The 437966-nt window shown below is 39.2% G+C and overlaps 1 long non-coding RNA gene across 1 annotated transcript; it reads right to left on the reverse strand.

The window, feature by feature from the left end:
* Positions 1-55932: 55932 nt before the first annotated feature.
* Positions 55933-318505, reverse strand: LOC308239253. The gene is made up of 3 exons (XR_013959723.1): positions 318407-318505; positions 85267-85367; positions 55933-56005 (listed from the first exon to the last, which is right to left on the reverse strand). It is a non-coding gene; the product is annotated as an uncharacterized lncRNA (long non-coding RNA).
* Between the last annotated feature and the right edge of the window lie 119461 nt (positions 318506-437966).

The following is a 437966-nucleotide window of genomic DNA, read 5'->3' on the forward strand; positions in this document are numbered from 1 at the left end:
CCCCTCCCTAGTGCATGGTTTCGTGCACCGGGCCTCTAGTAAGAATATAAATTCAATAAAACAAGAATTAGTATATTAGATGTTAATACAACAGAGAAGGAAAGAGATTGCAGAAGTTAAGAAATTTGCTTACTATTACACTTTAAAAATTGATTTGAGACATCAAGGAGAAGAATATTTAGGATTGACAATAGGCATGAAAAATATTGGAGATGGTATATCCACAGTTAGAAAGATGAATAGGAGAACAGATAATAGATAGGGAAGACAGAAAAGGTAATCCAATGTACTAAACAATGATGTTCCTTAAATGCAGAAGTATAGAGTTAGAATACAGGAACATTTCCTTGAAATGAAGGTAAAAGGGAATATTAATATTAAAAGGGTACCCCTTTGTACCAGGGGGGAAAAGATACAGAAAAACTGACATCTAATATTGAACTTCATATTTAAAAAACTCAGATAATTAAAAAAGAAAAGCCATCTACAAGGTGAGGATGGGGCAGAATAATCAGACTTCAACTTTTCCACAGATTCATTAGGGTTACCCAATATAGTAAATTAAAATACAGGGTGCCCAGTTAAATTTTAAAATTTAAATCTAAAATTTGGAACAGACGTATAATAAAAAAAATCATTGTTCATCCCAAATTTAACTGGGCACCCTGTATTTTATCTGGCAGTCCTAGCCACATTTAAACATCAAAAAACAATGGAACATGTGTGCAAAGTTTTCTGCAAAAGAAACTGGGACTTGAGCATTGTACTCAGCTAACTGATCTTTCAATTAAAAAGGCAACAGACAGCCCTGCCAGTGTGGCTCAGTGGTTGAGCATCAACCTATTAACCAGGAGGTCACAGTTCAATTCCAGGTCAAGGGCACATGCCCAGGTTGCAGGCTCGATCCCCAGTAGGGGGCATGGTAAGAAGCAGCTGATCAAAGATTGCCCCTCATCAATGATGTTTCTCTCTCTCTCTCTCTCCCTCTCCTTTCCTCTCCAAAATCAATAAAAAAATATTTTTTTTTAAAAGGCAACAGACATCCCTGTCTTGTTCCCAATCTTAAGGGAAAATGCTTATAGTTTTTGCCCACTAAGTATGATGTTTGCTGTGGGTTTGTCATATACGGCCTTTATTACTTTGAGATACATTCCCTCTGTTCCCACTTTGCTGAGAGTTTTTGTCATACATGGTGCTGGATTTTATCAAATGCTTTTTCTGCATCTATTGATATGATCATGTGGTGTTTATCCTTCATTTTGTTTATGTGGTGTATCATATTTATTGTTTTGCAGATATTGTACCAACCTTGCATACCCAGAAAAAAAAAACCCACTTAAAAGACCTGAATAGACACTTCTCCAAAGAGGACATAAAGATGGCCAATAGACTTATGAAAAGATTATCAACTTCACTAATCATCAGAGAAAATGCAAATTAAAACCACAATGAGATATCACCTTACACCTGTCAGGATAGATAATCAATAAATCAACAAACAACAAGTGTTGGTGAGGATGTGGTAAAAAGGGAACCCTTGTGCACTGCTGGTGGGAATGGAGGTTGGTGCAGACACTGTGGAAAGCAGTACAGAGTTACCTCAAAAAGTTAAAAATGGAACTGCCTATGACCCAGAAATTCCACTTGTGGGAATTTATCTGAAGAAAACTGAAACACTATTTCTCTGACTGGCTTATTTCACTTAGCATAATACTCTCCAGGTCCTTCCATGCTGTCTCAGAGGGTAAGAGATCCTTCTTTTTTACAGCTTCTTACTATTCCATGGTATAAATGTACCACAGTTTTTTTTATCCACTCATCTACTGATGGGCACTTGGACTGTTTCCAGATCTTTGCTATTGTATATAACGCTGTTATAAACATGGGGTGCATATATTCTTTCTGATTGGTGTTTCTGAGTTCTTAGGACATATTCCTAGTAGTGGGATCACTGGGTCAAATGGAAGTTCCATATTTAATTTTTTGAGGAAACTCCATACTGTTTTCCATAATGGATGCAGCAGTCTGCATTCCCACCAGCAGTGCACAAGGGTTCCTTTTTCTCCACATCCTCACCAGCACTTGTCCTTTGTTGATTTGTTGATAGTAGCCATTCTGACAGGTGTGAGGTGATACCTCATTGTCATTTTAATTTGCATCTCTCAGATGATTAGTGACTTTGAGCATTTTTAAAAAATATATTTTATTGATTCTTAGAGAGAGGGATAGAGAGCTAGAAACACTGATGAGAGAGTAACATTGATCAGCTGCCTCCTGCACACCCCCTATTGGGGATGTGCCTGCAACCAAGGTACATGCCCTTGACCGGAATCGAACCTGGGACCCTTCAGTCCGCAGGCTGACGCTCTATCCACTGAGCCAAACCAGTTAGGGCTGAGCATTTTTTCATATATCTCTTGGCCTTCTGTATGTCCACTTGGAGAAGTGTCTATTTAGGTCCTTTGCCAATTTTTAAATTGGATTGTCTTCCCTTTGTTAAGTGGTATGAGTTTCTTAAATATTTTGGAAAATTAACCCCTTAACAGATGTATCATTGGCAAATATGTTCTCCCATACAGTGGGTTCTCTTTTCATTTTGTTGATGGTTTCTTTTGCTGTGCAGAAGCTTTTTATTTTGATGGAGTCCCATTTGTTTATTGTCTTCTTAGTTTCCTTTGCCTTAGGAGATGTATCCACAAACATATTGCTACGAGAGATGTCTGAGATTTTGCTGCCTATAATTTCTTCTAGGATTTTTATGGTTTCACACCTTACATTTAAGTCTTTTATCCGTTTTGAGTTTATTCTTGTGTATTTTGTAAGCTGGTGGTCTAGTTTCATTTTTTGCATGTATCTGTCCAATTTTCCCAATACCATTTATTGAAGAGACTGCCTTACTCCATTGTATGTATCTGCCTCCTTTGTCAAATATTAATTGAGCATATGGCTTGGATCAATTTCTGGGGTCTCTGTTCTGTTCCATTGTTCTATATGCCTGTTCTTGTGCCAGTACCAGGCTGTTTTGATTACAGTGGCTTTGTAGTACAATTTGATATCTGGTATTGTGATCCCTCCAACTTTGTTCTTTTTCAAGATTGCTGCAGCTATTTGGGGTCTCTTATATGTCTTCTTCAAGTAAATGATTCACAATATGAAGGAATTGTTTTTCTAAGAGTGCATATTTTCCTAATATTCACATTTTCATTGAAATATGTTTATTTCTCATCACTCCTAAGCCTCTGAACAAGAGTCTTACCTTCATCCATTCTCCTCCCACTACTGTCTACTTCAAAATGTACTGACTTGATTAATTACCATGTCCCATTTTGCTTAGCCAGAAACTCTTCCAACTACCTTTCATCTCTATCAAATTGTCCAACTCCTATTAATTCTACCCCTAAATATATTTTAGATGTATTCTCTAAACTATTGCTCCCATCCTCACTGCCATGGCTCAATTCCCATAGTTACTATATTCCTTCTATCAAACTTGTCATATGAATATACAGTGGTAAGAGAACAAGCTTGATCCAGTCAGCTTGGTTCAGACCTGGCTCCAGCACTTACTCTGTGTAACTCTGGGAGAGTTTATATAACCTCTCTGAGCCTCAGCTCCTTTTTCTGTAAAATGAGGCTAAAAACAGTACCTCATAGAGTTAGAGTTATTGAAAACATTAGGTGAATTACAACATGAAAAGCACTTAGATCAATGTAGCATATAGTAGACATACATAAATATTAACTATTATTGTTATTAGTTTTGTTCAAAGCAATTTAAGTGGCTGATTCCTCCAATGTTCTGAGAACTTATCAATGGCAGTTTAATATAATTATTAATAGTATTTTAAAATAGTATTATTATTGTTTTAATCGGTAGCTCTCTGCACAACGTAGGAGCATTAAAAGTCTAGTTCAATTAATTTCCCTTGTCAGAATATGACAGTTCCACACAATGACCACTAGATGGAAGCAAAACCTTTTATAAAATCAATTCTTACCCTAAACTGCTGCAGCGTACAAAGATCTATCCCTTTTGTCTCCTGTATTTATACAACCACATCGTCGTCAATAACAAAATATCATCATCATCATCATCATCATCATCATCAATAACAACAGCTGCAACAAAGGCAGCTCATAAAGAGGTGCAAAACTTTGTATATTAAACACAATTCAGAATAAAGGTTTGGAAAGTCTTAGCTGCAGAATTTAGAAATTATTAGTTAAAAAAAATGCTGAAAATATCAGCATTGAACCAAAAGCCAGCTGCCACCAACCCACATTTACATAACAATAATCTCCGAAGGCTAGTCATAGGAAAGATATAGACCCCCAGCTGTATAGGGAGTGACTGACACATAATAACCAATCATCCCTGTGAATGACACACCCATCTTCATTATTAACAAAGAACTGTTGTTTTCCCATATTGTTTGGGATAGAAGTATTACAGGTATTTGAAGACTTAATTTCTAGGTTTATTTTCCCCTTTGAGAGTTTCTATATCTCATCTTCAAACGTGTATTTGGTGTATTTCATTTGCAGTGCGAGGATTCATTTCTATCTTCCTTGCTTATTTACAGGGGATCCCAGCCTTTTCTTTCCCCACATGATTCTCATGTATGAGATCCTCACATCAGTGACACCTCCCATTACATCACTGTCATTATTATTACCTTATTGTCAGCAGAGATTCTCAATGGGGAAGGGGCTGTGCAGAGTTGGAGTCCTCCTAGCCTCCATTCAGATGAGCTCAGCAGGAGCTGGCAGCTTTCTCTAATTAGCCCACTCTGGTGGTTTAGCAGCAATGGATGGACACTCTTTCTCTTAGAATGGGACTTCTCTCTCATACCTTGAAATATTCCTTGACTCTTTCACTTTTCTACTTTTCCCCTCTCTTTTTTTTTCTTTTCGCCCAACCCCTCTTCCCCCTTTTCACTCCCTCTTAACGTGGTAATCATCTCCTTTCTACAATGCAATGCTATCTCAAACATACAGTATACATTTGATTTCACATGTGAAGGGAGTTATCTTGCATACTAAATATGTATGTGATATCTTGGTAGGAAAATATTATTTGCACTTAAAAAGCAATGCTCAGTCACTGCGGTCAGCCGCCCCAAAGTGAACGAGCATCGACTGGATGCACAGCCAGCCAAAGTGCAGCGACCTACTTAGGATCAACTCAAATCACGCGCATGAAAAATGACTTCGATTTCAGTCTCTTTTTTTTTCCCCCTTACCACAATCTCTTTCCAAGCGGAGAAAGATTTTACTTGCCTGCTCATTTCTCAAACCAAATCTCCACCTGCGAGTTAGACTTCTTGAAATCTAGTCCGGAACCTCGCAGCTATGATTCAGGTTATGGCAGAGGAAAATTTCTAGCCATGCCCTCTTTTCTTCCCGCAGATTGGCCAACTGCGAAGGCTCTGGCAAGGAGCAGGAAGGATGAATTTGGGTTGCCCTCCTGTGATCACAGCTGCTCTGTTCGCCCCAATCACCGAACACGTGCTGACTGGGGAGTAAAACAAATGAGCTAAAGCCACCCCCAGCGCCTTAATAAGGAGTTGAAGAGATTTCAAAGAAGGAAAGCATGTTTCTGTATCTCCCCCCCCCCCCCCGGGGTAATGTGAATCCTGCTAAGTATTTCGATTTCAGAATACTGCGTGCTCGCTGCCTGGCACAAAATGCATGCACAGCTACAGACGTCTGGGTTGCCTCTCCCGAGGAGCTGGTGGAGATTCTCCAAGCACGTGGATGAAGCTGTGGCGGTGTGATCTGCCTTGTCTATCTCATTGCTGGCCTCCTGCTGCCTTATGTAACGTGGTCTGTTTGCTGATGGGCTCCTATTTGATTGGCTCAAGGGTGGGAACTGCAAAACCTGTGCGCAGTCCCCGTGAGTGCCAGACTCAGACAGCTGATTTGATTTTGTATTTCTTTTCTGCACGCAGAGGTTGAACTGAGCATTGCCAAGGAAATAAACGTGTGCACAACGTGGTGTGGAGTAATTTGGATGAATAATGGAGGCAGGTTAGGTGGTCTGAATTAGGAGTGGGTGGGTGGGGAAAGTGGAGAAGCAGGGGAGAGAATTGTGAGGGAAAATTCTCTCCCTATAGCAGTGAACCATAGATCATTGGAATTCTTCCCTTATCAAATGTGGCCAGGGACTAGGGAATGGGAGATCCCTGAGTGGAATCCCTAATAAAGGAGTTTTTTCTTTCACTGCCCTTTTAATCTAAATGTTGAAGTAAACACACACAGCAGATTGCAGGGCTTCTACCAGAGGAAAAAAATAGGCAAGACACAACAATGGAAGATTTGCAACTGAAGGCATAACTCGTATTGTATTTAAAAAATTCTCATTCATTTTTGGTCAATACAGTTTTAAAAAGTATCTGTATTTGCTCCTGAATTCTTGTCCATCTTCCAAAATTGAAATGTCTTCTCACTGCTTTTCACTATTTTGGCAAGAGTTTACCATAAATAGCCTTAATCTTTACACCGCTGCCCTGTTGGAGTTGCCTGATTTTCATTTCTCTGTAAAGGTGCCCATCAACAAGGTATTGGGAGAGCTCCCAATACCTTTTGAATTTCTCTTGTACAAATCTCCGTGAGAACTAACAGAACTCTCAGTAGGTCCTCCATGACCGCTAACTTATGACTATAAACTTGAACATTAATTTGTTCTCTATATATCTTCTCCCCCTTACACACACACACCCAATAACAATTTCTTTGGGGCATGATAATTCTGTTTACTCCTCCCGAGAGCCAAACGTTACTCAGATTAATCAGCAGAGAGCACACTTTCACAGAAAATGCACCAGTTCCCTGCTCTGACTGATGGCTTCCCCTCCCATTGGCAGGATGGAAGAAACAGGTTTTATTCCGAGGTATTTTCAGTTCAAGTTCTAGAACTTTGGTTTATTATTAGACTTTTCTCTTGCTTGGGTGGAAGGGAAGAGAGAAAAACAGGTGTGTCTGCAACCATTGTGTTCCACCCCAATTCAGGCTGGCCTCAGAAACCGTTTTAAGTTTTCAAAGATAATAAAAATGAGCCATATGTATCTAGTATGGATCTGAAAGCTCAGACTGTAGCTTCTCTAAAATGACAAATTGCTTCACGTTACACAAGAAACCACAAAAGATTCACACCCACCCTCGCCTCCCCCAGGCCTTGTCCTTTGCAAGTGATTTGCAATCCCAGACAAGTGTTATATAACGATGAAGCAGAAGCCTGGAGCTTTGGCTTGTTATTTCTTTTGGAGAAAAGACATTAAAAAACTGTTATTATACCACTATCCTAAATGCCTGTGAGCAAAAACATTTCTGAGAATTGTTAGAAACGTGGGGCAGTGGAACTGATCAAAATTTGCATCAGTGCTAAAAACTGTGACCATCTGCAATTGTCCTGAGGGTGGGGCAATTTGAATGAAAAGACACAATCTGGTGGGGTGAATGCAAAAGCTACAGACCTGAAGGCAGGGAAAGCCGGATCTAATCCTAGCTGACTGCTAAGTAGCCAGCTGAGTGTCCTAAAGTTAGTTACTTCACGTCTCTGGCCTCAGTTCTGCAAGTTGACAATTAGATGATCTCAGAGTTCCTTCCATTCTAGTAAGTTATGCTTCTTTCAAAAACAAGTGCATTATGCTAAGCGAAATAAGCCAGTCAGAGAAAGATAAATATCACATGATCTCACTCATTTGTGGAATATAATGAACAACATAAACTGATGAACAAAAACAGACCCAGAGATAGAGAAGCATCGATCAGACCAGCAAACCTCAGAGGGAAGGTAGGGGACGGTGGGGGTAAGGGGTAGAGATCAACCAAAGGACTTGTATGCATGCATATAGGCCTAACCAATAGATACAGACACAAGGGGGGTGAGGGCATGAGTGGGGGGATGGAGGGGGCAATGGGGGGTAAGGACACATATGTAATACCTTAATAAAGAAAAAAAGAAAGTATAAAAAACAAAAAAACAAACATAGATGAAATTATTAATTTGATTTCTCATGGAGGATACAGAATTACCCATTAATAAATCAACCATTTTACAGGATATTATAATAGCTTATACTTTCTAAAATACTGTATACTTCATATTTATGGAAATAGCCAATTATTTAGTGATAATTTCTTTAGTATTTTTGTGACAATGGGCCCTGGGGCATTTCACTTCAAAGAATTCTAGAAAGGAACTGTGGTATCGTAGGAAAAAAACATGCATGGGTTGGGATCCTGAATCTGACTTTTATTTGCTGTATGACCTTGGACAAAATACTTAACCATCCAGGCTTTTGAAATATTTTTCTTTTTTAAAAATATGTTTTTATTGATTTCAGAGAGGAAGGGAGAGGCAGGGAGAGAGATAGAAACATCAATGATGACAGAGAATCATTGATCGGCTGCCTCCTGCAGGCCCCACACTGGGGATCGAGCCTGCAACCTGGGCAAGTGCCCTAACCGGGAATCGAACCATGACCTCCTGGTTCACAGGCTGATGCTCAACCACTGAGCCAGGGCAGCCGGGCAGAAATATTTTTCTTTTTGAGGGCAAAGTGATGAAGGGAGGAAGGTTTGAGGAAAATAATGAAAGGAGATGTGATAAAAACTTGGGAATCACAGAAAAGAGACGAAGACTAATTTTAATCTCCCCTACCTGTCTGGGCCAACCTAGATCCCTCTCTCGCAGATCTAATTAATATCAATCTAACTCTGAGTCTCTATTCATTCCATCCATGTTACTGTTGTCTAAAGCCTGTAAAACTTGTGGTAGATAGGAATGGGTGCTTTGGAAGGGCCATGGACATACCCATGAGCTTTAGATTTTTAAATTGCAAGAATCTCTTAGGGTTATAGTGAAAAATAATGAGCAAACCAGATGGCTGGGAACATAGTGAGCCATCAATATATGGGAACTCTTGAGTATTATTAATAATTATCATTACAACTACAATGTCAAACCTATAAAATTATTTAGAGAATTGTTTAACCCCCAAAATTATGCAATATTTAGCTCTTTTGGTTGTACTAACTAACTTAGGAACTTCAGAGTTGCAAAATCTTGAATGACGAAACTTCAGGAGGGTTTTTCAGAGTTAGGATCCTGTCTTTGAAAATCATCTCATCTTGATCTGCAAAAGTTGGAATTTGGGGACTGTTAGAGTGTCTAGCCTTTGCAGCCTACGGAAACAGTGTAAGAAACTTTCATTGTGGGAAGGGTACAGATTTCCACAGTATAAAGTAGTGTGGTCACTAGAAAGTTCTGGTGTGCAATGGTGGGAGGGTGAGTGGGGGTCTCACACCATTTCAGGTGGCAGCACCACCACTATCATTCCTGTGTCTCCTTGAAAGTGTATATTGCTCAGCTGGAGATAGAACAGGGAATTACTGGAAAAAAATGGTGAAAGCCAGTATTGAGAAACCTCAAGTGGTTAAGCTGAATCCAAAGGATGGTGTGTGGCCGAAACCGGTTTGGCTCAGTGGATAGAGTGTCGGCCTGCGGACTGAAGGGTCCCGGGTTCGATTCCGGTCAAGGGCATGTACCTTGGTTGCGGGCACATCCCCAGTGGGAGGTGTGCAGGAGGCAGCTGATCGATGTTTCTCTCTCATCGATGTTTCTAGCTCTCCATCCCTCTCCCTTCCTCTCTGTGAAATGTCAATAAAATATATTTTAAAAAAAAACAAACAAAACAAAAAAAAACAAAGGATGGTGTGTGAAGCAGTGTAATTGAATGTGTGTGCCCAGGGGATGGGGATTTCTTGCTTTCATTTTTTAGTTCCCAGGGCCATGTGCATACATATGAGGTATTCTTGGTGGCCTGCTCACATCCCTTGGCACTCACATCTACTTGATGTAGCTGCTTTCTATTGAACATCTGTGACTCTGTGAGGTCTTTTCTGACTGGGAAGTAGGCTTAGTCCCATGCTCAGAGCCAGCTGCAAATGCCCCCAGCTCTCACCCAATGCTGGACATGGGACTATTTGGAGAAATGTCTGTTTCCTTGACCACTGGTTGGATTAACTCTGAGGTGTGCTCTAGGCTGCCTCCCAGACTTCCTCAGAGGATGCACATCCTTTGAGGCTTCCTTCCCTTCCTTGTACCATGTCTTCCCTCTGCTCCTGGTGTACAGGGTGTCCCAAAAATGTATACACACTTTGAATAATTATTCATTCCAATGGGTTAAATCAGAAAAGAAAGAAACATCAATTGGACTGTCAGAAAAAAAGAGTAAACATTTTTTTTGGGACACCTATATCCAGAGCACTGGTACTCTATCTAACTTATTTCTGTGTTTGCTTCTGAAAGAATTCGAGGGAAGATACCAGGTGTAGGCTTCCATTTCAAAAATTTTATGTGATTTTTCTGCATACAGAACATGAGTGATGGTCCCAGGCAGATCTAGGTCTGACAGTAGGCACTGCCACTCCCTTCAGCCAAGTTCTTTAATCCTTCCAAGTTTTGATTTGCTTGTCTGAAAAATGAGAAGTGAAATAATACCTAGTCATCAGATTGATGTAATGATTGAATATGATTCTGAATGTGAAGTGACTAACACAGTGTCTAGCTCATATTAAGTCAGCTTTCAAATAAATATATGCAATCACTGCCTGCTATATAGGAGAGCTCTTATATTGGCCGCAAATTATGTCTTCTGGTCTACTATGGAAATCAGAGGATAAAAATGATAATTTGTAGCCTTTTCATTCCCATGACAGAACATAATTTCCTCAGGAGCATTAAGCTTCATTTTTAAAAATTCTATATGAACAGGAAGAAATGAAAGCACAAAAAAGAAATGCCAGTGAAAGTCACCTCTCCCAGTTGGGCTCTAAACATGATAGGTGTGCAAGTGGGAGCTAGAACAGTGAACAAAGCCAGCATATGAGGTGTTATTTTTAGAAGCTTGAGAAATGATGGGGAAGAAGTAAGAGAGGAAATATTCAGCATTGATGTAATACATTTTCAAGTGGCTCTGAAAGGAAGTTTTATATTTAATGGAGTTGTTAACAATTGGGATTTAAAGCCTAAAATATAAATATAAATAAGAACACATAGCCAACTTGGGGGTATTTTGCTGGGTATGCTGTAGAATATTAGGTTTGGAGAAGATGCATGCAAGGATAGGTAATATACATGGAAATCATGTTACGAAATTCATGTTTAATTTTAAGACTCGTACTAATGATTTTTCTCCATCCTATGGATTGAATTGTATCTCTCCCTACCCAACAATAACAGCCTTCCTTGCCCATTAGCTTATATTTTCTTTGTCTTTCCTTTACAAAAATAGTATTTTTAACTTTAGTGCTTTTTTGTTCCTGTTGCTTCCCTGCTTAAGCACGCCTGTTTATTTTCCTCCCTTAGAACTTCTACCCTTCTTTAAATTTATTCTACTACTGGGAGCTGCAGAGAGTCTTTACTTTGACTTATGAAGCTAGAAAGAGAAATTGGGTTCATGACATGAAGAGCTTTGGATGCTGTTGTCTTTAGCCTATAGTAATTAAAGCCATTGGAAGTCTTTCAGGAGGGTAGTTACATTACTCACTGTGTCTTAGGAAGATAGTAATAACTCTGGCAGCAATGTGAACAACCCTGGCACAAAGTTGAGAGGCAACTATGATGGTTCATGTGCAAGAAGGTCAGGACATAAGCTAGGCAAAGAGTAGAACCAAAGAAGCAGAAGGGATGGACTTTGAGAGACCTCTGGAGTACTAACTTGAAAGAAGCTGATGACCCATTGGATGTGGGAAATGGGAAGAAGAGAGGGTAGGTGTCACTTTGGGGGATCTTCAGATTTCCACAGATTTGTGGAGGGCAGTGATAGAAGACAAAGAGTGGGGCTGGAAGAGGTAAACATTTAATTTAGATGTGTGCTGACTGGCCATTCATTTGTAGCTACCCCAATGTAGCTACTCCAGAGATGTGAGTCTGAACTCCCAGATAAGGACAGAAGAAGGTATATGGATTCAGTAGTCTTCTCCCAAAAATTGGTAATGAAATTATTTGGGAAAAGAGTGAGTAAGAAAAGAACAGGTCTTTGGCAAAAGAAATAGAAAAATGCAATATTTAAAAGGCTGATGAGGGAAGAGAAACAGCAAATGAAAATGAGATGTCATCTGAGAAGCAAAAGGAGAATCAGGAGTGTTTAGATATTGAGACAGGGGTTTTAAAAGGAAGGGGCTTCTGAACAGCATGAAAACTACGAAACTGCCATATGAGATGAGAACTGAGGAAAGCCAAGTTGATTTGATATGTTGGTTACTAACACAGTTGCTAGGTAGAGATAGGCATAGATAACAGATTTCAGGAGACTGAAGAGGTTATGAGATGGGAGAAGGAGAGAGGGTGGAGCTAAATAACTTCTCAGAGGACTTTGACAGTGAAGGGTCACAGCTGAACCAAAGCTAGAAATGTCAAATTGGGCTCATTTTCTATGTGTAGAACCAGCTTCTATATTGACCTCTGCTAAATGGTAATTGGGTCCTATTGTCTAAGTCTGTCAAGATCAAGAGAGAAGCTGGAGTGTGACAAAACAAGATCAAAACTCCCCAAGGCAATAAGTCCTGGCAGGTACTGTTACAATAAATTGTTAAAAAAGTAGAACAAGAGAATTCAAAGGTGTCTCCTATGCTGTGTGAACCAAATTTCCTTTTGTTCCTCATCACAGAGAGAAGGAAAATATAATCATGCCTTAAATTGTCAATTGTGTAAGCAGGGATATAATTTGCATACACAGCCCAGGTAATGCTATTGGGAAAATTGTGCCTGAAGTCTTAATGAGGAAATTTAAACAGATGTGATGGAAGAATTAAAACTAATGTTAGCCTTTGCAGGCACTCAATTCCAGGCATAGCAATTTATTCTTTTATGAATGTGAGGAGACTTTGATGACTAAATTAAAAGGAACAGGCAGCCTAGGTGTTGGGGTAGTGTTGAAATCATTGACTTTATAAGAGCTAATGATGGAAGTAGAAAAGCATACACTTCTTTGAATAAATTACATTTTAGAGAAAATATTGGTTTTCCAATTTAACATTACCAACAGTTTTGGAGTGCCTGTGATGTCACAGGCACCACATGTTCTTTCTCAGCACTAGGGACATGAAGAAAAATGAGATACAATCTCTTTCCTAAAGTGTTTAGGTTCCTCCCCTAGATGTCTAGCTCCTAATCAAGTCAAATCTATTTTCTAAAAAATATTGGGATAAACAATAGTAACATATTGTTTTAAAAAACTGAATCTGGACAATGATCATCGGTAGCTACCATATCAAAAAGAGAGGCAACCAGCACTAGCCGGTTTGGCTTAGTGGATAGAGCATCGCCTTGCAGACTGAAGGGTCCCAGGTTTGATTCTGGTCAAGGGCACATGCCGGGGTTGTGGGCTCGATCCCCAGTAGAGGGCGTGCAGAAGGCAGCCAATCAATGATTCCCTCTCATCATTGATGTTTCTATCTCTCTCTCCCCTTCCCTTCCTCTCTGAAATCAATAAAAATACAAAAAAAAGAGGCAACCAGATATTAAAAGCTTCCCAATGGGAGTACAAAATACCACCTATGTCCTTTTCTTGTCAAAATATCAAACCAGAATCTGACCAAGCCTTTAGATTTAGCTACAAATTGATAAGAAATAGTGAAATGTGTTACATGATCCCATAGAGGTGCAATTAGCAAAATATAGACTATCAAAATCGTAAGGAAAAATAACATGTTGTCTTGAATAACAAACTTGTACTGAAAAATGAGAGAGGGGGAGGGGAAGGGAGAAGGAGAGGGAGAGCCCTAGCTGGTTTGGCTCAGTGGATAGAGCGTCGGCCTGTAGACTGAAGGGTCCCAGGTTTGATTCCAGTTAAGGGAACATTCCCGGATTGCAGGCTTGATCCCCAGTGGGGGGAGTGCAGGAGGCAGCCTATCGGTGATTGTCTCTCCTCATTGATATTTGTATATCTCTTTCCCAATCCCTTCCTCTCTGAAATTAATAAAAATATATTTTAAAAATTGAGAGCGAGAGAATGAATTAGAAGCTAGAGACTGAGAAAGTCTTAAAAGAAACATTTACTAACTGCATAATATGAATCTTATTTTGATTCTAACTTAAATTGTAAAAAATCCAAGATTAGAGAGAATTTGAATATTTACTGGGTATTTAATAATATTAAGTAATAATAGTTATTTTTAGTGGGAATAATAACATTATTGTTGTTTTTTAAAAAAGAATAATTGTTTAGAGTCACTTGCTGAAATAAATAAGGATAAAATAACATGTCTTGGATTTCCTTATAATAATCTAAAAAGAGGGAGGAATAGGTAGAGGTATATAAGAAACACATTTGGCTGTGAGTTGATAACTTTTTAAACTGGGTGATGATACATAAGGGTCCTTCTTTCAACTTTTGTTTGTTTAAAATTTCCATAATAAAAATGTGTTTGAAAATTGGCAAAAAATAGATCTGTTGTCATTCAAGATGATTAAATTTAGGCATTTTCCCCAGTCAGTGCAGCACTAATGGAGCTACTATGTGGCAGGTACAAGGCATTATTGTTCACATGGGATGGGAAGAATGACAAATTTAGCTATGCTTCCCATGGCTCGAATTGAGACATCACTGGCATCCTTTTATCTGTTTTTCTTTCATCTTGAAGATGTTACTTCAGATGGTGATGTGAATTTTGGCATCAAGTGGGCTGAGAACAGTGTTATGTGGCAAAACAAACTCAGAAACAGGGAGTATGAGGAAAAGTGGGAATGCTCTGACCTCACACTACCCAGGTCTCTTTTCCCCTCCTTTTCCTGGGAGACCTATAGAGCCTTTCCATACAGTGAGAAGGAACATTTCAGTCATTTAATCTTGGGTTGAAGATGTTTATAATATAGAATGAAGAATCAATAATAGTGCTAAATATTTAGCAGGCATGGTCTAGTTCTGTGGTCGGCAAACTGCGGCTCGCAAGCCACATGTGGCTCTTTGGCCCCTTGAGTGTGGCTCTTCCACAAAATACCACAGCCTGGGCGAGTCTATTTTGAAGAAGTGGCGTTAGAAGAAGTTTAAGTTTAAAAAATTTGGCTCTCAAAAGAAATTTCAATCGTTGTACTGTTGATATTTGGCTCTGTTGACTAATGAGTTTGCCAACCACTGGTCTAGTTTATTCTTCACAAGAACGCTATGAATTAGATAGGATTAAAGTTATTATTTACATCTTAGAGAGTTAAAGAAGATAAGTGTTCTGTGCAGGGCCATACAGTTAGTGGCAGAGCTAAGTTTTAACCTGGATCTTTCTAACTCTTAAGCCTTTGCTCTTTACTATAACACCAAAGGCCTCTTAGCCTTTCTTTTCTATATCTTAGGAGTTCTGAGGTAGACAACCCAACAGATTTAGAAGGTCACTGTTGCCCTAATTTTTCTGCTTTATGTAAATAGTAAGTTATCCCAATGCTCTTTCAACAGAGACCATGGATTTTTGGACAGAAGCCTCCCAGAAGCTCTTATGGGGCTTGACCATTATGTACACAGAGCTTACACTTCGGGCGTGATTTTCCAAACATATCTTTGGCCCAGCATGGGGCTCACTGCTCAAGAAAAACCTGTTAGTTTGTGGTCTGCTCATGGTGACCAAGCCTTGTAAATCTGCTGTATTTAACTGGGTAGAGAATTACCAAGACATTGAGGACTTCCCTGTAGAAACATGTCCCCCATCATCTGCATTTTAATCTGTGATACGTTTTGCACATTTACATTTATAGAATGAACCGAACATATTATCAGTAGAGTTATCCCATCTACAAATGTGACAGTAAAGGATTCAGAATGTGGGTTTTAGACTCAGACAGGTCTGGTTAATACATACAACTTAATAGCTCCATAGCCTTGGGCAAATTACTTAACTTTTCTGAGGTTTTAGTCATTTTATCTGACTAATGGAGATCATAACGTAGTGCAGCATAGTTGTGAGGATTAAAGGGCATGACATGGTGCCTAACACATAGTATGAACTCAGTAATGATGGTCCTTGCTGGTTTTTAGAATTACTCTTTACTGCTATGTTTGCTATTTCCTTGGCTTTTAGCCAATGACTTTAAGGTTGAAAATTTTCTCTGTGCAAAGAGCCCAGGTGTCAGGTCTGGGGATGAAGGACAGGGTTGGGTAAGTTTAGTGGAGAAGGATGAAGACAAACTTAAGGGAAAGATTTTTTTAAAAAGTGTGGTTCGCTTTGGAGAAGTGTCTATTCAGGGCCTGTGCCCATTTGTTAATTGGATTGTTTGTCTTACTTTTGTTAAGTTGTATGAGTTCTTTATATATTTTGAAAATTAATTAGGACATACAGATGACCAAGAGACATACGAAAAAATGTTCAAAGTCACTAATCATCAGAGAGACACAAATTAAAACAATGAGGTATCACCTCACATCACACCTATCAGAATGGCTACCAGCAACAAATCAATAAATAACAAGTTCTGGGAAAGATGTGGGGAAAAGAGAACCCTAGTGCACTGCTGGTGAGAATGCAGACTGGTGCAGCTACTATGGGAAACAGTATGGAGTTTTCTAAAAAAATGAAAAATGGAACTGCCATTTGACCCAGTGATCCTGCTTCTAGGAATATATCCTAAGAAACCCAAACACAAATCAGAAAGAATGTATGCACCCCTATGTTCATAGCAGTGCAATTTACAATAGCTAAGATCTGGAGACAGTCCAAGTGCCCATCAGTAGATGAGTGGATAAAAAGCTGTGGTACATCTACACCATGGAATACTATGCAGCAGTAAAAAAGAAGGATCTCTTACCCTTTGAGACAGCATGGAGGGACCTGGAGAGCATTAAGCTAAGCAACATAAGCAATCAGAAAACGACAAATACCACATTCTCTCACTTATATGTAGAAACTAAAGAACAAAATAAACTGATGAACAAAATAGATCCAGAGACGTGGAAGCATGGAACAGACTGGTCAATCTCAGAGAGAAAGGGGGGGGGGGCAGGAAGAGATTAATCAAAGAACTTGTATGCATATATGCATAGCCCATGGACACATATAATAGTGCTGTAAAGGCCTGGGGTGAGGGGCAGGAGCTGGGTGGAGGGGGTCAATGGAGGAAAAGTGGGTATCTGTAATATTCCAACAATAAAGATAAATTTAAAAATAAATAAGAGGTGTGGTTCAGTAATACTGTGGATTCTGATTTAGCCAGGGAGAGGGAATTTAGAGGTAAAGTCCTCTCCCTTCTTTCATGATTGTTCCTTAGAAAGTAGGAATTGCCATCCTCTATTTGAGTCTTTATAAAAAGTCTGAATTAATTTAGTTTGAATGATAAAGTACTATTTGGAGGAGGAATATTAAAACAACCTAAATCAATATTAATTTGGGAAGTTTATATAGGTCTCTCTACAGATAAGGTAAAATTAATAAAAGAGAAATGTAACAGATTTAGTAATTATAACTGGGGTTAGGACTCTATTATAATCATTTCACATTACAGTAAACAAATCTTTTCATCATCACTTTATAGAGCAATATATTCAGATGCTCCATTGAAGAGGCTGTGATTATAATACCTGTAGGACAAATGAGTTTTAAAAAGGTGTGCCAAGGGGTACTTTAATTGGAGATAAAATTCCCAATATATGAAATCAAAATATGCTGCATGTCAGTCGTTCAGAATGAATTGAAGCTGATGTTATAAAAAATAACTTTAGTGACAATGACGACACTGAGGCATAACTATATAAACCTGTCCAAGGAATAAGTTATTTCCTGACACATGAGTTTGGAAAAAAAAAAGCAGTATTTTAGCAATACATAATTTTATTTGTTATATATGTGTGTGAAATTTAAAAAATACAATATTTTAAAAATAAAAGACATTTGATTTCTTAATCTGTGGATCTACAAGTTTGTTTAAATTAGCTCTGATTTTTTGGAGGGAGGAGCAGAATTTTCTCTTTGGAAAACAAAGCTGTACCTTTAGACTTGGGCATATGAAATAAGCAAATTTCTTGGTAAACTAAGGGGACAACCAAAAGGAACACACTAGACTGGTTAAGATGAGCAGTTATTCAGGGCCTAAGTATTCCAGAAAAATAAAGACAGCATAATGTGAGGTCAAGAACCAAACTGTGGAGCTAGCCCGCCTGGATTGGAATCTCTGCATTGTCATCAGCCATATGAGGCTGAGATACTCAGCTTCTCTGTGTCTTAGTTTCCTCACCTGTAAAATCAGAATAACAGTAATGTTTATCTCATATGTTGCTGTAAGAATTGAATGAATGAATATTTTAAGGGGTTTAGAACAGGGCCTCATACATAGTGAGAACCTACACTGAGTGGCCAGATTATTATGATCTCTGAACGCATAATAATCTGGCCACTCAGTGTATATCCTATATAATAAAAGGCTAATATGCAAATTGTCCCCTCGACCAGGAGTTTGACCAGCAGGCAGGCCGGCCAACCACCCCTGTCCCCTCACCCTGGCCAAGCTGGCCGGACCCCACCCATCCACGAATTCATGCACCGGGCCTCTAATATACATATACTGAGTGGCCAGATTATTATGCATTCAGAGATCATAATAACCTGGCCACTCAGTGTATGTGTTAGATAAGATGGAGATAGGTAAACCTGTTTCTTCCCTTGATACAGTTGGCCTTCCCCAAGAAGAATTTGAACTTATGCTACTTGGTCTCTGTGTTAAAGGATGTATATGCTTGTTTGTTTGCTTATTTATTTACCTTAGGAGAATGAAAGTCATTTCTTTTGTGGAGAAGATTGCATATATGCCTGTGGCTGATGACTTAATGCAAGATGGAGTACTGGGATAAGGAGGGGAATTGTGCTTCTGAGGTCAGATTTGAGCCCCACAGATCTGGGACGGTCTCTTTGAAGGAAGAGATCTCTCAGCCACTTGGAGGCTGTGCCTTAAATCCCTGTTAGCCTCCGCTCAAAGCTATGCTCTGTCAGTGTGTTGTCAAAGGCTTGTCCTGTGGAAAATACTGAATGCTGGCAAGGATGTGGGGTGGCTGAATGCTAATATACTGCTGGTGTGAGGGTTAAATGGCACAACTGCTTTGGAAATGTTTGGCAGTATCTTCTAAAGTTGAGCATATGCCTACTCCAATAACCCAGTAATCGTACCCATGACTGTATTCCTCACAGAAATGTATACATGTGTTCACCAAAAGTCATGAACTTGCATGTTCATGACAATACCACTTATCATATCTAGATGTTCATCAATCGGGAAATGGATACATGTATTTTGTAATACTCACACAAGAGAATACTATACAGGAATGAGAATGAACTATAACTCTCCTCAACAACATGTGTACCTTTCTCCAACATAATGCTGAGCAAAAGAAGTGAGACACAAAAGAATACATACTGCATGATTCCATTTACATAAAGTAGAAAGTATAAAATGAATCTGTGGTCATATGAGTCAGGATAAGGGTTACCATATGAGATGAATTACTAGAAAGGGGGGAAAGTGGGGCTTTCAAGATGCCAGCAATGTTCTTATTTTTTGAACTGGGTGTGTTTAGTTTATTAAAATCCCCAGAGCTATCTACTTTTTAAAAATATATTTTAATTGATTTCAGAGAGGAAAGGAGAGGGAGAGAGAGATAGAAACATCAATGATGAGAGAGAATCATTGATCAGTTGCCTCCTGCACACCCCACACTGGGGATCAAGGCCCCAACTCTGGTATAAGCCCTGACCGGAAATCAAACTGTGACTTCCTGGTTCATAGGTCAATGCTCAACCACTGAACCATGGCAGCCAGGCAGAGTTATCTACTTATGATATGTGCACTTTTCTGTATGTATATTAGACTTCAACAAATGTTTTAAAGAGGGAACACAGGTAATTTTTTTCATATTCTGCAAACTGGGCATTGAGCATCTGGAGTTATTAATGCTGCTGCAATCTACACCTTGCATTCTAATTTTATAAATGGTTTTGTTTTTATGTGTTTATGTCTTGTTTCTCTAATTACATTTTAAGCTCTTCGATGTGATGACTCTGTCTTGTTTTTCTTTGTATTCCCCCAGTGGAGGAACAGTGTGCATGCTCATTAAATATTGGTTCATTTATCAGGAGGAAAAGCAGCCTTGCCTAGCTACCTTGAAGAAGGGTATGGTTTTCATGTCCAATTGTAGCAGAATCTTTTAATAAGCATGTTCTTTAATTTAAGACAGTTTTGGAATAGAGTGGCTATTTTGAGCTCTTAACCTTGTGTTTTAGACAATCTGATGTGCCAAATGCTTTGACTAAATTCTCCTGAGGTAAAGTGCCAGCTTTGGAATAGATTTTCTGAGAAGCCAACTTTGAATGCTGGCAGAATGGAGTGGCTGACTGCCAGCTGGGTGTGGGAAAACTTGCTTTAAACTTTGGTTGACTACCTCATTAAGTTACTGTGCCATGGATGAATTCTCTCGGGTTCTCCAGGGCTTGGAGAGAAGGAGGAAGAGGGAGAGGAAGAAGAGAAAGAGGTGGGGAAGGGGAGAGGAAGCTGGAGGGAATGGGGAGGGGAGGAGGAGAGGGAGAGAGAAAGAATAGGCAGCTTATTTGAGGAGCAACTCCAGGGCCTTAGTCACAGTGGGAAACGGTGCTGGCTTAAGACACTGTCCATGAAATGAGTCAGCATGTCAGCTCACCCATTGGACAAAGTCTCCACCAGTGAGCTGTAATTGGAGAAAAAAATTACATTACAATGAGAGCAAGCACTTATTCTCCCCAAATAATGTAAAAATAGCTCTTGGAAAAATTTTATATCACAAATAATACACATGAAGTTATACTTGTAAAACTGTGAGGACCTACAGCTAGGAATTTTTTAAAAAATATATATATTTTTTACTTCGCTTTGAACAAAATGGTTGATTCTTTTTAAAGTGACATGTAAAAGAATCCAGACCCTGGGTTACTAAATATTTATGCTGAAAAATGTAGACAAATACATATTTTTCTGAAATCTGTAATTCTTTTAACTGATTCCAATTTGAGATGCTATTGTGATTCTCTAGTATAATATTTTTCCATTTGGAAACTCAGAGCTAATTCAGTCTGCTTTTACAGTCAGCTTGTAGAACAGCATAAGGAAAAAGAATGGTGTCCTGAGTGATTTTGTGGAATGCTACATGAATTTCTTAGTTTTATGGATATTACTTTTGGGGGCATGAAGGCTTCTTCACAATTTACTATTCCTTGTCTCTTTCTTGAACACACACACACACACACACACACACACACACACACACACACCGTGAAGGCAGAATTAGTCTTGGTAAAAATTCAAATAAAGCTGTACTGCCTTTATCTGGGATCTGGGAGGAATTTCTAGAGTGCCAAAATCTTGAACAAATTTCTAGGAGTCTGGAAAATTCTAGAAGCCATTAGAGAGGGCAGAGGAAGTGCAGTGAGAGTTAATCAGCAATTACGCAGTTAGTTGACACTGCCTCCTCATTTCCTTCTCAGTATTCCACTTGCAAAAAGTATAACCTTAACAGTTGCTAGGCTAAGGCCTCAATGATGATTGAAAATGGCTAACTGCTACTCCCTTCAGAAAAAGGGAAACTTCAGCTGATTTTGAAACACCTATAAACTCAACTTGTTTTCTTCTTTTTAGGTAAAGTAGGTGAGATTTTATTTTATTTTATTTTATTTTTTAAAATATATTTTATTGATTTTTTACAGAGAGGAAGGGAGAGGGATAGAGTTAGAAACATCGATGAGAGAGAAACATCGATCAGCTGCCTCCTGCACACCTCCCACTGGGGATGTGCCCACAACCAAGGTACATGCCCTTGACCGGAATCGAACCTGGGACCTTTCAGTCTGCAGGCTGACGCTCTATCCACTGAACCAAACCAGTTAGGGCAAGTCGATATTTTAATTGATTCTTGAGTCTTTCCTGAAACTTCCAAAACTTACCAGACTTGTGCCCTAATGTACAGCTGTGGATTTTATTGTTAGAACAATATATTTAAGTAGCTGTACTTTTGAAAGCCATCTTTCCAGATAGCCTATTGTCACCTCTGTAGTCCCAAATGCTAATGAATGGGGTAGTCCTGTGTTATGATGAATAGTTATTTAAAAAGCATTGTGTATATAAAGCAAAAACATGACAAATTCACCAATTTACACAGCTCAGAACTCTGAGTGTTCAGCAGGTAGTAACGAACTTCTGGTTTTGTAGGTTACACACACAAAAAAAACCACAACTGAGATAAGAGCAGACATTTAGGGTGGAGGTGGTGGCAGGTTTTTTCTTTGCGTCCCAGGGCTTTTGAGGTGAGGTGTGGGGACAGAGGATTCCTGTAATTATCGGAAGAGCCTGTATTGAACAGTCTACTGGTGTCATGTATGTCTTTGACTCCCTACTCCATATCATCAGAAGGAACCTATTCACCCTGGGTTCCATTGTGTGCTCTCTCTGTTTTCACTTCTCTCATCCTTCTCTTCTACAGCTCAGCTCCCTCTCTTCTTTCTCCTCTTTGTTTCTTCTCAAAATTATCTACCTCACCCGCATTATCCTGATAGAGTATTCAAGCAGACAGAAGCTTCACAGTCATTTAAATATTTTATCATCTAATTTTCATGATTATAAAATAAGATGCCAAAGAAATGTTTCCTAAAATAACTATCCACCAGGTTAGATGGGGTTTCCATGCCACCTTAAGATTTAGATGAGACTGACACTCATTCCCTGCCATGAGGATGTCCAAAGCAGGTGACCCTCATGGTCTAAGGCAGTGGTCGGCAAACTCATTAGTCAACAGAGCGGCAAACCGTGGCTCGCGAGCCGCAGTTTGCCGACCACTGGTCTAAGGGGTTTCAGGATTGCTATGGACCAGGGAATGCCATGTATTTGTTGTTATTCTTCCTGTTTCTAACTGGGAATGTCTCTTATGGTTATCTTATCACAGTCTACTCATTCCTAGGTATGTTGAGCAGGGTTCAGCAAAGTTTTCAGTAAAGGATCAGATAGTAAATATGTTAGGCTTTTGGGCTATATGGTCACTCAATCTGTCATTGTAGCATGAAAGCAGCCATAGACAACATGTAATGGGTGTGGCTGTGCTTCCATAAAACCTTATTTACAAAAAATAGGCTGAATTTTTTTCCGCAGGCTGCAGTTTGCTGAGCCCATACACATTTTTCTTTTCATTCTGAGACTTCCATTGTCAGAATTTTGTCACTTTAAACCTCCATTTCATGTGACTTTTATTTTATAATTGTACCATTTCTTTTTTCTTAGTCTTTTCTATTGTTTTATGGCAAGGTACTCTAATCTGATTTATAGTTCAGTAATTTGGTCTTTGGCTGAGTCTATCCTGCTACATATCCTAGCTATTAAGATCCTTATGCTATGGTTATATTTTTGGTACTTACCATTTTCACTTGGTTATTTTTTTAATGTTTGTACTGATTTTAGAGAAAGAGAGGGAGAGAGAAAAACATAAATCGGCTGCCTCCTGCACACCTCCTACTGGGGATCAAGCTCACAACCCAGGCATGTGTCCTGACCAGGAATCAAACTGGTGACCTCTTGGTGCATGGGAAGACATTCAACCAATTGAGCCACACCAGCCAGGGCCACTTGATTCTTTTTAAAGTCTTACTTTTACTACTTAATAATTCAAATAACCCTCCTTTTCTATCTTACAGTATTTACTATGCCATTTGTTCCAGTAACTCTGCTTCATGTGGTACACATTATTGAATTTACTCTTTCTTTTGTAGATGTTGCATTACTCAGAAATAAAGTTAGTTTGGCCATTGTGACCATGCTCCTTGGGTACCAGTTTCTCTCTCTAGTAATGTATACCAGGAATGGATACAGTCCAGGCTCTAGTTGTTTTTGTCCCTCATGATGATTTTAAGGAAAGAAGAGTGAATGAATGCAAATCTGGAATACCTCTGAAACTACAGAAGTAATACTGAATACTGTACCTCCATTTGCTCTCACTCCATAAGGCAACTCTTCTTATCCTTCTGAATCCTTTCTTTAATTACTTACAGAAGCCACATTGGGAGGTGGTGGTCTCCTTAAATTGTTATCTACCAGTTCTGGAAATGTAGAGATGAAGAAGGGAGGAGTGACTGCCTGTGCAGTCCTGGCCTACCATACCTGTTTATCAACTCCTTACTACAAGATGCTTTTGTTCTACTTTGAGAGAAGCCCAGTGACACTATTCCTCTAAGCTGTTTCCACTTTTTCTATGTGAAGGGACATGATCATATTCAGAGAATGTGAGGAAAGGGCAAGAGGAGAACTTAAAGGGTCTACTTCAATATATCTAATTCTTTTGTTGTTGTTGTTAATCCTTATCTGAGGATATTTTTACGTTGATTTTTTAGAGAGAGTGGAAGAGAGGGGGTGAGACACAGAGAGAGAAACATCGATGTGAGAGAGATACATCAATTGGTTGTCTCCTGCACATGCAGGACTGGGACTGAGGATTGAGCCTGTAACAGAAGTACATGCCCTTGACTGGAATCGAACCTGAGACCCTTCAGTCCATGGACCAACACTATTTACTGAGCCAAACAGCCTACGGCCAATCTATCTAATTCTTGGTGTGATTGCCTGTCCACTTCCCCAAGCTGTCACCATTCCCAGAGGTACAAATTCATGATTGCCTATGGCCTACCAAGGCAGTCAAAATAGTTTTTTTTCCTATCAATGCCTTAGTTCCATCCTTTCCTCTCACTTATGAAGTTTCTCCACGATGAATTTGGGGGAAGAGAGCCAGCAGCCTGTGTTAGTTCTCCATCTTGTCAAGAATAAAACACTCTCTGAAGCTATGTTTAATATTCACTTCAAGACCTGTTTGGCCAAATAATTAATTAAGGGATGTGTACCAGCTACATTAGTCCCTTCTCCAAAAGAAAACTTGACTTATCATGGGTAAATCGGGAAGGAGAACACAGGAAAAAATAAAAGACAATAGATGGATAACAAAATTAAAGCAGAAATAAGTCTTAATACAAGAGTAACTGTAATAAATGTAAGTGTTCTGAAGTCACTATTAAAATCTAGAGAACATGAGGAGAAACCAAGATGGCGGCATAGGTAAACACCTAAACTGCTGCTTCGCACAACAATTTCAAAACTACAACTAAAAGACAAAACGGACATCATCCAGAACCACAGAAAGGCTGGGTGAGTGGAAATTCTACAACTAGAAGGAAAGAGAAAAGCACACTGAGACTCAGAGGAGCTGCAGGAGGCAGAGGTACTGAGGGGCGCACGCATGGTGAGGACTGGCAACTGTGTTCACGGCTGGCTTTCTCAAGCGGGAGGGAGACAAAAGCTCCCGACTGTGCTGAACTCCAGTTCCGGGTGAGACTCTGGGGACCCAGACTCATACGGGGTGAAACTGGACTGTCAGGAAAGAGAAAAGCACACTGAGACTCAGAGGAACTGTGGAAGGCAGAGGTACTGAGGTGCACACGTGGAGAAGGTGGGCAACTGAGTACGCAGCTGGCTTTCTCAAGCGGGAGGGAGACAAAAGCTCCCTACTGCACTGAACTCCAGTTCCAGGTGAGACTCTGGGGACCCAGACTCATTCGGGGAGAAACTGGACTATCTGGCAGCGAGCGGAACTTGAGGGCGGCTTTCTCTCAGAGGTGCTTGCAGTGATTACCACAGGACACTGAGACACAGGGGCCTATTAGGGCAGGGCTGATGGGAAACCAATGCTGTCTGCTCCACCCTGAGACTCTGCCCCATCCAAGCTGAGCAGAGAGGCTTTTGCAAGTCTTGCCCCATAAGGGTGTCTCCAGCACAGAAGTTCTCCAAGCATAGACACAGCTCATCCTCATAGCCAATTGACCTGGAGGTCAATTCCTCCCAGTGATACCAACAACAATCAAGGCTTAACTACAACAAGACTGTGCACACAGCCCACAAAGGGGTGCACCAAGAGTGTCCATCTCAGGTAACTGGGGAGGCTGAGCCACTGGGCCCTATAGGACACCTAGCACACAAAGCCACTCTATCAACTCAGGGAAGCAGCAAAAATGCGGAGACAAAGAAACAGATCACAAATGAAAGAAATGGAGGAAAGCAAATGACTGGATATAGAGTTCAAAACCACGGTTATAAGGTTTTTCAATAATTTTCTAGAAAAGGCCGATAAATTTAGTGAGACCCTCGAGAATATGAAAAAGGACCAACTAGAAATTAAGCATACACTGACTGAAATAAAAAATATTATACAGAGATCTAACAGCAGACTAGAGGATCGCAAGAATCAAGTCAAAGATTTGAAATACGAAGAAGCAAAAAACACCCAACGGGAAAAGTAAAAAGCAAAAAGAATCCAAAAATATGAAGATAGTGTAAGGAGCCTCTGGGACAACTTCAAGCGTACCAACATCCGAATTATGGGGTGCCAGAAGAAGAGAGAGAGCAAGATACTGAAAACCTATTTGAAGAAATAATGACCGAAAACTTCCCCCACCTGGTGAAAGAAATAGATTTACAAGTCCAGGAAGTGCTGAGAACCCCAAACAAAAGGAATCCAAAGAGGACCACACCAAGACACATCATAATTAAAATGCCAAGAGCAAAAGACAAAGAGAGAATATTAAAAGTAGCAAGAGAAAAGCAGTTAGTTACTTACAAGGGAGCACCCATACAACTGTCACCTGATTTCTCAACAGAAACTATGCAGGCCAGTCGGGAATGGCAAGAAATATTCAAAGTGATGAATAGTAAGAACCTACAGCCAAGATTACTCTACCCAGCAAAGCTATCATTCAGAACTGAGGGGCAGATAAAGAGCTTCACAGATAAGAAAAAGCTAAAGGAGTTCATCACCACCAAACCAGTATTATATGAAATGCTGAAAGGTATTCTTTAAGAAGAGGAAAAAGAAGAAAAAGGTAAAGATAAAAATTATGAACAACAAATACATATCTATCAACAAGTGAATCTAAAAATCAAGTGACTTAAACATACAACGGGAAACCATAAAAATACTAGAGGCAGAAAAATCTCTGACATATGCCAAAGCAATTTCTTCACTGATACTGCTCCTAGGGCAATGGAAACTAAAGAAAAAATAAACAAATGGGACTACCTCAAAATAAAAAGCTTTGGCACAGCAAAGGAAACCATCAATAAAACAACGAGAAAGCCCACTGCATGGGAGAACATATATGCCAATGATATCAATGATAAGGGTTTAATCTCTAACATTTACAGGGAACTCATGCAGCTTAACAAAAAGAAGATAAACAACCCAATCAAAAAATGGGCAACTGATCTAAATAGACACTTTTTTAAAGAAGACAGAAGGAAGGCCAAGAGACATATGAAAACCTGCTCAAAGTCACTAATCATCAGAGAGATGCAAATCAAAACAACAATGAGGTACCATCTCACACTTGTCAGAATGGCTACTATCAACAAGTCAACAAATGACAAGTGCTGGCGAGGATGTGGAGAAAAAGGAACCCTCGTGCACTGCTGGTGGGAATGCAGACTGATGCAGCCACTCTGGAGAACAGTATGGAGTTTCCTCAAAAAAACTAAAAATGGAACTCCCATTTGACCCAGTGATCCCACTTCTAGGAATGTATCCCAAGAAACTAGAAACACGAATCAGAAAGGATATATGTACCCCTATGTTCATAGCAGCACAATTCACCATAGCTAAGATTTGGAAACAGCCTAAGTGCCCATCAGCAGATGAGTGGATTAAAAAACTGTGGTACATCTATACAATGGAATACTACGCTGCAGTAAAAAAGGAGTTCTTACCATTTGCAACAACATGGATGGAGATGGAGAGCATTATGCTAAGTGTAATAAGCCAGGAAGAGAAAGATAAACATCACATGATCTCACTCATTTGTGGAATTTAATGAACAACATAAACTGATGAACAAAAATAGATCCAGAGACAGAGAAACATCAATCAGAATGTCAAACCTCAGGGAAGGTAGTGGACAGTGGGGGTAAGGGGGAGAGATCAACCAAAGGACTTATATGCATGCATATAAGCCTAATCAATGGACACAGAAAACAGGGGGGTGGGGGCATGAATGGGAGGTGGGGGGTAATGGGGATTAAGGACACATATGTAATACCTTAATCAATAAAGAAATTTTAAAAAAAAGATAAATAGCAAAACGTCAAAAAAATAAAAATAAAGTGAATAAAAAAATCTGATGAACAGAATAAAGTGGTGAATATAATAGAATCAGGGGCATAGAAAGGGAGTGGACTGACAATTCTCGGGGAGAAAGGCATGTGGGGAGTGCGGGAAGAGACTGGACAAAAATCGTATACCTATGGATGAGGACAGTGGGGGGAAGGGTAAGGGCAGAGGGTGCGGTGGGAACCGGGTGGAGGGGAGCTATGGGGGGAAAAAGAGGAACAATTGTAATAATCTGAACAATAAAGATTTATTAAATTAAAAAAAACTAGAGAACATTAAATTGAATTAAAAATAAGACTATTAATATATTAACTACTTAAAACAGAAAGATTGAAAATAAAGGATGAAAACATATACCAAGTAGATATGAGCCAACAGTGCCGGGGTTCTTTTCCCAGCCTTACAAAGGATTCAGCATTCTGTAGAAAGGGGCTCCGAGTAGATGATTAAAGAATCCGGAGATGAGCCCTGACTGGTTTGGCTCAGTGGATAGAGCGTTGGCCTGTGGACTGAGAGGCCCCAGGTTCGATACCACCAAGGGCATGTACCTTGGTTGCGGGCATATCCCCAGTAGGGGGTGTGCAGGAGGCACCCCAGTAGGGGGTGTGCAGGAGGCAGCTGGTCGATGTTTCTCTCTCATCGATGTTTCTAACTCTCTATCCCTCTCCCTTCAGTAGGGGGTGTGCAGGAGGCAGCTGGTCGATGTTTCTCTCTATCCCTCTCCCTTCCTCTCTGTAAAAAATCAATAAAATTATTTAAAAAAAAAAAAGAATCCAGAGATGAAAGATAATTTTGAAAGGCATTGGGGGTCAGAGGAGCTTCAGCTAAAGGAACTGAAGACTTCTTCCTCGACTTAGGACCCTGCTTTTATTTAACACAATTTGTCTTAAGGCAAGGTGGAGATAATACACTCCAAAGGGTAGGGTATCAAAGGATATTGTCAGATTGAAGAATAGCCTACAGCTGTTCAGGTGTTTGGCCAACAGGAGGCAATAAAATGCCCTGAGCTGTCTGGCAGCAGACAATCCTATTCAGGTTTGGGAGAAGTGCTGTTTAGCCGTTTCCAACAGGTAAACTACATATGTGGCTCACCCTTGTTGAGCCCCCCAAGTCTCATCAACCTTTTGATGGAACTTTTGTAATTATTACATGCTGGAATTGGTTCCCGGCACAACAGAATCTGATACAACAGAATTAAAGCAAAAACTCTTGTAAGAAATAAAAAGGCCTTTGTATACATGCAAAATTTACAATAGAATCAGAAGGAAAAAAGAATTATGAATATATATTTTCTAACAATATATCATCACAATGCATAAAGCAACTGCTCATAATACTAATAAATTATTCCACAATAATTTATTTAGGTATTTTAATATACTCCTTTCTAAAATTGATAGATCAAGCAATCAAAAACAACCTGAGACATGGGACGTCTGAATATATGAATTAACAGTCTTCAGCCATTAGATATTAATTAAGTTCAACTCAATATATTTTTAGCACATTTTCAAAAGTTGACAATAGGTCACAAAGGAAGCCTCACTAAATTCCAAATTATCAATATTAAAAATCTATGTTCTCCTACAATCCTATCTAATAAAGAGGGAATATGCTAATTGACCATCACTCCATCACAAAGATGGCTGCACCCACAGCTGAGGCCAAGTTCCCATAAGGAGCCTTAACGAGCCATCAGCAGGGACCTGAGGCTACACCCTCTCCCGCCCCTGTGGGGCTTGACAGGGGACCTCAGGCTGCACCCCCCACCAGGTGGGGCTTGACAGTGGACCTCAAGGTGCACTTCCCATCCTGGTGCTGGGCTAGGGGACCTCAGGCTGCTCCCCCTGCCCCAGCACCAGGCCGGGGGACCTCAGGCCATGCCCCCCACCAGGTGGGGCTTGACAGGGGACTTCAGGCCACGCCCCCCACCCCGGCACCAGGCCAGGGGACCTCAGGCCACACCCCCCACCCCAGCACCGGGCCAGGGGACCTGAGGCTGCACGCCCCTGCCTGGCGGGGCTTGACAGGGGACCTCAGGCCATGCTTCCCACCCAGCGGGGCTTGATGGGGGACCTCAAGGTGCACCTCTAGTGCTGGGTCAGGGGAACTCAGGCTGGGCCCCTGCACAGCGGGGCTTGATGGGGCATCTGAGGCTGTACTCCCCTGCTGGCGGGGCTTGACGGGGGACCTCAGGCCATGCCCCCCACCCAGTGGTACTTGACAGGGGATCTCAAGGCATGCCCCTCACTCTGGTCTGGGCTGGGGGACCTCAGGCCATGCCCCCCATCCTGGCGCCAGGCCAGGGGAACTGAGGCTATGTCCCCTGCCCAGCGGGGCTTGACAAGGGTGGGACTGGCCGGGTCTGGATCTTGCCCAATGGGGGTGGGTGGCTGGGTCTGGGTCTCATGTGATTTTGAGGTGCATGTGGGTGAGCGGGGACTTGACTCTGGGTCCCATGGTGTGCTCCAGACTCTGACAGGAGGAAGGTTTTCATATACATTTTACTAATTATCTTTCATCTCTGACACTTCTATTATAGAGAAAGGGCAAATAGCAATATTAAATTATTTCCTCTAATTAATCCCCTTTTAATGTGCACGAATTTCATGCACCGGGCCACTAGTAATATAATAAAATGAGAACATAAAATAAAAGAATTGCTAAAAATTCCCATGGGACTAGAAACTGAATAGCATACTATAATCCCCTTTGGTTAATAAGTAAAGCATTAAAATAAAATTCAGGTGAATTACAATGAAAACAGTACTTGTCAAATTTTCTGGGACAAAGAGCAATGTCCTTACCTAGAGGGAAATTTATAGCTTTTAATGCATTATTAAGCAATGAAAATTTTTGAAATGAAATGAGCTACACGTTTTTTTAAGAAAATCCTCACCCAATGATGTCTTTTCATTGATTTTAGAGAGGAAGGGAGAGAGAGAGAGAGAGAGAGAGAGAGAGAGAGAGAGAGAGAGAGAGTGAGAGAGAGAGAAAACCATCAATTGATTACCTCCTGTACACACCCCAACTGGGGATTGAACCCAAAACCCAGGTATGTGCCCTGACTGGGAATTGAACCCACAACCTTTGATGTATGGGACAATGCTCCAATCAACTGAGCCACCTGGCTGGGGTAAAATGAGCTACACTTTTAAGTGAAGAAGTTTTCTAAAACTATGGATAAAATAGAGACCTAAAGGACATAATAACTCTAAGCAATTAAATTTGAAAACTAGATGACTAGATTATTTTCTGGAAAAAACCCTGCTAACTCTTATCTAAGAAGTTGGTGAAACAGAGCAGGAAACATTAACATTTTTTTTTGTGTGTGTTATCTCTTCTTCTTTTTAATAGCTTAGTTGCAATTTTATTTATTTTTATTTTATTTTTTCTTTATTGATTAAGGTATTACATATGTGTCCTTATCCCCCCATTTCCCCCCACCCCCACTCCCTCACTCATGCCCTCACCACCCCCCACCCCCTGTTGTCTGTGTCCATTGGTTAGGCTTATATGCATACATACAAGTCCTTTGGTTGATCTCTCCCCCTTACCCCCACCCTCCCCTACCTTCCCTCTGAGATTTGACAGTCTGATCGATGCTTCTTTGTCTCTGGATCTGTTTTTGTTCATCAGTTTATGTTGTTCATTATATTCCACAAATGAGTGAGATCAGTGATACTTATCTTTCTCTGACTGGCTTATTTCATTTAGCATAATGCTCTCCAGTTCCATCCATGTTGTTGCAAATGGTAGAAATTCCTTCTTTTTACTGCAGCATAGTATTCCATTGTCTACCACAGTTTTTTAACCCACTCATCTGCTGATGGGCACTTACGCTGTTTCTAAATCTTAACTATGGTACATTATGGTACATTGTGCTGCTATGAACATAGGGGTGCATATATCCTTTCTGATTCCTGTTTCTAGTTTCTTGGGATATATTCCTAGAAGTGGGTTCACTGGGTCAAATGGGAGTTCCATTTTTAGTTTTTTGAGGAAACGCCATACTGTTTTCCACAGTGTCTGCACCAGTCTGCATTCCCACCAGCAGTGCACGAGGGTTCCTTTATCTCTGCATCCTCGCCAGCACTTGTGATTTCTTGATTTGTTGATAGTAGCCATTCTGACAGGTGTGAGATGGTACCGCATTGTTGTTTTGATTTGCATCTCTCAGATGATTAGTGACTTTGAGCATGTTTTCATGTGTCTCTTGGCCTTCCTTCTGTCTTCTTTCGAAAAGTGTCTATGTAGGTCCTTTACCCATTTTTTTTATTGGATTTTATCTTCCTTTTGTTAAGTTGTATGAGTTCCCTATAAATTTTTGAGATTAACCCCTTATCTGAGATAACATTGGCAAATGTGTTCTCCCATGCAGTGGGCTTTCTTGTTGTTTTGTTGATGGTTTCTTTTGCTGTGCAAAAGCTTTTTATTTTGATGTAGTCCCATTTGTTTATTTTCTCTTTAGTTTCCATTGCCCTAGGAGCTGTATTGGTGAAAATTTTGCTTCGGCATATGTCTGAGATTTTGCTGCCTGTGGATTTCTCTAATATTTTTATGGTTTCTAGCCTTATGTTTAAGCCCTTTATCCATTTTGAGTTTATTTTTGTGTGTGGTGTAATGGCAATTAAAAACTCCTGTTCCTTTCCAAGACCATATATTTGCATAGATAATTTCTACTAAATCCTAAAGGAATAATTATTTTTTTGTAAAAATATATTTTTATTGATTTCAGAGAGGAAGGGGGAGGGAGAGGGAGAGAGATAGAAACATCAATGATGAGAGGGAATCATTGATCAGCTGCCTCCTGCAGGCCCCACACTGGGGATTGAGCCCACCTATGACCTCTTGGTTCATAGCTCAATGCTCAACCACTGAGCCATGCTGGCCAGGCAGGAATAGTTAATTTTTATCTTCAGATATATTGTTCTGGAAGATAGAAAATAAGTCATTCATATTATGAGGCTAATGAACTCTGGTTTCCAAAAACAAACATGGACAATACAGGAAAAAATATTTATGGGTCTATCTCATTCTGATTGTAGATGCCAAAATCCTCATTGAGGAAATTGATGCAGAAGAGGCATTTGATAATTCAAAATAATTTTACGATATATGTTCTCACAAAATAAGAATAAAACTAACGTTCTTTGTTATGGTACAGGTTATATAACAAATCCCTAAAGCAAATATCATATTTAATTGAGAAATCTTGGAGAAACTTTTAAGATCTGAACAAGGCAAGGATGCTTCCATCACAGGTACTATTGAACATGTGAAGTTATAAGAAAGAACAAAACAAAATAAGTTTATAAAAATTGAAAGGAAGAGAAGCAATAAAACTATCATTATCTGTAGAAAAACAACAGAATCAAGAGACAAGCTTGCCAAACATAAGATCAATTCATCAAATCAATAGCATTTCTCTATACTAGGAATAACTGTCTAGAAATGATTTTTTAAAAGAAACCATTTATAATAGGAAAAATAAAACAAAACTCAACAATAAAATCCCAAATACACAAAACAAACCTACCAACAAACCAAAAAATCCCCATAAAGCTGGGGTTCACAAATTATGGCCTGTGGACTAATCCAGCGAACCATCTGTTTATGTAAACAAAATTTTATTGGAGTACCAGACACACCTGTGAAATATTGTCTGTGGCTGCTTTCATGCAACAATGGCAGAGCTGAGTAGTTTTAACAGAGACTGTATGTCCCACAAAGCCTAAAATATTTACTATCTGGCCCTTTACAGAAAAAAAAAATTGCCGATCTATACTCAAATGTATCTAGGAATTAACATAATAAATATACAACACCTGTATGGGAAAAAACTTAAGCTTTATTAAAGGACAGAAAAGGAGATCAGAATAAATGGGGAGATTTTTTCTTGCTCTTAGATTGAATGACTAAATTTTATTAAAATGTCTGTCACCTCTAAGTCATTAAAATCAATTATGTAATTTATGTGAATTAATTATATAATGTATCCCAAATCCAGAATAAATCTGGATTTTTTGAGATAATCAATAACTTCACTCTAAAATTAATATAGAATAAAGTTCTGCAAATACCTTAACCAATTTTGAAAAAGAAGAATAAAGTGGAGAGTTACCCATTCAGATATTAAGACATACTACAAAGCCATAGCAAGAAAAAAATATATGGTACTGGTATAAGAACAAATAGATCAATGGAAGGCAACAGAGAACTAAGAGACAGACCTTAGATGGAAATTTAACATATGATGAACGTGGCACTGGAAATCAATGGGAAAAGAATGGGATGTTTAGCAGATGGTATTGGGAAAAACAGCTCATTATATGGAGAAAGGGGAAACTGGGACTTTACTTAATACCATGTTCAAAAGTGAACTCTAGATAAATGAAATAACTAAATGCAAAAGATAAAGCTATACAGCTGAACTTAATTATATAAAAATTAAAGATTTCTGTCCAGTGAAGAAAATATTGACAAAGTAAACAGTCAGATATCTGATAGACTGGGAGAAAATATTTGCAGTGTCAAATTAAGTGTCAAAATCCTGCAAATTGGAAAATGATACCATTGTAGCAAAGTAAGCAAAAGAAGTAGCAATTTACAGAGGAAAAAAAGGAAAAGAGGAAAGTAAATGACTATATCAGGTATATGAAGATATGCTCTAAATCATTAGTAATTAGAGAAATGCAAATTAAAACAAGGGATATCATTTTGCACCTATCAGAATTGGCAAACATGAGAAAGGTGGATAACACTAAGTCTGTGTGGAAATAGGAACCATTATACATCACTGCGGGGAGTGTGGGCTATAGATTGTTGCCACCATTTTAGAGCAGTGTGGCAGTTTTCACCCAAATTAAAAATTTGTATATATTATAACCCAGAAATTCCACTGTTGGTTATATATCTCAGATAATTCTCAGAGAGGTCTGTAAGGTGACCACATTCGAAGAGGCTCATCACTGCATTTATTTGTAGGGGAAACAGAGGAGTAATCCAGATGTGCATTACTGGAGAAGCGAGTTAAAAGAATGTCAAGGGTGCAACTCATGGAATACTGTGCCATAATGGAAGCAGTTGACCAGTTGTACATAGTCACATGGATATCTTAAAAACACTGTGCTGAGGGGCGGGGGGAAATAAGGAGGGCATGCAAATGAGAGTGGGGACTGAGACTAAGGAATAAATAACAAATAAAATATAAGATGTGGACCTTGCATGGACTAATGACAGCATGCCACAGGAATATAATCAACTCAATCATCCCCCAACTAAAGTCCTTAGCTGAATACTTGACCACTGCCTACTTCTCTCAGCTCCATTGTCTCTGAATTTGTCATTATACCAAGCTTTTACTGGGAAAAATCTCCTTGAAAGGTCTTTGCTTTTTTTTTTAATCTTCACCCGAGGATATTTTTTCCATTGATTTTTAGAGAGTGGAAGGGAGAGGGAGAGACAGAGAGAAGAAACACTTGACCGGAATTGAACCCAGGACCCTCCAGTCTACAGGCCGACGCTCTATCCACTGAGCCAAACTGGGTAGAGCAGAAAGGTCTTTGCTTTTGCCTGTACTGTAAAAGGTTAGGATTTCCTGCACTTCCCAGCTCTTATGGGTGTCAATGTCAGTGTCATCCAACTGAATTTATAGCTACCACATATTTCTTTCTCTTCTGGTCTATTGCTGACACCCGTCACAGACTCCTGATAGACTGTGGAATGATTATTTTTGTATTTCTTCTTCATTGGTTTTTGTAAGGAGAAGTAAATGTATTCACTCAGTTATCTTGAATCAGAAGTCTGAAAGATTTATTATTTACTTTTTAATTTTGTGCTTCAACACTCCTAATCTAAATTTCAAACTCAGAGTTGTTGAAATAGCTTTCTTAAATATTTTAAGCTTGGCTTCTGAGAAAATTGCTTTAAACTCAGAATTCCAACAAGTTTAGACAGATCTACTATTTGTGGGTTTTTAATATGCCCTCACGATCAACATCCTGGATGCAAATTTGAGAACACTAAGCGATCTTCAAATTGCTTTAGTACTTGAAGTGAAATTAAATTCATAAATCAATAAAGAAAGCAAAATTGCATAAAAGCAGTGATTTATTTATGCATTAAATGCTAATATTGACACATCTTATACTTTTTTAAATGCCAAAAATTTTCTAAACTTGTTGATTATTTTAATCTTATTGCTACTGTGCTTGTAAATGTAGTTTTTAAAAATTAACTTTTTATATTAAAATATAACATTTTAAAAAGTGCACAAATTGTAAGTATGCAGCTTGATGAATTTTCAGAGTAAACAGACACATGTAATCACCACCTAGATCAAGAAGTAGATGTTACTAACACCCTACAAGGGCCCCTCATATGAACTCCCAGTCACTTTCTCCTCTTGTCAAGGTAGCCAATATCCTAAATTTTTAAATAATAGATTTGTTTTTTCCAGTTTTTAAACTGTAAGTAAATGGAATCAAACCATACATATTCATCTGTGTCTGGTTTCTTCCAGTCAACATTATGTTTATGAGATTCATCCATGTCATTGTAGGTAGATGTAGTTCATTAATTTTCTATTTCTGTATAGTATTCTACTGTGAGTGCACCACAATTTATTTACCCTCTAACACTGATAAATACTTGAGTTATTAATACCAGTGTTGCTGTAAATATTCTTTTTTTAAAATTTCTTTATTGATTAAGGTATTACATATGTTTCTTTATTCCCCCTTTACCCACCACCTCCCATTCATGCCCCCACCACCCTGTTGTCTGTGTCCATTGATTAGGCTTACATGTATGCATATAAGTCCTTTGGTTGATCTCTCCCGCTTTGGTTGATCTCACCCCCACCCTCCCCTACCTTCCCTGAGGTTTGACATTCTGATTGATGTTTCTCTGTCTCTGGATCTACTTTTGTTCATCAGTTTATGTTGTTCATTATATCCCACAAATGAGTGAGATCACGTGATATTTATCTTTCTCTGCCTGGCTTATTTCACTTAGTATAATGCTCTCCATCTCCATCCATGTTGTTGCAAATGGTTATAACTCCTTCTTTTTTACTGCAGCGTAGTATTCCATTGTGTAGATGTACCACAGTTTTTTAACCCACTCATCTGCTGATGGGCACTTAGGCTGTTTCCAAATCTTAGCTATGGTGAATTGTGCTGCTATGAACATAGGGGTGCATATATCCTTTCTGATTCGTGTTTCTAGTTTCTTGGGATATATTCCTAGAAGTGGGATCACTGGGTCAAATGGGAGTTCCATTTTTAGAGTTTTGAGGAAACTCCATACTGTTCTCCACAGTGGCTGCACCAGTCTGCATTCCCACCAGCAGTGCATGAGGGTTCGTTTTTCTCTGCATCCTCGCCAGCACTTGTCCTTTGTTGACTTGTTGATAATAGCCATTCTGACAGGTGTGAGATGGTACCGCATTGATGTTTTGATTTGCATCTCTCTGATGATTAGTGACTTTGAGCATGTTTTCATATGTCTCTTGGCCTTCCTTCTGTCTTCTTTCGAAAAGTGTCTATTTAGATCAGTTGCCCATTTTTTGATTGGGTTGTTTATCTTCTTTTTGTTAAGCTGCATGAGTTCCGTGTAAATGTTGGAGATTAAACCCTTATCGTTGATATCATTGGCAAATATGTTCTCCCATGCAGTGGGATTTCTTGTTGTTTTATTGATGGTCTCCTTTGCTGTGAAAAAGCTTTTTATTTTGATGTAGTCCCATTTGTTTATTTTCTCTTTAGTTTTCATTGCCCTAGGAGCAGTATCAGTGAAGAAATTGCTTTGGCATATGTCAGAGCTTTTTCTGCCTGTGGATTCCTCTAGTATTTTTATGGTTTCTTATTGTATGTTTAAGTTCTTGCTCCACTTTGAGTTTATTTTTGTGTATGGTTAAGTTGGTGGTCTAGTTTCATTTTTTTGCATGTATCTGTCCAATTTTCCCAACACCATTTATTGAAGAGACTCGTGACTCCATTGCATGTTCATGCTTCCTTTGTCAGATATTAATTGAGCATAGTGATTTGGGTCGATTTCTGGGTTCTCTATTCTATTCCATTGATCTATATGTCTGTACTTGTGCAAGTACCAAGCAGTTTTGAGAACAGTGGCTTTGTAATACAGCTTGAAATCTGGTATTGAGATCCCACCTACTTTGTTCTTCTTTCTCAGGATTGCTGTGGATATTCGTTTTTTTTTTTTTTTTAAATATATTTTTTATTGATTTTTTACAGAGAGGAAGGGAGAGGGATAGAGAGTTAGAAACATCGATGAGAGAGAAACATCGATCAGCTGCCTCCTGCACACCCCCTACTGGGGACATGCCCGCAACCAAGGTACATGCCCTTGACCGGAATCGAACCTGGGACCTTTCAGTCCGCAGGCCGACGCTCTACCACTGAGCCAAACCGGTTTCGGCATCAGTTTTTTGTTTTTTTTAAATTCCAGATGAATTTTTTGGAGAATTCTTTCTAGGTCTGTGAAATATGCCGTTGGTATGTTAATGGAGAGTGCATTGAATCTATAGATTGCTTTGGGTAGTATGGACATTTTAATGATGTTGATTCTACCAATCCATGAACATGGTATGTTCTTCCATCTGTTTACGTCTTCCTCTATCTCTTTTTTCAATGTTCTGTAGTTTTCTGTGTATAGGTCTATTACCTCCTTAGTTAAGTTTATTCCTAGGTATCTTAATTTTTTTGGTGCGATGGTAAATGGGATTGCTCTTTTAATCTCTCTTTCTGTAAGTTCATTATTGGTGTATAGAAATGCCATAGATTTCTTGGTGTTAATTTTGTATCCTGCTACATTGCCGAATTCATTTATTAAGTCTAGTAATTTTTTGATGGAGTCTTTAGGGTTTTCTATGTACAGTATCATGTCATCTGCGAATAAAGACAGTTTTACTTCTTCTTTTCCAATATGGATGCCTTTTATTTCTTCTTGTCTGATCTCAATGGCTAGTACTTCCAGCACTATATTGAACAGGAGTGGTGAGAGTGGGCATCCCTGTCTTGTTCCTGTTCTTAGGGGAAATGGTTTTAGTTTTTTCCCATTGAGTATGATATTAGCTGTGGGTTTATCATATATGGCTTTTATTATGTTGAGGTATGATCCTTCTGTTCCCACCTTGTTGAGAATTTTTATCAAGAAAGGGTGTTGGATTTTGTCAAATGCTTTTTTCTGCATCAATTGATATGACTATGTGATTTTTATCTCTCAATTTGTTTTTGTGATGTATCACGTTTATTGATTTGCGGATATTGTACCATCCTTGCATTCCTGGGATAAATTCTATTTGGTCATGGTGTATGATCATTCTGATGTACTGCTGGATTCGATTTGCTAGAATTTTGTTAAGGATTTTGGCATCTATGTTCATGAAAGATGTTGGCCTGTAATTCTCTTTCATTGTCTTGTCTTTATCTGGTTTTGGTATTAGGGTGATGCTGGCTTCATAGAAGGAGCTTGGAAGTGTTCCTTCCTCTTGAATTTTTTGGAATATTCTGAGGAGGATAGGTTTTAGTTCTTCCTTGAATGTTTGGTAAAACTCCCATGTGAAGCCATCTGGCCCTGGGCTTTTGTTTGCTGGAAGCTTTTTGACGACTGCTTCAATTTCTTCCATAGTTATTGGCCTATTGAGCTATTTAGATTCTTCCTGATTGAGTTTTGGAAGGTTATATTTTTCCAGGAATATGTCCATTTCCTCCAGGTTGTCCAGTTTGTTGGAATAGAGTTGTTTGTAATATTTTTTTACTGTCCTTTGTATGTCTGCAGGGTCAGTTGTTACTTCACCTCTTTCATTTCTGATTTTCTTTATTTGGGTCCTCTCTCTTTGCTTCTTGGTGAACCTGACTAGAGGTTCATCAATCTTGTTTATCCTTTCAAAGAACCAGCTCTTGGTTTTGTTGATCTTTTGTATTGTTTCTTTGGTCTCTATGTTGTTTATCTCTGCTCTGATCTTTATTATTTCCTTCCTTCTGCTTACACTGGGATTTTCTTCTTGCTCTCTTTCTAACTCTTTGAGTTGTAGGGTTAGGTAATTTATTACCATTGTTTCTTGTTTTTTTTTTTTTTTTTTTTTTTTTTTTTTTTTTTTTTTTTTTTTTTTTTTTGCAGTAGGCTTGTAGAGCTTTGAACTTCCCTCTCAAAACTGCTTTCGCTGTGTCCCATAGATTTTGGATTGTTGTGTTTTCATGGTCATTTGTTGCCATGATGTTTTTTATTTCTTCCTTGATCTCTCTGGTAACCCAGTCATTGTTTAATAGCATGTTGTTTAGTCTCCATGTGTTTGATTTTTTTGGATTGTTTTTATTGTAGTTGATTTCCAGTTTTATGCCACTGTGACCTGAGAAGATGCTTGATATGATTTCTATCTTCTTGAATTTGAAGAGACTTTGCCTATGACCCAACATATGGTCTATCTTTGAAAATGACCCATGTGCACTTGAGAAGAATATATATTCTGTGGCTTGGGGGTGAAATGATCTGAAGATGTCAATTAATTCCATCTGGTCTAGTGAGTCATTTAGGATTGATGTTTCTTTGCTGATTTTTTGTTTAGAGGATTTGTCCAATGGTGATAGTGGGGTATTAAAGTATCTTACTACGATTGTATTGCTGTCAATCTCTCCTTTGATATCTTCCAGGAGTTTTTTTATGTATTTGGGTGCTCCTGTATTGGGTGCGTATATGTTTACCAGAGTTATTTCTTCTTGTTGGATTGCTCCCTTTAGTATTATGAAGTGGCCTTCCTCATCTCTTGTTATGTCCTTCACTTTGAGATCTAATTTGTCAGATATAAGTATTGCTACCCCAGGTTTCTTTCATTTCCATTCCCCTGAAAAACCTTTTTCTATCCCTTCACCCTCAGTCTGTGTGCATCTTTTTTTCTGAGGTGGGTTTCTTGTAGACAGCAGATATATAAGTCGTGTTTTCTTATGCAATCCGTTACTCTATGTCTTTTGATTGGGGCATTTAATCCATTTACATTTAAAGTTATTATTGATAGGTACTTATTTGTTGCCATTTTTATTCTTTACCCCTGTGTTCCTTCTTTGCTTCCTATTTCTTTTTTTTATAGCAGACCTTTTAGTATTTCTTGCATTGCTGGTTTGGTGGTAATAAATTCCCTTAGTCCTTTTTTTTGTCTGTGAAGCTCCTGATTTCACCTTCAATTTTGATTGAAAGCCTTGCTGGGTACAGTATTCTTGGATTCAGACCCTTCCTTTGCATGACTTTGTATATTTCATTCCATTCCCTTCTGGCCTGATGAGTTTCTGTTGAGAAATCCATTGCTAGTCTGATGGGGGTTCCTTTGTAGGTAATTTCTGTCTCTCTCTGGCCGCTTTTAAGATTCTTACTTTGTCGTTGGTGTTTGACAATTTAATTATAATGTGCCTTGGCGTTGGTCTTTTGGGGTTCATTTTGCTTGGGACTCTGTGAGCTTCTTGAATTTGTGTGGGTTTTTTCTTCCCTATATCAGGGAAGTTTTCTGTAATTATTTCTTCAAACAAGTTTTCTATTCCTTGCTCAGTTTCCTCTCCTTCTGGAACCCGTATTATGTGGATGTTGTTTTGTTTTGTGTTGTCCCAAAGTTCCCTTAGGCTCTCCTCCTGCTTTTTATTTTTATTTTCTAGAAGCTGCTCTACTTGAGTATTTTTTCCTACCTTGTCTTCTAGCTCACTTATGCAGTCCTCTGCTTCTTCTAGTCTACTCTTGATGCTTTCTATTGAGTTCTTTACAGCATTGATAGCATTTTTCATTTCTTCTTGGTTCTTCTTCATTTCCTCTTGGTTCTTACACATATTGTCGAATTTGTCTTCCATTCTTTTCAGCCACCTTATGATCATTTCTCTGAATTCTTTCTCTGGCAGGTTGCTTGGCTCCATTTCGTTTACTTCCTTTTCTGGTGATGCCTGCTTTTCTTTCATATGCAGGCTGTTTCTTTGTCTCCCCGTGGTCTCTCTTCTCCGGGTGTCTGGTTATGTAGTTCTCTCTCTCCTGCGTTGATTTAAAGGCACAAAATACAACACAACCAGGTACCACACACAAGGCACTGAACAGAAATGTATTCATTATATTAATAACCCCAAATAAAGGTGACCACCAGAGAAAGGCAAATTAGGGGATAGGAGAGAAAGGAGAAAAAAAGAGAAAAGAAAAGAAAGGAGTGCCATAATGAAATTGAGAAAAGGAAAAAAAAGTAAGAGAGAAAAGAAAGAGAATAAGAAAGAAAAGGGGAACAAACTATATATATGGGGGGAAAACTCCAATAGAACAGCGACTAATCCCAGCAAATGCCAGCAACAAGTACCTGGAGATGAATACAAACTACAAACAACAATTTGTATCAAGCGAGGAGAGGAAAAACAGATGCAAAAAAACAAACAAAAACAAAGCAAACAAAACAAAACAAAACAAAAAATAATAAGCAAAACAATCTCACAAACAAGCATAAAAATTGATATAATCAACATTCAAGCAAACAACAACAAAGGGACAGAGATATAAAACAATTATTTGGATAGTGAAGACAGAGAAGAGAGAGGTGTGTATGAACTCAGAGTAGGGGATTGAAAATTAGATATATAAGTAGGGTGAAATTTAACAAGGGGTAAAAAGAAAGAATAGGGTACATCTAAAGCAGGAAAAGGGTAAGAGAAACAGGACAACAGAAGGGGAAAAGTTAGGAAGAGAGTGATGGCATAAAGGTAGAGTTGAGATAGAGCAGAATGATGTTAAAGGAAAGATGAAAATAGAATGTAGAACACTAATCTCAAAGTCAAATAAAGAGAAAATATAATGACACCCTTTTTTTAAAAAAGGTAAAATAATAGTAGTAATAATACTGATTGAAAATAAAAATGTAATAATTAAAAAAGTAAAATCAAGTGAGGAAAAAAAAGAGAAAAAAATAGCTTCTTAAGTAAAAGATGAAAAATAAAAAAATAATAAAAAAATAAAAAATAAAAATAAAATGTGCAGTAGTGAAGGTCATTCACTTCCTCTATTTTTCTGTTTGGCACACCTGTTTCCCAGTCAGGACAGTATTTCAGTTCCCTGCATTCCACTGTTCCTCAGTGTTGTAAGCCAGTCCTGATTTTTAAGCAGGCGATGTGTCTTACTTTCTTGTATTCCTTAATTTGTGATTACACAAGAGTCAATTTGTGATTCACACCCTGGGTGGCAGTGTTTCTGGGTTGACTTCTGGGTCTATAGGTCCTCTCTAGCCTGTGCTTAGATCCTGCTTTCCCTGTGGCACTCAATACCGGTTTGTGGGAGTGGGCTGCCCCAGAGCTGGTTCTCTGACGGTCACTGCCCACTCTGATCCCCAGGTTCCAGAAAAACAACTTTCCCCTGCAGTCTCCTAGGGTATCCCCAACTGGGTGATCCTATGTACTGGGCTCAGTAATCAGAAACAAGGATTCAAAGAGGAGAAAGCGCGAGTGTGCGAACTCAGGGTCTGCGCGTAAGCCTGCGCAATCCCCTTTCCCCCTTGTGTCCAAGCAGCCGGCACACTCCCAGAGTTTTTAGGCTGTCCTTCTGTGTCAGATCAAAATGGTCTGCTTTAAAGAGATCACCTCTGTTAGCAGCTCTGAGGACCCCCTTCATGGATCATGCCAGCCCCAACAGCCACAGATTTTTCTAGGTGCAGACTTCCCCCGGTCCTCCAGCTCCTGCAGTGCGTGCATTTCTCTGTCCTGCTGGGCCCAGAGACCTCACCTTATTCCAGGCGAAATCTGACCTTTCCGTGGTGGAGTGTAGAGCTCCTCTGAATCCACGTGTTTGCGCCAATTGGGGACCGGTGCTCTGGGGTTCGCAGCTGTTCGGTGGGTGCTGCAGTTGTAGATTTTCAGGTTTCCAATAACATCCACTTTCCCCTTTAAGATGGCGCGGTCTCCGTGTCCGAGCCGGTGGCTCTGGGAGGGAACCTGGCAGCAGTGGGGGCTGCCCAGTCAGGGGACACCCATCCAGCAGTCCCCCACCTTCTCCTGGAGTATAGCTGTTCCTTAACTCTCCAACAGACACTCCCCGTGCGACCCTCAGCTGTTCTTTCTATCTGCTCTGGGACAAGGCTTGGGACACATCTGTCTATTCCACCGCCATTTTCCCCCCAGGGTGCAATATTTTTACATTCTGTAAATATTCTTAAGATGTCCTTTGGTGCATATATTTGCTCACTTCTGTTGGTTATGTATGTACCTAAGAGCGAGAGTTCTGGGTTATAGGAATACATATGTTCAGTAACTGTAGATGTCAAACAGCTTCCCAAAGTGGTTGTACCAATTTACATTCCCAACAGCAGTGTATGAGAGTTTCATTTCTTTACATCCTTGCCAATACTTGATATTGTTAGTCTTTTAAATTTTGGCTCTCTTATTAGGTATGGAATTGTATCTCATGGTGGTTTTAATTTGTATTTTTCTGGTGGCATTGAGAACATTTTTAAGTTTATTTATTATTTGGATATCCACCTTTTGGAAATACTTATTCAAATCTTTTGATGCATTTTCCATTGTATGATCTTTTGTCTACAAATTTGTGGAAGTTTTCTTTCTCTCTTTCTCTCTCCCCCACATAACTTTCTCCCTCCTGTTTCATCTTCTTTTAAAAATCCTCTACCATTTATATGTGTTGAAAAATATTTTCTCCTGGTGTGTGGATTTCTTTTTACTTTTTTAATGTTGTAGAAGCTCTGAATTGCAATGTAGTCCAATCTATGGATAATGTAGTTTTTTTCCTCCCTCAAGTTTCCTGATCTCTGCCCAAATTCTCCCCTTGTAATTTAATTTTTTGAACACCTTATCTGGACCATTTAAAAATCCGTGTCTTATAACTCCATTCTCTGTATTTCCTTTGGACTTTTACTATTGTCTTTTTTAAAATGATTTACATCTTATCTCCTTAAATGTCTGATTACTTCTGATTTAGTGCCAGATATTTGCACTAAAAATGTTATAGACGTTTTGAGGCTCTGTATAATTCAAATTTTCTCCAGAGAGGATTTATTTTTACATTTGTTAGGTAACTAGATTTGAGGACAATTCTTCTTTCCCAATCAGGAATTGAGATGACTTAAAGCTATGCTTTAATCCTTTTGAGGGATGTTTTATTTCTAGTTCACCCTTCCTCCTAGAGTGTAGGTCCTGACTGACAGCTTGAGATACTTACCAGAGCCCCATTTCCTGGGCAGTCTGAACTCCAATTTTTGTCCACCTATGCTCTGTTATGCTTAGCTTTTCAGCCTCTCAGCTGCTGCTTTCACTTTTGTAATTGGCAATTGCCTTAATGATGAAAGTATTCCCAAATGCCTGTCTCTTCCATCTTTTTCTGGATTTTGACTCTGCAAATTCTCACTGCCTTGGTAGTTCTTTGATTCATTCAAGCTAAGTTTTTCAAAAAAATATTTTTATCCCCCAGCTTTTCTAATTGTTCTCAGCAGGACTGTTGGTCTGAAACAACCCAGTCAGCTATTGCTCCAGAGGAAACTTTTAAAAGTAAAAATCTGGTCATGTCTGAGTAAGAGTAAAAATCTGGTCAGGCTGAGTAATATAAAACTTCTCTCCTCATAATCCTTTAATATGTCCTAACTTCTACCCACTACCAACGCCTACCTTTATTTTTGCATATTTTTCTGAATCAGACATACGATTTTATGTTTCCATGACTTTTCCTATATTTTTTCCTCTGCCTGGAGTTTTCTTCTGTCCCTTCACTGCCTCAAAAATGAAGCCAATTTCTTCATAAACCATGTTCTATTTTTGTCTTTTTGTTTTTTAATCTTCACCTGCAGATATGCTTCCATTGATTTTTAGAGAGAGAGGAAGAAGAGAGAGAGATAAAGAGAATGTGTGAGAGAAACATCAACAGGTTGCCTCTGGTACATGCCCCAACTGGGGATCGAACCTGAAAACCAGGTATGTACCCTGACTGGAAATCGAACCCGCAATCTTTTAGTGTACTGGACAACACTCCAACCAACTGAGCCACCTGACCAAGGCAAAGAATGTTCTATTTTATGTCTTCCTCAAATTCCTTTTTGTGTTTGGCCTCTTATTTCATACATTCTATTCTAGTTGTAACTCTCATGTAACCTTATAATTATTTGTTCATATGTTTGTCTTCCTCGCTAAAATGGGAGCTCTCTTTTTTTGGCCCAGACCATATATTATTCATCTTTTTTATTTCCAGCTGCCTAGTGCAGTATTTAGTACCAAAGAGGTATCACATAAATGTTCTTTTTTTTTTTTAGACTGAAATGAGTTGGGCTACGAGAACATGTACATCTGTAAGTATGGCTTCATTCTGAGGTTATCCTCCCAGTCCCTCTTGTCTCAGGAGTTAGTGAGGGCCTTGCATAGGAATGGACAATTGAAATGTCTTGCTTATTCCTGACTGGTTGGTTGTCTTCTTTTATAGAACTGGTTAATTACTATCTCTCACTGTGTATTGTTGTCTAAAGGCATGGCAGACTGGTCAACGCCTTAAACCAGGCCTTATATTAACTCTACAGACATTTCAACCTCTGTCTGAATTGTCCAAAATCCAAACATTAAAGTACAAAGTTCTAAATTTTCTTTGTTCAAACCATTTGTCCTTTTTAGAGCACCATGATTCTTTATTAATATTTTTTAGCCCATCCTGGTTTTCAGCAGAAAATGGACAACTTCTAGATTGAGTGTTACCTGAAAAAGTCTTTCCTACGATGCAGAAGTAATTTTCTCTGTGCTTATCCACAAGAGCTTGTTAAATTTTCCCCCTCTGCACCCTTTCAGCCAGCAAGTGTCTGGTGATTTGCTAGTTCATCGTTTCGTGGCATATGAGCAACATGGCTCTCAAAAAACTTGGATGTATTACTCTATAAGACAGTAATAAATATTAAAGTTAGAATGTGGTTCAATATATTATTTATTGATTCATTTATAGTCTTCTAACCTTCAGAAATGGTTTGAAGCAGGCTGAGTAATATAAAATTATGATCACAAGATAAAAATAAATGAATTTTCAAGAAAAGAAAAGGAGAAAAACTCAAGCAAGGACTCCGTGCTATACCCTAGCCAGTTTGGCTCAGTAGATAGAGTGCCAGCCCTTGGACTGAAGGGTCCTGGGTTCAATTCCGGTCAAGGGCATGTACCTTGATTGCAGGTTCCCCGGCTCTGGTCAGGGTGCGTGCAGGAGGCAACCACTCGATGTGTCTCTCTGACATTGATGTTTTTGTCTCTCCTTCTCCCTTCCACTCTCTCTAAAAAATCAATGGAAAATATCCTCAGGTGAGGATTAACAAAATATAACAACAAAACAAAAAAGAAAAAAACAAAAACAAAAAGAACTCCTTGCTATAATAAGCTATAGATTTCATATACCATATTTAGCTCTGTGCCTCCTGGTGGTCAGGGGGAAAAAGAGAGAAACTGAATAGGCTTTTTAACTCACATTTTCTCTAGTTAGAACCAATTCAGTATCTCCAGAGAAACTAACAATATCTTTATGAGGACACGAGAGAAATTTATCACTGGGTTCTTTGTGTTAAGGTGTTTTTAGTAATGTCAGAAAAACTTGTTTAAATGTTTTACAAAAAAAAAAACCCAACTAAAATTTCTTGATTTATCTTTTCCTTGGTCTTAGTGGAGGTCAAAGTTTAGTGTTAAAATATTGTTCTGTAAACATAGTTCTAGAGTGACGGGAAGGTAGGCCAAGCATGTTGGTTTCTGATGATTTAGTTTACCCCAAGGATGGAACTGGAGAAGCTTTGGAGAAGGCTGCTAACCTTCCACAGCTTGTCAATTTCTAATTCCAGCTAAATCATCTGACTTTTTAAAAGTTGAAGATGTTATACAACTCCAATTTTGGTAAAAAGCAGTAGAAATATTTACATAGGTGATTAAAGAAACAACAAATTTGATTTAAATCATAATAATTTCCTTCTCTTACCATGAAAATGAACGATGTCAGATATGGTTTGGATTACTGTTGTGTTTTCCATAGGATTTGAATTATCATTGATAACCACCATCAGTATGAACAATGGGTAGATGGTGCTGTGACAGATACAGAGAATGTGGAAGTGAACAGGATACGTGGAACCTACAAGTCCCAGGGTTAAACATAAGAACATATATAGATGTTTAAAAGGATGTACAGTGTATGTTTCTTATTGGTTCTGTAACAAATTCCCACAAACTTGGTGGCTTCAACCACATATTTATGACAGTTATGGATGTCAGAAGTCTAATATGGGTCTCGGTGGGTAAAATCAAGGAGTTGGCAGGGCTGCTTCCTCATGGAGGCTCTAGGAAAGAATCTGTTTCCTTGCCCTTTCCAGCTTCTAGAGGCTGCCTGCATTCCCTGGCTGGTGGCCTCCTTTCAGCAATTGTATCACTGAGATCTCTGCTTCCATCTTCACGTGTCCTTCTCTGACAGAATCACCTGCTTCCCTCTTATATAAGACCCCTTATGATTGCATTAGGTTCACCTAAATAATCCAGAATATTCTTTAATTGGTCACATCTGCAAAGTCCCTTTCACCACTCAGGCGATACATTCACAGGTTCCAGGGATTAAGATGTGGACATTTGGGGGGGGGGGGGCTATTGTTCTGCCTACCACACAGTGTAGGCACACAACAATTGCCATGGTCTTTATATTCATTTATGTATATCTCTGTCTATTTGTCGGTCTATCTATGTATCTACTGGCCATGGCCTTTATAAACATGAACAAGTTACTTCAAGTCTAGTTTTTCAAATTTTCCCTCTCAAAATGGCGCTATAACATCCCATTTAGAGGATGGTTATGAAGTGAGTGTGAAAGCATTTACCACTATACCTGGCACACAATAGGTACTTAGTAAATTTTATCTGAATGAAAATGTAAATCTACTACCTAAAATCTGTATACTGCAGAGAGTTTCAATCCAACTTGTCAGACTCTTTGGACAGAGAAGAACAATTTATTCTTCTTTTAGGTTGCTGCATATTTGCAAGAGAAAATAGAAAATGTGCCTCCAGATAATACTAGCTTTGCATCCCTTATTTGAGAACTAATCATATGGTGAAATATCAAATGCTTTGGCATTATCTTCCATAAAACATAAGGGTAAAACTTAAAAATAGAAAATTTCAACAATAATTCTGGTAGAAATGAGTTGTAACTATTTAGCACCTTATTGTTATTTCTGGAACACTTTCTGTTTGAAGAGCTCAAATTACTTGGGACATGTTAGCTAATTCTTATGGTAGCAGATGTATCTGGAGCAATGAGGGAATAGGTAGTAGCAAAGAAGGTAAAAAGGGGAAATGGGGCAGGTGTGACAAAGTTTGTGTTTAGAAGTAGTTCTTGGCAAAGGTGAGGATATTTTAGGTAATCTTTTCTTTTTTTTCCTGTGAAAGTCTGCAATACTCTAAAATTTGCTCCATTCTTTCAGCCTAGAAATAGAACCCTGAAAATAAAATGACGAGTACATTGGTGGTTATTGTGGGCTGGGAAGTGAAAGCCAAGAGTGGTGGTTCTAAAACTTTTATTTTGTGATTTCTACACCTTACCTCCTCTGGCTTCTTCGAGCCCCAGTGGCCTTTTTCTTTCTGCCTTTTTCTACTTTCCCTGATGCTCCTCCCTCACACCAAAATACCTCCATTAAAACTTTTATTTGGACCACCACTGCCTGACAGCAGTTCAGGGTTCTATTATTCTTTCTCTTATGCGTTCTCAGTAGATTTCAGACCTTGACAGAAGACAGTATGGTGGAAGATTCAGATGGCAAAGGAGGTACATTTTCTCCATTTTTATTGTGTTCAAATTGCTATTCCCTTTAAATTGTTTAATAAATTTTTATTGAGGAGTATTCCAATAAGCTACTGGTGCTAGATACTAAATATACTGTAGTGAGCAACATAGATATGGCTTCTGCCCTCATGAACCTTATAGTCTTGTGAATGAGGCAAATAATAAACAAGGAGACTAATATGTAAATTAGATAATTAAGGCTGCTACAAGTACTGAGAATGAAATTAGCAGGGTAACAAGATAAAATGCAATAGTATATAGTTTAGAAGAGGTAGGGACTTGGTCTGAAGATAGGAAGAAGGCTAGTGTGACAGAAATATAAGGTGGGGCAGGGTTTTATGAGATGAGTTTAGGAAGGTAGATACTCTTTTCAGTGATGCTTAGGAATTTGGATTTTATTTTAAAAACAATGGGATGTTATAAGATTGTTTTAAATGGTGATAATAGCATTATCTGATTTATCTGATTAAAGATCACTCTGACTTCTAAATAGCAAACATTTGAGAAAGGGGCAAGATTGGAAGCAAGGAAATCTGCTAGGGCAGTGGTCGGCAAACTCATTAGTCAACAGAGCCAAATATCAACAGTACAACGACTGAAATTTCTTTTGAGAGCCAAATTTTTTAAACTTAAACTTCTTCTAACACCACTTCTTCAGAATAGACTCGCCCAGGTCGTGGTATTTTGTGGAAGAGCCACACTCAAGGGGCCAAAGAGCCCCATGTGGCTCTCGAGCCGCAGTTTGCCGACCACGGTGCTAGGGGATGTTGAAGCTGAGAGGTATGATGGAATGGACCAGGGGAGACAATGCAGATGGATAGATTTGGGATTTTTTTGAGGTCGAGTTGGAAGGAATAGCTATCAGATTGGTCATGGGAGTTGAAGGAGAGAAAGGAAACTTGGGCGATTCAAGATTTGGCTTGACCAACTGGGTGAATGATGGTGCTGTCTACCAAAGTGGCAAAGACAAGTGGAGAAATGGATTTTGTGGAGGAAAGAAATTATGAGTTTGGTCTAAGTCAGTAATTTAAAGAATCTTTTAGAGCAGCCTACTTGACTTCCAAAAGGAGATGTCATGTCAACAAAAGATACAGTTTGGGAATATTAGAATATCAACGGTATTTAAAGCTATAGAACCATGAGAATCAATCAAGATAAGACAGGGAAGAGGACTCTGGGGCTTATAAACATTCCGAGGTCAGTTGGTGAAGGAGCAACCAGTTGGGAAAAGTGTGAAACCACAAAAGGAAATGATTTCAAAGAGGGAGTGATCGACCGCTGAGTGTAGCCGAGAGCACATTAAATTTGAGGACAAAGAGGTGACCCCTGGATCTGGCAAGGTGGAGCTTGCTGGTGAACTGGATTGGAGTGGTTTCAGTGATGTGGAGAACAGAGACTCCACACTGTGGAAGAGTGAATGGAAGGGGAAGAAATGAGGTAAACAAATATAGACACCAGTTTGGACCTTCACTGCCATATGTTATCTTTTTGAAGCTTGTTGGGATGCCTTGGAGCAATCCTGGGGGATAAGTAATGGTAGGGGAGAAAGGAAGAATGTCTATCCCCTATTTGAGCAACATAGATATGGCTTCTGCCCTCATGAACCTTATAGTCTTGTGAATGAGGCAAATAATAAACAAGGAGACTAATATGTGTCATAAAACACTAAGTCAAGTATATTTGTTGATCATATTTGTAGTAGAAGCTCTTATTATCTTATTTTTAGGGTGACAGGTAAATCTTTCCTTAAGCCCTCTGTCCTCTCTCTCTCTCTTCTATCCTAATATTTCCCATTTATTACTCGAATAAAATATTTTTGGCATGTTCACTCTGTATGTGCTCTAGACACATTTGGCATGTGCTCTATATGTATAATAAACACTCTTGTTTATTTTCTTCAGTTGTCTCTTTAGCTCATTTTTGCTCAGTTTCAGCTCACCACTGTCCACATTCACCTCAGGCCTCTGCACAACAGCCATCTCTCTAGAGGGCCTGACCTGAAAGGTCTCCCTCTAAATTTCTAATGGGACTATTAGCTTTAAATAATGAAAATATCACAAGCTCTTAATATCTGTGTTACTTTAGATAAGTTACTTAACCTGCCCAAGGTCACTTCTCTTTTTTTCTGAAAAAAAAAAAAAAGTCATAACAGCCCATACCTTGTAAAATTGTCATGAGGTTTAGATAAGGTGATAAATACAGAGAGCTTAGAACAGTATGTGGCATGTAGTAAGCACTCTATTATTAGGGTCAGTCTCCTACCAGTTTAGTTTAATTCTGTATACTGAACTGCTAATTATGTCAAACATTGGGCTAATGCAGTGGATATTACACTAAGGGATATGCTGTAACATTTATTAATACATTACTGCAACTTGTCTTCAGTCACATTTATTGAGTATTTACTGTGTACCAAAGATTGCGCAATGCATTACTGGGATATGAGTATGCCCACAAGGAGGTTAATTACTTTCTAAGTCCCCATAAGTCAGCAGATCAAATAAATTAATATTGTTTGAAGAATTGTTTAGAAATAACTTAATTTCTTCTCCAAAGTTGAATTCGTATAAGTTTCAGGGGCATAGCAAAACCCCTTACCTCAAAGGCCTCTGTATGGGTCAAATGGTAGAATATGTGGAAGTGCTCTGTAAACCTGAAAATATGAGGCAAATGTTTATAAAGTTGTCAATTTTCAAATAATTAAAGTTCTTAAATGAAAAGTTCAACTTTGTATGATTTTGTATTATCTCCAAATTAAATATAATGATCTCGTTGTAGGTGAGATATGCATTATTTCATCTTTGTAAATCCCTGGTATCTATCTCAGTGCTCAGTAAAAAAAAAACAAGCACTTGGTAAAATTTTATGGTCTAAATTTTGGCAGAATGAAAACCTCTGACTCTTTCCCTTTCTGGTGATTTCTTCTAAATATTACCCACTGGGTGGGGGATTTGGCTACATTGGTTACAAGAGGAGAAACCTATTTAAGGCATGTTGTTAAGTGGAAAATATACGTTTAAAACATATTCTTAATTCTCTGAGCAAAAATATCTTGAGCTTTAAACACCAATTTTTAATGAAGAATCGGACAGGCAAGGAATGATAATTGAGCTCTTGGTCTGCTCTGTGCATCTGTACACAGTGTTGAATAAGCTGTTAATCCTTCCATCTTTACAGGATATTTTAGGGATGCTCATGGTGAGGTCATGCATATCCATTTTTGTAGTGTTCCCCCACTCTACCCACTCACCATGTGTTCTGGTGCTGTGATATATTTGTCCACTCTCATAGTACTCTCTCCTTCTTACATTCTTTCCTTCCCTCAAACCCAGAAAAAAGAAAATTGGTTCTTCAATCCCCCCCAACGCCCCCCCCCCACACACTGAAATGTTACTGAAATTAGGAAGGAGGGCACTGCTATTATTCTTCCCCACTTCAGGTAGACATTGAAATGACTCAGAGTGAACAGCTTGATATTCTGAAAAAACAACAACAAAAACAAAACCACAAAACAAAAAAGAAACCCAAAAAACAAAACAATTCTTCAGTTGAAAAAAAAAATTATATCACTATAAGAAAAAATGTTTGTTTATGTGTAAGAGGTTTTCTTATATTCCCAACTTTCACTTTTAAATTCTTTTTGCTGTTACTGCCTTTCATGCAATTCAGGTATGTAGAAGAATTGTCTAAAGGAAAACATTATCCAGTCATTCTCTTTACAATGATCTTAGTTGTGACTTAAATTAAGATGTATTTGTATAAAATTGAAATAAAATCTCTTTATTGTAGATCCAGCACCAAGGTCAGAGAAATAACTTCTAGTCTATTTCTCTAAAGAACAGTTTATGAAATCAATTCACCTTTCCCTTATATTAAATAATTTCATATCAGGTCTTATCCCAGAACTACTGCCTCTTTACACTTACTATTTTTTGAATATTCTTGGTATCATTTTTTTAATTTAGCTATAGGTAGTTTGAGGTCAGACCCTCATTTCATGAAACAACTTCTTTTCAAACTATTCTCTCACTTAATTATTTTGAAATTATTATAGATCCATAAGAAGTTGCAAAAATTGTGCAGAGAAATTCTGAATATCCTTTGCCCAGTTTCCAATACAGGACTGTCATATTTTTTAAAATGCCTGATTAATTTGGAAATTCAGAGAAATAATGAATATCCTTTCAGTATAAATATTTTAGTATAAATATGTTATTCTAATATTTGGGACATATTTATGCTAAAAACTAGTTGTTTATCTGAAATTTAAATGCAACTGGTCTTAAAAAATTAGGCTAAGGAGGTAAAAGACTTGTACTCAGAAAACTATAGGATGTTGAAAAAAGAGATTGAGGAAGATATAAACAAGTAGAAGAATATACTATATTCATGGGTTAGTAGAATTAACATAATTAAAATGCCCATACTACCCAAAGCAATCTATAGATTTAATGCAATCCCAATGGCATATTTCACAGACATAGAACAAATACTCTAAAAATTTATATGGAACAACAACAAAAAAGACCCTGAATAGCCTCAGCAATCTTGAGAAAGAAGAACAAAGTTGGAGGGATCGCAATACCAGATATCAAGTTATACTACATAGCCTTTTTCATCAAAACAGCCTGGTATTGGCACAAGAACAAGCATATAGATCAATGAAACAGAACAGAGACCCCAGAAATTGACCCAAGCTATTACACTCAATTAATATTTGACAAAGGAGGCAAGAGCATACAATGGAATCAAAACAGTCTCTTCAATAGATAGTGTTGGGGAAATTGGACAGATACATGCAAAAAAAAAATGAAACTAGACTACCAACTTACATCACACGCAAGAATAAACACAAAATATATAAAAGACTTAACTGTAAGTCGTAAAACCATAAAAATCATAGAAGAAACCATAGGCAGCAAAATCTCAGACATCTCTTGTAGCAATATGTTTGTGGATACTTCTCCTAGGGCAAAGGAAACTAAGAAGAAAATAAACAAATGGGACTCCATCAAAATAAAAAGCTGCACAGCAAAAGAAACCATCAACAAAATGAAAAGGGAGCCCACTGTATGGGAGAATATATTTGCCAAAGATACATCTGATAAAGTGTTAATATCCAAAATATATAATGAACTCATACAACTTAACAAAAGGAAGACAAACGATCCAATTAAAAAATGAGTGCCCGGCTGGCGTGACTCAGTGGTTGAGTGTAGTCCTATGAACCGGGAGGTCCAAGTTTGATTCCCGGTCAGGGCACATGCCCAGGTTGTGGATTCGATCCCCAGTGGGCGGCGTGCAGGAGGCAGCTGATCCATGATTCTCTCTCATCATTGATGTTTCTATCTCTCGCTCCCTCTCCCTTTCTCTCTGAAATCAATAAAAAAAAAATAAGAAAAAATGGGCAAGGAACCTAAATAGACACTTCTCCAAAGGGGACATACAAATGGCCAAGAAACTTGAAAAAAATGCTCAAAGTCACTAATCATCTGAGAGATTCAAATTAAAAGGACAATGAGGTATCACCTCACATCTGTCAGAATGGCTACTACCAACAATCAACAAATGCCAAGTTCTGGCGAGGATGTGGAGAAAAGGGAACCCTAGTACATTGCTGGTGGGAATGCAGACTGGTGCTGCCATTATGGAAAACAGTATGGAGTTTCCTCAAAAATTTAAATATGGAACTGCCATTTGACCCAGTGATCCCACTTCTAGGAATATATCCTAAGAAACCTGCGACACCAATCAGAAAGAATGTATGCACCCCTATGTTCATAGCAGCACAATTTACAATAGCTAAGATCTGGAAACAGCCCAAGTGCCCATCAGTAGATGAGTGGATAAAAAGCTGTGGTACATTTACATCATGGAAAACTATGCAGCAATAAAAAAGAAGGATCTCTTACCCTTTGAGACAGCATGGAGGGACCTGGAGAGTATCATGCTAAGCAATTTTGGCCAGTCAGAGAAGGACAAGTATCACTCATATGTGGAACCTAATGAACAAAATAAATGTATGAACAAAATAGATCCATAGACATAGAAGCATGGAACAGACTGAAGAATCTCAAAGGGAAGGCAGGGGTGGGTGGGTGGAAAGAGATCACTCAAGGAACTTGTATCTATATATGCATAACCTATGGACACAGATAATGGGGCGGTGAAGGCCTGGGGTGGGTGACAGGGGCAGGCTGGAAGAGGTCAATGGGGGAAAAGGGGATATATGTAATATTTTCAACAACAAAGATTAAAAAATAAAAATAATAAATAAATAAAATAAAAGTAAAAATGAGGCTATATCTTGTTAGGGATTCAGAGTCAAATTATTATTTATTTTAAAATTTTATTTTATATATATTTTACTTTATTTAAAAAAATTTATCCTTATTGTTGAAAGTATTTTAGATGTCTCCCCTTTCTCTCCCCCATGACTCCCCTCCTCCCCACTCCTAACCCCTCCCCAGTCCTTCACCACGTGGAATATTTGTTCTTTGTCCATGTTATAACACCAGCTGGATAAATAGTCATGTCCATTCATGTCATTTTACTTTAGAATGTTTTAGTAATTACTTTTAAATTTAACTTTGTTTTACAGAATATTTACATGTTTCTAAAGTCATATTTACATGAATACAATTTCAATGCACTTATTCTCTAAACTAATTGAAATTAGTTTGCTAATTTTCATGTTTTTAAAACCAGATGCACTATCATTTCCCTAGGTATCACACTTTTATGAATATTTTATAAAACATCTTTATGAAATAGAATGATTCCATTAAGACAGCCTGTATAACATTGCATAACCTTCTTTTGAGTTACTTTAAAACAAGTCACCTTGTATTCATCCTAGAGAGAAACTGGAATTTCATGGTAATTAGCCTCCTAGTTCCTTTCATTTTGTACATAACCAAAAATATTTTCACAAAATCATTAAATGGAAAACCAACAAGGGAATTTTGCAAATGTAATCCTAATTAAGGTATTTAGATATTTTATTTTATTATTTACATACAGCTGTTTTAAAATGAAAATTTTATGAGGACCTGGCCACTCCTGAGTTGACACTAGAATCTTCCTAGAGACTTCAGCACAGATCAGAAAAGCCACTTAGGCAGACCTGAGGAGCAGCTTCTAAAACATGCCCTAATGTGTTTTTATTTTTGTTATTTATTTATTTAAATCCTCAACTGAGGATATGTTTATTGATTTTAGAGAGGGAGAGGAAGAGAGAGAGAGAGAAAGAGAGAGAGACAGAGAGACCAAGAGAGAGAGAAACATCCATAAGTTATCTCCTATACACGCCCCTGCTGGGAAAGGAACCCTCAACCTTTTGGTGTACAGGATGACGCTACAACCAACTGAGCCACCAGTTTTTAAAAAGCTGAGTTATTTTAAACAGCTGTATATGTAGCTTTCATGTTTTGGAGTTGTGAGAACAAGCAATCCTATCTAATAAAAGAGTAATATGCAAATTGACCATACCTCTGCTACACCCACAAGCCATGCCCACAAGCCACTCCCACAAGCCAATCAGGAGCGAATATGCAAATAAACCCAACCAAGATGGCTGTGGCCACAGAGAGCAGGAGAGAGGCTTGGGTTTCCCCGGCAATGGAGGAAGCCAAGCTTTCCGCCTGCCCTTGCCAGCCCAGGCCTCCACTCCAGGCCGCAAAGTTTCAATTATAGAAGATAAATAAATCCCAACAGAAATGGCGGCAGCCACGGAGCTGGAGAGAGTAGGAGGCTAGGGTTGCCCCTGGCGATGGAGGAAGCCAAGCTTCTGCAGCCCTGGCCTGCTTTGGCCTCCGCTTAAGGCTACAAAGTTTTAATTATAGAAGATAAATAAATCCCAACAGAAATGGCTGCTGCCACGGAGCAAGCAGAAGGCTTGGCTCCGCTCAAGGCTACAAAATTTCAATTGTAGAAGATAAATAAATCCCAGATACCAGGTCCTCCGCTTGGGTTGCCAGGGGCGTGGCCAGCCTGCAAACCACCACAGGCCCCTCGCCCAGTCTGCCCCACGCCCCAAGGGAACCCCCACCCTGGTCCAGGACACCCTTCAGGACAAACCAGCTGGCCCCCACCTGTGCACCAGACCTCTATCCTATCTAATAAAAGAGTAATATGCAGATTGACCATCACTCCAACACACAAGATGGCTGCCCTCATGTGGTCAAATATCCTGCCCCCATATGGACACAAGATGGCCACCACAAGATGGCCAGCAGGGGAGGGCAGTTGGGAGGGACCAGGTCTTCAAGGGAGGGCAGTTGGGGGCAATCAAGCCTGCAGGGAAGGGCAGTTAAGGGTGACCAGGCCAACAGAGGAGGGAAGTTGGGGGTGATTAAGCCTACAGGGGAAGGCAGTTGGGGAGGACCAAGGCCTGCAGGGGAGAGCAGTTGGGGGGTACCAGGCCTGCAGGGGAGGGCAGTTAGGGGTGACCAGGCCTTCAGGGGAGGGCAGTTAAGGGTGACCAGGCCTGCAAGGGAGGGCAGTTAGGGCAAACAGGCTGGCAGGGGAGCAGTTAGGCATCAATCAGGCTGGCAGGGGAGTGGTTAGGGGGGTGATCTGGCTGGCAGGCAGAAGTGGTTAGGGGTAATCAGGAAGGCAGGCAGGTGAGCAGTTGGGAGCCAGCAGTCCTGGATTGTGAGAGGGATGTCCAACTGCCCGTTTAGGCCCGATCCTGGTAGTCGGATATTCCTCTAGGGATCCCAGATTGGAGAGGGTGCAGGCTGGGCTGAGGGACCCCCTGTGCACGAATTTTGTGCACCAGGCCTCTAGTGGATTCATATTTCTTAAAAAAAACTATTTGGGGGGATGGGGATAAACTTACTCAATGATAATTAAACATGAGTTGCTATTATAAGTCTTTTGGATATTTATGACTGAAATAATTCATATTTAATTAGACAATATGACAGTTTAGGTGTAACCAATACTTGTTATTATCATTTTGGATAGTTTTCTGACTATCTTCTTGCCTTCTATCTTTGACTCTTTATCCTTTCTCAAAAGATAAACCTTAACTTTTGAAATAAAAATATATTTGACCTTCCTGATTATTAAAGTAATATATGCTTATTATAGAAAAATAAAAAGTGGTAAACAAAAAGTCTTATAATAATTCCATTAACCAAAGAAAATCATAGTTATATTGATGAATTTCTTTCTATGCTTATTTTACATAGATGACATTAAATTTGTATGTATTAAATTTTACTTTCTTTTTAACATAAGCATATATATATATATATATATATATATGTATATATACATATATATATTGATTTTAGAGTAAGAAGAAGGGAAAGGAAGAGAGAAAAACATCGATATGAGCAACATCAATTGGTTGTCTCCCTTATGAACCCTAACCAGGAACCGAACCCACAACCTGGACATGTGCTCTGACTAGAAATCAAACCTTTTGGTGCATGGGACAATGCTCAAACAACTCAGCCACACTGGCCAGGGCGAAATATAAGCATTTAAAAATATTATTTAAATCTTTGTAAATAATTTATTGGTTGACCCAATTACTGTGATTCATGTGTAAAAAATTTAAAGAAACTTCATTTAAAAATTTTTTTCTTTTTTAAATCCTCATCCAAGGATATTATTATTATTTTTTTTCTTTATTGATTAAGGTATTACATATGTGTCCTTATTTTTGTCCATTGATTTTTTTCAGAGAGTGGAAGGAAAAGACAGAAACATCAATGTGAGAGAAACACATTGATTGGTTGCCTCCTGCACGTGCCCTGACCAGAGCCGGGGCCAGGGAGGAGCCTACAAGTGAGGTATTTGCCCTTTACTGGAATCAAACCTGGGACCCTTTGGTCCACAGTCGGATGCTCTATCCCAGGGGTGAGCAAACTTTTTGACTCGAGGGCCACAATGGGTTCTTAAACTGGACCGGAGGGCCGGAACAAAAGCATGGATGGAGTGTTTGTGTGAACTAATATAAATTCAAAGTAAAGGAGCGGAGGGGAGAGCAAGAGAACCCTCCGCTCATTCGGCTCCGCGGGCCGGATAGAACAGCCGAACAGGCCGGATCCAGCCTGCGGGCCGTAGTTTGCCCATGGCTGCTCTATCCACTAAGCCAAACTGGCCAGGGCTAAAGAAACTTTAAAATGTGATTATAACTTACCAAAGGCAAATTCTGGAAAAGTGCATTTACCTATTATTAGTTTTTGAAGTTGTGAGAAATCCGTACCGATTTTTAAGATTTTTCACATCATGCATTTCATCCATTGTCTTTACACCAGTGGTTCTCATTTGGTCACTGAACCAGAAGTAGCAGCAGCATCTATGAGCTTGTTAGAGATGCAAATTTTGGGGCACCATCCCAGACCTACTGAATTAGAAACTCTGGAGGAAGGACTCAGAGGTCTTTGACTTAACAAGCCCTCCAGGTGATTCTGATGTACACTCCAGTCTGAGAACCATTGCTTTCAACTTTAGAGTAATTCATGAAAAAGAGGTTTTCTTTTATCATTTCATTAAAATATATTAATTAACTAGTTAATTAATCCATCAAAAATTTACTATCTATAACAACATGCACTGTTCTAAGAAATATAGTAGCAAATAGAAACAGTTTCTACCCTTACAGATCTAACACTCTAGTTGTGGGGGGTAAAACATATAGAATGTCAGATAGTGGTAAGAAGTACAATTGAGAAAAACAAAGCAAGAAAAAGGAATAGGGAGTTCTGGGGTTGGTTTACAATTTAAGTGGGCTGATTAGGATAGGCTTTACTGAGAAGGTGATGTGAGGGAGCTATTTGTGCCAAGATGTGGAGGAAAAATATTCCAAACAAAGAGAGCAGTAAGTGGAAAAGCTCGGAGGTGGAACCACACTGACCAGTTTGAGGAGCAGCAAGGAAGTCAGTGTAGCTGAAGGTAAAAAGGGTAATAGGAGATGGTTTCAAAAGTAAGGGAGTTATGGGGGCAGATCTTGCATGTGATTTTTCAAAGTAGGATGCTCAAAACTGAGATGATGGAGGGGTTAGGCAGTGCCCCACTAGGATCTCCTCTGCCAGCTGATACATCCATTCCCTAGCTATTTTGAGTGCTGCCTGCTATCAGCTTCTCAGTTGATCCTTCTGCAGTAAATTTGCTTAGCAGGAAGCACCTTTCTATGGAGATTATTCTCCTCATGCACTAATAGGGGAATCCCATCGCCAATGACTAACTGACTTAAGGCTATAAAAAGCTGGCTCCCTTTCTTTAAGGTGGGGCCAGGTCTGTGGTGCCATTTATGCTTCAGAGCTCCCTGTGGGTCAGGCCAAAACGAGTTTCCAACTGGGACTACATCCTTGCTTAGCTGTTTTACTTCTTTCCTAGCCTGCTCCACTCACTTTCTCATAAGGGCTCTCCCTCTATAAATCCTGTGGAGAACAACCCCTGTCACAGCTTCCGTTTCTAGGAATCCCAACCTAAGACAGTTGGTAGCAGGAGTGGTCCTAGAAACAGACTCTAAAAATAGGATTCTGAAGTTGGACTACTCAGCTGATGAATGGCAGTGAGGACCTCATCATGGTGGAAGGTGGAGTACTGGCAGTCCCCGGCAGGCTGGAGCTGTATAATTGCTAAGTCGGAGAGTGGGAATCTTGGGGACCATCTTAGAATTCTGCCCACCAACTGACTATGTTCCTTAGGAGGAACCTATTTTCCAAGGCAATAAGGAGTGCACTGGCAAAAGAGGTACCCATCACTGAATAGCTTAATGTAGGCCAGAGCTGATAGTAGGAAATGCTGTTAAGACCTGGCTCCCTAGTACCAATAGGGATGATAGGGTCCAAGAATAGTAGAGGCAAGATGGCAATGCTTAACCAACAGAGGCAAACGTGGGCATAATGATTACAATGGCCAGCAAGTTCAGAACGGCAGCCAGGGGACCCTGATTTGCAAGGATCTATGGAGATGGCTAATAGAACATGACATTTTTAGAGGCAACATATACAGGCAGCCACCCTTGGTATTGCTGAACATATATAATCACACAAGAATGGATGATCAGTTGCAAGAGGCTAGAAGGGGTCAATGGGGACAAAGGGGGACATCTGTAATACTTTCAACAAAAAAGACTTAAATTTAAAGTGGACCCCCCAAGAAACACACCTGATGCCTAAAATCCTACCACTGGAGATTAAGTTATGTATGGGAACATAAAAGCACTCACTCTGGCATCTTATTACCTGGTTCAAATCCTGGCTTCTCCACATCTAAGCTCGTGATTTTGGACAAATTGGGCTGAGGTTAACAACATATGGGAAATCACAATTCTATGACTAGTTTCTAGACCCAAGCCAGTTCTTAGACCCAGAATGAATTGACTGAAGACTGCATTTTCATAATGACCACATCATCGCACTATACAGCAGTAATTCTCCAAGTTCTTCCCTAAAAATCGTATGGACATTTCCTTGAGTAATCATGCATGGAGGAAAGGGGAATACTAAGATCTTCCCAGAGACGTTTGATACAGAGTCCTAGTTGACAAAGATACTCCAGGACCTAAGTATCATCATGGCCTCCACATATTTGTATAGGGGTGTATGACACCAGGTAATAAATGGAGTCCTGGCTCACAGTGGGTCCACCTGGGTACATGAATCCAGCCGAAAGTATAAACAGTATGGCTACACATAGCAGTTGGCAACCTTTACATTGGGTCCTTAACCTGAAACTATACTCCACTCCCACTCCCCAGCTAAGATAGCCAATCACAGACAATATTGCATCTTGGGTGGAATAGATCAAACTGTGGGAAAAAGAATCTGAGTCTTTTTAAAAAATCTTTCTGGCAGGTGGGACTGTTTTATTTTGTGAGGAAAGCATGGATAGGGTACCAGTTGCCTTTTTTCTTATTTTTTCCCCTGAGATCCATCTGTTTTGTACTTAGCTACAACAATAAGCGTTCTGCCAATTTTAGGGTTTTTTTTTTTATGGTATGTGAGTATTCTTCTTGCATTTTCATAGACATTTTCATGGGAATCTGGAGGGTCTGTCTTCATGCAGGCCAGATGTCATTTAAAAATATGTGACTTAAATAGCTTTTAAAATAATTTAAATTTATCATTAAATCACATAAAAGAATGAATTCTGGAAGGTAGGTATAAATGGCTATAGAATTATATATTTTTTACATGCCACAAACAAATCTTCAGGGAACTTAATTCACCATAAAATAGTCGCAGTTGAACCCCTTGCACCTGCATTCACCTCAAACTTTTGCAAGACTGTAACAAAATATCTTGGCAGTCTAGTCTAAGAGTTTGTGATTATGTGATAAAGCCAAAAGGTGGGGAATATGTGAATGTTACTTTGCTGTAGCTTTACTCAGACTTCTACTTGTCAGCAGCTTCTGCCTTGAATCATTCTCAGATGGCCTCTTGTCATAGATTGGGGGCAGTCTTTAGGTTTTCACACTTGCTGTGGGCATGACCATGGCAACTAGCCAGTAAGAATTTCTTAAAAATTTACAGGGGAGTCAATACAGTGTATAGATGGTGACCAATCCGGGAAATGTAAGCCTTTGGGAGGTGATGATTTGCCAGAAATAGATCCGTTTAATTCCTGTGTGGACATGTGATAAAATGTTTCCAGTTTGGGTGCCTCCCATAACTCTATTCTTGCCGTTTACTTAGTCACACCACCAAGTTAATGTCACATGCTTATCAGGAGAGATGCTACTGAAAGTGATTATACATATGTATTACCTTGCTAGGGCTGCCATAACAAAGCGCCACAAATTGAGTGGTTTAAAAAACAGAAATTGATTGTCTCACAGTTCTGGAGGCTGGAAGTCTGAGATCAAGGATGTCAGCAGGGCCATGCTTCCTTTGAAAGCACGGGTTTCTAGGGTTTCTCTCCCAGCTTCTGATAGTCCTTTGCCTTGTGGCAGTATACCTCCAATTTTTATATGGTGTTCTCCCTGTGTGTGTCTGTGCTCAAATTCTCCCCTTTATACTAGCAAAGACAGTATTCATATTGAATTAGAGACCCATTCTACTTCAGTATGACTTCATCTTAACTAATTACATATATAACAAATTTATTTCAAAATAAGGTTACAGTTTGTGGTACTGGGGTTTAGGACATTGACATGAATTTTGGGGGGAACACAATTCAACTTGTAGCAGACTCTTCCTTTATATTCAGACCAGTGGTTCTCAATTTTTCTTGTACATTAGGACCTATTGGGGAGTTTTAAAACTTCTGATGCCAAGATTACACCCCAGGCCAAACACATCAGAGTATACAGTATATGGGACTCAGGCATCAGCACTTTTTAAAGCTCTCCAGGTGACTTCAATGTGCAGTCATTGTGAAGAACCACTCTATTTGAGCGTCCCTCACTAAGAAGAACAGAAATTCACCCAATTCTACAAATAACATGTTAAGAAAATAAAAGTACAGTAACATATGCAAAACTTTCTCCTTGTTATTAGTAGAAGTAAGATTAATTTTAGAACCAGGACAAAACTTTTTGGAAAAGTGGGATTGCAAGTGATTTTTTTTTTCCTTTTTAATTGTTTCTACAATTAACATGGAGTTCTTGTACAAAAATCCACCAATCAAACTTTTTTCAAAATAAAAAACACATCGCCCTGGCTAGTGTGGCTCAGTTGGTTGGAGTGTCAAACTGGGCACTGGAAGGTCATGGGTTTGATTCCCAGTCAGGGCACATACCTAGGTTGCGGGTTCAATCCCTAGCTGGGGGGCATGTGGGAGGCAGCTTATAAATGTTTCTCTCTCATAAGGTGTTTTTTTCTCTCTCTCTTCCTTCCTCCCTTTCTAAGATCAATAAAACATAAAAACATATCCATTTTTCTTATTTTTAACTATCATGTACATACATACAAATAAGCATTCCTGCTGGATTTAGTGTCATAAAGGGACCTTGATAAACTCTTGGCCCTACCATCTAATTATTGATCAGTCAAAGAACTATAGGTGACTCTTTTGAAAAAAAAAAGATCATTTATGATAGCAGTTAGCCAATATTTAACTGATTTATATGTAACAAATTATATTGCAAATCAGCCCTGATACCTAGGCATACATTTCAAAACCTGTTTGTAGTGAAGATTATAGGAAATCATATTGCTCAATCTTAAGCATTCTAAGGTTCTCTGTCCAAAATGGTTTAGAATTTTTTTTTTAAATATATTTTATTGATATTTCACAGAGAGGAAGGGAGAGGGATAGAGAGCTAGAAACATTGATGAGAGAGAAACATCGATCAGCTGCCTCCTGCACACCTCCCACTGAGGATGTGCCCGCAACCAAGGTACATGCCCTTGACCGGAATCGAACCCGGGACCTTTCAGTCCGCAGGCCGACGCTCTATCCACTGAGCCAAACCGGTTTTGGCTAGAATTTTTTTAAAGCCAGAATAGAATTTCATCACATGCTTTAAATATTTTCTGGATTAATTTATTGTGGTCTAGAATTGCTGATCTTTTTGTCTCCTCTCTGTGAGTTAGTGGTGACCCAATATTATTTCTAAAGAAGAATGCTGGCCCTAACCATTAGGAGTCCCTTGGCCTATTCAACTCTTCAACTTTCATAAGATGTTAATCCCTACTATCCACCCATGTGACTGTTAAAGCATATTGTTTTACACTCAACTGACAACATAGGATATACTAACACCAAGAACTCATCTGGAAGAAGAATCTCAAGCTTGCTGTCATTTAATACTTATCTAACACCTTGTTGGAATTTTAGCAATTCATTTTTTAAAAATAATTGCACACATGTGGAATGGTATATGTTCAAGTTTATGCATTATAGCATTTTTTTTATAAATCTGCCTAAGATTGCTTTTGCATGTGGATATACAATTGTTCCAGGAAAAGAATAGCTTCTATACCTTTGTCAAAATCAGTTATCCATAGGAAAAGGAAACCCTAGTACACTGTTGGAATTGTAAACTAGTGCAGCCACTATGGAAAACAGTACGGAAATTCCTCAAAAAAATTAAAAATAGAGCTCCCATATGATCAAGCAATTCCACTTCTGGGTATTTATCTGAATAAAAAAATTAATTAAAAAATATATGCACCCCTATGTTCATTGCAGCATTATTTACAATTGTGAAGCTATGGAAGCAACCTAAGTGATCATAATCTTGATTGTGGTCGGTTTTGTGAGTGTATACACATGCTATAAGTTATCAAATTGCACACTTCAAATGTGTAGTCTGTTGTTCCTTTTTATAGGTACAATATAATCATACCTCAATAAACTGTAAAACCAAAACTATTGGAAATAATCCAATGGTATATTGATGGGGGACTAGTTACATAAATTATGGCACATTAATACAGTGGAATATTTCATAGCTGTACAAAGAATGAAGAAAAATCTCTTAAATGCAATATAGAATGTGCACCAAGATATAGTGTTAGGTAAAAAAAGCAAAGTGTAGAACAGTGTAAAATGTGTACATGTTTTGTAAAAGAGGAAGATAAGAGCCCTAGCCTATTTGGCTCTGTGGTGGGAGTGTTGGCCCACAGACCTAAGGGTCGTGGGTTCGATTCCTGTCAAAGGCATGTACTTTGTTGCAGGCTCAATCCCTGGCCTTGGTCGGGGCGCATGTGGGAGGCAACCAATCAATGTGTCTCTCTCACATAGATGTTTCTCTCTCTGTGTGTCTCCCAGTCCCTTTCACTCTCTCTAAAAATCAATGGAAAAATACCCTCAGAGGAGGATTAACAGAAAACAAACAACAAAGCCCTAGTTGGTTGGCTCAGTGGATAGAGCATTGGCCTATGGACTGAAAGGTCCCAGGTTTGATTCCAGTCAAGGACACATGACCCAGTTGTGGGCTCGATCCCCAGTAGGGGGCATGCAGGAGGCAGCTGATCCATGATTCTCTCTCAACATTGATGTGTCTATATCTTTCTTCCTCCTCCTTACCTCTCTGAAATCAATAAAAAATAAAAATAAAAAAACAAACAAAACAAAAAAAGAGGAGGATAAGAATATGCATTCATATTTGGTGATATAAAGAAAAGAAAACGCTGGATGAATCTGCAAGGAACTAGGGGTACTGGTTTCCTGGATAGGAATGTATGTTTTGAAAACTGGGAGAGTGGAGGAATGGAATAGACTCACACCATAAGCCCTTTATGGATTGCTTTATAAAACAAAAAAAAAATTTCCTGAATTAATTCTAGACTCACAGTGTTGCAAAAATGTGGAGTCCCATGACCCCTTCACCTAGCTTCCCCCAATGGTGACATTTTATATGACTGTAGCATAATATCAAACCCAGGAAACAGACATTGATACATTACTGTTAACTAGACTACTGACCTCATTCAGTTTTCATCAATTTTACATAAACTCATTTGTGTGTGTGTAGTTTTGTGCAATTTTACCTCATGTATAGACTGATGTACTTACAGTCATAATCAAGGTACAGAATTGTCTTATCACCACCAAGGAACCCCTTTGTGCAGACCCTTTATATTTATACTAGAGGCCCGGTGCATGGATTCCTGCACTGTTGGGGTCCCTCAGCCTGGCCTCTTGCAATCTGGGACCCCTCAAGGGATGTTGGACTGCCAGTTTCGGCCAGATCCCCACCTATCGGTCCGAAATTGGCAGTCCGACATCCCCCAGGGATATAGTAGTGCGCAAAGTGGCAGGCAGCCGGGGAAGAGCCAGAGCCCAGGCCGGGCGCCACTCCCACTCATCACCCCGGGCCCCGCTGTGGCGTCGCCACTTACCACTCAGTAGCGCTGCTGCAGAGGCAGGAGAGGCTCCCACCACTGCAGCAGTGCTTGCCAGCCTTGAGCCCAGCGTCTGGCGCCCGTTGGTCAGCTGAGCGGTGCTCCAGCTGTAGGAACTCACTGACCACCAGGGGGCAGCTCCTGCATTGAGCATCTGCCCCCTAGTTGTCAGTGCGCGTCATAGTGACCAATCGACGGGTCGTTAGACTGGCCCATAAGACTGTATTACCTATTTTAAAAACCAAATTAAAAAATGTGTGGAGAGAAGCAAGCAAGATTTATAGAAGATATTTGTGACTTGGAAAAGTCCTACATTATATGTTGAAGGGCAGGAGGTGGAAGTGGGGAGTTTTTGGACCATTTGGTAAATAATAATTCTTCATTTATTTGGTAAAATATAGTCTTAACTAGAAGCCCGATGCATGAAGATTCGTGCCAGAATGGGCTTTCCTTTCCCTGGCTGCTGGCACCGCCTTTCCACTCCAGCCCAGCCCCTTTCCACTAAGGCCCCAGAGCCGCCTCTTTCTGCTCCAGCCACGCCTTCCCATGCTGCCCAGAGGCCCTGAGAGACCGGGGGTGGGGCAGAACGCCCGCGTTGTCGCCATGGTGACGACGCAAGTGTCCCACCCCACCACCCCGTCACTCAGCGCCTGTGTATGCAAATTAACCGCCATCTTTGTTGGGTTAATTTGCATATCACTCCTGATTGGCTGGTGGCGTAGCGGAGGTGTGGTCAATTTACATGTTTGTCTATTATTAGGTAAGATTACCCCCAGGAGACCACTGGACTGCAAAATTTAGGCCTTTCTATTTTCAAGTGGATTTATACAAATTACAACAAGGGCAGATTAGATTATTGTGTGTAGATGTGTACAAAACAGAAAGTAAGCCTGATTTTGGAGATGAACCTGATAATTCTAGTGCAGCTGTTGGCAAACTACAGCCTGCAGGCCGGATCCGGCTGTTCTATCCAGTTCTCTTGCTCTCCCCTCCACTCCTTTACTTTGAATTTATATTAGTTCACACAAACACTCCATCCATGCTTTTGTTCCGGCCCTCTGGTCCAGTTTAAGAACCCATTGTGGCCCTCGAGTCAAAAAGTTTGCCCACCTCTGTGACTCCCCTGGGAGATTGCCCATTGACAAGCCTGCCTTTGTCACTTCTCCTAAGGTAGCATATTTCTTCAGGGTGAGTACTTTTCAAACAGTTTATTTGAGGGAAAGACTAGTTGGCTGTGAATCCAGTGTGGTTAATATCTGATTTTCCCTTACTATTATTTTGATCAGAAAATATAGACTTGATTGAAAAACTCTTTTATATTTGTCCTTTGGCATTCTCAATCTTTCTTTCACTATCTTAGACAAAAAAGCAATTAATTAGATTAGGTCTCATTTTTTGGCTAAGAAATTTCCTAAAATAATGGCATGAGTGACAGGCCTACAAACTTCTTAAATGCTTAAAACTTTATAAGGTATATAAATGTCTAATCACCTGAAACTAATATAATACTGTATGTCAACTATAATTAAAAATAAAACTGGGCCTGAGCCTAGTAAGAGCTCAACAAATAATAATTGGAGGGTTGTAGAAGCTGCTGCTTTGTGAGAACCCAAGGAGAAACTTCTCATCTTTGTGATCCAGAACAACTCTTCATTCCCCTGAGCCTCCTAGTCTATTTTTATCTCATGGACACTAGGCAGGAAGCTTAACTGATTGTATTTCTTCTCTGTGTCTATTTCTCGATAATTGAGAGTTTAATTTATGGCCCACCTCTCACCATAGTATTTTGTGTACTAAGCTCATTCTTAGATTCAACCTTTCTTTCTCAACTTCATTTTCCCTATGGATATATTTTCTTGAAATTCTTTACTTTCTGACATAAGGGGGTATAAAGAAATGAGGCACATTAAGACATTAATAAAGAGAGACTATGGGTTTTCACCTCAGCATAGGGGTGTATTTAGAAGGAGTCCACAGAATTTACTATAGGTTCTATCACAGGTCTTAATGTGTCAGGAAGGGACAGTTGGGTAAACATATTAAGAGATATTTTTTAAAAGGTGAAAACATCACTCTCATACATATATAAAATGGAGGTGTTAAAATAAAATAAAGGTGTTAAGCTTAACTCATTAATTAAATTAGAGAAAATAAAGAAGTCCAAGGAGAAGTCATAAAAGTACAAATTTATATTGAGTACAGGAATGCTGAAACAAATTTGAAAAGTTTGCAAAGTTGGCTTTTGTGGTTTTTTTTTTTTTTTTTTTTTTTTTTTTGGTGGGGTGGCAGCACTTGTCCCACTACTCAGACAAAATTCATTGGCATGCCTATGAATGTCTATAGAAAACATAAGTTTGCATTTCTACCAGTTATCCACACTTGGGGACTTGTAGACTAACTCCAAAGAATCAGGATCAGATAACCTGGAAGAGTGTGCAATTTATTTCCAGAATAAAATCCTAGCCACAGCCTGTTTTTTTGCATGGCTGTGAGTTTAAAATGGTTAAAAAAATCAAAAGCAGAATGATAGTTTGTGGTATGTGAAAATTTTATAAAATTCAAATTTCAGTATCTAAACAAAGCTTTATTAGAACACACTTCATTTGTGTATTGTCTGTGGCAGCTTTAACACTACGAAGACAGCGTTGAATAGTTGCCACAGAGACCTTATGCCCTGCAAAGCTGGAAATATTTGCTATTTGGCTCTTATAGAAAATGTTTTCTCATCCTGCTCTAGACAATGAATAGTTTTCTGTTAAAGCACATTTCCCCCTACAAAGTATAAAAATACTATTATCTCTAACCTTCTCCCTCTGTTCCTCCTCCTCTCCTTTCTTCTCTTCCTTCAACAAACATTTATGGAGTACCTACTGTGTGGCAATATGTTGATACAAATATGGCATACAAAAGGGAAAGAACACACCACTTCTGTGCTAATGCAGTCCTGTAGTCCATGGGAAGAGAAATATTAATAAAATATTCACATACAAATGTGTAATTATGGATTTTGAAGTTCCCAGAAGGAAGGAATAGGGTGTTATGATAATACATATGAGAGATCCAGCCTTTGTCGGGTTGGGGGTTGGGGGTGGGTAAAGGTAGAGAAAGCTTACCCAAACAACTGAGGATTAATCTGACTGATTACTGTGTCTGTCTGGCCACGAGGAGTATGTGGGAAAGTGAGATAAGAGATGAGGCCATATTGAGTTTGAGTCTTTACCTTGAGGACAATAGGTGGCCAATTAAGGAATTTTAGCAAGAGTGGTGGTGTCAGTTGGACCTACAGATCAGACAATAGATAAAAGGGAGGGAGGAGTTGACACAGTGTATGCCTTGGGAGGTTACTATAATAGTCTAAGCAAGGTCAGAATTTTTGCTTTACAAATCAAGACTAGGTTTGCTTTCAGGACTGCAATGAGAAACTATGCTCAAAACAGTGTCATTGGATTATGAGAGTCTGTAGACCTAGCTTGCAGAGATTTCTTCCACAGGTCTTACTGGAAATCCATAGCGTGGTTTGTTGAATAATAATTCACCTAAAGACACCTTTTCTTTAGAGTTGCAAAGATCTATGGCTTCCTGTACACCCCCCCACCACCACTACCCTTGAGAGCCAAGGGACTAACTTGTGCTTTTCAGATCATTATCTCATTCCACCTGGGAGACATGCTTGAAACAAATGTGAAGCTTATGACTTCTTTTTCTGCATGACTGGAAACTTTCTGTAGTTTTTTTTTTTTTTAATGCTTTACAATTTCCTACTAATGGTTCTCCAGGCTGCAGGGGATTCTTTATTTTGTTAACATTATTACCTGCCAGGATCTTATATCTTTTAAACCCTGGTCTTTGCCTTCTAGGCTGGATCTGAGTCTATAAAAACTGATATGGCTAATCAGATTTCCACAAGACTCCCAAACACTGTTTCCTCTTTCTCAGGGCCTCTCCTGGTTCAGGAGAAAAGTGGTAGGTTTCACATTTGCATTATTTGCATTTCAGATTGGCGTAGAAATTTTAATCTTTCCTTAACAAGGCCTGCAATGTGGAGCCAGGTACACTCTTAGATTAGTAAAGGCCCCTAGGTATGTTTAGGTGATTCATATCGGTCTTAGAGTAACCAACCACCCTGTTTTGTCCATGACTGAGAGTTGTCCTAGGATAGGGGACTTTCAGTGCTAAAACCAGGACAGTTGGTCCCCCTATTCCTTTTTATCATATAATCACTTAGATTATATGATAAAAAGTATATAAGGTTATATATATTTGAGAGAAAACCAAACCAAGGCTCAGAGAGGGTGACTTATTCAAGGTCACACAGAGCATTCTAGGTAGAGCAAATAGGACACAATTTTTGGCTCTATTGAGGAGGCATGAAAAGATAATATGCAGGGACACAGGTTCATATCATACCCATGTGTCTGCTTAACAAAAAGCACTTTAATTTTTATTGTAAATTTAATAAACATACTTATGATGCCACGATGCCAATATTTCACCGAGAAAGAGAGAAAGAGAGAGAGAGAGAGAGAGAGAGAGAGAGAGAGAGAGAATGACATATCCTGAAAAACAGCCCTGCTCCTTATCCTACATATCCTGTCAGCAGCTTTCAGAATTGACTACCCATCAGAAATACCTGGGGAGCTTTTAAAACACAGGGGTGCCTAGGTCCCATTCCCAAAGACTGCTTTAATTAGTTTGGAGTGGGGCCTGGATAGCTGCAAGATTGAGAACCTCCCCAGGTAATTCAAATACACAGCCAGGATTGATAATCACTGTTCTAGACCAGTGTTTCTTAAACATCCATGAACATATAAATCACCTGGGGATTTTTATAAAATGAAGATTTTGATTTAGCAGGTCTGGGGTGGAGTTAAAAAGCTCCCCAGAGATGATCATGCTAATATAAACTGTTTGCATTATTGTGTTGCTATAAAAAGAGTTTGAATTCATAGTCATTGCCAAGTAAAATATATTTAAATAGATGCATTCAAACTGATGGGTCTGTCCTTTGTGGCCCCTAACCTTGATTTTTAAACTATTCTGCCTTCAAGTTATCACTGGTAGCTCCAATGTGGTGTCCATCGTTTCTTGGATTCTTGTGTATTTGGAGTTCATTCTGCCTTTGCTCCTTGTGAAATCCATGTGGAATTGCACACACTGCTGTGATTCACCAGGCCGCCCCCTGTTTGACTATTTCAGAGTTGGCCTTTTCCTCTTGGATAACACTGAGCTACTGAAGATCATGGAATGAATGTGTTAACTATCCTATTATTGGGATCTAGAGTACAAGAATTTGTGTACTTAACCTATAAGGAGGGCTCCCCCAAAGACCAAATTTGGTGGCATATTCAGTTCTGTAGACATCTTTCCCTGTTCCTGGTTCCACAGAAAACTTGGCTGTCACTTACTCCTTTATGGGGTCTTTTAGACTAAAGCCATTGGAGGTGATTCAGAGCAGTGCTTTTCATTTTCACCCCTCAGCTCCATTTGGGTAATGGGGTGTAATTCTGAATAACTCTAAATAGAGAAGGAGTGAGTGAGACTGCAATATAATGGACATGCAGCTCAGACATTTGGGAGCCCCTCAACTCTGACTGCTAAGAATGAAACAAAGAAATTAAACTAATTAACGTTTAATCATCATTAAACTAAGTAAGATCATTACCATGTTGTTTTTTTGTTTGTTTGTTTTTTGCTTAGGCTCTCATTTGTAGTGTTCAATATATTAGGCACAGAAGATTTGCTAACTTGCCCACCAATATATCTCTATAATGCTATTTCTTTGTGGCATCATCCTGCCTCATCATACTCTTTGCTTTCTATGCGAGACAAAGCCCATCTTTCTCAAATATTTCTTTTAAAAAATAACAGTGCCCCTGGATAACTTTAATATTAGCTCCAGTTCCTGCCAGCCATTTCCAGGAAGCACCCATACCAGTGACAGCCCTCCACAGCATCTATTTTCCCCTTGGCTGATTCATAGCCAGATGTATATCTTCAGCTGACATTCAATAACACCATAATGTTCTTATGAGTAGGAGGAGTAGGTGACTGCTTCTGGAAACATGACTCAGGGGACTGGGGAAACCCTCCTTTTACCAAAATGCTTTCTGTCTGATGCCTAAAATTCTTGCTAGAGAGCCCTCTTCTTTTGGTCAAAGTTCTAGTTCTTGTTAAATGCTCTGAGAGGGGGTACCACTCTAGACCAGAGCTTCTCACACTTTAACATGATTATGAATCATCTGGGACGTCTTGTTAAACTTCAGATTTGGTTTCAGTAGGTCTAAGGTGAAGCCCATGAGTCTATGTTTTAGTAAGCTTCCAGGTGGGGTCAAAGTTGCTGGTGGGTAGACTACACTTTGAGTGGCAAGGTGGCATCAATGATTCTCAAACTTGGCTGCATATTAGAAACTATTGGAAAGTTTTTGCCAATCTAGAAGTCTAGACTGTGCCCCAAACCAATTAAATAAGACTCTCTGGAGGTAGGACCAGACATAAGTATTTTTTAAAGCTTCCCAGGCAATTCCAATGTGCAGACACATTTGAGAACAAGTGCTTCAAATGAGTGGTTCTCAATCCTAGCTGCTGATTAGAATTATCAAGGGAGCTTTTTAAAAAATACCGATGACTGGATATGCCTGAGATCAATTAAATCTGAATCTCAAATGGTAGGATTCAGTCATTAGTGCTTTTAAAAAGCAGCCTAAATTATTCAAATGAGTGGTGAGGTTTGAGAACCAATGCTTTGTAACTTCATGTAGATAAAATCTCCTATAGGCAAGATTGTGGGGGAGGGGAGAAAGAGTCAAGAGGTGGAAAGCTCAGAAAACTGGGGCCACACAAAGGGCAGGAATGTGAAGAAAGCTTTAAGATGAGCATTTTGTACACTGTATAACTTTGCCCAGGGCTACTATAGAGGGTGTTGGCATTGGAGGATTTGGGAAGGTCTGAGTATGGCCTTGTCTTGTTAGCTATTTGGTTTCAGCAGTGGGCAGGGTATGTTGTAAAAGGAGAACCTACTAAATTTTAAAATTGTTATCTGAATTAGATGCTTTAGTGAGGGTGACCAATGAAACCAATTTACCCAGAACTGTCCTGGATTTAGCACTGAAAGTACTGTGTCCTGAGAAACTCCTCATACTTGGGCAAACCGAGATAGTTGGTCACCCTTTGTGGCTGTGACCTAGTATGGGAACCCTAATCAGAGTACACCGGATGTTCAAGGCCATTTGCCACACGCATGTGCAAAGGAAATGACATAGCAGTTTTACTTTACACACTGCTCAGGCATACCTTTCTGTGACCTTATACTGATGTCACTATTTGGCAAGAAGCTTCTTTTGTCTAAGTTGGTATAGAGATGTGTTGCTGACCAGCTGGTGCAAAGCTGCTTTGTAGAGCTACTTTGAAGAACTGTTTTGTCTGACAGCTCCTTGCTAGCGATGGCTACTTGTTCTGCAGTAAAGTCTCTCCTATATGCCTACAACTGCTCATATCTTCATCCAATACCTGGCATCCATAGAGGTCCAGTTCCTGGCAGGGGAACTGAGGCCCAACACCTAGATTTTAGAGTGTGGCCACCACAGAGGAGTGGATGTTTCTTTCTAGCTAGTCAGTTGGAAGAAAATTGACCTCCTTGAGTTCTTAAGTGTTTTTTTGTTCTTTGTTAATGATGAGGGCCAGGCACTGTGAAGATGGTAGGGAATTTGGAGAAACCTGATCCTGGATACACAATTGAGGACAACCAAATAGTTGATTTTCATTCTTTTAAGTTATTTTTTTAAAAGACTTGTGGTGCCAACACACAGATATCACTGTTTGGTTGCCACAGCATTAACAGACATAGGCATGGGGGCCAAATAGATTGTGAGGAGATGAGAAAAAGATCATGGTCTGTGCTCATGAGCTCCAGTCTGACAGATGAATGTAACCTACTCAGAGAATATTTTCAAAGTACGTGGATTGAATGCAGATTATTGCCATGCAAAATGAATATTCAAATATTAATAGGACATGGAGTCATAAGTAAAATGCCACATCAAAGGAGGATGGGGTTAATTGGGAAAGACCTTTTTGAAGACATGAATGTCACTTTATGAAATGAAGATAATGTCACATTTCTAAAACACAAAAGAAGGCCCAAACACCAAAACTAAAACCAAAACAACTAAAAGTTCTCATTACAGGAAGGAGACAAAAACTGGATGATTCAATGTCCACGTTCTAGTTTATAGACTTCAGAATATAATTTCTGAGGCAACTCACCCTCAGCACATTTGAAGCCTGGCTGGCTTTGAAGTTACTTCAGTTTGTATGATCAGGCTTCTGGTAGTTGGTTTCCTTGACTTAGAAGCCATCAGGAATTTCTTACCAGTGTTGGGACTTTGGGATAGACTCCAGAGTAGTGTTTCTAACATTTAAGTGTGGGTCAGAATCATCTGGAAGACTTGTTAAAGAGTGGCTGAGCCTTACCCCCACAGATTTTGATTCAATAGGTCTGGGATGGGGCTGGAGAATCTTCATTCCAGATGATGCTGATGATGTTGGTCCAGAGATCACACACTTTGAGGAAGAATGGACTAGAAGAGCATTGTCCTTGAGCAGTTTTATAGATACAATAATGCGGCTCTTTCTAGAACAGACCTTGCCATTTAAACAACTAAAACCTAAGGATGTAAAAAGGATAAAAGTCGAAAGTCAAGAAAGCTAGATGACAGATGGGAAAACAAACTGAAAGCATCCTTATTTTTGTTTGTGCCTAGAACTACTGCTATCCACTAAAAACATAGTGTTTCAGGATCTTATGTATGTGCAGTTAAAGTGACTTCTACCATTGTGGTTTAAAAGTAAGGGACATCCTCCTGATTCAAATGATGAAATAAATCTTGTTTTCTCATGAGTGATAACATGGTCACCAAATTCTATTCTGAATATATATATGAGAATATGTCATAAGTCCATCCTCTTCCTTGAGAGGGTCATCTTATTGGATAATGATTGGGACCAATGAATTTCTTAGCAGTCTAATGATGCCAATGAGGTAATTTAATCAGTTGCTCAGGAAACACTGCAAGACTCATTTCAATTAAAACAGTGTATTTTGAATTAATACAAGATACAAAGCTCTGTTTAGTCTCTTGGGCTAGCTCAACTATAATACCCAAAGTAAATGCTTCTAACTCCTGCAGGAGAAATGTAAGGTAGTAGACTTTTTGGTCACTGATCCCCCATTCATTTTCTCATTTCTTTCCAATGGCATTCCAATTTTGTTCAGGTATCTGCAAACCATTTATTTGGGAGGTGATCTCTGTTAGAGAGTGGAGAAATGAGGCAGAGAAGGGAAAGAGGCCAATCAAGGAAACATTATCAAGTGAGTAAGCACTATGGAGCTCAGTCCTGCTGTGGAAGTGTGATGATGTTAGTGGGCATGCTGTTGGGAGACAATTCTCCATGATGTTTCTACATATATTGTGACAGATTTTGTTAAGTCCTATCTTTTCAAGGATGTTTGCATAGCAAACACCCTTGGAATATAGAAATAATATTCCCATCCAAGGGCAGAGGACAGATGTTTCCTGACCCGGATAATAAAGATAATGTCTTTCTCTGGGACAAAGGTTAGGTAGGTTTGCCCAACAGCCCTTATAAGATTAGCGGTTTCTAAACTTGGGGTCCTTCAGCTATGACATAGACCCACTGTGTGCATACCGTCCACCTGGACCACTTCACATGACCCCCATGGGATTTGCATGTGAAAGGAAACCAATGAGAACATGAGGCTCATGCTGCCTGCTGTGCAGTAATGAAGTCTTTGGTCTCAGATCCAGAATTCTTATCTTCAGCCAGCATCCATGAAACTGTGGCAGGTTAAACTGCTAGTTTGCAGGAGGGGTAAAATCTCCAAAAATTCACAGTCATTGACAGATGTCTCAGACTAATCTCTCCTGAGCTATGATATAACTGGGGTATATAACAACTCTCAGTCATTGGTTGAAGGCTGATCCCTTGGAGGCATCAAATCTCCAACATCTCTGGCTTTTTGCATAAACAAACTGAGTGACCTTCTGCAACTTTGGAGAAAGACCCCAAAGAGATGTAGATGTTGCCATTTAGAATTGGCTGTTGCACACCACAGTGGTAAGGCCTGGAGGATATAGGTAAGGCACAAAAAGGGTCTGCTATACCTCCTCTGGGTCCACATACTTCAACTTAGAAACTGTCAGGGCAGTACAAGAGGGATAAATTACAAGATAAAGTCATAAGAGATAAGGGGCACCAGATCATGAAAGATTTTTGGAACCATTCATGTTCATTTGAGTGCAATGGGGAGCCATTGATTTTTAAAAGTAGGGTAGCTACTATATTGTATGTTAACTGTAATTGAAAAAATAGTTAATTAGCGTACCTACTATTTGTTGAGCTTCTACTATGTATTAGGCATTGTGCCAGAGACTTTAAATATATTAACATAAATATTAATTTTCACACCATTATTTTCATATAAGAAAAAAAGTTTAAGATAATTTAAGAAATTTGCTCAAAATTAAATATTAATATTAACTTTTCCATTTATTCAATAAGTGAATGTGCCAGCCTTCAAGCCCAGTTGTGTTTGGTCTGAAGCCAATGGTCCTTTCACTATGCCATAGCTACCTCTTTTCTTTAAACATTCTACACATATGAAGAAGTAAGATACAATTTGCCTAATGTGAGATGATACATCTTAGAATTTGTGAGTTTTCATTTTATTTTGGAACAAGAGAAAGCTTCATTAAGCTGGTATGCATAATGTGACTATGAAATAACATTTATTCTTTATTTAATATAAACATCATTAAGCTAAAGCCAAAACCAATTTGTAGTTCATCAATAAGTTCCCTTCATTCAAGTTCTAATATTCAACTATTACATTTTTGAGAGTCATTCCAATCCAAGTTACCTTCTTAAGTTAAAAAACTTTAAATATATATAATGTATGTTTAAAAAGAAAAACTCCAAATATGTCAGTTTTCTGTTTATCTAAGTGAATTCTGTGATTTTTATTGTCATTTAGCCATATCTTATTTATATAATAAATGATTATGTCCCAAGAGCAATATCCATTTATGCTGCTAATGGTTCATAAATAAATTTCCTCTCCACTCCTAAACACCAAAAGATCCCTTTGAGATGAAATCTTCCATGATTTATCTTAGTTCCCTTATGAGAATATTGAGAAATGTTGGCAAAAGAATAATACAGTTATTTTTGAGCTAAATATAAAGATGAAAGTAAATAGTGTCCACATTTTGAAAGCTAGCTAGGTGTTGGATATTGTTCTGAACATTTCCCAAAGGTATTTAAAAAACAATGTGGATATTCAAAAGGGAAAATTCTCAATATAAATATGCTTAGTGCAGGGATTTTGGATTTTTTAATGAAAACCTTCTAGATTACAAAGCATTTGTTGGAGTGATTTTTCCCTCTATGCTTTTCTTAGGGTGACTAAGTGTTACTGCTACATTAAAAAGGAACATCCTGCCCTAGGTGGTTTGGCTCAATGGATAGAGTGTTGGCCTGTGGACTAAAGGGTCCCAGATTCAATTCCAGCCAAGGGCACATGCGTGGGTTGCGGGCTCAATCCCCAATAGGGGGCATGCAGGAGGCAGCCAATCAATGATTCTCTCTCATCATTGATGTTTCTATCTCTCTCTCCCTCTCCCTTCCTCTCTAAAATCAATAAAATATTTTAAAAAGGAACATTCTATATAATAAAACCCTAATATGCAAATTGACCGAACAGGGGAAGGACCGGTCGCTATGATGTGCATTGACTACCAGGGGGCAGATGCTCAATGCAGGAGCTGCCCCCTGGTGGTCAGTGCACTCCCACAGGGGGAGCGCAGCTCAGCCAGATGCTGGGCTCACAGCTGGTGAGTGCAGCAGTAGTGGCGGGAGCCTCTCCCACCTTGCAGCAGTGCTAAGGACCCCTTGGGGAACGGGCCTAAGCCAGCAGGTGGACATCCCCTGAGGAGTCCCAGACTGTGAGAGGGTGCAGGCTGGGCTGAGGGACCACCCCTCTCCCCCAGTGAATGAATGTCATGCGCTGGGCCCCTAGTTAAGTATAAAATTCAAGCTTTACAATGAAGCCATTACTGAAGCTATCTGTTTAGTCACCTACATACTTTTGCCAAGTCACATTTTTTAAATTTTAAAATGATAATATGCCATACTCTATTAGTTTAGAAAAGTTGATTTACTTTATACTAAAGTATAAAGGCATACATTTATGTCAGGTTCCAGAGTTCCTCTGATGAATACATTAACAGTAGGCAGGAATTAAAGTTTACCTTAAAATTAATTCTCAAAATGTCTGTATTTGGTTTGTCATTTCCAACTTTGTTGAGGAAGGGGTCTGGAGGTAATAGAGCTGTCAGGAATTAAGCATGAATATTATGTCACTTAATTTAAAAATTACTTAGAAATGCCTATGGAATTTGGTTAAAATCTACATCTGCAAGTAAAATTATGTTATGAAATGAAGGAATGTAGTGAAGGTCAAAGCTTCCTCAGAAAACTGAGAAGTCATGGTCGGCCTCCAGATACTAATTTTCTTAAATTCCCTCGGTCCTATAAAGGAAATAAGATGGGTACTTGGGACTGAGGTTAATTCTCCTGACATTTGGATTATCACCACCCTCTCTCAAGGGAAGGTAGCTAACGTTGCCTTTCATCAGTTGGGCCAGCTGTTTTGGAAAGCTGGGAAATTGTCTGAGATAGGGAAGAGTTGAAGGGAAACATCTGACTTTTTGACCTGAGGTCATGTTTGGGGAAGGAGGGCCATTAACTAAGGATATAAGGTAGGGCCACATGAAGAGTATTCTAGGTGACATCTTGGACCTTTGGCTTGAATGCCTGAGAGACAGAACTATAAATTCAGAAGAGGTGGAATTACAGAAGCCCTACCTTCAGAGGAGGTGTTCTACTTGAGGCATAAAGAGTTATGAGAGTAGGTAGAAACTGACATTAAAGTAGTTAGCATCAGAGACTGCAACTTCCAGGAGAGAATGGATTTGGCCAGGACTCACTTAAGTGACTGGAGCCATGGAGGCTACCAGACTTGTCTGGGCCTCATGCCTATGCTTCACATCCATATATACAACTGCCCAATCCCTCAGAATTCTGAAATTCAATGTTTCCAGAAATGAACTTGTTGCCCAAATTAACTTTCATTCTATATTCTCCAGCTCAGTTGGTGCCTGGCTCAGCCATCTGCCCAGTCAACTTGTCCATCAATCTTCACATCCAATTAGACAAACTCTTCAATCTTTCCATCCCCCATACTCATGTCTGCTACCATTGACTTGGTTCAGGCCCTTTTATTTTTCTAAACTCCACAGAGGTATCAAATTGTTGGATTAAAGTAACAACAACAACAACAACACTCCACTGCTAAAAAGTCAGTGGCCTTCCCATTACTGCCTATCAGGTATAAAGCACACTCCTTTGCATGGTAAAATAGTTCTATTTTTAAAAAGGCCCTATTGTGTAATGTTTGCAAATTTCCATAGTTTAAATACTCCCACCAAGGCCAATTTCAAGCTACCACAGTTTAACAGCCAGATCATAAAATTTCTGAATATTTAACAAGTGACTGCTTGCTAGCTCCAGCACGTCAAGTGCATCAAGCCTTTGAACATGTGGTACTTGTCCACGTATCACTGGCCAATCCTTTACTCAGACTTTATGCTCTAAGATGAAGTTGTAGGTACTTGCACATTCCAGGCTATTTTTTACTTTTACACGTCTGTTCATTCTGTCTGAAATTCTTCCCATAGCACTCCCTTTTTACCCTCTCTTGGGGTGAATCTCTTACCCTTTTCATCTTGCTAAATTCTTCCATTCCTTCAGGACCTAGGTTAGTTGGACCCTCCAAAAAAAGTCTGTCTTTTATTCTCTCTGTCTTTTTAAAATTGAAGTATAATAGACATATAACATTGTTTGTTTCAAATGTGCAACGTAATGATTTCATATTTGTACACACTGTGAAATAATCTCTACAACAAGTCTAGATACCATCCATGACCATACAAAGTTATATTTTTCTTGTGGTATACTCTCCTTGTCTTAATTGTGGTAGCCCAGAAGAAGACCCTGAGATAGGGATTCATGTCATTTATTAGTAGTTGTTCACAGGAAAAACTAATAGGGTGGTGAGAAAGAGAGACTGAGAAAGGAAGGAGGGCAAGCAAAGATGCAATATTGTCATAGAGAGCATCTTTGGCCCCATCCCACGGGGGGCTTTTGGAGACAGTATAGGGTACACATCAGGGTTATCTTGATCATGGCAAATGGGCTGGTGTACTTATATCCCCACACCTGTCAATCATAGGGCTGCCTCTTGGGAAGTAAATTCCAAGACACTTCAGCTCTCTGTGCATGGTACAAAGTGGGCTCCTGCAGCAGGAGACACATGTGGGTGCTGAGAATGAAGGCAGCCTGGAACTGATTTGCATGAAATTGGCAAAGGGATTCTAGCAAATACTGACCAGTTCCTGTCATATTCCCTGCTCTCCAAAACACACATATATGTACATGGGGACACATATACACACTTCAGGCTGGTTTGGGCTTTCCCCCTCAGTAATTCTATAATATACAGGCTATATCACTATCATTGAGTTACCCCATGTTTTAAACAATTTCTTCATGTATCAGTGTCCTTCATTTTACTGTGACCATCTTGAGGATAGGAATCATTTAACTTTGTACTACAGTGCCAGGCACACAATAGGCGTTCAATACGTATGTATAGATTAAAATTACAAGGGAGCAGACCATAATGGGTTGGGGTTGGGAAAGGGGCATGGGTGGAGCAGAGTCTCAGAAAGGCTGGATGAGAAGTTAAGGCACATGAATCTTTGAGTATAGTCTTGGTTTTAAACTTTGTCCACACGCCATACTTTTGGTGTGGCCTGCAAAGATAGCATTAAAACAAAATAAATTTGGCAAAACTTTAAAGTGGTTCCCCAGGCCCCTCGGGGATTAGCTCTCTGCTATTTTTCATTTCAAGAAGCATTCTAAATTATCAAAGACAATTAGAAATTATGTGTAACACATGGGCATTATAAAAGAACCTATGCTTGGCCTCCAATTCAGAGGTTAGAGGAGGCTTGAATGCATTGTTCATGGAGATTTCCCTGAAGTCTGATTAGCATGTAAGTATACTACAAACTGCAGCTTGACTGCTTGCAATGTGTAATTATAGATATTACTAGCATGTCTAATTTGACAAGTAATGCCGAGGGCACATGTGAAATGAGAGCTGTACCATTTGGCCAATATATGCTTCTGAGTTCAGTTTTGCCCTGCCACCATGACCATCTGTGTGTGCCAAAACAAACAAACAAAAAAACTCCACACCTTATAAAGATGACAGATATGAGGAAAGTAATGAGAGAGTAGTACTTTTTCCTCCTCGCCCCTTTCAAATTAATAGTTTAATGTAATTGGTTAAACTACAAGATCCATGAGGAAAACCAAATTCTAATTAACATTGTTAAGAAACCATTCACATTTCCCTAGCTGGTTTTGTTCAGTGGATAGAGCATTGGCCTGCGGACTGAAGGGTCCTGGGTTAGATTCTAGTCAAGGGCACATGCCCGGATGCCGGCTTGATCCCCAGTAGGGGGCATGCAGGAGGCAGTCTACCAATGATTCTCTCTCATCATTGATGTTTCTATCTCTCCCTCTCCCTTCCTCTCTGAAATCAATAAAAAATATATAAAAAGAAACCATTCACCCTCTGATGTCAAATATTGGGATGTTTGTTTCTTGCCAATTCTGTTCTCTGGAATTCAAGGCATTTGAATTTGAGTGACATGAAATTCAAGGAGAACAAAAGGAGGTATGACAATTATTTAGGAAAAATTATAAATATCTTAATAAGTAAACACTAAAAAGTATGAAAAGAGAAATCTGAGATTAAACCTAAAATAAATCCCTTGTCCCCAGTCTATGAGTGGCTTTATCAGTTTCTCAAGAACTCAGGGTTGAAACTTTGAGGTCATCCATCTCTTTTAGCCTCTTCGCTAGTTATGGAGGTCCTCTTTCTTATCCCTTCAGAATGTCATGTACACAAATCTGGTCTTGGGATAGATGGAGCAAGTGTGTGTTGACATGGATTTGAAGGGTTTTATGGGACACCCTTGTTGTGGGTCTGGAAGATGGTTTGGTCTTTAAAGAGTACACAGTCGAATTCAACCTCCTTAAGAAAGCATTACAAGTCTATTGGTTGACATCTATAGGCTTAAAAGAATTGGTTGGACAGATGTGAAACTAGGGGTTTGAATATGGGTTGGAGGAAGCAAAAGAATGAAGGGGGAAAAGGCAGGAGCAGAGATAGGATGCTGGCAGCAAAATATCTTTTCACTATTTTTGTAAGGTCTGGTTCTAAGCGTAACATCCACCTTGGTGTGTGCTCTTTAAGATCACATCTCTATATCCTTTCAAATCCACCAACCTGTCCAGAGATGTTGGACTAATTTATTTCCAGACTTCTTTCAACCTCTTTCATCATTTCACTCCCATGTAGAATCTATCAGATCTTCCCCTAGTTATTTAGCTGGGCCCAGGCACTGAATAATAAAAATCAAGATAGTGACTTTAATATAGAATGGCCACCCACCTTCCCCACCCTGAGATAACTCCCTACTCCCTCCCTTAGTTCCTTATAAAGATCCCACTGTCTCTTGCCCCTCTGGTCCCAGGTACCCGGCAATGTATCATTCTCCTCTCCTCTCTTGCAGTTTTGTGACCTTGTGTTTCATCTGGCATTTGTATCTTTACACTTCCTTTCCAGTTACAGTTTTACTTACTCTTGGCCTCAGAAGTGCTCCCTGTTGCATGTTCTAGCCCCCATCCCTGCATCTTGAAGGAAAGGAAGGAGAAGATGTTTTTGTCTAATTCCCACTATAAATCTGGGAGCTAATTATGCCAAAAGAGTCATGTGGCATTTCAGTGAAAGACTGAAAGTATGAAAAGGAAGGGTTTGGTGCTCCATGGTTTGTATCATTGAAATACCCATGTTCATAATTAGAGTCACTGTCCTTACAGCACCTGCTTTTTGGCCTCATTCCAGGGTGTATTAGTTTGCTAGCTTGTTTTCAATATTCACTCAAAATGTCGCATTTTCTGGCTTGGTATTTGTAGCTCTGTTAAGCTTTTTGCTTCTCAATCTGTTTCCTGTTAAGAACAGAACCTGATGAAAATTACCTCCTTAAGAGAATCTTCTTAAATTTGGAAACCTACACAGAACACCTGTTAAAAATGCAGATTCTGATTCTGTAGGTCTGGGGTAGGGCCCGAGATTCTGCATTTGCAACATGCCCCCAGATGCTGCTTCTGATCCAGGAACCACGCTGTAAGTAGATGTCAGACTCTCAGCCATGAATAATGAACAATAATTAAGCTAATGGAGGTTGAGTTTAAGACCCAGAATTTTCAACAAGCATATGTGCTATATGTACCTTGTTTTGGAAAGTATCTGGTAGAACACTGGGCTGCAGGCAGATAATGGCCAACTGGACAATTTCCTTATGCATCTTCTTAGAGATCTCTTCTGATGGTTCTGAAAAAGAGGAAGAAAGGAAGGAAGGAAGGAAGGAAGGAAGGAAGGAAGGAAGGAAGGAAGGAAGGAAGGAGGGAGGGAGGGAGGGAGGGAGGGAGGGAGGGAGGGAGGGGGGGAGGAGGAAGGAAGGAAGGAAGGAAGGAAGGAAGGAAGGAAGGAAGGAAGGAAGGAAGGAAGGAGGGAAGGAAGGAAAGAAGGAAGGTCAGAATCTTGATCAAGAAACATTTCTGTCTGCAGGAATACTATAGGTTGATGTTGCATGGAGAATTAGAGCTTAACTAGAAACTTCTCTAAAGAGATGTGTCCAGGTGTTTTAGATCTGAGACCCTAAGAGACACAGAAATAATCAGTACCAGTCAAAGGTTCCTAAATGCAGCCTTCTTCCAAATTGTAAACACATTCATCTTTAATTAGAATTGGTGGCAAACAAGTCAGTGACTATTTCTCATCTCCTTTTTTTAATTGAGGTAACATTGGTTTATAACATTATGCAGGTTTTAGGTGTACAACATTATAATTTGATATCTGTATATACTACATTGTGTTCACCACCTAAAGTCTAGTTCCCATTTGTGATCATAAAATTGAGCCTCTTTACCCATTTTGCCCTCCATCTCCCTTCCCTCTGGTATCCACTAACTTGTTGTCTACCTTTATGAGTTTGTTTTTGTTTGTTCATTTGTTTTGTTTTATATTCGACTTATGAGTGAAATCACAAGGTATTTGTCTTTCTTCATCTGACTGATTTTGCTTAGTATAAAGAATTCACAATAGCTGTCATGACAGAACTCAAGAAAACCCAGAAAGACAGTTCAATGAGCTCAATAATAAAATTAATTAACAGAAGGAATATTTTACCAATGAGATTGAAACTCTTAAATAAAAACATATCTCCTATTTTTGATCACCCAATTCCCTCCTTGAGATACTTTTGATTTCAGCTGTTGATGCTTTATTACAGATATTTTCAAAGTTACTGCAGACAACCTAGTAAATCCTACCTTATTCTAGCAGTAAAATTAGCCTTATGCATAGTAACTACCCTTTCAACTCCATACCTGCTGCATATCCACGTGATATAAACAATGGAAATATTAGGAGAAGACAGGCCATGACTCAGAACTGGCCACAGGGCCCACTTGTTAATATATATATATATATATATATATATATATATATATATACACACACTAGAGGCCCGGTGCATGAAAATTCATGCGCTGGAGGAAGGGGGTCCCTCAGCCTGGCCTGCCCCTCTCACAGTCCCAGAGCCCTTAAGGGTGGGAGGTGACCCAGCAATCAGGGGAAGGCAATGCCCCATCGCACCACTGCTGCTGCCACTTCTGGCAGCACAAGCCTTGGCTGGCCCTGATTACCTGAGCCTCAGGCGGCCCTAGGCGGCAGGGGGGCTGAGGAAACTGAGGGACTCTGGAGGCAGGCATGTGGAGCTGCCATCTTGTGGCTGTGGGCTCCGCCATATTTCAGGGCAGGGCAGTCAATTAGGATATTCCCTCCTTATTGGCTGTGGGCGCCGCCATCTTTGTGATGGTGTGAGGGTCAGTTAGCATATTCCCTCTTTATTAGATAGGATGCCTAAGTGACTGGCCAACCATCTGGAAGCTATGACAGGCAATGACCGCCAGGGGGCAGAGGCTCAATGCACAGGCATGGAAGCATGGAAAAGACTGATGAATATCAGAGGGAAGGGATTCGTGCACCGGTGGGGTCCCTTGGCCTGGCCTGCGGGGACCAGGCCAAAACCGGCTCTCTGACATCCCCCAAGGGGTCCTGGATTGCGAGAGGGTGCAGGCCAGGCCAAGGGACCCCACTGGTGCACGAATCCATGCACCGGGCCCCTAGTTGTATTATAATCAGTTGTCTCTACCACTATATCCCTCCCTCCTCCTCTCCCTTTCCTCATTCCATTCTCATCTCCTAGAAACAGTTCTCTTTTATTTTCCTGAGCTCAACAGATAGCACAGTGGCTGGAAACTCAATAAAAGTGTGATGATGAAGTCAGGCTTTTCCTCCTAAGTCTTTGCTGAAGGTGCCCAAGTTGTCCAACGCAAAGGTGTAACATACAGTCCCAAAGTGGAATCTTTTCCCTTTTCTTCTTCTCCCTCATTCCTCACTGTTAAAAAGGTGCCTCATAATGGAACTAAATGAGAACAATCTCTTCCGATTATGGATGGCAAAAGTACAAGTTCAGAGGCTTGGAGTTTTAGGGAGTTTTGCTGACCTTTCAAATATGTAAGGGTGATTTAATTTGTTGACCTCCCCTTTCTCCACACTGCTTTATCTGTTTCTCTCCCCATGCTTTAAGCAGGAAACTGAAGTAGTATGGGCCACAAACCTTTAGTTTATTATTTTCCATGACTACAGCTAAGGTCAGTAGTAGACACCACAAGTCAGCAGTATCCAAGAAATTCCCAAGTAAAGAGACCCTGTTTAACCCAGATTCTTACCCTCATGAGCTCATCTTTCCTCTGACATACAAGCCTACCGCGATCATTGTTCCATGCCTAGTTGCTGTTTAATAATTTGCATGTGGCCAAAACCGGTTTGGCTCAGTGGATAGAGCGTCGACCTGTGGACTGAAGGGTCCCGGGTTCGATTCCGGTCAAGGGCATGTACCTTGGTTGCGGGCACATCCCCAGTGGGGGGTGTGCAGGAGGCAGCTGATCGATGTTTCTCTCTCATCGATGTTTCTAGCTCTCTATCCCTCTCCCTTCCTCTCTGTGAAATATCAATAAAATATATTTTAAAAAAAATAATAATTTGCATGTGGTGATTCTATTATAATAATACCATGAGGAGTAAGTCCCAGGGCAATGAGGAGTGGTTCAATATTTGATAAGGTCTCTGGTTTACTTACTTAATCTCCAGCTGAGCTCTTGACTCATCTTATTGTTACAGATGCAAGAATGCTCTATCTTTCTATAGCATTAAAGTTGCCTTATCTAGAGCCCTCTGACCCATATATTTCTCCCCAGAGCTATTTTATTCATACTAATTAACCTTGATAAGTTTCCCTCCTTTAATTTACTAAACTCCTCTTCAGATCTGCACTCAATAACATGCATTTGGAATCCATTTTGAACTTTTGGACCAAATGCCATTCCCTGCAGGCAAGTGTGGGGCCACCTATCTGCATATCTCTGCAACTCAGAAAGCATCCAGGAGTTCTGACTACTGAGTGTGTGAGGTTCTTGAAGAAAGGGCCTATACCCTACTCTTCACTTTGTCCCCTCTAGTACTTCAGCCCTAGTAACCCCTTGTTTTTGTTCCCCCAAATTAAAATGGCTTTATTAATTATTACTCATTATAAATAATTCATGCTCAGTTTATTTATTTATTCTTTTTAAATATATTTTATTGATTTTTTTTTTTTTTTTACAGAGAGGAAGGGAGAGGGATAGAGAGTTAGAAACATCGATGAGAGAGAAACATTGATCAGCTGCCTCCTGCACACCCCTTACTGGGGATGTGCCCGCAACCAAGGTACATGCCCTTGACTGGAATCGAACCTGGGACCCTTTAGTCCGCAAGCCAACGCTCTATCCACTGAGCCAAACCGGTTAGGGCTCATGCTCAGTTTAAATGTTCAAACAGTACAGATTAATATAGTGAAGTAAGGAAACAGTACTTTAATTTCACCACTTGGAGATTAATCCAGTTCACAATCTTTCAGATCCTTTTTCATACACAGATGCAATTTTAGGCAATTGGAAAACACTCTTTTGGCCAAATAATATCTTATCATTTCAGCAAGCATCAGATATTGAAATAGGTATTTATTTATTTGTATTGAATTGAATTGTAATATGAACAGAAGCCTAAAGCTGTTTATAATTCCTATACCTTCACCTTATTTTTCTAGCTACCCCCCATTTCATTCTCTTCAATCCTCCTCCTCCTCTTTAACCAGCCCCCCCTCCTCCAGCAGCCCTGAGGGGTCGCCTTGGCTGCTTCGGTTGCCAGGAAAAGGAAAAGAAGGAAGGAGGTGCAGGTGGTCAGGCAGCAGGAGGCATGTTCCATGCTGTCACTTCCAGGAGAATTGGCCCTCTTTACTTCTGCCAGGTGGGAGTTGAAATGACGTCAATCTCCATTTTTACACTGTCTCCTTATTTTTTCTTCTCCCTCCACCATTTGCCTTCTTTCTAGGCAGCAGAAGGGAGGTATCTGCAGAGTGCTATGTGCACAATTGTCAAGCTCCTCAGGCGATTCTGATTTAGAGGGTGCACAGCCACTCTTTGAACCATGCTGATCTACTCATTGCAGACCAGGTGCAGCTTACGGTTGAATAGGAATCACCCAGGGAGATAGTTAATAATACAAACCCCTGCACCTCATTCCCGGAGATTCTGATTTTGTAGAGTTGGGATGTTGCCCAAGACTTTGCAGGTTGTTTGTTTGTTTTTTAACAAGGTCCTTAAATGATCCTGATGAGCAGCCTGATGAGTAGCCATGCTCTACTCCCTGGCTACTGAAAGTGTAGTCCATTGACCAGCATCATCATCACCACCTGGGAGCTTGTTAGAAATGCTGAATCTCAGGCCTTACTATAGACCCACTCAATCAGAGCCTGTGTTTTAACAAAAGCCCTGGATGATTCGTGTTGCACATTAAAGTTTGAGAAGTTCTGCTCTACCCCAGTGAGATAGAATTGGCAAATTCTTTGTGGGGTTAAAAATATTGTAACTTACTTGATTCCTACCTATTGATCTGTTGGTGGGATTTCACAAAACATGCCTACAACTTCTGGCAACATTGTCCTAAAAGAGGTGATGATAGATAGTACAGGTAATTCCAAGTTAAAGGAAACTCTCCACCAGTTTGAACCTTGGGCCTATCTTTGATTTTATGCATGAAATCATGAATGAAATAAAAGTTTACATGAATATTTTAGATTAATGATTAAAATTGGACTATATTTTCTCTTTAGAGTAATTTGATCTTGCAGTTCTTAAATAAAAAAAGCTCTTGGTAAAAAATTCAAGGGGTCCTAGGTAATGTTTGTACCAACTTATGCACTGCAGATGTTCAGCCAATAACAACTGCATTTTAGGAGAACAAAAACAGCAATTCAACATTCATTTTAATCAATGACCTCATACCCCCCACTAGTTCCTGTGGAGCCATCATTCAGGGAAAACTTTGGCTTTCTATGTTGCTTATGAAAACAATTTGACAAAATTGTGATTCACCTAGATTTGTTTCAGAAAATTTATCCTTTAGCGTTAGTATGTTGAGCATTCAAATTGTTTCATAAAGATACTATAAAGAAATGCTTTTTCTCCCACTTACAGAAGGTCATGGAATTATTTCTCCATTTATTTAGTTCAGATGCAGGGAAAAACCTAAGTAAAGTTTTTCATGATAAGCTGATCTTCAGGGCCCCATACCTTCAACTTCCAGTTTTGTTTTCTCCTGCAGGGATACCTTTTTTTTTTTTTTTTTTTTCTGTTCAGTTCTTAAAGCCCATAACGTCTCTGTGACCTTTTGCTTGTTTCAAAACTCACTCCCTGGATAATTTCTTTGCAACGCTGCATCTGTTAGAGGTGGAAACCCAGTAGGATGCCCCCAATCTGGGAGGAGGTAGGCTGACTATAGTGCCAATACTATAGTGGCTCTGTAAGGCCATTAACAAATTAGGCTTGCCCTAGCCGGTTTGGCTTAGTGGATAGAGCGTCGGCCTGCGGACTGAAGGGTCCCAGGTTCGATTCCGGCCAAGGGCACATGCCCGGGTTGTGGGCTTGATCCCCAATAGGGGGCGTGCAGGAGGCAGCCAATCAATTATTCTCTCTCATCATTGATGTTTCTAACTCTCTATCCCTCTCCCTTCCTCTCTGAAATCAATAAACAAATATATTAAAAAAAATTAGGCTTATTTTATCTTCCCACTTTGTCCTTGTCCTTGGGTTTGCAAGATGGCTGCTGTGCTTCCATGAATTGTATCCATCATTTGTGAAGGAAAAATGCTAAGGGGAAAGAACCATTGTTTTTTTTAAGTCTGCCCCTTTTAACAAGCTTTCCTGGCAGCCGCTCCCAATAATTTCCACTTATATTTCAGAAGCCAGAGCTGGGTCACACGACTACCCCTAGCTGAAATGGAATCTGGGCATACTACTCCTCCTGAACTCCAAATTAGAGTTCTGTAACTAGAAAAAAATGGGCGGAGGGGAATGGATATTAGGTATGCAGTTAGCAAGACTTGCCACTATCACTAAGTTTAACTCATAAAACATTTGTATTTTAAGGGGGAACAAAGCCTTAAGCCAAACAGAATTTCAGGCATTAGCTTCAGTGTACTTAGTCTTCGTGTCTAGAGATGAGAAATTTCTGTTGCCTCCCAGCTCTCGCTCTGCAGAATACATGCCTGCTCTGCCAGGTCAGAGACCGCTTAGATAAGAAACCATAGATTGTGAAACTTAGGTTCCCTTGGCTCAGTGCCAGCTGTGCCCTGCTCAGCTTGGGGAAGTGACATTCCTAAATAGAAATCTCTAAAAGGGAAAGATCCTCCAAATCCCTGCTTTTAAGAAGGCATTAGAATAATTATCTTAAATTGTGTTTTATATGGCCAGTTGTTTTTATATGATCAAAATTCTAATGCAAAATGATACATATTTCATTTTAATAAATGACATGTATTTGAGAACAGACTGATATTTGCCGGAGGGGTGGAGGGTTGGGGGGCTGGGTGAAAAAGGTGAAGTACAGATTGGTAGTTACAGAATAGTCACAGAGATGTAAAGTACAGCATAGGAAATGTAGTCAATAATATTCTAATAACTATGTATGATTCTAGGTGGGTACTAGAAATATTGAGGGGAATACTTTATAAAGTATATGATTATCTAACCACTATGCTGCACATTTGAACTAATACAAAGCAATACTGAATGTAACTCGTAATTGAAAAGAATAAAAAAGAAATATGTATTTAAAGTAAGAGCTTAATAAATTAAATTTTTACTATATCTCAATGCTTAATAAGGATGCTCTGCATTTTCTGTCTGGATGGGGCCTTGCTCTGGCATTTATGTCCTCTCTGGGGGAGAAGACCCTAAAGGAGAGAAGGATGGATGCCATCTTGGCCTCATGCATAGTGTTGAGAGAATGGGAGACAGGCCTCTAGGGTGAGTAGGCTTGGATATCTGTGGAATATTGTGACTTCAATTTAAATAGGTGTGGTGATCAAATCTTAAGACTAAGAGCAAGAGCAACTACACTTTTTTTTTTCTGATTTTAGGGACCAGAGGGAGAACTGTGAAAAATGAAGATAGAAATGTCAGTGCTAAAAAGGGTCAGAGGGCTAGGTAGGGTTAGACTGGCAAAAGATACTTTGTATGACTAAGACCAAGTACCAGGTAGAAAAAGATACTGGAAAGGTCTGTCAGGAAGGAGTGAGAAATTGCTGAGGCCAGAGTTTTAGAGATGAAGCTCAGATCAGAGTTTGGGCCAGAGTCCCTGTTTCCTGCTCCCCTATAACTTTGAGGGATGTGGGTGGCACTCCTGGAGTCTGTAAGAGTCTGTGGGACTTAGTGGAATTGTATTTCAACACAAGTGCACTGAATATTTCAAGTTTGAGGAAAGGTCATTGTTAAAGTTAGTACCACTGCTTAATAAACCATCCCAAATTGGTGCTGTAAATAACTACCACCATTTTATTATATTCAGAGCTCTACCACACTGGTTATTTAATTTGATTATTTGCAATTATGAATGGCGTTATTTTCTACCAATTTGCATTTCTTCTTTTTTAAATTGTCCTTTGGCCATTTTTGTATCATGTCTTAGGTTTATCTTACCAATTTTAAAGAACTCATTATATACTATGGATATTAATTTTAGTCTCTCATTTGTTGCAAAATTTTTTTCAATTGGTTGATTTGCTTTTTATGTTATTTTTATATTTTTCTTTGTCCTTTAAAAATAATTTTAGAAATGTTTTTTTTCACTCAAAAATCAGATACCTAGTCTAGCTTCTGTGTAGTTAAACTATTTATGTTTAATTTTTTAATATTTTAAAGTTAATTTTGGTACATGATATAGTGTTAGTTTAATATGATTTTCTTATATAGCTGTCAATTTCTACTCTACACTCCATATGGAAAAAACTCCATCCTTTCTCAAGTGATTTGTAATACCTACTCAATCATGTTATAAATACTTGCACATCCGGGAGTTCTGTTCTTGTATTATTTCTTCTGTTTTATTGCTCTCTCTATAAATATTTTACTGGAGTCTTATTATTTCAATTATTTGAGGTTTATAAACAGCTTTAACATCTAGCAGAGCCAGCCTACACTTATTTCACTTAAAAAGTTTCCTTGGTTATTTATTTTTTTTGCTTGTTTATTCTTCCAGGTGAACTTTAGAAATATATTGTCAAATGAAAATCAATCCTCATGAGATTAAGATTGGGACTGCATTACCCCTCATTTGGGAAGAATGAACATTCTTTACAAGATTAAGTCTGCCCAACCAGGAACACAGTATTGAAGTCTTCTCTTATTTCTCTTAATAAAAGAAATATGTTTAGCATGACCAATGGACACATACACTGGGGCGGTGGGGGCTTGCCCTTGGAGGTGGGAGTGGCAGGGGGGGTTTAATCGGGGAAAAAAAGGAGACATGTAATACTTTAAACAATAAAAAAAAGAAAGAAATATGTGCCTGGCTGGTGTGGCTCAGTGATTGAGCATCAACCTATGAACCAGGAGGTCATGGTTTGATTCCCTGGGCACATGCCCAGATTTCGGGCTATGTCCCCAGTGGGGGGCATGCAGGAGGCAGCTGATTGATGATTCTCATCATTGATGTTTCTGTCTTTCCTCTCCCTTTCTCTATGAAATCAATAAAAATATGTATATTTTAAAAGAAAAATGTATATGTTCAATGAATTTCTTATTATATGTTATTTCTAGGGTAATTTTTAGACTATGATATTGAATTTTCATTATATTTCTATCTGCTTATTACCTAAACTATTAATTTTTTGGGAATTACCCTGCATCCAGTTACTTTTTCGAATGTGCTTATTAATTCTAATAGTTTTCCTATTGATTCTCTTGCCTTAACTAGGTGTGCAATCTTAATATCTGCAATTAATAAAAATCCTCTCTTCTACCTGCCAATAGTTACACCTTTTTTTTGCTTAATGCATTATTGTATTGGCCAGAAATTCCAGAACAATATTAGAACTTGTCTGTTTTGCAAGCAATAGCAAAGAAGTTTTATAATCGAAACTTATTAGAATGTTTCAAATCTTATTCCTGGAATATATAATATGTAGATAATATGTAATATGTTCTGTTTTGCCTTTCCCAAGGCCAATACCATTGTTTATGTCATTTTACTAACTTTTAAAAATTATTCTTTTGAGTATATGGTGAAGAATATTCATAAATCCTCTGTAAAAAATGTCTTACAGTCACATGGAAAGAATTATTAAACATTTTTCTTTTTCCTTTCACTTATCTATTTCTTATTTATAAAAACTTCTCATGCTTATGATTTCCCCTTGATCACTTCCAAATTTTTCCACATATTTGTTTTACTATGGAATATGAAAATGGACCCCCATCTTTTGGGAAGGGATTTGATTTTGTGACTAATTGGAAGGATTAGTTCACAGTTCTTAGTAGTTATAATTTCAGTGTTTTGCTTGCTTTCTAGTGTATACTGCTCAGCCTTTTATTTGTTATGGAAATTAGGTCTTTATGGGACATAAAATTACATCTGGTTCAATGGACATTTACATCCCAGAGACAAACAGGCATAGTACCAAAAGCTGTCCTTAGACCTCAGGTCCAGGGTTCCTCTTTTGCCTCACTTCTCTGGATTTTACTCTTTACAGCAAAACTTTCCTAAAGGTTAGTTTATATTCTTTGCCTCTCCTGCCTCAGCTCATATTCTCTCTTTAACCCATTTCAGTCTGGGTTAAGTCTTTAGTTCCCACTGTGCCACTGGAACTGCTCTTATCAAAGACCCCTTCGCCTCCACTTTGCTGAACTTAATGATCAATCCTCAGCCCTCATCCTACCCATAATTTCAGTAGTATTGAAATTGTCTTTTTCCCAATTGCTACAAGGGCTCCACACACTCTTCTGCATTTTGTCTTACCTCCCTGGCTGCTCCCTCTCCGTCTCATTTGCAAGTTCTCCTCCACTTCCAGACTTTAAAAAATAATCATAGTAAAATATATACAACATAAAAATTACCAGTCTAACCATTTTAAGAGTACAATTCAGTATCATTAAGTACATTTTCAATGCTGCGCAACCATCACCACTATCCATTTCCAGAATATTTTCTTCATCCTAAACAAATTCTGTACTCATTAAACACTAACTCCTCATTCCTGCCTATCCCCAGTTCCTGGTAACCACTATTCTAGGTACTTCATATAAGTGAAATCATACAATATTCTTTTGTGTCTGGCCTTTTTCACTTAGCATAATGTGTTCAAGGTTTGTCCATGTTATAATATGTACTAGAACTTCATTCCTTTTGATGATCAAATAACATATGTCGCATTTTGTTTATTCAATGACCTGTTGATGGACATTTGCATTTGAATCGTTCCCATCTTTTGGCTATTATAAATAACTAGAGGCCTGATGCACAAAATTCTTGCAAGGGCAGGCCTTCCTTCCTCCGGCTGCTGGCACCGCACCCGGGACCCGGGCTTCCCTCGCAGGCCCGGCTTCATTTATATTATTATAGAGGCTGCTATGAATATTGGTTACAACTATCTTTTTGAGTTTCTGCTTTCTATTCATTTGGGTATATGCCTAGGAGTCAAATTGCCAGATCATAGAGTAGTTCTCTGTGTAACTTTTTGAGGAACTGCCAAATGGTTTCGGCAGAGGCTGCGCATTTTATATTCCATTCCCACCAGCAATGCAATCTTTCTTTCTGAGGGTTCCAATTTCTCCACATCCTTGCCAACATTTATTCATTTCCTTTTGTTTGATATAGCCATTTTAATACGTATAAAGTGGTATCCCATCAGAGTTTTGACTTGCATTTCCCCAATGACTAATGATGTTGAGCACCTCTTCATGTGCTTATTGACTATTTGTGTATCTTTGGAGAAATGTCTATTCAAGTCCTATGACCTTTTTTAATTGGGTCATTTGTTCTTTTGGTTGTTGAGTTGTAGAAGCATTTTATTTTTCTGGATATTAATCTCTTATCAGATACATAATTTGCATAATTTTCCTTTCTGTGGGTTGTCTTTTCACTCTCTTGATAGTGTCCTTTGATGCAAAAAGCTTTAAGTTGTGATGAAGTCTAATTTAACTATTTTTTTCTTTTGTTGCTTGTGCTTTTGGTGTCATACCCAAAAAATCATTGCCAAATTCAATGTTATGAAGACTTTCCCCTATGTTTTCTTCTAAATGTCTTCTAGTTTACCTTTTAAGTTTAGGCCTTTGATGTATTTTATGTTTTGTATATGGTATAAGACAAGCACCAAACCAATTCTTTTACACGGATATATCCAGTTTTTATTTCAGCATCTTTTTGACTTCAAAAATATTACAACATACTTCAGCACAGTGTTTAGTCCACTGCTCCTCTTGTCCTTTATATCTAAACTAGAGGCCTAGTGCACAAATTCGTGTACAGGTGGGGTCTGGCCAGCTAGCCTGATAGGAGTTGATCAGGGAGGATTGCTGGCCGGCCCTGCCCCCTGGTCGAACTCCTGGTCCAGGGGATAATTTGCATATTAGTCTTTTATTATATAGGATGACCTTCTTCAGTGATCTAGTCCAGTCTTATGGCTTTATTTATTTATTTTTAAAATTTTTTTAAATTACTTAAAGTATTACATATATTAGTACATATATCTCCTTTTTAGTTCCCCATTGACCTTCCCCCAGCCTCCCCTACCCCCTGTCACATGCCCTCATCCCACACCCCAGTGTCTTGTGTCCATTGGTGTCCTTATATGCATGCATACAAGTCCTTTGGTTGACCTATTTCCCTCCCTCCCCAACACTCCCCAGCCTACCCGCTGTAATTTGACAGTCTGTTCAGTGTTTTACTGCCTCTGTATCTATCTTTTTATTCATCAGGTTATAATGTTCTTTATTTTCCATAAATGAGTGAGATCATGTGGTATTTTTCTTTCATTGCCTGGCTTATTTCACTTAGTATAATGCTCTCCATCTCCATCCATGCTGCTGCAAATGGTAAGAATTCCTTCTTTTTTATAGCAGCGTAGTATTCCACTGTGTAGATGTACCATAGTTTTCTAATCCACTCATCTGCTGATGAGCATTTAGGCTGTTTCCAAATCTTAGCTATGGTGAATTGTGCTGCTATGAACATAGGGGTGCATATATCCTTTCTGATTGGTGTTTCTAGTTTCTAGTTTCTAGTTCCTAAAAGTGGGATCACTGGGTCAAATGGGAGTTCCATTTTTAGTTTTTTGAGGAAACTCCATACTGTTCTCCACAGTGGCTGCATCAATCTGCATTCCCACCAGCAGTGCACGAGGGCTCCTTTTTCTCCACATCTTCGCCAGCACTTGTCGTTTGTTGATTTGTTGATGATTGCCATTCTGACAGGTGTGAGATGATACCACATTGTTGTTTTGATTTGCATCTCTCAGATAATTAGTGACTTTGAGCATGTTTTCATATGCCTCTTGGCCTTCTTTCTGTCTTCTTTCGAAAAGATTCTATTTAGGTCTGTTGCCCATTTTTTTATTGAATCATTTATCTTCCTTTTATTAAATTGCATAAGTTCCCTGTAGATGTTGGAGATTAAACCTTTATCAGTGATGACATTTACAAATATGTTCTCCCATACAGTGGGGTTTCTTGTTGCTTTGTTGATGATTTCTTTTGCTGTGAAAAAGCTTTTTATTTTGATGTAGTCCAATTTGTTTATTTTCCCTTTAGCTTCCATTGCCCTAGGAGCGGTATCGGTGAAGAAATTGCTTCAGAATATGTCTGAGATTTCTCTGCCTGTGGATTCCTCTAGTATTTTTATGGTTTCCCGTCTTATGTTTAAGTCCTGTATCCATTTTGAGTTTATTTTTGTGTATGGTGTAAGTTGGTGGTCTAGTTTCTTTTTTTTTGCATGTATCTGTCCAATTTTCCCAACACCATTTATTGAAGAGACTGTCTTGATTCCATTGTATGTTCATGCCTCCTTTGTCAAATATTAATTGAGCGTAGTAGTGATTTGGGTCGACTTCTGGGTTCTCTATTCTATTCAGTTGATCTATATGTCTCTTCTTGTGCCAGTACCAGGCAGTTTTGAGAACAGTGGCTTTGTAATACAGCTTGAAATCTGGTATTGAGATCCCACCTACTTTGTTCTTCTTTCTCAGGATTGCTGTGGCTATTCGGGGTCTTTTTTTATTCCAGATGAATTTTTGGAGAGTTCTTTCCAGGTCTGTGAAATATGCCATTGGTATTTTAATGGGGAGTGCACTGAATCTATAGGTTGCTTTGGGTAGCATGGACATTTTAATGATGTTGATTCTACCAATCCGTGAACATGGTATGTTCTTCCATCTGTTTACATCTTCCTCTATCTCTTTTTTCAGTGTCCTGTAGTTTTCTGCGTATAGGTCTTTTATCTCCTTAGTTAAGTTTATTCCTAGGTATCTTAATTTTTTTTGGTGCAATGGTAAATGGGATTGCTTTTTTAGTCTCTCTTTCTGTAAGTTCACTATTGGTGTATAGAAATGCCATAGATTTCTTGGCGTTAATTTTGTATCCTGCTACATTGCCGAATTCATTTATTAAGTCTATAAGTTTTTGATGGAGTCTTTCGGGTTTTTTATATACAATATCATGTCATCTGCAAATAAGAACAGCTTTACTTTTTCTTTTCCAATTTGGATGCCTTTTATTTCTTCTTCTTGTCTAATTGCAATGGCTAATACTTCCAGTACTATGTCGAACAGGAGTGGTGAGAGTGGGCATCCCTGTCTTGTTCCTGTTCTTAGGGGAAATGGTTTTAGTTTGTGCCCATTGAGTATGATGTTGGCTGTGGGTTTATCATATATGGCTTTTATTATGTTGAGGTATGATGCTTCTATTCCCACCTTGCTGAGAGTTTTTATCAAGAAAGAGTGTTGGATTTTGTCAAATGCTTTTTCTGCATCAATTGATATGACTATGTGATTTTTATCTCTCAATTTGTTTATGTGATGTATCACGTTAATTTGTTGATATTGTACCATCCTTGCATTCCTGGGATAAATCCTACTTGGTCATGGTGTATGATCTTTCTTATGTACAGCTGGATCCAATTTGCTAGAATTTTGTTGAGGATTTTGGCATCTATGTTCATGAGGGATGTTGGCCTGTAATTCTCTTTCATTGTGTTGTCTTTATCTGGTTTTGGTATTATGGTGATGCTGGCTTCATAGAAGAAGCTTGGAAGTGTTCCTTCCTCTTGAATTTTTTGGAATAGTCTGAGGAGGATAGGTTTTAGTTCTTCCTTAAATGTTTGGTAAAACTCCCCTGTGAAGCCGTCTGGCCCCGGGCTTTTGGTTGCTGGAAGCTTTTTGATGACTGTTTCAATTTCTTCCATAGTTATTGGTTTATTGAGATGTTTAGATTCTTCCTGATTGAGTTTTGGAAGGTTGTATTTTATTAAGAATATATCCATTTCCTCCAGGTTGTCCAGTTTGTTGGAATAGAGTTGTTCATAGTACTTTTTAACAATCATTTGAATTTCGGTGGGGTCTGTTATTTCACCTCTTTCATTTCTGATTTTGTTTATTTGGATCCTTTCTCTTTGCTTCTTGGTGAGCCTGGCTAGAGGTTTATCAATCTTATTTATCCTTTCAAAGAACCAGCTCTTGGTTTTGTTGATCTTTTGTATTGTTTTTTTGGTCTCAATGTCATTTATCTCTGCTCTGATCTTTATTATTTCCTTCCTTCTGCTTACACTAGGCTTTTCTTGTTGTTCTCTTTCTAACTCTTTGAGTTGAAGGGTTAAATAATTTATTACCATAGTTTCTTGTTTTTTTGCAGTAGGCTTGTAGAGCTTTGAACTCCCCTCTCAAGACTGCTTTCTCTGTGTCCCATAGATTTTGGATTGTTGTGTTTTCATTGTCATTTGTTGCCATGATGTTTTTTATTTCTTCTTTGATCTCTCTGGTAACCTAGTCATTGTATAATAGCATGCTGTTTAGTCTCCATGTGTTTGATTTTTTTGGATTGTTTTTATTGTAGTTGATTTCCAGTTTTATGCCACTGTGATCTGAGAAGATGCTTGATATGATTTCTATCTTCTGGAATTTGAAGAGACTTTGCCTATGACCCAACATATGGTCTATCTTTGAAAATGATCCATGTGCACTTGAGAAGAATGTATATTCTGTGGCTTGGGGGTGAAATGTTCTGAAGATGTCAATTAATTCCATCTGGTCTAGTGAGTCATTTAGGATTGATGTTTCTTTGCTGATTTTTTGTTTTAGAGGATTTGTCCAAGGGTGATAGTGGGGTATTAAAGTCTCCTACTATGATTGTATTGCTGTCTATCTCTCCCTTGATATCCTCCAGGAGTATTTTTTATGTATTTGGATGCTCCTGTATTGGGTGCGTATATGTTTACCAGAGTAATTTCTTCTTCTTGGAATGCACCCTTTATTAATATGAAGTGGCCTTCCTTATCTCTTGTTATGTCCTTCACTTTGAGATCTAATTTGTCAGATATAAGTATTGCTACCCCAGCTTTTTTTTTTTTTTTTCATTTCCATTCGCCTGAAAAACCTTTGTCCATCCCTTCACCCTCAGTCTGTGTGCATCTTTTTTTCTGAGGTGGGTTTCTTATAGACAGCAGATACTTGGGTCGTGTTTTCTTATCCAATTCGTTACCCTATATCTTTTGATTGGGGCATTTAATCCATTTACATTTAAAGTTATTATTGATAGGTACTTATTTGTTGCCATTTTTATTCTTTACCCCTGTGTTCCTTCTTCGCTTCCTATTTCTTTCTTTTTACAGCAGACCCTTTAGCATTTCTTGCATTGCTGGTTTGGTGGTAATAAATTCCTTTAGTCCTTTTTTGTCTGTGAAGCTCCTGATTTCACCTTCAATCTTGATTGATAGCCTTGCTGGGTACAGTATTCTTGGATTCAGACCCTTCCTTTGCATGACTTTGTATATTTCATTCCATTCCCTTCTGGCCTGATGAGTTTCTGTTGAGAAATCAGTCGCTAGTCAGATGGGGGTTCCTTTGTAGCTAACTTTCTGTCTCTCTCTTGCTGCTTTTAAGATTCTGACTTTGTCATTGGTGTTTGCCAATTTAATTATAATGTGGCTTGGCATCTGTCTTTTGGGGTTCATTTTGCTTGGGACTCTGTGAGCTTCTTGGATTTGTGTGGGGTTTTTCTTCCCTATATCAGGGAAGTTTTCTGTCATTATTTCTTCAAACAGGTTTTCTATTCCTTGCTAAGTTTCCTTTCCTTCTGGAACCCCTATTATGTGGATGTTCTTTTGTTTTGTGTTGTCCCAAGGTTCCCTTAGGCTCTCCTCCTGCTTTTTATTTTTTCTAGAAGATGCTCTACTTGAGTATTTTTTCCTACCTTGTCTTCTAGTTCACTGATGCGGTCCTCTGCTTATTCTAGTCTACTCTTGATGCTTTCTATTGAGTTCTTTACAGCAGCGATGTCATTTTTCATTTCTCCTTGGTTCTTCTTCATTTCCTCTTGGTTCTTACTCATATTGTCTAATTTATCTTCCATTCTTTTCAGCCACCTTATGACCATTTCTCTGAATTCTTTCTCTGGAAGGTTGCTTGCCTCCATTTCGTTTACTTCCTTTTCTGGTGATGCCTGCTTTTCTTTCATATGCGGGCTGTGTCTTTGTGTCCCCATGGTCTCTCTTCTACAGATGTCTGGTTATGTGGTTCTCTCTCTCCTGCATTTATTTAAAGGTACAAATGCACAAGGTACTGAACAGAAATGTATTCATGATATTAATAACCCCAAATAAAGGTGACCACCAGAGAAAGGCAAATTAGAGGATAGGAGAGAATGAAGAGAGAGAAAAAAAGGAAGGAGTGCAAAAATGAAATTGGGAAAAGGAAAAAAAAGTAAGAGAGAAAAGAAAGAGAATAAGAAAGAAGAGGGGAACAAACTATATATATGGGGAGAAAACTCCACTAGAACAGCAACTAATCCCAACAAATGCCAGCAACAAGAACCTGGAGATGAATACAAACTACAAACAACTAATATCAAGTGAGGCGAGGGAAAACAGAAGCAAAAAACAAAGAAAAACAAAACAAACAAACAAAAAAAATAAGCAAAACAATCTCACAAACAAGCATAAAAAATCGAAATAATCAACAATCAAGCAAACAACAACAAAAGGACAGAGAGAAAAACAATTATTTGGATAGTGAAGACAGAGAAGAGAGAGGTGTGTATGGACTTGGAGCAGGGGATTAGAAATTAGATATATAAGTAAGGTGAAATTTTAACAGGGGGTAAAAAGAAAGAATAGGTAATATCTAAAGCAGTAAAAGGATAAGAGAAACAGGACAACAAAAGGGCAAAAGTTACGAAGAGAGTGATGGCATCAAGGTAAAGTTGAAATAGAGTAAAATGATGCTAAAGGAAAGATGAAAATAGAATGTAGAACACTAATCTCAAAGTCAAATAAAGAGAAAATAAAATGACACTCTTTTTTTAAAAAAAAAGATAAAATAGTAGTAGTAATAATACTAATTGAAAATAAAAATGTAATAATTGAAAAGGTAAAATCAAGTGAGGAAAAAAGAAAAAAAATTAGTTTCTTAAGTAAAAGATAAAAAATTAAAAACATAAAAATGTGCAGTAGCGAAGGTCATTCACTTCCTCTACTGTTCTGTTTGGCACGCCTGTTTGCTCGTTAGGACAGTATTGCAGTTCCCTGCATTCGACTGCTCCTCAGTGATGTAAGCCAGTCCTGATTTTAAGCAGGCGGTGTGTCTTAATTTCTTGTATTCGTTTATTTGTGTTTACACAAGAGTCAATTTGTGATTCAGCCCCTGGGTGGCAGTGTTTCTGGATTGACCTGCGGATCTATACGTCCTCTCTAGCCAATGTTTAGATCCTGCTTTCCCTGTGGCACTCAATACCGGTTTGTGGGAGTGGGTTGCCCCAGAGCTGGTTCTCTGATGGTTATTCCCCGCTCTGATCCCCAGGTTCCAGAAAAACAACTTTCCCTTGCAGTCTCTTAGGGTGTCCCCAACTGGGTGATCCTATGTATTGGGCTTAGTAATCAGAAGCAAGGATTTAAAGAGGAAAAAGAAAAAAAAAAAAAAAAAGAGCCAGCGTAAGTGTGTGAACTCCGGGGCTGCACGCAAGTCTGTGCAGTCTTTTTTCCCCCTTGGGTCTAAGCAGCCAGCATACTTTTAAAATTTTTAGGCTGTCCTTTTGCGCCAGATCAAAATGGGTTGCTTTTAAGAGTTCCTTTCTGTTAGCAGCTCTGAGGACCCCCTTCCACATTCACGGATCATGCCAGCCCCAACAGCCACGGATTTTTCTAGGCACAGACTTCCCCTGGTCCTCCAGCTCCCATGCATTTCTCTCTCTTGCCGGGACCAGAGACCTCACCTTATCCCAGGTAAAATCTGACCTTTCCGTGGTGGAGTGTAGAGCTCCTCTGAATCTGCATGTTTGTGCCAATTGGGGATTGGTGTTTTGGGGTTTGCAGCTGTTCGGTGGGTGTCGTAGTTGTAGATTTTCAGGTTTCTAATAACATCCACTTTCCCCTTTAAGATGGCGCTGTCTCCGCATCCGAGCCGGTCGCTCCGGAAGGGAACACAGCAGCAGTGTGGGCTGCCTGGTCAGGGGAGCCCCGTCCAGCAGTCCCCCACCGTCTCCTGGAGTACAGCTGTCCCTCAACTCACCAACAAACACTCCCCATGTGACCCTCAGCTGTTCTTTGTATCTGCTCTGGGACAAGGCTCGGGACATGTCTGTCTATTCTGCCGCCATTTTGTAATTCTTTTCCCTTTTCTCTTTTTTTTTTGCATAACATCCCAACATTTGAATTATTTTAAAGTCATAAAAGTTAAATTTAAGTGTTTGGAAATGTGGCAACTACTGGTAAAGAAAACTATCATTAGAAGATTCAGTAAATTTACAAGTCTTTGATGTGAAGCTGGTCTGAAGCAAGGAACTGGAAAAAGCACTTTTCTTTTTTCCCCAGAGAGTCATGACTGACCTGGACTTTATTTTGGCCTAGATGTTCTCAGTCTTATGGCTTTAAAAGCATCTACATAGTGATGTTTTCTGGATTCTATTCCCAGCCTAGATTTTTCTCCTTGAACTTCAGATTCATACATCCAATTTGTCACATATTTTTCTCATATAACTTCAGACTCATATATGAATTCTACATTTCAATTTGGGCATTAAAACTCTTAATGTGTCCAAAATTTAACTTATTACCCCCTTCTTCTTCCTAAATCTTCTCCTCACCTAGTCTTGAAAGACTACCACAAATACCCCAGTTGCTTAGGCCACAAACTAAGATGCAATCCTTTATTTCCCTTTTTCACTTACAACCCACATATAATCCACCAGCAAATCTTGCAGGCTCTACTTTCTAAGTATAATCAATATCCAATTGCTTCTCACTTCTCTGCTATGAATTCCCTAGTTCAAGACCCCATTCTCTCTGGCTAGAATTATGCAGGAACCTTGTAATGGTGTTCCTGTATCCACTCTTAAAATCCTATAGTTGATTTTTCACATATCAGCCAGAATAACTTTTAAATCAGTAAATCAGATCACATTTCATTGCTTGAAATTCTTCAATGGCTTGCTATTATAGTCAGAATAGAAAATAAATCCTTACTGTGGCCCAAGGGCCCTGGTTCCAGTTACTATTGCTGTACAGAAAATCACTTCAAAACTAAGTGGCTTAAAACCACAACCATTTCATAACACTTTAGAACAGCCATGGGCAAACTACGGCCCACGGGCCGGATCCGGCCGTTTGGCTGTTCTATCCGGCCCACGGAGCCGAAAGAGCGGAGGGTTCTCTTGCTCTCCCCTCCGCTCCTTTACTTTGAATTTATATTAGTTCACACAAACACTCCATCCATGCTTTTGTTCCGGCCCTCCGGTCCAGTTTAAGAACCCATTGTGGCCCTCGAGTCAAAAAGTTTGCCCACCCCTGCTTTAGAAACTTGGGAAGGTGTTGGCTACTTGTTTTTTGTTTTTCATTATCATGAAGTGAACTGAAGTCACTGAGGGATATTCAGATGGTGAATGGGCTGATCTGGATGGTCCAAGACAGTTTTATTCATATGGCTGGCTCTTAGGTGGGGTGACTGGAAGGCTGGGATTAGTTGCAACTCTTTTTTAAATCCTCACCAGAGTATATATTTTTTTCCCATTGGTTTCTAGAGAGAGTGGAAGGGAGGTAACAGGGGGAGAGAGAAACATCAACACATTTGATTCGTTGCCTCCTGCACGTGCCCCAACCGGGGCTGGGGGACCTGCAACTCAGGTATGTACACTTGACTGGGAATCGAACCCACACCCCTTTGGTCTGGGGGCCAACACACTAACCACTGAGCAAAACCACCCAGGGCAGTTGTGACTCTTGAGTGGAATGCTTATACTAGTAAATGGCCTCTCCAGCATGGCAGTCTCAGGATTGTTGAAGAGAGTATTCAAGAGACCAAGTGGAAGCTGCATGGTCTTTTTATGACCTCACCTTGGAAGGCATCTGGTGTCACTTCTACAGTATGGTATTGGTTGCAGCAGTCAACACCCACCAAATCAAGAGGAGGGAACTTAGACCCCATTTCTCAATGAGAAGAATGCCAAAGAAATTGTGGCCATTTTAAACAACTATCACAGTGCTGTGTGACCTAGCTCTTATGATGTCTAGGTCATCTACAGCTTTTCTCTGCCTTGCTCACTCAGAGTCACATTGGAACACTACAAGGTGACTTGTGCTTCAGAGCTTTTGTACTTACTTTTCTCTCTGCCCTGAATTTTTCCCCTTCAAATCCTTGAAAAGCTTACTCCTTCGTTTCATTCAGATCTCTGCTCAAATGTTTCCTTCTTATATAGCCTTCCCTAACCAACTTGTTTGAAGTAGCACCTCCTTTCAATGACTACTTGCTTACCCTCTGTTATTTTCTTTACAGACACACCCAATCCTGTATTATATTTATTTATTTTTAGTTGTCTATTAATATCACATTCACCAGCATATAGGCTTTATGAAATTTAAACTGACGTGTTCACTTGTGCCTCTAGTTAGTACCTTGAACAGAGACTGACACTCAGAGTTGCTTCATCCTACTTGTTAAATGAATGACTGAATTCACTTGAATGTTTTCCATTTTCTCTTATAATCCTTCTTTTCCATTTCACTGAGGAGACAATGTATTTCAAGTTCCTTATCTTGTGGGGAAGTTTTCTACCTCTGTGGCTCTTTATCAACTGGCAGGCATTTGATTTTGAAATGTTTTTGTTGCATCCATTAAACTTTTGGACAAATACTGGATTTGAGCAGCAGGGTCTATTTCTCTGATCTTTGATTTGATTTTCAGTTTGTGCTTTTGTTTGATTTTGTTTGTGCTTCTTCTTTAAGCTCCAGCTAGATAATAGCTTTGAGTTTTTTATATGCCAAGTAAAAACCTGAAAATGATTTAAAAATTTTCCACTAGAAATATATTTACAAAAGTAAAACCTTTTGGTAATTGCTTACATAAGACTGTGTTAGTCTTAATTAAGTTGCCTCAGGCCATGGTATAGCATGTTCTTTCTCTTACCTGAAGAAACATAGGAAATAATGAATATATGTACATCCTACTTCATTCCAGCAAAGGATTTGAGACAGACTATACTCACAATTGAAGAAAATTAGTAAATTGAGGCAGGCAAAATAACGTTCCAAAAAGAAAAGTAGGCCGAAACCGGTTTGGCTCAGTGGATAGAGCGTCGGCCTGCAGACTGGAGGGTCCCGGGTTCGATTCCGGTCAAGGGCATGTGCCTGGGTTGCGGGCACATCCCCAGTGGGGGGTGTGCAGGAGGCAGCTGATCGAAGTTTCTCTCTCATTGATGTTTCTAGCTCACTATCCCTCTCCCTTCCTCTCTGTAAAATATCAATAAAATATATTTAAAAAAAAACAAAAAGAAAAGTATTTGCCTTCATAGAAATATGCCAGTTATTACATTGAAATGTGAAAAAAAGAGAAGTTTGTAATAGGATATTTTTTTTGAATTGCAAAAGTACCGTTTGGGTGTTTTAATTGCAGGAGAAAGATAATAATGAAAATGAATCTATTTGTGCTCTGATAGATTAGACTATGGAGTAGACTGCTTTTTAAAAAAATGTTTGAGAAATATTGGGCCTTTAAAAGATTTTTGGATATCCTTATTTACTTACTTTATGTAGATCAATTGATAATATTTTATTAACCTTCTGAAAACTGGCATTTTGAATATTCTGAGTGTTACTTTTGGATCCAATATATTTTATGGTCTGTACTGACATTTGAAATTTTATTGTATGATTCTTTATTGAGTGCTTTCTTTGTGCCTAATTCTTGGCTAATGCTCTATTTATAGATTGGGGCGACATAGAAATTAAAAGAAAATTCAATGAACAAACCATAATGTCAGGAGTGTTTGCAATGCATTCAGTTGAACCACAATTTGGTGGATACTTATTGTATGAGTCACAAACTCAAGTGCATCCACAGACCAAGCAGATAAATTAGTGAAGCAGAGAAGGTGTTTGGAAAATCAATTGCCAGAAATATAAGCAAGCTTTCTTTATTTTTACTGAAATATATAAAGGGATAACACAATAGACACAGATATACTAATGAAGATCATATTTTACCATATACATAAGAAAATGCAAATTGAAGACAGACATAGTTATTATTAATAATTTTCTTTCAGGTTTCATTATTCTTTTGATGTGGAACTGAAAAACAGATACCTTAACTTCTGTGAAAACATGAAGTGTCAGGTCTTATATTTCACATTATGAAGTGCCGGGTAGAATTCAGCTTTGAATCTTCTAACTGATTTTGATATTTAATTGAATTCAGTTTCATAATAGAAAGAAGCTCTTCATAAATTGATAATTCATTTTAGACATGAATAGGATCATTGCACAGTGTTCTTATATTTAGGACAAATAAATGTCATTATTTCACTTTCAGTATTATATTGCACTGCAGTTCAATAACTTTCTATTTGGAGCTCCCAATTCACACTACCAATGCTTGTTAAGGAAGACAAACTGAACAATGCTAGCCTATTTTCATAAAGTTTCAGATCAAAAAATTTTTGGAATTTGGGATTCAATTTCACACTTTTGGGAATGTACATCTTGCTCTGGCATTCACTTTTATAAATAAAGGAAAAATAAAAACTACTAAAGATCCATTCTTGTGTGATTTATGAACAAAACAAACTGCTCCATTTGTTAATGCCTTTGAAGAGAAATATTCAAATATCTAGGAGGTTCATAATGTCAAGTCTGATCCAATTTTTGCCGCTAAGTTGAGATGGGCATTTTTCCTTGGATAACATGAACTAGAGGATGTCAGCATTTAAAAAAATTCATTTAAAATCCATTCATGACTTAAGAAAAACTTTCAGCAAACTAGGAAATTATTGAAGCAATACAGATCTTCTTGACTCTGCAGTTCCCAAATATCATTCACATATGCTGGTGACATAATTACATATTAACGATGCATCATCCATCCTGCTGACCACTTTGTTAATGGTGATCACAATTGAAAGTCTTGCTCAGAGTATGCAAGAAAATGTAAATTATCCATTTTCTGGCCATGTTAAATTTACCACCCATAATTTTTAAAAATATATTTTTATTCATTTCAGAAAGGAAGGGAGAGGGAGTGATAGAAACATCAATGATGAGAAAGAATCATTGATTGGCTGCCTTCTGCACGCCCCCCTACTGGGAATATAGCCCGCAACCAGGGCATGTGCCTTGACTGGAATCAAACCTGAGACCCTTCAGTCTGCAGCCCAATGCTCTATCCACTGAGCCAACCCAGCTAGGGCAGCACCCAGAATTTTATAGTGCAAAGGTATAGCACCATATCAATCAACCATGTATTTTCTTGAACTCTTTAGGCCATCATCACTGTATTCCTAGAATTCAACCTCTGTCAATGTGGACTATACCCTTTTTGTGCACTCATAACTACCAGGAGGCAGAAGAGGCCCAAGCTGAGCAAGAGGAGCAGTCGAATTTGCACAAGGTCTGTCTGTCCCTCTTCCCACATGGTTTGAGAGTGATCTGGGCGAGCACAGAATCACCACATTGATCAGAGTCAAGAGAGGACATGGATTGTTGTTGTGGCACAATCTCCCTTTGTGTACCACCAACCTTGGAGGCTGCAGTGTGGGGGATGATAGGGGATCACTCTGTGTTCAAGTAGAAGGACATACAGGGTCTACAGTACTTCAGGGCCAATCATTCCACCCTGAAGCACTGTAGACTGGAAGAAGTATTGCTCAAGGGTCAGTGGTAGACCATTGGTAGCTCAGAGATACTTGTCCTGTGTGTGATATGAGTGAGAACCACTCCAAATCAGTGACTCAGCACCAATCTTGTACAATTTCATTATGGAAATAATCATGCTGTCTGGTGGAAGCATGATGTTCACCAGTCTGCTCTCTTGGAACTGGGACCTCAATACTAGCCATAGATATAATTCCTAGAGCTCTTTGGGGCATCTGGTTGACCTCATGCAAGGTTAAGATAGTGGCTCAAAAAGCAACCAGAAGGGAGAGACAAGTGACCAGCTTACACAATGGTCTGAGCAGCACAACTGATTGAGCTAGTACTGGCCATGGAGGGGAACTTAGAAATTTTCCAAGAAGGCATCTTAAAGCCCAGGGCATCTTATATTTAATACATATTCTTTTGTAAAATTTCCAACTGTAAACTGTTTGGTGTCAGGCAATTAAGTTAATATTTAACTGTATTTCATAGTAGCATTATTGATCACATTCTCTCAAAATAAGTCCTATGGAAATCACACTCCTTTTCCAGTTTACTAAACGTTTCCTCACAGTTTGTTGGTTAAGAGCACAGATTCTGAAACTAGAATGCTGGATGGAAATCCCAGATGTACATACTGGCTTGGTGACATTGAGCAAGCTACTTAACTTCTCCATGTTCTAGCTTTCTCATCTATTTAATAGGAAAAATAATATTACCTACCTCATAGGGTTATATTGAGTATTAAATGTGTGAATACATGTAGATACCTAGAACCCTGCTAGGTGCATGATAAGAATTTTGTATATCAGGGGTTGTCAGTGGGGTGAGTTTGCCCTTCAGGGATATTCAGCAATGTCTAAAAATAGTTTTGGTTGTGTGTGTGTGGAAGGATGCAGGAAGTGCTATTGGAATCTTGTGGGTAGGCAAGAGATGTTGCTAAATATTTTACAATACAAGGACAGTCTCCACAACAAGTTATTTGACCCCAAATGTCAATAGTGCCAAGGTTGAGAAACTCTTGTACACTATTGATAGTTCTTACTATGGTCTGTTTCATAATGGGTGTCTCCAGCTATATTCTTTCAACATAGGTGCATTTTCTTTGCAAAATAAACAACTTACAGTCTTCATATCTACAGGGAAATATGCTCTGTCTCAGTCATCTTGAAATAGGCTATCCTCTTATTTAATCTATCATATAAATAGTGGGAACAAGAAATTTTACTTGAACCTCTTTACTCTATTACAAATGCAATAGAGCATGTACAATAATTGTGAGCCAACAATTGGCTTCAGTGACAGAAATAAAATAGAGAGTGATGGGGTGATAGGGTGACAAAGAGCTGGCCTTAGGTCCTTGAAGAACTCATTTTGAAATAAAGCATTTACTTTCTTTCCTGACCCCTCCCTCTCATGTGCTAGAGGGATTAGTGTCAGTTATTGTTTGAAATGGGGGGAGGTTGATGAGGGGGGAGATGAAATAATGGACAAAACACCATCAGTTGATATTTCAAATAAATGTACTGTTTCACACAATTGTAAAAAAAAATCATGAGAATCACAACAGCAACCATAAAACAGTAGGTGTGTCAAAAGGTTGGGCAAATTTCTGGGAGTAGTTTGGTCCTGAATGAAGCTTATTTATAGGGTGGAATGTTATCCATGTCCTTGCTACTCAAAATGTGGCCCACAGACCAGCAGCATCACCTGACTTGCTGAATCACAATCTGCATTTTAACAAGATATCTAGGTGATTTATATGCCTATTAAAATTTGAGAAATTCTGGAATGATCTCTCTGTCTCTGGCACATATGGTACGCAGGTTAGCTTTTAATTCAGGAATGGTACTATTAATAAGCTAAAGGTGATGGGGAAAGCATTTTTAATCAATGAGAAATCTATTTCCCCTTCCATTAAGTAATTTACATACCACTGAGTTTATTTAAAGATTCTCAGATTATCTGATTTTTATAAGATATGATCTTTTCATTAAACTGATGTTATGGTTAATAATTTGTGTTATATTTGCAATTTAAAAGTTAAGAATAAAGAGTGTCAATGCTTTGAAAAAGATAACAAAGTGTGTTCTGCTACCTTTGTAACTTGCAGACAGGAAGGACCCCACTTGCAATTTAGCCATGGCATCCTATACTTCTGATCTCTGTAGTCTATATTTATTTTATGATACCGTGTTTCCCCGAAAATAAGACAGTGTCTTAAATTAATTTTTGCCCCCAAAGACACGCTAGGTCTTATTTTCAGGGGATGTCTTATTTTTCCATGAAGAAGAATACGGTACACATTTATTGTTAAATGAAAATAAAGGAAATTTATTACCTGTATATGGTACGGTAGTATGGTAGTTGTCAACACAAACCAGACAAACTGTGAATCCTACAGTATCAAGAATTTACTCATTTATTCAATGACAATCATGCCATCATCTTCTGGAACATCATCATAACAATCCAATTCCTGAATTTCCTGGTGAATTTCTTGTGACTCCATTTCTTTCAGAATCAGTGGACCAAATATCTCATGTTTAGCAATAGCACTGTCTTTAAATGAGTACTTCTTGTCAAGGTAACCTGCTCGCAGTGCATTTGCAATGCAACTGTCAGTGATTTTCTCCCATGAATTCTTCACCCAAGTCACAACTTCTTGCAGTTTAAGTTTCACAAAGTTTCCATGCTGATTTCTCTCCATTCTATTTTCAATGTAGTCATTAATTTCCATGCGCAAATTGTCTTTGAATGGCTTGTTTATTGCAATATCAAGAGTCTGGAGATAGGCCGTCATTCCTGCGGGAATCATTATCTGATCTATTTTTCTTTCGTGAAGAAAGGTCTTCATGTCTTTAGCGCGGTGAGTGCTGGCTGCATCCCAGACTAGCAGACCTCTTTGGCTCCCTTGCATAACAAGCGGCAGCATTAAATCGACCCACTTCCTTATAACTGCTTGTGTGGCCCAGGCTTTTTCAGTTTCAAGAATAAAAACGCCCAAAACACGTTCAATCTTTTCCTTCTTGCCCTTAGAAATGATTAAAGGTGGGATTTTAGTGCCATCCAGACAAATTGCCAAAATATAGGAAACACGTGCACTTTTGTAAGCAGTGGAGGGAATGTACGCCAAGGAGGCACCCCGCTGTTCAATTGTTGTTTGAGATGATTGGCCCATAAACACTGCAGTTTCATCCATAGCAATCATGTTGGAAAGATTGTATTTAGAGAAGTCAGCATCATCAATAAAGGACTTGAATGCAAGTGCTCGCTTAATAACTTGAGTATCTTCTAACCTAAACAATGTTGTAGATCTTCTTAAAGACAGTTCACTTCGCTGAAGGAAATTATCCAGCCAGTGTTGTGATGCTTTGAAGTCTTCGGGGGCTATGTCAAACTGTGGTGCCATTGCAAGGGCAAATTCTTGAATCTGAGCCCTATTCACAACCAAAGCCTTTGCTCTCCTGTCAACAACCCATTCACAGATCAGGTCTTCCAGCTCGGAAAATAATGGTTGCCGACCTGATCCACACTTGCGCTTTTTAGCATTTCCCTTGTCCACTTGTTCAATGAGGTTACCATACTCTGCTCGCCATTTTCGGACCAATCGGATACTCAACATCTTCTCTTTGCAGAAAGCAGTAAGATTTTGGCCCCAAGAGTCTTCCACGATTCTTTTCTTGTACTCCACGGAGTAGCTTTTTTTTTTTGCGCTCATTTCTAGGGGTAAAAAAAAAGGAATTGGGGTATCAAGGTGGGAGGAGGGGGATCACTCACACTGGGGGGATCAGAGGGGGGAATCAAAATGGCACAGGAGAATCAGAGGGGGGATTACCATTTTAGTAACCCCTTTTGATCCTCCTGTGTCATTTTGATTGCCCCCTCTGATCCTCCTGTGTCATTTTAAGTGATCCCCCTCCCCCCACCCCTCTGCCACTGAGCACCTTCACCAGACATCCCCCCTACCCCTTTATCAGACATTTACCCCCTGGGGCCTGCCTGGGGACTGTCACTGGGCTTGCTGGGGCCTCGATCTGGGCTGGAGCAGGGTCTGCCACTGACTTAGAACCTTCAGTCATCATGAAGGCGGCTGCGAGCATCAGGTAGTGTCACCAGAGACAGACCAGCACTCACCACCTTCGCCGCGTCCCGTCCGCTCTAATCCTCCTGTTCTTCTACGCATCTGCGAAAGTCTCCTCCTCTCTCCCGCCCCGCGCTCACCGCTCACTCCGACCTCCACTCCGCCTCCACACAGCAGTGACGTCAGGACTCCGTGTAACGTCACTGGTTGCTAGACGCCAGTTGGGGCGGCCCTAGCGACCAGTTTACAGTAAATTAATTTTCATTCTGAGACAGAGCCTGGGGGCCTTATTTTCGGGGGATGCCTTATATTTCACTCAGAAGGAAACCTGTAAGTAGGTCTTATTTTCGGAGGATGTATTATTTTCGGGGAAACACGGTATCTTAGGAGGTATAATAACTCTAGTCTCCTATACACTTAGTTGACTGCCACAGGCTAAGACTAAAAGAGAAGTTACAGTAAAATTGAATGGTGTTAGAAGAAAAGGACACATTACTCAGTTAAGTGCACTTCCTTATTAAATTAATTGGACTTGTAGACCAGCAGACTGAAAACTGCGTTTCCATCAGAAGCCCAAGTGTGAGCAGCAAAAGTGGGGACTGCTCCTTCACTTTCAGGGATTTTTGAGCCATCGCCAGATGTCTGCTTCTGACTTTCATTGCCCCATTTTTTTATCCTTTCCCCACCCCAGGGAAGGAGAAAAGGGTGGGTATCTCATTCTCTGGCAAGGGGTCAAAGGCTGGGGTGTGCAAATGATGTGAGCTACATATTAATAATTCCATGCCATTGCATGCCAAACATCACTTTCACTTTCCCCACTACAGCTCCTGATAACTCTCCATAGCCTTTTACTCATGTTACCTGCTGAAACTACAATAGATTCCAGAGAGCTTGACACAACTGAAAAACTTGAGGCAGATATAGAACTCTGGCTTTCTAACCAGAAAACAAAAATATTTCCATACCCTTCCACATTGGATGATTTCCAAAGTACTGTAATCTGTGTGCCTTGGAAATGGTTGCGTGTTTTGGGCTGCAAGCCACCAGTGAAATAAATTTTAACTTTATCTGCTGGTGGTGAAGGATAATGAGCATTTTCTTATGAAATTTGGGGCCTCTCTCTCCCCAGCAGCTTATGCACTTCTATTGTGCCAGCTTCCATATACTTTCATTATCATTATTAGACACAACAACATCTAAAACACTATTAAAATAAATCTCATCTCAAATTGCCTTCTTGAAGTGAACTGAGGAGATTCTGGCATCCATAAATGCAGAAATGCACACTGCAATCGACTGTGTGTTCTATCAGACCAAAAAAATAAAATGAAGAACATATCAAGCTTGAAGGTTCATCAAGAGCTTCTAGATAATTCTGCCACTGTTTCAATTTTAGAAGTCTCTCATGAAACATTGGATCTCATTAAGCTTTCAGCTCTTGAGCCCCAGGATGCACTGTATTTAATTAATTCTTCCTGGCATAAAACTTTTCAGAAGCTTTAAGCACTGGTAGCTAAACAAAATTCTCTCAAAGGTAATTTCAGAAATCCCTCGACTATATATATATTCATTTATCTTTCAATATGCAAACTCAGACCTTGAGGGAGGTATGTGTGTGGGGAGAGAGAGAGAAAGAAAGATTGTCTTTTTTTCATTTTTTTTATTTCAAGAAAAACGATTTTAAATATAATAATGTTACATGCAATAAACACCAATTATTCAAGAAAAATGATCGTGCACATAATATTATATGCAATAAACATTAATATTTCAAGAATAAAAGGATTTTAAGTATAATAATATTACCCAAACTGTACTAACATAGTATTATATCACAAAAGTTGTAGGAAATATTAAAAATTTGCAAATAACAGGATTACTTCTATTATATTCTAGTATATATTTTTCCCCTCTGGCTCTCTTTTTGTTCATCAGTTTATGTTGTTCATTATATTCCACAAATGAGTGAGATCATATGATATTTATCTTTCTCCGACTGCGTTATTTTGCTTAGCATGATGCTTTTAAAGTCTATTTTGTCGGATATGAGTATTGCTACTCCAGCTTTTTTTTTTCTTTTCCATTTGCATGGAAATTTTTTTCCAATCCCTTTACTTTCATCCTGTGTGTGTCTTTTGTTTTGAGGTGGGTCTCTTGTAGACAGCATATAGTTGGGTCATGTTTTTGTATCCATTCAGCTACCCTACACCTTTTTATTGGAGCATTTAATCCATTTACATTTAGGTTTATTATTGAGAGGTACTAATTTATAGCCATTTTAATTCTGAATGGCTAGGTTCCTCTCTCTGTTTCTTCTTCTCAGCAATCCCTTTAGCATTTCTTGTAATGCTGGTTTGGTGGTGATGAACTCCTTTTGTCTTTTTTTTTTTTTTTTTTTGGTCTGGGAAGCTCTTTATTTGACCATCTATTTTGAATGATAGCCTTGCTGGATATAGTAATCTTGGTTTTAGATCCTTGCTTTCCATTACCTTGAATACTTCATGCCATTCCCTTCTGGCCTGTAGAGTTTCTGACGAGAAATCAGGTGTCAGCCTTATGGGAACTCCTTTGTAGGTAACAGTTTTCTTTTCTCTTGCTGCCTTTAAGATTCTCTCTTTATCTTTAATTTTTGGCATTTTAATTATGATGTGTCTGGGCATGGGTCTGTTTGGGTTCTTCTTGTTTGGGGTTCTCTGTGCCTCCTGAACTTGTGTACTTTTTCCTTTACCAGGTTAGGGAAGTTTTCTACCATTATCTCTTCAAACACCTTCTCTATTCCTTTCTCCCTTTCTGCCTCTTCTGGCACACCTACTATTCTAATATTGTTACGTTTCCCATTGTCCCACAGCTCCCTTAAGCTGTCCTCCTGTTTTTTAATTGTTTTTCTTCCCCTAATCTGCTGTGTATTCCTTCCAATGTGTTCTTTATTTGTGTTATGTCATTCTTTATCTCAGACTGTTTTTTTCATAGTTACTATATCTTTTTTTCATACTGTTGAGCATTTTTAACATCATTACTCTGAACTCTGTTTCAGATAAATTTCTTATCTCTGCTTCATTTATCTCTTCTTCTGGAGAATTCACTAGTTCTTTCATTTGGGTGTTTCTTTGTTTCCTCATTTTGGTTGTCTGTTGGGTTTGTGACTATGTATTAGGTAGATCCTCTATACCTCTCAATCTCTAGTGCAGGATAGTGTTAAAGGCTGTTTCTGACTGATTGGATCAGGCAAAGACTCAAAGCCTTCAGAGTCGGCCTCTGTCTACATACTCATAGGATTCTGACTTGAATTGCCCCCAGGCAATTGTCCTCAGATATGGGGAGAGTTTTTTCAACAGGGTGGGGCAGTTGCTTCTGCCTGGAGGCTAATTGTTACTTTTAATCTCTTAAGTGGCCTCAGGGCAAGGTGTTTTCCAATAGGGTGTGTCAACTGTTTCCTCCCCAGGCAAGGCAGATGTCTATGTGGGAAAGATGTCCTCCACTGTGTGAGGGAATAACTCAGCTCAGGAAATTGGGGGTGTCTGCCTTCTGAGCTATATCCCCCGAGTCCCCAGTCCTGGGTTCTTCTCTCACAGCTCCAGTCCACTTCACCCTCCCTCTGCTAGAACACAAGATGGGTGGCTCCACAGGGAATTTGTGCATTGGCCCTTTAGAAGGGTGCCCAAATTATCAGCTGCCACTCCCTGGCAGACAGTTAGATGTTATGTGGGTACCTTCCTCAATTTTGTGCTCTCTGCTGGGGAGCCCAGCTTTGGGATTAGATCCCAGAATTCTCAGTGGCATCCTCCCACAGCTGAGATATCTCTCCAGGACTCCAGTTGCTGTCTGTGGGTGCCTGGCCAGCCCTTTCACACCTCTGCCACTCCTACCAGTCTCCTTTTGGTCTCCACCTTCGATCCTTGGGTTTTCCATTCTCTCCTGTGAGTTTTCCATTGATTATTCAGCAAGAGATCTGTCTTTGAGTCAGTATGAAATCTGGTTTAGAGATAGTCTTTATTGCTGTTGAGTGATTGCAAGCAAGATGCATGCTCATCTTTAGATAGGATAGGTGGCATGGCTATAGCCTATTGAAACATTTCTGAAATAACAGACATCTGGGCTGAATATGCCCAAGCTATGGCATGTCAACTATTCATAGTATTTTAATAGCCTCTTTGTTATGGGTTCTTTTCCTGTCTTGTCCATTTGCTATCATCAGAGACTGGACTGTAATTTAAATATGGGGTTTTAATAACTAACAACAACAACAACAAACAGCATTCATTTCTATCTTTTGAACTTATTTAACAAGATACAAGAGATGAGAAAACCTTTTTTTTCAATCAAGGTCTCTAAAGTTAAAGCTACAGAGAAGAGCTTAAAAATCTCCCAGAACAAATTATCTTGTTTGAACATGTTTATCAATAGGAGATTAAAGGGAAGACGGATAAAAAGGCAATGAGGTGGGGGTAGTTATGGAAAAGAGCACAGGCAGCTTTTGAGATGCTGATGTTCTCTTGATCTGTGCAGTGCTGGTAACAAGGACATGTTCAGTTTGCAAAATTTTATTATGCTGTGCACTTATGATCAGTACATTTTTTGATGTGTGTTTCAATAAAAAGTAGCAAAGAAACAAAAAAAGCAAACATATAATTTATGAAGGTGGTCTAGGTAAAACCAGCTATCTTGAAGGCAAAGCCATAGTGAGGGCAAGGGTAGGATAATATTACTTAAAATGAAGAGAGGATGCACTAAACAGGCCTGACCAGACCAGTAGCCAGAGTTTCTGGAGGAAAGTTTGAGATGGGGATCATGGCTTATGGTGGGAAGGGGGATACTGAATCAAGATGCTAGAACTCAAAGGGAGTTGAAACTGGAAATTGAAACAGGAAGCTAACTCAGGAGCCAAGTGTGCCTGGATCACAGAATATTGCTAAAAGGAGTTTAGCAGGAATTAATATAAATCCTAGTGTTACAGAAGACCGGAAAAAAACCAAGCCATGCTTAGAGAAAGGGAGTTACATTTTCTTAAGGGCAGGGCCAGAGAAAAATGTGCCTTTCAAATTCTGGCCCCCCCCCACATGGAGGAAACCTTTTCTATTTATACTTTTCCTAGCTCTTTTGTTTCCCAAATTTGGAATGAGACTTCTGGGCCTTCTGGGAAAGAAGGCCTACGTGCTGGGAAGGGGCCATGAGACCATATCTCAAGGCCTGGCCTGGTGTCAGCACTGACAACTCTGTCTGGGGCATAGTCCACAGCCTCTCTGGAAAGGGAGTGGTCTTATTTTCCTTATTATTTAAGCAAGCAAGCGTTTACAGAAGCCAAAATAGCAGGGTTAAAATTTCAAACAGCAGTTTTTATATAAGATGGATGCTTCACTAGCAGCAGAGGAAGTAGGGCTGGGTCTCTTTTTCCCAATTTAGTAAGTGGCAGAGACCCTAGGCTGGATCTTGGATGGGACAATACTCATTTACAAGGTACAATTGTCCGTTACACAGAAAACATTGTTTCTCTATGTTCTCTGAGACTCAGTCTGGTTTATCTTGGCATCTCCTGGAGCACTTCCAAATGACAAAGAGTCCCTTTTGGGTACTGTTTGAATATCCAACCCAGGCAAGGTCCAGATTTTGTTGACATCCTTACCAAACCAGATGGTTGGATAGTTCTGCCAATTTTTCACTTGACAAACACTTGTTGAGCACCTACTATGTGCCAGGAGCTGTTGAATGTATTGAGGAGGCAATGAACAAAGCAGACAAAATCCCTGCCCCTTGATGCTTACACCATGTTGATGATGTCTAGAATATACCACAACTGATGGGCTTATTTAATTTAGAGTTTTAAAAGCAAAGAAAAAAATCAGAATCATCAAAACATGATAATGGTTAAAATATACACACATGTGCCCAATGGTTAACTTAGGCATGTGTACACACATAAAGGATATCACACAAAGGGACATTATTTGCTAACTGCCAGTCCAAGGAGAGTTTATTTCATAGGGTCAAAAAGACACATGTTTAAGGCTTAAAGTTTAAGACCTCTCCTCTTTCTTGCCGGGTGAGGGTGAGCAATTTGCTTATCCTCTCTAGGTCCCAATTTTTTCTCACTTATGAAATAAGAATAATTTAGTAACCTATCTTCTAAGGTTGATATGAAGGTTGATATGTTTATCTTAGTTACTAACTCATAATAATTATATTTATAACTATGCAATAAAAGGTAATACATTCTGAATCCCCAAATACATTCAAGTCTTTTAGCTTTCTTCAGCCTCTCTTTTTATATGAGTCCCATGTAAACTTCCTCAAGTGTCTCAAGCTCTCTTCTGTATGTTTTGGGACGCTCAGGGTCTGTTGCAGTATTTGTAAAGATTGTTCAGGTGGGGAGATTTACAGTTTCCTGGGCCTCTTTCTTTTTGAATTCCTACTCCATCCAAATTCTTGATCCACATTCAGTACGTCACAGTTTTGCCTCCTGAAACCTGTCCCATGCGCAGGCACCTCTGTTTCACCTTAATTCCCTCCAAATATCAGTAACACAAGGCTGTTGGGAGCAATAGGCTGTAATTGAAGATTTGGGGACAAGCAAGGGAGTCCAGTTGTCCAGACAGGGGCACCTTCATGGAGAATTCTTCACTGACCACATTTCCTTCCCTAAAACTTGGCTTCATCCCCGACTTCTCTTTATATCACTCTTCATATCCAATCCACCAGGGAATCCTGTTGGCTTTATCTTCAAACTATACAAAGCATGAAGCTTTTTGTAAAACTCATGTTTTCCAAGTGCCTAGGACAATGTCTGGCATAAAGAAGGTGCTCAATAATTATTTGTCGAGTAAATGAATAAAAATGTGGTCAGAACATTACCTGGCATGAAGAAATATATAAATTTAAACTTTTAGTAATATGAGTTTTTATAATCTATAATTTAGCCTTTCAAGTGGTTATTATCTGACATAAGTTTTCTCTCTAGAAAACTGATTGTCCTAAACCTCACACTTTGTTCATTAAATAGCACTTGGTTGTACTATCCATCTTGCTTCTCCATGATTGATCATCTTGAGTGTTTAGTAAAGTTAGTTTCCCAAGTTTATAGAAGTGCAGAGGAGAAACTGAGTCTTTAGTGATCCCCTCCCTCATTAAACAACAGGTCCCTTGTTAGGATCAGATGAAAAGCCTCTTTCTTCACCATAAGTGTCACTTCCGTAGGCTTAAAAGTCAGCATCTGGTTGATTGAGGTAAGGGACCATCTGAACTATCAGGTGTTTGCAATTAAAAAAAAATTGTATAACCAAAAACCCATTATCCCAAGTTCTATATGTGTTAGACAATGTACCTAATACATTGCAAAAGTTCTCAAGAATAGGAGAAACATGCACATTTGAATTTCTGTTCAGTGAGACAGCTTTTCTTATGGTTGCCTCTATAAAAATTTTAGATACATTAACATTGTTCTGCTTAAATTCTTTTTGTATAATTCTCTATAACATACATGAAATATGCTTCCTTAGTCTAATATTTCAGGAACCCCATATACACTATAGGAGTAGAAAATATTGGACCCAAGATCCCAAGTTGTGTTTTCATTCCTTCCATGTGTAAATTTAGTCTCAGCATTCTTCTCCATGGGATATTCCAAGCAGTTCTTATCGATTGATCCTTTGCCCTCCTATAGTCTACTCTCGATATGGCAGCCAGAGAGAGCCTTTAACATGTAAGGCAGATGACTTTCTTCCTCTGATCAATGTCCTCACCCCAATTATTCACCCCAAATGATTTTCTCTCTCTCTTATTTTATCTCTTGGTACTCTTCATCACCAACTATCTGCCAGCTGTGCTGACTAACTTGTTTCATCAACACACTAGGACAGTGGTTGGCAAACTCATTAGTCAACAGAGCCAAATATCAACAGTACAACGATTGAAATTTCTTTTGAGAGCCAAATTTTTTAAACTTAAACTTCTTCTAACGCCACTTCTTCAAAATAGACTCGCCCAGGCCGTGGTATTTTGTGGAAGAGCCACACTCAAGGAGCCAAAGAACCGCATGTGGCTCGCGAGCCACAGTTTGCCGACCACTGCACTAGGACCTTCCAGCTTCAGGGCCTTTGAGCTGGCTGTTATCCCTTTCCATAACATTTTCCATAAGTGTGACTTCATAGGTAACTTCCTTACTTTATGTTTTTGCTGAAATCTTACCTTTAAATGATACCTATCATGGCCAACAATTTAAACATGCAATCCCCTTGTGGCAGGCAGAATAATGTCACTCTCAACATGTTCACATCCTAATCCCCAGAACCTGCGAATATGTGACCTTATATAGAAAAAGGGACTTCGCAGGTGTGATTAAGTTAAGGATCTTGAGATGAGGACATTATACTGTATTGTCTGTGTGGGCCTGATATAATCACAAAGGTCCTTATAAGAGGGAAGCAGGAGAGTCAGAATCAGAGATGTGACATGGAAACAGAGGTAAGAGAGGATAACAATTTGAAGATGTTATCTTGCTGGATTTGAAGATGAGAAAGAGACTATGAGTCAAAGAATTGAAGGTGATCTCTAAAGGTTGAAAAAGGCAAGGAAATGAATCTCCTTTAGAGTCTCCAGAAAGAATGCAGTCCTGCTAATACCAATACCTTGATTTTAGTGTTTCTGACCTGCATACCATAAGACAGTAAATTTGTGGTTTTAAAAACTATTATTTATGGTGCCCTATCTGGTTTGGATCAGTGGATAAAGCATTGGCCTCTGGACTAAAGGCTCCTGGGTTTAATTCCAGTCAAGGGCACGTACCTTGGTTGCAGGCTTGATCCCTGGCCCTGATTGGGACGCATGTGGGAGGCAACCAATCGATGTATCTCTCTCACATTGATATTTCTCTCTCTATATAGCTCCCCCTCCTTTCCACTCTCTCTAAAAATCAATGGAAAAATATCCTCTGGTGAGGATTAACAACAACAACAATGAAAACCAAACTATTATTTATGGTAATTTGTTACAGTAGCAAAAAGAAATGAACACACTCCCTACTCCATGTCATTCATCAACATCTATTAACCAAGGTGTTTATCGTGTCTACTGTTTATAGTCTCTCTCCTGCCTCACCCTCTGTGCCCTTGTAGAATGTAAGCTCTACAAGGGCAGATATCTTTGTTTTATTTATTGCTGTAGACTTGCACTTAGAAACTGACATATAGTAGGTGCTCAGGGAACATTGTTGAATTAATTAATTGGTTAGTTCTTAATCTATTGTTACTCTCTGAAATTATTTCTTGCCACTTAAAATGAATCATTATTACCAAGTAGTATATACTGTACACAACTATAGGTACTATACTGTTGTATGACTGGAAGTACAGCAGGTTTGTTTACACCAGCCATCACCACAGACACGTGAGTAATGGCATTGTGCATTATGATGGCTATGTCACTAGGGGATAGGAATTTTAGGCCCCATTGTAATCTTATGGGACCACCATTGTATATGTGGCCTGTCGTTGATGGAAATGTCATTATGTGGTGCATGACTGTAGTTATCCCCCAGTTTTGCACTTAAATTCTTACCTTTAGTATCAACTAGTTTTCAGTCAGGAGGCAGAAACCACACAGTAATTAGAACATAGAGAGTTTAATATAAAGAATTATTAACTAATAAAGGAGGACTAACTACTAAGGGTAAAGAATAATTCTAAAGAATACAGGGAAGCAGATAATAGGGGCAACCAGTACTTTCAGAGCTGAGGCAGAGTACCTAAGGCAGGAAAAAATTTTGAGAAGCCCCCCTTTAGACCCCAATGCTTTCACTGAGGGGCAGGAAACCACTGGCTATGCCCTGGCTGGTTCGGCTCAGTGGATAGAGCATCGGCCTGCTGACTGAAGAGTTCCGGGTTCGATTCGGTCAAGGGCACACAAGGGCAAATGCCCAGGTTGCAGGCTCTATCCTCAGTAGGGGGCATGCAGGAGGCAGCCGATCAATGATTCCCTCTCATCATTGATGTTTCTCTCTCTCCCTCTCCCTCTTCCTCTCCCTTCCTCTCTGAAATCAATACAAATATATTAAAAAACAACAACACTGGCTAGGGTGCCAACTAAACTCACTGGGAAGCTACTTACTGGGGTACAGATGAGACTCATGAGAAGTTGCCCATGAGGTGCTACAAAACACTCTGAAAAGCTGCCCTCTGGTTTGCTAGTGGAATTTTATTGGAAGCTCCTTGTAATAATGCCACTGGCTAGGAAGCCACCTGTGGGGGTATTCTGAAACTCACTGAGGAGTGGGCACATCTAGGTGTTCTGAATGACCCTAGCCACTGTGTGCTGCAGACGCAAGCAAGAAACAAACAGCACATTAAGAAAAGGAATGTCCCTTTACCCTGCCATGTACCTCTACACCTTTTATTGGTAAAACCTACTACTGCACCATTTGGCAAAGGAAAGATATTTATGGGATCCAGCTAAAGTATCACAAATGAGGGCAAAGAAGGGTGGATTTGGAGTTGAGAGGCATCACACAGATAACTGGAACACCTTAGTAATTTCTCCTGAATGCTAGTAATATGGTAAGCCCCTTCTCCCTATCTCCCACCATGGTTTATATGACATTTAACGTAGCTCTGACCACATGTAGTAAATACTTGGTTGACTGTAAATAAGATTTTCCTGAACTCTTATTTGCTCCATAGCCGAGGAAGGTGAAGGCATCATCTCTCCCTTTGTGTTCTCCTATTCTGAAATCTAATGACAGAGCAGTTCAACCATGAGTGAACAACAGCTGCCACCAAGCTAGCAATTTCCAACGGCAAACCAGGCTGTGATTTTCTCCTCAGCGATTATGCCATCTTGGATGTCATTTTCAAATTGCTGAAGCCAAGCTGGGGCGAATTTAGATTTTGTTTATTAAACTCTCACTTGGTGGGAAGCAGCCCTGTCAGCTGCTGATTCTCCCAGTGTCAATTTTTACTCAGATTTCCAAGGCCAACCCCTCAAGGAAGTATGTCCCCACCTTCTTTTGTCATAAGGACTCAGATGGTTCACAGACCAATCTGTTCAGACCAGGATTACTTAAACTGTACAAACCTACTGTGTGTCTAGAGAAGAAGAGTGTACAGTCTAACATTTATGTTCACTTTAACGTATTTTGTGGCTTCTAGAGGCCTTCAAAATTCTTATTTTGCATGAATTCAAGTACCTCCTCACTCCAAGGGCTCTAGTAAGTGGCCCAGTCCAAAAGTAAAATTTCCTAACCCTGGGTTTAACACCAACCCTAGTCCTCTCCAGTCTTCCCTTGTCCATGATTAATATGTGATAGTATTCTTTCCTTACCCTGAATATAACAAGTTTGCCTCAAATATTAGCTTAATATTAGTAGTTGTGGCCCATATTTGTTTCTTTGGAAACAAAATAGTTTTAGGTCTTGAGTTAGACAAATTTGTATGAGCTCAGACTCTGTTGTTTATTACTTATGCAACCTTGGATATGTTACTTTGCTTGTTTAAATTTCATATTTTTCTTTGGTAAGCCAGTGCTAGTTGAGGGGAATGGGGCAAGTTACCCTCTTTAAATGTTAGTTTCCTACTTAGTAAGTAGGGACTAGTGATATTTACTTCAGAGGGTGGTTATGAGGATAATGTCTATAAAGCCCTTAAACAGTGAATGTTCAATAAATGTCAACTGTGACCGTATCAAAAACCAGACAATTTCAATCTTTCTAGTCCAAGCTCTATCACCTCTTCCCTAAACTACCGCAATGATCTCTTAACTGGTGTTCCTACTTGCACTTTTGCCTAGAGTCTAGTTACCACACAGCAGCCTGAACAATCTTTCTAAATGTAAACCAGGTCTATTCAAATCCCTATGTTGACTTCTCATCACGCTTTGAACAAAATCCAAAGCCTACCATGGCCTATAAGGCCTTATGTGATTTGGCCTTTGTCTATTTCTCTGATATCCTTTCTTACTGACTTCCTTTATCCCTCACTTTCATCAAGTCACCATTTTGTTGTGGTTCCTTGACCATGCAGACATGTTCCAGTTCTGGGACTTTTTATATGCTGATCTCTCTCATTGGAATGCTTCTAATCCCAGGGATTCATATCACCCATGATTTAATATGGCCTTTTATTCAGGTGTCCCCTCAAATAGCTTCTCCTCAAGAGGTCTTCCTTGGTCACAGCATATAAATGACTCCTATCTGCCATCCACCTGTCTCTATCCCCTTACCTTATTTTCTTCATGACATGTATTAGCACCTAACATTTTGCTATATATTTATTTGTTTATGATCTTTTGTTCCATTAAAATATAAGTTTCATAAAGGCATGAACTTTGTTCACCATGAGCCAATACTTGCCATATATTAGGTGCACAGTAAATAATTGTTGACAGTAAATTATTGTTATTATTCATGACTTTGAGTCCTGTGAAATTTTGGATCTTTCGTGAAGTTCTCCTTAGTGTGCTCATGCCTCTAACAGTGGCCGATTTATGCTCTTTTTGGTAAATGGTATAAGTCTTAGCTGATATTCCCAGAAATGAGATATATACCTTGACTCCAAGTATTTGGGGGAAGATAAATGTGTCAGGTACTGTATGTACACTCATCCCCATCTCCTTGGTTTACCCCAGAGGTCACCTGACAACAGTTCCTTACAGGAGGAAATTCTTGGCTCTTTCATCCCAGAAGTGTGGTTGGTAAGCAAAGTTGAAGAGTTAATGCTCCAAGAGTGACTATTAACCAATGAGGGATGGACTTCATTACTAAATACTCTAGCTTCCTCAGCCCTCAGTTGGACTATTTTGTTACATGCAATTTCTCTGAGGGTCTCCAGAGGGATGGAGCCATAGCTGCCCATGGTGGAAACCTTCTTATGGATGCACCTTTTACTGCTTTCCCTCTTTTCCTTTTCTTACTCTACCTACCCTCTCATTCATGCTCTTAGGGATGACCTACTAAATAAACTAATTACAACCACATCCTTGCTTCAGCATCTGCTTTTTGGAGAACCCAACAAAGGCAATGATCATCATCAAAATGTCAGCTGCCCCTGCAGAGAGCTTGCTCTGAGACTCCAGTGTACATCCATGAGGGCAGAGATGGGCTGGTGACCAAACTGCTCTGTGCTCAGGAGCAAACCTTGATTCTGGTCACTGACCTTTGGTCCTCAACTGCACTTCCTCACCTCTGCTTCCTGAGGCTTCAGAGTTCCCGTCCCCCTTGTACATCAACTTTTGGGAGCCCATAGGGGTTGCTGTGCCAATTATGCCCCTCACAGGGCATTCCTATCTGCTCTCAGATTCTAGCATGGCCACTTTAAGGCTCATACTGCATCTCCTGGACACATGTTTCTGTAACTTTTCCCTCAGAGGTGAAAATGGTTGACTCACACAGAACATGTTCTCTGAAAGAATTATCTGGCAGTGGTTCTGATTAAAGGCTTTATTTTCCACACCACACTGTAGGGAAGTAATTACAAATGCAAGATCTGGAGTTAGATTGGGTTCAAACCTCATTCCACCACTTGCTGGCTGTATGAGTGTGGGTAAAATAAACTGCTGTGTTTCCTCTACTGTAATATGGGGATGGTAATATTACAACCTCAAAGTATTATGAATATTAAATATACTAAAATATGTAAAGCATTTAGGATAGTGCCTGATAGGTAGTAAGCTCTCCATAACTGTTAATTGTTATCTTAGTTTGAGTTTCCCCAAAGTAGATCTTGAAATAAGGATTTCAAAAATAAATTATATTGGAGGTGATTATGAAAAACATTGGTAGGGAAGTAAAACAGGTTAGGGAATAAGGCCACAAAGAGTGTGTTCTCAAGCCAGTGATTATTGTGGGCACCTGAAGCTCAATCATACTGAGGAACTACAGAACACAATGTAGAACATGCCACAGAGATCCCAATTAGGGTAACCAATTATCGGGTTAGAATGGGGCTGAGAGGTGTCCTTAGATGCCGGACTCCCAGTACTAAAGAGTCCTGAACAAATGGGAATAAGTTGGTTACCTTAAAAAGGAGGACTAAAAGGAGGACTATTTATTCTCTCTTTCTCTCTCTCTCTCTCTCTCTCTCTCTCTCTCTCTCTCTCTCTCTCTCAAAAAGATTGATTCAAGGGGTGTTAACCATCCATGTGGACTGACCAATCACCTATGACCAGAGAGTTAGAGGGTTTTACACTAAGTAACATTTGACTTTTGATAGGTAAGTACTAGAAGATATGGGTGGGGCAACAACAGCATCTACTACAGCTCTTACTATTACTCAATTCCTTCTGCAACACCTCTCCCCCACTCCTGGAGTATTTGAGAGAGGTGGTAGAAACTTGGGATAAGAAATACCATCTTTTAAATTTTCTCTCTTTTTCTATTGATTTAGAGACCAGGGGAGCACTTGCATTTTTTAATGATCAATGATAAAATTCCCTTGGGTCTCTGTTTCCTCACCTTTAAACCAAGGTTAGGATAGGATGATCTCTCAAAGACCCTTTGTAACTCTGTATACATTTCTCACTTAAGCATGAATCAAAATAATTTGATGCTTTTGTAAAGATAATTTCAGGTTCACTATGTTAAAAAATATAGAGTAATTCATTGTTTAATCAGAATGTCCGTTGCTGGGGAATTCAAAGAATTCTGTCACCCTGGAAAAGTAAATCATAGTCATCAGTGTCTTCTACAATAAGTTTATTACAGAGAGTACAATATAACTTATATCTGCAATCTCCAAACTAACTAAAGGGATGTCAATGTTCATAAAGTACCTAACGAAGGCAATTTTGTTGAAACAGCAACAAAAGTAAGGTCTGTGTGTCAGACCTAAAGAGTTGTAGAGCTGCTATTGACATTGTGAGCTAGCCAATCAAGGATGGGAAGCTATCCAACCAAGTAAATATTCTTATTTCAAAAAATGGTTCAGCACTATCCTTCCTGAAATGGACCAAAACATGTCTGGGTTATAGACCATTTATTTTCATTCTGTTCCTACACTCGCAGCCCTTGGCCCACTCACTGCCACAGCAAAGATTCAAATATGTCTCTATGTTTTCTGATCAGACTCTGGGGTAGTATAAAGTTAAAAACAAGTCATTTTGGAAATTATTTTGATTGTAGCAACTAAGAACTCAAGAAATATGTCTCTGCATTTCATTTTTTTTCCTATTACTTTCTAATTTGTCAGTTAGGAATGCTTTTAGCTGCAAGTGACAAAACATTCATCTAATAATATAATGAAGACTTATGTTGTATATTTAACCAGAAGTGCAGAACTAGGTGGTTCATGATCAATAATGCAACCCAGTGATGCTGTCAAGGACTCAGGTCTTCCCTGGATTCATCTGCTCTATTATCTCTAGTGTATTCAGTGATGTCTCCTCTCAATGCAAGATGGCTGGCTCAGGTTTGTATGACACCATCCTAAGCAAGAAACTTGGAAAGTGATAAAAAAAAAATGCTTTCTCTTTATCATCTCTTTTTCAGAGAAAGCAGGTTTTTTTCCTAGAAGGCCCAGCAGACTTCTCTTTTTGTATCATTGATCAGAACAGGTCCATATGCTCACTCCTAGAACAATTACTGGTAAAGGGGTAAGGGAATTCCACATTTTCTGAGATTAATCACAATTCATTCCCTGGGGCTGGATACTGTCAAAGTCTAAATTTCAAATGGTTAATAGCATGCCTCTTATCAAGTGTAAAATGAACACATGTCAAAGATAACTCCTTAATGAGGGAGCCATCAAAATAGTAAAACTGGTTCAAAGTTGGTTGGGGGAAAGTGATAGATAGGGTCAAGGAAAGAAAGAATGTTGAAATGCAATCGCTAAATTAGTTATAAAATTTATTAATATCCTACAGTACTATAAAACTGTAACCTTAGAGGTTATCTTTTTCATTAGACAGAAATTCCATGCAACTTATTAATGTTCTACAAATTAATATCTCTCTTTACAAAGCCAAGAGTTAATTGTAAGTCAAATAAAGATACATTTCTCTAAAGAATTAGATACTCTTTGTTTGATCCTGTTAGACAGAAAGACAGGCAGTCATTATTTTGCCTTGTTTCCAAGTTTGGGATACTATTTCTTAACAGCACATAGCTAAAAGAATCCAAATTGAGGTTTTCTTAGCAAAAATGAAGGAGGAAGTGTTCGTTGGGAAGGCAATCAAATAGTGCCTGCCACAAATCCCTTATTTCAAATGACTAAATATCATTAGGTGGTTTTAATAGGTTTTCTAGAATACTATCTTTAACATGGACAACAATGTCAAGTTCTCTCAAACTGTTATCCTTATGTCTTCTATTTTTAGTATGATTAAAGTATTAATATTGTGAGTGGTATTTCAGTGTCACCAGGAGTAATTTTTATTGGCATTTCAATCTAGGTTCTAATTTTGGATGGACATGCTGATTTCTTTACTCAGCTTCCTTGAAAGTAAAGCATTATCACTGATGAAATGATTATGACAACAGGAGGCCTTTTTTGATTTTCATTAGAGCATGTTTTCCATTTTGATTTATTTTCTTTGAAGATGACCCTTGAAATTTATCTCAAAGAAGAGATTGCGTCTTTCTTTCCACAAGATCATCTATGGATAACTAAATCCCAATAACACTGAGGTTTCCCAGTGACTTAGTCTGTGAAGACTTGTTTGTTTTTCTGCATTATTATTATTTTTCCTATTGACTCAATAAAGCCAAATCTAGGGCTGTATTTTAAAACTACCTGTGAATTCCACAGTGGACATCTTGATCCTAAGGAAAAGCAAACCTTGCCTCCAATTTCAAATGGCTCAAGCAGAACTGGGATACTAGTTATAAGAAATCAATGCTGTGTCCATGGGGAGGGGGTGGGAGAGGTCAATGGGGGGAAAAAAGGGACATATGTAATACTTGCAACAATAAAGATTTTAAAAAATAAACCAAATGCTATAATACATTGCATTTAGGATAAGATTCACTGTTAAGGAATTTGTCTTATGGTGAAGCTTGGAATTAGCAGCTGTTTGTAATTAAACAGGTGACACTCTCTCTAGAGATTTCACTTGCAAGTGAGTCATGCCACATGGGTTCTATAGAATCATGTGAGAAATGCATGATTAGCGTTCTTTCTATGGCACCTCTTGGGTCTGTCATTCTATTTTTTTGTGGCTTAACAAAGAAAATTCTAACAAAGAAGCTGCTAACAAGTGAGAATTGAAATCTTGTTTCAAAAACCAAAAACCAGTTAGACAGCATTTGGGGGAAGGAAACATGGATAGTGACTCTTTCTTAAAATCATATTTCTATATTCATAAGTGAGGTAGGCTTTTTTTAGTGAAAGAAATTGCTAGAAAGATTTCTGCACTTAATTAGATTGTTTCTGAGGATATTTATTGTAATTTATAGTTGAGCTTTCCTTATAAGACCAGGTGATTATTACATTGAAATGTAAAGAATAAAATTGCAAAGCTTTAGGATTATCTCAGCAGGCATGACACTAAAGAGGGAGTTGACCTGGAGAAAGAGTTTCTCTACTGGCCAATATTAAGAGAAATGGATGCTTAATCTGTCAAGGTCTGATTTCTTTTTTATTAATTATAAATATGAAAGACAACTATTGGTAACTTAAAACTCCTATACTTCAACTGTTCTATTTTGGTTTTCTAATGTTTTCCCTTAAGAAATTTATTATTTAAAACACTTTCAACAATACAGATAAATTAAAAAAGAGAAATATTAATTTGATATGAAGTGTGGGGAAAGGATCAATTTTAATACATTCCTTTGTAGACAACATCATAAAATAACAATCTCTCTCCTATCTCCATATTACATTATTTATCAAAATACTGGTTTCATTTTTTTCCAGGTCTCTTTATAGTCCCATATGTACATATAAATACTTTGTGTCAGAATGCATGTCAAAGATACAGTTTATAATATGCTTTCTCCATTGAATACTTTATCATAAGTGCCACAATTATTTTAATTGGCAGTCTTAGTATATGGTAAATTTTATAATAGTTTATTTGACTATTTGTCTGTTGGACATTTATGGCCTTAACTAATTTTTACTGCTGCAGTAAAAACTCATACATGAAGTTTTTTCTATTTAATATTATTTGTTATTTGGCAGATGTATTAGTCAAGATAGGCTGGGTTATGTTTTAGTAACAAATTGACCACCATATATCAGTGGCTTAATACAATAATGACTTGTTTCTCATTCATGATACATATCCATTATGAGTCAATGTGAGGAAGGTCACACAGTCCTCAGAGACCCAATCAGATAGAGATATAGCAATATTGTAGCTGCCATCTAGAATATGTGTCTAGCTTGATTATCATGGCAAAGAAAGAGATGCCTTTACTGCTTCTACCCACAAGTGACACATATCCCTTTGTTCACAGCCCATCAATCAGAACTAGTCTGTAAGGGAGTTGGGAAATAGAATTAAGCAAATAGAGTATTTGGAGAACATTACAGATTCTTCAAAATAAGGGGTTTGGAGAGGAAAGAACGATTATTTTCTTACAATGAATTCCTGATTTGTTGGAATTGCTTCATCAAATAAAGAAGACATATATGTACTTTTGGAAACTTGTTTGCAGAGTGATTTACAGAGATGTGTGGGGTTTTTTGTGTGTGTGGTGGCTGGTGGTATAGAGAGGTGGTAAAGAACATGGACTGGGGTCTGAGGCATATCTGCGTTTGTGTCTTAACACTCAGTGGCTATGTTCATGGGCAAATTACTTAGTCTTTCTAGCCTTCAGTTTCCTAATTTGCAATATGGGTGTGATTATGTCTACTGCACTTAGTTAGAATTAAATGAAAGTGTCTGCGTACCAGTAAGTGCTGGCATAGTGTTCTGGCCTATGCTCAGTGCTCAATAAATGGTAAGTATTATTTAGCCCCACTTTTCTTCATGTTTTTCATTGTGAACTCATCCTTTATAAGTTTACATGTACAAAATATTAAACATTTTAAATTTGTATCATTTAATAGGTTCAGCAATGACTGGGTTTAGATGTAGTAATTATATGTAGGTTCAAACAAATGAGGTGAAGAATCATGCTTTTCCCATAGTCACAGAAGTTCTGACAAGGAGGCTCTCTTTGGTTTCTGATCACCAAAAGCAGAATCATCTCCATTATCTTTTCTTTAATCCTAATTGGAGATACAATGATGTTTATAAGGCTAAGCCATTATGTGTGTACAGATGTTGAGTATCCTGTTCTTGAGATTTAGAAGCAAAATAAAGTATCATAATGGAGATAGGAGGAGATGGATAATGTTTTCTAGGCTGTGGTATTAAAAACATGTGAGATCATTGGCTTTATATTTTTCACAAGATAACAATTCCTTATTTAAATGTTTCTTTGTGATTTTATCAAATAGGTTTTATTGATATGATACACCATCTGGGTGTCTGATACTGAGCAAATGTTAATGTTCTTTTTATTTTGTGGTACTAATAAACATATTTAAAAACATTTTTGAGAGCTTTTTATGTAGTTTTACTGTGCCAAATACTATGGTATTCAAAACTGATGGTTCTGATCTAAAAGGAATACATCTTAGAGCTATGGAGATAAATATATATGTACATATATAACTATTATTAATAGTAGGATAGTTGTTATTATTAATCCTCACCTGAGGGTATTTTTCCATTGATTTTTAGAGAGAGTGGAAGTGAGCGGGAGAAACAGAGAGAGAGAAACATTGATGTGAAAGAGACACATTGATTGGTTGCCTCCCATACACGCAGAGCAACTTCCTTCAAGAATCATTGGCCAAAATTAGGTCACATGCCCATTTTTGAACCAAGTTCTATCAAAGGGAAAAACTATCCTGAGCACTGAGATATCCCCTTAGAGTTGGGCAGTGGTATTCACTTTCCCTAAAGAACATGGCTGCTTGGGGGCAGGGTGGGTCCCTGAACAAATCTGAAGTTCTACTATGAAAGAAAATGGGAGAAATAGATATTGTGTGAGACAGCAGTATTTGTTATTCTTCCATTTTCAAATCTGAAGCTCTGCATGTTTTCCCTGAGAAAAAAAACAATAGCCCCTGGCATCTGGGAGTTAGCCTGGTACCATCAGCAGGGCCTTGTGTTGTTGTGAGCTGGCTGGGCACTCAAAGCTGGGTTATGTTATATTCTGGTTGACTATAAAACGATTTCCCAGAACCCCAACATCAGATGAGGCTTCTCTATGGCCACAATGGATCAAAACAAAAACAAGATCACCTGATAATCACATTTGAACACAGACAAAACATGAACATTGCTCAAACCACAAAAATGACCAAACATGTCCCTCTCCCAGCTAGTATGAATGACTACTACTTCTTTACCAATTATAGCTTTAGTCTCATCTAGTCTTCACTCTTCCTAGATGAGATTTATTATGACACACAGTCGTAGAATTAACACTGCTTTCTGAAAACATCCAATTTAGAGCAAAGCCATGCTTCCTGAAACCCTCCTTCAAAGCACCTGACCCAGGCCCAAATGTACTAAGGTAAGTCTTTTCTAACACTCTCTCAATGACATTCCCATATAATCCCCATGGTGTTTTGTTTGTTTTTTTCTGCAAGAAATAATAAAACCAGCTTGTCAGCTTGTTCAACTACAACTTGGCTCCTTTTGGCCACAATTCTCATGGGGACCTCAGCTGTGCTATTCTAGGTTGCCTTGGGGAAACACCACTCTGAATTATGGACCCTAGTTTATCCTATTGTCCCTTTGCTGTGGCCCCAGGAATTGACTAGTCAAATAGAGAAACCAGGGAAGTCAGCGTACATTTGACAAAATGAAGCATGGTAGGAGTAAGGGCAACAGATTCTTGATTATTTCATGTGATTACTTAGAATAGACAGGGGTGGGCAAACTTTTTGACTCGAGGGCCACAATAGGTTCTTAAACTGGACCGGAGGGCCGGAACAAAAGCATGGATGGAGTGTTTGTGTGAACTAATATAAATTCAAAGTAAAGGAGCGGAGGGGAGAGCAAGAGAACCCTCCGCTCTTTCGGCTCCGCAGGCTGGATAGAACAGCCGAACGGGCCGGGTCCGGCCCGCGGGCCGTAGTTTGCCCACGGCTGATAGTAAATGCTCTCTAAACCTTATACTTCATATTGTATTTATTACTATTATTACTACTATAAAGATAATGGCCAAATGCTGATATAGTTTTCATTAAAGAGTGAGTGGGAGAAGTTGAATGTAGATGGCTATGGCCACAGATGGAAATTTAGACGTTGTAGGCACTCCAGTTCCAGATGATGAGCAGTAGAAAGTTTCTACGCTTGTGAATTGCTAAACTGGAGTTGAAGAATAGATCATGTGAGTGTTGTCCTGGCTATGTGGCTCAGTGGGTTGGAGTGTTGTCCCATATACCAAAAGGTTGCAGGTTCGATCTCCAGTCTGGGCACCTATGGGAGGGAGGTAACTGATATCTCTGTCTCTCTCTCTCTTCCCCTCTTCTCTCTTTAAAGTTAATAAAAATACATATCCTTGGGTGAGGAATTAAAAAAGAAGAAACTGTATTAGTGTCTAAGTTTAGGTTCCCTCAGATGCAGGCCCTGAAAATAATTTTTGTGTTTAAAATAAATGGGGGATGGGATGGAGGAGTTGAGAAAGTCAATGAGGAGTAGATAAGTGCAATGAGGGGAATAAGAGTGTGTACAGACAGATGACATGTATTAAGTAACAATGGATTCAGATAGATAGCCCATAATTTCTGCCCTTTTTGTAAGACTGGGGGAACAGAAATATGGGAAAAGAATGAAGAGTGAGGAGACTCCTCACAGCACATCATGGGGCAAAGAAGAAATAACAACCTCTGATGGAGAGGGTTCCAGGAGAAGAGGTATCCTCTGGGGCAGTCTGAGACAAGAAGGTGGAGAATCAAGGAGAATTTGTTTACTCTATAAAGGAGTGTTATAGGACACGGGGTGGAGATTTTTAAAGGGAGGGAAGAAGTGGGTGGTCATACCAGGGAAAATATTCAAAGCACTAGGGAATAAAAATGAGTTCAGATGACCAGAAGGGCTTCTTTCTGTTTAGGGTAGTGAACTTGAATAACAGCAGTGTGAGGCAGGCTCAGCTGTCCTCTGGGTCCGGGGAGGGGCAAGGACACTGTGCTGTCCCTAGGAGCCAGCCAGGCCTGCATAGATTTTTTTTTTTTTGGAGAGAGTCCTGCTCCAGGCAAGCAGCCTGCAGGCTTGTGCATTATACATTAATTAATTAATTAATCCATTCAACACAATTCAACATTTAGAGAATGCTGGCTATGTGCAAACTGGGTTAGGGACTACCATTTTATCAACAACAAATGGGTGGCCTGCTTTAAAGAAAACAAGCACTAGCATATGAAAATGAAATTCAATATTGCATTAGCACAGAATTGTTTATTTGGGGAATTGATTCATGGCAGGATGCCTCCCTACAACTGTGTTTTGAATAACTTTTTTGAATCTACCTACTGTGAAGAGGTGTCTTTATATGAACTGGGTTCCAACATTGGCTCTCTTTCTCCCACAATCCTGTGATGAGCATATTTTAAAACGCAATTGGCCCTGGCCAATTTGCTCAGTAGTTAGAGCATTAAGTCTTAGACCAAAGGGTTGTGGGTTAGATTCCCAGTCAAGGGCGCTTACCTTGGTTGCAGGTTCCATCCCTGCCCTGGTTGGGGCGAGACTGGGCTGCAAGCGTGAGACAACCAATCAATGTGTCTTTCTCATATTGATGTTTCTCTCTTTCTCTCTCTCTCCATACATATATATATATATATATATATAGCTACACTAATAAAAGAGTAACATGCTAATTGATGGTACCTTCATGACGCCCACTAGCCAATCAGGAGTGAGTATGCAAATTAACCCAACAATGATGGAGGGTTAATTTGCATATGCAGGCATTCCACACCACCCCAGCCACTCCAGGCCTCTGGGCAGGGAAGGCAGAAAGGCGGCTCCAGGCCAGAGTGAAAAGGTGCCTTTGGCAGAGTGAAGGCGGTGCCAGCAGCCAGGGGAAGAAAGGCCCATTCTTGCACGAATCTTTGTGCATCGGGCCTCTAGTATATACATATACATACATATATATATATATATATATATATATATATATATATATATATATATGTGTGTGTGTGTGTGTGTGTGTGTGTGTGTGTGTGTGTATACACACACACACATATACTAGAGGCCCGATGCACGAAGATATATATATCCTTCCCCCCCACTTCCACTCTGTCTAAAAAATCAATATCCTCGAGTGAGGATAAAACAAACAAACAAAAAACTCCCTCAATTGATAAGGGAGCATTGCATGGCAGTTGAGAACATAGATTGGAGCCAGGCAGATTTGAATCTGGCTCCCCCGATGAGCTGTTGGCCTTGGGCAGGTTACTTTGTTTATCTATGCCTCAGTTTTCTCATCTATAAAATGAAGATAACATTATGCACTTCACAGACTTGTTATGATGATTAAATTAATTTAAAATTATTTGTAAAATTTTAAAATTATTTGTAAATAATTAGTAAAAATTACTTGTAAAATGCATAGAGCAGTAAGTGGTAAATAGGTGTTAAACAAAATTAAGACATGTAGGACATTTTCAAGCAGTAGCAACCAACTCATGGTTACTTAAATTTAAAAAGGAGGTTTCTATATTTATTTATTTGTCAACTATTTTCCAGGCTCTGGGGTAAATAGGCATAGAACCTGACCACAGGGGCTGGGGGCTAGTGGGGGTGGCAATGGCCATTCTTTTCCTCTTAGAGTAGGGAGGTCCCTCCCTGCACCTTCCCCAGGGCTGTTTGAGAGCAAGAGCAGGCATTGTGCTCTGTGGAGGCTAAAGAGCAAGATTTTGATGTCAGGGATGATGTGAGGACACCAGAGAGATATGAGCAAGTTAATTGGGAGCATTCCCTGGGGCCTGCTGTGTCTCCATTCACTAACATTGATGTACAGTGACTGCCCTCTGTTCTCCTCTCTAACCAGTGCTAATTGTCTTGGTCTGAGTGTTCTTGTGACTGTGAAGGCCTTGACATCAGTGCATCTTCACAGAGAATCCAAGTGTAACAAGGAGAAAATAAAGAAAAATCAACTTTAACAATAAAAAAATAAATAACTCAATTTAAATATGGGCATTTGAATAGAAGTTTCTCTGAAGAAAATAAACAAATGGTGTATGAGCACTAGACAAGATGCTCAATATCATTAGTCATCAAGGAAATGCAAATTAAAGCCACAATGATATACCAGCTTGCACCCACTAGGATGGCTACAATAAAAAAGATAGACAATAACTACTGTTGGTGAAGATGTGGAGAAACTGGAACCCTCTGCTGGTGGGAATGTAAAATGGCTATGATGTTTTGGAAAACAGTTTGATATTTTCTGAAAACATTAAAAATAGAACTACCATATGACCCAGTAATTCCATTCCTAGGTATATTTCCAAGAGAAAGGAAATATGTCTACACAAAAACTTGTAGACAAATGTGTCCATATCAGCATTATTTGTACAATGGAATATTATTTGACAATAAAAATGAATGACTGACTGATACATGCTACACTATGGATGCCCTTTGAAAACATTATGCTCAATGAAAGAATCCAGACACAAAAGACCATATATTTTATAATTCCATTTTAATAAAATGTCCAGAAAAGGCAAATTCAGAGAGACAAACAGTAGATTGAAGGTTGCCTTGGGCTGAGGTAAAAGTTGGAGGGAAATGGGGAATGACTACTAATGGGTCTTTGGTTTCTTTTTGAGGTAAAAAAAATGTTCTAAAATAGACTGTGGTGATGGTTGTACAACTGCTAATATATTAAAAAACACTTTGAAAAGATGAATATTATATTAAATTATATTATTACTAGAGGCCTGATGCACGAAATTCATGCATGGGAGCGGTGTGTGTGTCCCTCAGCCCAGCCTGCACCCTCTCCAATCTGGGACCCCTCGAGGAATCGGGCCTAAATGGGCAATCAGACATCCCTCTCACAATCTGGGACTGCTGGCTCCCAACTGCTCGCCTGCCTGCCAGCCTGATCACCCCCTAACCACTCCCCTGCCAGCCTGATCAATGCCTAACTGCTCCCCTGCCGGCCCGATTGCCCCTAACTGCCCTCCCCTACAGGCCTGGTTGCCCCCAACTGCCCTCCTTTGCCAGCCTGGTAGCCCACAACTGCCCTCCCCTGATGGCCATCTTGTGGCGGCCATCTTGTGTCCACATGGGGGTGGCCATCTTTGACCACATGGGGGTAGTCATCTTGTGTGTTGGAGTGATGGTCAACTTGCATATTACCTCTTTATTACATAGGATATCTCAAAAAGCACCTAATCTACCTAATAAAAGAGTAACATGCTAATTGACCGTAACTTTGCGATGCCCACCAGCCAATCAGGAATGAGTATGCAAATTAACCCAACAAAGATGGTGGGTTAATTTGCATATACAGGCGCCGAGCATCCGGGGATGGGGCAGGATGCTTACGTTGTCACCATGGTGATGACGCAGGCTTTTTGCACCACCCCAGCCGCTCCTGGCCTCTGGGCATCATGGGAAGGCAGAAAGGCTGCTCCAGGCCAGAGCAGGAAAGGCTGCTCCGGCCAGAGTGAAGGCGGGGCCGGCAGCCAGGGGAATGAAGGCCCATTCTTGCACGAATATTCATTTGTGCATTGGGCCACTAGTAATAAATAAAAGAAACATTATGTCAAGCTACCATCCATAAAGACTAGAAATCAAAGCTCTCACTATTTCCCTTTCTTGTTCTTTTAAAAACAATTATCTTTATTGTTAAAAGTATTACAGATGTCCCCTTTTTTCCCTCCATTGAACTCCTCCATCCCATTTCCACCCCCCCCCAAACCTTTACCGAATTATTGTCTGTGTCCATGGGTTATGTATATGGGCATATAAGTTCTTTGGTTAATCTAAAGTCCCTTACAACATTCTCCTTTTCTAGACAGGCAAAACTTGCAAGGATGTGGATTTTAAAATGCAGCCCTCCAATATTTAATATCCCCATATGATTATGAAATTCCCCCCAAGTTATGGAATATGAGAACAGGGTATAAGGATATGGGGTGGATTTAAGGTAGGTGCAATATTGTGATTTATAAGAAATAAATATTTGGTTATTCAGAGGCACAAAATATATTTCACATATATTTGGTCTTTGTCCACAATCCCTGGCTCACAGCTCCTGGAAACACTTGAAATTTCCCATGTTGGGAGAGATAAAATTATTTTTTGTTATTGTGAACTAGAGGCCCGGTGCATGAAATTCGTGCACAGGGGTGTGTGTCCCTCAGCCCAGCCTGCACCCTCTCCAATCTGGGACCCCTCGAGGGATGTCCGACTGCCTATTTAGGCCCGATCCCGGTAGGATCAGGCCTGAATGGGCAGTCGGATATCCCTCTCACAATCCAGGACTGCTGGCTCCCAACTGCTCACCTGCCTGCCTTCCTGATTGTCCGTAACCGCTTCTGCCTGCCAGCCTGATCACCCCCTAACTGCCCTCCCCTACCAGCCTGATTGATGCCTAACTGTTCCCCTACCAGCCTGTTTGCCCCTAACTGCCCTCCCCTGCAGGCCTGGTTCCTCCCAACTACCCTCCCCTGCTGGCTATCTTGTGGTGGCCATCTTGTGTCCATATGGGGTCAGTCATCTTTGACCACATGGGGGCACCCATATTGTGTGTTGGAGTGATTGTCAATTTGCATATTATTCTTTTATTAGATAGGAGGATTAGCTAGGATAGAGGCCTGGTGCACGGGTGGGGGCTGGCTGGTTTGCCCTGAAGGGTGTCCTGGATCAGGGTGGGGTTTCCCTTGGGGCATGGGGTGGCCTGGGTGAGGGGCCTGTGGTGGTTTGCAGGCTGGCCACGCCCCCCGGCGACCCAAGCGGAGGCCCTGGTATCTGGGATTTATTTATCTTCTATAATTTAAACTTTGTAGCCTTGAGTGGAGCCAAGCCTCCTGCTTGTTCCATGGCCACAGCCATTTTTGTTGGGATTTATTTATCTTCTATAATTGAAACTTTGTAGCCTTAAGTGGAGGCCAAGGCAGGCCAGGGCAGGTGGAAAGCTTGGCTTTTTCCATTGCCAGGGAAACCCAAGCCTCCTGCTCTCTCCGTGGCCACAGCCATCTTGGTTGGGTTAATTTGCATAATTGCTCCTGATTGGCTGGTGGGCGTGGCTTGTGGGTATAGTGGAGGTATGGTCGATTTGCATATTACTCTTTTTTAGATAGGATAAGGTGACTTTTGGAAGCATATAAGGATGGGAGCTGGTTGCCAAGATATCCAACTATGTGACTGGGTTAGAACTTTCAGTCCCACATCTGACCATGGGGAGGGTGAGGGAGTAGGGGTTGAATCAACCACCAATGTACAATGCATTAATCAGCCATGCCTATGTAATGATGCCTCCATAAAAACCCAAGAAGATGGGTTTGGAGAGCTTCCAGGTTGACCATGTGGAGATGCCAGAAGAGTGCTGCAGTGGACATGGAAGCTCCATGCCCTTTGCCACACATGTTACCCTATCCTTCTCTTCCATCTGATGTGCCTCAGTTACATATCCTTTTACAATAAACCAGTGATCTACAAAGTAACATGTTTCTCTGAGTTCTGTGAGCCATTGTAGGACATTAATTGAATCCAAGGCTGGGGTGTGGGAACCTCTGATTTATAGCCAGTTGGTCAGAAGTACATGTGACAACCTGGACTTGCCATTGGCATTCTGAGTTGAGGGGGTTATTGGAACCTCCAAGCTGTAGCTAGTTGGTCAGAAGCACTGAGAGCCGGCTTGCAGCTGGCATCTTAAGTGTATGCATATTTGGGGGGCAGGCTTATAGAACTGAATCCTTAACCTGTGGAATCTGATGCTATCTTTGAGGAGACAGTGTAAGAATTGAGTTGAATTCTCAGACATCCTGCTGGTGTCTTGAGAAATGTTTGTTGATATGGGGGGAACCCCCCTCCCACATTGGAATTCGATCCAGGAACCCAATTTAGTAGGGAATTCCTCATGGGATACTTCATAGGTTGCTGCTACTGGGGAATTTCACTGCAGAAAAGTTATTCTGTTGCTAGGCAACACTGCAGTTTGAATTGAATTCATAGTGATCAGAATGCATCACATAAACTCATGATTCATAGTCCTATCTCCAGTAAGAAGAGTACAGATAAAAAAACATTTTTAAATTAAAAAGGATATAATCACAGCATTAAAGAAAATATAAACCATGACTCACTTATATACCCCTCATTTAAACAGAACTATTATAATTTCTGTATATATTAGTAGATGTCAATTGTTCACAAGCATACATTTTTCATGATTTTTTTTATATATTTTATTGATATTTTTACAGAGAGGAAGGGAGAGGGATAGAGAGCTAGAAATATCGATGAGAGAGAAACATCGATCAGCTGCCTCCTGCACACCTCCCACTGGGGATGTGCCCGCAACCAAGGTACATGCCCTTGACCGGAATCGAACCCGGGACCCCTCAGTCCGCAGGCCGACGCTCTATCCACTGAGCCAAACCGGTTTTGGCCATTTTTCATGATTTTAATTGCAATGCTCATACCACCCAAAAATCTGCTTTTTCCTTTCATGTATTATAAGAAGGTTCTCCATATAGTCATGAAGTCTTTCTAATGATTATTTTAAATGACCACATAGCATTCCTTTTGGCTCGTGTTCCATAGTGTGAAAACATTTGCTTTTTCACTAGACATTTATGCTTTTTTTCATTTTCCCCCTTTTGTAGAAAATTCCAGCGCACATAGCTTCTTTGAGAAGAACGTATTATAAGGAGCTCAACAAGTTAAGTACTGCACTTCAACAACTATATTTAATTAACCTCCATTTTTTATAGCCATTTGGAAATCACTTCAGAAGCACATTTAATCCATCCAATCAGTCATTTATCCAGAGTGAAGAACACAGTCTCAATGCTTGGTTGAGTCTTAAAGCTATCTGTGTGCCTGACAAAGGACTGAGGGAAGCTTTACATTTTTGAGCGTGTCAATTTCGTGGAATGTGGTATTGCACAGGAATGAAAGGGAATTCTCTCTAGTGCTCCCTCAACACAGGAAATTACCGTGCCGAAAACTGGTCAAATGCAAATCCCAGGAAGTTTTAAGAGTGTTGTTGTTGTTGTTTTTTTAAAGGATTAAGGAAATAAAAGGAATTTTATTGTCTTCAGTTTCAAGATTGTCACAGTTGCTAATCAAAGGTCTCAAAAGGTTTACTTAAGATTGGGGCTTTTCTTATAAATATTTTATGATCTAACAGCCTCATCTCCTCGCTTCACTTAAAAAAAGGCACAGATTAGCCATCTAATAAAAATGCCAACTGTTTAATCTAAGAATGTTTGATGGTTAGGGGTTTCAGGTATATCACTTTAATTATGGCCATGATCAAGGCTTTCAAAAATAAATATTTGAAAACCATATAAAAATTAAAATAGTTTTCCCCAAGTTAAAACAAAAATAGAAATCCTCAACCAGAATGTATGTGTTATTTAAAAAAAAAAAACTACTTCATATCAGAAAAGTAATATAGTTCTGTTGTTAAAAAAAAAAAAAAGCTCCTATCCCTTTGGCCTTTACCTTTCAAAAATAAAATGTTGCAAATTGATTCCGAGGTGTGAAGCCCTGCTAATGTCAGTTGCATGCTTAGCCTGGACATTTTTGCCATTTCGAATGGAAAAGCTCTATAGGTTTTCTTCTGATTCAGCAGCAGCCTGCTTAGCATTAAGAAAGGGCAAGGCAGACTCCGGAGTCAGGTAATTATGGCTGAGCGCTTGGATATTCTCTTTGGGAGATAACAAGGTCGGGTCTTCCCATATTACCAGAAGCCAGGACGAGCTTGCTGGCTGGCTGCATCCTGCATTTTGAAAGCAGTTCAACTTGGAACACTTGCCAAGCATAAAATAAAGGCGCAGCCCTTGCCAAACAGAGATTGCTTTGAAAAGAAGCTGACCAGGAATATGGTTCTCAGCAAAGGACCTGCAGACATCTTTGAGCAGGAGGCCATAGGAATCATCCATGATCACAAAGATGCTCTCGAACTCAGAGCAAACACTTGTGAAGGAGCTAAATCATCTCGTGTATCAGAATACAAATGACTCCCCAAAGAAACTGAATTAGAATTTTATAACTAGTTAGAATTAAGTCTCCAGTACCTTCATTTTACTTTTTTAAAAAAGGTAGAATTCACCCTTTTATGTGTACAATTTTGTATTTTGATAAACACATATAGTCTGTAATAGGTATTCTAATTCTTTTTACTATGATCAAGGTCTAGAATATTTCCATCACCTCAGAAAGTTCCCTCATGCCCGTTGGTAGTCACTTCCTTCCTCTTCCTCCTGTCCCTGGTCACCAATGATCTCTTTTCTGTCTTAACAGTTTCTCTGATGTAGCCTTCAGAATTTTGGCTTCCTTCACTTACTTAGCATAATGGACCTGAGATTCATACATGTTGTTGCACATATCAGTAGTTTATTCCTTTTAATTGCTTAATAGTATCTCATTGTATGTATGTACCACAGTTTGTTTATCCATTTACCAGTTTATGGGCATTTGAATTGTTTTCCTCATTTTACTTTAACATTATTTTCCTTTTGCACAAAGGTGTACAGCTTACAAAGCTTTTTTTTTTTTTTTTTTACTTTCACTTACGTCCTGTTACAAAAATATTGGCATTTCAACTTTTCTGATAATAATTCATCAGAGCCATGGGGAGCTTATGTGACTTTAGATATTTAGCAGCTAGAGGTAATGAATTTCTCTCTCCCACGTTAACCTTATTTCCACTATACAATGCCATTTCTCTGTCTGAGATGAATATTGTCACTTGAAGATCTTTATACACTGGGATATAACAATGTACTATATGTTTAACAGAGTCTTGGGAAAACAGGGACTATCTAATTTAAGAGAAATGAGGATCCAAATGGTGCCAGTCTTGGTTACATACCCTAGCTTTGTCAGTGACTACCTCTGTACCTGGAGAAAGTACCTTAACCTCCCTGAGCCTCAGTTTCTATATCTGAACAATGTTTCTACCACACTGGCCTCCGAATCTTGTGGTAATGATGTGAAGTAATGTGTCCATGATGTGTCTCTCACAGTGGCTGGGACATACTAGGCATTTCTTATACTAGTATATTAACTTTCTTCTCCCCATCGTACACACACACACACACACACACAACCTGTCCACTGGTGTAAAAAAAACTGCTGGCAGATTGTGGTACAATAAAGGAAAATAATTGGTGGGTAATAAAGCCTATAGTTGGAGAGAGGAAGAAATTAGTCTGGAGTAAGGCTCCCAGTCTTTTTCTTCCAGCTGCAGCACTGATTGATGTGAAAGCCTCATTTTCATCTGGTGGCTGACCTGACTTGGGAGGAAGCCCTTATGGCTGTTATTTCTGGCTCCTTCCCATGTTCTCTTACCCACAGTCTTTGTTCTCTGCAGAATGAGGCTTGGGGCTGATCTTGGAGAGAATTGTGGGAAAGACTCAGTTTACTGTGGGTCTTTTCCCATTTTGCAGTGCCTTCTCCTCCCAGTTCGGGGGGCTGGGTGTGCAGTTAGGATTCCCTGACTTCCCAGAGTACAACTCTTTCCCATGTCTTATCCCTGGAAGGACCCTGGCTCTGTGGTCAGACTCCCTCTTTCCACTATCAAAACTGCCCAGTTCTATCACTGGCAAAAACCTGATCAAATAATTTACAGGAAACTTCTGACTTCCTATATATAACTTTCTGTAATAGCTAATACCTGGTTTAAGTTCCTATCCTTTTCAGGAATACTTGCATTTTATCAGTAGACACTGCTAAAGGAATGAAATGCTAATGGTAGGATTTCAGGCAGTGTGTCATAGTAGAAACAGCACTGGATTAGACATCAGGAGATCTGGGCTCTGCGTTTTAACCAACTCGTACTCCAGGATCTAAACAAGTGTCACTCCTATCAAAAAATGGTCATATAAAACTGTCCTACCTCTTTCTTAGTTCTTTCTGGAGCATTTCACATAATCCTGCATGTCAGCCACTTATTAATCCCAGTCCCAAGACCAACTCTATTTATTCACATACCTACATACTCTCGGGATGTGCCATTTTCATTCATGATTATCCCTTTCCAGCTCTATGTTCCGCTTCCTTGTTCTGTGTAGACAGTTTGACCCTAAGTGCTGCAGTTACCAGTTTCTTAGTCTCTTCTCTGAGCAGCCATGATGGTTGCTCTACAATGTCCTTGGACACTGTGAGGAACCACTGGCCTTTCTGCTTTTAGTCATCAGCTGTGACTCAGTGTCCCAAGTCTCATCTCAACAGGGTCTGGGGCTTTTTTTACCCCTCACCTTGCCAAAGGACCAATGAATTTGTGCCACAAAAATAGTGACTTGTTGAAAAAGGAAAATAAAAATTAAAAGTCGACAAACCAGAGAAACTTGATTTGTTATAAAGGAGGATTAGAGGAATAACTTTTTCTATAAATGTGTGATCATAGTTTTAAGATTCATTTTTGAAAAATAGACTTTTGGAATAAAGATCAGTGTACTCTTAGTACATTTTTTTTTGGTATAATAAATCCTGTCCTTTTGAATAGAATAGAATGTAATCCAATACATTAGAAAAAAGTCCTGAGGCTTTTATTTTAAAGGCAGTAATATTGCTACAGGCAAAGTAATTATAACCATTAACTCCTCAAAATGTCAGTGGAGGCTTTGGCATCAAAATCCCAGAGGAATCCCAAATTGCCTAACCAGTTTTAAAATTTTAAGACTTGCATTTCTGGAGGAAAAAAAAAATGCTTAAGAGGGAAGGTACTTAGAAGTCTACATTACTTAGTGCAGAAAGTCATAATAATTTAAACTTCTTTTTAAGAATTCATTCTTCTGTTGCTTTGGGGCTTTGTCTTTAGAGCATGTTTTATATAGTTTGCAAACAATTAACATAACCCCTGAATGTTAGGAGCAACATTTGGGCTGTGTGATGGAGTATACCACTTTTGATCATATTTTTTTTGTTACAAAAATTACCCCTTTAGTAAAATAAAGCAAATAAGTTATGAACAAAAAACGGAACCTTTCTTTAATAGAAAATAACTATAACTTCATTTTTACTGTGATTAATTGTGCTTCTCTATGTTTTCTTGTTCTATTTAAATAATGATAAACTTAAATCAGTGATTAAAACTGAGGTGGGGAAGAAAAATCCATTCATTTAATTTATATTTACTAGGTATTAACTAAATATGAAGATGGATGTCAAGCAGGATTAATAACTCATCAGTTTACCTAGGAATTTTTCTGGTTTTAACACTAAAAATCCTGTATCTGGGACCCTTCTGTCCCTGGCAAACTTATATGGTTTGTAACCCTAAATAAAGTAAAAATGCCTCATAAAATCTTACTCTCAAGAAATCTCAACTATGGAGAGTTTAGATATGTGCAATGAAATGTTTAATGACAAAGTAATCCTATCTAATAAAAGAGTAATATGCAAATTAACCATCACTCTGCTACACCCACAAGCCATGCCACAAGCCACGCCCACCAGCCAATCAGGAGCGAATATGCAAATAAACCCAACCAAGATGGCTACGGCCACAGAGAGCAGGAGGGAGGCTTGGGTTTCCCCGGCAATGGAGGAAGCCAAGCTTTCCGCCTGCCCTTGCCGCCTAGGCCTCCACTCAAGTCTACAAAGTTTCAATGATAGAAGATACATAAATTCAAACAGAAATGGCGGCAGCCACGGAGCTGGAAAGAGCAGGAGGCTAGGGTTGCCCCCGGTGATGGAGGAAGCCAAGCTTTCCGCACACCCTGGCCGGCCCAGGCCTCCGCTTAAGGCTACAAAGTTTCAATGATAGAAGATACATAAATCCCAACAGAAATGGCTGCTGCCACGGAGCAAGCAGAAGGCTTGGCTCCGCTCCAGGCTACAAAGTTTCAATTGTAGAAGATAAATAAACCCCAGATACCAGGGCCTCCGCTTGGGTCGCCAGGGGGCGTGGCCGGCCTGCAAACCACCACAGGCCCCTCGCCCAGGCCGCCCCACGCCCCAAGGGAACCCCCACCCTGATCTGGGACACCCTTCAGGACAAACCAGCTGGCCCCCACCCGTGCACCAGGCCTCTATCCTATCTAATAAAAGAGTAATATGCAGATTGACCATCACTCCAACACACAAGATGGCTGCCCCCATGTGGCCAAAGATCCTGCCCCCATGTGGACACAGGATGGCCACCACAAGATGGCTAGCAGGGGAGGGCAGTTGGGAGGGACCAAGCCTGCAAGGGAGGGCAGTTGGAGACAATCAAGCCTGCAAGGGAGGGCAGTTAGGGGTGACCAAGCTGGCAGAGGAGGGAAGTTGGGGGCAACCAGGCCTGCAGGGAAAGGCAGTTGGGAGGGACCCAGGCCTGCAGGGGAGAGCAGTTGGGGGGGGGACCAGGCCTGCAGGGGAGGGCAGTTAGGGGTGACCAGGCCTGCAGGGGAGGGCAGTTAGGGGCAAACAGGCTGGCAGGGGAGCAGTTAGGCATCAATCAGGCTGGCAGGGGAGTGGTTAGGGGGTGATCAGGCTGGCAGGCAGAAGCAGTTAGGGGCAATCAGGAAGGCAGGCAGGCGAGCAGTTGGGATCCAGCTGTCCTGGATTGTGAGAGGGATGTCCGACTGCCCGTTTAGGCCCGATCCCAGTGGGATCGGGCCTAAACGGGCAGTCGGACATTTCTTGAGGGGTCCCAGATTGGAGAGGGTGCAGGCTGGGCTGAGGGACACACATCCCCGTGCACGAATTTCATGCACCGGGCCTCTAGTAATTAAATAATTGTACTGACAACAACATACTATTGACATTAATACAGATGATCATTATATGCAACAGTTTTTAAAAATATTGAATCTTGGGGAGGCTGTTCAAAAATTGAACATCTGCAATGTAGTAAGGTAGTTACTATCTTCCCCAGAAAAATTATCTCTTCTCCAGAACACTTGACTTCAGAGAAATTTAGTAATTGGTACAGATTACAGTTTCAGTAAAGGGCTGAGCTGGAATTTGAACTCAGGTCTTTTGAATTTTGAAATTCACAGGCTTCTCACTGTCCCAGAAGAATTGGAGATCAAAGTTTTAGCATATATATGAAGACTCAAGTAAAATAATAATATTTGGTCTGTGGCCCTTGTTTTTCTTTGCTGTCTAAGCCTCTTGGTTGGTATCCTCATCCATCTGCTGTCCAGCACCATTGGAGGGCTGGGTCTGTCCACCTGCCAGACTGGTGTTAGGGTACACCAGTTTTGTCCTTTCTGATTTTAACCCACTATCCTGTTTAGAGGTCTGTTTCTGCCTTTAGGCCAGTGTTTGCTAAATGTGAAATACGATATCCTGAATCATCACCTGGGATGTATATTAACAATGCTGATTCTTGGATCCCCACTCCTAATAGGCTAGAAATATGTATTCTAATTCATTTTTACTATGAAGTTTAAGATATTTTGCTCTAAGGCCAAGCACCATTTCTTGATCTGTGTCCTAAACTCTGGAGAACATAGTTGCTTTCTTGAAGTGCCCAATCTTACCTTCACCCAACCACTGGGATCCTGCCACCTATGAATAAGTTAATCCATCATTCATTCATTCATTCATTCATTCATCCAGCCATGCAACAAATATTTGATCAATGCCTTTTATAAAGCAGTCACTTTTCTCCCCAAATGTCTGCATTAGTCCCTTAATTAAGGCTTTAATCATTCCTCACTGTTCGGATTTCTTCATTCAGTGCTTCTGGCTTCCTGTTCCTTAATCCTACACTTGAACCTGCCTGAATGGCCTTTTGGAACATTGCTTTGATTATCTGGCTCCCTGTAGTGTCAGCTCCTATATAGTCCTTGAAGTCCTGGTCATACCCAAATGAGTGGGTTTGCTTCAGATTCCTTATTGGGCTCTTTCCTCAATAACCATGTTTTTGTAAGTGACCTCAATTTTATTAAGAATAAACAGGATACAATGTAATGCATTACCCAGGTGTTTATGGTAATGCTGGTGTAAACAAACCTACTGCTTCGCCAGTCATATAAAAGTATAGCACATACAATTATGTATAGTGCATCCTATTTGATAATGATAATAAATGACTATGTTACTAGTTTATATATTTACAGTACTAGACTTTTTATTGTTATTTTAGAGTCTACTCTTTCCAATTATAAAAAAGTGTGCTGTAAAGCAGGATGCCATGTTATATTTGCAGCATCCTCATACATCTTGTGTTTACCATGTCTCTTGATTGCATTATTTTCTCTTGTAGTTAATTTAATCTTGTGCTGTTCTGTACAGTAACATGCTATACAGTTGTTTAGTGTAGGAGCAATTGCTTATAACACATAGCTTAGCTGTGTAATAGGCTATATCATCTAGATTTATGTAAGTGCACTTTATGGTGTCCACACAATGACAAAATTACCTAATGATGCATTTCTCAAAACATAACCCCATCACTAAAGAGTGCATGACTGTATAAATGCATTAGCAAGATAACTTTAGGAAGAGCATTATATTATTTTTTTTTGGTTAAACTGCTTATGAAAATTTAAATAAAAAACAAGGTAGAATAATAGAGTTGAAAACAGGATAAATTTTTTGTCTAATTAAGTTGCTATGAGAGAGGAAGGAAAGCATAAGACCTTCGGGGCAACATCACCGACCACAATGCTCTATACAGAATGAGCTACCTCCAAATTATCTTGTTTCCTCACAAATATTGATTGTAACTAAGTGTACTGGGTTGAATAGTGCTCCCCACAAAAATTCATGTCTATCAAGAACCTCAGAATGTGATTTGTTTTGAAATAGGTTCTTTGCAAATGTAATAATTGAGGACATACTGGATTAGAGTGGCCCACAAACCCAATAATTAGCATCTTTATAAGAAGACCACATAAATACATATACACACAAAAGGAAGATGGCATGTGAAGATAGAGGCAAAGCTGGAGTAATGCAGCTACAAGCCAAGGAATTCCAAGGCAACCATCAGAAGTCAGGAGAGAGGAAAGGAAGGCTTCTTCCCCAAAGCCTTCAGTGTGAACATAGCCTTGGCAAAGAAAAACGAGGGCCACAGACCTTGGTTTAAGATTTCTAGCTTCCATAACCAAAAGAGAACAAATTTCTGTTGTTTTAATCACCTAGTTTGTAGAAATTTGTTACAGCAGCCCTAGGAAAATAACATACCAAGTTAGCATCTATTTAATCTCAGAGATGTGCAGAATAGTGGCTGAAGTAGCATTCCAGTAACTGATAAGTTTAAGAAGTTATTATTTCTGTCCCCAAATTCCAGACATGTTATATGACTTTTTACAATTAAAGTGGAATTCTAGTTACATTTTATTTTATATTTAAGATTTAATTCCTGTATTCCCAAAGTTCTTTCTATGATGGCTAATCTTAAATTTTGCCCAAATATTGGCTTAAATATTTGGCCATTCAGTCCAATATATTGCAATTATGGAAACTGGAAGAATCTGAAAGTGTGAGCCCTTGTGCTCTTTGGCATTGAGCATAACTCCTGGGAGAAAAACACTCTGCAACAAGGGTATGAAGGCAAATTAACCAAGTCACGGAGCAGTACTGCTTGAATACTGTTGGAAAGGTGATAGGAAGGCATTTAGACAGGCAGTTTTGGTCAGAAATATGATCCTTAAGACTTCTGGGAGGTTCATCACTGTTATTATTTACATTTATTTGTAGCACGTAGACATCAGCTCAGATAGTCTTCATAAATCCTCCTGGTATAAGTGGATGTTAGGAAAGAAGAGTGGGCATAAAACAGGCCACTGCTTTAGTTTCTGATCATGCATAGGTTGGTTCCACAGGGCTGCTGCTTCTGGGCTGAAGCAATTAGCAGAGGGAGCACACACCACAACACCCACACTATATTGCCTCTCCTCAGAAATAATGATGTCCACAGAGGTTCCCTAACTATCTCATTTCACACCACTCTTGAGTCTCAGTAATTTTTTTTCACAGGGTATATAAGTGAAAACAAATACTTGACAGTTTCATTTATTAAGTAGTTATATCCAAATAACTTAATAAGTATTTACAGTCTAACAATTTAGCACCTGTTGGGCACTGAATAGCTTTTCAACCTTTGGAGTCACATTAGACACTGCAACCCTCGTTTCTTATTTCACATTGATTTTCATTGTAGTATTTGCTTTTTATTACAGCAACTGCTGAATACCCAGCTTAGCAAAATATGATGCCATCAAAAGGAATGTAGTGATCTAATGATGAAACTGAACTATCCCAAGCTAAAAGTTAACACGGTGTCCAACAGATGTCACAGAGATGGCCTTGAAAATTTAAAATCACCCATAGCAGCAGTGTAAATTTGCTATGGTACCCTGGGGCTCCATGCCACACAGTTGAGAGCCCCTGCGATGTCCACAAGGAAATATTTATGACAGCAATTGTGCCAAGGTCATGATTTCAGTCTTGATGTGGTCAGTACTGTCCTCTGCATTAGAGAATGCCTCTTTATCCTCAATAGGAAAATACGCTCTGTTGGGTGATCCCAAGAGAGTATGCGGTGTGTTTGTGCAATTCATCAAAGCCTTCCCAATGGTAAGCTCTCAAAAGATGGTAGCTGTTAATATCATCACCACTCTGACACTACAAGCGCAGAAGCACATTAACTCTTAATGCCCTGATTGTATATGTCCTTATCCTAGGAGAAGGCTCTTTTGTTTGTTTGTTTATTCTCTGATGGTGAAGAAAAATGGTTCATTGTAATGTAGAGAATATGACTGAGATGGATTGCCTGAAGGTGAAAACACAGCAAGGTTCACCTCCACTTGGTCATTCACATTTAAGCAGGCATTATTGGCCCCTTTTCACTATTGTTCTCTCCTGACTTCCTAGCTCTGCCAGGGGCAATTACACAGATAGGGAGTCCTGTACAGATCTCAAGAGAAGAATGGCAGGAGGTAGAGAAGGGAGGCATTGGGATGGGGTGGGGGCAGAAAATAAATGTCAAAAAAGAGAAATTATCAAACAGAACACAGATGAAGCTGCAATGCCATGGCATAGAGGGGTTTAGTGATAAAGATTTTTAGAAGTAGAAAAAAATAAATGAGGATGCTTGTATGTTTCCTCATATGTAATTGTTTATATGAAGATATAATAATTATCTAATAAATGGTATGTAACATATAATTACATAATTATATGAAGATATAAATTGACCTATTTATATATAATTTTCTGCCTAGAACAACTATGCTATACCCATTGTGCTGGAAATTGATGGGATTTTATTTTATTTTATTTTATTTGTTAATATATTTTATTGACTTTTTACAGAGAGGGAGAGGGATAGAGAGCTAGAAACATCGATGAGAGAGAAACATCGATCAGCTGCCTCCTGCACACTCCCTACTGGGTATGTGCCCGCAACTAAGGTACATGCCCTTGACTGGAATCGAACCTGGGACCCTTGAGTCTGCAGGCCCACGCTCTATCCACTGAGTGAAACCGGTTAGGGTATTGATAGGATTTTAGTTCTTATCTGAACTGCATTCATAGCTAGTTATGTGACCTTGAATAAAATACTTATATTCTAAGAATACAGTTTACTTCTCTGTAAAGTAAGAAAATTGATAGTTAATTTCTGGAATTTTACTAGATCCTATATATAAGATTCTTTAGTTTAATAAATTTTTAAATCCATACATTAATAAATACTGGTGAAACTCAAATTGAATAAAAGACATATTGTAAATCATGAAACCATTAAAAATCCTACAAGAAAACAGAGGCAGTAAAATCTCAGGTATCTTACATAGCACTATTTTCACCGATACATCTCCTAGTGCAAGGGAAACAAAGGAAAAAATAAATGGGACTACATCAAAATAAAAACTTCTGCACAGCAAAAGAAACCATCATCATCATTAAGAACAACAACGAAAAGAAACAATCAACAAAATGAAAAGGGAACCTACTGTATGGGAGAACATATTTGTCAATGATACATCTGATAAGGAGTTAATTTCCAATATATATAAAGAACTCTTACAACTCAACATAAGGACGACAAACAATCCAATAAAAAATGGGCAAAGGATGTAAATAGACACTTCTACAAAGAGGAAATACAGAAGGCCAAGGGACTCATGAAAAAAAAAATGCTCAAGGTCACAAATCATCAGAGAGATGCAAATTTAAACTATAGTGAGGTATCACCTCACACCTGAAGGGCTACCATCAATGAATCAACAAATGGCAAGTGCTGGAGAGGATGTGGAAAAAAGGGAACCCTAGCATTAATGCTGGTGGGAATGCAGACTGGTACAACCACTGTGGAAAACAGTATGGAGTTTCCTAAAAAAAAAAAAAAAAAAAAATCCCACTTCTAGGACTATATCCTAAGAAACTCAAAACACCAATCAGAAAGAATGCACTCCTATGTTCATAGAAGCATTATTAACAATAGCTAAGATATGGAAATAGACCAAGTGCCCATGAGTAGATGAGTGTTTAAAAAAGCTGTGGTAGGAGAACCAAGATGGCAGTGTAGGCAAATGCCTGTACTCGCTGCCTCCCACAACCACATCAAAATTACAACTAAAATACAGAACAACCATCATCCAGAACCGCTGGAAAGCTGGCTGAATGAAGTCCTACAACTAGAGAAGTAAAGGAGAAAGCACACTGAGACTGGGAGGAGGTGCGGAGGTGTGAAACAGGCTGGTCCGGCACCCACGTGTGCCACTTTTTTAATTGGGAGGGAGATCGCCTCTGTGAGGGCCGCCCAGAGGACCAAGGGGTCCCAGCCCCACACCAGACGCCCAGCCCAGGGTCCCAGAGCTGGGAAAAGAAGTCCCTATGGGCAGTAAGAACTATGGGCTGTAAAACCAGTGCAGACTGGGGCTCAGTGACACAGAGGCTGCTGGAGACCCAGCTGATCCTCTTAAAAGGCCAGCACACAAACTGAACTTACAAGCTCCCACTTCCTCTGAGCTCCAGTGCCAGGCAAGGCTCTGGGAGACCCAGACACATATGAGGAGAAACTGGATGGTCTGGCATCGGGGCAGAATCTTGGGGTTGCTTTCTTCCAGATGGAGGTTCTCACGGCAGTCATTGTTCCCATGCTGGGACCTCCCAGGTCCCAGGGCAGACTAGCAGCCATTTCTGTTTGCTTCACCCAGGTGATTCCCTGAGACCCCGCCCTATCCAATTTACAACCCCACCCAAGCTGTGTGCAGTGGATTTTGCATATGAATGGCCTTTCCTTGCTCAGGCTAAAACCTGTCAAACAAGTTGCAGCTGGGTCAGGGAGCCCCAAACCTCTCAATAAAAGGCCCAAGACCCAGCACCAGCACCAGCCTGCCTTGCTTCACAGCTGGGCCTTGTCTGGGCACTTCCAACCCTGATACAAAGAGAAGGAATCTGCAGATCTCTCTGTAGCTCCTGCTGGGTGGCCTAAGGCAGTGGCTGACTTTACACCTCCCTGGAGACCCAAGAGCCAGTGTACCCAGTGGTCAGTGTCAGACCATAGCAGGTTACAACTCTACACATCCATAAGTGACACATTCAAGGGGCAGACTCAGTGAGCACCAAAGCCCTACTGAAGCAAGTCCTGCTACATAGGGGTGTCTCCTGCATAGCAGCTCTCCCACTATAGTCACAGCTGGTCCTCACAGCTAATTGGTCTGGAGGTCAATTCCTCCCAGTGACACTAACAGCAATCAAGTCTCAACCACAACAAGATTGTGCACACAGCCCACAAAAGGATGCACCAAGAATGTCCGCCTCAGGTGATTGGGGATGCTGAGTCACTGGGGCCTATAGGACACCTAGCACATAAGGCCATTCTATCAACTCAAGGAGACTTAGCAGGTCTACCCAATACATAGAAATAAACACAGGTAAGCAGCCAAAATGCGGAGACAAAGAAACACGCCACAAATGAAAGAAATGGAAGAAAGCAAACTACTGGATATAGAGTTCAAAACCACAGTTATAAGGTTACTCAAGAATTTTCTAGAAACCTCCAAGGGACTTAGTGAGACTTTCAAGGATCTTAGTGAGAATGCCAAAAAAATGGAAAAGGACCAGTCAGAAATTAAGCATACACCGACTGAAATAAATAATAATATACAAGGATTCAACAGTAGACTAGAGGATACCAAGAATCAAATCAATGATTTGAAATATGAAGAAGCAAAAAACACCCAACCAGAAGAGCACAAAGAAAAAAGAATCCAAAAATATGAAGATAGTGTAAGGAGCCTCTGGGAAAACTTCAAGTGTACCAACATCAGAATTATGGGAATGCCAGAGGAGAGAGAGAAAGATATTGAAAACCTATTTGAAGAAATAATGACAGAAAAATTCCCCTACCTGGTGAAAGAAATAGACTTACAAGTCCAGGAAGCACAGAGAGTCCCAAACAAGAGGAACCCAAACAGGACCACACCAAGATACATCATAATTAGAATACCAAAGGCCAAAGACAAAGAGAACCTTAAAAGCAGCAAGAGAAAAGCAGTTAGTTACCTACAAGGGAGTGCCCATACGACTGTCAGCTGATTTCTCAAAAGAAACTATGCAGGCCAGAATGGAGTGGCAAGAAATATTCAAAGTGATGAATAGCACGGACATACAACCAAGACTGCTCTACCCAGCAAAGCTATCATTTAGAATTGGAGGTCAGATAAAGAGCTTCACAGATAAGAAAAAGCTAAATGAGTTCATCACCACCAAATCAGTATTATATGAAATGCTGAAAGGTATTCTTAAAGAAGAGGAAGAAGAAGAAAAAGGTAAAGATAAAAATTATGAACAACAAAGTGACAACAAATATCTATCAACAATTGAATCTAAAAATCAAATTAATAAAAAATATGATGAACAGAATAAACTTGTGAATGGAATAGAATCAGGAGCATGGAAATGGAACAGACTGATGATTCTCAGAGGGAAAGGGGTGGGGGAAAGAGATCCAGGGGTGGGCAAACTTTTTGACTCGAGGGCCACAATGGGTTCTTAAACTGGACCAGAGGGCCGGAACAAAAGCATGGATGGAGTGTTTGTGTGAACTAATATAAATTCAAAGTAAAGGAGCGGAGGGGAGAGCAAGAGAACCCTCCGTTCTTTCGGCTCTGCGGGCTGGATAGAAGAGCCGAACGGGCCGGATCCGGCCCACGGGCCGTAGTTTGCCCACGGCTGGATTAGACAAAGATCTTATATGCATATAGGCATTACCTATGGACACAGACAATAGGGTGGTGAGGGCCTGGGGTGGGGCAGGAACTGGGTAGAGGGGAGCTATGGGGGCGGGAGGGAAAGAGGGACATCTGTAATAAGCTCAACAATAAAGATAAAATATAAAAATTAAAAAAGTCCTGAACCAGCCCTAGCCAGTTTGGCTCAGTAGATAGAGCATCAGCCTTTGGACCAAAGGGTCCCAGGTTCAATTCTGGTAAAGGGCACATGCGCGGGTTGCGGGCTCGATCCCCAGTGTGGGGTGTGCAGGAGGCACCAAAGCAATTATTCTCCCTCATTATTGATGTTTCTCTCTCTCCCTCTCCCTTCCTCTCTTAAATAAAATATATATATATATATATATATATATATATATATATATATATATATATTAAAAATAGTCCTGAACCAAAAAAAGCTGTGGTACATTTACACAAGGGAATAATATGTGGCTGTAAAAAAGGAGCTCTTACCTTTTGCCACAGCATGGAGGTACCTGGAGACTATTATAATAAGCAAAATTAGCCCACTAGAGGAAGACAAATATCACATGATCTCACTCATATGTGGAATCTAATGAACAAAATAAACTGACAAACAAATAAATCCAGAGGCATGGAACAGAATAACAGATCTCAGCAGGGAGGGGGTGGAGGGGACAGGAAGAGATTAACCAAAGACGATATATGCATGTATGGCTAACCCATGGACACAGACAATAGTGTGGTGAAGGCCTGGATGGGGCGGATGGGGGGTGGAGAGTCTCAGTGCTGGGAAACAATGGGGCCATCTGTAATACATTCAACAATTATGATAAATTAGAAAAATAAGTAAAATAGCGAAGATATGGAAGCAAACTAAGTGTCCATCAATAGATAAATGGATAAAGAAGATGTGGTACATATATAGGGTGTCCCCAAAAATGTATACACACATTTTGAATAATTATAAAGGCAGTGTTTATTAAAATGCATTTCATTTTCAAAATAGAGATACCAGCTGTTAAAGTGTTTGTACATTTTTTGGGGGGACACCCTGTATAGAATTTAATATTACTCGGCCATGGAAAAGAATAAAATCTTTCCAAAGGACTTGTATGCATGCATATAAGCCTAACCAATGGACACAGACAACAGGGGGGTGAGGGCATGAGTGGGGGGAATAGGAGGGAAATGGGGGAATAAGGACACATATGTAACACCTTAATCAATAAAGAAATTTAAAAAAATCTTTCCATTTTCAACAACATGAATGGAAGTAGAGGGTATTATACTAAGTGAATTAAGTCAGAGAAAGACTTGTGTGTCTTTAGATAACATTGATTTGGTAATGGGATTCAGAGTGATGTGGTGGTAAAATTCATTTGAAAGATGGTAGCAAGCAGGGCAGTGCTAGCTGCTTTCCAAAATCCATCTTCTCTCTTTTCTCTAGGCACAGAACTAGACTACACTTTCCAGCCTGCTTTGCAGGTAGAAGCAGTCATGTGACTAACAGTCAATGAGTAGAGCCTATGAACAATTCCTATACACACTTTTCCATAATCTTTCTCCTTCTTTGGACATGGCAGAGACAACCACAGAAACCTTGAGAACCACATTTTGAAGTTGGCAGAGCCACAGGATGGAGCCTTGGTGCCTGGATATTCAGGGTTAGGGGGAGAGAGAGAGAGAGAGAGAGAGAGAGAGAGAGAGAGAGAGAGAGAGGAGGGGGAGGGGGAGGGGGAGAGGGGGGAGGGGGGAGGGGGAGAGGGGGGAAGAGAGGGAGAGAGGAGGAGAGGGGAGAGGGAGAGAGGGGGAGAGAGGGAGGGGGGAGAGAGGGAGGGGGGAGAGAGGGAGGGGGGAGAGAGGGAGGGGGGAGAGAGGGAGGGGGGAGAGAGGGAGGGGGAGGGGGAGGGGGAGAGAGGGGGAGGGAGTCCAAAGTCTGCATAGCAAGTCCAAAGTCTGCAGGGTAGGCAGGCAAACTGGAGAGACTGGAGACCAGGGAAGAGTTAATGTAGCAACTCAAATGCAAAGGCAGTGTTCTGGGAGAATTCCTTCTTCCTTGGGGACATTAATATTTTTCTTTTAAGGCCTTCAACTGACTAGATGAGGTCCACCCACATTTTGAAGAATAATCTGCTTTGCTCAAAGTTTACCGATTTAAATGTTAATCTCATCTAAGATATACTTTCACAGCAATATCAGGACCAGTGTTTGACCAAATATCTGGGTATTTTGGCCCAGCCAAGTTGACACAAAATTAACTTTCACAGAGGACAACTAACTGTTGATTAGGGACAACTCTTTCAGAATATAGGTTTTAGAGAAATAACTTCTATATTCTTGTTCCAGTAGCTAGCATTACTTTAACTAGTAAATTACAGAAACACACCAATTACTTTTTGTAATTCCTATTTATTTATTTGAAAATGCATACAGTTTTGTACTGGTTTCCTGATGTGGAAGGCTAGAAAAGGGGCAATTTTATAAATGTAATAAATAACAATGATGATGATTTATTGCATCCTTCCCTAGAAATGTTAAACCTCTAGGGGTGGCGTTATCTGCAGTGGTCACCGTAAGCACAAAAAAGGCAGTCTGTTACTAATTGGTAGCCTAGTGGTTCCAGGATGTTAATGCACTTTCTAAAGTGATTTGCTTCTATAGAGTAATTGATTTATTGGCATTCCATGTCTGAACATTTGTGGAGCCCTTGGTGCTAATCAGAATAAATGTGCTGAACTAATCTTGACTAAACTGCCAGTGACATTTTATGTGCCTTCCTTTTAGATGCAAGGCCTCTAAATTCAGTAATTTACAACATGTTCTACAGCGTATCAAAGCATTTACTTTTCTGATGTGAGCTGTTGTGAAGGGTAGTATTTTGCACAGGAAGGTGATAAGATACATAACCAAAAGTCAGTGACCAAATGGCTCATTATTTAAAGAGAAATGAGGGAACATAACAGAAAGGATAAGGGCTAAGACAGATTAGATATTTGTAAGATGGTGAGGTATTCTGTTGTCTGTTTTGTGCAGGACTGAGATGATAACACTGAGGTTTTACATCATTTAAATTAAATTGTCAACTCAACTCCTTAGATAGAGGATTTCTCTGAACTATTCAGTGTGCTATTAAGATTGCTCACAGATTTCCATAGTGACATGGCAACCACTACTTGCCAGCCACTGAATTTGTGTGAACACATGTTAATCCTGAAATAATTCCTTTTCTCTCTGTGTGTTGGGTCAGGTCTTACTCTTGAGAATGGCTGTTACATAGACTTCATAAGTGGCAATGCTGAAATGAAAGACAGTTGGAGATCGAGTTTGCTTTGCTGGTGGGGAAATCACTTAAATCATAGGTTGATTCAAATAAACTTCTGTTCTTTGATGTCTGTTGAGGCACAAATAAAAAAATTACACAAATTGGAGAGGAGAGAGAGAGAGAGAGAGAGAGCCAAAACTCATGACATTGAAAGTAATTATTTTTCCAAATTGTTGACCTCAAAAATGGGGGCCATGGTGTAGTGTGTGGTTCTCACAATGTGATCCCTGAACCAGCAGTCTCACCATCACCTGGGAACTGATTAGAAATGCAAGTTTTTGGGCCCCACCCGGGATTTACTGAATCAGAAACTCTTGAAGTGAAGCCCAGCGGGCTGTTTTTTAACAAGCTCTACTGATGCATGCTCAAGTTTGAGAACCAAACTTTGCAGTTAGATGACTAGTTTAGAATGCAGTTCCATCACTTACTGTATGTATGATCTTGAGCAAGTTACTCCCTCTCTCCAATACCTTTTCATTTTTTTTAATGTTATTTAAAAAATTACTGTGCATGCTAAAAAACTAAACCACATGAAAGGTCTTAAATGAAAAATAGAAGTTTCCTTACCCTCAATGCCTCTCCCCAGAGGTAAACATTTCAAATTCCTTTTTAACGTGTTCTTCTAGTGTTTAATAGTATTAATTTATATAATAAGCATATAATTGTATTCCTTGGTTTATCAGCCTTTATTATATGATTTGTTAATGTCCCCCGCTGAAAAATGAGGTATTTGGCTCATTTATATCAGCTGACATCACCTGATATTGCTATGTTATTGTTTTCACATACTCTAGGTATATACAGTTTCATTCTGTAACTATAATTGTCTTTGACTTTGTACTTGGATTAATTCTAAAATATTAAAGAAAATAACACTTGCAGTTTTAGATTTATGTAAATATTATTCACTACCGAGGATTGCTCCTATAGAAAAATACATGTCACTTCAGAGAGGATTTTAAAAGCATCAAGTTCTAGTGCTTCCTTCAGACCATAGTCAACTGCCATTGTTTTTTCTATCTCAAGTGTTCATGTATAGTATTCTTTTTATGCTAGAATAACTTTTGTAAGGCATTTTCCCCCACACACATGCATAGATGACAAATTATCTGCATTTTCCCATGTTTGAAAATGTGTTTTTATAAGTAATAAGCATAAAATATAGGTTCCTAATCATTTCCTCTCAGTTTTAAAAGCATCAGTCCACTGTTTTTCTGAGTTATTTTAACTTCTTTTTAATCCTTGGAGTTCTGAAATTATGATAATTCACCTCTCTCACCATGGTTCCTGCCACCCAATTCTTCTCACACAGTTAACTGTTACTTCTCTCATATGTTTCTTTCCAGAGAAATTTTATGAATATACTACTAAATACACCTGCATTAGTAACTAAACCTTCTATATTCATTCCTTCTTTTTTTATTTTTTACAAATGGTAGTGTACTTTTTCTTATTTAACATTTCTTAGCAGTCTTTCCAGATCAGTACCTGAAAGACTTGTGCATTATTTTGACAATTTTATAATATTTTTATGTGGGTGTGCCTTATTTAGCCACTACCAAAAAGCTACAAGTTTTGGTCCCTTTATTTAATATCTTCAAAACACAATTAGTAATATTTGTCTCCTACATCCATTGTGGGAATAAAATGTTTTGCACAGCACTTAGCACACATAACACTATATAACATTCAGCCCTTATACTTTAAGATTTGATTTTGCTTTGCAGGCACTCTAGACTTAGAATTCCTTGGGTCTTTTACTCCCCATGGCAGACTCTTCTCATTGAGACAGGATTATTCAATTGTTTGAAAACACCTGCATTAATATCATGTGATCTCAAGTATCATACCTCAATTTTGCTATACTCTCTGATTTTAAGGCTGTATTTAGCTCCAACTTTTTCACTCTGCTAGGATGTGTTTACATATTTCCTTGAGTATTTTACATTTCTGTGTTATTATTATGTTTATCTCTAGTGACTTTTTTCTTTCAAAAGTAATTTCTTAAAGACAAAGCATATCACTCAGACTTTTAATGTGTAGTGAGAAAAGCACTGAGATGCCTTCTGGCATTTGGGAATGTGTCCATTTAACTGAAAGATCCCTTCCTTGTTGGAGAAAATTACACATGCTACGTGTCTGTCTCTTTAATTTACACCTAGGGCACCCAAGGAGTTGGGCAGGAGGTCATTCGGATAAACTGAAGTGATATTTTCAGTCTTCTTTCTGTTTTCTTACACAAAAAGATGGGTGTTACCCTCCATTCAGACTCTGTAGTACAGATTCCTTGGAATGAAAAAGAGGGTACTTACTGCTCTTGTCCAGCTAGGGTCATTTTCAGGCCAGTGTCTCATGCAGTGATTTCCAACCATATGTGCACATCAGAATCACCCAGTTTTTCAAAATCCTGATATAAAAAACCCCAGATTATTTAAATCCTAATATCTGAGATTTGGGCTACGGATATCAGTATTTTTTGTAGTTCTCAGGTGATTCTACTCGTCAGTGAAGGTTGAGAATCACTGTTCTAACTCCTTTGGTTCTGTCAAATTCAGTTTGACACTAAGATGCTACGGGAATGTATTAGCGCTGATGACTAAGAGGGGTGGAAAATCAATTTGCAAATCCCTGCAGAATTATTGTTAGGTACCCAACTGCTAAAGACAGAGGGATAGGCAATAATGTCTCTTCACGATGCCTTCTAGTTGGAGGGCAATCTGGCAGCTTTAAAAAAAATCTCCATTTTAAATAAGGTCATTCACAGTGCAAATGAATTAGCAGTAATTTTGGGGGGAAATCATCTTTTCCTTCAATATGTAATTTTCCAATCTTCTTGATACTTGTTCACTTCATATTTATTTCAGCTGCCTTGACCTTATTGTTTGATCTGGCTGACTCCAGGCCTCTTTTCTTTCATCAGGGGAGCCTGCTCACAAATCCGGCCTCAAAAGTCTCTTACTTTCTAAGACCTGCCTTCTAAGCTCTATGCTTCTAGGTTCATCTGCTAACATAAGTCTTGCAGATCTCCCAGGTCTTGAGAAAGTTCTGTGTGAACCTGGTGTCATTCAGGATGACAGCTCAGATACAACAAGGGCCAATATTTGTAGTCCATTGTGAAAGCTAATGCTTTCTGTATATCACATATTTTGAGGCAAACCATACTACTTTATTTTTAAATATATCTTTTCATTGCGATATAGTTCACATAGACCACTTTGTAAGTTTAAGGTACACAGCCTGTTGATGTGATACATTTATATATTGCAACAAAATTACCACTGTAGCTTTAGCTAACACCTCTATAGCGTCATATAATTACCATTTCTTTTTTGTGGTGAGAACATTGAAGTATCTTAGTAATTCTGAATCCCTCGCTTTTCTTCATGATCTCAAATCTAGATTATCACCAGTCTCCTGGCTGGTGTCTTAAATCCAGTCGTCTATGCTGTTGGCAGGGTGGTTGGGCTAAAACACAAACCTGCCTCTATTATTCTTTCATTCTGTACTTAAGTGAACCCTTTACCAGATCACCACCAAAGACAGCCACGTATTTTAACATGGCACTCAAGGCCTGCCTTATCTCCTTTTTGTCTACATCTCCATTCTCATTTATTCCCACTCCTTACCTTGTGCTTTAAGCTTGGGTCTGAGGGCAGTGTAACTCACTTGGCCTTTCCTTTGTGCTTTCTGTCTATAGTGGCTACTTTTTTGGATTCACATAGGCATTCCTGCCTCTCTCTTATACCCTCATAAAAGGAACCAATTTCCTGTGTTCCTAAAACACAATGGACAAATTTTGACAGTTGTACTTACTACATTGTTTTATACTGGTTTCTTTATGGATCTTACCTCTCTTACTGAGCTAGCTCCTTAATGCAAGGAATTGCGTCATTCATTTTATTTCCACAGTGCCTGAAGGTACTCAATAAACTTTTGTTGAATTAATAACTAAAGGTATGGATATGTTTTTAAATTGTATATAGAGTCTTCTGTTTGAAGTCCCTGGGAAGGCATTTATGTCAGATCTTAATAGGAGGAAAAGCTGACCTTCTTTGAAATAGATTTGTCTTTGTATCATTTGTCTTGATATTATCACATAACTAGTCATAACCTTCATCAGCCTTTAAAGTCTATTTCTCTGCTAAGGTATAAGCAACCTGAAGTCAGGGACCATATTCCTCCAGATCCGTGGTCGGCAAACTGCGGCTCACGAGCCACATGCGGCTCTTTGGCCCCTTGAGTGTGGTTCTTCCACAAAATACCACAGCCTGGGTGAGTCTATCTTGAAGAAGTGGCGTTAGAAGAAGTTTAAGTTTAAAAAATTTGGCTCTCAAAAGAAATTTCAATCGTTGTACTGTTGATATTTGGCTCTGCTGACTAATGAGTTTGCCGACCACTGCTCCAGATCATTACTCTATTTCCACCTCTAGCTCAATGTCTGATATGAAAAGGGTGTTCAATAACTGTATAGAAATATTAAATTCCACATCAAATCACAACCCATAGTATACAAGAGGGGAGGCCATGAAAGTGACCGTCTTAGGTTTGAGTTCCCCAGAAGCAGAGCATGAGACAAGAATTCATGTGACAGTGATTTAGTAGGAACTGCTTCTAGTAAAAACCACCAGGGAAATGGGACCAGGAAGAGAAGGAGGTCAAGCAAGTTTATGGTATCAGTGTAAAGCAAGTTTATGGTATCAGTGTACCACAGGGAAAGTTCTGGAAATAGTACACAGGTTACACTTTAATACTTCAGAGTTGCCCAGCTAAGTCCAAGTCCAAGAGGCCTGGAGTATTTGTCCTCTCCCCCAATCAGGCATAGGTTAAGGGCTGTGAACAGAAGCCATAAAACCTTAGGCACTTCCGGCTTTCCATGCACACAGGCAAAGCAGGTTATGACAGCCAGAGGGCAGTCAGCCAACAAAGACACACAGGTGCTGGCTGTTGGGAGGGAAAACACACTCACCAGGAGCAGGTGTGCATAAAAAGGATATAGGCACAGCACTGTCAACATATGCTATAATGATTACTGTCTAAATCTAGACATCGAACTTTTTCATGGACTCTGGTTCATTTGGAACATTCAGGGTTCATTCTTGGATCTCTCCAGCAAAACCAAATGGCCTTGACTCTATGTGTTGCAAAAAGAGTAGAAGGGATGGGGTCAAAGTTCAGTGAAGGTATTCTGAATATGAGAAAATTGTCATGTTGCCTTCAGTTATTAAGCCAAGCCCATTGAATTGGGGTCATGGGTTACAAGAGTGTCCATGATGATTAAGCTTAAGTCAACAGATTCACCTGTTCTCCCATAGAGTAAATGCTCCTGGTTTAGATCAAGGAGACTATAGTACAGTTAATATATAATAGTATATATAATCTCTATGAGGAAGCCCTCAGATATATGAAAATCTAATACCTTTGCTTTCTGTGGTCAATTTCACTTCATAGGGTGTACAAATCACCTGGTTATCATGTTAAAATGCAGATTCTAATTTAGCAGGTCTGGGATGGTGCTCAAGATTTTGCACTTCTACACACTCCCAGGTGATACTGATATTGCTGGTCCAAAGGCCGCACTTGTAATAGTAAGGTCCTGGGGCACACAAAAATGAAAATACAACACAACAAACACAGAAAGAACCTAAATATGCGATCTGAAGTTTAGAAAGAAAGGAATCTAAAGGAGGGTGCTACCACCTTTTCTTTTAGTTTTATTCAGTGTCCCGGGGACTGCTGATCTTGTTTTCCAGAAGAGGGTCTCTAACAGATGTTCTCAAGGACTATTAACATATGCAGCTAAAAGCCACTTAGTGAGGGAGGGGTGTTGGGGGCTGGGTGAAAGAGGTGAAGGGATTAAGAAGCACAAATTGGCAGTTACAAAATAGTCATGGATTGTAAAGTATAGCATAGGGAATATGGTCAATAATGTTGTAATAACTATATATGGTGCCAGTTGTGGTACTAAAAATATCGAGGGACACACTATGTAATGTATATGTTTGTCTAACCACTATGCTGTACACTTGAAACTAATACAAAATAAAATTGAAAATAAAGTCAGTTAGTGAACCATCCACTAATATGTCCCCAGACAGAATGAACAAACTGTTACTAAAGTTATAATTTAGAAAACGGTGTTTTGCATTTTCCATGTTACCCATCTGCAAGGCCTCAGAAATAGGAATACTGCAAAGGAAGTCTTAGAGTTTGCTTTTTTCAAAGTGGATGGAGGCTCTTATGAAATAGGAGCTACTGTGCTTTATGACTATGATACTAGAGTAAATTCTCCACCATGGCTGTGACCTGTGTAGGCTGTGTCTGCAATAACAGGTGTCCATTATTCTGAGTAATTAAGACTAGAGGGGGAAAAGCTGACCATGTGGTTCATATTATTCTGAGTTTCCCCATATCCCCCCACTTCTAAACCTACTCACTGTTTTTGTCTTTTTTCCATAAACATTAATTATAGTGGCTTGAGCCATATCCATTGTACATGGAGAGGACAGGCATGCCTATTTTTGCCCAGAGGCCTTACTCAGAAACAATGATTTATGTAAAGAACAAAAGGGCATTAAAGCCACCTAAAGTAGGGAGAGATAAATAGGACAAACCATGACTCATGGATTTGGGTAGATGAGGTTAATTATTTGGCTGGGGGGTTGTTCTGAATTGTCTGTGTAAACTGGCTTCACCACCACTCTTGTCTAAGACAGGGAACTATATTTCCCAGAATATTCTTTCCTGTATGATTCCGGGTTAGAGTCTGCTAAGGAGAGGTACTCCTGTGATATTTGGAGGGCAGAAATTAAATAGAAGCTATAATTCTTGGGATGTTGTAGAGCATAGAAACAGCAGTTTTGTGAAATGCAGTGGATTTCACTGATTTGGCAGCTTCACGGATCTTTCCATGAACTCCCACATTAGTGACCAGAATGGTGGCTTCTTGGATTCCCTCACGTCCTGCTTCTCAGCCCATTTCACCTACTTCAATGCTTTTTTTTTTTTTTTTTTTAAAAATCCTCATCCGAGAATATTTTTCCATTGATTTTTAGAGAGTGGAAGAGAGAGGGAAACACGGAGAAATATTGATGTGAGAGAAACACATTGATTGGTTGCTTCCTGTATGCACCCTGAGCAGGATCCAGGCCAGGGAGGAGCCTGCAACTGAGGTATGTGCTCTTGACTAGAACTGAACCTGGGACCCTTCTGTTCTCAGGCCAATGCTCTATCCACTGAGCCAAAATGGCTAGGGCATACTTCAATGTTTTAAGGAAAGTCCTTGGACTGTCCACCCTCTGGCTACAACCCCTTCCAGATCTTTACTCCCTCAACTCTTCTGATGTTTGTTTGTCTTGATTTTCATGTTAAATTTTCTAGTTATGTAATAAATGTGGTGCTCTGTTTTCCTCAATAAACCCAGAATGACACAGTTCTTACACTTATTGAATTTCTAGTGGATGAGAAAGATATTTCAATGTTTTGTCGAATTTCATTGGTAGGGAGTGCTTAGTATCTTCCTCTTCTCCCCCCGTTTATCACCTTCTTCCTCTTCTACTGGGCCAGAAGTGTCCCAAGTTAGATTCCTGAAGAAGCAGACCCTGAGGTGGAGTTTATTATGCAGGATGTTTATTAAACAGTGCCCATGGGATAAACAGTTGTAGAGAAGAGAGGGTGGAAGCAGAAGTGATTAAAGGAGAAGTCAACTTCGATGCAGGCCCAATGGTAGGTGTGTCCAGCTCCATGGAGAGGTCTGGAGGATATAGGATCCTTCATAGTTGTCCCTGTTTGAGCAAAGATGGCCAGACTATAATAGTGGGGCACTGATCAGTCATTGGATCTAGGCCACTATAGGGAGGAGCATTAACTTGGGTGAGGACACTTTTTTTCAGGTGAAGCCATCCCTGAAGTGGCTGCCAGTCAAAGGCTGGTGCAACAGCACTCCCAGAGTTGGGGCAACAAGTGATTCATTGAAGGGAGATCTGGGTGGCACATCATAGAGTTCACTCCAGTAAGTTACTTGGACTGTGTTATACGTGTTAGAATTATAGTTGTGAGCGAGGAAAGGGAGATGGGATTTGTGGTAGAGGGAGAAATATGCATAACGGTCTGAAGACAGAGAATAAAACTTGACATTTTGAAAACTAACCAAAAGTCCTAGCCTGACTAAAGTATGAAGTAATATAGATTTGATTCCATAAAGACAGGAGATGATTCTTAGGAATTCAGGGTCTTGATCTAGAGTTTGATCATGACTGTAGTCAACTCGTTCTTGTAATACTGGAGGAGAAGTGAAGTCTTCCTAGGGGCCATCTCAGACCATCAGCCCCATTTTTGCCAATTCCAAGCTCTCCACATCACTTTATATTTTCTAACTCTCTCTGTCAGAGTATGAAGTAGGAACAGGACCAGTACTCTTGGTGAAGTCCTCTAAATTCAATGTGTTTATTCATAAGCCTGATCAGCTGCCTGTCTCTGACCCTGTACTTCCCAACAGAGACCACCCTGCATGTGGCTCTAGTATGGAACTTGTCAGTGCTTTCTGTCCCCCGCTCCCAATCATACGCAGGCTTCTTTTCACTTTGATACACTTTGCTTCAGCTTTTGATGACAACCACCCTTACCTTAAATTAAGAATGTTTTTCCTTTAGTTCCGTCTCATCTCCTTGCTTGCTCTAAGCCTTTTCTACTTTCCTTTTACTGCGTTCACTTCCTTAGACACATAGTTTGTGTGATGTAGTGGAAAGAACACAGTCCTTGAATTCAGACAGACCTGGATCAGACGAGGAAGCCTCACTTTCTACTGGTGTAATCTTGAGCAATTACCCTAACCTCTCTGAGCATCAGTTTAATTATTTGTAAAATAAGGGGGAGGGTTATTGCAAAGATGAAATAAAACCATGTGTGCAAGCATTTGGCATAGGATAGACACAGGAAAGGCTAATGTCCCTTTCCTTTTCTAATCTTGGGTTTTAGAAACTAATCCTGAACTTGAGCTAGGTGAGGAGGGGGTCTCCTTTATGAGTTATTGGCCTGGCTTCTTTGTCTTGCTTATCTTCTTTCTCTCAATGGCCATTGGCAGAGCCCAGCTCTCTTTCCCCACTGGAGCTCATATTATTAGTTTTTTGACATTAATCCTAGCTGCATCACTAAGCTGGCTATATTCCCCAGTCCAGTTCTGCTAATAGAATTACTTCAGACATTTCCTAATCTTGATGTGTGATCAGTACCTATAGACAGAAGCAGCACTAACCCTCCAAATGAAACAGGCACTACCCAAGTATCACTTCAGGTCTGGAGGAAAGAGGGAGAACATGTTTGTATTCTATGGCCAGATAGGCCATGATGGTTTTAATTGGCTCTCCTGAGTGTTCTTGTAAGCTAATGTTCTTCAGAGTGCTGCAGAATTACAGCCTAATTTAATTTCCCCTCTGATCAGTTTACAGATCTTTATAAATGTAGTCTGGACAGATCAATGTTAATAGCCGCTAGTGTTTTGAAGCTAGACAAGTGGGGAAAAAAAACCCCTGAAGCTTCACTGTTCATGAGCATGATTTAGATTTCCCAAGAGCTTTTTAGAGGCTGCTAAAGTTCTAAGTGAACCTTACCCCTTGCTGCCTATATTAGTCAGGGATTTTTAGAACCAATAGGGTAGATAAATAGATATATAAATTAAGGAATTGACTCATGCAATTATAGAGGATGAGGAGTTCCAAGATCTGTAGCTGGCAAGCTGGAGACTCAGGAGATCTGATGGTGTAAGTTCTAGTCTAAAAGCTGGCAGGCTCAAGACACAAGAAAAATCAATTGTTCAATTTGTGATCAAAGGCAGAAAAAAGACCAAAAAAAGACCGATGTCCTAGCACAAGTAGGCAGGCAGGAAGAGTTCCTTCTTACTTTGATTTTTTGTTCTGTTTAGATCTTCAATCAATTTGATGAGACTTACCCATATTAGGGAGGGTTTTACTCAATCTACTGATTCAAATGTTAACCTCATCCAGAAACACCTTCACAGAAATACCCAGAATAATGTTTGATCAAATATCTGGGAACCCGATGACCCAGTCAAGTTGACACATAAAATTAACCATCACACTGCCCCATCCACACTCCCCAGTAATGAATGACATTTGCTTATGGAAACTTTGGTCCCAGGGGAAAAGCCTTTCCCTTCAATTTGGGAGTAGTTTAAAAGTAAGCCTACATTTCAAATGTTCTTTTCTAATTAAAATTAAACCAGCAACATCATTTGCAGAATCATTTCTGTTATCAAGGATGACTAATGCTTGCCACTAGATAGGCAGCTTTGAACCCCACCAGTCAATGTTGTTTTCCTGTTTGCATGTCTACTGTGGAGACTGAATATTGGGAGTAATTAAGGAGTCAAATTACTCATTCTCATCAGAAATGTAACCATCAAAAAGAGATTTCAAGCAAATGGTAACTAAAAAGACAAGGGTAGTTGTATTTATATTGGACAAAATAGACATTGAAATTAGTAAAATGAGACAAAGAAGGTTATTATATAACTAGAGGCCTGGTGCATGAAAATTCATGCACTGGAGCGGGGGCGGGGGCGGTCCCTCAGCCTGGCCTGCCTCCTCTCACAGTCCGGGAGCCCTCAGGGGCAGGAGGCCACCCTGCAATCAGGGAAGGCGACGCTCCATCACATCTCTGCTGCTGCCACTGCCAGCAGCATAAGACTCAGCCGGCCCTGGTTACCTAAGCCTCGGGCAGCCCTGGGTGGCTGGGCAGCTGCCATTCGAGGCTTGCCTGTGCCTTGAACCGGCCCTAGGCATCTGGGCAGCTGATTTCTGAGGCTTGCCTGCACCTTGGGCAGGCCCTGAGCGGCTGGGTGGCTGAGGGGACTAGGGGACTCCAGAGGCAGGCGCACAGAGCGGCCGGACCCACCTGGGGGCAGGCCTGGCTGTGCCACGTGCCTGCTGCCCCGGTGGGGCTGAGGGGACTGGGCGCCACCATCTTGTGGCTGTGGGTGATGCCATTTTTGAGGGCGTGGCAGTCAATTAGCATATTCCCTCCTTATTGGCTGTGGGCACTGCCATCTTTGTGATGGTGTGATGGTCAATTAGAATATCCCCTCTTTATTAGATAGGATGATAAAGGGGTCAATATGATATAACAATTGCAATATTTATGCGCCCAACATTGGAGCACCTAAATATATAAAATAAACACTAACAGAGCTAAAGTGAGAAATAAACAGCATTACAATAATAACCGGGGACTTTAAGACCCCACTCTCAATAATAGATAAATCATCCAGACAGATAATTAATAAGGAAACAATGTATCTGAACAACACGATTGGCCAAATGAACCTAACAGATTTATACAGAACATTCTATTTAACAGAGGAGAATATACATTCTTCTCAAGTGTACACGGAACATTTCTAAATGTATCTTGAGACAAATGAAAATGGAAACACAATATACCAAAACTTATGGGATTCAGGAAAAGCAGTTTTAAGAGGGAAGTTAATAGCAATATATGTTACATTAAGAAACAAGAGAGATCTCAAATAACCTAACAATAGGCCTTAAGGATCTAGAAAAAGAAGAAACTGGGCCAAAAGTTAGCAGAAGGAAGGAAATAATAAAGGTTACAGTGGAAATGAATAGAGAACAGAAAAATAACAGGTAAGATTAACAAAACATAGAGTTGGTTCTTTGAAAAGATAAACCAAATCGACAAACTTTTAGCTAGCCTAACCAAGAATAAAAGAGAGAGGACACAAATCAACAAAACTACAAATAGAAAAAGAGACATACAATGGATACCACAGAAATACAAAGGATCATAAGAGGCTACTATGAACAAGTATATGCCAAAAAAACAGGGCAACCTAGAAGAAATTTAAAAACCTGAGAAACATTTAACTTATCAAGACTGAATCAGGAAGAAATAGAAAATCTTAACAAACCAATTACTACTAAGAATATTGAATTAGAAATAAGAAATATCTCAACAAAGAATAACCCAGGACCACATTGCTTCAGTGGTTAATTTTACCTAATATTTAAAGAAGAATTAATGCCAATCCTTTTCAAATTCCTCCAAAAAATTAAAGAGGAGGAAGCACTTCCAAACTCATTATATGAGGCCAGCATTACCCTGATAACAAAGCCAGAAAAGGACACTACAAGAAAAAAAAATCAATATGCCAATATCTCTGCTAAATGAGGATGCAAAAACTCTCAATAAAAAAACTAGCAAATAAAATTCAGCAGCACATTAAAAGGATCACTCACCATGATCAAGTGGTATTTATCCCTGGGATTCAAGGATGGTTCACCATACACAAATCAATAAATGTGAAACATCAAATTTAATAGAATGAAAGAAAAGTCATATGATCATCTCAATGGATGCAGAGGGGAGGTGGGTAGAGGGTACTGTATAAAAGAAGGTGAAAAGATTAGCCAAAGAACATATATGCATAGCCCACGGACACAGAGAACAGTGTGGTGAAGGCTGAGGGCATGGGCGGGCTGGATGTGGGCAAAGGGGGGGGGGTGGATAGGTGACATCTGTAATAGTGTCAACAATAAAAAATAAAATATCAATGAATTTTTCTAAGTGTGTGTTGCAAGTCAGGCTGGATTCTTTTTCCTCACCAACTTTGGGATATCTCAAAGTGCTTCTCAAAGGGGTTTTTGTTTCTAGTGAAATACCAGCAGCCTTGATACTCATTGGATCGTCATGAGCAGGTGCCCAGTAGTAAGTTTATTTTTTTCCTCTCCTGTTTGACTGCTGCCCATTTACTTTCCCATGAAAATGGAAAACTTCCTCTGCCTTTAATAACAAAAGTCCTGTTTCCCTTGCCTTTGTCTCTGCTAGAAAACACCAGATGTGTATGAGGCAGTGGGAGGTCCAGATCAGGCTGGCTGGTAATTGAAAAGCAGTGAACAGGAGTCTGAAAACCCAGCTTCCCAAGCATCCTGAACATAGCCTTTGTTTTCTAAACTACAAAGCTAAGCTATTTTCTTACCAGATACCACAGCAGTGATTTCCAATTAGAGCTATAACTTAGGACACTCAAAGCCAACTTTTGTGTGTATATGTTAGGGATCATAGTGGCAGAGCTGTCATGACTTTGTAATTATAGTAACTGTGCTCATTGCCCAATTGGAAATGAAAGGACACATATTACATGTGAATTAGAAGTAATGTATGAAAATTTTTCATAGCCTTAAAAATGCATAGTCTTCCCTATCAGAATAATTGCTATTGCTTTTCCTTTGTTATATTTTTATGGGTTAGTTAGATTCAGCTCAGTCAGTTGTGTTCTAGTTGTGTTTGTCTAGCACTGCATGGTTTTCAAAGTGCATTCTTATACATTTTTATGTAATTCTCATAAGCCTAGAAAGTTTTTGACACCTGTTACATATGAGAAAAATGAGCCTGGGGTGAATAAAAAGCTCCTGTTTAGTGTTAGTGCTGATATTTGAAATTCACAGCTCCTCATCTAAACTAATTATATCTGCAACAACCCTATTTCCAAATAAGGTGACATTTTCAAGTACTGTGGTTTAGGACTTTTACATCTGAATTTATTTTAGTCCTCACCCGAGGACATATTTATTAATTTTTAGAGAGAGAGGAAGGCAGCGACAGAGAGAGACACGTTGATGTGAAAGGGAAACATCCATTGGTTGCCTCCCATATGCACTCCAACTGGGGATTGAATCCGCAACCTAGGCACATGCCCTGATCAGGAATCGAACTTGAAACCTTTTGGTATACAGAATGACGCTCCAACCAACTGAGCCACAGGGCCAGGGCTACATGTGAATTTTTTTTTGAGGGGTGCAATACAACCCATTACATATAGTATCTATCTCATTTAGATACTGTAAAGATTCAATAAAACAATGTCCGAAAAATCCTCATGGGGATGTAAAGAGTACATGTGAATTAGATGTAATTCACATTAGATGTGACGGTTTATTAGATGTAACAGTTCAGAAATGTTTGCTCTTATTACTTTTGTTGAGAGTTTGCATTTCTTTGATTGAAGATGGCAGACAATACCAAAATTTTAACCATTTTGAGAAAACTAAGCTGGTTGGTATCTCTTTCCTCAACTTTAATTGTCCACCCTTTCTGCTGCTCTGAGTCAGTGAGAATAGTAAGGGATTGCTGAGGATTGTTCTGTCTAGAGCAGTGGTTCTCAACCTTTCTAATGCCGCGACCCTTTAATACAGTTCCTCATGTTGTGGTGACCCCCAACCATAAAACTATTTTCGTTGCTACTTCATAACTGTAATTTTGCTACTGTTAATGAATCGTAATTTAAATATCCGTGTTTTCCGATGGTCTTAAGCTCTACAGCAGCAGTTCTCAACCTGTGGGTCGCTGCTGTAGAGCCTTAGGTGACCCACAGGTTGAGAACCACTGCTGTAGAGCCTAAGACCATCGGAAAACACAGATATTTTCATTACGATTCATTAACAGTAGCAAAATTACAGTTATGAAGTAGCAATGAAAATAACTTTATGGTTGGGGGTCACCACAACACGAGGAACTGTATTAAAGGGTCGCGGCATTAGAAAGGTTGAGAACCACTGGTCTAGGGCATTACAGTAGTAATCACCATATATGTGAGAGACTTCACTCTTTCCGTTTATTATTTCTTCGAAGGAGATAGATTTGTGATGAAACCCACTTCAGACTTGGCAAGTTGGTTTCTATTTGACGCTCACGGTAATATGAATAATGTTGAGTAAATTAATCAACCAGTAAATGTCCTTCTAGGAAACCATAAGACTGAAAGGAAACTAAAACAAATTTTATTTAAGTTTATGCACATTCACAGTTATACCTCCCCAGGCAAATAAGAATCAATTTTATTTTTTAAAAAGTTGAGAGAAGATTTTGTAACCTCTCTCATTGTCAGCAAATATTGAATTTAATCTAAATCCCTCAAGCTCTACTTTAAACCCATTTTTTGTTTGTTTGGTCCCAGTCTATAAACAGAATAACTGGTCATGGTAAATTCTATAATAAAAATCCTCCAGGTACATTAGTTGCTTCTCTGCTTTTGGACTCGCCTCTCTTTAACGCTGCTGACTATCCACTCGATCATAACTTATATGTATATATGGGTATACCTTTCCAGGCCTGAAATTTTCTCATTTTTAATGTAAGTTTCCCCTTCTGCCCACAGGCAGTCTCCATTTGGACATTCCACTAATATGTTAATTTAAACCCTGAACTTGGATAACCCTATTAGTTCCCCAAATCCTATGTGGTTCTCTTTTCCTAGATTCATCACACAGAAGTGGTGGCTTGTTCTCTCATCTTTTGTCCTTAAATTGATCTCCCGGTACTGCAGACTCATCCATTTTTTCCCTTCTTCCATTTCCTTACCATTTCTGTCATCAGTGTTGAAGTTCAGGGTTGTTTCTGCACTCAGGCAATAGTTCCTGGCTAAGTCCAAATTTCCAATCTTCCTACTGTTATCAGTGAAAGTGAGGAATCGCCTTCCCCACTGGGTGCTTGGGGTCGTTAAAATATCTCGAGAGAAAGAATTTTTGAGACTTGCACAGGAGGATGAGTTATTTTTATTTGTGTAGAATTACATCCTTTAGTTTCCAAAGTCCCATTCTCCTTAATCCAATCCTGGATGGTGTGCAGTTGGAGATTCAGTAGAGCTTAAAGCAAAGCCAGCATCCAGAGTTTCTGTTCCATGCTGGAATTTGGTCCAGTGCAGTATCAAGCTAGTTGCAGTCCGTAAGTCCACTGTGTGGGGTTCACATGGCTGTGAGCTATGTGGAGTGAATGCAGGAGCGTGAGAGCCCCATAAGCTAGGAGTCAAGCGTAAGAGCGCAAGAGGGCAAGACAGTGAATTCCTTTGTATAGGAGATTAGATATTTTAACTCTTCCTGCACCTGGAGTGGCCACACCTACTCTGGCCAATGACCAGTTCCCAGGTGTGACTGACAGACAGGTACCTTCCCTATGTCACCCAAACTTTACCAGGCATGCTTCTATTCTTTCTCTATCCAGTCCCTTCCCCCAGAGAGACAGGTGGCTTCCCTGGGGAGTGCTAAACTGCCGCTTCCTGGCAAAGCTGCACAAATGGCATGCCCATAATATTTGGCCTCCCCTTTGTTCCTTCCCAGTTATTAATAATGAGGTTAAATTACCACGGAATCATTACTATATTTCCCAGGCATTTTCTTCCAGAATCCTGGCTCCTATTATTATGAACCTGCTATGATTCTGAATTGTCATGCACAAGTAAGGCTTCCAAGAACAAGATTACCTGACCACTCCACACCAACAAAACACACTTCAGTGGTCAGCAAACTCATTAGTCAACAGAGCCAAATATCAGCAGTACAACGATTGAAATTTCTTTTGAGAGCCACATTTTTTAAACTTAAACTTCTAACACCACTTCTTCAAAATAGACTCGCCCAGGCCGTGGTATTTTGTGGAAGAGCCACACTCAAGGGGCCAAAGAGCCGTAGTTTGCCGACCACTGCACTAACTCAATCATTGAGTTCCATAAGTATGCAAATCTTTAATAATCATCTCAAATGTTTCAGGCTCTGTGCTAAGCGCTGGGAAGGAAGTTAATGATGAAGTACTGTCCTAGTTTCCTTATATATGTTACTCATTTGTTTTTCCCATAGAGCATATGCAAATGCCACTGCCCATACTAGAAATGACCTTCCCCCTCCTCTCTGAGAGAGTGTATCACTCATCCCTAAAATTCATTTCCTTCTTGAAGTTTTCTTGAACTAATTACATGGCTTAGATTACTCCCAGCCACAGCTGGTCCCAATTCTGAAAGCATGTGTATAGCTGCCCTTAGTAATACGTATGTTACAATACACATGGTTTCATTTATTTGTTTGGTCTCCTTAATTACAAGCCCAACTGTTAGAATAAAATAAAGTTGCCTAATAAGTCCTATTAATAATGTGTCCCTCACCTTTTATGAGACTGAATTGTAGAACTGTATCTGTCAGGTTTAGTCAGGAAACAGAAACATCAGCTGTTTTCAAAGCGAGTATTTAATAAACAAGTTGTTCATCAGGTATTAGAGAGCAATAAAGGCAAAAGGAGGATGCTGAGATATTGCAAGGTTCCAAGTGCAGGAAGTTACTCCTACCCCTAGGACTGGGGAACACAGGGAAGAGGATGGAATCGTTTAAATTTAGTAACTCGCAGGAAGGGGTGCTACTATCACTACCAGGGTGAAGAAACCTTACCTGGAGTAAATGCTGACAGAAACCGTGAGCAAATGGGGTGAGCAAGTCCCTTCTCCCTCCTCCATCTTCACAGGCTCCCTCACACCCCCCTTATTGGCAGAGTCTAACAGGGAGCAGCTGGCCAAGCAGAAATGTAGTTGGCAGAGTCCCAGCCTCTGCCTCAAAAAAAAAAAAAAAAAAAAAAAGGTGGGTGGGCTTAGAGCTGAGAGAGAAAAGCATTATAACGAAGCCAGTCACTTGGGAAAATTATTTGACCATGGAAATCTAAACTTTCCAGACACTTAAACTGAATCCCACCCCTTACTCGTGACCTTAGAGCTTTTTCTGTGTATTTTACTACCCTAAAGAAATCCATCATGTTTGTTTTTAAGAGAATAAGAGCAATGTGCAAAATCAGCACCCAGTAGGGATCTTAAATAATTTGTTAAAGGGGTTTTCATGTGCTCTTGGGAGCGGAATCAGTGGGGTGTCCTGCAAAGCTCAGCCTTATCTGTTACAACTGCACAGATAACCATGTTCTGGGTGAGTTTAGGAGAGGTGGGCTGGTATCACCTTGCTCCAATGAGCCAGTGACCAGACATTGTAAGCCAGGCAACGAAGCGAAAATGTGTGCTTTTCTGCTGAGGCAAAAGTGGCTGTTGGAGAATTTCACTGAGAATTAATTTGTTGCCTTTTCATATTTATGCTGTGTGTTGAGGAAAGGTAATGATTGTTTATTTTTTTGTAATTTCTTCCATTTTTTGTTATGCTCTGCTCAGAAGACTGCAGCTTTCAATTACTTAGCTAAGAGGTTTTCAGATTACGTTGTTTTTTTTTTAAAAAAAATATGTTTTTATTGTTTTCAGAGAGGAAGGGAGAGATAGAAACATCAATGATGAGAATCATTGATCAGCCTTCTGCAAGCCCCCTACCGGGGATCAAGCCTGCAACCCGGGCATGTGCCCTTGAACAGAATCGAACCTGGAACGCTTCAGTCCGCAGTCCGATGCTCTATCCACAGAGCCAAGCCGACCGGGCCAGATTAATTTTTAAAAGACTTTCTTCTTAGTACAAAAAAGATACATGTTCATTGTAAATAATTTATAAAACAAAGTAAAAACAAAAAGAAAAGAAAAATCACCTGTAATTCTGCTTCCCAGAGATAACCACTGTTGATATGTGAACATTGTTATATATAATTTCATATGTGTATATAGATGTATACATTTCAAAATATAAACTTTAAATGTTTATGTATATATATTAAATACTTAAAACATGTTTAAGTATATATGCTATATACTTAAAAGTAGTATACAGTATTATTATAAAAATAATTCTTTGCTGCTTCTTTTGTAATATTTTCCCATTTAACAATGTTTACTTCTGTACTAAAATTTCTAAATTGTTCTCTGCAGTAAGTGTTATTCCTGTTCAGTTCTCTGGGTTACATTCTGCTAGCTGTAAAGTGAAAATAATCACATACAATAGTCATGTGTACTCCTTAGTTCCTTATATAAATTAGTTCCAATAATTTTCTGCATATCCCAGCCATGATCTGGTATCCCAAAAAAGCAATAAATATGTAGGTGAATAAGTATTTTTAAAAGTACCAAAGTGTCACAACTTAAATTGGTCCTAAATCTTCTCCCATTGGTCAAAATTCTACCTTCTCATCTTCATGAATATCTCTCTATTTGGGGGTGCACTGGGCCTAAGCAAAGAGTGAGTCAACAGGTAAGTTACAGTTTTGGCAACTTATTTTCATGATAATATACCTGACTCCATATTGTAGCTCATTGTAGTTCTTTATATAGAGAATTTTGCTCCAAGTATCCCTTTAACAGTATAGATCAAGAGGCAGGTCCAAGATGGCAGCCTAGAAGGACACAGAGCTTGCCCCCTCCCAAGAACACATAAAATATACATCTATATTTAGAGCAATTCCTCCCAAGAGACTACTGAGGGTCTATTGAACAGCTTCTGCACAACAAACATAGAGAGAAACAGCATAGGAAAGGTTTGGGAACCATGAGAGCTCTCCTGAGAGAATGCTCCAGGATGTAAGGAACCTGTGGGCACCATCCTATATAGTAAAAGCCTAATATGCTAAGTGTTCAGTCATCCATTCAACCAATCAAAGCGTAATATGCTAATGATATGCTAAGGTCACTCAACTGCTCACTATGACATGCACTGACCACTAGGGGGCAGACACTCCAACTGGTAGGTTAGCTTGCTGCTGGGGTCCAGCTGATTGGGACTGAGTGAGACGGGCTGGACACGTCCTGGAGCCCAGCTGGCCAACCTCCCGCATCCCTCCCCAGTCCTGATTGTGCACCAGTGGAGTCTCTCAGCCTGGCCTGCACCCTCTCACAATCCGGGACCCCTAAGAGGATTTCGGATAGCCAGTTTTGGCCCGATCCCACAGGCCAGGCCAAGGGACCCCACTGGTGCACGAATTCATGCACCGGGCTTCTAGTAAATAATAAGTGTTGATGAGGATATGGAGAAAACAGAACCCTCCTGAACTGTTGGTGGACTGCAAGTTGGGGCAGCCACTATGGGAAACATTGAATTTCTCAAAAAAAAATATAGAACTACCATACAACTCAGCAATTCTCCTGCTGGGTATTTTTCCAAAGAAAATGAAAAAAGTAATTAGAAAAGAGACATGAGGTCATATGTTCATTGCAGCATTATTTGCAATAGTCACAATATGGAAGCAACCTAGGTGTTTATCAATAGATAAATACACATACACACACAATGGAATACTACACATTAATAAAAAAAGAATGAAATTCTACAACTTCTGACAATATAGATGGACCTAGAGGATGTTATGCTAATTGAAATGTCAAACAGAGAAATACAAATATCACATGATTTTGCTTATATGTGGAATTAAAAAAATAAATGAACAAACAAAACAAAAACAGACCAGACTCATAGAAACAAAGAACAAACTGATAGTTGCCAGAAGGATCAGTGTAAAAGATACAGGGGAATATAGTCAATAATAGTGTGGTAACTATATGGTGATAGATGGTTACTAGACTTAGTGTGCTGTTCACATCATAAGATAAATACATGCCGATCACAATATTATACACCTGAAACAAATATAATATTGTATGCCAACTATATTTTAATTAAAAAATAAAACACTAAAATTAATCATTACATAGAGGAAAAGGAAACAGACCAAATTAATACAACTGACACTTAATTTAATCCAATATATGCAAACATTATTTCAATATATAATCAAAATGAAAAATATATTATTGAGATATTTTATGTCATTCTTTCATGTTGAATCTTTGAAAATTGGCATATGTTTTATACTTACAGTATATTTCAATTTCTCTGCTAAATTTTCATTGGGAATACTTGATCTGAATGTAGATTTTATATAATTTACAGTTGGAAAAGTAGATTCACATCCCTAAATTGTTCCAAACTTACTTAAAAGTTTTCTAGTAATTGGAATCAAGCAAGTACCAACAAATCATTTGCTTTTAATATTTGCATCCACATTGACAAAAGAGGTTTATTGATTTGACTTTGAATAAAAAGCATGTCAGTTTCAAAACTTCATTTGTCCAAGTTAAGTAAATTCACTGAATCTTGTGTCAATTCAGCATGATTAATAAGTTCAAAGGGATATTGTATAAATTATAAAAACTCTTTATAAAAATAAAATAAAATTCTTCAAATTTTTCTGTAGTTTTTTGTAGCCAACTTACACAATGCTGTGAATTACAGTTCAATCCTCTTCTTGTTTCATGTTAGAAAAGTGAAAAATCATTTTTTAGTGATTTCTATTATGAAAAGTTTTAATTTCAACATAATTTCTCATATCTATCTCACAAATAAGCTTTTCCTTTCCTTAGAGTTTCAAAATGAGCTCATTCCTCAACATCATTAGCCATCAGAGAAATGCAAATCAAAACCACAATGAGATACCACTCCACACCCTACTAGAACAGTTATAATTTAAAAAAATATAGTGCTGGCAAGTAGAGAAATTGGACACCTCATATACTGCTGGTGAATATTTAAAATGGTGCAGCTACTTTCCAAAAGAGTTTTTCAGTTCCACACAAATTAAACATAAAGTTACCATATGACTCAGCAATTCCACTTTTAGGTATATATGCAAGAGAAATGAAAGCATATATCTACATAAAAACTTGTCCATAGAGGCATTATTCATAAGAGCCAAAAAGTGGAAACAATACAAATGTCATCATTAACTGATGAATGTATAAATAAAATGTATATTTATATAATTAAACTAGAGGCCCGGTGCACAAAATTCATGCATGGGGGGTCCCCTCAGCTCAGCCTGCACCCTCTCCAATTTGGAACCCCTCAGGGGATATCCGATGGCCTAAACTGGCAGTCGGACATCCCTCTCACAATCTGGGACTGCTGGCTCCTAACTGCTCACCTGCCTGCCTGCGTGATCGCCCCTAATGGCCTCTGCCTGCCTGCCTGATTGCCCCTAACTGCCATCCCTGCCGGTATGGTTGCCCCTAACTGCCCCCCCTGCTGGCCTGATCACCCCTAACCGCTTCTGCCTGCCAGTCTGATTGCCCCCATCTGCCCCCCTGCCAGCCTGGTCACCCCCAACTGCCCCCCACTACCGGCCTGGTCACTCCTCACTGCCCCCCCCGCTGGTCTGGTCACCTCTCACTGCCCCCCCCCCCCCTGCCAGCCTGGTTGCTCCCAACTGCTCCCCCTGCTGGCCTGGTCACCCTAACTGCCCCCCTCTGCTGGCCTGGTCACCCCTCACTGCCCCCCCTGCTGGCCTGGTCGCTCCACACAGCATGCTATTTGGTTGTTGCATGAGGGCATCCCAACCAATTTGCATATTACCCTTTTATTAGTATAGATTATTAGTATAGATATTATTCAGTAATAGAAAGAAATGAAGTACTGACACATATTACAACATGGATGTACCTTGAAAATATTATAATTGATGGAAGCCTGTCACAAAAGACCACATATTGTATGGTTCCATTTATTTGACATGTCCAGAATAGGCAAATCCATAGAGGCAGAAAGTAAATTGGTAACTGCCAGGGACAGGGGAAAGTTGGGGCAAATGGGGAATGACTACTAATGGATATGGGACTTCTTTTAGGGTGATGAAAATTTTCTAAAATTAGGTTGTTGTAATTAATACACAACACTGTGAATATATGAAAAAAATCACTCACTTGTTCCTTTTATTTTTTTGTCACTTGTTCCTTTTAAATGGGTGAATGTTGTGGTATGTGAATTACATCTCAATAAAGCTGATATAAAAAGTTTATTCATCTGCAGTGCGATATCAGTTGAAAAATGTAAATCCCACTGCCATTTTTGCATTTAGTTATTGAGTATTTGGCAAGTATTCCTTTAGCTTTAAGGAAATCTTGAATTTGATTTAAAAGTACTGTACAATAAATCTTTGCAAAGCTCTTCCATAACTCAGCCAATAAGCACTGGCAAAGAACATATGATCATTGTCTTCTATTTCTGTCAACAGTTCTATAAACTGGCAATGATTCATAGCATTTGCATGTGTACTGAACAATTTTAATAACTGTATCCATGACACTTTTCTTAGTTTGCTTCAGAAAACTGAGCACAAATATTTTCAATATGTATTATACGGTGGAACAAAGCAATAAGAAAAACATCAGTCTTTTGTTTAAAAATTCAATAAATCCGTATTTTCTAAACTAATACAGCTGGAGCATCATCTGTTATGATACAATTTTTTTTCATATGTAGCTGAAATTCTTCTTTGACAGATGTAAAAGGTTTAAAAATATCTACACGTTGAATTTGATTTTCAGGCTACTAATTGATATTATTTCTTCATAAATTTGTAAGTCCTTTGAGACAATATGTACCCGAAGTATTATTGGGTAGTGTCACTTATATTGCATGACTCATGTAAAACTACAGAAAGGTACATGCAATTTTTCAAACTTTTCATCAATTGATCTTTAAAATTGCTAGAAAGGGCTTGCATTCCACAGATAATTATTTGGTGGCATAATTGACAACCTTTCTCTTTCTGTAAGACATAATTTTTAATATTTTCCTCATAATTTTCTAACAATTTCCACAACTGACATAATAAATATTTTACTGTTTATCTAAAAATGGTTTCCTTTTTGTGCAAGAATCTAAACCATTATATAGCTGTCCAGAATTATAAAATATTTTTGTTGGACATTTCATTCTGACTTCAGGTGACCCACTTAAATGGTTCTTCTTTTTGGCAATTAATACAAAACTTCTTATCAAATTCATTATGCATTTGCTGAAAATGCCTCTTAATATTTTTTACTTTATTTCCTTGTAAAGCCTTTTGTTTTGTTCTATTGCACCAAATTGCAATTGCTATTTATTGTGAAATTTATGGCATACCTTCTTCCAACTTGTTTCTTTTCTGTTCTGGCCATAGTACTAGTTTCTGCATCTCCTCTCAATTCTGTTTCCGTTGTATGCCTTCACTTTAAATAGAAAAAAATTCCATACTTTTTTTTAAAACTGGGAAAGTAACTTGATTGTAATTAAAATACATATTTCAATTTAATTACCAATTGTGATTTACATAGGTATTACTGTACTCATGCTGTCCACATAAAATATTCAAATAAGCATCACAATGATACATTGGTTCATTCAAAGTGTACCAGTTCACTGACACTGACTAGACCAGTGATATGTTAATGTGTAATACTAGAAACGGGGCACACGCCTACCATGTGCACTACAACACAAATGAAAATAGCTTATATGATGCAATGTTAAAATAAAATGTATTCCTTTTTTATTCTACCTTATTACTTGCATTATCATTCATCTTTACTTGGGAAATGCTTGATTTGTACTTTAGCCCCCAACCTCTGTATGACTTCCTCTAGGATATTTTTTCTGCCTTTTTTCCCACTAGGATGCACCCATCAAATTGCTTAAATATTACATAAGTAGCAAGAGTCCCAGCTTGATTCTTAGAACATTACAAATATGTCTGATCATGACTTCCCAACTGTGGAGAGGCCCTTTGGGAGCCAGATCACCCTAATGGGAGAAAGAAGCAGGTCTAATAAGGGTAGTTCAATCTATTTATATAAAAGCCTAATATGCTAAGTGTCCAACCAATCAGTCGATTGTTGGGTTGATAGCTTGACCAGTCGCCATGATGCACACTGACCACCAGGGGGAAGACGCTCTGACCACTAGGTTAGCTTGCTGCTGTGGTCCAGCCTATCAAGACTGGGCAAGATGGGCCAGACATGCCCTGGAGCCCCCCGCGGTCTCTCCCCAGCCAGCCAACCTCCCGCAGTCCCTCCCTGACTGGCTGGCCCCCATCGGCCCCAACAAGACTGGGCAAGATGGCCCAGATTGGCCCTGATCGCTGGCCAAGCTGAGGGACTCCACTTATGCACGAATTTGTGCACCAGGCCTCTGGTAAGTAATAACTCAGATATTTCAAGGATATGAGGATTTTGAGTATAGCATGGTGTTTGACATTCAGATTTGTCCCTTGAACTAGTATAGGCCCATAGGGAAAGGAGATTTCTTATTAATTAAAAAATAGAACCCAATATCTTATAGATGTTGGAGAACCCAGGATCCCACCCAACAGAATGTTGTGCAGAGGTCATGTACTACTCAGCACCTCCCATGAGAATTCCAGTGCATTGGGCCAGGACACAATTGTCCTTGGTAAGAGTGAATAACTTCGTAAGTATATGTAGATACCCCATGGGGACTTCCAGAGATCTTCAAGGCATACATTAAAGAAGTCTGAGGTTTTCAATGAGTATGTGAGAGTAAGATCCAGTGGAATCTTATACCACTGTTATTGTGGCTCCCCTTGAACACAGGTTTTACTCTTTAATAACAGATTATTAATGTATGTGTCTGATCAGACCCAGAAAAACCGAAGCTCCAAGGATTTATGTATATTTTCCCTACTTAACTCTTAGCTCCTTAAAAATAGAGATCCTTTTTTTCTTTTATAATTTCTAAAAATTAATATTGGTATTCTTGGTGTCAAATATTTTTGGGAACACAGCAGGTATAAAATAAATGTTTAATTGAATGAAAGAATGAACATATTTTAATTGGAGCCATTATTATTTAATTCAGAGAAAAGCACTATAATAGTAGACATTTCATGTTATGCAGGAAGGGCATGGCAGACCAGAGAGAGATTTTTTATTTTTCCACAAGCTAGCTTTGCCTCAATCTAGAAAGAATATTGTCTAGATCTATAAGTTTTTTCCTTACTCGTATAAAGCTTTCCCTGATTCTTAATGAAGGAAGGGAAGCTGGCCCTTGTGTATATTTTATGCATCAAGGCTTTGTTATCTGTACCAAAGAAGCTTTGTTTCAGACAAAAAGGACTTTATATGCATTTCATTTTTTATAAAACCCCTTTCTTTTAGCATGCAAGGGCTTTAAAAAAAACCAAAAGATATAGACATGAAAATCTTATTTTTCATTTCATAAACACCACAACAGGGAGTGGCCACAATGCCTACTCATGAATTTGTTTGAATAAAATAGTCTAAACATTTCTCTGTAATTACTTCAACTTCGGACTCCATCTCTGCACTTTGCACTGAGGTTGAAAGAGAATCTCATTCTCAGGGATGAGTTTGATGATAGGATTGAAAAAGGTATTTCCACAGAAAACCAGTCTGGTTCTACCTATTTGAATCCCAGGTCTCAATAGCTGCCAGGAAGTAACAGTTGTAGCTTCCTCCTAACAATACAAATGGAGGATTTCTGCAAAACTCCTATGGCTTATGAAACAGACTCATTTTCCACTGCTTCAGTCATTGAGGGCTTCCAAATTCCCTGTGGGTGTTAAAGCTTCTGTTTCCTAATGATGGAGCAGAGAATGCTTTGTTTTGTCAGAATTAGCTTTTGTGGGGTTTTTAAAATACTGAGCTCTGAATAGGGTTGGAAGACAAAACTTTTCACCTACTGCACATGCTCAGAGCTTTTGTGTTCTCTGGGATTAGGTTACTGGTTCCTTGGAATTCTTAGTTGGCTTCTTTCTCTCAGATTACTTTTTCTGCCAGAACATCACTTGTCCAAATAAATGTAATTAAAATTTTATCCTTCTATGTATCTCATTCATTCATTCATTCATTCATTCATCCATCCATCCATCCATCCATCCACTATATAGTTATTAATACCTATTATGTACAAAGTGCTACAAGATCTTAAGATGTGTTAGATACAGTGCCTACCTTCCAGTACCTTGAAACCCAGTGGCTAAGAAAAACACATGCACAATAGGTATTCCAAAAAACAAATGAAAAAATACCCACAAGGAAGTGTTATGAAAATGCCAAGGAGAGAGGAATTACTTCTAGTTAGGAAAGCAGATCTTTGGGCAAAGGTGGCATTTAAAAGGAGGAGGAATTTTAGGTAAATAGAATGTTATGAAACACTGTTTATGAAAAAATATGTAAGGATTTGGTTTGATTGTTTGTAGATTCATTGCTATGCTGAAGCTGACTGGTACTGACTGAGAGCCCATTGTGTGTATCTTCCACAACTTTGTGTTAAGTGATGACATGTTGGTAGCTTAAAATTAACCCTGGAATATTTACACCACAGAAATAAGCAAGTGCTATAATTTTTTTGTTGATTTTGTTCTTGTTATTTGTTTCTTGAAAGCTGGTCTACCAGCACACCACATTAGATTGCATTATTGCTTTTATTCCTTCAACCATCCTTGAATCTATGCTCTTTGCCCCAAGACTTTGAAGTTCTTCCCACTAGAGGCAGAAGATACTTTACTGCCCAATTGATCTTGTTTTTGTCCAGGTAAGATGCTTTTGACCAATGGAATGTCAGCAGAGGTGATATGAGCAAATATTTGAAATGTACTTTCCTAGTTAATATTTATGCTTGAACATCCCTTCCTTTCAATATGAGAAGAATATTTTCTGGGAAACTTGCTATTTCCTGAAGAATGAGAGATACATGGAGTAGAGGTGAACTGAACCAATAGAGGGGAGCTGGCAAAACACATCCAAGATTAGCAAAGCCCTCCTGATCTATAAACATGTGAACCAGCAGTGAATGCTGAGATTTTGTAGTTGTCATTTACAGAGCAATAGCTAAATGAACTGTGTTAGATTCTTTTTACTGCTATAACAAATTACCACAACTTTAGTGGCTTAAAAAATACAAATGTATCCTTTTATAGTTCTGGAGATTAGATGTTCAAGATAAGTCTTACAGGGCTAAAATCAAGATGTTGGCAGGACTGGTTACTTGCGAGTGCTCCAGGAAAGAATCTGTTACTTGCCTCTTCCAGTTTCTAGAGACTGTAGGCATTCCTTGATTCATGGCTGTATCACTCCAATGTCTGCTTTTGTTGTCACATTGCCTTCCTACCCCTGTCCCTGACCTTCTGTCTCCTCTGATACGAACCCTTGTGATTACACTGGACCCATCTGGATAATCCATGATAATCTTCCCATCTCAATACTTAGCTTAATCATATCTGCAATGTCCAGGTTCTGGGGATTAGTATGTAGACATCTTTGGGGCCCCATTATTCAACCTACATTACTAATATAGTTGGAGAATAAAGTGTGCATTTGGAATGGTGGTAAATATGCTGGAAAGATAAACTGGGATCAGCTGGTAGTTCTTTGAATACACACTTTGTGGCATCCATTATTGTTTCCTTTAAGAGATTGATTTACTCAATGTGGCCTTAAGCAGGATAAATTGTATTGGGGAAAAACTGGAAGCATGGAGGCTAGCAAGAACATTAGTCCAGCAGAAAATTAATGAAGAGCTGAACCAAGAGTATGGTCACAGAAAAGGATGAGAGGAATGCTTACTTTACCCACTGAGTTATAAGATTGTGAAAATGTTAATTACCTATAATAGAAATAGGGAAATCAGGAATTGGGGCTAGGATGAGTAGGAGTTTGGAACTATATGTAGATTGGAATACATGAATTATTTTCAAATGTTAAGTTTAAAGTGCTTGCAAGATATACATTTTCCCTTAATAAGACCATGAACTACTTCAGTTTGGTGAGCAGTCATTAATTTTTGTTCCCTCAGTGTATAACAGAGTAATTGCCATTTTCTAGGTTTTCAGTACATATTTATTGAAGGATGGAAGTAAGGCAGGAGGAAGAGAGGAGGAAAGGGAAAAAAGTGCTGAGTGCTTGCTTTCCCATTCTCCACTATGACTGAGTCAACCGAATGGATGGTTTACACACACACACACACACACACACACACACACACACACACACACACACACAATCCAAGTGAAAAATGAGCAGAGGATCTGATTACAAATGTCTCCAAAGAGGACATACAGATGGTCAATAGACATATGTAAAGGTGCTCATCATCACTAATCATCATAGGAATGCAAATTAAAACCATAGATATCACCTCACACCTGTCAGAATTCTTATCATCAATAAATCAACAAATGGAAATTCCTCAAAAAATTAGAGCTGCCATATGATCCAGCAATCCCACTTTTGGGTTTTTACACCAAATAAAATAAAAATACTAATTAAAAAGCTATATGCACTCCTATGTTCACAACAGTATTACTAGTAACAGTCAAGACATGAAATCTACCTACATGTCCATCAATTAAATGGATAAAGAAGATAATATATATATATATATATATATATATATATATATATATATATGCGTGTGTGTGTGTGTGTGTGTGTGTAATATTATTCAGCAATAGAAAAGAATGAAATCTTGCTATTTGTGACAACATGCATGGTCCTAGATGGTATTCTGCAAAGTGAAATAAGTCAGATAGAAATATAAATGCCATATGATTTCACTTATAATCTAAAAAACAATAAATAATATAAGAAACAAAACAAATGGATAAACAAAACAAAATAGAAACAGACCCACAGATATAGAGAACAAGCTGATGATTGCCAAAGGAGTGGGTGTTGGGTTAGAAAAAACAGAATAAAATAAAATAAGCCAACATGATGGCATTACTGAATGGCAGGTGGCTCCAATGCCAGGTCATCTGGGGTTGCTACATATATAGTTTAACCTTCCGCTGGGGCCTTAATTCTATTTGGTTAACCTGCCACTCTGCTTCTATTTCTTTGGTTTTCTATCTTCAACAACTCACTCACCAAAACACTCCCCTCTAAATGTACCGTTTTATCTCATTTTATTTCTAATTAACATTGATGTTTTCCTTTTTTTCAAAATGTGAGGGCCCCATGGCTCCATACACTGATCCACAGTGTTGTTAATGCAATAGGATGAAGGAACCATGATAGTTTAGTATTCTAGGTGACAAGGGACAATATCAACAATGTCAAATGTCATGGATAAATGTCAACAAGAAAGGCAATTGAGCAAAGACAAAAAGATTTGGTTAGCGGCAGAAGGCCAGCCATTCACTAGTGACCTTTAAGAGTGCAGTTTTAATAGAGGCAAAGGCTAAAATTGATTAATGAAGAAATGGAAGTCAAGGGGAGAGGATACTTTTCTGAGAAGCTTGATGTTGAAATATAAATAAGACTGTTTAAGGTGGTAGTAAAAGAGTTGAAATATTTTTGTCAGGACAGTTAAAATCATGTTTCATAACTATTAGGCAATTATATAGTCTCAAAATAAAGTAATTTGTATCACCAATAATTGTTTTTTTTAAATAGAAATATTAGAACATTTAAAACCCTAAGTGGTTATTGTTTACTTCCTATGTGAAAGAAGTCTTGAATTAAAATATTTCGATCTATTGACCTTTATAGAACTCCATGTCTGTTTTCAGCATGAAGGACTAAGGTGACACACAGGCATTTATGTGAACACACATGACGAATGTAATTCCCCTTCAAAAGCTTTACAAAATTAAGTGCAAATTAATCTTGCCATTTCTTCGGTTGGCTTTATACTTGAAAAACAACAACAACAATGAACATCCTATTTATTATTTTATACTGCTTCAGGGAAAGTTGGTTCCTCTGATTTAAATTTGACTGAAGGTTAAATGAGAATGCAACCTAAGATTGAATTTGTGAGGTTTTCATCAAATTAGCACTATTCCACCACAGAAAAATCTTTCTCAGTACAATATAATTACCAAATGAAGTTCTAGTTTGCTTCATGTTAAGAGAAAAACTTTGACTGAGCACTGATATTAAAAGAAATTGAACACTAATATTAAAAGAGATAAACATTTTCCTTCCAGAAAATACTAATTGAATAAACCATTATTTCTTCTCATACTATTACCTTGCTAGAAACTCCATGAGGCTTGAAGGTCAACAAAGCTTTAGAATTGTGGAATGTAGTGGAAAGAGTAGAGCCTGAACATCTGGAAGCTGAGTTCTTGTTCTGACTCTGCCCTGCAATCACTTGCCCGAAAATTAACAATGATTTACCATATGACCCAGCAACCCCTCTTCTGGGTAACTACCTCAAAAATTTGAAAACATGCATTTGCAAAGATATATGCATCTCTATGTTCATTCCAGCATTATTCATAATGGCCAAGACATGGAAACATGGCAGGCGCTTTCTGACACACTTAGCATCACTCAGTGAAGGAAGCAGACACAATCCTGAACTTCAGTTTAGTCAGTCAGTCACACTAGACATCATTTGAGTTCTCTTCCCCACATGTCACAGATGGTATTCTCCAATTGCTGAGCAGGATGTTGAATCACAGAACCGTATAAAAAATGAGTGATCTTTTAGTTCAGAAGAAGGGCCTCATGTTTCTGCAGAACATGGGTTGGGGAGAAGAGCATGGAATTGTGGGTGAGGGGGCTTGTCAGGACCCTGGATTTGGTCTAAGTCTGTTTTAAAGTGTGGCATTTTCTTTCCTGCTGCAGCTGCTGGCCCTGCCCTGGTGCTCTCCACCCTCAACTTCACCGTCATCATATATTTGACCCACTTTACCCTTTACTGCTCCCCAGCCCCTTTCCTCTAGTAACCACCATACTGTTTTCTGTGTCTATGAGTTTTGTTTGATTTCCTTGTGTGTTCATTTGTTCCTTTCAGTTTTATATCTCACATATGAGCAAAATCAACTTATTCAACTTAGCATGATATTCTCAAGACTCATCCATATTGTCACAAATGGCATTATTTCATCCTTTCTTACGGCTGAGTAGTATTTCATCGTACATATGTACCACATATTCTTTACCCATTCATCTGTCAAAGGATACTTTAGTTGTTTCCATGTCGTGGACACTGTGAATAATACTGCAATATGTATGAACTCCATCCAAAATCATCCCAAATATCTATTGCCCAAGAGATCCCTAATCTGGCCACACCAAGGACAAAAAAACAGGACCAGCTGGCATTTCAAACTCTTTGACAGGCTGCTTTCCATGTGCTTTTCCAAATGCATGGGAGAGTGGAAATTCATAAAGCAGAATAACCACAGCAGGTCCAGCATTATATTCTGCAGGACTGGGCAGCCATGCCTGATCCAATTAATCCCACCAAAACTACACAAGGTTTATTTTCTATTATCCACTTTCAGAGAAGCAAACTGAGGCTCAGAACGGTATTCCCAAGACATAAGCTAGGTTGGGCAGACCTTGTACCATGGAGGATGCCATTGCTCACCTATTGAGAAGCTTGTCCTGGATATGTTAGGTGGTTTTGAATGCCACATACCTGGTAGGTGAACACATAGGTAGTCATGTAAACTATGGTTCTACATGGGAAGTCTGGTATCATAGACACTACGGGACATTTCTATATTATGCCTTCTGAAAGGTCCCTAATGTGCAAGTTTCATCCAGGGACAAGCTGGTATCAACTTCATACTAAGTGAAACAAGAAGGGACATAATGTAGGCAACATCATCATGAACCACAAAAAAAATCAAGGCCAGCTCACTCAGGAACTCCCAGCCATTTCACATTGCTCCTCTAGTCCTCAAATCCAATCAGTTTCCAAGTTTTGTTGATTTAAAAATATATTTTTTATTGACTTCAGAGAGGAAGGGAGAGGGAGAGAAATATAGAAACATCAATGATGAGAGAATCATTGTGGGCTACCCCCTGCACGTCCGCAATCCAGGCATATGCCCTGACCAGGAATTAAAACATGACTTTCTGGTTCCTAGGTCGATGCTTAACCACTGAGCCATGCCAGCTGGGCCAAGTTATGTTGATTTTACTACTCATGATCATCAGGTTTCCTCTCATTTGTTCTATCTCCATTACTTTCACTCTGGCCCAAAGCACCATCATTTCTAACCTGGATTATTTTTATAAAGTCTTTATTTGTCTCCATGCATTCATTATTGCTGTCTTGTCTATTCTCTACCTGACAGCTAGAATCCTATATAATAAAAGCCTAATATGCTAAGTGTCTGGTCGTCTGGTTGACCAATCAAAGCTTAATATGCTAATGATATGTTAAGGCCACTCAACCGCTTGCTATGATTTGAACTGACCACCAGTGGCAGATGCTCCAACCGGTACGTTAGCTTGCTGGGGTCTGGTTGATCAGGACTGAGTGAGTTGGGTTGGACATGCCCTGGAGCCCTCCTGTGGTCCCTCCCCGGCTGGCCAACCTCCCTCGTCCCTCCCTGGCCCTGATCATGCACCAGTGGGGTCTCTCAGCCTGGCCTGCGCCCTCTCGCAATCCGGGACTCCTCAGGGGATGTTGGAGAGCCAGTTTCAGCCCGATCCCACAGGCCAGGCCAAGGGACTCCACTGGTGCACGAATTTGTGCACTGGGCCTCTAGTGTTATTCAAATAATCATAATAAATTATGATTATACATTTCCCACCCCTCATTTAGAATCACTGAATGGCTTCTTATTTTTCTTAGGATAAAATCTTTACAAGGCCTAAATTAAAGTCACCATCTGCTCTATAGGAGAGTGGAATACCTGTTTATTATGACTATTATCCTAGCTTAATTATTATCAGCACCCCTTTTACTTTCAAAAGTATTGGGGTACATATGGAGGCAACCAATGGATGTGTCTCTCTCACATAAACGTTTCTCTCTCTCTCTCTCTCTCCACTCCCTCCCTCCCTTCCACTCTCTCTAAAAATTAATGGGGAACAATGTATCCTGATTGGCTAAGTCATGTGACCCCTGCCCACCACCTCTACCTCATTGCATGCTACTCTTCCTCTCACTTCCAACCTCACTGACCTCTCAGTTTCTTGGATTTTCTTTTTCTTACATCAGAGCCTTGGCGCAGGCGTCCCTGAAATGTGTTTTCCTCTTTTTTTTTCACCAAGGTAACTGTTACTCATTCTTCAGATCTTTGATCTCATTTTAAATGTCAAGTCCTCCTATTATATGCTCTTAATACTCTCAGTACTTTCCTTCAAAGTTACCACCTTTGTAATTGCATATAAATGTGTGTTATTATTCAAATAATGTCTGACACTTCTCTCCTTTCATAAGACAGCAGAGGAGGTATCTGTTTTTCTCTCATTAAATTTCCAGTATCACTCACAGAACCTGGCACAGAGTTCACAATCAATATGTATTCATAAAGTGAATAAGCTGGTGAACATGCTCAGGGCAGTCTATACATAGCACCTCCTACAAGGTCTAGATTAATATTAAAATTAAATGATTACAAATATGATTAATATCTTATATAAGACTTTTTCTCAGTACATTGTAATCTCCAAAACAATAGAGCAATAGAGACTAGGGCTGGCTACCTGGGAGGCAGCACATTGTAGGGTTCAAATCCCAGCTCTAGCTCTAACCATTTGTATGGCATTGGGCAAGTCACTTAACCTCTGTACCCTCCTCTAAAAGGGGATGGCAAGGATACCTATCTCATAGGCGTGTTGTGTGAATCTTACAAATTAGAAGTGTCTGGCACATTGTAAGCACCATGTGAGAATGAATTCTTTTCATTATTGAATACTGTATTTTTGGTATTTAGCATGGTATCCTGCTATCATATGTATATGTTCAATAAACATTTATTGAATTATTTGAGGGACTAAATCCTCCCCTGTCTAAAGTGGCTATAGCTACTCCTGTATTTACTCACTCATTGAGCTGAAGTGAGAGCAAGTACTATCCCCCACTTAGGTTTTACTTTTATTATGTCTTAAGATAGCTCTGCATTATTCTCTGAGGGTTTAGAATAACAACAGAGAATCAACTCTTTTTTTTTTCTCATTCAGTATCTTTTAAGATGTCCTTTGCATGGAATCCTGGTCTCATCCCTAATGGAGGCTCCAATCTAGAGGGCATTTTGAGGGTTAGTTGGCTAGGGGATACCCAATCTCTCATTCCCTTTGGCCACAACCACTGTTCCCGGGCAAGGGACATACCTCAACTCTTTCATAAGGGTTATATTGTTTTCCTTCTGGAAAACCCCCAATCTAGGGGATTAAGGGATTGTTCTTGGTCTTCCCTACGTTTACAGGAGGGGTGGGAACTATTTACCAGGCTCTACATTCCAACCATTGTCCTGCCAGGAGGATCTTCAGACACTTACACAAAAGCTTGCAAGTGGCCCTCTCCACTGATACTTCAGACATGAATGCAGCTACCTACATGATAATGATTATACATTACAGACCTATGGTATTAAGTATATATTACAAATAAATATAACAGGAGTCTTCTTAATATAAATTATAATTGTAATATTTGTCTTCTATAGAGTAGGACCAGTGTTATTCCTGATTGTTCCTACATACAATATGATAAATTCCATGATCTGGTTGGCATGTAGCATGCTGCTTAGAACTGTGTGAGTGGAATATAATCTTGCATTTAAAAATGAATTGTCATCAGTCCTTCCAGTCTGAGACTCTTATAAATACCCAATCTGCCTTGGATATATCATTATATCTGGTGAACCATTTTTAAAATTAATTTTTCTCCATTATTTATCCAGTGGTGATTGGCCCTATTAGATTGAAACAGGATTATTTCCATGGAAGAGGTACAGCTGGGGAATGAGCTGAAGTTACTAGTCATCTTTTGTCTGTTATCTGTGCTGCCCTTGATGGTATTGCAGTTAGCAGGCATAATACACTACAGATCAACCTTTGATTCTGGCCAGAGGCAGATTGTCAGATAAGAATTGAATGTACATAGTGTATTAGGGAGGTACAGGAACACTGGAAGAGAATGGGGGTGGGTGATACAGGGAAGGGAAGATAGTTAATAAAAGGTGGTGTGTGTGTGTGTGTGTGTGTGTGTGTGTGTGTGTGTGTGTGTGTGTGTGTGTTTAAAAAAACACACAGCTACCACTGCGGCCAACTAAAGTTTATTCCCATTGGAAAACTTTGGAGATGGGATAAAAAACACATCTCAGCATAACCCACCCAAGAAGCCAGGTATCTGAGACATTTATACCTCCACACCCATCAGCCGTTTGTTCAAGGCTTCCCCTGGAGGAATATTGGTTCCTAGGTATTGTAATGTGTGGGGGCAAAGTTGATTCCAGCAGCCCCAGGTCAGCCCTGTTATAAAGATGCATGTACCAGCCATTGGAGGTCAGGGTGGTATGATGGACATGGCAAGGAGATCAGAGAGGATTTGGTAGGAGCATTGACAACATCTGCTGCATAATTGAAAGTATTCCCAAGAGGATAAATGACTAATACTCATTTCAAGATATATATAATGTGACTGTGGCAGAAAAACTCATCTCTTAATCTCAATACTGTGGTGAAGCCGAAACCGGTTTGGCTCAGTGGATAGAGCGTCGGCCTGCGGACTGAAAGGTCCCGGGTTCGATTCCGGTCAAGGGCATGTACCTTGGTTGCGGGCACATCCTCAGTGGGAGGTGTGCAGGAGGCAGCTGATCGATGTTTCTAGCTCTCTATCCCTCTCCTTTCCTCTCTGTGAAATATCAATAAAATATATTTTAAAAAAAATACTGTGGTGAAACCAGTTTTTTTTATTTCTAGACATTTTTGTATAACTCTTATATTCCACTCTCAATTCCATAGCCCTCTTCTTTTCTATCCCTACAGGCATAACTGTCCTGCTTACATCACATTTTTCCTTTTGGTTTTTCCCAAATGGAAACCCTAAACTTTCTGAGTCTTCTCTCAGAACAAAACACCATTATGATGGGTGATAACATGATTATTATTGCAGTGATGATAACATTTGTTGACTGAATGCTTCATTGGTCACTGCTCCCGGCTGTCACAAAGATGGTTGAGGAGCCACTAAGTCAGAATAATGAGTAATAAAAACTGAAGGCTCTTTTCAGCCTGGCTTCCCTTATGCCCAGGCGGCTATTGGCCCTATGTGGCTTTGCTTTGGATCTGTGCCATTCTGCCTCATCTATAGGGCACTGCCTGGAAGAAAAATGCCTCTTGTGTCAGATTAAACTGATGATGATTCTTGGCTAGAAAAGTAAGATTCTTGAATGATTAGAACACTGAGGCCCAAGTTCATATCTGACACTCTATTTAATAGGCATTCTGATCTTCATTCTACTTTCAAGACTATGACGCCTGTTAAAATGCCCTTGGGTGTGATTTTCATCATTTAATCATGCTGTCATATCCGTTTGCTCAAGAATGCTGACCTTGTTTCAAAATTACAGTTGCAATGTTACCAGATGCACATACTAACAGTCCACTAGGACCAGTCCTCATGTAAACGGAATGCTGTGATGTGATCTCAGGGATACTGGGATTGCCACAAACATATAGTGCTCACTTGCTTCTCAATGCTTGAAATTTCTTAACAAGAAATAAATCCTCTTATGCTACAATGTGTGTGTGTGTGTGTGTGTGTGTGTGTGTGTGTGAGAGAGAGAGAGAGAGAGAGAGAGAGAAAGAGAGAGAATGAATTGTGGAAGAATGCTTGCCTGTATTTTTATCAAATTAATAGATATACTCAATTTTAAAAAGTACAATTAGTACTAAAAAGCTTATAAGAAAATATAGCTAGTCCTCCACTCCTCCCTACACCCAAGAACCATTCCTCAGAGAAAATGACTTTCAACTCTTTTAGCTATTTCTTCTATGTGCCTACATTATTGTATACAAAAGTTTATAGTATGGTTTCTTATATATCTATTTTATACATTATCTATTGACTTCCTAAATGGAAGATCAGAATTTAGTATTCTTACACACACCCATAGTGTCCCTCTCATCTCTCTAAGATAGTTGTATCATAACCTTTGGTGAAATGACTATCCCCTTAAACATTATTATGACAAGGTAAAATTGTTCACAGTTGAGGCAATAATTTCATTTTTTACTGCACATTTTTTTATCTAGGTAATAACTGCTTTCACTTTATATTTGCTTAGTTTTTTGTGAACCAATCACTAATTCTTCCCCAGCTCTCCTATATAGTTGTAGATGCTTAATACTACAAACACACCTGGTAATCTATCACTTCCATTTTCTTCTCACCTCCCATGAGACATCTGTTCTAGAGTCTCCTGTTATTCCAATTAATTCTGTACTGATTATTCTTTAGACCAGCTGCATGGCTGTCCTGCCACAATTTCCTCTTAATAAAGGAGTTCTCCTCTTTCCTCTGTGTTGAATTCCCTATTTCCCGAATCCTGTTTTTCACTTTGTTTATTCCCTTGTGTTAGTGAAGCACATCCTGGGGTAGCTCTCTGGAAACACGTTTTAGAATTCTTTCATGTCTGATTATGTTCTCCTCTCATTCTTGAATGTTTGGCTGGATGTATAGTTCCAGAATGGAAATAATCTTCAGTCTCAATATTGTGGTCATCACTCCAGCCACCAGTATTCCTGCTGGGAATTCTGATTGCAAATTGATTCCTGATTCTTTGTGAGCAAACTTTCTTCCCCTGGGAGCTTTTAGGGTTTTTATGTTTATCCCTGTTCTAGCATTTAAAATGGTGTGCCTTACTGGTGTGTAGTTCTTGTTCTCTATAATATATTTGGCATTTGCTGAGTTCTGAAACCCTGAGACTCATTTCCTTAATTTTGGGGATATATTCTGTTATTATCTCTTTTATAATTTGTTCACCTCCTTTTTAACTATTTGTATTTTGAATTTCTTCTTATTCAGATGTTGAATATTCCAAGCTAGTCATCTTATTTTCTCTCTCCTAACTTTCTGTGTTTTCTTGTTTTCCTTTATGAGACATTTTCTCATGTTTATCCTTCAACCTACTTATTGAGTATTTTATTTCATAATTTTAAATTCCCAAAGCTCTGTAGTGTTTTTTTTAAATGTTTTTATTGATTTTTAGAGAGAGAGAGGAAGGGAGAGGGATAGAGAGACAGAAACATCAATGAGAGAGAAATATAGATCAGCTGCCGCCTGCATGACCCTTACTGGGGATGGAGCCCAAAAACTGGGTGTGTGCCCTGACGTGAATCAATCCATGACATCCTGGTTCATGGGTCAACCCTCAACCGCTGATCCACACCAGCTGGGCTCTTCAGTGTTTTGTGATCATTTATTTGTTATAATATCTGGTTATTGATTCATGGAGGCAAAGTTTTCTCTTACCTTCTCCTGTGTTTTATGTTTTAATTATTATTCCTTTTGACTTTCCTTTTGTTTTATTCCATTTTGGAGTCTTTGTTTTGGTCTCTGTCTCTCATGTTGGAGTCTATCCAGAATGGTTATCTTAAGCTGTCCATTCATATTTAATAATAAAACACTGAAAAGTTAATGAAAAGCTCTTGTGTAATTGTGTGGGGCTTAGCCATTTGTTGGGGAACCCTCAAATATAAACATCTATAAGACTTTTTCTTTAGGATTATTTATTCAGAAAAGACTCTTCTGATTTCCTATCTGGAGGACTAGAAGCCTGATTGCTAGGGTTTTAGGAATCAAGAAAGAAAAAAAAAAACTTTAAAAATTTTTCCTACTTCTTGCCGGTACTTTCTACTGTGCCAGGCTCTGGAGCCTCTTGGGCTGAATTGTTCCAGCGATGAAACTCCATGGCTCCTGTTGGTGTGCCAGAGTGGTGGTGGCTGCCTGGGCAGAGTTACAGGGAGAAACTAGGGGTCTAACTTTTCCTTATACACTTTCAATCAGTTTTCTGATATTTCACTCTATCTTCTGAGATATTTGTGCCTCTAATTTGTCAGGCTTTGAGGGGATCTACAGGCAAATTAGCTTGATTCTTGTTGGCATTTCTCTTTGTTGCTTTCTGCCCTAGTGTGTTGGTTGACCTTATAGACGTGGTCAAAGCTGTTTTCCCACAACCACATTTGAAATTCTTCCCTCAGGAAAAAGAAAAGGAAAGATGGTAGGCCAAACAGTTTTCTTTTAAGGAAAGAATGCAGAGGCAGTGGATATACACTTCTTTGCTCACATTCCATTGAGATAATTTAGTGTCATGGCCATATTGACCTGCAAGGCGGAAAGATAAATGTGGTCTCTAGATAGACTGTGCCCTGAAAAACTCCATGTGTGGGAGAGGTTATTACTAAAAGAAGAAAAGGGAGAGTGCATACTGAGGGGTGACAAGCAGTCTTTGCCACATGTAGGAATAGTGCCATTCCCTTAGCATACAGTTCTTCCCCTGCCCACAAAGCAGAGGTCTTCCACAGACCAAGATATGGTCAGCAGAATGTGCACTTCTAACCATCTACTTCCTTAGGCTTATATGCATGGGCTATATACTAACCATGTGTATCCATGATTGCCCTAGTTTCCTTGTAGGCAATTAGTATTGTCTTTTTGACAGCAACATGGATCTAAACAGATATGGCTTCCAGCCACAAAGGTAATTTTAATTTGCCAGGTATAGGAGCTTCTCTTTTCTATACTTGGAGAGAATTGGATTGTAATATCCAAATTAGCATGCACTTTACATGCTAGAAGAAAGAACATACTATATTTAATACAAAAGGGGGAAATTCTGTCTACTACCCTTACACAAGGATGTGTATAGGCATCATTTGGGGACCTTGTTAAAATGCAGATTCTAATTCAGTAGGTGTGGGCAGAGCCTGGGAGTCTGTATTTATAACAATCTCCCAGGCAATGCTAACATTGTTATCTAAAAGCCACACTTTGGTTATCCATGCACTAAGTACTTCCTCTGTTTTTGTCCAGTTACTCTCTGTTTTGACATCGGTCTCTCACATTGGATGAGACTTCATATATGTCTAAAGAAGACAAGAAGTGCATTTCTTTTGATAAACATAAACAAAGGAATTTTTGCAGCTTTTGTACTGTACTCAGGAAATTTATCAAATAGTAAAACTGAATTATAAACAATGATGGGTGGGTTATAATCCCAAAAAGGACTGCTTTGTCATATAAGTCAAAGAAATCATAATTGTCTAAAGCAGGGTGGGGAACTTCGGGCCCTTGGACCCTATAAAGCCCCTGTTTGGTCTGGCCCTGCCAAGGGATTAGGAGTGAGTTAATTAAATGTTTGACCAAATATAGCAGACTAATATATAAGCTGATATTTTTGTTAATCTTAAACTAGGATATTTTTCCATTGATTTTTAGGGAGAGTAGAAGAAAGAGGAAAAGACCAAGAGAAACATTGATGTGAGAGAAACACATCAATTTATTGCCTCCCGCATGAGCCTGGACCAGGGCCCGGGCCAGGTAGGAACCTGCAGCCAAAGTACGTGCCCTTGACCAGAACCAAACCCGGGACCCTTTGGTCCGCAGGACGACGCTCTATCCAAGCCAAACTGGTTAGGGCAAGTTGATATTTTTGAATGGCCCAGAAATGATGTTATAAATATCCAAATGGCCCTTGACAGGGAAAAACTTCCCCACCCCTGGAAAGCATTTAAAGGTAAAAACTTCAGCTTGTTAATCTCCAAAATTTATAGGGAACTCATACAACTTAACAAAAAGAAGATAAACAATCCAGTCAAAAAATGGGCAAAGGACCTAAATAGATACTTTTGAAAGAAGACAGAAGGAAGGCCAAGAAACATAAGAAAACATGCTCAAAGTCACTAATCATCCGAGAGATGCAAATCAAAACGACAATGAGGTACCATCTCACACCTGTCAGAATGGCTATCATCAACAAATCAACAAATGACAAGTGCTGGCGAGGATGAGGAGAAAAAGGAACCCTGGTGCACTGCTGGAGGGAATGCAGTTTGGTGCAGACACTGTGGAGAACAGTATGGAGTTTCCTCAAAAAACTAAAAATGGAGCTCCCATTTGACCCAGTAATCCCAGTTCTAGGACTATATCCCAAGAAAACAGAAATACCCATCCGAAAGATATATGCACCCCTATGTTCATAGCAGCACAATTCACCATAGCTAAGATTTGGAAACAGCCTAAGTGCCCATCAGCAGATGAGTGGATTAGAAAACTGTGGTACATTTACACAATGGAATACTATGCTGCTGTAAAAAAGAAGGAATTCTTACCATTTTTCAACAGCATGGATGGAACTGGAGAGCATTATGCTAAGTGAAATAAGCCAGTCAGAGAAAGATAAATATCACATGATCTCACTCATTTGTGGAAATATAATGAGCAACGTAAACTGAGGAACCAAAATAGAACCAGAGTCACAGAAGCATTGAACAGACTGTCCAACCTCTGAGGGAAGGTGGGGGTTGGGGGTATGAGATCAACCAAAGGACTTGTATGCATACATATGAGCAAAACCAATGGACACAGACACAGGGAGGTGGAGGGTGAGGGCATGTGCTGGGGGTTGGGGATGGCCAGGGAGAGGTCAATGGGGGAAAAAAGGAGACTTATGTAATACTTTAAACAATAAAGAACTTAAATTAAAAAAAAAATATATGGAAACAACCTAAGTGTTCATTGACAGATGAATAAATAAAGAAATTGTGGTAAATAAAAAAAAATATAAAAAGCCGTGGTACATTTGCCCAATGGAATACTATGCAGCTGTAAAAAAGAAAGAACTCTATTAGGATCTCACTCATATGTGGAATCTAATAAACAAAATAAACTTACGAACAAAGTATGTCCAGAGACATAGGAGCATGGATCAGACTGATGAATTTCAGAGGGAAGATGGGGCAGGTGGGTGGAGAGTGATTAACTGAGGAACTTACATGCATATATGGAAACATACACTAGAGTGGTAAAGGCCTGGGAAGGACAGGTGCTGGGTGGAAGGGGTCAATGGAAACACACACACACACACACACACACACACACACACACACATACACACACACACAAAGACAAACAAAGGGGACATCTGTAATACTTCCAACAATAAAGAAAAAAAAGAAACAAAAAAATATGTTTTTATTGATTTCAGAAAGAGGCAGGGCCAGGGAGAGAGGCTAGAAATATCAGTGCTGAGAGAGAATCATCGATTGGCTGCCTCCTTCACTGGGGATTGAGCCCACAACTTCCGCAAGTGCCCTGACCTGGAATCAAACCATGACCTCCTGGTTCATCGGTTGCTCAACCACTGAGCAACACCATCTGGCCAGTATCCTCTTGTCTTAATTAATAAACATGAACATGTACTCAAAGACCAAGACTTTTCAAACTATTTTAAGCACGTAGTCTCTGGTTCTAGTGTTCCTACTTATATGGGCAGTTATGATGGCTGTGGTGGCTGCTGATTTTGGGAACTATAGTTCAATATTGGAGAGCATTACTTAAGAGTGGAGCCGGGCCAAGATTAATGATTTTTTCTTAGTAAACTGAAGTATAAAAAAAATCCTTTTAACACTCACATTGTTTGCTTCTTCGCTTTATGCTGACTGTGTGACTTATTGAGTGCCTCCTTCTGTAAGACTGCCCTCTTAGGACTAACTTGCCAGAGGTACTAATTTCTACCTAAAGACACTGTCAAGTGCAAGTCTCTCATTTTTATTTTCAGTTCTTATTTTCTGTCCTCATATGGAGCAACAGGAAGGGAGATAAACATTTGCTTGTGGGAGAGGGAATTTGTTAAATTCTTATTGTTGGAAAAACTGCTTTTATTCATGTCTCATGAAGTAATCTTTAAGTAGATGCTTGAGAAAATGGTCAATGAAAGAAAGCTGTACTTAGCATCAGCCTTGCAAAGGATTTTGGTTTGTTTGAAGGTGGGACAGAGTAAGGGGTTAATTTCTTTTGAATTTTAAAATTGAGGTATAACATAGGAAAGTAAAAAAAAAAATGTATGCAGCTTGATAAATTTTTACAAATTAAACAATAATAATGTAACCAATACTCATATAAATCAAATATTACCAGTATTCTTAGAAGCCTTGCTCATATCCCCTTCCAGGCACTTATATTCCCCACCCCCATTAACAAGGGAAACTATTTATCTGACTTTAAATGCCATTAACTGTTTTTGAACTTTATATAAATGGATCATGCTTTATATACTCTTTGGGTCTGTTTTTTTTTTCACTCAATAGTATGTTTCTGTGATTTTTTTTGCACGTGTTATATATTTTTGAATATAGTTATATTTGTTAATTTTAATTGCTCTTTATTATGTATTTTGTGTGACTGCCACACAATTTATTTATACATTATTAACTAGAGGCCTGGTGCACAAATTCATGCACCAGTGGAGTCCCTTGGCCTGGCCTGTGGGATCAGGCTGAAACCAGCTCTCTGACATCCCCTGAGGGGTCCTGGACTGTGAGAGGGCACAGGCCAGGCCGAGGGACCCCACTGGTGCACGATTGGGGCGGGGAGAGGTGTGGGAGGTTGGTCAACTGGGGAGGGACCACCAGATGGCTCCAGGGTGTGTCCAGCCCATCTCGCTCAGTCCTGATTGGCTGGACCCCAGCAGCAAGCTAACCTACCAGTTGGAGCGTCTGCCCCCTGGTGGTCCGCGCACATCATAGCGACTGGTCGACTGGTTGACTGTCTGCCCCCTGGTGTTCAGTGTACGTCATAGCGAGCGGTTGAGTGGCCTTAGCATATCATTAGCATGTTACACTTTGTTGGTTGAATGGACGACAGGACACTTAGCATATTAGGCTTTTATTATATAGGATGGTCTCTTTAATTTTTTTCTCCATTTTGGCCTAGTACAAGTAATGCTACTATGAACATTCTAATAAATTTCTTTGGCGAATATATGTAATCTTTTCTTCCAGGCATCTCAGAGTGTAATTGCTGGGTTATAGGATAGATGTATGTTCAGTTTTAGTAGGCACTCTCAGACAGTTTTCCAATTTTGTGGGCACCAACCTCTTCAAGAAGCATTTCATGTAGAGGCTATTTAGAGAAGGGTTAGACACTAAAAATGGAGTAATCAATTGCTGGGGCAATTTTTGAATGGAACACAGGGGACAGGTGAGATACTGGATATAGGAAGCTGTTTCTTTCCATGTATTTATATGCCACAAATTTAAAAAACAGAATGGGGCTTGAGCAGTTGAAACACAGGGCAGAGAGGGGGGTCTACCAAAAAGCAAGTAACAAAGTACTGTGACAACTCAACCAGGATGGATCAATGAAAATAACAATGCACCCACATTCACTCTTAACCTTAGAATGCATGACCAGATAACATAGTGCTTAAATGCTTGGGCTTTGTCATTACATTGTCTGGCTTTGGATTCCAGATTATCACTCATTTGCTCTGTGATTTTTGAGTAAGTCATTTAACCATTCTGAATCTAATTTCTTCATTCACAGGGTATATATAACAAGTACACACATTTCAAGGTTGTTGACAGGATTGAAAATATGAAAAATGTAAAACTCTTAGCAAATCTATGGCAAATAGCCTTAATAAATATAGATAATAATAGTATTAGATAACATTTAATGAGAATTTATCATGTGATAATGTCTTTATAACTACATCGCATTTGAACATCAAAACAGTCCAGTGAGGTAAGTTCCATTCTTATTCTCATTTTTTAAATGCAGAAACAGACTCAGAGAGGGTAAACAAAGAGCTCATGCCAACCCTTACTATATACTTACTGTAAGCTAGCTTGCTCTGAGTTAATTTACTTAAGTAAATAATAAAATGCATGTTAAGGAGAGTCCCCCAAACTGGAATTCTCACACATTGCTGGTTGGAATGTAACACAGTACAGCTACTTTGGTGAATTATTTGTCAGTTAAACATACACCTACCATATAACCCAGCCATTCTACTCCTGGGTATTATTCAAGAGAAAATATAATAACACATATCCACAAGATGACCTGTATGCATTTGTTAATAGCAGTGTTATTTGTAACAGAAAAAAACTGGAAATAATTTAAATGTTCATCAAAAAATGAAAAGACAAACAATTGTAGTATACTTATATATGGAATACTACTCAGCAATACAAAGGAATGAACTACTGATATATGAAACAATACAATGAACCTCAAATGCATTATGATGAGTGATGGGAGCTAGACAAAAAGGTATACTGTATGATTATCCTATCTAATAAAAGACTAATATGCAAATTGACCATCACTCCAACACACAAGATGGCTGCCCCCATGTGGTCAAAGATCCTGCCCCCATGTGTACACGAGATGGCCGCTACAAGATGGCCAGCAGGGGAGGGCAGTTGGGAGGGACCAGGTCTTCAAGGGAGGGCAGTTGGGGGCAATCAGGCCAGCAGGGGAGGACAGTTAGGGGTGACCAGGCCTGCAAGGGAGGGCAGTTGGGAGTGATCAAGCCTGCAGGGGAGGGCAGTTAGGGGTGACCAAGCTGGCAGAGTAGGGAAGTTGGGGGAAACCTGGCCTGCAGGGAAGGGCAGTTGGGGGGGACCCAGGCCTGCAGGGGAGAGCAGTTGTGGGGGACCAGGCCTGCAGGGGAGGGCAGTTGTGGGGGACCAGGCCTGCAGGAGAGGGAAGTTAGGGGTGACCAGGCCTGCAGGGAAAGGCAGTTGGGGGTGACTAGGCCTTCAAGGGAGGGCAGTTAGGGGTGACCAGGCCTGCAGGGGAGGGCAGTTAGGGGCAATCAGGCTGGCAGGGGAGCAGTTAGGCATCAATCAGGCTGGCAGGGGAGTGGTTAGGGGGTGATCAGGCTGGCAGGCAGAAGCAGTTAGGGGCAATCAGGAAGGCAGGCAGGCGAGCAGTTGGGAGCCAGCAGTCCTGGATTGTGAGAGGGATGTCCGACTGCCCGTTTAGGCCCGATCCTACCAGGATCGGGCCTAAACGGGCAGTCGGACATCCCTCAAGGGGTCCCAGATTGGAGAGGGTGCAGGCTTTGCTGAGGGACACCCCCCCCCCCGTCCACGAATTTCGTGCACCGGGCCTCTAGTAATTATATAAAACTCTAGAAAACACAATCTAATACAGAAACGCAAATCAATCTTTTGTGACAGCACATTGGTAGTGTCTGGGATTAGGGGTGGAAGGAGAGATGGACTGCAATGGGGCACAAAGAACCTCTGGGTGGGTTGATGGTAATGTTCTATATCTCATTACAGTGGTGGTTTTATACATGTATGTATTATAAAAATTCATAGAAATATTCACTTTAAATGGATACTATTCATTTAATGTATACAATAACTCAATAAAGATTTTTTTAATGTCTCCAAGAGCCTGGCATTGACCTTGTATCCCAATCTATGATGGTGGTAAACTGTGTTAGGACCATTGCTACTCTCATGAAAGCTGAGATTGCCAATTTTACTGAATTATTGAGGAAAGTACTTTGCATTATGGGATTTCCCCCCAGATACCTGCTGCAAAGAAGTCTCTAGCTTCTGATGGGGGTTGGAAGAGGCCTCTCTTTCAAAGTAAAAAAGAAGGTAAGACACATTCTTTGTAATGTAATCCATGGTTCTGTAAAGTAGTTGCCAGTGTTTGCATTTTTATACCTTTTTCTGTGCATGCGGGGGATAAGAACTAATTACAAGTGTCCCTAAGCCCTATGTGTCCTTTGACCTCTAATAATACTTAAGCATATGCTATACATTTTTTTATTTTTCCAAGGGTAAGCAGAATGCTAGAATTCTTCCTCATATGAAATTCAAATTAGCTTATAAATATTGCATTCTGAATTGGGTACTTTAAATAACTTGTGCTTTTTAAATGGCTTATTTAAAAGAAATATGAACAGTGATACTGGAGTACACGTACAAGATAGGCATAAGGTACTTGTGAAAAGACAGCTGAAATAATGCTTTCCTTCCCTTCAAATCCTGTGTAGAACAACTGTAGTGGCTGTCATTGTAGTTTCTCCTTGAACATCTTGAAAGGAAGAATTAGATCCATAAAAGATGTAAGATAAATGACATATTGAGCAGCTACTAAGTACCAAGCATTGTATCATTTGTTTTACAAAAGTAATATCTGTAGTGTTAGCCCCCTTTTACAGGTAAGGAAACTGCGGTTCAGAAAAGTTAAAGGACTTATTAAGAGCCCTAAAGCATTGCCAATTTGAAGGCAGCAGTTGAGAGGCTCAGAAACTGAAGAGAAAATTTAGTAATTTCATGGTTTTGGGGGACAAAAGCTGGATTTCAGGGCTTTACAAGGAGAAGGAGCCTAAATACTCATGAGTTCCAGCCAGAACTCTGGAGGGACTACACCTTAGGTAAAAGTGTGAACTGGTACATCAGCGACATGGTAGAATAAGAGGTTCCTAAAATTTCCTCCTCCTATGGATGCACTGAATATATAGTTACACATGGGTCAATTCATTCAGAAAAATCCAGAAGCTATCTGAGTAACTCCTATGCATTAGAGGACTGAAAAAATAGCCACACGGAAGTGGGTAGGAAAAGATGAGACACACTCATGCCATAAGCCACATGATTGTTACAGTGCCTTACAATTGGGATGGAACCTCCCAATTCCCAGCTTCCCCAGAGAAGTTTTACAGATGCCACCCAAGGGGCTGGCTCCCAAATCAAACAGCTCAAAGAACTGAATGGGCTTGACATTTAGAAGTCTCCCAGGACCACAGAAAACAAAGAAGCAGCTTTTAAATGGGTGCATGAGCTTGTCCCACTGGTATTCCAGTGGGCTCAGTACAAAAAGCACAAGTAACAAACACAAAAATAAGTAAGTGGGACTACATTAAAACTAAAAATCTTCTGCACCATAAGAGAAACAATTAACAAATGAAAAGGCAACAAATGAATGGGAAAATATTTTCAAACTATCTATCTGGCAAGGGGTTAACATCTATAATGTATAAAGAACTATACAACTGAATATCAAACAACTCCAAACAATCCAATTTTTAAAAATGGGCAGAGGATCTGAATAAACATTTTCCCAAAGAAGACATGCAAATGGCCAATAAAGTACATGAAAAGATGGTGAACATCACTAACCATTAGGGAAATAAAAGGTAAAACCACAATCAGATACCACCTCACAACTGTTATGATGGCTATTATAAAAAAGTGAAAGATAACAAGTGTTGGCAATGATGTGTCCAAAGGAAATAAAATCATATCTTAACAAGATATCTGCATTTCCACGTTCATGTCAGCATTGTTCATAATCACCAAGATTTGGAAACAACCTAAATGTCCATCAATAGATGAATAGATTTAAAAAATTCCACACACACACACACACACACACACACACACACACGACATCCCCTGCCATTTGTGATAATATGCATGAATCTGGAGGACATTATGCTAAGTGAAAAAAGAAAGTCAGACACAGAACGAAAAATATTGCATGATCTCACTTATATTTAGTTTTTTTAAAAAGCCGAACTTACAGTAACAGACATTGGAAGAGTAGTTACCAGAGGCTATGACATGGGTGTAAAGCAGATAATTAAAAAAAAAAAGTAGAATGGTAGCTGCTAGGAGCTGGGGAGAGGGGGTCATGGGAAGTTGTTTAATGGGTATAGAGTTGTGTTTTTTTTGTAAGATGAAAACAGTTCTTAGATGGTAGTGGTGGTTGCACAACAATATAAATGTACTTACTATACACAGCCCATGGACACAGACAATAGGGTGGTGGAGGCCTGGGAGGGGTGGGTGTGGGGTCGATGGGAAAAAAGGGGGAACATCTGAAACACTTTCAACAATAAAGATAAATTATAAATGAATAAATAAATACATAAATGTACTTAATACCACTAAACAATATATGCAAAAATGGTTACGATAGTTTTATGCTACCTGTATTTTACAATATCAAAAGCATTAACTGGTAGTGGACCAGCTCTCTCACAAAATGTAAACCAACTTCAAACAGGCTCAATCTCTGATGAAATTAACACAACCTGTCCCCATCTTAACTTCCTGCCAGAAACCAAAGTAGATCATCTTTGGAGGGTCATTTAAAGCCTCAAATGACTTTCTACCATTTAAAAAACACAATGTCCACTGTTCAATTAGTACACGTGCAACCAAGCATGATAAAAAACAATAGTTTATTTTAAAATATATCAGAAAATAGGGACAGACCCACTAGAGACCCAGACATTGAGTTTTTAACTATATTTTAAAGTAACTGGTTAATATGTTCAATAAATTACATGACAAGATAAATTTCAGCAGAAAACTGGAAGCTATAATAATCAATTAGGAATTCTAAAAGTGAAAAGTATAAACACTGAAAATAAGAACTCAATGGACGGGGGATTTTCACAACAAGTCTAGAATTTGTCAAATTTTTATATTCCTTTCAGCTCAGAAATGATAATATACACAGAGATTAATATAACTTTAATTTTTTACTTCAACTGAGATAATTTTATTTTATAGTGAAGCCTCTGAGTGTTAATTTTCCATCTTTTGAATATTGGAGGTAATTGTATTAACGCAGCTAACCATGAGTAGAATAATAAAATGTATAGTTATAAACACATTTAAAAATGACTGTGTTCATGATCAAGCCTGCAGAATTTTGTCTTGTCTGATGTTTTGCAGTTGGTTTAGCCAAGAAATCTGAATTACTCACACAATGCCACTGCAATGATAACGCTTCATGATTGCTGGATTCATTTCCATTACCAGTGGCAAGAATATAGAAATTGCTCTTGCTAACACTAATTTGTAGGGAAGTTAAGTGTAAGCTCTGAACCTTGAAATCAATTTTTTAAGAAAAATAATTTAGCTTTATGATTCTTGAAGAAGTGCAATTTTCCACAATTACCTTTGAAATCCATTCAGCGAGTCTATTAATCTCTTTCCTAATTTAAAAATTTGAACCCATGAATGATTTTAAAATCAAAGGTATGCCCAATTCCTAGAATCTCCAGGTTCAGAATTCCTTTTATTAAATCATTCTTGTTGACATAATATCAAAATCATACCATCCTCTCCACTCTTCCACAATATAATGCCTCTAGTTCACAGTTTCTAATGTTAGCTAGCTGAATGAGGTGATTGCAGGTGACACACTCTATGAAAGGCTTATGATTTGATTGGAGATTATGTGCTACATTTGAAGCACATCTTATTTAATCCTCAAAACAAACCTGAAAACTTAATATTATTGTCCTCACTTTGAGGATGGGGAAATGGAGGGATTCCAGACATTCTTATCATTTCTAATGGCACCTAACTAATAAGAAATAAACCTGAGATTTAAGCCTGCATGGGAAGAGTTAAATCTTACCCCTGTGCTTGCTTGAATGCCTACTTCTACTCCACCATCATTTAGAAACATTTTTCTTCCTGGGGTCTACATTTCTTAGAGAACTTTAGGTTCTCTTTTATGATTAGTAATTGAATGGCACTAAATAAACACCATCCTAAATAATATAGTTCTGCAGGCCATGTTTTCATTTTAAAACCATTTTTGGTCTAGAAAGCCAATTTGAATGACTGTGGTGTTTTTTCTCAAGGTTTATAATAATTGTAAGGAAATCATTCAGTTCAGAGTTGGGCAAGTTACATTGCCTCAGGTGTATAACTTTACATCATGGGCACAGTAGACTGACAGGGAGAATATAAACTCGTTAAAGAATAAATTAAATCACTGTCCTCAAGGAAATTGCAATCTAGTAGATGGAATGTGATTTAAAAAAAAATATAGAAACACAGATTTAAACGTGTAACCTAGGATTATTTTAAGCCCTTTTACACTCTTACCTTGGGGAATCTTGGGATTCTTGAGGTATAACATAGGGGCACAATTTGCATGAGGTTTTCTAAGTATTAAAATCAAAAGGGGATTTTGTTAGCTACCTTTGTACCCACACCCAGCATATACTTAGATTAAGCATTTTCCAGGAGGCATTAATCTCCATGTTGTTGTTCCTATAGAGAGAGACTCTTGGGAACATCTAAGGAACATGCTCTATTCACAATGCTTAATAATTTGCTACTCAGGAATAGTCCTGGATTCTTTCTGAGAAGGGCCATTGCTGACAGCTTCCTCACCATTAAACTACATTATTTAATTTCCTCAAAAGAAGCGGCAGCAAAAATGAAAGTGACTCAAATCTGGACATTTTAAAAAGAACAATAACAGATCTTAACAACATTGCCCAAGGTAAATGGCCTAGAGTGTATCCTGAGATAGCTATCCCAAAAGAAACAGCTATGGAGAAGGGGTGTGGGACTTGTAAAAAGTGTTAAAGAGGTAGGACTGAAAGAATCAGGGTGCCAGTGTATCTAGGAGGGGAACTGAATGTATGTAATAAAAACCTTCATTATTTGGGTCTCAGATTTTTCAGCAACTTAGACTAATGGGAGAAGACATAAATAGACATCTAGAGAAAATGGACAGGATTATTCAGGAAAAGCAACTTTCGGAATAAGATCACACACACACACACACACACACACACACACACACACAGACACACACACACACGCGACCTTGTTTTATGTATTGATCACCCATGCAGAAGGGGAGAACAAGAGGCCAGGAGTGGGAAGAAAGAAGCCTTTATTGTACCAAAGAGCAGTCAGCTAATGAGGCAATTCCATGGGAGTGGGCTGGATGCAACTTCCTGATGTTTGCATTCATTCTGAGAGCTTCAAAGAACCATTGGTAGTTTGAAAGTATAAATAATGATAGCTAAGAGGAGATTAAAGACTTGAGATAGACTGGGAGATCACTCTCTGATAATGCTGTGTCTTGGCCATTGAATTCCAAATAACCCATACTTTGGAACTAGAATCTTCTTCAGATTTAGAATTATATGTTGAACCAGTAATGTCAACATAATTTAAAAATCATACCATCCTCCATGTCCCCCCAATATAATAATTCTAACGTAGTTATTCATTTCAAGAGAGAAATGATGTTTTTAATTTTAATTAAACAATAAAAACTATAAAACTTCTACTCCATGCCATTACAAAATAACTGACTCTTGACTTACTTTCTTGTCAAGAATAAATAAATTTGGACAAAATATATGTGGCAACTATTTTCAGGCAATGAATAGGCAGTGCAGTACTATAATCCTTAAGAGAAAGAAAATGCACAAGGTTAACTCCATAACCATCCCAGCTTTTCCCCTATGAATTCTGAATTGCCTCACATTGGAAGGTGGAGCCCAAGCTGAACAGCTGCCTTAACGAGCCAGAAATTGGAGCTCTGGGCTGCTGAAGAAACTGGAATTTGTGGCACTAAATTTTTTAAAAAAGCTGTGAAAAAGGGTGGCATCAAAGTTTGCATGGTCCCAGGCTAAACTGGGCTACACATAGGTAGAACATACCTCTGCTGTGCTTATCAGGGATTGTATGTTATTGGGTTGATTGCTAAATAGAGATACCAGGGATCATGCAGTGCTATAAGATATTGGTATTCTAGCCTAGACACAGAGAAGAAATCCCATTGAGCACTTCAGGCATTCAATTGAGAAGCTCAGACCTCAGGAGTAAGGCCATGTCCTAGAGCAGTAGTCGGCAAACTGCGGCTCGCGAGCCACATGTGGCTCTTTGGCCCTTTGAGTGTGGCTCTTCCACAAAATACCACGTGCGGGCGCGCACGTACAGTGCGATAGAAACTTTGCGGCCCATGCGCAGAAGTCGGTTTTCAGCTCTTAAAAGAAATTTCAATTGTTGTACTGATGATATTTGGTTCTGTTGACTAATGAGTTTGCCGACCACTGTCCTAGAGTAAAAGACAGGAAGTTAAAGATCCATTCCAACAGAATAAAACTTAGCCCAACAGGACCTAAATCTTCAGTAACTAAAGAGATTTTTTTTCAAAACAAAATTCAATGAACTTTAAAAGATGACATAATCTAGACACTATCGAATTTATCACTTATAATATACAGGATAAAAAATCCTAGGCATGCAAAGGGTCAGGAAAGCGTGCCCCATAGTCACAAAAGTAGAAAAGTACCAGTCAATAGAAACAAACCCTGAGAGTATACAACTGGTGGAATTAGTAGATAAGGAATTTACAGAAGCTATGATAAATATGTTTTTTTAAACCTAAAGGGAAAGATTGTCATAATGAATGACTATATGAGAAATCACAGTAGACAGTTATAAAATGAACCCTATATAAGTGTTAGAAGTATAATACCTGATATAAAAAAAATCATTGGATGAGATTTACAGCAAAATGGAGGCTGCAGAAGAAAGGATTCTTGAAACAAGATCAATAGAAATTCCCCATTTGAAAGAAAAAGAAGATTAAAAATAATTCAACAATAACAAATAGCCTAACATAATTGGGACTGAAGAGAAGAGAAAGAGGCAGAAAAAATATCTAAAGAAAAAATGACTGAATTCCCCTGAATTTGTTGAAAAACAATAACCTTTCTAATTTAAGGATCTCAGTAAAGTCCAAAAAAGTATAGATATACAAATACCTATAACTGTGCACATCATAATCAAACTACTGGCTTCTCATCAGAAAAAAAATGAACACCATAATTCAATGCAATGACATTTTTGATGAAAGAAATAGCAAAACAAAAGAGATTTTAACATCTAAGGAAAGCATACTTCAAAAGAGGGTAAAACCTAGATATTTTAAGATAAGAAAAGGCTGGGAGAACTTGTTGCTATCAGATCTGCTCTGAAAGAAATATTAAAGGAAGTTCTTTAAAATGGAGTGAAATGACAAAAGAATGGAAGTGAAAGGTCTCAGGTTTATAAGGATTTACCAAAAAATGGTAAATAAGAAGGTAAATATAAAAGCCTGCATTGTTTTATACTCTATATCTATATATATCTATCTATATCTATATCTATATCTATATCTATATCTATATCTATATCTATATCTATATCTATATCTATATATCTATATATCTATATATATCTATATATATCTATATATATCTATATCTATATCTATATCTATATCTATATCTATATATCTATATCTATATCTATATATATATATATATAAGCCTAAGCAACCTTTCGACCATTAGCTATGATGTGCACTGTGCACTGACCACCATGGGACAGATGCTCAACACACAGGCATGGAAACATGGGACAGACTAATGAATCTCAGAGGAAAGGAGGGAGGGTGGGAAGAGATTAACCAAAGATATTATATTATATGCATTCTAGAGGCCCAGTGCATGGCTTCATGCACCAGTGGGGTCCTCAGCCTGGCCTGCGGGGATTGGGCCGAAACCAGCAGTCCAGCATCTCCCAAGGGGTCCCTGATTGTGAGAGGGTGCAAGCCAGGCCGAGGGACCCCATGCACTGGGCCTCTAGTTTCATAGAAAACAACTAACTCGTTAAGGTAAAGATAGAATATTGTGACTTTTATTATATTTATGTAAATATAAAATACATGATGATGGTATAATGATGGGGAAGAAGGAATTTTGCTGTTGAAGGCTCTTACACTTTACATTAAGAATTACAATATTATTTTAAGCATTTGTAATAAATTAAGTATGCATATTATATTCCTAAATCAATGGTCTTGTCCAGGAATGGTTTTGCCTTCCAGGGGACATTGGACAATGTATGGAGACATGTTGGTTGTCAAAACTGGTGGGAGATGCTACAGATGCTACTGGCACATAGTTAAGAACAGGCCAAAGATGTTACTTACCATCCTACAGTGCACAGGACAGATCCCACAACAGATAATTATTTAACCCAAAATGTCAATAGTGCTGGGGTTGAGAAGCCCTGCTCTAAAACAAGCTCTAAAAATGTGAAGAGACTGATGGTTTCTTTTGCTGTGCAGAAGCTTTTGATGTAGTCCCATTTGTTTATTTTCTCTTTAGTTTCCAATACCCTAGGAGCTGTATTGGTGAAGATATTGCTTCGGCATATGTCTGAGATTTTGCTGCCTGTGGACTCCTCTAATATTTTTACAGTTTCCCATCTTATGTTTAAGTCCTTTATCCATTTTTAGTTTATTCTTGTGTATGGTGTAAGTTGGTGGTCTAGTTTCGTGTTTTGTTTTGTTTTTGCATGTATCTGTCCAATTTTCCCAATACCATTTATTGAAGAGACTGTTTTGACTCCATTGTATGTTCTTGCCTCCTTTGTCAAACATTAATTGAGTATAGTGGTTTGGACACATGAAAGCCCACTGTATGGGAGAACATATTTGCCAATGGGTAAGGGTTTAATCTCCAACATTTACAGGGAACTCATACAACTTAACAATAGAAAGATAAACAACCCAATAAAAAAATGGGCAACGGACCTAAATAGCTACTTTTCGAAAGAGGACATAAGGAAGGCTAAGAGACATATGAAAACATGCTCAAAGTCACTAGTCATCCGAGAGATGCAAATCAAAATGACAATGCGGTATCATCTCACACCTGTCAGAATGGTATCATTAACAAATCAATAAACAACAAATGCTGGTGAGGATAAGGAGAAAAATGAACCCTCGTGCACTGCTGGTGGGAATGCAGACTGGTGCAGCCACTTCGGAGAACAATATGGAGTTTCCTCAAAAAACTAAAAATGGAACTTTCATTTGACCCAGTGATCCCATTTCTAGGACTATATCCCAAGAAACTAGAAACACCAATCAGAAAGGATATATGCACCACTATGTTCACAGCAGTACAATTTATAATAGCTAAGATTTGGAAACAGCCTAAGTGCCCATCAGCAGATGACTGGATTAAAAAACTGTGGTGCATCTACACAATGGAATACTACACTGTGGTAAAAAAGAAGGAATTCTTACCATTTTCAACAGCATGTATGGAACTGGAGAGCATTATGCTAAGTGAAATAAGTCAGTCAGAGAAAGATAAATATCACATGATCTCACTCATTTGTGGAATATAATGAACATAAACTGATGAACAAAACCAGATCCAGAGACAGAGAAGCATCCATCAGACCGTTGAACCTCAGAGGGAAGGTAGGGGAGAGTGGGGATAAGGGGGAGAGATCAACCAAAGGACTTGTATGCATGCGTATAAGCCTAACCAATGGACACAGACACCAGGGCGGTGAGGGCATGAGTGAGGGAGTGGGGGTGGGGGGAAATGGGGGGATAAGGACACGTATGTAATATCTTCATCAATAAAGAAAAAAATAAAAGTAAATGTGAAGAGGTATTATACAGGAATTAAAGTGGAATAATACAACTTTTTAATCCAAAATAAGAAGAGAGGAATAGAAGAAGAAAAAGCAAATAGGACAACTAGTAGACAAATACCAAGACATTAGGCTTAAACCAAATTTTATCAATATTACATTAAATGTAAATTAATTCAACACTCCAAATAGAAGGCACAGAATTATAGACCAAATAAAAATGCAAGGCTTAACTTTAAGTGCTAGGAAAAAAAACCAGTTTATGTACAAAGATAGGCTGGCATTTTAAAAAAAAATGGGAAAATATATGTTATGCAAACATTAAGCATCAGAAAGCTGGTGTAGCTATATTAATAGCTGATGAAATAAACTTCAAAATATGGATCATTAAAAGAAATAAAGAAGATTATTCCAAAATGATAAACCATTTCATCAGAACACACAGTCTTAAATAACAGAGCTTTAAAATGCATGATGTTTGCCCAGCCAAAGTTGCTCTATGGGTGAGCATCGACCCATGAACCAGGAGGTCATGGTCTGATTCCCAGTCAGGGCACATGTCCAGGTTGCAGGCTCGATCCCCAGTGTGGGGTGTGTAGGAGGCAGATGATCAATTATTTTCTCTCATCATTGATGTTTCTAACTCTCTCTCTTCCTTTCCCTTCCTCTCTGAAATTATATATATACTAGAGGCCCAGTGCACGAATTTGTGCATGGGTGGGGTCCCTCTGGGTGGCCTGCAGGGATCGGGCTGAAACCTGTAGTGCAATGCCACCTACATCTCCTACCTGCCACATGTGGCCTGTGGGAATCAGGCTAAAACCAGCTCTGTGACACCCCCTTAGGGGTCCCGGATTACGAGAGGGCACAGGCCAGGCTGAGGGACCCCACCAGTGTATGATGGGGCCAGGGAGTGACCACGGGAGGGCTCCAGGGCGTATCCGGCCCATTTTGCTCAGTCCCGATCAGTCCTGATTGTCCGGACCCCAGCAGCAAGCTAACCTACCAGTCAGAGCATCTGCCCCCTGGTGGTCAGTACACGTCATAGCGAGTGGTTGAGCAGCCTTAGCATATCATTAGCATATTACGCTTTGATTGGTTGTTCGATTGTTGTGCTGTTCAGTCTATTTGCATATTACTCTTTCATTATATAGGAGATATATTGAGAGACTAAAGCAAGAAAGAGAAATTCACAATCACAGCTAGAGAATTTAGACTCCTTTCTCAGGAATTAAGTAGACAAAAATACCCCCCACAAAACAGTAGGGATATAGGAGAGTTGAATAAGACTATCAATGATCTTGAAGTATTTAATATTTATAGAAGACTTATGCTCCCAAATTAAAGAATACATATTTGTGTTTTTGTTTGTTTTTTAAAGTTCATTTTTATTGATATTTTGTTAATAAAAAATCCTATCTAATAAAAGAGTAATATGCAAATTGACCATACCTCTGCTACACCCACAAGCCACGCCCACCAGACAATCAGGAGGGAGTATGCAAATTAACCCAACCAAGATGGCTGCGGCCACGGAGTGAGCAGGAGGCTTGGGTTTCCCCGGCAATGGAGGAAGCCAAGCTTCCTGCATATCCTGACCAGCCCAGGCCTCTACTCAAGGCTACAAAGTTTCAATTATAGAAGATAAATAAATCCCAACAAAAATGGCGGCAGCCATGCCCTAACCGGTTTGGCTCAGTGGATAGAGTGTCGGCCTGCAGACTGAAGGGTCCCAGGTTCGATTCCGGTCAAGGGCATGTACCTGGGTTGCGGGCACATCCCCAGTAGGGGGCGTGCAGGAGGTAGCTGATCGATGTCTCTCTCTCATCGATGTTTCTAACTTTCTATCCCTCTCTCTTCCTCTCTGTAAAAAATCAATAAAATATATTTTTAAAAAAATGGCAGCAGCCACGGAGCTGGAGAGAGCAGGAGGCTTGAGTTGCCCCCGGTGATGGAGGAAGCCAAGCTCCCACAGCCCTGGCCTGTCTTGGCCTCCACTCAAGGCTACAAAGTTTCAATTATAGAAGATAAATAAATCCCAACAAAAATGGCTGCAGCCATGGAGCAAGCAGGAGGCTTGGCTCCACTCAAGGCTACAAAGTTTAAATTATAGAAGATAAATAAATCCCAGATACCAGGGCCTCTGCTTGGTTCGCTGGGGGGCATGGCTGGCCTGAAAACCACCACAGGCCCCTCACCCAGGCTGCTCCATGCCCCAAGGGAACCCCCACCCTGATCCGGGACACCCTTCAGGGCAAACCAGTTGGCCCCCACCCGTGCACCAGGCCTCTATCCTATCTAATAAAAGAGTAATATGCAAATTGACCATCACTCTAACACACAAGGTGGCTGCACCCATGTGGTCAAAGATGGCTGCCCCCATTTGGACACAAGATGGCCACCACAAGATAGCCAGCAGGGGAAGGCAGTTGGGAGGGACCAGGTCTTCAAGGGAGGGCAGTTGTGGGTGATCAGGCCAGCAGGGGAGGGCAGATGGGAGGGGCCAGGCCTGCAAGGGAGGGCAGTTGGGGGTGATCAAGCCTGCAGGGGAGGGCAGTTAGGGGTGACCAGGCTGGCAGAGGAGGGAAGTTGGGGGCGACCGGGCCTGCAGGGAAGGGCAGTTGGAGGGAATAGCAGTTGAGGGGGACCAGGCCTGCAGGGGAGGGCAGTTAGGGGCAAACAGGCTGGCAGGGGAGCAGTTAGGCATCAATCAGGCTGGCAGGGGAGTGGTTAGGGGGTGATCAGGCTGGCAGGCAGAAGCAGTTAGGGGCAATCAGGAAGGCAGGCAGGTGAGTGGTTGGGAGCCAGCAGTCCTGGATTGTGAGAGGGATGTCCCAGATTGGAGAGGATGCAGGCTGGGCTGAGGGACACACACCCTCCCCCCCACCCCCGTGCATGAATTTCGAGCACCGGGCCTCTAGTAAATAAATAAAATGCCTGTCAAAAAATAAAAAATAATAAAATGCATCTTTATAGTTTAAAAAATAAAACTTATGAGTAGTTTGTTTCTGGAATTTTCCATTTAATATCTTTGGATCATGGTTGAACACCAGTAACTGAAACTGTGAAAGTAAAATTGTAGGTAAGGAAGGTTAGTGGACTAATGTAGATGAGAAAAAGCATTTGACAATAAATAAAACAGCATAAATGAATCTCTAAAACATTATGTTGAATAAAAAAAAGAATACATACTTTATGTTGAGAACATACAAAACTAATCAATGATGATAAAATGAGAACAGTGGTTATCTACTGGAATGTGGAAAGTGATTGAAAGGGGGCATGAGGGAATTTTTTAAAGTGATGAGAATATTTTATATTTTAATTGAAGCATTGGTTGCATGGGTGTGTACATTTGTCAAAACTAAGCAGATTGTACCCTTAATATTTGTGCATTTCACTGTATGTAAATTTTACCCCAATTTTTTAAATCTCTAAGGAAAAATTATTTTGGGGCCAGATAATGATCAATCCTGCAAGCCAGGTTAATGAGTTTGGACTTTATCCTACATGCAACAGGACTTCAATAGAGATTTTGAACCAGGGACTGAATATATTTATTTTTTAAGAAACACATTTCTGACAAAAGTGTAAAAGAAAGATGGGAGAAGGGAGTAACTGAAGGCTATTACAAGTCCTGGCACTAAAGTGATGAGGCATGAAACTAGGGCAGTAGAAGTGGGTGTGAAAGAGTTAACAGATGGGAGAAACATCAGAGAGTCAATATCAATGGAAACGTGTGGTGTGGTTGGAGAGAGATAAGGAGTTCAGGATGGTTGTCATTTGCCAAGATAAAGACCACAGATAGGTGTGTTTTTATTGGGGAAAAAATTAAGTTTTAAGGGAGCAGGAAATAGGTTCAGTTATAGATGAGGTCCAGTTGCCTGCCGGACATCCATGTGGACTTTTCCAATCAGCACTTGGAGGTAGAGATATAGAACACAGGAGAATGTCCAGGACTGGGATCCGCGCTAGAGATAAAGATTAGGTAGCTTAAGAAAATGAGCAGAGTGGGAGGGCTAAAGGCAGTGCTACACCAGGGATCCCAGACCTGATAGCCTGCACCAAATTTGAGAATTTTGAGAAAATGTGTAAAGCTTCTAGACACTAAAAATATGACCTGCTTAGTTTCACAAAACCCTAAATGCCTTCATATCTTAATCTTATAGACATCCATCATTTTTCCCACTATCTACTACTGATAACACCTAAGAGGGACAAAGGAGGGTAGGTTTGATGATAACTAACAGGGGCCAATTCTCAACATCCTGCCAGGAGCCAGCTTAGGTTTGAAGAAATATAGTAGAGTTCACAATATAGGGCAGTGCAAGTGGCACATTTAACAAGCTTTGGGAGCTTGGAGCTGAGTGTTGCAAATGCTAAATGGCAGACAGCATTCTATGACTCTTCAATTTACATATTATTAGTCATTTGACTGTCAGGTGAAAACCCAACTAAAAACCCTCCTGCTTCTTGTTCTGCTGATAGCTATGGCAGCAAGAGGTGGTGATGAGTCCTTAAAGTGGCATTCATGGTGGCAATGGTCAAATGTGTCTCTGAGTCCCACAGCTTTGCGTTGAAGGAGCATCCAATGGACGGAATGTACAGAACAGCTAACTTTAAAGGATCGCTTTATAAAGTATATGATTGTCTAACCAGTGTGTTGTATACCTGAAACTAACACAAAATAATATTGGATGTAAGCTGTAATTAAAAATAAAATAAAAAAGATAAAAACCAGGGGAAAGGATCCAATGGAGCTTAGAGAGAAGAGATGGGAGAAAAATAAGAAAAGAAGAGCAGGCTAGACCTAGAAAAGGGCATCAATAAGGAGTATGCTCAACAATATTGACTGATGCCACGAGGTTAACAGGATGAATACTTGGAATTGATTATTAGATTCAGAAATTAGGATGTTGTTAGAGAAAATTAAGGACCATTTACCACAAAGTTATAAAAGCTGGATTGCAGGGAGCTCAAGAGTGTAAGGCTAAAGAGTAGGCATCAGCCCTAACTGGTTTGGCTCAGTGGATAGAGCGTCGGCCTGCGGACTGCAGGGTCCCAGGTTCGATTCCGGTCAAGGGCATGTACCTTGGTTGAGGGCACATCCCCAGTGGGGGGTGTGTAGGAGGCAGCTGATCTATGTTTCTCTCTCATCAATGTTTCTAACTCTCTATCCCTCTCCCTTCCTCTCTGTAAAAAATCAATAAAATATATAAAAAAAGAGTAGGCATCAAATATACCTCTTATTTTGGAAAAGCTGCGGGGGGGAAAGAACGTGTGTGGGGGGGTGGGGGGGGAGTAGCTTGCAGAAGAACCAGGACTTAGGAAGATTCATTTAGGAAATAAAAACTTCAGCATGTTGGATGGATAAGGGAAAGGATCGAGTGGAAAAGGAGGCAAAAACTGAAGAAAGGATAAAGGATAAACAGAAATGAGAGGCAGGGAGCAGGAGAAAGAATGTGAAAACCGCCCTAGCTGGTTTGGCTCAGTGGATAGAGTGTTGGCCTGAGGACTGAAGAATCCCCTGTTTGATCCTGGTCAAGGGCACACGTCTGGGTTGTGGGCTCAATCCTCAGTAGGGGACATGTAGGAAGCAGCTGATCCAAGATTCTCTCTCATCATTGATGTTTCCATCTCTCTCTCCCTCTCCCTTCCTCTCTGAGATCAAAAAAATATTTAAAAAAAAATAGAAGAACAGGAAAACCAACCAGCACTCTAGACATACCATGGATCAGGACAAGAAGCTCTTTTCCTTGGCAAGCTTCTCAACTCTCTTACCCTTCTTCTGTCTCTCTAGTCTGTTACAAATGGGTGGCCCACATGCACTCCCAAACTCAACCTACTCATAACCCAGCAACTCACTATTTCCAAAACATTTTTTCTCTCATGCTTTTCATATTTCATCTAACCACATTCTCCTCCCTGTACTGGTAAATAAGGCCCTATACCTGTATGTGGCACACCAGAAATATTTAAGTGTAATAATAAGATACAGGGCTTGAATTAGATCATAAGCATCCCACAGCTTTTAGGGACTAGGCCCTCTGGTTCACTCACATGACTTCTAACCAATTTCAAGAAGCCTGTTTCCCATAGCCTAGAATTTAGATCCGCTCCTATGGACCTTCATAATCAATGCAGACCTCAGCTTTACGTTCTCCAAAAGCTGGAAACTTCCATGTTGACTTGAGCTGTCTTGAAAATGCAACCAATCTGAATGTTGGCTGATGTTTGAGAGGCCTGAGTGCCCATCCCATACACCAGTGGAATGATAAACACGGCAGAATTATGGACAGCTAACTCCACACACTTCTTATCCTTGTTTCCCTTGATTACCTCCCCAATATATGAAGCTTCAAGTCTTCTGACAATCTTCTGCCACATTTGCATTTTCAGAATGTTCTATGCCTTCCCAATCCCATTCCAAACTCCCACTGACCCCTCCCTGTCTCCAAAAACTTTCCATGCACCCTTAAGAACTCCCTTTTTGGTGGTTACAACCTTCCCATATTTGCATCCTCTTCTTGGAAAGTCCCTCCATTTCCTTGTAGAAACTTAGTGCCAGGGCTCTCCCCAAAGACTCAGCTTTACTAATCCCCTTTCAAGTGGGGGCTACTTCTTTTTCCACTCCTCTTCAGTTCCCCCTGATGCTTTCAGGATACTGTTCTTCTATCTTGTTGGAAAAAAAATCACATTGATTTTCATGACATTGGCTCATTATGGAAGACTGAAATTCAGCCTTGTTTTCAGTTACTCTGTATGCTCACTTATTTATTTTACATTAAAAACAACTTATCCAAAAGAAGTCTTTAGAGTTGTTCCTAGTTCTAAGAGACTGTATTTTCTGTTATACTGGCCAATTAAAGCTAGATCAGCATGATTATAGTAAGCAGGTTAATTATTCCAAGAATGATGAGTAAATTCAACCTCCAGTGGTTATTATTCAATGTTAAATGCAGCCTCCATAGTTCACAGCAATTCAATCTACATAGTTCACAACTTTAAGTAAACAAATCCTGCTTTCTATGGAAACATTTCAACAAATGTAGTTTCTAATAATAAACATTGATAATTTAAGGCTACAGGTTCTTAGAACTATTTTTTAAAAAATCTCTCAATGTTGTATGTAAATCCTCTACCATTTTTAGTAATTAGAACTAGACAAAAATTTTACTTTATGATGAGAATGTATTACATGAATATACATTTAATTCAAATTTTATGCTGATTGGCATGTAACTCTTCCCCATCCTTTATTCTTCTCTATCTAAATAAAAGCTAATAGTGAATGTAGTACATTGTCTGCACAAAATACTTGTGTCCACAATTATTTACTTAAAGTGTTCCATTAAGATCTTCTAAGGACTTAGAGCCTATGAATAATTTTACACAAGTGGAATCAAATTAATGAAATAATTATTCATTTTTATTTCCACAGGCTAAACCACTTTCCTCTTTCTCATTGCTACCATCTATTAACCTCCTGGTCCTGCCCTTATTCCATTTAAGATATTAATACATGTATCACTGATTTCCGGTGTACCCAAACATCTGCCTTTACCTTGAAGACTACATCAGCCACAAACACTCAGTGTTATGGGATGAATTATATCCACGGAAAATTCATGTTAATGTTCTAACCCCCAGTACCTCAGAATGTGAGTGTATTTGAAAATAGGGTCTTTAAAGAGGTAATTAAGCTTAAATGAGGTCATAAGTGTGAGACTTAATCCAATATGACCGGTGTCCTCATAAGAAGAATAGATTAGGACACAGAAACACATAGAGAGAAAACCACGTGAAGACACAAGGAGAAGACAGCAATCTACAAGGCAAGAAGGGATGCCTCAGAATAAGCCAACCCTGCTTACACCTTGATCTCAGACTTCCAGCATATATACCTCTGTCATTTAAGCCATCTGGTGTTTTGTATTTTGTTATGGCAGCCCTAGCAAACTAATACAAATTGTACTTACCATGTGTCAGACATGGTTTTAATTACTTAGCTCTAATCTTCATAGTATCTATATAAAATGGGCAGATGAGGAAAGAGAAGTACAGGGAAATAAAATAACTTGCTAAGCTTACACAGCTTAGTCATAGTCAGAAGCCAGATTGTCATATTCCAGCAAAGCACTGGGTGTACCCTTAGGGTTTATTTAGAAGGAGAAGCATAAAGTTTACAGACTATTTACATAAGTTACCCACTGTATTCTGCTCTGTTTAGTGACTTCAATATCCATTTAGCCCATTAATTTCATGACCTTCAGTCCACCTCTGACTACTGTCCTATTACTCTTCCCCCATCCAGGGCCAAAGAGGTTTTTTTGTTTGTTTTTTAATCCTCACCAGAAAATATTTTTCCAGTGATTTTTAGAGAGAGTGGAAGAAAGAGGGAAAGACAGAGAGAAATGTCTATGTGAGAAAAACACATCAATTGGTTGCCTCCAGCACGCACCCTGACCACGGCCAGGGAGGAACCTGCAACCAAGGTACATGCCCTTGACCGGAATTGAACTGGGAGACCCTTCAGTCTGCAAGCCAACCCTTTTTCCACTGAGCCAAACTGGCTAGGGCCAGAGCCAAAGAATTTTAAAAGTTACTCTCATTGGAATGTCTTCATTTACTTCAGTGCTACTGCTTAATCCAATGCAATATGGTTTCTATGCCTACCATGTCTCTGAAGCAGCCACTATTTGCAACCCCCTTTTCACTGAGTGCAATGAAAATCTTTTGTTTTGTTTTTGTAATTTTGAATAGGTAATACATATCTGCCAGAAGCCAATTCCAGCATGTCAGCAAGGGCTGAATCATCTGGGAATGGGAATGGCTAAAGGCATTTCCCCAAACCTGAAAAGGATGATTGTTTGCTGCCAGACAGCTCAGGGCATCTTAATCTACATGTTATTGCCTCCTGTTGGCCAAACACCTGAACAGCCGGAGGCAATTCCCCAATCTGACAATGGACTCTGTAGACTAACCCTATCCTTTGATGTGTATATCTCCACCCTGCCTTAGGACAAATTGTGTTAAAAAAAGCAAGGGGTCCTGCCAAAACCGGTTTGGCTCAGTGGATGGAGTGTCAGCCTGCGGACTGAAGGGTCCCAGGTTCGATTCCGGTCAAGGGCATGTACCTTGGTTGCGGGCACATCCCCAGTGGGGGGTGTGCAGGAGGCAGCTGATCGATGTCTCTCTCTCATCGATGTTTCTAGCTCTCTATCCCTCTCCCTTCCTCTCTGTGAAATATCAATAAAATATATTTAAAAAAAATAATAAAAAAAAAGTAAAAGCAAGGGGTCCTGAGACAAGGAGAACTTGTTTTCTTCAGCCAAGCTCCTCTGCCCCCCCCCCAAATGCCTTTCAAAATTATGTTTTGTCTCTGGACTCTTACTTAATTTACACACAGCCCCTTTTCCAGGTTTCCTGAACCCTTCTAGATGCTGGATCAAGACCCACCGGCATTAAAATATTTTAAAAGTTTAAAAGGGTAGAATGAAATGTAAGTCTCTCTCTCTGCAACCCATGTTTTACAGCTTAGTTCCCTTGTCAAGAAGCAACAGCTACTACCACTTTTTGTGTGCTTTCTTCTAGAGATACTTTATGCAAAAATGAGTAAAATCATCTTTTTTAAAAATCATAAATTGGAGCACACTGAAAACACTGTCCTGTACCTTGATGTTTTCACATTCTGCTCCTTGATATTTAAGATCTTAGAGATCTTTCCATATTAGTACATATGGAGCTCACTAATTCTTTGAACAGCACATAGTATTATATCAACATTTATTTAACCCATTCTCTATAACACTTACAATGTCTCAATATTCACAATAAATGCTGCAATACATTTCATCAGACACATATGTCAAGAACATGTTGGATAGGTAGAATTGCTGGGTCAAAGCAATTTTTGATAGATGCTGCCACATTAAGCTCCATGGTAGTTGCACCAATTTTCGCTGCCACCAGCAATGGTTGAGAGAAAATACCTGGATGCCCTATCCAATACACTGTCTCCTTGATATTTTAATTTGCATTTTATTAAGTTTAGGTAAGATTGAATTTTTTTTAGTAAGATTGAGTATACATTTAAGAGTCATGAATATTTCCTTTGAATTGACAGTGTCTAGCAATGGATACTTTTGGAACAATATCTTATATGACTTTTGTTCAGAGTTGAATGTAGTTCACAACTGCTTTCTTCTGGATGTGCTCTCTTTGATCAGCTTCTGTAACACTACTGGTTACGTTTCCCTTCTTCCTCTCTGACTCCTTCTCAGTGTCCCCTGTGGGGCTCTCCTTTTTCTTACCTCCTAAATGCTATGTCTCTGGGTTCTCTCTTATACAGAGCAGGGAATAGCGTGAAGCAAGAGGGCTCTTGGGGCACAAACTAAGGAGGTGAGGTGTTCACTCTACAAGTCATGCAAATGCAGGGTCAACACTTGTATAAACCTGAGTGTGAGTGCACTGAGGCATAGAAAATCATAAGTGTTCACATCCTGGTAGTTATTTGCAATTTTCCCCCTTCTTTTTGCTGTGTCTTAAATATTTCCTTAAAACTTTTTCTTTTCTTTCTTTTTTGCTTTAAGCAATAAGCACTTTAAGATTAAGGAGAAAATGAGATTTGGATTCCTAAGAAGTTAGTGTTATGTAACTCTAGGTGAATAATTGTTCTGTAGTAAAAGAGGAGGAGAGTCTCAAAGCTTATTACAGGTTGTCAAGGTTGGCAGTAGATGAAGATTATAACACAATTCCTCTTCCCTTTTCCAGTTGTGAAAAAAGAAACATATTATGATATGATATGGCACATAAATTTGAAATAATTTAATTCTTGAGAATTAAATAGGGTTTGCTAAAGAACTCAGAATATAAATTTGCTAATTATCATATTATGTCATGTGGTTTCATAATGTTATATGTTAAAGGTGTGTTTCAAATAGTAGTTTCCCTGCATTGTTTCTGAACATTACAGGTTCTATGATTAATACTCAAAGCTGAAATAGAACAAAAATTGGTCTTTCTTTTTGCATTTCTTTTACCAAGGTTTATTTTTATTTTTAAATCTTTATTGTTGAAAATATTATATATGTCCCCCATTTTTGTCCCCATTGACCCTTTCTATCTTGCACCTGCCCCCCACCCCAGGCCTCCACCACCCTATTGTCTGTGTCCATGGGTTATGCATATATGCACACAGGTTCTTGGGTTAATCTCTTCCCACCCACTCACCAAAAATTGGTCATAAAGTCTCATCAGATTTTGAAAGCAGAAACCTACATTTTTATGATCAAGACAGTATTAAATTGAATAGATTCACTTTTATTATTTTTCATATGGATATTAAAGTGTCCTAGCACATTTTTCAGGCTTATTGTGGTATAATGACAAATAAAAGTGGTATGAATTTAAGATAGACAACTTGATATTTTTATGTCCATATTCAAATTCCTTTCAGAACTGGGTAAACTTTTATTGGTATTTGGACACTAAATCTGAGCATTAGGTATGCTCAATACCACTCAGTGTCATTGTCTCTAAGACCCCTTCACTGGACAGAGCCTGAAAAGATATATATTTTTAAAATAATGAATTCAGCCCTGACCGGTTTGGCTCAGTGGATAGAGCGTCAGCCTGCGGACTGGAGGGTCCCTGGTTCGATTTCAGTCAAGGGCATGTACCTTGGTTGCGGGCACATCCCCAGTAGGGGGTGTGCAAGAGGCAGCTGATCGATGTTTCTAACTATCCCTCTCCCTTCCTCTCTGTAAAAAATCAATAAAATATATATTAAAAAAATAAAATAATGAATTCATTTTGATATTTCTATTTTCATTATTCCTATGGATAACCAAAAAAAGAACTGGATTTGCAGCTGTGCCTTCCATGCTGTGCTCTTTATGACCTCTTCTCTCTGTTGGCCATCGGAAGATGTTGCTACCTGCAATCCTATCTTTGTCTCTTCCAGACTTTCTAACACCCTTGGTTCCAGGAAAGACTTCAGTGAATGTTTTCTAGGCTGGTGTTTTTTGCTGCTGTTTGCCCCATTTCACAGCCAGGGTAGGTCTGGATACCAAATAACACCCTATGCCATCTCACTATGCTACACCTCTATTTGCTAAATAAACATCATACATGAAGGACATAGTTTGGCTGTTTGGGAGGGATGGAACCTTCATTAGCTTCCAGCCAGAATTATTTTCTGTTCAAAGGCAAGCTATCACTTTATTATCCTCAAGGATAGTCATATAAAACTATATCTTTCCCAGCTTCACTTTATCTTGCTTTACTTTTCATGGGTATCTTGTTTGCATTTGCAAATTCATTACCACAAAAGGGTGAGTTTAATTTAAAAATTGCTGTCTCTCATATGCATGGTGTTGTGGGGATTTAAACATTATCATTTTCACAGTAATGACAATGGGAATTGTGTCTGTTTTAGCTCATCTACAGAACTTGTTTAAATCCCATTGACCTTGTGGCTTCTTTTCCTAACTTTTCCAGGAAAAGGAATTACATAATTATGAGTTCTCCTTCTTACTCTTGGGTGTTGTTGTTGTTTTCTTTAGTTTGTTCAGAGGATCTGGAATCCTCAGGTCCAATTCACTGCTCAGAGATCATTTTCCATCTTCCCTACAATATTTCTCATATTCATTTCCTTTTTGAACCTCTTATCCTGTTTACCAGCAACTATCTTCTCTTTCCCTCTTTACCATGGTAGTTAAGACCATGGTTTCTAGCTATGTAACCTCAGGCAGGATACTTAATTTTTCTGTGTCTTAGGTTTGTTCTCTGGAAGTAAGGAATAATAGCAATATGTACCTCATAATGTTGCTGTGAGGATTAGCTGAACAGGTATGTGTAAAGCATGTAAAATGGTGCCTCGCATAAAAAGTTTCAAATGTGAGCATCCCTTATTATTTACTGGTGTCTATAACCGAAACATCATCATGAAAAAGACATCTGTCTGCTTCCAGGTTCAAATGCCTGACCCTCATCCCCACAAATAAACTCAACATGGTCCTACCAACTCCCTTCTTCACATAGAAGGCAAAAGTATCTTAACTGAGCACATGACAAGTGGTAGATACAGGTAAGGGGGAAAGAGGGGTGAGTGCAAGTGTACCACTGTTCCCTCTTAGATATGTTGACTTCGTTGCCTCTCTCTGTCATGTCTTCTTGTAGGTAGGGTTGCCAGATAAAATACCGGAAACCAAGTTCAATTTGAAATTTAGATAACAAATATTTTGTTTTCATGGATATCAGTATTTTAAATATTTTTAATTTTCTTTATATTGTAATGCTTTTGACACCTTAAAAAAAACTTTCTGGCTGGGGAGAGATTGGTTCTCTCTAAGCTAGCCAATTCTTAGAGGAAGGCAAAGGGCCTGAACCTGTTTTCTGATGTGCACACTAACCAATCTAGAGCCATACCTCCTCTATCTGGCCTGTATACCCCATGAGATCATTCCTCTCCCTTCCCCATCCCAGGGCCAGATTCCAGGAAACTAGTGACCACCACTATAGGCCAAAGCCCAACAATATTATACAACTTAGCCAGTCCTAAACTGTTCACCCTGCCCTGTAGACCCACCAATATAGGCAGTGGCCTAAAACTTTTACTTGCTCCTGACTTCTTCCTCCTGACCATTCTGGTATCTTTCCCATAAGGCCTTGAGCAGTGTGCCATGCCTCCTGTCTCTAGGATCTGTGAGTGTAATAAACTTTGCTTTTTTTCCTGAGCCTCTCCTCTGTCTCCTCTGGTGGCCACACCTGACTGACAATCTTATAAAAAATGCAAAACATATAATAACAAATTATTTTATATATCTGAAATTCAAATGAACTATGCATCATGTATTTTTATTTGCTAAATCTGTGACCCTAACTGGAGGTCCCATGACATGGGCATTATTCTTCTGAGGATATCATGATTTGGTACAAAGGGAAGCTGTCACTCGCTCCCTTGGGCCTGACTGGTCAGCATGCTTCAGCCCACTTCCAGTCGCCAATGTCTGTATCTTTGGGCCTGAGTGCTTTTTCTGAAACTAGAAAGGCAGATAAAAAATGTTGATGAGCCCTAGCCAGTTTGGCTTAGTGGGTAAAGTGTCAGCTTGCTGACTGAAGGGTCCTGGGTTCGATTCTGGTCAAGGGCATGTACCTTGGTTGCAGGCTCGATCCCCAGCCCTGGCTGGGGCACATGCGGGAGGCAACCAATTGATGTGTCTCACATTCATGTTTCTCTCTGTCTCTCCTTCTCCCTTCCACTCTTCCTGAAAATCAATGGAAAAATATCGTCAGGTGAGGATTGACAAATAAACCAAACTGTGGATGACATAATCCCTGCCCCCTCAGTAGCCCTCAACCAATGACTGCCAGAGTTGAGGTATAAAATCCCAGCTCCCTCAGCCCCTAAGGCAGGGGTCCTCAAACTACGGCCCGCGGGCCACATGCGGCCCGCCGAGGACATTTATCCGGCCTGCTGGGTGCTGCTGCCTGTCCTGCTTAGCAGCCGACTCGTCCCGGGCCCGCAGTGCGCATAGGAATTTGTTCATAGTTTTTTTTTTTTAAACTATAGTCCGGCCCTCCAACGGTCTGAGGGACAGTGAATTGGCCCCCTGTTTAAAAAGTCTGAGGACCCCTGCAAGGGGAATCATTCTGAGGAATATATTTTACAGTATATCCAAGAATTTTCTCTCAAGGTTAAGCTCCAGTTGTTCACTGTGGTAGTGGCTTAGTAATGGACTCTTTTCCTGAGAATGTTGCCAGCACTTTCCCAATTTCCTTTCTCTGTCAGTGGTCCCTGTGCCTCCCAAATACACAACTGGCAAGAGAATCCTCATTAAGGGTCCAGTTCTTGGAAACTTAATTAAACTATGGGCTCTTAGTTTCACCTTTATTTCCAGTATCTTCCTGATGATGTCTGTATCATGTTTGCCCCTTTGGTCAATATTACTACTTGTGTGGAGTAAGTGTATGCGTTTTGTTCTTAAAAAGCAAATAAAAACTCTCTCCAATTGCTATGTTGTTTAAGAACAGTGTTTCATTTTTCATACCTGGCTTGCATTTTATTAAGTGTTTGATCTGCTTTTTTGACAACAAATAATCTGTTTCTTTCACCAGGACACCAAGAGTTTGGCTTGGAATTGGATAGTAAGACCAGCTCTAGCACAACAAATGGAAGACCTTCCACTACTGCTTGTGAGGAACTCTGAAAAGGGTAGGATAATATGCAGCAAATTTATTGCCTTTTTGAGCTGGCAAAGAATATAATTAAAATAAAGAACTGACATCTTATGTGACAGAGTCTGAGTAGGAAGCATAGCATTTATCACCTCCTGTTTGCTAGCTTTTCTTTGGGGAAAAAAGTCAGCAAGATTTAATATTGGATGACGCCTACTCACCTGGCTTGGCTTAAGCTACAAAAACATGAAAATGGTGGGGTGTGATATACAATTTGGCCATGTTATGTCTTAAACATCAAAACCAAAATTTACTTTCCCAGAAAAGGGATGATCAGAAAAATCACACCATATATTGAAAACCAATAAAGGTGCAAACACTGTTAAAGAAAATGGGGCGTGGATAAGTGTGAGGAGAAATAGCAATGTCTGTCCTTCAGGATTATATCAAGAGAATCCTGGGGCTGATTCATCAGAACAAATTTATTGCATGGAGCAGAATATATGAGAATGATGAAGCAGGTTATAGAGGGATTTTACTGCATTTATCTTATAATATATATAGTATACTGTATATTCTACCTACAATAATTATCCCTAAAGGGAAACGTCCTGAAAACATTGCCCTCTCTACTGAGGAGTATGAATTAAATCTGCTGAACTCTGGGGTCTTGCTGAAGAACTCATCTGAGAACTCAAGATCCTTCAAAATCTAGGCCTCATCTCAGACCATAGCATCCTTTCTTCCCTAAATACAGTCTCTGAGTGGGAGGTTCTCAATGTAGTACTGACGTAGGTGTGAACATTCAGTGTTTAAAGTCATGGGAAACAACTTAAATTGCCTTGAAGTTTTTCAAGCTTTGAAATTTCTATTTTGGATTTTTTAAAAAGGAGGGGTGGGAGAAAGAAAAAGAGAAACAGCTTGATCACTGGGTAGCTTTTTTGTCTACCTGTTTTTCCTACCCCCAACTCTCTGGAAATCAACAAATAATTTTATTGGCACTTGTACAACTAGTCTGCCAGTACCAGAGAAAATGTACTTTTTGGTACGTGCTTTTTGTATTGATAACTACAGTGGAAAAAAAAAAAACCACACACACACAACAAAAACCTTTTCAGTGAGGTCTTCTCTTGTACCACATAGAGTCACAGCCATCACTAAGAGAAGCTATATTTACAAGGCCATGTTCCCTTGCAAGCTTGCTTGTACAATCTGCTCCTGAACAATCCATCTGGCATGGATTAAAGAGATTCAAGACATAAGCTTACTTAAAGCAATACATTTCACATTCTGAGCAATAAAAGAAATAAGAGTCTACTCCTATTTCTAATAAGCTTTTTTAATTCTTTTATTTAAGTTATTGATCTGAATTGATTTTGGTGTCCAGAAAAACAGCAACAATGATGTTTGTATATTCTAAAGGAAAATGGTTTAGGGCTGAAACTGGCCATCAACCCATCCACAAATGATGTTTTTCAAGAACAGTATTTATCAAACCTCAAGCTTATGCGGGTTTTCTTTATGTCCTGATTTTGCTGGTTGTTTTTGCTTACAGTGACTGATGAATGCAGATTGGCTCTGTCTCCTTAAGTATACCTATAACATTCATTTGGAAAGTGAATAGCAGCAATACTATTGCTTGGCAAGAAGTGAGTGCTAAATGAATATTTGTTGAATGAAAGAACACTTTACATTTTAATAGCATTATACAGTTCTTCCACTGCTGTGATTATCATTATTTGATTCTCATAAGTAGCTAGGGGGGGAAACTGAGGACCACTGATTCTATATATCCCTGACTAACGTCACACAGCTGACAAATGGCTGAGTTAGGATTTAAACTCAGGTTATATGTGGGAGAACATACCTTCACTCTACCAGGCATGGAGACATGGAATGCAAGGCACCTTTGGGGAAGAACTAGTTCAGTTTGATGGAAGTTTAGGGTATGTTATGTCGGGAGTAAATAGGAGACTATTATGGAATGATAAATTTAGACCACCTTGTAGAGGACCTTGAATGCAAGGCTACTGTGTTTGGATTCTACTCAAAAGGCAGTAGGAAATCAGTTGAAATTTTCTTTTTTAATTGAATTTACTGGCATGACATTGGTTAATAAAATTATATAGGTTTAAGGTGTACAATTCTATAATACATCATCTGTATATTGTATTGTGTGTTCACCACCCCAAGTCAAGTCCCCTTCCATCACCATTTATTTCCCAATTTACCCTTTTTTACCACCCCATCCCCCTTTCCCTTTGGTAATCACCATACTGCTATCTATGAGGTTTTCTGTTTGTATGTTTGTTTTGCTTAATCTCCTTGCCTTTTTCACCTAACCCCCCAACCCCCTCCCCACTGACAGCTGTCAGTCTGTTCTCTGCATCTATGAGCCTCTGTCTATTTTGTTAGTTTATTTTATCCATTAGATTCTACATATAAGTGAAATCATGTGGTATTTGTCTTCCTCTGACTGGCTTATTTCACTTAGCATAATCTCCAGGTCCATCCATGCTATTACAAAAGGTAAGATTTCCTCCTCCCCCCTCCTTCTTTTTCTTTTTAAAGATTTTTCATTGATTTTTAGAGAGGAAGGAAGAGGGAAAGAAACATCGATGCAAGAGCGAAACATCGATTCAAGAGCGAAACATCGATGCAAGAGCAAAACATCGATTTGCTGCCTCCTGCATGCCCTCCACTTGGGATCGAGCCTGTAACCTGGGCATGTGCCCCTACTAGGAACCAAACTGGCAACCTTTCAGTGCATGGGATGACACCCAGCCAACTGAGCCACACCAGCCAGGGCAAGATTTTCTCCTTTCTCCCTTCTTCTTCTTCCTCCTCTTCCCCCTCCCCCTCCTCCTCCTTCTATAGCTGAATACTATTCCATTGTGTAAATGTACCACAGCTTTTTTATCCACTCATCTACTGATGGATATTTGGGTTGCTTCCAAATACTGGCTATTGTAAATAATTCTGCTATGAATATAGGGGTGCATATATTCTTTTGAATTAGTGTTTCAGACTTCTTGGGATATAGTCTCAAACGTGGAATCACTGGGCCAAATGGCAGTTGCATTTTTAATTTTTTAAGGAAACTCTATACTGCTTTCCACAGTAATTGTACCAGTCTGCATTCCCACCAACAATGCATAAGGGTTCCCTCTTCTCCACATCCTTGCCCCCACTTGTTGGCTGTTTGTTAATTTATTGATGGTAGTCATCCTGGCAGGTGTGAAGTGATATCTCATTGTGGTTTTAATTTGCATTTCTCTGATGATTAGTGACATTGACTATCTTTTCATATGTCTATTGGCAATCTCTATGTACTCTTTGGAGAAGTGTCTATTCAGGTCCTTTGCCCATTTTTAAATTGGATTGTTTTTTTCGTGTTGAGTTTTACCAGTTCTTTATAAATTTTGGATGTTAACCCCTTATCAGATGTATCATTGGTGAAAACCTTCTCCTATTCAGTGGGTTGTCTTTTCACTTTGTTGATGGTTTCCTTTGCTGTGTAAAACATTTTCAGTTTGATGTAGTTCCATTTATTTAGTTTTTCTTTTGTTTTCCTCGCCTGAGGAGATATATCAGAAAACATTTTGCTACAAGAAATGTCTGATTTTACTGCCTATGTTTTTTTTCTTCTAGGATTTTCATGGTTTCAAGTCTAAAATTTTAAAAAATCCATTTTGAGTTTATTCTTGTGTATGGTATAAGAAGGTGGTCTAGTTTTACTTTTTGGGCACATATCTGTTCAACATCTTTTATTGAATAGACTGTCTTTACCCCATAGTATGTGTTCTTGCCTCCTCTGTCAAACATTATTAATTGACCATAAAGGCATGAGTTTATTTCTGAGTTCTCTTTTTTGTTCCACTGACTTTTTGTCTTTTTTAATGCTAGTACCATGCTGTTTTGATTACTATGGCCTTATAGTATAGTTTGATATCAGGTAGCACGATTCCTCCAACTTTGTCCTTCTTTCTCAAGATTGCTGTGGCTATTTGGGGTCTTTTGTGGTTCAATATAAATTTTTGGATTTTTTTGTCCTAGTTCTGTGAAATACACCATTGATATCTTGATAGGGATTGTGTTGAATGTGTAGATTGCTTTGGGCAGTAGGGACATTTTAATGATGTTAATTATTCCTATACATGCACACTATATGTGATTTACTTATTTGTATCTTCTTCAATTTCTTTTTTCAGTGTCTTATAATTTTCTGAGTACAGGTCTTTTATATCCTTGGTTAAATTTATTCTTAGGTGTTTATTTATTTATTTCTTCATATTTGACTATTCATCTATCCCCAGCCCCAACCCATCCCATCTTCAACATTCATTGCCCGGTTATATGTCTTCCATGAACAAAATTCACTTTTAATCACTTTCTTTTCTAAAAAAATAAATTTTATTTTTCAGTTACAGTTTATATTCAATATTATTTTGTATTAGTTTCAGGTGTACAGCATAGTGATTAGACAATCATATACTTTACAAAGTGATTCCCCCGATATTTCAAGTATCCACCTGACCCCCAATACCCCTCACCTTTGGCAACCTACAGTCTGTTAAACACATTCTTTAAAATCATAAGATCCCGCTATTCCACTTCTGGGTATTTATGTGAAGAAAAGAAAAACACTAATTTGAAAGATATATGCACCCCTATGTTCATTGCAGCATTATTTACAACAGTCAAGACATGAAAACAACCTACTAGTAAGTGTCCATCGATGGATGAACGGATTAAGAAGTGGTATTTATAATGGAATACTACTCTTTCCATTTGTGACAACATGGATGGACACTGAGTGTATTAGACTATGTGAAATAAGTCAGACAAAGACAGATACAATATGATTTCATTTATATCTGGAATCTCAAAAATAAAACGAATGAACAAAATAAAACAAAACTCATAGATACAGAGAATAGATTGGTTGTTGTCAAAGGAGCCCTAGCTGGTTTGACTCAGTAAATAGAGCATCAGCCCAAGAATTGAAGGGTCCTGGGTTTGATTCCGGTCAAGGGCACATACTTGATTGCAGGCTCGATCCCCGGCCCTGGTCAGGCACATGTGGAAGGCAACCAGTCGATGTATCTCTCTCAGATTGATGCTTCTTTCTCCCTCTGTCTCTCCCCCTCCCTACCACTCTCTCTAAAAATCAATGGAAAAATATCCTTGGGTGATGTTTAACCAAAAAAATTAAAATTAAAAAGGTTATCAAAGGAGAAAGGGTTTAAGATGAGTGAAATGGGTAATGGGGGTAATTATTATGGTGATGAATTATAACTAGACTTATTGTGATGATCACTTTGTACTGTATGCAAATATGCAATTATTATGCTCTATACCTTAAACTAATATGATACTATATACCAATTTTACCTCAATTGAAAAAATCATAGGAAGGCCTATTCTTTGTTTATAGGAGAGAAGAAAAGAAAACTTCCCTGTTTTCATGAATGTAGAACAAGGTTAAAGTAGCACATTTATACAATTCTTGACAGGGAAGAAATTGAGGGGTATAGCCAACATCAGGGAAGCTAGAGTAAGCACAAAGATAGGGAAGATTATAAAATGGACTGGAATGGACTCATTTAGACTTTGCAGAAAAAAAATGCCAGTGGCTATTTCTTAGAATAAATGTAAACCTGCTTAAAATTCATTAGAAAGGAAATAATGGAATTACAGAAAAAATCACAACTAATATGCCCAGGGTGGCTAGACTAAACCTCAAAGCTTAGGTAATGATTGTACTACAAATTAATGTGGGCTACCCGTTCTTTGTTTTCCAGCAACCTTTCACTAATATCAATGCCAGTCTCCACAGTGCTGAGTCCATTTCCCTAAAGCCCCAAACTCCTCCTTTCTTGCTTCCACTGTCTTCCCAACACATCCTCTATTATCTGACTTTGCTGGAAAAGAACAGAAATTATATGCTGTTAACTTCAGCTTTCCTCCACTCCACCTGTACTTTCTCTGCATCCTCATCCACCTTCAACTTCTCTCCTCCCTTCCACTTCAGAGACAGGTTTCCTCCACCTCACTGAGGGCTCAGTCTTCCATGTGTGTCCTTGTTACCTCCCCTCAAAGCTCCTCCATATTTATCAGCAAGTTCCTAATTCCAGAACAATCATTTTCTCCATCTGCCATGTCATTCTTATCAACCTACTGAAGTAAATCTCTTGAAGGTATTCCATTTCCTTTCTATTATTCACTTCCCAACTCCTATATATTAGGTTATAGCTCATTGGTATTGACATACCAACGGCCACCAAAATGAACAGATTCATAATTAAGATTCGAAGTTTATATACTTTCATACTAAAAATTAGAGCCTAACTTTGCTCAAGGTAAGTTGATGTTTGGCTGCTTACAACTGCAACCAACTATATTATATAAACAACTGTTTATAAAATATATATCTGCAAAGTGTATTATAGCTTTAAAAATAGTTAAGAATTGTCATATACATATTATGATTAACTTCATTTAGTAAGAGTCCAGATGAAAATCGCTTCTTGCTTAGTTTGAATTTCACTTCAGCTTTTGCATCTGAATCAATTTGAAGAATGTTAGCCTCAAGCTGGAAAAGACTTAATTGCTCTTGTAAAAATGAGACAGTTCTGACAGAATAAGCCCTTAACTATCTGGCAACTGATCATTGGAAATTAGATGTATTTTCCACATTGTGGTGAGAACTGCTTCCAAAAATTCTATTCCTAGAGAATGAAGATGAGACAAATTGGGGGAAGGGGGGTTATGAGGTGTGTTTTGTTTTTATGTGGAGTCAGACTAACTGATTTCTCACACTTAAATACCAAAAATATTGGAGCATTATTTTGATAAGTGGTAAGCTTACTTACCACTGAAGTTAGAATGACATGATGATGGGAAACATATTTTTGGTCTGGTAGACAGTGAATATCAGATAAAAGAAAATATAGCACTTTATAGGAGCAGATGGCAGTGCTTTCAAAAAATTTTGAGCTTTTTCTTTGGTTTAAAAAAAACCTAATGTAATGAAACCAATTTAAATTACTAAAATCAGATGGTGTAATGACAGTGAGCACTATAGCACCTAGCAGACTGAATATGGAGCGATACTAATGGTGGATACCATTTGTAAAGACTGGATAAAGATAAATTACACATGGTTGCAACGTTTCAGTCACATCATCCTGACTAATAACATCTGGTCACTCTACAATGTGTCCTTAATGTCTACTTATATTGTGGTGTCATCTGATTTTTAATATTTTAAAAAAAATTATATTTTGAGCTAATATTAGATTTACAGAAAAAGTGCAAAAATAGTGAAGTGTTGCCATATAACCCTTATCCAGCTTTCCCTAATGTTAATATCTTATATAACCATGCTATAATTACCAAAACATTGAAATAATACTAACTAAACTGCAGATCGTATTCAAATTTTACCATTTTTTTTCCTACTAAAGTTCTTTTTGTGGTCTATAATTCAATCCAGAGTTACACATATCATTAAACAGTTATTTCTCCTTAGTCTCCTCTAATCTGTGACATTTCCTCAGTATTTCCTTCTCTTTCAAGACCTTGACACTTTTGACAGTATTGATCAGTTATATTGTAAAATGTCCCTCAATTTGTATTTGTCTGAGGCTTTCTCATAATTAGATTGAGGTTAGAATTTTTGGCAAAAATGCCATAGAGTTATGGTGTTTCCTTCTCAATGTCTCACATCAAAGGTTTTATGATGTCAATATGTCCTGTTACTGATGTTAACCTTGATCACTTGGTTAAAGTAGTGTCTGTTGGGTTTTTCACTTATAAAGTTGCCATCATTCCTTTTATAGTTAATAAATAACTTGGAAGACCATGATTTGTAAGAGCAAAATAGGACAACGTTGCTCATATGTTTTCAAATGACTGGGCAACTGTTCAGGGTAGGAAGACTAGTAACATGACTTAAAACACAGACACAGCCCTAACTGGTTTGGCTCAGTGGATAGAGTGTCGGCCTGCGGACTGAAGGGTCCCAGGTTTGATTCCGGTCAAGGGCATGTACCTTGGTTGCGGGCACATCCCCAGTGGGGGGTGTGCAGGAGGCAGCTGATCGATGTTTCTCTCTCATCGATGTTTCTAACTCTCTATCTCTCTCCCTTCCTCTCTGTAAAAAATCAATAAAATATATTAAAAAAAAAACAACACAGACACATTTGTTATGGAGGAAGAAATACTTTCTGTATAGGAATATGTTCTTCATGCCTCATTACCTTTCCATTTCCTACTACCCTTTGCTCTTCATTTATTTGGGAAAAAATAAAAATTACATATTCAACCCTTATTTCAGGAAATAGTAATTATTTATTTTGGAAATAGTTATTTATTTTTGTTCTACTGTAATACATTTCAGGTATGGCATTGGATAGAAGCTCTTAGATTGTTTCTATTTCTTATTCATCATTTCCTGAATAGTCATGATCTTTTTCCTGTGTGTGTATGGAAATAAAGACTTTACAAAAAGCCATTCATTTTTATTTTTAGATTACAGATAAGTCTCATCTTAATTATAACAATATTACTCAGACTGACCAAATATAAATAAAAATAGTGGAATGGCATAATTCCTTCCTTCAAGTCCCATTTTATTTTTTAAAAAATATTTTTTATTGGTTTCAGAGAGGAAGGGTGAGGGAGAGAGAGGTAGAAATATCAATGATGAGAGAGAATCATTGATTGGCTGCCTCTTGCACTCTCTACACTGGGGATCCTGCCCGCAACCTGGGAATGTGCCCTGACCAGAAATTGAACCGTGACCTCCTGATTCATAGGTCGATGATACTCAATCACTGAGCCACGCTGGCCAGGCACAAGTTCCACTTTCAAGGTTGTTTTTGGTTTCCTGTTCTTTAACTTTTTCAATGAATTTTTTTCATTCATTTGTTTGTTCATTCATCCATTCTTTATTCACTCGCACACTTACTCACTCTATTGGCTGAGTGTTTACCAAGTAAAAGACACTGCACTAAATGATTCAGGGGATAGGAGCAAGAGACTGTGCCTACCCACAGGAAATTTCCTATTTACTCTTCTAATAGCATAATGAGCTCTAATATGACATTGTATTATAGCTGCTGGGGATTCTCTGCTTTTCATATATGTACAAAATCTCAAAAGGGAAAAAAAAGTTATGGGTTCCATCCTTCCATCTGCTCTTCAAATTCCCCAGAACAAAAGTGATGGGATATTCTGTCATGGAAATGAGTCTCTAAGACTGAAAATAAGGGAACTGTATAAGAGGATAAAATAGATGAGTAGGAGATCCTCTCCTTGATTGTTTTTTCACAGTAGTTGGGGCCTCACCAGACACAGCTTGATACCCCAACTAGAACAATCAGAGAGATTCTGTCTGAGAAAGCTCAGGATTTGCTCTCAGAGTCTCCACAAGTGTTACACAAGAACTAGCTTGGAATAGACATTTGACGACTCCCTCATTAGTGAAGTAGATAAGCAGGGTCTGAGATGGAAGGGATTTGGTAGGAGAATACAAAGCTAGAAGCACTGAGCCAGATGAAGAGATACATGAATCAATAACCCATTATTTGTTCACAGGTGTGTCTTTCCTGCCAGACCACTAGCTCCTTGAAGGAAGGGAGCTTGTCATCATCAGCACTGTATCATTAGCACGCGGTACCAGGCCTGGCCTGTAGACAAGACTCAGGAAAAGTCCTGTGAATGGGCAGCTTCAAACCATTGTGAACCTTTGGGAGAACTCTTAGATATATACACTGTGGGGCCAGTTTTTCTTGACGTTATTTGCAAGTGAATCATATGCTTTCTGAAGTCCAAACTAAGTGTGGATATGAGTGGGTTGCTCTGGGATTTCCAGAACAATGAATTTTTATCTTGTGGGATTCCAGCCAAGTAAAGTGTAATTCAAACCTTGTGTCTTGTAACTTGATACCTTTTGACCAAGGAAAGACATTTCTGACCCATTAGACTAGGTTAGAAACATAACCTTCTGGGCACACTTATACTATCCTGTGTGTTTTTTAACCACTTTTGTAATTCTTTCCTTAATGACTGCATTTTCTGAGAGAATGGGAGCTGAGGACCCAGATATACATGGTGTCTTATTTATAGCCATCAGCTATCACATAGGAAAGATTTAATATATAATTATTGCACAAATGAATGAACAAAAGGTTCAAAACAGAACAAGAGGTGTATAACCAGAAAGGTGTAGTTAAACGATTATAGGTAAATAGAGAAAGGGGAAGTTTTGTGTGGTCAGGAGTAATTTCAGGGACCTGCATTTAAACTTAGTCTAGAAGGATGAGGAGAATTTAGAGCTCTGAAGATGGGAGTGTGGAATAGGAGTGGTGGCAGCAATGCAAGGCAAGCCTTCCAGATGAAGGTGCAGCAGCAATGAAGGGGTTTGGTTACTTGGGCGGGAAAGTATGGAATATGAAAATGAGTGATGTGACCAACAGCAAGACTATCATGTCAGTGGCCGTGGGCTGCCTCACCATGTGTAGCTATGCCTTCCACCTGTCTGCCTGCTGGCCATGTACTGTGATGGGAACAAGGATGGAAGTTTACATGTCCTTCCTGCAAAACCATCTATAGAGAGAAAACTGGTACTCAACCTCAGGGGAAGATGAAGGTGATCAGCTTCTAGGTGTCCCTCACTGGTCACAAGGACTGTGGGACAATACTCATAGTTTACAATATTCCTTATGGCATTCAGGGTCCTGTGCCACCCTAACCTCAGGAAGCCATTTACTACCAGAGGGTTTCCCTGTCAGTGCTACCTTCTGGATAATGCCCAGGGCCGCAAGGTCCTAGAGCTGCTGAAGGTGGCCTGGAAGAGGCGACTTATCTTCACAATGGAGATGCCCAACACCACAACGAGACTGACATGGCAGTGTGGAATGTGATCCACCATAAGATAGAGGTGGACCAAAATGTGACAGGCCATAGCTACCCTGACCCCAACTACCAGCAGGATGTGCTGGCTGAACTGGCAGCCCAGGGGGTGACTGCCTGGAGCAGCAATGACCCACCAACCCGGCAGCCAGCTGCTCCATCCTCACTGCCACTGGGATGGATAGGCAGGAAGGTGCCTTTCCTCAGAGGCTGAAATGTTTGTTGGGGGTATGGGCATTTTCCATTGAAGCTGGAGCTTCTCCTGTTTGCATTTCTTCTTTCCTCTTCCCCTTCAGGCTTGGATCTACATGGGAATTCAGCAAGCCTGGGGAATTGTACTGTAGGGGCTTAAGATGCAGCTACCTCAGAGCTGGGGGCCTGGCATTAGGTGAGGAAAGACTGCCCCATCCCCAGCCAGGGGCAGGCATGGGTCTGGCTCAGCTTCTTATACCTCAGATGTTCTGTTTGCAATAAATGCCCAATAGCCAAAGGAAAAAATGGGGTGCGCACAGCCTTGCCCCTAGTCCTGTAGGATTGGGAAGGAAGCATAATCAAGAGACATATCAGGGAGGGATTGAGAATTTAAATAACAAAAATATAATTGCAAAAATATGTATGATTGTCATCATAATTCAAGTATAAGATTATTCTTATTTTTTGTTTATTGTCACATTTGAAAGCTTTACTGTGTGTGTGTGATTCTTTTAGAGAAGAGTAAAACTGAACCACAGTGTATATTATTATAATATAAAACCAATTTTAATAATGATCAGAGCTTAAATATGACAGAAAACCAGAGTAGTATGGATAATGGTGGACACAGGTTGTGACACTTCTTTGAAATAACTATTTCTGACTTGACTTCATAAGATCACCTCCTTGGCATGACTATGCCTGTCTCAAGGGTTCAAAAAATTTAAGATGCTTTCTAGCCCAACTCTGACTAGCAGCTCAAGTATGAGAGCAAGGGAGTCATCTTCCCCTTCTTAGACTCTCCAGAGAAAATATACTATTTGACAAAACCTAATAAGTTCATGTTAGTGTTGTTGCTGTTTTAAAATACACAACCTAAATACCTCTTTCTATACTTTAAATTTTCATTGAGATATAATTGACATATAACAATGTGTAAATTAAGGTGTACAATGCGTTTATATGTTTACACATATAACAATGTGTAAATTAAGGTGTACAATGCGTTGATATATTTATGTATTTCAATATGAGTAATACTGTAGCATTTGTGATTATCAGGGGCTGGGAGGTGGGGGAATCACAGAGATGTTGGTGAAAGAGTACAAACTTGCAGGTAGAAGATGAATAAATTCTGGAGATCTAATGCACGGCATTGTGACTATAGTTAAATCCCTTTCCTTCACTCCTTTGGAAAGATGGATGGTTATCATTTCACAGTTGTTAATAGTGTTGTTTTTAAAGTACATGCTGACCCTGTATCCAATTACCCAACATCCCATCAAATAACCTTCCAGTTTTAAATGGCCTCTTAATTCAAGAGACCCACAGAGAGAATCGATATGACTTTCTGTTTTTGTCTTACTTGCCTTTCCTAAAAATGTGCAGAGAAGCATAAACTTTGTATAGATTCCCATCACAGCATGTAGCGTTTAATACCTGCCAGTCACCCCACCCAAAAAGGTGAGTAGCCATACAAGGAAATGGAATGTGCCATTCTGCAGCACTCTATGAGCAGTTTAAAATGAAGGCTTTGCAGAACATATGTGAACTCAGAATAAAGACCTCTGGTAAATTCATGCAATATGCTTTATACACTAATAACATTCACCATGGTCTCTTGGAATGCAATAATTATTCATGCTTTCCTAATTATATTTTTGGGGGGACAAACAGAAATAGTTCTATATAGCAGCACGTCGTGATGAAGGCAATTAGGATGGGATTTTTTTTTTCAGGTGTGTAGTTTAGCAAGTGAGCTGCCTGACTATGAAGGTCGGTAGCAGTATTGCTTTTTCCTGTCAAAGCACTGGAATTAAGTGAACTGGATTTGAAATAGAAGAACATATTGTACTGTACTTCTTATGGAAGAAAACATATCCCTATAACACTTTGTACAAGCTAACATTAGGCATGGTAATTAAATTCAGTGGTTGTTCCAAGATTAATAGATGCTTTACTTCAAGTACTTTGCTAGCAGAACAGAATCAGATGGAAGCAAAATGAGAGAAAAATGAATCTCATCCTTTTCATTTCTTTGAGCTGTAGGAAAGCACTTTACAGCTAACCCTTTGCAAAGACCCAATATGCAGTCTCATGAGGTGGTCCACTTTCCTTCTGATGCACGTAATTCCCAAGCATACTGACTGTAAAGCAATATCCTCTGACCACCAGCTAAGTTCCATTTAGGCCTTTGACAGGATATATCATCATGCATTATTAATTGTCAACATAATTTAAATCTGATTTCAGAACTCTCAGCTCATGCCAATAAAAGTGATGTTCAATTGGTTATGTTGACCAGGGACTGACTTTTTATTTTCAAAGAAAATTCTGTGTTTGGGTCAAATCAACTTATGACTTGCTTACTTATGAAAAAGCACCAAACTGAGTAATCTCACTTTTCCTAGGTCTTTTTTTCTTGTGAAGATATTCTCTAATCACCAATAATGGAACAAAATAACATCATATACATCATGGTGGGATGTATGAGAAAGGCATAACATTACTTTTGTGGTGTTCCCGTCAAAAAACACATAATCTAAATATAATCATTAGAAAATACCAGACAAATCCAAATGGAGGATCATTCAACAATTATTTTAAAATGTCAGTGTTGCTTTCAGTTTCATATTCCATATGAGTGAAATCATACGGTTTTTAATTTTTTTCATCCGACTTATTTTGCTTAGCATAAGATCCGTTCATATTGTTGGAAATGGCAGTATTTCATCTTTTCTTATGGCTAAGTAGCATCTCATTGCATATATGTACATCTTTTTTTAAAGTTTTTAATTTAATTTTTAATTGAACTTATTTGGGTTACATTAGTTAATAAAATTATATGGGTTTAGGTGCACAATTTTATAATACATCAGCTCTATATTGTATTGTGCATTTACCACCCCAAGTCATGTCTCTTTCTATCACCACTTATCCCCTCTTTCCCCTCTCCAGCCTTATGTACATCTTCTTCATGCAACCTATCAAAGAACACTGGTTATTTCCATGTCTTGGCCACTGTGAATGAAGCACAAAGGTATATATACAATAAACATAAAGGTATGAATAAATGTTTTCAAATTTTCAGTTAGATACCTAGAAAAGGGCTTGCTAGATTATATGGTAACTCTCTTCTTAATTTTTTGAGGAACTTGCATACTGTTTTCCATAGTGGCTGTACCAGTTTACATCCCCACCAACAGTGAATGCGGGTTCCTTTGTCTTCACAACCTCTCTAACACATTGAATCTTTGAACCAAGAACTAAGACTTTTTAAAATTCCGTTGGAAAAATTTATTTTCGTTATAAGGCTTGATCTCAGCTATAATCTCTACTTTATTCTATATTTTCTATTCTATATCTATAGAGAAGAAAAAAGTATCAGTTTCTCATGCTACTCTGTCATACAAGCCTCACCAACAATTCTTTTCATGTAGACAACCATTTGTCAGCTTCCTAGATACACCCATTCATCCTGTTTGTGCTTACTCTTTTTAGGGGCTGCCTGAATTTCTCCTCCCTACCCCCAACACACACACAAACACACAGACACACAGACACACACACACACACACACACACACACACACACACACACATCTTTGCTTTCAGAGCTTCCTGCTCCATCTGTTTTCTTATCTTGCCTGTGCCAATCTATGTGACTTCAGGAGAGAAACCCCCTATTCCAACCCTGGCCCTCACAAACCTCTCCAATCAGATTAGTACCAGTTCCTCAAACACCCTTTACCAGTCATCAGTCCCAAATTCAGCTTGTTTGCTGGGCAAATACTCATGGTAACTTGCTTAGCGTTTGTGAGTAACCTCATTTGGAGAGCTGTTTTGCTATTCAAGAACCTCTGCCACTTCCTGACATTCTTATATGAATAGATAGATAACCCCAAGTCATGAGAAACCACACTGTCTATATCGGGCAACTGTTGTTGCATAACAAACTACCCTAACACTCAGTGGCACACACCACTCATTACTTACTATAGCACATATATCCTTGTGTTGGATGGGCTCTGCTCTAGGCTGGGCAGTCCAGAGTACCTTAGCGCAGCAGCTCTGATTCACATGCCTTTCATCCTGTCTTGGGAGCACCAAAGTTAGGTATGTCCTTCTCATGGGGAGCACAAGAATGAATGAGCCCAATTGTGCAAGCACTTTTCAAGACTCTATCCTATTTGCTAATCCTATTGGCTAATGCATGTCATCATGACTAACCCCAGGGGTTAGGAATTATGTCCCACCTATGTTAGAAAGGACTGCAAAGTTACATGACAAAAGGTAAAGATACAGGTAGAAGTGAATAATTGAGGTCATTGATACAATCTTTTATACTTCTCACCTACCCCCCCCATTTCTGCTGTAATCTTTCCCTTAGACTGCATCCACATATCTGCCCAAATCACACTGTTTGCCATGCATTTCAGACATTACTAAAGGTGTCCTTATCTGGGTAATTTTTTCTCTTAATTCGCATTTAGGCTGCCCAAATTCAGTTTGTTCACCTCACAGTCATGTTCACATTTTTGTCTTACATAGTGAAATGTCAAAATCTAGTACAAGCATATTCTTAACACACATAAAATGGGTTTTAGACTAAAAATCAGCTTATGGAAATATGATTAATAGAGACATGCTTACTAAAGGATATTCTAGATCTGGTTTTTAAAAATTAGTTCATGTGCTATTTGATTAGTAGTCAGTTTGGAAAATGTGAACATCTCCAGGACACACAAGACAATGTACAAATTTTAATGATGGGGTTTAAATGTATACTTGGCTCTCCATGCATTCTTTCATTGTATGGCAATGAAAGAACCCATAATTCTGGGATGGTGTAAGCAGTTGACATGAACTTGAAAGTCTTATCTCTTGCAGGCGGATTCAAAGAATTTCACAGAGAATCTCTGTACTAATGCTCTTGCTAAGCTGGTATGAGATTTTTGTTGTTGTTGCACAGGTAGTGGTAGAATCAAGTGTGACCTTAGGGCTGTATGACATAATGAAAAGATCACTGAATTTGTAGCTTGGAACTCTGAATTCTAAAACCTGACAAGCCACTACATTAGCTATGTGAACTTGGATAAGTCTCTTAACTTCTGTGAATCTTAGCTTTTTAATTTGCAAATGTAAGATAGTACTAGATATTAAAGCTTTGCTTAGCTTTAAGATTCAATGATCCTAAGAAGTAACATTACATATCCAAGTATTGAAATCATTTTCAATTATTCCTAAGCATATCCTAGTTACTAAAAGGAAATGTAGGGATTTGCCAGAGTTTTAACCATCTATTTATTAATTATGTATGATGAAAAGATAAACTGGATCATAAATAATTTTCTCAGTCCTGTTGTATCTTGAAGCTAGACAAGAATATATAACTTAATACAAACTCATCTTAACTACTAGAAAAACAGCTAAAAATGCATGTCTTACTGATAATGGGTTAGCATTATCGTGTTTATATAAAGAGAATCCTTTTTCCCATTTAACCAATGCATGCTTTAAATGATATAATAAAGGCCTTGCTAATGAATGGTAACTAGGGTGTCTTTCACCACCTCAAGAACTGATTTTAAGCAATCAATGATGGCTTATGTTTCAAATCCCCAGTGTTGTTATTTTAGTTACAAAGAGAGAAATCGCAAAGATATTGTAATTGATTTGCTGGCAAGTTTACAGCCTCTATCAGTGATTTACTGGGTTTATATAGCTCCCTGTGAATTTCAGCAGCTAGAATTATCCACTTATTATTTCCCAATGCATTATGTTGGTGGTATGATAGAGTGTCTTCAGAGTTAGGTTATGTCTTCCATCTATTTCTCACTACCATTAGTGAGTTAGATGTTTTAGACTATAATTACTGCCACTTGAGCTCTTAGAATCCACACATTCACTCAGTAATTCAATGAAGATCTGTTATCAGAAGCCAACTATTTTGGACACCTGGGAGTAAACAGTCATTATGAAAATAATTAGTTTTTCCCCACATTACTCTATAAATAAATAATGTCAGAGTATTTTGTACATTGTAAAATGCTATGCACAAGCATGTTACAATTCTCTTTTTATTTCATCCATTTCTTTGTTGTTCAGATGGCTCTTCCTAAGGATATTAAAAATCTTTGTCCAAAAATGAATACTAGCTACTCTAGTTTTCACCATCAGGCCGATGTCCCCAAATGCCACCTTTTATTAACATACTGAAATTATAATATTTAATATTTGGATCACAACAATTCTCTCCTATATTTAGTATCTTTGTATGTATGCATCTCTATAAATAAATGAAAGCTTCATAATGAGAAATAGCCACCATTCCCTGATTGAAGCCTTCTTTTTGTCCTTTCAATAAATCTCACTCTAATCAAATCCATTGAGTTTTAAGTTCAGTCTTTCTAGTCTATTAAATTTTAAATGACCAAGAGCTCTATCTGTGGAAATACTTTTTAAAATCTAGTCCTCTTACAAGTGCCCAATGCCAGCATGATTCCATAGTCTTGTCTTCAGGCCTAGAAAATTGTTTAATGTTTCATTATTGGGTCCTAATTCTCTATTTGATAAAATCCTTCAATTTTTATCCCTCCAAGATGCTGCTCTAAAATCACTTCTACCTTTTTATGTTTCTTTAAATTTCTAAGGAGACATTGTATCAGAGAAACATGATATGATATCCAGCTCCATTTATTTTTTTTCTGTCAAATGAATCTATATTAAGGAAAATCCACGACTACATCTGACACCCTCATTGGTTCTATTAGAGCAATAGCAAAATTGATATCCTAATTTATGTCCATCTACTTAGACTAGGGTTTTTAAACTCAGCAGTATATACATTTTAGGCCAGATGATATTTTGCTCTGGGGGCTGACCTGTGACTTATAGGATGTTTAGCAGCATCCCTGTCCTTGACCCACTAGATGCCAGTATCGTCTCCCCCACGTTGTGATAACCAAAAATGTCTCCAAATTGCCCCTAACTGAGTCCCACTGGCCTAGATATATCAACCAGGCTATTTATCAGCTTAGTTTTTATATTTTTAAAAGTGGAAACTTTGATTTGCTCAATTTAATCTGCAATGCATGATCATCCTCTGTTACTAAGGCTACAGAAGCTGTTCTATGCCTAGAGCAAACTGTTCATCTGCAGTAGGGACCACCTACTTACACAGGCTTACTGTGTGCTATTGCTATTTATGTTATTGAGTGCTACTCATACATTATCTCATTTAGTTCTTTTGTCTCACATATAAAGAAACTGAAACAAGAAACCCTATTTCCTGGGAACTTTTATCCAGATTCTAGACAAAGCAAATGTTCTAGTCCTTTAAAAACCATAAGCTTTTTTTGCATTCTTTGGTATTCTAATTTTGTGGCCTTTAAAAACTTATTAAACATGCAAATGCTCTAATTTTTGTCAATAGTGTTAGTTATTATTATCACTATTAGTATATACACTACAGGTAGAGGAAAAATATTCTTTGGCTTATAATTCTATTTGAAACCTCCCTCAAAAGTATTTTTGGATTTCTATGTAGCTTGTTGACTTGCTATTTTATAATACTAATTGTTCCCTTTTTCCTCCTCTCTGTGAAGCTTTGGACATACTGAACCCATAGACACTCAATAAATCCTTTCTAACTGACTGCATAAACAGCCATGAATAAATTCAAATTGATTATCTATAGAAATTCAAGGTATTTTTCCTAAGGATATTAAAAATCCTTAGTATTCCAGCAGTGATGATCCACTGTGAATATGTGTATTTTGACATGTTCTAGTAGCTTGTTTCATTTTTTCAAAGTTCTGGGCTATCAGCTGTAGCTATTCCTCACTTAGGCCTCAATTGACATTAACCTTAAAATCTGAGACAACCTGCAGACAAAGGGGAAAGAGGAAGAACTCAGTCATCAATTTAGTTATGTGGAGCTGGCCTTACAAAATTGAACTTCATCTTGAACCCTCTGTCTTCACTTCCTCAGGCCGTTGTGTGTGGTCTGTTACCTCTGAGTGATAATTAATCACCTCTGAAGGCCCCTGATGTGTGGTCCAAGGAAAATTAGGTATTACCATGTCACCACAGTGGTGAATGGATGGTCACAAGAAGGCATACAATAGTCAGCAGTATTGGTTACTACTAAATAATTGATAAATGGGATTTTTTCTCTCTGAAAGATGAAGGGTGAGGTTACTACAAGGAATTGGCAGAAAGTGCAAACATCAGGGAGAATGGGACTGGGATCTTAGGACTGACCTAGGCAGGAAATGAGTTTAGCTGTAGTGACATCCACTTTTGACAAGACCTGCACAGCATGTGCCTGGCAAAGCACTAGGAGAGGGAAAACATTTTGACTACATTTCTTTGAAGGAAAATAAGGAGCATTAAATTACATTCTCAAAGCTTGATCTGTAATCCATCTCCTCATAGGGCCTAATAAGTGAACGCTTTTGGCTTAGACTGCATCTGAGTCTCAGCGCCTTGGTTCCATATTACGTGTTATTTTCTGTCTAAATGAAGCTACTTTTTAGAACTGCATTGTTAAGGCTGTACAAAGTATTTCCAGATTTGGGTAATAGTCATTACGAAGAGCCATGAGCCTTTTGTCCTCAAATCAATTAACGTTCCTTAACCCTGCCAAAATTAAAGCATGCAAAACTAATTGAGATAATGTCCATTCTTGCACAGACAAGCAGAAGTTTTTAAGGACAAAAAATGAAAATTATTCTCTCTCTTATGTAGCTTTAGTACAGAGGATGATCATGCATTGCAGATTAACCAAGAAGAGATTGACCAAGTCTCATTTCCAGTAGCTCTCCCTTGAGTGGATATAGTTATAAACAGGAAACATGAGTCTAAGTACCCATTGGATGAAGAACAGTTGAGCTTTTTAGTAAGGAGTTGTTCACAGACATATATTCATGTATAAAGCAGCCATTTATCAATACACCCTTTTCAATAACCTTGTAAGTTGATGCTTTAAAGTCCTTGAAAGAAACACCATACGCTAATAAAACCATCTCTTTAGGCAGCCTAAAAAGCCAGATCTGAAAATAAAACCAGCATTGGTTGAACCAAGAAACATTATTGTTAAATGCAAATACAAAGATTGATCTGCAGGACAATTAGGAACTAAAGATCATATCCATGTGAAATTTTCTTATCTGTAAAATGAAAGGGGAGTGGTCAATGGGGGGAAAGGTGACTTATGTAATACTTTAAACAATAAAGAATTTAAATTAAAAAATAAAGATAAAATATAGAATGCTGAGCACATGGAATAAAAAGAGGTGATTAATTACTTCAGAATCATTTTCTCTTTCTCAAAATACATATCATGCATATATACATACTAGAGACCTGGTGCACGAAATTCATGTGGGGGGGGTGTGTCCCTCAGCCCAGCCTACACCCTCTCCAATCTGAGACCCCTTGAGGATTCGGGTCTAAACAGGCAGTCGGACATCCCTCTCACAATCCAGGACAGTTGGCTCCCAATTGCTTGCCTGCCTGCCTGCCTGCCTGATTGCCCCTAACCGCTTCTGCTTGCCAGCCTGATCACCCCATAACCACTTCCCTGCCAGCCTGATTGATGCCTAACTGCTCTCCTGCTGGCCCGATTGCCCCTAACTATCTTCCCCTGCAAGCCAGGTCACCCCTAACTGCCCTCCCCTATTGGCCTGGTTGCCCCTAACTGCTCTCCCCTGCTGGCCTGGTTCCCCCCAACTGCCCTCCCCTTCAGACCTGGTCCCTCCCAACTGCCCTCCCCTGCTGGACTGATCACCCACAACTGCCCTCCCCTACCAGCCTGGTCACCCCCAACTGCCTTCCCCTGCAGGCCTGATCACTCCCAGCTGCCCTCCCCTTCAGGCCTGGTCCCTCCCAACTGCCCTCCCCTGCTGGCCATCTTGTGGCAGCCATTTTGTGTCCACATGGGGGTGGCCATCTTGTGTGTTGGTCAATTTGCATATTACCTTTTTATTATATAGGATTTTTATTATATAGGATATATGTATATTTAATATAATATACTATATTTATTTAGCATTTGAAGCTGTTTCTGTGACTATAAATATTTGCTATAGCACCTTATAATTAATTAGAGGCCCGGTGCATGAAAATTCATGCACTGGAGGGGGGGTCCCTCAGCCCAACCTGCCCCCTCTCACAGTCTGGGAGCCCTCAGGGGCAGGAGGTGACCTGGCAATCAGGGGAAGGCAATGCCCCATCACACCTCTGCTGCTGCCACTGCCGGCAGTGTAAGCCTCGGCCAGCCCTGGTTACCTGAGCCTTGGGGGGCCCTGGGAGGCTGGGCAGCCACCATCTGAGGCTTGCCTGTGCCTTGGGCCATCCCTGGGTGGCTGGGAAGCCACCATCCAAGGCTTGCCTGTGCCTCGGGCATCAGCTGGGCAGCCGCCATCCAAGGCTTGCCTATACCTCAGGTGTCAGCTGGGCAGCCGCCATCTGAGGCTTGCCTGCGTCCTGGGCCGGCCCTGGGTGGCTGGGCAGCCGACATCTGAGGCTTGCCTGCACCTCAGGCCAGCCCTGGGTGGCTGGGGGGCTGAGGGGACTGGGGGACTCCAGAGGCAGGCACACGGGGCAGGCCTGGCTGTGCTGCACACTTGCCGCCCCGGCGAGGCTGAGGGGACTGGGCGCTGCCATCTTGTGGCTGTGGGTGCTGCCATCTTTTGAGGGCATGGCAGTCAATTAGCATATTCCCTCCTGATTGGCTGTGGGTGTTGCCATATTTGTGAGGGTGTGATGGTCAATTAGCATATTCCCTCTTTATTAGATAGGATTAGTGTTTGTATTTTTTGTTTGATAGTTTCAATTAAGAATCTTTGGCTGTTCTTTAGTAACTAATAGATGCATAATGTCCGTATTGATTGAAAGTTCAGTAAGGAATTTAGGATTAGTCTGTGTGACTCTAAAACAGAAATGATTTCACGTAAATTTCCAAAGCAGTGGTTTCCAATGCATTGGGATTATGAATTGTACTTTAGTGATGATCATGTGATGTGTTGGATAAAAAATGTGTCTATAAAAATTAAAGTAATAAAATATATGTTTCAAGAAGATGAACATGTTGACTAAGTGCTTTTGGATCACTATTAGAAGTAGGGGTGGTAGCCTTTGTTGAGTGCATGCAATGTTACATAAGGCCTCCAGTTTTTAAAATGAGAATATCAACATATATTCTCTCTTATGGATTTACCCTTTCTACATTAGTATTTGGCGGAAATTTCCTAAACAAAACAAAAAATGATGAAGTTTGTAGGCAATGTCCCCAGGCTCTCATTTTCTTCTTGGTGGTTTTTCACCCTACAAATGTGTGTAGTTGGGCTTTCTTATCTAATTTCTTCCTTCTCACTCCGGCTCTTCCATCCTCACTCCTCCCTCCCCAAAGAAAACCCTAAATGTAAGTATTTGTAATGCTGAAAGCAGGCTCATTTGAACATGACACAGATGCCCACACTAGGTTGCCTAGACAATAAGTTAGCTGGAATCTGGGAGACTCTATTTTTTCCCAGAAGAAGGAATAGTGCACAAGCTCAGCATCCAATAGTACAGAGGGCTTCCTGTCTACCCCTACCATTCCCCTTTGATTCAGCACACACAGGACTATAACATCTCAAGGGCTCTACAGGCCCCAGGTACTTGGGGTAGTTGGCATCCTAATTTTAGATTCATGGCTCCATAAATAACCTCTTTATTTCACTAAATCACAAGGCTACCATCTTACACTTGTTCCACAGGAAGAGAGACCCAAAAATAAAAGGTTTTCTCCATTGGAATAAAACTCAAGCCAGGTCTGGAAAATGCTCTCCGAAGAGGATGGACGTATTAGTGGATTGCGATCCTCTTATAAATGACTATAGCCTCACAAGTATACTCTTTCCCCATTGATACTTACTTCTCAACCTAATGTTGTTTGACTTATGAATACTGTCTTAACCATTGTATGACAAGTGGCAACCCTGGAGAGAATCACCTGGTTTAACAGCTTTCTTATTTATTTTTATTCATCCATAATTATGACACCAAAATATTGTGTTTGAAGCATAGTTTCAAAGTGTGGAATGAACAATATTTTTCAGATTTGGAAGATAATTTAGTACCAAGAAATGTATGAGAGGGCAAGTATTTCAAATATTTTCATTAGGAAAAATGTTCTGGGGATTCTAATTTCAAATTACATAAGTAGTCATCTTCTGTGTGAGGCTGACTCTGGTAAAGCTTTGTTTGGAAATTAAGAAATATAATAAGAGGTATTAGATAGGGTACACTTCTCGAAAGAAATGGCATTGAGAACTTTAACATGGAATAAGAAGCTAATGGGTTATCTCTCTTCATTTATTTCTTACAAGTATTAAGCACATATTATTTACTCCTTCTTTCCTCCCACCCTCCCTCCCTCCCTCCCTCCCTTCCTTCCTTCCTTCCTTCCTTCCTTCATCATGTGTCTATCTTGTACACATGAGAAATTTTATAGAGTCTAAAATCTAAAATATGAGGTCTTCAACTCCTTCCAAAACTGTAGTGAATTCTGATTGGTGGTAGCTAAGTTAATAAATTCATCCATGATATGTTTGTAGCAGAATGGAAAATGGTATAGAACTTTAATTTTTCAAATAAGAAAGCCACTACATTGGAAATTCTAGCAGTTTTAAGTACAGAATTCAAGTTACCTTATTGCAAATGTTCATTGCTTTAGTTATAGCTACATAAAGTCAAATAGCTTTAGTGAAGTAATCTAAATGCCATTACTTCAGGTGGAATGCTAAATTCTCAGTTTAATAATGTGAAAGGTAGTCTCAGTGCTGCAGAGAAATTATTTGGATAATAATAAAATTTCAATTTATCACAGACTCTAGAGAGAATATAGAGATATCTTGCAGCCTGGAGTCTAGGAAAGGTAGCAGTAAGGGCTCCCTGTACTGGGGTTTCAGGATAATTTGGGTTTGATAATCAATTGTAAGTTTTATTTATTTCTATATTGTAATTCCCTTAGAATAGTGGTTGGCAAACTGCGGCTCGCAAGCCACATGCGGTTTGCCACTCTGTTGACTAATGAGTTTGCCGACCATTGGGATAGGGGCTTAATCACAAGGAACAACAACAGCCTGTTATTATTGGAATTGAGAGTCTAGGACATCCTGAAATAATCAGTAGTTTGGAGTCAGCCTTGTGTTGGTTATGCTTAGGGGCCTAGAAGAAGCGGTTGTGCCCAGGTATTGGGTGGGAAGCCTGAAAAAGTTTGGAAAAATGTCTAGACATGATTGGAGACCAAGCAACTGCATTCCTAAGAAACACTTGACAAATGGAAACCAATCTTGTTTTCTGAGAAGTCCTTAGAACTAACTGGGAGATAAAAAGAGTCCAGGTAGAAATTTTAATTGGCTAGTCAAGAAAGGAATAATCTAGAAAGCTAGAAAACTAAGCTTAATTTTCAAAATTCTCTCCAAATGATAATTACTGCTGATATTTAATTATCTGGATATATAGTTACTCAGTGTATCTTTGTGTAAGTCAGCTTAGAAAAATAAATTTTTGAAGCTGTTAATACTTCCTTACCTTTTAATTGCACATATTGTTCGTTATTGATTACAATACATACTTTATTCAAGAAAGCTTACTAGATCTTAGAGCTGTCCATTCTTTAGGGATATTGATGCACACATTTTTGGATTTTTTTTATGGTCCCCATTAGCTACTATTCACCAAGGATTTTCTTCTTGGATTGTTGGAGGGGCAAATTTTGAATCTTTTGCGACCTGCTATAGTGAAAAGAGCACAGGCACTAGTGACGGAGGAACTTGAATTCAAACCTGGCTGAATGACCTTCAGGAAATCCATTTGACTTGACATTGACTTCATGTTCTGGCTATTCTCATCTTAAACATTTTTCTCAAACTATTTCCTAAAACATAAATCAGCTACTTAAAGGCAGGCAAATTAGACTTTCCTTTTCAAAGTACAGTTTCAATGTTTGTGGCAAAAATAAGATTTTGGACAAAAGACTTTGGAATAAAGAGGATGACAGAAAAGTTTATGTGGACCTAGAAATCAATATTTAAAAGTCTTTCAATAAAACAATCATCTAGTAATAAAATATAAACACTCCCTCTAAAACTTCCTTACAAAGTCTTTAAGAATGTTAAAACAACAACAATTCATATGTGTTTAAAAAATAAATATAAGCCTTAATTGAATAATTGACAGCTCTCTGCCCTTACTAAAATGTGATACCTTCCAAATAGCAGCCATATGAACATAAAATGATCACTTGAATCAATAGATGGCTTGGTTTAACAACAATATGGCTAAATAATTTCTGCAAAGTCTGTAGTGCCTGTTTTGAAATGTTCAGAATCTTACTTTGGGGGGCTCACTGCATGGTAATCAGCTCTAAGGATGACATGGAATTGTTAATAATGAAGGTTATTTAAAACAGGACTCAGGCAAGCCTGACTATTTACAGAACTGACTGACTGGTGTGAATCTGCACAGAACTATTTCTGGGCTTTTGTTTGCAATTCATGGTAATTTACAGAATAAATGGCTCAGAATTTACAAAATGGAGCTACAGTCTATATAGATTTCAGAGGACTAAATGGAAGTTACCCTTTTTGACACAGACAAATTCAAATGTGATGAATAGCTGACGGCTGGATTTTTATGCTCTTGCATAAAATTCAACTTGTCTTTGGGTTTTAAATCAAGTCATTGATAATGTGTAAAACTGAAGAAAAGAACTTATTTAGCCTTTGGGAATGTATTTACCTTCCAGAGGTTGCTATTTAATAGACAAGATTTAACTTATTTGAAATATTGAATTAATCTATGTGATTATCCCATACACTATTACTATGATGCAATATGGTGAAAAGGATACCATAAATGTTTGAACATGTGCACAGAATATCAAAAAGGTACACTTACTGAACATCTAGTATGCCTTAGGCATTATGCTAACTATGTTATGTAGATTATTTTATTTCATCTCTATTCCAGTTCTATTTCCACTTACTAGCCACATACCCTTAAGCAAATCATTGAATATCTTTGAATGCTTTTCTCATCTCTATAGTAGGAACTTTAATAAGTGCCTTGCTTTCTCATTCACTCATTTATTAATGAATCAAATATTTGCACAATGCCTCTTAAATTAGTTGTATTAGGTGTTGAAGATACAACAGTGAATAAGACATTGCCCCAGGATAAAAAGAGCTTACAGTTTAGTTTCCTAAATAGGGTATATGTTATAATATAAGTGTGTATTTTGTAAAACATTTTTAAAAAAATCTTTTAAGGTGGCATATTTGACAAAGTTGTTATTGGGATCAAGTGAGATAGTATACATCAAAAGTACTTGATAAATGATAAAAGGATATAAACCTACATTTATTGAAAAATTGTTTTAATACTAAGGTCAACAAATTCCTTATGGATAATAAATACTTTTAGGCTAATGTTTTAGATTAAACTCTGAAAGAATGTACTTATGGGGATCCCAAGATGGCAGCCAACAGGACAGCAGTGAAGGGTAGAGTGTGAGTGAGTGAGGGAGTGAAAGGGGAGTGTGTGGACATATGGTGTGTGTTTGTGTGTGTGTATGTGTGTGTGTGTGTGACAACTAGATATTGCAGGACCTTTAGGGGCTGGCAGACCAGGCTCACATAGCCGGGCAGCCTCTGGTACTGCTATAAATCTCTTCCAGAGCACTGGCTCTGCCACAGAGGCCACATCATCTTGAAGGGGAGAGCTGCTGTGCCTGGGAACCCAGCCTCACCTCCACCCAGGGTGCTCTCAGACACCACCTGGGATGCTACAGCTACTCCAGCCAGGGACCTGCTGTATCAGCTGCCAACCCATGGACACCAGGACTCCAGCTTCCCCAGCTGAGGGCTCCTGTGAGTTCCAGAGTGCACTCCCCTCCCACCAACCAGACGCTTTAGCCCTGGGCATCATGACCACTCATGCTCACACATGAGAACAGCTGAGCCTTAGTCAGCAGCCCTGGGCTCAGCAACTGCATGAGAATAGCCAAGCCTTAGATAGCAGCCCCAGGCACTGTGACCACTCCAGCAGCCCTGCTAGCAGCCACCACACATGAAGGCTGGAGGAGCAGACACCTCCTGCAACCACATGAAGAATAGCTTCGCCACAACTGCCCTCCTGAGGAGCAGCAGCTACCTGCGACCACCTGAGGAGCAGCTGCCCTGTGAGCAGATGCTGCCCATGACCACCCAAGGAGCAGCCACCACCTGGGACCACCCAAGGAGAAGCTGCCCCGCTACCCACCAAGGAACAGCAGCCACCCGTGATCATGCAAGGAGAGGCTGCCACACAAACGCCCAAGGAACACCACTGCCCACAACTGCCCAAGGAGCAGACACCGCATGTGACTACACGACCCGCCACCAAGCCCACCACTGCAGCCACAGGCCATGCATGACTGAACACCTAGATCCTTTGATGAGAGCAAAAACGGGGAGACAGAAGAACAACCCCCAAAAGGAAAGGGGGAATCAACAGAAAAGGAACTAAATGAAACAGGGGCATACAATAAGTCAGAAAAAGATTTTAGAATAAGGGTCATACAGTTCATAAACTGGATGGATAGGAAAATCAACAACCTATGTAAGAATCAGGAGGAAACAAAGAGTGATATAGCTACAATAAAAAACAATATAGAAGCTTTCAACAGTAGTCTAGGAGAAGCAGATGACCAAATTAGCGAATTAGAAAACAGGGCAGCAAAACACACCCAATCTGAACTGCAACTGGAGAAAAAAAATCAAAAGACAGGAGGAGAGCCTGAGCTTTGATACAACATGAAACGAAGCAAAATATGTATAACAGGGGTGCCAGAATGACAGGAAGAGGAGCAAGGGTTAGAAAACCTATTTGAAGAAATAATGTCAGAAAACTTCCCTGATTTGGGGAAGAAAAAGGTCACACAAGCACAGAGAGTCCCAAACAAAATGAATCCCAAAAGATCCACACCAAGACACGTCATAATTATGATGGCAAACATTAATGACAAAGAGAGAATCTTAAAGGCTGCAAAAGAGAGACAGAAAGTTACGTACAAGGGATCTCCCATTAGATTATCAAATGATTTCTCAACAGAAACACATCAGGCCAGAAAGGAATGGAAAGAAGTATACAAAGTGATGCAAAGCAAGGGACTGAATCCAAGAATACTCTATCCAGCAAGGCTATCATACAAAATTGAAGGGGTAATCAGGAGCTTCACAGACCAAAATAAAAAAGCTAAGGGAGTTTATCACTACCAAGCCAGCAATGCAAGAAATGCTAAAGAGACTGTTGTAAAAAGAAGAAAAATAAAGGGAAGAGGAAAAAAGGCACAAAAAATAAAAATGGCTACAAACAAGTACCTATCAATTATAACTTTAAATGTAAATGGTCTAAAAGCTCCAATTAAAGATATCAAGTGGCTGCATGGATAAGAAAACATTACCCATATATATGCTGTCTAAAAGAGACCCATCTCAGAACAAGAGACTCACACAGACTGAAAGTGAAGGGATAGAAAAAAATCTTTTAGAAAAATGGAAATGAAAAATAAGCTGGGTAGCAATACTTATATCTGACAAAATACAATTCAGAGTGAAGGCCAAAATACAATTCAGAGTGAAGGCCATTTCATAATACTAAAGGGATTGATACAACAAGAGGATATAACTCTGGTAAACATGTATGCACCTAAGGCAGGAGAGCACCCAAATACATAAAAAAAACCTCTTGGAAGATATCAATGGAGAGATCCACAATACAATCATAGTAGGGAACTTTAATACCCCACTGACATCACTGGGTAAATCCTCTAGACAAAAAATCTGCAAAGAAACAGCAATCCTAAATGACTCACTAGATCAGATGGACTTAATTGACATCTTCAGAACATTTCACCCAAAAGCTACAGAATATACATTCTTCTCAAGTGCACATGGGACATTTTCAAAGATAGACCACATATGGGTCACAGGCAAAGTCTCTCCAAATTGAAGAAGATTGAAATCTTATCAAGCATCTTGTCAGACCACAATAGCATAATATTAGAAATCAACAACAATAAAAACAATAAAAAATTCAAACATTTGGAAGCTGAATAGCATGCTATTAAACAATGATTGAGTTACTAAAGAGACAAAAGAAGAAATTAAAAACAGCCTGGAAACAAATGACAATGAAAACATAACAATCCAAAACCTATGGGACATAGTGAAAGCAGTCCTGAGAGGGAAGTTCATAGCATTACAGGCCTACCTCAAAAAAAAACCTAGAAAAACAGGTAATAAATTATCTAACTCTACAACTTAAAGAAGTAGAAAGAGAGCAACAAGAAAAGGCCAGTGTGAGCAGAAGGAAGGAGATAATAAAGATCAGAGCAGAAATAAATGACATAGAGACAAAAATATAATACAAAAGATCAATGAAACCAAGAGCTAGTTCTTTGAAAGGATAAACAAGATTGAAGAACCTCTAGCCCAGTTCACCAAGAAGCAGAGAGAGCGGACCCAAATAAACAAAATCAGAAATGAAAGAGGTGACAACAACGGACCCCACAGAAATACAAAAGATTGTGAAAAAAAATGCTATGAACAATGCAAGCTAACCAACCTAGAGGAAAAGGACATATTCCTAGAAAAATACGACATTCAAAACTCAATCAAGGAGAATCAAAAAATCTCAACAGGTCAATAATTAAGGAGGAAATTGACACAGTCATCAAAAATCTTCCAGCAAACAAAAGCTCGGGGACTGACAGCTTCACAGGAGAGTTTTACCAAACATTCAAAGAAGAACTAAAACCTATCCCCCTCAAACTATTACAAAAAAAATTCAACAGGAAGGCACCCAAGCTGTTTCTATGATGCCAGTATTACCCTAATCCCAAAACCAGATAAAGATACCACAAAGAAAGAGAATTACAGGCCAACATCCCTGATGACATAGATGCTAAAATCCTCAACAAACTTCTAGCAAATTGTATCCAGCATTACATTAGAAAGATCATACACCATGACCAAGTGGGATTTATTCCAGGGATGCAAGGATGATACAGTATCTCCAAATCAATAAACGTGATACATAACACAAACAAACTGAGAAACCAAAATCACATAATCATATCAATTGATACAAGAAAAGGCATTTGACAAAATCCAGCACCCTTTCCAGATAAAAACTCTCAGCAAAGTGGGAAAAGAGGGATCATACCTCAACATAATAAAAGCATTATATGACAAACCCACAGCCAACATCATACTGAATGGGCAAAAACTAAAACCATTTTCCCTAAGAACAGGAACAAGACAGGGATACCCACTTTCACCACTGCTGTTTGACATAGTACTGGAAGTACTAGCCATAGCAATCAGGCAAGAAGAAGAAATAAAAGGCACCCAAATTGGAAAAGAAGACGTAAAGCTGTCATTATTCGCAGATGACATGATATTGTACATAGAAAACCGTAAAGACTCCATGAAAAAACTATTAGAGCTAATAAATGAATTCGGCAATATAGCAGGATACAAAATTAACACCCAGAAACATATAGCTTTTTTTTTTAATATATTTTATTGATATTTTACAGAGAGGAAGGGAGAGGGATAGAGAGCTAGAAACATTGATGAGAGAGAAACATCGATCAGCTGCCTCCTGCACACCTCCCACTGGGGATGTGCCTGCAACCAAGGTACATGCCCTTGACCGGAATCGAACCCGGGACCCCTCAGTCCGCAGGCCGATGCTCTATCCACTGAGCCAAACCGGTTTCGGCCCTATAGCTTTTTTATACACCAATAATGAACTCACAGAAAGAGAAACTGAAAAAAAACACCATTTACCATTGCAACAACGAAATTAAGATAACTAGGAATAAAATTAACCAAGGAGGTAAAGGACCTGTACTCAGAAATTTACAGAACGCTGAAGAAAGAGATAGAGGAGACATAAACAAATGGAAGAACATACCGTGTTCATGGATTGGAAGAATCAACATCATTAAAATGTCCATACTACCCAAAGCAATATATAGATTCAATGCAATCCCCATTAAAATACCGCTTGTGGACTGAGAGGTCCCAGGTTCGATTCCGGTCAAGGGCATATACCTTGGTTGCGGGCACATCCCCAGTAGGAAGTGTGCAGGAGGCAGCTGATCGATGTTTCTCTCTCATCGATGTTTCTAACTCTCTATCCCTCTCCCTTCCTCTCTGTAAAAAAGCAATAAAATATATTTTTAAAAAAATACCAATGGTATACTACAAAGACTTAGAACAAACTCTCCAAAAATTCATCTGGAATAAAAAAAGACCCCAAATAACTGCAGCAATCTTGAGAAAGAAGAACAAAGTTGGAGGGATCACAATACCAGATATCAAGCTATACTACAAAGCCACTGTTCTCAAAACTGCCTGGTACTGGCACAAGAACAGACATATAGACCAATGGAACAGAACAGAAAACCCAGAAATCTACACAAGCCATTATGCTCAATTAATATTAAACAAAGGAGGCAAGAGCAAAAAAAAAAATGAATTAAGACAGTCTCTTCAATAAATGGTGTTGGGAAAATTGGACAGATACATGCAAAAAAAATGAAACTACACCACCAATGTACACCATACACAAAAATAAACTCAAAATGGATAAAGGACTTAAATGTAAGATGGGAAACCATAAAAATCCTAGAAGAAGCTATAGGCAGCAAAATAGCAGACATCTGGACATCTGTCGCAGCAATATCTTTACCAATATAGCTCCTAGGGCAATTGAAACTAAGGAGAAAATAAACAAATGGGACTATACCAAAGTAAAAAGCTTCTGCACAGCAAAAGAAATCACCAACAAGAAAGCCCACTGCATGGGAGAATATATTTGTCAATGTTATCTCTGATTAGGGTTTAAGCTCCAAAATTTATAGGGAACTCATACAACTTAACAAAATGAAGATAAACAATCCAATCAAAAAATGGGCAAAGGACCTAAATAGACACTTTTTGAAAGACATACAGAAGGCCAAGAGACATATGAAAACATGCTCAAAGTCACTAATCATCTGAGAGATGCAAATCAAAACGACAATGAGGTACCATCTCACACCTGTCAGAATGGGTATCATCAACAAATCAACAAAGGACAAGTGCTGGGGAGGATGCGGAGAAAAAGGAACTCTTTTGCACTGCTGGTGGGAATGCAGACTGGAGCAGCCACTGTGGAGAACAGTATGGAGTTTCCTCAAAAAACTAAAAATGGAACTCCCATTTGACCCAGTGATCCCACTTCTAGGAATATATCCCAAGAAACTAGAAACACCAATCAGAAAGAATATATGCACTCCTATGTTCATAGCAGCACAATTTATCATAGCTAAGATTTGGAAACAGCCTAAGTGCCCATCAGCAGATGAGTGGATTAGAAAACCTGTGGTACATCTACACAATGGACTACTATGCTGCAGCAAAAAAGAAGGAATTCTTACTATTTTCAACAGCATGGATGGAACTGGAGAGCATTATGCTAAGGGAAATAAGCCAGTCAGAGGAAGATAAATATTACATGATCTCACTCATTTGTGGAATATAATGAACAACATAAACTGATGAACAAAAGTAGACCCAGAGTCATAGAAGCATTGAACAGACTGTCCAACCTATGATGGAAGGTGGGGGATGAGGGGATAAGAGATCAACCAAAGGACTTGTGTGCATGCTATGAGCATAACCAATGCATGCATATGAGCATAACCAAGGGTGGGGTGGTGAGGGCATGCGCTAGGGGGTGGGGGAGGCCAGGGAGTGGTCAATGGGGGAAAAAAGGAGACCCATGTACTACTTTAAATAAAGAATTTAAATTAAAAAGAAAGAAAGAAAGAAAAAGAATGTACTCATGATTTTATTAACTTGAAGAGGAAACTATTGCTGGGATAATTGAAATATGCTTAATAGTCATCAAAGACTGCTGCTCATTAAGAGTATAATGTGAGGATAATGTTAACACAGTAGTCCCCATTTAAAAAACAAATTGGACCTGATTGTCATGCTAGTTAAAAGTACTATCAAATGAAGAAGCTTATGTGTAATTTTGTTGAAAGCATTTTTATTCAAGCATAGCTAATAATGTTGAATGTGAAACCCTGTATAAAGAATTTTAGAGATGGAAGATGTACTTTGAAAGATATAAACTGATTGGTTGATTGATTGATTAATTCAATGAATAATAAGCCCTGTCAATTCAAAAATCATTTGGAGCCCAAAGACTGAACTCCTTACCCTTCACCTATAATGGCATGTAAAGGAAGGTCATGGAAGCTTGTGGACAGTTAGAAAATACAACAAAATGAGACCATCTTTTCTTTTTTAAAAAAACAGACACTAGATTTTTGGTTTTCCTTTTGTTTGAACTTTATTTTGTCTTGGTTTTCTTAATTATCACAAATAGGTAGCTTGGGTTTTGATGGTTCTCCTGATTTTTGCCCTTGATACACAATACTCAGGAAACATGAGTAACCAGTGAAATTTTCTCAAAAACATCTTTGAAACCTCTTTGCAAATTATTCCATTTCATACACTGAATTCCTCTTAAGATGGCTGACAAATTCCAATGTAAAATAGCTATATGTTAAAGGAGGAAATAGTAAACTATGGCTTAAGGGCCAAATCTGTCCTGTCCAATTGCCTATTTTTGTAAGTAAAGTTGATTGGAATATGGCCATTCCCATAAATTCACACAATATCTATGGTTGCTTTCACACTACAAAAGCAGAACTGACTACTTGCAACTAAGACTTCTTGGTCTACAAAGCCAAAAATATTTACTATATGACTCTTTACAGAAAAAGTTTGTTAACACCAGAGTTAAAGAGTTAGCTAACATTAAATATATGTGATTAATTTACAGATATATAACAGACATACTATTTATATAACCATGGTAGTTAATTATATCTTTAAATTCTTAAATAAAGTTACTTGCGAGGATTTTTAAAAACACTAAGGGGGCATTTTTCCTTCAAAGGCAGAATTCTATCAATTCTTCCCTCCCCCAACTTTTCCTACAATTTCTGAAGCAGTAAGGAGTGCTGGTTATTTAAACATCTTAATTATAGTACTAAGGAAAGAAGGCATAATCATTTCTCTCCTAATTGTTTGGCAAAATCATTGCCTTTTCAACAAGGATACTAGAGTAATAACTACAGAATAATATAAAATAACTGGTGCATGATATTATAAAATTAAATTATATATTTCATAATTTTAGTGTAACTTAACCTAAAGTTTAATATGGAAACTATGCCTTACATTTGGAAGCCCTAAATCTTATAATGGATCATTCTCATTAATAGAATGTAATAATAAAATTTCCACAAAAAATCACAAACTATTCTGGGTGAAAAGTACAATTCTATTCAGTGCTTTCAAAAGGAGAAGTGTCAGATATTGCTGTTCAGACAATAGCTACTTCAAATATATTAATTTAATATGGCAAAAGAAGAAGTTATTAAAAAAGTGAGGAGGTTAAATTTGCCAAGCAAATCAATGAATCATAACACCACTTAGTTTAGGTAATTCACAAAGTGACTGTATCATTTGTTTTCAGGGACATGAAGACTCTGTACCGAAATACTTTCTGATTTATCTGTAAAGCCTAGTGTGGGTACACAGGGAGTAGACATTGTCCTGGACAAAGTGAAACATTCTCTTGACTGGCTGACTGTGCTTACTTAGTTATCTTCCTACATAAAAACTTGTTCTTTTTTGCCTCCATCACCTGCTTGATTTTCTTTTCTCTTTTCCTACAGATAGGCATTCCCTTTGGTCAGATTCACCAATTGTTTACACCTTGCTTGATTTGCTTAATCACGTTCTCATTCCACTCTATGTGTGTGCGTGCGTGCGTGTGTGTGTGTGTGTGTGTGTGTGTGTGTGTGTGTATAAAATTTTGAATCATTTAATAGTATAAGTTGGAGACACTGTGACCCTTTACTCCTACATATTTCAGTGTTTGTCTTCTAAGAACAAATACCTTCTCTTACATAACCACACTATAGTTATGAAAATCAACACATTAATCATTAATATGAAAATATTATCTAATCCACAATCCATATTCAAATATCTTCAATTGTTACAATAATGTCTTTTATAGCTATTTTTTCAGTATAAAATCCCAATCTAGGATCATGCCTTACATTTAGCTATAATTTTCTTTAATCTGGTATAGTTCTTCAGTCTCACTTTGTGTTTATTGACCTGGACATTTTTTATAGAAATTTTTGTAGAAAGCCCTCACTATGGGTTTGTCTGATGTTTTCTTAGCAGTCATCACTTTATTCCTTTCTAAACAATCTATCTCTGGATCTCAGCCAATTCCCTAGTTTCAACATCTTCCCATCTATGTCACCACTTCTGTTTTCCCTTGTCTTAATGATATACTGGGACTTCTATTTCTGGTAATGCAGCAGAGCAGCTCTCTTGGGGGAAAAATAAATCCCTCTAATATAAAACATCTTGATAAGCTTGAAAAATAATATTTTAAATGCATAGTTGAGCCCACAGAAAGTAAGGGAAGACCTGGGGGACAAAATACAAGGAGAGCTGAAAATTAGAGTAGGAAGCTGTCTCTGGTCTTCTGAGGGGCAAGATTTGGGGTCTGAACTGAAATTTCTCAACAATTCCTTACAGAAGTACAAAATCAAAGAAAGGATGAAATAGGAAAAAATCTACCAGCAACAGAAGATAGCAAAGACATTTTTTTTGCAGTGACAAATTGACCTGGGTTCTGGATACAAAATAAATAAATAAATAAATAAATAAATAAATAAATAAATAAATAAATGTAAACACCTGAGAATTTGAGACCATAGGCTTGTTTCTTGCAGGTTTGGGGCTTAAATTTACACAGTTTACATATTTTAGGAAGTCCCAAATCAATGTAGGAAATTAAAACAGTCCTGAGTTTGTCTAGCAAGAGAAAATTCAAACCTTTTCAGAAGGATCCTTCATACTCCAGTCCTTGGGGGGATTCCCTTAGATAACAACCAACAAAATATAAGCTCATAATCCATAAGATAACACATGGGAGACAAAACCTACCACAAACAAGAATTAGAAGTTGATCCTCCTAAAATTCAGGTAATAAAGTTATTGACTATATACCACAAACTAAGTACATTTAAAGTGATGGAAGAATTAGAAAATAGAAGTAATAACATGACCCAGTATAAAATATTCCCAGACATATTAAAAAACACACAAATAGAACTTCTAGAAATAGCAGAACAGATTCAGCTAAAAAGAAATATATGAAAATATTATAGTGACCTATATAATTTTATTAACCAATGCCACACCAATAAATTCAATTAAAAATAAAATAATAAAATAGAAAATTTCAAAAAATATTATTGAAATTTCAGCACAGAGATGTAGATATCCTATCTAATAAAAGAGTAATATGCAAATTGACCATGCCTTCACTACACCCACAAGCCACACCCACCAGCCATGCCCACCAGCCAATCAGGAGCGAATATGCAAATAAACCCAACCAAGATGGCCACAGAGAGCAGGAGGGAGGCTTGGGTTTCCCAGGCAATGGAGGAAGCCAAGCTTTCCGCCTGCCTTTGCCGGCCTAGGTCTCTACTCAAGGCTACAAAGTTTCAATGATAGAAGATAGGTAAATCCAAACAGAAATGGCGGCAGCCACGGAGCTGGAAAGAGCAGGATGCTAGGGTTGCCCATGGCGATGGAGGAAGCCAAGCTTCTGCAGCCCTGGCTCGCTCAGGCCTCTACTTAAGGCTACAAAGTTTCAATTATAGAAGATACATAAATCCCAACAGAAATGGCTGCCACCTTGGAGCAAGCAGAAGGCTTGGCTCCACTCCAGGCTACAAAGTTTCAATTGTAGAAGATAAATAAACCCCAGATACCAGGGCCTCTGCTTGGGTTGCCAGGGGGCGTGGCTGGCCTGCAAACCACCACAGGCCCCTCGCCCAGGCTGCCCCACGCCACAAGGGAACCCCCACCCTGATCCGGGGCACCCTTCAAGGCAAACCAGCTGGCCCCCACCCGTGCACCAGGCCTCTATCCTATCTAATAAAAGAGTAATATGCAGATTGACCATCACTCCAACACACAAGATGGCTACCCCCATGTGGTCAAAGATCCTGCCCCCATGTGGACACAAGATGGCCACCACAAGATGGCCAGCAAGGGAGGGCATTTGGGAGGGACCAGGCCTGCAAGGGAGGGCAGTTGGGGGTGATTAAGCCTGCAGGGGATGGCAGTTAGGGGTGACCAAGCCGGCAGAGGAGGGAAGTTGGGGGCGACCAGGCCTGCAGGGAAGGGCAGTTAGGGGCAAACAGGCTGGCAGGGGAGCAGTTAGACATCAATCAGGCTGGCAGGGGAGTGGTTAGGGGGTGATCAGGCTGGCAGGCAGAAGCAGTTAGGGGCAATCAGGAAGGCAGGCAGGTGAGCAGTTGGGAGACAGCAGTCCTGGATTGTGATAGGGATGTCCAACTGCCCGTTTAGGGGCCTCTAATGGCAAATATAAAAGATATTAAGAGACATGGAGTATAGAATAAGATCTAACATATTTCTGAACAACAATAAAGGATTAATATCTTCTGCATACTGAGAGAAAATAACTGTCAACCTAATAATAACATGATACATTATTATTCAAGAATAGAGGTGAAATAAATATTTTCAGACAAAAACTGAGAGCTTAACTACAAACCTTCATTAAAAGAACTTCTAAAGTACATGCTTTAAGAAAAAAGAAAGGATTGAATGCAAGAAATGTCAAACAAAGAAACTGGAAGACATGTGAGCCTATAAAAATAATTGAATACTGGTAAACTTAATTTGAATACATCCTAATTTGATTAAGTTCAACATACTCATTTATTTCTATAGCCTTCTGAAACTCTACTAAAATAAATAAGAAGGAAATTATTTAAAGGACAATGCAAAAATAAAAAAAAAAATAAAGGACAATGCAAACAGAGAAGAAAGACAGCAATTATGGAAGATGGAAAGCAGAGGAAGAAGTATTAACTAATTTAGCAGACCTGAGAGAGCTTAATCTTAAGCCTAAAGCAATCCTATTTGTATTACACAACCCTGAACTGCAGGTCTGAGTTGCCTCTGGAAGTCGAGGGGCATACATGGTTCAAAATAAGGATTTGTTGAAGGTCTATTTTAAAAGCAAATTCTTACATCCCCTCTCTTCTTTGCACAGCCAGGCAACCACCCTGCTGAATGCAGGTCTTTTTCTATATTTTGGAGAGAGTAAAACAGAGAGGTTCTGAACTCAGAAAACAAGGGTATACTGTATGGAAACAGATGATTTCATCCAAGTTTACATAAGAAATATTAAGACCTTTGTCTTTCTTCTCCCACACAGCACCCAGAATGCACATAAGTAGCCTTATCCACTCCAGTTGGGGTACTGGAAGTTTCTTCTAGGGGCAATATGGCCAGACTGACAGATCAAAAAATAATACCACACGGGATTCTTCAAGGAAGTGTTCCAGCCAGATTATCCTAGAATAAGTTTAAGCATATTGAGAAGATATTTATATAACAAAGGAAAAGTCTGAGCTAGCCTTTGCCATTAGTATGTAGGAAACTAAGCAAAACACAACACAAAACAAAAAAAAAATTATTCACTTCAGAGAAAATAAAATATTTTCCAGGAAAGGAAGTGTGGCTACTGACCTCAGGTGGATTAGGGCTTGTGCAGTCATACCAACATAAATGTTAAATATTGGTGCAACAGCCTCTCTTTGATACTGGAAAGACAATAGACAATCCCTAAAACCAAAATCAAGAAGCAGAATATTTAGCAATATTTATTTTGAAAAAAAAAAAAAAGGAGTTAAAAAAGAAAAGAATCATCTAAAAGCATTAGAAGTAGTGCCTTTCGGGATTCTGAAAATTATGGGGATGAACAGGGCAGGGCACAACTATTTTCCCCAAGAAGTCTCATAGGTTTCTTGGACTCTGTAAGTCACATATATAATGTTGATAAAAAATGAAACAAATTAAAATTTAATGGTACAAAACCAATTAATGTCTACCTTGGGGATTAAAAACAAGACAGAACTAAAATACTGGGGGAAATAACATGCAAGAAGAGAGGGGTTTAATGGAATTAAGATGTTTATTCTACAGAGGGAGATATTAAGTGTAGTCTTTGTTAATGATGCATGTTAAAATTTTAAGGAATGGAAACAAAATGTGTAACTTTCAAGTAGTAGAGAAAAGAATTACATTTATAAAATGCATTCATGTAATATATATTAAATAAACAGAGAAATATAGGTATAGATGAATGAGATTTAGGTAGATACAATAGATATATAATCACAGCTACCACAAAGTCATGGGTTTGCTACAATATTCAGTATTTGAATCACTCCAATTTCTTTTTTTAAAATATTTACTGTTGAGAGTATTACAGATGTCCCCCCTTTTCCTCCAATTGCCCCCTCTACCTGATTCCAACCCCATCCCAGGCCTTCACCACCCTATTGTCTATGTCCATAGGTAATGCATATATGCATATAAGATCTTTGGTTAATCTCTTCCCCCTCCTCCTCCCCTTTTCCTTCTGAGATTCCTCAGTCTGTTTCATGTTTCCATACTTCTGGTTCTATTTTATTGATCAGTTTATTTTGTTCATTAGATTCCCTGTTCGTTTATTTTGATTTTTAGATTCAATTTTTGATAGATATGTACTTATTGCCATTGTATTGCTCATTTTTTATTTTATTTTTCTTCTTCTTCTTAAAGAAGACCCTTCAATATTTCATGTAATACTGAACTCCTTTAGCTTTTTCTTATCTGTGTATGAAGCTCTTTATCTGACCTTCAATTACAATTTATTAACCAGTCATTTCTACATTTTCTTTTTTTAGCTGGAACAAGGAGAAGCTGAATGGACCATTATAATAATTTTTATAATGATATTAATATCAATGAATTGTGATGTTTGCTTTAAATTTGCTTCAAAGTGAGAATAAGAGATGTTTCAGCTGAGTTTATATCGTATGAAAAATGGAAAAAAATACCCCTGAATTAAGCCACAAGCTCAACCTAGATGGTACTGAGATTAGATTACATTTGAATAACAGACATCAGATGAACCATGCCTCATATATGCAGCTTCTTTTGAAGGAAACCAAAGATAGATTTTTGTTGCTAATTTGTCATTAGATGCTATTGTACAACAAAATCCTATTGAATAGTGGAGTTATTTCCATCAAATCATTAATTTTAGTTCTAAGTCAAATTTCAGAATTGTGGGAAAACATTGGAATGGAATGTTCCATGTAATTTTAATACAAAATCCATCAAAACTGGTATATTTTAGGTATATTTTACGATAAGATCTACAAGCAAGATAGGAACTTTGGTTATAATGGGTTAAATACTGAAAACAGAAGCTTAAAAGGTAGGTCTAGGAGTACAAAACAAAGAAGTGACTGCACCTGTATTCTATGCCCAGGGTAAGGTGAACACAAAACAGTGTCGTCGTTTTGAATTTGAAAGTTGCCTAAAATATGAAACCAAATTGAACAAATCATCAGAAGGAGAACAAGTTGCATTTTGTGGTATTGCTTTCTTTCTCATTGAGATTCTGACTACATGTTACTCTTTGTGTGTTTCATACCCGGTACGAGTCTTGTCACATAGCAACCATTGGCTGTGACATTTAAATTACCATGGATATTTTAGAACCTACTGATACCTGGGCCCTACTCCCACAAATTCTGATGTCGTTGGTCTAGAAAACAACCTGGAATTGGGATTTTTACCTCCCGGTGGTTCTAATACATAGCAGAGTCTGCGATCCACTGAGTTTAAAGGTCCAACTTAGGCTTCTTATGACTTTCAAACGTCTAGGTTTCTAAGGGCTATATAAAAGTAAAGAAGGACATTTCTCTGGTTAAAATTAATAATGTTAAACAAAGGGCCTCCTTTTCTTTCTTCCTTTAAAGTTAGTTAAGCCTGTAATTCCTCTCTCTCTTTCTGCCTCCCTCTGCATTCCCCCTCCCCCCCCCCCCCCGCCTCATCTTGTTTCCCACCCACTTTATTTTCCCAACCATTTAAATATTTGCTCTGATTCCAGGCAGTACAAAGAGTGGACACCCAGCCCAACTTCCCTCGCCATGACATCCTGAAAGCCTTTTGCTGAATGGTGCTCTGGTTTTTGTTTCAGACTTGGTGCAGGGGCATCCGCAACCCTGCACAACAATGCCTGTTCTTGCTCTACTCCCCCTCGGTCCCTGCCCAACCTCCTACTCTCTATTTAAAGGCAAGCCAGAAGAAAAACAAGGCATTTGTCCCCAGCAGTTTGCAAACCAGTCATTGCTTTTCCAACATATGCAAGGCTAACATTTAACAATCCAGGATTTATGAAACTAATTCCCTAGGCATCTATCAAATATACTGTAGCCCTCTGAGGACGTTCTGAATTTCCAGATTTTAAGGATAAGATAGGGCTTTAACAGTGATTAGAAAAAAAGATTTATAGGATTCTCACATCTTCCCATATTTCTAGGCAGCAGATAAAATACCTTTTTAGAGATATTTCCTGTGCATTTGCCCCAAACTCTCCCATGAGAGCTCAATTTGGCTGTGATTTGGATAGAGTTGTATATTTACTGGTAAACTATAGAGGGGAAAAAGCATGACGAGAGTTTGGGACAGAGAGCTAGAGCTAGTCTGCCCAGTGGACTATGGTGAAGACTCCAGAATCAAGTACACTGACAGGTGAACTCTAGGAACTAGAGGGTGACTACGAGACAGTGGGTGGTAGTCCCTACTTGATTGGGGACTGGACTGTGAAGGAAGGAAAGGGGCTAACAGATTTCTGAGGTACAGCAAAGAGAAATGCAGCACTAACAACCTGAAATCCAGGCAGGCCAGCAGGCACCATTGGGTCAACATCTTGATGACCTTCAACCCACTCTTTGAGAACTGGATGGAGTGTGAGATGGCTTAAGGCAGCAGTTGAACAAAAGGAGAGTACAGTAGGGTCCTAAGCCTCCAGGCAATTGGACAAGGGCCCTTTAAGTATCATTATTAGCATGTCTTTTGATCTCAGTTCAAGACATAGCTATGAATATTTGAGAAGAGACTTAACATTTGAGTTTCTGCTGTCTCATCTCTAAATTAGGTGAAGTGATACTTGCCTCTCAAAAGTGTGATAAAGATGAAATGACATGATAAATGTAAAGCTACTAAATAGCATCCATGGTAGACTTTATGCAAAAATGGCCTCAATTAACTATTTCTCTTTATCCACAACCCCATTGTAATGTGACTTAGTAGCTCTGTATATCAAGACATGAAGTGGATATCAATTCTCCTCACATTCCATTGGCTAAACCTGTCACATGGTCTCATGAGAGGCTGGAAAAAGTTAGTAGTTATATGACCGGAAACAAGAGGAGAGAGGTTTGGTGACAGCTCCATTTATTCTACCATTCTTACACTAAACTGTATTAGTCACCACAGAGCACATTACTATAGACACTATAAATAGAAATAAATAAACCTTGAGTCTTTCATTGTATTCTTCATTTTAAGGGGATTTACTGACCTTCATATTAACAACACACTAGTAATCGAGGTTGTTGTTACAAGGCAGGCAACATCAATTTAAAAGCCAAAATCAAAACAAATATATTTATATATACAAATGTCAGAAGCAGGCATAAAGACTTTCATTCTGAAAGAAACAATAGAGAATTAGAGAAGCCCCTCTTAGGGCAGAGAAAGGCTATTAACTCATTCATGGAGGGAGGGACTAAAGAATGTTATTGTTGGCCTAAAGAATATCAGGGGGATTGCCATCCATTTCTCTCGGATAAAAAGCCTATGGGATAGTTGCATGAGTACATATTTATGCTATGACATTTCCTCAGACAAGAAAAATGGCTTCTTTTGTCCAAGTCTTGCTTGAAAAATGACTGTTGAGTGAGTAAACTGAAATTATAACAGCTTTCATTTCACCTTTTTCCCTTTTCTCATGTCTCACAAGTGTAGGGCACACTGAAAAAGTAAGGAGCATTCTGTGCCAGAGAGGACCTTTTAGTACTGTGCAAAAAAGAACTATATCCAATGGATGTGCAATGCAAGATGTGACTTCCTGTTCTTTTATTATGTTTGATATGCAATCTGTCCCATTTTTATAGCACCTCATTCTCATTGTGTATTGTTATTTGTATTAGGTACAGAAATAATTTTTCACATTATGATATTTCTCTTCCTCTCATTTCGGGCAGTGTGGGGTGAAGGCAATAAAGAATATGCTTACTCATTTTTTATTCCCTTCAATTTTTTAATTCACCAGTCCCACCAAATTGGAACTAAATTTTTAACAGCTGCTGTGAAATAATTTTAATATCCACAAACTGAGACATGGTGCTTCAAAAAAATCACCTTCTCAAATATCCCTTTTCCTGGTTGAGTTGAAGATCTATACTTCATGTTGTTTTAATGTTGATGTACAATCATCCTCTCTAATTTTGTCACACAGTGTGCTCTACAGGAAGCCCCCATTGCAGGAGATTTATGGGACTCCTGGCGAGGGATTCAATCAGAAATTGGGGAATGTAAATGAGCAGTGGGATTGGTGTTATCTACCTTTACTTGTTTATTAGAATTTTCTTGAAAGAACTCATATTTCAAGTTTCCATATTAAACAAGGAAAAACAGAACCTGAGGTTTCCTGAATTTTATGAGTAAGAAAAAATTGTACTGCACTCTCTTCTTTATAATCATCTTTTCCACTCCTAGTTCTAAAGTGCAGATGCCCATGATAACAAATTAGCAGATTCTTTCTTTCTAGTTATATCACAGGGGCTTTTTCTTCCTACTTTAGTCACTTCTAAATAATGGTGTAGCCCTAGCTGGTTTGGCTCAGTGGATAGAGCGTCGGCCTGCGGACCAAAGGGTCCCGAGTTCGATTCCGGTCAAGGGCATGTACCTTGGTTGCAGGCTCCTCCCGGGCCTGGACCCTGGTCAGGGCTTGTGCAGGAGGCAACCAATCTGTGTTTCTCTCACATCAATGTTTCTCTCTGTCTTTCCCTTTCTCTTCTATTCTCCCTAAAAATCCATGGGAAAATATCCTCAGGTGAGGATTAAAAAAAGAAAAAAGAAAAAAAAAAGAATGGTGCAGGCAGAGCCTAACATGAAGAACTATGATGCAACATAACCATAAAGCTGTAAAGTTTCATTGTGCTCCTTCTTTAATATGTACTTTACTAGGAACTTGACATCTAGAGTACTTCTTATGCCACCCTCTGAATTTGCTCATATTATGTGCATTTTACAGAGGAGGAAACAGGCTCAGAAAAATTAAAAAGCTGCACCAGAATCACACAGTGGTTATTTGGTTATTTGGTAGTATAAATATTTGAATCTAGGTTGGTCTTCTGCAAAGACCTATGCATTTTTTAGTTGTCCACTAATGTCAGAGCTTCTTTCCTTCTTTAACTGAGGATATTTGGAAGTAGGCCTTTGAGAAAATATTATGATGTCAATGGGTAATGTTGAAAATAATGGTGCATCCAACAGCAGACTTTTTCTTAAGCATTAGATCTACAGGCAATTGATGTTCTTTTGGGGTTCCACAACTTTATCATTTAAAAATAGCTACTTCCCTATTTGAATAGGGAAAGTCTGAAAGAGTGGGAGTCAATTCCCATCCTAGGTTGACATTTTCATAATGCCATGAGTAGTCTCTCTATTCAATCTTTTGGCCTTAGCTTGCTACTCTTTTTCTTTAAAAAGACACCACTTTATTTGTTAGGTGTTTGATATATTATTTTTTTAAATCTAATGCTTATTAATGTATATTCAAAAATAAAAATTTAATTTGTTACTAGCATGTTTAATTTCATAATACCAGAAATGCCTCACATTGATCCTGCTTCCAACATAATCCATATGTCTGTTTCTTTATGTTGAAGTCCACGGGGATGACATACCCTTGCAATAGCGAAAAAATATATAATTTGTAAAGAAAAAAGTATTCAGACCCAACAAGCAATAGTTTCTCTTGTGAAACAGTTTCTCCATTCCCAAAGACCTTGAAGGAGTTGAAATCAATTAAATTTCAATTAATTATTGTGCAGAGTTAACTCAGCAGGCCCATGACTACTGTACTTTAAACAGCCAGCTCATAAAGTTGGCCCTTGGTGGCAAAAGGAAACTTGGATTTTGAGTGTTCCTACCACCCTAAATGCCTAAACTGTGCAAACTGTATATTTTATGCAGAATACCTGCTTTCCTTCTTGAAGACTGATATTTTGGTATGCATTAGACATCGAATGCCTAAATGACCAGCCTCTAATAAACACCCTGTGTACTGAGTCTCAAATGAACTTCCTTGGTAAACAACATTTATATTAACCTATTTTCAAGTTCACACAGTCTGTACTCAAATATGTCCAGCCTACAGATGGGTCCATTGAGGGAATTATTCATTGATATTTGTTGATCTTGGGTGGGAGTTTCCTGGATCTTCCTCGGTAGGAACCAACCTCTGTCTAGTTGGTATTGGTGTAGAATCTTGGACCCAAGATAGTTTTCTTCCCCTAACTGAGAGGCAGCAGATTGTTGCTTCCATATTTTCCCCAAGTTATAGGCCATTGAGGGCATTGACTGTGCCAGATCTTTGCATCTCATATTGCCTGACATATAGTAGGTTCTCAGTCAGTGACTATTGAATGACAAATGATTTGATCAGCTTCCTATCATGGTTCTAGAATAATGTTAAGAAGAAAGTAAGAACATAAATGAAAAAACAGCCCCCTGATCTTAAGGAATGTATACCATTGATAGGTAAATAAAACTAATGTTAAGAGTACATTACTTGTAGATGACATGATAATATACAGAGAAGCATAAAGATTCCACCAAAAAACTATTAGAACTGATAAATTAATTCAGTAAAGTAGAAGGATACAAAATTAATATTTAATAATTTGTGGCATTTTTACTCATCAATAATGAACTATCAGAAAGATAAATTAAGAAACCCATTTATAATGGTGTCAAAAATAAAACACCTAGGAATAAAATTAACTAAGAAGCAAAAGTCCTATATGCAGAAAATTATAAGACACTGAAGAAAGAAACAGAAGAAAATACAAATAAATGGAAGCATATATTGTGCTCATGGGGAGAAAGAATTAATATAGTTAAAATGTACATACTACCCAAACCAATCTATACATTCAACACAATTCTTATCAAAATACCAATCATATTTTTCACAAAACTAGAACAAATAATCCAAAAAATTATATGGAACCACAAAAGCACCCAAATAGCCACAGCAATCTTTAGAAAGAAGAACAAAGTTGGAGGTATAATGCAACCTGATATCAAACTATACTGCATGGCTATAGTAATCAAAACAGCACAGTACTGGCATGAAAACAGACACATAAATCACTGGAAGAGAATAGAGAGCCCAGAAATAAACCCACACCAATATGGTCAATTAATCTATGAGAAAGAAGGCAATAATATACAATGGGGTAATGACAATCTGTTTAATAAATGGAGCTGGGAAAAACGGAAAAATACATGCAAAAATAATAAAACTAGACCACTTTCTTAAACCATACATAAGAATAAACTCAAAATGGATTAAAGACTTAAATGTAAGACCCAAACCATAAAACTCCTAGAAGAATATATAGGCAGTAAATTCTTTGACATTGCTCTTAGCAGTATTTTTTTGGCTGTACCTCATGAGGCAAGGAAAAAAACCCAGAAAAAATAAACAAATGGAACTACAGCAAACTAATATGATTTTGCACAGTAAGGAAATCATCAACAAAATTAAAAGACAACCTACTGAATGGGAGAAGATATTTGCCAATGATACACCGATAAGGGGTTAATATACAAAATACGTAAAAAACCCATATAACTTAACATCAAATAACCCACAAAGATTCCAATTAAAGACTGGACAGATGACCTGAAAATACATTTCTCCAAAGAGCACATACAAATGGACAACAGGCATATGAAAAAATGCACAAAATTTCTAAACATCATGGAAATGCAGCTCAAAAATCACAATGAGTTATCACCTCACACCAGTCCTAATGGCTATTATCAATAAATCAACAAACAAGTGTTGGCAAGGATGTGGAGTAAAGGAAACCCTTGGGCACTGTTGATGGAGTCACAATGAAAAGAGTATGGGGGTTCCTGAAAAAATTAAAAATAGAACTAACTTATGACCCAGAAATTCTACTTCTGGGTATTTATCTGTAGAAATCCAAAATGCTAATTTGGAAAGGTATAAGCATAGCTATGTTCATTACAGCATTATTTACAATAGCCAAGATATGAAAGCAACCTAAGCTTCTATCAATTTTTGATTGAATAAAGAAGTGGCACACATATACAATGGAAAATAATGAAATCTTGCCATTTGCTACAACATAGATGGACTTACAGGGTATAATGCTCAGTGAAATAAGTCAGACAGATAAGGACAGATACCACATGATTTCACTTTTATGTGGAATTAAAAACAAAACAAAACAAAACAAAATAGAAAAAGGCTCACAGACACAGAGAACAAACTGATGGTTGCCAGATGGGATGGGGGCTGGGTGAAAAACGTGAAGGAATTAAGAAGTACAAATTGGTTGTTACAAAATTATCCCAGGGACATAAAGTCCAGCATAGGGACTATAGTCAATAATATTGAACTATGTATAGTGCCAGGTGGGTACTAGACTTATCAAACGAATCACTTCATCTATCTATATAAAATCCTAATATGCAAATCAACCGAATGGCCAAATGACCGGTTGCTATGATGTGCACTAACCACCAGGGGAAAGACGCTCAACACAGGAGCTGCCCCCAGCCCGCAGGCCCCAACCAGCAGTGGCAGGAGGCGAGGCTGTCGAGCGGGTGGCTCAGGCCAGCCAAGGCAGGTGCGAGCCGGGGCCTCCGATTGCCCTGCCTGATGCCCTACAGAGGGAGGCAACCGGCAGTGGCAACAGGGGTCGGGGCTGGCGAGCAGGTAGTGCCAGGCCAAGGCAGTTGAGAGTGGGGGCCCCTGGTTACCCCACCAGTCACCTCACAGATCAGTCCTGATCGCCAGCCAAGCCTAGGGACTCTACCTGTGCATGAATTTCGTGCACCGGACCTCTAGTAAATTATATAAATGTCAAATTACTAGGCTGTACACCTGAAACTAATATAACATTGAATGTCAATTGTAATTTTAAAAAATTAAACTAAAAAAAACATTAAGAGCAATTCAGTTTGCCTTGCAAAGTATGATTTTCATGATGTTAGTTCATTGCTAGTGTGATATTTTGACAAAATACCAGCTGATTGTTTCTCCAAGGAATATAATAGATATAGATCTTCTCATTTTTATCCTCACCTGAGGATATGCTCTATTGATTTTTGGAGGGAGAAGAAGGGAGAGGGAGAGACAGAGAGAAACATCTATTGGTTGCTTTCCCTATGCTCTCCAACCAGGGATCAAACCTGCAACCCAGGTATGTGCCCTGATCAGGAATAGAACCCAAGACTCCAACCAACTGAGCTGCGCAGTCAGGCAATAAGTATAGATCTTTAAAGTTGTGCTTGAGAGAGTGAGCAATGATATCTATGTATATAAAAGCCTAAGCGACCATTACGACCAAATGACTGGAATGACTGGCCAACTATCATGATAACACACCCCAAGGTTGGCTTTCTTTCCTTCCCTGTCTCACTTGCTGGCTCCTCTCCAATGTTTCCTGGGATCATGCCCCAAATATATTACTTGGATGAAATTTTGTCTTAGAGTCACTTTCTGGGGGAGCTTAAACTAAAATAGGGGATACCTCCGTATTTGGAAGTTTTAAAAATTGATTGATGTGATCCAAAATATGTTTCCATACCAAAAGTTTGGGAACCAGTTGTCCTGATAAATGGAAAAGTTTGTCCAAGTTCTCACTAATGGTTAGGGTTCTATGCCCAATATTAAGTCCAGGTACCTTGGCTCTTGGGCCAGTTCTCTCCCCACCAAATTATCCTCATGGAAAAAAAGGAAAGACTGTTATTTCTAGATGACTTTATGTGAGGAGAGATTTATGAAACACCCAACATAATCAGGCCCAGATTCCAACGAATGGATAATGTCACTAGTCCACTGTTGGTGGGAATGCAGACTTGTGTAGGCACTGTGTAAAGCAGTGTGGAGTTATCTCAAAAAATTAAAAATGGAACTGCCTTATGTGATCCCATTTTTGGGAATATATCTGAAGAAATCTGAAACACTATTTTGAAAGAATATGTGTACCCCTATGTTCATTGCAGTTTTTTTACAATAGCCAAGATTTTGAAGCAGCAGATTAAAAAAAAATTGTGGTATATTTACACAATGCCATAAAAAGGAGGAAATCTTACCCTGGATAGGCCTGGAGAGTCTTATGATAAGTGAAATAAGCTAGTCAGAGAAAGACAAGTACCATATGACTTCACTTGTATTTAGAATCTAATAAGCAAAATGAACTAACAAACAAAATTGAGACAGACTTATAGATAGAGAGCAGGCTGATAGCTGTTGCAGGGGGTGGCAGGGTGGGGGACTAGGGTGGAGGAATTGAGCAAAAAAGAAAGAAAAAATGCATGGCCACTGACAACAGTGTGGTGACTGTGGGGGTAGGAGGGTATGGAGGAATAAATGGTGATGGAAGGAGAACTGACTTGGGATGGTGTACACAATACAGTGTGCAGATGGTGTGTTGTGGAATTGTGCACCTGAAACTTGTATAATTTTGTTAACCAGTGTTACCCCAATAAATTCAACAAAAGGAAAATATAATAAAAATAATAAAATGTAACAGCAGGTTTTCCTCTTTATTTCCTTTAATGAATCTTTCTGCTTTTACAAATTCTCTCCATAGAATTTTTCTCTAATACTGTTGCTTTGATTGACAACTTTATTTCCATTTTAGATAAGTTGAAAGAGACACATGGAAAATGGAATACTCAATAAAGAATGAACTTTTTTTTTAAAAACAGAACTCTTGCATTGTAATGTTCAGAAACAGAAATGCACTTGTTATTGTTATCACCTAATGTTAACAGCTTGTCTTTATAAATGTTATTGTACACCAATATTTATGAAGGGGGAAACAAAGGCAGTATGAAATACACAGTGGTTGCCCACAATGATTTATAGAATCCTATATGATAAAGAGGTAATATGTAAATTGACCATCACACCCTCGCACAAGATGGCCACCCCCATGTGGTCACAAGATGGCCGCCCCTATGTGGCCACAAGATGGCCAGCAGGGGAAGGCAGTTGTGGGCGATCAGGCCAGCAGAGGAGGGCAGTTGGGGGCAACCATGCCTGCAGGGGAGGGCAGTTGGGGGGACCGGGCCTGCAGGGGAGGGAGGGCAGTTGGGGGGACTGGGCCTGCAGGGGAGGGCAGTTGGGGGCAACTGGGCCAGCAGGAGAGGGCAGTTGGGGGCGACCCGGCTGGCAGGGGAGGGAAGTGGGGGCAATCGGGCTGGCAAGGGAGCAGTTAGGCATCAATCAGGCTGGCAGGGGTATGGTTAGGGATGATCAGGCTGGCAGGCAGAAGTGGTTACTGGCAATCAGGCAGGCAGGCAGGCAAGCGGTTGGGAGCCAGCAGTCCCGGATTGTGAGAGGGATGTCTGACTGCCGGTTTGGGCTGAGGGACACCCCCTGCCCAGTGCACGAATTTTGTGCACCAGGCCTCTAGTAAGATAATAAGAGCAAAAAAAAAAAATCCCCTTTATTAAATAAAATTGAGATGAAGCCAGAGATAATTAGAAAAAAAATGTGAGAAGAAATAATTATTTTAGGGTGTATCCTGAGACTATCAACAGAATATGTTTAGGGTTGTTCTTTTCGCACATAAATTGAACAGGGAAAGTGGATTAAAATCTTCAGTAGGACTGAATGATGCAGTTGTTTGGCTTAGTTGTTTCTATTAGATTATTTTTTCTTCAGATATTTTAACCAACTACTCAGAGATTGTTACTCATTTGAGTCCATTATTTTGCCTCCCATCATATCTAATGTCTAATATGAATGAATTAAAAAATTATATGCATACTAGTAGCCCTGGCACGAATCTGTATGCCAGTAGCTCTCTGCCTCCCTCCTGTAGCTCTCTGCCAGCTGCCCTGCCATCCTGTAGCTCTCCCTGTCCCCCCTCCCTCCCCACCTCATAGCTTGCTGCCCTGCCCCCTCCTGTAGCTTTTCACAGGCCGCTTGTAGTTCACTGCCTCATCCTCCTGCAGATCCGTGATCTGGTCATTATGTGGTTGGTCGTTACTCCTCAAGGCGTAATGGATAATTAGCATATTCCTCTCTTATTATGTAGGATTATTTTCTTTTTGTTGTTTTTAATCTCACCCAAGGATATTTTTCCATTGAGTTTTAGAGAGAGTGGAAGGGAGGGGAAAGACACACAGAGAGAAACAATGATGTGAAAGACACACATCAATTCGTTGCCTTCCACTCACACTTCAACTGGGGCCAAGTACCAGCCTGCAACGGAGGTATGTGCCCTTGACGGGAACTGAACCTGGACCTTTCAGTCCTCTGGCCAATGCTCTATCCACTGAGCCAAACCGGCTAGGGCTACATATTATTTTCAAAGGAGAAGAAACAGCAAGAAAGTGTAAAGAGGTTGCTTCTAGGAATGTGACTGTTGTGTGCTTGTGGGTGGGGACAGAAGATTTGAAATAATGTAGTAGTCTGTTTTGTTAAAAGTCTCTAAGTACTATTTGACTTTTTAAACCATGTACAAGTACTGCTTTGATAAAAATTAAATGATATTTTTAAATGATGGGAAGGTTTTCCAATTACTGTTTTAGAAAAAGAAAAAGGAAATCAGGTTAAAAAAGAAGGATGGAGTTTATAAGGAGAAAGTCAATGCATCAGTTGTATATAATGGCCTATCTGAAATTTAGAAAGGTATCTTCTTCTTCTTCTCCTTCTTCTTCTCCTTCTTCTTCTTCTTCTTCTTCTTCTTCTTCTTCTTCTTCTTCTTCTTCTTCTTCTTCTTCTTCTTCTTCTTCTTCTTCTTCTTCTTCTTCTTCTTCCTCCTCCTCCCCTCTTCCTCCTCCTCCTCCTCCTCCCCTCCCCCTCCCCCTCCCCCTCCCCCTCTTCCTCTTCCTCCTCTTCCTCTTCCTCCTCTTCTTCTTCTTTTTGCTATGGATGTAGGGAAAATCTGATTCCTAACTGTCAGACCTTTTAAATTTAATCACACTTATGAATAAAATGGGGTGTTTGTGCATAGGATCAATGTGGTGTACTGCAAAAAGATACAATTCTTCCCTTTCTTTGTATCCTCAAAGTGAAATTTTGCAGAGATTACTATCAAGACATAGAGTTTGTTTCCCCTCCCTCTGAATCTGAGCTAGACTTGGGATGACTCACCACTGAGATGAAGCAGAAATGACATTGTGCCAGTTCTGAGCCTGAGCTACAAATGGTCTTGCCTCTCTCCCCTCCTCTCCCCTTCCCTATCTCCCCCTCTTTCTCTCTCTCTCTCTCTCTCTCTCTCTCTCTCTCTCTCTCTCTCTCTCTCTCTCACACACACACACACACACACACACACACACACACAAACACACACACACACTTTACCCTGGAATGTAAGAACAAACCTGGACGGACTACATGGAACAAAGACAAGCCATCCCAGCTCAGGTCATCCTGAATAAGCCTTCCTCTGGTTACCTGGTAGCTAACTGCAGGCATATGAGTAAGCCCAGCTAAGACTGCAAGCACTGCTTAGCTGAGCCCAGCCCATATTGCCAATTATGAGCTAAATAAATGGTGGTTTTCTAAGTCATTTTGTTTTGTGGTAGTGGTTATACAGCAATAGCTAAGTGATTTGCCAAAGTACTGCATTATTATAATTACATGTTATGTAGCAAAGTGAAAATAAAAAGCCCTTTTAGCTTCAGAACTCAAATTTATAAAGCAAAAATGCCATTTTCCCTCTTGAAAAGTTTTATTATCAATATTTTATTTCTGGTAGTATTCTATTCTTTTGTGAGATTCTAGAACAATTTAAAATCACTTTTATTGCAGTGCTTTCTTATCCTCTCATAATCCAATTTGACTTCCTAAATCAGAAATTCATATTCAGGAGAAAGAGATTAGGAGGACCTTTTTCTTAGTATAAACCACAGTATTATGAGGGCAGTAGAAATATGAGAATTGTTTGACTATTTCTGAAACCACATAAAGCAGCAAGTCTTGGCTCAAAGAGAAATTAACTTTTCTTTTTGATGTAAGGAATGGTTAAAGCTAGAAAACAGAAGGGTTCTTCCAGGATTTTTAGTAGTACCGTTTGATAATAAAATTATTACATTCCTAGAAAAATGTAAAGAACAACATAACAGTCACTTATAATCCCGTTTCCCAGAGATAGTTACACATTTCTTTCCATGCAATAGATATAATTTTGCAGTTATAAATCATTTTAATGCTTTATATTTTCCCATAACAATACATAAAAGCAATTTCCCACTATTTTGTCAGTAAAATAATTTAATAGCTTTATAATATTCCATTCAGTACGTAATTATTATTGATTTTAGTTTATAATCCAATAAAATGATGTATAATTTAGGTTCCCTTCCATAGCAAATTGATATAAATACTATGCCAATGAACATTATTGTACATAAATCTCTATACTTATGTTCATGTTTCTGGGTATTTTATTAGGATATATGCCTAGAAGTAGAATTATAAGCAAAAAGAAAATATTTTAAGGCTCTGAAAACATATCATATTGTCCTGCCCAAATAATGGCATCAGTCCCTATTCCTGGCTGCAGTGAATAAGAGAGATTCGTTCAATATACCTTCACCAGTATTAAGTATATGCTTATTTAAAAATCAAGGCTATTTTGAAAAACAAAAATTCTTATTGATTTATTTTTTATTTTTATTGCCAGTAGTGTGACTAGTTTTGCAGGTGTTTATTACCAATTTTCATTTTTATATTGGAAGGATTTTCTGATTTTTGTATGTCATTTTCTTCATTCATTGAAAGCAATTCCTGTGAGTTCTTTACAGATTAAATATTTCTTTGTCTCACATTTCTGGCATATAGCATTCCCAGCTTATTGTTTAATTTCTAATTTTGATAAACGTAAGTTTTTTTCACTGCTATGTAGAGATATCTATTGCAATTTCTACTTGATTTTTTGGTTATTTTCCAGTTTAGTATACTTTATCCCAAGCTCAGATAATTATTCAGCCATTTTCTTCTGTGTTTTTATGTTTTAAAATTTTTCAGCTTCTGAATATTTAATCAGTGGGTCAAGCATAGCTTCTAGTTACTATGTGTTTAGGAAGAATGACTTATCCCACATGAACTGTTATAGAAGAACCTTTTTATTCTCTTCTTTTAGGGAATATATACTTATGAAATTGTGACAAATTTAAAAGATTTAGTTTAACTTTGACAGTTGAATTTTTCTGTCATACTGTTGGGCTTTTTCTCTCTAATCCACAGAGACATAGCACTGTCTCCAAGAGAGATGACCTAGATTCATTCACTGTCTGACAAAAGACAGTTGAGAGGAGTGAGATGTTTCCACATCAGTGCTCAGTCTGACCATTGTGATGATAAATTGGGAACACATGTACATTCAAGAGAATGGATGGACAACATAGCATGTGAAAGTTGGCCTCAATTTTTTTTGTTTTAATAAAATCACTCTAAGGCATGCAAATGTTTTCCTCTTAATTGCTTCCTAATGGCTTCCTAATATAACAAAGGACTTTATTTTCTCAAAATATTAGCTAAACCTATTCTTTACTGTAAAATGCTTGGATATCACTGCAATAAAATTTGAGCGAGAGTGCCATAACATTAACAGCGTTGGAGGTTTTATAGAAATTATTATGCATTCTCTACCTACTTCCAAACCTATAACAGTTTCCAAAAATGTAGATACTATGAATCTATACTTATTAAAGACATGTACCAAGTAACGGGACCAATTGTTGGGATGGTGATGGGAAAGACAAGAGTGGAATAATTAGTACAGAAAGTGAAGCCAAAGGAGGTTATTGTTTGATGAATCTAACTCTAAACTTCCTGGAATCTAAGGTAAAAAAGAAAGATATAAGGATTACATAGCCAACTAACAAAGAGAGACATACAAAATCACTAGGAGAGACTGATGATAGGTCAGAACTCTGAGAGAAACTGAACACATGAGTTGGGAACTGAACAATATAATGAACAGTATCTTCAATAGCAATTCTAAAACAACTACAGACACCTCTATATGCCCATTTTTATACTGGTTCTATATTTTTAAATGAGGGCATAATGTTAATAGTTTTGTGAAGATATTTCTTGAAGAATCAGTTGAACAAAGGGATGATTTGAAATGAGGATCTATAGCAAAAAGGAGCTGCAGGTATGGGGCTAGTATAACTAGGATTTGCAAAATCAATTCAGTAGCACATTTACATGTTACCTGAACATCATGGAAAGAGAGATAAAGCCACGTTGTTGGGGGATAAGGGAGATGAGGAAAAACTGTAGGAGGCTTACATTGGATCCAATGTCCACCATGTTCTTCCATGGTGGATAAGAGTAGCAAATCATGGCAGTTTAAGAGAACAATTTTTACTCTACCTGAAAGCCCCTCCTTTTCCTGAGTATTTTGGTAAAAATATTGAATAAGTTGTTTTATACTTTCTGTCAATTTGAAATTATTTTAGTCTCAAATATCCAGAGATAAGTTTCTGACCCAAACTACCAGCAGTTTAATTGTGAGACTAGAAATTAACAAGGTTAGTCTATGTTCTGCTTCACCACAGATGTCAAGTTAATTAGTAAAAAGCCCAGAAGGAGCAGTCTGGGGATTTGATTTTCATCACCCACTGGAGGGAAAAACATCAGCTACCGAGAGAATGTTAGTGTGTCTACACCCTGCTATTCCTCCACTTAAAATTTGACATCCAGTATAAAATGCACCCTCTTGGGGGATCACATGTGATGATAAACACACTTACTTCCTCCCTTGTTAGAATCAGAAAAATACAAGTGACTTATTTTGATAATATGTTGGCACCTAAAATTTTTAAAGGAATATAATATAAATATCAAGATTTTATTTTAAAATATCTCTTGTATAATTATATACTGTATTACATAGTATAAACAATATATACTGTAAGCAAAAATTAGTGTATTTTTTGAAAATACAATAGCTTGAATCAATTCACCATAAAATATGCTAAAATGTCTAATCTGGACACATTTATAAAAATGAGGTTCCCAGGACTTTGTAAGTTTTCCCTTTATCTATTTAGAAATGTCCATAACAGGATATGTAGTAGCACAAAATTGTTATGATATGGGCATTCCACTTTGACAGAAATGAAAAGAAATGTCTGTTGAATATAAAATTAATCTCTTCTTTTCCCATGTTTCTGTCTTCTTTTCCCACAAGGTTTCTGTTGTGTACCTTAGCAAATATTTGTTGAAACAGTAAGTATAACTAAGTAAAGACAATTTTGGATTTAATAGAAGATAGTCCCAATTACCTGGGACTATCATTTGGGGTCCACAGAATATATCTAGGTTCATCATCACTTTTGATGTGTTAAAATTCATTAAGAATGCAGAATAGATGAAGTTCAGTGATGTTTAGTGATTCATCCAAGGTCACACAGCTGTGAAAATCAGTACTCAACCTTGGTCATCGAAGCTTACATCTAGTTTTCTTCCCTTATATCAGAATCTCCATTAAAGACAGAAGACATACACAAGTGATTACAACATGAGACCATACCAGGGGTGGACAAACTTTTTGACTCGAGGGCCACAATGGGTTCTTAAACTGGACCGGAGGGCCGGAACAAAAGCATGGATGGAGTGTTTGTGTGAACTAATATAAATTCAAAGTAAAGGAGTGGAGGGAGAGCAAGAGAACCCTCTGCTCTTTCGGCTCCGCAGGCCGGATAGAACAGCCAAACGGGCCGGATCTGGCCCGTGGGCCGTAGTTTGTCCACGGCTGCCATAAACAATGAATGATGTACAAGTAATATAAAATTTCACTCATCATAATCAGGTGGGATTATCAGGAAGGATTTTTGGATGATGTGGCATCAGACATTTCTTAATGACGGAGAAGAGATTGGCCGAATTTCTCTCCATTCCAAAATATTTATGACATCTGCATTTGGATTCAAATAAAATGTGCAAATGTTTCAGGTTTGTGTGTCCTTTGTAAACATAACTTCCTGTTGGATTTTAGGCAGATTCTAAAATGACTTAAATGACTTCCTGAGTATTAAATAGCTCGTGAAGAGCAAGATCTTGATGAATTACATATAATCAGAGACACAAATCCAATATATGAATTTTAAAATTCCCCTCAAATACACATGCTTCTAAGCAGCAGAGGGAATATAAATTCACAGGAAAATATTTTTTTAAAATATATTTTATTGATATTTTACAGAGAGGAAGGGAGAGGGATAGAGAGCTAGAAACATCGATGAGAGAGAAACATCCATCAGCTGCCTCCTGCACACCTCCTACTGGGGATGTGCCCGCAACCAAGGTACATGCCCTTGACCGGAATCAAACCCGGGACCCTTCAGTCCGCAGGCCGACGCTCTATCCACTGAGCCAAACCGGTTTCGGCCACAGGAAAATATTTTTGGGTTTCCCATTCCTTAAATAGTCACAAATTCAGAGAAAGATCAAATGTCTAACAAACACAACCATGCCTGTTTGTACATTTTGCACTCAAGCTCACTTTTGGACAGACTTTTTAATCCTTTCAAGGCTTAAAGCAAAGGATAGTTAGACCCATCCTAAATGTTATTCCTGAAATAGAGGCTGAGGAGTCTCTGCATCAAGTCATCCTTTCCAATATTCACGATCTGCTGGTTATTGTAGGATACTGGACTCCTGGAAATGAGGTCATTGGGCTTCTGCTGTTATCCTACTTTTGTATGTTTCTCCATAGCAGGGCAAACAAAATAAGAGCACCACACTACTAATACAGGAACAACCTAGTACGTCTGGAATTGTGGTTAGAGGAGGTTTGATTTGAACACCTCTATCGATCCTCCTCCAAGCATTGCTTATGGCCCTCTTTTACTTCCTAAACCATCCATGGGGCCACTCAGCATCATGGGCAGTTCCCTTCCTGATCAGTTTTGGCTCAAAGCCCCCAGAAAAAGCCTTCTTTCCCTGGCACACCAATACTTCAGGGACAACTCAGTCTTCTCAACTCTCCACATCAATTTTATCTGATGTAAATCTGACTCCGTGGACCTCTGTGAAGCTTGTAAGTGTTGGCAAGATTGTCCTTACCCCAAATCTGGTGCACCAAATATGAAAGGGAAATCAGATAGTTATCAGATAGAGAAATAGAAACAGTTAAAATGATGTAGGAAAAGTGGTAAGATGAGAAGTGTCAAGAAGTGAGTGAGAGGAAAGGCAGGAAAACAAAAAGGCTTATGTGGTAACGAGGAGGTTTCATGCTCTCTCCTGGGAAAATGCTCCTCTCTTTATGAGTGCTTCAGAGCCTTTGGGGATACTCAAGAAACACTTGTGCACATACCTCAATCAAATAAATTTAGAATATTTATTCCACTTATATTAGGAAAACAATACTAGTAATCTTGCAGAGTACCAAAGTGATGGAGCTACATAAGTCAACAGGCTGGCTTTTACAACAGGCAAACATACATTGTATATAAGGATACTAAAACATGTACTTTTATGATAACCAAACTCTAGTACTAGCCATCCATATTTTCTTATTATAGTAGAAAAACATGCAATGAGGTTGGCATTCTTCTGATTCTATCTTTTCCATATTTTTAATCATCTTTATTAGGTATCAATAATCTCATGGCCAATATCATTCTATAGTCATTCTAAAGCCAAAGGGGGGTAAAATGGATATTATACATTTGCTGATCTTTATAACTGATAGATTTGGTAGATATGAGGATGTTGGTATTTATGGATTGATTTTTTTAATGTTGTTGGCATGTCTCTACTTAATGTTTTGTATGACTTCCTAAAATATTACAATAGAAATTAATACAGTCCTGTTTTTCCTCAATATTTGCTATGAAATTAATATCTTGCTGGGGAAAACAGCTTTAGGTTACTCGTAAACCTCACTTAAATACAATGAAAATCATGTCACTAAAGGTGAAAAGGCCAGAGAGGATGCTTTCACAAACATTTCACTTAGTTCATCTAGCAATCTCTTCCAATTGGCTTTATTCTTCTGCACTTCAGAAAACAAAGCCACACATTGCAAAACAGTCACAGAACCAGTATCTAATGTTTTATGTTTCTAATTCCAAAACATGTGGCCCTTACTACACCCTATGACAGCCATGGGCAAACTACGGCCCGCGGGCCAGATCCGGCTGTTCTATCCGGTTCTCTTGCTCTCCCCTCCGCTCCTTTACTTTTAATTTATATTAGTTCACACAAACACTCCATCCATGCTTTTGTTCCGGCCCTCCGGTCCAGTTTAAGAACCCATTGTGGCCCTTGAGTCAAAAAGTTTGCCCACCCCTGCCCTATGACATTGTTCTACAAAATGAAGTGCACGGTTTGTCTTGTTTAGAAAAAAAGTTACACATTATGCCAAAATATTCCTACATTTGGATCTGTCCAGCAGCAGGGGGAGATGCAACTGATATGTTCTCTAGCCCTTACAAGTCAACTCTTGTATGTGCTTCTACTCAAAGTTAATTGGCCATTTAAATCCCTTACACATTAACTATTCCTACTAGAAGCATTTTTCTTTTGTGGTATTTAATACCCCTGCACAAAACTCCAACAATTATACCTTGGTTCAGAATTTACATAAAAAAGTGTATTTATACACAACAAACTATTGTGACTGAAGATATTTTATCATTATTTTGATTTTTTGATTTTGATTTTGATTTTATTTAATAAATCTTTATTGTTCAGATTATTACAATTGTTCCTCTTTTTCCCTCCCATAGCTCCCCTCCAACCAGTTCCCACCCCACCCTCTGCCCTTACCTCCCCCGACTGTCCTCATCCATAGGTGTACAATTTTTGTCCAGTCTCTTCCCGCACCCCCCACACCCCTTTCCCCCCGAGAATTGTCAGTCCACTCCCTTTCTATGCCCCTGATTCCATTATATTCACCAGATTATTCTGTTCATCAGATTTTTTATTCACTTGATTTTTAGATTCACTTGTTGATAGACATGTATTTGTTGTTCATAATTTTTATCTTTACCTTTTCTTCTCCTTCCTCTTCTTAAAGAATACCTTTCAGCATTTCATATAATATTGGTTTGGCGGTGATGAATTCCTTTAGCTTTTCCTTATCTGTGAAGCTCTTTATCTGACCTTCAATTCTGAATGACAGCTTTGCTGGGTAGAGTAATCTTGGTTGTAGGTTGTTGCTATTCATCACTTTGAATATTTCTTGACACTCCCGTCTGGCCTGCATAGTTTCTGTTGGAGAGTCAGCTGACAATCATATGGGTGCTCCCTTGTAGGTAACTAACCGTTTTTTTCTTGCTGCTTTCAAGATTCTCTTTGTCTTTTGCTCTTGGCATTTTAATTATGATGTGTCTTGGTGTGGTCCTCTTTGTGTTTTTTGTTTGTTTTTTTTTTATTGTTTGAAGTATTACAAATAGTAGTACATATGTCTCCTTTTTTTTCCCCATTGACCTCCCCCCCAGCATCCCCTACCCCCCAGTACATGCCTTTACCTGCCCCCCCCCAGTGTCCTGTATCCATTGGTTATGCTTATATGCATGTGCACAAGTCCTTCAGTTGATCTCTTACAGCCCCCCCGCCAACCTCCCCTGCCTTCCCGCTGTAGTTTGACAGTCTGTTCAATGCTTCTTTGCCTCTGTATCTATTTTTCCCCATTTCTTTCCTTTAAAAAATCTTGCCTCTGCAGACTAGAAATAAACCTATAATAACAAAAAATGTTTGAGTCCCAATTTCAATGTCCAACATTTCTGAGTCCCTGTTTCAATGTCAAACAGTTCCTTATGTGTACATGTCAGCAATGATATCTGGATGGTGGGCACATGGTGGCAATGCAGGTCCGACCCTCTCTGGTTTGGTCCTAGGCAACCTGCTGAGACGCACAGCTGCTGACTGCTAGTGTGGCAAGGCGTCGTCAGCATCTTCCATCTTTGGACTATTTCTCCTCTTGTCTTCGTGGTTGGAGCAGACCTGTCAATTCCTCTCTGTTGTAGGAATCCACATGGTCTTGGAGTTGTTTTCTGAAAATATACAAACATATTCTTGACCAAAAGTTAATAAAGGAATCTTTTCTATATAATTGATTTGGGATCCTTTTTATTTTTGCCCAAATTATTTTCCTTTGTCTTATTTAGACATCATGTGTGTTTTTCATGGGTGTCTTGCTGTTAGCATTACAAATGAAAATTAATTTTGTAAAGTAAAAATTTTATAGATGTAGTTTACTTATAGGATATTTTTCCTTACATGATATTACCCTACTATCCCCCCTTTTTTTGATTAATGGAGGCTTTTGTAAATTTTATAATGCAGTCTTGATAACTTTAAATTTTAATTTTTTGGCACAAAAATATGACTGCTTTTGTTTCATTGCATATTCAGGAGTTTTACCATGAGATGAACTACCAATAGAAATTTTAGTTACCACTTTAGGAACAGCTTTTTGTCCAATACAATTCAATTTTCTTGAATATTCACTTATTTCAATTAGCCTATTTAAATTAATCTGAAAACTTGATTATTATTTTACTGTCAAATTTAATACTCTACCAACAATCTTAGTTTACCCTGTAGATATTAGTGGAAAGGATTATTTGCATTCTTGAGTAGGCCCTGAGCATTCCTGGTACTAGGCTGGATTTAGATATAGGGCAGCTGCTGTCGGCCAAGTCTCTGTCTGTTACCTGGGTCCAAATCTGAGCTGGGCCAAGTCACTGTCTGTCACCTGTGTCCCGATCTGAGCTGGGTGTGGGAAGCAAAGCAGCCATGGGGGCAGGAGACCTCCCTCAGACAGGGTGAGGGTTCAGGCCCCTGCAAGGTTGGGGGGGTGAGGGTCTGTGCCCCACCTCTGTTGACCCCCAAGTTCTCTCCTGATGGCCCCTCTGCGACTGTGCCTGTCTTAGGTTGTTCCTTCCCTGAGGAATCTTACCCATCTCTGGCTAACCAGTCATCCTCCGGGTCCAAGCAGGGTGATGTGAGGTTCAGTTCTGTCTCCTTAGTAGCCTATGCCCCCATGGCCTCCATGCCCAGAACCTGCCTTAGGATCCCCTGGCCTGCTGCGGGGCCCCAACACTGGTGGGGTAGTCTTTGGATTCCTTTTGTTTGGGGTTCTGTGCACTTCCTGGACTTGTAAGTCTATTTCTTTCACCAGGTGGGGGAAGTTTTCGGTCATTATTTCTTCTAATAGGTTTTCAGTATCTTGCTCTCTCTCTCCTTCTGGCACCCCCATAATTCTGATGTTGGTATGCTTGAAGTTGTCCCAGAGGCTCCTTACACTATCGTCAAGTTTTTGGATTATTTTTTCTTTTTGCTTTTCCGATTGTTTTTTGCTTCTTTGTATTTCAAATCTTTGACTTGATTCTTGCGATCCTCTAGTCTGCTGTTGGGTCTCTGTATAATATTTTTTATTTCAGTCAGTGTATGTTTAATTTCTAGTTGGTCCTTTTTCATATCCTCGAGGGTCTCACTAAATTTATCAGCCTTTTCTAGAAAATTCTTGAAAAACCTTATAACCATGGTTTTGAACTCTATATCCAGTCGTTTGCTTTCCTCCATTTCTTTCATTTGTTGATCTGTTTCTTTGTCTCCACATTTTCGCTGCTTCCCTGAGTTGGTAGAGTAGCTTTGTGTGGTAGGTGTCCTATAGGGCCCAGTGGCTCAGCCTCCCCCAGTTACCTGAGGTGGACACTTTTGGTGCACACCTTTGTGGACTGTGTGCATAGCCTTGTTGTAGTTAAGTCTTGATTGTTGTTGGTATCACTGGGAGGAATTGACCTCCAGGCCAATTGGCTGTGAGGATCAGCTGTGTCTATGCTGGGAGAACTTCTGTACTGGAGACACCCTTATGAGACAAGACTTGCAAAATTGCAAAAGCCTCTGTGCTCAGCTTGGATGGGGCGGAGTCTCAGGGCGGAGCAGACAGCCTTGGCTTCCTGTCAAACCTTCCCTATGAGGCCCCTGGGTCTCAGGGTCCCTCGGTAATTGCTGCAAGCACCTCTGAGAGAAAGCCACCCTCGAGTTTCGCCCACTGCCAGACAGTCCAATTTCTCCCCGAATGAGTCTGGGTTCCCAGAAACTCGCCTGGAACTGGAGTTCAGTGCAGTGGGGAGCTTCCGTCTCCCTCCCACTTGGGAAAGCCAGGCACGCACTCAGCTGCCTGTGCACTCAGCCTCCCGTCCTCTCCACACACGCACATCTCCATACCTCAGCCTTTTGCAGCTCCTCTGAGTCTCAATGTGCTTTCCTCTTTCCTTCTAGTTGTAGAATTTCCACTTAGCCAGATTTCCTGTGGTTCTGGATGGTGTCTGTTTTGTCTTTTAGTTGTAGTTTTGATATTGTTGTGCGAGGCAGCAGTTTAGGTGTTTACCTATGCCACCATCTTGGTTTCTCCTCTCTCATTATTTTGATTTTTGTTTGTGGCTTGTATTGGTCCCATGGGGTATCCTTTAAGGGGAGTACATTCATATTATTACATTTATTTGGTAGAAAATGAGACACAATTTTTGAGGGGTTGTCCTGCAATAGGTTTGCAGAGATTTAATGGAAGAAGTAAGTTGCAAATAAAGTAGAATACTTGCAACCTCAAGCATTGCAACCTTAGATATAAATTAAGTTTCTGCAAAATATGACTACTATGGACAATTTAACAATGATAGTGTTGAACTTTAGCTAAAAGTCCAGAAATAGCACATCCAGTGTGGCTCAGTGGTTGAGGGTCGACAGATGAACCAGGAGGTCACAGTTTGATTCCCAGCCAGGGCACATGCCTGGGTTTCAGGGGGTGTGTAGGAGGCAGCTGATCAATGATCCTCATCATTAATGTTTGTATCTCTCCCTCTCCCTTCCTCTGAAATCAATAAAAACATATTTTTAAAAAATAAATAAAAGTCCAGAAATATAAAAATTAGAAATACTGGGACTTAAGTAAAGGGCTAAATCTAGACTATTTAGAGCAGCTGCCAACTCTACACCATCTTCCTCCTGAAATTATTTTTACAAACATAACAACCCATAGATCTTTCCTTTCTCCATGGAAACCTACTTTTTTCTAACAATAATTCTACAATGCTAATTACTTCCACAAAGATATATGGTACAGAGAAAGGTATTGATCTTAACAATCTTGAGAAAATTAAAGCACTGAAAATATTTTGTGGAGGACTATTGGTTTAGGTTAAATTTGTGTGGGAATGTTTAAATATGATATACTAATATTATGCAAATAGATGAGCACTTCTGGACTATTTAGTGTGTCAAATACTTGAAATAACCAGTTGCCCACTCTTTTTAGTTGGAAGACATAATATGTCCTTTGTGACAGTGAAAGTTATTCTTCAAATAAGAAATAATTTCTCAAGTGTTACAGGTGGACATATGCTTGCATTGATCTGAAAATGCTTAACTGACTTAGACATCCAGAAAGCGGGAAAATAATTATTGTGGTCAAAGGTTCATTTGTTGTACTGTAATACCTGGCACCAAGAGGTACATTCTAATCATTTTTGGTGCCACAATTGTGTATTAAGTCCTGCAGTGGGTATGCAGTTGATTACGTGCCAGTGGCAGGCTGCTGAAATGCTATTTTAGCTGGGGCCAGCTTGCAGTTCTTATAATGATTTGACACCTCTGCCCAAATTTAGTGTCAGGAAAGTTGAAATATCATTTCTGAGGAAGAGTTTCTGAGGTATGGGGTTGTACTGTCTGAATTAACATTTGTTAAATATAGCTTTAGAATGAAAGCCGCATAGTTATTCCAGTTGTATCAATTTGATCCAAATACTTATAAGTGGTCATGATGACACACAGTTTCTGGAATTTTTTGCTATTGATGATGAGGGTCTCCTTGTGGAAAATGATAAGAAAAGAGTATATTTGCTTATATAGGTCACAGATTTATCACTGGTACCATTTCATCTTATTACATTTTACCTCCTATTTATAAAATACCGTGTTTTCCCGAAAATAAAACATCCTCCGAAAATAAGACCTACTTACAGGTTTCCTTCTGAATGAAATATAAGGCATCCCCCGAAAATAAGGCCCCCAGGCTCCGTCTCAGAATGAAAATTCATTTACCATAAACTGGTCGCTAGGGCCGCCCTGACTGGCGTCTAGCAACCAGTGACGTTACGCAGAGTCCTGACATCACTGCTGTGTGGAGGCGGAGCGGAGGTTGGAGAGAGCGGTGAGCACGGGGCGGGAGAGAGGAGGAGACTTTCGCAGATGCGTGTAGAAGAACAGGAGTATTAGAGCGGACGGGACGCGGCGAAGGTGGTGAGTGCTGGTCTGTCTCTGGTGACACTACCTGATGCTCACGGCCGCCTTCATGATGACTGAAGGTTCTCAGTCAGTGGCAGACCCTGCTCCAGCCCAGATCCAGGGCCCAGCAAGCCCAGTGACAGTCCCCAGGCAGGCCCCAGGGGGTAAATATCTGATAAAGGGGTAGGAGGGATGTCTGGTGAAGGTGTTCATTGGCACAGGGGTGGGGGGAGGGGGATCACTTAAAATGACACAGGAGGATCAGAGGGGGCAATCAAAATGACACAGGAGGATCAGAGGGGACAATCAAAATGACACAGGAGGGTCAGAGGGGACAATCAAAATGACACAGGAGGATCAAAAGGGGTTACTAAAATGGTAATCCCCCCTCTGATTCTCCTGTGCCATTTTGATTCCCCCCTCTGATCCCCCCTGTGTCATTTTGAGTGATCCCCCTCCCCCCACCTTGATACCCCAATTCCTTTTTTTTACCCCTAGAAATGAGCGCAAAAAGAAAAAGTTACTCCGTGGAGTACAAGAAAGGAATCGTGGAAGACTCTTGGGGCCAAAATCTTACTGCTTTCTGCAAAGAGAAGATGTTGAGTATCCGATTGGTCCGAAAATGGCGAGCAGAGTATGGTAACCTCATTGAACAAGTGGACAAGGGAAATGCTAAAAAGCGCAAGTGTGGATCAGGTCGGCAACCATTATTTTCCGAGCTGGAAGACCTGATCTGTGAATGGGTTGTTGACAGGAGAGCAAAGGCTTTGGTTGTGAATAGGGCTCAGATTCAAGAATTTGCCCTTGCAATGGCACCACAGTTTGACATAGGCCCCGAAGACTTCAAAGCATCACAACACTGGCTGGATAATTTCCTTCAGCGAAGTGAACTGTCTTTAAGAAGATCTACCAACATTGTTTAGGTTGGAAGATACTCAAGTTATTAAGCGAGCACTTGCATTCAAGTCCTTTATTGATGATGCTGACTTCTCTAAATATAATCTTTCCAACATGATTGCTATGGATGAAACTGCAGTGTTTATGGGCCAATCATCTCAAACAACAATTGAACAGCGGGGTGCCTCCTTGGCGTACATTCCCTCCACTGCTTACGAAAGTGCACGTGTTTCCTGTATTTTGGCAATTCGTCTGGATGGCACTAAAATCCCACCTTTAATCATTTCTAAGGGCAAGAAGGAAAAGATTGAACGTGTTTTGGGCGTTTTTATTCTTGAAACTGAAAAAGCCTGGGCCACACAAGCAGTTATAAGGAAGTGGGTCGATTTAATGCTGCCGCTTGTTATGCGAGGGAGCCAAAGAGGTCTGCTAGTCTGGGATGCAGCCAGCACTCACAAGCGCTAAAGACATGAAGACATTTCTTCACGAAAGAAAAATAGATCAGATAATGATTCCCGCAGCAATGACGGCCTATCTCCAGACTCTTGATATTGCAATAAACAAGCCACTCAAAGACAATTTGCGCATGGAAATTAATGACTACATTGAAAATAGAATGGAGAGAAATCAGCGTGGAAACTTTGTGAAACCTAAACTGCAAGAAGTTGTGACTTGGGTGAAGAATTCATGGGAGAAAATCACTGACAGTTGCATTGCAAATGCACTGCGAGCAGGCTACCTTGACAAGAAGTACTCATTTAAAGACAGTGCTATTGCTAAACATGAGAGATTTGGTCCACTGATTCTGAAAGAAATGGAGTCATAAGAAATTCACCAGGAAATTCAGGAATTGGATTGTTATGATGATGTTCCAGAAGATGATGACATGATTGTCATTGAATAAATGAGTAAATTCTTGATACTGTAGGATTCACAGTTTGTCTGGTTTGTGTTGACAACTACCGTACTACCGTACCGTATACAGGTAATAAATTTCCTTTATTTTCATTTAACAATAAATGTGTACCGTATTCTTCTTCATGGAAAAATAAGACATCCCCTGAAAATAAGACCTAGCGCGTCTTTGGGGGCAAAAATTAATATAAGACACTGCCTTATTTTCGGGGAAACATGGTAGTGATAATCCAAATTCATGAAACCATATACATTTTCTAGAACCTACCTATTGATAATGTTCCTTTTTATGCTTGAATGCCTTTTATTTTGTGTGATTTGGCTGCAAATTTAAGATCACAATGTATCTGTCTTTATTCCCTCTGGTCCCCTAGTATGTACTCTTGCACTACCCCCCCCCACACACACACCACTTTCCACTCAGCATATTCTGATAAAAATAAAAATCTGATTATACTTCCTCTACTTACCAAACACCAAAGCCCTCCTCCTAAGTCAGAGGCTGGGGAGACTGATGGCCTTTGTCTAATAGCTAATTGGACAATTTCAAGAGGTAATTTCAAGCTTTAACCAGGTCTTTGTGTAGCTGAGTGGTCATTATGGGGTATATAGCTTCATAATGGGCCATTTCTTACTCTTGGCAGGCTCAAGGAGGTACAATTTGAGAGAAGGGGATAATAGATATGAACTAACAACTCTTTGCATAATTATGTACTGTACTAACTCTATTGTGAAAGAGGTGACTTTGTAAATTATGGAACCTTAGGGAATTACTGTCTTTTCCTTCTTATGAAGCTTGTTTGTACTGTCTCTGCTAAATAGTGTTTGTCCTCTAAAGATTATGAGTGTATGTGGATACACATAAATATGTGCTCCAACAGTTAACTACGAGGCAATCAGAAAAATAAGAGATTTGTATGCAACTCCTGCTGGTGGAAGGAGCTCAAATTAGATTATATGAGTGATGCCAATGATTTCTATGGGATTCAGAATATCAGAGATTATTATTGATTGTCCTGTAAAAGCCTAGGTCACAATTATAGGCTGAATAACTCAGATTTAGGGAGATTTCTGGGAGCAGAGAAATATATCCTGGGTTGAGAACAATACTGTTGTGTACTGGTAAGATGTCCTGAAAGGTCAGTGAAGATTTGCAAAATGGATATTAGAATATACTCTTGCAGAGGAAGTGAATCTGAGAACTTGGGCGTGGAATTTAGACACACCTCCCACATACATACAGGGACCTTTTCCCTTGGGTTATGGGGATAAATCTATTTGCTATGCTCTTGTAGATTTTTTTTTCTTCCCTGCTCCACTGTAATTCTGAACCATTCAGGGAATAATTTCATACAGCTTTAAAGGGTGGAACTATTGCGATAAGTGGATAGAAAAAAAGAGGAAATTGTGCCCTGCCTCATTTCTCCTCCCCTGGGGGACATACTAAGATGCTATAGCCCATTAGGGAACTCTACCTAATGTCCAAGCTATAACTGCAGTAAAGTCCGCATGAGTGAGGCAGCATGGAGAGGTGGGCAGCAATTTACAACACTGAGCAGTTGTCTACTTTTATGTGGACAACTCAGAAGCCAAATCAGACAAATCCTTTCCTCTTCCCAAAATGTGGAGGAATTGAACACTTAGTAAAGATTTCACGGCCATTTGCATTGATGATGTTGCCTTCTGATTAGTGTAGACAAAAATGTTGCCACATACTAAACCTGACAAGCTCTGGGCGGCAGGGCAGGGGGGCCCTGCATGGTAGGCCTTACAAACTCAGAGACCTAAAGTAACCACATAGGATGGTCTGAAATTAAAAATTCTTAACTAAAAGTGACTTATAGCAGGTAGTCAGGTCCTAGGCCTGTATCTTCCTTGACAAAGATTAATCCTTACCTTAACTGAGCCTTTCTATTGTCTTTTTGCTTCTACATAACATACCTTTGGAATGTCAGAGTAATCCCTTTTTCCCCAGACCTTTCCAGGCACAATCTCCCAACAGAGCAGAAGACCCTCATTGTTACCTTGTTTCCCAAATATCATCTCTATGTGCTGTAAATGCTAATTGTTAACTATCCTATACCCACCAATGTAAAAAAGGTATCTGTCTCTTCATTTTACTCTTTATACAATTTCAGAGATTTCCCCACTTTGCTTTCTGCAGCCTCCCTAATCTACCACCAATGAATTTCATGTAACTATCCTTATGCCTTCTCCTTTGATTATAATGTATAAAATAAACTGCAAAACTGCCAATCTCTGCAGCATTTCTTCAATATGTTGAGATTTTACTTCCCAGCCATTGTTGTCAGTTTGGCTCAAATAAACTCATAAAATTCTCTACACGTTTGGACATTTTGCATGTCAACATTAGAATCCTTCAATAGCTTCCTTAAGAAAATGGACAAAACACTTAGAGTTGTCTGCAAGGCCTTACAAGATGGTACTCCTGCCTTCCTTTCCCTTTACCTCTTCTAGCTCCTTTAAGCCAAGCCTTCATTTTCTCTCCTACCTTAGGGCCTTTCTATGGTGATAGAAATGTTCTTTATCTTGATCTGATGTGTGATCAAGACAAAATTTGTACATTTTACTCTGTTAATTATACATCAAAAAGTCTTGCTATCATTAAAAAACACAGACATTGCAACCATTGCTTCCCCCATCTTTATTTATTTATTATCCCATGATTTTTGTTTATCTCTCTGTCAGCTGCCTGCTATTTTTTAAATTGATGCTAAATTTACATAGAGCAAAATGCACACATCTTAAGTGTATAATTTAATGAGTTTTAACAAACAGATATACCTTTATATTGTAAAGAAGGTATACATTTCTTTCTAAGCTCTAGTTTGGCTACATCCCACAAATTTTGATATTTTGTATTTTCTTTAGCATTCAGTTAAAAGTATTTTCTAATTTCTCTTGTAAAATTTTTGACCCATAGGTATTTCAAAAACAACCCCTGAAATATTTGGACTATTTCAACATATCTTATTATTATTTATGTCTAGTTTAATTCCACAAATAGAACTCTGTATGAATTTAGTCTTTTGAAATGTATTAAAACTCATTTTATGCCTCTGACAATAGTTTATCTTGGTCCTCTGCCCAGTTTTAACCGGGTTATTTGTCTTTTATTTTTGACTTGTAAGTATTCTTTATATATTCTTAATAATAGATACTAATTAGACATATATTTGCAAATACTTTCCCCTATCCTGTATGTTGTCTTTTCACTTTCTTGGTAGATTCCTTTGAAGCATGAAAGTTTTTATTTTCATAAAGTCCAGTTTACCTAGTTTTTCTTTTTTTGCTTGTGCTTTTTTATATCTAAGAATCCACTGCCTCATCCAAGATCATATAAATTTACTCCTTGTGCTTTCTTCTAAGAGTTTTATAGTTTGGGCTCTTAACATTTAGGCCATTAATCCATTTTGACTGAATTTTTATATATGGTGTGAGGTAAGAGACCAAATTCATTCTTTTGCATGTGAATATCCAGTTGTCCCAGCACCATTTGTTGAAAAGATGATTTCTTCCCCTATTGAATGCTCTTGGCACAGTTGTGAATATACAAAACGCAGAGTTTATTCTTGTATTATTGTTTATTAATTATTGTGTTATTTCCCATATAAACAACTGTAAACCTACCTGTATATTGCCCAACCCTATATATTGTCCATGTCTTCCAGCTCCAAGATATACCATGAGGTATCATCACTGCAGAGTTAAGGACTGGACAGTGGCAGACAAACCTCTTAACCAGAAATAACTGGCTAGAAGAGTTGATATTTGAAGAACAATTAGCAGAGCAACCTTACCTCTACGGAAATGGCATTATTTTAGCAATATAATCAGTTCTATAACAAGACTGGCATTAATGGGTTCTACAAGTTAGTTCAGAATTATTTTCTAGCCTTATACAAAAGTGACTAACTGGCTTTTTAATTAGACCTTCCCCTACCCTTCCCATGTTTGAGCACAAGAGATAGCACTTTCTGAACCCTCAGAGTATAGATAATGGCTTTAGGTAGTAGGCATTTTTAATCTTCCTGCAGCAATACACAAGAAACAAAATTAATGGAATTATCTATAACTCTATACATTAAGGATATGTAAGGTGTCAAGGGGGATTTTTTGCTAATATGCATCAATTCAGAGAGAACAATTAAAACTTTTAATTTACAAAAGCTTTCTTTTTGCAATAATGTTATAGTTAAGCCATCTCTGAAAACATATCCACCATGCTACTAAGCCTGACAGATTTTTACAATCTTAATTAGCTAAGAATACCCTTTTAGAATTTGGTTTAATTCCAGCTATTAATTTACCCCCTGAAGAACAAATCTGCCAAACATTCTCATTACCTGTTCATGTGAACAAGCAATTCACCCACTGGCATTCCCAACACTCTCTCTACCAGCTTTTGGCTTCTTCTCCTCTACCAATCATGCAGATGTATCTGAGGATAAAAGATCATTTTTCCCTCTAAACAAGGCTTTCTGTTAGTTTCTTTTTAACAGCTTTATTGAGATACAATTTAAATACTACACAATTCATCCATTTAAAGTATATAATAAATGGCTTTTTAAAAAACATCCTCGATCCGAACCAAGATGGCGGCATAGGTAAACACCTAAACTGCTGCCTCGCACAACAATTTCAAAACTACAACTAAAAGATAAAACGTCTATCACCCAGAACCATGGGAAAGCTGGCTGAGTGGAAGTTCTACAACTAGAGGGAAAGAGCAAACAGCATTGAGGGGTACACAAGCGCTGAAAAGCTGAGGTACGGAGGCACACGAATCAGGCTGGCGGCGGGCAACTGGGAGCGCTGCTTTTTTCAACCCGAAGGGAGACAAGCTCCCGATTACTCTGAACTCCAGTCTCTGGGGAGACTCTGGGGACCCAAACTCCTACAGGAGAAGCTGGACTGTCTGCCATCGGGTTGGAAAGTGAGGGTGGCTTTCTTGCAGAGGTGCGCGCAGGAATCATTTACTGCGCTGGGCCGCGGGGCACGGGGACTTGGAAACGCGGAGACACAGAGACAGCTGACTGGTAGCCATCACTGTTTGCCACGCCCTAGCCTAGTGACTCCCTGAGACCCCACCCCGCACAACCTACAAAGCCACCCAAGCTCCAAGCAGCGGCTTTTGCATATAAATGGTCTGCCCTATCACAGCTTAACCTAACAAACTGCAGCTCTGGTCAGACAGCTCCAAAACTTCCAAACCCCAAGTAAAGAGGAGAAAACTGTAGTTCTCGCTGTAGCTCCTGCTGGGTGGCCTCAGACAGTAGCTGACCTGCACCCCATTGGAGAGCCAGAAGCTAGTGTATCTAGTGGTCAGTGTGAGATGACACCAGATTTCAACTACTCACATCCATAAGTGACACATTCAAGAGGAAGACCCAGTGAGCACCAAAGCCCCACTGAAACAAGTCCTGCTCCATAAGCCTGTCTCCAGCACAGCAGTTCTTCCATTATAGACACAGTGGGTCCTCATAGCCAATTGGCCTGGAGGTCAATTCCTCCCAGCGTACCAACAGCAATCAAGGCTTAACTACACCAAGACTTTGCACTCAGCCCACAAAGGGGTGCACCAAGAGTGTTCACCTCAAGTGATAGGCTGAACCACTGGTCACCTACCACAGAAAACCACTCCATCAACACAGGGAAGCAGCAAAATGCGGAGACAAAGAAACATGTCATGAATGAAAGAAATGGAGGAAAGCAAACTACTGGACATAGAGTTCAAAACCACAGTTATAAGGTTACTCAAGAATCTTCTAAAAACCGCTGAGAAACTTGATGAGACCTCTGAGGAGCTTAGTGAGACCTTCAAGGACCTTAATGAGAATGCCAAAAAAAAAAAAAAATAGAAAAAGACCAGTCAGAAATAAGCATACACTGTCTGAAATAAAGAATATACAGAAATTCAACTATAGATCAAATGACCCCAAGAATCAAACCAAAGATCTGAAATATGAGGAAACAAAAAACACCCAACCAGAAAAACAAAAAGAAAAAAGATCCAAAAATATGAAGATAGTGTAAGGAGCCTCTGGGACAACTTTAAGTGTACCAACATCCAAATTATTGGGGTGCCAGAAGAAGAGAAAGAGCAAAATATTGAAAACCTATTAGAAGAAATAATGACAGAAAACTTTCCCTACCTGGTGAAAGAAATAGACTTACAAGTCCAGGAAGCACAGAGAACCCCGAACAAGAGGAATCCAAAGAGGACCACACCAAGACACATCATAATTAAAATGTCAAGGGCAAAAGACAAAGAGAGAATCTTGAAAGCAGCAAGAGAAAAACAGTTAGTTACCTACAAGGGAGTACCCATACAACTGTCAGCTGATTTCTCAACAGAAACTATGCAGGTCAGAAGGGAGTGGCAAGAAATGTTCAAAGTGATGAATAGCAAGAACCTACAACCAAGATTACTCTACCCAGCAAAGCTATCATTCAGAATTGAAGGTCAGATAAAGAGCTTCACAGACAAGAAAAAGCTAAAGGAGTTCATCACCACCAAACCAGGATTATATGAAATGCTGAAGGGTATTCCTTAAGAAGAGGAAGAAGAAGAAAAAGGTAAAGATAAAAATTATGAACAACAAAATGACAACAAATACATACCTACCAACAAGTGAATCTAAAAATCAAGTGAATAAAAAATCTGATGAACAGAATGGACTGATGAATACAATAGAATCAGGGACATAGAAAGGGAGTGGACTGACAATTCTCAGGGGGAAGGGGGTGTGAGGGGTGTGGGAAGAAATTGGACAAAAATCTTACACCTATGGATGAAGACAGTGGCAGGGGGTAAGGGCATGTGGTGGGGTGGGGAATCAGGTGGAGGGGAGCTATGGGGAAAAAAAAGAGGAACACCTGTAATAATCTGAACAATGAAGATTTATTTTTAAAAAAAGAAAAAAAAAAGACTTGGGGACTAGTAGTCTGGCTCTCTGGACACACTTGTTTTCCACATTAATGCCCCATGAGATGGGCTTTGTATTAATGATTAAAACAAAATATGACAAAAAAAAATCCTCACTTGAGGATATTTTTCCATTGATTTTTAGATAGTGCAAGAGAAAGGAAAAACAGAGAGAAGCCCTAACCAGTTTGGCTCAATGGATAGAGCATCGGCCTGCAAACTCAAGGGTCCCAGGTTCAATTCCGGTCAAGGGCATGTACCTTGGTTGCGGGCACATACCCAATAGGGAGTGTGCAGGAGGCAGCTGATCGATGTTTCTCTCTCATCGATGTTTCTAACTCTCTATCCCTCTCCCTTCCTCTCTGTAAAAAATCAATAAAATATATTTTTAAAAAAACAGAAAGAAATATCGATGTGAGAGAAACACATCCATTGGTTGCCTCCTGCATGCGCCCTGACCAGGGACTAGGCGATGGAGGATTCTGCAACTGTGGTACATGCCCTTGACTTGAATCGAACGCAGGACCCTTTAGTCTGCAGGCTAATGCTCTAGCCACTTAACCAAACAGTGCATAAATAGTGCATAAATAGTCACAGAATGGTGCATACACAACTACAGTCAATTTTGGAACATATTTATCATTCCAAAAAGAAATCTTGTACCCCGTAGCTGTCACTTTCTATTCCCCCATCCCTTCCAGCCCTAGGCAACTACCATTCTACTCTATATCTTTATGGATTTGCCTATTCTTGACGCTTCATATACATGGAATGATACAATATGTGGTCTTTTGTCACTAGCTCCTTTCAATTATCCTTGTTTTCAAGATTCATCCATGTTAGAGCATGTATCAGTACTTCATTTCTTCTTATTACTTAATATCCCATTGTTTGGGAATACTACATTTTATTTTCCCACATTTATAAGTTGATAGGCATTTTGATTGTTTCTACTTTGGGGATTTTATGAATAATGCTGCTATGAACATTCAGGTACAAGCTTTTGTGTGAACATATGTTTTCATTTATCTTGGATATATACCTAGGACTAGAATTGCTACGTCATTGGTAACTCTTAAGTTTAACCATTTGAGGAACTACCAGACTGTTTTCTAAAGTGGCTGAAACATTTTACATTCCAACTGGGAGTGTATGAGAGTTCCAATTTCTCCACATCCTTGTCATTATTGGTTATTATCTATCTGTCCTTTTGATTATCGCCAATCTAATGAGGTGAAGTGATATTTCATTGTGGATTTGATTTGCATTATCCTGATGGCTAATGATGTTCAGCATCTTTCCATGTGTTATTGGCCATTTGTATATCTTCTTTGGCAAAATGTCTATTCAGAATCTTTGCCCATTTTTAGATTGGGTCATTTGTCTTTATTGTTGAGCTGTAGGAATTCTTTATATATTTTATATGTGTGTATTTTTTTAAGATATATGGGAAAATTTTCTCCCATCCTGCAGGTTGCCTTTCCACTAGCAGTTCTTTTGAAGCACACATGATTTTCTTTTGATGATGTCTATTTGGTCTGTTTTTATTTTGTTGCTTGCTTTTGATGTCATATGGTGCCTAATCCATTAATGCCTGTTTTCTTCTAAGATTCTTATGTTTTTAGCTCTTACAGTTAAGTATTTGATCTATTTTGAGTTAATTTTTACATATGGTGTGAAGTAGGGGTACAACTTCATTTTCCATATGGATATCCAGTTGTCTCAGCACCATTTGTTGAAAAGACTATGCTTTCCCCTATTGAATTGTCTTGACACCCTTATCAAAATCAGTAAACTGTAAATGTGAGGGTTTACTTCTAGACCCTCAATTCTATTCCATTATCTATAAGTTGATCCTTACGGTGTTGGTTATCATAGTTTTGTAGTATATTTTGAAATTGGAAAATGTGAATCATCCAACTTGGCTCTTGTTTTTCAGGACACTTTTTGGCTATTTTTGGTCTCTAATTTCCACATGAATTTTAGAATGAATTTGTCAAATGCTGCAAAGAAGTTAGCTAGGATTTTGATAGGAATTGCACTGAATCTGTAGATCTATTTGAGGAGTATTACCATCTTAACAATATTAAATCTTCTAATCCATAGCATGAAATGTATTTTCATTTATTTAGGTCTTTAATTTCTTTCAACAATATTTTAGTTATCAGAGTATATAGTTTGTACTTCTTTTGTTAAATTTATTACTAATTATTTTATTCTTTTTTGATACTATTTTCAATGTTTTCTTAGAGAGGTTTTTATTTTTAGTGGGCAGTTTCACAAAAAGCTATTTCTTTGAACTTTAGGCTGAAACTTTCGAGGTGAGAATTTTTTACAAACACAGAAAAAAATTAATTTTAGCTTACCCATTGGAGAGGGCTGTTCAGGCAGGGTAATGTCCTATCACATCTAAAAGACTTGGCACAGTGTCCCAGTTGCTAAGAGTGTCATTACCAATTACTCCGTTTGCAAAGAAGCTTCTCTTCAGACTCAGGAAGACGATGAGACCTGTGTTGGGCTCCTCAACTCCTCTTTCTTTAGGGCCTCATCATCAGAGTTCTCTTAAGGCATACTAGTTTTCTTGATATTCCTTGGTTAGCCAGAGGTCACAAGTGTGGTCTCCTACCTAGGTTTGCCCTTGCTAACCAGAACTCTGAATCTTTCATTCTCAGTTACCCACCCTACCATGTCTCACCTCAAGCATTCTGTGTTGATATTTTTCTTAGCACAGAAATCGGCCTTATGTATTGTCTTTCCAGAGACAGTAGCAGACCACAGTGAGGGAATAGTGGAGGCAGAAGATGTGGTCACAAATGCATTATCATAGGTCTCAGGGATGCAAAAGGACTTCAGTGAGAAGTGCAGTCACACACAAAGAGGGAAGATCCAGGAATAAGGTCAAGAAAAAATGGCCATAAACAGGAGTCAAGGCAACAATAGTCAATAGTGCAGGCTGAGATGTCATCATAGGCAGGGGTTAGGGCCGCATAGAAGAATAAGACACTCTGTGGCTTGAACAAAGGATATAACTCAATGATGAAGCCAGATCTTAAGAAGGTATCAAGAGAATTGACATTCAAGTCTAAGCTGAATTGTATCAGTGACTAAATCAGTTCAGCTCTTTCTCTAAGTTCCTATATAGTCCAGGCTTCTAGTATCAGTCAAGGTTCAATCACAAAAGCAGAATCATTGGAAAATATTTATCCCTGTCTATCTCTTTCTCTATTATTATCTCTATCTCTAGATTTATCCATATATTTATATCTATATCTATAGATAGCTATATTAAGGGGTTTATTATAGGGATTTTACCATATGTAATTGTGGAAGCTGATTAAGCAGCCTATATGAGGCTATTGCTTCTGAGTCGGGCCTGGTCCTGGAGTCCTAACTCTCAGGGCCGGCATTCAAAAAGGGAAGACAAACATGACATAGGCGAGAGAAAGGTAAATTGGAACCTTCAAGGCTGAGCTAGAACCCATAATGATGAACTGGAACCATGCTGGACTCTCCCCATGACCTTTAAGCCTCCAACTTTGATGATGTAGGTTTCCTACTTAAGTTGGCATCCATAATCTCAGAGCTAAATACTCAACTGTTCCAGGAGGTGGAAAAGCTGTAGAAATCAGGAGTTAGAGAAGCTGTAAGCCTAGTGGTTGTCGCACACCAAAACAGTGAGGCAGCGGATAAGAGAGAACCTGTGTGAGCTGCAACAGCACTTTGTACATGCACTCATCTCTTAGGAGTAGGAAGAAGATGACTCTGCTTCCTTTGTATCTTCCTCATACAATATAAAACATCTCTGCGGCCTACCCTGACTCAGAACTATGCAGGGAAGGAAACTATGGAGAGATATAGGTCCAGTTTTGTTGACACTGAACAAATCTATAATGCTTGTCAACATAGATGATGTTTTCTTAGAGAAAAATGTCTCCTTATTCTTCCAGGAGCATTTGATGTGTCATCTCAATAAAAGATTCCACACTCTGTGGCGTTCTTGTTCCCACTGGATGGGTAGAAATTACCTCAAGGCCTTCTGGTATGAGACTCTTGATATCTGGGATCTCAACTGGAGCCCTAAGAAGATTTTTTTTCACTTAATTAGCTACCTTAAAAGGCTAAAGAAATAGAGCTAAAAGGATGGAACTTCTCAGTTCAATGACATCAAATAGGTCTATAACTCATAAAGCTAGTCCTTTATGTTCTCAAGGATTATGGTACAATCTCACACACATTTTAACCACAAGCTGTCTTCCTGTGAAATTTACTCTTTAGTAATGGGGAATGAAGCAAGTAAAGAGGGAGAGGGTTGCTTGATATTTTTAAGTGGCCTTCTTTAATGGATGTGGCCACAACTCTCTAAATAGGACTAAGAGTGTCTTGTTGAAGAGCAAATAGATGTATAGTGGTACGGCTGCCCGTACTCTCCTTAAGGCAAATGAATTATCTTCCTTCAGGCATTGATTTAGTATATGTTTACAATGTAACAATGAATACACCCAACATTACCCACTTTCCTTTATTTCTTGTTTTGTCTGTGATCATTGTTAATGAATGGAGGTAGAAAAGCACAACAAAAAGAAAAAAAAATACTGGCTTTGAATGGTTACATAAAACTAGTTTAGAGTTTGTAGAGGTTTCAAGACTGAAAAGAATTATAGGTTGGCCTTGCAAATTGTCATCTACCCTGGGCCAAACATGATTTATGTGTGCAGTAAAGGTTTCAGTTTGTTTCTTGTTCTGTTCTAGGATTCTATATTTCTTCTAGTAAATATGACATCCCCCTTCCATAAACATAAACCCCCATCCCCAGTGACTTTGAAAAAGAAAAGCTGAGTTTTGCAATGTTTGGATCTGGGTAAATTTTCTATGTTTATTTTCAACAAATGGCCTGGATGGGTTTCCCAATAAACAACAAACCAAACATATTTTGGTTTCTGCAAGAGGGAAAATTCTCTTCTTAAACACAGTGAACAAGATCATGATTTATTTATCAGGAATGGGAATATATTCTTCATCAAAATATATAACTTGCATCTTTCTCTTGAGTAAGTAGTTATAATAACTGAATACCTACACTTTTTTTTTACTTCTTTGCTACATAATTCTCCTTATTAGTAACTTCTTTGGAATCAGAATGCCCTATATTCTTAATGACATAGAGAGCCAGAAGTATCCCTCTTGTGTCATACTTGTTGAAATCCCATTAGAAAAGATGCTCTATTAATACATTTCCACCGAAAATTGCACACCTGATATTTCAGGACATTTAATAATTAAATGAGCAGCATGACTCCCGAGTAAGTGCAAAATTACTTGACAGCAACTGACAAAGCCTATTTGTTAGATCCAACAACTTTCAATCTAAGAGAAAAATGTACCAATACCTACTCAAAGAATTAGATGGCGGGGAATACAACTGAAATTTCTATGGATTGGAGAAAACCAGGCAATAAGAGAACAGGCCTTCTCTTAAGCTCTTTTGTAAATGGGAACTGGAAATATTTTACATAGTGATTTGGAATGCTAGTCCTGTCCCTGTGATGTGTGCAATGTGTTAATATCCTAGTCCAATGTCTCTTTTGACCCAGTTGGGGACAAGGGGACTATGTTTATTTGTTTTATTTTGTTTTGCAAATTAAATTTCTGGTGAGAAAAATGTTTTTTAACTTTAGAAAATACACAATCTAAATACTGGGCTAATGAAAACTCAAGGATGGTTAGAATTAGCAACCAGGCCACTAGCCTTTCTAAACAGATGCTAAATACATACTGACTATCCCCTAATAGTCCCCCCAGACCTGTTTATTTTCACCCTTCACTGGAAATCATGCTTCTGACTTTGTTTTCTTTAGGTCTCAAAGGAGCCTTGACTGGTTTGTGGAATCTTGCCTAAATGAGCAAAATTGACCTTGTTTATATTTCAGTAGTTGGTAGCAGTAGTTAACATAGTTTTAGCTTTATCAGTTATAAATGTTATATACATGAGAATATCACTCAGTTGAAATTCAAAACAATAAATAGATAATATTTCCTACCTATGGAGAAACCAGGAGTTTTATTATTCTCTATGCAATGTACTGTACATAGGAGTTGAATTTTAGTGAAGTGACAAGGACAGTTTCATCAAAGCCTTTCCCAAGAGCCATTGCTGTCTTATTTTTTATAGCATTCAGGAATTTTGCTTTGCAATTTCAAGGGTTTACTAAAACCAGAAATAAAATTAGTTTAATAATCACGTTGCTTTGGAATAACATTCTTAACATTTATATAAATTCCACTTTCCATTAAGATCAGCAGTGACGCCCTGACCAGTTTGGCTCAGTGGATAGAGCGTCGGCCTGCGGACTGAAAGGTCCCAGGTTCGATTCCGGTCAAGGGCATGTACCTTGGTTGTGGGCACATCCCCAGTAGGAGGTGTGCAGGAGGCAGCTGATCGATGTTTCTAACTCTCTATCCCTCTCCCTTCCTCTCTGTAAAAAATCAATTAAAAAAAAAAAAAGATCAGCAGTGACTGTTTAATTTTCTTTTTCCAGAAAATCATTGTTTGTTAAAATGGCAATTCAAAAAATTTTTCAGTGGATAGATTGGAGATTCTATAAAGGAAGTAAAGGAATTAATATGGGGACCACGGGATCTTCCTTCTTGATACCCAAAGGAAGAAAAATATACTAATAAGAGTCTAGGCACAAAATTGAGTACTGGGCATAAAGGTTTTCAAACTTAGCTGAGCCACTAACTAGTCACAACCTTGGATCATCCAAATTATGCTGTGGATATCAGTTTCCTCATCTGGAAAAAAAGGAATGATCTTTGCTTGGCCTGTTTCTCTGTTTTGATGGTCTAATGAGGAAGGACAAAGTACTTTGCCAGCTGCAGAGCACCTCATGACAAACCAATCACTGGTCATGGTTTTCTCTAAATCAATGGTTCTTTTTTTTTTTTTAAATATATTTTATTGATTTTTTACAGAGAGGAAGGAAGAGGGACAGATAGTCAGAAACATCGATGAGAGAGAAACATCGACCAGCTGCCTCCTGCACACCCCCCACTGGGGATGTGCCCGCAACCAAGTTACATGCCCTTGACCGGAATCGAACCTGGGACCCTTCAGTCCGCAGGCCGACGCTCTATCCACTGAGCCAAACCGGTTTTGGCTAAATCAATGGTTCTTATCCTCAGCCACATAATAGGGAACTCTAAAAAATACTAATGCCTGGGCCCTACCACAAGTGACTCTAATATCATTTGTCTGGGGTTTGGCCTGGGCATCAAGAGTTATAAAAAGTCCCTGGTAATTCTATCGTACATCTAAGATCAAGAAACAATTGCAAAGTAAGGAGTTTTAGATGCCTGATTCCTGCCTACACCTTGAACTGTTTCTCTGGCTTAAACACAGACTGTAGAGATATCCTCTAGAGGCTTCATTGGACCCAGCCATAGGAAGTGAGTCACTGGGATAGGATCAGAAAATTTACATGTGAGTCCTGAATGTGTCACTTTTAAGCTGTGTGGCATTGGGCAATTAGTGAGTTTGCTGATAATAATAACAATATCAGAGCTAGCTTTTATTATGTACTGGCTATGCACTAGTAATTAAAAATAGTGAACATATCTAGTCCCCAATAACAACCTAAAATAGGCATTATCATCCCATTTTGCAGCAGAGGAAACTGGGGCCTTACACATTTTCAGTGACTTAGACTTTTCCTTATTTACAAAATGGATATAACGATAATCTGTCATACATAATGATCAGGTGAAATAATAGAAAGAAAAGTCTTTGTGAATTAAATCATGGTGGATACATTCAGCAAACACATAGTGGTGTGGAAAAACATGAGATTTAGCTTGAGACAGACTTTCTAGTAGGTTTCTATCCCAGTTCTTTCCACTTAAGAACATTGTAGCCTTAAGTAGTTTACTTAGCATCCTTTTGACTGTGTTTTATAAATGATATAGTGGAGATAATACTACCTTTCTAGGGTTGTTGTGGCTTACAGTTAATGTGCTTAAAGAGAAAAGCATAACGCCTGGCACTTCAGCTCAATAAAACCAGCTATTGTCATTTCAAACTGTTTGCATTTCTAAGACCAGGTAGTTCCTGCTCTCTTACACTTAAGATTAATAGTTATTGAATCTAAAACTCATTTTTGTCTTTGTTGTTAGTATTATTAAAGTTCTATATTTTGAATATTTCAGTCGGATTTTGAATCATTTGGGATGAGATTTTGACTTTGTATAAATTCCATCTAAAAACCTTTTGGTGTAGCCGAAACCGGTTTGGCTCAGTGGAAAGAGTGTCGACCTGTGGACTGAAAGGTCCCAGGTTTGATTCCGGTCAAGGGCATGCACCTTGGTTGCGGGCACATCTCCAGTGGGAGGTGTGCAGGAGGCAGCTGATCGATGTTTCTCTCTCATCGATGTTTCTAGCTCTCTATCCCTCTCCCTTCCTCTCTGTGAAATATCAATAAAAAATATATTTAAAAAAATAAAAATAAAAACCTTTTGGTCTATCTCTATAGTTAAACAGTGCCTAGTGTTTGATCAATGTCTTATCAGTAAGAAAGGACTAATGGTACATTTCTACCTCCATGTGGCCTGGAAAGTCAGTTCAACTTAGCCACTATAATCCTCATTGTCCTGGTCAGAGTATCTAGTAGGAGCTTTGGGGTATACATAGCAATTTTCAGACCCCCAAGTCTCAGTCCCATTCTGCATAGGAGGATTCAAACCATGTCTAATAGTCATTAGAGGGAAATCTGAGCCCTTTCCCTATTCCTTGCTCCTTTAAAAAAATGAAATAAGTTTTTAAACCATTTCAACGAAGACAAATTACTTTACTAAAAATTAAAAAAAGGTTTAGAAGCCAAAAGTTCAATACCAAAGAATAAACAAGCCATTGAACAAGCAATTATCCTCTTATGTGTGCTATGGGGTGGGTGGCTCACCCTAGCACTCTTAAGTGATTATTTAAATATTTTCTAGCATATATGTCAAAAGAATAACAAGAAAAATGGTGTGTACTTATGCCTGCTTAAGAAGTCACCATGAGATGCTATTACTAGAATGTGTGTCATGACATTTACACAACTCACATGCTCCTTTGCTTCCATTTCATCACCAAATATCTGCTTAATCCTTACCATAAACATAACACATGAGGGATACAGATACCATGTAGGATGTAATCCCTGTGCTCAAGAAGTGTGTAATTTATTTGGAAAGACAAGACTTCACATAGATAATACAAAATCAATATATAATTAAATGATTGCTGCTGTAGTACAAATGAGGTAGAAGTGCTGTTTGAGTTTTAATGAATGTGAGATCAATGTGGAACAGGGTGACTTGGGAAACCTTTGTGGAGATGATAAAATATGAGGTAGATCTTGAAAAACAAAGGATATTTTGGTAAAAGCATTCTAGTTGACAGACATTTTATGTAGCCTACAATGAATATGACTAAGAAGTGCTACAGATTAGTATTAGTCAGTCTTAAGTTTCTTCCCCCTCTTTTTCTCCTCCTCATATTCTCCTCTCTCGCAGAATAATGCCAGTTGGTAAAGTAGAACTCTGAGGAGAATCAAAACATTAATATTGGCTTCCATAGGGACCTGTACTGCTCTGAAGAGAACCACTATCTTTGTAGAAGGTACCTACCTCCACCATGAAGACATAACTAAAGCAGAGACTAGATTGCTCCCATAGTAGTGGGTCAAACTTCCATCATCAAGGTGTTGTATGAAACTACTCATGAGGCAGGGTCTTTTAGTGCCATATTTTCATATCTTGATTATAGTCACTGTGCTCCCCCAAATACTTAGACTTTAATTGTTCCTACATCAATAGCATGGAGGCATGTGGAGTGATTATCAGCCTCTGCCCTGTCTGTGTTCCATTCTGGCCTTGGAAAGTCAGTGCAGTCCACTTACTGCATGCCAATCTGTTCCTTCAGGCTTGGCTTGAGCATAGTGCCTATGACTGTTGCTTTGCTTCTGTGTCCAGGCTACACAGATTCTCCATTCCTTCTACATTAATTGACTTCTGTGATCCCCCAGTTATGAAGTTATGATTCTTTTTTTGCCACCCACTTTTGACTCACAATCACACCCATGACTCTCTCCTAATTCCAGATCTATAAAGCTGACTGCTGGCTTGATATCTCTTTCTAGAAGTTCCACGCAATTCAACATCAACCTATCCCAAAATATATTCTTCCCCTCTCCCAAATTTGTTCTTCTTTTCATTCATTTTCTCAATCCATGCGGCCACAATTTGCCTGCTTATCTGTGTTAAGATTCGTTGTGGCTGCGAGTGACAGAAACCCAAAAGAACAGTGGCTTAGACAAAGTGGAAGTTTATTTTTCCTGCATGTGAATGATCATACTTCAAGGCTGATTTGGCAACTCTGCAATTATCAGGGACCCAAGTCCTTTCAAATCTTGCTGCTCTGGCCTCCTCAATACGCAGTTTCTACCTTGTGTTCCAAGATGGCTGCTCTACTTTCAGCTATCATGGTTGCATTCCAGGCACCAAAAAGGAGGAAAGGAAAGAAGACAGACAAGCTCATTTTCATTAAGGACTCATCATAGGAGTTTCACAAACCATGTTCACTTACAACCACTGACCAGAACTTAGTCACTTGGCTACAAAGGAGGCTGGGAAATATGGGTTTCATTCATTTCCATTAAAATTCAAAGCTTCTATTGCTAGGAAAGAAGGACATAACGTATTTCTGGAGACAACTAGCTGGAAATATGGGAGTCATTTTCATCTCTTGTGTTTTCCCATCCGCTGCCTCCAAGATCAACATTTCTTACAATTCTATCTCCTAAATTGCTCCCAAGTGTACTCAAGCCCCATCTTTCACACACACTCTTATGGAAAACATCAGAAGGGTCCTCTGAGTTCAGTCTCACAGTCTTCTATATGTTCAGTCCATTCACCACAAGTCACTAAAGTTTTCTTCCAAACACACAATTTTTATGATCACTTTTGTTTGATTTTCTAATGCCTTCAGGACAAAGTCAAAACTCCTGGTAGTGGTATACAGCTCACCTCTCTTTGAATTTACCTTATCTTCCAGTTATAGAAAACGTGCACTTCCTGGAAGACAGGACACTGTTTCATGCCCCTTAGCTTTTCCAGGCGGTTCCCTTATCTTGACAAATAAGCACCCACTTCCCCTCCCAGCCCCAGCTCAGACTTCACCTGTTTTGCAAAGTCTCCTCTGACTCTCCCAGGCTGCCTTGCATGGCTCCATAGCACCTGCATCAATCTCCATACAAGCACATTGCCTTGGCCTTTTGGGTTTACAATTCCAGAACGTTAGCTCCAAGGCTATGCCTTATTTATCTTTGAGCCCTTAACTTCTAAGAACAGTGCCTAGTCCAGAGCAGGGGTTCAGTAAATGTTTATTCAGCAAGTGAATGAAGAACATCAAATATGTAAACAGACTTTGAGAGAAGGCTTTAGGACCTTTCCTATATATGCAGTGAATAAACTTAGTATATACACACTCAAACCATTTATTTGGAGTATCTGATCCTTTCAGTTGCTCTCTGATTGCCAACCATTCTATGGGTAGTTGATATCATTAGATACCTGACTTCTCCATATGGAGAATTTTTATAATATGCCCAAATTCAGTGTAAGGCATGCAGCATGAAAAAGAATAAAAAATGTAATTCTCACCTTGAAGTCTATTGTTAAACATCCTGGACAGGAGTCAGACAACCTTCCTCCTAGTAATGGCTCAGCAACTAGCGTGGGCAGGCCAATTAACTTCTCTGGGTTTCAGTTGCCTGCAAATGATAAATTTGAAAAAGATGATGTCCAGTTTCTCCTCCAGCTCAAATATGCTCTGAAAAGATGGTTGATGTGTTTTGCATTACAGAACATTTCTGCCTTAGGTATTTTATTCTGACTTGGGAAAACAAACTCAGGGTCTCTTAAAAGAAAGATAATGAAAGCAGGGGAGTTAGGTCAAGGTAAAGATGGTCTTAAAAACAGGAGAGCAATAGCGTTGTGGTGGAAAATGAGGTTTGTGAACCAGCCTCTCTTTTCTCCCTCTATCTGCACACTGTCCTATTTATTTTTTAGGGCAAGAGATGAAAGTAGGTTGGACTGGGATGGGGATGGGCAAGGGGCATCCTGCAGCTGTAGTTTCCTTTCATGTCCCCATTAACCTGGTGACAGGGCGGAGGAAATGCTAATTGAGGGCCTATGGCTTCCTAAGTGCCTGAGGGTCCTAAATCCTTTCATCACCCCTTTCCCTCTGAACATTTCAAATATGCATAATGACAAACACTAAGGCTGCAATCCTGACAGTGCTGTTCTGAGCATTTTCTGCTGAAAATATGTACTTTCTAGCCTCTGGGGCTTGGGGAGTTTTGTGAGGGGAGACTGAGGAATTTGGCTGCCTCTCTCTCTTCCACATGAAAAGGTGGCTAGCCTTTGGAATTTCCATGTTTGTGATTTGACAGACATGAAGGTGGAAATACCTGTGATTGAGAAAGAAAATGAGAGGCTGATTTTTCCTAAAAGAGATGGGAACTGTACTCTCTGAGGAATGCAGTGTGACGTGGGAGTGTCTGAACTAGTCCCCATAAGGTTCTAATGGGATTCTCTCCTTCAATAACTTTTTTAAGCCTTGAGGCTCTGTCATACAAGGCTACATTTTGCTGACTGAATGTGCTCCTGAGATGGTTAACAAGTAGCCCTTTTCTTAGCTTTTAGCAGGCAGGAGTTTTCAGTTGTTCCAACACTTACTTGGCCCTTAGCTTCTCTCCAGGATGTTTGGATTCTTGGTTGTATTTTGTTTTGTTTTTGACACATTATGTAGTAAATGGATGGGGTGGTCTTTTAAAAAGACCTCCCAAGCTTCCAGTTTCCTCATTACATTGGAGAACTTGTCTAAAGAGGAGCGATTTTCTTTGCCAAATAAGTGGTTGTGGTCCTTTATAGTAGTCTTCACTGCAAATAATTACCTGTGACCTCTTCACCCCAGACGGGATCGGGTGCCATATTGTTTGTGAAGTACTTCTTTTTCAAGCCCTGATTTCTCTGCACTTGGGAACCAGGCATCTGAACAAATCCTGTAGGAAACAGCTGGGCCAGTGGGCACATTCTCACCCTCCCCAGGACCAGTTTTCTCTGGCGGGGGGGGGGGGGGAGGAACCAGACTGAGATTCCCAGATGGGTGAGTTATCTTCCCTTCTTTTACATTCACCTGGCCATTTCCCCTCTAACTTTTACATTTTTGTTTTATTTGTTTTTTAGATGAGTACTAAATTCACATGGCACAAAAGAAAAAGATACAAGAATATTTGGTAAAAAGTCTTCCTCTTACTCCTATCCCCCAGCTTACCAGTCCTTCCCTCCAGAGGTAACCAATGTTACTGGCTTTGCTGAAGCCTTTCAAATATAGTCCATATTTGTCAAACAACTATGTATACTAAGGCTCTTTTTGTTTCTTTATAAAACAAAATGGTAGCACACTATCCATAGCTGGCCCTTTGTTTGACTGACATGTGTCTCAGAGCTTTTTCAAAACATCATCAGTTTGTATATACATACATCATCTTTTTTCTTATGGTTGCACAGTATTACATGACATGGATGTGCCATGATATATTTAACCAACTATGAGGCCATTTTTAACACTTACAAATGCATATACAGAAGACATTGCTGCAGGGAATAGCATCATTGCACAATTTCCTCCTCCCCTGTTAGGATAAACGTGGTATCTGTTCCTCCTCCCAGGGGCACTAAGTTTGGTGCTGAACTTCCCCATAGCCTTAAGCCTGAACGGCCCCTCACTCCTCTGCCACCAGATCCCTGGGGATTCTTTTCCTCCAGTGATAAAGCTGGACTTCTAACCTTTCACTCTATATTATTTTATTAGCAAGGCTACTTTTATATAGTTTATATTATTATGCTCTGGGCATAAGAAAAGTTTGTTTCACCATTTCCAGACCACATAAGACTCTGATATATAGTGGGATGTCACAGCAAGTAACAGTCATATTACCCTACTAGAGGCCCAGTGCACGAAAATCATGTATTTGGGGGTCTCTCAGCCTGGCTTGCACCCTCTTGCAGTCTGGAAGCACTTGGGGGATGTCCAACTGCTGCAGAGGTGGGAGAAGCTCCCACCACTGCTGCTGTGCTCACCAGCTGTGAGCCTGGCTTCTGGCTGAGTGGTGCTCCCCCTGTGGGAGCACACTGACCACCAGGGGGCAGCTCCTGTGTCAAGCATCTGTCCCCTGGTGGTCAGTGTGCATCATAGCAACTGGTCATTTTGCTGTTCAGTCTATTTGCGCATTAGCCTTTTATTATATAGGATTCCCTAGTGTAATATACATGTGTTGTCAGGCAGCTTTACTTACCTACATACACATCACAGGTTATAGAGAAATCACTACAGCACCTGGGTTTGTTCCAGGAGTTGGATAATAACATTCTTCATATTTAATGGTGGGTGTCATTTCCTTTACATAGCTCAGCAATATACACAGGGCCTAGACTGAGATTCCCAGAGTAGGAATCATCTCTTTTATTCATCTTGTTTCCTTCAGTGCCTACTATAGTGCCTGACATCTAGTAAGTATTTACTATAGGCTAAAGGATTTGGGTATTTGGAAAAACATATTAGAAAAGATAAATCATGTTGAGTTTTACATAAGGTCCTTGTATCTGTTAGGGTTTGATCAGAGAAAGAAAACCATAAACAATTATGTAAAATAAGAGATTTCTTACAGAAATTTTACTTCATACAATCAAGGAAGGTGATTAAATGGTTTTTATATGGCTGTTGCTTCTGCAGCAGGCACTGGGTATGAAGTTAGCTGGACAGGCAATCAGGAAAGAAAGATGGAGGTAAGGACAAACTAGTAATTGTGTGAGTCTCTGACTGCCCCCAGCCTCCCTCCAGTTCAGTGATGCAGCAAAATGAAAAAGAACCTGGCACCCGCCTTTCATCATAAAACTGAACATGTACTCGATGCACGAGTCAGAGAAGCTGAAAACATAGTTGGAGACAGAGGAACTGCAGACCTGACTGTTGTCCTAGAAACTACATACACTGGCCCATTATTGGGAGAAGCTATAGAGGATCTGGCAGGAACTGAAGGAGCTGTGAGCCCAGCTACTGCCCCATATGAACAGGGTGAGCTAACAGATAAGTGACAACATGTGGGAATTGCAACTTAACCTGCAATATGACCCATGAATAGTGTTTGCTTTCTTTTGATATCATCCCAAATCAGGTTCCCTAAAAAAAATATTCAGAATATAAATTAGCTTCCCAATTAATCTTCAACAACTATAGAGAGGAATGTTATATCTTTCTGCTGACCTCCAAAGATGTTATTTTCATCCTTGTGGGAAACCCATGATTTTAATGGGAATACGATAAACACTGCCCCTGAAAGAATCTACCTTCCCCCCCCCCCCCAGATTATATCATAGAGTGCAGTTTAGGCAGGAAAAAAAGACAATCGTGTTTTTCCAGTAGCTATTTCTTCTAATTATTTTTCTTAGCCCATTCAAGGTTTAAAAAATACATTGTGTATATGAGCTCTGTGTTTTCCTTCTCCTTGAATATACTTTAATTTTATTATTATATTTTCTAAAAGCAGTAAAATACCTTAATAGTATATCTCAAAGAATTGATTAATGCTTAAAAAAAGGAGATATTTTCAGCCCGTCCCAAAGTTGCTCAGCTCTATTCAGACACTGTGGTAGATTGCACCATTGATCCCAATTGTTCACTCCTTGTACCCCATCTTTGTTGTATGAGTTTGCAATTCCTATGGTTACAGGGACAAAGTATATTTCCTCAGCACTTGATTTTGGGCTTGGCCATGTGATTTGCTTTGGCCAATGGCCTGCATGTTGACATAAGCAACAGTGTCCAGTTCTGAGCCTGGCCTTGGCCGTAAGTGACCTTCTGTCTTTCGATTGCCCTCTCATATCTCTGACATCCCATGAGAAGAGCAGCTCCTCAGACTGTTCCCTCAAAAGAGCAAACATAGAGTGAAGCTACTATAGCTGACCTGAAGATCTGTGAGAATGAATGACCCCTGTTTGAAGCCAATGAGTTTTGGGGTGGTTTGTTACATAGCATTTTTTTGTGGCAATACCTGTTGCAGCTATATTTCTATGTAATCCCCCCCCCCCGCCCACACACACACACACGACCCAAAAAACAATAAACAAAAAAACAAAGCAAAATTTAGTGGCTTACAACAGCAACAACCATTTATCTGCCCACAAATCAGTAATTTGGGCAAAGTTCTGCAGGGAAGGCTCATCTCTCTCCCACATGGGGCAGCTTGAATGGGGCTGGAACACCCAATTCTAAGAAGCTACTCATGTGACTGGCAGCTTCAGCTCACTGGGGCCTAACCTTGCCTTGGGTTGCTGGCCTCCTCACATATGGTGCCTGCATTCCAAGAATGAGCATCTCAAGAAACAGGAAGTGAAAGCTACCTATTTCTTAAGGTGTGGGCCCAGAAATTGGCCCAACCTCACTTCTGAATTATTTTAGCTGTCTAGCATTCACAGAGCCCATATTCAAGGGCAGGGGTATAGACTTTGCTTCTTGAGGAGTGTCAAAAAAATTTCAGGACCATGTTCTAAAACTGTCACAATACATAACTGATATAGACACCTTTAGGCATAAACCCTTCCACCATCAATGGAAAACATATCTTTGGGGGTAACAAATGAAAAGGAAGGAGTTAGGTAAACATAAGAAATATCACCCATCTTATACCTTTCTTCTTAGAAGTTTTCTAGTTTGTAATCCAGCAACAGAGCAAAAGAAAAGACCAATATTTGTGTGGCCCACTTGGCAATGAGAAATATTAGAAAGAACTTTGGATTTGAGGAATTGGAGTAGGAATTTGATAAAACAAAATTTGGGCCACTGATGTTGTGGATTTTAAAAAAATAGCTTTAATCAGGTAATCTGGCTCTATCTTTATTCTGCACTACTTTAGTGTTACCTCTGGAACATTACTTAAACTCTCTGGGTTTCAGGTCTTTCATCTGTAAAATGAAGTGAACAGGGTGGTATTTGAGATTTCTTCCTGTTCTGACACTGTATGAATCATTGTCATTTTCTTTATGACTCTGACATCTAGATGATGGCCTGGACGTTCTATATTTAACGCCTCAAAATCTATTTTTGCTACATGCCCTCAATAATGAATGGGATTCCTTAGTAAAACCAAACCTTAGAAGGTATGAGCAATAATGAGCTTCAGAATAATAATGGCCAGGCTGAGTGGGACAGCCACACTGTTATTGGAATAAAATGAAAACATCTTTTCTTCCTCCACTTCAGCATAGAAGAGGCAGATTAATCTTTTCAAAGGGAAGTTACTAAAAACTAGAGAAACAAAACAGAAACAAGTGTTTCCAAAATAAAAGTAGTAAAGAAGATTCATTTCTAAATACAGGAAATAAAAGCAACAATTTTTCTGAGCTGAAATCTTATGCTAAATAGTAAACCCCACTCCCAGCGGTGCTATGGATTAAACTTAATAAAATCTGGGTTCAAATTCCATTTCTGCCATTTAAATATTTTACCCTCATTAAGTTACCTAAGTATATTGAGCCTTAATTTCTTCATCTCTAAAATGAGGATAATCATACCTGCTCTGGTCTGAACATCTGTGCTATCTGCAAATCCATATGTTGAAATCCTAATCTGCAAAGTAATGGTATTTGGAGGTGGGGACTCTGGGAGATGATTAGGTCATTCCTTAAATGTTTATATCTTTATTCTTAGCAATGTATCTTTCAGAAATATATTCTCCAAAAATTATCTAAAAAATGGGGAAAATTTATTACATAGTAATGTTTATCATGGAAATACTCATAATAGAGAAAAATGAGAAATAGGCAAAAGTAGAGGGATTGTTAAGGAAATTATAATACATTCATAAAATAGAATTTAAATTGTGTCATTTTTAAGTGAAAAGTCAAGATATAAAATTATTTACTCAATATAATCTCAACCATACAAAAATGCTTAGGAAAAAAAACACTGAAAAGAAATGATCAAACAAAACAACAAGAAAGCCCACTCATTGCATGGGAGAACATATTTGCCAATGATATTTCAGATAAGGGTTTAATCTCCAAAATTTACAGGGAACTCATACAACTTAACAAAAGGAAGATAAACGATCCAATAAAAAATGGGCAAAGGATCTACTAGTAAATAGACACTTTTCAAAAGAGGACATACAGAAGGCCCAGAGACATATGAAAACATGCTCAAAGTCACTAATCATCTGAGAGCTGCAAATCAAAACAATAATGAGGTACCATCTCACACCTGTCGGAATGGCTATCATCAACAAATCAACAAACTACAAGTGCTGGCGAGGATGCAGAGATAAAGGAACCCTCATGCACTGCTGGTGGGAATGCAGACTGGTGCAGCCACTGTGGAAAACAGTATGGAGGTTCCTCAAAAAGTTAAAAATGGAACTCACATTTGACCCAGTAATCCCACTTCTAGGATTATATCCCAAGAAACCAGACATACCAATCAGAAAGGATATATGCACCCCTATGTTCATAGCAGCACAATTTACAATAGCTAAGATTTGGAAACAGCTTAAGTGCCCATCAGGAGATGAGTGGATTAAAAACCTGTGGTACATCTACACAATGGAATACTATGCTGCTATAAAAAAGAAGGAACTTTTACCATTTGCAACAGCATGGATGGAACTGGAGACCATTATGCTAAGTGAAATAAGCCAGTCAGAGAAAGATAAACATCACATGACCTCACTCATATGTAGGATATAATTATCAACATAATTTGATGAACAAGAATAGATCACCCTCGAAGATATGAAAAAGGACCAACTAGAAATTAAACATACACTGACTGAAATAAAAAATATTATACAGAGACCCAACAGCAGACTAGAGGAATGCAAGAATCAAGTCAAAGATTTGAAATACAAAGAAGCAAAAAACACTCAACCAGAAAAGCAAAAAAAAGAAAAAAGAATCCAAAAAGTTGAAGATAGTGTAAGAAGCCTCTGGGACAACTTCAAGCGTACCAACATCAGAATTATGGGGGTGCCAGAAGAAGAGAGAGAGCAAGATACTGAAAACCTATTGGAAGAAATAATGACCGAAAACTTCCCCCACCTGGTGAAAGAAATAGACTTACAAGTCCAGGAAGCGCATAGAACCCCAAACAAAAGGAATCCAAAGAGGACCACACCAAGACACATCATAATTAAAATGCCAAGAGCAAAAGACAAAGAGAGAATATTAAAAGCAGCAAGAGAAAGACAGTTAGTTACCTACAAGGGAGCACCCATACTACTGTCAGCTGATTTCTCAACAGAAACTATGCAGGCCAGACGGGAGTGGCAAGAAATATTCAAAGAGATGAATAGCAAGAACCTACAACCAAGACTACTCTACCCAGCAAAGCTATTATTCAGAATGGAAGGTCAGATAAAGAGCTTCACAGATAAGAAAAAGCTAAAGGAGTTCATCACCACCAAACCAGTATTATATGAAATGCTGAAAGGTATTCTTTAAGAAGAGGAAGAAGAAAAAAGTAAAGAGAAAAATTATGAACAACAAATACATATCTATCGACAAGTGAGCCTAAAAATCAAGTGAATTAAAAATCTGAGGAACAGAATAAACTGGTGAATATAATAGAATCAGGGGCATAGAAAGGGAGTGGACTGATAATTCTCAGGGGGAAAGGGGTATGGGGGTGCAGGAAGAGACTGGACAAAAATCGTACACCTATGGATGAGGACAGAGTGGGGGGAGGTAAGGGCAAAGGGTGGGGTGGGAACCGGGTGGAGGGGAGCTATGGGGGGAAAAAGGAGAAACAATTTTAATAATCTGAACAATAAAGATTTATTAAATTTAGAAAAAAAAAAGAATAGATCAGAGACAAATAGTAGGGGATGGGGGGTGGGTGGTTAGAGAGCAACCAAAGGACTTGTATGCATGCATATTAGCATGACCAGTAGACATAGACACTGGGGTGGTGGGGGCTTGCCTGGAGTGGGAATGGCTGAGGGGGAGATATCAATTGGGGAAAAGGGAGACATATGTAAAACTTTAGACAATAAAAAAAAGAAATGATCATTGGCTATGGTTGATATTCTCATCATTTTATTTTCCAAATTTGTTATAATAAGCATGGATTATTTTTATAATTAGAAAAGTTGCATGGTTTTTTATAGGTTTTGTTGTTGTTTAAAGAAACTATTACTCTTCTCATTAAGAAGCATGTCTCATCTATGAATTCTGCTGAGTTCCCCCTTCTTGCTACTGTGTTTCCACAATTTATCTCCTAAGCACAGTCCATTACACCCAGAGTAGTTCATCTCTTAAGCCTAGTGCAGTATACATGTTCCCTTCTTTACTCCTGTTTTGTTCATGCCTTTGTTATTCTTGCCTTAAAGCAATTCAGAGTGTACCAGTCCCATCCCTTCTTCCATAAATATGTCTGTAGTTTTATGCTATCTCCACTCCCCCCAATAAAGTTGAGTAAGCTAACGGTTCCTGATTTGAAGGGTCTCATAGTCCTGGTAAGAGAACCATGCATGATAAATACAGCAATAAGGGTGTGCCCACAATAGGAAAAAAGAAGAGATGGATGTTCTCTGAAGGTATCAGAAAAAGGCTTCTCTGTATAAATAGATGCAGGGTGCCTGTGATAAAATTTTCTCCCTTAGAATCACAGCTTTACAGCTAATACAGAGCTATTCAGAATTTAAGAGAACATTCTCCAGCCCAATATCTTATTTTACAAATGGGGACACTGAGGTACTCTGAACTCAAGTGATGTGTTCAAGGTTCCATAATGAGTTAGTAACAGACTGGGGAATGGACCTCAGGCGTTATAGCTACTATGACCACTGTTCTGTAACTCAATTTGCTAAAGGTAGGATAGCTGCTTTCTTAAACTTTTCAGAATAAAAGCCCTTAACCCAAAGCAAAACAAAACATAAACAGCAACATAAAGAAGGATCTGCAGAAACTAATAAAAACAGAAACAGACTGGTTTCTGTTTTGAGGAAAGATTTAGGGACTCTGAGAACTACATTGACCTTGAGGCTATTCCCAGAGGCATATTGGAAAAACAAACAAGAGTCAATTACTATTTTGACTCCAATTATTTGGGGGTGGGGGAATGGAAACCACTGCTTCCTTTCATCTCTTGAATACTGTTGACTAAAGGAGTTTCTGATTAGAGCTCTTAGTGGGGAATGCTGAGCCGCTCTGGGCAAGCACCCTGCATTCCAAACTGACCCTGCTCCACCAGGAACAACAGGGTAAAAAGAGTCATTGAGCACACATTCCAACTCTTTGCTAGCCCCTGGCAAACAGTGAGTGCATTTACTAAGGTTTCTATAAAAGGTATTTATCTAATTAGAGAGTATTTCCCCCCTTTTATTAGTAAGCAATTAGACCACACTTTAGTACATTAAGGAGGTTTTGTAAATCCAACTGCAAGCATATAAATTCTGTAATTGTGTAATTGTATATTGGGCACAAAACCATGGATTTTCTTCTATTTTGGCTTGACCATTTTTAAAAGCAATTTAGGGTTTTCTAAACTAATGCTTATGTGGTGAGTGTTTTTTAAAGCCTAGAATAATATATATAATTTAGACATTCTTTGGTCTTAAACCCAACCCAGAAAATGTCACAAATGCCACACAAACATATATCAACTATTTGTCTGTCATTCTGCATCTTAAAAGTCTGGGGTAATTCTTTTGTTTCATAATGTACAGTGACAGCATTAGTATCATTCATTAGCATAGAAACCATAAAATTCTTATAGCTAAATAATTCCACAGATTCTCATTTAAACATCCGTAGCTCCTATGTATGTGACTGAATTTATCTTAAATTATGTTTGCAAGACAGGAGTGAGAAAGAAAAGATCATTTTAAATACTAGCTTTGTTAGGTCAAATATGATATTAGGTTGACCTATATAACATTGTCAACATTTGACCTATTTTTATTTACAAAAATGGTAATTTCCTACGGTTCAAATTCTATTGTATATGTTGTTCCCAGTTTTCACAACATAATAAATACCAAAAATGAAAACCATCTTTGATTTACAATGCCCTTAATAAACAATTCATCCACTTATGAAAGGTTTCAAAAGACTTTAAAAGATACACAGATAACATATATTATTACCAGTTTTACTAGTAGATGCCTATGGAACCTTGGGTAAAATCTGAGGCTTTGGGGATCCCCCCGTTTCCTTTTCTAACAAATGAGTGAATTGTACTAAAACTCAAGATTTTTAAAATTTCCATAAAAACTGTATCACTAATGAAAATGAGGACAAACTGTAGATAACAAGGCTATGATGTTAAGCAAGTTGAGATCTATGTCATTATGGAAACAAATCATAGTATTGCATTTTTAGATGCTCTAAGGAACATTTCAGTGCATTGAATTAGACAATAAAGAACCAATTCACCGATGGATGGAATGCTAATTAACAATATTAATGAGAAAAACTACCATATATTGATACATAATCTGAGCCACACACTTAAGCACCTTTTATACACTATATTAACTTTTATATCACATCTATAAGCAGTGTTGTGCAGGTAAACGCTGAACAAAAAACTATCCCAGGGGACAAAAAGCTCTGATTTGTAGTGTTTGTTGGTTTTCATGGTGTAAATATTTTCATCTTGGTCGATTTCCAGCTACCAACCTGACTTTACTGAACGTGGCGGGGCAGGGGGGTGTGCACATGTGCAGTGCGGTAGTACACTGTAATATAGTATTTGCACCAAAGTTATACAATAGATATAAATAACCTGAAGAGCACAAATAATAATCAAATGTCATATATAATTAGGTAATGATGAGTTTTGGGTATTTATTATTTTTGATTTAACATAATTTTAAGTGTAAGTTTAGATAGTTTACATTTTCAATAGTGGCTATGCTTAAAAACTAAATCATAAAATTCATGAACATTTATCTGTTTTCATGAACTGAGGGTACCACTCTATACGAGCTTGATTTTACCATCCAATTTCATTGAAAACAGGGAACAGTGATAGATAAAGGATTAAGTAACTTGCCGAGGTTATTCACTAGTAAATTCAAATCCCATTTTGCCAGACTATTAACCTTAATTTCTTAATTCTTAAGAAGCTTCTACAATGAATTTTAAGGACATAACGTTTATATAATCCAAGAAATGTGTTTTTTATTATAGACAAAGAAGCACTAAGCAAGGCAAAAGTGAAAGGAGAAAGCAAGATGAAATATTTTAAAAATGCCTTCTAGGAGAGGTCTGTTGACAGAATAGCTGCAGGTCATTGGTGACAGGTTTTTGTTTTATGACATTCTTTAAGGTTAGTCAGAAAGAACTAGTAATTTCAAAAAGAAGCCAGTACAGTGAACAAGCCAATCTATTCTAAGATATCGTCAAGGGGTACTGAAGTGTGAAATCCCTGAGAGAAGGGACTCACCAGTCTGAAATGCTTCAAGAAATGCTGTCTCCTTTATACACCTGCAGTGGGGTCTCTACAGACTATGACAGACTGCCACACTGTCTTCCAATTATTTGAGCCTATTTTCTACAGATAAAAGAAGGAAAACACTACATTCATATTGATAACACTTGTATCCCTGGGCAATTTCCATTATAGTTTATAAAATAGTTTAAGTAAATTTTGTTGTTAGAGCATTTTACTTATTCATAAATTTTAAGCATTTTGATTAGAAAGTGTTTCACTGGTACCACTGGCTAAGTACTCTGTTAGTTGTGGATAGGCAAACTTCCATTCCTTTAATGAAGACTCAGGCTTACTCTGATCTTACCAGACACTAAGATCAGTGTCTGGCCATACCATGTGCTATATAATCATTACCTATTATTATTATTATTATTATTATTATTATTATTGCTATTATTTAGAACTCCTGGGTTTCTGGTGAATCCCAGGTTTAGGCTGTGGGCAGGGTTTTCTCAGAATGCTGCCACTCAGATTGTACAATTCTCTTCATATGCAAAATATTAGCCACAGGCTGCCCGAATTTACTCTATTCTAGGGCCAGTGTGGCAATGTGTTCAGTTGGTCTTTGGTGCACTTGGATTTTTTGGTGTAGGAAATGTTTCATTTAATCACTTTTGGCAGCCTTTTGTAAAAGCAATGTTTCCCCCCAAAAGAGATTTAGCTCCAGCTGTCTTATGATTTGGGCTCACAATGTGTCTGGGTTGATGTTGGGTGATGTTCTTTGATGTGAAAACTGTGTTCTTCATAGTGCAGCCAGTGTGTCTTTTCACCAGGGCTGAGATCAAAGTTAAGTTCTTCTTGAGTACTGATAAATGATTTCTTTGATGGTGAAATCTTGCTTTTCAGTGGGTTTCTAAAATTTATTGAAGGGCTATGTGAACAAATCAAAGTAATACATCTTTTAGTGTTTACAACAAACTGTAAGTTAAACTTATGAGCTTCACTGGAATTGATTAATGCAAATGGTCTTTTTGTATAATGGATAATGAAAACAGTGAGCAATCTAAGAAAATCTTCCTTCTCAGACTTTCTCCCTCAAAGCTAAACCCTTCAGTTTATTGTACTGTAATGTCTCCCTATAATTATATTAAATTTATGTTTATTACTAAACTTGTAACAGCCTTATCAGAAATGTCAGCCACCTCCATAACTACTTCCTTGGACATATACACTTTTTTCACCATCATAACAGCCATTTCAAATCACATCCTTTTAGAGCTAGTAAAGGACTTCAGGCTCATCCTATATAATAAAAGCCTAATATGCAAATTGACGGTCACTCCAACACATAAGATGTCTGCCCTCATGTGGTCAAAGATGGCCGCCCCCATGTGGACACAAGATAGGCACCACAGGATGGCCAGCAGGGGAGGGCAGTTGTGGGTGATCAGGCCTGCAGGGGAGGGCAGTTTGGGGTGACCAGGCCTGCAGGGAAGGGCAGTTGGGAGGGACAAGGCCTGCAGGAGAGGGGAGTTGGGGGGAACCAGGCCTGCAGGGGAGGGCAGTTGAGGGGAATCAGGCCTGCAGGAGAGGGCAGTTCAGGGGACCAGGCCTGCAGGGGAGGGCAGTTGGGGGCAACCAGACCTGCAGGGGAGGGCAGATAGGGGCGACCAGGCCAGCAGAGGAGAGCAGTTAGGTGTGACCATGCTGGCAAGGGAGGGCAGTTAGGGGTGACTGGGCCAGCAGGGGAGGGCAGTTAGGGGCAACCAGGCCGGCAGGGGAGGGCAGTTAGGGGTGACCAGGCCTGCAGGGGAGGGCAGTTAGAGGCAATCGGGCTGGCAGGGGAGCAGTTAGGCATCAATCAGTTTGGCAGGGGAGTGGTTAGGGGGTGATCAGGCTGGCAGGCAGAAGCGGTTAGGGGCAATCAGGCAGGCGAGCAGTTGGGAGCCAGCAGTCCTGGATTGTGAGAGGGATGTCAGACATCCCTCGAGGGGCAGTCAAACATCCCTTGAGGGGTCCCAGATTGGAGAGGGTGCAGGCTGAGCTGAGTGACACCCCTCCCCCCATGCACAAATTTCGTGCACCGGGCCTCTAGTTTAGTATAAACTCCTTATTTTACAGTTGAGGAATAAAGGGTCCAGTGAGGTTAAATGTCTTGCCCCCAAACTTACCACATCAGCTTCTTACTGGTTTTGAACTTGAATTTTTGAATGAGTTATAAGTAATGTATAGAATATCATCCATTTGTAAGATGAATAAACTTTTCTTTAGAATTTTAACTTCCTGGAAAAAAATTTTCAAGAGGGAATAATATGACATCATATAATCAATCATATTGTCTTGATAGATAATAAAACCTTGGGTATTGATTATTGAAAACACAAGATTAGAGAGAGAAAGAGAGGGTGCCTAAGCTATACTATCTAATAGTACCCAGTAGCCACATGTGAATATTTTATATTTAAAATTAATTAAAAGTAAATGCAATTAAAATGTTATTCCCTTAGCCCTACTAATCACAGTTCAAGGGTTCAATAACCACATGTAGCTAGTAGCTATGATATTAGGCAGCACAGAATAGAACATTTCTATTATCCCAGAAAGTCTTGTTAGACAACACTGGAAGGCTGGTTTGGACCTCCACTGAGATTCCAATTTTGTTGAAGCCTTCCCAACCTGAAAGGTCCTTCCTTCTTGAGGTAGGTGTCAATTAAAAAACCTGCTGAATATCTCAGGTAACATAAAAAGGCTTTCTGAAGTGACAATCTACTCAGCTTCAAAACTGCATCACCACTCCCTGACAAAAGAATGAAGACTCCATATCTTACCCTCTTGCCCCACCTCACCCCTGCCCTGTTTTGGGAGTGAAGTTGTAGGAAAAAGCACAAAGAAGGGAGGGGTGAAGATTCAGCATTTCGTAGGTATATCCCAAACTTTCAGAGCCTTGTTTAAGTTCCCTACTCTCTTTGGACCCCCCACTTGCCAATCCCTCCAATATCAGATGACACAGGTGTGACTTTGATGAGGTCCAGCTACTTTTCTGCTGCTTCAAAGCTAGAGGAGGTGCTTAAATAGATACAGGGGAAAGATATGAGTCAAGGCAGGAGCCTCAATCAATCCCTCACCATGTTCACTGAGAATTCTCAGCATGCTTAGCCCAGTCAGCTCACTGAGGGTTTGAAGATTGCAAAAATTTCTTTATTGAGACTCCTTGTTCTATGGGCCTTTTTCATTTTCAGCTCTACTAGCCCAAAGGCCTGAGACTGGGTCTGGCTGTCAACAGCCTTCACTGCCCACCTTGGCAGTGCCTTGGTCTAAACCAGACAATGGGCCTTTCCCCATCCTACATTAGAAACACCAGAGTAATAATAAGGGGTTAGTGACTTATAGGTCTGCCTTCTCAGAAGAATTCACATTTCAGAAGCCACCTCCACACCCTTCCTGCTCCTCTTCTCCCACTCTCTGTTTACTGCCCAGTAAAATGAGGAGTTAAAACTAATTGATTTCTAAGCCCCTTCCAAGCGCAGAAGCTGTCAAATCTGCTGTTTCTGAGTAATGCTCATGCCTTAGCCCAAAGCAACACTTGCCTGGGGACAAGCACTATCTCCTGGCAGTGAAAGTGCCTTCTTACTTCCATGCACATTTTTCCTCAAACTGCATTCTTTTTTTTTTTTAATATATTTTATTAATTTTTTACAGAGAGGAAGAGAGAGGAGAGGGATAGAGAGCCAGAAACATGGATGAGAGAGAAACATCGATCAGCTGCCTCCTGCACACCTCCTACTGGGGAGGTGCCCGCAACCAAGGTACGTGCCCTTGACCGGAATCGAACCTGGGACCTTTCAGTCCGCAGGCCGATGCTCTATCCACTGAGCCAAACCGGTTTAGGCTCAAACTGCATTCTTATTGATTCTCTCTTTCTCTACTTTAGGTAGAGTCCCTAGTCAGCAGAGGAAAGAAGCCCCCAAAATATTCTCATGGTTTGGGTTGCTAAAACTGGGATCCTGAAAACACTTGACTAGAGTCATAAAAGATGGAGAGGTTGTCCCCTTGGCCATCACCACACCTAAAGTAAGCCATGGTTTTGAACAACGCAGTTCTTCAGAAACCCTGAAAACTTCAGTGTTTCTCCTAGATAATAACAATAGCTGCCATTTATTGAGCAACTATTATACGCCAAGAATGCTTACTTGACTTTCATATTCATTCTAGCATCATCTCCATTCTACAGAGGCAAAATATATTCAGGTAGTCCTGGTAATTTGCACTGATTCACACATCTAATATTTTGGAGGCAGGATTAGAATAAGACTTTATCAATTGCTATAGTCCATCTGTTTTACACTCTACCATTAATTTTTAAATTATGTTACAAGGAATCCTAAATATCCTAAGATGTTTAAAACTGTTGAGGGGCTTGGGGAAAGGTGAGGGAAGAGAAAAGAGAGAAGCCACAAGGTCACCTCTATGTCTTATCTGTCCCATTCAAGCCCCTGTCCCAATTTAACCCCAGCAGACACTGTTTTAACTGCTTTGAATCCTGGGATTGCACATATGCTTTCTCAGCCTAAAAAAAAAAAGTTCAAAACACATACTAGGGTCTGCTTTCTTCAATGCCCATCTGACACCATTCCAGCAATAGGTTTGTCCATTTATAACTAATTGACATTTACATGTTAATTTATCCCATATTTGAAGAATGATTAATAAAAAAATCATTGTACATCTTTAACTACATTGTCTTAGTTACGATTTGAAAATGCTCTGGTAGAAATTGATTATTCATAGACATGCGAGGCCGATTCATCAGAAAGGAATAGAAGGTGTCTGGGCTATTGCTGCTTACTTTCTCTCTAAAAATGACTTAGGTTTTGATAAGATGATCATTTTGTGTGTGTGATGGCCCTTGGCAAACAAAATATATTCATTTTCATTTTCTTCCAAAAGGATCATTTTCTCAATCAGAGGAAATGGGATTGACTTTCAAAGAGGGGTTTGTTCACTCTACTCAGTTTTTAACCACCTACAGAATTTATAGCTTCATATTTTTTTTCTATTAGGTATAACTGCTTGGAAGCCTGAATAGAAATGAGTTTCAATTCATTCTATACTTCCTACAGTGGACTTTTTAAAAAAATGTGCAAAGATGACCCTCAAAATATATCTTGCTTTGCTCATGGTGTTCTTGGAGGTTCATCGCTGCATGTTCAAATGTGCATGCATACTAACACAGAGGCCTGAAGGTGCCTGTGGGTAAAGGGGTGACAGGGACATAATATTCTCCAGGTATCTTAGACAGTATTACCTTGGAACAAAGAACATTGAAAGTCACTTAGCACAAGAGGAAGCTGTCCTTGGGCAGCCTATTTATTCAGTCCACTCATCAAACAGAAATAAAATATATTAATGTATTTTATGAGTAACCAGAGAAGGGAATCAGAGATGTTCAGATAGGGGTTGAATAACTTCTTGGTGAAGATATTACAAACAGATTGCATCGGAGACTATGAAAATCAGAGTTTTAGAAATTTAGAGTCCTTCCCATATTGGAATTCTATACTTATAGATTTGGATCCAGAGGGAAGATGAGGCATCTAGCTCATGATGATGGTTGGTTGTTTCTGTTTGTCAGGAATGACTTTGGTTCTTGTATCAAAGAACTGATCTTTATTTAGAGTGGGAAGGTGACCAAAAAGTTGCCGGGGGACTGTGAGATACTTGGCCATAAAATAAAATAGAAAATACATTCTGGGGGAGACAAGGATATGATATTATGTTCCTGGGGAAAGTGACATGTTTGTTGATAGTAAAGTGTGTAATTTTTTTTCTTGGTTATTTTCAATGATCTCCAGAGGAAAGAGTAAAGGAAAATAGTGATGGCCTGGAAATGAAAGGAAGGTTCAATGGGAAAGGGTATCCTCAATACCTGGGAGAATTATAACAGGATCCCTCCAAGAGGCATCCCAGCAGTACATATATCAGTGAGCACTCAGGCTCAAGGAAGCTGCAAGAACTGTGTGATACCAGAGAACTAAGAGAGCATGATGGCAGTGGTCAGAGGTTGGAGGTACTCAACACCAAACAAAAGATGAGACTCCACCCCCTCCCCCCAAAAAAAGAGAAAGCCCTGCCACTTGTCTCTTAGCAGCTTTACAATGTACTTAACATAACATTAATTACAGATGTCAATGAGTACACACTAATGAGGCATCTAATGGGCACAGCAAGGGTGTTCTTTCCTTTCACTGTGGACTGTCATATCATCATTTGACTCTCAATACAACCCCATGATGAAGAGGAAATTCAAGTTCATAGGGGTTCAATAACTTGCCCAAGATCACATAGCGAGGTGGTGGTGCCACAATTGAACACAATACGTGTCTAATATAAACCAAATATTCTTCAAAATTTTTCTAACACCCCTAGTTAGACATAGGAAAGTTTATGGAGATAGCCAAATGCATGGTGGAAACGAAACTATGTTATAGGATTTCCTTCTCTTTGCCATTACAAGGATTATTTTCTAATGTTCCAAGAAAGCGTTTGTACATTTAGCCAGGGGAAAGGGAAATAGGTTCTGTTCTTTGATATTATTTTCTTTTAAATTTTATTTAAAATGAGATCAATAAGCACAGCTTATAATTAATATTTGACTTTCAGATAATTTTTCTTGGCTTAACCCTTGATAGAGAATCAACTGTTCCCAGAGAAAGAGTGAAGAAAAGCCAAATTAATCAAGAACCAACTGCAACTTAATTTAATGTGGTTTCCATTAGAGTATAAAACACTCATATTGCTCACTTTTAAATTTAGGTGCTGAGAACAGAACATTTTTTTCTCATAAGAACAAATAATATTAAGTACTTTAAGTTCCTTATGAAGGCTGGACAAGTATAGGATATGGTAGGAAAAATATTTGAAGAAGGGCAGAGATGTTTAAGAGACCCTGTCTCTGACAAGCTTTCAGTGGGCTGTGCTCTAAGTTCTTGATTACAGTGGTCCCCCTTTATCCATGGTTTCACTTTCTGCGGTTTCAGTTACTTGCAGTCAACCACAATCAGAATATATTAAAAGGAAATTTATAGAAATAAACAATTCATAAGTTTTAAATCACATGCCATTCTGAGTAGCAAGATGAAATCTCACACCACCTACCCCATCCTGCCAAGGATGTGAATCATCCCTTTGTCCACATCTCCACACTGTGGATGGTCCCAGTCTGTTAGTCACTTAGTAGCTGTCTCTGTTATCAGTTTTACTGTCACAGTATTTCCGTGCTTGTTGTCAGTAGCCCTTATTTTACAAAAATTATGGAAGACAATCATTAGATGGAACACAGCATTAAAGTCACCCATATGATCAACAAAAAATTAGAAACTGCAGCAACACTTTAATGAGTAAAATGAGAGAGAGAGAGAGAGAGAGAGAGAGAGAGAGAGAGAGAGAGAGAGAGAGAGAGAATATCTGATGATAATTTTCTTCCAAAATGTTTTGGCTAAAAACCTTCAGCTATTGAGGATCCGTAACCATGAACATCATCTGCTCCTGACATCTAACCATCAATACTTCATGGTTCAATGATCCAGGATCACCTGAAGCAGATAATCCTTCTTCTGATGTATTGTCAGTAGATGATTGGTAGTCTAATGCTACATCATTCACCTAAGTTCATCCCATCACATAGGCATTTTATCATCTCATATCACAAGAAAAAGAAGGGTAAGTACTGTATAATAACATATTTTGAGAGAGAAAGCACATTCATAAAACTTTTATTACAGTATATGGTTATACTTGTTCTATTTTATTATTAGTTATTAATATCTTACTGTGCATAATTTATAAATTAAACTTTCATAGATATGTATGTATAGGAAAAAACATAGTACATATAGAGCTTGGTATTATCTGTGATTTCAGGCATCCACTGGGGATCTTGGAATTATCCCCATTGGATAGGGGAAATTGCCTTATTTAGCTGCACGAGCCTGGGCAAACTATAGAGAGTTAGAAACTACATAAAACTGAGGTTTGAACTCTGAAAGATTCATATTATAAATGAGGAAATGAAGTCTCATCCATAGTAAATGATTTGCTGGCCATCAAACAAATAGTGGAGGACTAGGACTGTCCTGTGTTTCACTCACTTAACTTCTAGGTAACACAGTATCCTACTCTGTAAAATGAAGCAATATGAATAAGAAGCAACCTGATATTAAGGAAAGAACACTTGACTTGGAGATCAACATCCTGGATTTCAGCTCCCTTCTCCAATCCCTGCCCATTAACCTTAGGCAACTCCACATCTCTTTTCCAGTTTTCACAAATTTTAAATTTGAAATGAAGATTTCTGTCCAAACCATATTACAGAGGTATGGAGAGAAACTAATGAGACAATGCACATGCAAGTACTTTGAAAATAGTGAAACACTGCACAGGATCAAATGAATTACTATAATGGTGATGATAATGATGATGATAAAGTCCTCTTGCTCTCAAATTCTTGTTGTAAAGGAGAGCTTGTATTTGAAAGAAGTGGAAGAGATTATATTGGTAGAACGAGGAGCAAATTATGTAGCTCATAAATGACAAGATGTAAGTTTAAATGGCTTTTTAAGGATAGAGTGCAATTAGTAAGATTGCCAAATAAAACACAGGAATCCAGTTAAATTTTAATTTCAGGTAAACAACTGATAATTTGTTAGTATCAGTACAGTACAAATAATCTGCTGTTTATCTAAAATTTAAATTTTCCTGGGTATCCTCTATTTTGCTTACTATATTATGCAAACCTAACAGTTGAGCGAGTTCTGTGAAGGTTAGTCAGTGACATGTGAAAGCAATGGTTCAGGACTATTGTAGGTATATGGGAATCAGAAAGGAGTGGAAGCAAGGAGATTATTTTGGTTTGGGTTTCTCTAAAAACAGAACCTAAGAAAGAAGGTAAGGGCAATAATTATATGGGAGGTGAGGCCAGTAACTTGATGGGGAAGAGAGGAAAGTGAGAGCCACTCAAAGGGCGCATTATGTATGTCATTACTCCCCACAGTTGGGGTTGGATTCCACTGGTTTCAATGAAAAAGGACTTAATTGACATCTTTAGAACATTTCACCCCAAATCCACGGAATATACATTCTTCTCAAGTGCACATTGGACATTTTCAAAAATAGATCACATATTGGTTCACAAGCAAAGTCTCTCCAAATTCAAGAAGATTGAAATCTTACCAAGCATCTTCTCAGACCACAATGGCATAATATTAGAAATCAACTACAATAAAAACAATCCAAAAAATTCAAACACTTGGAAGCTGACAAGCATGCTATTAAACAATGATTGAGTTACCAAAGAGATCAAAGAAGAAATTAAAAACATCCTGGAAACTAATGACAATGAAAACACAACAATCCAAAATCTATGGGACACAATGAAAGCAGTCCTGAGAAGGAAGTTTATAGCTCTACAGGCCTACCTCAAAAAAACAAGGAAAAATAGTAGTAAATCATCTAACTCTACAACTTAAAGAATTAGAAAGACAGCAACAAGAAAAGCCCAGGGTGAGCAGAACAAAGGAGATAAATGACATAGAAATGTCCCCCCCCCCCAAAAAAAAAAAAAGATCGATGAAACTAAGAGCTACTTCTTTGAAAAGATAAACAAGATTGATGAACCTCTAGCCAGGCTCACCAAGAAGCAAAGAGAAAGGACCCAAATAAACAAAATCAGAAATGAAAGAGGCGAAATAACAAGAGATCCCACAGAAATACAAAGGATTGTTAAAAACTACTATGAACAACTCTCTTCCAACGAAATAGACAACCTGGAGGAAATGGACATATTCCTAGAAAAATATAATCTTCCAAAACTCAATCAGGAATAATTTAAAATCTCAATAGGACAATAACTATGGAAGAAATTGAAGCAGTCATCAAAAAGCTTCCAGCAAACAAAAGCCCAGGCCCAGACAGCTTCATAGGGGAGTTTTACCAAACATTCAAGGAAGAACTGAAACCTGTCCTCCTCAGACTATTCCAAAAAATTCAAGAGGAAGGAACACTTCCAAGCTCCTTCTATGAAGCCAGCATCACCCTAATACCAAAACCAGATAAAGACAACACAATGAAAGAGAATTACAGGCCAATATCCCTCATGAAACAGATGCCAAAATCCTCAACAAAATTCTAGCAAATCGGATCCAGCAGTACATCAGAAAGATCATACACCATGACCAAGTACGATTTATCCCAGGGATGCAAGGATGGTACAATATCTGCAAATCAATAAACGTGATACATCACATAAACAAATTGAGAGATAAAAACCACATAGTCATATCAATTGTTGCAGAGAAAGCATTTGACAAAATCCAGCACCCTTTCTTGATAAAAACTCTCAGCAAGGGGGGAATAAAAGGATCATACCTCAACATAATAAAAGCCATATATGACAAACCCACAGCCAACATCATACACAATGGGCAAAAACTAAAACCATTTCCCCTAAGAACAGGAACAAGACAGGGATGCCCACTCTCACCACTCCTGTTCAACATAGTACTGGAAGTACTAGCCATTGCAATTAGACAAGAAGAAGAAATAAAAGGCATCCAAATTGGAAAAGAAGAAGTAAAGCTGTCCTTATTCGCAGATGACATGATACTGTACATAGAAAACCCTAAAGACTCCATCAAAAAAACTAATAGACTTAATAAATGAATTCGGCAATGTAGCAGGATACAAAATTAATGCCAAGAAATCTATGGCATTTCTATACACCAATAATGAACTTACAGAAAGAGAGACTAAAAAAGCAATCCCATTTACCATTATACCAAAAAAATTAAGATACCTAGGAATAAACTTAACTAAGGAGGTAAAAGACCTATATGCGGAAAACTACAGGACACTGAAAAAAGAGATAGAGGAAGAAATAAACAGATGGAAGGACATACCATGTTCATGGATTGGGAGAATCAACATCATTAAATTGTCCATACTACCCAAAGCAATCTATAGATTCAATGCACTCCCCATTAAAATACCAACAGCATATTTCACAGACCTAGAACAAACTCTCTAAAAATTCATCTGGAATAAAAAAAGACCCCGAATAACTGCAGCAATCCTGAGAAAGAAGAACACAGTAGGTGGGATCTCAATACCAGATATCAAGCTGTATTACAAAGCCACTGTTCTCAAAACTGCCTGGTACTGGCACAAGAACAGACATATAGATAAGTGGAATAGAATGGAGAACCCAGAAATCTACCCAAACCACTATGCTCAATTAATATTTGACAAAGGAGGCAAGAACATACAATGGAGTCAAGACAATCTTTTCAATAAATGGTGTTGGGAAAATTGGACAGATACATGGAAAAAAAAGGAAAGAAAAGAAACTAGACCACCAACTTACACCATACACAAAAATAAACTCAATATGGATAAAGGACTTAAACATAAGACGGGAAACCATAAAAACACTAGAGGAATCCACAGGCAGCAAAATCTCAGACATATGCCGAAGCAATTTCTTCACTGATATTGTTCCTAGGGCAATGGAAGCTAAAGAGAAAATAAACAAATGGGATTACATCAAAATAAAAAGCTTTTGCACTCAAAAGAAACCATCAACAAAACAACAAGAAAGCCCACTGTATGGGAGAACTTATTTGCCAATGTTATTACCAATAAGGGTTTAATCTCCAACAGTTACAGGGAACTCATACAAGTTAACAAAAGGAAGATAAGCAACCCAATCAAAAAATGAAAAACAGACTTAGATACTTTTTGAAAGAGGGCATAAGGAAGGCCAAGAGACATATGAAAACATGCTCCAAGTCACTAATCATCTGGAAGATACAAATCAAAACGACAATGCGGTACCATCTCACACCTGTCAGAGACAACTCCAGACTCTTATCATTCCAGAGGCAATACCAAGAGGAAACTGCAATAATAAACCTTATCTAAATAACCCTTATCTTCTATTAGTTTCCCCCATATATTTACCTTCCCGTAATTTACTACCTCTAGCAGGGGTCCTCAAACTTTTTAAACAGGGGGCCAGTTCACTGTCCCTCAGACTGTTGGAGGGCTGGACTATAGTTTTTTTAAAAAAAAAAAACTATGAACAAATTCCTATGCGCACTGCGGGCCCGGGACGAGTCGGCTGCTAAGCAGGACAGGCAGTGGCACCCGGCGGGCCGGATAAATGTCCTCGGCGGGCCACATGTGGCCCGCGGGCCGTAGTTTTAGGACCCCTGTCAGAAGCTCAAAACCCTTTCCCTTTGTCCTGTCTCTTCTCCACACATTTACTGCTCTTAGTTGAAATGGTATATAAGCATCCATGTCTGACTGCCTTTGGGCTTTTTAATTCATCTTCTTTGAGAACCCCACACCATATAAAAATATTAACATCAAATAAAATTGATATGTCTTTTTTCCTGATTACATGTGTGGGGGGTTTTTTTGGTCAATTTAGTTTGCAAGGCCCCAGGCACTGAACTAAGAAGGTAGAGAAAAAGTTTTTCCACCCCTATAGGGAGGTTAACACCCCTGCACATGTAGGTTGCAAACACCCTTGGGATGAGCTGTTTCCAGAAGCTTCCGAGAAAGTCAGAGGCAGTAAGGCCTGCAACAGTTCAAAATGGGATGTACTGGCAGTAGTTTTATCTTATACTAACTGTCCACCACAGCTGCAACAGAAATAAGAATAACCTATTGAAGACTAGCTGAAAAGAAGTTTGTTTATAGAAGAAGCTCTGAGCAAAAAACCTTCAACTATTGAGAATCCCTAACCATGAATAACAAGGCTGTTATGAAGAGTGTAGATATGAAAAGGGCTGCATGCTCCCATGGGCAGTGGTTGAGATTCTGGAGGGATATCACAGCTGCAAAGGTTCCCCCTGAGAAGAATGGGATTTCAGCCCCAAGCTGGGCTCCCCATCCAGAGCACCAGAACCGAGAAGAGGTGTCCACATAGTATCTGGCTGTGAAAATCAGTGGGGATTCTGTCTATCAGGGAGAGTTGGAGATATTGGCACCCTCTTAAAGGGCCAACACACAAAATTTTATTTGCAGCTACCCACCCTGGGCTCTGGCAGAATGAGAGTGGAGCAGACTAAAGTGGCATGAGGAGACACTGGGGTTTGTGTTTCTGGGGAGAGAGCTGAAGGGACAGCCACCAGGATCCCTGTGCTGAGTCATTCTCTCATAGGGCAGAAACCATCATTCTTGGGTGGAACACTCCCATCTATATGGCATCAGTCTGGGGGAATGAAATAGCCTTACCTTCTGTATTCCTTGTTGCCCCACCCTGCAGAGCTTGCACCATTCTGAGGAGTCAGTTGCCTGGGCCGAGGTGTAGAAGTCTGAGCAGATTCAGGCAGTGTCAGTGACTGAGTGGTATGGATTTGGGGGCGGGAGCCATTCCTCCCACTTTCCCACAAATCTGACTGGTTCCTCCCCCTCTTGAGAGATCCACTAGACCAGTGGTCCGCAAACTGTGGCTCGCAAGCCGCGGTTTGCTGCTCTGTTGACTAATGAGTTTGCCGACCACTGCACTCGACCCACTGTCTTGGCTTCTGGCAGTCTCACCCTCCTAAATCCTGGTGGCTATGCCCTGCCAAGGTCTGGGCAGAATCTGAGACAGACTGAGTTGTGTGGCTATGGGGTAGGATCTCTTCCTGCACCTTTCTTCAACCCTGACCTGACTGGCACCACCCCCTCAAGGGAGATCCATTAGCCCCATCCTCCAACTTCTGGCAGCCCCACCTTGCTGAGATCAGGCTCCTGGCAGAATCTAGGACAGACTGAGTTGTGTGGATCTAAGACAGGGGCCATTTTTCCCCTCACACGGACAACCAGTGCAAAGCCCTCCCTTCATATGGCCAAATCTTATTCTGTTTGGGCCATATAAATTCTGCTGGTCTCATGCTGATGACTCCCTGAAACCCAGACCCATCCACACAGATGTGTAAGCTCCCAGCAGGTGGCAGATAGACTTGGTATGCCCTGTGTCATTTGCTGAATGGCCTCAGACCCAGTACTGGCACTGAGTTTGAACCTGTATGAATCTGATGAACACCATTGGCCCCTACCTAGTGCCTCACTAAGAACCTACCTCATGCAACTCGAGTACCTCCAGAGGCTCTTTCAGTGACTGAACCTAATAGGCAGCTGGCAGACAAAGGCAGGTGGATATAGATCCTGGGGCACTTTGGACTTTAGCTGACCTGCCCCTGGGCCCAGTGCTGGAAAAAGCCAGCCTTTGTGCACAGCTTGGTCCTTCCCATGCATACTCAGGCCCAACAGAGACCGCCATGAACTGTGGATCACTTTGTAGCTCCAAACAGGTTGCTCAAGGCTCATCACAGGGAGCATCTGAAATTGACATGCTCCAGAGTCCCTCCCAAGAGGCTCCAGAACCAACACAGCCAGTAGCCACCTTCAGACACCATCAGAGCAGGATCCAATTAGTTTCACAGGCGGCATATCCAAAGGGAGATCTTGGAAGTCACTAGACCAGCCTTGGGCAAACTACGGCCCACGGGCTGGATCTGGCCCATTCGGCTGTTCTATCTGGCCCGCGGAGCAGAAAGAGCAGAGGGTTCTCTTGCTCTCCCCTCCGCTCCTTTACTTTTAATTTATATTAGTTCACACAAACACTCCATCCATGCTTTTGTTCTGGCCCTCCGGTCCAGTTTAAGAACCCATTGTGGCCCTCAAGTCAAAAAGTTTGCCCACCCCTGCACTAGACCCTGCTGAGGTGAATTCCACTTTGTATGGTCAGCAGCTGCACAGCAGCTCATACACTGTGGTTGGGGTTGATACTCACAGTCAGCCAGCCTGAGGGTCGAACCCATACATGAACAGGCAAATAGCAATAAAGACTCAATTACAACAAGAGGGCACAAATAACCCACACAAGGTACATTCCTGGAGCACCCAGCTCAGGTGACTGAGGAGACTGCACCACTGGGGCCCCCAGGACACCTACCACATAAGGCCACCCTATCAAGACTGGGAGACATAGCAGATCTACCTAATACATAGAAACAAACACAAAGAGACAGCCAAAATGGGGAGACAAAGAAACATGCCCCAAATGAAAGAACAGGAGAAATATCAGTAAAAGGAGCTAAATAAAATGGAGGCAAGCAATTCATCAGATATAGAGTTCAAAGTAATGGTTTTAAGGGCACTGAAGGAACTTACTGAGAACTTTAATGGTATGATAAAAGATATAGAAACCATAAAAAAGCACAAGTCAAAAATAGAGAATACAATAAATACAATATCTGAAATGATGAATAAGCTAGAAGGAATAAATAGTAGGTTAGATGAAGCAGAAAATATAATTAGTGATTTGGAACACAAGATAACAGAAAACACCTGATCAGAACACTGAAAAGAAAAAAGAATTTTAAAAAGCAAGGATAGTTTAAGGGACCTTTGAAACAACATGAAACACAACTACATCCACATCATAGGGAAAGGAGAAGTGAGAAATCAAGGGATAGATAATCTATTTGAAGAAATAATGACTGAAAATTTCCCTAAACTACTGAAGGTAAAAGATACACAAACAGCCCTAACCGGTTTGGCTCAGTGGATAGAGCGTCGGCCTGCGGACTGAAGGGTCCCAGGTTCGATTCCGGCCAAGGGCATGTACCTGGGTTGCGGGCACATCCCCAGTAGGGGGCGTGCAGGAGGCAGCTGATTGATGTCTCTCTCTCATCGATGTTTCTAACTCTCTATCCCTCTCTCTTCCTCTCTATAAAAAATCAATAAAATATATTTAAAAATAAATAATAATTAAGATACACAAACAGTATGGAGTTACCTGAAAAATTCACTATGGAACTGCATAATGACCCAGTGATTCCACTTCTGGGAATATATCTGAAGAAGCCTGAAAAAATGATTTGAAAGTATATATACACTCCTATGTTTGCTTCAGTGTTATTTACAGTGGCCAAGATTTGGAAGCAGCCCAAGTGTAGATGAATGGATAAAAAAGCTGTGGTACATTTACACAGTGGAATACAATGCAGCAGAAAAAAAAAAAGAGAGAAAGAAATCATACTTTTTGTGACAGCATGGATGGACCTGGAAAGAATTAGGCTAAGTGCAATGAGCCAGTCAGAGAAAGACAAATAAAAAATGATTTCACTTATTTTTGGAATCTAATGAACAAAATAAACTAACAAAATACAAACAGAATCATACTAGTAAGTACAGAAAACAGACTGACATCAGAGAGGAGGGGTTTGAGGGAGCTGGGTGAAAAAGGTGAAGTGATTAAGCAACAAAAACATCATAAACAGACAACAGTCTGGTGATTACCAGAGGAAAAGGAGAGAGGGATGAGTTAGAAGAGAATAAAGGGGGGCTAAATGATGATGGAAGGAGACTTGACTTGGAGTAGTGAACACACAACACAACACACAGATTATGTGTTATAGAACTGTGCACCTGAAACCTATATAATTTTATTAACCAATGCCTCCCCAATAAATTAAATAAAACTGTTTTCAAGAAAGAGATGGCATAGAGCCTAAGTCAGAGGTGGGTGGCAAGCCAAGAGAGGGGTTTGAAGAGAGGAACTGGCTGGCAAGGAAGTCAAGCCAGGCTAGCTTGTCATTCAGTAAACACCAAACTAATTTGATCACATTAATCCCAAGTGGACAACAGCTTTGTTGCAATGTATGGATGTTTATGGACAATTTAATTATGGTCCTTTGGTAATGAAGCAAAAAGGAAGTTAAATGAAGGCAAATTGAGAAAAATACATGACTGCTATCATTAGCATAAGCCACAGCCTACCAGAAGTTACACAAGTCTAGTGTGTCTCAGGAACATTTTCTGGGCCTGGGACAAGTTCTGTTCTATAAATGCGCCCAGTAATCATGTGTGGTGGGCATTCTCATGCACCATCTGGATCCCACTGAAATGAAGAACTTTTTGCCCCAGATGCTGAAAGTGCTATCTGAAGACGGCTCAACTGAGCCCTCAAGAGTTGTTTTAGATGCTCTCAGCAGCTAAGCCATAGGCCATGGCCTTCTGAAGGGTGATGCATTACAATGGCTAATGGAGATGGGGGTACAAAGGCCTGGCAATCTAATCCCAAAGAGGGCCTCTCCATGAGGTCACCTCTGGCTGTCATTGCTTACCTCAAAGCTTCACTCTGTCTGCCCAGTTCTACTTCTTTTTACCCCCTTCCACAAAATACTGCTTAAGAAACCTCCTGGAAGTAAAATACATTTCAGTATCTGCTTCCAATAGAAACCACCCTGTGGCATCATGCAATCTACATTTGCCAGTTAAGTGTCTGCAAGTAACAGACAACTCCATTTCAATGGGCTTAAACGAGGAAATACTGTTATCTCATATTACCTGAAGTCCTGAGGTGGGGTTGTTCCAGGGTTAGTTAATTCAGTGACTCGCTAAAACCATCAAGTCCTCATGGTTTCTCTCTTTCTGCTCTGCCATTGTCAGCATGGTGGCATTGCAAGCAGATATGAAAATCTACTGAAAAAGGAAAAGGACTGATACTTTCCAGGTGAATCTTTTTTAAGAACAAGACATCATTTTTTTTAGAAACCCTCTCTGGCTGACCTCCCTTCAGTTACTGGCCAGAACTGGGACTCACACCTTTCTTCAAACCAATAGCTGGCATGGGAATGAGATAGCTTTTTGCAGAAACTAATTAAAGTTTCCTTCTGAATCTTTTGAGAGATGGACATACCCCTGAAAAAACAGGGTAACTACATTGCCACCCCCTAAAATGTGTTTATTCAGCATTTTCCTTCCAAGTCACTAATTTTACATAACTTAAAATCTAGGTTAGGTAGCTGGAGGGAACTGTTATTTTTATATAAGGCACCTGGATGGGCCTTCTGTGAATCTCCCTACAAGGACAGTTAAATGACTTTTTTTTTTTTTTTTTGGCCGGGGGCTGACATATGTGGTATTGTTTTGTAATCATCAGTGAGACTACTACGCATTTCACCAGGGCTTGAGTATAGTGGAAAGCAGCAGCACCTGAAATCCAAACTGAGTTTAGTGAATTTGGAAGAAAGAGTTTAAGAAGTACATTTTCAAATATGTCAGTCACAAAAAGACAAATACTGTATGCTTCCACTTATATGTAGTTCCTAGAATAATCAAACTCATACAGAAGAAAGTAGAATTGTGGTTGCCAGGGGCTGGGGTTAATAGGGAATTGGGAGTTACGTTTAGTGGATATAGATTCAGTTTTGGAGGAAGAATAAGTTTTGGAGTTGTATGGTGTTGACGGTTGTACAACAATGTGAAAGTACTTAATGTCATTGTATACTTAAAAATGGTTAAAATGGTAAATTTTATCTGATGTATATTTTGCCACAAGTTAAAAAAAAAAGAAGCACATTTCCAGACAATACCTGTGGGGAAAAAACCCAACAGCTGGTGCTGGAAACCGATCATTGTCCCACTAATAGAGAGATGTGGAAAGGGAATCCGGAAGGCTGGTCAACCTTAAATGCTCTGGAAGGTCGGAGCTAATCACTCATTGTTTAGTTGAGATATTGGTAGCTGAAGCAGCCTCCACCTGTTACTCTTATGTAAATTCTTGCTGATTGGCTATTATTGGAATTTCCTGCCTAAAAGATATGGGTGTATCCCATAGTCTTAATAAAAGGGATAGCAAGGCCAGAGCAAGGGGTAGTCCTCCCACTAGAGGTGGACTCCTGCCTGGTCCCCAATATTCCCAAATTAATACTTTTCTAGTCTTTTTTCATTTGTGTGCGGCCTTCTCCAGAACCCGAACCCTGAACTGGAACCCTGAACCACGCGGGACGTGAAAAAGGTTCCCACAAGCTGGGCTTTTTTTTTTTTTTTTTTTTTTTACTAGAAAAGCCTAATCACTCAATGGAACTGTTTTAGCTTGTAAACACCTACTGCAAGCATATTTTATTTTGTTATATTTGTCAAGTAGCTTTGAGTATTTTAAATGATTGTGGCTTTTAGCTCATCATGTAGCTAAATTAATTCTAAAGAGAGGTTTAAATTAAAATGGTTACTTCTTCCTGAATAACATTCCATTATTTTAATAATAGACTTCAACCATCATATTCAGAAGATAAGATGAGTGGCTACTTACCTTATTTAAATCTTATTTAGGCCTATATTCTTATTATTTTCTGAATTATGTGAAAATAAGCTGTGTTGAGGCAAAACAAAATGGGACAAACATATTAATGTTTTTTAATAGCTTGACTGGGAATTTCATAAATCTCATTCCTAACCAAAGTATGTCACTATAAGTAAATTCCAATTTATCACCTGCTCAGAAAAAAATACTCCACTAAAATATTTTTTTAGCTATTTAAAGCCAAAAAGGGTATATCCATTGATGTAAAGCAAATTTTTGCACTAGCAAGATGCTGCTTTAGGTAATTGCTTTTTAAAAATATGTTTTTATTGATTTTTGAGAGAGAGGAAGGGAGAGGGCGAGATAGAAACATTGATGTGACAGTGAAACACTGATTGGCTGCTTCCTGCATGCCCCCTACTGGGGATTGAGCCCACCACCTGGGCATGTATCCTATTTGTGACTTGAACTGGTGACCTTGGTGCATGGGTCAACACTCAACCACTGAGCAACACTGGCCAGGCTGCTTTAGATAATTTCTAAATCTTTGAAAATGACTCTCTGAGAGAGAGTGAGTAACATCAGCAAAATGGCAGTATAGGAATTTCTAGTGCTCATCTCCTCCCAGAAATAATCAATTTGAACAACTATCTGCACAGAAAAACACCTTCACAAGAACTAAGGATTCCAGGTGAGGGATTACAACACCAGAGAGAAGCATAGAAGTATAAGATGCCCTGGAGATAAAAGGAGAGATAGATTCACATTAATTACCCTATCACCCCTCCTCCAAGCCCAGGCAGGCCAGCATGGAGAGCAACACCTTCCCAGTGGGAGGAGAGGGAAGTGCTTCATCTCACTTTGGACGCCATTGCCACCCCGCCCCAGCAACAAGCCAATTCTGGCTAAGTGCTAAATGATTCCCAGTGAACTCGCACAAATTAAGTCCCTTGATCCACCCAGGTGCCTGCTGGCTCCAGTCTCCTGGCTTCCAGAGGGCTCCTCTACACTCAGGCTTGAAGACATTCCAGCATCAGCTGGCTTCTGAGGCCCTGAGTTGCTTTGGTGGCACAAGTCTCCCAATCAGCCTCCACAAACCCAGTTTGCCAGCTGGGTTCAGCATCAGGCTAACGGACCCAGGCTTTCATCCTACCTCAGCTCCAGACTGGCTTCCTCAGATTTAGAGTCCAGACCAGGTCCTGTGGACCCAGGTTTTCAGCTGGTCCCAGTGGGCCCAGCCTCCAGGCCAGCTACTGTGAAACCAGGCTCCCAGACCATCCCAGTACCAGACTTGTCCCCAGGCACCAAGACACTGGGCCTACTGCCGTTGTTCTTGGTATTTGGTTGGCCTCTGTGGACCCAGGATCCTGGTCTGTCCACACAGACCCAGGTCCCAGGATCATCACGGCAGATTCAAATGTCAGACCCACCCCAGTGAGTCCAGCTCCAGGCCCCTCACCTCCTGACCCAGGCACTGGGTTGGTTCCTATGTACCCAAGCATCAGACTTGCCCACCTGCTGACCCAGGCACCAGACGTGCCTACCCAAAGACTCCAGCAGCAAGCCCTCCCACAGACACTGCCAAGAGTTCTCATCATAAAGAAGATTTATTTATTCATCTTTATTTTTGTATCTATATGAGACAATGGATGTTAACTAAATTTATTGTGGTAATCAATTCACAATACATACAGGTATGGGAAAAAGTAGTTTTACAGTTTTAATATAAATAAATAATATAGTACAATAATAAATAATAATATAAGAATAAACTCTGGTTCGCATACTCACAACTGTAAACCTACTTTGCCCACACCTGTGTAAATCAAATCATTATGCTGTACAACTTGAACTTATACAGTGCTTTGTGTCAATTATCCTATATAATAAAGAGGTAATATGCAAATTAACCCTCACACCCTCACAAGATGGCTGCCTACAACCAGGCTGGCAAGGGATTTAGTGAGGAATGACCAAATGACTGAACAGCAGGCTGTGTTGGGCAACCAGGCCGGCGGGGGGAGGGGGGGCTGTGAGGGGCAACCAGGCTGGCAGGGGGGACAGTTAGGAGCGACCAGTACAGCAGGGAGGGGGCAGTTGGGGGCAACCTGGCCAGCAGCGGGGGGCAGTTAGGGGTGACCAGGCCAATAGGGGGTGGCAGTTAGGGGTGATTAGGCTGGCAGGTGGGGGCAATTAGGGGTGACCTGGCAAGCAGGCAGGTGAGCTATTAGGAGCCAGCCTGGTTCAGGATTGTGAGAGGGATGTCCGACTGCCAGTTTAGGCCCAATCCCCCAAGGGGTCCTGGATTGGAGAGGTTGCAGGCTGGGCTGAGGGGACCCCCCGACCTGTGCACGATTTTCATGCACTGGGCCTCTAGTATATCAATAAAACTGGAAAAAATAGAAATACCATATGATCTAGCAATCCCACTTCTGGGTATGTATTCAATGAAAATGAAACCATTATCTCACAGAAATATCTGCACCTCTGTGTTCATTGCAGCATTATTCACAATAGGCAAAACATAGAAAGAACCTAAGTTTCCACTGATGAATGAAAGGGCAAATAAAATGGGAATATATATTCACACAATGGAATATTATTCAGTCATAAAAAGATAAAAATTCTGCCCTTTGCAGCAATGTGAATGGACCTTGAGGGCATTGTGCTAAGTACAATAAGTCAGACTGGAAAATACTGTATGATCTCACTTATATGTGGAATCTAAAAAAGCCAAACTCTTATAAACAGAGTAGAATAGTGGTTGTCAGGAGCTGGAGGGAAGGGTTGTAAGAAATATGGGAGATGTTGGTCAAATGGTATAAATTTCCAGATATGAGGTCTAATGTATAGTAACTATCACTAAGAATACTGTATTATCTTCTTGAATGTTGTTAAGAGAGTAGATTTTAAATGTTATCACTACAAAAAAGTGGTAATTATGTGAGGTAATTGAGTTGTTGACTACTTTATTATGTTAATCATTTTATAATGTATACATGTATCAAATCATTGCATTGTAAACCTTAAACTTCTAGATATTATATCTCAATATCTCAATAAAGCTGGAGAAAAAAAAAAGAACAAAAAGAAAGAGAAAGGAAAACCAGTGATAGGCTGGTAAATTTTTAACTGACCATTATAAGAAAAGAGGTCTGATTCATAGTGCTTGCTAATTCCCATGGTCAATTCTCACTATGGTCAATTTTATGCTACTAACAAGATGTCACTGAACAAAGTAGGGGAAAGACGTGTGCAAAGTTGGATGTCAAACCACTGGCTCCAGCACATTACCAATAAATCATCTTATTTGCTCATGGATATAGAGCTAACTACCTTTTGTTAATGGCTAAGATTTCTTCTAACCCAAGGTGGCAGATAGCAGTGTGGGTAGGTAGGAGGGACACTTCTATATAATCAAGTATATCATGGTTCAGTTGATTCCATAACGTTGAATATTGTGGAGTATAGTATTCCTATTATATTGATCAAGAAATTTGCTATGTCTTGCTAAAGAAAAAGGTTCAATGATGGAAAATTTTTGTCATCTGATCAAAAGAGTGGAATTTAGCAGTTCAGTATTAGGCTTGAAATTAAATCGATCAGGAATAGCCATTCATATTGTGAACTTAATCTCCATTTTGTGTCGTATTTCTTCAGTTACAAACAATAATGGGAAGTAATCCATTTTCTACTACTATATATAGACATATTTCACTGAGTGTTTGAGAAATGAAACATTCTATTCTCCTTCTTTAAAAAAAAGAAAGGAAATGACTCTCATTAATACTGAATAGAGATTTACTTTGAAGTAAATTTCAACATCACTATGATTCATACCAAGAAATCAGTATTTCTCACATATTCTATAAAGTAAGAGGCCATTATTGTGGAGTCAAATACCACTCCTAAAGTGATCTGCACTATTTATTTCCATGATCCCAATTAAACTAATAAAATCTAATAGTATGACAGATGCTGCTCAGTTAGTATTTTGAGAATTCAAGAATAGAACAAATAAATGACTGAGGACTGTCTCAGACAATTTTTTGTAGCAATAGAGAAACACATTCTCTTGAATGTGTTTACTACCTGAAACATGAGCAGTGTAGCAGGTTCTATTGGTGCCCATCTACATGCTTTTGATGTTTGTTTTACTTCAGCATGTGGGATTATCTTCCTGAGAAATTCCTCTGGCCACAGGAGTGTGCCCAGCACATGAAAGGGGCAGGCCAGAAATGCCAAGGAACTGATAGTCCTGGGAAGGGTTATCTAACAATGATGACTGGGAGAGGTAAATAAGTATCTCAGCTGCCTTTCTCATTTGGTGGGTAACTGAGTTGTTCTGTATGCTGTCTTCCAGGGGTCCCAGCCATGACTGAGCCTGCTGTATTGTCTATATCAGAAATATGCTCATGAACATAACTGTATTGGCTTCCTTTCCTTCTCTGTTCATGTCCCCACTCCCCTACCAGTGCTTCCTGAGATTACTTCCCAAATAAACTACCTGTACTGAAATTCCTGTCTTAAGTTCGGCTTTTAGGGAAACTTAAACTAGGATAATCACTAAGTGAGATATAATCTCATAGGAATCCAAGAACTGGCACTGGAATGAGTCTCATGACAAATGGGTTTGGCATTGGGATCTCATGAGTATTCACTAATGAGGTTCCATCATTATATAAAACTAGAGGCCCAGTGCACAAAATTTGTGCACTTGCAGGGGTCCCTCAGCCCGGCCTGTGCCCTCTCGCAGTCTGGGAGCGGGCCTAAGCCAGCAGTCAGACATCCTTAGTGCTGCTGCAAAGGCAGGAGAGGCTCCCACCACCGCTGCTATGCTCGCCAGCCATGAGCCCAGCTCAGGGCTTCTGGCTGAGCTGCACACCCCCTGTGGGAGTGCACTGACCACCAGGGGGCAGCTCCTGCATTGAGCGTCTGCCCCCTGGTGGTCAGTGCACATCATAGCGACTGGTTGTTCCACCGTTTGGTCGATTTGCATATTAGCCTTTTATTATATAGGATATGCTTAATTTCTTTGTGAATATCTTCTCCTCTCCCCTCCAAAATAATGTCTCAACCTCTATTCTGCAGATATTTTCTCAATTTTGGAGTTCCTATTTATCCATAAATTTGAATTACTCATAATGTTGACTCACTCATGGCCTATCATGACCCTCCTACTTCTCTCTGCTTCATGAGTTTTCAGTTTCAGGCTTCAATGTTAATCACAGGACTCTTAATTTCATTTTTCAACTCAAATGGTGGAAAGTGAAAATCTAATGTACTCAATATTTGAGCAGAGTTGATTACAATATATAAGTGATGCACAATTAGGCATAATTCAATTCAAGATACTTATATCAGAGTGAAAGAGGCACTGTTAACAATTAAGCCAGCACAATAGGTACAAACCAGGACTTTCTGGGCAAATTGGGATGTATAGATACCTGGGAATATGACACTAATCAATTTATACTGGCTTCTCTAAGATCGGTTGCTCAGTAATTATCAGATTAGCCCTGACCTATATGTGTGTGCAGGGAGTTGGCAGGTGGCTGGCACATGTTCATCCATTAAAGAAACCAATGACTTTCTAAGAAAATAAAAATATGATAATTGTTAAGTTATAGAGCATTCACAGACATAACCTGCTGATCCTTGCTTAGTTCCTTAGATCTTTGATCATCTCTGTGATAAAAGGACCTTTATAGATAACCAGTGTTCCTCATACCAAACTTTGGGAACCACCAAAACAATCCACTCTTTGATGCATCATTAGAATACATTCTAGGGATGAAGGTAACTTGGTTATGAATTCAACTATAGCCTCTTTTGTAAAGATGCAAAGCCATTTGGTAAAACATCACTCCTAAACATGATGTTTCAAATCAGTATTGAAGTTGAAGCATGGAAGCTACCGTATCCACTCAGTATTAGGATTGTCTAAAATAAATAATATTGGGAGCCAATGACATCTCAAAGTAACTTTATTTGTTATGATGTAATTGAAATTAAAACATTTGGAAATGTATTCAAGACTGTTTCAGATACAGTGAATGGGAAGGGAAGTCCCTGATATTACTAAGGGAGCAAATGGCTTCTTTTAGTGTCTCACATCTCTAAAAATTAAAGAGAAGTTCGTCTGACCATTGTTCTGAATCATTGTATTATAAAATATTTATTTTTATAGATTAATCTTATGAATATAATTTATACAATTATTTCAGTAATATTATAAATAAGGTCCATTTCTTTCTATGTAGTTTCAGATAGACAAGGTAACCAAGCCTTTTTTTCTACTACAGGATAACAAAAGATATAAGCTTTCAGTGATTCTCTAAATATGTAGAGCAGTGACTGGATGAGATAGCAGTCAGGAGTCCTAGGCTCAGGTTTTATCTCAGCTACTTCTGTCTCTAAATTTGTTCACCTGAGATATGAACAGACTGAGCAAGATCAGACTTTCTAAGTGAGCTCTGCTGGCTCACAGAGTTCCATGTATCTGAATGGGTCACTTGAGATAGAAGAGGAAGGAGGAAAGATTCCCTTTCATGTCTTAAATAGTCAAAAAATTCAGGTATCCAACACATTTCAAACATATGGTGAGTTTTATGTTCTCTGTGTCCATGACTTCAGTAACCCTCTTTAAGCAGATAGCTTCTAAATTTATATCTTCAAAACAAATGCCTCCTCCGAGCATCAAGTTGCCTACTCAACCTCTCCAATTGGATGTTCAAAAGTCTCTCAACATGCCCAAGATGAAATTCTTGATCTCCCACAATCAAATGGCTTCTTGCTATGTTCCTGATCTCAATGAGTAGCATAAGTATCAATTCGTGCAATCCTCAAAACTAGGTGTTATCCTAGACATCGTCTGTTTCCTTACTTCAATTCATCCTCACTCTCATATACTAATGATCTGACTTTTTAATATCCCTTGAATGGTTTCACTTGTCTCCATTTAACCTGCAACCAATCTAATCAAAATTGCTGTCATCTCTTGCCTCGATCATGGCAACAGTTTTCTAATGAGTCTCTGCTTATTTGCTAAACCCCACTTCCTTTCAATCCATTCTCCATATTTAAAGCATATTGATTTAGAGAGTAAGGGAGAAGGATAGATAGAAATTTCAATGATGAGAGAAAAGCATTGATTGGCTGCCTCCTGCATGCTCCCTACTGGGGATCAAGCCCGGGTTTGTGCCCTGACCAGGAATTGAACTGTGACCTCCTAGGTCAGAGGTCGATGCTCAACCACTAAGCAACACTGGCTGGGCAGCATACTGACCTTTTGGAATGCTAAATCTGACCTTGTCACTTTATTAAAATCATTCAGTAGGTTACCATTGTTTTTAGGATAAAAACCAAACTCATTTACATGGCCTATTTATCTGGTCTTTTTCTTACCTCTTTCTCTAGGCCCATCTCACCTCACCTTTTGTCCTTTGTAATTTAGCTACTTGAGCCTTCCTTTCATGTCCTTGTACAGCCATGGTATTTTCTGCCACAGAACCTTTGCATGTGTTATCTTCTTTTGAAATGCTCTTTCTGCTCCATCCAATCTCTGAACACCTTGTCTGGGAAATTCTAGATACTCCTTCAGTGGTTAAATCCTAAGGGAAACTGGACAATCCTCATTTTGGGTCATAATCCTGTTATCTGCACTTTTATAAACATAATCCCTTCTGTCTTCACACTCAGTCCACTCATTTATGTTATTATTTTATCTGTAAATGAATTCTCTAACCATTCTAACTCTGAGAATTAGTCTGTGGTAGATTGTATTTTCCAAAATGATTGCATCTCCTATCCTACATGGTTTTCTACAATGAATCCTTGTGACATCTCCAGTAAGAGGTGGGATTTAGTTCCTCTCCCTTTCAATGGGAGCAGGCCTATAACTGCTTTGGCCAGTGGAGTACATCAGAAGTGACACTGAATAACTTCCAAGGTCAAGTCAGAAGAGGCAATGCAATTTCCTCCTTGTTCACTGGAACACTTCACTTTGAACCCCAAGGTGCCATGTAAAAAGTCCAATTACCCTGAGGCTCCTGTGATGCAAAAAAGTCAAGCCATATGGAAAGACCGCATATAGGTATTCCACTTGGCAGTTCTAGTCTTCATATCATTCCATCCAGGTGCCAGACATGAGCAAAAATGCCTTTGATAATTTCAATCCTAGACATTGATTTGCCTCCAGGCATTGAGATTTCCCAGCTGAGGTCCCAGACATCATGAAGCAAAGACCTGATGTGCTCCTATCAGAATTCCTGATCCACAGAATTCATGAGCATAATAAAATGGTTGCTTTAAGCTGCTAAATTTTGAGTGATTTGTTACTCAGCGAGAGTAAATGAAATAGAGGGTTGTTTCCGTCTTTTTTTAAATAGAGGTGCCCCAATTGTATAACACAGTATCAGTGATACCCAGTAGGTGCTCCTTAGTATTTATGAAAAGAATAAATACATGCTCATGCCTTTGCTTAAGCTATTCCCCCAACACCTTGCAGAAAGTGCTTTTCCCTCCTCTGTTGTGAAATCATACACAGCTCTTAATGGCCAATCATGGAACATTTAGTTAACATTTTCAGTGAGTTCTATATAAATCTATGTATAATATAAAAATCTCATGAAAAGTAATGAGCCATCAAACGGCAACATTTTCACAAATTCTGCATTTAACTGAGCTTTCTTGAAGTCTATTACAATTATTGTTGCATATTTATTTACCAGCCAGTTTCTTTATCTGTCTATCCATCTCTTTATCTTCATCAAGAACTTAGTGATTTTAAGTGATGGTGGCAAGATCATTAGCCTTATATTCTGACAGCATTGAGAATTTGACTTCAAGTGTTGACTATATCAGAAAGAAATTAAGTTGTAGAAACTGCGAAATCATTACTGCCAAGCTATTAAAGGCAAGGTCCAGTGAAGATGCAGAAGGAAGCATTCAAGAAAAAAATAGAAAGATTCTTTGCCATATGGACAGATAATCTTTTAAGCTGCTAGAAGGTGATACATTTAAGGAATTCCTGATGGCCCTCTTTGTATATTACTATGTTTTTTTAAAAGTAAAATCTGTCATTTCTGTCTATTCTGATTAAATAGTGATACAGTATGGAAAGGAAGTAAGGCTAAAGAAAGTTCTGGAGCCAAAAAGAGGTAACTAAACAGTGGTTCATCCCAGAAAAGCCTATTTTGCATAAAGAAGAGTGGGGGAGGGGGGAATGAACTATAATAGTCCTCTGAAAAAGTTTTTGGAAAGAGACCAGCCTAACACTGAACAAAGATCTCAGTAAAAAATCGTCGGCTGAGTGGATCATTCTCACCTATACTAGTAAGAAAGGTGCAATTTCTTTGTATTTCTGGATGCCATGTAGTATAATTGTGGAGATATGCACATGGAAAACTAGCTAAGAAGGCTACTTCATTACCCATAAAATTAAGGGAGGCTCTAGAAATTGAAGTACATTTTCTGCTTTTTGCTCTTGGTTTTTTCTTCTGGATTGTACCTGCTTTTCTTAGGTGAGACATGAGAGTGGTGGACTAGTCTTATTCAGCAGCCATGCTCAGCATTTATGACCTAATTGTGTTTGAGTTTTTATATATATATATATATATATATATATATATATATATATATATATATGAAACATGTACGCAAAATATATATGAGACTTATATATATAATGTCAGTGATACCTAATAGTTATTTAATATATATTATGCAATGAATAAATGTCCATGTATTAAGTTACTCTCCTCAACACACTGCAGAAATATATATATGATCACACAGATACACACACACACACACACACACACAATCACTGCATATTTTTCCCCTCTTCCTTTTGGCAAAATATTCTCAAGTACATAAATTCACAAATGTACAGAAACCACTAAGGAAACAAACAGCAGGATTAGCAAAATATATAAGAAAGGTAAATATCAAGTTCATTTCCAAACGTTGCCATGCCCATTATTTGCCTGTTCACTCTCAGTTCCATTCCTTTCCCTTTTCTGCCTTTCTCTGTAGGGCAAGGAACCACATATTCCCGACTTCCTTGCCAATTGGCTTCCAAGCATGATAAACCAATTAAAGGCACTGATGGATAAATAGGGAGGAGGGGAAAAGCAAGAGAATATCTCACCCTCTTTCTTTGTTTTGGTCAGTATCTCTGAGAGCAGCTGTATCTCTTTCATGGCTCCAGTTCCTGACAGCCTCTCCCTCCCTGTTCCTAGCTTCATGTGGATAGGTATGCTCTGGCTAGTTTCCACTGGGTTTCTATGACTCCTGGGATTTGGTAATACCACCTTCTCTGTTCTCCCTCCAATCCTTGGGTTAGTAGTGTTATTGTGCTGTTTCTAATCTTTGCGCCAGCTCCCTGTCACTTGCTTAGTTCCTTAGATCTTTGATCATCTCTGTGACAAACTTCGCATAATAAAATCTTCCTGTTTGAAATATCCAGCATGGTTTCCACTTTTTTTTTTCAATTCACTGTCTGATGCAATTCTTGATATAGTGCTAGTCCCATAAAACAGATACTCAAAATGAGACTCTGTTTGGGGTTAAACACAATTATGACTTCCCTGTGGATGAAAAATGGGTTATCAGTAAGACATGTTTCTAGTAGACCATGACATCATTGATAACTTGAAAGAAGGCTATAGTTCAGGCATATTCATGATGATACAAATTAATATAAATATCTTGCGTATGATGTTTTAAATGAGCTTGTGTTGCATTAACACAATTCTGGCTGCTTGCTTTTTTAACTTTGCAGACAAATGCTTTCAGAAACAGATGATGGCAAGGAGAGGGAAAATTGTTATTCTCAAGAACATTTAAGGGCTTTTTTAAAAGGGCTTATCTCTAATTTCCATTCTAACAGAAGACCTGGTCCCTACATAACAAGCATGAGCTGCAGAAGTGCATAGGAGTATGAAAAAATCATGTACTACAGAATCATGAAAGCCCTTGTTTGAAACCTCAAATTTTGGAGTCATATAGTATTGAGGAAATAATTTAAAGCTATGCCTTTTTAAGGACAGTAATGTATAGTGAAAAGAAGATTCTCAATCTAAATGTCGTGGAACATCTACTTTAAATTAAAAAATTTTTTTTCAGTTACATTTTACATTTAAAATTATTTTGTATGAGCATAGTTAGACAATCATATACTTTAAAAAGTGTTTCCTCCTGATATTTCCAGTACCCACTGGCACCGTACATGGTTATTACAATATTATTCACTATATTTCCTATGCTAGTCTACGTTACACCCCCATGGCTATTTTATAACTAACAATTTGTAGTTCTTAATCCCTTCACATTTTACACTCAGTGCTTCAAATTCCCTCCCCTCTGGCAACCACTGGTCTGTTCTCTGTTTCTCTCTCTTTTTTTTTTGTTCATTTACATTGTTCTTTAGATTCCACATATAAGTGAAGACAAATACCATATGGAACGTCTACTTTTAAGAACTATATCCTATATGTGGTCTGGGAAACATAAGATAGTTACCAAATGTTCCTCTATAACAAAACATATTGATCCAGTGGATATAATTGTTCAAAATGGAAGAGTTAAATATGTGGACATCCTCAAAGTCAGCTTTCTTGAGCATCTGGGAAAATGACATCCTTTATATCAGGAATGGGGCATTTTTATTTGTCATTGGGCCTTAGAAACCATAAATTCTGAGTCATGATAAATGTTTTCACTTTTATTGCAAAATGACTCACAACTTAAGAGCCCATTAGATTGTTTTGAAAGCTATATTACATTTGTTTGGCAAACTTCCTTATTTAAAATCAATATCCATATGGACCTTTAGATAAATTCCCTTCCAGAACAGGTAATATCAGCAAGCAGTCCATGAAATTGGAATGTTTGTAAGCTACTTTGTATTATGCAGCAGATTTTATTCTTATTGTGGCCTCAGTTTTTGTTGAACTGTAACTGCCTCTAGTTTCCTTATTCTCCTCTTTGACAATCAGACATTGACAGGTGTGCTGGGTTTGAAGAATCACATGAAAAGTCCCACAAGACCATTTTTAGGTTGCTCGCTAATTTAATTTAATAGAAACTGAGGCTGCAGTATAGAATTTTATTTTGTGTGATGTGATATTAAATATTTATCTGTGGACTTTTCCATTCCTGAGATGAGAACAGCAGCAGGAATGCCCTACTGATCCACTGTCTTCAAGGTTAATGAGAAAGGAAAAAAAAAAAAATTATCTCTAGGTTTGCCAAAGGTAAAGAAACATTTAAAGTCAAAACTTAACATTTTGTGGTTTAAGAATATGAAAAATACCAATAAGACTCAGTGCTGCTAGGGTGAGGGGAAATGGACAACTATCCTTCCAGAGGATATTTTATCTTAAGGAAATGCTCACATAGGTATAATAGTCCCAAGGATATTCATCAGATAATTAAACAATGAAGAAGGAATAGAAACAAAGTCAATCATTATCAATTAGGGCACTAGTCAAGAAAAACATAGTTTATATTTTATTTTAGTTACTTCAGATTTGTGTGGTAGCCACTAGTCACATATAACTAATAAACACTTGAAATGTGTCTAGATGTACACCTGATTTCAAAGATTTAGTATGAATAAAGAATACAAAATGAGCCCGGCTGGCATGGCTCAGTGGTTGAGCATTGACTTATGAATGAACCAGTAGGTCATGGTTCGATTCCCGGTCAGGGCACATGCTGGGGTTGTGGGCTTTATCCTCAGTGTGGGGCGTGCAGGAGGCAGCCGATCCATGATTCTCTCTCATCATTGATGTTTCTCTGTCTCCCTCTCCCTTCCTCTCTGAAATCAATTTAAAAAATCTAAAAAGAAAAATAAATAAAATATTTTAAAAAGAATATAAAATATTTTTATTTTGAATTTCTACTGAAAGGATAATTTTATATATTAAGTTAAATAAATCATTGCTAAATTAATTTCAACTGTTTCTTTTTACTTTTTAAATATGGCTACTAGAAAATTTTAAATCACATATATGGCTCACATTGATGGCTTCCATTATCTTTCTAGGGATAGCACTGCTCTAGAAGCAAAGCTTGATACAAGGATTTATATGCAACTAATTTATTAAGAAAGTGTTTCTGGCCCTAACTGGTTTGGCTCAGTGGATAGAGCGTCAGCCTGTGGACTGAGGGGTCCCAGGTTCGATTCCGGTCAAGGGCATGTACCTTGGTTGCGGGCATATCCCCAGTGGGGGGTGTGTAGGAGGCAGCAGATCGATGTTCCTCTCATTGATGTTTCTAACTCTCTATCCCTCTCCCTTCCTCTCTGTAAAAAAAATCAGTAAAATATATATATATTTTTAAAAAGAAAGTGTTTCTAGGAAAACCTGGTAAAAGAGCAGGAAAAACAGGATAGAGAATCAGAGGAAGCTGAGGAAGGGTGTGACTCAGATGAAGTTTCAGCCTCAGTCTGATCCTGCAGGGAGCTCTGGAGCATAAATTACATCTCAGAGTTTGTCCCACCTTGAGGTAAGGGAGCTGGGCTCCCAACCCCCCACACCACTCAGTCTTGGATGTGGGGCCATCCTGGAGCATGTGGACATTTAGGTATTTCAGGATCTCTATTGTATTAAAGAGTTCCAGTATACTAAGGGACATCCTTTAAAGATTACAGGTACAAGCCATATGGGAACTTGGGGTGGGTACACAGAATAAGTGACAGGGATCTGAGGGGATAAGAGTAGTCCAATGACCATATCAGCTACACTTTATACAATGGAATTATATGCAATCATTTTATAGATTTAGATTTTTATATAAAGAAAACACCAGTTAACACAGTATGGTATATTAAAAGCATGTTACCAAATATCATATACTATGATCCCATGTATAAAAAATTGTATACATATTTATATCTGCATAGAATGATGTTTAGAAGAATCTTCCACCAAAATATTAATATATTTTAAGTCTGACTTGTGATAGTTCACTATTATTTTATTTGGTTATTTTTAAGGTATTGCATTAAAATATGATTTATTTTTGGTTACTGAGATTTTTGGTGCCCCCATAAATTTGTACCCTAGGTAAGTGCCTCAACTTGCCGCAATCACTTGACAGCCCCTAGTCCAGCCCTAATTTGGAGGTGTTTTATGATACAACCTTAGTCCACTTAATCATTCAGCTCATAAAAACATCATCTGCATATTAATTTTGAGGGTGACATCTTAAAAACCTAGCTTTAAACCCTTCCTTTCATTAATGGCAATCCAGCACTATCTTTACCTAAATTACAATAAGAAGGACAAAAATATTTTAAATTCAGGAGTCTCCACAGACAGTTGAACAATGCCATGTGTGTTCTGTCATGATGCTGAGACACAATATTTCCAGATCTGTTTGGGAATAGTTGACAGAGCAGTAAATAATTTGACTTTGTTAAAGATGTGCTAATGTTAATACAAAGAAAACAAAAGTAAAAACACTAAGGAGAAAACTGTTCATATAGACACAAAAGTGATTACTAAGAAGAAAACTCCTAAGTCAGGACTACAAAGAAATCCTGCCATAAAGGATCTTTGGCAAAAATTTCAACATGATTCTTGGCTTCATAGGGTCTTGCATTAAGGTTGATGGAAACCTAAGTGCAGGATCATGTCACAGTGCATTTTGATATTATTTCCCATTTTGTTTGCCCTCAGGTACTTAGGTTCACCAAGTATGGAATATATTGAGAGCATGAATATGTTTCAAAATGTTGACCTCATCTCTTTCTCATTCACTCTCACAAATATCTCTTCCATAAAACTGTCCTTAGCAGTTGGCACCAGGAGTGGTAAAAATAGAAAGGTTGAAACTTAAAGTTTGCCTTAGTAGTGGTTTTTTCCTGAAAGATTTATGTTAAATTGTGTATGCAGTTACACATTTATTATTATCCCAGTGTAATTTATACCACTGTGGTTTTTAAATTTTTCCTCTTAACTTTACAGAACTGCATATTTTCAAATTGCATTTCTAGTGTAGATCTTAGACCTTACAAAGAATCCTTGTGTTGAAAAAGTGATTTATACTCTTGTTTTGAAATAAAATCTCAAATAGAACTGTTTAGTCATCGATGAATCAGTTTAGAATTAATGCTTGAAGAATTTTCTCAAATAATACTATATAGTTTATCCTCATGGGGAAATATGATATATGAAATGTTTGGTTACTTTTGGGAGACTTGTTATATATTGTGAAAAATCAGATCTTAAAGAAAATCCTTCAGAATTAAGTAGTACTCACAACCAAAAATTATTATATGCCTATTTAACAAGACCAATACATCATGAGTGGTATGTGATGCTTGAGAACCAATATGTGTGATAAATATACAGGGCGAGTGGCTCTTACATTATCACTTTGAAGTGGGCTGAAAAGAAAAAGAACTTGTACAGCAGAAAATATACCCCTATGTTCCTAGCAGTGTTATTTACAAAAGCCAAGATCTGGAAGCAACCCCAATGTCCAACAATAGAGGAATGGGTAAAAAGGCTGTGGCACATTTATACAATGGAATACTACATGGTTGTAAAAAAGAAGGAACTCTTACATTTGCAACAGCATGGGTGGACCTGGAGATTATTATACTAAGTGAAATAGGGCAGAAAGAGATAGATAAATACCATATGATCTCACTTGTATGTAGAATCTAATGAACAAAATAAAATGATGAACAAAATAGAAACAGAGACATGGATATATGGAGCAGACTGACAGCTGGCAGAGGGGAAGGGGATGGGGAAGACTAGATGAAAGAAGGTGAAGAGATTAGCCAAAGAACATATACGCATAGCCCATAGACACACACAACAATGTGGTGTTGGCCAGAGTCGGGGGCTGTGGGGGGGGGGGGGGCGCTGGGTGGAGGTGGGGAAAGGGGGGAAATATCCATCTGTAATAGTGTCAACAAAAAAAATAAAAGGGAAAAAAAGAAAGTGAGCTCTGTAGTAGATGCCTTTTGTGCTCAGACCATATTTCCTTGGCACACCATGTTGATGGTAGGGGATGGAAATAAACACTGCAGTATCCTTGCCCTTTGAGGGTAGGGTAAGGAGTAGACAGCTCTACTGCTTGTTCTACATTGCTTTCCAGAGTCCCTTAGTGGAATTGAGCCCCAGATGTTCAGGGACAACATATTTGACAAAGCACTCTGCATTGGCTTCCTTCCCTTCCTTATTTCAATTCCATTTTCCTACCAGGGCTTCCTGGGATCACCTTCTAAACAAACTATCTGCACATGAACCCTTCATGCAGGGTCTGCTTTAATGGATCCCCGAATTAGATAAACTTCTTGGAATAAGTCAATGAAGAAATGAAGATAGCAATTAGTTCAGATTGATGACTCCATCAATTCCCAAATCCTTGAGTTTGATGCAGCTTTCCTAGGACTGTTATGTTCTGCTGTCTTTTACATAATAAGTTAAAAAAAATCTCATTTTATAGATCTCTTACCAAACTGCAAAATGCTTGAAAGCAAGTCCTCATGGCTGAAAGTGTATAGTCTTGATATAAAAAATTTATACACATAATAAAAAAGTGAATAATTTTGAACTAACGTTCTCAAAGCTTCTCCGTAACAACATATTTCATGGCTTAATGTTGACAAATGAAAAGGCTATTCCATAGGCCAACTGTGTACATTCATAAAATAAACTATCCAACAGTTTGGGAAGGGATTTTTTTTTTTTTTTTTACAAATGAAACAGGCCCACTTGAACACAGTTTGTTCAAAAGTCATTAGTAACCTTTGGCATTTCATCTGAATTTCTATATGCCTGCCACTGGGGCTACATTAATATTTGAATATCACACTAGCAAAATGCAGATGCATCAAGACAATGGAAAGAGAAGATAAAAGAACTCACTTCTACTCTATCCAAAGAAAGCATCAAGATAATGCTGAGGAGCCTAGATATATCTGTGTACTTTTAAAATATACAACAGACAAATGAGGTGCATTTCTAGAAAGAGCAGTGATTACTGCATATCCCAAGTTCAACCACTCATTCCCATGTTTGAATCTAAATGCCCTGTCCTTTTACCATTATGTTGTATCATTTACCACTGGAAAATATGTTGCATTATTCAGATGTCAGTACAGGTGCATTTTATTTATGTGAATTCTCATAGCTGTATTCATTATAATAAAAAAAATTGTACACAACCCAAATGTTCATCAATAGGTAGAGGTGAATAAATAAAAAAATAATGGTGTATACATGCAATGAAATACTACACAATAGAAAAGAACAACATGGATGAATCTCAAAAACATACATTATGTGAAAGGAATCTGTATGCTGCATTAACCTGAAATTCTAGAAATTTAGAGTATTTGGTTTGAAAGTGATCTAAATCAATGTTTCTCAAACTTGAGTGAACATCAGAATAATATGCAGAGCTAGTAAACATGCAGATGCCTGGAGCCCACCACAGAGATCCTGATGCACTACTTCTGGAGTCAGGCTGAGATTTTGAATTTCTAGCAAGCTTCTGGGTAATGTTGATGCTGCTGGTCAAAGGGACCACAGTTTTAAAATTTTTTCTTTTTCTTTTTTTTCTCTCTCTCTTTATTGATTAAGGTATTACATATGTGTCCTTATCCCCCCATTGCCCCTTACCACCCCATTCATGCCCTCACCCCCCTGCTGTCTTTGTCCATTGGTTAGGCTTATACGCATGCATACAAGTCCTTTGGTTGATCTCTCCCCCTTACCTCACCCTCCCCTACCTTCCCTCTGAGGTTTGATGGTCTGATCGATGCTTCTCTGTCTCTGGGTCTGTTTTTGTTCATCAGTTTACGTTGTTCATTATATTCCACAAATGAGTGAGATCATGTGATATTTATCTTTCTCTGACTGGCTTATTTCACTTAGCATAATGCTCTCCAGTTCCATCCATGCTGTTGCAAATGGTAAGAATTCCTTCTTTTTTACCACAGCGTAGTAGTCCATTGTGTAGATGTACCACAGTTTTTTTTTTTAATATATTTTATTGATTTTTTACAGAGAGGAAAGGGAGAGGATAGATAGCTAGAAACATCGATGAGAGAGATACATCGATCAGCTGCCTCCTGCACACCCCCCACTGGGGATGTGCCCGCAACCAAGGTACATGCCCTTGACCGGAATCGAACCCGGGACCCTTCAGTCCGCAGGCCGACGCTCTATCCACTGAGCCAAACCGGTTCCGGCTGTACCACAGTTTTTTATCCACCCATCTGCTGATGGGCACTTAGGCTGTTTCCAAAACTTAGCTATTGTAAATTGTGCAGCTATGAACATAGGGATGCATATATCCTTTCTTATTGGTGTTTCTGTTTTCTTGGGATATATTCCTAGAATTGGGATCACTGGGTCAAACGGGAGTTCCATTTTTAGTTTTTTTGAGGAAACCCCATACTGTTCTCCACAGTGGCTACACCAGTCTGCATTCCCACCAGCAGTGTACGAGGGTTCCTTTTTCTCCGCATCCAATTACAGTTTACATTCAATATTATTTTGTATTAGTTTCAGGTGTACAGCATAGTGGTTAGACAATCATATACTTTACAAAGTGTTCCCCCTAATATTTCCAGTACCCACCTGGCCCCATACATAGTTATTACAATATTATTGACTATATTTCTAATGCTGTACTTTATATCCCCATGGCTATTTTATAACTACCAATCTGTACTTCTTAATCCCTTCACCTTTTGCACTCAGCTCCTCAAGTTCCTTACCCTCAACTTGCATTTCTCTGATGATTAGTGACATTGAGTATCTTTTCATATATCTATTGGCTATCTGTATATCTTCTTTGGAGAAGTGACTATTCAAGTCCTCTGCCCATTTTTCAGTTGGATTGTTTGCTTTTTTGGCATTGCATTCTATGAGTTCTTTATAAATATTGGCTATTAAGCCCTTATCAGATGTATCATTGGCGAATATCTTTTTCCACTCAGTAAGTTGAAAGGGACCACACTTTGAGTAGACCTGATCTAAAGACAAAAGGTATTCCAAAGCAAGGATAGACTTTCATGATTATTGCTGAAAATTGTTCTGTTTTCATGGTCAGAAGTTTTATAGTATCAAGGATTTATTCAAGAGAGGTCTGAATTTGCTCCTTGCTCAAATTTAGTCAGTTTTCAATGAGCACTCTTTTGACTTTGTTGATGAGAGGATGTGATTGAACTTTTAAAAACTGATCCTGGTTTATTACCATTTCTTTCTTTTTAAAATTAAATTTATTGGAGTGACATTGGTTAATAGGTTTCAAGTGTACATTTATATGATACATGATCTGTATATTACATTGTGTACCCGCTATCCAAAATCAAATAATCTCTCATTACCATAAAGTTGGGCCCTTTTACTCTTTACTACCCCTCCACCACCTTCCCTCTAGTACCCATCATACTGTTGTTTATGAGTTTCAGTTTTATATCCCACACATGAGTGATCATATGGTTGTTAGCTTTTTCTGACTGACATTTCACTTAGCATAATATTCTCAATGTCCATGTATGTTGTCACAAATGGCAATATTTAATCTTTTCTTATGGCTGAGTAGTAGTATTCCATAGTATATATGTATCACATCTTCTTCATCCAATACTCTATCCAAAGACACGGTAGTTGTCTCCATGTCTTGGCCACTGTGAATAACGTTGCAATGCACAGAGGGATGCATATATCTTTGCAAATAATTTTTTTTGAGTTTTTCAGGTGGATACCCAGAAGAGGGATTGCTGGGTCATATGGTAACTCTATTAATTTTTTGAGGAACCACAATACTGTTTTCCATAGTGTTGTACCAGTTTACATTCCTACCAGCAGTGAATGAGAGTTCCTTTTTCTCCACAATCTTTCCAATATTTGTTATTACTTGTTGATAATAGCCATTCTAACAGGTGTGATGTGGCATCTCCTTATAGTTTTTTTCTGAATATATTTTTATTGATTTTTTAGAGGAAGGGAGAAAGAGAAAGAGATAGAAACATCAATGATGAGAGAGAATCATTGATTGCGTGCCTTCTGCAGCCTGCCACCCTGGAATATGCCCTGACTTGGAATCAAACAGTGACCTCCTGGTTCATAGGTCAATGCTCAACCACTGAGCCATGCTGGAAGGGCTCATTGTAGTTTTGATTTCCCTAATAGCTAGTGAAGTTGACCATCTTTTCATGTATCTGTTGGCCATTTGCATGTCTTCTTGGGAGAAGTGTCTGTTCAGTTCCTTTGCCCATTTTTTAATTGGATTGTTTGTTTGGCATTGAGTTGTATGATTTCTTTTTTTATTTTATTTAATTAATTTAATTAGCACATGAGATTGATGGCTACTATGTTGGACAGTACAGTTCAGTGGTGAAGAGCCAATGAGGGTTTCCCAGAGATAGGAGATCCAGTCTCTATGCAGTCTCTACTTTCAGTCCCCAGGTATCAGGGTTCTCTCCTGTGAGTCTTCCGTTGATTATTTAGGAAGTTTTTCTGTATTTTAGTTGTAATTCCAGTTTGTTCCTGGGAGCATGTCTGTGCAGTATCCATTTACTCTGCCACCATTTTTAATCTCTATATGATTTCTTTATATATTTTGGATATTAACCCCTTGCCAGAGCTGTTGTTTGCACATATTATCTCCCATTGGTTAGTTGCCTTTTTGTTTTTTTGTTCATTTCTTTTGCTGTTTAGAAGCTTTTTAGTTTGATATAATCCCATTCGTTTATTCTTGCCTTTACTTCCTTGTCTTTGTGGTGAAATTCATAAAATCTTCTCTACGACCAAGGTCCATGAGTTTAGTCCCTATATTTTCTTCTATGTAATTTATTGTTTCAGAACTTATATTTAGGTCTTTGATCCATTTTGAATTAATTCTTGTACATGGGGACAAACTGTAATCTAGTTTCATTCTTTTACCATTTCTTTCTTAGAAAATTCTGTGTGTCATCTGTAGGCATGTACAGGGTCCTCTTTTTTTAATTCTTCACTCAGTTTTTTATTTTTTTTATTGATTTCAGAGAGGAAGCGAGAGGGAGAGAGAGATAGAAACATCAATGATGAGAGAGAATCATTGATCAGCTGCCTCCTGCACATCCCCTACTGGGAATCGAGCCTGCAACCCAAGCATGTGCCCTTGATATACAGGTTCCTCTTGTCCTGCAGTCAGACTTTGAGAGCTCATTATCTAAACCCTTTCAGATGGAAGTTAGTAGTTTTGTGGTCCCAAAAATATGCAATTAGTGAGTTTCACTGTACTGACATTTTTAATGTCAACATTACCAACAGCAGATGGGAGATGTCTGCACTGGGTGTCTGTTTCCAATTAAGATCTTTAATTTATGATAAATGAATACATTTCAATCATGCCTGCCTTGAATTCAGTGTATGCTTGGTTGATCAACAATAAAAGATGCTAGGAATGCTTTGGTATGCAATGAGAGACTGAGTCAGCTCACAGGAAGAAGTCTCACTGTTTTAATAGTTCCTTAAATACTTATATTAAGTAATAAAAATCAGAAAAAGGTAACAAATGAGCTTTACAGTTGTATGTGAAAATTTGGAAAACAGAAATGGCGAAAAGCATATATAGGCATCACCACCCTAACAAAAATCCTGTTAGCATTTAGGTATTTGGACTATGAATAGAATCATTTAGATAAGTATAATTATAAATTGATTCCTGAAATTTTACCTAATATATTCTAAGCTTTATTTTCCTGTTTTTATATAGTATGTTCCAGTTATTTGTTGCTGCATAACAAATCATCCCAAAACTCAGTGGCTTAAAATAAGAAGAGTAATTTGAATCAAGAATTTGCAATTTTGGCAGGGCTTGGCAGGAACAGCTCAACTCTGGTCTTCTCAGCATTAACTGGTTAATTTTAAATGCTGGGGGCTGTAATAATCTGACTTGCTCACTTGTATGTCTCTTGGATGATGCTGACTGTTGGCTGACACCTAAGCTTGGGCTATCAGCAGAAACAACACATGTAACTTCTTCATGTTGCTTGGATTTCCTAAAAACATGGTAGCTGGATTCTAAAGTAAGCTCCCCATGATAGTGAGCCAGATGAAAGCTGTGTTGTTTTTTATGATTTAACTTCAGAAGTCATACAGCATGAGTTTCACCACTTTCTATTCATTAAAAATGAGTGTCTAAGGCCAGCTTAACCATTTCACCTACAGTTACACATTTAGGTAATTTTCATTCTTAGATTGTGATTAACATGCTTATTTAGCAGGTCTTCTAGAAGTAATTATATATTTCACCATACCAAATAGTTTCCAAAAGAGAATTTTTGTTACTTCTAGGAGAATAAAGGTACTTTGATTTTGAAAGGTCTAACCATACCTTAATTGAAATAAGATCCTTTTTAAGAGCTAAGGCTGCTTTAATAGGTGATAACCTTAGAATGAAATGGGGAAGCAGGTGAATGTTCCACTCTTTAAACCCTCAAGAAAACAATGCATCCAAAACTGTAAATTCACACTATGATTCATAACATTTTCTAATTTAAGATGAACTGCCAAGGCCAATGCTCCAAACTTATTTGGAAGAGGAAAGCCAATATGCCCCAGAGGAATGGGAGGGGCAAATGCTGGTGACAAATACAGTTAGGGTCTCCCTTCGGTGTGTGAGACCCCAAGAAAATATTTTTTCAGGGTCTCTATCTATATAAACAATTTGATTTAAAAATGTATGACAAAATTCATACGCCTGTTTAATGATGAATATTTAGAATTATTGATGAAGGAAAAACACTTGTATATATATTTTTATTGCCCAAAGCACATAAACATTCTTTGTGGTATCTAGGCACCATCTTTTTTTTCTTTTTATAAAAAGAAATCTTTATTGTTCAGATTATTACAATTGTTCCTCTTTTTTTCCCCTATAGCTCCCCTCCACCTGGTTCCCACCCCACCCTCTGCCCTTACCGTGCCCCCACTGTCCTCATCCATAGGTGTACGATTTTTGTCCAGTCTTTTCCCGCACCCCCCACACCCCTTCCCCCAGAGGATTGTCAGTCCACTCCCTTTCTATGCCCCTGATTCTATTATATTCACCAGTTTATTCTGTTCCTCAGATTTTTAATTCACTTGATTTTTAGATTCATTTGTTGATAGGTATACATTTGTTGTTCATAATTTTTATCTTTACCTTTTTCTTCTTCTTCCTCTTCTTAAAGAATACCTTTCAGCATTTCATATAATACTGGTTTAGTGGTGATGAACTCCTTTAGATATTTCTTGTCTGTGAAGCTCTTTATCTGACCTTCAATTCTGAATGATAGCTTTGCTGGGTAGAGTAATCTTGGTTGTAGGTTCTTGCTGTTCATCACTTTGAATATTTCTTGCCACTCCCGTCTGGCCTGCATAGTTTCTGTTGAGAAATCAGCTGACAGTAGTATGGGTGCTCCCTTGTAGGTAACTAACTGTCTTTCTCTTGCTGCTTTTAAGATTCTCTCTTTGTCTTTTGCTCTTGGCATTTTAATTATGATGTGTCTTGGTGTGGTCCTCATTGGATTCCTTTTGTTTGGGATTCTCTGTGCTTCCTGGACTTGTAAGTCTATTTCTTTCACCAGGTGGGGGAAGTTTTTGGTCATTATTTCTTCAAATAGGTTTTCAGTATCTTGCTCTCTCTCTTCTTCTGGCACCCCAATAATTTGGATGTTGGTACGCTTGAAGTTGTCCCAGAGGCTCCTTACACTATCTTCATATTTTTGGATTCTTTTTTCTTTTCTGGTTGGGTGTTTTTTGCTTCTTTGTATTTCAAATCTTTGACTTGATTCTTGCGATCCTTTAGTCTGCTGTTGGATCTCTGTATATTATTTTTTATTTCAGTCAGTGTATGCTTAATTTCTAGTTGGTCCTTTTTCATATCCTGAGGGTCTCGCTAAATTTATCGGCCTTTTCTAGAAAATTCTTGAAAAACCTTATAACCATGGTTTTGAACTCTATAGCCAGTCATTTGCTTTCTTCCATTTCTTTCATTTGTGACCTGTTTCTTTGTCTCCGCATTTTGGCTGCTCCCCTGAGTGGATAGAGTGGCTTTGTGTGCTAGGTGTCCTATAGGGCCCAGTGGCTCAGCCACCCCAGTTACCTAAGGTGGACACTCTTGGTGCAACCCTTTGTGGGCTGTGTGCACAGTCTTGGTGTAGTTAAGCCTTGATTGTTGTTGGTATCACTGGGAGGAATTGACCTCCAGGCCAATTGGCTGTGAGGATCAGCTGTGTCTACGATGGGAGAACTTCTGTGCTGGAGACACCCTTATGAGACAAGACTTGCTTCAGTGGGGCTTTAGTGCTCACTGAGTCTGCCCCGTGAGTGTGTCCCTTATGGATCTGAGGAGTTGTAATATGGATGGTCCCACTCTGACTCCTGGGTACACTGGCTCTTGGATCTCCAAGGAGGTGCTAATTTAGCCTCTTCCTGAGGCCACTCAGCAGGAGATATGAAGAGATCTGCAGATTCCTTTTCTTTGTTTGGGTTTTGGGGGTGCACAGATGAGGCCCAGCTGTGAAGCAATGCAAGGTTCTGTGGGACCTTGGGCCTTCTTTTGGATGTTCTGGGTCTCACTGACTCAGCTGCAGTTTGTTAGGTAAGTTTAGAATTCAAAGGACCAGGCCATTCATATGCAAAAGCCTCTGTGCTCAGCTTGGATGGGGTGGAGTTTCAGGGTGGAGCAAACAGCAATGGCTTCGTGGGGTGGGATCTCAGGGCAGAGCAAATAGCAATGGCTTCCCGTCAGCCCTGCCCTAAGAGGCCCCTGAGTCTCAGTGTCCTGCGGTAATTGCTGCAAGCACCTCTGAGAGAAAGCCGCCCTCGAGTTTCGCCCGATGCCAGACAGTCCAGTTTCTCCCCGTATGAGTCTGGGTCCCCAGAATCTTGCCCGGAACTGGAGTTCAGAGCCATTGGGAGCTTTTGTTTCCCTCCTAATTGAGAAAGCCAGCTGCGTACTCAGTTGCCAACCCTCTCTGCACCCGCGCCTCTGTACCTCTGCCTTCCACAGCTCCTGTGAGTCTCAGTGTGCTTTTCTCTTTCCTTCTAGTTGTAGAATTTCCACTCAGCCAACCTTCCTGTGGTTCTGGATGATGTCCATTTTGTCTTTTAGTTGTAGTTTTGAAATTGTTGTGCAAGGCAGCAGTTCAGGTGTTTACCTATACCGCCATCTTGGTTTCTCCTTGGCACCATCTCTTCTTGTTCAGACCCAGGAACCATATCTTCATGTTCTTTATAGTCAAATGTGTTATTCCTTGATAATTTTATAATTACTGCCAGGAGATAAAGCTAACAATCCTGCTTCAGAACCTCTTTGTATTGAAATAAGATCTTCTTGCCTATGTATTTCCGTAATACCTTTTATTTAATGGTAGTTACATCATTTTTCATGATCCTCCATCTCCCTCATGCTGCCTGTAAATACTGGCTTCCAGGGACTCTTTCATAGGTTGCTACAGTGCTTCATTGATGATGATCATACATGCAAATCTTACCAAGAATATGCACAAAAATGTGAATGATAATTCATTTTGTGGTCATAATAAACTTCATAGTTTAGAATTTTATAGAGTAAATGTATAACAACTCATACTCAAAACATGTCTTTTCTTGAACCCTTCAGTCCACAATCAAAGCATTTCTAGAATATGATCTCTCTCAATCTTGACTGTACCTCTTCCTACTGCACACTGCCACCAAAGGAGGATATGCAAGAAGACCCCTTGAGCAGAGAGAGAAAAGCAGAAATAATATTCTGGTCTAGGAGTGGCCCTCCCAGAAGATAATGCTGGCCCCAGCCAGTTGCAGCTACTAGAGGATATCTTGGAAGTTTTCAAGGAAGGTATTCTAAAGAGCTGGGCTGCTTGTGGGGCCTGGGCAGGGACTCAGTTTGCCTAGGTTTTAGGGCAGTAAAAAGCACAGCTAGAGATGAGTTAATTGTTGCAGATAAATGCTTTAGGTGAGAGTGTGGTAGCAGGTGACATATTGTAGAATGGAAGGATGGCCAGTATCAGGGATGTCAGCAAAGGTGATAGGTAGGCAATGACCTGGCAGCAAACAAACAAACAAACAAACAAACAAACAAAAAACTCATGATGGGTCACATGCAAGTGTACTTCATGAAGAGATTCAGACTGGAAAAGAGTCACTGGGTTTCAGTTCCATCACTCTAAAACAGTGTTCCAAGTTCCAGGGTCTGTAGAGTATTCTTGACAGTCAATTCTCAATCCTTATCTTTCTTGATTTAGCAGTAGCACTTGACAGAGTTTATTATTATTTCTACCCGAAACATTTTCTTTACTTTGCTTCCAGAACATCAAACTCACCCCAGTTTTTCTCTACACTCTCAGGCTGTTTTTTCTCTGTCTCCCCCGCTGATTATTCATTACCTTCCAGATATCTAACCATCAAATTTCCCAGAGCTTCATCCTTGGATTTAGTCTCTCCTATATTTATACTCACTCTCTCGATGCTTTTATCCAGTTTCATAGATTTAAATGCCATTTACATGCTCTTGACCCTCATATTCATAATATTCATATATCTATTCCAAATGTCTTCTTGTATATATATATATATATATATATAAGAAGTTGATTTTTCCACTTGGGTGTCTAAGAGAGATCCCTAACTAATATGTCCAAAGGTGAACTCCTGGTATTTGATCCCCCAAACTTTATCTTCCCATAGTGTTCCCCATATTAGTTGATGACCACACCATCCCTCTAATTGCTCAGGACAAAATAAGTCGGAATCATCCTTCACTCCTCTTTTCTTCTTATATCTAGTGATGTCTTGGAGCCAGCTTGAACTGAAACATAAGAGCCAGGTGTGCACATCTTTTCCCACCTCTGTTCAGTATCTCCACCACATACAAGAGTTCCTGACACATAGTATGTATTCAATAAAAATTGTTGAAATTAATGTGTAAATAGCACATATGAGGAAAAGGAAAGGTCAAATGGGGCAGTGTTTTGTGCTTTCTAGGCCCCACTGAAACATTTAGCTCCATCCTTTTTACATATTGAGTTGTGCATATAATGCCACTTGTAAAAAAAGTTTCTTTGTATATGCAATAATAATAATGATAAGCTTTGAATACACTTTCTAGTGCAATACTATCATTTTTCCTATCACAGAAACAGAATGAAGGTCAAATGGCTTGCCTAAGGTCTTACAATTCTACCCCAACCTAACCTTCTTGAGTGGAGGGGACAGGCTTGCTAAAGCTGTGCATTTTTCACTTCACATGAGTGGGGTGAAGATGTACGTATGGAACAAATATCTTCAAGAGGAATGTGAATACAATTTAAAAATTGCATCAATTACATGATTAGGAACACAATAGTATACCTATGCTGATTGCTAATTACATGAAGATATCTGACTCTTGTAATTAAGAAAACAATGGCAATAAGAAATGTAGGGAAACAGAAAACTATAAGAAATTTAAGATTCAAATATGAAGTATACTAAAATGCAGTATCATTTAAAACAAATGGAGATAATAAATAATGTACAACAAAGCTACACTTTCACTGATCAGATAATTTAGGAAGGAGAAGAGAACCAACTGATTCTCTGAATTCCTGTATAATCTCTTTGAAGTTACAATAAATTATAGCTCTAGCTATTTATTAATTATGTGCTTATTTATCCCTGGAAGTTATTTTTCATTTTATGGTGCATTTTGCTTATAAACCAGTTCTTTCTCCAAATCATCTTTTTAAAGGATCATCCTAAAAGTAGGTTTCAGCCCAGCCGGCGTGGCTCAGTGGTTGAGCGTCGACCTGTGAACCAGGAGGTCACAGATAAATTCTGGTCAGGACACATGCCCGGGTTGCGGCCTTGATCCCCAGTAGGGGGTGTGCAGGAGGCAGCTGATCCATGATTATCTCTCATCATTGATGTTTCTATATTTCCCTCTTCCTTCCTCTCTGAAATCAATAAAAAATATATTTTTAAAATGTAGGTTTCAGTGAACATAGTCCTTACAAAATTAAAAGTTATTTATTGGTTTGGTATCATCCTGATGGCTTTTGTTACTGGTACTTTTTAATTTTTTATAAGACACTTGGCTTTCTAATTCTTATAAACAAACTCATGCCTATGAAGTTTCATGGAGTTTTTCAAAATCTAATAAGAATCCACTTCTTCCTATTGTTCACTTAAGAAAAAAATATTGCATGTTTATGTCCTTCTTGTTTCACATTAGTTGTTCTTCTGGTTATAGTCAAGTAAAATTAAAGTTCACAATTTCTAATGAAAATATTATCAGTGAAAATGTTAGATGGTAAACTTGTCTTGTTAGTACTTTTTACATTTCCTAAAATTTATTTCTAATGAACACCTATTAATCTTACATTCAGACATTTATACATTTTATAATTTTAAGTAATATAATTATAAATAACAAAACACTGATTTGATTAAATAAAATATATATGTGCGTATCAATAAGAAATCAAGCATTAATCTCTTTATCCCTTCAGTTTTTATCTAATGAAGAGGTTTTGCCTTCACCAATGAGATTCATTTACTTCATTTGAGGGTAGATGATAGAAAATTATAGAAAAGGTGTTCTTTGTAGAAAGCCTAGAACTTTCCTTTAAACCTCCTGTTTGCTGTGATGAACTCGTCTGCCTTATAGGAGGAACTGGAGACAGTATGCAACAACAGCAGCAGCTACTGCTGCTCTCACTAATAGGGGAAGGAAGCAGAGATTTTCCTGGCCCCTCTCATCTCTCTTTCCAGTTTTTTAAGACCCTAGACTTGAGACAAAATTCTCTGACCCTTGAACTCAGCAAATCAAGGCTAAAGAGCTAAGGTGTTATGAGTCCCAGAGGTATTTGTCTCTTAACATTCCCTTCTTTGTTTATTGATGATTTATAGCTTGGCTGACTCCAGAAAGAGAACTTAAGATACAGTATTTCAATAAGAAACTCTTGAACACCAGAAACTCCAGAGACTCAAAGGAATGCATTTCCATTGAAGAAATTTCAGGTATGATGGTGTTTGCATGAGGGAGGTATTTTAGGGTATCCACAACAAATAGGTATTTGTTGGCCTTCCCAATCAGCAAAACTGACCCTGGAAATATGTTATAAAATTTTTTTAAAGGAATTTGGAAAGTTACTGCAGGAAAACACAAAGCCCACAGAACACCATGTCCAGACACAGTCCTACCCCACTATTGACTATCCACTCTTTTGTTCCCATGCTTGCTTTGACATTAAATGCTTTGGGAGTGAATCTTTCTCTCTTTTTGTTCTTCTTCAAATCTGGATCCCTTGCACTTATCTTTAAGGATCATGCAGGTCCTGGCCCATATGGTTATTAATAAAAATTCACCCTGAGGTATTAGAGACTGACAGCAATAAACACATAAATGCAGGAGCCTATAGTCCAACAGGAACCAAACACGTCTCAGTGCCTTGGAAAAGATGTTTGCCTTGCAAAGAGGTTTTATTTACAATTTGGAATATGATCTATCTTTCTTTCTGAAATTTAATCCGAAATTAGCTTGGATCTCTCAAGTGGGACTGATAAAATGTTGGTTCATGGGAGAAGAGAAAAAGCCAGTATAAATTAACAGAATCCAATAGTCCAGGAGCGAGCCCAGTCCTAACTATCTAGCATAGGAATGTAAACCTCGGGTAAAGATTTATTAGCTGGTCCAGCCATAAAAAGGCGTGAACCTGCTCCACACAAAGTTTCATAAACACAGAGTTGAGATGTTAACTTATAAAATATTTCATTATTTTAATAATGAATCTTTATATGAAATAACAATTTGAATACTTATTTAAATTTTTTAGAAGTCTCCCTATACTTAATCTTATATTTAATGGTCATAAAGGATTTAATATTTCCAGTTAGTATAATTTTCTATGAATTACTAAGCAAAATTAAACAATTTTTCTTCAATTCAGATTTCTATAGACAAAAAATGTACATGAATTGGTGATTATTGATTTCATAATAAGAAATGATTTTATGAAGATGGTCCCGATAAACTGCAAGATGCTGAATCTAAAATAAAGTTAAATTGTGTTCAGTGCAATGTTAGTGTTATTGCTGTTGGAGATTTCTAACTGTTGAATATTTTTACTGTAATTTAATCCTAATCCATGCACTGTTTATATATGAGATACACTGTAAACGAGAGTTAACCAAACATCCCCCAAATTCTATAATTTTGTCATTTCAAGAATGCTATATAAATGGCATTATACAGTGTTAACCTTTTGGGATTAGCTTTTCCACTCAGCCCCATTTCCTGGAAATTCATCCAACTTGTTACATATAGCTATAATTTGTTCTTTTTTACTGCTGAATAGTATTCCATGATATAGATTTACAACAATTTGTTTAACCATTCACCTGTTAAAAGACATCTGCAATGTTTCCAGTTTCAGCTCTTTTGAATGAAGCTGTTAGGAACATTGATGTAAAGGTTTTTGTGTGAACACCATTTTTGTTTCGCTGGGATAAATGTGCAAGAGTGTAATTTTGAGGCAAACCATTCAGAGACCCAATTTTCCATTTCTTCATATGTTTTGTAGTGCTGCTCAGAAAGTGCATGTGCAATTGATTGGAACAAGTGGTAATCTGAAGGAGCAAGGTCTGGTGAATATGGCGGGTGGGTTAATACTTCCCAGGCGAGACCTTTTAATGTGTCTTTAACTGGTTTTGAAGTGTGTGATGGTGTGTCATCATGAAGCAAAATTACTTTGCTGGGTCTTCTGGCACATTCTGGTCATTTTACGATCAAAGAATGGTTCAAATTGATTATTTGTTGTCAATAGCGATCAGTATTAATGGTTTCACCTTGTTTTAGAAGCTCATAATACACCACACCTTCATGATCCCACCAAACACAGAGCATTATCTTCTTTTCAAAGTGATTTGGCCTTGCAGTCGATGTTGATGGTTGACCTGGATCAACCCATGATTTTGTGCATTTGGGATTCTCAAAATAAATCCACTTTCCATCGCCAGTCACAATTCGATGCAAAAAAGACTCTTTCGTGCCGTTGAAGCAACATTTTACTGATGACTTCTCGGTTTTCCATTTGTCTTTCATTCAGTTGATGTGGCACCCATTTTCCTTCCTTTAAAATCTTTCCCATTGCTTGTAAATGATCGGAAATTGTTTGCTGAGCAACGTTTAATCTTTCTGCAAGTTGTTTTTTAGTTTGACATGCATCTTCATCCAATAATGCTTGTAATTGTTTGTCTTCAAACTTTTTTGGTTGATCTGGACATCTTTGTCTTTCACATCGAAATCATCACTTTTAAAGCGTTTAAACCAGCATTTACAAGTATCTTGAGATGGAGCAGGTACACCATAAGCTTCCCAAAGTATTCAACAGCACTTTTCTTCAAAATAAAGTAATGAATTAAAATTTCCCACAAATGCTCTTTTTTTTGGCACGAAATTTGACACATTTGAGCGTAAAAATATCTATGATGTTAACACCTTCAGCAAATTTGACATATGAAGTTTTGAAGCTTGCTGTCAATACAACAAAATAGCATACATATCAAATTGCATATATATCAACATATGTGTAACTCCATCTATTGAATAAAATCCACATTATTAATGGGTACACCTCGTACATAAAAATCACCCCAATAGATATAGGATGTTAGTTTGTTCTGAGAATCCCAAACGCACAAAATCATGGGTTGATCCAGGTCAACCATCAACATCGACTACAAGGCCAAATTGCTTTGGAAAGAAGACAATGCTCTGCGTTTGGTGGGATCATGGTGTGCTGTAAAAAAAAAAAAAAAAAAAAAAAAAAAGGTGTGCTGTATTATGAGCTTCTAAAACCAGGTGAAACCATAATACTGATCGCTACCGACAACAAATAATCAATTTGAACGCTTTGATCATGAAATGACCAGAATGTTCCAGAAGACATGGCAAAGTAATTTTGCTTCATGATGACACACCATCACACACTTCAAAACCAGTTAAAGACACATTAAAAGATCTTGCCTGGGAAGTATTAACCCACCCGCTGTATTCACCAGACCTTGCTCCTTCAGATTGCCACTTGTTCCAATCGATGGCACATGCACTTTCTGAGCAGCACTTCAAAACATATGAAGAAGTGGAAAATTGGGTCTCTGAATGGTTTGCCTCAAAACAAGAAAAGTTCTATTGGGATGGTATCCACAAATTACCTGAAAGATGGGGAAATGTGTAACTAGTGATGGACATTACTTTGAATAAAGCACTTTTGATGTTTCTCTTGAAATTATCGTGTTTTCTTTGATTACAAAATCTGCATTATTAACCAGTACACCTAGTATTGGGTCATACTGTAAGTTCATGTTTAGCTTTGTAAGAAACCATACTTGTTTCCTGAGAGGCTGTACCCTTTTATATTCTTACTAAAGGCCCAGTGCACGAATTCATGCACGGGTGGGGTCCCTCGGCCTGGCCGGCAATTGGGGCCAAACAGGGCTGTCTCACCCAATCCCAATCGGGCCAGCCAGCCAGGGGGAGGGACCGCGGGAGGTTGGCCGGCTGTGGGAGGTTGGCTGTGAGAGCACACTGACCACCTGGCTGGCTTGGGGGGAGGGCACAAGAGGTTGGCTGTCCACAGGAGGTTGCCTGTGGGAGTGCACTGTCCACCAGGGGGGAGCTCCTGTATTGAGGGTCTGCCCCCTGGTGGTCAGTGCATGTCATAGTGACCGGTCGACCGGTTGTTCAGTCAACCGGTCGTAACGGTCGCTTAGGCTTTTATATATACAGATGGGTCCAGTTTCTTAACATCCTTGTAGCATTTGATATTATCTTTTTTTTATTTTAGCAATTGTGATAGGAATATAAAGAATCTCATTATTATTTGAATTTTCCTAATGGACAATAATGTTGAAATTCACTTCATGTGCTTACTTTCCATTGCTGTATCTTCCTCAGCAAAATGTCTTTTCATTTCTTTTGCCCATTTTCTCCTTAAATTGTTTTTTTCATCATTGAGTTTTGATAGTCTTCTATATAGTCCTGATACAGTCCTTTGTTGGCCATAGGTTTTGAAAATACTGTCTAGGACAAAAGTAGTTTTACACTTGTTCATATGGAAATAATATAATAAGAATAAATAATAATATAAGATTAAACTCTGTTTCACATAATCTCAACTGTAAACCTACTTTTGCTCCACACTGCATTTCATCTCAGTCTTTGGAATAACTTTTCTTCTTCTCCACCAGGTTTTTTGCAGAGAAAATGATTTCTATTTGGATGTGGTACAATTTATCAATTTTACCTTTTATGGATATGCTTTTGATATCAAGTCTAATAAGTCTTTGCCTAAACCAAGGTCCTAAAGATTTTCCAATATTTATTAATGTTTACAGTTTTATACTTACATGTAAGTCCATGATGCATTTTTAGTTGATTTTTGTATAAAGTTTAGGCTGAGGATCTTTTCTTTTTTTTTGGTCTATGGGTGCCCAATTATAGTAACATAATTTATTGAATGATGCTGGCAAAATTCATTTCTTTTCTACATTGAATTGCTTTTGTACTTTTGTCAGAAATCAGTAGGGCAACATGATCTCACTCATTTGTGGAATATAATAACAAAAATAGATCCAGAGACACAGAAGCATCGAAAAGACTGTCAAACCTCAGAGGTAAGGAAGGGGAAGTTGGGAGGGTGGGATAAGAGATCAACCAAAGGACTTGTATACATGCATATAAGCAAAAACAATGGACACAGACAGTAGAGGGATGAGGGCATATGCTGGGGGGTGGGAATGGCCGGGGATAGGTCTATGGGGGAAAATGAGACATATGTAATACTTTAAACAATAAAGAATTTATATTAAAAAATCAGTAAGGCAGAATAGAAATTTCTCCAAAGAAGATATTTGAAAGGCCAACAGGTACATGAAAAGATGCTCAGCACCACCAGTCATTAGGGAAATGCAAATTAAAACCATAAAATATCACCTAAAACCTGTTAGAATGTTCATCAAAAGACAAGAGATAACAAATGCTGTCAAGGATGTGGAGAAAAGGGAATCCTTATATACTATTGGTAGAAATGTTAATTGGTATAGCCATTATGGAAAACAGTATGGTACATCCTCAAAAAATAAAAATAGAACAACCACATGATCCAACAATTGCACTTCTGGGAATATATCCAAAGGGAAAAAAACATTAACTAAAAAAAATATCTGAACTCCCATGCTAATAGAAGCATAATTTACAATAGCCAAGACAAGGAATGTCCAATGACGGGTAAATGGATAAAGAAGATGTGATATATATATATATATATATATAAATAATGGAATATTATTCAGCCAAAATATGAGGAAATCTTACCACTTCTGAAAACATGGATGGATCTTGAAGACATTATGATGTTAAATAAGTCAGAAAGACAAAGACAAGACAAATCTGTATCATCTCACTTATATGTTGAATCCAAAAAAGCCAAACTCTTAGAAACAAGTAGTGGGGTAAATATGGAAGATGTTAGCCAAATGGTATGAACATCCAGCTATGCGATGAGTAATTTCTGGGGATCTGATGTACAGTGTGGTGACTATCATTAACAGTACTGTATTACCTACTTGAATGTTAATAGAGTAGGTCTTAAATACTAACACTATTAAAAATGGTAATTATGTGAGGTGATGGAATTGTTAATTAACCTTATTGTGGTAATCATTTTACAATATATATGTCTATCAAATCATCATGTTGCCCCCTTAAACTTATATATGTTATGTCAATAATATCTCAATAAAACATATATGCAGGCAAGCCCTTTACTATCTCTAGGAATTGGATAATAGGGATAGTGGTGGAGGGCAATCCTTCCAGAGTCATGAAGGCCCCAAAATGTTAAAGTATCAAATACAGAAACTACAAGTAAGAAATGGTGGACCTTGAAAATGACTTCAGGTTTTCTCACTGCACAGAATATAGTTGAACACTGCTGCAGTTAAATATTTTACCCTTTGTTCCTCCCTGTGTGATCTACAATAATAATATGCTTCATGTTGATATTTACTACTGTGTTGCTGACAATTACCTGAAATGAGAAGTTGGGTTGCTTCACTGGGCTGGAAAAAGTTTAACTACATCAGAAAGCAGGTCTAATTAAGCAAATTTATTCTATCCTATCTAATAAAAGAGTAATATGCAAATTAACCATCACTCCAGTACACCCACAAGCTATGCCCACCAGCCAATCAGGAGCGAGTATGCAAATTAACCCAAAACAAGATGGCTGCGGTCACGGAGAGAGCAGGAGGGAGGTTTGGGTTTCCCTGGCGATGGAGGAAGCCAAGCTTTCCGCACACCCTGGCTGGCCCAAGACTCCACTCCAGGCTACAAAGTTTCAATTATAGAAGATAAATAAATCCCAACAAAAATGGTGGCAGCCACAGAGTTGGAGAGACCAGGAGCCTAGGGTTGCCCCCGGCAATGGAGGAAGCCAAGCTTCTGCAGCCCTGGCCTGCCTTGGCCTCCACTCAAGGCTACAAAGTTTCAATTATAGAAGATAAATAAATCCCAACAGAAATGGCTGCTGCCACGGAGCCAGCAGGAGGCTTGGCTCTGCTCAAGGCTACAAAGTTTCAATTATAGAAGATAAATAAATCCCAGATACCAGGGCCTCCGCTTGGGTCGCCGGGGGGGCGTGGCCGGCCTGCAAACCACCACAGGCCCCTTGCCCAGGCCGCCCCACGCCCCAAGGGAACCCCCACCGTGATCCGGGACACCCTTCAGGGCAAACTAGCTGGCCCCCACCCATGCACCAGGCCTCTATCCTATCTAATAAAAGAGTAATATGCAGATTGACTATCACTCCAACACACAAGATGGCTGCCCCCATGTGGTCAAAGATCCTGCCCCCATGTGGACACAAGATGGCCACCACAAGATGGCCAGCAGGGGAGGGCAGTTGGGAGGGACCAGGCCTGCAAGGGAGGGCAGTTGGGAGTGATCAAGCCTGCAGGGGAGGGCAGTTAGGGGTGACGAGGCCTGTAGGGGAGGGCAGTTAGGGGTGACCAGGCCTGCAGGGGAGGGCAGTTAGGGGAAAACAGGCTGGCAGGGGAGCAGTTAGGCATCAATCAGGCTGGCAGGGGAGTGGTTAGGGGGTGATCAGGCTGGTAGGCAGAAGCAGTTGGGGGCAATCAGGAAGGCAGGCAGGTGAGCAGTTGGGAGCCAGCAGTCCTGGATTGTGAGAGGGATGTCCGACCGCTGGGACTGGGCCTAAACGGGCAGTTGGACATCCCTCGAGGGGTCCCAGATTGGAGAGGGTGCAGGCTGGGCTGAGAGACACCCCCCCATGTACGAATTTCATGCACCGGGCCTCTAGTATATATATAAAAGGCTAAGTTGACTCATGACTGATGCATGCACGATACATATAAAGCTCTCGCTGGCGCCAATCGCACACGTGTGTTTCAATCTGTCATTGTTGATCGTGAATTTGACACTTCTGTTATAGAGAAAGGGCTAACAGTGATATTAAAATGTTTCTTCTAATTAATTTCCTTTCAATGTGCATGAATCCATGCACTGGGCCACTAGTCTTACCTAATAAAAGAGAAACATGCAAATTAACCATCACTCTGCTACAACCACAGCCAATCAGAGTTAGTATGCAAATTAACCCAACAAAGATGGAGGTTAATTTGCATATGCAGGCACAGAGCGGCCGGGAGGGGCATGACACCTGCTATGAGGGGAAGGGGGGCAGCAGAGGGAACTACTGGAGCCGTGCTCCAGACAGAAGCAAGGACTTGCTGGCTCCCCTGGACTTGCTGGCTCCAGGCGGGCCAGGAGCGGGGACATGTCGGCTCACTGGCAGCCAGAGAGCGGGGACTTGCCGGCTTCCTGGCAGCCAGGAAGCAGGGACTTGCCGGCTCCCGGGTGGGCCAGGAGCGGGGACTTGCTGGCTCCCAGGCAGCTGGGAGTGAAGCCAGGGGAAAGAAGGCCTATTCTTGCACGAATGTTGTGCAACGGGCCTCTAGTATTAAATAAGAGTGGTGAGTGTGAACATGCTTGCCTTTTTTTTTAATCTAGAGAAAAAGAATTAGATTATTTGTAGATGTTTTTTAAAATATATTTTTATTGATTTCAGGGAGAAAGGAAGAGGGAGAAAGAGAGAGACCTCAATGATAAGAGACAATCATTGATTGGCTGCCTCCTGCACACCTCCTACTGGAGATTGAGCCTGAAACCTGGGCATGTGCCCTGACTGGGAATCGAACACTGACCTCTTGGTCCATAGGTGGACACTTAACCATTGAACAACACCAGCCAGGCTGTAGATGTTTTTTTTTATCAAGTTAAGGAAGTTCCCTTATATTGTTACTTTGCTGAGAGATTTTACCATGAATGAGTGTTGAAGTTTGTAAAACACTTTTTCTGCAGCAATTAATACTATCATATGATTTTTCTTCTTAATACTGCTGATATGGTGGATTACATTGATTTTGAAAATGCTGAAACAGCCCTGCATATCTGGAATAAGTCCTTTTTTATACATTTCTGGTTTAACTTGCTGATGTTTTGTTGAGGATTTTTGCATGTAAGTTCATGAGAGATATCTGTCCATAGTTTTCTATTTTTTTATTTTTTCATGGCTTTTGTCTGGTTTTGATGTGAGGGTAATACTAACCTCAAAATGAGTGTAAAAATGTTCCCTTCTCTATTCTTTAGAACAGATGGAACAAATTGGTTCTAATTCTTCTTTAAATGATTGGTAGAATTATCTGGTGAAACCATCTGGGCCTGGAGATTTCATTTTTGGAAAATTTAAAATTATGACTCTATTTCTTTAATGATTATAGATCTATTCATATTATCTATGTATCCTGATTTACTTTGGTTATTTAGTTTTTGAGTAATTAGTCTATATTTCCTAGGTTTTAAAATTTGTTTATGAATATGATTTTCTTTATAGTATTCTCTGCTGGATCTATAGTGATGTCCCCTGTTTCATTCCTGATATTGGTGATTTTTGTCTTTTCTCTTTCAGTCATTCATTATTTTCTAAAAACCAGCTTTCTGTTTCATTATTTTTCTCTATTGTTTTCAATTTCATTGATTTCTGTTCTTATTATTTACTTTCTTTGGCTTACTTTGGGTTTATTTTGTTCTTTTTTGTTGTTTCTTGAGGTACAAAGTTAAATTATTGATTTGAGATTTTTCCTCTTTTCTAATGCAAGCATTCAGTGTTATAAATTTCTCTCTCAGCACTGCTTTAGCTATGTTCCACATATTTTGATATGTTGCATTTCATTTGCATTGAGTTCTATGTATTTTTAAAATTTCCTTTGAGATTTCCTTTTCAAGTCATAAATTATTTGGAAGTATGATCTTACACTGCCACATTGCAAATGGGTGGAGTGGAAGTTGAGCTGCCCCCTTAGCCCTGCTGACATTTTTCTGGCCAATATGGGGCACCAAGTCTCACTGCTTTGTTGTCTCTGAGTGGGTGTGTAATTGCAGCTGCCCCCTGGGTCCTCCTGACATCAGGGAGAGGGAAAGCAAGGGGCTGACTCATACTGTTTTGTTGTTGCAGGGTAAAGACAAAAGCTCAGCTCCCAGCTAGGCCCCACTGAAACTGTCAGTTGGAGGAGTGTGATTTCTCCACTGGTGTTTAGCTGGAGTAGGGTAGATATTGCTAAAAAGGTTTTCTGTTGTTAGGTCACCCTTTTCCTAATCCTTTGGAAAAGAGGAATAGGCTTTTCTTTGAGTGTTTTTTTTTCTGTGACTTGATAATTCTGGGTTGGAGGCTTCCTTATCTTCTGAGCTATATAGGAGGCAATTAAAAACCCAGGGAACTTCACCACTGTGTCTTTCCATCAGTCCCAAAGTCACTAGGCCATATGCCTTTTTTCTACCTTTCAGTCCTCTTATGCTTGTTATGTCATGATCAGCAATTTATAGGTATAAGAGGATAGCTGGGATGAATAGAGTTATTCCATCTTGACTGGAACCAGAAGCCTATGGTGAGTTTTTAATAATAAGAAGGGTTGTCATAGCTCTAGCCTGTTTGGCTCAGTGGATAGAGCATCGGCCTGCAGACTGAACGGTCCTGAGTTTGATTCTGGTCAAGGGCACATGCCTGAGTTGTGGGCTTGATCCCAGTAGGGGGCGTGCAGGAGGCAGCCAGTCAATGATTCTCTCTCATCATTGATGTTTCTATCTCTCTCTCCCTCTCCCTTCCTCTCTGAAATCAATAAAAATACATTTTTAAAAAAGAAGGGTTGTCATACATGGAAAGTTGGGAAAAACTGCTATATTATATTTCTCATCAGATGTTGTCCTGTGTGTAGATTTTTATGTATTTTTCTTGAAAAATTTTTATTACACTACATATCCTACTTTTCCTCTTAATATTATAAGAAGTACTTTTCAATTCTATCATCATCTCCTTGTGAGTATAATTTTAAGTTAAGTGAATCATCCTTCTAGTATTAGTACATAGGTTGTTTATAGTTTTTTACCACATTAAATAATCTACATATATAAAAGGCTAAGTGATCATCGGAGCATCCAACCAGCCAGTACCTATGATGCGCACTGACCACCAGGGGGAAGACACTCAACGCAGGAGCTGTTGAGCTGTGGTGACTTGGCAGTGGTGGTTCTCGGTTCTTGGGTGATGCACCCCAGAACCAGAGAGGAGGGACCCTGATTCCTCAAGGGGCTGCACAATTGCAACTTTGCATGTGGGTTATGTTGTTGCTGGGGCACTGTGGGCTCTGAATCTGGTTTACTGCTGAGCTGTGGTGACCGCAGACACCCTTCGAGCTGAGGCACCACCCCAGGTGCGGCTGGCAGGGGAGGGACCGTGGGAGGTTGGCTCCAGGGCATGTCCGGCCATCTTGCCCAGAGCTGCCCTGCCTGGCACCTTCTAATTAATTTCCTTTCAATGTGCACAAATCTGTGCACTGGGCCACTAGTGCTTTAATAAGTGTATATGAGCATAAAGCCTTTTTCTAGTTCAGGCTACCTTTTTAGTTTATATTGCTCATATATACTAGAAGCCCGGTGCATGGATTTGTGCACCAGTGGGGTCCCTAGGCCTGGCCTGTGGGGATCAGGCTGAAATCAGCTCTCCAATATTCTCCAAAGGGTATTGGATTGCAAGAGGGTGGTTCTCTGGTGACACACCCCGGAATCGGGCTCCCTCCTCTCTGGTTCCGGGGGCATCACTGGAGAATCACAGCTGTCAAGTCACCGCAGCTTGGCAGCTCCTGCATTGAGCGTCTGCCCCCTAGTGGTCAGTGTACATCATAGCTACTGGTTGGAGCGTCTGCCCCATGGTTGTCAGTGCACATCATAGCTACCAGTCGGAGCGTCTTCCCCCTGGTGGTCATTGCACGTCATAACTACTGGTTGGACAGTCGAACGGTCAGACAGTTGCTTAGGCTTTTATATATGTAGATAAATTAAATTATTATGTCAAGGCATAAACATTTTAAAGTCAATTGGCATAACACATAGTTCTAATTCTTATTATATTTGACAAGAGAGGGTACCTTTCTCATATAAAACCCAGCTTTAATAAAGCCCAATTTAAATAGTCCTCTGAAATGAGAAAAAAGTATTTTATATCAACTACATTGGAAAAACTGATATGAAATGTAGAAAATAGCCCTAATCCAAGGGAATCATTATGCAGTACAAAAAAAGCAGTGTGTGGCTACTTTAGAACCCTCAGGAAATATGCCTGAGAATTTTATGTCTTTGAAGTAATCCAGAGCCTGCAACTTGTAAGAAAACAGTAGCTGGCTGTGTTATTCACGGTGGCTGTTACCGAGGAAACAGAAGCAATGACTTGTAAAATCTGGTTTTGCTAGGAAAGATGGGTTGCCTAATGTCAGTTCTAGTTACTAGTGCCCAGGACAACCAAACATCGTGGTTAGACCCACATCCTCAGTCATGACAGGGTTAACCCTGCCCCTGTTTCTGGGTTCTGTCCTTTCTCTTGGAAGGCCTAACTATGGCTGATTCCTTGGCACTTCACCAGCTTTACTCTATTTAGCCAGTTGACTTTCATGATCTCAGGGGCCTGAAGAAGCAGGCAAGAAGGACTAAAGAGAGAACATGGGAGCACAAACAGACCATGCTAGAGTATATTTGGTAGATTTGCAGAGAAACAAGTACTCTGCATTGTAAATAATCCTCTCTCTTAGAACTAATAAATGAATTAAGCAAAGTTGCAAGATATAAAATCAACATACAAAAATCAGTTGTCTTTCTATATACTAACAACAAACAATTTAAAAAGGAAATTTAAAAATCATCTATTTTAGGATAGCATTAAAAAGAGTAAAATATTTGAAAATAAATATAGCCAAGGAGGTGAATGACTTATACAGTGAATGCTAAAACACACTGCTGAAATAAATTAAACAAGACAGAAATAAATGGAAAGCCATTGTGTTCATGGCTTTTTATCTTTATTGTTGAAAGTATTACAGATGTCCCATTTTCCCCTCACTGTTCCCCTCCACCCCGCACCCATCCTCCCCTCCCAGCCCTGGTCTTCACCACACTATTGTCTGTGTCCATGGGTTATGCATATATGCATATAAGTTCTTTGATTAATCTCTCCTCACCCACCCCCACCTTCCCTCTGAGATTCATCAGTCTGTTCCATGTCTCTGGATCTATTTTGCATATCAGTATATTTTATTCATTAGATTCCACATATGAGTGAGATGTGATAATTGTCTTTCTCTGACTGGCTTATTTGGCTTAGCATAATACTCTCCAGGTCCCTCCATGCTGTCTCAAAGGGTAAGAGATCATTCTTTTTTACAGCTGCATAGTATTCCATGGTGCAAATGTACCATGACTTTTTATCCATGCATCTACTAATAGGCACATGGGTTGTTTGCAGATCTTAGCTATTGTAAATTGTGTTGCCATGAACATAGGGGTGCATATATATTTTTTTCTGATTAGTGTTTTGGGTTTCTTAGGAAAAATTCCAGCAATGGGATCACTGGTTCAAATGACACTTCCATATTTAATTTTTTGAGGAAACTCCATACTGTTTTCCATAGTGGCTGCACCAATCTGCATTCCCATTAGCATTGTACTAGGGCTCCCTTTTCTTCACATCCTCACCAACACTTGTTTGTTGATGGTAGCCATTCTGACAGGTGTGAGGTGACACCTCATTGTTGCTTTAATTTCTCTCTGATGATTAGTGAATTTGAACATAAATGTATATGAGCATAAAGCTTTTTTCTCATTCAGGCTATTGTCTTCATTTATATTCCTATAATGTCATCTACACATAATGACAGTTTTACTTCCTCATTTCCAATTTGTATGCCTTTTATGTTTTCTTCTTATCTGATCGTTGTGGTTAGGATTTCCAGTACTATGTTGAATGAGAATGATGAAAGCGGACATCCTTCTTGTTCCTGTTCTTAGGGGAAATGGTTTTAGTTTTTGCCCAGAGTATGACATTGGCTGTAGGTCTGTCATATGTGGCCTTTATCATGTTGAGGTATGATTCTTCTATTCCCACTTTGCTGAGAGTTTTTATAAAAATGGGTGTTGGATTTTGTCAAATGCCTTTTCTGCATCAATTGATATGATCATGTGATTTTTGTCTTTCAATCTGTTTATGTGATCTATCACATTTATTGATTTATGAATATTGTACCAGCCTTGCAGCCTTGGAATAAATACCACTTGGTCATGGAGTATGATCTCTTTAATAGATTGCTGATTTCGATTTATTGAGGATTTTAGCATCTACTAGTATGTTCATCATGGTTATTGGCCTGTAATTCTCTTTCTTTGTAGTGCTTTTTAGCTGGTTTTGGAATTAGGGTAATGCTGACCTCATAAAAAGAGCTAGAAAGTGTTCCTTCCTCTTGGATTTTTCAGAATAGTTTGAGGAATATAGGTGTTAGTTCTTCTCTGAATGTTTGGTAAAACTCCCCTGTGAAGCCATCCAGACCAGGGCTTTTGTTTGCAGAGAGTTATTTTATTATTATTATTATTGCTTCAATTTCATCAGTTGTTATTGGCCTTTTCAGGTTTTCTGATTCTTCCTGATTCAGTTTTGGAAGGTTGTATTGTTCTAGGAAAATATGTCATTGACATTTGCTATGTAGTTAGGCCTGTGATGGTTGTCTGTACTGAACATGGTCAGACTTATTTTTCTTCTCTTTATTCCCTAAACAATACAGCATAACAATTATTTACATAGAACATTTATAATGTATTAGGTATTATAAGTAGAGATATGATTTAAAATATATGGAAGGATGTGTGTATGTTATATGCAAATTTTGGTATCCTATACTGATCCTGGAATCAATCCCCTGCAGATACCAAAAGATGACTATAGTTAAACTCATAAAGGCAAAAAGTAGAATGGTGGTTGCCAGGGGCTAAAGGGTGGGGAAAATGGGGAGTTACTGTTCAATGGGCATAGAGTTTCAGTCACGCAAGATGAAAAAGTTTTATTTACCTGCTGTGCAACAGTGTACATATAATTAGAAGTATTGTGCTGTATACTTAATTTAAGAGAAGGTAGATCTCAAGTTGTGTGTGTTTTACTACAAGAAAAAAAATACCTCTCAGCATTGTGGTGCTAAGTTTAAAACACTTGTTTTTGGGAGCATTTTATATAGACATATAGGTTTACCATCTTTATGTAAACATAAAGGGAATTATACATTATTGCACTCACATTGATTGAACATCTACTGCTATGTTATTTATAAACAGTCTTATTTAGTTCTCTAAAGGAATCCTGCAATATAACAATATCAATATTATTCAAACTTCCATTGATCCATTTAACAAATATTTTTGTGCATTTGCTATTTGCCTGCACTGTTTAAGGCACTGAAGATACAGCAGAGTACAAGACAAGCAAATGACCTGACCTCATGAAACTTGGACTACAGTAAAAGAGATAGAAAAGAAATAGTTTTATAATTTTTAAGAAGTAGATATAAAAGTATGATATAATAGAATATACACTAATATAATACAATATGATTCAATGTAATATCGAGTGGTCAAATGTTAAGACAAATAATAAAGCAGGATGAGGAATTAAAGTCAGGAGCTATTTTAGAAAGGTCAGGGAAGGCCACTTTGAAGAGATAGCATTTGAATAGGTCTGAGTGAACGGAGAGAATAAGCCATGAAATACCTGAGCAGAGTATTTCTGGCAGAGAGAACAGCACAGCAAAGGCCAAGAGGGGAGGAGAATGTTTAGTATACTTAAACAATAGCAAGGAGGCCAGTGTGGCTGGAATCCAGGGGAAGAGAGAAAACATCATAGAAGTGGATGTTTCCGGTTTCATCTAACCAGTGGCCAAGCTGGTACTTCAGCAGTTTGGTTAACTCCAAAACCCATGCCTATTCCATTATACTCAGCCATTTATTATAATAGCCTGATTAATCCTCATTGAGGATGGAACAAAAGCACTGAAAAACATTTGTTTCCAAAAATATTTCATATAGCTATATTGGCTCCCCATTCCCATTGTTCCACCCTGCCCGAGGGAAAAAGGACAAAGACTTGAGGCATAAGGGGACTTTATGCTTAGTAATGTAAAATGCAGTCTTAATTTACAAATATAATATTGAAGGACCAATACCCGTTTTGACTTTAAGTTTGCTCTTTAAGAAAAGCTAAGGTTATTTTCTATTCTTATTTCTAGTATCCTGATACTGAATGATGGACACCCTTAGCCAGGTCATGCATAATCCACAACCTTCAATTAAGACTGAAAGCAAAAATTGCCTCTAAATTTTAGGTTTTGAAACGGTTAGGAAAAACAGATATCCATATTTACTCCTCTTTTGTTACTATAATATGATGAGAAAGGACTATTTTACTTGAATATTTTGGTCATCTTCTTTGAGAATCATATTATTCACAAAATTGCCATCTGAGGTGAAGAGCAAGGTTTTCATGGTGCCTTAATTACCACACAGTGTGTATTAATAAAAGTGGCACATTTATGTTTATTTTAAAAGGTTCCATGTGTATCACAGTAAATATGCTAATCTCACTCGCCCTTCCCCCCCCCCTTTTTTTATTTGGTTAATCCTCACCTGAGGATATTTTTCTATTGATATTTTCTTTTTAGAGAGAGTGGAAGGGAGAGGAAGAGACAGAGAGAGAGATACATCAATTGGTTGCCTTCACACATACCACAACTAGTGCCACCAGCAACTGAGGTACATGTCCTTGACCAGAATCAAACCCGGGACTCTTCAGTCTGCAGGCTGACACTCTTTCCACTGAGCCAAACCGGCGAGGGCTGCTAATCTCTTGATGTAAGCTGCCTGACATCTCCTGAGAATACTGTTGAAAACCTTAAGAAATTCAATGGACCTTTGAGGAAGTAAACTCTTTAAGAGACAGGTCAGAAAAATAACTTTTTTCCTGACCAACAGCAGATTTCCATTTTCTAAAGAAATATTTGAAAGATGTTCAGGATCTAAGATAAACAGGGTAAGACTAATCAAAGAATACATTTTGTATCATTGTGATTCATGCTAACAACAAAAATAGAAAAATGTTTGTCTGACCAAGAAACATCAAGGCACCTGAAGACTAATACTGATATATAGATTTCTGTAATGGCAACTGGAAATACTTCTATGTGATTTCTTTTTTAAGAAAAAAATAAGCTACTTTTATGGTTTTGCATCTTCTATAAAAATTCTAGTCCATCAGTGTCAGTCAACTATTTAATGCTCTTTTAAAAAAAGTTATTTAAACTCACAATTGTGAAGCAAATTACAAAGGAGCCACAAAAAGACAGTGTATAATTTTCAAATTACAAATAATGAAACTAGGGAAAATCACCCTGTAAAAAGGTGCCTAGGTGGCTAGAAAAACACACACACACACACACACACACACACACACACACACACACACACCACAATCCACCTGGTAAGTAAATCAGAAAAATTCTATCTTATGCTTTTTTAACAAGAACATTTTACTTTTTACCAATACATCGTTAACACTAATGTAAGAAGCTACTTTTATCCTACAAAGGTGAATATTTTATTTTATTATAATAATACTAGAGGCACGGTGCATGAAATTCGTGCATGGGAGGGGATGTCCCTCAGCCCAGCCTGCACCCTCTCCAATCTGGGACCCCTCTCACAATCCAGGACTGCTGGCTCCCAACTGCTCGCCTCCCTGCCTTCCTGATTGCCCCTAACCACTTCTGCAGCCTGATCACCCCCTACCCACTCCCCTGCCAGCCTGATTGATGCCTAACTGCTCCCTGCCAGCCTGTTTTCCCCTAACTGCCCTCCCCTGCAGGCCTAGTCACCCCTAACTGCCCTCCCCTGCAGGCCTGGGTTCCCCCCTCAACTGCCCTTCCCTGTAGGCCCGGTTGCCCCCAACTTCCCTCCTCTGCCAGCCTGGTCACCCCTAACTGCCCTCCCCTGCATGCTTGATTGCCCCCAACTGCCCTCCCTTGCAGGCCTGGTCCCTCCCAACTGCTCTCCCCTGCTGGCCTGATCGCCCACAACTGCCCTTCCTTGCAGGCCTGGTCCCTCCCAACTGCCCACCCCTGCTGGCCATCTTGTGGTGGCTATCTTGTGTCCACATGGGGGCAGCCATCTTGTGTGTTGGAGTGGTGGTCAATTTGCATATTACTCTTTTATTAGATAGGATAGAGGCCTGGTGCATGGGTGGGGGCCAGCTGGTTTGCCCTGAAGTGTGTCCTGGATCAGGGTGGGGGTTCCCTTGGGGCATGGGGCAGCCTGGGCAAGGGGCCTGTGGTGGTTTGCAGGCTGGCCATGCCCCCTGGTGATCCAAGTGGAGGCCCTGGTATCTGGGATTTATTTATCTTTTATAATTGAAACTTTGTAGCCTTGAGCGGAGGCCAAGGCAGGCCAGGGTGTGCAGAAAGCTTGGTTTCCTCCATTGCCAGGGAAACCCAAGCCTCTTGCTCGCTCCGTGGCCGCAGCCATCTTGGTTGGATTAATTTGCATACTCGCTCCTGATTGGCTGATGTGTGTGGCTTGTGGGTGTTGCAGAGTGATGGTTAATTTGCATATTACTCTTTTATTAGATAGGAAGGTTCTTAATAAGGATCTAGATTATTAAAAACAATTGAAAAATCAATTAAAAGTTCATTATGTTAAAACTTGAGGCCTGGTGCACAAATTCGTGCATGGGTGGGGTTGCTCGGCCTGGACGGCGCATGGGGCGGATCAGGGCTGATCGGGGGGAGGGATTGCGGGGCTTTCGGTGGAAGGGACAGTGGGAGGTTGGCCGGCCACCGGAGCTTGGCCGTGGGAGCGCACTGACCACCAGGGAGCAGCTCCTGCATTGAGCATCTGCCCCCTGGTGGTCAGTGCACATCATAGCGACCAGTCGTCCAGTTGTCCAGTCGACCAGTCGTAACAGTCACTTAGGCTTTTATATATATACTAGTGGCCCAGTGCACAAAATGCATGTATGGGGGGATTCCCTCAGTCCAGGCTGCACCCTTTCCAATCGGGGACCCCTTGGGGGATGTCCTGTGGAATTAGGCCTAAACCAGCAGTCGAACATCCCTCCCGCAATCTGGGACCCCTGACTTCTAACCACTCACCTGCCTGCCTGTCTGATCACCCCTAACTGCCTCTGCCTGCCTGCCTGATTGCCCCTAACCCCACTGCCTGCCTGCCCGATCACCCATAACCTCTCTGCCTGCCTGCCTGATTGTCCCTAACTGCCCTCCCGTGCTGGCCTGATCTTGCCCATAATGCCCCTCCCTGCCAGCCTGATCTAGCCCCCAACTGCCCTCCCCTGCTGGCCTGATCTCGCCCCCAATGGCCTTCCCCTGCTGGCCTAATCTTGCCCCAAACTGCCCCCCCTGCCGGCCTGATCTTGCCCCCAACTGCCTTAAAACCCCTCCTTAGCACCCACCTTAGGTTCTGCCTTCGCAGTTCACCCAGAATAGGTTCTTACTGGTCGGTTTCTATGCCAGTCAGCATCAAAAGCTCCACCTCCTAGGCAGCCATTGGCTCCTCACAGTTCACCCAGATTTGGTTCTGATTGGTCGGTTTCTATGCCAGTTCCCGGGCCTATCTCTGGGCCTAGTCAGAGAGGTGGGGCTGATCAGCAGCCCCCATGGATGCCCAAAGAGAAAGAGAGAGGCAAGGGCTGATCAAGAGCTGCCATGGAGGCTACAGATCAGATCCTGCTTCTCTCTCCAGGCCTCTCTCCTGGCCTGATCCACAGCCCCCTCAGCAGTCAGTGCTGGGTTGCTGCAACTGCAACCCAGCACCGACTGCAGGACTGACTTCCGGTGTTCGGTCGAGCCTTCAGTCATTACAGTCACTGCCTTTTTTATATAGATAGATAGATATGTATGTTTTAGAAATAAAATTATTAGACTTGGAAAAAATGACCTACCCTACATCCCAGGTACAAATGTATTTACTTGCCTAAATACCTCTGTTACAACATTATTTAAAACTAAATTGAATGCAATAAGTGAATTTACTAATGTTATCAATATATCTGTTGAAAACTGTAGAATTTGTACAAGTTTGTTGAATGTAAAGAAGTTTGTAAAATTTTTAAAAGTCTTAAAAAGGTGAATCCTCAAAACCATGCTTTGAGTGTCAGTTATTTCTGCTTATTTCTGAAGATAAAGGTTATTGGCAAGGAAGAAATGAAAATGGGCATGTTTAGAATGCTATTAATCCTAGTGAATAGAATTTAGTATTTAATTTTCTCCCTCTCTCTCATAGCATGACTTTCTAGAAAGAACTTAGGCTTTAGAACTGCACAAATCTAACTTCAAACTCTATCAATTCCAATTTCCTTCAGGGTGTCAATATGCTCATCTGTAATGTTGTGATAATAATATTAATTTTATAAAGTTATCTAACCAAAACGAGATATGTAAATATTATAGCATAGTGACCAGCATGTTTTACAAAGGACTATTTAAGAGCAAGCCTCCTCCTACAGTGGATGGCAGTGAGAGCAGCTATAAGACCAGCTAAAACCAAAGGGCTGGCTAGGTCATTAGACCTAATTATTGTGCTGGATATTTCCATTTGCCCCTCAAAATCTCTACCCACTTCTCCACCCAGCTCTGTGCCCCAAGGAAACAGAAACTGGAGCAATGTCCTGGAGTATAGCTAAAGACCTCCTGGGTTATTGGGTGATTCTACCTTCTCCTGCTGTCTTCTCTCCTCTCATGCAGTGGAACCCACGACTCCACACATGACATCAGCAATGAAAAAAACAATTCTAGACTGAGATTCAAGGAACCACTCCCCAAACCTCCCACAGAACTGCACTACCAAGGGAGCTGCTGCAGAATCCAGAAGTCACAGCTGTCAATCCCAGAATCCTGTAGCCCACATCACAATTCACATGAATAACAGAAATGCCTTACATGATGCCTCTCTTCCCACTTAACTCTGTTCCCCATTCAAGTTTCACACACAAGAACATCTGATTGGTGGAGCACAAATCACATTCAGAATCTTAGCTGCAAGGGCATTTTTTTAGTTTTGAATTACAGAAAGGCACAGTAGAAAAAGGTTGGAATAGAAGAGTGAGCCACTATGTCATCAAGCTCAAGCAGTTGGTTATGGATTTTCTTTGATACCTGGAGTAGCGCAACTACAGATTGAAGCTTATAATTAATGGAAGATACCATAAATTGAAGGAAAGGGGTTGACTGTGAACCTCAAAGGAAGTTATATAAAAATCATCTTCTTAAAGATATCAAGTGTAAAGACTTTCATGAATGCAATTTCTCTAAGCAGTGCAGTCTCTATCTCCATTTCTGATCCTAGAAAGGATCCTATAGCAAAATACTTTAGCATATCTACTAGTATAAGGACAGTTTCAGGACCTGGACCTGGACTGCAGGTAGAATGTTCTTTATGCATTCAGGCAGGTCTGTGCAGCTGGGAGACAGAACCATTTTGCATGAAGGTGTCTCCCCCAATGATGCTGTATATGACCAGCACAGTTCCTGCTCTGCTGCTAATACTGTGGAAAAGAAAATAAGTACATTAAAAAATTAGCCTTTTTGGTTCTCAGCTTATAAAAATGAACAAGGAATTATTGAAGTTATACAAAAAACCCACTGGCAATTAATAAAGTAAGGTAACTAAATTAAAAAGCACTTATAACTTCAGTGATAGTGACCCAGGACTACAATATGATAATAAAATGAAATTAAATAATCATATGCATGTACTCTACTTGGCAGACAACTTCTTAAGGGGGAACATTTACTCAGCCTAACAGCCGTGGGCAAACTATGGCCCGCGGGCCGGATCCGGCCCGTTCGGCTGTTCTATCTGGCCCGCGGAGCCGAAAGAGCGGAGGGTTCTCTTGCTCTCCCCTCCGCTCCTTTACTTTGTTTTTTTGTTTGTTTTGTTTTGTTTTTTAAATAAATCTTTATTGTTCAGATTATTACAGGTGTTCCTCTTTTTCCCCCCATAGCTCCCCTCCACCTGATTCCCCACCCCACCCCATGCCCTTACCCCCCGCCACTGTCTTCATCCATAGGTGTAAGATTTTTGTCCAGTCTCTTCCTGCACCCCTCACACCCCCTCCCCCCTGAGAATTGTCAGTCCACTCCCTTTCTATGTCCCTGATTCTATTATATTCACCAGTCCATTCTGTTCTTCAGATTTTTTATTCACTTGATTTTTAGATTCACTTGTTGGTAGGTATGTATTTGATGTCATTTTGTTGTTCATAATTTTTATCTTTACCTTTTTCTTTTTCTTCCTCTTCTTAAAGAACACCCTTCAGCATTTCATGTAATCCTGGTTTGGTGGTGATGAACTCCTTTAGCTTTTTCTTATCTGTGAAGCTCTTTATCTGACCTTCAACTCTGAATGATAGCTTTGCTGGGTAGAGTAATCTTGGTTGTAGGTTCTTACTGTTCATCACTTTGAATATTTCTTGCCACTCCCTTCTGGCCTGCATAGTTTCTGTGGAGAAATCAGCTGACAGTCCTATGGGTGCTCCCTTGTAGGTAACTAACCGTTTTTTTCTTGCTGCTTTCAAGATTCTCTCTTTGTCTTTTGCCCTTGGCATTTTAATTATGATGTGTCTTGGTGTGGTCCTCTTTGGGTTCCTCTTGTATGGGGTTCTGTGTGCTTCCTGAACTTGTAAGTCTATTTCTTTCACCAGGTAAGGAAAGTTTTCTGTCATTATTTCTTTTAATAGGTTTTCAATATTTTGCTCTTTCTCTTCTTCTGGCACCCCAAAAATTTGGATGTTGGTACGCTTAAAGTTGTCCCAGAGGCTCCTTACACTATCTTCATATTTTTGGATTTTTTCTTTTTGTTTTTCTGGTTGGGTGTTTTTTGTTTCCTCATATTTCAGATCTTTGGTTTGATTCTTGGGGTACGTTGATCTACAGTTGAGTTTCTCTATATTCTTTATTTCAGACAGTGTATGCTTAATTTCTAACTGGTCCATTTCCATTTTTTTGGCATTCTCGTTAAGGTCCTTGAAGGTCTCACTAAGCTCCTCAGAGCTCTCATCAAGTTTCTCAGCGGTTTTTAGAAGATTCTTGAGTAACCTTATAAATGTGGTTCTGAACTCTATGTTGTCCATTAGTTTGCTTTCCTCCATTTCTCTCATTCGTGACATGTTTCTTTGTCTCCGCATTTTGCTGCTTCCTTGTGTTGATGGAGTGGCTTTGTGTGGTATGTGACCTATAGGGGCCAGTAGCTCAGCCTCCCCAATCACCTGAGGTGGACGCCTTTGGTACACCCCTTTGTCGGCTGAGTGTAAAGTCTTGGTATAGTTAAGCCTTGATTGCTGTTGGTACACTGGGAGGAATTGACCTCCAGGCCAATTGGCTGTGAGGACCCGCTGTGTCTATAATGGAAGAACTGCTGCGCTGGAGACACGCTTATGGTGCAGGACTTGTTTCAGTGGGGCTTTGGTGCTCACTGAGTCTGCCTCTTGAATGTGTCACTTATGGATGTGAGGAGTTGAAATCTGGTGTCTCACACTGACCACTAGGTACACTGGCTTCTGGATCTCCAATGGGGTGCAGGTCAGCTACTGTCTGAGGCCACCCAGCAGGAGCTACAGCGAGAACTACAGTTTTCTCTTCTTTGCTTGGGGTTTGGAGGTTTTGGAGCTGTCTGACCCAGGCTGCAAGTTTGCTAGGTTAAGCTGCGATAGGGCAGGCCATTCATATGCTAAAGCCGCTGCTTGGAGCTTGGGTGGGTGCGTAGATTGTGCAGGGCAGGGTCTCAGGGTGTGACTAGGCTAGGGCGTGGCAAACAGCAATGGCTGCCAGTAAGCCAGCTCTGTGGCTCTGTGTCTCCGACCGTGTCCCCGCGTCCCGCACCCCAGCACAATAAACAATTGTTCCTGCGCGCAGTCCTGCAAGCAAGCCTCCCTCACTTTCCGACCCCACGGCAGACAGTCCAGCTTCTCCCCGTAGGAGTTTGGGTCCCCCGCATCTCCCCAGAAACTGGAGTTCAGAGTAATCGGGAGCTTATCTCCCTTCGAGTTGAAAACAGCAGCGCTCCCAGTCACCCGTCGCCAGCCCAATTCGCGTGTCTCCGTACCTCAGCTTTTCAGCGCTTGTGCACCCCTCAATGCTGTTTGCTCTTTCCTTCTAGTTGTAGAACTTCCACTCAGCCAGCTTTCCCGTGGTTCTGGGTGATAGACGTTTTGTCTTTTAGTTGTAGTTTTGAAATTGTTGTGCGAGGCAGCAGTTTAGGTGTTTACCTATGCCGCCATCTTGGATCTCTCCTCTTTACTTTGAATTTATATTAGTTCACACAAACACTCCATCCATGCTTTTGTTCCGGCCCTCCGGTCCAGTTTAAGAACCCATTGTGGCCCTCGAGTCAAAAAGTTTGCCCACCCCTGGCTAGAATTATATTTGCCAAAGTCGGTTTCCTGGGTTTCCAGTAGTGGTTTTTTGGTTCTTTTTGGTGTGGTATACTTTGTGACGGTCACAAAGTCCTCTTATTGCAGTATGACTGGCCTTTTGCAATATGACTTTGCCATTCTTCCCACCCAGAGTTTCAGTTTCCACCACCTTGAATCTGTCCTGGACTTGGGTCTTGCTTTGACCAACAGAATATGGCAGATGTAACATTTTGTGAGTTCCAAAGCCTAGGCTTTAGAGGCCATGCAGTTTGCACCTTCTGCACCTTGGATACTGTCCTGAGACTACCACATGAGGAAACCAGTTTAACCTACTACAGCATTGGTTCTCAACCTTCCTAATGCCACGACCCTTTAATACAATTCCTCATGTTGTGGTGACCCCCAACCATAAAATTACTTTCGTTGCTACTTCATAACTATAATTTTGCTACTGTTAATGAATCATAATGTAAATATTTGTGTTTTCCGATGGTCTTAGGCGACCCTGCTAGCGGTTCTCAACCTGTGGGTCATGATCCACAGGTTGAGAACCTCTGCTGTAGAGCCTAAGACCAAGCCGGCAGAGGAGGGAAGTTGGGGGCAACCAGGTCTGCAGGGAAAGACAGTTGGGAGGGACCCAGGCCTGCAGGGGAGAGCAGTTAGGGGTGACCAGGCCAGCAGGGGAGGGCAGTTAGGGGAAAACAGGCTGGCAGGGGAGCAGTTAGGCATCAATTAGGCTGGCAGGGGAGTGGTTAGGGGGTGATCAGGTTGGCAGGCAGAAGCGGTTTGGGGCAATCAGGAAGGCAGGCAGGCAAGCAGTTGGGAGCCAGCAGTCCTGGATTGTGAGAGGGATGTCCGACTGCCCGTTTAGGCCCGGTGGGATCTGGCCTAAACGGGCAGTTGGACATCCCTCGAGGGGTCCCAGATTGGAGAGGGTGCAGGCTGGGCTGAGGGACACCCCCCCCCCCCCCAGTGCACGAATTTCATGCACCGGGCCTCTAGTATGGAGAATAAAAGGCCAGCACCAACTGCCAGGCATACCACTGAGGCCATCTTAAACCTACTTGTATAGCCAATCTTTCATCAGAATGTCACTTCAGAAGTGAGTCTAAGTAAGACCAACAGAATAACCCAATCAACTCACAGAATCATGAGTATTAACATCTATGTTGTTTTAAGCCAAAAAAATGACTTCCATTATTTGCCCCTTTACTGTTATTTTTAGGATAAAGCCCAGGCTCATTAATGTGGTTTCTAAGGTCCAACATAACATGGTTTCTTATAATATGAACCATTCAAATCTCCACTAAGAACCTAAATTCTGTGTATGATCATTATACATTTTCCTTAAGGAAGAACTAGAAAACATGGGAAGATGTTTAGGCTGCTGTCATCATTTGTATAGTTACAAAACTCAACAAAACAGCTGCCAGTGTGTAAAACAGCTGCCAATGTGTAGAGTATGAAAAAGTGAGCCTTTCACACACAGAGTGCTTTCTGGAGAATTCACAGAGAGCTGTGCTGGAGTATGTAGGGCAGTGTGCAGAATTTTATGCCACAAGCTATTTCCAACAGCTGCCTTTGCTGGAATCCATGACTGCTATCACAACACACACACACACACACACACACACACACACACACTTCAGATAGAGACAAAAACTTTCTTTATGTTTCCACAGAGAGAGATTTTCTGCTGAATTGATTTTTGTTTAAAGATTGCCTTAGAAAATGTCCCCAAACTAACTTGAAAAATAGATCACAAGGTAAAAATTCTATAAATGCCACTCTCCAAACCCACAAAAATCTGTTAGTATCCATTTGGACAGTTACATTTCCTTGATTGGCTTTCCTTTTCTTACTATATAAGATTGTGATCCACCTGAAAAGGAAGAGGTGAGAGGTGCTCTAGAGAACAGCCAAAGACCTCATGGGTTGTTGAGTGATACTGCCTTCTCCCACCATTAGCTTTTCTCTTCTCACACAGTTAAGCCTATATCCAGATGTATGCTTGTTTTATGCCTCTTCTTCCTCTCGGGATTTTGGGTGGGGATAGCTTATCCTATATAATAAAAGCCCAGTGACCAAAACGGCAGAATGACCAAAACAACCAGAGACTAGAATGACCACTGTCCCTTGCCCCAGCTGGTCCTGCCCCCCAGCGGGGATCTCCACCTCGATCAGGGGCGTGGCTGGCCTACAAACTGCCCTTGGCTCCTCGCCCAGGCAGGCCCTGCCCCCAGTGGGGACCCCCACCCCGATTGGGGGTGTGGCTGGCCTGCAAACCCCCTGCAGCCCCTTGCCCTGGCCAGCTCCACCCCCCCAGCGGGGACCCCCACCCCTATCCGGGGCCTTCATCAGGGCAGGCCAGCAAGCCCCCACCTGTGCACCAGGCCTCTATCCTACATAATAAAAGGGAAATATGCAAATTGACCATAACGGCGGAACAACCAGAACGACCGCTCAACTAGTCACTATGAGGCGCATTGACCACTTCTTGGTTCCTTTCCCTGGCCAGCAGGCTCTGATCACCCAGTGGTGAACAGGGAACTGGAGTGGGTGGCAGGGGACATGGGCAGCACCAGTCCAAGGCCCCCGCCCCACTAGTCACTCCACACACAGAGGGCAACCTGTGGTCAGGGCAGGGCCGGCGAGTGGGCAGGAACAGCCGACCTCTTGGTCCCTTCCCCCAGCTGTCAGGCTCTGACTGCCTGATGGCGAATGGGGAACTGTGGTTGGGTGGCGGCAGGGAGCGGGGCCGGCTACAGGCAGCTGGAGAAGATGGCCCTGATCACAGGCCAGGCCTAGGGACCGTACCCGTGCATGAATTTTGTGTACTGGCCCTCTAGTTAAATTATAAGGAGGTTGGAAATAAAATCCAGTAATCAAGATCCATCACAAAACTTGTGGGTTATTGAAAGACTGATTCATATAAAAAAGTATAAGGAATGAATGAAATGTTTTGTCTTCCTTGGAGGTATCTTTATTTTCTCAGCTTTATTTCTAGCCACCCCTTCTTTCACAAATCACTGAACTTCTAGTCCACCTACTGCATTGCACTCTATTGCTTCTTATGTGGCCTCAAGAGAAATATCATGAATTGGACCAGGACAACTTGTAGTCATAGACAAAACCTCAAACTTGGTTTAAATCTATCTTGATACCTATTGCATGCCTGCACCTTAATTTCTGAACATAACTGGAAAAAAGGCATGCAGGTGGGCTCATTTTAGATGTATGACCACGAGCCACACATGGACTTTCAGTGCTGCCTGGAAGTCCTATTATTATAGTTCCCAAAGGTCAAATCATACTTCCATTATCTAACATGACTATGTCACACTGTTGCCTCCTGCCTCAAAATTCCAATACATTTTTCCCACTTCCTACGTTTTGTTGATGACTACCTCTTTTTTCACTGAAAAGTCCCCAGAACGATTTTTTACTTCCACATCTTTCACCACCACATTTTCCAATCTCATTGCATCTGCACCCATATATTCTGCCTTCTCTCCAGTTATAATAGATAAACTGACTGGCTCCTATTCTATACCCTTCTCACCACCTCAAGAACAATGCCTTTGTAACTGTCTCTCTTTTCTCCTATAGCATCTATTTTGCTGTCATTTTCATCAGCTCACAAACATGCTGTAATAAATAGCTCCAATCATAAAAAATCTCCCTTGTTTTAACATTCCCTCACCATTTCATCATTCCATTTTACAGCCAAAGTCTTGGAAAATATTGCCTATACAACCTTCACTTCTTTCCTTCCAACTGTTTGTTGAATCCACTAAACATGTTTGTGGTTTTTTTTTTTGTCATAAGAACTCCACTGAAATGTGCCTTTTTAAGTCCCTTCCACATTGCCAAATCCAATGTCTTTCCTTGATTTACTAGTACTTGAGGAAAAAAGTATTTCTTGAGCTCTTAGCTTCATCTGTCAAAGTTGATCATTTTCTCTTTCATGAAACACTTTCTTCACTTGGCTTCCAGTACTAGTTTTGCTTCCATTAATGGCTGCCTGTTCTGAGTCTACTTTACTGTTTTCTTGTTACATATTTCTATATGTCCAATGCCCCAGAGTCAATCCTCATATGCCTTCTCCTCTCTACCTAGATTCTACAGATGATTTCATTGCTTTAAATACAATCTATCAGCTAATACCGTCCTATTGTTTCCAGCTCCAACCTTCCCCTGAATTCTAGTCTCATATATATTGTCTATTCTTGGATTTCTAATAAAGATCTCAGAAAGAACCCTAGATTCTTCCCTCCCCCAAATATGTTCCTTCTCCAGTGTTTTCCATCTCAGTGAATATTTCCCATCACAATAAATGGCACTGCTATAGACTGAATGTTTCTGTCCCTCCCAAATTCATATATTGAAATCCTAACCCCTAATATGATTGTGGGGCCTTTGGTAAATGATTTGGCTGTGAGGGTGGAACTTTCATGAATGGAATTAGTGTTCTTATAAAAGAGACCCTAGAGAAGTCCCTCAACCCTCCTGTAATGTGAGGACACAGCAAGAGGATAGCTATATATGAAATAGGAAATGAGCCCTCACCAGATACCAAATCTGCCAACACCTTGACCTTGGCCTTCCCAGCCTCCAGAACTGTGAGAAATAATTTTTTGTTGTTTATAAGCCACCAGTCTATGATATTGTTATAGCAGTCTGAACAGACTAACACAGGCACTCACTCATCTAATCACTGTCACTGATACACTCCAGATTCCAGACACCAAGACCTCTCAACTGGATTACTACCATAGCTTCCCATTGTCTTCCACCTTTCATTCTTATCTCTCTACAGTTCATTCTCCTAGAATTTCCAGGACGACCCTTATAAAAATATGTCAGTGTTTGTCATTCCCATCTTCAAAACCTCCCAGTGGTTTCCAATCACTCAGAATAAAATATAAAGTCTTTATCATGGCCTGTAAAGCCCTTTACTTTATGGCCTCTGGCTATTTCTCTGACCTCATTTTCTCCCACTAGTTCTGTTTTTTACTAATCTCAAAACACACACTGGTGCCTTGCTGTTCCTCTTGCACGACAAATATGTTCCTACCTCTTGGCCTTTGCACTTGACATTCCCTCCTTTCTCAGGGACTCATTCTCTAACTTCATTCAGGTCCTTGTTCAAATGGCACTCTTCGTTGAGGTCTTCCTTGACCACTCTATCTTAAATGGAATCATCCATAATTGTATTTTCATACACTGATTAATTTCCTTTTTATAACACCATTAACTGATATTAAGCTATACATCCATTAATCAACTATGTTAATTATTTTGTTCATTCCTGTATCTACAGTGTACAATAGGGATTTAACCTAGTAGGTCCTCAAGTAAATGCTGTTGAATTAATTAATAACTTCCCAAATAACCTTGGTAGAGAGAACCTCCTGTTCTTGTCTCAATAGGGCCTATTCAGTGTGTGGAGGAAAGGTGGTTGGGAACATTTATGTACTTTGAGTAGCGAAGTCATCTCAATTCATAATTGGAAAGTCTAGGCACCAGCAGGCTTCATTTACAAGGATCTTTTGAAATTAATTAAAATATGTACACAATAAAATCTAGAATGCCTGTGCATTCCCAATTTAAGGAGTAGTTTTTCTGATTCCCACTTGATACAACTCACTATTTGAATGTGTTCTGTGGCTATACCATTGAAATTTTTTTTTTTACAGGATGTATTTCAAACCGTTTCTGATTTGGATTTTAAAACAGCAGTTCTGTGTTTAAATGAAGAAATGTCTGACCTAGTACCTGATAAAAAAAATTTCTCAGTAATAAGTGAGAAACCTTTTAAAGACATATTTGTCATGTTGATTAGACTGGTAGGAATGTTTGAAGATGTTTTCATTCTGTTAAGCAGAACCACTATGATTTCCTCTTCTATGTTCTGTTTGCTTTGCACCCTAGGGATTTCCCCCCCACAAGACTAATTGAGGGTTTTTCAAGTAGACTTCAATATTGGTGCGTTTTCTTCAATTCACAGGAGAGAATAGTTAGACTAATAGATGGGAATTTTTCAATCTTATAATTCCATCCATAAATTTTTCTCACACTGGCTGCTGGGAATGCTAGCAGATGATAAAGTTTATTGAAGTGGCAGCAAATGCAGACTAGTGAAATAATTTAGAAACTCTTTATTCACATGTGTGGTTGTGGTTGTATATTGCAAACATATGCCATATTTAGTTTCAGTAAAACTGCTCCTAGTTCACAAGATTGAGTTGTATATGTCAAAATTTCATGGTGTTTCTCAAAGGTCACTATGATTCCCAGATGCTTCACCATCTGAATCAGACTGGTAATCTCTCCTTACAGATAAATAAACTAAAATTTACTGAGAGCAGACTTTATCATCTTATTTAATTTTTATTAAATGTTTAAATTACTTATGAAAACCACATTTCATAGATGTGAAAACTGAGGTTTTAGGAGCATGAATTACCTGCTTTAAGTTACACAGGAGCAATGGATACAAAATCCAGGTACGTAATCTGTACCAAATTAGCAGTTACTTTATGAAACTGGCATGTAGACACCAGTACAATGCCAAAGTTGTGTATCAGTACTCTTTTCTTAAACTTAATATTTCAGAAATACAACAAAATAAAAAAATAAAATGAATACCTCTGTATCAACTACGTAAATTAAAAAAATCTATACTAATAAAAAGGTAACATGCTAATCAGACCGGGAGACCTTCCAGACGTCCTTCCGGACAAAGCCATGGTGGTGGGGCTGAGGCAGAGGCGGTTAGGGGTGATCAAACCAGGAGGGGAGGGCAGTTGGGGGTGATCAGGCCAGCAATGTGGGGGGAGAAGCTGGAGGTGAGCAGGCCGGCAGGGGGGGGCAGTTGAGGGCGAGCAGGCCGGCAAGGGGGGGTACTTGGTGGCAAGAAGGCTGGCATAGGGGGGCAGTTGGGGGTGAGCAGGCAAGCAGGAAGAGTGGTTAGGGGTGATTAGGCAGGCAGGCAGGTGAATGATTAGGAGCCAGCGGTCCCGGATTGTGAGAGGGATGTCCAACTGCCAGTTTAGGCCCTATCCCACAGGGCCAGAGGGATCCCACAGGAATAAGGCCTAAACTGGCAGTTGGACATCCCCCAAGGGGTTCCAGATTGAAAAGGGTGCAGGCAGGCTGAGGGACACACACCCCCCTCCCCCCGTGCATGAATTTTGTGCACCAGGCCACTAGTAAAATATAAAACAATAGAAATTTTTATATGTCCATTCCCGTATTTCCCCCAGCCTAAAATCTGGGTTTATTATTCCCATGAATGTCTTTTGATTGGGATTATATTGAAGTCTTAGATTGATTTTGGGACAATTAACATATTTATAATCATTGAGTCTTCTCCACAAATGGATTTCTCACCATTTCTTTGGGTTTTCCTTAAAGTCTTATAATACTTTATAATTTCTCCATCAATGTTATATACATTTTTGTTAGATCTATTGCTGAGTATCTTTTTAAATTGCTGTTAAAAGTGACATCTTTAAAGAATTACATTTTCTAACTTTGTTACTGATAGAAATGCAATAGATTCTAACATATTGATCTTATCTTTAGTAAATCTGCTGAACTTTCTTATCAATTCTAATAATTTTTCTATGGGTTATCTTCGATTTTCTGTTTAGATAATTATATATTCTATATATAGTGATAGTTTCAGTCCTTACTTTCCTATTATAATAAATTTTATTTTTTCATTAAATTCTTGTCTTAGCATGCTGAATAGAATCTCCAGTGAATTGTTGAAATGAAGTAAAAATAATGGTATTCTTGTCTTGATCCTTATTTTTAAAATATTCCTGCTAGAATAAAACCATTAAGTCTGATGTTTACTTTGGAAGTTTTTCATAGACACTCTAGTTTAAGAAATTATTTTGTATTGCTAGTAAGAGATTCCTAAGTCATAACTACATAACTGAATTCTATCAAATGATTCTTCTGCTTCTGTTGAGAATATAATACATTTTCTCCTTCATTTGCTTATTGTGTTGAACTACATAATAGATTTTTCTAATGGTAAGCCAACCTTGTGAAACAGAGTTTTAAATGGAACTATTTCATTCTCGGTTTTGGCTGAGGCCCTAAGACAATAAACAGCACATTCCAATGTGAGGTGTGAGACCACCATGATAGTCCTGTAAAGAAGATAGTTGCAAACTTGTTTTGTGACCCTTAGCTGACCACCAGTTCCCACATCTAAAAGAAGCTGAAGAGGCCAAGTAAAAGACTGGAAAATAGGAGAAGAATTGGAAGAAAGCTGTAGGCGTTTTGTATATGAAAAGTTCTCCCAGTGCAAGGGCCTGGGAGCAGGGCTCACATTCACCTTAAGCCTGGGAAAAGAAGCTTCAGTGGAACCACTCCAAGGCTTGATATGTGTCACCCAGATCTCAGGAGACAGTACATTGGTTATTGATTATGCTTGAGAATATAAAGGACAGGAAGTTCTCAAAAAAGCCCATAACAGTACCCCATAAGGAAACAAAGTGGTTTTAAATATCAGCTAGGCTCAGGGAATGCTGATGCTGATTCATGAAAGTATTAATCCAGAAAAACGATATTTTCCTCTTCTCACCTATCCCCTCCTATGGTGCAATTCTAGAGAGATCACAAATCCTCATAAGCAATGTGGCAGAGAAGGGTTAGCAACTCTCTATGGATAAAGTGAGTAGATACTGGCCACATCCCCTTTCTCACTTCAGCTACCCAGTCCACAGTAGGCCTAAGGAAAAAAATGGAATAAGATATAACTTTAAAGAAATATTAAAGTTTAACTATTGATACTTTAATTAAACTGAGACTCTTCTGTGACAAAACATGACCAAAATACACAAAAGTCACGGAGCTGCCTTAGTTTTGATCCAAGAGAAAAGAATATCTAATCCCACAGAGTGTACTTAAATTGGCAGCAGGGAAATCAAAGTTGTCTTCTGATCATACCCCATGAGTCCTACTTATTCAATTTACTACTTACACTTTTATGATTGAGTTAAACCTAACCTGCTTGTGTTGCAAATTATAAGCCAATCAGAAAGAATCTATGCACCCTTATGTTCATAGCAGCACTACAATGGCTAAGATTTGAAAACAGTAGATGAATGGTCAGAAAAGTTGTGGTATATTTACACAATAGAATACTAAATCAGCTGTAAAAAAAAAAAAAAGAGGGATATCTTACCCTTTGGGACAGCATGGATGGACCTGGAGAATATTATGCTAAGGTAAGTAAGCCAATCTGAGAAAGACAAATATATCACATGATCTCACTTATTTGTGGAATCTAATGAACAAAACGAATTGACCAACAAAACAAGACCCAAAGCATGGAGGCATAGAACAGACTGACATACCTCGATGTGGGATTGGGGGGACAAGAAGAGATAAACCAAAAAACATATACTTATATGCATATCCCATGGACATAGGTAAAGGTAGTGAAGACAGAGGCGGGTAGTTAGTGGCTGGGAGGAGGGTGAGTAGAGGGGGGAAATGGGAGACATCTGTAATACTAGCAGCAATAAAAAATATATTTTTAAAAGCCCTAGGCAACAAATAATCTACTATCTGTCTTTACATATTTCCTTATTCACATTTCATAAAAATAAAATCATACAATATGTGATCTTCTGTGACTAGCTTTTTTTCACTTAGTGTAATGTTTCAAGTTTTATCCAACTTGTAGCATGTATTTGAACTTTCATATTTCATTTATTTCCATTGCTGAATAATATTTCATTGCTGGTGTATGACTATAACATCAAAGTCTTTTAAATTATGTTGTTCAATTCTGTGTGCTGCTTCTCAGAACAAACTCTCCAGACCCAAAAGGTATTCAAATATTGCCACCCAGCAAAAAACATCTTCAGGCAAAATTCACCCATAGCCAATTAGTTTGCTGCCAACTTCAATAGGCATAAAATGTAGAATAAGAATATAATCATGAATTAACTTGAATATTGATTGAGGACTTCCTATCTTAGTTTGGGCTCCCATAGGAATAGCCCTTGACACAAGAATCTGAGTGCAAATGGTTTATTTGGGAAGGGATCCTAGGAAACACTAATGGGTATTGGGGAATGGGAAGTGAGCCAGGGAAGAGAAGGCACCTAATATAGGACATGTTTTTTAAGCAAGTGACGCTGTGGGCAACTATAGCTTAATTGCACTGAGGGTCTCTGGAAATTAGTGTAGAACATGCATCTAACTCAGTTATTTCAACTGAGGGGAAAGCAAGCTGGGGTTTTAATCCATCAACTCTGTCAATCAGCCATTAGTTGTGGACTCCTCACAGAGAGTGCTATTTCTCTGGCCGTCTGCCCTGTCATTTGCTGCAGAGCACAATAGACTCTAATAGCAAAAGAACTCCCTTTTGAGGAGGTCAGGCTGGTGTGCTTAGAAGGCGTAGGTGCTGAGGAGATGAGGGGGTGTGGACAATGTCTGCTGTAAATATAACAAATATTAATTGAATTTTTCCTATGTGCCAAACAGTGTTCTAGGCACCGAGGATACAGTTGAGAACAAAACAGCAAAACCTCTACCCTAAGGTAATTTGTATTCAGGTGAGAGAGGAACAGTAAACAACATAGATAAACTATAATCTGCTGGAAGAGGATGAGTACTAGGGTGAGGAGTGAGATAAAGAATCTGGGGAGTGCCCTGCTAAATAAGGTGGTTGCTGGAAAAGTAACATGCCAGCAGAGCTCAGGGGTTTTATTTACTCTCCAGTTTCCCCTTCCAGATGCTTTAAGATAATCACCAAGTTTGAAGGTTTTAAAAATCAATTCCATATCTAACATTCCAGAGGAAGAGGCATTTATTTCCATTGCTGAAGGACTCTCAGCAATGTTTCCTACTAATTAATCTATGAGATGGAGACAGGAAAACATTAGGAAGGGAAAATGTGAAGCTGGGAAGCAATCCCCTCCCCCTCAATCACTGCCACCATCCTATGTACCTATAAATGCATCTTTACTGAAGCCTCCCCATGGATAGTGCACTCGTTCCAGAGTTTCTCCTGGCACCAGCAGCAGGCACCCACTGAGAGAATAACAAGCAGGTGCCTCTGAGGAAAGCCTCAGTGAGTGGAGAAATCCTTACTGTGTGTAGAATCCATATGAAAGCAGTCTCTCTTCCTCTCCAAACAATTCTTGTTTGCTAAGGTCATGTTATGTTTCAAATGGTGTGTTTGTTCCTGGCCCTGGAGGGGGGGCACATTCTCATGGCTCATAAATCTACCGTGCTGCAATGTATAAATGTGTACAATGAAAAGAACTCCAGGGACCTCCCCCTGCCTCCAGAACCTAATACAAATTCTTTAGCACTCTGTTCTGCCTACTTTTTCAGTCTTATCTCTTGCTGCCTCCCAAGCTGCTACTGGGTTGGAAGGTGGGGAGAATGCTGCTGACACACAGGACCATCCTCAGTTTTGAAATGCACCGCCTCTGTAAAACCTTCTAAGATTATCCTACCCTACTCTTCATGCTTCTCAAACACTTATCAAGCAGAATTAGCCTCTCCCATTCTTTGAAAGGATCTTTATAATAGCATTTAGCCGTTAGCTCATTGTACTGAAATTAATTTTACACTTCTGTTATAGCAGCTTGGCTGTGAACATTCTCATCCATATTTTTGCAATCAAGGCCTTCTGAAGTCTACCCCTTCCTTCTTATCCCAGCTCATCACTTACTTTTTTCTTCAACAAGCCCTCTGGCTGGCCAGTCTTTTCTTTTCTTTCTTTTTTTTAAACTATATTTTATTGATTTTTTACAGAGAGGAAGGGAGAGAGATAGAGAGTCAGAAACATCGATGAGAGAGAAACATCGATCAGCTGCCTCCTGCACACCTCCCACTAGGGATGTGCCCGCAACCAAGGTACATGCCCTTGACCGGAATCGAACCCGGGACCCTTCAGTCTGCAGGCCTACGCTCCATCCACTGAGCCAAACCGGTTAGGACCAGTCTTTTCTTTTCATTATCCCTTTCATTTCTATAAACTTGAACATGCCATGCTCATTACTACCTTGTATTGTGGGCCACAACTAACTACCTTGGAGAATGTAGCTCAGGTATGAAGCCAGAATGTACTTTCTACTTCTTTACTCCAAGTCCAGACCTTGGGACCCACACAATGGAACTGGATCAGCAGTTGAGACCCTTAGATAGCAGACTCTTAGTGGAATGTGGCATTCCTCACACCCTTGCAAGCACAGATGGGCAAAGAGAAAAAAGGTCAGTGATCTCTAATCCACCAGTGCAGTCCTGTAGAGAAGCATGGACCCAAGATGTCATTCACAGTCCAAGCATTCCACCACTTAGGTAAATAATTTTTTTTTCCCACAGAGAAAACTGTGAGAGATGAGTAAAGAAGAATTGAAACATTCTCTTCATTACACTCAATAGAGTAAATGTTTCCACTTCATGGGCTGAGGCAAGCATGTGAACAGACAAAATGATTCCCCCTCACCTGTACATGGTTTTACTCATTACTTCTCTTATCCAGAAAATCATCCTCCTTCCCCTTTGTTTTTACAAAACCTTCTCATCTATCAAGTCTGAGTTCAAATTTATCTTTTCCCTGAAGCTATCTCTGATCACCTAAGCCTACATTTCCCTTCTCTTAAATTTTGAATGTGTGTTCAAAATTGGTTACTTAGTTACATGTAGTTTTGTTTTATTTACTATTTGTTTCATATGTATGAGTTTATATCTCAAGTTGGGATACTATACTCCTTGAAGGCTGTTACAATACCTAATTCACCTTCCATCTCAGTACACCCAGCAATGCTTTGTACAGAGTAGATATTCAACAGTTAGTTGTGGAAAGTAGTGGAATGAAATGGGATTGAATATAATGAAAAATAATGGAATATGATAGAATGGGATGCTGGTATAAAATTACATAGAGACTTGGAATGGGATGCTGGATTAAAACACAGAAAGCCTGGAATTTAATCAAGTACATACTGAATGTATTATTATGAAAATATAATCAATCATTGAAAACTATGATTTCATGGAGTCTTATAGGAGCCCAAACATCATGTATTTATCAGCATTCATCCAGGGATTGCAGAAGCAGAATGTTTGAAGTTCACCATGCCCACTTCCTTACATTTGAGTAAGGCTGCACCCTGTCCTCACAAGACAAAAACCTCCCATCCTAACATCAAAGGTGTTTTGGTATTGAGAATCTTCCTCCTGCCCCAATGTGCTTTCTGTCCAGAGAACTCAAACGATCTTACAAACAATGCCTTATTCTCCAAGGAGTAAGATCAAAGACAAGTTTTTATGCCCACTCCCTATAACTCCTAAAACTGACTCCAATCAAAATTGAGAAACTGAAGAAGCTTATCTTTGGGGTATCTCCATTCTTCCAAAAAGGCTTCTTCCTTTCTCTCAAATACTATCCCCAGAGAAACCAAGATGGTGGCACAAGGTATACACCTGTACGTGCTGCCTCTCAAAACCACACCAAAACTACAACTAAAAGACAAATTGTCTACAACCCAGAACCATGGGAAAGCTGGCTGAGTAGAAGTTCTACAACTAGAAGGAAAGAGAAAAGAGCACTGAGACTGGGTAGGGCATGCACAAGCACGGAAAAGCAGAGCTACGGAAGTGTGCGAATACGGCTGGTGGCTAGCGACTGGGTGCACTGTTTTTTTTCAATCCGAAGGGAGACACAAGCTCCCAACTGCTCTGAACTCCAGTTTCCGGCGAGACTCTGGGGACCCAGACACCTATGGGGAGAAGCTGGACTGTCTGGCATTGGATGGGAAAGTGAGGGTGGCTTTCTTGCAGAGGTGTGCAAAGGAATCATTGTTTACTGCGCTGGGGCACAGGATGCGGGGACATGGAAACACGAGGACGCGGAAATGGGGAGACACAGAGATGGCTGACTAGGAGCCATCGCTGTTCGCCACACCCTAGTGATTCCCTAAATCCCGACCCCACCCAATTTACAAACCCACCCAAACTGTGTGCAATTTCTTTTGCATATGAATGGCCTGCCCTATCACAGCTTAACTTAACAAACTGCAGCTCTGGTCAGACAGCTCCAAAACTTCCAAACCCCAAGCAAAGAGGAGAAATCTGTAGAACTCACTGTAGCTCCTGCTGGGTGGCCTCAGACAGTAGCTGAACTGCACCCCATTGGATATCCAGGAGCCAGTGTACCTAGTGGTCAGTGTGAGATGACACCAGATTTCAACTCCTCACATCCATAAGTGACACATTCAAGAGGCAGACTCAGTGAGCACAAAAGCCCCACAAGCAAGTCCTGCCCCATAAGGGTGTCTCCAGCATAGCTGTTCGTCCATTATAAACACGGCGGGTCCTCACAGCCAATTGGCCTGGAGGTCAATTCCTCCCAGTGTACCAACAGCAATCACGGCTTAACTGCAACAAGACTGTGCACTCAGCCCACAAAGGGGTGCACCAAGGGTGTCCACCTCAGGTGATTGGGGAGGCTGAACCACTGGGCCCTATAGGTCACCTACCACAGAAAACCACTCCAACAACACAGGGAAGCAGCCAAAATGCAGAGACAAAGAAACATGTCACGAATGAAAGAAATGGAGGAAAGCAAACTACTGGATATAGAGTTCAAAACCACAGTTATAAGGTTACTCAAGAATCTTCTAGAAACCACCAAGAAACTTAGTGAGACCTTTAAGGATCTTAATGAGAATGCCAAAAAATGGAAAAGGACCAGTCAGAAATTAAGCATACACTGTCTGAAATAAAGAATATACAGAAATTCAACAGTAGACCAAAGGACCCCAAGAATCAAACCAAAGATCTGAAATATGAGGAAACAAAAAAACACCCAACCAGAAAAACAAAAAGAAAAAAGAATCCAAAAATATGAAGATAGTGTAAGGAGCCTCTGGGACAACCTCAAGCGTACCAACATCCAAATTATGGGGGTACCAGAAGAAGAGAAAGAGCAAAATATTGAAAACCTAGTAGAAGAAATAATGACAGAAAACTTTCCTACCTGGTGAAAGAAATAGACTTACAAGTCCAGGAAGCGCAGAGAACCCCATACAAGAGGGATCCAAAGAGGACCACACCAAGACACATCATAATTAAAATGCCAAGATCAAAAGACAAAGAGAGAATCTTGAAAGCAGCAAGAGAAAAACAGTTAGTTACCTACAAGGGAGTACCCATACAACTGTCAGCTGATTTCTCAACAGAAACTATGCAGGCCAGACGGGAGTGGCAAGAAATATCCAAAGTGATGAATAGCAAGAACCTACAACCAAGATTACTCTACCCAGCAAAGCTATCATTCAGAATTGAAGGTCAGATAAAGAGCTTCACAGACAAGAAAAATCTAAAGGAGTTCATCACCACCAAACCAGGATTATATGAAATGCTGAAGGGCATTCTTTAAGAAGAGGAATAAGAAGAAAAAGGTAAAGATAAAAATTATGAACAACAAAGTGACAACAAATACATACCTACCAACAAGTGAATCTAAAAATCAAGTGAATAAAAAATCTGAAGAACAGAATGGACTGGTGAATATAATAGAATCAGGGGCATAGAAAGGGAGTGGACTGACAATTCTTGGGGGGGAAGGGGGTGTGAGCGGTGTGGGAAGAGATTGGACAAAAATCTTATACCTATGGATGAAGACAGTGGTGGGGGGTAAGGGCATGGGGTGGGGGTTACCAGGTGGAGGGGAGCTATGGGGGGAAAAAAGAGGAACAATTGTAATAATCTGAACAATAAAGATTTATTAAAAAAATACTATCCCCACTTCAAGCACCCAGTTGATGATAAATGCGGGATTGAATGGGGCTTTTTTGGTATCCTTCCTATCACTTCACAAAGGCCCGAGTAAGACCTTACAAGAAAATACAGGTGAGCTGACTTAACTGAGAAAAAAAAAAAAGCTGCAGAGAAAAGCCTCGAACAAGATTCTAAGTTTTTGATATATGCAATCAGCCTCAACCTAACAAAACACACATTTTTGCTCTAATATTGTTATGCTCATGCAGTTTCTGTTTACATATATATCAGGTCAGTAACTATTTTGCAGTTTTCTTCTGGTCTAACAAAATAATTACAATGCAGTTCCAAACAGCAAGTATATAGCTCCAGATTTTTTAAAAAAATTCAGAACAAATTTAAGTCTCAAATTCTATATTGGCAATGTTGAAGTACCAGCAAAGGCTAGAATGAGATATAAAATAACAGTAATGGAAGACCTCCTAGGCAGAGAGAGGCTCACAACATTATTTATGACCAAGACAAACTGTGTTCTCTGGCTTTTCTGTAAGAGACAATTATTTCTTAGGATACACACACACACACACACACACACACACACACACACTACTGAATCTCTTACACAATTAAGAATTTGATATTCAGGCTGTTTGCAAATTACATGTAAACAAAATAATATGCTATGAAACAATCAAGATAGATTTTTAAAATAAACTACATAGTATTGCAATACTCACTTACACCTTTGTACATAATATTTTGGAAATTTAAAAAAATGGCCTGGCCAGCATGACTCTGGTTGAATGTTGACCTATGACCCAGGAAGGCACAATTCAATTTCCGGTCAGGGCACATGTCTAGATTGGAGGTTCGATCCCCAGTGTGGGGCTTGTAGGAGGCAGCCGATCAACGATTCTCTCTCATCATTGATGTTTCTATTTCTCTCTCCCTCTCCCTATCTGAAATCAATAAAAATACTTTTTTTAAAAAGGAAATTAAAAAATGTACCTTAGAATCCAGATTTTGGGCTGCAAAAACATTGGTCTATGTTGTATAAGTACTAGGGACTAGTGGCCTGTGTCCTTCCAGGATCTTTATCTACCAATAGAGTGGTAGTAAGTAGAGTAGTGTTTTGCCACTTAACATGGGTCAGTATTACCATGTAGATCAAGGAACACCAAATGTATAAATAAGTTCTACAGGAGGAAAAGAACTAGAAAGGGCTTAAAAACTGTTCTTAACTAAATGTAGTGAAACGAAGAGGCTGTGAATTGCTATTATACCTGCAGAAATTATTTCTAGTTTATAAGTCTTCTGCCCATCTGAACAGTGCTGCCTCCTCACGGCCAGCAGTTGTTTATGTCAATGGGCTACAGAAACACAAGCTTCGAGGTATTTATCCCTATAATCTCCTGTTCCTCTATACACACATTCTCCCCCAAAAACGCTGTGGTCATCTACTCACTCAACAACATGTAAATTCCAGTTGGGGACAGCCATCTAGGCAGAGTTACAGTGGGCATAAAAATATCTTGTCTTAAATAAGCCAGTCAGAGAAAGATAAATATCACATGATCTCACTCATTTGTGGAATATAATGAACAAAAACTGATTAACAAAAACAGATCCAGAGACAGAGAAGCATCGATCAGACCATCAAACCTCAGAGGGAAGGTAGGGGAGGGTGGGGGTAAGGAGAGATCAACCAAAAGACTTGTATGCATGCGTAGAAGCCTAACCAATGGACACAGACACAAGGGAGGTGAGGGCATGAGTGAGGAGGTGGGGGGGATTGGGGGAGATAAGGACACATATGTAATACCTTAATCAATAAAGAAAAAATAAAATAAAAACATCTTGTCTGCCCTGGCGAGTTTAGTGGATAGAGCTTCGGCCTGTGGACTGAAGGGTCCCAGGTTTGATTCCGGTCAAAGGCACATGCCCGGGTTGCGGGCTCGATCCCCAATAGGGGGCATGCAGGAGACAGCCAATCAATGATTGTCTATATCATCATTGATGTTTCTAACTCTCTCTCCCTTCTTCTCTGAAATCAATACAAATATATTATATATATCTTTTCCTTTGCCAGAGCTATGGTAAGAATTTCTCTTTTCTTTTTCTTAACATTTATTCTAGACTAGGCATCAGCAAACTTTTTCTGTAAAGAGCAGATAGTAAGTATTTTAGGCTTTGCAGATGTTTGTTGCATATTCTTCTCATTATTTTTTTATATTTTTAAACAACCTTTTAAAATATAAAAATCATTCTTAGCTCATGATCCATACAAAAATAGGCCATAGGTCAGAATTGGCCCAATGGCCATAGTTTGCCAACCTCTGCTCTAGACTACCAGCTACCTAGTGTATTAGCCAGCCATTGACACATACTGTAATGCTATATAATAAACTACCCCCAAATTGAGTAGTTTATAACACTAAGCATTTCTTCTCCTGCTCACAGGTCTGCAAATCATCTAGAAAAGCTCTGCTCATTATCAGCCTAACATAATACAGGTGTGTCCTAATATTATTAAACCCGTAGTTTCTGTTTTTAAAGGGATTTTGACATGAGAGAATATTGCTATTTTGGAAAAATATATCCTATTTACAAAGGAAAGTCACAAAAGTTGAGAGTTTTCTCAATGGGAAAAGAGACATCATGCTACATGTATTTCTTCTATACCTGCCATGATTTATTTTAAATAATAAAGTAGCTAATATTTATTAGCCTATACTATGCAATAGGCACAATTCTAAGCCCTGTAAACACATTAACTTATTTCATCCTCAAAAGTATTATTACCAAACTAAGGCAACTGGTCAAGGTCATATGATAGAAAATGGAAGAGTCTATGAATCACCCAGATTGTAAGCCCCCTCCCCCCCAAGATTTCCTTAAGGCCTATGATAAACTTCATGGCACTTCTGCTGTGTAGAATAATAAAATAAATCAAAACAGGAGTCTGTATGCAGATTTTTAAGTCTTAAAATTATTTTTTTTCATAAAACTTACCCTCCTGGAGTGCAAGAGAAGTGTTCTTATGAATTAGACTTACCATGTTCATAAAACCCACATTGTGAAATCAGTTTATAAAGCCTTTGAGCTACTTAAATAAAAGAATGAATGCATAATCATCAGCCATTTTTATTATGCTAACCAATCAGGTCTGGTGAAGGCTGATTATTTTAGACATGCACATGTGTTGAATACTGAAACACATCTGGCTTTAGCCATTTGAATGTAAATGACTTAAAGAAAATCACTTCTATCTTTTTATGACAGTGTATATTGGAGTTAATTTTTTTTGAGAAATAATAGACATAGAGTAAACTATGTAAAATGCACTAATCTTAAGTGTGCAGCTTGGTAATATTACCATATAAGTACACATTCCCCCAACCTTCCTTCTCTCCTTCCTATAACCATCACCTAGATGAAGATATAGAATATTTCTAGTACCTTCCCAATGCTCCCTCCTTCCTCTTCCCAGTCTACACTCCCATACACAGGTAACCAGTTTTTGGCCTCCTCTTGAATTTGACATAAATGGAATTGTAGGTATCTACTCCTTTATATTTGGCTTCTTTCACTCAACATAGCATATGTGGGGTTCATCCATGTTGTTATATGTACCATCAGCTTGTTCTTTTTATTACTATGTAGTTTTCCATTGTATCAATATACTACCATTTAATTATCCATTCTTCTGCTGACAAGCATTTGGCTTGATTTTAGCTTTGACTATTTGAATAAAGCTCTTATGAATATTCTTATATATGTCTTTTTGTGAAAATATGTACTCATTGTTCTTGGGTATATTGAAGTATGGAATTGCTGGGTCATAGGGTAGGCATGTGTTTATCTTTAGTAGAGTTTTCCAAAGTGATTATGTAGATTACATGTTGAAATACCTAAGTAAGATCTGTAACACTGCTAAATGGTAGTTCTCTTTTTAATGGTTCAGTTTTAAATAAAGTTTTTACATTACACACAAAATCATGTTAAAATACAATCTTTTAATGCAATAAAATTTTGAGTTTTGGTGCAATTAACACATTTGGCAAAAATGCTTATTTATTCTATATAACATGTCTTCATCTTTTAATTATGTGCCTGATTTGAAATGAACCTCAGAAAGTTGTGTTTATTTATTGATTCTGGATATAATTGCATTGTAATCAGTTTTCTGAGCTTGAGCTAAATTCCCCTAGAACTTTTCTGTGTGGTCCATCAGTCTGTGCTCTAGATCCATTCTAGAAATGTAAGAGGGATGACACCAGGAATTTTCAGGAAGAGCGTGTTCCATTTAGTTGGAGAGCAAAATCCCCTGCAGTTGCTGAATTAGACCTGGAGACCCCAAACTGAAGTAAGTTGTGAGATCTCAGCTTTCCCCATGTTGTTCTTTAGGATGTGCTGTTTGGCTAGGTTAGGATAAGCAAGAAGTGGGCAAAAGTCAGGACCTGAAAGAAGATTCATTTCAGAGCAACCAGGAAGGCCTGACAGTGTGAAAAGTCGTGCCAAACTCAGTAGTGGTAATGGCTACTGCCATTTAGATTGTCAGTCCCTACTACAGACCACCTTTTGGTTTGGCCTTGGTCCTCTTCTTTTTAAAAATTTATCTTTATTGCTGAATGTATTACAAATGTCCCCCTCATTGAGCCCCTCCATCCCTCACCCATCCATCCCAGGCCTTCACCACACAGTCTGTGTTCAAGGGCTATGCATATATCTATATATAAAAGCCCAGCAACTGGAACAGCAGAACAACCAGAATGACTGGTGGCTATGACACACACTGTGGCAGTCAACCACCCTGATCTGGGCCCCGATTGGCCCCCAACACCCCAATTGGGGGTGGGGCCAGCCAGCTAACCACTCTCAGCCCCCCCCCCCCACCAGCCCAGCCCAATGGGCCCCACCTGTGCATGAATTTGTGCACTGGGCCTTTAGTATGCATATAAATTCCCAGGTTAATCTCTCTCCACCCATTCTCCCACCTCCACCTTCCCTCTAAAATTGTCTCTTCTCTCATCAACTTTCAATTACTGAAGCCCCAGACTGCTTTAGAGTTAAGCCTACAAAGGTAACTAGGAGCCACACTTGTTCTTCCTGAGAAAACCTAGGCTCCATTGAGTGTTAGGATCCTTCAGAAACTGTGGAAGCCCACTTTCTTTTCTCCTTCTGATGTGGTTTACTAGATAGCTTTAATCCAAGCTCGGTCACTACTATGAATCCCTTCCCTTCTTCACTTAATGCTATGATTTACTCTACTTATATAAACAGAATGGGGTGATTATGATGCTGAAGGGCCATCAGTTAATTCACTCTAAGAAGTTTGGGAAGGCTGAAGATAAATAATAGAACAGAGGCTAACACTTAAGAATTACAGAGCACAGGGATCCACTCATGGTCTGCAAACTAGGAAAACATGCAGATGATTAGGACACATTTCAGGACAGCAGCCAACAGGGGAACATATCTTAACCCAGGTCAGGCTGAAGTTCAGTAAACCAGTGACCTCACCCAATTAAATCTGTAATAGTGAAAGTAAGCTGGTAATTTCCACACATAATAATACCAACAAAATATGTAATGGCAATGGGCACTAAAATAGAAACAATGCCAGAAGAAAGTAAGGCACTGCAGAAGGATCAGTGAAGTTGAAATAAATGTCAAAGACAAAGATAATAATAAATAGTCAAAGCAGGGAAGAACAATGATCAGTCACTCTTGAATGTGTTTGCTTATACTTCTCCATGAAGTACTTAAAAGCAAATGAAAAAAACAAGCCCCCTAGTGAGAAATAAAGACTCATGCAAGAGAATACATGCATAAGTTTACTTTACCAATCAAGGAGAACATGTTATTTAAAGTAGGGTAATAATTAACTCCTGCTAATAGAATGTAAAAGTACACATAGTTTATGTATTTGCTGATTGTTCTTTTCTTTAATTCAAAGGTGAGATATCTTTATTTGAAAATAATTATGAAGATAGATTTGACAAAAGAAGGAAATTGCTTAGATATGCATAGAATAAGGCTGAGGTAGAGGTAAAAAATGAGTTTGTAGTTTAAATCAAATGAATGATACTACTTGTAGGGGGTCAGAATAATAATAGCACTAGCCAGCATTTATTAATCATCTACTCTGTATTAGGCTAAGTACTTTACATAATTACATTATGTCATTTAATCCTCTAACAATCTTATGAGGATTAAATAGTACAGATAAAGAAACTGAAGTGTAGAGAGATTAAAATTTTGCCCAAGGTCACCTAGCTAGCAAGTGTCGGGAAAAGATTGTTTAGGACATGTATGCAACTAGTTTATTAAGCAGTCTGAACTCAAAAGAGAGTACCAAAGATTGTCTTTATTTTTCCTACCCACCGACTTAAAGAATTTGGCCACAGTTTCTTTCTCTAACCCTTTAAAATTTTTTTTGTAATATGTTTTTATTAATTTCAGAGAGAGGAAGGAAGAGGGAGAGAGAGCTAGAAATATCGATGAGGAGAGATAATCATTGGTCAGTGCCTCCTGCACGCCCAAACACTGGGGATCAAGCCCACAACCCAGGCATCGAACATGACCTCCTGATTTATGGGTCAGTGTTCAACCACTGTGGAACACTGGCCTGGATCTCTTTTAGACAATGTCAGGCAAATTCTAAGTTTTCCAGTCCTCTTCAATTATAAGAACAATTCCAGTAACTGTAAATTGCTTTAGAATCTTAAAAGGTCTAAATCAAGTCTAAGCAAGTATAATCAAAACTATATCATATCCAAATCAAGCTTCCTCTCTCCCTCCAGTTCAAGCCTGACCCACAGCCCTACAGTGAGGATGGAGGATCACTTAGTAATCAGTGGTCAGCAAACTCATTAGTCAACAAAGCCAAATATCAACAGTACAATGACTGAAATTTCTTTTGAGAGCCAAATTTTTTAAACTTACACTTCTTCTAATGCTACTTCTTCAAAATAGACTCGCCCAGGCCGTGGTATTTGGTGGAAGAGCCACACTCAAGGGGCCAAAGAGCCGCATGTGGCTCGAGAGCCGCAGTTTGCTGACCACTGAGTCTTAGTCCATCCCATTAACTTCTCCACTAGCTTTCTTCTTTTCTCCCAGTCATCATAGATTACTCCAGCTGTGTCTTGCATTTGGAAGTCACAAGTAAGAAGCAGATTAGAATATTTTTGGTAACATATGCTCTCAAATCCTAGGGGACCCATATCAAATCATCCTCAGAAATATCCTCATTCTGTGCTATTATAGGTCTGCGAATTTTGCAGCTCAGCAAACATCCAGTTGGGAGTGAGATGCCAATTTGCATTTTTTTTTCCTGACATCTCCAATGTCCGGGGTAGTACTCTCTCGAAGAAAACCCTGAGATAAAGATTCAAGTGCAAGTAGTTTATTTGGAAGGTGATCCTAGGAAACATTGGCAGGAAAGAGGGTAAGTGAGACTGGGAAAGAAAGGAATTCAATATATGGTGTGTGGTTAAGAAAGCTACATCAATGAATAATTGGGGCTGGAAAAACTCAGGAGCTGATGTAAAACATCTGCCTCAAAGTTCTACATGAGTTGCAAGGGAGCTAAGGTATTTATACACAAATGCCAATCATTGGTTGAGGGCCATTCCTGGGATGTTAGTTTCCTAACATTTTCAGCTTGCCCTGTGCTGAGGCCAAGAAGCCATCTGCAACTTCAGAAAAACACACACAAAACAAACAAACAAAAAACACAAACCATCCAGATGAAGAGTACCAGATATTGGTCGCTGACAACAGGCCAGAGCACAAGAAAGAGAAAATTTCTGAATACACCTCACTAGGTCAACAACTAATTAAAATCTTACAAATTCCCCTTCTTCATAGAACACCTTTCTTAGTGAACTCTCATAAAATTGCTTAGTTTTCCTTATTGGTTGCTTGGGGTCATGAAGGTGAGGGTCTACCTCTTGTTAAACCCTAAGAGGATGCCTGCCAGTATCTTGGCTTTGATGTTAAAATGGGGGATATTTGACACCTATTGTCCTCAGCTTTGGAACTTTAATGGAAATTCAGACAACAGAAGTCTTTTCAACCTCATTATAGAGACTTTGTCACATAGAATTAGTAGGACAAGCTGGACAGTGTTAAAAAGGAGCAGAGAGCCAGAATATATGTGGAATGAAGTGCTACTTATAATTGTGAAAAATGAAAACAACCTAAATGTCCACCAATAAAGGGAAGGTTAAATAGTTATGATGTCTCTACATATGGTAGTATATCAAATACTTAATACTTTCAGAAAATTAGCCCGATTTATCTTAGAAAGGCTGATAAGCAAAACATCCAACATCAAGGTATAAAATATATAATCATCTTAATTATCATATATATTTATACATGTACACACTCATACATGTCCTTTGATACATATATTAAATTGTAAATATAAAACCCATTCCTGCCCCCTCCAGAAATCCTTTCCCCTTCTAAGAAGGGCTTTTATTTGTTTGTGTTTCTGAGAGACAGAGAGAGAGGGGAATATCATTGTGACTTTGAGGGAGATAATTGCTTAAAGAGGAATTTTTGGAAATGTTGCTATTTGTGTATGTGTTTACTGGGGTGTCATTCCCTACTCCCCATTCTCTGTTCAAGAGGTCTTAGTAAAAGCATACATTAGAATTCAATGTATTAGAAAGTTAAATTTGGAACATTGTGAATATGACATTGTGATAAGACCAGTTTATGGTAGTAGCAAAAAGGCCTAGTTTCATTTGCAGGATAATACAGTCTCATTTCACATAATATAGAGTATTTATATATATATATATATATATATATATATGAAATGTATATTTTATATTACACACTATAGTATGTATTATACAGGGTTTGGATTACTTAAGTATTTTTTATCACATGTATTTTATATGCACAAAAAAATATCGTTTTAAAACATCCAACAAACTGTTGATAGACAGAATGGCTATTTCTGGAGAGTAAGGTTGGGTGGGAATGTGGGAGAGAAATGGAAATTTATAGTTTCATGTTACATATTTCTTCCATATAATGTGATTCACAACACTATATTCTTTTTATAATAAAAAATAACAAAATAGAAAAACAATGACCCATTCTGGGATCAATTGGTACAGCAGTTGTATGGCTAGATGTTAAGTTCTTGAGATGAGAGGAATGTTTAGAGATGAAATGAAAATGGTGAGCTGAAAGCAGATTCCATGCCTTCATCTGCCTCATAAAGGACTTTGAACTTACTAGTAACTATGTTGGCAATAGAGGATTTTCAGAGGATATTTTGTCCTGAAATGACTTGATCGATGCTGTGCTTCAGATAGAGGACACACTTTCTCTTCATAACAATTTTCTAACATAATTTAACTAGCTACCTTTTCCAAATCATGTTTCTTTTATTTTTTGTTTTATTCTGGGTTGTTGAAGTAATTATCTCATAACACATTAACTTGGACAGAAATAAGCTAATATGTGTAGTAAATCCTTTGGAAACTGTAAGAAACTATATATATATATATATATATATATATATATATATATATATATATATAGTTAGTTAGTTAGTTAGTTAGTTAGTTAGTTAGTTTTCTTATATTATTATATCATCCAGCCTTATTTCATGGCTTATGTATTCACACTGGCTAGGGCCATGGCTTATGGATTTGAATCACTGTTTTCTGATTTATTTTCAGGTTGCCAATTATGTAATACATTCTTTTTTAATTGAATTTTAGAGAGGGAGGAAAGGGGAGGTAGAGAGAGAGAGAGGAGAAAGAGATTGGTTGCCCCCCTCTGCCCCTGCGTGCACCCCAACCAGGGATCGAACCCACAACCTAGGTATGTGCCCTAACTGGAATCAAACCCATGACCTTCTGGTGCATGGGAGAACCCTCCAACCAACCTAGCCACACTGTCCAGGGCCATAGCTTATGTATTTGAATCACTGCTTTCTGATTTATTTTCAGGTTGCCAATCACATAATGCATTCTTTTTTAGTATCTCTCAGTTTAGTCTTCTACTCCAATTAAAGGTGTCTGGAATTTTAAGTAACATTTCCATCACCATTTACTTATTCTTTCAACATCTATGCATGCTTCCCTTTCTGCTTTATGTACTACTAGAGGCCCAGTGCACAAATCCATGCATGGGTGGGGTCTGGCTGGTCCGGCCCCAGTCGGGGTGGATCAGGGCTGGGCCTGTCGAGAGGAGGAGATGGCAGGAGGTTGGCTGGCTGGCCCGCCCTGATTGTGCCGCTCAGGGCCAGGCTGGCTGGGAGAAGGGGCCTCAGGCAATTGGCCAGTGGTCCCTGCCCCAGATTGGGGTTGGGGGCTGATTGGGGGCAGGGCCAGCCATGGGGAGGGGCTGTGGGTGGTGGGCCATCTGGCCCTGCCCCCAAATGTGGGCCAGCAGCCTGTGGGTGGGGCCATGGGTGGTTGGCTGGTGGGCCCTGCCCTTGATGGGGTGGGGGAGGCAGATTTGGGGTGGGGCTGGGTGGGGGGAGGGACTGTAGGAGGTTGGTGGGCTGGCCCCACCCCCTACTGGGGTGGGGGGGCGATCAGGAGTGGGCTAGCCAGGGGGAGGGGCTGTGGGCCAATCAAGGTGGTGGGGGCCCATAGGGGATGTGGCCAGCCAGGGGGAGGGGCTGCAAGAGGTTGGCTGGCCAGCCCCATCCCCTATTGGGGTGGGGAGTACAATCAGGGGCGGGCCAGCTGGGGGGAGGGTCTGCAGGCCTATCATAGTGGGGCAGGCTGATCAGGGGTGGGGCTGGCCAGTGGGAAGGGATGAGGTGTTCGGCCTGCAGCCCGCTCTTGATTGGTGTAGGAGAGTCTGATCAGGGGCAGGCTGGCAGGGGGGAGGGGCCATGAGTTTGGGAAGCTGGCCCCACCCCCTGATCTTGAGGTTGGCTGGGCATCATAGCGACCGGTCATTACAGTCGTTATGGCCATTACAGTTGCTGGAGTTTTATATATATAGATTATTTGTAAAACCTTACTATTTTTTGTTATCATGTCTGTTGTTGAACAAATTCTCCTTTTGTCAGAGACAGAGAGAGCACAAGTGAGAGCGGAGATGCACAAATACCACAAAGTACCCTTTGAACTGTTATATGAGAAATGGGGAGCCCAGACTGGTTTTGCTTAGTGGATAGAGTGTCGGACTGTGGACTGAAGGGTCCTGGGTTTGATTCCGGTCAAGGGCACATGCCCAGGTTGTTGGCTTGATCCCCAGTGTGGGGCGTGCAGGAGGCAGTCGATCAATGATTCTCTATCATCATTGATGTTTCTAGCTCTCTCTCCCTCTCCCTTCCTCTCTGAAATCAATAAAAATATATTAAAAAAAATAAATGGGGAATTCAGGGCAAGAGTAGATTTGTGATTAGAAGTGATGTAACTGAAAGGCCTGTGTAATGCCAATACATATTTTCCAATCAGGTAAACCTTAGCAAGCTTTCTAGCACCTTCCAAAAATGCAGAGAAAAGAGAATATTTAGCATTAATCAAGCATATTCCTAGCAGATTTCAAAAGGCCGGTAGCCATGTACCTGAGACAAAAGGAAGAATGCAAAAGGAGGAATAGTCCAATCTTTGTTTTGAATTATGAATAGACTCCTTTTTCTTACAAGAAGGGGAGACCATTTTAATTAAGACATTAATCAAACTCCTACTAACTCTTTTAAGCAAAGAATGATCTACAGAAGCCAAAAACTTGAGCTACTTAAGGAAAATCTTTTTTCTCCCCTCTTGAAGGGCTTAGTAGGAATTCATTTTACCTTCAATTAAATCCAACCTCGGTGCTTACTGCAGGCCAGAGGCTTATCCTAAATAATAATTCAGGGAAGCAAAGACATTTGCTGGATTCTCCTGGTAAGAAATTTCATTCCATATTAGTCTCCTGGAGAAATCACAGGTGGAATTCTCCAAGAGAGGCATAAATGATGGTACTTTTGATCCTCATTTATCTTCCCATGCATGGTAAAGCCAGAGATTCTTTGTTGTATTATTCTGTTGGCTGTGCAAATGTGCTCTATGAGCCTGCCTGAAAGCTAGCGAAGGTTTTTCTATTCAGATTTGCCTGTCATGAAATATTTGCTTATACTCATATCAACCTTTTTGAAAATCTTTTTAGAATTGTCACTGTGATAATTTATACATTGCTCATGCATATCCATATCACCTTCAAATGAAATCATCTAGCTTAACTTCTTAGGGGCACAAAATTTGAACAAGTGGTCATTAGTATTTAAAACAAAACTGAATAGAACAAAAGAACTGCTTTGTGACTCGTGTGTGTGTGTGTGTGTGTGTGTGTGTGTGTGTGTGTGTGTGTGTGTGGTATTTTCTGGAAGGCAAGAGATTATAAAACAGGGAGCTTAAAACATACTTAAGAAAAACTGGCAGACTTCCATTTCAGGCTGTTTGTCAGATTATATAGCATGAATTACCCTTGCTATTGAAATTCTAAAATGGCTGGGTAAACTAGAAAGGACATTACCATTGTTGAGCTCAAAGAAAAGTAGAAAATAAATGAAACAAGAAAATAAAAATTAAATCAAGAACCCAGGGAGATGGGGGGATGTCAAAGGCACCTTTCCAACTTGGAGTTTTGTCAAACCTTGGAGATTTTGAGTTTCTTCCTTTCACAACTGTACAAGGTGTGAAGGATAGCCCATTTTAAGTGGAGTTTGCAGTAAGCCATCTCCCATATACATGGGGCTCCAGAGAACCACACCCAACACACCCATGGAATAACAGAGAATGAAAAATACCCCCCCCAAAAGAAAAAGAAAAGCCCACCATAGGAGATAGATAGAAAACTTGCTTATCTTGACCCTGCTGCTAAACAATGATAACATGAAATTATCCCCTGTGAATTCACTATCATAAGAAAGCCCTCGCTAGAGTTTACATTTCAAATTCACACTACTTACATAGTCTAAAAACCTTAAGTGGAAAATTAAACTCTATGTAGTGCAGGGTTGGTACCACTTCCAGCAGACTACAGAGCAAATACAAATTTGTCTGGAAGAACTCAATTTCAATCCAGACTTTGAAGAATTAGCAAAAATGAAGTTCCAAAGAAAATGAACATATCAAGAGTTAAAAATTATATATGAAACTAAGCACCACGAGACAAAAACAGAAAAACTCAGGCAGTAGAAACAGACACATAAAACTTGAGATATTAGAATTATCAGGTACCAAATAATGATGTTTATAGAAATAAAAGAACAGGATAAAAGCAGATATGAAATACAGGCAACTACAACTTCTAGGAAAAAAATATTAAATAGATTTACTGCAACTTTTCACTTTAAATAATTATAGATTATAGGAAGTTGCAAAGGTAGTACAGAGAGGTTGGGATCAGGCCTAAACGGGCAGTTGGACATCCCTCTCACAATCCAGGACTGCTGGCTCCCAACCACTCACCTGCCTGCCAGCCTGATCACCCCCTAACCACTCCCCTGCCAGCGTGATCGACACCTAACTGCTCCCCTGCCAGCCCGATTGCCCCTAACTGCCCTCCCCTGCTGGCCGGATCACCCCTAACTGCCCTCCCCTGCCAGCCTAGTTGCTCCTAACAGTCCTCCCCTGCAGGCCTGGTCACCCCCAACTGCCCTCCCCTGCTGGCCTGGTCACACCTAACTGCCCTCCCCTGCCAACCTGGTCCCCCCTAACTGCCCTCCCCTGCAGGTCTGGTTGCCCCCAACTGTCCTCCCCTGCAGGCCTGGTTGCCCCCAACTGCCCTCCTCTGCCTGCCTCGTCATCCCTAACTGCCCTCCCCTGCCAGCCTGCTTGCCCCCAACTGTCCTCCCCTGAAGGCCTGGCCCCCCCCTAACTGCCCTCCCTTGCAGGCCTGATCACCCCCAACTGCCCTCCCCTGCCTGCCATCTTGTGGTGGCCATCTTGTGTCCACATGGAGGTGGCCATCTTGTGTGTTGGAGTGATGGTCAATTTGCATATTACTCTTTTATTAGATAGGATATATAACTATCGTATACTGTCAAAATTGAGAAATTGATACTGTATTAAGTGTATATAGTTCTGTGTCATTTTATCAAATAGATAGGTTCTGTAACTATCTTGACAGTCAAGATACAGAACTACTTCAGCACCACAAAGATCTCCCTTTATAAATATTTTCATACCCTCAACCTCCACTATCCCTAAGCCTTGGAAACAAATGATCTGTTCTCTAATCATACAGTAAGTATGTGACCTTTTGAATTTGGATTTTTGGACTCAGCATAATGCCTTAAGCTCCATCCAAGTTGTTGTGTACATCAGTAGTTCATTCCTTTTTTATTGTGGAGTAGCATTTGATAGTATGGAAGTACCATGGTTTGTTTAACCATTCAATGGCTGTAGGACAATTGAATAGTTTCTATATTTTTACTATTGTGAATAAGCTGCCATGAATAATGCACAGGTTTTTGTGTATGTATATAGGTTTTCTATTTTCTAAAATAAATGCCCAGGATTGTGATTGCAAGGTCATATGGAAAATAGATGCATAGTTTTATTGTTTTTTTAAGAAAGTACCAAACTGTATGCCATTTTACTCTACATTCTCACCAGCATTTGGTGTTGTCATTATTTTTTTATTTTAGCTGTTCTAATAGGTGTGTAGTAATAGCTCATTGTGGTCTTAATTTACATTTATCAGCTAGTGATGTTGAAAATATTTTCATATGCATATTTGCCATCTGTATATACTCTTCAGTGAGACCTTTTGATATATTTTCTCATTTTTTGATTGAATTGTTTGTGTTTTTTACTGATGAGTTTTGAAAATTCCTTAGATATAAGTCCTTCATTAAATTTTTTGCAAATACTTTCTACCAGCCTATAGCTCATCTTTTTCTCCTCTTAACAGAATTTTTACAGAGCAAAAGTTTTTAATTTTGATGGTTTATAAGATAAAAAGGAAGGTTATTATAGTCACTATATTGCCATATATGGATAAAAATTTAGTCCTCCAAGAATGCGTAACACTTTAAAATGTTCTCATGTTTATTAAATTACCCTCTAGATATAGTAGTGAATCACCTAGAAGTCATGATAAGCAGTTCAAAATGTCCAAAAATTGAACTGCCATACTCCCCTCGGGAATCCTGAGTTTCCCTTTGACTGCCATATCAGCCTATAGCGTGGGATTAACCAGGACCTAAAAACAGAGCCAGACAACTATATCTACAAAGACCTGAACCTCTTCGTTTGTAGGGATCAATTTTAGGGATAAAAATTTAAATATGAGTTTTTTGAAGAAGAGAATAAAATTAGGGAGGAATGAACTTTCTTAGCAAAGCCAAGACCAGAGTTAACAGGCACCAATAATCAATAACCAGCTTTAGGAATGGTACTGTGATGGGTGAGACAATAAATAATATCTAGTTCTGATCTTCAAATAGTTTATAATCAAATTAGGAAAATAAGAATAAATATTTTGGGGAAAATTAAATTTATAAAACCTTACTATTTTTTGTTATCATGTCTGTTGTTGAACAAATTCTCCTTTTGTCAGAGACAGAGAGAGCACAAGCGAGAGCAGAGATGCACAAATACCACAAAGTACCCTTTGAACTGTTATATGAGAAATGGGGAGTCAAATTTTGTGCCCCTAAGAAGTTAAGCTAGATGATTTCATTTGAAGGTGAAATAGATATGCATGAGCAATGTATAAATTATCACAGTGACAATTCTAAAAAGATTTTCAAAAAGGTTGATATGAGTATAAGCAAATATTTCATGACAGGCAAATCTGAATAGAAAAACCTTCGCTAGCTTTCAGGCAGGCTCATAGAGCACATTTGCACAGCCAACAGAATAATACAACAAAGAATCCCTATGCACATGTAAAACTCTAAATCAAAAATACAAGAAAATTCCTAATATATGATTATTAACTTGTTGAATGTCATTCAGTAATGCCAAAAGAATTCCAAGGATGGAGTGATTCTGTGTGTGGTACTGCAGACGGTTTACACTGACTTTGTATACTCCATCAGATACATAAAAATTAGCCAAAGGGAATGTAGGCATGGATAGTTTTAAAGGAATCAATTTCTACATTTTCAACTCTCCTATATATTTTTTCCTTAAAATGGTCTGACAGAATGTGCTAGCCATCATTCTACATTTCCTTTCCCATGTTTGTTGTTAAAGTCATACTTCTCCCACTTTACAAAAAGAAAAGCCGATTTCTCAACCATCCTGAACTTAACTATTGAACATTGCCCTGGTTGTGGAAACTTCCCTGGTGCCAAACAAGAGGACAAATCAAAATATTGATTTCACTGTTGTAAAAGTGAAGGATAAATGAGAGGATAACAAATCCTTTGTCAAATCAGTTTCCAATGCTGTGCTTTAGGCAAAACTGAAAAAAAAGTACTTAATCAAGTTGTTGGTTTGTAGATCATTAAAATAGTTTTTTAATAATAAAACATGATTTTTGGCAAAAAACTCAGAAGACACTGAAAGAGCTAAATGGCATTGCTATACCTAAACTCCTTTTCTTCTTCTCTACTTCTGTTTGTACAAAAGCTTGCTTAGTGCTTACATACATAATGTGTAAAACTTAAGGAGAACTAATGGTGACCCCTGCCTCATTCTGGCAATGTGGTAGTCATTCTTAGACACATAATTAAATGTAAAAAGTCCCACTATCATCTTTAAGAGAATATTTTTTACTGAAAATTTGCATGTTTGATGATTATAAAAAAATTTAACATATTGATATTGTTTTGGTTGTATTCTAATATTCTCAAGTCAGGAGGTTTGGGAATTCTCAAACTCCATTAGAATAATAAAGATCTCTCCCATCCCTGCCACAAAAACACTTTAAAGCCTCCTAGCATGGCTGCATTTTTATCTGTACTTTTAATGTTTTAATGACTAAGAATGTAGATTATTTTTTAAATGATTCAATGTGTCCCAATTAAAACTGTCACCAAAGCAATGGTTATAAAGGCTCATCACGCTCTGTGGGGCAAGTATGTGGAGTAGCATGTGGCACTAAGAAGAGTTAGATGTTGAAAGCTGTTAACAGTCAAGCTTTGTAGACATCTGAAATATTTTATTTTATTTGTAATTTAGTTTTCATTTAGTAGCCAGTGTCTCATCTCCAGTTTACTTGAATTTTTTGTCATAAGTCATAGTTGTGTGTGTGTGTTTTTTTTGTGTTTTTTTTTTTGCTTATACTAGCTATAATTTCTATTAAAAATATGCAAAGTCTGCCTGACTGGCGTAGCTCAGTGGTTGAGCATCAACCTATGAACCAGGAGGTCATGGTTCGATTTCCAGTCAGGGCACATTCCCAGGTTGCAGGCTCGATCCCCAGTGGGGGTCATGCAGGAGGCAGCCAATCAATGATTCTCTCTCATCATTGATGTTTCTCTCTCTTTCTCCCTCTCCCTTCCTCTCTGAAATCAATAAAAGTATATTTTAAAAGGTATGTAAAGTCATATCATATTTTGACTCAAACTAAGCTAACTTGGGTCCAACATAGTGCCCAGGAAGATGGATGGAATGACAGAAGTGCCAATGAATGTTCAGACGTGAAGCAAGCAGGTTGGTCATACACACACATCTACTAAGACTAATCGGGACCAGGTAATGATGGTGGTAATTGTTAGACAAACCAACAGTGACCAGTGGCATGAGCATCCAAATCAAGAGAGAAAATTTGGATGTGTGTAATCACAGCCCCTGTGCTGGCAAAAGCCAGAGACCTCAGGAGCTATTATAAATAGGGAATGAAACACTGTTAAGAGAAGAGTTATTCCTTAAAAACAAGACAGGCCTCAAATTATGTGGGGAACAAGGTGGGGTTTAAGTAAATAAATTTATTGCTATTACAAGGCAAAATATGTTGACTGTCTTAAGAAAAGTTCAGCCAAGTTTCCATAAGGATTTATATTTATTTGGTAAAGTCAGAAAAAGCTACCTGTGACCTTGAGATGCACAGGATGGCAGGATCTTGACATTTTTCTTTTTGTTTAAGAAAGGTTTTGTAATAAATTCCTATCATGCCCATGATCCTTTATCATTAATATTGTACTTAGAAGCCTTGTGGGAAGTTGTAGTTTGAGAAGAAATGATCAGAGAAAAATTCTTTATGATAACAAAGACAGAAGGATATTAAGACCTGGCATTTCCAGGAGTCCAGTGGTTGGGCATGCTGTGTAATAATGTAACTATCCTCCATTCTCCCCCAGCCTTAAATTAAAGTGTGGTACAAGTAAAAGACTTGCTTTGGGTAATCAGGAAAAGGGTCAGTGTTCCATATTAGGGTTGGAGAAGAGGAAATAAGATATGATTTATATCTATGCTATCCAACATAGTAGCTACTAGCCACATGTGGCTATTGAACACTTGAAGCATAGCTGAGACCATATGTTGAAATGATAATGTTTGGACATATTGGGTTTTAAAATATATAACATTAAAATTAATTTCATTTTTATTTTCTTAATATGGCTACAAGAATATTTTAAACTATTTATGGGACCTCCATCGCATTTTTAATGAACAGTACTGAAAAGAGAATGCAGAGGAATATGGGTATTAGAGAAAGAGATAACTAGAAGAAATGTATGCTTCCCTAAGAATTTCTAGAGATTTTGAAAAATACTTAATCTCCCACAATATGGGATGTAGACTTAAAACATTTTACTTAGGTATTAAATTGAGAGTATTGTCCCAAGGTTGAGGAATTTAAGGAGGGTGGGGACACAGTTATAGGGATTACATGAATCAAGACTTTTAATTCAGTTATTTATTCATATTTTAATAGATGATACCATTTAAAATTTACTAATTAAAATTGTAGATAAATCATTTCATTATTTAAAAAATACCTATATATCTTCATAAAACAAAATAGTACCATGTTGTTCACAAGAAACTTCATTGTGTTCTAAATGTACAGATGATCCCAGGCTCTCTTAACTATCATGTAAAGAGTGAAATCAGCCCTTCACACTTATCCACAACATAACATTTCTGGTTGGAGAGAAATGACAAGAGGTAGTCAATAAAACAGTTTGGTAGGTAGAATTGTTCCTGACCTTTCCCCTCCCTGACTGAAGCAGGAAGTACTAGAAGAAACATCACAGTCGAGTTAGCCTTTAGATCTATAGAAAGTAATAAATATTATGACTGCTGCCTGTGCCCCTTCTTCCTCTTACCTGGATGTAGTGGTGAGTAATATCTGTTAAAAACAATACCATTCCACCTGGGAAAATTCTGAGAAACAGGTTGCAAAATAATGTTCCAACATAATCTTCCCCCCAAAAAACAGCACTTGGTTTTTATATGTAGAGACGAGGAAGAGGGCTATGAGACCAACATTGGAAATATTTTACAATGTACCTCCTCTCAAGAATGGTAAAATGGAAGAGTGGAATTTTAAGTCTGGTGCAAAAGACTAGTCCTAATTGCAACCAATGTATGTGGAAACCTATGCTTGAATAGTGCCTTCTGATTCATTTGGCAAACCTTCCATACTTCAAATAGAACCCCATCTACACTGGACAACCAGTTGCTACTTAGAAAAAATATCCTATGGAGGTTCTAAGATAACCACTCTCACTGCTTGGAAGTTCCTTCTTATATATAACCTTACAGGGAGGAACAGCGAGGAATGTTGTATTCATTTTCTTTGAACTGTTAGAAAAAAAGTGTCTTTTAATATAAAAAATTATCTAGTTAACACTGGAAAGTATGCTCAAAATTTCAATTATAGTTCAGAATGCATAGCCCTTATTCTATTATGAGATTACTAGAGGCCCAGTGCATGGATTCATGCAGGGGTGGGGTCTCCCAGCCTGGCCTGTGCCCTCTTGCAATCTGGGACCCCTCTGGGGATGTAGCAGTGCTGAAGCGGC

Source organism: Plecotus auritus (genome assembly GCF_963455305.1).
Source record: "Plecotus auritus genome assembly, chromosome: X".
NCBI classification, from domain to species: Eukaryota; Metazoa; Chordata; class Mammalia; order Chiroptera; family Vespertilionidae; genus Plecotus; species Plecotus auritus.